At 38.1% G+C, this 576,716-nt stretch overlaps 8 protein-coding genes across 9 annotated transcripts; 6 read left to right on the forward strand and 2 right to left on the reverse strand.

The window, feature by feature from the left end:
- Positions 1-88,239: 88,239 nt before the first annotated feature.
- Positions 88,240-357,490, forward strand: LOC5572157 (uncharacterized protein DDB_G0283357). The gene is made up of 4 exons (XM_021851076.1): positions 88,240-88,694; positions 102,723-102,835; positions 325,724-325,907; positions 355,093-357,490. The coding sequence occupies exons 1-4, from the start codon at positions 88,470-88,472 to the stop codon at positions 356,641-356,643; spliced, it is 2,073 nt and encodes a 690-aa protein (XP_021706768.1). The 5' UTR covers positions 88,240-88,469; the 3' UTR covers positions 356,644-357,490.
- Positions 357,491-384,657: 27,167 nt separating this feature from the next.
- LOC5572149 (apolipoprotein D) lies at positions 384,658-386,484 on the reverse strand. The gene is made up of 3 exons (XM_001660183.2): positions 385,578-386,484; positions 385,290-385,509; positions 384,658-385,228 (listed from the first exon to the last, which is right to left on the reverse strand). The coding sequence occupies exons 1-3, from the start codon at positions 385,933-385,935 to the stop codon at positions 385,183-385,185; spliced, it is 624 nt and encodes a 207-aa protein (XP_001660233.2). The 5' UTR covers positions 385,936-386,484; the 3' UTR covers positions 384,658-385,182.
- Positions 386,485-401,425: 14,941 nt separating this feature from the next.
- LOC5572150 (apolipoprotein D) lies at positions 401,426-402,384 on the forward strand. Its single transcript, XM_001660182.2, has 4 exons — positions 401,426-401,820; positions 401,886-401,981; positions 402,044-402,167; positions 402,232-402,384. Exons 1-4 carry the CDS (start codon positions 401,463-401,465, stop codon positions 402,323-402,325), a joined length of 672 nt encoding a protein of 223 aa, XP_001660232.2. The 5' UTR covers positions 401,426-401,462; the 3' UTR covers positions 402,326-402,384.
- A 12,554-nt stretch (positions 402,385-414,938) lies between these two features.
- Positions 414,939-415,727, forward strand: LOC5572151 (apolipoprotein D). The gene is made up of 2 exons (XM_001660181.2): positions 414,939-415,343; positions 415,412-415,727. Exons 1-2 carry the CDS (start codon positions 414,980-414,982, stop codon positions 415,651-415,653), a joined length of 606 nt encoding a protein of 201 aa, XP_001660231.2. The 5' UTR covers positions 414,939-414,979; the 3' UTR covers positions 415,654-415,727.
- Positions 415,728-427,274: 11,547 nt separating this feature from the next.
- LOC5572154 (apolipoprotein D) lies at positions 427,275-462,540 on the forward strand. Of its 2 annotated transcripts, XM_001660178.2 has the most exons (7): positions 427,282-427,521; positions 435,393-435,624; positions 435,683-435,911; positions 435,977-436,670; positions 460,788-461,016; positions 461,076-461,295; positions 461,881-462,540. In XM_001660178.2, exons 4-7 carry the CDS (start codon positions 436,533-436,535, stop codon positions 461,912-461,914), a joined length of 621 nt encoding a protein of 206 aa, XP_001660228.2. In that variant the 5' UTR covers positions 427,282-427,521; positions 435,393-435,624; positions 435,683-435,911; positions 435,977-436,532; the 3' UTR covers positions 461,915-462,540. The 2 variants fall into 2 exon arrangements, with proteins under 2 accessions (XP_001660229.2, XP_001660228.2); XM_001660179.2 differs by lacking the exons at positions 460,788-461,016; positions 461,076-461,295; positions 461,881-462,540 and having other exon boundaries at positions 427,275-427,521; positions 435,977-436,337.
- Positions 462,541-462,787: 247 nt separating this feature from the next.
- Positions 462,788-479,716, forward strand: LOC5572156 (lazarillo protein). Its single transcript, XM_001660176.2, has 3 exons — positions 462,788-463,009; positions 479,070-479,394; positions 479,460-479,716. The coding sequence occupies exons 1-3, from the start codon at positions 462,890-462,892 to the stop codon at positions 479,660-479,662; spliced, it is 648 nt and encodes a 215-aa protein (XP_001660226.2). The 5' UTR covers positions 462,788-462,889; the 3' UTR covers positions 479,663-479,716.
- A 4,828-nt stretch (positions 479,717-484,544) lies between these two features.
- Positions 484,545-494,900, forward strand: LOC5572148 (apolipoprotein D). Its single transcript, XM_001660175.2, has 4 exons — positions 484,545-484,880; positions 485,440-485,689; positions 494,372-494,458; positions 494,533-494,900. The coding sequence occupies exons 1-4, from the start codon at positions 484,761-484,763 to the stop codon at positions 494,769-494,771; spliced, it is 696 nt and encodes a 231-aa protein (XP_001660225.2). The 5' UTR covers positions 484,545-484,760; the 3' UTR covers positions 494,772-494,900.
- Positions 494,901-533,366: 38,466 nt separating this feature from the next.
- LOC5572146 (mitochondrial import receptor subunit TOM40 homolog 2) lies at positions 533,367-564,475 on the reverse strand. Its single transcript, XM_001660173.2, has 4 exons — positions 564,129-564,475; positions 563,281-563,609; positions 535,405-535,629; positions 533,367-533,736 (listed from the first exon to the last, which is right to left on the reverse strand). The coding sequence occupies exons 1-4, from the start codon at positions 564,447-564,449 to the stop codon at positions 533,628-533,630; spliced, it is 984 nt and encodes a 327-aa protein (XP_001660223.2). The 5' UTR covers positions 564,450-564,475; the 3' UTR covers positions 533,367-533,627.
- Positions 564,476-576,716: the final 12,241 nt, after the last annotated feature.

Genomic DNA, 576,716 nt, shown 5'->3' on the forward strand with positions numbered 1-576,716 from the left:
TAACTGGAACATGGCGAATACCGGTACACCTTCCCTATGTTTTCAATTTGTTTTTTTTTTGTTCAAGAGGAAGAATCTGCTAAGTAAATCTATTTTATGACAAGGTACTTACGCCATGATGACTATCATGAAGATTATTATAGCAATTACTAGAGGAAAATTTGGTTAAACAATACGATTTTTGAAAACAAGTCTGGATCAATACAATAACTGAAGGCTGTAAAAAATGCTCTAAATTGATGTAAAATGCCTTGCTTAATTCCTTTTAGAATTTCCTGAAAAGATTCCTGAAGTAATTCATAGATTAATTTTTAAGATTTCTCTGGAAGGTTTTCAATCTCCAAAGGTCTCTCCAGAAGAATGTCTATATGTCTTTAAAATAATTCCTCGAGTTACGCTTTAGAAAACTGCTAAGAGATTTTATGAAGGAACTCCTAGAAAAATTGTTGACTAATCCAAGGAACAATTCTTAGATGAAATTCCGCTCAAGTTTGAGTATATCGCATGCATACAAATATCTAGAAAAAAAGCGTCATAAATTTCTGGGGCAATCCGTTTTGTAATCTCTAACATAAGATTAATATTAGACTTTAAGGACAACAAGGAAGTTTTTTCACAGGTTCCTTAAAAGATCCTTAATAAGTAGCTAGTAAATTTCTCACAAGATAATTAATTAGATATTCCTTAGTGGATATTATTGAAATATTTGAACGGTTTTGAAACTGTTTTCAGTACTGTTCAAGATGCTTGGTCCTGACGATACATTAGGCGGATGCTTGTAGAGATCCTTGCAAAATCGTTTGTATCTTTCTTCTTAACTTAATGATTGATTCGTGTCGAGATGTTTGAAGAACCTTGACGGTTCTCTAGCGAAGTTCTATATTGACACATTTCTTATTTCGAATGGAACCAGTGCTGGGAATGGTAATAGTAGTAGGCTTGAATTTTCGCGAAAATCACGTGGCTCTCCCAGTACAGTAGTTCAAAAACGTGAATCTCATCAAGTAGCCTATGTTGGGTGCACGAATTTTCTGAATCATGAGTGTCATTAACGTTCAACGCTCCGTCATTGTAATCATCGTCATCATCGAAACTTCAAAAGTAGTTTTTCTGTTCAAAACTAAAAATTATTCGATAAAAATGTGTTCACTGTGTTTCGGTTGGAGAATAGAGTACAGTGAACAAATTTTCCTGTAAATTGTCCTGATTTTGAACGAAAAAACTGCTTAAGAAAATTCCGAAATCAATGACGGATCCTGCCCCCTTAAAGGCTCTAAATGCGGGAAATGCAGCGGGAAATAGAACATTTTTCTACAGTAGTTTTGGGTTGCTCTTAGCAACGGGTGTTTTGCTATTTTCAAGGAATTTTGCCTACAGCAGCGATGGGCGTGAGTTTCACTGGCTTCGCTGACTGTGATTGGCTTTGCTTGGCTACTGTAGAGTGAGTTTCAGATTTTTTCCCAACCCTGAATGGAACATTTGAAGAGAAACATTTGAAATATCCTGGAGAAATCCTAGATGAGTTTTTACTAAAACTTTCAAAATACTTGACTTATTTCCAGGAAAGTTAAAACATTTTTAACTGATAATTACTATGGTTATTAACTGACTATTTGCTTAAGTCAGTAGAAGGTTCTGTAGCAATAGGGACGCATTGTGAGAATGAAGAAAAAGAAGAATTAATCTAGCAAGACAACCGCGGATTACAAAAATTGAAATTTTTAAATAGTTTTTGAAAAACCTTTGAAGCGTTTAGAGATAAAATTTGTCAAATATATCTCACGTAACTTTTCAAAAGGACCTATCTAACAATATCCGTCATATATGATTGAATATCAACTTTTGAAAAAGCCCTAATCTTCTTTTAAGTTTAAAGTTTGAAGGGTATGTGATGTTTGAAGGATGGAGATGTTGATATTATATATAAACCCAAATTCCACCTTTCAGACCTCTCGTCAAGTGCGTCCCTCCGATGCTCACTCCGATGACTAATTGGTTTGATTCGACTCAAGCGTTGTGCCTGTTGGACCATTTCGGGTATCCTCCATTCAGTAGCCCCGTGTACCTACTTATACAGAAGAGATCCATCCAACTAATGCGTTGCCTTTTTTGTGGACGTCGGAAACCCCCCCCCCCCCCATCATGCCATGTTCTACATCACTCATCGGTTCGGTGGTCCAGGTTGCCGGGATCCTTTCGATCCGAAACACGACGCGCGTAAGTAGGACAGTGCGGATGGTCACGTTTGGGTCTCCACAGAAACCACACGGAAAACCCATTAGACACGACTGACTTCCATTCCGTCGTGAGAGCACAATGGAAATCTACTTTCAAGTGCTGGCTCTAAAATCGATACCCAGCCCAGTTTGTAGCGGGGCAAGCTACCCGATCAGAATCATATGACAAAGTTAAAATAAGTTTTTGTTAATAGAATTCAAGAATAACAGGAGTTGTTTTAATGTTGTAAATAGATTATAACACATTTTTACAACAACAGTTAAAATAACAAAAGTTGATATAATACTGCTATTAAGATGGCTTTGCTCTGAACTTGTTATGTATTTTTTTGTAACAGATTTATATCGAAATTTAAACATTTTTGATATTTGACAATACGTTTGTTCTAAATAAAACCCGAATCTATTAACAGGTACATAATTTGCAATTATTTTGTTAATTTGTAATATACTTGAAACAAATTGTTTAATAATTTTATTATATTTATAATATGTTTAGTTATAGTCTTGTTTTATACGGTGCAAATTTTGCACACAAATTCTTTTGCGATTTGAAGGTATCAGATATCATATAAGAAATTTCTGCAAATTGTTGTACAGTCGCCTCTCCACATCTCGATATCGAAGGGACCATCGAGATAGGGAGAGATCGAGACACAGAACAAATTTTTAATGCATACTAGATTGAAAATCACTCCGTTACTAGGAAAATTGAAAACAAACAGACGTCATTTCGTCTATGCAAATTGTTTTGAATCCGTAAAATCTAGTCTAGTAACCTTTGCCAATAGGCATATCGACATACGGAGAGAAAATCGGGAACGAAAATCACATCGAGATAGGGAGATATCGAGATAAGGAGGATATCGAGATATGGAGAGAGAAAATGTATGCAGACTGAAGGGACCTATGAAATCATCGACATAGGGAGAGATATCGAGATGTAGAACATCGAGATGTGGAGAGTCGACTGTATTGTTATTCATAACGCAACTCAAAACAGTTGCGTAATGAAGAAAAACGTTGCGTAATAGTAATTACGCAACCGATATCAGTTATTTAGATATTGCACAGCTAGGCAATTTCATGACAGATTGGCGTGATAAAAAATGGCATATTACGATGATAAATTGCAAAAAGGTTTTACAACAACGAAAAATCATATCAAAAAATCATGTTCTGTTATAATCGTGTTTGTTCAATCTAGTCGGGTAGGGACGGTCTGGCCGTCCGATTGACTATGGAGGACGAAGGCGAAGGCGAGGACAATTGACAAGCTTAGGAAATTTGTTCTGAATGTGTGAGCTCAGAATGCAGTGCCGGGCTTTTCGAAATTGAGGAAAGTACGTTTAGGCACGAAAATCCTTTTTTTCTCCATTCCGCCGTTGGATTGAAAGGAATTGTGTGTGTATGTATATCCAATTGTCAATGGGAAACCTACACCCGATTCCGACCCGGCAGGGGACCGTTGTCTAGGAATTAGCCTTGTCGGTTGCCTTGAATGCTTTCGCAGGGGAGTGGCGAAGAGGGATGGTAAGAAATCCATTCACTTTAATAGCATAATGAATTGAGTTGCTCGTTCAGGACTTCAGGACAGGATTTGGAATGCTTAAACACGAGTAAATTAAATTAAAATCGTTCAATGGGAAGCAACGTAAAAGCCGAAGCCCGAAGCTTAAGGTGTCGGTCTAAGTCGATCGATTTGCGGTGCGGTTCATTTGGTTCTGGACGAAAAGGGAACAATATAAGCTTCATTTCCTCTTCGGATTATTGGTGGAGTCGTTTTTCCCAAGATTGATTAGATTCTGTCGACGTCTGTCGTCGATAAACGACAACGTTGGAATCCATTCGTCGGCCAAATTGAAGTGCCGAGCGGAGGATAAGAACCGGATTAGTCGTGTTACAGCTGGTTTCCGAGGATGGCTTGAGCTTCGGGGACAGGTCAGGTCATGGTTTTGAGAACAATGTGGGAATGAGCAGGCAGATGTTTGGGTCGGTCAGTGGTGTAGGAACAGAAAATTAATTCGATTGAATGTCACATGGCGTGTATTATATAAGTCTTCTTTATTATAAGTTATTTGTATCATCCATTTACATAGATTTTTGTTCGCCCAGGGGTAAACTAGACGAAGCTACATTCTAAAACAACTTTTCTGAGAATTTTTAAGAAGACTTCTCAGAGAATTTTTTATGAATTACTGGGATCCATCTCAACAATCCTTTGCGGATTTATGCAGCATTTTCTCTAAAAAATCCACGTTTTACGTCAACAAATTCTGCTAGAATTTTTGATACAGTCTATCAATTCCTTCATGAACTCCTCACATCAATTCAAGATCCAGGAATTTCGAATGAAATTCTCGCTTGAAAAAAATTAATCCTAGATTTTTGGGAAACAATATGAACACGAATCTCTCTTAAGTGTCCTAGATGCATTTTTTTTTTCAATATTTATTCTTAAGCTAATCCATCAGACCTTTCAAAATTTCCTGTTAATCATTCAAAGATTCTTCTAGAAATTTTTCCAGGAATTACTTCTAGAAATCGCAAAGGAGAATAAATTATTACATCAGTGATTCCAGGATCTTCTTCATCAATTCTTCGGGAAATTTCTTTTGAAGATTTCCCCAGATTTCCGTAATTAAAAACCAGCAGAATTTGCACACTAAGCTCTTACGGTGAATTTCACCGTAATCTCAACAGCTGAACAGTTCGGTGAAATAAAACACCGTAATTCCGTCGAAATTTTACGGATTCCGGTGATTTTTCACCGAATACTGTAAAAATTTACCGTACTCCGTTAATTTATTTCACCGAACTGTTCAGCTGTTGAGATTTTTACAGGAATCCGTAAAAAAATTTAAGTGTGTGCATTTGGAGCAATTTGTCCAGTGTCAAGAAATCTCTCCAACGTTTTCTGTAACGAGTATTTGCAAAATTGCTGCAATGTGTTTTGTCATAAATTCATTCAACAAATTTGTACAAAGAATCCTCCTCTAATAGGGCTTATCCAAAAAATCTGTAAATTTACCTACATGTGTTTTGAAAAAATTGATTCCTGGATAATCCCTAATAACGGATTAACTTTGGATGCCTCCAGTTATTTCTCAAATTTGAAATAAAAACTTTGAAATGATAACAAAATAATTTGAAAGGATTTTCAATGAAGGCATGTAAAGTTTATGAAACTGTATCCGTCAATGATGGGCAATGTTTATGACATTTTTATATGTATGTTTCATATTGCTTTTTAAATCCACTTGATTATTTTGAAATCATTTAAAAATACCTAAAATCATGTCCCATCTGCCAATTAAATTCATTACAATTGCAATTTATTTCGCAGCTTTGTTTAAAATTTGTTTCAAATCAATTTTTTGCCACTTGATCATCGGTTTCAAGTTAATGGTAGGGTGATGTGCTAACCGTAACCGTCGTATTAATCCTAAATCATTCTCCAGTGAATGTTGCTGATACAAACCGATGCCAAACAATACTTTCCGAAAATGACTTTCGTATTGTGCAATATGATTTTAATAGATCTTGATCGTCTATTGGGAATAACGCAACGAAATTATCACTTTCTGTTGGCTATATCCGTCGTATGGGTTTCTATTTTGGTCACAATCAGTTTTGATTCGTCTCACAACTAACGGTTCACTGTGGTATAGTGAGTGGTCAAAATACACCAGCTTAGCGTTATAATAAATTGTTTGATTCATTTAGCATGATGATATATGCGAATTTAACTTAAAATACATTGCCCACATCAAAATACAGCACAACTACTTTGGACCGAAAAAATGTGAGACAGTGCAGCGAAAACAATCTTTCGCGACTACGAAACAAAAAAGAGATTTACAAAGCACTCGCATTTATGGAAAACCTCGTAAGGAACTGCCATCATGTGCGTGAAAAAAAAGCAAAAAATATATCTCTCGTTGCTTTTCTCACAGAAAACCGAAGAAAACATCAGCAGCTTTGTAGTTCCGAATTCGACAATCAAGGGAATCGATTCTACGCCGAACTTCACGCACCCATTGATGCGTACATGTTTTTTTTTCTCAGTCCGGATCAAGGTTTCTTGAAGGGAGGTTGATCAATCTTATCAGTCAGAGGGTGAAGTCAACTGCGGGGAAGGTGGAAGTGACAGCTTGCAAGCTGGCATGTTTGCATGTATCCTTTCTATGGTATTGTTAAGGATTGTTTACCAAGGAAAACGAATCCTTCTGGTGAAGTGAAAATTTTCTTCTATATTCCTTTGTGAAATTTGTCTAATTTTTTTATTTGATATGAGCAATTCTCGCTGAAACCAGGCCGCCATCGGCACCCATCGTTAGAATTCCAATTTTATGTCACTGATCGCTAGTTTTCGATAGAACTTAAGGGTGATCCTTTCTGTTTTCTCAAATTGGTGGACCCCTCGAACGCCAGCTAGCTGAACAGTTTGCGAAAAAGCCCATTTTTTGATAAATCTTGGGTATTTCTTCACGGGATATGTCTCATATTTCACTTGGAACACATAGCAAACTTAGTGGCATCGTATAGAGAAAGGATATAGCTTTCATTTAAACTTGAAAAAATTTTGGCGGCCATTTTGAATTTGGCTGCCATCTTGAATTTTGTTAGAAAAATCGATTTTTCACCATTAGCGCACCGCTAGTTTTGAATTCTGAGATCATCATCAGAAAGCTGAGGAAAAATTGCGTAAGATAGGCTACAGAAACTAGGTGAGCAATGGTATTTACCCTATCAAATGTACGATTTTCTAAATCATGTTATACGATTTTGGAGTATAAGGCGAGTGCAATCAATACAAACATCATTTTTTGTACAACAAAGAAACAAGTTTTCAACCTTTGGTGTTTTATTCGAGTCGAGTAAAGAATAAGAATATTATTTTTAGTGAAAAAATCTGGCGGCCATCTTGGATTTTGACGCCATCTTGATTTTAGGTAGTAGAATTATTTTTTCACCTTGATAGCACTCAGCATGTCGAATTTAGAGGCTACCGATAAAAAAAAGGTTACGTATACTCTTCTTCTTATTATTCTTCATTTTACTGACGCTACGTCCCTACTGGAACCGAGCCTGATACTCAGCTATAAATAGTTATAAATCCAGGTTATTAAACAGGAATTTTCTTTTTTAATGCGATTTCTGACAACAGAATAATTCTTCGACATATCTTTGAATTCAGTAATAATGAATAAATAAATTCAAAAAATGAAAACCGTCAAAAAACATTGATTGTATTAAACAAACATTTTTTACCCTATGCATTGTTGTTCATTTTATGTAGTTTATAGATTGCGTGTCGGGACATTAGTAAGCCTTGTGGTAATATCTGTTGTTCTAACGTAAAACATTGACAAAAGTGCATTAATTTATAATGAAAATCTTAAATTTTGAAGCAAAAAACATCCTTGATTTTCTAAGTCATAAAGTATCGTTTTTAGTACCGCCCAACATGCATGTGAAAAATAGCGAAATTGAATGATGAGAAGCAGGTTTTGTTCTAATGTGGACGTAATGCCGAAACGCAGGTGTATTATTTCGAGGTTGGAAAAACCGGCGGCCATCTTGGTTTTTGACGCCATCTTAGTTTTTAGCAGTTGCATGATTTTTTACCATCTCAGTGCTCATCATGTTAAATTACAAGGCCTCCGTTAAAAAAAATCAATCAGATTCTATCTTTCTTATCTTATCTCAGCTGTTCAACTGATTATTCATTTGTATCAATGGTTTTAGACCAAATAAATGAAAGAAATAATGCTATTTTACAACTCGAAGATATGCAGAAGAATCATTCAGGTAGCAAATAAGCGTTAGAAAATCCTATTTGATAATTTGTTTTTAAAACTAGTTAAGCTGAAGGGCTGGCTCTGTTCCAGTAGGGACGTAACGTGAGGAAAAAGCAGAACAAGAAGAAGAATAAGTGTAACAGTAGCATTGAAATTCAACATGTTGAGTGCTAACAAGGTGAAAACTCATTCTACTACTTAAAACCAAGATGGCCGCCAGATTTTTTCACTCAAATTAATACTCCTATTCTTCATCTGTCTCAAATAATACACCAACGGTTGAAAACTTGTTTCTTTGTTGTACAAAAAATTATGTTTGTATTGATTGCACTCGCCATATACGTCAAAATAGTAGAACATGATTTAGAAAATTGTTCATACCATAGGGTAAATACCTTTGCTCACCTAGTTTCTGTAGCCTATCTTACGCAGTTTTTCCTCAGCTTTCTGATGGTGATCTCAGAATTCAAAACTAGCGGTGCGCTAATGGTGAAAAATCGATTTTTCTAACAAAATTCAAAATGGCGGCCAAATTCAAAATGGCTGCCAAAATTTTTTCAAGTTTAAATGAAAGCTATATCCTTTCTCTATACGATGCCACTAAGTTTGCTATGTGTTCCAAGTGAAATATGAGACATATCCCGTGAAGAAATACCCAAGTTTTATAAAAAAATGGGCTTTTTCGCAAACTGTTCAGCTAGCTGGCGTTCGAGAGGTCCACCAATTTGAGAAAACAGAAAGGACCACCCTTAAGTTTTATCGAAAACTAGCGATCAGTGACATAAAATTGGAATTCTAACGATGGGTGCCGATGGCGGCCTGGTTTCAGCGAGAATTGCTCTATAATGAAAAATGCAATTGCTTCGATGCTTAAGGTTTGAAGAAGCTTTTTCTAAATCTAAATGGATTGTGACCAAGGAGAAATGTCTTGAAGTACCTCGTACGTGACTTCCAAAAAAAAGGCTGTTTTTTGTCGATTTTGATCTTGAAATCTTGAATAAAAAACCTGTTCGAAGAACTTGATTCAAAATTAAGTGTTTTAAATCAATCAACTCATAACTTGTCACCTGATATTTCAACATTGCGGATGCAGTATTCAGGCATATTGTATTACCTCCCTCTTAGAAATCTTGGTCCGGACTATGATAAACATTATTTACGTTCTCAATCACATGCGTCGTTGAGGGATTTTTTTTTCAAACTCGTGAAAAATTGAAGTTTTACGGTATGTTATTGGAACGAAATACTTAAGTGTAGATTAACGAAGGTTTTCCGTACAAAAGAAAAAAATGTCAATGAAATGATGGCGTCGCCAGAAAACGGTACGGTTTTGTTTATTTCTATCTGTTTTCGTAAAGAGCTGTTTTCACTGTATGTGTGTCATATTTGACGTACCAAGCAAGATTGAGCTGTTCTTGTTGCTTATGAACGGATATTTCTGAAATCTATGCAAAATTTATGATTTATGAAAATGTCATCGTGTCAAACGACATTCATTTCACAGTGTTTGTGTTTCTCGATGTTCATTCTACTGTTCGTGCTGTGTGTGAGTCGATCACAAATTAAGATTTCGCTCAGAACGTTTTCATCCATGGGATTTAACCAAAAAAGTTCCAAGAGGATAACTGAACTGAAGTTATTTATCTAAATAAAGTAGTCTTTTTTTTTTTGCATTTATGGTGTCCAAGTGTACGAATCATAACAACTTCCACAGAATTACACTTGCCAAATTAATCAATATTGTAAGTAAGTTCCAATATCCGCCTAAGTAAGACATTTCAAGTTTGATACGACGAATATTGGCGCATGCGACGAAGTGGATCGAAACGCTGATGAATATCGATACTTTTAGATGTTTACTGTTGGATGACATTTTCAATGTCCCAAGATTCACTCTAAATCTTCAAATAATTTTGACAAACTTGCATGCCAGTTGGCTGAAACAGTCAAATGTTGCATTTGTAACAGTCAATATCTTGAATACTAGACGTGCCATGATATTTCTGAAAACGGCAATGGACTCAGCAACCCTTAATTTAGTATAAAGCGGTATTTTGGTGATTGAGATAAAAAAGTGTTCCGCAGTGTTATAGTTTGATTGAAATTACCCGATTAAATATCAATTTAATCGAATTTTCGAACACGCCTGCAGCCTGCATACAAAATTCGTCTTATCTTCTATATTATATCGTTTTAGTTGAAAATATTACAAACTTCGTTGATTCGCATTCCTCAGTACCTAAATACTGATTTCTGTATTGAATTAAGTACATGCTAGTGGACTAAAATCGATAAATAATTCAACAATAAATATCTCGAAAACCAGACGTGCTATGACATTTTAGAAAATTCAGCGACTCCAAATTAAGTAATTAGCGGTATTTTTGAGCTTGAGACAAAAACTTGTTCCGCAGTGCTACAATAGAAATTGAAGCTCCAATTGTGCCTGAATTTTAGAAAAAAAGGTATTCGTTCAACTTTGATGAATGTTTTCATGAACATTCTTTACAGAAAAACTGAAAAAAATGGATGACATTCTAGAAATTCCAATACATTTTTATGGACCTAATGTGAAAGAAATGATGAAAATGCAGGCATTTCGTCAAATCTGGTAAGGTTGACCTTAGAAGATAATGTACGTTATCTTTGTCAGCATTTTTGAAGGATTTCCCATGTTCAAACTAAAGATTGTAAAAGTACCCGACTTGTCCAAAGTTAATAATATACCAGTGGTCCAGGCAAAGATTGTCTTGTCATCAAGTAGGTTGTTGAAAAACGCCATACAACGTCCCATGCAAAATTACAGTTTCGTTCACACTTATTTTATGACTTTCCCGATCAATACACTGTGTTTTTTATATACAGAAACACGTCTTAAGAATTTTCAATATCCGATAAACTGTTCTCGGGCCATTTCGTGACATACAAACATCATTCCATTTTCATTAATAAAATTTAGAATATAAACGATTAAACATAAAAAAATAGTTTTTAACTGTCTTACTAGATATTGATTAAATGTTATTGCGAAATAATAAAACACGTATTTCATTACTCTTAATAAATAAGAACCACTCTCTTCAAAACACTTGGTTTTGTTTTGCTGAAAATTGTGTTTTGATTTTCTAACATTATCAACAATATTTTGAGCCCTGGGCTAGTTAATCTCGGGACCAATGGCTTTACTTCCCTTCAGATGAAAGTCGTCATTATAACTTTTACCTCATAAGTGATTTACTCAGGGATGAGATTCGATCCCATGTACTCAACGTGAGAGGCGTGTGATCTTAACTCTACACCAATTGTATTTTGAGTAGAAGTAAAAGTTATATAAAGATTATGAAGAGAGATTACTGTTACTTGAGTATTTTTAGTGAAATTTATGATTCGAAACTGAGAATAAATTTTTGTCAGATCGGTTGAAGAAATCTCTACTAGGCTTTCAACGCAATATTTTCGGAAAATCTAAAATAAATGTTTCTTGATTTCCCGTATATAACTCATTCAATAAGTATGTCAGTAAGTAGAGTCAAATCTAGTACACGACACTGAAGACGGCCTTACGGTTAGGGTCGAAATACGCGTATCTGTTAAAAGATAAAACTAGTGGAATTAAATGGTATAGTTCTAAATTCAGTTTTTTCTTTTACTTATAGATATTCCACTAAACAGCTCGATGTTTCAGTATCAAAACTCATTCAATAATTTTGACCACATTTAACGAATGCACTCCAGAAATTCAAACGGAAATAATAAGCAGAATTCCTTGAGCTTTTGAAAAGAATTTTCTGAATTTTTTCGACGTGTGTGATATTGCGCTCAAAATAAAAAAAAAAAACTTGAACTTCAACAGCCGTCCGCATCCTTCCTAATTTAGCTTAAATTGTGCAAATAACCACTATCCGATTCGGAAATCCGAAGGGTTGTTATCGATCATACAAGTCCCAAAAATCCTTTAGTCTATATGCCATTGTATAGGGGTAGACTACTGGCGAGTGCATCTGATTCTTGACTTCACTTCTAAGCTACTGCTTATCCTATGGCAGACCAAAACAGAATCACCAAAAACAAATAAATATTTGATTATTATTGAGAAATAAATCACACTGTTTCCCTCTTGCTTTGCTTCCCGGTTTAGAATCTTTTGTCTTCTAAACCACCAAGAGGCAACCCGAAAATGCTCCGCTGCTACGAATACATGCTTCTATTGTTGTACTAGTCTATCTCGCCAGATTCCAGGCTCAAAATAATGGAATTTACTGTTTGCCTTATTTACGACAGCCCGACTTAGTCTTGGGACCCGGGGCACCTGGGTGAGAAATTCAAGTCGGCGCTCCGTGGTTCACAATTGCGTTCAGTCAATTCGCCCCGGCTCGTCCCGACTCCAATGCGGTTGAGGTGTAAATTAATTGCTTTTTTTTTGTTTTCTAAACCCATCAACTCCCAAACCAAAGTGCGACCGTTCGTCGGTTTCATAACCTTCCTCGGAGCGGTCCTGCAGTGAATGCTAATGGACCGCTGGCGGTATGGATTCTACCCCCTAGCCGTATGATGCGTTTCACAAAGTTCACAAACAATAAAATTAAACTTTTACGACCAACAAATGGTTCCCCAACTTCACGTGGCCCTTCACTTTCATTAGTTCGGGTCAATAGCGTTTGCAGCGCACCGAAATCGATCGTTACATAAAGCACTCACCGAAATGCAAAAGACCCCCGGTCCCCCCTCTTAGAGGCTAGGTCAGCTTGCAGCCTGCGGTTTAATTTGTCCAATTCCAATATAGACTCTGACTGTGAGTGTTCGTCGAGACGTTCCGTCAGTCTGGGCAAACTTGCCGACAATGGACCGTTGAGCTTTGGCTAGTCTGCGTCCGTCCGTACACTGCTGCCGGCAGACGAATGACTTAATTCAATGAGGAAAAGTCCGACGGACCTCTGTAATTTACTCCCGCCAGCGAAGAAGATAAACTTTATCCCGACTTCATCTAGAAGCCTGTTTCCTTTTCGGTTCGCTACTACAACTCTCTTTGGTGATTCGGTTGCAATGAATGGTCACAGTTAGGGTGGGACTCCTGATAGGAATTTTGATAAATATTGCAAAACATCTCAAAAGTGTCTTAGATTTGAGTCACTGAGAGAATCCTCTCCTCATGCACTATCACATAACTTTTCAATTCGTGATGACTTAAGCTGTTGTTGTTGTTGTTAATCTTGCCTTACGCCTGTGCCAGAACATTTAAAAGTGCAAGTTTTTGAACAGAGATCGCATGCTCGCTACATGCGGAGGGGACACGTCCCCCGACAATATAATAGAAAGAATGTGCCGAGTGCTGGAATGCAGTAACTACGCCTGTCACTCACATTGATTAGCCCTACCGAGGCTGGTTCTCTGTAACGACTTAAACAACGGCTAGGAGAAGCAGTTTGCCTAGGCTACTACTGCTACATGTGTTAAGTGCTATATGAACTGGCCCCTCCCCGAAGAAATACTTACCTTCTCAGGCGTCCGTTTACAGATTTTCTCCTTGTAAAAAAGCTGTTGAACTCTCTATCCATATTCATTACGAAAAATGTCTCATGACACTGTTTCCCTATGCTTCCATTCTTCCATCATTACAGCACTCCTTCCCTTACGCCTGATACATAGGCAGTTTGCTAATCAAAAAGCAAGCCTCTATGCCATAAAATGGCTTTACCCCTATGCCTTCCCGCATGAACTGGGGTAGACGCAAAGGTATATCCAGTATACTGAGGGCCAGTTATAAATGCATTATCAATTCCTCCCCCTTCCCTCATTAGTCTTCATTCTGACGTGGCAGGCGCCATTGTTGCCTAAAAATAGAAGATCACCAGCACTTATACACTGAGGGTGTTTGTTAGTCCCAAGCAGGCATCTGATTGGTTCCTTGTGTAAATGCAGCTGATCTGGCGATACTAGAGTACCAACCACGGGCGGTCAATCAGCTCAAGCTCAGCGACCCTACAAGAGCTTAGCGTGCAGTACTTGTAATGATATTAGTTTTACTGCTGTCATAACATGTTTTTTTGCATATCTTATAAATTCATGACAAAATCGCATCAAAGTACTGCGAACATTACCACCCAATGCAAAAAATACTGATTTTCGCCTTTCGAAAACTAGGTGGCGGTAATGCGCAAACGTCAAACTCGAACGAAAGCGATACGAGGGCCTTTATTTTTCTCATCTTGATCTGATAGATGGAGCAAACACGTACGCTCAGAACAATTATGAGTCGGCATTCGATGTTGATCGAATAATCCGTGGCAGAGAGAGAGAGAGCGGAGAGAAACGTTTGTTCTAGCTAAATGCACATCTTCCATTTGACAGGTTTTGCTTACTGCGGATCTCTGCAAATACCTCATCCTTGCTTTTCGGTGAACTGAGGTTGGTTGCTCCGTCAACGCTAGAGCATAATTTTGGTTTCCTCTGCAAAGAGGCAACGAAGAGCTGTCTGGAAATGCTCTTCCCCGAACTGAGAAAAGGGGAAAAAATGCTCTCCCTCTCCCTCGTCAAAAAAAACTCTTGACTGCTGTGGGAATGAAAAAAAGCAAACACAAACGTGTAAACTCTTCATCCCGCCGAGCATGTACGCTCTGTTTGTGTGCGGGGAAAAAGAGGTTAAGTCAAGAACAAGGAAGAAGCCTGGCCATGACTTAACATATGTCACAATACCAAATATAAGAATTGAGCGCTTATTGAGCGTACTGCAATGATTAAATAAATCCCAGTGTTATGTCTGGTTGTGTATGGATTCGTTTTACGATTTTTCCAACTACTTAGCCATCAATCTAGAAAACCATGGACTTCCCCAAGATAAAAATCGTTTCTTTAAATATCCTTGAAGGAGTTCTCTCGTAAAGAAGTTTATCAGGTAATTCTCATGGAGTTTCATCAAACATTAATATGGATTTTGAAGTACAAAAAGAATTCAACAAATTATTCCTAGTTAATGTCTCCCCAACTCTTTTGAGGAGTTTCTGCAGCAATCATTTGGGTTTTTCCTTGAGAAGTCCTCATTTTTAAATCAAGGAATTCTTCAAACAGATTTTTCCAACAATATCTTGATTAACTTTTTTCCTTGATTTCACATGGATTTTTTAAAATAATTCTAAAAAAACATTTTATCAATAATTTCTGCAGTAATTCTTTCGATTATTCCTACAAGTTTTTAGGAATCCCATCTGAAGTATTCATAGAATCTCTTCAGCAAATCTGACAGGATATTTTCCATGGTTCAGCTTGGTACAATGCTCTTCAAGGGCTTCAAAGTCCCTCCAGGATAACAGGCATTTCTTAAGAACTTTCTCCAAAGATAACTTTTGGATTTTCTTCAGATATGTCGTTTGCATTTTTTTTTTTTACTTTTGAGAGTTCTTCCAATTCTTGAAACAAGTTTATTATACCCTGAGGAATTTCTGGATGAACTGAGGGAAATTCTTGCATAAATTGTTTGACATTATTATGAAAATTCAGACTAGAATCATTAAAGAAAGTCCTGCAATAAGCTTTAGAGTATTGCAGTAAATTGTTTCAATAAAAAAAATCGAGTTTTTTATTAGGAAAACTATCAATACATTCTTTTAAAACTTTATGCAAAGTTTCCACCACAGCTTTTTTACGGGAATTCTTACGATTTTTCTGATTCAAAAACCTTATGGGTTTCTTTCTACTGTTGTCAATTGATCTACAAATACAGAAACTTATCCATAGTTTCAGTTGGAGGTTTCCCAAACAAACAACATGATAATTTATCTGGAAAATCTGCGCCCAGAGATCAGAGATTTCAGCAGGTGTTCTTTTTCCCTTCCATATATTTCTTAAGGAGTTTTATTGGAGTTTTATTTATCTATTTTTTTAGTAATTCCTCCTATCAATTATGAAAAAAAAAAAATCCATGAGAAACTGGTGAAAAAATCCTTACATAATTTCTGGATTTACTCATTTTGGAGGATTTCTCGTTGACGGTTGTGCTACTTTGCCTCGAATGGTGCTCACACAAACGCCAGTTCTCCGAATGCTAGTTCTTCGAATGCCAGTTTCCCGGGGTATCCCCAAATAGCGTATTTGAAAGAAAACTGCTAGGCTCTCATAATTATCACAACTTCATCCATTTCAGGGTGATGAACTAACCAATCATCTGATATGCACCCTTCTCAATTTGATTGGCGATTCTTTCGAGTTTCACTGTTCTCGGTATATTTGGTCATATGTGTTAAGTCGAGAATGATCAAATACATCCTACTTTTGATTGCTTATCGTTCTTTCTAGTTTGCCACCATGTCACTAAAAAATAGTCTGGTACATTTATAAAATGCATCACTTTTCGGGGGAACGAGTCATTCTGGGAACTGGCTTTCGGGGAAATGATATTCAGAGAAACGACATTCTAGGAAAAGTAGCACAATCCCTCGTTGACATCTCAAGAACCCTGACAAAATTTTTAAGGAAATTTTGAGGAAGTCTGTGGAAAGTACACTATATGGAGTTATGGAGAAAATCACGAAAATCTTCCTGGAAAAATTCTCCAAAAATAAATCCCTTAAAGAAATCTCTTTAGCGCTTTTGGATACCCTTGGAGAAGTAGCTGCAAAAACTCTTAATGAAGTGCTTAACGAAAAATTTAGGTAGTCCATGGAAAAATAACTCGATTAATTACTAGTGTAATCCATTGAAAAACTTCTGAAAGAACGTGTTGAATAATTCTTGAAAGATCTTTACAAGATAATGAAAATCATATTCCAGAAAGTGAAATATTTTTATATTTTTGTATTTTTCTGTAGGTTATTTCAACCAGCATCTGTGATAAATTTGTTTGATCTAATAATCGTTCACATTGAACATTTTGATTTAACAAAAAAAATCTTATCTGGTCAGCACAGACCCTAAATTTTGTGTTTGATGAAAAATAACTAGTAAAAGAAGTGTTTTTATCAAAATCTTTCGCCGTGGTGAGTTCAAGTACACTGTATCAAGGATGTTTTACAATTTTTTTTTGATTTAAAATTTCATTAGGCTTTGTTAGAAAACACTTGAAAAAATGGTAAAAATAAAAAAATCTCGTATTTTTCTCTCCACATAAGGCAACATCACGAAGTTATAACTCTCTTCAGTGATTTTAAATAGAATTAAAAATAATACAATTCAAATTTACGAAAGAGCAATCCCTATTCTCTTGGATAGGCAGCTTTAATTTTTGATTTATTCATGTTTTTACGTAAATGTATGGATTTGTTTTTTGACCATTTTCAAATCGACCACGGCTGGAATCAGATTTTTAGGCCTAATACAAATTTTACATGCTTAAGTTTAAAATTTCAATTTGAATACGTGGTAGTCCGATCAATTATCATATTGTCGCTGGTAAATATATTTTATTCAGATTTTTATTATACGCATATTCTAACATAGAACAAATTTTGTAAAACAAAGTCGCTCAAAAATAGTGCTTTTTGTGCAAGACTGATAAGAGATACTTCAAGGAATGTTACGTAATCAGCACATTAATAATTTAATTATTCATTAAAAAAAAATCTCAATCTACCCAGCAAGAGGTACAGTAATCAAATCTCGTCTAGTCTTGAAATGACAGTAGGGTGAAGTCGTGCCCATACTTTCTGGGACACCCTATAAAATACTTATTGCACTTCTGAAAGTATCTTTGAAGAAATTCTATGCTAGAAGAGTAACTGGATAAATAACTTGTAATCCTTTGGTGAAATCTTTCAATAACTCTTTGAAAATATTTAGCTTGCTTTGATCTTGAAGCAGACAAACTTGAAGCAATCAAATGAGAGCTAATTCTTCAATTGCCTCAACCGAATCAATATTAGACCAGAGGAATCCGTTAAATCATCAATAGTAAAGATAAACAAAAGGAAGACGCAAAAACATGATTTCCCATTCGCGACTACGAAACAAAAAGAGATTCACAAAGCACTCCCACTTATGGAAAACCTCGTAAGGAACTATCATGGTGTGCGTGAAAAAATTATACCTCTCCTTGTTTCTTTCACAGAAAACCAAAGAAAACATCAGCAGCTTCATAGTCGCAAATTCTACTGAGCACCTTTTCTCTCCATCCATATACCTTTATGCGAGTGGGCGATGCTCTCAGGGCGAGGCAAATTATTTGTTTGAGTATGTTTGTTGAGAGTGCGGAGTTGCTGCAAACTGTGTTTGCATGTGTGCCTTGGCGCGCAAAGCAAGCCACGTGTCTAGCGTTATAATGAAGGCGAACAACGAACGAAGGAGAATGGACCTATACACGGGTTCACTATTTGACGTTTAAGCGGTGCCGTGTTATTTATGGGACCATGGCAACCAGTGAATTTGGCACCGCTCAAACGTCAAATTAGTGAACTCGTGCATTGGTCCATAGGGTAAAAGCAGCGGTTCATTCTTCTTCCGGGTCACTATTTATCTGATCCGTGCTGATCAAATGAACCGACTTTCACCAAGAGCCACGGGTAACTCGTTCTTTCAAGTGATACGGATCTTTTGAACGGCTCCGATTCATTCATTGCTGAATTCTGAAAGTAATTTCAATTGTATAATCTGAAAAGTGTCAATAATCAATATAATGATGTATTAAAAAAAATAGCATATATATTAAATAAGAAAACATTACTGATAAAACTATAGCAAATTCGATGCCAAAAATTTTTGACATCAAAGTTGCTAAATAAATACTGAAAAAAAAGCTTTAATATGGAGATAAAATCACTCAAGAGATCATAAGTAATCACAACTCAATCAATAACTTTGAACGTAGTGCTCTAAAGAATAGCTAATTTATAAAAGAAGGAAAAATTACTAGTGAATGTAAAAGTAACATTTTTTCAAGAAAGCGCTATGGTCACAAAACTTGGAAGAACAGACTTATTAAATGAAGAGAAACCACTAATTCTACTGATGAAATGACCAGGATCTTTTCATAATGGAAAATTCCTTGACTTCCCTGGTCATAGAGTATCATTGTACCTCCCACATGATATACGAATACGAAAATGGCAACTTTGGCAAAGAAAGCTCTCAGTTAATAACTGTGAAAGTGCTCATGGACTATTTCAACTGCGAAATGACGCCCTGTCAAAATAATCCTCCAATTCCAGCGTCACCCTAGTGCCCTTATTGCAGTCCACCTCTTGTTGAACAGATTTTTTTCATCCTCCTCCTGCCAACGATCCTCTCAGCGAACTGCTTTTCGCTGCATATTTCGTACTCCGTAAGTAAGTCTCAAACGCGCGTCCAACCGAAACCAACTGCCCAGGGTGATGGATAATTGTATAAATTACGGAACCGCCTCCTCGCCTCCTACGTTCCCACCACCCCTGTTGTGATCCTTGGGGACCTGTTTCCCACCGAAAGAGAGTTGTCTCGAAGTGGAGCGAAAAACATGACCATTTGGGTGTTGAAGTTTCGAGTTTCATTCTGGACGACTCCGGCTCGTCGAGTTCGTCATCGTCATCGAGGAGAAGCTGTTCAATATTCAGCATTGCTTAATTTGAGCCACACATACTGGAGTTCCTTTCCTGTACTATGGACAAGAAATCAGAATTTTGCGGATAAAGTTCAAAAACCTTTTCTTTTCAATAAATTAAATTAGAGGAATTTCTCATTATTTAAGAGCATGTTTGTTTCTTTACCAACGAATTTCTTCGGATTTTCACAGATTTCCATTGCAATTTATTGAAATAAACTTCGTTTGAAACATCTGACTAACCTGAGTTACCTCAGGGATGTCATAATTCTATGTTTGCAGATGACCTCTCCGCCAAAGGACGAAGCCTAACCAGGTCATCTGTAGTAGATTGCCAAAAATTTTGGATTTTTTCTTCAAACTTGCAAAATTGGAAGATTTTTCCTAATGCATCCAAACCTGAACTTATAATGTTCCCACATAAACCGAACGCTCTATATTTGAAAATTTCATGTAGACATGTTGTCACTATGAGAGGGGTTCCATTAAATTGGTCAGAAGAAGTTAAGTCAGATGGGCTCATGTTTGATAAAAATTTAACTTCCAAAAAACACATTGAGGGCATTCAACCCAAATGTAACATATATTTTAGATGCCTTTATCCACTTATTAACAGAAAATCAGAACTTTTTCCTACAAACAAGCCTTTGATCTTCAAACAAATTTTCGGGCCAAACATGTTGTATGTTGTACCAATATGGATTTGCTGTTGTAATACCAGAAAAAACCTCTGCAGAGGATTCAAAATTAAATTTTGAAATTAATTCTGAAGCTTTCTCTCTGATATAGTGGTATAGTCATGGTCAATCATGATTGATTTATTTTTGATCATTTTGTCGCGAAACTTAGTGTCCTGACCCATAGTGCCCTCTCGGGGTGACGTGAGATCAATCGACGAGAGTTGAATCGATCGGTGATGAGCCCCGAAAAAGGCGACCTGCTTTGCGATTCTGACTGATCCTTCCCTCGACCCCGTGTTCCTACCCCTCCCAGGGGTCGTGTGTCTCCTCAACTCACGCTTGACGGCCGGCGGTGTTGACAACTGCACTTGTCCAAAGTTGGCAGTTTTTCGGTTTTGGGAAGTGCTGCTGCTTGCTGCTGTCGAGGTGGTCATGAATATTTATGCCCGAACCGCATCGTTGGCTCTGGGTGCCCCTTTTTGTGCCTTTTCGACAGGTTCCCTCGACGCGCAGCACAGCAGGTAAATTGGACCACTCCGCTTGGGGTCGTCGTCGTCGTCGCCAAAGCCATCATCGTTTGCCCGCGTTCGGGGTTTTCGGCAATTTAATTAATGTCAACTGGGGGAAAACGAGCGACGAGTCGACGGACCTCTGCTGATTTGTTTGAATCTGGAACGGAAAAAGGTTGGACTCTATCCAACTAAAGGCTCATTTCTGTACTTTACAGGATAGTGGCAATTTTCAAAACATTTTCAACAATTCTTGGGGAAGTGATTTTGAAGCAGTGAGAACTCTTATTTAAAAAATCATGAATATTAAACTTCTGGAGAATTTCTTATCAGTCTTGGTTGATAAATTAAAACAATGTCTTCAGTTGGGATTTTTTCATTACAAATGGAAAAATGCCAAGATTGCACGAATTTTAAAAACTGGATCCTGTAGAAGCTTCCAGCTATCGCCCAATCAGCTTGCTTTCCTCCATCAGTAAACTTTTTGAAAAGGTCATTTTAAACAGCATGATGGTCCACATCAACAAAAATTCATTTTTTGCCAATGAACAGTTTGGATTCCGACATTGACATTTGTCCACAGATCAATTTTTACGTGTAACGAATTTGATGCGTTCCAACAACTCTCATAACTATTCAACTGGTCTTGCTCTAAGCACTCGACAGTGTTTGGCATGGAGGCTTGGTTGTAAAATAAAAAAAAAACTTTAATTTTCCAACAAACATTGCTAGAAAAATCCAAAGTTATCTGTGGGCTTCGTGGCCTTGCGGTTAGCTGCGTTAGTCGTCTAGGCGTATTGTACCACGGGTTGTGGGTTCGATTCCCGCTCCAGTCGGTGATAACTTTTCGGTACTGGGTGTGTCGTGTTGTCCGTTGCCTAATGTTAGTGATCGTTCAGTCTGCGCAGCCTATGTGCTGAAGACGGTGTAAATTGTCTTTTTAAAATTACAATCTTTTTCAAGATTCAATGTGTGTTCTCGATTTTACTGTATTGAAGATTAATAAGGCGACTTGTGAAATTTGCCAGAAAGAAGAAAAACCTCCAGGGATTTCTTTGGAAATAAACACGTATTTCAACAGACCACTGTGGAGATTCCTCAATGAATTCATGGAGAGATTTTTATTTGTCTTTTCCAGAATAATTCAATAAAGAATTCTAAGAATATATTCCTGGAATAATTCTTCAAGCTTTTCTAACATTTTTCCTCTAATTCATAAGTAAACGAAATTGTCAAAGAACTAGCGGAATTGTGGAGAATTATTGGAGGAATTTTCTAATGAATCTCACAATTTTCCATTTGATTTTTTTTTCAAATATCAGACATCAGTAATGTTGTACAAGTTTTCGATGCCCAGCGTAGAGTTAAATTAGGGGGCCCCAGAAAAAAAAGTGTATGCAATAACGCCAACATACAATTATAACATGAGCGATTTTCGCTAAAACCAGGCCGGCAAACATCGTTAGAATTCCAATTTTATGTCACTTATCGCTTGAATATGTTAAAACTGTAGGGAGTTCGTTTCTGTTTTCTCAAATTGCTGGAATAAATAAAATAAATTGCTGCCATTTTGAATTTGGGCGCCATCTTGAATTTCGTAAAAAAATAACAATTTTTCACCATTAGCGTACCGTTCGTTCTGAATTCTGAGATCACCATCACAAAGATGAGAAAAACTGAGCAAGATAGACTACAAAAACTAAGTGACCAATGGTATTCACCCTATGAAATGAACGATAATTTCTGGCGGCCATCTTGGATTTTGACGCCATTTTGGTTTTATGTAATAGAATGATTTTTTCGCTTGGGCATTTTGTATTCCTCCAAGGTTTCTGAAGATTTGAGAACTCCCTTAGTAGTAATATCTCAATGATTTCCTTCCATGAGAACTCCTGTATAAGTTTTTATATGTATGAATATAGCCACTCATTTCTTCATGAATTCATCCAGGGCTTGATGCAGGAATGCTATCAAACAATATTCAGACGTTTTTTCTCCCACTGTTTTGTTTGATAATCAAAGTGTCAAAATGGTCTTTCTAAAAAAAGGGCTCAATCAAAAGTTGTTGATAATAAGCTAAAACATTCGAAATCATTTCAATTTTTTTTATTGGGATACAATAGTTAGTTGATTGTATTTCAATAGTTTAGCCATAGGTCACTTGTTGCGATGCTTGCTGAAACAAATGAGCTTATAAATAAATTTCAATCATTATTGAGCTAATTGTACCAAATAGAAATGGCCAAAGAGCGCATTTTAGTGAACGAAACCGATCCGAATCACTCATTACAGTGAACTGATTTTTTTCAATGAGTCAGTGATTCAGCAGCTCGCAAAGGAAAAGCGAACTGTACCGAGCCATCGGAGAAAAGAGTGGTTCACTCCAAGGCGGGTTCAGTCCCTACTCTCTCTGTAGCCAGAGTGAATGATGAACCAATGAATGCCCGAACCAAAAAGGAGAAACTTTTTCTCACTATCTCTCATCCGCCCGTATGCAAGTGAGCCCGGCAAATTGATTATTTAGCTGTGTATGCTGAGAGTTTGAAGCTGCAGCGAACTGAGTTTGATGTGTGTCTTCGCCGTGGCGCGCAAATAAAGGAACGTGTCAAGCGTAATAATAGAGCCGATGAATGGGATTCGTTCTTTTTCCGGGTCGTTTTTTGTCTGATCCGTGCAGATCAAATGAAGCGATTCTCGCCAAACAAGACCGTTAGCGATCCGGATCTTTTGAACGGCTCCTATTCTTTTTGCCCATCTCTCGCGTTGAGCATCAGACAGGCGTATCTGCAGTGATCGATTTTTCTTCGTCGATGCTCTTTTTGATAGGTACGCGAAGTTCAATAGATTTTGGTAACATTTTACAATGCAACATGATGAAAGACAGTGATTTGTTTGATTTGTGTCCTCAGTACTGTTGGTTTTTGGCTGCCCTAAGTTCACCGAACCATCCGGAAGTGACAGGCAGCACATAAATTTAGAGAATCAATCCGGTGAGTTTGTTCCAGTATGATACTTTTTCTTTTGTGAGCCTTCCGGATCGTTTTTGTCCGCGTCGTGGAACTTCTGATCGTTTCTTAAACGGAAAATGTTAATTTCGGAGTTTGATAATTATGCTCAGATTGCGCATTCTGTCCGGGCGGGTGTTACGCAACTAACAATCGGTTGTGGATGCTTTTTAACCGTTCGATGACCCTGGAGGGATCGATTCTGCTTTTCGTATAATTTTGAGCAGAAAAACCGACTGTGTTATCCTAGGGTGTTTAGTTCGAACGCGCTTCCTTTCGTTTTTCGATTATCTGAAAATACAGTACCACCCAGTACAGTTTTTCAATGGGCACAGTACAGTTTTTCAATAGGCGTGATTTTTTTTTTTTTTGCGTGTATCGTTGTTTTATACAATCCGATGACCCTGGAGGGATCGGTTTTGCTTTTTACTGGTTATTGAGCAAAAATATTACTGCACAATCGACAAGCATTTCGCGAAATACTATTTATACTATAAATAAGCTATTGTTTTCTCTTTTGATTGCCGGCATTCAAAAGATTAATTTGAAAACGCTTAAACAACAAATATTTATGGTCTATCGCCAGCTTTCTAGGCGAATCCTGACAATATACCTTCCCCAACCTCCAACTCCGTAGCACTTATGAGGGTGTCGCTGAGTCGGTGGCCTCTCATTAAGTAAGTGCTACATCAACATTTCCTTCCCCTATCCCAAGTTACGGTAAAGATGGGCGTGGCCGGGAATAACGATATTCATGCTTTTAGTATTCTTGTTTATGATTTGAACAAGGTATACTCCCCTGCCTTGTTCTTGAAAGTAGTCAGGATGAGATTATTAAAAAGAAACATGAATGTTGCTAGTATCCAATCTACGAAGTATACCGTAACTACGCTAACGCTAACGCTAACGCTAACATTTTACAATGCAACATGATGAAAGACAATAAGTTCTTTCTACTGCATAGAATATAGCAATCAAAAACAGTCGCCTGGCTAGGCAATTGGCTAAAGAAAAAATCGATCATTACAATAACGCGAGATATCTAGTACCAAACTGACTTTGCTAGCGTTTATTGAAAATCGGTGCATCACTGCGCTACCATGGGTAAGAGAGGTTTAAAAAGGGTTTAAAAAGGTTGTTCTCTTATCAAGAAATCTATATATTTTTTCGAAGACAATACTTTCAATCACTTAATACAGTGATTTAATACTATTTTAATTGAAATCTCGCGTTGCGCAACTGCAATGATCGATTACACTTCATCAATTTTCTCTTTAGCCTAAATCTTATCCGAGCGACTGTTTTATACGATACGAAATCCGATATCTCTCGGCTCGATACTTTCCGATATCGATAAAACTGTTGTCGGGCCGATAACAAGTCAGATTGATTAAAAAAAATCCGAAATTGAAACCAATTTAATAGAATTTCGGATATCCTCTGGAAGCCACTACAGTATTCAAGTAATGAAAAATATTGAATATCAGTTCGATATCGATAATGTCAAATCTGATGAGTCACCGATATCGATATTGGAACAACATGATATCGCCGATACCGATAAACCTTCAAAGTACGCAACCCTAGTGTAGGAGACAACTAGTTTTTGTGCGAGACAATGCGAAACACAATCTCTACTCTTTCAATCAATTTGTGTCAGCACAAAAAAATCACGCTAGGAAAATTTCAGCAAGAAGTACTTTGCCTTCGGAAAAGCCCAATAAGTGCAAATAAAAAACATATAGCTGGGGATCCTACAATATTTGGTAAAATCGAAAAATATGATATGAACTCAAGTGGAATTTTTGATGCGTGTACGAAACGAAAAATAGCGAGAATGAGGAAATCCGATACCACGCAGCCCATCGCACAGTGTGAGTCAGCTCTGTCAGAGTACAGTAGAGAAAAAAAAAACGCGTGTAGCACCGAAATAGATTTGAGTTGCATCCTATCCCTGCTGAATATACACCTGTATGATACTAAACGCGAAAACTATCTTATCATGTTTGTGATTTTGCCGGTAATTCTTATTTTTATACTTTCACGTCGCAGTGCATCTCTATATCTAGGTCTATATCTAGAAATCTACAGGATCGAAATTCAACTGTCAGAAATCAAATTGAAGGCAATATAGGCAAATGCGACAAATAGAAAATGTCTTCATCTACTTTTTAACAGAAAATTGAAACTTTGTCTTAAGAACAAGTTTCTGATCTTCAAACAAATTTTCTGACCTGCCATGTCGTATTCAGAACCAATATGGACTAGATGTTGTAATGCCAAAAAAAAGCTCTGCAGAGGATTCAAAATAAAATTTTGAAAATGATTCCGAAGCTCCCCCCCCCTGGTGTAGTACTAATAAGTTACATAGAGTATCCAATGTTGAAACATTTGAGCAAAGGTCGAACAAAATTATCAATAATTTCAGACAAAAATCGTTGCAATCTCCTTTAGCCACGATTAATGCGTTATTTGTTTAGGTTTAGTAAGGTTATGTCAATTCAACGCGTTTTTCTCTTATAAGCAGGTAAAATCAACTCACCTGTAAAAATTCTGAATCATACAGCAAATGAAAATGTAATATGTTGCTAACAAAATGTTAATGAAAGCTTAATCTAGTTTAACGGAATTAGAATTATGACTAGCACAGAACACCTAGATGTAAGAAATAAATTTAATGTTTGACCGAAGAGAGTACTTTCCATTTTTCCCAGTCCTAAGAAAAGCAATCCCATCGGAAACGCGAAACCTGTAGCGATTGGACGCGAGGGAAGAGTCAACACACCGAACAGGGACAAGCGTTGCCAGCGAGCAAGTTATTAAAAATTCCGAATGTTTGGGATTGTTTTGCGCTGGGGACTTGATTGCGGTACCGCGGAATAGCATCTGTCGCCCGCCAGGCCAGGTTTCTCCGGGATAGGAAACGCGTGATTCGAATCGACAATCGCCAACCGAACCCCAAACGGATGCGGTTGAGCTCCTCTTATCTGAAATGCCCTGCATTGCTACACATAACAAGCTTTAAAGGTCACAGTGTTCGTTTCTAATTGAAATCCCTTTTCTCATTTGTTTACAGGTACGTCGCAAATCGAGTTTCGAATCGCAAGTTCGTGAGTATAGCAAAAAAATCACAAATTTTCCCACCACCTCCAAGTTTCCTGCATTAAGTTTGCATAATTCCTCCAAAATCAGCCAACCAGAACCGGGAGTCCAATTTTGGGCTAATAATTTTTCACTTCCTCGAACGACGACGCGTTTGACGCCACTTGCAGACGTCCACTGACCCCCCGACTTGGGGTAGCCTCTTGGGTGCGAGGCTACGTGTGTTTGGCTCATTATTCTCCATTAAAACTCCCAACAAGAGCCAGACTACTAGCCGGGCTGGAGGCCAACCGGATTGGGTAGGCAAATTGTTGCAATTTGACCAATCATCAACGCACAGCCAAAAGCGACCACGACGGCAAGCAAGCAGAACCACTGTAAACTGACGTGCAGATTAATATGGATATTAGGAATTAGGTAGCTGAGAAGTGTTGCCCGGAAGATTCCCATTTGGTTGTGGAGGTTTTTGCTGAATAATGAACGAGAAAGTTCATCCAAATCATATTTTTTGAAAGTGTATAGCTCCACCTAGAAGGAAATTTGGTACCACCTAAAGACAAAGCTCAAATTTTAAAAACCATTCACCAGGTACGCCTTAAGTCTCGATAATAAAGAGCATAATAATTCAGCCTTTCCATGAAAAACCGATCTAGTGGGTCACCGAATTCTGTGAAAATCCAAAATGAGGATACACGTGTTTTTGGATTTTTCGATTAGGGTGACCATTTCAAAAGTTATGATTTTTTAAACATGAAAAATCTAATGCGCTGAAACCTACAGTGTGTGTTGATAAAAAACTGATTTTTTATTTTCAAAGCAATATATCTATATAGGGGCCTTTCTTAGCCGTGTGGTTAGAGTCCGCGGCAACAAAGCAAAGCCATGCTGAATGTGTCTGGGTTCGATTCCCGGTCGGTTTTGGATCCATTCGTAATGGAAATTTCCTTGACTTCCCAGGGCATAGTGTATCATCGTACCTGGCAGATGATATACGAATGCGAAAATAGCAACTTTTGGCAAAGAAAGCTCTCAGATAAAAACTGTGGAAGTGCTCATAAGAACACTATGCTGGGAAGCAGGCTCTGTCCCAGTGAGGACGTAATGCCAAAAAGAAGAAGCTATCTTAAAAACTAAAAAACATACATCGCTGAAAATTTGACAGTAAACAGATCGGTTTTTCGTGGAACGGCAGTATACCAAAAATATTTGGTATATTGGTATGACATTTTCCACGCTTTTCAACGGTATTTTCAGGTGATTTTTCCGTTCAATAGGAATAGTGTCATAATTCGTAGAAGATTGGCTTGTTTTTTAAATTTCCATACAATTTGTATGGAATGCAAAATTGGTGAAAAAACTTCAAAGCCGATTTTCTCAAAACTAGGTTACTTACACCTCTTTACTTCTAACCCCCTCATCAAGAGGTGCCTACCTCCTCGATATCCTTCAGAGGTTTTTTTTCATAAACTCTTCCGAATATTCTTCCAATAATAATTCAATGGATGTTTCCAGTTTTCCTTCTAAGATTTCTTTCAAAACTATGCCAGACATTCTTCCACGCATTTATTCATGGTTCCTCTCAAATTTTCTTCAGCTTTTGTTTAGCTATTTCTTCTGAGATCCTCTAGAATTTGCTCTGTGAATCATCTAGAAATTTATCCAAAAAATTCTCCAGGGATTTATGCAAAAATTCATCCTTGCATTCCTCAATGAATTCCTCTAGCAATACCACGGAATTCTTATAGGCTTCCTCCTTAAATTCTTCCTAGTATGGCCGAGTATGGGGAGTTGGATAATGTATTCTTACAGAGAAGTTTCTCCAGAGCTCATCCAACAATACCTCCAGAAGTGATTTCTTCGAAGATTCCTGTAAGAGTTAAGATACTCTTTAAGAGATTCTCCCAGTCATTACTTCTGGTGTTTCTTTAGAAAGATTTCCGGATAACTATCCAGGATTTCCTACATGATTCGACCAAGAATTCCTCAATGGATTTTTCCAGTTTTTCTTCGAGGATTTTATCTTTGAATTTATCCAGAAATTTATCCAAAAATTCCTCTAGGGATTCATGCAAAAATTCATCCTTGCATGAATTCCTCAAACTATACCAGAGAATTCTTATAGGATTGCTCACTAATTTTTTTCCAGAATGGCCTGGATGTTCAGGAATTTGGATCCAATATTCTTACAGGGATTGTGCTCTAGAAACTCCTCTAGAATTCATCCAAAACTACCTCCAAATTAATTTCTTCGAAGATGTCCGTAAGAGCTAAGGTACTCCTAAAAGGATTCTTCCAGTCATTATTTCTGGTACCTCTGTACTATTATTTCTGGTATTTCTTAAGAAAGTTTTCCGGAAATTTCTCCAGGAATTCATAAAGGGTTACAGCCAGTCAATTCTCCTGGAAATTCTCCTCTTCCCTTACTACTGAATTTCCATCAAGAACATTTTTAAAACTTCCATCAGACATGTCACCAGGATTTCTCTGAAAACCCACTTAAATTTGTTCCTGACATATCTCCAGATTTTCCCTATAAGCTTCTTCAAGTATTTCGTCCAGGGATTCTTCTGAGAATTCCTCATGAGATTTTCCTAGAAATTCGTTGAAAAGATTACAACTGTAATTCCAAAAAGGATTCTGGGTAGGTATTCTTCCAGCTATTATACCAGAAATTCATCCATAGCCTCTTATATTTCTCCGTGAAATCTTTCGGAAATTCCTTTAAAAAATCCCAAGTTTATTCTAGTCCAATTGTGACATCTGGAATTTCATCAGCTAATCTAGTCATTCCTTCTGGGATTAATTTGTAAATTCCTGCAGAGATTCGTTGCACATTCTTCCTGGGAATCTTAGAGGAAGTGTTTTAGAAATTTTTCCACAGATTCTCAAAATTCCTTCGAGAATACCGTCAGCAATCACTCAATGAATTTCTGCGAAAATCCACTCAGGATTCTTGTGTGCTTACCTCCAGGGATTCTTCCAAGGGTTTCTCTTTGGATTTCTCTGAGGATTATTCTTGATTTTTTTTTAGATTTTTTTTTAGATTCCTTCCCTAATTCCTGATACGATCCCTCTAAGAATTTATCAAAGTTTCTTCCTGTCCTTCTTTTTGGATCTTCTCCAGGAATTCCTCCATGAATTTTACCAGTAATTCTTCCGTAGATTCCTCTCATACGAATTTGGCAAGAGTTTCCTTAGGTTTTCTTGCAGTTATGCCTCTAAGCAGGCTTGATAGAAACTCCTCTGTGATGCAAAGATGAGGTGATTTTGCCGTTTTTCTGAGGAGTGAAAGCTGGAATCAAAATGTTCAATACAGATCGTTAAGCGATTCGAGTGAGAGTGCAGAAACATCTCTCGCTTGGTTGTATGCTCAACTTTACTCACGCTTCAAAAGAACTCTTGAATGTCCCGCCCGAACAAGACAGTCCTCAGGGAGTTGTGATGACTCTTTTCTGATGGAATTTTACTCTGTTGTGTTTTGTGCTGCATCTTCCTCGCTCATTTTTCGTTGCCTCTCTGCTTAGCATTTTTTTCGCTCGCTCACAAAGAGGCAAAGGCAGCACTCCACTCTAGTGTATGTCACCAGACTCTGGTGCTGTTGAAGAGTATTATCAAGCCTGTCTAGGATTTCTTCTTGAGATATTTTAATGGATTCTACCAGAAACTCTTTCAGTTTTCCTCCCACTAACCTAAACTTTTTTCATTGTGTTTTGTTTTTATATTCTTCAAGGATTTTGTCCTGGGTTCAGGGCAATTCCTCCATGGAAAATTGAAATTTCAACAAGGATGCCTGCAGATTAGGGTGCGCCTTATTTCTAGAAAGTTCTCAAAACCAAAAATTCGTGTACTGTTCTGAATTCAAATCACATAAATAGGCATACCTCAACTTTTAAGCCAAAAATATTCAAATTTAGAGGTGGCGCATGCGATTCGAAGGTAAATTCGCAAGCTATGAAATATGAACACTGAATCACTGGAAGTCTTCATAACTTTTTAATTTTCTAACCAATTTTGAAGTTCTAAGCATCATTTTCCTCAAGGGGTCATCCAAAAATGACGTAAATTATTTGGGGGAGGGGGGAGTCTATCAAAGTGCATGTATTAGGTATTGGAAAAAGCGTGACAGAGGGGGGGGGGTCTAAAAATCCCGAAAAACTATGGACGTCATATATGAATGTTCTCCAAAATTAAATTCATGAAAAGTTTGTATAATACCAAATTTGCCAAAAATCAGAAATAGTCGTAGTTAAAAGTGGATTTCTCCATTTTTTTTAACTAGGGTCGATGTACCAATAGCCGCATAGCTAAGAACAAAAATTCGTATAAAATCGAAAAATATCGCTAGCGTCATTATTTTTACATCATCTGAAAGCTTTTTTTTTTTTGGTTTGGTGAAAAAATATGAAAACTACGAAAACTCAAATGTTTGTATTTATTATCGCGTGTGCCACTATAGGAATACATGTTCCTATAGTAGCACTATTTCTAATTTCTGTTCCTATAGTAGCACTAGCAGCACGGCGTTGGCAAAATAGTAATCAGAACTGTATTTTTACAAAACTTTTATATTTTTCCTACAAAGTGTGGATCAAAAGCTTTCGTTTGATGTAAAAAAAGTTCTTAATTCATTAATTATTTTGTAAGATAAAAAATAGTTTCTCTCAGTAGTGCTACTATAGGAACAATAGGTTTACTATAGGCGCAAAGGAGCTCAAGTTTTAAGCAAAACTAATTATTTCGACCATTTTTTTGAACAAAATCAAACTGTGTATCAATGGTACTTAGATAAATAGCTCCTGGCCTTCATGACAAAAAATGTTTTGAAAAGATTTATAGCATAACGGCCGTAAAAAGCCACTAGTGCGACTATAGGGGACTGTCCACTAAGGAAACACCGACCCTAAATCTAAAAAAAATCGTTTGTGTTTTTCAATAATTTTATGAATACTTATCCGATTTCAGATCTTTTTACATGCTTTTGAAGCCAATATAGTTGTTTTCAAAATTAGCATGCATCGAATTTTATTAAAAAATAGTTTTGGCTCAGTAATTAAGGTGAAGATGAATCGAAGCCAAAACTCAATTTTTCAAGAGCACAAATCTGGAGAGCCAAACATTCGTTTAAGCTGTAAACTTAATCGATTGGTTACTAGCTGGTGGTGACCAATCGATTAAGTTTTCAGCTCAAACGGGTGTACGGTTCTCTAGATTTGTGCTCTTGAAATTTTGAGGTTTGGCTTCGATTCATCTTCACCTTAAACGAAAACTACCAAAAAACATAACTTTTCAATGAAAAATATAAAATTTCTTAGAATTGTTACATATTTAATTTTGACTGAAGTTTAAAATGCATTTGGTTATAACTACGAGTTGAATAGTGCACATGTATTTATGAAATTTTGAAAATAATTTGTCATAAAATATATGAAAAGTTGCTCCTCAGACCTTTTTGATGGTTTAACGAATGAGAAAACCCAGTTTCAGCTTGAGTATTGAAGGTTTAACTGACAAATAATTGAAAAATATGATATTTTCCGTTGAAAAATCATGTTATTGGGCACATTTCATTGAATAACTAAGTCAAAACTGTTTTTTTTATTAATTTGTTGTACCAGCAGTTTAAAAACTACTAAATTTGCTTCACAAGCATGCAAAAAGATTTGATTAAGTTTTCATTAATTTATGGCCATACATAAATGTTGTTTTTAGCGAAATTAGGAAAAATTTGGAGAAAACTACTTTTAACTCAGATTAGTTTTGATTTTAGACAAATTTGGTCTTGAACAAATTTTCCATAAATTTAATTTTTCAACTTTTAAATTGGTTAAAAAATAACAAAATTATGAAGATTTATTTGAATGCCATATTTTATATCTTGAAAATTCACCTTCGAGTCGCTTGCGTCTACTCTAGATCTTTACATTTTTGGCTCAAAATTCGAGGTTTGCCTTTTTATGTGATTTTAAATTAGAAGAGCACACGAATTTTCGGTTTTGAGAACTTTGGAAAAATAAGCTGCACCCTACTGCAGATTTTTTTTCCATATATTAGGTCAGCAATGTTTCCAGGACTTCCTGAATAAATAAATCTTGAAAATCCTCCGAGAATGCCTCCTGAGATTCCTTCAAATAGACCTCATTGGATTCATCCGAAAATTCTTCTAGAAGTTTCTCAAGGAAGAAGTCTAATTGTGACTTCTGCTATTTCATCAGAAATGCTTCTGTGTCTTCCTCCGGGGATTCTTTTAGGAAATCCTGAAAGGGTTCATTAAAACAATTCTCCTGGGATTGGTACACGAATAATTCCTGGAATTAGTTCGAGGATTCCTCCTGAAATTTGTTCGAGGATTTCTCCAGGAATTCCCTCTGTAATCGATCCAGTTTTTTAGGCATCACTCAATGGATACCTTAGGATTCCTGTACATATTCTTCCAGATATGTTTTCATAGAGAGTCGTCCATAAATCACGTGGTGGAAGGTGAGTCTTGCCAATTCCTGCAAAAATTCCACTTGGAACTAGAGATGGACAAAACGGCTCATTTTAGGGAACAGATCCGATCCGAATTACTCACCAAACTCTGAATTACTCATTTCAGTGAACCAGATCTTTTGAACGATTCAATGGCTCAGTGGCTCGCAAAGGAAGAGAGAACTGACCCGCGCGAGTGAACGAAAAAAAGAGCGGTTCACTCCCTGTTGCGTGAGATCCGTCATACCTTTCATATCTTCACTCTCTCATTCTTCGTAAAGTCTCTCCACGACCTCCTCGGCAGATTTCCCCTAACATAGCACCAAAAAGAAGCAAAATGTGCTTTGACATTTGAGTGGGAACTTTTTCTCTCTATACTTCATCTGCCTGTTCGTAAGTGAGCAGGACTATGACTGCTGAGAGTGCGGAGCTGCAGCAAACTGTTTGCATGCGTGCCGTGGCGCGCAAAGCAAGGCAACGAGGGAGAATAGGGGAAAATAATCGGTTCTTCTTTTTCCATGTCACTTTTTGTCTGATCCGTGGTGATCAAATGAACCGACTCTTGCCAAAAACGAGGCACGGATCACTCGTTCCTTGAGTGATCAGGATCTTTAAACGGCTCCGATTCCTTTTGCCCATCTCTACTTGGAACTCCTGAAAGAAATCCTATAGGAATTCCTTTAGGAACTAATCTAGGGATGTCTTCAAAGGCATATTCTGCTATTCATTCAGTGTTTGTTCCTGGGGATAAATAACGGATTTCCCCAGAGATTTCTTTGTAATTATTATTTTGAAATTTCTTCAGGAATTTCAGCAGATTCATCTAAAAATAATGATAAGGAATTTTTCATTTCAATCTGTAAATTTTGTAAGGAGCTGGTGAAACAAAGTATCTTGGTCAAAGCACTGACTGGCCACTGTCGATTCATTTATCACATGGAAAACATCCAGCATGCTTGTTCATTTATGTGTGATAGTGTGATGGATCAATTTCCATCATATTAAGCTTGGATCGGTGAGAACCTGAAATTTACCTAGTTTTTCAGCTAATTATGCTGATACAAACTGATGCCAAACAATTCTTTATCAAGATGGCTTTCGCATTGTGAAACAAGATTTTGATAAATTTTGATTGTTTGCTGGAAATATTGCAATGAAATTATCACTTTCCGTTGCCTATATCCGTCGTATTCAATTTCATTACGGTCGTATCAGTTTTGTTTCGTCTCACAACTAATGGTTCACTGTGATACAGTGTGTGATTAAAGTACAACACTTCAACGATATAATAAAATGTTCAACTAGATTATTTAGATATTTGAACAACTCCCTCCATTCCTACAGCATGATGAAATATGTGTTTTCCCCCTAAAACATCATTTCCTGCATCAAAATACACAATTATTTTTGATCGAAAAAAAGCATGACGGCTTGAAGTGCAGCGAAAACAATCTGTCACACTACAATCATAGAAATCGTTTTCTACAACAAACATCACGCACACTAGCCTGGGACATGGTTATATGATTTTTTTTAAATTCTTGCTCCAGTCCACTTTTTGGATTGCACTTAGGTCCCATAATAACTGTGCAAAATTTCAGCTCGATCGGCAATATTCTTCATCATAGAAATATCTATCGAGGTCTGCGTTCAGAATTTTTTATAGAGGTCAATGGGCGACCTCTGGCGATTTTTCTTTGCAAAAGTAAGTTTTCCCATAGTAAATCCCATACAAACTTTGAACGGCTGGCGCTAAAATATAGTTTCTCCGATCGAGCTGAAATGTTGCACAGTTGGTATGGGACCTAAATGCAATCCAAAAAGTGGACTGGAGCGAGAATCTGAATGTTGTCCCACACTAACGCACACATTGATGCTCCCAAGTTTTTTTTCTCAGTCCGAACGATGGAAAACTTTGTTTACGTTCTCAATATGCGGTCGTTGAGGGAATTTCTTGAAATTTCGTGAATAATAGAAGTTTTACGGCGTATGATTTGGATAAAACCTTTCAGTATGAAGATTTTCCATAATTTAAATAAGTGTCCGGTAAAGTAAGTCACAATAGTGGCGGGAAGAAATTTGAATCGCAATGTGGCGCACGCTATGTCTGAACCAGACGATTATAAAAATCGAATGTACATCGGATTTTTTCTCGCTAGAGTTTAGTGTTTGAGTTATATTTTCATAATCGGAAAGTTTTAAAACATCGGCGAAATTTTGATTTTTTCCACTTTTTAGCCATTTTTCATACTAAATCCCATGAAAATCAAGTTTTCGACGCATTTCCGCCCATACAAAATGTATGGAAAAAAATTCACCGATAGAATATTTTAAAACTTTCCGATTATGAAAATATAGAACAAATACTGATCTCTAGGTAGAAAAAATCCGATGTACATTCGATTTTTATAATCGTCTGGTTCAGACATAGCGTGTGGCGTGGTTCAGTCGATCGCTAATCAGGTTTTCACTCGGTACGTCTTCGTTCATGTGACTTTGGTGAACAATTGAACAGAAGTTATTTATCGAAATACAATAGTTTTCACAAAATAACACTTGGAAGACGAATCTATATCGTAGGTAAGTTCGAATATCCACCGCATTTGAAGATTTCAAGTTCGATATGACGAATATTAGCGCATGCGACGAAAAAGATCGAAATCCTAGTTGTGAATCCGATTGAAGAATTTGTATCATCTTAAATGTAATTTTTTAGACTATGCGCAACTGCAATTCTTGCACTTGGTGAACACTTTTTAAGATAAAATTGCCACTGAAATCCTAATCTTCAAGACGCGACCCAAAAAAAACCCTGATTATATATGATACAGCTTGGGCAGTTACCAAGGCTGCTAGACAACGTTAAGTAGCAACCATCAAGCGCGTTAAGTGTTGGACTTTCACACCGCTAACAAACCAATTTCTCCGAGGGACAGCTTGTTTTATTTCCATTCTAATCAATGGCAATTGCATTCTTTGGGCGCAGAAGCATTGCCAACACTCATCTTAACGAGAATTGAGAGCACTTCGGTGGCCCTAAGGGGGATGATTCCGTTCCTGGTCCGAGGTCCATCCATATCATCCACATAGTTCAGAACATACCAGCGCAACGAGTGCTGTCAGTTCGTATGCAAGATGATATGAAATCTGGATGGGTTTCCACATTCTAAGCTCTGAATGTGGCACCCAAGCGGAATGATGCTGGACACTTTCGACTGTAAACATAAACATTCGCGCTGTGATAGGCGGAGATACTTATTCCGGGACCGTTCGGAACAGTGGAAGAGCTTAGCATAAATATATGAGTATGTAGCATTGCCATAGCTGTTCACCAGAATGGTAAAAAAAACGGGGAAAAGCTTCTCCTCGGTGAATCGAAGCATGCATAAGCATTAAAAATATAGAAATATTATTCGAGCACACGATATCATACCCGAGTTCGGACTCCACCCGGGGGCTGGACAATGGTTGGGAAGAAATAAATTTCGGTCAAAACGAATATTATTGTCCTTATCGAAGAAGTTCTTCTTCTTGTCATTAAATACGTCGAAAAAGTTCTTCTTCTTGTCATTAGCCTGCTTCTCAGCTAAGTGTTCTATGAGTGCTTCCACAGTTATTAACTGAGAGCTTTCTTTGCCAAAGTTGCCATTTTCGCATTCGTATATCGTGTGGCAGGTACGATGATACTCTATGCCCAGGGAAGTCAAGGAAATTTCCATCACGAAAAGATCCTGGACCGACTGCGATTCGAACCCCGGCACTTTCAGCATGGCTTTGCTTTGTAGCCGTGGATTCTCACCACTCGGCTGAGGAAGACAGACTCACCATCTGTTCATTGATTTCAAGGCGACGTACGATTCAGTAAAGAGAAATGAGTAATGGCAGATAATGATAGAACACGGTTTTCCGACGAAACTGATTAGACTGATTCGTGCAACGTTAGTTGGATCGGAATCAAGTTGCGGAAGAGTCGTGTTTTGAATCTCACATGAGCACGTGGGTTGTTCCATAATATAACTCATTATTTATCCAACTTTAACGTGCACAATGAATAAATATTTTTTTCAAAATAATTTTTGGTAACATTTCTGTATGAGCCCTCCCATTGTGGGCCGATGGCGTCGTCGCTCATGAAAAGTTTCTAGTGCCTGCACCAGAACCGACGACGATGACGACGACGTGCTCACTTGTACGGTCCGATGGTCTCCGGCAACCGGTATAAATTTCACCTTTATTGCAGGACCAGCGACCGAAAACACCAAACGAACGGTCGGTCGGTTGGCCGGATCGGACGGTTTGGTGCTCTTTTGTTTCCGCCCCACCAACACAACAACGTGATCTCCATCTATCCATTCCAGCCCGAAAGGACGTTGATCCGGAATGGGCGCATCCCAGTGCAGAGCATTTGCAAAAAATATATGTACAATAATATTTCCAGCCCACTTTCCATAAAGGGAATCTCATGTGGAGGAGGGCGATAGGTGGCGGTAGTACATTTTTATCATAAAATATGTATGGATTATTATGAAAAATTCAGCTAAGCATAAGCGATTACAATGCCCCGAAGAGAACCGAGATGGGATGACATTGGGTCGGTTCAAATCCGCATTTCATAATGGGACCCGTCCGGGACCGCTACTAGGGCCTCCAAAAGTTTGTGGGAAGAGCTCCCGAAGACGTCGTCGTCGACAGCTAGGGCAAACCTTAAATATTTATAAGGCAAATTTAAATCGACAATGTTAAACGAACCGAGCCCGGAGCAGAAATCGCATTTAAATTGTTCGCCGATCGGGGTGCGATAACGATGTAAGGTGGCGTCCTGGAAACGCCGAAAATAGTTGGTAAATTCACAAAACGTTGCAAAAGAGAATCAAACAAAACTTTATTTGGAAGAATGCACAGGTACCCATGCAAGGTTTAGCATAGCTTAGACTGACTACACATATCAATGGTTGCTATTCCGTGATTGACCGAAGTCATTGAAAATGCACAAAGAATCAACTAGAAGTTCGGCTGGGATTGGCCATAATCTTCTTCAATGTGCATAATTCAGTGCCTCTATTTATACAGGGTCAATAACGGCGCCGGCCACGTCCTTGCAGTCAGGTGGGATTGGGGGAAGGAATGTTAGTGTGTAACCTTTGCTATTTGGAGACCGTGTTTGCCTCTGCATCTCCACAAAGGTTACTGGGAGGGATGTTTGTTAATAGGGAGGATCGTTGGGTCACAGGATTCACTTTGATAAGCGATTAGACCATGATAAATAATTATTTGTGAGATATATACATGCTAATATGTAAATATTATATTTTCATTTGATATGAACAATTTCTATGTAGAGGAAAGTTATGCCCACACTTAAGATGACAAACCATTCAAAGTTTGTTGAACAAATACCTAAATGTAACATTCCGACGGAAGCATGTGTTATTATATTTTACTTATTTGAAAAGAAACATAAAACTCGATTGGTTGGAACATCATAGATCACTCTTATTCTTATGCCGACACCAACAGTGGCGAACCATCCAAAGTTTGTTGAATTAATTGCACTTTTCGCAAGTCTACACTTGTAGTGTCAAACCATTCAAAACTTTTTTTTTAATTTAAGAAAAAAACATAAATAATTCATGAATCAGAGTTTATGTCGACACTCACAGTGTTGAAAAATCATATTTACGTCCCACCGATGTAACGATTATATGTGCTGTCATACATATTTTATAGATTAGAAATAGTAGCATGAAACGAGCTCACCAATTGATCCGTCATCCTTGATTGAGCAGCCATAATACACTTTCAGCTTCACTCGTTTGCTCGGCTATATAAAAGCACTCAGAAAAAAATAGGCACGCGACCCGAGAAGGAAAAAAACTGACGACTGCTCGGGCTTTTCTTGACGCATTGCCCAGGAGCAAGCGTCAAGGTTGAAGGATCAAACAGAACTCGCGATCGCGGCACTTTTTTACTTACTCTAATCGAACTAACCGATCACGGCACTTGTTCACTTACTCTACCGACGCGCGACATGTTTGGTCCTGCTCTCGTCGCCCACCCTCGCAGGAGCAAGCGTCAAGATCTAAGGATCAAACAGAACTCTACTCAGGTACCCATGCAAGGTTTACATAATTAACTAAATTTAGTTCCTCACTTTGAGTTTGAGTTAAGCTTTTTTTTAATCTTATCACAAGAAAAACAGCAGTGACAATGTAAGAACGGGAATCATAAGAATACGCCAAAGGCGAAAAAGCACAGAGTATACTGTAAAACGCTTAATGCAAAACCATATAGTCAATAATTAATGTTAACTAACAACTTATCCATAATCTCACTCTCATAAAGCCTTACAAGAATGAGGAATGGCTGCCGACAATCCCACAGAACACAAGGTCACTTACACCACTGCTTCGGATAGTACAAGAAGCGGAACACATTGTGTATAGCGCCTTAGACCCCCTTAACCATTCTTTTCTAGGCCCGGTATGTCTAAAGTGATACGGCTTCAGGCTCGAATTAAGGGTCACCTGTAACCACAACTGGATCAGGCGGTTCTTAGCCAAATTGAAGTGGCCACTACCAACACTACATAGCTACCTAGGCTAATAGGGATAATTATGATTAACTCCTTACGAGCACGAACAGCCGTCGAAACTTTAACTTTCTATGTGTTGTGACTATGCTCATGAAACTTAATGTAAGAACATGACTTTGGTCCACCACCCTTGGTACTCATCGGTACCGCACCCCGTCACCCATCCAACTTTAATGTCATTTTATGACCCAACACTACAACAGCGCTAAGCCAATTCCCGGAAGCTTACTCTAGCATAATTGGAATTTCCCTCAAATCCAAATAGAGCATCCAAACAACATCGGATTATCGCGGCCTGGCCGCTCCTTCTACTCGAGCCAGTACACCCAAAACAAGACCTAATACAAAACTTGTGTGATATCGTTGCTCATCAGAAAATGGAAGATTTCTTACAGAAAATGTAAGATTTCCCTACGAATACTGTAAGGAAATCTTGCATTTTAAGTATATGCAACGATGTTTTACCTACAACATTTGTAAGGTTTTCCCCCAGAATTGCATCAAAATCTCGCATCCCCTGGTCGGGTGCAAATACTTAAAGGAGGCACCACCACCACCACCGGGATCCTAAACCCACGAAAGAGAAAGCGCAAAAACCGAATCCAATTAGGTGCTGGGGAAAAATTGTCCACCTGCGTCCAGTTCCGGGCGCAGCAGTCCCGAAGAACGTCTCGCTCGCGTGGCTTCACCCGTAAAGTTGAGGCGAATGGGACGACAAAACAAAAAAAAAAGTAAACAGCGCAATGTGCTCATTTTTTTTTCTGCGGCTCTGACTGGATTCAAATTCAGCTCCAAGAAACGTGTGTGTAGCGATGTCACAATTTGTGTTGAAAAAACGCATTAAAACTGTGTCCATTTAGGTACATAAACATAATTCAGTATTATCTGGATGGGAATCTGGCAACGGTGAGGGCCGGTTTTGGGGGGGAGCGGCAAATGCGCCATTTATTCGGCTCTTGCAATGGGAGGTTTGTGTTGAGTTGCTTAATCTAATTGGATTAGGAAGGCCAAATTATTTCTGCGGGTTGTGGACAATGGGCATTGGATGGGGTTTCCTCAACATTGAGAGTTGATAATATTGCTGCAAATTTCGTAACCAAAAATCTAGTTTTATGTTTTGAATGATGTTTGATGTCAAAGGTAAGATTCCTTATTATGAACTTCGATAGTTGAAGATTTATCTTCTTCTTGGCCTGACGTCCTCACTGGGACAGAACCTGCATCTCAGTTTAGTGTTCTTATGAGCACTTCCAAAGTTATTAATTTAGAGCTTCCTTTGTCAAAGTTGCCATTTTCGCATACGTATATCGTGTGGCATGTGGCACGATTATACTCTATGTCCAGAGAAGTCAAGGAAATTTCCTTACGAAAAGATCCTCGACCAACCGGGAATCGAATCCAGACACCTTCAGCATGGCTTTGCTTTGTAGCCGCGGATTCTAACCATTCGGCCAAGGAAGGCTCCATTTAAAACTTTAATGTGTCAAGTTTGTACATTTTGTAGTCTTTTAGTAAGATTTCGATCTACTTCGTCACAATCGCCATCTTTCGTCGTATCAAACATAAAATGTTCCATTACGGCGGGTATTTAAATTTTTATTCCACTTGTACACCAAAAATGCAATAAAACTATTGTATTTCGATACACTTTGCACTTTTTCAGCGAAACCGCATGGACGAAGACGTAACGATCAAAATCTGATTGGCGATCGACTGAGCCACGCCTGTCACTTATTTACACTAATGAAAACTTCCTTATATCTCTTATATATTCACGAAACTTTAAGTTATTCCCTTAACGATATAATTGAGAACGTCAATAAAGTTTTTCATTCGTCTGGACTGAGAAAAAAATCTTGTGCGCTTCAATGCGTGCGTGGTGCTTGGCGTAGGAAACAATTCCTTTGATATGGATTTATGCAACTGAAAGTGATAATTTCATTGATTGATTTATCAATTTTAGATATATCAAAATCTTATTCCACAATCCGTCTCGAGAAAGAATTATTTAGCATCGGTTTTATCAGCATCATTCCCTGCAAAACCAGAAAAATTGTCCTTTCGTTTAGGACGTACAATTTTTTATAAGACGATAGAAAATTTCAGGACCCTACGTGTCATAGCTGTTTTCGTTCGGATCGAGAGCGATTGAGGCTTATATTCGAATATTAAATATTGATGAGATGTTAGCATTTTTGAAACGCTCACAAACAATCTATTCTACGATCACTATTTGATGAAATCATAATGAGTTCGTCACTTATACTTAAATGCCTAGCTTTTGTAGAAATGTTTTAAAAATTGGAACAACTTTTGTTATCAAAGTCACAAATTTCCATATAACTTTGAACACCTAGAGGTATGAAACACCTTATTTTTGTATGACACCGACACGTTAATGCTTCCAGTGGACGATTTACCATTTGCAGGAAACACCACATTAGACAACGGACTTTTTTAAATCAGTTTTTTATTTTTCATTACTTAATTTTTTCAAAATTTTACGAAAGTTACTTAGGTCGATTTGAAAAAGTAATCGAGAAATATTCCAGTAATAAGCTGATCAGACATTTAAATCTTGTTAAATGAAATCGTAACATGCGAATCATATTGCAATTGTATGTGTGCGGTTCCACTGAACAGTAAGGTAGCATTCCCCTATCGCTTAGATTTCAACTCACCAATATATGAAGGGCCAAAAGGGGGATGGCGGAACCGTAAGCAGAGAGGACACTTGCGCAAAATCCCTCGAAATAAAAAAACAACGTTTTTACAACAAATTTAGCATTGAATTTTGTAATACTTGTTGATGTTTGTTTGTTTGAAAAAGGTGGGTCAAAGCTTTTGCAAATGTTGGAAAGGAAAGTATCAATCGCAAGCGAACTATACTATGTGGTCCATATAGCACTTATTCGCAAAATAGACTTGTGATGCGCACAAAACTATACAAAAATGTACAGATGGCTGCATGTGGAAAGCGAGCTACAGTATGGTGATCACTGTTGCAGGTAATCGTTGGTCGGTACTGTAATAAAAGTACACTGTAGAAAATGTTCAGATTCTCTCCAGCAGTTTAATTTAAATCAGGCAAACTTTGAAAAAAAATCAGAACTTAGACATAAAAAAAAGTTTGTTGATGTAGGGTGGTCCATAAGAAAGTGATTTTCTGGCTCCTGCGTTTTCGATTCCAATGTCATATGAAATGTGTGATGCACTTCGAGCTTCAAAAATGCTTCATTTGGTGCGTGAAAGAAACTCACTATTTGTTTTCGTTTGGGAGTTATTGATGCTCTTATTGCAAAAAAACATATACAATGAGTTGTTAAACTATTTGGATTCCTCTTTGTTGTTCGGGTTGACCTTATTATAACTTGGTACACAAATATAGAAAAAAAAACGTTTTGAACATATTCTCTGAGAACACATGTTCACGCTATGTCTAAACTAGTAGATTGTAAAAATCGAATGTACCTCGGATTTTTTCCCACTAGATATCAGTATTTGATCTATAATTTCATAATCGGAAGGTTACAAAATATTCTATCGGTGAAATTTTTCCCATACATTTTGTATGGGCTGAAATGTGTAGGAAAACGTGATGTTCATTGATTTTCATAGTCTGTGCATGAAAAAATAGCTAAAAAGTGGAAAAATCAAAATTTCACCGATGGAATATTTCAAAACCTTCCGATTATGAAAATATTAACCAATTACTGAAGTCTAGTGGAATAAAATCCGAGGTACATTCGATTTGCATAATCTGCTGGTTTAGATATAGCGTTATGTGCTCTAAAAATTTACCGAAGTCCTCTATTTTTTTTTTTTATTTTTTTTTTATTTTTGAGCCCGTTTACACTTTGCTTCCTATATTTCTCGTGGTTTCTTTAAATAAAATGTTAAAAATTGGGTCGCTCGACCTTAGTGATGATAGAATTCAAGAAATTTTTGTATATTATTGACATATTTTGAAAAATTGGAGAACTTTTCTCATAATGTTTTAATTTTTATTATTTGGAATTATCCATCGATTTTTCCTGGCTAAGCAATGTTTAGCCTAATTAACAAGATTTATGTTCAAATTAAACAATGAATCAATATGAAGGAAAATATGGTTTTTAAATTGTCAGTTTTGAGAAAAGCTTTTATGGATTAAGGTTCATATTCTGATGTGAAGAAACATATTGCTTTTCAAAAACATGTATCATCCAGTATAATTAACATCCATAATTTATTTAGATAATACACATATTCATGGTTATTAATAAGTACTCCAATTATCATTAAGTATTTTGATTATTACTCAACACTAGTGCTCTCGGCAAACTTTGTCTTTCCATAAAATAGGCATACAAAGAGACAGATAAGTTTTCACCTGTTTATAACCACAATTCCGAAAACTTTCCTAAACTTTTCCGTCGCCCAAATACGTCGGAACTCTGGACGAAAGCAATAGTGAAATAATCACGTGAGTCCATTCACCCATTCTTAACCCGATTCGTGGCATACAAACACCATTGCACAATGGTTAGAATCGACAATTTAGCAGGAAAAAAGTGTTTTCTCTGGTTTTCTTCGAATATGGACGTTCGATGTCGTCAGAGAAGTTAGTCGTAATTGAGTTTTGCATCTTCTAAGACAAAAGTTGAATAGGGTGGTCCTTATTTAAGTTTAATTTTTTGCTCAAACGTTTTTGTTCGACAAAATTTGTAGCTGCACTCTTCTGAAAAAGTTGTAGATCTAGCTAATACAGATCGAACTCGATTATCCGTAGTATCGATTTTTTTTCACTTCGGAAAATCGAATCACTAACAAAAAAATTAAAATCTGCGATAAATGAACTTAAATATTATCTTTCTTAGTTGTTTTATTTATATGATGCAGTAGCGTAGCCAGAGATTATTTCTAGGAACATTAGGGGTCTTGAAAAGAAAAATAAATTTTTGACCAGCATACACAAAAAAAAACCCTTTTTCAAACACCCCTTGTCTCTCCTACGTCCAACACTGCTAAAACATTCATATTGTATATTGCAATACTAAATTTTTCAAAATTATACATAAAAACTAAAAAAACAAGAATATCAAAAAATATATTCCGGATAATCGAGTCCGAAATTCCGGATATTCGAATCCCGGATAAACGAGTCAGCGGATAATCGAGTCCGATCTGTACCTACAATTATGCTCAAGCCAGCACGCCGGTAACTTCAAAATCATATTAGTTACAGGCAAATTTCAAATGACGTTCTCCCAGTTTTTGCAGCAAAAGTTGCCTAAAATGGCCATTTGAATGCCGCTTAAAGAAAAAAAAATATCGATCAAACTCAAAAATTCAAAAATTCAAAAATTATAGAAGTATTAAAATTCAATTACGAATAACTTTTCTAAACATATCATGCTTCTTAAATAGCCGAAAACAGGGAAAACACTTTCTCCTGCTAAAGAGTCCATTCGGACGATTGTGCAATGCCGCTCCGAGTGATCAGAACGCATTCAATTAATTTTCAATCATAAGAAAACGGCCCATTGAAAATCCCAAACAAAAATCTTAGTTTAAGTGGTAAAATTAACACCTTAAGGATTTTATCTAATTTCTAATGGGAAAACGATAAAAAATAACGGTTTTATAACACAGGATCAAAGTTGAAGGGTGGAAGGTCATAAGATTGGAGTACTTTGCGCCGAAGTACGATAGGCCGAATGTGTTATTAAGTCGAAATTCGTTAGGCCCAATGAGTCATTAGGTTAAAACTTTCAAAATTTTACAAGAAGCAGAAATAGTTGCTTCTATTATTAGGCTATTCTTTCTTCGATTTGAGCTCTCTCAGCCTAATGAAACGTACATTCTGCCTAACATATTTCGGCCTAATGACCCAGCACCAAGTTTAAGATGTTTTCTAAAGCAGCGCCATGTTAGCCTGCATAGCAGGATTTTGATATATTTTTCTTCTTCTTCTTTCTGGCGTTACGTCCCTACTGGGACAGAGCCTGCTTCTCAGCTTAGTGTTCTTATGAGCACTTCCACAGTTATTAACTGAGAGCTTACTATGCCAATGACCATTTCTGCATGCGTATATCGTGTGACAGGTACGAAGATAATCTATGCCCTGGGAAGTCGAGAGAATTTCCAACCCGAAAAGATCCTCGACCGGTGGGATTCGAACCCACGACCCTCAGCTTGGTCTTGCTGAATAGCTGCGCGTTTACCGCTACGGCTATCTGGGCCCCTGGTATATTTTTATATTAAAAAAAAAACTGATAAAACAATAATGATAATAAACAAAACTGATAATTACAAAGCAAAAAAGCATCTGTAAATGGTTATAATCCATCAAAAATTTAGTTCAAATTTTAAAAACTGTTTCACACTACCATTTTCAGGGTTACCCAACATATGACCCGCTGCTTCATTTAGTACGGCCCGTGGAGGGTTTAAAAATTCTTCTCTTATTTTGCCCACAAAGTTAAAATTATAATATACCAACACTAACTGCGTTAGCATTTAATTTAGTTCCAAGCTGATATTTTAGGTCAATAATCATTTCAATTGCTTTCCGAATCATCTTAGATACATAATTTTACAAATTATTCAAAGCCATTCCAAATTTCAAAAATTTCTGGTTGTTTAGTTGCTAGATTTTAAGCACTATCTATTGGAATTTTAATAACGGGTGAAATTGTTCCACACATAAATCTGACTTGAGAAGGTTGACTCGTTATAAGATATACAAGCTCATTAGACTAATTCTGTTAGAATTAAAAGATTTTTTCTAACACGACTCCCTTCAAAGTACGATATATTATATCTGAACAGAAATTATCGTTAAAAGGCTACATTTTCAAACATATTTTACTGAATCATAGGCTAATATTCTCATAGAATCGTGGACATTAATTTCACCAGCACCTGGTAGAAAATCGTGCGGAATCCTTGGCTGGATATAAAAAAGGCTTTTTACAAAATCTTGACGATGATTTGGCAGGCTACTCACAGAATTTTCAACAGGATACCATTGATTTCTGACCAGGAATTCCATTGAATTCAATACTTAATTTTCTAAAACCCTTGAATTTCCTCAAATCCTGCAAACAAAATTCTGCAAACCATTACCCAATTTTTTTTGCTGTGTTAAGAATCCGTTTAGAATTCAACTAAGTGCCATATTTATAAAATGCTGGGCATAATGTTCACAAATTATGGGGTAGATTCCAAATATATTCTGGGCTAGATTATTCCATGATTTAGAAAGGTATTCTCAATATATACAAACATTATGCACTTATTTTTGTCAGATTTCTTGAACTTCATTTACAACCTATAATATTTTAAATAAAATCGAATAAACTTTTATTATGTAATTTATTAACTATTTTGTTATAAAAATGGATCATTGGTCAGAAGTAATGTGATTAATGTGTAACCATATTATTTTCATACTCAATTTTAAACGCTGAACAAAAACAATAAAATATATGCTCTAAAATGTAATTAGTGAATAGAAATACAGTCAACTTTCCTTAACTCGAGATTGAAGAACGAGCAAGTTAGGGAGTTATCGAGTTAAAGAACACAAAACCAGTGCAAATGCGATCCAAGGGACCATCGAGGTAGCCATGAACTTTTACTTTGGTTCGATCTCTTTCAGAATTCTCTCGAGATCTTTTTCAGCATCCTCTCAGAATTCTTTTCAAAAGCCTCTCAAGGCATTTTTCAAAACCCTCTCAGGGGTTTCTTCAGAGTTTCTTCTTCTTTCTGAGATAATTCTGGGAAAAAAAACTGAGAGGATGCTGGGAAAAATCCTGAATCCTGATTCTGGCAAGAATCCTGCGAGGAGTCGAAGTTGAATCCTGATGGAATTCTGAGAAGAATTCTTAGAGAATTCTGCGAGAATCCTAAGAGGATTAGGATAAGAATCCTGAGGAGATTTAGAGAAGAATTATGAGAGAAGAATTATCTCTCCTAAAATGTATTGCGTGCAATTTCATGTGGCTACTAAAATTTCACTATTGTTCTTTGCGTAACACGCATTTCACCACATAAAAAATATTTGGCCGACAAGAGCCTCACATAATGAAGAGGAGTACTGCTAAGAATAGTATAAGTTACATTATTTCAAGAACCTTCTCTATGGATTATAAAGATCATGCCTTCAAAAAATTTATTAGGGCCAAACATTTTTGCGCGAACATCAATGGTTTAAATAATGGAAATCTAAAGTATGGCACGATGTGGTTACTGGATTTTTATGTTTTATGATACGGCAATTAAAGCTTTATGTTGATCCAGGTATAAAACAAAGAAATTTGCATCATAATGAAGAAAATCAGCTATTGGTGAGCAGGATGACCTGATTTTTTTGTTGGTTTAGATAAAACCTTTCAATCAAATTAAATTACCGGTAATCGGTGGCTAATTAATGTTATCTCTTTTACCTATGACACGTTTCTGTAACTTTAATTTTTTTGAAGGAACAACAAACCAATAGTCGTTTGTTGTTCCTTCAAAAAATTAAAATTACAGAAACGTGTCATAGGTAAAAGAGATAACATTAATTAGCTACCGATTACCGGTAATTTAATTTGATTGAAAGGTTTTATCTAAACCAACAAAAAAATCAGGTCATTCTGCTCTTCATTGTGATGCAAATTTCTTCGTATCCCATATACCTGGATTAACAAAAAGCTTTAATAGCCGTATTATAACACATAAAAATCCAGTAACCACAACGTGCCATACTTTAGATTTCCATTATTTAAACCAACAACAGCGTATCGATTAACAACTCCCCAGGATTATGGCACTCCCGGCGTCCATTTCGAACATCATTCCCTTTGTTTGACGAGCACTGATTAACATTGACAAACTAGTGGGGACCGATGTATTATCGCAATATGTCTACAAAACAGAGAAAAAAAAATCGAACTCATAAACACACAACCATTCGGTCAGCAAAACCACAAAATGAGCACACCAGCCTGTCGTCGCCCAAAAGCCAACCCTTTCGTCCACCACCCCATATGACCATATGTTGTTACACGACGCAGTCCCCAGGGGAAGAGGACAAAAAGCGATTCACTGTCCGTGCCATTTTAGATCGGGGGTCTGTGTGTCCCATTTTCAGGGTTGGTGGCAGGACGCTTTTTAGATCACTATTTAAACGCAAGTCGCTAAAAAGTCTTGGAATGTCTTAGAGGTCTCTTTTCTAAGGTCTATAAATCCACTGTTTTAAGTCAATTATGGCGCAAAATTCACGAGGCTCCAGAGAAACCTACAAAGACACAAAGAATACTCCGAAACTGCTTCAAGAAAATCTTCTATGCATTTCTCAACCAATTCTTTCAGAAATTCTTCTGATGATTTTTCATGGGATGCTTACAGGTATTTCCCAGAATTTTAATCCAAAAAATCCCTGAGCATACCAACGCTACTTCTTCCAGAAATTTGCTTAGGAGTTACTACCAAGAGACTATTCCAATATTTCCTCAAGAGATTTTTCCACTTATTCTTTCACAATCTATCTACCATCTATCTTGTGAGTGAGATTCGAATTTTTTTCTCCTTTTCCATCAGGATTGCATAATCAATCAAGAGTGACTACCAGATCTTTTTCCTTCCTCACTAATAAACACCTTTCCCGAGGTGATTGTGGAGATGCAGAGGAATTCTCGGTCTCTAGAAGCAACAATCATTACACTCTAAGATTCCTTCCTCATCCCAACCAATTGTGAGGACATGGCAGGCGCCGTCATTGATCAATATTATGAAACCTGCTAAAATGTGCACTTCGAGAGTAAGCGGAAAGTCCTATCCTTTATTTATTTGAATCGAAGTGCAATTCTTACCAGTTCCGATCAAGCACGGAGCAGCAACCAGGTCTCTAAAGTTTCTACTTTTAAGGCACTCAGTCGCTACCAACCCTGACGATACGTGTTTCCCATTCCCTACTGCTGCATCGCAGTGCAACTCCGCTTTTGTACAAATAGTGCAACGAGCCCCAGTGACCATTCACAGAGATAATGTAAATTTTTTTACACATCTACCGCTCACCTGTTACTACCGTCGCATCGTCGCCGTCGTCGTCATCGTCATCGCTGGCCACTGCCGCTCCATTCGCTTGCGGTCAAACTGTGCGGCGATGACAGCCGTGTGCTGCGGTGCAATGGTCACCGCAACGCAACTACCTTTCCGTTTTGCATACGTCGTCGTCGCCGTAATCAAACAGACAAAAACACGAAAAATGCATTTAAATGTTGCACTCATGTTCGGAAAATGGTATTAACAAACAAAAACATTAACAAATAATTTTCCCATTCGGAGTGGTGGAATGGGGAATGGGGGTATGCAACAGTCGTTGCTGCACAGAGGAGTAACTAGTAGTCATAATTTCAAATCCAAAATATTGAAATTTTTGATACCGCAATAGTTTCTCAAATAGTATGCCGTATTATGTAATCAAATTTAGGAACAGTTTTCATTTGTTGCCATTATTAATTCATAATTATTGTTATTCTGTGTTGAATTTTGTACATATGATACAACTTTTTTGCTAAACTTCTCGCTTCAAAACACAAAAATAACTCCTGCACAGTGTTGTCCAAACATTTTTTTCCATTAATTTCAATCCAATTTCAAATAACACATATTTAGGCATTTTTCAACACTTCAAATATTGAAAAAGTTGCCTTATAGCCATGGTCTGGTAGCGTTTCGGTTGCAGTGTGCATGAAGCATTGACATTTCATCTTTGAGCAGGGATTAAATCTTGAGAAAATTGAAATAATCTCTCAATTATCGCTCTCTGTATCAATCATAATTTGCAGCACATCATGAGCAGAGTTGTTATTAGTCGCCGGATTTGACAGACTATCAGTGACGGTGATGAAAATAAAAAGTTTACGTCACTGCTTCAGCTCAGCCCAACCAACGACGCTCAACTACCAGCAACCAAGCTCCTCGTCGCGATATCGACGTCAGACGACAACTTTAGCCTGAATCCCGAGACATCTGCGAAACGAAAATGTCATGCTTATTAACGCCATTTGGTGACAACATTTCAAATCTTCAAACCCAAGTAATGCCCAATTTTGCCGAAGACGGCATCTGTCTAAGTAATCAGGATCCTGAGGTAAAATATGAATCATGCTCGCTAGCGTCACCTGGTGACAACATTTCAAATCTCAATGCTCAGATATTGGTAGCCCTTGATCATCTGAACAACTTTGTCGAAGAAACCAACCTTCCAAATCATCAGGATCTTTCGAAATCATATGTTACAAAGTTTGCTTACATATCTCGCAAGGTTCATAAACGCCCCTGTCAACCAGGTTCTCAACTATAAGAATGATCCCCAAACCCTACGGTAGTTCTGAAGCCAATTACAAGCCGTTTAAAGCAGTTTGAAGTCGTTTGAAACCATTTTAAAACGTTTTAAGTCATTTTTAGCCTTTTTAGCCATTTCATACATTTTTGAGCCGATTAATCAGTTCTACGGCATTTTAAGGTATTGTTAAGCCATTTTAAGCCGGTTTAATCTATTTGAGGCTGTTTTCAGCCGATTTGAAGCTGTTTCCAGCCGTTTAAATATGTTTGAAGTCATTTGAATCTGGTTTAAGGCATTTTAAGTCGTATTAAGTCGTTTAAAGCTATTTCGAGCCGTTCCAGGTCGTTTTAGACAGTTTCAAGCCATTATAAGCCGTTTTAAGACATTTTAAGGTCATTTAACACCATATTAGGCCGTTTTAATATGTTTAAGCCCGCTCCAGGCCTATTCAAAGCTGTTTATAGCCGTTATAAGACGTTTTAAATCATTTAAACCCGATATAAGCCGTTTCAATCCGTTTTAGGCAGTTTCAAGCCATTTAAGTCGTTTTTAGCAGTTTTAAACCATTTCAAGCTGTTTTAAGCCGTTTTAAGCTATTTTAAACCGCTTGAGGCTATTTTAGACCGTTACAAGTCATTTTAGGACATTTTAAGTTGTTTCAAATCATGTAAGCCGTTTTAAGCCATTTAGAGCCGTTTAAGTCGTTTTAAACCGTTCAAGGCCATTTTAAGCCGTTTTAGGACATTTTTAAATCATTTCAATCCATTTTAAGCCGTTTAAATTTGTTTTCGGCCTATTTAAAGCTGTTTCCAGCCGTTTAATATCGTTTTAAGTCATTTGAACCCGATTTAAGGCATTTTGAACTGTTTTCAGCCGTTTCAAGCCATTTTAAGCTGTTTTAAGCCGTTTTAAGCTATTTTATACCGTTTAAGACTATTTTAAACCATTTGAGCCGCTTTTAGTTATTTTAGGCCCTTTTAAGTTGTTTCAAGTCGTTTTAAATGGTTTTAAGCCGTTTAAGCCGTTCTAAGTCGTTTCAAGTCGTTTAAAGCCATTGAAAGCTGTTCCAAGCCGTTTTAGGCCATTTTCATTCCGTTTAAGCTATTAAAAGCCGTTTTAAGCCCATTTAGGCCATTTTTGACCCGTTTAAAGCCATTTAAGCCGTTTCAAATTATTTCAAGTCGTTCGAGCAGTTGTAAGCCGTTTAAGGCAATTTTTAACCCGTTCAAAGCCATTTTAAGCCGTTATTAGTCGTTTTCAGTCGTTTCATATAGTTTTTATCCATTTTAAGCCGTTTCAAGCCATTTAACTCCGTTTTAAGCAATTTAAAGCCATTTTAAGTTCTAACTATGCTGTCTCTTTACACATTCGAGATATTCAGCAGCACTCCGAAATATATAAAATCATGTAATTCCTAGATCTTCTTTAACGCTCAACCACAAACAAACAGACGTCACACTCTCACTGCTATCCATAGACCAACTTTTTAACGATCGATTCGAATATATGGTAGGTGGTCAATCGACCACCCGCAGCGCTCGCGTCGTTTTTGTTCGTGTTTGACGTTTACACACTACTGCCACCTGTTGGTCCATCGGCCACCTACAGTGTTTTTAGCATTGCGCGTACATGTTTTCGCGACTATAATTTTGATCGCGATTTGTTCTAAGTGTTACGTCTGTTTCTCTGTGGCTCAACCATCTCTCTTAGGCAGGGAATGTCTGAAAACTCAGGAGTTGTACGAAAAACATGTGGGCTGCCGAAGTGTGCGTCTCCAATTTTTGGCGAGTAACTCAAAGCAAGGTGCAGGAGACAACCAGGTTTTGTGCAAGACAAAGCGAAGCACATTCAATACGCTTTCAATCTCTCCGAGCCAGCTGCAAAATGCACGCTAGGAAAATTTGAAGCTTAAAAATCGGACAAGCCTAGATAGTACTCTGCAAAAAGTTAAAGTTGTGAACATTATAAAACACATTTAAGTCAGAAACACTAGGTGGTAATAAGTTATGTTCAACTTGTTTAAGAGTTTTGACAGTCACATATTAGTGACATGAGTTCAAGTGGAATTTTTGACGCGTGTGCGAAACGCAAATAGGGAAATTTAGTTTATTTGGGAAGTTTCTGTGTGTCGTCTCGAGACTATAATGTCTGGTTCCTCTGTTTGTGACCAACGATGTGATAAAGTTGTTTTTTTTGGTTATTTCACTCATTTTTTTTCAGATTCTGGGCCCACCAATTTATATCAAATACAACTATTTTTATCTTTTGCCGGACTGGTAGCAAGTCTTTTTTTAGAGACTTTGTCATTCTTTTAATACATATTTTGAAAGTATCTAATTTTTCAAAAGAAGGTTCCTAGAATTTAAAACGGTCTTCTTATTTAGTTTTTCCGTGAAAAAAAAACAACATCCAAAACCATTGAAAGATGCTATCAAAGATTTTTCTGTGAGCATTCAACTGGTGCTTCGGGAATTTCTTCCCTAATTCCTAGAGGAAAAGCTTCAGGAATACTCTTCAACCGATTTCTCCAGTTGTCCCAAATAATTATAAGGGTTATGTCCAAAATATTTGGTGAAATAATGAGGAGATTTTTCCAAGGAAAAATTCTGTGCGTACAGGAATTCCTACGTCGACTTTGACCGTTTTTTATAGAGATTACTTAAAAAATCATCGTAGTGTTTTCAAGTGCTTCAAAATCTTCTTCTTCCGAGATTTTTTTTTTCTGAAATTCATAAATAAATTTGACAAGGCATTCCTCATAAAGTTCCTTTTCTCCCGCTTTCATTCAGGAATTAATACTGAACATAAGCACAAATCACACACATTGATTACTTCTGAAGAAATATTTCCCGAATATTTTTTCAAGTTAAGTTTCCATGGATTCTTCGGAGAAAGTTTATTGAAGGTTTTACATCAGTTAGTACTACAGTAATTATTCCTGAATTCTGATCATTCTATTCCTTTTTTGTCAGTGATTACATTTGATGTTTTCTATGAAATTCTCAAAACAAAATCTTGCAGGATATTATCTTGGGATTTGTTTGGTTACCATTCCAAAGATTGTCTTGGAAATTCATATAGCAAATGCTCCAAAATTTCTTCAAAAGTCCAGAAGTTCTTTTAGAGATCCTTTTTGGTGTTTGGCCGAACGCCGTCTGGCTAAATGCCGTTTGACCGAACGCTATTTGGCTGAATCCCATTTAGTCGAATAGGTCGTATGGCCGAATGCCGTTTGGCTGAATTACGAACAAAACAATATCAAATTACTACAACACTTATGTGTAAGATTCGGAGGTGTTGCTCAATAATTGATCAGCTATATTATTGAATTTAATGATGTGACGTGACTCATGTTTGTCACTATATAAGTGCTACAAGAGAATGATAAAACTGGTCCGTTAATTTAGGACGAAGTTGTGAACTCCACTCATTGCATCAAGAAGCAAAGCTCATGGTTGTTTCATCTGGGGCTACCAACGGTATTATAGGGTTCCAGTTTTTTAATGATTTCATTGGAAGTTTTTCCTTCTTTTGAGCATATGCTATTCTTTCGAACTATACTGGTTTCATTACTGTTGGCAATAATTCAGCTCATATGTTAATTGAGAATTTTACCTTCTTTGAAACATCGGCAGTTCTTCGTAGTTATACTAATATAAACATTGTTTGCATAGCACTTGCTTAAATTTTCATAAGAGATTTTTTCTTCTTTTGATCATAGGCTGTTCTTTCTGTTTCTCCTCCAATATAAAGATTGCAACGTGTGAACTGAGCTCTGCAGCATTGCTTGCTTATAGCAGTAAACCGATTGACTTGATGAACAATTACGTGAAAATAGCTCACAGTTCCTCCTTTGTGAAAAGAAGAAGTCAAAATTTGCGGAAACTAGAATTATGAAATAATTAACTTAATACGATTCGAGGGATCGAAGCAACCCAGTCCTGCAGCAGGACTAATAATGCGTGAACCGTTTTAGTTACTGTCAAAAGCAGACTACAAACACAATGTAAAAGCTTCTGCTGGCAGATATTACCACTAGCAGAGAGGTTCGAAGCTCACTACAATAATATGCTAACTGTAATTCACCTTTATTTCCTATTTCGGACAAACGGCATTCGGCCAAATGACCCTTCCGGCCAAATGGCGTTTGGCCTAACGGCATTCGGCCAAATGACTCAAAACCCGTTTCAAAAGTTCATCAGGAATTCATACGCAAGTTCCTTAAAGATTTTTTGGAAATGTTCCAAAGAATTCTGGAAAATTTCCTCGATACATCTCTAGATGAATAGCTGTTAAAAATCTTCGATGGTGCCTTTTTCGAACGTGTCCAAGAATTTCTGGAGGAATGTTAGTAGTTATTTTTGAAGGTATTCTTAGAAAAATTCCTGATTCAAGACTTAAACAAAACATGAAAGAAAATTTCAAAGACAATACTAAGAAATCCCTGGAGGCATCTCTGGAGTAATTTCTAGTTTAATACCTTTCTGATTCTAATTTCAGACAGTTTCGAATTCCGGACACTCTCGTTTGTATGGGAAACATTTCACACAAATGTTTCAATGTTTTCAGGTCAAAAGTTCCCATCTTGGTGAACAGTTTTTATAAAGATTTTCCATGGAAATCTATGAAAATTGAAAAGTCCCAACTGCCTCCACGTCTCTCTAATAGCTTGGTGAGTTCTAATGATTTAACTTTTTTCCATTCTCATAAGCTGTCCGGAATTCGAATCAAAGTGTCTGGAATATGAGACAAAAGGGAGGATTTGTCCGGAATAAGAATCATGAAAAGACGGGAAGAGTATTCTGCACCCACCAGTAACAAGTGTTTTCTAAACTTGATAACGTTGATGAATAGTAATTTATTTTATATGCTCTTTGGTAATTTACTCACTAGGGCCTTAAGTGTCCGTATTATGAATCAAAATGGTACTTGAAAAAGCCGAAATAGGAATCTCGGAGGAAATCCTTGGTGAAGAGATGGAAGAATCACTGGAAGAATTCATTGAGGACTTAGTATCTTAAGGAGAAGAAGAAATGTTTAAATACATTCTGGTTGGAATCTTTGGAACAAATGCAGGAACTATTCCTTGAATAATTCCACGTTTGATTTATGATTATATCTTAAACGAAAGTCTAGGAGGAATTATTTAGGAAGCGGAAATTCACCAAATGATTTTTGAAGATGAATTTGGGTGAATACCTCATCTTCTGAAGTCTCTGGAACAGATCTTAAAAAATGGTAAACTCAAACGAGCAGAAATACTTTTCGTAATTTATCGAGGAATAAAAAAAATCCTAGAGTTATGTCTGCTAGGATTGTCTGAAGAATTCATGCGAAAGATATTTTCTACTTATTCCTGTTTGTATTTGAGTTCCTGTATCATCTCTCTTTGGATTTTATTTGATCTCTTTTTGGTCTCTTTTTGCATGAATGAGGACTCTTAAGATCGTATTTTTGAAACTCTGAGTTGCTACCAGCCCCCAACGAATAAGCATCGAAAATGAGATCATAAACCGTTTGTTTGATAATGTATATTTTTCGATACAATTATTTACTGATATTGGATAGGAGTTCTGCAATAGTTCGTAAATAATTCTTACTGGGCTATAACAGTTTTTTAGTCATATAACGGCAAAAAAACGAGTAGTGTTTGATCCGTTGAATCTGTTGCACGCTCCTTTGTGGGTTATCGATGGAATCCGGATCGTTTTTGGTTTGCTTAGTAGATACACTATCAGTATAGATCATCCGCTTGTATCTTCTTCTTTCTCTTCTTCTTGGTATTACGTTCTCACTGGAACAGAGCTTGTTTCTCAGGTTAGTGTTCAATGAGCATTTTATTAACTGAGAGCTTTCTTAGCCAAAGTTGCCATTTTCGCATTCATATATCGTGTGGCAGGTACGATGATACTCTATACTCAGGGAAGTCAAGGGAGTTTCCATTGCGAAAAGATCCTGGACCGACCGGGAATCGAACCCAGACACCTTCAGCATGGCTTTGCTTTGTAGCCGCGGACTCTAACCACTCGGCTAAGAAAGGCCCCGTTTGTATATGCTCACGTATTTGTTTCAAATTATGTCTATATGGTTTACCAAAACGAATCCTTTCCCATATCCAAACTCCCACTGTTTCCTTGTGGAAGTGCAGAGGACTCCTCGGCTTCCATATAGCAAGTAACACGTCAACATTTCCCTCCTATCCCCAAATTGACCTGCATTTAGGCGCATACGGCACCGTTATTGTTTGTTATAATAATGCGAGCACCAGTACTTACACATTGAAGGTAGTACTGATCCTTAGTATTGTCTGTTGCTTCCCTGTATAAGTACAGCTGTTCTTGCAATAAAGGGGTAGCAACTACGGGCGGTCAATTATTCTCATGCTCAATATAAAGGCATAAGAAAACCATTAAGGTCTGAAAATAATTTTGGCCATGATTACCCAAAATTACTCCTGTGTGCACCGGTCCGGTTCGCCGCCCTGACCATTCCGCCGGCGGAACCTTGTAAACAATTCGAAAAACCTAGGCGCAAACATTGGAACAGGCGGAGGACAACACACGGGTCGCAATTCCGCAGGGGAAGACACGCATAGCAATCGCAGTCAACGGTCGGTCCCTGTTGCATAAAATCGATCGATTTCCATTTGGAACAAGGCTCGCTCGGGTCCTCGGCTGGGGTCCCCGCAACCGATAGCACCGGAGCACTTTGGTGTCCTGATCCGCGAATAACACACACGACACGGGTCTGATTACATCGTTTTCAAATTACTTCACGCCGACCGCTGACAAACACATGATCTCGGCTGTTGTCGCACTAGGCAGCCAGCGTCGTAACGCTGTGAAAGGTTCTTGACATCCGCGCGGCTGACAAAGTTTGCCGGATACCGTTTTGTTTGAAATTCCGAATATGACTCATTATCCGAACACTCAACTTTTAATAGCCAAACTTAACCTAACTTAACCTAGATATATAACGCATTTATCATGGCAAAAGAAGATTGCAACGATTTTTGTAGTAAATTATTAATAATTGAATTCGACATTTGTTCCAATGTTCCAAGATTGGATATTCTATGTAACTCATTAATACTATACCAGGGAGGTAGCTATAGAATCATTTTCAAAATTTTAATAAGTTTCAATCTATAATAGTAGAGATTATATTCGGAATTCGAGACAAAACGGTACATGGTGAGAATTAGAAATCGATTGGTGTTTCAACGTTCAACTCGGCAATGACATTTAACTACGTTCAAAGTTGCGTTGATGTTTAGCTCAAGTTCATTTGACGAAAACGATAGCTGCTGCAACCGACATCAATGAGGTCGCGGTTTGTTTGATTTTGCTTTGGGAAGGATGCAGTTGGGAAAATGAATGGTCCACTCAGTGGCAGGTTCTATGGCCAGTCCAGTATGAATGGAATCAATGAGCCTATTTGCTCGGAGAAGGAAAAACAATACCAAATAAACTTTTATTGGCGCAGTGGTCTAGTTTTTTCGTTGATTGCGGAAAGCTCTCGAATAGCGTGGTGGATTCAGAGGTTTCCAAACGGTTTGGTCTTTCAGTCAATTGAGAAATTTGGATTGTTTGTCTACGTTCACAGTAATGTTTGACCTTCCACAAATGTGATACCTATTAGATGGGCTCCAACAGAGTAGCATACAATAATAAATTAGTTCATTTTTTATACCTTCAAATAGTGAAAGTGTAGTGAGGTTTCCCAATCCGATTTGCTCAACTTACACAGAATTCTTTTTATATGTGCCAAAACTATTGTCACTTAAAATTTACCTGGACTATGACCAATGTCCAGGATTCAAAACAACTAGTTGATTAACTGATTTTGATAGAAATCCCTCTTTTTATCCGTGTTTTGAGTTTCAGAGAAACCTTCCGTTTGAAAACCACTGCTCTCTTTGAACCACTCCCTTCGCAAAGGTCTCACAAAACTGTGCAAAACGTGTTCACGTCCCACACCCAGCCCGCACCTGTTCACATGGCGATCGATGGGAAAATTTTGCCAACTCTCCTAACCCGAGTCAGCGAGGTGAGGTCTGGCGTGGGTTTGACCAATGCAGTTTATATCGACTGAATGGCGGCGAAGCCCCAGGCCAATTGCTTATTGCCATTGTTTTTTTGGATTGTTGGTGTTATTGTTGTTGTTGTTCGCGCCCTCCCTAAATTGACTCTAGCGGGTTGCGTTTTTGTTGCACCAACTCACGCTGAAACTGAGTTACACGAAATTCAGTACGATACTGATGTGTAACTAGGTGTGTAATCTTAACACATAATGAAAATCTGCTCCTAGTATGATTTCTTCTTCTCTATTGCAAAGTATGTGAAACATTTCGTGAAGTTCGTGAAATCAGCACCAAATCGTGTTTTCTTTGAGCATAACACACATTGTGTGTTGCCCCAGAAGAGCCATTTTTGTGGAACTTTATTTTACAGAGCACTCGGAGACCAAACACGGTCGGTCAGCCATCCAAACCGGCATCAATCGGAACACACCGCCGTGATGATAAAGTTTGTTCTGCTCGGTCAACAATCAATAGTCCGGCAAAAATGTTTCGATGATTTCAAAACAAAAGCCTTTGGTGGGCCACCACCAAACCGCACCGTACTTACCATCACCTCGCTGCACTGTTTCAGCTTCAATGTTGCATCCATGGCTTGCCCGACGTGGATTGAATGAACTTTTGCGAGGATATTGTTTCCGTGGGATTTTTAATGACACAAGCCGAGGGTAGAGTTGTTCATGGGCGCAACCAGGGGGGGGGGGTATGAGGAAAGCGTCCTCCTGACTGGTAGGTATATAAGTATATATCATTGTTTTAAGATTTCAAAGATTGCAGCAAGTATGTATCTGAAGAATTATATCATCGTACATATTACTCTATTAGAGTACACCTAGAGACAAAAAAAAATCAGACTTTTGCTAATTTGGAATGCTTGTTCTTTGAATGGCAAATAGGATGACCTGTTTAATTTTGTAACAGCTAATAACATACATATAGCAGTTAGTACTGAAACTTGTTTGAAACTTGCATCCAAGCTCAAGAGAGAGAGGGAGAGAGAGAGAGAGAGAGAGATCCACTTTTTTGTAGATTGTAATGATCGGTTGGATGGAACATGTGGAAGAGTTGCTATCATCATATATAGGCGTACAAAACTTTTTTCGTCATTTGAAACCAAAGTTTTTGAAACATTGGGTTTTTCTATTGAAACGCGACTTAGTAAATATACTTTCATAGCTGCTCATTCGCCTTTTCAATGCACTGGGCAGCACGTTAATTTGCTTCAACTGACACGCAATAATTCGAAAGTTATTGTCGTTGGTGACTTTAATCCAACATCGTTCATGGAATAATTTGCACAGCAATCCCAACGTCAGAATTTAATGTATTTCTCAATTCAATACCGTAATAGCCCTACTTGATTTTCCTCTTCAAAAAACCCTTCCACGATTGATTTGGTTTTAACTGATTCTAGTCAGCTTTGTAGCCAACTGGTAACTCACGCTGATTTTGTCCCTGTTTAAAATTTAAAAAAGTTCGAAAATCGAATCTCCTCACCTTCTTTGCCAAAAAAAACAGTGTTCTGTGAAAATGTTAGCTTTCTAGGTGGTGGTTCGAAGGTGGCCCAAAGGTAATGTTGGTTTCTGTGAAAACCTTCCTAATGCATTAAGAAAAAGTTGCATATTATGCGTTAAGAGTCAAAAATGACCCATGACTTTAAAACGCTCTATCCATTTCTGAACCGATTTTCATTCTTTTAGCTTATAATCGGAGAATGAATTATGATGTAAGCATTTTCACACCATCATATTGTCCCATTATGCGACAGTTCAAAATGCATCATTTTTTTCATCCAGATCTGAATAGACACCATGCCAAATACCAAACATAAAAATTTTCTTGTTGTTTCTGGCGTTACGTCCCAACCGGGACGGAGTTCCCGCTTCTCAGCTGTTCCAATGAGAACTTTTACAGTTATATACTCAGAGCTATTCTTGCCGATTGAAAATTTTTGCTTGTGTATATCGTGCGGCAGGTACGAAGATAGGGTGCAGAACTACTTGGGCACTTCCATGATTCTCTTTGGCATGAGGGGTTTTTCTCAATCGAATGGTCTGAAACTCGACAATAAAAATCGCTTTAGCTCGGCGCATATTGTGGCAAAATATGAGCTCTGTAGCTTTTAAAAAACCCCACTGCCGAAATGAATAAAAAGTGCCAAGATTAGGATCCGGCTCCCTACCTGATCGCTGACGAATAAGAACTTTTGACGCAAATTTTGAGACAAGTTCGAATATTGCTCCAGGAAATCCCCCAGCACTTCCTTCAGAAAAATCTGCAATGATTCTTTCAAGTATTTGTCCCGATATATCTCCAGAATTTTTTTTTTCCAGAAACGTCGGAGACATAGAGATTTTTCCAAGAATTTCTTTGTAGATTTTGCTAACAATTCCTCCAAGATGATCTACAATAATATCTTCCGTGATTTTTCGTGGGATTCCACTAAGGATATCACCAGTGATTTCTCCAGGGAGATCAGCTCCGATAGGGCTTCAGGAATACCATGAGCACTACCTCTAGAAAATCTGGCAGGAGCTCCTAGCATCCTCCAAGGAATATCGCAGCAATTTCTGCCCGAAAATCTATACTGGGATTTTTTTGGGAATTTCGCACACTTTGGACGTCTGTGTCTCAGAAACAGTTTTACATAAAACTACACTTTCTTCGGTTAAGATTTGCAACGGGGATAAGACATCTCTAGAAATTCCTCCAAAGATTAACTATAGCATCATTCTCCAGCATTTTTATCAGAAAACTCTCTTAAAATTCCCTTAGGGATTAAATAAGGAAAATCTTTCCAGATTCTTCTAGTAAAATCTGCTCATGGATTCTTCTAGATATTTCTCTAGCGATTTTCTAAAAAATTCTCCATGCATTCCTTCAAGGATTATCCAGGAATTTCTCCAGTAATATCTCTGCAGGGGTTTCTCCAGGGATTCCTCCCGCATAATCTGCACAGTGATTCTTTCAGGGATTGCTCCAATGATTACCCCATGAATTTCTCCAGGGATTTCTTCTGAGATGTCTCTAGTGATTCCTTCTGCAATTTACCAAGATCCTTCAAAGACCCCTTCGTCAGTTAACTGAGATAACCATTCTTTGAATAATTCAGCAATTTACGCAGGTAACCGCTTCAGAGATTTCTACAGGAATTTCTCTAGAAATCCTCCAGGGATTCTTCCAGAAATTTGTCCAGCAATTTTTCCATCAATTTCTCCAATAATTACTCCCCGAAAAATTTCTAGATGGATTCCTTTGAAAATTACTCCAGAGAATTTTTCAGGAATTTATCCACAGAGATTTCCTCGGGTATTCATCCAGATACTCCTCCAAGATTTTTTCCAAAGATTTCCCAATAAATCTTTCAGGTATTAGTCAAGGATGCCTCGAGGGATTCTCCCAGAGATTCTTATAAAGATAACACTAAGGATTCCTTTATGTAATACTACTGAGATATTTCCTATATTTTTGTTTTAAGAAGGTCCGCCAGTGATCTCTTCATGAAATATTCCTAGAAGTTCCTCCAAGGATGGCTCAAAGAATTTCTTCACGAATTTACCCAGAGTCTTTTCAAAAAATCCTTCAGTAAACTTGTTTCTTAGAAATGTTCGGAATGATTCATGTAGTGATTTTCTGGGAGATATTCTTGGGAGAATTCTTGAAGGCAAATCTTGAAGTAGCTTCTTGTAGAATCCGTGGAGGAATTCCTGGCGGAATTTCAGAAGAAATTCTTGGTTGAATCCATGAAAATCTCCGGAATAATTCCTGGAAGAATCTCGAGAGGTCTATCTGGGTTAATTACTGCACGTATGCTTGGAGGAATTTCTGCATTAATCACTTTAGAAATAACGGGAGTAATTCTTCAAGATCCCTGAAGGAATTCCTGGATAAAGCCAAGAATTTGTGTGAAGATTTTCTCGGTGTAATCATTGGAGCAGTTTCTGGAAACGTTTGTGGAGGACTGTCTATAGCAATAAGGAATCCCTGGAATAATTGCTTGAAATGTTTCAGGAGAAAAAAAATCCTGAAGAAATATTACACTCCAGGAACCTATGCAGGAGTCACTGGAGGAACTGTTCACAAAATCTCTAGAAGAATCGTTGTACAGATTTTCCTGCATAAATCTCTGAAATAATATTTGGAGGAATCCCTAGAGGAACACCTGAAAAAAATCCTGGAAGAATTGTAGAAGGTATTCCTAGAGCCCTTCCAAAACCGGACTAAAAAATCTGGTAACGATCAAAAGTTCTCTTTATCTGGTTACGGCCAGACTGGTACCAAGAACATAAAAGCTCGTTGTTCAAAAACGGTTGCACCGATTTGTTTATTTTTTTTTTCACAAAATACTCTCATCAAAGTATTGTTTTGAAAAGCGAATAACCGATTATGAGAAAAGTTCTGTAGCCAGAGAAAATGACGAGGTCCCCTACGCGTCGGTCCCCAGGAATTTTGGAATATCTCCGGATCCAGATAACTAATGATCAAAACCGATAAAGATTCTGAAAAAAAGGAACCATGTTCTGGATTTATCCCATGTGAACCATATCATAAGGGACAATGGAAATTCGCGTTAAATTTATTCAAATTTCGCGGATAACTAAAATGATAAAATCTTAATTTTGCGGCTATGTCGCGGTGCCATACTTTACACCAAATTTTACCCAAAAATGTAGCATTTAAACTTTTAAACCTAAACAACTTAGCCATAAGGACGCTCAATTTAAAACTAAACTATAAGAAAATTGTAGTTAAAACCGTATTCATGGGCACTACTGTGGTTTTCATATTAATTCTCCAGAATTAACTAACTACGCAGCATTTCGAACAATTACCGAATAAAACTTTGGAAGTATTGCTCTTGAAGCTTCTTGAGGTCGATTCCAAGCCTCATTCGCTACCAATCAAAGCTTCAGATTTGTTTCAATCTTACCAAACCTTATCATACACCCGTAACCATGTTGAGAAATTTGATTAAGTCAGATTCTGGACTCCACTTTTGCTCACTATAGTAGAAGAATAAGGGTTAACGTCACTCATAAAGTGACAATTCATGGAAAAGTTTGGTATATTCATTGAGGGGACGGACCTGGTGTAGTGGTAAGAACACACGCCTCTCACGCCGAGGACCTGGGATCGAATCCCATCCCCCGAGATTGTCACTAAAAATTTCAGTTCCTTCGGAAGGAAAGTAAAGCCGTTGGTCCCGAGATGAACTAGCCCAGGGCTAAAAAACCACACAGCAAATTGAGAGATGACAAAAAGCGTCATTTTTTGACAAAGTGGTAAATAATGTCTTGGATGTTCTTGCTGCCTCCTCAATTAAAATCCTTGCTACGCCCATGAAGATGTACCTTCTGCAGAGAATAACTGCACGCATATAGATACAATGATGAATGGAAACGGCACAAGTATCGAATCTCAACAGCTCAGAAGAAACGCAAACCTCTTGAGACCGATAGGCTTGTTTACACTATTTTCTCACTCAAATATTTATGCACCGGTGGAGCTCCGATCCGACCGACCGAACGACTTATGTCCCTATCTCTGATGATGCTCGCAACTGCTACTAGTCATACGGCAGAGACAGTCATCCAGTGCATCAACACACTCCAACGGAATCTATAACATAACCCTCTCGAGGGATTCATTCTAACCGAGTTAGGTACCCGACATCATCGTCTCGTTGTCAGCGCACATGTTTATCTGTCGGTACCTTACTACAGAATCGAATATGATCTTTTCTCGAGTTCTTCGGTTTGTCAGTTCATTATCCCTCGACGTCGTCTGGGTGGGTTCTCGCTCGTAGTCTGGTTTGTACCCGTCGTCAACCTCAGACGGACAGTGTTGGACAAAATGTTGGCAACTTTTTAATATTTCTATGGAAAAATGATCAACTTTGGTAGGTCGGTCAAACATAACTAGAATTTCAATATATATTTTTGAGTGTTTTTTTTTTCATCCATGATTTCAAGAGTAATAACGATTTGACTTAAGGTGAAGATGAATCAAAGCCAAACTTCAAATTTTCAAGAGCACGGATCTGGAGAACCGAACATACGTTTAAGCTGAAAACTTAATCGATTGGTGACCAGCTGGTGGTAACCAATCGATTAGGTTTTCAGCTCAAACGGATGTTTGGTTCTCCAGATCTGTGCTCTTGAAAATTCGAACTTTGGCTTCGATTCATCTTCACCTTAAAAGGAAAAAAAAGGATTGGAATTCCCATTCATTACGCTGAGCAATACCAGTGCCAGCTGCGTCCGAATGCAGGTCAATTTAAGGTGGGAAGGAAATGTTGACGTGTTACTCGCTTTAAGGAATGATTCCTCTGCACTTCCACGGGAAAACACTGGGATTTTGGAAAATGGGAAAGGGTTTCATTGTAAGGGCTCTAGGGATTATCTCGAAAAAGCATCACTTTCAACACAATAAAGATGTCTCACGATGCCATACTAATCATGCAAAATCAATCCAAACAGTTATTATTAAGTCTCATAAGAAAAATTGTAGTGTCGAACCTTTCAAAGATCTTGAGTTATTTAAAAAAAATACATGGAACGAGCTCACTAGTTAATGTTTCATCCTATCGGTTCACAAATAGCTCAGATTGAAGCATCCAAAACTAAACATTTTGTATAAAAAATCTCAAAAGTTGCATAAGTATTGTCCAATACTGCACTTCTGCTCCCGTCTCCAAGGAGAACACAAAGTTCTACTACGCACGCCGCCCTGCTGAACCCGAAGCATGTTTACAATTTAGTAATTTTTATCGAATTTCGGTGTATTCCTCCCGGACGGTTGGGAGCTATTTTCGGCATAAATGCTCGCCCCCATCAAAACCCATGAATGCTAAATAACTCTTTCAACGGCGCACACACCAAGTGGATGGCTTTTACATTGGGGGTAAACTGTAGCACGCAGAGCTCCTCATCATCTGCTTTATACGGTGGTGGGCAACAGCAGCATCATCAAATAGTGGTGCCATGCCAGGCACCTAAGACAGCAGCACCGGATTGCTTGGAATGAGATTTTAATGGACCTCCACAATGTTTTGACCGCAGAAGTGTGATTAAAAACTGGCTCTGGTTTCAATGGAAGTCTCTGCGGATGCGTTGCGCGCTAATGCATTCGGTTGGTTGGAGGGTGTTTGTTCCGAGAAAATCTATTTCATGAAACTTCTAACTGGAAACTAAAACCTTATTCATCTGGCATTCAATTGGATGGTTTACAGTTTATTTGAAGTAGTGTTCATTACATGATTTAATTCAATATATGGGTGTAAGAATTGTCATACTTTCTTAATAACAGGTGCGTCATTTTCATCACATGATAATTTTCAATGAGGAGAGGTAACCTGAAAAAGTGTAATAGTTTCTGAACCAATACAAGCGCATTTTTTTACATGATATTACTCAATAAATAAGTAGGTGAAAAAATTGGAATAATTCCTGGATTATATGGGCGCAATTTGAGTGACATGAAATTATTCAATGAAGAGGTGGACGAAAAACTTGTTATAATGTCTGCATCATGAGAGCGCCATTTTATATACGTGATAAAATAAAAGAACATAAATATAGATTCAAAAAGGCGATACAAGTTGATGAAGGAAGGTGGGCTTAAAAATGTTATAATTCCTGAATTATATGGGCATAACATGCTAAAGCCCTTATGAAAAGTGAATGAACTATTTGAAACAATTTCCAAACTATGGTGCCCCATGAATTATATTATTTAATCAAAAGGTGGGCGAAGAATTGGTCGGGGTTCTGCTAAACCGCACCAAGTGCCATTTTTTCCAAAATTGAGTTTTTTACACCAAAGGACTCATATAACCATAACCTTTCTACCATAAAAATATCGAGTCATTTGAATAATCCCTTGTAATCTTAGATCACAATTTTTCTCTGGAAGGACATGTAAAACTGTAATTTTGTTCAGCCAGAGTGAACCATAAACCAACGCACGCCATCAAAGGGAATTCGTTTTTCTAATATAAAGCAAGATTTTTTCAATTTTCCTCTATATCCCTACAATTTATTCATTCCAAGCAACTCATAGAAAAAGAGGCCAGTGATATTGGGCAGAAATTGATTAATTTAAATTAAATATTGCTTCGGCACCGTTTATCTAGTTTCTTTGAAATTTTATCCAGCCACACCGCACCAAGTACTATTTATCTGAAAATCACATTTTGACATGATGTAAAGACATTGACATGAAATAAATACTTACATTTGCTTGTTATATAATGTATTAATTGATTCACACAGGAGCCGTAATGAAATAAGAATTTTATTTCATGTGATACTGTATGAACAACTGAGGTGGACTTGGTGCGCTTTAGCTGTTCAAAAAATAGCGTTATTGCCATCAAACCCCGTCAGACAGAGTGCGCTTGACTTGTTCCAAGTTTATCATGCCTCATTCAAGAAGTGAAGATAACATAGCGTTGGCGAACTAGATTACCACTTAGAAAGCACAAGTTCGAATCCCGTTAAAATTTTTTTTTTGTTGTTCTATTCGATGGTAATGAAAATCAATCAACTTTTAGATTCTGTGATTATTTTAACATCGGCAGGTTAATGTACAGTAGAAATGATGGCCATTTCTGGTGTAGACTTCACGCTTTGAACTGTGAACTTGTTCAGCAAAAGTGCATCAAATGTGAGCAACTTGGTGCGCTTTGGCAGAGCAAATTCATGGTTTTCTACGATCATCACCATTTTGAACACATTACTGTTGTCTTGTTAGAATCTATGTATGAACGAACGCGTGAGGACCTTGAATCAATACATATTAATAAGTTTTATGAAAATGGATAACTCGCTTATTCAAAGATATATTATGGAAAGCGTAAGAGAGCCGTTGCAATAATTGTCCACATAGATACACAACGCAACAACATTTCCAGACCTTTGAATAACGACGAATTCTTCCCAATCATAGTACATAAGCATTTGTGACATGGATTCCAACATGCATAGTGATGATAAACATCATTTGACTTCAATTTTACTCGTGTTGTTGAAAACTACCAAATACATCCAACCATACCGAACCAAGAACCATATTTTTTTATTTTTGTTCAGCCAGAGTGAACTGAGTGCACCATATGTTTAAATAAAATCCAATTACATCGATAATTTATGATGATTTACTTGTATGTTTCATCTCGGGTTACTTATTGGACACTATTAATCGCGTGTAAGCGATAAAAAATTTAAATTAATCGTCCGCGATCAACTAGTAGACGATAAGAATTGAAAGTCAAATATCTCAGAATAAAGTTTTTGGCACTTGGTGCGGTTTAGCAGAACCCCGACCAATTTTGAGTAGTAGATGAAAAGTGAGTCAGAATTCCAGAATCATAAGAGCGCAATTTCCATTATATGATTAAATATAAGAAGCGAAAGCAGACAGAAAAAAGTTTTAATTCTTGAATCAAACAATCGGCATTTTAAAAAGATATATTGTATAGTTTCTTTTTTTTTATTTTAAGTGCATATGGGCGAAAAAATTATCATAATTCATAAACAAAATGGGCGTAATTTTAACATAGTAAACCTTTATAGATGGAAGTATGAGAAATTTCTTTAATAATTTCTGTATAATACGGGCGAAATTTATATGGCATATGAACATTTTTAAGTACTGAATGAAAAAAATACCAAAGTTCCTGGAACATGGGGCGCAATTTTTATTTGATAATATTGGCCATTAAGGAGATGGGTGGAAACATTGTCATAATTCCTGGAAAATAAGGCCATTTTTTTCATTAGATTACAGTGACCTGTTGACTAGTGGATGAGACCATAGCAGCGCAATTACCATAAGATGAAAGATTTTTTCAAACTGGTTATGAAAAAAAGTCATGATTACTAAACAACGGTGCGTAATTTTTATTATATGATATGAATCAAGAGGTGAAAAAAATGGGGGGGTTTGTAGCCTTGAGGTTACGCTTTCGCTACATATGCGGAAAGTCATGGGTTCGATTCCCAGCCCCTCCACAAAAAAAACCGTCCAGCCACCAGAAGACGCCTCACGGAGGACCGTGCTTTGGGGAGCACATCCATCCTCCGTCAGTATCAGATGGTAACTGAGACAAACTGACCCTCTTCGCAGGCAGCTAGCCTCACTAACAGCAGAGCTCTCTCCTATCTGCTCGGTGTGAGAGTAAAAGAATAGGAGAGAGTGAAAAGCAGATGTAAATATAGATAAGTTAAAAATAGATCTGTATCGATAAAGAAGCTACAGGTCAAATGATTCCGGCACAGTAGTGGCCACGAGTACAAAGTGCCTTCAAAAAAAAAAAAAAGAGGTGAAAAAAAATAAATTCTACATTTTTCGGATCACTGGGCGCATTATTCATAAGAAACAGAACACATTAAAGAAGTGAGTTAAAAATGTGTCATTATTTCTGAATCAAATGAGTGCAAATTTTACGATACGATATTACTCCTTAAAGCTAAAAATTGCGCGAAACAGCAAGAAAAGTAAAGAAAATGAACAGAATTGATCGGTGTTCAAACAGACGGGACTAAATGGTATTTTGGCATTCTGAAGATACGTGCAAGACTCCACCAATTCAAATTTTTCCTATGCTTTTTTAGTACAGATCATCTAATAGACAAGTTCCATTATTACAGCAAATTTTTCAAATATTTTCATATTTTAAATGCTGAGAACACGTTATTCTGAAATTCCGAAAACCCACTTGGTTCAGTCTGTCTGAACACCGACCAATTGGTAAAGAAATTCTCTACATTGAGCTTAATTTAAAATGATATTTCTTCTCAACAGCGTAATGTGATCAAATAAAAATGATTTTCTTGACCATATCCTGATTTCCCATACATTGCGATAAGGGATTACTTTTCTTTTAAGGTGCATAGTCCCCATACTTCCTTAATCACAAAGCGTTATTTTCATTGCTTGATAATCTCAAATACTGGAGAGTGGTCTGAAAAATTGTTATAGTCTCTGAAGAAAAGGAGCGCAATTTTCGTTTCTTAATATTTCTCAATAAGGAAGTGGCCGAAAAAATTACCATTGTTGCTTGATTATACAAGCACAATTTAAGTGACATGAAATTATTTAATCAGAGGTTGATGAAAAAACTTGTAATAATACCTGGATCATAGGAAATGCATTTTGTACATGGGATAATACAAAATTTAATTTCATTAATACAGAATTAAAATGGCGCAATTTCAATTATATGATACAAATTTATAGGGGAAGGTGGGCGGAAAAAATGTCATAATTCCTGAATCATAGGGGGCGCACTTTTCATTCCATGGAAGTATTCTGTAGTGTGGTAAACGGAGCGCAACTTCCATTAGAAGAGAGTATTCTTCTGCGATGTGACGGAAATAAACCGTCACAAGTCCTGACCCATAGGGGCGCAATTTTTCATGCACGAGTTTATACAATTAGGTATGGTGAGCGTGAAACTGTTCCTGGATTCCTGGATCTCTAGGGCGATTCTATTTCCATTGAATAATAGAATCATTATGGGGAGCCTATTCCAGAATCATTAAGACGGATTTTTTTTTTGTATCTTAACAGTCAATAAGATGTAGGCGGAAAAATTGATATAATTCCTGAAAAATAGGGGCGCATTTTCATTGCATGATAGAACCATTATAAGAAATTATTGATAATTTTGAAACAATTCCTGAACTATGGGGCGCAGTTTTTACTACATAAGGAGGTAGGGAAATAATTTCGAGTAGTGTATAATACTAGGTCAAGTTTCCATAATCATAAGGGCGCATTTTTCACTATCAACCATTCCATGATCTAGTGGGTCACCGAATTCCGTAATAATTTGCTATTTTGTTCCTTATCCGAAATAAGGATACACGTGTTTTTGGATTTTTTCGATTAGGCTAATATATAAAATTTCACAAAATTTGGTGGCCACCAACAAATATTAAAAATCATGAAAACTATAAAATTTTATATGTTTTCATCATGTAAACATATTTTTTTCAGGGTTTTATATTTTTTTTTTGAAAAGTTGAAATTTGAAAAAAAAATGGAAATTGGTTGTTTGGACAAACCGCCGCCCTCTCCCAAATATATGACCGGCGCAGAGCTCTACTGTCTGCTACAACAATAGCGCATACTACACCACAACGTAGAATAAGTTAGACGTCTGATTTGTGATCGGTTTTTAATTGTAAATAAATATGTGATCTAAATGTATACCTTTCTTTGCCGTACGGATGAATCGAGCCCACAATCCCTACCACTTGCTCGATCATTGGTTGAGCTGTTCAAAAGCTATGATTTTTTTTATATATAAAAATCTAATGCGCTGAAGCCTACAGTATGTGCCGATAAAAAATGACTGTTTTTTATTATCAAAATATCTCAAAAACTTAAAAACATACATCAGTGATATTTTTTTTAAGTCAAAATCTTTAGCTTCCATTTTGTCCAAGAAAATTAAAAATCGGTCAAGCGTCAACAGTTATGATTTTTAACAAATTAAAATTTTGCAATGTCACGATTTTTCTGGTCACCCTATTTCGAAAATGGTCACCCTAATCGAAAAATCCAAAAACACGTGTATCCTTATTTCAGATAAGGAACAAAATAGCAAATTTTCACGGAACTCGATGACCCACTAGATAGGTTTTCCATGGAATGGCTGAATACCTGGATCATAGGAGGTCATAAATACAGAATTTAAAGGACACAATCATAGTTAGGCAGCATCCAATTATTACGTAACGCTAAAATTTTAAATGTTTGACCCCCTCCCCCCTCCGTTACACTTTTTGTATGGAAAATTTTAATTTTTTGTATGAGCCGTAACGCTTGAGCCTACTCCCCCATCCCCTAGAGTGTTACGTTATTTGTGGATGCCGCCTAAGTTAACAGGAGAAGGTGAGCGGAAAAAATGTCATAATTCCTGAATCATTGGGTGCACTTTTCATTCCATGAAAGCAATCTGTTGTGTGGTGAACGGAGCGCAACTGATTAGAAGATAGTATTTTTTTTGCGATGTGAGTGAAATAAATCGTCACAAGTCCTGACCTGTAAGGGCGTAATTATGAAATTAGCGGATTTTTTTTTATAATTCATGGATCTTGAGGACGCTTTTTCCATTGAATAATTTGATCAGGTGCTAATTTCAGAGTCATAAGGACTAATTTTTTTAATCATAACAGTCAATAAGATGTGGGCGGAAAAATGTAATAATTCCTTAATAATAGGGATAGATTTTCATTACATGATAGAACCCTTATGAGAAGTAAATGATAATTTTGAAACAATTATTGAAATTTGGGGCGCAATTTTTATTGAATGAGGAGGTAGGGGAAGAATTTCGAGTAGTGTATAAACATAAGTCAGGATCTATATACAATTCTCTAAGATCCATTCAAAAAGCAAGATTTGTCGCTTACCATTCTAAGCAAGATCCTTGATAACTAATTTCTTGAGAAAACTTCCACATGAGTTTTCAGGGCTCTTGGTAAATTTAGCTAGCAAAACCCTTATCAGATTGCTAACAACATACTTCGCAATTATAGACCTAATCTGTACCGGGTGTTTGTTCAAATTCCCCAGCCTATCTTGTCAAATTCCTCATTATTTTTTTTTACTAGTTCTGGGTCGAAGGCCCCATATAATATTCTAATTCTAGTTCTTCTGATGCAGTTGAACGCAATAGAAAATTGCGTGCAAGAATAACACAAATTCAATAATAATTCGATTTGAGCACCTGTTCTCAAACCATCCTATCCATCCATCCATCAGACGGCAGCTCTCGAACAACAGGCCCTGCAGCCATAATTACATCGATCGTCGCTTTGTTCAGGCTCCAATCCCAATTTGTTCCTGGGAGGACAATGGTTCTGGTCGGTCGTTACGCCCCCGCATCCATCTTTCCGTCCGGTCTCCCCAATCAGGATGCACCGTGGTAAATTTGACAGCTGCCAGCAGCGATTCCGCTACCGATAATCTGCATGTTCAGTGCTCTTGATGAATCCGATTCAAGCAGTTTGCTGCCAGCGGTCCCCTGTTTTTACATCCCGGACAATGTTTTTTTTTCCTGGCCGGCTGGCTCGTTCGTAACTTTCCCATAACGTCCCCATGATTCTGCCGGAGATGGATGAAACCAGTAACATGTTCAATAAATTCCGATTGACGAGTAGCAGGTTGAGTCCTTGGATGTGTGGAGGGGTATGGAATTGCTGGTGCTGGCCGGAAGTGGAATCGAGTAGTAACTCAATCAGGCCGTATCGGAGTTTTTGCGAGCGCTTTTCGGTGCCATCATGTAGGTAACCATGTTGTTGGACCGGTGGTGGTCCGTTGTTACCCGGCGAAATGTCGCATAGTAATGGCAGGGGTGGTAGCAGATATGTTGTTAGAGACTTGGTCACTATTCAAATGCATGTCTCAAAAAAGTTTCAATTTTCAATGGAAGGTCTCTTAAGTTTATTTTACAAACAAAATGCTTTCTAAAATCACATTGTGACATTACGTCCTCACTATGACAGAGCCTGCTCCACAGATTAGTGTTGTCATGAGTACTTCCACAGTTATTACCTGAGAGCTTCCTTTGCCAAAGTTGCCGTACATTAAACAACTAAAGCGGTACAACTTCTCGTCGGTTTTCGTTCTGAATTGAACCCAAAAATCACACCTCCATATAATCTAAGGAATTTTTAAAACATACGTCGCCTTATGCTGCCCATGATGTGGGCATGTTAACGAAAAAACGGAACACAGTTAATTCCTAAAGAAGAGCCTAATCAATGTGTCCGAAACGCCGTTGGAAAACGTAAAATCCATTTTTGGACATCACAGACTAAAAGTCATAACCTAGAACGGAATTTTCAATTTCTTTTCCGTGGCTTACTTCTCCACTGGAACAGAGCATGCTTCTTGGCTAAGTATTCAATGAGCACTTCCACAGCAATTAACTGAGAACTAGCTTTGCCAAAGTTGCCGATTTCGCAATGTACTTCGTGTCCATGTAAGTCAAGGAAATTTCCTTAACGAAAAGGTCCTGGGCCAACCGGGAATCGAATCCAGGCGTCCTCAGCATGGTTTGGTTAATAGTCACGAACGTTACCACTAGGCTAAAAGAGGTCTCAAAGAATATCTTCAGAACTTCTCGAACGGTTCCTTCAGGTTTTGCGGCAAGTTCCTGATGGTTTCAGGAACTTCTGTAAAAATGTCTACGAAACATTCTGCGTAGATTTTTGTTTCCTTGGAAAGATTATTCGACTATTTCATTGATAACAGGAAGACTTTGACAGAAGGTTTATCAATTCTATGAAGCCCATATGTTGCAGTCAGTATATCCCGTATAATACTACATCTTACGGTAAGTTTGCGACAAAATTCCCAGCAAAAAATCTCGATACAAACTGAATCATGGAGGAGGTGTCATAGTTATTCTTACCCTAATAAAAACATCCCTTGTGTAATCAAAATTGAGTTTCTTCAACATTTTTTTCGACGAGTCTTTGTAAAGAGCCTGGTGATACTTCTTGAGTTTCGAAAAAGTGGAACATTTCTCTAGATCAGGGTTTCCCAACCTGTATTCCGCGGATCGCTAGGGAGCGTGATGACCTCTCAGGGTGTCCACAAAGCTTAAAGTTGGATGTACGTAAATACTGATAAGAAATGTTTGATATCGGTATGTCAATTAGAGATTCTAGATACAGCAGAGTTTTTACGTACTTCCTACAAGATCGAGATCCTGAAGATATTTCTGGGTAATTCTTGGTATTTGTAGTTCAATCCTTGACAGAATTTACTGAACATAGTTACGGGTTTCCTGATAACACTCTTGAAAATTTCTGGGAAGTTTCTTGGGTGACTGTTTGTACGGGAATCAGAGTAAATTTCTTCCAGCATTTTTTTCGTTATTCAGCTTCATAGCCGATTCAAGGAACATTTCTAGTGAGACTTTGGCAGCTGCAATAATGATTCTTGATCAAATTTTAGGATAGATTTATGACGGAATGTTCTTCTCGGAATGTTGCTGTCAAGTTTTTTCGCGGATTCTTCTCAAGGGTCAGCTATTAGGAATTCTATCAGCAAGATTCCAGAACATCTACCTAGTAGATTCCTAGCCAGTGCTGGAAAGCGTCAACAAAGATGGTTTAAAGGAAAAAGATGAACGACTCTTTATTTTGCCATATATTTTGCCGGCGACACGCTATTCAAGTAACACTAATGCCATCTGTTGAGTGAAAAGCAAGTTGTTCTATAAAACACACAAGGCTACGGGGGCGCTATCTATGCTTTCCATAGTGGCCGTTTTGGTTATTTCAATGATCCATTGGAAGAAATCAAAACAAACACGCTTAAAAAAAGTTACACATTATTGAGCACAACTAACACCAAATGAGTTGTGTTATATTTACAACAATCGCTCTTGTGGTGGTTTCTTCTTTTTTCTTACTTTTAATGGCATTCAGATATGATTGGCCATATCGAGCAATCCCGTATGAGCTGTGTGACTTTTTTTTAGCGTGTATGTCATAAACGAAAACTTCGACCAAAGAATATGATTATACTAGAGAAACGCGGAGAGGATTTTGACTTTGTTCATAAACAATATTTCCAATGACTATCAATAATTGAGGTCATTCAAACAATATTTTAGTGTGCGTGTCATCCTGTCAGTCGCCATAAGAAACCAGGCTTATCAATGACGTCCCTTTTGTATCGCTTTTCACTAACACACATCCATCGTTTCTTTCGCTTAACATCTCTTTGAGTCTGATTGAATTTGCTCGATTGTAACCACGTTTGACAGTTCAATTGGAACCTTTGGTTTCAGAATCCGCGCTTCTCTATATAAACCAATTCTCTGACTTCGACATCTGATGAACACTAAGAAAACGTTACGTTCTAGTAGACTTTTGACTCTCCAGAGCGGCGCTGTACATGTCGTCTTAAAAAAAACGGGAGTCGGTCATCATTTTTTTTTCGTGCTGCTTTTATACTTTTACCTCACTGTCTTTGAACGGCGAGAACATGACAGAGATTTCTTCGAATACTCTTTATATTTATATTGCTGCATTCATATAAGCATATCCATTTAATTTATTAAACACATTTATTTCCCGAAATTCTCCGAAATGAGTTTGAAATTTTAGGTAGTATCAAAACAAAATTAAAATCTCTCGTGAGAGCTCCGTCATTGTGGCATGACGAAGTGAGCTCATGAAATGAAGCTTCGTCTAGTGATAGTGAAAAGATTAGCTTCGTCAGTGTGGCAAGCCGGTCATGATACCTAACCTGATCTTTGAAAAATCGCCTGATGTTCTGGTGAAATCCTTGCAGAATTTCTGAGGCAATGTGTGACCCTTTAGAAAATGGCCGTGATTCAGGCACTCCCAATCAAAAACTGCCCCTTATAAATTTTTGGATAATAATTGTCAGTCATACTCAATGTTGCGAAGCATCTCTGTGTGCCATGATTTTTTGAAAATAAAAGAAAACGATACTGAAGTTGTTTTCTCACGGCCCTACACAAGTTTCATCGAATAAATTTTACAGTAGTCCAAGGCTGATATCTATTTTTACATGTATTTTCGCGTTCTGTCAGGATTTTCTTCTATGTTTCTTCAGGTAATTCGTCCATTGACTTCTCCATTTGTTTCCTACTGGAATTCTTTCAGAAAAACCTTCAAAACATTTACTAGAATTCCTGAAAGAGTTACTATGTAGAATTCAAGTGATTTGTCAAGCTCTGACAATATCAATGGAGGTACATCGGAGAAACCCTCCGAAAAGCATGCTCCAGAAATTCCTTCAACGATTATTCCGAAAAATCTTCCAGGAACCAGTAATGAATGTTTGCCCTCTACCGGCATATACCAGAGTCTCTGGTATGTCTGAGACATACTTTTGGAAACATTTAATCCGAAGTTGTTTGATAGACAAATTGCGACATAAATTTGCGAAACAAAAAAATACGCGTTCTAGTGAAACTGGAACTCACGATCAGAGGCTTGACAGAAATTGCTCTGCGATGTAACAATTAGGCAATTTCGAGGTTTTAATAAGTGAACGACGAATAAAAATCGAACTTGAAACTCACAACACGAATCCTCTAATGATACGAGTGAAAGTGCATCGATATGCGAGGGTTTTTTGGTACTCTTTCTCTCTTGCTTGCCCTTACTCACACTCATGAGTGACCTGTTCGAACAAAACAGGCCTAACGGAGTCGTGATGGCACTCTTTTTTGATAGAAGTTCCCTCTTTTGTATTTTTTGTCGATCATTTTTCGTTGTCTCTCTGCTTAGTATTTTTTCGCTCCCTCACAAACAGGGAAAGTCAGCATGCTGTTCTAAAGCATGTTTCTGAACTTTGGTGATGTTGAGGAGTATTATCAAGCCTGCTCACGACTCCGTGTACGCTAAACTGGCGTTTTGATCAACAAACTTTATTTGCTATTAGTAGGAAATGTATTAATATATCAAATTATGCCTATACAAATTTGTTAAAAAAGTCTGCTTTAGATTTTGCAGGAACTTCTCCAGTATATCGTTCAGGATATCATTTGGTGATTTTTCCAATAACTATTCCAGCAATTTAACAATAGAAAACTCATCTTCAGAGTCCAGAAATTACTTCAGAGATCCTTATTAGTTTTCTATTCAGCAGTTTACCACATGATTTCCTTCAGAAATATTTACTGGATAATTTCAGACTTTTTCCAATATCTCAGGAAAAATTGTCTTAACAACTGTCAACAGGTTTTCCTAGGTGGATTTCTGAATTTCCTGGGAGAAATTTCTGGAAGAATCCCGTAAGACTATGGGATAATTCCTAGGGGCATCATTAGATAAGTTGTAAACAATTTTTTCGGAGGAAATTCCAAAATATGTGATCTCTAAGAAATCCTAAAGGATATCAGAGAGTAAATTTTAGAAATTGAACAAAACTATTGCAAGAACTCCTTTTGGAATAATTTTATGCATTCCTAAACAAATAATGAAGGAAATGTTGGGCAAACGCCTGAGGATATTTCTGATTAATTTCTGCAAAGTATAGTAAAACAAAAATCTTATTAACATTTGGGGCACTGTCACAAGCAGTGTTGTGAGAAACTCAAATTCTCATAACTCACGATTGAAATTGTTCATGTGTGAGTTATCAATCACGCAACTCAGCAGTCAAAAAATCATGGATGAGTTCGCTCTTCTGTTTGACTCATTCTCTCATATTTCCACAATTTACTCACAACAAACAAGGATTTTTTGATATGCACAACATTGGTCAATAGGAATACCCAAAAAATCTTCTTCCTTTCTCTGAGAAATATTGTTTTAGAATTCTTTGAGGCCATCCTTACCCGACCACTGGATTACAGCAAAATTGTATCACAGTTATATCAAAATTTGTTACAAAAAACAAGTTTTGTTCTATTTTTGCTAGAAACACAAGAACAGGTCGAAGAAACTATAACACAATTTATACAAAATCAGTTATAATTACAAAAACTTTCAAAATTCGTTTCAGTTAGAAACATAATTATAACAGAATTTGTTAAAGCAATTTGAAATCGAATGAAAATAACAAATTTTGTTTTCTCTCAGATATGATAAGTAACACAATGAGTTGTGTTTTTGTTTAGTTTGAAACATAGTTAGTTATAATGTTATTCAAATTATATTATATTTTGTTATAATCTTGTTTAATTTAGAAGAAATTTTGTTATATTTTTCGTTGTTACCAACTAGCCAAAATTATAACATATTTTGTTAGAGAAAACGTGCTTACAGAGTAACAAAATCTGATACAACTGTGATGTAATCTTAGTCTTAGTCTTAGTAACGTCAGGAGTCACAAAGCAAAGCCACGCTGAAAGTGTTTAGGCTCGATTTCCTGTTGGTGGTTGATATCATACAGTATCACCATAACTACCACGAATGAGAAAAAGGCCACTTAGATAAAAGTAGCTCTCAGTTTATAACTGTTGATGTGTTCATTAAATACTAAGCTGACAATCATGCTCTGTCTCATTAACGTAAAGCCTTGAAGAAAAAGAGGAATATTTACGGAAACACTTTTAAAATTATTTATCCGTGATCCGTTTATTTGTTTCCTGATTGGTCTCTTTTTTATCTCTTTCTGGCCTCTTTTCGATTGTTAATTTGATTTTCTTTGAATTCATTTTGGTACCTTTTTGTTATTTTTTGGTTTTCTTTTGCTCCTTTTCAGTCTTTTCTGGGTCTCTTGTTTCAAACATCTGGTCTCAAAAGCTCCTAGTTTTTAGATACTCATTCGCTACCAGCCCTGTAACGGCATTCGGAAGACAGTTCGGTGTCCGGTGGCTAGCCGAAGGTGGGTCGCAGGAGTGCTCGCTTTGTACGCCGCAGCCATTATATGGGAAATTGATTGTAAATTTATATGGGAAATTTTGCGTTCTCGGACCGGGGGTTGTTTTGTTACTTATACCGACGAGCGAAGCGGCTCTGAGCTGCCACCGTTGACGATCCGGGCGAAATTTTTCAACTGTCCATGTCCGGCCGGGCTATCATGTATGCACCGTCACTCCGGCGGTTTTTGCACCGAATCCTTTACACCGGTCGGAAATTGAACACCTCTCATGGTTTTCCACCATGACGCTTTTGTGCAGGAATTGAGAGGAATACACCCAATCGATGGGGCCGGTGGTTTGGCTACACGGTTGGTCGCCACAGCTATTCAGGTGCAGTAGGTAGTAGTTGCAGAAGTGTAGAGACCAGAACGGCTGCGGTAGACGTTGGAGAACAAGTTCAATTACAACAATGAGTACGCGACTGGATGGCCTTCAATAGGATCCCTGTCAGGTGGGCTTTGGTAGGGATTTTCGAGTTTGAAGCAATGGCGCGCATAGTTTGAAATTTGATGAAATTCATGAAAGGAATTTTGTGGGGGGTTGGCTCCCTGACGGTTTTCTGGGAAACGCGAGCTATTCGAATTGCTGACGAGTCTTTCGAATTGAAAAAGGGGTCTTTGGTAGGATTGACACCAGGAATGTTGTTACCGGTTTTCCTTGTAGCCTATCAATTGCTTCTGAACGTATGATGTTTCGGATCAGCTGGGCTTTCCAAATAACTATCTTTCATTTGGACATTACATACAATCTAACGTAGGAAGGTATCGTGCGAAGAGTCAGGTTTTCACAAGATCCAATCAATTTATTTGTTTCGCGGATATGGCTATTGTCAGCAGTACATTTAAAACGGTGATTGATCTGCACACTTGCTTGAAGCATGAAGCAAAATAAGTGATATTGGTAGTGAATGCGAGTGCTATTTTAAGTCTGATTGAACTCATATTAGACCACAATATGCGTCATATATGGTCCAGAAAACCACAACAGAAAATTTGTTAAAAGTTACACAAAGTTGTAGTTGCAGAATCTTTTGATAACATTACTAAAAAAAGGTATATCAAAGATGCTCATGAAACAGTTCATGCATTTGAAAAAAAGAACTGCATTGAAAAACAAACCAATAACCAAACATCAAAATCCTCGTTTAGAGTGTAGCTCATGCTGTCCGCCCTAAACCAGTCCATTTGCACTCGGTTTGGCGAATACTTCCCTACGCGTGACACCGCACCACCAGTATCCAATGAACAATGAATGATATGCGGTACGTGAGCAGAATGCAGAACACCAGATCAAGCCCCCGGACTGCTCTTGCGGAGCCAGACAGCCAATTCCGTATTATGGATCCGAAGCGGAATGAACCGTACGCAGCACTACTGGCTGGTTGTGTCCGAAAGGATATTGCAACTTCGAGCGGCATGCTTCGCTTGAAGTCAGCCCTGTCGGACACGCACGTCGTCGCCTCAGCTCGTTATCGCCTAAGTTGGGGAAAGCTCACCCCTCAGAGGACGAACCCGAGCCGAGATCCATTTAATTGAAAAATTAATACTGCTAAACCGCGACGAAATAAGGTTTGATGCAAGGAAAACGAAGTGTTCGACTTTCGCAAAAAAAAAATCTTACCGGAAGCTTTCACGTTAGAACTCTAGCAACAAAACGCCTCAAATAAAAGGTATGATTTAAAACATCAACATATGTTCTGAACATATTAAAGCTTTCTTTCTGGTGTTTCATCAGCTAGTGCATATTGAAACAGTATACAACATGGCCGGCCTAAAAATTTGTTTGAAAATCATAAGCTTGTTTTTGATACAAAACTTCGATTTTATATTATAAAGTGGATACAGATATTCTATATATTTGTTACATTCGACTTGAATGCCTTCAATGTGATTTTTGAACTTATATTTTCTTACGCGTGTTTTACTTGCTAGCTTTAAATACCCACATCAAGATGGCACTCATCTATATGTGTATTTTTTCAAGAAACATTCATTATCCATGATAAGGTAGCTGTTTTGCTAGATAGGATAAGTAAATGTAAAACCGAATTAAGTTCAATACCATTCAATTCCACTAGAGTTTGTATCGTTTGACAGGTACGCTGGAGGATCTCCAAAAGAGGAGTACCCGCTGGAGCTCCGAAGGAATGCCCGTCATACCTACGGTAGAATTCTCGGAGGCACCCTCAAAGTAGAGATGGGCTAAACGGTTCATTTTAGTGAACGGACCTGATCCAAAACACTCATTTTAGTGAACGGTTCAGCGACTCACAAAGGAGGAGCGAACTGAACCGAGCGAACGAAAAAAAAAGCGATTCGCTCCCTGTTGCGCGACATGCGTCGTACCTACCATATCTTTCGCTCTCTCATTCTTGGTACATTATTTCTCCAACTCACGATTACTCGGGCGATTTCTGCTACCTGACCAAGAGGAGGAAAGTAAAAACCGTTGGTTGACAACGTGGGCTTTCACTCTTCTCTATCTTTCATCTGTATGGAATTGAGCGTGGCTGAGTATGCTGAGAGTGCCGAGCTGCGACAAACTTAGTTTACATGTGTGCCGTGGCGTGCAAAGCAGATCACGTGTCAAGCGTTATAACAAAGCCGAGAAAGGAACGAAGGAGAATAGAGAGAAGAATAGGTTCTTTCTTTTTCCGAGTCACTTTTTCTCTGATCCGTGCTGATCAAATGAACCATATCTCGCCAGAAAAGAGCCAAGAGAGCCACTCGTTTTTTTTTTTTTTTTTGAGTGATCCGGATATTTCAAATGGCTCCGATTCGTTTTGCCCATGTCTATCTCAAAGAATTCAGGAGAAGCTTCGAAGGAATTTCCAGCAAAATTCTGAAAGAATTCCAGATGAATTTATGAAGGAACTCTGGTGGAACTCCGAATCTAATCTAGCAAAAATTCTGAAAAAAAAAATCATGGAGGAATCAAAGATCCGATTTCTAGTCAAAATACCCAGAGGAATTTCTAGAAAAAAAACCTCACAAGAATTGCTATTGGAAATCCCCTGACGAACTCCTGGAGGAAGGTTCTTTTGGGATTTTTCCGGAAGAATCCTTTAAATCCCCTGAAGAAATCACCGAAGGTATTCCGGGGCGAAATCTCTGGAGGAAATCCCCGGATGAATTCTTAGAGGAAAATATCCTGAGGAATTCTTGGAGCAAATCCCCGGAAGAATTCTTGGAGCAAATCCCCGGAAGGACTCCTGGAGGAAATCCCCGGAGGAATTCCTGGACGAAATCCACGAAATAAATTATGATGAAAGTAGCCGTAGGGTTTTCTGGAGGAATTCCTAAAAGAAATCTCTGGAAGAGTTCCTGGAGGAAATCCAAAAATGAATTCCTGATGGAAATCTAGTAAGACATATCGGAAGAACTTCGGTAGAATTCCTGGAAGAGCTACTGGAGAATTCTGTAAGAGGAATTCGTTGGGGAATCTTCAGATGTATTTCCGTAGAAATTCGTGATGGAATCATTGGACGAATCCCTGCAGGAATTCATAAAGTATTCCCTGGAGAAGTAACATGATGATCACCTTCCTTCCTAAATCACTCTTAACATTTGCACCTTCACATCCTAGACTACCAAGCTTTCCATAGGAATAAATAATTTTGAAAAAAAAACAGCAGTGATGGAATATTGTTCCTGTTTCCACTTGTCTCAAATGAGTGTCAAAGCATATTTAGAAAAAAAAAAAACCTGGACCAAAACTTTTATCCAGGCATTACTCCGAAGTTTCTCCAGAAATGTTTCCAGCAATACTTCCAGATTTCTTTCCTGAAATTCCTTCATGAATTCCCCCAAGCATTACTTAATTGAATGCTTCGGTTTATTCTTCCCATGGTTTCTTCAGGAGTCTTACAGGCATCAATCCAGAGTTTCAGTCAAAATTTCCTTCATGGATTCTTGAAGAGATTTATTTAGTGACTCTTACAAGGTTTGCTTCAAATATTTCTTCAATTATTCGTACTGATATTTCTCTCAGAGTTTTTACAAATATTTCTCTAAAAATATGTTTGAAATCCTTTGATCCTTTGAGAATTTACTCGAGCAATTTCTCAGTTTAGAGTTTCATTCAGATATTTAACCAGTGATTTCTCAAGATATTTTCTCTAGTTTCTTCCAGAATTTACCTGCGGGATATCTCTTATTTCTTCAAAATTTCAACTCAGGATTCTTCCAGGTGATTACCTCCAAAAAATCGTAGAGATCCAAAAATTCCAACAGCATTTCTTTGAAATTTCTTAAGAGATGCCTGCATGGATTCTTCTGATGATTCCAATTGAGATTCCTACAAAGATTCCTGCCAAATATCCTTCAAGAAACTCCACCAATATTTCCTTCTGAGTTTTCTTCAAGTTTTTCCACAAGTTAATCTCCAGAAAATCATCAACGGTTTCTTACAGTTATTATTTCTGGAATTATTTGAACGATTTTTCCAGAAATTTCTCTAGCGATTCGTTAATGTCCTCTGAAATTGCTTTGTGGGTTTCTCCAGAACCCTCAAAAATTCCTCATGAGACTTTCTGCAAGCAGTCCATGAAAAATAATTCAGGGATTCTTATGGGAAATCCTTCCGGAATTTCTTAGATTCCTTCAAGAACACAGCGTAACCAAAATGACATTTTTGCGTGTCTCCAGAACCAAATTATGTGTCTCTAGTAGATTTGGGGTTGCTAAATCTGATGCCGTTTTCAAAAAAGTTCCAGCACGTCACAATTTTTAGCTACAGGTCGCCAAAGTTGTATAAAACACTGTTTTCATTGATGTTCACATAATATTTAAAATATGATTTATCAAACTATTTTGTAATCTTATCCACCTAGCATGCATAATAGGACTTGAACTTTCATTTTAAATATAATTTGTTTGAAATCGAAGGATTAAATTTAGATTCAATCGATTTTTTCAACATGCTTGCAGTGTCCATACAAAATTCTTCGTTTTTCTTATTTGGCAAAATGCAATACTTTTCTAAACCATCAAAAATAACTTTTGAGCACCGACAATATTGTGAACTCTTCTGATAAGTGTTGTTTAACACATGAAGTTTGAATTCTGTGGCAAATTAAGCAAATTAATCGCCATACAAGCTGGCAAACTTGTATGCAAGTTGGCCGATATAGTCAAACTTTGCATTTTCAACAGGGAATATCTTAAAAACTAGACGTGCTATGATATTTTTGAAAACGTCAATGGATTCAGCAACCCTTAATTAAGTAAGTAGTGGTATTTTGATGCTTGAGACAAAAATGTGTTCCGCAGTGGAATTGGTCATTTATCCTAGAATTCCCAAAAGCACTCTGTCAGTTAATGTTTCTTGGTTTTCTTTCAGAACTTTTCCTATAATTCCGATAAATATTTCTTTATAAAGTTTTATCGGCTCTATCAGTCTTTAGGCAGCTGAAACGACTTTTGCTTCTACTTCTCCGACGTTTCGGCGTTTAGAGGCTGCCTTCTTCAAGGGTTTAGAGGCTGCGTTTTGTTGTGTGTATTGGTGTCTTTTCCAACTTGTGACCGTCTAAAATAGCTAATTGCGTCCCTTGAAAAAGGAGAAAAATACGCCGAAACGTCGGAAAAGTAGAAGCAAAAGTCGTTTTAGATGCCTTAAGACTGATAGAGCCGATAAAACTTCATAAGGAAATTAGTCATCACAGTCGAAAGCATTTATCAAAAAAAAAAATATAAATATTTCAAATATTCTCCTGGAGTTTCTTTAGGTATTCCTCCTACAATTCTTTCACGGATTTCTCTAGGAATTCCCCCGGATAATAGTCCTGGGATTTATCTTGGGATTTCTTAAAAAACTCCTCCGATGGTTCCTCATGGGATTCCTTAAGGATATTTTTCGTGAATTTCTGTGAAAAATCCTGCAGGAATCCTCCAGGAATTCATTCAAGCATTATCGAAGAGAATTTCACAGCGATTGCTCCAGGAGATCTCCAGAGGTTGCTCAATGAATTTCTTCGGACTGCTTTGTATTTGCAGTTTCCCTCTGAGATTCCTCCACAATTTCTTCTAGAGATTCCTCGTATGATTTTTATTAATTTATTTAAAAGTTCTCTAAGAATGTTCCACACTTACTCAGAGAGAGGATATAGTTCCTGCAGGGATCGTTCAGAAATTCCACTAAGGGGAATTATTCCAGTTTAATTTTCTGGGATTTCTTCAGGGTCAAGTTTTTTTTCCAGGATTTCCTTTCGAGATACCTCCAAAAATTTGAACATTGTGGAAATATGCGCAAATTTCCAAGAAAGATGTTGGTAATTCTTCCAGGGATTTGTTCAGGATCGATTCCTTCAGAATTTTTTTCAGTGATGTATTTAAGCATTCCTCCATGCTCTTCATGAGGAAACGTTTCAGGAATACCTCCAATAATTCTTCCCTAAATTGTTTCTGGGATTTATTCAGTGATTTTTTCAAGATATTTTCATGAATTCTAGCTTTTTAAGAGAAATATGTATGGGTTTTTGAAATTCACTACGGAATCCTTATTGTTTTCCAAGTGGAACAAATTTTTCAGTGATTTCCGCCAACATCTCTTATATTTTCTTAATGGATAGTTTCAAGAATTTCTCCAATAATCATCAGAAAAATTCTTCGGAGATTTTACAATGAAATCTTTCCAGGATATCTCTAAAAAAAATCTTCCTGAAATTCTCCATCAATTCATACTACAGGAGCCCATTCAGTACACTGAATATAAACTTTCCTAAGTCCCCTCTCCCTCTTGAGAGCATGACATAGTCAATGGATGACCCCTAGAAAAATTTGAAGGTAAATCTAAAAAGAATTCTAGGGGCATCCTAAAAGTATGTTTGAAGGAATTTTTTGGAGCATCTACAGGAGTAATTCTGGAGTAAACCTTGAATTTTTTTGGAGGAAGTGAAAGTAGAATTTCTGGATAAATTCTTGAAAAAGCATCGGGAGGAAATTCTTAACCCTCTAATACCCAAATTTTTATTTTCGATTTAAATATTATTTTTCGTTATCTAAAATCGTTCTAAACACGTTCTGGGCAATTATTTATTTTTTGATTTTTATAATTTTTATTTTTGAACATCCCTAACTTTTTTCATTTTTTCTTGAAGCCTTTTCTGGTTGTTGATTTTTGGCAATAATAAAAATTTAAATTTTTGTGGTACTTTTAAAAATATTACATTTTTAATTTTTTTTTCGGAGCGTATTTTATTTTCCGTGTAACTAACGGAAAAACATGTTTGAAATTATTTTGATACCACCTGCCTCTTCTTTTGTGATAGGTCGATCGTATAAAAATATAAAAGGTACGATTTTTTATATTAAACGTTAAATTAACCCCGGGCATTTATAGGTTATATAAGAATACAATTTTTCAAACAATTTTTAAAAATACAAAAAAGTTTCAAAAATCATAAAAAACTTTTCTTATATGCGTGTTATGAGTCAAGGTTTAAGTCAAAAATAAAATAGTTTTGATTTCCGAGCTACGAAAAAATACACAACATTCCAAAGTGTACCCCGTCTAAAGGCGGGGTTGGGTATTAGAGGGTTAAAAGTACTAGACTCGACTAGATAGGATGTTGGAAATGAGACAATATTTGCCTTGATTGCTCCCTCTGCCGTCAGTACGCAATGAATACTCATATCACCTATAGTGTGGTGGCGCCATCTATAGTAGCAATCCCGTTTGTTATTCCGGTAATTGAAAAAAAAACTTAATTTTGTAAACGTCTTTATACTGGACTCTTCTCAGAAAGCGCTTTCCCCTGCATTTTTGCCGAAAGCTTCAAAATATTCATTTCTTGGGATTATCGAATGATTTATTTTCGTCACGCCTCTGCAAGTCCTTTTTTGCGACGCACTGACGCAAAACGCTAGAAATCATCTCAGCCTTCATCATCGGAGATTGGAAAATTTGTGGATTTCCAATCCAATGGAACAAGACCAATAAGAACTTTAAAGTTGAAACCATGGTTCCCAACTCACAGCTCTAGGTGGCGTCGCGATTTCGCTCGCTGGCTCGGTAATTAAGCCGTAAAATTTCCAATTATCACTCAGTGGTAATTAATCGAAAAATAGTCGCCCACAAAGTGGGTTACTGGCTTTTCGATACTCCTCCATGGCGGTTGTGGAGGAGTTGGTGGGCGGGAAGGCTGATTCCCCGCCGTAAGGGAAGGAACGGATAGGAATTTTAATTTCCGCCTCGGAAGCGAAGCAACAGCTGCAACCTCTGCAACGCACTCACAGGGCTGGTGGCGGGTCTCTTTTTGGAAACCTAGTATATTTTTGCAAAAATATACCTGAATCAGCTCCTCCAGTAATGCTTTGGTTTGGTATCTATTTGGTCACTACCAAGTTGCTACCAGACCTGCGCGCAGGATGACGATTCGGAATCTGCGGAGAGAGATGGTTGAACTGAGCGGTCAGCTGTTGATTGAAGTGGGTTTCACCACATCAAGTGGGTTGCTGGTGGGCATTTATTAGGTCAGGGCACAGACAGTGTTTAAATTTGTGTAAAATCGATTGTAATCGATAATTATCCCGCAATTATTAACCTTCAAATCCTTTGGTTTCTTTTCAGAACACTTCAACGGTGCACGAGGATCCAACACATAACTCCCATTCGCGAGTGTTTTTTAAAGGTTGTGCCAAGTAGAATATCTTTAAATATGGTAGTGTCAGTGTAGCTGTTAGCTTCTTCCAACTCAAATAACCAAAACCTTCCGGCAGCATCGTGGCTGATCTGCGGAGGACGTCTTCGTAGTCGTAGTCCTAGTGGCACTTTCGTCGCGGAACCGTGCGACGACTTTCATGTGGGAAATGTTGGATCCGGATCTAGAGTGCGGTAACGAATGTGGCGGTCCGGGACCACCTCCGGAGTTTCGAATCCCGCCTCCACCGCGGCCTCCCTTTCTGGCCGAGCTGAGCAACTGCAACGAGGACGGTGGCGTCGGAGGGTCGGTGGCGGCCATGCTCGGACCGGGCGGTTCGGCCACCTCCCCCTTCGGCGATGGCGACATGTGCGAAGCGATACCGGTAAGTTGAGAGTTGGGGAATGGTCATTGGGTTGCCTTAAATATTGGAACCGTTTGATATTCTAAACGTCCTTGGAACCTTAGATGGTGTTAAATATCTGCAGTACTCAAAATTCAGATAGTTCTCAACATACCACACTTCTTTGCAGCAGATTTCGTCCAGAATCTCCTAAGTGGTTTTAATGAGGTGTTATAGCAGTCCCCCAGGGCAAATTATGCTCCCTAAATCTGTCATAAAACTGAAAATGCTACTCGGAGTATACTCGTGCTCTCGTGTAAATGGGTCATTTAAACCAAATCCATTAAATCGTCTTCCCTTACAAAACCGAACGAAATATAATAAAAAATCGAAAATGTCCACCCTGCTAGTTTGCTAAACACTTCATGCTGCGACTGTCAACCAATAGCGCAGCCCCCTCAAGCAAACCGAACGGAGGACTCTTCCATTATCCGAGCGCTCGAAGCGGCGGCAATGACCAACGGACGAAGTTAGTGTCCATAGCGAGAAAGCGACGCCGCCGCCGTCACACACAAGAGCAATGCAAACCGAACGGCTGAATGGAAAAATCGGCAAGAGTTGGTCGTCGTCGTCGTCGTCGTCGTCGCTGTTGTCGCACTTTCCCGGACCTGAGCTTCGGAATCCATTAACTGCACTATAAATGTCGAATAAAATTAAGTTTTATTCGCATGGAGCGGAATTTTTTGTTCGATTTTATGGGGTCGGGTGCTGGTTTTCCATGTTCGGTTCATCGAGGAAAAAAAAGGGTGGAAAATCGAACACGAGTTTTTCGCGCAGCGAGCCGTGATTTTGGATTCGTTTTTTTTTCGCATTGACTCTGAATTGATCATTGTTTGGATGGTTGTTGTTAGGCGCTAAAAGCGATTCAAGTTGCCCCTTTTCATGCTATTAGCTTGTTGAGTTTAGAGGTAATACCCATCGGTTGTCATCCCCGTAGCGATGTGCATCGGGAAAGTTTTCCGATTCCAGCAGTTGAACATCGGCTTTCGAGAGACTTTTCACGCTTCGGCTGAATCACCTATTCTGTGTGGGGATCCCCTCGAGAGCTGCAGAGCACTTTTCTCACAAACGGAGCAACTTATTTAAATTGGCTAAATTTATGACCGTCGTTGTTGAAACTTTCTCGATAAAAGAATCGTAGTTCGTCGCGAAACTTGCTCGTCTTTTGCAGGCCAACAGCTGCTGCAGCTGATAAAAGTTCGTCCCGAAGCGCACGTGTAGTGATTTTTCACACGCCACTCGACGTCCATCTTCACGCTGGTTGGCCTTCGAGGGATGGCAAGATTCTTAATTAAAAGAAACTCCCCCTTCCCCGTTGCGACCAGCACCATAGTTGACAAATCGTTGAACAAGACACGAAGAATGCACCAACCGTGCCACGTCTCCGTCCATGGGCGTCGGCAAAGGGGATAAAGGGGAAAGCCGTATACGGTGATCAAGAAACTTTCTTCAGTGGAGGCCTTCGAATCTACAGGCGTAATCAGATATCTCTCAATGAGTCATAATAAGGTTCATACGGATCCAAACAAACAAAATTCTACCTACCTTGAACCTTGATGGCTATAGCCAAGCGTCACGCCATTACCGGTCATATTATAGACTCTATCTTCGTCGGTCTTAGGCGATACTTCTTCAGCTGCCTCGAACGTTTAGGGTCGCCAGGTCCTCATCCACTGCGTACAGCCAGCGTATTCGTGGTCTTCAACGAATTCGCCGACCTCTAGCTGGTTCCCTGCTGAATATTATTTTCGCAATACTTTCCTCCAATATTCGCACTTAAAGACCAGCCTACTGAAGTCCGTTGTATTTCACACGCTTAATAATATTTGCATCTCTCTACACTTGATACAACTCGTGATTCATACGCTTGTGACAAACACCATTTTCGAGGTTCCCGCCGAGTATTGTCCGCAGCACTTTACGCTCGAAAACACATAGTTTTGTTTCCGTTTACAAGCTGTGATACCTTATCTGGTTACGTAGTCCGTTAAAGGCCCTATTCGCAGCCGAAACACGTATTTTCACTTCGCGGGGAACGTCGTTGTCACATGTCACAAGTGTTCCAAGGCAAACAAATTCTTCAACAACTTCAAACACATCCCCATCAAGCACTACCTCAACACCTACACCACCAAGCCTATATCTATCTCTACATGCACCCATGTACTTCGTTTTGGTAGATTAAATGGTCAGGCCTATCCTCGCTGTCTCCCTCTTCAGAGATACGTAGGCCTCCTCCACGGACCCGCGAGTGCAATGTTGAACAGTAAATTCGAAAGTGCGTCTCCCTGCTTCAACCTGTTTAACGTCACGAATGATGTAGACACCTCGTCTGCGATCCGAACACTTGATTTCGAACCATCCATCGTAGCACTTGTCAGCCTAATTACTGTCGCCGGAAAACCATGTTCAGACATTATTTGCCAAAGCTCATTTCTTTTCACTGAGTAGTACGCCGCTTTGAAATCTATAAACAGATGCTGAGTCTGCAAGTTATACTCCCGGAATTTATCTAGGATCACGGCCCTCACAAAAACCAGCTTGGTATTCGCCGACGAAGGGCTCCTCGAGCGGTCTCATTCTGTTAAACAGGATGCGCGACAGAATTTTGTACGCCGATTTCAGCAGGTCAATTCCTCTGTCATTGGCACACTTCAGTCTGTGCCCTCTCTTGTAGATAGGGCGGATGAAACCATCCAGCCAGCCGGTGGGCAATTCTTCGCCCTCCCATACCCTCAGAAGTACTAGGTGGATCGACTAGTAAAGCTGCTCACTTCCGTGCTTGAGAAGCTCGACCGGGATCTCGTCATTCCCAGCAGCAGTTCTTCAGCTCGCTGATAGCCTTTTTAACCTCTCCTATGGTCGGTGGGTCCACAGCTTGATCGTCATCATCAATGTTCATCCTGTTCCTCGCTACATTTCTATTTTCACCGTTCAACAATTGCTGAAAGTGTTCCTTCCTCCTGGCAGCCACCGCCGTTTTATCGGTCAGCAAATTCCCTTCTCAATCATTGCACATGGCGGGCACTGGTACGATATTGTGACGCGCACCATTGACCATTGCATAGAATTTTAAATTTCCCGGTTCATGCTTTCTTGAGCTTCAGCAACCACACTTTCTTCGTGCTGCCTTTTCTTTCTGCGGTGGATCCGCTGTTCTGTCGGGTACCGGCCACAAGCATATGGCTACTGGCGACATTCTTCATGTCTGTCACTCTCTGGCACTCTTCATCGAACCAGTCGTTTCGTCTTCGTCGTTAACCAGTGCCAATCACTTCCCGGGCCGTTGTTGTCACAGCTTCGTGGATAGGGTCACACAGGCTGTCGACATCTCCAGCAACGTTGATTCTCCCCAACTGCTCGTCTAGTTTTTGGCGGTAATGTGCAGCTACCCCATCAGTCGGCAAGCGTTGTATATTGAAACGCAGCGTGCTGTTTGTTCTGGAACTCGTGACGCTGGAGACCTGCGCTCGAATTTTAGCTACAACGAGATAAGTCTATCTCGTTATAGCTAAAGTCCATCTAGATAGAGTCGATATTAGGGCCTCGGAAGGTCCTGACATTCATGACATCTGAGAAATATCGCCCATCAACCAGCACGTAGTCTAACTGAGAGCAGGCAACGCCACTCGGGTGTCACCAGATGTGTTTGCGGATATTCTGAAATTTAAAAATTTCATTAGAATTGAAATTCACGGACATTTTAAGGTCCTGGATAACAAATACAGCCCAAAAACATGAAATTTTAATGAAAAACACCATTTTTTTTTTCAATTTTGCCAATTCATTGTTAACACATAAGCTGAATCTGTTTTTTTCTTATTCGTTACACTTTCAAAAAGGTTTGACATCAAAATATTTTTGCAATTTTTTGGGATAAATGCACCTTTTAAATCGATGTTATAATAAGATGATTAAAAACTTCAGCTAAATTGTAAAAATGTAAATTCCGGCTAAAAGTCGATACCAATACAAATAAATATGTTGTAATTAGTAGAAAATCATGTTTTTGGGTAGTATTTTGTTGAGTAACTAAGTCAAAATGGTTTTTGCGCTATGTTTAAAAACAACTTCAAAAACTTTAAATCGCATGATTTAAAATGATTTGGGAATGGGCTAGGGATTCATGAATTATGGTTGAACAAAGATGAACTTTTTATTAAAGCGGAGACTAGTTTTGAATTAAGAAAAATTTTATGTTAATCAAACTTTTCATAAATTTGATTAATAAGAGAATTAATCTAAGATCTTCAAAATTGTTAAGAAAATAACAAAGTTATTACGACCTTCTTGAAGATCATATTTTTAACTTGAAAAATCAAAATATTTTTAGCTTTCAGGTTTTCTCTTTGTATGTGATTTAAATTCAGAAGAGCACACACACATTTTTTTGGTTTTGAGAACTTTTGAAAAATAAGACGCACCCTACTCTTCAGGCATTCCTCCATGTGTTGTTGCGTTTTGATGTTCTTATGAAATTATAACAAAACTTATCTCATACATTTCTCCCAAAGTCAATCTAGCCATTTCTTTTAATATTCAAATATGTATTTTTTCATGTCATGCTTATTTTAAGTTATGCTGTAATGTTTTCAAACATACCTTTCAGAACACTTTAAAAATTTTATACGGAGTCCAGAAGAGTTTATCAAAACATACAATTCGGACTCCAAATATTACTACAAAAAACATATTTAGAAAAAATCCTGTATGAATCTTTTGTAAGGTTCTTGTTTGTAATAATTTTCCTAGAGGAAATCCTTTAATAAATTACTAGGGTGCCGGTACCAATGGTTGTAATGTACCAGTAGATTGGACTATGGAATAAAACGAACATTTTTAGATAAAAACGACATGTGCTATTTTTGGGAGATAGATCGTCTCTAGTTTAGTCGATTTGCCAAATTTCAGCTTTTTATTTTATCAAAAAGTCATATAAATAATTAAGTTTATGCAAAAAATTTGCTCCCTTGCACCAGTAGTAGACGTCGTGTTCCAGTAGTGGATCAACGGATGGAAGCAGTTTTAAATGGATGTATAAAAATGAAGAAAATACCTAGAGATGATCTTTATGCTTCATTCGATAGATATTAATTGCTGTTCCGAGGGAAAAATGTTAAACCTATGTAAAAATTTACCGTTTTGTTTAAAATTCCTTTCATTATTCCAGAGCGTCTACTACTGGAGCACTAGCGCAACTACTGGAACACGTGTACCAATAGTGGCTCAAGCGATTTTATGTTAAAATATTAGTTTTATCATTCTTTTTATATTTTTCCCATATAGTAGAGGTTGAAATCTTTTCGTTGACGCCAAAAGATCTCTGTTAAGGCTTTTTATTATTTTGTTATGATTTTTTATAGCTTAGGTAGTCCACTAATGGCACCGGCACCCTATATAAATTCTCAAAGATTTTACTGGGGTGATTTATGTAGCAATCTGGACGATTTTCTTGAAAAAAATCTTCAAGTTATGGTTAAACTAATTCCAAGAAGGGCTCATGAGGAAATTGTTGCCATTTTTAGGGAGTTACTTAACCAATCTTCGGAATCTTTTTATTTAGAATCTCTGTAGGAATTTCGTTGATCTGATAGAAATTTTTATATTCTCGTGCAGCTTCTGGCGTTGTTTAATCCTGAAAAGGTCTCAAAAGGATTTGTGGAGAAAAGTCTATTTTCAAAGTTTTTTCAAAGATATTTAAAAAACGTTTTTGACGGAAACCTTGGATGTGTTTCATTAAAAATCTCCAAAGAAGTTTCCCAAGAAAGAGACCAATGGAGGAATCTTGAGAAGAATAGGTAGAGCAAAAAAAAAACTTATAGGAGCAATGTTTAAAGAAATATCTTGAGAATTACAAGAGAAAAATGTAGATGAAGTTTGGACAGAAAATCTTGAACTCTAGACTTGATTCCTGAAAAGCCTCGGTAGTATTCCATGAAAAATTCCCAATGTTATTCACGGAAAAATATTAGTAAAACTCGTCGAAAATCTCTTAGTGGAACCCTTTTTGTATTTGAGAACTCCTAAGAGTATTTTTTTTCCTAGAGAATCTTTACAAAACCCACAATTTATAACACGTAAACTCGAACAGTTAGAAAAAAAAATCATGCAAATTCACGTCATATGTGCCCAACATATTAAAGCATATAATATGACGTAAATTAAAGTTACAGATGAAGTTATTTTCTGTCACATTAAATTTAATTTTGTTCGGATCACACATTTTCTGCCACATTGGACATGATTTTACAAGGATGAAGCAAATACAGCGGAAAGCAAAGTTGGAAATTTCAGTTGCCAAAACCGGAACCCATTTTATTTTTCAACAATTGTTTTCAAGAATATCATAAGGATGTTTTTACAACATCCTCATGAAACCATATGGTGGTCAGACTTGGTAACAGTCCACTTCGAAGCATATTTCCGTAGGGAATCTTTTGCCCCGTAATGTCAAATGTAATCAGTCGAATGTCTTCAATGATTCTGTACGAAAGAAAAATGTTGTGAATCTGGATATCGTCAAACTGATTTTAAATTTAACGAGCAATAAAAATCAGTTTATCTTTGAAGCCCTAGCGTCGAATTCGACCATATTTAGTTGAGAACAGCTCTCTTGAATTATCTGTTACAATTGCTGTACACAAAATTATTTTATTTTTCAAAAATAGAGCGATTAAGCGCTTTACAGGGATTTTCATAGACATTTTGATATCAAATCCGTAGAGAAATGATTTCAAAATGGTATAAAACAGTGGTGCTCAACCTGCGACCTGCAGAATGCATGAAGTCCTCATGATCCTCATGATCAAGCCCGAAGAGCTTGATATGGATTTTCAGGTGCTCGAAAAAATCTACAGGAGCACGCAGGGACTCTCAAGCATTTCGCCAGCAATCCACAGGATCCCGCCCACAATTGCTTAGGAAATGGTATATGCCCAAGAGCTTACTAATAATTCTGAAGCTATTGCTTGGATTCTTAAGATTCCGCTGCGATATTGCTGAAAATTCTCAAGTCTCCTATGGTATTGTTTCTGAAGTCCAATATTCCCAAGCCTGCTATCCCCAAATTTCACTAGAAACCTATTCAGAATCCTTAAGATATAATTAGAAATCCACAGTATCCCACTATTAGAACGTCCTATAAATATCAGGAGTTTACTTGGTACTCCTAGGTTTCAAGCAGAATCCCCAGTAACCAATCATATATTTTAAGGATCCCGCAAGAAACCCATAAAGTCTATTAGGAATACCCAGATTCTATAAGGTATCCTCAAGAATCTGCTGAAAAGTTCCAGAACCTGACTAGAAAAACCAAGGATCCTAGGATGCAGACCCAACTAGGGATCGCCAGGATCTCGTAAGAAACATTTTGATTAATTTGTGTGGCTCGTATCCTCGATACAGTATACTCCTGCCAGTATCCTTCGTCAGTACCGTAATTTCGGGTGAAATTGATCATTTTTTACTGTTTTCTTGGTATGCTTTCTAAACTGTTATCAATACCATGCAACTAAATGCAGGAAAACAAGTACGACGGTGAACCTCATTGGCTCATGTACCGAAATTTTTCAACAAATGTGATGTTAGTGCCAAAAATCTGGTCAAAAATTAAAAATCGGGGAATTCCATTTCGGGGTGGAATTGATCACTTGTCAATGTTATTATTGTTAGTTTCGAAATCAACTTTTTATAATTTATTTGGGCCTCCTGAATCCAAATCTGCTTGCCAAATTCTTAACAAGACAATATTTATGGAAATAATCAATAATTAAATTTCAAGAATACCGCAAAAAACGCCTGAATGTAGGCAATTTCCAAAGGATTTCCCTACTTTGCTGCAGAAAATTGAACTTTTCAACGAAACTAACAAATTGGTAAGAGTTTTGATAGTAAAATCTGTTTTGGAGATATATTGTTAGCATCCTTACAAACTTTCAGGTTTACACCATGTCCAAATCCTTGTTTAGAACTAGAAGTTTATAAATGATGATCAATTTCACGCTAAACTTGATTCTAGAATTTTGCATTATTTTCATAGAAATAAACATTCTGTGGCACAAAACACTTCACTATACACAATTAGACATTATTTAAGACCAACAACGTTAATTTACTTTAAGTTCAAATGAGCTTGGTGCACTATTAGTATGAAAAAAAAATCACGTGACACGGTGATCAATTTCACCCTACTGATCAATTACACCCGAATTTACGGTACCAGTAGTATAGAATGTTGGATAGTCTCTTAGAAAATCCAACGTCGTACACAATCTCTAACAAAAAGGGTCCTAAATAATCAAACCAGGTAGGTCAATATACGCTCTCAGAACGCAGACAAACAATGAAAGTCTGTAATGTAACGGATACGTTTTGTTTTACCGGCTTCTTGTATTATTTCGCTTATTTCACACTATTCCTTGATTTTGCTCGTGCTTTTCAAGAATTTTAATAGACAATGAGTAACAATTAATGAGTGACATAACGTGTAGGCCCAATAAAAGAATCCGGTGAATTCTAGTTTCTGTCAAATTCATGGATTGTATGTTAACACTTCTGGGGTTCCCTTGAATAACCTAAAAAAAACAATGCGCTCTTGGGCTAGGCATTGGATATATATATAGAAAGCGTTGTGTTTGGATGGGCATCTAATTCTTCCGAAAGAGGTGCACTTTGCGAAAGAGGACCACGTGATTATTGAGCTGAAATCGAATTCAGGTTAACTTCTGCGTTCATGAGTCCTCTCATGGCGTAGTGGTAACGCGCCCCAACTAGAGATCGGGGAGTCGTGAGTTCGATTCTCACTGAGAAGACGTGTAACTTTTTCGCAAATCTTCACATCAATTTGTCCATCTAATCCAATTGCAAATTTTATGTAATGTTTAGCTTTTCGGTAGTTGTTAAACTTCCACTCGGCTGGTTGGCCGTAAAACCACGATTCATAATTAAAAACAAGTGAATAAAACAATTTATGTAACTAAATTCTATAAAATTAAAGAAACACGAATTTTTGTTTCATTTGTTTCTACAACTGCAGTATACTTTTACAAATGCAATGCATATAATTCCACAATGATAAGAACTGTGAGCTGAAAAGTCGACACGATACAATGCTTATGCTTTGTTCGAACGTGTTTGAATCTGAAGAAAGTGTACCTACTAGCAGACTTAAGTGGGCTGGTCACACTGTATGGATGCCTGAGAAAAGCTGTTGGATCTCTATTCGAGTATTTTAACGATTTTAGTGACCAATCGATTAGGTTTTCAGCTTACACGGATGTTTGGTTCTCTAGATTTGTGCTCTTGAAAATTTAATGTATGGCTTCGATTCATCTCCACCTTAAATTTACGACATTTCATATTTCACATCAAGTATTTTGCTTAACCTGAACCAACATTCATTCCACAGTTTTTGTGTTTCTAGATGTTCATTCTACCGTCCTTGCTGTGAGTGAGAGGTGATGAGTGTAAGTAGAGAAATTATTTGACTGCTGGCCAGTGCTGTAAACATTCGACACTTTGTGCGATGTTCGTTTCGTTGCCATGGTCAGAAGTCACAGCACGAGCTTTAAAAAGAACGTAGACAAACACAATTCCTACGGGAATTTCTGGGAAATTTGTTGGGGAAATCCCTTTCGAAATGCTTTGGAAAATTCTTCAAGGGATAGCTGGAGATATTCAGGAGCTATTCCCGAATAAATGCTGATGGAATCTTTCTTATTAAGAAATCTGTATAATCTTAGGGTCGTGTACAACTAGGAACTCAGAAAAATCCACGTAGTACTACTGGCCAGGGCAAAATTTTCAGTCAATGAAACCGCAACCAATCCAATCTACATTTTATTCCAATCTGTAACTTTCCAAGCGGTTATTTGGACCCGTTACTCAGACTTCACATTGATTCTTGACGATTCCTCCCAAGATGGAAACCCTGCCCACGCGCATGTCTCCAACCGAATCACGAAAGGAATTTTTATTTACTTTTGCACAGGACGTTTGGCAAATTTTCCAAATTGTTCCTTCGGACCGATAGCGAAACTGCACCGGAGCGGAACCAACCAAACTTTCCCAATCCAGGGCGCGACGGCGTGAGGACGACGATTGCTCCGTTCGTTGTCCTCAACTCGAGCGAATTGGGTCTCAACTTTCAAGTAAGGTACCGCGGGGCAAGTGGGAACGAAAAAAACGATAGTTCAAACAAATTGTTCAATAAAATTTTCAAATTTCAATATTTTTCAAATCCAACAATACAATCACGTTTTGGCAACATATTTGCTGGTGTGTGCATGAAACTAATGGAATAATTTCGAAATTGTGAAAACCTTGGAAGAAAGTTTTAGAATGAGCCAATGGACGCAGTTACCTCGCTAAGCGGGGCAAGTGGGACACATCCAGTTTCATGCGTCAATCCACATCAGTAAGTCAACCATTACAATAATAGGGTTGACAAGTCATAGATTTTTAATTTTAAGTACATATTTGATGTACATAAGGGATCAACCATAAAATACGTTACGTTTTAGAAAGAAACCATTTATTCAATAGTATGTCACCTCACATTTAATAAACTGAAAATTCCTCAATAAAAGCGTAAAGAGGAATTAAACATGTTCAAAATATATCATTTTTAAGTTGTTTATTAAAATGTAGCACATAAACAATCAATAATTGACGAAATTATAAATATGTTTTGTTATTATTTATATGCATGGCAGAAAACCACTTTATGGGATGGAAATGTTTTCCATCACTACTTAATTTGGAAGAAATAACAAATAAAGTTCAAATAACATAGAAAAGTAATTGTTCTCATGATGCATTTCAAATTTCAGCTATGTGTTTGTTCAATTTTGAAGTCGTATTTCAAAAATAAAAAATTAATTAAAAAATTAAGAATAATAACACTTTTCTTCTCCCTTTTATGCAATTACGTAATTTGAGGTTAATCATTTTTGATGAAAATCATTTGTTTGAATGGTTTAGTGCTACTCTTTAGCAAAATGTATGAATCGTGAACGAAAAGTTTTGATTCTGGTTTTTGTTTTGATAGGTCCCACTTACCCCAGGTACAAATATATTTTGGGGTAAGATAGACCATCGAAAATTTCATATGAAATGAAAACAAAATACTGGTTTATCGTTAGCAGCTTGTAATTATACTAAAAATCATAGCCTACTGATGGAAATTCGATTTAAAACACATTTATTTTTTGCGAGTCAATGCAAGACGTGAAACGTGTCGCAATTTGTCATGCAAGTTGAGAATGGCGCTGAACTGACAACAGTTACATTAACCACATGGTAATAGAACTACAGTATGTTTAGTACTAAATACATTCCTTGTCATTGTATCTTCAACTTTCTAGAAGAATACCCCCATGAAAAACTTTTCCTAGTTGAGCTATGACGAAACGCCCCACTTACCCCGGATTCTCACTTGCCCCGGAGTACCTTATTTAATTTTGACCAACAACCGTCACGTGGATAGCCTTCTTTCGCTGAGAGCCCCTGCAGAAACTTATCCCCGGAAGGCGGTAATGATGCCAAATGGAAAACCCTTTCCAGCGGTAGCTTGTTGATGTCGCTATGCAGCCGTGGCTGAAGCCGAAACTTTTCCAATTCTACGCCTACCCCTGGGGAAAAATTCTCCACGTGCCATTGCTGCGCGTTGGTGGGCAGGGGGCGCGGGGGTGGAGCTCGTTCTAAAGTGAAAGTGAAATCCTTTGAAATTTGTTGCAAAGTTTTATTTTCACTGCGACGGATCTTGATTACGAGTGCGGCCCGGCAGTGGTCGGTCAATATTTGCCGACTTTCGTCGTCGGTTTGCGTGGATGGATTCTTTTGGGGAGTTATTCAGAACTTGGGGAACTAACGGCGTGGAGGTGGATTCGTTGGGGACAGTTTTTCTTTTCAATTTTTGAGTCGTGGGTTGAATTTTGAGTGGATTCCGAAGAAACCAAGGTAGAGAGATTTCAAGAAAAAAAGGCGTATGAACATCTGTAATAATAATGAGTTCAAAGAGAAATACTTAATTTTAAACCCGATCCGACTTTCGATGCCTCGCGTTTTAGATGAGTGTACAGTTCTGTAACCTTTTCAAATCTGGACAAACATTTCAAAAGGGCACATTGACATTGGTAAACATTGGCTTTGCATGTCGCTGTTGAGCTCAATTCAACTCGATCACGTTCACCAATACCACTATCAGGAAGAGCTAACACCAATCTTTCTGATAGTGGTGTTAGTTTGCGTGGGCGAGCTAAAACGGGGTAAGAGGCTCAAGACCTCTTGGGTCCTTTTCAAATGTTTGTCCAGAAATATTCGATCAACAATGCGCGAAGCAATCACATTGACTGGATCTGTTGACAATTGTTCCTCAAATGTTACATTCAACTCTCCGATGACTTCTAGTGCAGTATTAAATAATAAGCACGGAATTCCAACATTTTTGTATAGTCTCTAGTGGAAATCTCCTTGCCTTTCTACTTGTTTTCTCTAAATGACAATTTAGTGTCAATTGGCTTCCATCAGACGACGTACTTTTCATTACAACACTCAACAAAATCCAATCAATAACGAAACATGATGAACAACAACTCACTGTTCATGGCAAAAGAGTGCTTCACACGTACACCCGATAGTGACCCGTTCGGTTTTCAATTGACTCGATTCAATGCCACTTGCAGCCTTTTCTATGACAAAGTCTTCTCCGATATTCCTCTTGGCTCCATAAGGAGAGTTATGGTTTGCTGCCCTAGACTCTATTGTTTGTTCCTCGAAAACAAACGACATATCTCCTCCTCGCCTCTTCCTGTTCAAATACCTCCGGCTCCCATCCAATTCATTATGATAAGAGCGAACAAAATAAGCAAAAAGAGTAGTTTACTTTTTCTTTATGAAACGAAAGGATTCAATCCCATCGTCGTCGTCGCTTGGTCAGCGCTTGTATGACTAAGAGTGGGGGCCAAATCTAAAGTGATCATCCTATATTTCTCCGGCTGACTTTCGAGTGAACTACAAACAAAAGACTCCTCCGGTAGACCGGACTTGGCCGATGATGCAAGCTGGAAGCGGTTGCCCCGGACGGTTGGGATATGAGCGAATGACGACGACGATGCCGTCGTCGTCGTCCTCGTTCCAAGTGTGTAGTGTGATAAGAGCAAAATCAATTTAACATTGTGTTCACGCGAAGCACGGGAGCCATTTTCAATTACCGGCGCCCGTGTCCTGACGGAACTGACCGTCGTCGTCGTCATAAAGCAGACGACGAAAGGCTTCCGATCCGACGCGGTCTTTTCAATTACGTTTAATCCGAAATGGCGTTTCGATTTTGTCCCGGATGTTCTTCGCCGAAAGGTCATTCGCAGCTAGATGGATAGATGAGTGATCAGATGACGATTGCAGGACTCGAGAACCGTAATTTAATGATACAGCGTGGTGGTGAGATTGGTTTTCTATCGTGTTTGAAGCGATTTAAATTGATTTTCCTTGATTTGGTCAGACCCATTCTGACGATGGCGACGACTGAAGCTCCCCTAGTTTCCGCATTGGAACAAATTCCAGCTCGCGATATCTGCATACTAAATCAGCTCGGAGCATTTGTCATTTCGACAATCGTTTCTCGCCACCTCGCGCATAGCACTTGGCTGGATTCGCCTTGGTCCGAAAATGGGTGTCTTAATTAAGTTATTAACGAAATGTTTGCTTTTAATTACGTCTGCAGAAGCGATCTGCTTTTTAACGATCTTCTGCCTTCGTTCGTTGGTTCGCATACGAGGAAGGTGAAAAAAGCGACTGGGACCATCCCATGGAATCGTGTCTGGTTCTTATGATCTGCCGGCGCACCTTCATACCTATTTAACTAACGATCAGTTTTCGTGCCTTCCCCGAACGTGTGTGTGTGAGTGTGTGTGGAAAGGGCTAATCGTTTCCTCCAATCCGAACCCAAGTGCGATGATGACGAACGAATGAACGAGTGGGTATTAATTGGTTCTCTCTTTTTTCTCGTTTCAGATCCTCGACGCGAGCTATCATAGCAGTCCATCATTCCAAACATCCGCCATGATTGTGCTGTGTTCAGTGCTACTATTGTTAGTCATTTTTATATCGTCGTTACTAGTGTGGAAGTAAGTAGCCCTCTTTTTTATATCTACTTTTGTTTGAGGTTTTTGTTCTCAATGGGATTTTTTTAATGATTCTCATTATTTTAAGATAGTGTTTGACAATAAGCGGATTGAATACGCTACCTGAATTAGATTTTTTTATGGAATTCTAAATAGATCGGAGATTATGGACATTCGCATATGAGCGGTTCCACGCCGTTTCGCAAACCCGATTATTTTTGTATATTTTGAATCGCCTGAAAATTTGCATACAGATTCTTTATGACCACAAATGCCATTATGCACTTTCAGACCGCCATTTTGAACCTCGCCTTATTTTTGAGAAGGGCGTATCGGAAAATGCATAGCAAATCTTTAAAAAACTGTAACTCGAAAACGGTTTGTCCGATCGATTTGAGATCTTCTACAAAGTTGTAGGTATTGCTTAGGACTATATGGAGAAAAATATGCACGGTAAAAAAAGTTACAGATTATTTTTTATTTTAAAAACAAAATTTTAAAATCGATTTTCTCCAGAAACGCAGTTTCGATTTTTTTATTTTTGTATATGTTTTAGGGGACAACTTATGTGATTTATTGCACAATGTTTCAAAATGGAAGAATTATGGAGAAAAAAGTTATGATATTTTTTAAAAATTACAGTTTTTGAAAAAAAATCGAAATGGAGGAAAACAGTAAATTTTTATGTGATTATTTGAAAGTACAGAAAAAATGCAATCGAAAAGTACTTAAGTAAATTTTTTCTAGGTTGCATCAATTTCGAGATATACTCATATTTATATAAAATTTTCAAATAAAAAAAGAAAAATAGGCCCTTTTCAAGCATATTTCGTGTTTCTCCATTCCATAAAAAATTTTTTGATTGAGCGAATCGTAGCTAAATCGTTTATCGTTTGATCAAAACATTTATGCTTAAGTATTGAAAAAAGAGTGCACGGTAAAAAATATGAATGATATTTTCAAATGAAAACTGTTCCTATAAATAATTTCTGGCTACACCACCGCATCATATAAATAAAACAACAATAAAAGATAATATTTAAGTTCTTTTATCGAAGATTTCATTTTTTTTCTTAGTGATTCGATTATCCGGAGGATTCGATTATCCGGAGTGAAAAAAAAATCGATGCTCCGGATAATCGAGTCCAACCTGTAGTTCTTGAAAACCGCAACATTGATGTTTTTAATTTTTGGATATATTTTGCGGTTGTTGTAGGTATTGTTTAGAACTATTTGGAAAAAAATATGCACGGTAAAAAATAATGACAGATTTTTTTTAAGAAAAAAAATTAAAATCGATTTTCTATGAAAATGCATCTGTGATTTTTATTATTTTTGGACATGTTTTATGGGACAACTTATGTGATTTATTGCACAATGTTGCACAACGCGTATCTATCGAAGGATACAATAGTAGAATTAAATGGAACAGTACTACTCATCTTTTTGTATATTTACAGGCATTCTACTAAACAGGATCCACAAGGGCTTTCATCACTTTTGCCTGTGTTAGTAGGTATGATGATTTACCGTGTATATCTCGGAAGTGATGCATCTCAGCTAAATTTTACTTGAGTATTTTTCGATAGAAATTTTGTCATATTTAAAAATATATAGTTATTTTTCTGTACTCAATAAAACGCACCAAAAATATCGTTTTACATAAATTCGTTCTATTTATTTTTTTTTAAATAATTTATTTTTTATCCAAAAATTTTCCGTTTTGAGGCATTGTGCAAGAAATTACAAACAATATGCTGCTAAACGTATCCAAAAATAAAAAAACATCAATATTGCGGTTTTTAAGAACAATGAACTTCAAATTTTCATTTGAAAATTTCGTTTATAATTTTTTTACCGTGCATACTTTTTTAAATACTTTAGTATATAGGTTTTGATCAAACAATAAACAATTCAGCTACGATTCACTCAATCAAAATGAAATATTTCTGGAATGGAGAAACACGAAATATGTTTGAAAAGGGCCTATTTTACTTTTTTATTTGAAAATTTTATATAAATATGAGTATATCTCGAAATTGATGCAACCTAGAAAAATTTAACTAAGTACTCTTCCAATGCATTTTCTGTACTATCAAATAAACACGTAAAAAAATATTGTTTTCCTCCATTTCGAAAATCTGTAATATTTTAAAATATCATAACTTTTTTGTCCATAATTCTTCCATTTTGAAACATTGTGCAATAAATCACATAAGTTGTCCACTTAAACATATCCAAAAATAAAAAAAATCGAAACTGCGTTTCTGGAGAAAATCGATTTTAAAATTTTGTTTTTGAAATAAAAAATAATCTGTAACTTTTTTTTACCGTGCATATTTTTCTCCATTTAGTCCTAAGCAATACCTACAACTTTGTAGAAGATCTCAAATCGATCGGACAAACCGTTTTCGAGTTACAGTTTTTTAAAGATTTGCCATGCTTTTTCCGATACGCCCTTCTCAAAAATAAGGCGAGGTTCAAAATGGCGGTCTGAAGGTGCAAAATGGCATTTTTGGTCATAAAGAATCTGTATGCAAATTTTCAGTCGATTCAAAAAATACAAAAATTAAATTTAAAAAAAAGTTCGGTGGAATTGCTCATATCTGTGTTTGGCCGAATAAAGTATTTTTGCGATACAATTCAAATGATCAGCCTATACATCATCCAAAGGGATAGGGGTAAATGTTATTTTGCAGTTAATTTCCAATATATTTTTTTAAACTATGACAAAAGGTCGAAAAATAAAAGGTTGAATGCCAAAAGGTCGAAAGGACAAAAGGTCGAAGAACAAAAAATAAGTGAGAAAAGGCCTAAAATCTTTTTAGAAAGAAAGAAAGAAAAATTTCCCACCATGCAAATCGTTTTCGACCTTTTGTTCTATCAGCCTTTTGTCTTTTGACCTTTTGTCCATAAACCATTTTTTAAACAGTGCAACTCAAAATAATAGTCTCTTAAATTAGGATGGAACAATTTGTTCAAACGTTCATTAGGTCTAATGTCCGTATGGCAAATACCCATACGTCAAAGGTCCGAATTCCAAACGTCCATATGCGAAACGTACCGCCGTTAGTAACGGCTTGAAAAAAGTAGAGTTTTTCGCCAAAAAATGTAGGGTTTATCTCTGTCTGCAAGAAAAAACCTACACGGAAGATGCGAACTATTTTATCTTTTCGACGTTCACAACTTTGCTAAAGATTGTTTTGCACATACCTCTGTAACTTTTTAACCAGTGAAAGATAGAAATTAGAAAAGTTAACGTGGCGTAGTTGGCCACACGTTTGCTTTACAAGCATATGACCATGTGTTTGAATTCCAGCTCTCAAATTAAACTTTTCGTCAATCCTCCTAATAATCTACACGAGCTTATTCGTCCAATACTATTTTGCATAAAAATCTACACTGATGCTCTTCTAAGTAAACGTGCTCTAATGAATCTAGAAGAAACGGTAATCAACCTCCAGCAATACGCTATGGACACCTTATAAATGGTCTCAAATTGACACCTGTTCGATTCTTTGCAATAAGCTTAACATCCTGGAAAAATATGTGGATAACACTAGAGCAGATTGATATCCGATTATTGACGAGATCCTTAATGAATCCCTGACAAATTTATTATTGTATTTCTATGATCGGATTCGCTTGATTTCTTGATGAGATTATGCGGTATTTTTTTTTGTTAGTCTCTAAAAGTGATTGTGATACAATTTCTTGCAATCTGCACCAAAACTGAATAGTTTTCAGCAAGATCGATTAACATTTCTGATTAGTATTTTATATGGCAAATTCTTAATGAGCATCCTTTAATTATTTCTTTATAAGATCCTATGTGAGTGCCTGGTAGGATCATATGCTAATATTTATTTATGTATTGTCATCTACCAGTTCACTCATCAATTCACTCAACATTGCATTCAAGAGGTTTGACAATATTCTCGAAGGATACTGGTTACATTTTGGAATAATACCTCCTGATGAGAAGAGAATTCCTTTATGTTTCTCAATGCAATCTTTAACGAACTACTGTAAAGAACCTTTGCGAATCTCAGTCGAATACCTAAACACATTCATCCAATATCGTTTGGCAAGCATAAAGATAAATCAATTTCAAATCCGAAAAATACTTGCCCGGTGTGATTCGAAACATTTTAGTTTGGATTCTGCAACTCATAGTTTGGACATATTGAATAGTTGAGCATTATTATAAGCAGTTATTGGCACAAATCTATAAGGAAACCAGGAGCATTACTTTAAATTGATGAATAATTCATTGAATAGACTATAGGAAGTCTATCTGCCAGAAGTTTTCTCGAGGGTTCACTACAGAAATAAATCTGTGGAGAAAATCCTTGAGATTTCTTGGAATATTCCTAGATAAATGCCTGTAGTTGTTTTTGAAAAATCTATGGAGGTATCTGGAGGAATTTCAGGATAAGTTCCCGCAACGTCTTCGGTAGTGATCCTCCGGAAAATGATTAGCTGGCTTCCAAGGTCTTTTTCGAAATAGTATGTTCGTGGATGGGTGTCCGGCCATTGGGCCGAGTGCCGTTTTGCTGAACGCCATTTGGCCGAATGCCATTTGGTCGAACAGGTAATTTAGCCGAATGTCGTTTGTCCGAATTACGAACAAAACTAAATCATTTTTTCTCAACGCTGATGTGTTGTTTCATATGTGTGGTCCAATAACTGATCACCTAATTATTTGTTGATCTTTATGCTGTGACGGGACGTCATGTTTGTCAAGTCATGTGCTCCAAGAGGATAATTAATACGATCCATGCTGTGCTAGGGTTTGAAGTGTTTTTTTTATAATTTCATCAGAAATTTTTCCTTTTTTAAAACATAGGCTATTATTTCGATTTGTACTGGTTTTATTACTATTGGAAATAATTTAGCTTATATTTTAATAGAGAATTTTACCTTCTTCATCGGAAATTCTTGGAAATGCAGCTGATTAGTAAAAAAAATCTTTTCTTTAAAGCTTTGTGACGTGAAAGCACATGTTTATGTTCCGAATTAATCCTTTTACGGAAAATAATCAGTTTATATCTTACTTAAGCTTGAGAAATTCAATTCGGTTTCAGATAGCCATCATTTCATCGATAGATCGCCAAGCATTGTAAAACCTTCCAAGGAATTTTCGCTTAATCAAACATAGTTTCCATAAATAAACATGCACTTCATAGCGACATGTTCGCTAAGCCTCCCATTTTAGAGCCGTCTGAATGTCCGCTTCCAACAGCTATGCGGACCAGCGCGCGGCGCATTTGGTTGTTAACCGAAAAGGGGCGTGGTCGAAAACGATGTCAACCGTCACCCGTTGCCTGTCGTAAGCCTGTCACCATGAAAATAGTAAATACCAACAACCGACGACTTAAATCGAGCACCAGCAAACGAAACGGAGCGACAATTTTAGCAAAACATGTCTCGTCTTAAATCACTGCCAGACGAAGTGTAGTTTCTTTTCCGAGGTTGCGAGTCTACTAGCAGTTGGAAGAAGACGCACGTGAGGCACGCCCCAATCGAGTTATCCGCGGCGGGGACTATTTTTAGGGCGGCATTTCACCGCAAAAAGGGTTTAGCGCGCGTTCGAAATCGAAAGGCCCCGCGGCGGCAGATGTTGACTGTGTGAATCGAAATGATAGATTGATGATGTTTATCTTCGCCACCACCGCGAAGATTGTTTCTCGGCTTACATACGGCTCTTGAGGTTGAGGTCGTGGTTTCCTTGTCTTCTGGCGGTGGTGGCAAGGAAACGTGAACACCTCATCGATGGACAAAGTTTCAAGCACCGATCGGTTTCCATGCCGGCGGAACTCATGTGCCATTCGGATTGAATATCGAGACGCATTTGTTGGTTTTCGCGGTTTTTCCGTTCTTTCCGGTGAGCTTGATATGGTTCGCCGCCGCCGCCATCGTCAAAGACCACCCACGGGTGGTCACGAAATGGGTATCGCCGCACTTTCTTCCCGAAGGCCATGAAATAGGGTGGCCCAGAATAAAATCATTGTCCACCATGTGTCGAAAAGTCATGGTGCTCCACTTTACATTGGAGGATTTGCTTATTTGTATCATTTTTGTAAAACATAATCGTTAGAATTCCAATTTCTTGTCACTGATCGTTTGTATATGCCTAAACTGAAGAAAGCTCAATCACGAAATCCGAGATTGCTTGATTCCGAGCGCGCAATGGTTGCAACTTCATATCGTCTTTGTCTCGCGAAATTATATCACTCGAACAGAAAATTTCCCTCATTACGAAGTAATCTATAAACAATGTCATTAGCACTGTAACAACACTTTGCGATAATTAAGTGAGAATGGTTTTGTTGCGACACAGACAAAAGCCATTACCGGCCACCACCGAGACCGCCCCGTCGTCACAGTCACCGCCCATAACTATTCCGGAGTAGCTCTGCGGCGATGGAAAGAACTTTGCGCTGCGGATTGCGAAGGAAAATCATCCCCCGGACCCTTATTTGCTGCCGGGGACGAGTTTTCCTCCCCACCACAAACTACGCAGGGAAAATTTAGTTTCGCTTGCCATTGCCATACCACGGATGGCGCTGCAAATTCTTCTTGTCCCGCTCAAAAGAAGAAAACTTTGTAAATATGCTTCAATTAATTTAATTAGTTGTATACAAAGAGAGTGTCTAGCAAGTCGGTGGCGCGCTGCATTGTCATCGTTCTGTCTGGCTTCCGGAATCTCGATGAAGTGGTCAGGTAAGGGTTCTTGACAGTTAGTATTTCTTCATTTCTGTGCTGCAATTTGCGATGAATGGCTGGTGGTTGTTGAGAGGTCCTTACAGTACTGTACGGAGTAATAAGTTGGCAAGTCGATTTTCATACCAAATGTTATTTTTCTGAACCATTTCAATCTGATAACTCATTTTATTGGAGTTGCTCGAATAAACATACACTACTAGACAAAATAAAGTACGCATTAGGCGTTTTCCATACAAAATTGTTAAACTTGGGAGCTTTGACCTCGACTTCTAGGGCTACAAAGAAGCAAAAGAGTCACCGCAGCTTAGGAACAGCTTGAAACTTTCTAAGATGAACAACTAAATATAGCTTTTCTAAAAGGTAGAAATACGTAAAAACAGGATATAAAATGTCTCAGCAACTATTTGTAATATTTTGAAAAAAAAAAAAATATAATCCATTTTTTTGTTCTTTCCGAATGTTAATCAAACACTACCTCGGCACCAACACAACAAAGCCTACCTCTATCTTTAACAACTACCATGTATTTCGTTGTGGTAGAACTAATGGTCAGGCCTATCCTCGCTGTCTAGTAAGTAGGCCTTCATTATCTATTATCTGCCACAGCTTATTTATTTACACTAAATCGTACGCTGGCTTGAATTCGCCGATGAAAGACTCCTCGAGCGATCTCAGTCTGTTAAGCGGGATACGTGACAGTATTTTGTATGTCGAATTCAGCAGGGTAATCCTTCTTTAATTGGCGCACTTCAGTATATGACCTTTCTTGTAGATTGGGCGTATGAGGCCATACCTTACACACATACAGAAGTACTTGATGAATCGAATGGTTCACATCCTTGCTTGAGAAGCTCGACGGGGATCTAGTCCTTCTCAGCAACTTTGCTTTTCTTCAGCTCGCTGACAACCTTGTTATGATCCGTGGGTCCAAAGCTTGGCCGCCTAGATCAATATTCACAATATTCACATTGTTTCTCGCTACATTTCCATTTTCGCCGTTCAAGAACTGCTGAAAGTGCTCCTTCCACCTGGCAGCCACCGCTGTTTTATCGGTCAGAAAATTCTCGATCATTGCACCTGACGTTGCATGAAACCTCCACATATCATTCCGCTTCTTGCTGTCATAAGCTTCAGCAACCACATTTTCTTCGTACTGCCTTTTCTTTATGGGGTGGATTCGCTTTTAGTCAGCTTTTGCTGCCCTGTTGCTATTCTGTCCAATACCGGCCACGAGCAAACGAATTCGGGTGACATTCTTCACGTCTGTCACTGGCACTCTTCATCGGACCAATTTCGTCTTCCCAATTTCTTCTCAATGAAAATTTCAGAAGCAGATTTGCTGTTCAAAACTTAACATTATTCGATGAAAATGTGTTTCGGTTGGAGAGTAGAATACAGTGGACACATTTTCGCGTAAATGTTCTTAGTTTTGAACGAAAACACTACTTCTGAAAATTCTTAAATCAATGACAGGTTCTGCCCTTTTAACAAGTTTTGGTGGCGGCGACAGCAGCGTGCATCGGCGTGGAGAAAATTGGGCATTGAAATGTTTGAAAATTGTCTTCTTTTTTCCGACGTCACGCTCCTACTGCGACACAGCCTATTTCTAAGCTAAGTTTTCTACTAGCACTTCTTGGCTGGTACGATCATACTTTATGTCCAACGAAGTCATGGACATTTCCTGCTATACGAAGAGATCCTGAGCTGGTCGGGAATCGAAAACAGACACCTTCAGCATTGCTTTTCTTTGTAGCCGCGGACATCACCATTAGGCTAATTAAGCAGAAGTCGCATAGCAGTATATGAACAAAGTCGCTTATTTGTACAAACTGCATCACTCCCGCACTACATGGTGGATGAAATCGTTTGATCGATGAGTTTCCTCGCACAAAACGCTATTTTTTGAGTTCATACGTACATTCCATTTCGTCCCGTATACTTGTACAAAGTAAGTCGGATCAATACATAGCAGCTGTCAAAAAAAATTTTGTTATCATAAATTAAGTTGCATAAGGGTACAGACTAATTCGCAAGAAAATCTACACACTCACATTGCATGTTATGTTTCATCATAAAAATATGCACGTATATCGTCTCCACTTTTGTACGTATGACATCTTTCGCGACATCTTATACGTAAAACTTTGCACATATAAGCATCGCAAAACGCAAAATTTGGTTACACTTACATTCTGGTTGTCTGGGAGGTCTCTAAGATACTCCTTGTCGTAAAATGTCAAGAAAATTACAAAAAAAAACCCTCGAGCAACATCCAAGATGATGCTAAATATTTTTGCGATTACTTCTAGGAAAATTTGGGTGCATAAAGCTCAAATAGAATAAAAACGATGGAACAGTTAATGCACCATCACAATAATTCAAAAAATACAGCGAGTAAAATTGTTGGCCCATATTCGCTTATCTGAAATAATCTTTGAATGATCGTGAAAACCTTGAAAAAACTCTAGAGAAATATTTGCGGTGAACCCTGAAAAACTTATTAAAATCTTCTTGGTAGCAAATTCCCGAAGCATCCCCTGATGGGATACTAAGAGCAATATCTACAATAGGCGAAACACTTTTTAGCTGACCATTTTTTCCAGCAAACTCAATGCATTTTCGCTCATTTAAACTTAAGATAATAACACTATGAGGAACATCAATATCAATACTAACAATTACCCATATAAAAATTAATTACAGTACAAATACTATTGAAAATAACCGAAACGCGGGGATGAATTAAATAACCAGTTGTTGACTTGGTTATCATGTTATTTCATAAGCAATTTTTTGTTGTTATTTTCTATTAATACAATTCCCAAAATCTATGTGCATTAAGTAATTTTTGGGTATAAATGAGATAAATTTAACTTGTGAATCCGCTAACACAAGCGGTGGGTTTGGTAAATGACTTTTTTAGCAATACACTCCAAACCCCTTTTTAGGAAAAGGCTGGCAACACTAGCCGAGTGTAGTTATTACATAATGTGCTCCGTAATATTTTTTCGATTTTAAGTAAGAAATAGCGCGTTTAAATGATTTTTGCTTTGTCGATCGATTGATTATAGTGATTCGCTTTGTACACATTTGAAGTATTTATCGCGAAGTGTTGTAAACCGAAGAAAGTGCCATAAATGTTGCTGCAAATTTTGTTTTAATCATGGCTGCTCAACGCATCGGATTTGCCCCAAGGGAGTATTTTTCCATTTACTAGTGTGCATATAGTGGGTACTGAGGGTGTGTGTAAGAGGAGTTCGCAAAATAGTATCGTAAGAGAAGTGGCCGCGGGATGCGTGTGTGCTGGTGATAACTCTGTTTGAGTGTGTTTTGTGGGATTCTGGCCAATGGAAGATTGACTTATCCACCGGTGAATCGAATTCGCTCGGTCCGGTAGATTTGACGCTTGAGTGGGGTTTGAACACGTGGGGAACATTCATAAGCGTGCCCCGCTCAGGTGTCGGAGTTCTCGGGCCGAGTGATTTCGATTCACCGGTGTATGAGTTGTTGATACGAATCACACGGAATACCGTATGTGTTTGTTTGCGTTTGCATAGTTTGTCTTTCAAGTTTGCCTTTGACACTACGATGACCATTTCGTGCGCTTGACTGTTTCACCTGGACATCTGATATTTTGTATTCTGTTGCATTACTGCTTTCCGATTACTGAATCAGTCGCTTACTCGTCTGCCGTATTGACTTATCCACCGATGGATTGAGTTCGTTCGGTCTGGAAATTGTGACGAATTACACGCTTCGAAATGCTTCCCATCATGTTTCGGTCCCATTCAGGTGTACGAGTTCCTGGATTGAGTGAGCTCACACCGCCGATGTATGGGTCAATTTGATGAAAGTGATCTCGTGCTAGTAGTAGTGGATTCATTCATGATTGTCAGCGTAAGTGAACTTGTAAATTCAGTAATTAGGCATTTCACGGCGAAATTCTCTCTTTCGCTTTTCAACAAAACTTGAAAACAATGGTCAACTGTCAACTTTGACAGGTACTGGCACCGTTGTTTTCAGATTTCCCGAAGGACAGAAAGAAAGCGATTTCATGATGACGGGCAATTCGGCGAGATTAGCCAGTCGAAAAGACAATCCAAAGAAAAAAAATCAGAAATTGAACGCACCCCGTGTTTATTGGGAATGAAATCCTTTTTTTGATGTTGCATCTAATGGGTGAGACGAAATAGTTTACGTATTGTCAATCGCGTGCTCCTATTTCGAAAAAAAACGGAGTAATTTTTCCAAAACAGTAATGTTCCGTTTATATTCCTAATGCGTGCTTTCGTAGAACCTTAGGGTAATAGACACATTAATTATATTAGTAAATTTTTATCTTTAAATTTGCATCTTGAATAGGGAGTGGCTTATAGTTTGATAGATACAGCATTGTGTAAGGCGAACATGTTTTATCATTGCGTTTTTGGTAATTGGTAAAATGTTGGCTTAGTGTGTTTTAGATGAGTGAATTTAATTGTTGTGAGCAGTGTGTAATCCCTTTTTACAATGTATTGTGTGAGAGAAGGTTGCATGGGACCGATAATTGTGAAGCCCTATATAATTGTGTGATAGGTATTGAAACGTTTTAAAATCGGGTGTAAGTAATTCGGAACGTAAGAAAATCAACCAAAACTACACTGGAAAATCAAAATTTGCTCGCTTGTTGTTGAACGTCATCAATTTATGCAATTAACGTTAAGATCCCAGATGCGATTAACCTTAACCGTTGCATGCTCCTGTGGGGTGAGCGACGGAATCGGAATCAATCTTATCCGAGTCGCGTCAAGCGAGTGCGGAAAAGTATTCGTGTATTTCGTGCAGAGCTCGTTCCATGTTTATGATCATTAATTTATATAAAGGCAACGTTACGTTTAAATATTTTTCAAACAGACTTCGTATTTACAAGTGTCGATATAAACCCCTATTTCTGTTTCATATACTATTGAGACACACATACCTTTTTTTAGCCATTTGTTAGAATAAGTTTTGAATAGAAAAGTGTAGGCCTTGACAAAGCAAGAAGCTGTTTTTTCTGCGTCTTACAGTTTTTTCTCGTTTCAGAGAGAAAATTTTGAAGGAATTCAAGAATCGAGCAAATGCGCTAATAGTTTTCAAGTTTCAAGATACCTGATATTTGCAAGTTGCTTGGATTTCACAAGATTTCTTGGTCATCGATTTTGTGTTTCGGTTCCTGTTTTTGCGTGTTGATGTCGAATTTGTGATTTCCGTTGAGGACGGTTTACCAACTGGTGAATTTGTTCCATGCTTGTGAAAACACAAGTTGGTATCGTGGCAATGTTTCATTTATTTGCTAAATAAAATATGGATGGTTCGTCACTGTAGGTGTCGGCATAAGCTCTTATTCCAGTTTCATAAATAAATTGAGCTACGCGTACATATTCTTTTATTTGTTTATCGTAATTACTGAAAAATATCCTTTGAATGGTTCGACATTAAACTTGTCGACGCACTGATAGATATTTTATTTTGATTTGAGGCTACATGAATCGCATTACTTACCAAGGTGAATCCTGATCATGTAGCTTATGATCCCTCCCTCCCACTAACAAAACTCCTTCCTATGAAAACCATGGTGATGCAGAGGTGATCTCGGTCTCTAGTAGCAATGGATGTCACACTAACATTCCTTCCCTTCCCCGATGACCGTAAGGACGTGGCCGGCGCCGTTATTGACATTGCAGAGTTTGGAGTCCTCAAAATTATACATTGAAGATGGCATGCTACTCCCAAGCTACATCTGTTGGTTCCATGTACAATTTTGATTATTCCAGTCAATTACGGAGTAGCAACTACGAATTGTACGGTCATCAATGCTTATGCTTATGCTTATGCTTAATACACTCCAAACCCCTTTTTACGACCACTTTCTTACTAAAAGTGATATAAATATCTGTAAAAGTATTCAAAACAGAGGGTCATGATGTGCAGCAAAATTGTTCCGTTAATTAAGGGCTAACATTTGGTGGTCATTGCAATGCGGAATTCTGCCACCAGACGGCGCTAGAGAGCATCGAAATTTTGTTTTTCTGATATCTCAGGATCCTGACCATTTAGAAAGATGGCTTCTTCGACAAAGATGTTCAGTAGCTCAAAGACTATCATTGTTTTAGGCATGAAATCCGAGATTTTGCCGCCAGGAGGCACTACCCAAGTAACACCGAAAACATAAATCCAAATTTAAAAATACACAGTTTGTCCTACAATGATTGCTAGAAAGTTTTTAAAACATGTCATGTCTCACGTAAGTCGCTATTTTGTTTTGTTAAACCTTTCAATATTGAACTTGAATGGAGATGTTCTACTAAGGCATATAATTTGTTTTGCAATACAAATCTACCATTTTGCTGAAAATGTTCTAATTATGTTTACTATGTTTCAACCATATTATGTTTTATATTTGTCTTCTTATGTTTATCAAAACATGTGTTTGGTTATATGTCTTATTTCGGTTGTTTTAGACATGTACGACAAATAAACAGTTTCAATATGTCATATTCTTGTTACATGTATGTCATAATATATACTCTTTTCAAGCATGTTCTGAATAAACAAATAATGTTTATTTTCAGTCAAGTATAAGTTTTTCCAGCTGTCTATAAAACAAATGCAACAAAAGTGACATTTAATACTTTTGATAGCATGGATGATACACTGCCGGCTAAGAAATTCGCCATATGGTGTTCACTGAATACTTTTAAGCAAACGTTTGAGTAAATTATTATTTTTAAGGTATGCTCTAAATGCCGATTTATCAATTTATATGAATGAATAGAGTGTGGTGGTTGTTTGCCACTGTTTAGTACGAAAAAGGTTCAATGGAATTACCTAACTCGCTTACAGTTGTGTTCATGCATGGCTTACGTGTATTTGTGAAAAATTGTAGGAAAAAAAATACTTAGAAAACACTTCATAGTCATTTGGTATAGGAGTTTTCCGTCAACAAAATTGTAACATAAAGTTTGCCGGAATAGTTTTTGGTAATAACCTGATTAGACTATTTTATTTCGGGTACAAATCAACAACGGTTCGTGAGATTTGAGAAGCAACTTCCATGCTACAACTTCCATTTATGCTGTCATAGTCAAGTGATTTATCAAACTTATATCACACTGTAAATTTATGATCACACTAGTTGTCCCTGAAAACTTTTCACTGCCTTGAATGTAACAAAGGCAAATGATTGGCAATGAAATGTTTGTCTTTTCCCAAAACACTCGTCATGCAGTGTGTCTAAGGGGACCATCTTTACTTTTTGAATTTAATTTTGAATATTTACCATAACGGAAGCTTTGAAAAAAGTAATAATAGTTCAGTAAAAGTTCAGTGTATTAGTACAAAACAAAATAATGAACTAATTTGCAAAATGTGATGATTCCTTTTTGGAAATTTTTACTTGGCTTGATGTCGAAAAATGTATATTGAACGATTTATAAGGGCGAATTGATTTTTTCGAAGCAAAAGTGCATATTTCACTATAATTTTTGATTCGCATATCAATTTAGTGTAAAATAACAGTTATCAATCAATAACAGTTTTGCAATCAAAAATGAAGGCTTGTCAATGTTTGCACTTTTACATTTTTCATTGTCGACCATCCAATACATTTCCACTACCAAATGTTCTCAGTATTTTGTTGCGTTAATGGTTTGTTGGACAAAGTATAATATATAATTATGTATACCTAAACCCATATGATACATAATTTTGACATCAAAAATATGTTGCACAAGCTCCACCTTCTGCGCTTTTCCAGTCATATATAAGTATGAATTCCAGTTTTTTCGCTATGAAACAGAACATTCTCATTAGTCATATTGAAGTCATTGTGATTTATATGAGACATGTTGTGTTACTTGGGTAGTGAGCATTAAACTTTTGTTTTGCGGTTATCTCAGGATCTGGACATCTTAAAAAGACAGCGCCTTCGGTAAAGTTGCTTAGTTGCTCAAGCGTTATCATTATGAAAGCTATGAGATTCAACATTTTGTCACCATGTGGCGCTAGTGAGCATGAAAGTTTTGTTTTGATGTTATCTTATGATCTTGACCATTTATAAAGATGACGTCTTCGGCAAAGTTGTTGAGTAGCTCAAGGACTTTCATTATTCCAACGTGTTATACTGATATACTGATCAGTTAACTAAAATAATGATAGCCCATGAGCGACTGCACAACTTTGCCGAAGACGACATCTTACTTAGTGGTCAGGATCCTAAGATATCCGCAAAACTGTGCCACTGGGCGTTGCATGTTAGTCCGTTGTCTAGTGTGGTGCTTCTTTCAAAGAGCAAATCGTCCACTAGAAGCATTATCGTGTTGCATGCTCACTAGCACCACCTGATGGCAATATCTCGAATTTCATGGCTCAAACAATGATAGTTCTTGAGCTACTTAATAACTTTGCCGAAGACACCATATTTCTAAATGGTCAGGATCATAAGATAACAGCAAAACAATACTTTCATGCTCACTAGCGCCATCTGGTGACTAAATTTTGAATATCATAGAAAGCACCATCTCTCAAAGTGGTCAGGATCCTGACATATCCGCAAAACAAAAAAAAAAAGTGCTTATTAGCGCCGTATGGTGGGAAAATCTCGAATCTCTTGACTAGAATAATGATGCAAGCTATGACAAAATTTTTAACCCTTCATGAAAAACTGAATTACAGAATATTGCTATGTTGCTAAGCATTATATTTTTATTACGCTCAAGTTGTATGATTTTGGTCTTTTTTTCATTCTTCTAAACAGTGTTGCCAACCGCATGAACATTTGTGCTTAGGCCGGCTGTATGGAACGCAACACTTCCTTCAACTTTTGTGAACATTCGGTATCGTTATCTTCAAAATTTATTTGTATCTGCATATCACACCCCCATATAATTGGGTCCTAAAATGTTTAATGAATTCTTGTTTTTATTTCATAATATTTTTCTAGCTGAAATAACGGTCATAACATTTTTAAACTTCAATTTTAAAAATGGTTCCAAAAATGAACCTTGACACTTGTGATCATGTTTGACATTCACTGTTTCGACAAAAATGCCACAGGGCTTATAGTTTTAACACTGGGGTTGTTCCTATCTGACATTTTGGAAGGGACACGGAAAACAAAATATACCCAATATTTGAGTTTAAACCAAGGGGTGAGATAAAATCTCAAAAATCATAAAAAAATGTTTTTTGGACTTAAACAAATGAAAATCATTTAAAAATTGAGTAAACATGTGTTTTTGCCCTAAACTTAAGCGTTTGATACTAAAATTTGGACAGGGCTTTAGGGCCCTATTGGCTCTTTTGATAACAATCGAGCAGTGTTGCCATCCATTGCCAAAATATTAAAATTTGAATGGCCATTTTGGAAATTTCTCAATCCATGCTCTAACTTTGCCGAACATCTCCGATCAGTATTTCCACATCTAGACTTTGCATTTTTCAAAAAACATAGTTATAACCCTGATTTTTTTTTACGACCGATTATTTTTACGACACCCCGATAACGGTCGTTAAAAGAAGCTGAGGTGTAGTTAGATATTTAGTTTATCAATTCAGTAAGAATTAACAATACAAGTGCTTTTCAGAACTACCATTGATAAACAGGTTTTTTTTTCAAAAATCCTCAAGACATTTTTTTAAAGAATTCTTGTCGAAATTACCAAAGGAATTTTTGCAAGTACCGTTTTGATTCACTTAAGGCATCAGGGAAGTGTAACTCAGCATTGGACTTACAAAATAAATTATTCTGTATGATTCCTCAACGTTATCGAGCGTTGGAAATGTTGAACTTTCGAATGGTGAGTGAAGAATACGCTTCCGCAACTTGGGTTATTTTAAATAAATCGGAATGTATTGCCTTTTTTTGATTCTTATTCCGGACGCTTCCTCACTTTTGCATCATATTCCGGACACTTTGATGCGAATTCCGGACAGCTCGTGGAAATCATTGATATAAAAGTCAAATCATCATTCTTCAAACCACTAAAGAGACGTCTAAGGCAGTTGGGCATTATAAATTTGCATAGAAATCTATGGAAAAAGCTTATTAAAATGAGACCCGAAAGTATAAACTTTTGAACGGCAAAAATTGAAACATTTCGTGTGAAATGTTTCCCATACAAAGTAGAGTGTCCGGTATTTGAAGCTGTCCGTAAAATGAATAAAAAACGGTACAGTATGGGAAATCGCGGAGAATTCATAAGACAATCCTGAAACAACCTTCAAAGGCTTTGAAAAACAAAATCTGGATGAACATTTGACGGACGTTGAAAAAGTATGTTTGGTGGTATTCCAAGAGAAGATGATAGAAGATATCCATGTAAAAATTTTCTGGAGAAATTTTTGAAAATTTGACTGAGAATGTTCTGAATAGATTTCAAGAGTAAGCCTTAGCGGATTACCTTCTTATGAATTCCAGAAAAAAAAAACACTCGCAGTACTCTCGAAGGAATCCTCGTAATAATTTGTCGATCAATCCCTATAAAAACGTTCGGAGTAATTACTGTAAGGAATTTGTGAAGCGTTTCTCAGATAAATGATTGGGGGAATTAGTGAAGAAACATATGAAACAATCCTAGGCGGGTTTTTTCCAGGTTTAGAGGAGAATTATCGCAGTTTTTTTTTGTTCGATAAAATCCCTGGATTATCTTATATAACACGATTGTTTTCAAAAGAGATTGTAGGGGGAATCTTTAAAATAATTCATGAGAGGATATTTTGAAAAATGCCTACAGTTTCCCTTAGAAAAATATTTGATAAATCCGAGAAGGAATGGAAACAAACCTCAAATGAGTTCTTAGAAATATATGTGAAATTATTCATAAAGAAATCATTAAAGGATTCTCTAAAACAATCATCGAAAAATCTTCTTTGGCTGTCATTATTCTTATGGACATACATTTGCTAATTCTTTGAGGAATGTGTGATGGAACTCCTATAAAGATTCCTTGGTAGTATCTAGGAGCAACTCCTGGAGAAATTTCAATTATTTTTTATCATTTAAGCTCCGCAGAGTGGTTACTGAAGGAATCTGTGTAACGTTCTTGGTCTCATAGGCATTCTGAAGTAATATCTGTAGGAAAGAAAACTCTAGAAGAGTCCAAGGTGAAATCCGTGAAGGTATTCCGAAAAAAATCCGGAAAAATCTTTAAAAAGTTTCAAGATGGAGTTGGTAAAGAAATTCCTGAAGTAGCTAGAGAAATTCACCGTTGAATTATTTTGCGGAGCATTTCTTTTTTCTACAAAATTGTCACATTTTACGAGCCCAATTTATTATTGGCGTGAAAATACAAAATCGGCGGTGTAGTGTTGATCGGCGTATGGCACCGTCACTGGGATTCGAAATCATGAAAATTGAGCCGTCGCATGCCTACTTTTGGTGCTAAAACTTTGTGGTCCCATATTAGGGTTTCTCGGTGGCCAGTCCGGTGGACCAGAATAACCATCCATTCAAACATAAAAAAATCGTAAGGAATTGGGTACAATTAATTTGGTTTTAGGGCATAAATCTGAGTAATTTCATCGAATTGTCTAGATTGGCCATCTTCCGGGTCTCCAGGAACCGGTTTCGCATGGACTATACTGGAGCGAATTTTTCAGGGGATGTGCGCTGGTAATTGGTTCCTTATTACAGAAAAATTTTATGCGAAAATATCCATCAACCGAATAGTACCTATGTGAATTACATATACAAACTGCGATTGAAACTTACTTTTCGGATGTTCCGGGTTTCCGGAACCGGGTATGAATAACAAAATGGTTTTAGAATCTCTATTCACAGTCCACGTGAATATTAGTACCTAAATAAGATTACTTATTTAGTTACGAAACCACAGGTTGTCAAAGTAAGGGTCTGTAAAAGGACTTTTTTCAGATGTAGCAGGTTCCCGGTGGCCACAGTGAAATAATCCGGATTTCCGGGAGGGTTTCTGAAACTAGACATGTGTGCCTTTCATTTAAGCCCAACAGTACTAAATTAGGTCAACGTACTGATTTTTGCGAGCTGTTTGAATTTTCGGGTCGAAAACGACCCTAAGTCACAATTCGTAGCTTTTTGATAGGGACTAAGCAAGGTTAAACTGTGATAACTGGGGTGATAAACTGTTTTCTCCAAAAAGTATAAAAAGCTGTATCTTTTTCCAAAGAGGTTCTTTGCAAAATGATAAAGAATGATGATTGTATAAAAATTACTACTTCATTATTCGTCAATAGTATAGGGTAGGTATTTAGAACGACAAGCATTAAACAAAGGACACAGGTATACAATAAAAGATCAAAGAGGACTAGAGATGTGCAAAATGGCTCATTTCAGTGAACGTATCCGATCCGAATCAATGATTTTAGTGAACCGGATCTTTTGAACGGTTCAGTGGCTCAGCGGCTCACAAAGGAAGAGCGATTTGAACCGAGCGAAAGGAAAAAAAGCGGCTCACTCCGTGTTGCGCGACCTTTCGCATCTTCCGCTTTCTCATACTTCGTACATTCTCCCCGAGAAACTCACGATATCCTGCTCAGCCGATTTCCTCTACTCGAGCCAAAAGGAAGAAGTAAAATGAGTTTTTACATTAAAGTGTGCACTTTTTCTCTCTATATTTCATCTGCCTGTATGTAAGTGGGCGGGGAAAATAAGTTGTTTTTCTGTGTATGCTTAGAGTGCGAAGCAACTGCAAACTGTGTGCTTCATGTGTGCCGTGGCGCGCAAAACAAGGCACGTGTCATGCGTTATAATAAAGCCCGGAAACGCGAGAAACGAACGAAAGAAAATGGGGGAAAAGAATCGATTCGTCGCCATGACAAAGTGCTGTGCTGTGCTGATCAAATGAACTGACTCTCGCCAAAAAAGAGCCACGGATCACTGGTTCTTTTGAGTGATCCGGATCTTTTTAACGGTTCCGATTCTTTTCACCCATCTCTAAAGAGGACTGATCGCAGTGGTTCATCTCGATCTGAAACAGTAAAAATCTCTCTGATATATAAGATAATATTTTGTTGCCTAATGGACTTTGATCTAGTTCCATTTGAGTTTGAAGTTATCTTTTCGTGTAACAATTGATTGAACCAGTAATTTTGACAGAAGTGCAAATTTTGATTTCTAGGCCAGTTCTGGCAAATATTATCCATGTTCCTAAAAAAGCTTTGAAAAAAATTACCAAAAATTTGTGCAATCATTGCTTTTTCAGATGCTGTGGGTTCTGTGTTTTTTCAGAAAATCTGAGAAAACAAAGCTGGAATCGTGTCAGAAATGCTTGCGAAATCACACAGAATTACTTCAAATTGAATCGAGTAGGATTTTCAATGAATACACTCTTGTCGCATCATAGCATCAATTTAGAGAAACCTCTTTATGGAATTAACTATCACAAACTTCACCAAGAGGATGTTTTATGCTTTCTTTGAAAAAAAAAAATCATGGAATAAGCTGCGATTGTGCTCTCAAACGGAAATTTCCTAAAAAGGATCAATCAAAGGTGCAATCGGGACAGCATTCCGGAACGGCATTTAAAAACTTGGACTATTCGATTGACTGAAGTCGACCGGTATCGTGTCACAGATGTTCATCCGGTGGATCGGCATTGGATCGAAAATTCATTTATTTCAATTAATTCGATTCGAGAGCCCGTTCCGATTTCTGGATGCCCCAGATCAGGGTTTTTCCGGTGTGCGCAAAAGTCGCACCAGATATCAATAGTGTAGCTCCTGCAAATACGCGTGCAAATGTGCATGTGTGTGAGTGCGAGGAATATCATTGCGGTAGATCGTTCAAGCTCGACAACCGGTCCTCGCTGAATTGGGTGCTGTGTATAGCCAATTATGATAAATTTGTGCCATTTAAATGAAATTTTAATTGACACTTTGTCCATCCTGATGCGAGTGCTGAGTGATGACGAACAGGGGTGGAGGGATCGAGAGTTGGTTTTAATTTGGAAGTCTATAAATGGGAATCGCGCGCGCGGGTAACGATGTGGGTTTTTGGGTATTGCTTTGGGACGAGGAAATCGGTAACGGAATAATTGGATTTCTCACTGCTCGAATTAATTGGAGCATTCTGGAGCCATTTGGATTGCGTAATGCATTTGTTTCCATAGGGATAAATTTGTAGGTGAAGCCAGCGTTCGACAGCTTTTAAAATTAGTGGCCTATTAGTGATGAACGCAGGGAGATATCAGCTAAAATTCTCGATTGATTGCAATAACATCAAGAAGTTTTGAAAAAAGTGTTTTTCAGTGTTAAAATACAAAACTTTTTATTTTGTTGGACCGATTTACAAAAAAAAAAAACTTCTGTAGAGAAGGCCGCCCCAGATGGCAAAGATAACCCATAGAAACAGTTATCATTCACAATATTATCCCACACAAAAAATAGAAGCCCATCTACCGAAGCAGAAATTTCTTTGCACAAACAATAATCAGAGAGAAAACTATTTTCTCGTTACTTGTTCCACAAATGGTTGGCGTACTTTTTCCCCCTCTCCCGTGCTTTCCAGCTGTGCACAAAGTGATCAAAGACGCAAAACTTCCCCGAAAGCGAAATGACAAGAAAGCGAGAAAAACTCGCGCCATAATTAAAAGTAAAACTAACTGGTATAAAACTGTAATAAATTTAAAATTAAGCTTCTCAACTCTTTCGCCAGCCTCGGCGGTCGGTGCTTGGGTGTTACCCCTGAGGGGTGGGAGGAATCCGCTGTGAAGCCCCATCCACTGGTGAGCTGCTTGAAAGCGAATTTTCCTCTCACAGATTGCAATGGAAAAACCCCGGACCGAAGTATTTGTTTTGCTGATAGCCTGAATGTTGTTTCTGTTTTTTTCGGTTCGTTCGTCCTTCTGATGCTATTGTTACTGCAAAATATAAAAGTGGAAAGCTTCTCTGCTGCAACTGTCCAGCCGGCGAATCCGAAGGATCTCTTTCGCCGCCATGCCGCAGTGGAAAACGCTAAAATAATTAGTTTAATGACTTTCGTCTGCAAATGAAAACAAATCCCTGTCCAGTGATCTTCTTTGGTGCTGGACCATCCCTCCTGTGCACTCCTCGCAAGTAAGATTGATAAAGAGTGTTCTCGACTCGGACTAAGATGGAAGAGGATTCCTCGTTTTTTTTTTCTCGTCGTGCAGCTCCAGCTCGGAAAATCTATGCTCCGTTTGGCCAGATGCAGCAGTTTGTGCATTCAATTCGTTTAATCTATTCCAAATTATCTCGTTTTTGTCCTCCGGGCTGAGACACGGGATACGCCCGGCTCTGTGCTAGCTCTGGCACAGCTTCAAATCTTGGGAAAAACCCGGACTGACTATCCTACGAAGCCCGGTCTCATCTCCATCCGACGGCGAATAAATTCAATTAACAATAGTAAAAACGATACCGAATCCCTCCTCCGCCAGTGTGCCCCCCTTTTAAATATCCTTGGACCTGAAGCGGAGGATCCAAAACACCAGTAGAAACTTTGACCCGGGCTATCCAATATGGCAGGGCGCAGCAAACACAAACACCATGATAAGGGGAACCGTAAATAATCCAGCTTGCTCGCCGCCGCCGTTCTCTGCCTCCACTCGTTCGATGCCAGCAGAACCTTGTCGAGCCATAGATAGGGCCGGATGTCACAACAGAAGCTGCACCTAAATCTTCAGAGAGCTTTTTTTCGGAGTTCTTTGGGAGCTGCTGGTGCTGCTGGGTAAATAGCTCCGTGTAGGTGTGCATTAGACCGGTCGATGGATATTATTTTTCCTGATTCACTGAAGTCTACGGAGACTTTAAAAATAACCTCATTGGATTTTTGTACAATTTCTACTGAATGAAGTTAGCTGACGGGGTTGGTGGTCTGATGGCTACCGCTTCTGCTTCATATGCAGAAGGTCATGGGTTCAATCCCAGGCCCGTCCCTTTCCTCGTACTTTGTAGTTGTATATCTCGCACTTGCTTCTATCTTCCATTCTAAATCTATCACACTCCAAACTATTCATTCATAGCAAACGCTAGAACCAGAGACGGACAAGAAACCGTTTCCCTAACGCTTCCTACTTCCACGCGCACGCCTTTCTTACGCCTTATACATAGGCAGTCTGCTAACCACAAAAGCAAACCTCTCTGCCACCATTGTCGCTAAAAATAGAAGATCACCAGCACTTATACACTGAGGATGCCTGTTAGTCCCAAGCAGTCATTCGGTTGGTTCCTTGTGTAAGTGCAGCTGATCTGGCGATACTGGAGTAGCATCCACGGGCGGCCAATTAAGCTCAAGCTCAAGCAAGCTCAAGCTCAAGCTCAAGCTCAAGCTCAATTTCTACTGACTGAAGTTAGCTGTTTTCATGAGAAAAGTCTGCAATACTTGGTCGGGTCTTTCCTTGAGACTTTTTGAGGATACTTACCCTCGTGAATATCTCAGACTAGTTTTTTGAAACAATTATTTGATGAGAGTATGTTGTACAAAAAAAGAAACAAATTGGTGAAACCGTTTTCAAGTTCTTTCGCTTATTTTTGGGACCATATCTCCATACGACCAGTCTTTGACAACTTAAAAAAACTCTATTTTGTGATTTCCAGGTTTCCTGAGGACAATTAAGCCGAGCTCTTTCGACATTTTTTTTTCGTCTGTAATATATCGGGTCTGTGCTTAGTTATGGACTTAATAGTCTTTCGTCAGAAAGTTGTGTGCAAAGTAGAGATTTGATTTTTACAATAACCAACTATTTTTGTCTGCTTCGCTTAACCCATAAAAGCCCGTGAAGAACCTTGAATGGGCACATTTCGGAGGCTAGTAGATCAATTAGTTTGAAATAAATTTCAAAGCGGTTAATTGGTCTTACAATCCTTAGGTGAGACATCCCCACTGACCCCTCCCCCTTTTCTAAATAACGGAAGAAGCGTGGACTTGAGGGGTCTACAATTGGCCTCTAACTGACATCTCAACATCTAAAGGAGCTAGGAGGTTTGTGTCTTCAGCAAAGTTGTTCAGCATACGAAGGGATAAAGAGCCTGATTGGGAATTCATCCGCTAGGTGACGCTAGTAAAAATAAATCTCCAATCTACTCTACCGAAAGAGCCTTATCAGCTAGAAGGTTGGTATCTTTGGCAGAGTTAATCAGAAGATTGAGGACTATCTGGCGGTCAGTCTGAATGAGAATTGCTAATAACAATTCTTCAATTGTTTGTATCTGTAGAATAGGGTGCCAATGAAAATCGATTTTTCGAATTTCAAAAAATGGTAGTGCTCAAAAGTTTTGTCTCCTCTAAAAAAGTCCCCATGCAAAATTTGAGCTCAATCGGACTTCATTAAGTGGACCCCCAAAGCGGTCAAAGTTTGGCTTTTTTGACCCATAAAAAATCTCCAAAAATGAAATTTCCGAAATCGAATTTTTTTTTCATGCCAGATGTCTTAGAAATGCATGAAACGTCGAGATCTGGTGTTATTTGGATTTTTTTTTTTAGATCGACCTCTTGGGACTTAGTAAATTTTGAAAAATTCAAGGCAATAGTATTGAAACATATCCTATATCATTGTTGGCCACTGAAAGCATATTATATGTGATATTTCAATAGGGTGGTTCATTTCCTTTCCAATAGGGTGGTCCTTATCGTAAGCCATTTTCTACATTTAATATGTGGTATTTTATTAGGGTGGTTCACTTATTTTCCATTCGGGTGGGCCTTTCTGTCGAAAAATCATAGTTTGAATGGGATATTAAAAACAATAGTATTTTATCACCTCCTTCATCATCGTAGGGCAGTTCCTTCATTAGATTCGTGATATTTTATTAGGGTGGCTCACTTATTTTCCATTGGTGTTTGCCGAAAATTAAAAAAAAAATCAAGAAATTTTGAATTTGATCATTTTAGTACTTTAACACCTCTTTTATAATCGTGGGCCATCGTCTTCATTTTTGTTTAGAGAGGCTTTAAATTCCTCTGAAGTCATGCGCCTCTAGTTCCATTTGATATGCGACATCATCGTTGGACACTGTTAACATATTTCATTAGGGAGTTTCTCTCATTTTCCATTAGGGTGCATCATTTTTCGTACAGTCTCGTCCACTTTCCTTAATTATGGTGTCATTGTAAAAATTTCAACCTTAATATCTACAGACCGAAAGATTATGGTGTGGACTACTACATAATATTTGCGTAATGTTCGACGAAAAATTTAAAGGTAACTTAGTTAACAACAAAAGAGTTTTCTAGAAAGCCTCTCATTGTTAGAAAGGTCCTTTTGAAAAGTTTTGCGTGATTTTCATTCGGAATGCAACACTTCAAAAAAAAATCCGCTTGCTACTTCGTGATTTCAGATGCACTCATCTCAGAGATCAAGCATTGAGCCTCAGTGACCTTTCCAATTTAGTTTTGCAAATTCCGAAGGAAATTCCAGAAAAAATTCTGAAGGAAATACCGAAGGAAATACCGAAGGAAATTCCAAAGGAAATTCCAACGGAGATTCCAGAGGGAATTACGAAGGAAATTCCAGTGGAAATTCTGCAGGAAATTTCAGAGAAAATTCCGAAAGAAAAACCGAAGGAAATTCCAGAGGAAACGAAAATTATAGAGGTACTTCCGAAGAAAATTCTGAAATAATTTCGAAGCTTCAAAAGAAATTCCAAATGAAATTCCGAATCAAATTTAGCATGAAGCTCCAAAAGGAATTCTGAAGGAAACTCCAGAAGAAATTCCGAAGCAAACTGCAAAGTAAATTTCGACGAAAATAACGTAGAAAATTCCAAATCAAATCCCGAAGGTAGCTCCAAAAGAAATTCCAAACGAAATTTCAAAGCAAATTCCGAAAGAAATTCCAAAGCAAATTCAAAAAGAAATTCCATAAAAATAAATTCGAATGGATTTTTGAAGGATTCCGAAGCAAATTCCAAAGAAAACTCGGACGAAAATTGCACAGAAAATTCCAAAGGAAATTCCGAAGCCAGCTCTAAAAGAAATTGCAAAGGAAATTCAATAAGAAATTTCAAAGGAACTTTCGAAGCGAATTCCAAAAGAAATTCCGAAGGCAATTCCAGAAGAAATTCCGAAAGAAATTCCAAAGGAAACGCCGAAGAAAATTTTGAAGAACCGAAGAAGGAAATTCCGAAAGTAATTTCAAAGAAATACAAAATAACTTCCTGAAGCAACTTACTGAAAGAAATTCATGAAGAAATTCCAAAGGAAATTCTGAATTAAATGAAATATGAAGCCCCGAAGAATACAAAGGAATTTTAATGGATACTCCTAAGAAAATTCCGAAAAAAACAATTCGAAGGAAATTCCGAAGTGAATTCCGAGAAAATTCAACGGAAATTCTGATGAAAATTACGTAGAACAGTCCAAAGGAAAATTCCGTAAAAAATTCCAATCAAAACTTCTGAATAAAATTCCGAAATCTCCATAGGAAATTCCAAAGGTTATTCCCGACCAGACGGAAGAAACAAGATTATAACAGAATGTGTTCCTCTGATATGATTTTTTTATATCACCAGTTGTTATAAAATATGTACCATTAGTAGTTAAAATAACAAAAATTCGAACAAAATTTGCACCAAATTAAACTAAAATATAACAAACCCTGTTACAATTATATCAAAATTATTACGGAATGTGTTGCCAGGATGTTACAAAATAACTAAATTATTGCAAACTATGTTACTGTTTATGACATCGGATGTTATTTGCAACAAACTTATAGATGCGATGTCCAAAATATAACAAATGTTGTTATAAATGTGTTACTAAAAATATAACAAGTTGAGGACAAAGCCATTTTGATGACAAAATTTTATCAACTTTTGTTATTTTTAACTGCTGCTGATAGGAATGTGTTATAATCTTGTTATGTGGTTCTGGTCGGGTTCCAAAGGAAATTCCGAGGAAACTCTATAACAAATTTGGAAGTAGACTTCAAACGAAATTCCGAAAGAAATTTCAAAGAGAATTTTGAAGGAAGTAATAAAGGAATTCCAAAGGAAATTCTGAAGAGAATTTGATAAGTAGCCTCAAAGAAAACAGCAAAGTAATTTTAAAGGATACTCCTAAGGAAATTTCGACGGAAATTCCAAAGTTCTAAAAAAAAAAATCCAACGGAATTTCCGAAGCAAATTTCAGAGGAAATTCTGACGAAAATTGCGTAGAAAATTCCAAAGGAAATTCAAAAAAAAAATCCAAAGGAAATTCCGAAGAAAATTCCAAAGGCAATTCCAAAAACTCCATAGAAAATTCCATAAAAGAATTCAAAGCAAATTCCGAATGAAATTCAAAACGGAATTTCTAAGGAAATTTCGAAGAAAAAATCACAGCTCCAAAAGAAATTCCAAAGGAAACTTCGATGGAAACTTTCAAAATATAAGGGAAATCCCGAAAAATTAATATAAAAAAAAAATTCTAAAATAAATTCTGAAGCACATTCCAAAGAACATTCTGACGACAATTCTGAAAAATATCCAAAGCATATTCAAAAGGGAATTTCTAAGGAAATTCCAAAGAAAATTCCAAAGCAAATCCCGAAGCAAATTGCAATGAAAACAGGAAGTTAAATGGAAATTTCGTAGAAAATTTCTAAGGAATTTTCTATGGAATATCCAAAGCAAATTTGTAAGCAAATTCTTAAGAAAACTGTAGAAATTCCGAAGAAAATTGTAAAGAAAATTTCTAAGAACATTCCGCACTAAATTTCAAAGGTCCAAAAGAAATCCCAAATGAAATTCCGAAGAAAGCTCCAAGGAAAATTTCGAAGAAAATTCCAAAGTAAATTCCAATGCTTTGAAAGAAATTCCAAATAATATTTCGAATACAATTCTGAAGGAAGCTCCAAAGATAATTACACAGGAAATTCCGAAAAAAAACTCTAGAAGAAATTCGGAAGGAAACTCCAAAGAAAATTGCAAACCAAATTTCGAAGGAAACTCAAAAAGAAACTCCGAAGTAAATTTCGAAGAAAATTCCAATTATTATTATTATTATCTTTATTAACGAGATTTGCAGCCCGAGGCTGGCTCATCTCGGAGAAAATTCCAATGAAAAGTTCAGAATGAAATTTCGAAGGACACTTCATAGGAAATTTCGAAGGAAATACCACAGAAAATTCAAAAGGGCACTTCTAAAGATACCGAAGAAAATTCCACAGGATATTCCGAAGCAAATTCAGGATAAATTTCCAATTTTTATGAAAATTCCGTAGAAAATTTCAAAGGAAAATTCGTAGAAAAGGCCAAAAAAAATTTAAAAGGAATTTCGAAGGAAATTCCGATTAAAATCCCAAAGGAAACTCCAAAGAAAATTCCGTTGAAAACTCCAACGAAAAAATCCATATGAAATTCCAACGAAATTTCTATAAGGAACTTTGTCACAACCGAATCGCGTGTATTATAGCAAGCAGAAGGCAACGTACTTTTGTTTCGGGAATGAAGGAGCCCAAGGCTGAGAATCTCTTTTGAAAATATAAACTAAACACTTTTGTTGCCCTTCATCGGCGCCCATCAAGCTATTGTCATAATTTGAATACGTCAAAAATTATTTCATCCAAAATACAGATATTTGTTAATGGCTGTTAGAGTTGTGCTTCGCTGAATTCATTGATTATTGTCATTGGAACGTTTTATTTTAACTATTCAAAAGAAAACCTTAATGAAAATATCTTAACGAAGAGTTGCATGCCAATGAAGAAGCATGATTCAAAACTATACAAACAAAGTTGATTTGTTAGATCTGTTGAGAATATTTATTTTTTTATTTACAAATTAAATGATCACCCTTATGCAAAACTGAAGACAATAGCCCCAATGAAATATCACTTTTTATATGTTAACAGTGGCCTACGATGACATAAGAGATGTTTAAATACTCTTGTATTTATTATTTCATTCAAATTATCATTTTTTTTTTATAAAGGACCACTGTAATGGAATATAAGTGAGCTTTCCCTATGAAATATCACGAATCTAATGAAGGAACTGCTCTACGATGATGAAGGAGGTGATAAAATACTATTGTTTTTAATATCCCATTCAAATTATGATTTTTCGACAGAAAGGCCCACCGAAATAGAAAATTAGTAAACCACCCTAATAAAATACCACATATTAAATGTAGAAAATGGCTTACGATAATGTGAGAGATGTTCCAATACTGTTGTCTTCAATATTCAATTAAAATTCTATTTGTTATTTTTTTTATTTTTTAGCAGATTGAGGGGTATCTGAAAGTGAAAAATATTAGCGCTAATGTATGGACCACCAGAAATTATTACCAATGCGTTACTCAAAAAGTTATGATGTGTGCCATAGCCTAGAGCTGGCTGCCTTAAAACGCTTATCAGATTTGGAATGGCTGTTCGAAACCGTACGGGCCGTTTCAAACCAGAAACAATACAAATTCTAATGGAATAAAATGGTATAATATTAGATTTGGTTTTCATTTATTCATAGATATTCCATGAAACAGCTCTAAGATTCATTATCACCCGTGGATATTTAACATAACACACGCGATCAATTGTCTCATCATCTATTTGTATTTAGAGGTCTACAACGGTTCAATTCCGCGAAATCAATATAAATTTAGTTTTATTTATATTCGATTTAAACTGTTTGTATTCAACCATCTACTAGTAAAGGAATTAGTAACATATTTTCTTCAATTGTCAGTATTTCAAGAATTTCAAACCAAACTCTTCATCGTCAGATAACCCTTCATGTGTTGAACAGCTTTACCGAAGACACCAACCCTCTAACTGATAAGGATGTTAAGATACAGACAATTGAAGAAAATTTGTTACTAGTGCCACCTAGCGGATAAATTGTCATGCAGACTTTTCATCGTCAGATAGCCCTCAATCTGCTGAATAACTCTGACGGAGACATCAACCTTCTCGCTGATAAAAATCTTAGGATAGAGAAGATTGAAGATTTCTTCCTACTAACGCCACCTAGCGAATAAATTTCCAATCAAACTTTCAACCGCCAGAAAGCCCTTTATCTGCTGAATAACTTTGCCGAAGACACCAATCTTCTAAATAACTCATTTGGATGTGGAGATATCAGTTTGAGGCCAATTTTGGACTCCTCGTGTTCACGCTTTTTTCGTAACCAAGAAAAGGTAGAGGGGACAGGGAGGATGTCTCACCCAAGGATTGTAAGACCAACTAACCGCATTAACTTCAAAATTTATTTCAAATTTATTGATCTACTAGTCCCTGAGTTGTGGCCATTCAAAAGGTTCGTCTCGGGCTTTTAAAGGTTGACAATCTCGACATAATTTCTTGAATAATCTCCCATTCTGACAGAGTTAGAATTGTAAAAAATATATGTGAAAAAAGAATCACATTCTAGTGGACCAGTCTGGTGTGCAACATGCACTAAAATTTAGGAGTTTAATTAAATGATAAAATGGGGCCCTGCACACACACTTGGTTGTTTGTTCGGGAGAAATCCTAGCCAAAGATCAAAATCCACTATCATCCAGTCAGTACCCGTCCGGCAGCCTTCCCAACTAATCCCCTTCCATCCCATCCATTGCTGAGGTGCAGTCAGTCAGTCGTAACGAGCCTTCTGGTGCTGGGAACACCGGGGGTGCAAGCCAGTGAAAGGTTAGAATTTGATCTTCATTCAAAGCATGTCCTGACTGTGGTGTTTCCTTTTTGTAGAATATGTATGGGAGAAAGTTGTTTGGAGTTTGCCACATTTTTTTATGTCGTTTTTGTTTTGGAAATAAATGAATGCATGTTGTACAGAGAGGTAAGTGATGCGAGTAACGAAATGGAAGTCCTTTGCTTTATTTTGATGCTGTGATAGGGTTTATGAGCTGGGTAAGGTTGATGATGTTGATTGCATTGGATAAAGTAATAAATTTGCGCTTGATAGAGCTGCACTTGCCCCAATCCCAATTTATGATAGGATGATATAACTTAAAAGGATTTCCATTTCCGAAAATTTGAAGAATTCAATAAGCTTCATATATATTGGACTCCTGGTATTTGTATTTTTCTTCTTGGATCTGATAATATAAGGAAGTCTGACTATCTTTATCACGGTTGACTTGTAGATCCTTGTGTTACCAGAAATTTATGTTTATGACTAGACTGGAATCATGGTTAACATTCGCAATATCAATTTCCAGCTACTAACAGATGAACAAATAATCTTTTTTTTATACCTCAACTCATGCTTTTCGATCAATCGGTATAATCAGAATTGTTGAACTTTTCAAATTTACTCCCTTCGCACTCATGGCACATTTCTATGTTTGATCGTAGTTTTTATAATCCACTCTATTTTTCAAGACAGCAAAAATATGGTTACCTCATTCTGACAGCTTGAAGTTTTGGAAGCTAATCATTCTTGTTGACATTACCCCACCTGGTACGATTCTACCAGAAAAAAAACTCCATCTAACCTGTACTCAACAGTATGGGCAAACTGATGTTTTGCCCTTTACAAATGGTTCCACATCTTGCTGCAAAGATCAATTCATCTAGAAAGAATTATAGAAACTTTCCCAGATAAATAAATTATTAATTGGTGGGATTCGATTGCCGATTCACACAAACACTTCAAAGAAGTTCAGAGGTGTCACACACTCCATCACCGCAGACTCATCCGGCATGATCCCTCCTAAGTTGGAGCAGCGCCCAAGTCAAGTCAACAATCGAATCCGAGAGCGTGTGTCTGTTTCGTTTTGATACCTCATTCCCACTAATCGGATTACGGGCCTATAATGCGACACTTGCCTAACAAATTACACGTGATTTTGATTTTATTGACTCCCATCACCAACGTCTTACAGCGCCTCCATCGTCTTCGGCATCATTCGTCGCCGCCACCATGTAAGAAGTCGGCCGGCTGCTTAAGCCCGGTAGCTGCATTCAGCACACGATTTTCGAACTTCATTAGCTCTGGGTAGTGCTCACGGAACGGCAGAATCTCGTCCCCCACGTTCGACAGCAGTAAATCATCTTTTTCTTTTCTAAGCGCTTCCGACGACGACGACGACGGAGGCGCAAACATTTCAGGCCAGCCACCCATTAAGATTCTCCGAATGAGTTTTGTGTGCAACTCCAAGCTCGCTAGAGGGAAGGAAGCAGAAGCGCACTCATTAGAGAAGCCACTCGTGTCCTGAAGCGAAAATTGCATCATTTAGGTACCTATAGGGTAGGGGTACCAAAATTCTACACCCTAAGGAAATCTTTTTAACATATGTGCATCAATCATAAGATTTCATACATTTTTTTTTGCACTCGGAAATTTTTAAAACTACCTATAGCAATAAAACAGTACTTCTCAGTGCTACAAAAATAGCACTTTTTAGTACTACAAAAACAGCACTTTTTAGTACTACAAAAACAGTACTATAAATTACTATTTCTTCTTCTATTGATCCCTTTTCGATCCTTGTTTGGACCCGTGCCTTCGATCTCTCATTAAACCCGTTAGCGAAAGCTAGTGATGGTAATCCTTCTTGGACACCGTCTTGGAAAACAAACCTCTTAGAAGATCATTTGTTCACTGAACATAGTAGCAAGCAACCACGAACAAGAGGAAATGCGAATCTCTGAATTCACAACTTCCTTCCGAAGAAGTGGGATTTAAACTGTCACTAAACGTGCCAAACTAATAAAAGTACGTTTCTCCGGAATGCGCGTTTTCCCAAATGTGAAATGGTTATTGAATTGAATTGAAATGAGCAATCAGTTCGATGCCTTAAACAAATTTTCCGAACACCAAATCGAAGCAGCTCCTAGCCCAGGCTCGTTGATTCAAGTTACATTTGTGTTCAATAACATATTTTGCTATAATTTTTGTTATTTTGACTTCTTATTAGCCAACATTATAACAACTTTTTTATAGGAAAAACGTGTCAACTGAATGACAAACTCTGTTTGAATTGTTTTGTAATCAACCATTTGGGTAATATGGCGAATACCGGTGCATCTACCCTACGGTGCAAGGTGCTGCCGTCGTTCAGCTGGTATTGCTGCACCGAAGTTCTTTTTTCCTCCTTAACTAGAGCGCGGTGCAATGGAATGTGCGCACGGGAAGGATCGTGGCGAAAATTTATTGCTCCACTTTGATAATAAATTTTTGGCGCTGGTGCGGCTTAACGTTCGTGAGATGCCTCTGCTGAATTACTACGGTGGTCGGGGCGTAGTCGTCGATGTGATACCGTGGTTTTCGATTTTCGCGTTTTGTTCGGTAAGGGGGTTTGTGGAGCTCTGACCTTGGGAGGAAATCGATTTGTTAGATTTAGTGGTTGGTATTGAAGATGGGTTATGTTGCTTTTTTCCCTAAATGAAATTTGAGAGGATGCCTTAAGTTAAATTTTCGATTATGTTTTTGGATGATTTTTTGCCCTAATGTTCAAATTTTGTTAGAAACTTTAAATTTTTTTGAAATGGACATTTTAACATCTTTTTGATATGAATTCCGATGATTCTTCTTCAGAAAACACTAGAGGAAAATTCTGTCGTAATAATCAATAAAGTATTCTTCTTTCGGTTTGACGGAAAAAGCAAAAACAGATCACATTAAAATAATATATACAGTTGAAGGAACTTTGAAGATATCGCTAAAGGAACTGCTGTAAAAAATTCCAAAGAAGTATATAGTTCTTGTATCTCCTCAATTCCTACGACCAAGCCTAAGCAAGAAAATCACCAAATATTCCAAACTCTAGTTCACTTTTGGTTGTTCGTTGAATTCCCGATTCCACCTTTCGATCAATTTCCAATCAAATACTCCCATTCTTATCGCTGCACATTTCAAACTGCAGTGAGAGGGCACACAGCTTTAACCCTTTACTTTTTCGGAAGCAGTATCGTCTGCTAGATTTTTCTTAAAATTTCTAAAAAAAAACTGCTCTCGACATTGTTGACGAATAACTTTGCGAGATCAAAAAATTTCCTTGATATTTCCCTGGATACAACCCTTGATAAATTATTGTGATGGAAAAAAATCCGAATTTAATTCATGAAGGTATCTAAAACTAAATTTTGTACGAATTACTAAAAAGGTTCGTGAAAAATCACACATAAAACTCCTGAAGAGATCTTCGGAGTAATATGTGAAAAAAATCTACACCAAACCAAGCTGCTCATGGTTATGTGACTTGGAATTTAAAAAAAAGCCTTGGAAATATATATATATATATATATATATATATATATATATATATATATATATATATATATATATATATATATATATATATATATATTTTTTTTTTTTTTTTTTTTGAAAAAATGATAAAATAAACCCTTATATCTCTCATGGTTTTTGTTGCTTTTTTTCTTTAGGGAAAGAAGTTTTTAAAGTTGTAAGTTTAAAGTCCCTATTTTCCTCGATTTTCCCAAGATAGAATCTATGAAAAAATACAAGAAATAGGTTTTGTTCACAGCTCCAATCCTAGAAGAATTCTTACTAAAATCCTCTCAGATTTCTTATCGAATCCTCTCATAACTCCTCTTAGAATTATATCCTCAACTATGGATTCTCCTCAGAAGCTTCCGAGGATTCTTATCATCCTAGAGATTCTCATCAAATTTGTTTCAGGATTCACATCAGAATCTTTACAGAATTCTCATCAGAATTTTTCAAGGATTCTTATCAGATTTTTTCCAGGATTCTCATCAGAATCTATCCGGGAATCTCATCAGAATCTTTCCAGGATTCTTATCAAATTTGTGCCAGGATTCTCATCATAATCTTTCCAGGATTCTCATGAGAATGTTTCCAGGATTCTCATCAGATCTGTTTCAGATTTCTCATCTGAATCTCTTCAGTATTCTCATCAGAAGCTTTCCAATATTCTCATCAGAATCTTTCCAGGATTCTCATCAAATTTTTTCCAAGATTCTCATCCGAATCTTTCCAAGATTCTCATCCGAATCTTTCCAAGATTCTCATCCGAATCTTTCCGGGAATCTTCCCAGGATTCTCATAAGAATTTGGTCCAGGATTCTCATGAAAATCTTTCCTGGATTCGTATGAATATCTTCCCAGGATTCTCATGAAAATCTTTCCAGGATTTTCATGAGAATCTTTCCAGGATTCTCATCCGAATCTTTCCAGGAATCGCATCCGCATCTCTCCGGGAATCTCATCAGAATCTGTCCAGGATTTTTATAAGAATTTGGTCCAGGATTCTCATCCGCATCTTTCCGGATATCTTTAAATTTGTTCCAAGATTCTCGTGAGAATCTTTCCAGAATTTTCATGAGAATCTTTCCAGGATTCTCATTCGAATCTTTCCGGGAATCTTATCGGAATCCCAAGTAACAATGAAAGCTGAACAGCAAGAGTATTTGCTGAAAATTGGCTGATCAATGGTGTACAAGGCTGAACACCGTGACAGCTGAACAATAATCTGAAGAAAAGCTTATTAAACACTCTTATTCAGCAGTATACTCAAAGCTGAATATTGAGTTGACCAAACTACTTTTCATCTACAGTTTTAACTTTTGTTCAGCCAACCTGAATGATATTGATTAAAGGTTATTTAAAGCTTTAATCAAATCAACAGCCATTGTCGAAAAATTGTTCACCTATATGTTGATAAAAATATACATACCGAAATATATACCTACATTGGGTCGAACACTAAATTAATTATCATAAAACTGTTTCATCGAACAACAAATTTTTCACATCCCGAAGCAGACATGCTGTAAACGCACACGGGCCCATCATTTGTCGAAAAAAAATCCTGAGTCCGGTATCGATGACCTTGTGTATCAACAAGACAGAACACTACACTCGATGATGCAGATTTCTTCGTAACATTTTTAATTAACTGTACGAAATCGAAATCATTACCAACTTGCGTTGACAACAATTGAATAGCAGAAATTAAAAATTACCGAGGAATCTATTTTGAAACATAAATCACAACACACTTTGACAGCTAACTCAAGTGTTTTTGCATAGCGCTGTTATCACTTCTTCAGCCTCAATGCAGCCTTTAAAATAGCCCTTATTCAGACAAGTCAATATGTTAGTCCCTTGCTGTTGATGATGTTCACACAGTCTCATTTGGAGCAGATGTCAAGGTAAGTGGTTATAAATCAGCGAATCCCAGTTCAAATCTCAATGGCTCATATTTACTAATCTTCATCTTTAAATTCCAGCACTTTACTACACTATGTGTTTGAAATTGTTATTTGCGTTGATAAAACCCAAAAGTATAAATCTGTAAATACTTTTAAATTTTTTTTTGGTTAATTGTTGAATAATGGATGAATAAGCGATCGTTAAGCTTTCGAAGGTTGCCATCTGTTCTAAAAATAGAATTATGGTCATTGAAAGATGCCTGAATAAGCGCATGCTAGACCTTTATTCAGCCTTCTATATAGCTTCAATTAAGCTTAAGGCTGAATAAAATCGCCAGAATTAGATGTTTAACAGCTGAACAACAGTGAATGCAGGCTATGAACAGCTTTTGTTCAAACAAAGGCTGAATTGAATTAGCTATAAAAGCGTTTAAGCAGCTTCAAATTGTTACCTGGGAATCTTTCCAGGATTTTCTTAAAATTTGTTCCAAAATATTCATGGAAATCTTTCCAGGATTCTCATCCGAATCTTTCCGGGAATCTCATCTGAATCTTTCCAGAATTATCATAAGAATTTGGTTCAGGATTCTCATGAGAATATTTCCTGGATTCTCATGAAAATCTTCCCAGGAGTCTCATAAGAATCTTTCCAGGATTTTCATGATAATCTTTCCAGGATTCTCATCCGAATCTTTCCGAGAATCTCATCAAATTTGTTACAAGATTATCATGAGAATCTTTCCAGGATTCTCATCCGCATCTCTCCGTGAAACTCATTAGAATCTTTCCAGGATTCTCATAAGAATTTGGCACAGGATTCTCATGAGAATCTTTCCCGGATTCTCATGAAAATCTTTCCAAGATTCTCATGGGAATCTTTCCAGGATTCTTATCCGAATCTTTCCGGGAATCTTTTAAAAAAATTTCCCAGGTTCTCATCAATTTTGTTCCAGCATTTTCATGAGAATCTTTCCAGGAATCGCATCAGAATACTTCCAGAATTTTCATCAGAAGTTTTCCATGATACTCATAACAATTTAGTCCAGGATTCTTATCCGAATCGTTCCAGGATTCTTATCAAACTCTTCCCAGGAATCTCACCAGAATCGTTCCAGGATACTCATCAATTTTTTCCAGGATTCTCATGAGAATCTTTCCAGAATTCGCATCAGAATCTTTTAAGGATTCTCATCAGAACCTTTCAGGACTCTCATCAGAATCTTTCTATGATTCTCATCAGAATCTTTCCAGGATTCTCATTAGATTTGTTTCAGGATTTTCACCAGAATCTTCTAAGAATTATCTTCAGTATCAACCCCAGATTCTCATCAGAATCCTTTCGGAATTCTCATCCAATTCCTCTCTGGATTCTCATCAAAATCATTTCAGGGTTGAAATTTTCCCAGAATTATCAGCTTCCTTTCAGAAATCTCATAAAGATCCTTCCAAGATTATAATCAGAACCATTCGAGGATTCTCAGAACCGTCCCTGGATTCTCATAAGCATTCTTACTGAATTTCTATCAAAATTCTTCCAGAACTCCCACTATAATCCTCAAAAGAGTCTTGTCTTAATCCTTTCATGGTTCTCATCGAAATCTTTCCAAGATTATCATTGAAATGCGTCCAGAATTCTTATCAGAAATCACGATTTTTATCATAATGTTGCCTGAAATCTCTTCATAATCGGTTCAGAATCTTCCCGGATTCTCATTGTGGTTCAACCAAGATTATAATCAGGAAACCTTCAAGATTCTCTTAAAAATCGTTCTAGGATATTCATCAGAAAGCTTCTTTAACCCTTCCATTACCAACCCCCCTAAACGAGTGTTGGAAAAAACACGTTTTGCGCTGTAACTTTTTTGTTTTTTGGTATTTTTAAACCAAATTTTGACACAAGAAGCGCATATCCTTCTAGTTTGAGGGCTTGGACAAAATTTTAGGATTGGTCACCTGGTTCCGGAGTTATTCCGGAATCAAAATGGGTGTTTCGAATTGGCCACTTTCGAAAAAGTGAATTTGCAATATGAAATCAGCTGTTTTTTTACAATGATTAGCTCTATAACGATGAGGACGGATGTCTACAAGGCCATCATGGTCACTGCATGCCGCGGATCACAATTTCCGGATGTTCCGGGGAACCGGTTCCGGGGCCATTTTTGGAAGCGAGTCAATACTATCATGCGACACATCAAACTTCATGATTTTTCAAATAATTGCATTCTATGACTGAGCTGCATAGTTCAGAATCCATTTGGACACTTTGGAACCGGTATCCGGGTTTCCGAGGAACCGGTTCCGGGGTCAATTATTAAAAATCAGTGAACACTGTCATGCGACACATCAAACTTCATGATTTTTCAAATAATTACATTCTATGACTGAGCTGCACAACTCAGAACCCATTTGGCCACTTTGGGACCGGGACCGGGTTTCCAAGGAACCGGTTCCGGGGCCAATTATTAAAAATCAGCAAACATTGTCATGCGACACATCAAACTTCATGATTTTTCAAATGATTTCATTCTATGATTGAGCTGCATAGTTCAGAACCCATTTGACCACTTTGGAATCGGTATCCGGGTTTCCGAGGAACCGGTTCCGGGGTCAATTATTAAAAATCAGTAAACATTGTCATGCGACACATCAAACTTCATGATTTTTCAAATGATTGCATTCTATGACTGAGCTGCATAGTTCAGAACCCATTTGGCCACTTTGGAACCGGTATCCGGGTTTCCGAGGAACCGGTACCGGGGTCAATTACTAAAAATCAGTGAACACTGTCATGCGACACATCAAACTTCATGATTTTTTAAGTGATTACATTCTATGACTGATTTGCACAGTTCAGAACCCATTTGGTCACTTTGGAACCGGTAACCGGGTTTCCGAGGAACCGGTTCCGGGGTCAATTATTAAAACTCAGTAAACATTGTTCATACCGTGGCTGGATTGAATAGTGTAGAACTCTTATGGTCACTTTGGAACCGTTATCTGGGTTTCTGGGGAATCGTTTGCGGGATCAAAAGATGAGTTTATACTGTCATACGATACACCAAACATTACATTTTTTTAGGATAGTATATTTCATGAATATGTTGCAATGTTCGGGACCTATGTGGCCACTTTGGAACCGATATCCGGGTTTCCGAGGAACCGTCTCGAAGGTGAGTAAATATTGTCTGGCGACTTTATGGATGTCTTATATATTTTTTTAATCTTCTATAACTCACACTTGAGAATTTAAAACGCAGGTTCCATAGGAAAGTTTCTGGTTCAAGTATCATATAGCTGTTTTTTTAACACTAACACGGTAATGCTTCCAGTGCACGATTTGCCCTTTGAAGGAAGCACCACACTAGACAACAGACTTGTATGCAACGCCCAGTAGCACAGTTGAAATACATTTCTGACGAAAAGTTTTCCGGACTTAAGCAGGAATCAAAGGGGTCATCGAAGGGGTTTGGACCCCTTGACTCGATGCGGCTAAATGCTTGGTAACACTAACCGCTCGGCCACGAAGCCTACAAATCGTTTCGCTTTAGTATTACGAAAGATACTGCATACTGTAGCAATACCGTAAAATTTAAAACTCGTAAAATATACTATTCAACAATTTTTAGTCGAAAACATGTAACACCTTCAATTGAATTAATTTTAGGTAATTAATTAAGAGAGTTCAGCTGATCATGACATTGTTCGGATTTACTATAGCCGACTCCCCACATCTCGATATCTCTCCCTATGTAGATGATTTCTTCGGTCCCTTCATTTTGCAAACATTTTCACTCTGCATATCTCGATATCTACCTATCTTGATATGAATTTCATTCCAGATTTTCTGTCCATATGCCGATATGCCCATTAGCATGGGACACGGTTATATGAAAAATTTAGATTCTCGCTCCAGTCCACTTTTTGGATTGCGTTTAGGTCCCATAACAACTGTGCAAAATTTCAGCTCGATCGCAGAAACTATATTTAGCGCCAACCGTTCAAAGTTTGTATGGGATTTACTATGGGAAAACTTACTTTTACAAAAAAAAAAAATCGCCAGAGGTCGCCCATTGACCTCTATAAATATTCTGAATACAGACCTCGATAGGTATTTCTACGATGAACAACATTGCCGAGGACAGCAAAGCAATCCGATGCTTGATAAAAAAGTTCAATATTCTTCATCTCAAAAATACCTATCGAGGTCTGTGTTCAGAATGTTTATAGAAGTCAATGGGCGACCTCTGGCGATTTTTCTTTGCAAAAGTAAGTTTTCCCATAGTAAATCCCATACAAAATTTTAACGGCTGGCGCTAAAATATAGTTCCTCCGATCGAGCTGAAATTTTGCACAGTTGTTATGAGACCTAAATGCAATTCAAAAAGTAGACTGGAGCGAGAATCCAAATTTTGTCCCACACTAATGCCCATTATCAAAGGTTACTAGACTAGGTTTCAGTGGTCCGAAACAAATTTCAAATACGAAATGACGTCTGTTTGTTTATTATTTTCCTGGTAACGGAGTGATTTTCAATCTAGTGTTCATTTACACAAATGTTCTTTGTTTCGATCTCTCTCTATATCGATGGTCCCTTCGAAATCGAGATGTGGAGAGTAGACTGCATCACAGTTTTACAAAAATGTCTTTCAAAAATTCCTCTAGAAATACTTATAGAAAAATCTTCTCTTGTGAAGCAATTTCTTGAGAAATTCTTGCTCTATAAGTGATAATTCAGAATTCTATAGAAATGTTTTTAGAAATTTCCATGATTTATTTAAGGTATTCCCTTAAAATTTCTGCAAAAAATCTGTAGACAAATTTCATTAGATTGCAAGATGTCATACTGTAATGTCCCGATTTTGTCAACCCTAAATGCATCATGGGGCTGATAAAATCGGGACATTACAGTATGACATCTTGCAATCTAATGAAATTTGTCTACAAATACCTTAAATAAATCATGGAAATTTCTAAAAACATTTCTATAGAATTCTGAACTATCACTTATAGAGCTCTAAAGAATTTCTCAAGAAATTGCTTCACAAGAGAAGATTTCTCCATAAGTATTTCTAGAGGAATTTTTGACATCTTTGTAAAACTGTGATACAGTCTACTATCTACATCTCGATATCGAAGGGACCATCAATATACAGAGAGATCGAAAAAAAAAAAAAATTGTGTAAATGAACACTAGATTTAAAATCACTCCGTTACCAGGAAAATGATAAACAAACAGACGTCATTTCGTATTTGAAATTTGTTTCGGACCACTGAAACCTAGTCTAGTAACCTTTGATAATGGGCATTAGTGTGGGACACTTACTTTTGAAAAGAAAAATCGCCAGAGGTCGCCCATTGACATCTATAAACATTCTGAACACAGACTTCGATAGGTATTTTTACGATGAAGAATATTGCCGAAGACGGCGAAACAATCCGACACTTGTGAAAAAAGTTTTTCAATGGAAACCTATTGGCAAGGCGACGTTGATTAACACGTAAAGGAATAACAAAATCGGGCAAAATTTCCGAAAAGACTATGCTTAATAACTTTTTTAATAAGCATCGGATTGCTTTGCTGTCTTCGGCACTGTTGCTCATCGTAGAAATACCTATCCTATAAATATACTATCCTAAAAAATTGTAATGTTTGGTGTATCGTATGACAGTATAAACTCATCTTTTGATCCCGCAAACGATTCCCCAGAAACCCAGATAACGGTTCCAAAGTGACCATAAGAGTTCTACACTATTCAATCCAGCCACGGTATGAACAATGTTTACTGATTTTCAATAATTGACCCCGGAATCGGTTCCTCGGACACCCGGATACCGGTTCCAAAGTGACCAAATGGGTTCTGAACTGTGCAGCTCAGTCATAGAATGCAATCATTTGAAAAATCATGAAGTTTGATGTGTCGCATGACAATGTTTACTGAGTTTTAATAATTGACCCCGGAACCGGTTCCTCGGAAACCCGGATACCGGTTCCAAAGTGGTCAAATGGGTTCTGAACTGTTCAGCTCAGTCATAGAATGCAATCATTTGAAAAATCATGAAGTTTGATGTGTCGCATGACAATGTTTACTGATTTTTAATAATTGACCCCGGAACCGGTTCCTCGGAAACCCGGATACCGGTTCCAAAGTGGCCAAATGAGTTCTGAACTATGGAGCTCAGTCATAGAATGTAATCATTTGAAAAATCATGAAGTTTGATGTGTCGCATGACAATGTTTGCTGATTTTTAATAATTGACCCCGGAACCGGTTCCTTGGAAACCCGGATACCGGTTCCAAAGTGGCCAAATGGATTCTGAACTATGCAACTCAGTCATAGAATGCAATTATTTGAAAAATCATGAAGTTTGATGTGTCGCATGATAGTATTGACTCGCTTCCAAAAATGGCCCCGGAACCGGTTCCCCGGAACATCCGGAAATTGTGATCCGCGGCATGCAGTGACCATGATGGCCTTATAGACATCCGTCCTCATCGTTATAGAGCTAATCATTGTAAAAAAACAGCTGATTTCATATTGCAAATTCACTTTTTCGAAAGTGGCCAATTCGAAACACCCATTTTGATTCCGGAATAACTCCGGAACCAGGTGACCAATCCTAAAATTTTGTCCAAGCCCTCAAACTAGAAGGATATGCGCTTCTTGTGTCAAAATTTGGTTTAAAAATACCAAAAAACAAAAAAGTTACAGCCCAAAACGTGTTTTTTCCAACACTCGTTTAGGGGGGTTGGTAATGGAAGGGTTAAGAATCCTCCTGTATTTATTCCTGGGAGGCATTCTTAAAACCTTTGGTAAGTTTCTTTGAAAACATCTTTAGAAGACCTAAATAATTTGCTTAAAGTAGATTACTGAAAGACTTTGATGGGAAACACCTATACAATTCCCTAAAATAATGTCTTAAGTTATTCTTGTAGAGTCTGGATTAGGTGACAAAATGTGGAAAGACAAAACGTCGGAGTCCAACACTTGAAGTGTCAAAACATCGAGAGGACAAAACGTCAAAAGTAGAGGGTTTGAAGGAAACGTAAATTTTTTGGAACTTTCTCTTCTGAAAGAATGAATAACTCACTATGTACCAAACGTTATTCATAACATATTAAATTGAACACTATGTGAAAAAAGAAATCTGGGAATCAATTCTAAATTGTGGTTAAAAAATGGATTTAGGAATGAAGTTTTTATGATAGTACCTTTGTTAGTACAGTTTTTTGTCAATATGCCCGAAAAATTCAAGAAAAACAAAATATCCCCAGGAGGATGTTTGTTCAATTTTCTTGTGATATACGTTGGAATATTTCTTGATGAAGCTTTGAAGGACCTTCTGAGAGCATTTATGATAGCATATTCGAGACGATCCATAGAGAAATCTGATTATTTTGTTTATATGCATAATAATTGCGCTCAATTTTTAGTAAGATTTAATAGAAGTCATTGAAGGTATTCTTGATAATATGCCAACATAAATTTTAGAAGGACATCTTTAGGTATGAATTTTTAAATAATTCCTTCAGTTGATACACCTCTTGGTATAAATCTCTATTGAAATTCCTCGAGTTTTATCGAAAAGTTTTGTAAAGGTATCATCAAAGGTTGAATTTACGGAACAATCTTTAAAGTTCACAGTTATTTCCAAGATAACATTTGAAGACAAAAGTCCTTTGAGGAATTTGTGACAGAATTGTTTGGAAAATTTCTGCTGCCTTGTTTCTGAGCGGAAAAAAATCGTTGTGAATCTGAGCATGAGCATGATCACAAGCATAGATGACCGTACAACTCGTCAATACCAACGCCGGCCACATCCTTACGGTCATTGGGGTAAGGAAAGGAATGTTAGTGCGATTTTCATTGTTACTAAAGACCGAGTATACCTCTGCATCTTCGTGGTTGTCACGAGGAGGAGTTTTTGTTATTGGGCAAGTTTCAGAAGCTACGAAGTCTGGATTCACCTTGAAAAGTGATGCGATTTATGTGATCTCAATTGAAAAAATAATTTATTGTTACAGATTACGACTAAATAAAATATATTTCGACACCTACGGTTACGAACCATTCAAATATTGTCTTGTGTTTCCGTCTTATGGTCGTTCGGTAAAGTTTGTTCGATATGTGATAGTTTGAATATCACATTAATATTAGATTATACCTCTGCATCTCCATGGCTATCTTAGGAAGAGGCTACTTTAGAAGGGAGGATTCAATAAGATTATAAAGTTTTAATAAATAGTTCATTATCAGTATCTGAAAAAATGATTGACAATCCCTTTATCGAACTTTTTAATTGTTCTATTAAAATTACAAAAACTTAGATGAAGAGGGATTCTTAGAATGCTACTAGTAACATATTTTTATGACTTGCTGAGGACTGATTTGAACATTTGCTCTTCTGGGTGAATTTCTGCAGTAAATCGCAGAGGATTCCAAAGATGAAGAACTAAGTAGAGTAAAGTCTGCTCAAAATGAAGTTTCCTCAGTTCAGCACGATAACTCAATTGATCACCTCGACACCGCTTCTACGGTCATCAACTTTCCGACTTCAACCCGAACCAATCGATCAATCCCGAGAATCTGAACTATCGCAATGCGGATCTCATCTTATCCCACCTTCCAGTTGCAGTTTCTCCCGCACACTTTCCGGGCCATCATCCTTCGGCTCCCTGAAATGTACATATTTTACGATCCAAGTGCTTCTCCGGCTTCTTTGGAAGACGCAAAAAAAAACTCGAAAATCGAATTGAGATTGATGCTATCGTTTTATTTATTACGGCAAAAATATATCACGTTCGATGAGGTCTGACTGCTGCAAGCTTGCGGTAAACGTGGACAAACGTTATAGTCTCTCGCTTGCATCTGAAGCGCGACTTCTTCTGGATAGAGATGTTACGAGGTGAATCCCAGCATATCACAGCAAAAAATTGTTGCCGACCTAATTTTTGTTTTTTTTTTTTTTTTTTTTTTTTAACAATATTCCGTTCAAAACGAAACTGATTTAAATCGACAAAACTTAAATAAAGTTGAACTCATTCCTCTCAACGTGGTTAGATGTTAGTGAGATATCGGAGACGGCTCTCACGCGCTGGACCAGTGTTCAAATCCGACTCGATTTTATACATGTTTTTTTGTAAATGTCTCAATTCGACTTCATCGACAGCTAAACCCGGGTTTTTACACTTACTAAATGTAATTGTAGAGCACATTTGCGTCATGACTGCAGTGCGACAAAATTGACGTAATATTAAAATTAAAATTTATTTTTTGCTGTGCAGATACCGGGGAGGATTTGCTTGGAGCACCTAATTATTGCCAGCAGAGACGTCGTCGTCTTCGTCGATGTCGTCGTTTTGGTGTACGGTCATTAAGAGATCTACGTTTTGGTGGCGTTGGCGGTGGCGGCAGGTCGCCTCGGGCAATGATGATGTACTACATTAGTCACGTCGTCGTGGTCGTCTTCTTCGTCGTCATCGTCATTCGCGCTACTACCTTATGTTCTTTGCGCGGCGAACATGTGTTTCGATGTCGCGACGTCATTTTGCGTACTGTTTAATGAGTTTTGCTCTTTTTTTTGTGGATTTTTTTCCTGTATTCAAATGAATATGTGCACCCGTGCAGGGAGTAATTTATGTTTGTCGCAACATAAGAGCGGAGACTCCACGTATGACGGGCAACTAATGACGTTCGTTAAGGAGCGTCAGGCGGAATATCTTGTTTGTTTGAGACGGTTCTCACATTTTCGTGATAAATTTCCCCAGACTTAATGATGTTTTGCGATGCGGACCGGTACTCGAAATGGGCTGAAATTTCTCAGGGAGTTTAATGTCAAATGCCCTCGGAAATTGGGCTTGTAGTTGGTGCTGACTTATGTAGATAAACTACGGATGAAACGATGTTAAGAATTTTGGGAACATCAGAAGAGACGGGCGGTATTCAGACGAGTCCTCCGACGCGATTTAGTTGAAACTCGAAACGAGATAGATTTTTAAATCTCCAGAAGAATTTCACACGAATTCATAAGCGCGATTCAAGCAAATCTCCCAAAATTCAGCAAAAATCCCCAGAAGGGATTGAGATTAATCCCCAGAAGTGATTCAGGTGAATCTCCAGACGGGATTCAGAAGAATCCCCAGACGGGATTCAGAAGAATCCCCAGACGGGGTTCAAACGAATCCTAAGATGGGATTCAGGTGAATCTCCAGACGGGATTCAAAAGAATTCTTCGACGAAATTCAGAAGAATTTCCAGACCAGATTCGGAAGAATCTCCAGACGGGATTCAGGTGAATTCCCAGAGGGGATTCAGACGAATCCGCAGACAGGATTCAGACGAATCCTCAGAATAGATTCATATGAATCTTCAGAAGAATTTTAAACGAATCGTCTGAAGGGATTCAGAAACATCCCCAGACGGGATTTTGAAGAATCTTCAGAAGAGTTTTAAACGAATCGCCAGAAGGGATTCAGAAGAATCCCCAGACGGGATTCAGACAAATTCCCAGAGGGGATTCATATGATTCATGTCATTCATATCTTCAGAAGGGTTTTGAACGAATCCCCAGACGAGATTCAGTTGAATCTGTAAATCGAGATTTAATCGAGTGTCCAGAGTCATATATTATTATATAGTATTCAACTCAAACTTAGACTCAAACCAATCGTCGCTTGACACTGGAATTCACAGAAAGTCAACTAATTAGTCCTGCTAAGATCGTCATCAAGCACATTAAAAAACCTACGACTGTCATTTTGAACCGACTTAATTAAATGCTTGTGCAACCAAACGCCATTCATCCATCCAAACCAACAGCACAAGTAGATAGATACTCGAACCTATCGGAAGGGAAGACGGTGTCATTTTCCAGCTGAACAGTCCCCCGAATGGCACCCAATTGACGGTTTGGTTTACTACCCCCGGTCGGTGATGATCGCTACCAACGTCGTTCGCAGTCTTCGTCATCAGCCGCCCACTTGGAGGAGGTGGGCGGTCCCGAAACAAATCGCCTGTCATCGACTGTGGCGGCGACCGGCGAAGACGAAGCAGTCCCTGAAATCTGGTTCCCTCCCTCCAGCCGCCCACCATCGATCAGCATTGGAGTAACACAGTTCGATAACTTTCAGCCACACTGAAAAGCATCGACTAGCGCGCTGATTCGATTAGTGCCTTCTTGCTTGGGATTGGGGAAAATGATGAGTGGAGCGGGCCGCGGAGGCAATCTGTGTCTCATCGCTGCTCCACGATTACACGATGGAAGTAAAGAACTTAATCGCCGGCTCACGATTCGGGCAGACTCCGGCGCTGGCTGGCTTGCAAACAGGGAGCTACGATGACAACTGGTGGTAGTGGAGGGCGGTCGGAGGAAAAGAACCATCAAATGATGGTAGATTTTGCGATAGACCATATCAATAAGTGATACTGAACGATTGTGAGTGCGATTTAATGGATTAGAGAGGAGCGCAACCGGGTCGAAGTTGAGCGGATTACGCGCCAATAAAACTAAATGGGTTGGAAGAAATTGGCAAGGCGTTGCTCTTGTTGAAGGAAGGGGTGCTCGCTTGCTGCGGATAATGGTTCCCGTTAGCTAATGCTGAGCTGATGAACAAAATTAATAAATACGAAGCTATCAGAAACGATCGAAGGTTGATCACTTGAAAGAGAGAAAGAAAATCGTTATCTATTAATTAGATTCTTGCACGATTGACACTCAAAAACGATTGAAGATTCGAAACGCTAGTGGGCGAAATAAGGTGGAAAATGGAACACTTTAACTATCGAGAAACAAAGTGCTTCTATTCAATTGGTTTTCTATTCTTTGGTCTTAAGTTAAGATTTTGTATGGTTTGGTGTGTGATTTTGACAGTGGAAACAATACCTTTGTAGTGACCCAGTTTCGTGAAATCATTTTATCATATTATCATGACGTGAATCTTCAGTATCGGTTATTATTTTCGCTAACTGATTTCTTTTAGGGGTTGACAATCATAGAATTTGATTTTTAATAAAATAAAAACCTACACAAATTTGTACATTTCGAAAGCAAACTGATTTAATTTTTTTTTTTGAGTGCATATCGCATTACTAATTAATTTCTCTTTTTACTCTCATTACAGGTACGTATCTCCAGTTGATAGATCCAAATTGATTCACAAATGGTTTGCTATTAACGGGTGGTAACTATACGTTTCTTGAGGATTTTCGCCATGCTTTACCAAATGCAACATTATTATCAACAGTGAAATGAAACAAAAAATTCTCCTTCAATGTATTTTTTGCACTTTTAAGTTCATCGATAGTATTTGACGGGAATAGTGGTTCAATGACTACCGCTTCTGCTTCATAAGTAGAAGGTTTTGGGTTCAATCCCAGGCCCGTCCCTTTTCTCATACTTTGTAGTTGTATCTATCATTGCTTCTATTCGCTCTAACGTAGGTGAGGGATTCCACGGAGGCATGCAAGTCGATTCTGATCGACCATTTCAAAAATATCTGAAACTTTGCACAGTTTTTCAGTTCCATCTAAATCGTCATTTTCCGATATCAAATCTTCAAGTTGAGTCACGACTAACTTTTCAAAAGGGTGTATGTGAAAATGGTTCAAAAATATTCAAAAAGCTGCACAGCAAAAACGGTTCGTTCGATTGTTAGACAAGTAAAGAAACAAAGTTAGACAACTAAATAAAGATTCCAAAAAAAATACACACAGTAAAAAAAAATTTTTTTTTGCATTAAAAAACATCATTTTTGTCACAAAAACTCAAATATCTCAAAACCCTATCAGAATACCAACGTAATTTTTTGAGGGAAAGCGGTCCATTATATTAGCTATCTACCATAAAAATTTGGTGATGGTAAGCCAATAAACAAAATAGTTATGACATTTCAAATATTTCACAAATTAGACACTTAGTGAATTTTTTTTTTTCATTTTTAATTTTTTTTAGGACCGCAGTTTGTTGCTGAATTTTTTGTTAAGGGTACCACATGAGGTTAACAAGTTGTTTTCATGATATTTTATTTAATTAATCATAACTATTATAGCATCTATTAGAAAGTAAGACGCGATCCAGTGTTGTGATCTAAAGTCTTGATAGTGTCATATTTTTTATTGTACGTAACTGAAGAAAATTTCTCTCAATAGTGTTGAAACCTTTTGATAAAAGAAACCTATAAGAAATCTAATATTGAAGACAAAAGCTACAAAAAAAGTTTTCTATACAGGTATACGACTAGTTTACCTGCAAAAAGTTTACCTCGTAGAGAACAAGGCGGGTCTATACCCAGGTGATCTAGTATACGTAAAGCAGGTCGGTTTTCTCGGTGCTGGTTTTCTCCACAAAGTTAAAATCTGATTTCACCTGGGTATAGACCCGCCTTGGTAGAGAATAGACTTTGTTAATCATATTTGGGAGAAAGCGATTAACTTCAACAACATCAAAAACATGATAGGTACATACCATGAACATACTCACGAAAAAGCTAAAAATATACTACCACTATGGTTATAAAAGATTTAATTGTAAAAATTTTCTTCAGTGAAGCAAACGACACCAAACTAGTCAGTAAAAACTTAAAAGTGATTTTGTTTATTAAAATCTAACGAGCAACATGAGTAGTCGCTTTCTCAACTGTTGCAGGCCGTTTGCAGAAAAAAAGTGTTCGAAAGAGCTACGAAATCTCACCGAAAGCACCATAGATAAACTGAAAGCGGCTGGTTATGCTCCAATGTCTACATTGAATACAAATTTACGCATTTGTAACGTTGACGTTGACAAACGGGCAATCTGTACATCATCGGTGGATCAGGTTGCAGGAAGTTCGAAAACAACAACAACTGAGGAATTACTAGATGCACCGACAACAACTGAGGAGTTACCAGAAGTACCAAGTGCAGATAGTCTTGCCACGGTACCATCAGCGACATCTGTTTCAACAAATCAATCAGAAGATGAGTGCATCCAGAAGGTCAGCATCGAACGCTTCAACGAAGGGATAGCTGGAATAAAAGTGACTCCGATTAAATGGACGAAGATGGGTTACGTCAATTATCCCGAGAAAAAATACCGTGAAATCAACGAAGCTGTACGAAGAAACCTCTTCAAATTAGGACCTGAGGATGTGGAAAATACAGACTACGATGAGGTAAATATGAATATGAAGGAAAGGTTCTCGAATCTAGCCACGACAAGGAAAGAAAAATTATTGATTTTGTCGATGCTGCCAAGCTCGTGGTCTATTCAAGACGCCATTGATGAGTTCAAAACCAATAGAAATACAGAAAAAGAGGCAAAACAATTCAAAAATAACTGTCTTGCAACCAAAAATGCTAGGTCGAGTACTTCATTAACATATGAGACAAAAGAAAAAATAATTCAATATTTTGAAGACGATGAAGTAAGTAGAGCTATGCCTGGCCAAAAAGATTGTGTATCTGTAAAAAAAGATGGAAAGCGTCAAGCAATCCAAAAACGATTAATGATGACTACTTCGAAAGAAGCGTATACACGCTTCAAGGAAATTAACGAAAATATTAAGGTAGGTTTTTCCTCATTTGCAAGCCTTCGTCCAAGGCAATGCAAGCTTTTATCCAATTCAGGAACACATAATGTTTGTGTGTGCACAACACACGAAAATATTAACCTAATCTTACATAGTTTGAAAAGAATCAATTTATCAAAGGATGTTAAAATGTTAACTGGTAGTCTTTTGTGTGAAAATACAACATCAAATTGCTATCTACGATCTTGTTCGAATTGTCCAGATTCTTCATCATTGGAAAATACTTTATTCGCTGAGTTTGAAGAAAATTATATTGATCAGTTATCATTTGAGCAATGGGTGACCACGGATAGGTGTGACCTAGAAACTATTGTAAAACCTGTAGATGAGTTTGTGTCATTTTTTTGCTTGAAATTAGAAAGTTTAATTCCTCACGACTTTATTAAAACAGAGCAATCCCGCTTTTTAAAAAATACGAAAAATACATTACAAGATGGTGAATTTTTAGTCATTTGTGATTTTTATGAAAACTATAGCTTTGTATTGCAAGATGAAGTGCAGTCCCATCACTGGAACGTACAACAAGCTACAATTCATCCATTCGTTATTTATTTCAATGGAAGTACGCAAATTGAACATTTTAGTTTTATTGTATTTTCCGAAGATTTAAGACACGACTCAGTATCTGTAAATTTGTTCATTGCCAAAATGATTAACTTTTTACGCGTTCATAAGGATAAAGAAATCAGAAAGATATATTTCATGTCTGATGGAGCAGCATCGCAGTACAACAACCGTAAGAATTTTTCGAGCCTATGTCAATTTAAATCAAAGTACGGAATTGATGCAGAATGGCATTTCTTTGCTACGTCACATGGCAAAGGTCCTTGTGTTGCTATTGGAGGAACCATAAAGCGCATGGCCACAAGAGCAAGTTTAGCCAAAGAACGTGAGCATCCAATTAAAACTGCAAAAGAACTATTTGATTGGGCGAATCGCAGAAAAGAAGAAGATTTAACAAAATTATCATTTTGTTTTACTATTACTGAAGAGTACGAATTAACGGCATCAGAGCTCAGCGAGCAATATAATAACGCGAAAACGATCCAAGGAACCCAAAAATTTCACTTTTTCATTCCATTGTCAGAAAATAAAATTAAAGCAAAACTATACTCGAACTGTACTGATAATGATGCAAAAGTGTTCGATATTGTAAAAAAATTTAATAACAATAAATAAATAAATAAGTATTAATAAAATGTTTTCATGATCTCATAACGCATACCCAAATCCAAAACTTTTAAAGTTTATATATAACATTTAGAAACTCATCGATCATACTCTAAAAAAAATATCCTGGTAAAAAAGAAATTTATTTTCGTGTAATCTGTTAATTCATTTTAATTTATACATATATACTGCCCATAAAGACATAACTGTCCCATATTGAATTAGTAGGCATTGAGAAAATAGCACTCAAAGTTTGAGTTTTTTTCTTCTTATACAAATGTTCATAATTTTCTAGTACGTTTCTACATGCAATATTTATTTAACATAATCGAACAGATAACTCATTTTGCTTATATCAATCAGTAAAAAATATAAACTTGAACACAACTCACGTTTTGCAGTTGCAATTTGAGACAAAAGTTCATATAGAGACTGTTATGCCTTTATTTTTCAATATGGGACTGCACCAACTTCATATTTTTCCACAACATTTTCAAACAAAGTGTGTTAATTTTTATATGAATAGTAAAGTATATATTAAAACATGGATGTTGCGACGAAAAAAGGTGTTGGTTCAAAAAGCTATATGGGACAGTTATGCTTTTATGGGCAGTATACATATACATATAATATTTATACATATACATAATATTTATACATATAATATACATAATACTAATGAATACATGAAAACGACTTGTTAAATTCACGCAAGGCCCTCAACAATAAAATCAGCAACAAACTGCGGTTCCCGTAATAATTTACACCGAAAAAAAAATTTTTTTTCTACTAAATGTGAAAATTGTGACATGTTTGAAATGTCATAACTTTTTAGTTTATTGGTTTACCATCACCAATTTTTTATGGTAGATAGCTAATATAATGGACCGTTTTCCCTCAAAAAATTACGTTGGTATTCCGATAGGGTTTTGAGATATTTGAGTTTTTGTGTCAAAAATTATGTTTTTTAATGCAAAAAAATTTTTTTTTTACTGTGTGTATTTTTTTTGGAATCTTTATTTAGTTGTCTAACTTTGTTTCTTTAGTTGTCTAACAATCGAACGAACCGTTTTTGCTGTGCAGCTTTTTGAATATTTTTGAACCATTTTCACATACACCCTTTTGAAAAGTTAGTCGTGACTCAACTTGAAGATTTGATATCGGAAAATGACGATTTAAATGGAACTGGAAAACTGTGCAAAGTTTCAGCTCAATAGAAAAAAATGAATTAAAAAATTTACCAAATTTTGGTGCTGTTGCTTGGAATCACTCAGGTATGGTGCCGCCATCTGGAAAAAGTTCACTCTGTGCGTGAAGCGTCAAAAATGTTACCCGTAAAGGTATGGAAAGTTATAATTTTAATGCCTATAGAAAATTAAATACAATAGCTATTTAAAATCTTTTCAGTACCTGTTGATAAACTTTTGATGGGCTGCATTATGGACACATTATTTTGAATTTTATATTTTTTCCTCAATATTCTGCGGATTCTAAGCTTGTCCTAAATCTAACCCCGTATACTTAACGGAATTTGATTAAATTATGTTTTGAATTTTATAGAAGCACTTGAAATTTGATCTCCCATGCTTTGCCATTTAAAGAAATTGGAGCTTCACGCATAGGGTCAACTGTGGTAATTACCTTCGTCATCGCGAATCTTCCACTCTTAATAAATGACAGTTGATTTTTAACAGTTCATAGCATTAGCTGGAGCCCGAGACGGACAAAAAAAAACGTTTCCCTACGCTTCTATGAGCCTCTGTGCATGCCATAAACTCTTTTGTTCTCATGACTTTTACTGTGCGCCTTGTGTTGGTGCTGTCTCGCTTTCTCTCAAAGGCTACTTGAAAACAGGGCGCACAGTAACAGTCAAACGTTTTATAGCATGCATAGGCTCATTCTTCCATTATTATAGCACGCCTTTTGCTACGCCTGGTTTATAGGCAGTCTGCTAACCAAACAGCAAGCCTCTCTGCCATAAAAATTACCGTCCCTCTACACTCTTCCCGCATGATCTGGCGTAGACGCACTGGTATATACGGTCTACTGTGGGAGCTAGGACTACTACAGAGAAGCAGTAACAAACACTTTAATATAAATTGACGATTACCGAACAGCTCAATATGAGCGTCAATTTATATTAGAGTACTACTGCTTATCTGTAGTAGTCATATCGTCACTTGAGTGAGAACGACACGTTAAAAGCCTTCCCGAAACTTTACTTTTCCACAATACAGTTGTTGTGGAAGCGATGTAGGTATGATAGCCAAACAGTTCCAACACTAAATCAATCGCAATCGCTTTGCGCGCGTGTGTAGTAAATATTCATGGATGGATGTGGGTTATGAAAAAGGTCTGCGGGGATTTGAATTCGAAATTTGTTACCTTCTAAGTTATTGGGTCATCAAGTGGCTCGGTAGCTTTGTTGGTGAAGCGCTCGTCTAGCATACAAGAGTCCTGGGTTCGAATCCCAGCTGAGCATGTGGATTTTTTTCATAATTTCATAATTTCGTATATCGTGTGGCAGGTACGATAATACTCTATGCCCAGGGAAGTCAAGGAAATTTCCTTTACGAAAAGATCCTGGACCGACCGGGATTCGAACCCAGACACCTTCAGCATGGCTTTGCTTTGTAGCCGCGGACTCTAACCACTCGGCTAAGGAAGGAATCAATGGATGGTCTCTTTAAAATTTCTATGGCCAACCCTGTATATGTTCTGGGACTAGTTGCCTTGAGCATTCCTGTCTTCAAAAGTTTCTGGAACATCGATAGCGAATTTTCAGAAAACAAATTATATTTTAGCTGGGGACGGACCTGGTGTAGTGGTTAGAACACACGCCTCTCACGCCGAGGACTTGGGATCGAATCCCATCCCCGAGATAGTCACTTATGATGTAAAAGTTATAGTGACGACTTCCTTCGGAAGGGAAGTAAAGCCGCTGGTCCCGAGATGAACTAGCCCAGGGCTAAAAATCTCGTTAATTAAGATAAAAAAAAAAAAAAAAATATATATTTTAGCGCCAGCCGTTCAAAGTTTGTATGGAATTTACTATGGGAAAACTTACTTTTGCAAAGAAAAATCGCCAGAGGTCGCCCATTGACCTCAACAAAAAAAAAAACTGAACACAGATCTCGATAGGTATTTCTACGATGAACAACATTGCCGAAGACCGCAAAGCAATCCGATGCTTGTAAAAAAAGTTATTAAGCATGAACTATTCTAAAATTTTGCACGATTTTATTATTATTGTTATTCCTTTACGTGCTAATCAACGTCGCCCTGCCAATAGGTTTTTATTGAATAACTTTTTTCATAAATGTCGAATTGTTTCGCGGTCTTCGGCAATATTCTTCATCGAGAATTCAAGATCTGTATTCAGAATTTTTATAGAGGTTGATGGGCGACCTCTGGCGATTTTTGTTTGCAAAAACTTACTTCCATAGTAAATCCCAAACAAACTTTGAACGGCTGGCGCAAAAATATAGTTTCTCCGATCGAGCTGAAATTTTGCACAGTTAGTATGGGACCTAAATTCAATCAAAAAGTGGACTGAAGCGAGAATCTAAATTTTGTCTCATTATTGATATGATCTATTATGATTTATCAAAGCATTGCTGAATTTTTTGACGATTTTCAGAGCATATCCAATAGAAATTCGACAGCATACTCTCTAAAAGTTCTTGGCTGATTCAGAATTGCCGTAGAAAATTTCTGGAAGTAAATCTTAGTTAATTCCTGGAAAATAATTTTATCAAATTCCTGCCATTTGGATTTTTTGAGCGATAAAACATTTTTCAAGCACCTTCAGTTTTGCGATTAACCGAGTCATACCGGTGCCAAGAAAAAAGAACTACACAAATTCACATATATTTTACTATTCATCCATTTGTTATCTAGAAATAGATGAGGAAATTAGTTAACGGTTAATCCAATGAAAGATCCACAAGACAAGACTAGTAGAAGGTTTCTTTTTTGAGGCTTGGTGTCTATTTTAATGCAAGTCACTGAAAAGTCTTCATTTTTAATGATAGTTCTCTGAAATACCTATTATACCCAAAATGGAGTCTAAAGCATCTTTTTTTTCTTATTCTGGCTTGCATTAGATCCTGATACAAAATTGTACAAACTTCAAAGAAACCTTCAGAGAAGCTTTCGAAACCTTCAGAGGCTATACGAGTTTAACAGGCTCTTCAAGAATTTCGTCTCAGATTCCCAGGGGAAAATCTTCAGGAATTATTATATTGATTTTATTCAGAATACCATCAAGGTTTCCTACAGAGATCTCTCTGGACATTCTTCTAGGGATTTCTCTACCAATTCCTCCAGCAATATTTTAAGCATCCTTGAGAACTCCAAAGCTACTACCTCTAGTAATTTTTTCAGGTATTACTTTGATTATTTTTTTCAAAACTATCCTGGTATCTTCTCCATATACAGTATTGGACAAAACATTTGTTTTTTGTTTTTCGATTTTCCATATAAATTAATCAAATTTAGAGGATTATATCTTAGTTATTTATGTACCGATTTGAATGAAATTTTCACAATTCTTCAGAAATGACTTGAATTTTAACATATATTTATGAGAGATTTTTCTAATCATGAGTTCAAAGGCAGTAACGGTTTGACTAAAGTGAATTTTTTGACGGTTTTTCGTAATTGACATAACTAAATATATTGAATGAATAACTTCATGGTATCTTCAGCAAAATTGAAGATTTTGATGAGACGAACAAATTTGCCGAAAACAGTTTTTGTGTAGAGTTACCAGATTTTGAGATAAATAGTTTTGAGTTTTTCGTCGAAAATTTCACTTTAGTTAAATTTTTGTTTAGTGGATGGAAAAGATATTCGAATATATATGGAAAAATTCAAGTGACATTTGATATTCTGGGAAAATTTCACGCTCACTAGTGCCGCTTAGTGGCAAAATTGCTCGGCTAAAATAATGAAAGTCCTAGAGCTACCAAAAACTTTGCTGAAGACATCTTTTAAGTGGTCAGGCTCCTGAGATATCTGCAACAAAAAAGTTTCATGCTCACTAGTGTCACCTGGTGGCAACATTTTGAATCAACTAGCTTGAACAATTTAGCCCTTAATATCCTAAACAACTTTGTCAATATTCAGTTCGATGCTCTAGAGCTAGACACATTTTCCGAACACCAAATTGAAGCAGTCTCTAGCCCAGACTCTTTGATTGAAGTGAGGAAGCAAAGAGTGCTGCCTATCGTGGTCAGTTGTTCCGAATTTGGGGGATTTAGGCAGGAGATCTTGAACTCCATTAGGGGAATCAATGTTTCCTTCCCAATCGCAAAGAAAGGAGACTGTCGCGTTCTGCTGGAAATTCTTAAAGATCGCGAACTTCTTGTCAAACATCTTGAAGAAAAGGAGCACATTTTTTTTTACTTATGACGACAACACTGATCGTCAAAGTCGTCTTGAAAGGTCTCTCAAGTGACTATAAGTCATCTGAAGAGATCGAAAATGGAGTAAACGATTTACTTGGATTTTCCCCAGTCCAAGTGATCGATATGATAAAGATAACCTAGTCTGGCACTCGTCGGAAAGGGCTTTCTCAAGAATATCAATTAGTTCACTTTAACAAAAAAGATCTGAATAATATTGAGGCTTTAGAAAAAGCACGACTTATGTTCGATGTCCGTGTGCCAAGGAAACATTTCCAGAAACCTGGAGGAAATTTCCAGAACCTCAGTTAGTGCCGTCGGTGCCAAAAGTGGGGTCATGGTACCAAACATTCTCGAATGGGTGCTTAATGCATAAATTGCGGAGGTTCTTCTCACGCTAAGGACGTCTGTCCTGTGAAGAAAGATACCAAAAAGTTTGTATGCGCAAATTGCGGGGGCAACCATTAGTATAACTTTTGGGATTGCCTTTCACGCAAACGAATCGTTGAGGCTCATACCAGGCAGATTAACGGCAACGTTTTTCGTAACCGGAGTTCCCCAGGCAGAATCTCCAACAATTCTCATTTTAACAGTCAACAATCGCTAGCTTAAGAATCATATCCTGTCGGTTAAATTATAATCATGCTCAATCACATACTATTTGTTTCCTGTCGGGTAACCATTCAAATCATTTTAATTTGAAGGGAAATACCCAAGGAAACTCCTATACCAATGGTGTCAAGGGTAAATTTTGTTCTTGCATTTTTCTTTCTACGGCTAACCTTTCAATTGTTTTTTCAACGGCTAATCTTTCAAATTGTATCAAATCAAATAGAAATACCCCTGCTCATGACGTGACAGGTAATTTTTATTCCGTCTTTTCATTAACGGAAAATCATCAGAAGATGTACGTACTTTTATTAACCTGTATCCCTCTGATTTTGATTTACTTACTGCATAATTGAACCAAATGACCACCACAATGGCTGAAGCAGTCCAAGTTGGTGTACGTTCCTCAAATGGATTTAATATTTTTTTGATTCTCTGTTCGTTGTTTGAATGGTAAGAGAACGAGCTGTTCCTGTTAACAACATACTATAGTAGTTTTTAAATCAGTTTGAAACCAGGATCCAAACGCAAAAGAGATCGAAACTTGATTGTTTATCGTAGTGATCATCTTGATACGGCATGTGGGGGAGTTGCAATCATCATTCATAGTCGTATAAACCATCAAACTTTTTTCGTCATTTAAAACCAAAGTTTTTGAAACTTTGGGAGTTTCTGTTCAAACACAGCTTGGAAAATACTTCCATACTTTTATACCTTTTCAATGCAATGGACAGCAAATTATTTTGCTTCAAAATGACTTGCGAAAATTGACTCGCAATAAATCAAAATTTTTGTCATTGCTTTCGCAAAGGGATTGCGACGGCAGAACTTTATTCGATGAGTGCTTTCAAGGAAATTTCTCAATTCAATATCCTGATTTTCCAAGGAATGTTCCCTGCAACACCAAACTGTGAAAAAGATTCGAATCTGTGGAATAATGGTTTTTTAGTTTTCCGTACCGGAATGCTTAACTAAGGATGTTAAATTATTTCATATTTTTGTCACGCTTTCAATTTAATTTTCAGTTAATTCTAATATATTTATTCATGGTTCAGAAATTATCACATAACGTGAAAATACGCACTAACCATTTCAATTTTCCGTCTCACTAGAAACAAAAAAGTCTCACCTAGTTTTGACACCCGTGCTACTTTCAAGCCTCATCGAAAATCTTCTAATTCTTATCCGAAGCATGGCCGAGAACAACCACTCAGCCGTAAGCGTACCATTTCTTGAAGTCTAATGCTTCTCGTCTGGACAAACAACAAGAACCCTCAGCCCGAGAAAAGGTGTGAGCCTCTTGGCTCTCGTACCACTAAGTGAAACATGTAGTGTGGAATCGAACTTTGCGCCATCGCCATACACCGACCATGGAAAAGGAAGGCGAGCCGCGGCGGTGGCAAGCGGCGATGCGGAAGGAAAGATAAAACAAGAATTACATAAACGATTCTTGTGCTTTTTCTGCTTTCCTTTGTCGAGAGCCTTCGGCTTAGCCAACCTCCCGTCCCCACCAATCCAACGCAACGCTAGCCCGAACCTCTTCAACTTCGGCCGGCCGGCGATGAACGCAACTGGCCGCGACCGGCAAGCGAACGAACGATGCCCGACTGTGAAACAAAAGGAACAAGACAAAGCATGAATCTAATCCATAATTATATTCGATTTATTTATCTTTCGTTACGTTTCCTTGACCTTTGCCTGGCCGTCTCTCCTCGCGGTCCGACAGCGATGAGTTTGTGAGTCGGCTCATCCTCACACCTCCACCGACCAATTTGAGAGCCCATCGCAGTGCTTCAGAAGGATTTCCTTTCGTCAAGTCGATAAGGCTTCTCCCGTAACTCCGCGCGTCTATCGACCGACCGTCGTCATCCTTTTCGTTGCCATGACGAATCTAGGGCAAAGTGGTCCAAAATGCACTTATGGGGTATAATGGCCCAGTACAGTACTTACCGAGTAGGAAATGCTTAAAATTATTCCATTGGTAGTACAGTGGTGCTGTGCTTGAGCTTGAGCTAAGCTTGATTGGCCACCCGTGGTTGCTACTCCAGTATCGCCAGATCGGCTGCACTTACACAAAGAATCAACCAGATGACTGCTTGGGACTAACAGACACACTCAGTGTATAACTGCTGGAGATCTTCTACTTTTAGGCAACAATGGCGCCTGACACGTCAGAATGCAGGCCAATGGGGGAAAGAGGAAGGAATTGATGATGCATTTAAAACTGGCCCACAGTGGACCGGATATGCCCCTGCATCTACGCCAGTTCATGCGGTAAGATGCAGGGGTGATAATTTTATTGCAGAAAGGCTTGCTGTTTGGTAAGCACACTGCCTATGTACCGGGCGTAAGAAAAGGCGTGCGAAAAATGGAAGCGTAGAAAAACGGTTTTGTCCGTCGGTTACAGAAATTACTATGAACGAGTAGGTCAACTGTGATAGATTAAGAGTGGAAGATAGAAGCAAGTGACGATACAACTATAAAGTTCGAATATAGAGATGGGCCTGGGATTGAACCCATGACCATCTGCTTATGAAACAGAAGCGGTAGTCTTTAGACCACTAACCCCATCTGTCTCATTTAAATCCATATTTTACGTCGAATAAACAGTTTTCCCGGAAAAATGTTTGATTCGGTGAAGGGATATATTGTAAAACACAATAGTTAAATTAAGAGTTTCTCGTAAAACTTTGTTATTTCTTTTCAAAATGTGATTGAGCTTAAGTTGGCATTTTAAGCCATCTTCCCCTACGTGAGTGTATTTTCCGAGGAATATCGGTCACCAGTGTTAAGTATTCTGTGCGAGAGGGTCACTGTTTGGAAGATCCAGTAAAGGGATAAGACACTTGATTTATCAGATTTAATGTCGTTTTTTTACTGTTCGATGCGTAGCGTAGTGTTTGGTGAGCGAAACGAAGGTTCTTATCTTGTTAGTCATCACTTCGCCGGACCCTTTCACGACGCTTCGAGAACAGAAATCCAGCAGATTTATTGACTGGCTTGGAGTTTGAGCGTTTTATTGAACCTCCCAGCGATTTATATCCGTCGCTTTGAAGTTGCCAACAGAATGTCAAAAGTGCACCGGTAGATAAATTACTCTATCCTCGGGGCACGAAACAAATGGGTAGTTCACGGATCGAAGTCGTGATCGCTGATTCGATTTTATAACTGAATTAGCCGTCAGTCGATTCTCTCGGCTTCGGGCGCTCGCCATTTCGGAAAATTGATGACATAGTCTTAGAACAATGTTGCAATCGAATCGCGCCTTCATGTGAACCGGACTAATTATCCATCTCCAAGCCGAATCTGGAGCGTGCTAAAAGTAGACCTCGAATGCACGCCCCCTTTATTTGGCGGCAATCGTCTACCGACGTCATCACCTTCTAGTCGTCGTCGTCGCCATTGGACCGGTCATGTGAAAGAAGTCAATTAAAAGCGACTCACGCGTTGTTAATAAGGCTATCAAATTGCCAACCCTGGACTCGAGATGAAAGAGTTGAAAGCACTGTCTCCGGTCTCCTATTTGGTCTCGCCTCCTCTGCGGTGTTGTTTTTCTGAATTTCTGAAACTCATTGCCCCGATCATTAACTAGATGACTCTATATCTTGACACAGCTCCGGGAAAAAAATAACATCCACCTAAAATCTCCAGCAGCGAAACGAACTTTTCGGGACTTTGGGATGCCCTCCTGGGTTAATCGAAAAATTTTGCCTAATCAGAACGAACCAAATGAGCATCATTAAAACCGGAGCCCCGTTAGACCGCAATCATAATCGAAAACGAAGAAGACGGGAAAACGTGAGCTCGGGATCCACTTTCTGGTCCAGCAGGGGCACGACGGCAACACATAACTTGTGTCATTTATGGTTACTTATTGCTTTTTAATAAGCTTTTGATGGCGGATCGCTCTCTCACTCTCTCTGATGCGGGGAATAACTCGGGGAAGAGGATCATTCCATTTCAGGCATCATCTAGCAAGCACGAGTGGTGCGTTCTTTCACGGTCAATTAGGTAATTAAGATTGACAGTGGGCGCTTGATGGGCCATACGTGACAGTCAGTGTAGACTGGAGTCATGGAAAAATTTCCAAGGTTGATTGTTAGGAAATGGTCGTTGTTTCTATGTTATACCGATGATAATTCGTATTAGTGCTTTTTGGTGGCCCAAGTTCGGTTTTTTACGTCGCAGGAGTGATTTTTGTATGTGTGTATTGAGCATGACGACAAAGGTGTAAGTGGCTTGTTGCTGCTCAGTTAAGGATGAAGGATTAATTTGGTGAGCTCGTTTCATGCTCTAATTTCCAATGTATAATACATTCATGAGAGAGGAAGTAATATCGTAGCAACGATAGGATTATTACCTTTTTTATTCTTTCTACTGATACTATTGGCTGTGCTACTACTTATTATGGTTTTGAAGTTGATGTCTGGTTGTTGCTCTATAGCCCGGATTCTTTTTGATCAGGCAAGTAAAACATGTATACAGATATTTTCTCAATTACAATGCCCCAAAAGGATTGAAGCATAGCATCTATTTCGCTGCATTTCCATGTGTAGAATAATAAAAAATGCACATTATTGTGTCGAGTAATAAAAAAACGTAATGACTCAAATGTCGCATCAACACTTGGATGTGACAATTTTTATTCAATCTTTCGTTACGATTTGCTCTTCTATATAAAGTGTAATTCCTTTTAATATCTTGCCATGGAATTTTCCGACAAATTCCAATGTTATTTTATCCAACCTGTTTATACATTCGAAATGTTTGTGCATACTCAAACACAGTTTGATATTTTCCATTTATCCCCAAAATTTCCCCATCATGGTCCCTACGAAAACAACCTATTTCATTAGAATTCCCCTGAACCCACTTCCAACAGGCTGTTTACGCCAAAAACGCAAAACCTACGCACCCGAGAGACAGAGCCAGGCAGAGGCGGGCCCTGGCCAAATTTCCCGGAAGTCTTTTCGACAGCAGCTGCGTCAACATTTTCTCCTCTGATGGGATATCGAAAATTCCAAATATGAAGCGCTCAATTCCGTCGGATCAGCGCCCTCCGTCCACCAGTTCAAATGCAAATTCGCAATTATCGAACTGCCATTCCCCCGTCCCTTCGGTTCTTGGAGAAGCAGCTGCCCCAACACCGTTCCAATTTAGTCCGTTATTTCAAAACACAGGACAACGGCAGCGACGTGGTAGCGAATTATAATGGATGCTAGGCCGAAAAAAAATCAATTTCTTCCGATTTTCTTGTTGATGGTGGCCAGCTAGAAGCAGCCGTTCCGGGGATAATCTGACGTGACAATTTTCCCAGAGCAGGGCCCCATCTGAATTGCAGAACAATAAAAATAATAATCGTGACCGGGTGGTGGCCAGCACTTTGTAGCACTCCTCATTGCAGGCAAGATGAGCGTTTTAAACTGAGCTGTTCGGGGATGATTTCCTTGAATGGGTGGAATAGGACTGAATGGTCTGTGGAAAGTTTAAAAATAATAAAAAGCTTGAATGGCTTCGACAAGAGCCTTGCAAAGCTTTCGTCAAGAAGCAAATAGAGCTTTGTCTGGAAGCTTCATCAGGAATTTTGCAGAGCTTCATCAAGAAGCTTACAAAGCTTCGTCAAAATAATTGCAAAGCTTCATCAAATAGCTTATAAAGCTTCTTCAAAATGCTTGTAAAGCTTCATCAAGAAGCTTACAAAGCCTTATCAAGAAGCTTGCAAAGCTTCTTCAAGAAGCTGTAAAAGCTTCATCAAGAAGCTTGCAAAGCTTCATCAAGAAACTTGCAGAGCTTTATCGAGAAGCTTGCAGAGCTTCACTAAGAAGCTTGTAAAGCTTCGTCAAGATGCTTGTAAAGCTTCATCAAGAAGCTTGTAAAGTTTCATCAAGAAGGAGCTTGCAAAGCTTCATCAAGAAGCTTTCCATTAGAAGCTTGCCAAGCTTCCTCAAGAAGCTTGTAAAACTTCCTCAAGAAGCATGCAGACCTTTCTGTCAGATGCTTTGAAAACTTTCTGTAGATCCCCTTCAGAAATTTCCCGTACAACGTATCTTTCTCCCACCTGTTTCCGTATTCAACCGCGGAGTCGCCGTAAGACGGCAAAATTTCGTGATTGGATCACGTACCAAAACTGGTGCTGCCACACTTGTTTCTGCTCCATCTAGCCTGGCCGCCTCAGAATGTTGCGCGATGGGGCGACGATAAGAAAATTCAGCGCGCTTTTTCCTCGCTTTATTTTGCTACTCAAATTGGATCTCCTCTGGATTGGCTCCTTCCTCCGAGGAGAGCAACGTTTGGCCGGTGGCCAGCTGCCAACCAAGACGGAACTTTCACACTTTGCCTACAACATTGCCACGACTACTGGCTGTGCGACTACAAAGACAGTGTGCTCATCCTTTTTATTCCGGGCCTGCCCTCTCGTGTCCCTTCGCAATAGCTGCCGAGACTGTCTGCCAGCCAGCGCAGTGGAAACATCATTAGCATATTTATGATAATGAGATTATTATGCTTATTATGCTGTGAGAGCGTTTTTCTCGGCGAGTTTTCTTCACACGGACTCGCAGAGGCACACATTTACTCGCGTGGACCCGGAAGAGGCGCGGGAAGAAAGTTTCTCATTGAGTCAAGCCCAGATGCTGCCGGCTAGGGAGCCTGTCCCGTAATGCTTGGTTTTAATTTTGGGACCAACTTTCGCCGTTGGTGAGGCATTTTATTCAAATTTTTATTACTACCTTATCACTGTTGCTGCCGGTCTTTAGAGGGTGTGTGTGTGCGAGTTCAGGGAAGCCAACGCCGACGACAGGAGGTCAAAATCTGCAGGTTGAACGACTCTCCGGCTGGTGGTCTACCGTCCGAGAATTGCTGCCAGAAAAGTTTAGGCATAACTCAAAATAAGGCCGTCGACTGTCGCTCGTAATTTGCTCTTCGTTTATCATCCACGCCCCGAATATCTCGAGCATCAGTGCAGATTAAAGGAGATGTTGTTTATCATCCTAGCACCATCGTGTCATAGAAGAAGAACGAAAAAGTGCCGGTTAGAGCGTAGAAGGCATCGCAAGGCGAACGTGCTTCTAGGATACTGGAAGTTACAGAATAAGGAGAAAAGAACTTTCATCGAAATTCCACCTGAACTATGGCAGCGCATTTTGTTTGTGGAACTATTTGCTGTACTCTTATCTTTTGGGTCACGTACACTCTTGAACATGAAAACTTGAAGAGCTTTGAAAAGCGCAGGGGTGTTTTCGGTAAATGGAATTCTGTTGTAATAATTTTATCGGTTTTGATTATTTTCCAATTTTGTTTGGTTCAAATTCCTTTTTTTTTCCTTTCGCGCTGTTTTTTTTCTGTATTTTTTTTTTGTGATAGACTTTCATTTGATTTTAATTCACTTTTTGTTTGCTTTCGTTTTCTTTTGATTATCTTTTATTCATTTTTCTTTCGCGTATCATTTAAATGAATTTTATTTTTGTTCACTTTTTTGAAAATTTCAATTTTTTTAGCTCAGGTTTCATCTGTTTTGCTGTTTTCGTTTGCATTCCATATGCTCGTTCACCTCGCGTACCAACATTTTTATAATTTTTATTTCATTTCACTTTCGTATGATTTTCCTTCAACTTTTATAAGTTTTTTTTTCACTATTCGTTCACGTTCAATTCGTGTTTATTTAACATTTCGTCCCTTATTTTTCAAACTTTGTTTGCTTTTCGTTCACATTTTTTTCGTTCCATTTCCATTCGCTTTGTATTTTCATTTCATTTAAATTTCAATGGCATTTTATTTGCACTTCATTCGTAATATCTCAATTTCAAATTATTTTCTCTTTTTTTCGTTTTCAATTCGTATCCCATTCGCGTTTCCATTTTCTTTACATTCAATTTGTTTACATGTCCATAAATTACAATGACATTTAATTCACCTTTCATTCGCAATTGATCTGTTTTTAATTCCAGTTTAATTTATAGTTCATTCGCTTTTGAATCATATTTCAATCATTGTCATTTGCATTTTCATTTTTTCTTTCGTTTTGTGCTCTTTTTTTGCTTTAAATTCACCTTTCATTTCAACAGAATTCATTTTTTCTTTTGTTTTGTGCTATATTATGCTTTTAATTCACCTTTCGTTCGCTTTTTATTCGCTTTTTATTTATTTGTTTTTGGTCAGCTTGTCGTTCGCATATCATTGGACAGTTCACTTTTTGAAAGCTCCTTGTAAGCTTTCAGTTCATATTTCGTTCGCTTTTCGATCGTTTTTAGTACGTTTTCATTTCGCTTTCGTTTCATTTTTGATCGCTCCTCGTCTTTTCGTTTTCATTTGATTTTTGTTCATTTTGTTAATTTTTCATTAGATTTTTGCTTTGTTTTCGTTCGATTTTTATTCGCTATTCATTCTTTTCTGTTTAATTTTTCTTTCTCGTTTATTTCTCATTTCGTACGCATATTTTTCACTATTACTCCGCTTTTTATTTTATTTTCATTCAAATTTCTTTCGCTAGCACTTCATTCGTTTCTCATTGGTATTCTTGTCACATTTAACTCGAAGTTCATTTCTGATTTTATCACAAATTTGCCTTTCAATTGCATATCCTTTCGTATTTCGACTCGCATTTCAGAATATTCTTTTTTCAGACTTTTATATTTTTTTCTGAAAAGTCGAATTTTGAAGCTTTCATTCCATAAAAAATATTGAAAATCGGTTAAGCTGTTTGAAAGTTGTGATTTTTTTTTAAATAAAAATTTTGCAGAATCGTGATTTTTCTGGATACTCTATTTTGGAAACGGTCACCCCAATCAAAAAATCCAAAAACACGTGTATCCTCATTTCGGATAAGGAACAACATAGCAAATTTTTATGGAAATCGGTGACCCACTAGATCGGTTTTTCATAGAATGGATGACTTTCAATTTACTTCAATTACATTTTCATTTCATTTTCGATTCACTTTCATTTCACTTTTTTTTCCCTTTTATTCCACTTTCATTTCTTCTCCTTTCCCCTTGCATTCTACATTTATTCAACTTTCATTTTTTGCTAATCCACTTTCATTCCTTTTTTAAGCCACTCTACTTTCATTATACTCTTATTCCGTTTTCGTTCGATTTTTTTACACATTTATTTCATTTTCAATTCCACTTTCATTTTACTTTCATTTAATTTGTATTCAACTTTCAATCTACTTCAATTTCATTTTCATTCTATTTTCGTTTCACTTTCATTTCACTTTCATTACACTTTTATTCTACTTTCATTCCTTCTTCATTACCCTCTTATTCCACTTTCAATCCTTTTTAAATCCACTTTCGTTCCTTTTCAAGGCCACTTTCATTGCTTTTATATTTCTTTCTTTTCTTTCACATTCATTTCATTTTCCATTCCCCTATCATTCTACTTTCATTTCATATTTTATTCAACTTTCAATCCACTTTATTACATTTTCATTCCACTTTTGTTCATTTCAATTCACTTTTATTACACTTCATTCCACTTTCATTCCTTTTCCATTACATTTTTATTCCACTCCCATTCCACTTTTCTTTCACATTCATTTTATTATCGATTTTGTACTTTAATTTCATTTTTATTCTACTTTCAATCCACTTCAATTACATTTTCATTCCACTTTCGTTTCACTTTCATTTCACTTTAATTCCACTTTTATTCCACTTTCATCCCTTCTCCGTTCCCCTTTCATTCTACATTTATTCAACTTTCATTCTTTGTTAAGCTACTTTCATTCCTCTTTCATTACACTCTTTATTCCATTTTCATTCCACTATATCTACTTTCATTCCATTCTATATTTATTCCACTTCCATTCCTTTTTAAATCCACTTTCCTTCCTTTTTAAAGCCACTCTCATTGCTTTTTCATTTCTTTCTTGTCTTCCACATTCATTTCATTTTCCATTCCTCTTTCATTCTATTTTCATTTCATTTTTATTGAACTTTCAATCTACTTCAATTCCATTTTCGTTTCACTTTCATTTCACTTTTATTCTACTTTCATCCCTTCTTCATTCCCCTTTTATTCTATATTTGTTCCACTTTCAATCCTCTTTCATTTTAATTTTATTTCATTTTCATTTCGCTTTTCTTTCATATTTATTTCATTTTCCAATCCACTTTCATCCTAACCTATTTTCATTTTTATTCAACTTTCAATCCAGTTCAATTACATTTTCATTCCACTTTTGTTTCACTTTCATTTCAGATTTATTACACTTTCATTCCACCTTCTTCACTCCCCTCTCATTCTATATATATATTCCACTTTCATTCCTTTTATAATCCACTTTAATTCCTTTTTTAAAAGCCACTTTCATTCCTCTTTCATTATACTTTTCTTCCATTTTCATTCCAGTTTTCTTTCACGTATATTTCATTTTCCATTCCACTTTCATTTTACTTTAATTTCACTTTCATTACACTATTATTTCTTTTATAATCCACTTTCATTCCTTTTTTAAGCCCCTTCCATCCCTCTTTAATTAAACTTTTATTCCATTTTCATGCCACTTTACGTTCACATTAATTTAAATTTCCATCCCGCTTTAATTACACTTTCAATACATTTTCATTCCACTTTCATTAACTTTTATTCCACTTTTATTCCACTTTCATCCCTTCTTTCATTCTATATTTATTCCACTTTCATTCCTTTTATAATGCACTTTCATTAATTTTTTAAACCACTTTAATTCCTTTTTCATTATACTTTTGTGGCACTTTTATTCCACTTTTCTTTCACATTTATTTCATTTTTCATTTCACTCTCATTCTGCTTTCATTTCATTTTATTCAACTTTCAATTACATTTTCATACCACTTTATTTTTATTTTATCCCATTTTTATTTCACTTTTATTCCACTTTAATTGCTCTTTCGTTAAACTTTCATTCTGCTTTCATTTGATATTAATTCCATTTTCATCCACTCCCATTCCATTTTCATTTCTCTTTTCTCCTTCTTTCATTCCAGTTTTATCCAGTTATACTACCATTACACCTCCGTTTCACTTTCATTCCACTTTCAAGTCTATTGAAATCATATAGCATAAAATTGCTTCAAGAAGAGTCCCTTCAAGAAAGAAGCCCCTTTATTTTACTTTTCGTTCACATTTCGTTTACGTTTTATGCGCATTTGATTCGCACTTCAATTCCACGTACATCACACTTTCATTCAATTTCATGTTGCTTTCATTCTACTTTCATTACGCTTTCATCCCTTATTTATTCCGGTTTCATTCTATATTCATTTAACTTTCATTTCCTTTTTAAGCCACTTTCAGTCCTTCTCCACTACACTTTAATTCCACTCTTATTCCATTTTTCTTACACATCAATTTCATTTTCCATTCCACTTTCATTCTACTTTCATTTCATTTTAATTCACCTTTCAATCTACTACGATTCCGTTTTCATCCACTTCCATACCATTTTCATTTCTCTTATCTCCCACATTCATTCCAGTTTTATTCTACTTTCATTATACTCTCATTACCCCTTTATTCCATTTTCATTTCTCTTCAATTCCACTCTCATTCCATTTTTATTCGTGCACTGTGAAGCCTATTGAAGGTATATCGCATAAAAGTTGCTTCCTCCCAGAAAGAAACCCCTGAAAACGCCCCTGCTCGAATCGTAAGAAATAGTCCGTAACTTGCCACGAAGCACGCCGCTTCAAAGATGCTGCATACTTTTTATTTTGTATTTTCTTTGCAACCAGCAACCTGCTCTCTCTCGGGTTGCTCCTGCCGCGCCGCCACGTTCAAGACGTTTCGGTTGGGTGGGATTTTTCCCGTGCTTGAACTTTAAACGAGCTGCGAAGTTCACTTTTTCGCTTGCTTGAACTCGATGCAACGACGACGACTACTACAACGCCAAGATTGTTGGATGCCGACGACGACGACGACGTCCTTCTTTGAAATTGAGACATTACACTATACCTTCATACATATACGAACAGAGAGTGAATGCCGCACGTCTTCGGGGAATGTACCGCCAGTTTGTCGGAGTTCGGTTGCTCAATCACCCCTCGGCGCAGCGCTGTGTAAGGTACAAACCTGCCCTCGAAAGTTCACCTTCAACAGTTTAAGAAACTCGAGTGGAGGGAGCTTTTTGTGGTTTTTCACAAGCACACTTACACAAACACCGTGGGCCCCGGCAGGATCCTCAAGCGCTCGGCGAAGCGCATCGCAAAGACGAATTGGCGGCGAACCCGAGATGGATGGCGGGCAAACAATTCCTTAAGCTCCAAGGATGTTTGTGCATTCCAGCGTCCAACAACCGGGCCAAAGTTCCGCTAGTCTGAGTCGGAGCCCAAGCCGGAGCCTGGCCCCGGTTTGATGGGTATCATAATCGGCAAGAGACACGGCACACCGGCAGATCATTATACAACCCGACAATCATCGGCATCATCTTCGTTTGGTCGGATAATCGTCGTGCGGAGCAGGGTGGCCAGGCCTAGCGATTTCTCGGTAGATATACCGATTCAAAGGCCTGCTGCGTTAATAAATTACCGATCTTCAGAATTTACTACCGAAAACATAAAATGATTCTATCAATATCCAGCACACTGAAACTAACTACACTAGATACATATCTATACATATTTTGCAATTAGGGGAACTCAGGGTAAAACCGACACTGTGGGTAAGATCGACACCCTTTGATTTTTAATGTTTTGAGCAGATTTTCATGCAGTTTCCACCACGTTCTATCTTCATTTGTGAAATGTTGGGTTTCGGATGACATTACAACTGACTCTACCAATAAACTGCCAAAATAAACAACAAAATCATATTGGATAACATAGAAGCAACAGCAGTTGCAATATTTCGCTGTTATTCTTTAACTATTTCGCGTGTGAAATTTTTAAAATGTCATTATTTGTTCTGCGTCCTCATCATCATTTACTATTATTACGTTCATACAAAATGGAGGAGAATTTAATTTTTGGGTTTTCGACAGCTGAAAACGCTATTGAAAAATAAATATCCACTCGGGGTAAGATCGACACTTTCATTTGGGGTAAAATCGACACCTTTCTTTGCTAAATAATCTAACTTCAGGGTATCTTTCTTGTCGGAAGACTTCCTCTGTAGTTTATGTGAGTCTTTATTTTCGAATTCCAGTGAAGTTCATGGATGGCAAACTTGTTAACATGTAAAATATGACACTATATGACTTGCCACAAGCTATCATTAAGAATTAAAAAAAAAATGTTTCTATGTTTCACGTTTAAACTTAATAGTTTGAAGAATGTTTTCTCATTTGAAATTGAAGAATTAATAGAATTTGCAATGTTTTCACATAAATTAATCTTATTGTTTATTTACAAACCATGAGGTTCGACAGTTTTTAATAACTGAAAATAATTACACTTTTCTATCTTGTTGAAATAAAACAGTATTCATTTTTAAAACCAATCACTCGTCACAACTTCATCTTTGTAAACATTCCATGAGAACATAATAATCATATCCATGTGTATTCACCTTAATTTCATATTCTTAGCATAGGACATTTAAAATTTTCACATGTATTTAATGGATCTTCGGCCTCTCTTCAATAATTTACGTAATATGTGTAAAATCCTTTAGAGGAAGGGGTCATAAAAGTCTAAAGTCATGTTTAAACCATTCTTTTTAATATGCCATGTGATGGTGATTTTCACAACGTATAAATTCTAGTCAAAGTGCATGTGTCGGTTTTACCCCAACAGGGTGTCGATCTTACCCGCACTCTCAATTGTCTCACCTAAAAACGATGAAATATCAATTTGATTTAAATCACTTTATAACATTAATACATCATCCAGCGATCGCAAGGATTGATAGATTTATAACCAATATGTGATTCTACAACAATTTTAGGTTCGTTTAACAAGCGAAAGTACACCAAATTTATCAAAAAGCTTAGGGTGTCGGTTTTACCCCGAATTCCCCTATATTAAATCTCGCCCTAAAAGCCATTGGTAACTACGTGGGTAGCATGTTGTTACTGCGTTAACGAATAGATTCACACGTTTTATAATAATGCTACGATGAAGAGAAGATCTTCCTCTAGCTTTCATCAGTAATAATTTTTATCTTTGTCTATTCATTTGATTAAAACAACGAACAACACAATCGGTTACCAATGACTTTTACGGCCATATCATAAGTTATGCGAGAAATGCGCAAATAAAAGTTATATTTGTGAAAAAGTTACACATCTCCTCGGTGAGACTCGAACGCACGACTCCCAATTCGATAGTTAGACGCGTTACCTACTAGGGATAACAAACGTTTTTCAGAGATTACTCTAGGAAAAACTTTTGTTTGTTATCAGATGTTCTAGATCAGTTCCGATAGAGCTCCAGAAATAACTCCAGCAATTCGTTAGGGTTTTTTTTTTATAAGGAATTCATCCAAGGCTTTTCCACGATTTTTTCGTAGGAATGTTTTACAAGGATTCCTCTAGCGATTGCACCAGGAGCTTTTGAATGAGTTTCTGCTAGAATACCTTCAGTGATTCCTCAACAGATTCCTGAGATTTCCCCAAGGATTCTTCAGGTAAATTACCATGAACTATTGCATAGATAACTTCATGGACTCTTCCAGAAATTCCTCCAAGGATTCTTGAAGTGATATCTCCAAAATTTCTTCAAGAGGCTCCTCTAAGGGGTTCCTCAATGAAAATATCTACAGTGATTTTTGCAGAGATTGCTTCAAGGCATTGACCCGGTTACACTACGGCAGTTCCTTCAAGGATTATTTCTGATTTTATTCCAGTGATTTGTTCAGAAATTCCTCAGGTAATCCTCTCGAGATTTTTTTTAGCAATTATTACTGAGATTTCTTTTGGAAATCGCTCCAGGAATTGTTTCGGAGATTCCACCAGAAACTTATCTAGCGATTCTGCAAGAATTAAATTCATGAATTTCTATAGGGATTCCTCAATAGTTTCCGTCAGTCAGAATACTCCCAGGGATACCTCCAAGAAGCGCTACATAAATTATTCTTAAGATTTTTCCAGGTAATCCTCTATGGACTCTCCTTAAAGTTTCTCTAGAGATTCGTTCTGAGCCTCCAAAAAATCCTCCGGGGATTTCTCCAAGAATTCCTAGAAACCCAGGGATTTCATCAAAAAGAATAAGTGTTCCTCCAGGGTTTTCATCGTGATTTATTTAGAGATCCTTATATGAACTTCACGAAGAAAGTTTTTTAGAAACCTCTGGGTAAGTTCCTGGAGGTGTTCCTGAAGCCATCCCCAGAGTAACTATTAAAGAGAATAATGCCTAGAAGAATTTACGGGTAAACTCCTAGAACGGCTTTTTTCCTGAATAAATTCTTCCAGGAGTCTATGGAGGGATTCCCAAGAAATTCTCTGAAAGAATTGCTGAAGAAATCTCTGGAACATCAAATATGATTTTGGGTTATGGATTCTTTATTTTTTGAATGGATTTTTTTATAATAAAGACTGCATTGGCGAGAAGATAAACCATGTAGAGATTGTATGTAGAAATCTCTGCAGGAATCCCAGTAGAGATTTTCCTGGTGAAATCCCTGGATGAGTCTCTGGAGAGACAACTGTAGGAATCTCTGAAGGATTATCTAATTTATTTACTGAGGGACTCCTGTAGAATCCTTGGAGGAATCTCAGGAAGAATCACTGTAGAGATTTTGCTGGTGGAATCCTTAGAGAAATTCCTGGAAAAGCCCTGTAGATTTTTCTGGAGAAATCCCAGGAATCGTCCTCAGAAGAATTTTCAGAGAAATTTATGTAGGAGTCCCTGAAGACAAGACATCTTCCAAAAGAACTTTTTGTAAAGATTTTACTGGAGGAATAAAGTAGAGCTTCTCCTAATGTTACTCTTGGAGAAATTCTTAGGATGATATCTGATAAAATTCCTGCAGAAATTCGTTGGAGAATCTCTGGAGGAATTTCAAGAGGAATCTTAGAGGAAGCCCGGAGGATTTTTTTTCTTGAGCCCAAGAATTTCCTAAGAAATCCCTGGTCCCCATATAAGCCGGAGAAATCCTTGGAGTAAGTCATGTTTTGATTTTCCTGGTGGTAACATATTGAGAACTCCTAGTGGAAATTCTTCAGAAATCCCTTAAGGAATTCGTGAGTTGTACAAAACCTGGGAGAATTCCTGATTAAATCCTTGGAGGAATTGCTGATGGAATCCCTGGAGCGTTCCGTGGATGAATTCTGGAAGGATTCAGGATATTTGGATAACTCCTGGATGAATCCCGGGAGGACTACTTGGGAATATATTTGTATGTATTCGTGGAGGAATTATCGGAGAAAATTCTGTAGAAATCACTAGGGACATATCTTGAGTCAATCTTGCAGAGATAATTTAGTTTTTTATTATTTTACTAAAAACAAAATGGCGGCCAAAGAAGCTTTACATGGGGAATGTCGGTGCCCCAAGTAACATCTAAATATCTTCAGAACCAGATGACCGATGAAAAATGATGATACAAAATGAAGAGGAAAAAAGGTGCAAAAATATTGAGAAACAACAACGTTATAGCGATTTGAATATTTTATTATGGTGAAAAATTAAAGCTGCTGGTAGAAGGGTTAAGCTTCATCCAAAAATTCTTTGAAAAGTCTTCTATGCAGAGATTCTCCAAGAATTTTCTCCTTAATTTGTACAATATTTTCTAAAAATTTTCCTCCAAAAACTCCAGAAGAACTACATATAAGGTTCTGGACGATATTTATACCAAGTTTTTTTTTTAATAAATCTGTTTTCTAGAACATTCCAAAAATTTCAACATGTTCTAGTTTTTGAAAGTTTTTCTACTGAGATTCTACAGATATTACTCTAGAAATTGGTCCATAAATTCTTGAAGATATCTACCACAGAGCATCAATCCATTCGAGAAGTGCGGGAAAAGATGGAAATTCCAAATACCCGGGAAAAATACTGGCAATACCAGGAAAACTGTAGAAGACGCCAGAAAAATATGTATCTCAAACATAAGAATACCGCTCTACTTCTTGGCATTAACGTCCCCACTGGGACAGAGCCGGCTTCTCAGCTTAGTGTTCTTATGAGCAGCACTACCACAGTTATTAACTGAGAGCTTTCTTTGCCAAAGTTGCCATTTTCGCATTTGTATATCATGTGGCAGGTACGATTGTACTCTATGCCCAGGGAAGTCAAGGAAATTTCCTTTACGAAAAGATCCTGGACCGACCGGGATTCGAACCCAGATTTCAGCATGGCGTTGCTTTGTAGCCGCGGACCCTAACCACTCGGCTATGAAAGGTCCGTATACCGGTAGGTTTTAAATTTAAGCATTATCGGCAAAGTTAAAAATTTAACAAAAAAACATGTAATTTTGAGCCCTCATATTTAAATTCGTTTCGCGAGATTTTTTTTCATTTATTTTGGCTAAAAACAACGAGGCCGTCGCAGTTGAACTGTTACGTCCTGTCCAAATTGTTGTAAGTTGTTGGGGTATTCAAACGCAAAAAGTATAAAGTTCCACGTAGGGAATCCAGTTTTGTTAAAATCTGTATTTTTTGGAGCAAGTGTGCCACCTCTTTGGTGAACGAAAATTGTTGGAGTAAAATTTAGGAAAATGTTAACATCATCGACATAATCATTATAACTCAAAAGCGGTTGCTTTTTGCTATCGTCTGTACCACCTCGCTCGAGCTGTGTATGAAAAACGAACCTTTTTCACGAAGCGTGTACTCAGTACACGCATGCAATAGATCTTGGTTTAATAAACCAGATCGAGGTACCGGTAGTAGTTTCTTGAGTGTAGAAGGGGAATAGCTGGGAATTTATTTCCAAAGTTATTATATTTCCAATCATGTTATAATAACATGTTTTTATTTGCGTTTTAAGAACTTTTTTTCTTATCGGCATCAAGATTTTTTTTTTTTTTAATGCTTCTAGTGGGCTAGTTGCCCTTTGAAGGAAGCACCACACTAGACAACGGACTAGCATGCAACGCCCAGTGGCACAATCGGAAAACATTCCTCTCGAAAAGTTGTTCGGCCTGAGGCGGGAATTGAACCCACACTCCTTAGCACGATGCGGTTAAATGCCTCGGTGACCCTAACCGCACGGCTACGAAGCCCACAATTTTACCGTTATTTAATGCTTATCTTGTGTAATATTACACAAATTTATCGTATTCCATGTTTTACCATTTCGTATGTAATGGAGACAAAATTTACAATTTCAGTTATTCAAATTGACAAGTAAAGAGATCCGCATGTGATGAGGTTTGTTATAAAGCATCCTCTCATGACGGCTAGCTTTAAAATATGTTTCAAATTATCAATTGCCCTCTGGTTTTTAAGTAATACAAATAAAAAAGATAGAAATGTTCATTACTCGTAGAACTACATGCGATGTTGATTCGGTGGCCATCTTGCCCCATCAGGCATGGGAAACACTCACTCGAATGTTACGTTCTCTTCGCTAACTTCCACACGCAATCAAGAGCGAGATTACCGATTCTCCTACCTCCGGAAAGATTCAGTGAACGCGAAATCCGTACATTCAATGATTGAATGGTGAACGCGTTCTTACGTGTCTCCCAGTTGAGAGCGGATTGGTTCTCTCCGCTCCGTGAGTCTCTTGATTTTCGGGTTATCCCAATCGTTTGCGATTCGTCGGGATTGCGCATTCGGCTGTCACTGAACTTTCGGTGGCAGCAGATACTTTGCTCTTTTTTACCGGTAGCGTTCGAGTGAGTGAGTTAATTTTCCTATGCTTGTGCCCCATAATGCTGAAAATACGTTATTTTCGATCAGGTGTAATTATTGCTATTGGAGAAATTCAAAACAAGACATTTGTTTCTATGATGATCTTGGCGAAGTTATGTAAGATGTGAGCTCGTGGTGGTATCAGGATTCAGCCCAGGATTCTGTAAAAACATCTCCCTTTCAACTTTTTGATAGGATTCTGTCAGAATCTCATCTTGTATTATTTGAAAATCTTCTCCAGAATTTTCTAAGGACGAACTCCTGGTTTCCGCGAGAATTTTGCGCAGGATTTTTTGCTCAGGATTCCTTCAAAACCCCTTACAAAACTTATTATAAACTCTGCTCTAGAGCCTGAAGAAGTCTGTCTTGCTCAGAAGAAGAATTTAGTTAAGGATTGTGAGAACATGTTCTAGGAAAAAGTTCTAGATTCAGTAATAACCATGAATAGGATTTTGTGAAATCTTGCTGTACATTTGTTATTATGCTCAGTAGTTTTCAAGAATCTTTCTGATGATTCAGTGGGATTGTCTTTGGCCTTGAACTTTTTGTCGACAACATTTGTCCGAGCTTGATATTAGGTTTTGTTAATTTATTAGTGAAAAAAGCTACTGACATGATTTTATGTAGTCATTCCTTATAAAAATTAGCTATCAACTGATTTTATTAATTTAATAAGGAAAGCAAACATCGAAAGACCGAGAAACTTTTTTGAAGACCAGTTGAATTTTCAAAATAAAAAAGCTGAAAAATTAAGTATCTAAAGTTGTAATAATCTGCCTAGGAATGTTCAAACATCAAGTTGATAGTGCAACAAAAGGGCCAAATAAAAAAAGGATCTTGAAGCTCTTCGCGGCTTGTTTAAGATGATATTTGAGAAGCTCCAAAGTTGACGCTTTTCGAATTTATTTCATTTCAAAATGGAACAGTGCTTATAAGAAGATGAGATACTAACATCGATAAATTGGTGGGATTCAAAAACTTTGGATAAAGTTAGATATCAATTTGGTGGCACACTTGTCCCAAATCCCGCTTCAATAGATCAAGTATTTCTCCAGCAAATAGCCTTGGTCTTTGCATAACGCGTTATTGATTGACTGTTAAATTTTTCAATTTTATTTTGTAAAATTTGAGGTAAATTTAGAAGGAATTTGAATACTTATTATTGTAGAAAGTCACTGATAATCCGAGCGAAGTTCAAACAACCGCATAAAATAGCAATAACATGCTTTATAGTCATGAATTTATTTTGCCATTTTTTGTTATCAATTAGAAGACTTTTGTTACCAATGAACTCGAAGCTGTCAGATCTTGGATCCCTTCGACTGATGAATGACGTCAAATGTTTGAGATCATTCTTTGACCCTTATAACTAATCAACCAACATGAAAACAAACTATGTTTTGAATGCTAGTTATCCGATAACTGAACGTGTTATCTTTTTATTATTCAATTTTGCTCAGAAAACTTTATCCCCGTACTGATTACAACGTAAAGACATTGCAACGCGTTGATAAGACTGCTACGAGCATAAGAAGCGGACAATGCTGAAAGAAAACCTGCGCTAGGAGTTTTTGAAGAATGAACTACAATCTTGCGCAACTCTACGGTTAACCCAGTCTCCAGACAGTCTCTTAAACTAGAAGGCTGTAATGGGCGGGACGCGTTGTGAGATTGCCGGGCAACAACCCCGCATAACTGCTTCAAATCTACCGTATTTTATTTAGCAAACCTACCAATATTGGTAAATAGAACCTGGCCACCCTGATGCCGGGCTGCACACAAATCAGCAAAGTGGGAGATTCATCACGATATGAACGGCCCCTTTTCCCAGGTGCACAGTGCCCAGTAGATCCGAATCCGAGTCCGGATTGATGGCGGAAAGAGTCATCCACAGCTACGGCCCCATACATACATCCCGATATAGTAATTTGCAGCGGGTCACGCGAGTTAAGACTAAACGTCTTCATTACTTCGTCACGATTCGTCAGGAATGCCTCGTTTTGTGGAATATTTTTTTCTGCGACTGGTTTGATGGGCGGCGGCAGTGCGCAACATACATGAGCTCCAATGGCGGCGGCGCGACGAGGCAGTGGCAAATCGGCCCTTTTTTTATTCTGCTGCTCGCACATTACGTGTGGATCCATCAAGGCCGAGAACTGCACTGCAGCCAACGCGTCAGACCTTTGCAACAGCCAGCATCCAGCCTCTGCAGATTGATGAAGATCTTCGGCCCCAGAAGGGTGCTGGTAACGATGGAAAATATAGCGCGGCGACTGAGAAGAGATGTCGACCGACTGGCGATGCGATGGGGGAAGTAAGATTATGAACATAAATTTTCTCATCAAGGGCAATTCCAGGCCCGATGACAGGCGGACGGCATTACTGGGCCGATTGCAAAGGTGAGCGTTAGGATTGGCGTGAGATGTTATCGCATTTCGGTTGATTGCTCAATTTTCTTTCGAATTGTGGTACTGCGAGTGGCTGCGTGGTCGTTACTTCCAGTGATCAAGTCACTTCGTTTTATGAGTTTGATCGAAATTAGAAAACACGATTTGATGTTTTCTTAATCTTCTCGACATTGCATCTCTGTTGAGGCAGTGTCTGCCTCTGCGATTAGTTTATAGCTGTCAAAGTACTCATAGAACACATTTTTTAGCAAGTACCTATCTGGTGTAACGATGATCAAAATGTGCTACTGGTTTGATTGACTGGATGCAAAAACTAAAGATTGTGCAAACAACTATTGACTCATTGTTTTTTAATTTCAAAACATTCTTCGTTGACGTACACTTGGCTAGGCTCAGTTTTAGCTCAAGTTTGACCGTTCAAGTATACACTTATTTGTTGACTCACTCTCTAAGTTATCCGAATTATATTCATTTTAAACCTATTAGCTCAATAAAGACTGTTATTCTGAACAAATTTTCAGTTTCTCTGTATTATGGGAAATTTGCTTTCGAACAAAATAAGAATTGACTTTTAAACAATGCCTCTTGTTCAAATTGTCCTCTTTCTCATAACATTTGCTAAAATGTTTTGATCATCCTTCATCTCGCCTTGAAAAATAATTTGCCGTGTGCTTCTGTGAAGCACCACTCGGCTTCTCCTCAGCATAATCGTTCCGGCACACATTCCGCCACTTATTCACACTTGCAAGCATCAAAACATTGTTTCGTGGAAAAATCGTTCCACTCCAGGCTGCGAGTGTGTGAGCAGAGAGAGCGCCCACTCCAGAGCGCCCCGTGAGTGATGATTATAGGCTTTGGCGTGCCTGTAAGTAGGCACTCCACTCCACTCAGCCGAAGGCAATCGCCCTCCCGCGTCTTTCCACCCGACTCGTTCTCGTCTATTTGCAAGTGACCAAACGTTTGCTCGCTCACATGTGTGCCGCCGTGTCTATGGATAAGAACAAAATAAGAACTTGTAATACATAATTTACGTCAAAGGCAACAAGCGCTCGGGCATCAACGATCGATGCGCGGAGGCTTTTATGCGACAGGAAACCTTCCCGGAATTAGACTACAACATATTGTTCGTTCCGTACAAGCTAGGATTACCTATAAGGAAGAGTGGGGTGACTTGAACCAGTTATCTTAATGTATCTGTACATGTTAATCAAAATTTGACGAGATTTCTTCACAAGTTCTCTTTGAAATATATTTTGCATTGTTCTGGGCAGGGCCAATCCTCTACTGCCTATAGCAGCCATTTCCTGACAGAAACTGCGTCTGGTGGAAGTTCACTTCTCCACACACTTAAATTATTTTTCGGATTCCTTTAAATCTCAACAGCTGAACAGTTCGATAAAATAAATAAAGGGAGTACGGTAAATTTTTACAGTATTCGGTGAAAAATCACCGGAATCAGTTAAATTTCGACGAAATTACGGTATTTTATTTCACCGAACTGTTCAGCTGTTGAGATTACGGTGAAATTCACCGTATGAGCTTAGTGTGCATGGTTTCTTTTATACCAATCTGACTCATTTGGTATTAGTCAATGGGTCCAACGGTTTATGGACAAAAGGTCGAAAGACAAAAGGTCGAAAGGACAAAAGGTCGAAGGACAAAAAGTCGAAAAGACAAAAGGTCGAAAGTGATTTGCTTGGTGGTAATTTTTTCCTTCTTTGAAAAAATATTTTCGACCATTTGTCCCTTCTTTTTTGTTCTTCGACCTTTTGTCCTTTCGACCTTTTGTCATAGATTCCTTTCAACGCGCATTTGACCAGTTTGGTCCTCCATTCCTCAGTATGGATAGCGCCATGCCTGCCAGGAGTTTGGGTTTGCTGGCAATTACAGCAGATCTGTTGGAAATCGTTCTTGAAAGTGCCACTATAGCCGTAGATGCCCTTTTACAGGCATATTCAACGTCGCTAGCCAGGTTGAGCTTGTCATCAATCATTACCCCAAGATACCTAAAAGATCGCTATGGTGCAATCACCTACCGAGACCTCATCCATTCCTCAATTATGGAGATAGAGTGCGCTGCTGTCAACTCTTTTTCCTCCATCGATTCGCCATAGACCACTATGGTGATGTCGTCGGCGAAGCCAACAATCTTAACATCCGTTGGAAGAGGCAGCCTCAGTATATCATCGTACATCGCATTTCATAACATCGGGCACAGGATTAAACCTTAAGGTACTCCCGCGGTAATTCGAACGCTAACTCTGTGTCATACAGTAAAATTCTACCATAAAAATAGCTTTCTAGATGCTTACACAGCTGCACCGGTACCTTGAGGCGGTGAAGTGCGTGGGCTATCGTTTCCCAGCTTACGCTGTGGAACGCATTCTTCACATCCAGTTTGACAACCGCGCAGTATCGGATGCCGGTTATGCTCTATTGCCACCTCAGCTGTCTGAACGAGCAACTGTATAGTGTCCAGAGTAGATTTATCATTCCTGAATCCGAACTGGTTGTTGGACAGGCCGTCCGCGCCTTCCATATACGATGTTAGTTTGTTGAGGATCAAGGCAAGTGCTCGTAGTATCTAGTAGACAGATGGGTCTATACATCGACATGTCACCAGGTGATTTCTCCAGTTCTGAATATGTCGGTAACTGCTTTGGCTGCCGCTTTTAGGGCAACAGTCGGGATACCATCGGGACCCGGTGCCTTGTTTGACGCGAATGATCTCATGACTTTTTTCAGCTCTTCGTTCGTCATCCTCGCCACTTCTTCTTCTTCTTCTGCCGGATAAGGTGCTGGAGGCCATGGGCTTGTGGGATGATGCGAGAAGAGTACATCGATTATCGATCGCAGCAACTCGGGCGACTTCTCTTGGGGCGCTATGGCACCTTTGGTATTAGCTATTACCACTCTATCGACTCTTGATTTCCTTCTTGAGAGCTAACTTTGCCTCTCTGAATGCTGAACCGCGTTTTTCTCTTTGTGCTTATGTGCGTGCGCGTTGCATTCTTCGCCTAGCCCGAAGGCAGATCGCTCGAAGATTTGCAATTGATTATTGATATCACAACAACTTGCTCTCCACCTTTTAGATCCCGAGAGTTCCGTTCGCGCCTCAGGACTTTAGTGAACACTTCTCCTTGGCCTTGAATCGAGTTACATCGCACTGCTCTCCGTCCGCCAAACATCAAACTAAAGCGAATCGATGGATGATAGCTATGAGTATAACCGTCATCAACGTGCCAGTTTTTGCTTCTTATAAAGATAGGACTACAGAACGTTACGTCGATTCTGCGGAAGATGCTCGCTGTACCCACATTTTCCAGCTCTACATTTAATGTGTCCAGAGATTCCAACAATGGTTGGCCTCCTTGGTTGGAGCAGCGGCTACCCCACTCCACTGCTCATGCATCGAAGTTGTCAGCTATCACTTCTGACTGCCGATTAGCTAGTTCGGCTATCATCCTGTCAACCATTTGGTAAAATTCCATAAGCGTAACTTGAACTCAAATCTAGAGGGGGCTTGACCCATTCGATAAAAAAATCTCTTAAGCAAGGTACTTGAACTTTTCTAGGGGCAGTTTATACCCCCCCCCCCCGTATTTACGCCAATGGAAAATTCCTCAATCGACTACCTTGGGGGCGCGTAACAGCTGCAATAGAACACGCCATTGATGTTTGCTATCGCAAAACCGTCATATGAGAAGGAGACTACTTCTGGGATTGGGGATCGTCCTCTAGTCCCTATAGCTGCTAGCTGTTGAGACCTATCTGCCACCCAGTTCCCGTTGTTGTCCGATAGTAACACCACGCCGGTCTTCGTTTCCGAGACTGACTGCCAAAGCAGCTACTGGGCTTCATCATAGTGGTTTAAATTCTGCTGTGTTACTTCCGTTTTGACTGCTTTGACACTCCACTTGTGCACGGACATTTGGGTCCACCCGTTAAGTGTCCGTTGTCTGCTCTGTCAACACATATTAGGCACATAACGATTTGCCTACAATCGCTTGCCCTATGGCCTTCGGAGCCGCTTTTTCTGCACAGCTTACTTCTGTCGAGACTATTGCAATTCCACGACTTATGTTCCTTCCCGAAACACTTGAAGCAAAATTCAGGAGGCTGTTGTATGCTCAACCGGCAAACCGAAGTCTACCTTGCGTATGCCCAAGTTCTTCGCTTTGTTGGCTTCTGCGATCGGCAGCCTGGTCGCCGCCAAGTGGGTGCCCTGCGGGCCCTTTCTAAGGTGAATGGCCTTACTGGCTACGTCGATGTCACACTGCTCTTTGAGGGCAGCCAAGACCTCTGCTGACTCGGTGACTTCATCCAGATATTTACACTGGGGAGTCGCTTCTGCAGTTAGGGATCTCACATCAACCTTTCCAGTACTCATTGTACTAGTTGTTCATAAGCTTCACCCTTTTGATTGGCATCTTTCTTTACGACTAGGATAATTTCACCAATCATAGTCCGCATTATGCTCCGCACATCTGCGTCCAATGCCGATTACTTCTCCGTGCTTCGCATCGCCTTCAGAACCTCGGCGTATTTCGCCTCCTCCGTTTTGATAACGAGGGCCTCGCCTAAGTTCACAGTCCCCGTTTTTTTGGTTCTCCTTGGAAGCCGTTTCTGGGTTTCTCCTGGAAACTGATTTCAGTGAAAGCACTGCCTGGAACAGGCTATCCCGTAGTGTTTTTTTCTAGGCTTCCTCGGCCTTAGACATGGTGTTGGCCTCTCCACTGTAGCCATGTCATCTTAATCACAGAGCATGGCTCGTGTCTGCCTTTCCTCAGTTCTGCAGAGCTCTGGAGGACAACCGTGTAGGACAGTTTACCCTTAGAAACCATCCGTCGTTTCGCCACGTATTCACCCTTTGGAAGGTCCCCTCTTTCCGCGTCACGTATCGAATGATATCATCCGATGTCAGTCTGGCACGACTTAGTGTCACTTTTGCCTTCTGCCTTGTCGAGTTGTGTCTTGGCTTTCTCGTAGTCCTGCTTTGCAGCTAGGTCTCATTGTCGTAATTTCAGTAGACTTATTTTCAAGTCTTTGTTGAGATTGCTTTTGCTTTTAACAAACTCGATGATGACGTTGAGTTCCTCAGCAGCCACCTGCATTTGCGGGAGGTACTCCCTATTGCAATCCATGGTCTCGATCAGAGGCGCGTCCACGTTCGGAACCATGGGTAGGACAAACGTTGGCAAATATTTTGTGCCCAGTGAAACTTGGAATAATTTCAACCCTATGGTATCCTAGACTGGGGATTTAAATTGACTATATTTGAGAGGCTCAAACACAAAGGGGTGCTAGCGTTATTTTGGGCGATGTTGAGTTGAGGAACTTTTACTGGTTCCAAGCGTTCAAACGATATTTTCTGGTGGGTTTTCCGCTCAACACAAAAAAATAACTTAATTCTTGAGGTGTGTTTTTTTTTTGACTTCCATACAATTAGCATAGAATGAAAACTTCATAGTAGATTTTCTCAAAACTAGTCGTTTTTGCATTGACATCCCTTTGCTTCCAAACCCCTTCAGTTTTAATGTCAATCGTTACCACAAGACTAAAAAGGCTTTCCATCTTTACTGGGCTAGATTAGACTGAGTGCCTTAAAATAATAGGAAATTAGAGACCTCTTGCCTGAAAACGGAGACATTAAAAGAAGCATACGGTGGTCGAAAAGAGACCAAACAGGAACCAAGAAAAAATTGAAACCTTATGAAAGCCATGAGATAAGAGTTTTATTATTCATAGTGTCAGGGCAGACTGTTCAAGTCCTGACACATTTTTGGAGTTACTTATTTTTCTCTAGGAAACTCCGGAAATTTCTAAAAGAGTTTAACGCATTTTCCTAGAGAATTTCTCCAAGAATTTTGTTTTGGATGTCTCAAGAATTCAACCTGGATATACCCAAGGCAAATCACAGGCATGGAATTTCTCCAAAGGTTGTTTCAGGGCATCATCAGAATTCCTCAAAAAAATCTTTGTGAAAGAAATTCCTTACTTCTCTAAGATTTTATGCAGTGATTAATCCATCTATTTCCTTGGGACATCCTGCAAGGTTTCCGGTCAAAACATCTTCTTCAATTGAATCAAATAATACTCCAGAAATTCCGGCAAGAGTTTTTAGGGGTATCCCCTTTCTTTTGGAATTTATATAAGATTGCAACTAGAGATTTATTTTCTAAAAAAACCTTTAGCAATTGCTCCAGAGTTTTCTTCTTAGGTTTCTGCAGAAATTCCTGCTGTAACACTTTGAGATTTTCCCAAGTAAGCTTTGAAAGATTTGTTTTTTCAAGGTGTGTGTCCAGGTAAAGGCCAAGAAAAATTTCCGAAAAATAAATCAATGAGGCACTTTAAATCAATCCTGAAGTAACCTCATATGAAACAAGTGAAAGCTTTAAAGTCACTCTGTATGAACAATGATCTCTGAAATTATGCCAGGACTCTTGAGAAAGTTTCAGAAGATTTCCTAGATAATTTGCTAAGATAATCTAAATAATCAATAGAGTCACGGGATTGTATTTCGCAGGGTTTTCAAAGGAATTTCTCGAAAGGCATTGGACAGAATCTCTATAGAGATTTAATGTAGGGATGATCAGAGGAATTATTGGGAAAAATTTTGGAGTATTGGCTGGTTTTAAATTTTATGTAACCTTATAAAATTACATGGGAATTTATTGGGAAACTTTTTAAAGAATGATTGGAAAAACTGCAGGAGTAATATTTGGATGAAATGCTAGAGAAATTCCTAGAATACCATTGGGTTTTTTCGAAGAACCTTTTGAAGAACTTTGGATTTATGGGAAGAATCGTGGAATTGGTGGAACTTACATGAACCAGCGGAGAAATTCTTGCAGGGTTTCTTGAAAAACCGCTCAGCTTTTTTTTTTAACTTTAAAATAAACTTTTTGAGAAATTCCGTAGAAATCTTAGGAACATCTTCTGGAGTAACAACAGGATGATTCAGGTAAAGGATTAGTAAAAAATATCTGGTGAAAATTCTAAGATAATTTTGGGAAAGAAAATCAAAGTAATACATGAAGAAATTACTGGAGGTAATACTTTTGGAGTTCTAAAGGATTTCCTGGAGCATCTGGAAAAAAAATTCTGAGCATCCTTTGAAAAATCTATGGAAGACTTTCTGGGAGAATTGGTAGATAAATATCTAGAAGAGTTTCTGGAGAGATCCCTGTGTGAGACCCTGATTTTTTTTTATAAAATCACTATGATAATTCCTGATGCTTTTCCTCGGAGTTTTCTCAGTAGCATGTGCAATTTTGCATTATGCTTCAATGCGACCAGAACTAGGAGTTCATTAAACAAATTTGACAAAAATAAATCAAACTGCGTATCATTACAACCAGTGAGGTTGTTCTTATTTCCTAGATAACAAATTGATGAACAGCCAAAATTCTGTTAATTTGTGTAGTTTTTTTTTACTTTGCACCGAATCAAATTCATAGCAAAAGTTTTCAGAAGAAACTGAAGATTCTTGAAAAATGTTCCATCACGCAGAAACTTTATGAATAATGCCACAAATATTAATGAGAATTTCATCAAATCATTTTTTAGAAACTAACTATGGAAGTTATATAGGAATAGTCTTGAAAATCGTCAAGAAATTCAGCAATACTTTAATAGAATATATCAAGAGTGAACGCAGTTTCAGAAATCCCTTTCGCCATCACACGATGGGACGGGTCTTAGAGTAATCCATTACTTCATCCAGAGATTCTTCAACAAATTACTATGGAACGCTCATGGCAATTTGTCTCAGAACATTGCAGGGTTTTCCGTAGATTTTTAAAAAACGCCATGAGGATTGCTTCATTTTTTTCTAATGGTTAAATAAGTTTCTTGTTACAATTCTTACAGTTAGTTTCCTATTGATATTCTCAATCATTCTTCACACAAATTCAAGCTTTCTGATGATTTAGTTTTTTTTTTGTTGAATCGTGGGTAGGACATTTCTTTAACTGTCCTACCCAGGTCTTTTCGTGCGTAGTACATGCCCCACTTCCCGCGCCACTGGTCTCTATTAATCCCAGGCCATCAAGCACCTCACAAGTCACATGGAACGGTCAGTGCCTGTCGTCGTCACAGTGTTTAGGCTATTGACCACGCTGTTCTCACTTAAGTTGATGTTGATCGCCTGCTTTCTTATCGGGAATCTTGGCCGGTTACTGATGGGTCCAGAAGCCTCTCATTCACATTCCGCTAGTTGTTTGTTTTGATGGATCATCTCTTATGTGTTCCAGTAAGAGCTGCTATCCATCTCCGCTGGAATAGTCGCCTTTGTGACCCCATGGGTATCTATGCATGCAGGGAGGTCATGCCAAAGCCGGATCGGCGCAAGTTAGGTAGTGGCATCTGAGCCTATTCCCGCCGTAAACTAGGGCCTGCCACGGTTATACAGGACCCAACCTTACTAAGGGAGTAGAATGTCGCCGCTGCCAGCCTCAACGCGTACTATCCAGTACATATACCGTTACTTTTCCTTAGTCGTGCGCAGCCAGTATTCATAATTGGAGCCGTACTGGCGTTGGTCCCAATGTGCTCGAAGCACTCCTTTTTGAAATTCCATGGCTTGTCCGTTTGTGCCGCGACCACTATGCCATATTGAGGATCTTACTGGCATCGATTTTGATGTGACGGTTGGCACTCCTGTTATATTGGGCTGGGGTGCTCTGGTACTTGAGGCAGCACCGGTCGATTTGGCAGAGTTACATTCGAATGTTTGTGGTTTTTATGAAGGTTCATCAGAGCCCACTGTGAACTCCACCACATCCTGGGAAACTCCCCAACTCGCATAGGTCTTAGGGATGGGTCCGTTATGCCCCTGGACTTACTTCCCTGATGCCCCGGTAGATCTTACCAGGCTTGATAATACTTCTCAACATCATTAGAGTTCGGTGAAATACTCTAAAGCAATGTGCTGCCTTTGCCTCTTTGCGAGGGAGCGAAAAAATGCTAAGCAGAGAGGTAACGAAAAATGAGCGAGCAAGATGCAGCACAAAACACAACAGAGTAAAATTCCATCAAGAAAGGGTGCTCTCACAACTCTCCGAGGACTGTTTTGTTCGGGCGGCAGACTCAAGAGTTCTTTTGAAGTGTGAGTAAAGATGAGCATCGCAACAAGAGACTCTCTCTACATAGCTGAAAAAATCCTCGCATTTTTTTTGCATTCTCACTCGAATCGCTTGAGGATCTGTGTTGTAAAAATGTTGAGTTCAGTTTTTCCTCCTCAGAAAAAACCATCGCAGAGGAGTTTCTGTCAAGCCTGGATCTAACTCAAGTATGAAAGAACATATTTTTTGCAGAACATGATTATATTATTTGTTAAACCATCTAATAAATTTCGAGCTGACGTTGTCTTTCGTACAAATGAAGTATTCCACAAACTGCTTGGAATAAAACTGTTTTAGATTTCGACGAAACAGGATAGGATCAAATCTCCTCGGGGCTCAAGTCTACCCAGTCTCCCCTACCATTGCAGACCGTCTTCGGTGAAGTGTGTAGCACCGATAAAGGCGTACGTTTCGATTCACCTGAAAGTCAGCCATCAATGCTGAGCTATATGGGTAAAGCCCAAAAACTGCATGCCGGCTTTCCGGCCCGGCCCGAAAGTCCCACTCAATTGCTCCAAGCAATTGAAGACGTGACTTACGTACGAAACTGGCAAATCCTTTCGACCAGGATGTTCCCCCCTTTGGGCTTTCGGGTGAGGGCCCCAAACAGCAGCGCACACAACATTGCCTCTCGAACGAGCAAATAAACGGGATATTGGAATTGAATTGATTTTGTTCTCGGTTTCCTGGACCACTAGGTGCATACTAATACCTACGGGCTCGTCTATTTGTGCCATCCAATTTGGCCAAAACGGGTATGGTATGAACTTCACCTGATTTGGCGATCATTTGAGGATTATGGTTCTGGCTGGGAAGCAGAGGGGGAGGAGCCCAAATTATCGTTTCATTAACTGGACCATCCCCAAGTTGAACGACCGGAAGGACTGGCATGAGAGTGGGACCATGTTTCTAATTATCCGGAACCAGGTCGAAGAAGTGCCGTTCTGTGAAAAGTGTGGTCCAGATTCATGATTAATTAAAAGTTTGCGGAAAAGTTTTTCGCTTAGGTCCGGTCAGCTGGGTGAAAATGACAAGGGTGTTTTTTTCTTGCGTTAAGGATAGGGGAACTTTAACGAAGGTCTGACCGGTACCGAAGTTTGATGGAAGTGAGAAGATGTTTAACTTACTGGCTGTGCCAGAAAAAAACGTCTGTGCATTGTTCTCAAATTGAAATATAGATTTCTTCTTGAAATTTGAATGATTTTTCAATATGTTTACTGTTTAATAAATAAAATGAAATTAAATTGTACTAAAAATGTAGGAAAAATTCAAACTACGATTACAATCCAAATCCAATCTAAATCCAATCCAAATCCAATCCAAATCCAATCCAAATCCAATCCAAATCCAATCCAAATCCAATCCAAATCCAATCCAAATCCAATCCAAATCCAATCCAATCCAAATCCAATCCAAATCCAATCCAAATCCAATCCAATCCAACCAATCCAATCCAATCCAAATCCAATCCAAATCCAATCCAAATCCAATCCAAATCCAATCCAAATCCAATCCAAATCCAATCCAAATCCAATCCAAATCCAATCCAAATCCAATCCAAATCCAATCCAAATCCAATCCAAATCCAATCCAAATCCAATCCAAATCCAATCCAAATCCAATCCAAATCCAATCCAAATCCAATCCAAATCCAATCCAAATCCAATCCAAATCCAATCCAAATCCAATCCAAATCCAATCCAAATCCAATCCAAATCCAATCCAAATCCAATCCAAATCCAATCCAAATCCAATCCAAATCCAATCCAAATCCAATCCAAATCCAATCCAAATCCAATCCAAATCCAATCCAAATCCAATCCAAATCCAATCCAAATCCAATCCAAATCCAATCCAAATCCAATCCAAATCCAATCCAAATCCAATCCAATCCAAATCCAATCCAAATCCAATCCAAATCCAATCCAAATCCAATCCAAATCCAATCCAATCCAAATCCAATCCAAATCCAATCCAAATCCAATCCAAATCCAATCCAAATCCAATCCAAATCCAATCCAAATCCAATCCAAATCCAATCCAAATCCAATCCAAATCCAATCCAAATCCAATCCAAATCCAATCCAAATCCAATCCAAATCCAATCCAAATCCAATCCAAATCCAATCCAAATCCAATCCAAATCCAATCCAAATCCAATCCAAATCCAATCCAAATCCAATCCAAATCCAATCCAAATCCAATCCAAATCCAATCCAAATCCAATCCAAATCCAATCCAAATCCAATCCAAATCCAATCCAAATCCAATCCAAATCCAATCCAAATCCAATCCAAATCCAATCCAAATCCAATCCAAATCCAATCCAAATCCAATCCAAATCCAATCCAAATCCAATCCAAATCCAATCCAAATCCAATCCAAATCCAATCCAAATCCAATCCAAATCCAATCCAATCCAATCCAATCCAAATCCAATCCAAATCCAATCCAAATCCAATCCAAATCCAATCCAAATCCAATCCAAATCCAATCCAAATCCAATCCAAATCCAATCCAAATCCAATCCAAATCCAATCCAAATCCAATCCAAATCCAATCCAAATCCAATCCAAATCCAATCCAAATCCAATCCAAATCCAATCCAAATCCAATCCAAATCCAATCCAAATCCAATCCAAATCCAATCCAAATCCAATCCAAATCCAATCCAAATCCAATCCAAATCCAATCCAAATCCAATCCAAATCCAATCCAAATCCAATCCAAATCCAATCCAAATCCAATCCAAATCCAATCCAAATCCAATCCAAATCCAATCCAAATCCAATCCAAATCCAATCCAAATCCAATCCAAATCCAATCCAAATCCAATCCAAATCCAATCCAAATCCAATCCAAATCCAATCCAAATCCAATCCAAATCCAATCCAAATCCAATCCAAATCCAATCCAAATCCAAATCCAATCCAAATCCAATCCAAATCCAATCCAAATCCAATCCAAATCCAATCCAAATCCAATCCAAATCCAATCCAAATCCAATCCAAATCCAATCCAAATCCAATCCAAATCCAATCCAAATCCAATCCAAATCCAAATCCAAATTCAATCCAAATCCAATCCAAATCCAATCCGAATCCAATCCAAATCCAATCCAAATCCAATCCAAATACAATTCATATATTTTGTTAGATTGATGGAAAGGACTATCGATTTAAAGTCATGATTGAAAAGGAAATGTATCCTTGCACCCCTTTCGCGTCGATTCACATTGCTATGACTCGAGACGAAATCCATCAAAACTTGTCGTCAAAATGTCTTGACAAGCCGACAAAACACGTAATCCCGCCCTCACTTCCGCAAACCGTACACGTGTTTCGAAAAGTTGCGTCAACCCGAAAATATTCCCTCCCGGATCGAAAATGTTACCTTCTCAGGCTCAATTTCATTCGTCCTTCCGTCACGGATGCCTAACATTGGTGCTGTTGCTGGCAGCTTCCTGGCAATGATGGCACCAATCCGAACCGGAAAAGCAAACAAACCCCCCGAAAAATGCTCCTTCTGAACGGTAAAGCAACTCGACCCGTGCCGGGACCTTTTTCGCAATGCCCGAGGGGGTTTTCGAGAGTTGAATCACTACACTCATTTGCCCTGGTATAATCTTTGACGCTGTGCCGGATGAATTCCGTCGTTGGTCTCTCCGTCAGGAAACTATAATCATCAGCATAAAAATTTCGCTGCTCCATTGGTTGGGACTGCCGCCACTCAGCGGAAATCAAAGCTTCCCCCTCAGAAGCGAGAAGATACTTCTGTTGCGTTCTAATTCAAGTTTAATGGGAATGGTCTGGTTTCATGGGCATAGCCAGTTTAACCATGAAATCTCTATTGTTATTATTTCACAGGAAAATTTGCAAAATTCTCATTAAGGTTTTCAAGGGAGTTCTTGGTTGAACTTCTGGAAGAATTCTGAAAGAGATTTTAAAGAAAATACTTGAGAATACATTGAGTAAATTCAGAGTACTTCAAATTGTTTTAAGAATCCCTGGAGCAATCCATGAGGATAATCCTGGACAAATCTCAAGAAAAATACCTTAAGAAATATCAAAAGGTACGCCTTCAAATTCTTTTTGGAGACATTTTTGAAAGTACAAGCTATTACTTGAGGAATCCTTCATTACACATCTTGATGTATTTATTTAATGATCCCCCTTCTTGCCTCCCTGGCTTCACTAATGCCTGATTCTTCCGTTGAAGAAAGTTGATCCCACCGGGAATTGGTCGAATAAAATTACACTAAATATGAGCTCCCATTAATTTAAGGTAATAGTAGATTCAAGTAAATCGCTCCCGTTATTCAGATTGGGCCCTACTCGGCTATGCAACACAGTAAATCTGTGCCAATGACAATCTTTGGGGCGATATCGGTTCCACCGACCAGGAGGAGGAAGTCACGATGGTGTCCTCATATGCCTGCCAGTAATGCTTGCTGCCGCCAGTGTCCCATGTTTCAGCTCGGTGATTAAGCATGTTGGAGAGTCAAATCACCTCTTGGGGCCAAGTATCGTTTCGAGCCGATCATGACGCACAGTGGTTCGGATTTGAAAAATTATGGCAGAAACTTTGCATTCTCAATATGTGACTATGTTTAACCATACAAAGTGTTTTGGGACATGATTTAGGGTTGAAGACTCTGTTTTGAGCACATTTTTTTATTCTCATACAATAAAGTTCTTCCTTAGCCGAGTGGTTAGAGTCCGCGGCTACAAAGCAAAACCATACTGAAGGTGTCTGGGTTCGATTCCCGGTCGGTCCAGGATCTTGTGAAATTTCCTTGACTTCCCTGGGCATAGAGTATCATCTTACCTGCCACACGATATACGAATGCGAAAATGACAACTTTGGCAAAGAAAGCTCTCAGTTAATTACTGTGGAAGTGCTCATAAGAACACTAAGCTGAGAAGCAGACACCGACCTGTTTGAGAATTGAGTTTTTACCAGCTCTTTCAAAAAACCGAACCCCTGTGCGACCACGCGGGGTGGACAGGCGCACCACGAGGGGAACCAGATTGTCACGTTAAACTAATAAAATTATACAATCTTAATTACGATCGCATATTGTAAGCTTAATTTAAGTTTTCCATCTTATGGCACAGCAGCAGCACTTGACTTCGCGCCGTGCACACGGGCTACACTTCGGCGCTCGAACAAGAAGGTGACTCGACCTCTGCCCGGTTTGCACATTCCACTTGATAGATACATGTTTGCCCAAGATGCAAACATGAATTCCTTCCCAGCGGTCTCGAATTGCCACCCCTGTTTAGCTTATTTAGCTTCTCGTATAGAGACTTGCGGGGATCGGATATCAAACACATGACTCTCTCTTGCTCTAGGATAATCTCCTCGCGTCTCCCCGCGTGGTCCTTTGGAAATTCTGATGGCGGTGGTTGTGGTGTATGGATAGGGTGACTGTCTTCAAGTTATTGTAAATCGATAACGATGATGATACCAATGATTGGTCGTTCAAGAACTCCTCCACGTTTGTTCATGAATTTTTGAAACATTCATTAGATTACTTCTGCAGGAACTCTTTCATGGATTTTTAATGATCTCCTCTTAATTCCTTGGATTCTTACTGAATTTTCCACAGAAAATCGTATCTAAAATTAGAGAGGTCATCTAACGGATTTTAATTGAAATCTCTGAAGAAATTTTGATTTTGGTAATCTAAACATTGCAGAGCTCATTCTTAATTGATTTCGAAGCACAATCAAAGCAAGCCAATAAAAAAATCGCATCTGTATCGGTCCATGTGCTGTAGCAGTAGACGACGATCAGCAGATTCCTCTGATGTGTCGCGGATTATGATTGTTACAGAGAGAGATATGTGAAAGATACTCTGTCACTGAACACCATTCTTGCGCCTTTTTGAATTGCATCACTTTTCGGGGATACGGATCATTCGAGTGAATGGCATTCAAGGAAAAGGGTCATTCGAAGAAATGGCGTTCGGGGATATAACATTCGAGGAAACGATTGTTCAACATTTCTCGGAAAATCATTTCAACGAATGTTATTTTTCCGAATGACGTTTCCCCGAAAAAATCGTAATGTACTCTACATACTGAAAGCTACTCATAGTTTTGCTGCCAACAAGTATTCAAAGTGCTGACTGGTGTAAGTTTTGTTGAAAATTTGTAAAATTTGTTATAAAACACATATGTTTATAACCATATGGGACAAAAATACCGTTTTGTCTTAAATTCCGAACACTCAGTATTAGTATGACTATTTGGTTGAAATGTTTCGCTGAAATATGTCAACAAATTTCCAGGAAATGGCAGTCAATTCCATTTCAATTTTAACGTCTTCCAAACTATTTGACTCCTTGGAAGTAGCGATTCGAGTTCAAGGTCAGTGAAACTAGCTCAAATAAGTTACGTTTAGCATATCGATGTTTGGCCGAATTGACGTTTGGTCAAATTTTGCATCGTGAGAATAATATGCTATTCTTTTGAGTTAAACTGTTCCAATAATTATTGGCATTGTGCGGATGATATACCATTTCGACTATTCTCTTCTTTTGATAACAGGATGTTCTTTAAAAATGTTTCGCATTATTTCGTCGGCCAATCACTATTTGGCCAAACGTCCTTTTGCCATATGTCCATTATAGACCAAACGTATTTTTCTATTATATTTAGTGTGGCATGAAGGACTATTACCGCAATTAGTCCATTAACCTTCCAGTCGTCGCGCGGATTGCCACCGTGAAAACCACCACGCTGCTGTTGTGAACGAGAAGCGAGTTTTTTTAGGAGTGTTGTACCAGAAAAACAGCGCGACGACTGAAGTGTTAAGGCCTATTTCGTTAGGCTGGGGATAAATTCTATTACAACCTGCCCTACATGACTGAACCACCAGAGTGTTCCTTCTAGACACTCTACAAAGACGCAACACCATTCATCAATTTTCTAGTAATCAATATCAGTTTTTTAGATTCATACCTTTTTATGTTTTGGTTAGAAATAATTTTGCCGAACATCAGGTAAAATGATCATCTAGCCAGAAAAGTCAAATAAAATGAACATGTCGGTAATGAGCACACAAATTGCTAATCACTATTAGGATAGAAAAGAATTTCTTGTTTTTAAAAAATGTCTTTATTCAACTTCAGAAATGTCGAATCAAAACAAAAATTTCTGTTGGATTTGTTTGCAACTGATATGTCTCATGTCATGAGACTTGCTTAATTCGGTTAGTTAGACCGATAATTAAACAAAATCTAGAAAACTTCTTTGCAGACAGCTTTCGGGTTAATAGTATATTCTGGGAAACAGTTCAGCAGTCAGTTAACGTAATTTTTTGATAATTTTGAAAAAATCTGGGAGCTATATTTGACAAAAAATTTGATTTTCTGTTGAATTCAGCAAACGCATCATTCGAGGTATGGTATATAAAGCTATTGAAAAAAAGTTTGATACTATTAGACATGTGAAACAGCATCAATATTATGAAATTTTCATTTTTTTTGGTGAAATTACTCGTTAAAATATTTGTCTAAAAGGTTTATAGTGTTCTTGGCTGAAATACTACAATAATTTAATCAAAAACTAAGAATAAGTTAGTGATATTCCGTCTGTAAAAATGTATGGTTTCAATCCAAAGACAACATAGCAGTAATTTTGAAAAAAATATCTTGAGACATATTTCAGAAGCAACTTCTGATGGGCAAGCATGCACTCACTCACAGCAAATTCCCTCACTCGTCCTAATAAAAAAATAGCAAAATATTTGCTGTCACCGAATTCTAAGTGAGAACCGAACCGTACTGGGATGAGTACTCTCTCCAACATTCGTAACCGAATGTGACAAAGCGAAAATCTAGACAAACACGAATAGAAGTGATAACCGATCTTCTTGTATCTGCAAGACATGAACGAACGCGTTCGGCATTCAGGCAACGAATGCGCTCAGCCGAATGAGCGAATTCTCACTCACTGATTCATTCACTATGAACACTCACCAGCAGTGAATCGATCAGTGAATGCTCAGCAGCAGTCAAACCCGAATGCCACTCGGGCGCTTATCGAAATGTAAACAATCTTTCGGTATTACGATCGGTTACCTTCGGCAGTTCGAATCGGTAGTCACTCATCCTGATGCCGTTGTTTTGCCTCGCGTGATGCTCGACGAAAAACTAGACTACGCATCAGAAATTGAAACAATCTGCTTGGTTGAAAAAGCGCCAATCTCGCTCCTAACCGTTCGTGGAAGTGAGTGAGAGACATTGGTGTAGCTCGGATTTTTTTCTAGAGGGCGCGCAAAAAAATCTTGTTTTATGATTCCTTTCATTCCTTTTCCTATGTCAATCGCAATATCACGATTTTTACATATTTCGTAGTTTGCATAGATTTGTTATGAGTTCATTTGTTTCTTTTCTCATATTGCTGCACATCAGCAATTTTTGTAAATTTCATTTTTCACTACGGAATACATTGAATGCATGTAAAATGAAAGTCCAGTAAAAAAATCTTTAAAAATTCTTACAAAGAACTCTTAAGGAACATCCTTGTAATTTATCCACGAACTTCTCTGGGTATTCAACCATGTGCTTTTAAGAGTTTCCTCTGAGAACCCCCACGAGAAGTTCTTCCAAAGATATTTCAACATTTTTTCAGTGCTTTCTGTAAGAATTCGTTTATCAGTTTTCACTGAGTTCCTCTTGGGATTCCCACAGAAAATCATTCAAACTAATCCCATAGTTAATATTCAAAACATTGTTCGGTAGTTTCGTTAGACTTTCTGATCTCACCAGAATTTAAACACTTTCCGTTGGACTGTTAGAAATATCTTCTTAAGGTTTCTGCCAGAAAATGCCTAAGAATTTCATCAAAAAAAAAATCTCTGGCAGTCGTGCCTATTACATAAACTGTCCGTTGAAAATATCATACATTTGGTTTTCTAATATTTTGTTTAGGATTTGCTAGAATTTCTAAAGATTTTTCCAAGTAATACTTCCAGAAATTCTATCAGTCTCATAAGAATTGTCTCCATAATTGATTTTTTGTCGCAATTTCTTCTGAAGAGTTCACCAAAATAATCCAACGTTGCTTTGACGTTCTTTAAGGAATGCTTTAAGAACTTTCAGCTGAAATAATCCAACATTTCCATAATTTTTTCGAGCACTTCTCTGCTAATCTATCTGCATTTGTTCAAAGAAGGTTTCTCAAAGTGGTTCTCAAATGTTTAAATTCTTCTAGAAATCATTTTGGTGTTGTTCCCTTGCATTTCTCCAAAATTAACCCGAAAAAAAATCTTATACAATTTCTACTGAAATAAGTTCAGCTATTCTATCAATAATTTTTGCGCATCATACTCAACAATTTTCCGAGAAATTTGTTCAAAAATTTCTTTTAGGGAATTGTATTGTTGTTTCCCTTTGGATTTTTTCCTAATATTCTTCCGTACAATTTAAAACAATTTTCCGAGAAATTTGTTCAAAAATTTCTTTTAGAGAATTGTATTGTTGTTTCCCTTTGGATTTTTCCTAATATTCTTCCGTACAATTTATAAGAGAATCTTCCAAGTATTTTCATTTATTTTATTCCTTAAATATCGACTTGTCCGAGGATTTAAATAACATATTTTCCAACAGATTTCCTACGGAATTTTAAAATTCATATATGAACTTTTCCAAAAATGTTTTCGAACTATATCTCTTAAGAAAATTTTCCTGGAAATCTAACAAAATTTCTTCCTTTGAACTCTGGATTCTCCCAAAATCTACCTGAAATCCTACAAGAATTCCATCCTGGAAATGCACAGAAAATTGAGCTTTTCAGTTATTTTGCTAAATATTTCTTCACAAATTCCTTGACTGCTATGCTACTTTCGGAAGCACCATGGAAGATGAACTAAAAATAACAAGCTATCTACTTACATTACGCTTGATTTCCAATCACTACATTTTCGATCCAGTTTCCTAATTGCTAGTAATTTACGTCTTTCATTATTTTCCATACGTTTAGATAGCTCTCGACTACCATTCTTCCATGCGCTTGTGTTGGAAATTTGATAAATGTGAGAATCCAGCGTAGCGCGATCAGTGAGTGGCATACAAACATCAGTGTCGCTGCGTGGCGGCCAGTGAGAGAAACTGAATGTTCGAATGGTTGTTGTCTGCACTTTTTGCTGCTGGCGACAACTGTTAGCGGTTATGAACGAAACAGTCGTTACCCTATTGGTGAACATTGTATTGTGTGATTGGACATTGTATAAGTTATTGATATCCTAAGCGGTCCAGCTTTGCAGGTTGGTATGAGCATATGCTGTCTGTCAGATTTTGAAACGCTCTCCTGGTTATTTGGAATTGGTTTCCCCAATATGATATTCCGGTTAAACCGATTAAAACATCTATTGAATGCTTCACAAAAAGACAAAACTCCGATTGAAGTCGACCTTTACGTCATTTTGGCTCTCTGAATAATATGGCTGATCAGGTAGAGTGTTTTGGAGTCAATGGTGATTCCTAACTTTCACAAGCTCTTCACGTTGAATTCAGAGCCAAGTAAGGCTTCCATGGCCTTCGATAAATGCCGACGAATCTTTGGTAAAACTTGCGGCCAACGTTATCAAATGTTTGAGGTTCAACGCAGGGACGAAAAAAATCATGCTCACTACACTCAATTCACTGACATCTATGCCATCATCAAAGTAACCGCACCACCACCAATATGATTGTACCAATGAAGATGGCACAAAAATAGATGAAGAAAACAACAACGATGCCCGTATGTCGTTGGTGTTTTTGATTATCAGAACCAGAAGAGTGTCAATTTTAGAAAATAAATTATCAATGAGGTTCATATTAATTAAAAAAATATGCTGCTATACGGGTAATTAACGATCCGGTGCACGGAATCGATGATATTGACCCGTCTTTAGTGTGCTTCGTGCAAAAAATACAACTTTCCGTAACAGAATGCAAGAAAGTCAAGCTGGTTCGAATGAAAATCATTTTTTGTTTCCGATAATCACAAAGCGGTTGAGTATCGGCAGATTAAAAGGAAACTGGCAATCTTGCAGCAAGCGCTTTGCCAATCTTTGTTGTGTTGTCAAGGTGAGGATAAAACAAATAAAATTCAACGAAGATTCTACTCACCAAGCGTCAATATAGGCGAGTGTAGATTGAGTATTTTCGTCCCTGGTTCAACGAATATTGGCGTGTTGATGTTTTTGTGTGGTGTCAGAAGGGCGAAGTAGGAGTAGTCCAAACAAACTTAGCCCCATCTTCGAAGTGTCCCAATCAGTGGCGATTCCCTAACCTTAAATCTACCTGTTCCACAATTACAAATTCTGGACTTTCAACAACAAATTAGCATCTAACAAATAGAGCTTAGAAAGGAAGACTTCAACCATTTACTTTGTGTTTTATAAACTGAATTTGCCGAGTTAGCCATTTTTAGATTCGTAGAACAGGTAAAAAGTGAGATTACGAGTAGCCTCTGGGTCCAATACAAAAACATTTCAAACGATAAGCACTTTCTTGCTTTTATCAATTATGGGTACTAGATTTTTAAGAGGAAAATCCCCTGTATCATAGACGTAGATCGTAGTTATTTCCCCTTCTGGTGAATTGGAATAGTCCCACAATTGCTTGTAACTTTACTTACAGTAAATTTTCAATACACGGCAAGAGAAGACCATATTGTCTGTTGGATTGATGGCTCCTTTATTGAAGATAAAGCTAGCACTGGTGTACACTCTCTTGAGCTAAGTTTGAATCAGTTTTGTTCACTCAGTAGGCACAGCACCGTTTTTCATGTGGAAATATTTGGTCTTTTTGTGGAATGCACTCCATTATCTCTTATTGGGTAATGTACTATACTTCTGTTCAGATAGTTAGACTGTTATCGAAGCTCCTGCTTCGGTCAACTCAATGTCAAGGATGCAATCAATTTGAAGGACTGAATACAGTCAACTCAAGAATGGAGCATCACATGGCTCCATTGGCACTGAGTCATCTATTCCAATTTAAGGCTCATGAATGAATGAATGAAAAACCAGATTTTTCGTTCAAATTTAAAGAAATCCATTTGAAAGTCCATCACTACCTTACAGATAGCAAGTGCAATGCAATGATAGACTTTTATGAACATTTGTTCATTTTTGAACGCAAAAAAACAGTTTTGAAAATTTGTAAAATATAGATTTTCCTTTTAAAGAGCTGGGTCGGATATAGATCAAATCTTGAGTGGCAACTCAGCATACTGGTATAGTTTGGAGTCATAATGTCAAATAAACTATGTATTACTGAACGATCTCCAGGAGTAGCAAACAAAGCAACTGGCTCTAAAGTTTACTTTTGATCAAAACTAGTTTCAGTGAAACTTTTTTGCTGATTAAGAGAACGCTATGGATATTAGAAGAACTTGATTATCGAAAGAGTAACTCATGAACTTATCAGCAACTAGAAAGTTCAGAAGAAGCATGAATTGAACTTCTTTCTTACTAGAAATTAAAAATAATTTTCTATGAGCAACTTAAATGAGCTTTATATAAACAGAATTGACGATCAATTGCTTATTACGTAAGCTGATTAAGCCAAAACTTGTCCTTTTATCGCAATTTCGGTTGCTTCGGAAAGTATGTATAGTCAACTTTCCAAAACTTGATATTGAAGGGACGATCCAAGGGACAATCGAGGTAGCCATAAAACCAACTTTAATTATGGTTATCTTACTCGATATCGAGATACGAAATATTGAGTAAGGGTTGAATGTTTTTAACAAATCAGTTTAAGAATTGCAATCTTCTGGCCAGAGCGTTAACTGGCCGCTGTCGACTCAACAATTACATGAAGAACATGCACCGTAACTTTGGCTACATCTTCACAAGAAACCCTCAGTGGATGTATCAAACTGTTTTGGAGCATTCTCCGGTCACCCTATCCCAAGCGAGCTTCCAAATAAATCCAATCACAGAGCGAAGCGTAGTCTTATTATATGCGCTTAGTGCCATTATCACAGTCATTATCTCGCCGGTTACCAGGCAACAACACCAACCAGCCAGCCAGTAGTGCTAAACCTGCGGATTGCAACCGGAGAATCCTCTTACTTTCTTCCTCGGTTGCAGTGTAGATGCATCGACCACACGACGACGACGCCGCTGATTGGGACCAACCCTGTCGGAGGGTGAGGGGAGATGCGGATGCAAACTGCAGAACATGGAAACCAGAACATCAAAGCCACTGCATCTCGTGTTGCTCGCGAGCGGGGTAACTAGGAGGACTCAACTTAGTATCCGACCGAAGCATCGACGACAACGACAACAAGGATGGAGACGATGAGTGGAACGGTCTCATGTACAAGCACTGACTAGGCCACCGCACTATGGGTGGGAAATTTAAAATTCCAAGCACTTTCATAATGAGCGTGAGTAGAATAAGTACTGATGCTCTCGCTGCGCCGAATGCAGGTCAATTTGGGAATGACGTGTTAACTGCTTTATTGATGCCGAAGAGTCCTCTACTTTTCTACAAGGAAACACTGGTAGTTTGATATGGGAAAGCATTGTTTCAGGGATTCGTTTTGGAAACCGATAAAGATATAATTAAAAATGAATGCTTGAGCATAAACATAGATAACCGATACTCAATTCGTAACCGCACTAGAGCCGGGCAAAATGTATTTGGGACTTTTATCGAGAAATTTCGATATCTGGCCCATAGTGCACCGCATGGGAAGAGAATAGGATCAGAGATAGCGACCGGAGCCCCGGCAAAACACCGAGGAAGCTCCGATGGCACACAAAAGCCAAGAGCCTCTCACTCTCTGACTGCCTCATTATATGGCACATTTAATTAATGTAATTAGCTGTAACATTAATTTAAATTCATCGGACGAAATTGAATCGGGCTTCACGCTGAAGCTGTCGGCTGCGCTGACTGTGCGTTTAGCAGAGCCGGCCCAAGGATGGATGGATGGGAAGCTGCTTTGATGTATAGTACTGAGTGCATTTTCACTTCCACTGGGTTCCACGATTCTTCGCACGTCTTCCAGAGACCAAACGATTCCGGTTACGCGGGTGTCACTTCCGGTGCAGTTGATTACAGCGATGGAGTAAATTAGATGAAATAAATTGACTTACGCGAATTAGTGGATCCCATTTTCGGGAAATCTGATACTGAGATTTTATTGCGAATAACCATGCCGATGCTCAGTGAGGAAAAATGAAATCAAAATGTGGCTTATGGATCCAATTTTCTCTACTGCGCAACCATTTGTCCCAAGCCAATGTCGTTTGGAATTACATTTGAGTTCAGTGCAATCGCTTAAACGTTTGACCCCATTTCTTATCGCTGCTTTTACATTTCCTCCGGCACAGGAAACCCATTTTCCAACCACATTTCATCTGCTTTCCGCATCCGTAGCCATTTAACCGAAAACCTTCTTCTTGGAATGAATTATTGATTTGTACGCCACGGTTTGCATCATGGCAAATGCATTCGAAATGAACTTTCCCGAAATGGCTTTGCCAGCTATCTGACTGACTACCCTTGACTGACACCCTGAAGCCACTGTTTCCAACCACCCCCCGCCCATATAGCAAACCACAGCCAACAGTCAACTCTTGAGTCAACAGTTCCTACATTAGATGCACTCTTACTAACCCATATTCCTTTGTTTTTTTTTTCTCGTTCCATTTTCAGGTAAGTGTGCATATCTTCAAACTCCCTTTGCATCCGAGAAACACTCGAGGCAACGAAACGAGGGCCCAACTGACTGTCAGTAAGTCGTCGCCGTACGTCAGATCGACGTAAATACTCATCCATTGCTAGCACGGAACGAACCTGGGCACAAGATTCATCAGATGAATGGGTTTTGTTTTTTACCCTTCTAGCCTGGGTGAAGAGTAAGAGTGCCCCGTTTGTATATGGAAAAAATCAACTTGTATAAATCCTATGTAACTCCCCCCAAATTTGTCCATCCAGACTCCAGAAGGTACTGGAAAAATATTTCCATCCATTGTCGAAAATTTACTTACAATGATTTTTACCATAAATTTGATCAATTTTTTCCACACATACTTCAAGCTTTTAGACCCCGGATGGATTCCGCTCAAATTTCAACTGTAGCTTCGGAAGGTCCAAATGAAAAAATATGAGAGGTACAACTTAAGATTTTTCTAGTTTGATTATCATGGACCGCCCTAGTGAGGAAATTGCGATTACCCCCCAATGCAATGGACTGCGGTAGAAAGAATCAGCATAACGTGGTGGGCTTATCACCACGACGACATTCGTTCTCGTCGGAATCGCTATCTCCCACCCCCTGTATTCCATGTTTGCCCGTAAACCGGGTTGAGTAGGTTTTCATCCATTTTGGGGCTGCTGGATTGGTGCTGCACTATTATTCTTCCATTAGCGATTTGCCCATCCATCTGGCTAGGAAAATGCCAGCCAGTTTTCACTGCTCTGTGGGATAAGCGCAACTGAACTGGTTTTAGGTTTAGACGGGTTCAGGAAAGCTTAGTCCGAAGAGCTCTAAACAGGAATCATAAGCTTGAAATCAGCATCAGATATTGGTATTGGTATAGGCATTGTATAAGCATTACAAATACAGAATTGCCGTATAATAGCATTTCCATCGCTTAGAAACTCCATTATTACAGAAATAATGCTTCTCAGTCGGATGAGTACAGTTATTCAATAAGCATTGTATGTGCTCTCTTTTCAAGTTATGACAAGAAGTCGTAATAACAGCATTATATGCACATGAAGTGTTGTCATAAGATGCATGTTAGGCATATTATTCCTAACAGAAAATTTGATATACAGGGTGTCCATTTCAAATCTGCTTTCCGATTCCCGGATTTTTCCCGGATGCCCAAGAAATTAAAAAAAAACCGCATCACAAAATGATCCCACGACTTGAATATGGAAAAATTTGGAGGACTTAATTTAACTTATTAATGATTTTTTTATATTAAATTTATCAAACAATGTGAGTTTGAAACGGATTGAAAAAAATCTAGAGTTTTGGACAAAAAGATATAAAATATTTGTTAAAATATCCAAAAGACCGTCCATCCTTTAAAATTCATAGGAAGTTCTGTTACTTAACTTCTAAGAATGCATTCGAAGTTATGCTTTAGACATGACCTATGACTGGTTCCTGGAGAAATTCTTGATCTGTTGAAACTCATGTTGGATCCAAGCAAAGATCACCAAGTTGTTCTCTTCTGAAACTGGCTAAAACTTTTGACATAAATCCAAGATTGCATCTTACAAGCATTTTTTAAAAAGTGTTGGCCAAGAATCTCGTCAAAAACTTAACAAAAATCTGGTCAAGAATACCTAAAGTGTTTCGCTATTTATTTATTCATCACATCGTTCATAATCTTCGCTATGCATCTGTAAAAATCCATACAAAACCTCGTCAGAGGCCCCATAAGAACTTTGCCATAGATCAAAGACTAGTCAAACTAGTAATCCAGACAAGGCTTTATCAAGAATTAGTTCCACCAACAACTCCAGAAATCCTCCAAACGGATCATTTAATGAATCTGTCCAGGATTTCAGTTGATCTGACAAGAAATATTTCAAATATTTTCGGCTTAGGTTTTCGCCAATTCAACGGAGTAACTAAGAGTTTCATGACCTACTTGTAAAGCTAAAGCTTCAAGGATTCGAAATAATTGGATTTGCAGATGATATTATTATTATAGTCCGCGGAAAATTCGATAAAACTGTTTCCGAGCGAATGCAAACAGCACTCAACTTAACTTTAGAATGGTGCAATAATGAAGGATTAAGTATAAATCCTGATAAAACTACAATAGTACCGTTTACAAGAAGACGTAAAATCTGCATTTCAGCTCTCAAAATAGGAGATACTAAACTATCCTTATCTCTTAGTGCCAAATTTGTAGGCGTTATATTAGATTGTAAGCTTGTTTGGAATAAGCATATAGAACAACAGATAGAAAAAGCAAGAAATGCTTTCTGGAGCTGCAAAAGAACCTTTGGTAAAAAATGGGGTCTGAAACCGAAGATGATATGCTGGATCTATTCGGCCATTGTTAAACCCATTATTTCATACGCATCAATTTTTTGGTGGGAAAAAAACCAAACAAGTCGCTACTCAAGCTAAGTTAAATAAACTACAAAGGCTTGCTACTATTTCAATTACTGGGGCAATACGAAATACCCCTTCAAATGCGTTGAACGCAATGTTAAATCTTCTTCCACTTCATGACTATATACAAATGGATGCAGTTAAGAGTGCTATCAGAGTCAGAAGGTCCTTAGATAGCGCTGATAGTGAACTAAAAGGACATATGACTATATTGAAGCACTTCAAAATAAGTCCAGTGTACTTAGTGAACGAAGATTATATGTTGAAGAGTAACTTTTTTGATCATCGTTTTTGGGTTGCTGATGTAACTCGCCAGGATTGGGACACAGGAGGACCAACTTTCCGATCTGGATCATTAATTTTTTTCACTGATGGTTCAAAACAAGATAACATGGTAGGGTCAGGAGTGTTTGGCCCAGGAGTAAATGTATCTTATGCACTGGGAAGTTGGCCAACAGTTTTTCAGGCCGAAATTTATGCCATTCTTGAATGCGCTGACATTTGTCTTAAAAGGCGCTACCGGAATGCTAATATATGTATTTGTTCGGATAGCAAAGCAGCCCTGAACGCTTTGAAGTCTAGAACTTACACATCAAGACTTGTTTGGGAGTGTTCCAAGCTACTGCAGCAGTTGTCCTATCGTAATAAGGTTAATCTATATTGGGTTCCTGGCCATTGCGGAATAGAAGGAAATGAAAAAGCTGATCAGTTAGCAAAACAAGGTTCTTCCATGCAATTTATAGGGCCTCAACCGTTCTTCGGAATGGCCTCTTGTGCTCTGAAAATGCAATTAAAGAGCTGGATGAAGGCAAAAATTAAACTAAACTGGAAGAACGCAATGAACTCTCGTCAGTCCAAACGATTCATCGAACCAGACGCCTATCAAACGCTGAGGTTGTTAAACCTCAATAAACACGATCTAAGTACTTATACTGGCTTATTAACAGGCCACTGCCCCAGCAAACGTTACCTTAAAATTATAGGTAAATTGCCAGAAGATATGTGTCGTTTCTGTAAATTAGAAAGCGAAAGCACTGAACATTTGTTGTGCAAGTGTGTTGCACTATACCACAAGCGTTGTAGATATTTAGATAAAGGCTTGCTAGAGCCTAATGAAATTCAGTACTATCATCCAAAACAGGTACTACATTTTATCCGAAACGAAGTACCTGATTGGGATGCACGCCAATAGCTGTGGAGATAGTTACTTCATATAGAAACATATTTCTACAGTACGGCAAAAACAAAGAGGATAACACCACAATAGATCAACTTAATGGTCGCAGTGGTATCATGTCCCCACAGAGGAAAAAAAAAAAAGAGTTTCACGCAATTCCAGAATCCGCTCAAAACCATATTAGCGATCTACTAATTACAATTTCTTTGATCTTTCAGAAGGAGATTTCAAGAAACTGTCAATTATCGATTCAATCCCATTTAGGATTCCAGCTAAGATTTCATAAAAAATTGTCATGAATTTATATGGAAATCCAACGAACATCTCATCAAGAACCTTGCCAGGAATCTTTTAGTACTTCTCTAAAAATGCTGCAAAGATCTTAATCGTTAACTATATCTTTACCAACTCATCAAAAGCTAGTCATGATGTGAAGTACGAGTGACAGGCAGTCTTGCACTTCCTTGGGATATTATTTTTGATATTTGAAATACATATTTTCCCAGGTTGTTCTCCAAATTCCCGGGTATTTTCCATATTTTTCCCTGTCACTTGTAATTCCCGGGTCGTTCCCGGATTTCTCGGATGGATGGACACCTTGATAGCAAGCCTTTAAAATGCCAAAATGTAACCCGGTAATGTTGAATCGTTGTAGGAAAAAGGAGAAAAATTCCATAAAAAATGAATGACACTCCGCGAGGCTTGTTTTGTTCGGTTGGGTCACTCAAGGGAGGAGTAAGGGTGAGCATAGAAGCAAGACAGATTGTGAACTATAAAAAGTTTTTGTAAAGCCTGAGTGGTAGTGTGTACTTGTTTTGCTTTGCTGCTTCTTACCACTACATACCAGTACATGTTTGCGAATAAATTACCAATAAAACGCTTGTTTATTGCATGTAAGCATTAGGCTTACAAGCATTAATGATGTAATAGTAGGATTTAAGGCGGTGGAATTTCTATTATTAGGCGTGTCTGAATTTGTAATGACGAATTCTATGTCTAATCGGTCAGTCACATAACTTGTTGCGCATGATAGCGCATTTTTAATTTGAACCTTTTAGAGTATATAAAGTTATATAGCATCCCTATAAATCGCACAACACAATTGATTGTCGTATTGCCTAAAGCATCAGATTTCTGTAGGGGACCGTGATGTATTTCACATAGTGTTACCGAATTTTTAAGTTATCATTAAATACTTAAGATACTTATATTTATTAAAAACTGTTTATAGCTTTGTAGCTGATCAGAAACGAATAAAACTGTTTCATTTTCTGCTGAAAGCTTCGTTTGGTCACCGGCACTTCCTCCAACGGCAACAGAACTCGACCATCTTCAATTTACTGTTAATTTTAAACGTGTTTTCGTTATGATAGAAATAGTTTTTCATAGACAATTAGATAATTTTGACTCAAATATGACTACTGAAAATGGCCTATGCAGCGGTTTTCAGATCGTGCTCCGCGAAACCCTGGTGTGTGCTGCGCAACCAATTCAATAATTTTTACGAATGCCTCGAAACATCTCAAATTTTTATTTGAAAATACGCTTTAAATTATACCTATCCTAGCCAATGCTAGAATTTTCGTGAGTAAAAATTTCTAGAACAAAATAATTGATCCAATTTATATTTAAGACCACTCTTTTGTTCACTAGATTTGTGCTCAAGAAAATAAGAGGAAGTTTTGATTTATATTTAAGACCACTTTTTTGTTCACTAGATTTGTGCTCAAGAAAATAAGAGGAAGTTTTGATTTATCTTCACCTTATGAAGTTCATGAAGTTATGGTGAAAGATGAAATGCACTTACCGTGTAAACAAAATGTGGACCTTATCGAACTTTCATACACCTTGGGAACTTTTTGTGAAATTTTATGTTAGTAAAGTTAAGAATATTCTGCCGTCAAAAATGTTGTCAAGAAGTTCGAATCAACATTTTTTGTAACACTTTCAATGTATGAATGGTGCTTTTCTTTTCTATATATAGAAGATTATAAAAATAAAAAGCTCTTGCAAAAAAATAGTTTAGTTGACTATCGTAAGGTCCATGATAGTCAATCTTTAATTTTTTTCTATTTCTTTTTTAAACTTCAATGTTTTCATACAAATTGAAGGGTTAATTTGAGCTTGTAAGAAACAGGATTTCGAACGGAGTGGTAATGGCGAGCAGGTTCTTTTATTTTAAAAAGTGCTCCGCGAGCCGATAAGGCTGGAAACCTTTGGCCTATGAGTTTCGACATGCTGTTTATTTGAAAACCTCTAGCTACAAACTTTTGAAGGAAAACAATGTATGGAAAATTTGTATGAGCTACAAAGAAAGAATAGACACTGAAACAACATGATTTTTTTTATCTTAAAAATCAAATTTGACACTTAATTTTAAAAAAAGACAAAAACCCATTTATTTTTATTTTCACCACATAATTTTGGCAGAAAACAGATGCTTGGGACCGTGTTTCATGACAAAGAAATTTTTAATAAAAAAAGTTTATCTAAGAACATCTTTCGATCGATTTCAAATATTTTTGATTTTCCATAAAATTAATAAAAATTGACGCTTATATTGAGCTGTTCGGTAATCCAATCCTCATGGTTATTTAATTAATTAACTCATTACGCGTGGTAAAGATGGACAAATTATGGGTGAAATTATGAAAAAAATCCAAGTGCTCGGCTGGGATTTGAACCCAGGACTCTTGTATGCTAGACGAGCGCTTTACCAACTAAGCTACCGAGCTACTTGGTGACCCAATAACTGAGTTGGTTACAAGTTTTAGATTCAAATCCCTACAGACCACGTGGAACTTTGAACCGTGGAATTTTGAATTTAGTATGGTTCCATGAGTCGATATCGAGCCATGGAACATCGACTCATGGAGGGTTGACTGTAACTCGAAAACGGCTTCTTCTAGAGAAATGATCATGATAATCATTAAGTTATTCGAAAAACATTTTCATTAAAAATTTATTCGTCGTGATACTCTGTTGCAAGCATCTGTTTTCTATCAAGATAATGTGATCAAAATAAAAATGGGTTTTCTTCTTATTTAAAAATTAAGTGTCAATTTTAATTTTATTTTTATGATAAAAAGTTTAATAAAAGAGACAATTTACACCGTCTTCAGCCATAGGCTGCACAGACTGAACATAACTAACACTAGACAACGGACACACGGAACGACCAGTGGACCAGTGAAGAATTTTTCGTTTGACGAAAAGTTTTCTCCGACTGGGGCGGAAATTGAACCCACACTCAGTAGCACAATACGACTAAACGACTGACGCCGCTAACCGCAAGGCTACAAAGCCCAATATATTGTTTCTGCGTAGCTCAAACGGTTAACTGCAACTTTTTATATATTGTGTTCCTCTAAATACAAAAGTTTGTAGTTAGAGTTTTTCAAATAAACTGTTTTTAAAATAAATGGCCCATTGTGTTATTAAATCAACAAAAATCTTGCGTTAAACTTGTAATTTGCAAGTAAAAACGTATTTACCCAAAAAATAGAAAATCGGCAAAAAGTTGTTCTTAGAAAAAAAAAACAAGTCTCCATCATCAAATTTTGTCCAAAATATCGACTTTCTATCAACATTATGTGGTGAAAAAAACTAAAATAAAAAAGGGGTTTTTGGGTGATTGAAAATTAAATATATTTGTTTTTATCATGATATAAAAATATAATATTTATTCAATGTAGGTTTTTTTTTTCAAATAGCCCAAAAGTTTATGTTCAGAAGTTTTAAATTTTAAAATAAATTGCATGCAAAAACTCACAGGCTATTTTCGGATATTATTTTTGGGTCAAAATGATCGGTTAATCTGTGGAAAATACTTATTATACTATAATTAAAACATGGGTAAGGTTTAATCCAAATTTGAGATTATCGGGCACGATTTTTAATTATTTTGGCTCACTCTGGATGGAATTCGTCTTATGGTTTTATATAGCAGATATATTCCCAAATCTAAAAAATAGAAACTACACCTAGAATCCTTACCTACGCAATTTAAGAGCTTTCAAGTTATGTGGATGAATTTTCGACCTGCTAACGATCGATAGATTGCAGTAAAAACATCGCAGATTGTTGTATTCTTAAAAACAATCATTATATACCAAGTAAGTCATCAAATCTTCTATATTTATAGCAATTTTTTTTTTCGTACATGCGATTACTATAATTGGTAGCTGTTGTCTATACGCGTGCCGCTTGAAACGAATTCAAAAAACACCGATGAAAAGAAAAGTTTCATATATGAAATAATTTCAACACATTCTCTGATTTTTATTAGTTATTATTTCAATCTTAATCACCAATCAATCAATTTATTTTGGAAAGTTTTGAGTATGGTTTAGTACTCAGTACACAAAACATCTGCTCTTCGGTAGAAATTATTGTTAAATAGGCTACTGTTAGATAGATTGGTGAGCTCGTTTTATATTAAGTAGTATTTTTTTCTGAGATTTTTTAGAAAAATGGATTTTGAATCTCGTGTAAGAGTTTGAGTCCATTGAGAGTAATGTGTATACAACAAACCCGACTTAGATAACACAGCGTAACAAATATGACATTTTAGCGTGTCTCAAGAATCAAATTGATTTGGGGTTGCTGAATCTAATGCCGTTTCAGCACGTCCAAATTTTTAGCTACAGGTCGCCAAAGTTGTATAAAACACTGATTTTATTGATATTTACATAAAACTTTAAGTACGATTTATCAATTTTTTGTTGTGATTTAATCCCTCAAAATATCTTCGTTTCTGTTATATGTTAAAAACAATACTTTTAAAAACCATCAAAGACTAACTTTTGAGCATCGAAAGTATTACGAACTTTGTTGATATGTATTGTTATACACATAAATTGAATTCCGTGACAAATGAGGAAAAGAAATTATCATTTAAGCTGTCAAACTTGCATACAAGTTGGCTTAAACAGTCATATTTGGGGCCATCTAATAATTACGTAAGAAGTTATTGGGTGAGGGTGAGCTTATACAGAATGAGCTTATACAGAAAATGTTTGAACAATGAGCTTATACAGAGAATGTTTGAACATGGATTTCCGGCGGTATCGGATTAGGTTGATGGTTCGAATTCAGACTTGACCGACGAGCTTCTCTTATGGCTTTAAATGGCAAGAAAGCGAGAAAATTGCATATTGCACGTGAGGATGTGAAGAGTAGGGTCAGGGTTTTCTTCTTAGCAAACACACGATTGTAAATGATAGGACATAAGGGTACAAATATTGAGTTGATATACTTATTTATACTTCCAACCTATTGAGCGCATATTCGTGTATCGTTCATATATTGGTATTCACAATACGATTTTCCGGTTACTGGGTTGTCTTCACGAACGATATCGACCTCATTCGATTGAATCGAATGTCAATAGACGAATCTTTCATTCCTCTGTGTAAGAAAGAGATACCAATGGTGGATTTGGCCATAATTTCTAACCAATAAATGAACATGGTTGCAGATAGAGTCAGAGGCATGCATATTTGTAAGTACATAAAAAATCGAAATTAGTACTATACCATTTAATTCCACTAGAGTTTGTATCCTTTGCCAATACGCGTATTTTGACATCAACTGTAAGGCCGTCTTCAGTGTCGTGTACTAGACTCAACAAAGGATACAAACTCTAGGGGAATTGAACGTTATAGTACTTAATTCACATTTTTATTCACTTAACTCGAAAATTTATTATCATGCATATTTGTGTCAGTAATGAGTCACTGCCAGGGATTGAATTTTGATAAAATTGAGAATATCTCTCACTTATTGCTCTCTGTAACAATCATGATCCACAACACATCGTGAGAGTCAGTTTAGCATCTTCTGCTACAGCTTTGATTTGATCGCGGGGAAAACAGTGCATGATAAAACCCTTTTAAACAAACTCCAAACATGGGGGAACTAGAGAACGGGGAGGACGAGCGAGAGAAACGAGATTTATCATTGCTCGTCCTCTCTGTTTGGGGCTCTCGTCCGCTGCTGTTATTTATCAAGCTTGTTACAACTTGCGAAACATTGCCGATCATGGATCGGTACAGATGTGATGTTTCTCTTCACTTGCTTTGATCTAATTTGAATCGAATCGAAATCGAATGAGAACAAATTCTTCAATGTCTCATATCTCTCTCTTGACCCAATGTAACCCTGTGTGACTGTAGATTGTTATATTTGTGATTTTATTGTCCTAGAAACACATATAACCGATCCGACTTGCTTCCCAATAAAACCCCGAATTTACATTTGCCAACTGGCAATTGCCAAAATCAAACGAACCATCCTACAACCGAAACGGATAACGCCCAAACTGCGGAAGACACACTATCGGTTTGGCAGCATATGTGAGCTAGTTGGTACGCCTCGCAAGATTCGAGATGTAAGCACAAACACCATCTTTGTCAGAGGAGTAAAAAAAGTACAATCGCGAATATCCAGCTACGATAAGATCGTGCCTTTCTTGTGGACCACAATTCGGACAAAGTTGATCCTCCATCGAAGTAGATAAAAAACGATTCCAACGCCCATTCGGAAGGAAGCGTTCGAGGTGTAGGTGCCCAGGCTAAAAGCGTGAATCCTTATGCATATTGGAAAACTTTGCCCACGGTAGACGTCGTCGCTGCATCGCTTCGAATGGGAAATTGAGTGGTCGTAAAAAATCGAACTCTTCCCATTCACTCCGGACGATGAGTAGGGTGGGTCAAATAAAAAGAACATAGTCATAGTTTTGTTCGCGAAGAATGTTAACATCAAGATTACTATTGATACATGTTTCATATGTATTTCAGGCGGCCAGAAAATAATTGAAAGTGGAGCTGATAGGATTGAGAATCTCTTCATGGGATATTTGAAATGTAATAGGGACAAGATTAGAATCAAAATCAGCATGAGTAATCAGTTGGCTACAAAGGTGACTAGAGTCGGTTAAGACCAAATCAATCGTAGAAGGGTTTCTAGAAGAGGAAAACCAAGTAGGACTATTAGGGTATTGAAATGAGAAATATCCTGAAGAGCACTCATCAAATAAAATTCTGCCGTTGGAATTGCTTTGCGAATTATTCCATGAGCTATGTTTTGCATTAAAGTCATCAATGACAAAAAATGACTTATTGCGAGTCAATTTCCGTAAGTTATTTTGAAGCAAACTAACTTGCTGCCAAGTGCATTGAAAAGGCAAATGGGCAGCTTGGAAAGTAAATTTACCAAGCTGTGTTTCAACAGAAACAACTAAAGTTTCAAAAACATGCTCCATCCAGTCGATCATCACGATAAACAAAAAAGCTTGGATCGCTTTTGAGTTTGGATTAAGGTTTCAAATAGGTTTCAGTAATAACTGCTATATGTATGTTATTAGCTGCTAGAAAATTAACAGGTTCGTCCTTTTTACCATTCAAAGAACGAGCATTATAATTTGAAATATTGAAAAAAAAAGTTTGGATCCATCAGAGAAACGTAATCCTATAACAATTTCATTAGTAAATTTACACCAATTTGGACTGGTTCAGCCATAGTGGTGGTTTTGATCATTGCATCAATCATTTGATTCAGTTGTTCGACTAAGAAAATCAAAAACACTGGGAGTTGCGTTATTTGAAGTAGGTACATTTTCTGATATTCGGTTGATGAAGATTTGCATTAAAAGTTACCTTTGGTGGCAGAAACAGGGGTATTTCCATTTGATTTGAAACTATTCGAACGGTTACTCGTAGGAAGAAAAGGGGAAGAACTGAAGCTACCTGCGAATTCGTATAGGAATTATCTCGAGCAGGGATGGGAAATGTACTGTAGCAAACATTTACCACCTCGACATTCACATTTTTCTACACGACCATCAAAATCCAAAGCAAACCATGACCGTTCAAAACAAAAAAATGTCACGGCTCTTCAAAACTGTAATCTTCTTCTTCACAACGTTTTTTCAAACCCGAATGCGAAATGACTCGAGCACAGTGGTGACCCGATTTTTCCGGTTTTCGGGGTTTTGCATTTTTGCTCGATAAAGGCAGCATGAAATTGAACTTGTTTATGTGTATCGCAACGGAATGATTGTGCTCTTGCTATTAGCGTCAATAGATTTCAATTAGTTGAAAACACAAGCGAATTATAAGCGATTGAATTATTTAACATTTTTTTCAATCATTCACCTCGAGATGGCTGCCCGAAAACGGTCATAGTGGAGAGATAAAAACATTCAAGCAGTGTGTGAACTGTTGACAGCGCAACGCCTGATGGTATTGATGCTGCTGCTGCTTTGTGTTTTGGTTGACTGGCAGAATCGATGAACTGTGGTGAATAGTGGTCACAGTTCCCAAGCCTGATCTCGAGTATTCGAACGGTTACTTGATGGAAGAAAATAAGCTTTTGATGATCATCATTATAATTTACCTAATGGGTATGATTATTAAGCAAACGTTCTTTGACTGAAAAATGAGATTCGTTTGGGGATTCTGCCTGGGGAATTTCGGCTACGAAAAACTTTGCTGTTTATCTGCCTAGTTCGAGCTTCAACTATTCATTTACGCGAATGGTAATCCCAAAAGTTAGACTTATGGTTGCTCCCGCAATTTGCGCATACACACTTTTTAGTATCTTCCTTCACTGGACAGACGTCCTTAGCGTGAGAAGATCTTCCGGGGTTTTGGAAATTTTGTTCGAGCCATGGTATTAGAAATCTGCAATGTGTGACTTTTTTTGTAATTTGAACCACCCTAGCGGCACAGTGCACTAGAGAGCGATTGGCGAGTGAGTGAGCTGCTCCGTCGATTGGAAGGGATTGGGGACGAACAGTGTTCGGAAACGCATTGCGAGGGTGGAAAATGGTTCCGAAAATCGGTGTCCTGGGATTGACGCGGAATGTGGTGTATATCACCACATGCAAATGCGCCGACTGTGCCAGCTGTCGATTGTGGGTGCAATACAGTCAGCCAGCCGGTATTCGTGGGAGGACTTATGGGTTATCGTGCCACCCTCGGTACGGAGAGTGAGTTGGTTTTTTTTGCACGCCATCCATTTCACGGTAACCGAAACGGGCGTGAATTAGGGACGGAATCGATTGGAAATGTGAGTCGATGAATGGTGTAGTTAGAAGTTTTTTTTTCTATCTCTGCTAGGGCGGAATTCGATGGTGGTGTAGTCATGGATTCGCCATGTGTTCCGGCCTCTGGTGAAGAGGTATGAAAATTTCACTTGAATGTGGCTTAAAATTGACACATTTGACAGAGTGTAGTTACCGCCGTCGGTTGGAGGCCACAGTGTCAGACGATGCCGTGGGATGGATGATGGTCCGAGTTATTTAAGGGGCAATTTTTTTTTCGGGGAAGTTGATGTTGAAAGAGGTTTTCACGGACATTGATGGAGTGGATGAAGTGTAGTTAGTGTTTCATATGGGAAGTAGATTGGGTTCGTTTGGTGGCATGAATTGGTTGCAGAGAAACATTGATAAGCTTTTAGGACGTGACAACTTCAGTGCCTGAGAGAAGAATGATCTACGCCGAGTTTTATTGATTGTGATATGCTCTCAGAATCCCTGAAATTTGGCTATTCTTTGTCATTAGTCGGTAAAAACTATCATTGGAATAAGAGTTTGAGCTTCTCTTGAAGTTAAGTGTGTTGCTCAAAAAAGTTATTTACGCCAAAAATTCGAGTTTAATTGTTATGCAGTTTTTCAGCAATTTTTTACTTCATCCAAATTAAATGCAAGCCTAGCTAAGACCAAGACTAGCCACAAGTTTAAAACAAATCAAGAAAAGGAAACATCTCCGAAACAGTTTTGTTTCATGAGCGATACCGAAGCGTTCTCTGCCCGGTGGCACACCTTTTCTAAATTATTCCATCCAGGGCCCGCATCGAACCAATTCGAATAAACAAATATGCAGCACACAATCAACATCGTGATTCCCGGTAAAGTTTCGCCTCACGATCCCCAGCGGAATTCCCGTCGTGTAAGTGTTGTCGATTTGCCATTGTCAGTCCCATTTCGGGCAGGTGTCCTCGCACCTCGGTCACGATACCGAAGCGACAAAACATGAATTATTGATGTAATCTCCGTTATGAACCATATGCGGAAAGCTTGGGTGCGATCCTTCGCCCCCGCCACCCACCGGCAGTGACATCCTCCGCTTTATGTGTTCGGGAGATGATTGGAGGCTTTCTGACTGACTAGCATTTTTTGCTGCTGCTGCTCATCCGATTCGGAAAAGCTAATTTCGTTCCCATCCCACACCCCCGCTCAAAGTAAACATACCAGATACCTACTGGATTCACGGCAGCAGCAGCATTCAGTCAAAAGTCAAATGTTTACCTTTTTCGCTGTCAAATTAAAGAGCTTTTCGCCCACTCCGAGAATTGGGGCTGCCCTGGAGGCGGAAGGCGGCAGCCGAAGTCACTCGACGAAAAAAGCATCCTCCTCCGATCCTAAATTAGATTTGTTGCGAAATGTGTACACTTCCTCCCGCGCCATACGGCCTTCACTGCTGCTGCCAGGCGGTCCTCGAGTAAGGGTATGCGATATGTAGCGTTTTCATGTTGATACGAAACATTTTTTGTGAAAACTCAAAACCAAAAGTGTGTAAGCTGTGTTGAATTGAAATCACATAAAAAAATGTAAAGTTTAAGTCAAAAATATTATGATTTAGAGATGACGTGAGCGAATTGAAAGGGAATTTTCAATTGGAGACGGGCCTGGTGTAGTGGTTAGAACCCACTTCTCTCACGCCGAGGACCTGGAATTGAATCCCATCTTCGTGATAGTTACTTAAAACATTCAGGATGAGTCTGTGGGTCCTTTTTCCTTTTACCTTTTATCTTTCCTTTCGCAGATGCATCCCATTCGTGCTGCCACTTGACCAGCGAGCCGATCCTCACCAATTTCCTCACCTGCCTAGTGCCTCTCCGCTGATAGCACTCGATGTCTTCTCCCAGGGTGATGCAAATCGGGATCATCCCGGTGATCACACATACTGCCTCCGACGATATTGTTCTGTATGCGCTTGCTACATTTATGGCCATGAGCCAGAAGCTGGTCCCGATTGCGCTTGATTAGCAGTGCTGCACCCCAGGCGACGATGATACGCTAGCTAAAAGGTGCCTCCAACTGCTTCTCGGACCATGAGCGTTCGGCATGATCCTTGTAAGTGCGTTGGTCGCCTTTTTCGCCTTCTCATATGCAATCACGCCCAGGTGTCTGAGCGACCGCTGTGATGCTATGATATGTCCACCGACGACAATCTCAGTAGTAACACCTCAGTTTTGTGGTGGGCTATCTTGATTGCTGGGCTATGACTCCATTCATCCAATTCTCGACCGTGCCCATTGACTCCGTGGCAAGTAATTCCACTTCCTCCAGCATTTCGCCTATTACTGTTAGGACGACGTCATCAGCAAAACCGACGATCTCGACGCCCATGGGTAACTTCAGTGTCCTCTCCGTCGTCATCCCACAGCGTCGGACCCAGTATGGACCCTTGCGGAACTCCCGCCGGTACTCCTTTCGGCCGGCGTCGGTTGCATACACCAACATCCTATTCTCGAAGTAACTATGCAGAATCCGACACAGATAGTCAGGAACCCGCAATTTATGCAGCGCTGTGTCGCGGGACGTCGATCTTTGCGGGACTCCCGTTTTCGTGGCATCGTTGTATCACATCGCCCCCTTAAGGGGCGATCCATTAATTACGTAAGACAATTTTCGGGGTTTTTTAACCCTCCCTCCCCCCATGGTAAGATTTTTTGTATGAAAATTAAAAATAAATTGTATGGCGCGTAAGAAATCTCAAACCCCCCCTCCCCCCATAAACCCTTACATAATTAATGGACAGCCCCTAATGCTACAACTAGATAACTCGAAAATCAAAATTTTGGGATGTGTAACTTTGAAAATATGACCGTTTTACAAGGTGATGGTTAATCGCAGAGAAAATGATTGAGAATTAAACTTTAACATGTGTATTTTGAATCACACGCTTATGAGCTGCGGATATTTTGCAGTCCAATTAAGAATAATGTTTTGGCATATTGAAGTCAAAAATTTCAAATTTCTAGTTATCTAGTTGTAGCATCAAGGGGACGACATGCTCTTGCCATCGCTGTTGTCTGCCCTACCGCACCCAAGTTCAGGGCATCGCTGTCAGTGCGAAGTGCCTCAACGAAGAGATCTTTGTCGACAGCCTTCGTCTTCCACTGCCGGTCGCCAATTGTGTTCCTCCGCACTGCAGTATTCCGCTGGCCAATCCTGTAGCGTATCACCTGGTGATCGCTATGGGTGCACTCTTCGCCTAACCTCCAGTTCACGTTGTCCGACAGTGATGGTTGATGATCGACTCCCGTCCGTTTTTTCGAAATGTGCTAACGGTGTCTTCGTTGCACAATCGTACTTCTAGCTTTGCTAGAGCTTCCACTAGGTTTGTCACCTCTGGCATTGGTTACTCTGCTATCCCACTCCACGGCCCATGCATTGAACTCACCTCCACTCAGCATTGGTTTTCGACTAACTAGCTCGTCGGTCAACTTCTCCAACAGCCGACTAAATTCTTCGAGCGTCCATCTTGAAGGCGCGTAGCAGCTTCAAAACTAGATTCCGTTGATTTTGGCGATCACGAACCCCGCATTTGAGCTGACAACAACTTCCTGGACAGAAAACCTGCCCGTCACTCGTATCGCCACTGCGCCTGTCATATCCTGTAAGCAATCACGGTAGTTGACACGTTTTTGCTGATATTCGGCAGCGCTTCCCTTAAACATTCACAACACGAGCGATCAAACGAATGTCGAAAAGAAAAATGTCAATTGAATGCCACTGATTACGATAGCTTCGCTAGGAAGCGTTACAGTTTTGTTTGTTTCTGTTCTGCTTTCACTGTATGTGTGTCACATTCGACATAACAGACAAGATCAAAGTATTCATGTTGTTCATGATCCGATATCTTAATTCTATGCAAAACTTATGATTTATACAAATGTCATCGTGTCAGACGAAATTCAATTGACACTTTTTTGTGTTTGTCGACATTCATTCTAATGCTCGTGCTGTGACTGCTGACCATGGCAACGAATCAAACGTCGCGCAAATTGTCGAATGTTTACAGCACTGATCGCAACATCGCACTTAGTTTCTGTTGTCGACTGCCACAAAGGTTGCTGTGCGGTGTCAGGTTGATCTGCGTTTTCTCCATTACTGTTGGGCTGCGATCGCCTTTCGGTACGCTCGGCAAATGCAGCTGCCTGTCGAATTAGTGTTTCCTTCCTCCGGTGAGCAGAGCCAGCACCTTGTTCGATTGTTGCAGTCTTTCCCAAAGTGACATCTTCTTCCAAATTTCCTGCACAGTGCGGTTCTGTCCGGACCCTTACTACTCGCCACCGGGTGTCCGAAGTCAATGCACTTGAAGTATCGTATCGGTAGCCTATCTGCTCCTGTGACGGGTCTCAGTGGGCATATCGACCAGCCAATTCCCATTTTGCCTTCCTCCACCAGTTTGTTCGCCGTGTCAACTGGTAGCCGAATCGTCACTGACAGAGTGCCGTCATACGACTTCCTCAGACGGATTGTCATGGCCTCCGTTCCAAGGCTGCATTGCTTACGCAGCTCCTCACTCACCTCGTCCTCGCTTGTTATCTCGTTCAGATATTTGCCCTCAACAACTGCTTCCTGAGCAAGCGCTCTTACGTCCGCCTCGTTCGCCAAAAATTTCACGGCTAGTTCCTGATAAGCCGAACTCTTGATCGCTGGGTCGCTCTTCAGCTTTCTGGGTGCGCCGCGTTCTATCCTCGTTTTCTGCGAGGTCTTTCAGGTTCGGATCATCCTTAACGCTTTCTTCTTTCCATCAATTTTCTTCTCCATCTTCTCTTTTTGTTGCTTTTCTTTGTCTTTGGCGTTGACGACGGTTTGCCATCCGTAATCTTTCCCATCCTTTTCCAACACACCTTTTCCTTGCTCGTTGCACTGCTTTTTTGGGACTTCTTTTTCTCCTGGTGATTATCTGTCTCGCTTCTTCGAAGATTTGTCACCACTTACCTTCAGAGCCCTAAGCTTATCAGCCGCTGCTTGCTCCGCAACCTTTGTCAGCGTCTTTTCGGAGAGCTTTGCTATCATTGTCAGCGCTTTCTGCTCGTTCATGACAGCGTTGGCAGATGATTTGATGCACGTCAGCTTGCTCTTGATCGCGGTATGCACATTCTGCCGGTCCTTGACGAACTCGATGAGTTCATCGACCTTATTCGTCACTTCCGTCAACCTCGAGTTTTCAGGTTGTTGCCCTCCTTGAGCAGCATTGTTGCTCAATTTCGGAGTGTACACTGGACTCTGAATCCCTAATCCACCTTGTTGTCCTTGTGTCTCACATTGCTTCGAGTTACTGCCATACGTCGTTAGATTTTCTATTTCATTAGGTTCCCCCTTTAAGCTTTCCTTGCCCATCGTAAGTAGTCGCCTTCGTGATCCAATGGTGATGCATGCAAGCATTGACGCCATGCTAGGGTTGACCCGGCCCTTCAAGGGGTGCCAAGTTCAGAGCCAGATCGGCGCAAGTCAGGAAAAGTTCATCTGAGCCTACTTTCACCAGTTAAGGTTGCGGGTTTAGAACGTTCTTGGAGGCCTACCAAGGTTATAACGGGACGGGGGCAGTTTGAGGGAGGTGTCATCCATCTATACTAAGGGTGTAGAATAGCACGGCTGTCAGCTCTGTAGCGTGGTCCGTAGTCGTGCCCATGTTCTTATGCTGCCAGTCTACCATAATCAGGATTTTGCTGGCCTAGATCCTAATGCCCCGGGCAATCTATGAATTTTGGATTTTGATTTTTATAATTTTTGTTTTTGAACATCTCTATCCTTTTCATTTTTCTTGAAGCCTCTTCTAGTTATTGATTTTCTGCAATAATAAAAATTCAAGTTTTTACGGTACCGTAAAACGGGGTAACTTTGATAATGCGGGTAAGTTTGATAGTGCGAGACCCCCAACATAGTAAACGAAATATCGAAGTTTCTGTCAATCAGTTAAGGAAAACGAATGCAAAAGTAAAGAGTATTAGTATGACACTTCATGTCAAAGCTATTTTCGTTGAAATCAAGTGCATTTGAGGATTTTTATGCAAATATTTAAAATTTATAAGATTTTAGCATTTTTGCAACGCTTACAAACAATCTGTTCTACGACCACTATTTGATAAAGTCATAATGAGTTCGTCACTTACCCATGACAGCCTAGTTATAGTAGAACATGAATTCGGTCTCAAATCTCTTAGCGAAAACCATTTTTACAAACTGGGACCATTTTTGTAATCTAAGTCAGAAATTCCCATATAGCGTTAAACGCCTAGAGGTATGCAACGCCCTATAAATGTTCCGTGATTCATTCAATCTTGTTCGATTTATACTCCATTATCAAAGTTACCCCAAAACAGAAAACCGACTTTCGACTATATGAAAAATTATATATCCATTCAGAATAAATCTTTTGGCAATCTATCAAGTGCAATCGATAGATAGGATGTCAGTACTTGTTTTAAAAATATAAAATATAATTCTTTGATACACAATGCATAAATATTGAAGTTTTCTTCGAAAAAACTATCAAAGTTACCCCGTTTTACGGTACTTTAAATATATTAAGTTTTATTTATTTTCGGTTTTTTTTATTTTCCGTGTAATTAACGGAAAAACAGGTTTAAAATTATCTCAATATAACCAAGCTCATCTTCTGTGATAGGGTTATCGTAGTGAAATATAAAAGGTACCGTTTTGATTCATATTACGGACACTTAAGGCCTTAGTGAGATATAACTCAGCATAGAGCATACAAAACAAATAATTCTGTATGATTTCTCAGCGTTATCAAGCGTCGGAAACCCTTAACTTTTGAATGGTAGGTAAAGAATACGCTTCCGCAACTTAAATAATTTTAAATAAATCAAAATGTGTGGCTTTTTCATGATTCTTATTCCGGACGCTTCCTCACTTTTGCCTCATATTCCGGACACTTTGATTCGAATTCCGGACAGCTCATGGAAATCATTAATAGGAAAGTCATACCATCAGTTGAAGTAGTCAAGCCACTAAAGAGACGACTAAGGCAGTTGGACATTATAAGTTTGCATAGATTTTTATGGAAAAAGCTTATTAAAACGAGCCTCGAAAGTGAGAGCTTTTGAACAGCAAAAATTGAAACATTTCGTGTGAAATGTTTCCCATACAAAGTAGAGTGTCCGGAATTTGAAGCTGTCCGTAATATGATTCAAAACGGTACGATTTTTCATATTACACGTTAAATGCACCCCAGGCATTTGTAGGTTATATGAGAATACAATTTTTCAAACAATTTTAAAAATACAAAGAAGTTTCAAAAGTCGGCGCTTCTGGTGATGGGCTAAAGTACTTTGAAAGCGGTATGGGTCGCATGTACGAAGATGTGCTTGCGGAGTTCGACGGAGCCCGGCATTGAACCCCCGCCACGTTATAAGCAAGAGCAATTTCATCTTGGGCTGACTGGAAAATGATAAGGATCCAGGGTCCGGTCAAACCAACTGGTGTTTTTCATTGGTGCTAGGGAACAAGTCTCTAGCTCCCACCGCTGGATTTCAGTGTAGATCCTAGGATTCCAGTGTGGGTTCTGAGATTCGAATGTGGATCCTGGGATTCCAATGTGAGTCCGCGGAATTCAATGTGAATCCTGAGATTCAAGCGTGAAAACTGATGTTCAAGTATTCATTGTTGACCTTTTGATTCCAGTGTGGATCCTGGAAAATGGATTATGTGACCTCAGTATGGATCCTGCTATTAAAGTTTGGCCCTTTGAATCCAGTGGGAATTGTAGTGGGAATCCTGGGACTACAGTGTGGCCCCTTGGATTCCAGTGTAGATCCTTCGATTCCCATGGAGATTTTGCAATTCCAGGGTATGTCCTGGGTTTCCAGTGTTCGTCATTTAATTTTAGTGTCGATTCTGAGATTCCAGTGTGTATCATTAGATCCCAGTGCAGTTCCTGTGATTCCAGTGTGGGATCTGGAATTTAAGTGTGGATTCCGAGACTCCAGGATGTCCAGGGTGTTCGAGAATTCAGAACAGTTCATTTTTTTAATTTTATACTTTTGATTTTAGTGTGAATCGTAGGATTCCAATGTAGATCTTCTAATTTCAGTGTGGATCTTGGGAGTGTAATATAGATCCTGAGATTCAAATATAGATCCTGGAATTGGAGCGTTGATACTGACATGCCAATGAGGACTAGCGATTCCAGTGTGAATCCTGGGATTTTTGTATAGAAACTGTGATTCCAGTATGGATCCAGCTATTCCAGTACAGATCCAGAAATTACAGTGTGGGTTCTAGGACACCAGTGTGGATTGTGATATTTCAGTGTGGATAATTTGATTCCAGTGATGAGGATCCATATTCCAGAAAGGATCCTGAGATGCCAGTGTGCGGTCGGAGATTAATGTCTGGACCCTGAAATTCCAGTGTGGATCCTAGGATGCCGGTGAAGGTTCGTGGATTCCTGTGTGGATCCTGGGATTCCAGCATGGATAATAAAATTCCAGTATAGATCCTGGAATTCCAGTATGGATCCTAAGATTACAGTATGGATCCTGAGATTCCAGTGTGGAACCTGGGTTTTGTGATTTCAGAGTGGATCCTGGGACTACAGTTTGGATCCTGAGTTTCCAGTGTTGATACTATATGGCAGTATGTATTCTGAGATTACAGTGTGAATCCAGGGATTCCCGTGTGAGCTTTTAGTGGGGATCCTGTGATTCCAGTGTGAATATCGAGATTCAAGAAAGGATCGTGTCTTTTCAGTGTAACACCTTTGATTGGGAATTCAGTATTGAATCTTGGGACTCCAGTGTGGGTCGTGGTACTTCATTCTCGGTTTTTAATGTAAATTGTAGTATTTCATAGTGGATCCTTTGAGTTCGTTGTAGATCATGGGATGCCCGAGTTTCCAGTGTGGATCTTGCGATTATGAGAATACTGCGAAAATACTATGTAAATCGTTTGAAAATACCGTGCAAATCATGGCATGCCTCTGAGAATCCTGTTGAAATCCTTTGCAAATTCTGAGGGAATCCATTGTGAGTTTTGTGGGATTTCATATGGAAAATTCTATAAGAATTCTTCTAATTTTTTGTTAGTATTCTGTGGAAAGACTCAGGAATCCTTTAGAAATAATGCAGACATATATTGGAATTCCAGTATGCAGCATCTAGTGGCAATACTGTGGGAGTTATGTTGTTATGTATATGGGAAACGTTCAGAATTCCTGAGGGAATATACTCTGGGAACCTTATTATCATTATGTACGAACCCCTAAGGCATTCTGCGAGGATGATGTGGGAATCTCTTGAGATTCCCGAAAAATCCATGTTATTTCTATGAGCATTCTGTGTAAATTCCATAACTTCAGCTTAATGTTTCGCGAAATTTCTTTGTTTGTTTGTTATCTCAAAATATTGGAATTTTGATTTTTAATTGGAAAACATAAATTTCGTCTCATTGAATTTCGTAGAATTCCGATATTGAACGGAATCCTTTGAAATATCGCATACCCTTACCTCCGAGTGATGAACATGAACCTAAAGGTAAAAGGGAAGGGGGTTTCCCGGAACGTTTGAAATACACGTATCTCTGGGTCCATCCGTCAGGTCAGGCGCAGTTCGGGGTGATGAGAGCCCAGCAATAAAGTGAGCAATAAATCGAAGAGCCTGGAAAAAGGGCAAGATGGACTCCCGGGCCGGGCTCGATGAAACGACACTGTGTTGTTGGAAAGGGGGTGGTGGACGAGCTTTTCCTTCCCGGGTAAAAGTCAAGTGAAAACGAGATCAAAAGCCCTAACCTGTGTACAGTGCGCTTCTAGGTCTAGGAGAAGATGTGATGTTGTTTTCGTTTAGCTACTGCTGTTGCTGCCTCTACAATCAATCACCGGAGCGAGGAAAATCGAAAATCGAGCCCCCCATCTTCTTTTAGCTTCGTTGTCCGTCCATCTGACGGAACACATTCCGACAGGACTTTTAACCTGAAACTGGCGCAGGATGACGAAGCAATATAACGGACGAAAGGATCCCAAGCCGACATTCGATCAATCAAGTGGCCGGTCGGAAGTTTCAGTAAGCTTGTTCGGTAATTTAACGGGAATTGGTTCTGAAGAGACCGGGTGCTGTGGACTCAGATTAAGTGGAGGCTAATAGCAGTGTTGTTATCGAGTTTGAGGAAGGTTAAATTAAATGAGTAGATTAATAGTTGAAGAAGGACTTACGATAAAAAATATAATCAATTAGATATGCGTCTTCAAATTCTCAACCTGATTGAGATGAGATATCTTTCAGAATTCATATTATTCTTATAGATAACTTCAAACATTTGTTTCCTGGAAAATAGAACACTATTCACAAGACTTATTTTTAAAGAACTCAAAAAAATCCAAGCAAAAATATTGTTGAGTTTATCTTATCATACTATCATAGTTGTAACAAAGTTACAAACTTTCCTTCCTATAAAAAAAAGATATTCCTTATGCTGTAAAAAAAATGTTTTCAATCGCTGCCTAAATTAAATTCAAACCTCAACAGCATACGAAATATGACCCCGTATTAATCCACAGCGAAAGCGTTCCCACTCTCTGATTCATATTCAATGTAGATTAAAGACAGTTCAAGTTCGCGGTTTACCGAAACTGAACGAATGTAAGGCATGATCACTAAAACAATAGCCTCGCGAAACGATTGTAGGATGAAAGGTCCGAAATCCAGATTGAACGTTCTCTTTGTATCTGACCACCGAGGCGAAAGGTTGTCCTGAACGTGCCAAATAGTGAAAAAGCGCTACTAAAGTGTCCAAGTTAACCAGTAGTGGGAGGCAAATGTAAGCCCCATTGAATTTAATAGTAACTAGCAAAGTAAAAACACTAGTGAAAACGGTGAAAGTGAGTTGTAAGTTTGTCGAAAGTTGATAAAGGTCCTTTAGCTAATCGAATTATTGTTAATTCAGCTTGGTGCTCTAAACCAATACAGGGTTGAGGGCCCTTCCTTAACTACGTTTGTGAATAATAGGTAAATCCTCAAATTGTGCTCCTATAGCCCGGTGCTATTTGCTCGTATGAACCCGTTTGAAGATTTTCCTTCAAACGAAGGTCTAACCCCCAGGACCAGTCTAAGCCGTAGTGTATCGCCATCCGTGACGCCCCATGTGAAAATCGCTACTTGTGACGTGATGCGATCGTCATTGTGTCATCAAATTCTGTGAACGGCCTTTTGACCGTGACAGTTAAACGGGATAGCCACTAGTCCGACTCCCCACGGCGAACGGAATCCAACAACGATCGTAACAGTGTCACGTCACGACGGTTACATTCGGCACTGAGAAGCACCTCTTACCTATCATGAGGGGCAACCACGTGCCGCTCGCATAGAGATTGCAGCGAATATTGTAGCGTATGCTGGAGCACAAAAGGGCAAGTAGCAAGAAAATCAAACCATTGTAAATCTCAAACTAACACTAGATCCTAAGAACGAATCGATAGAATAAGGCAGAGTAGGCATTGCACAATAGCTGAACGAATAAAAATCTCGAGAAAATGTTATAAAACCGTTTCAATGTTATTAAGCTGATTTGATGATATAGTGGTCGTACAAAAGAGAATTTTTAATCCAATTTTACTCCGGGTTCGACGTAGAATAGCCTTTGGACTTGGAAAATCTTCAAAGGAAACCAGTCCACCTTGTATTTTTATAAACTTTTGGTTGTTGTAGTTAGCTCGTGCGTTTAGAAGTCTCGGATTTGGATTGGAGGTTTAAGACAAGGACTCGCCCTGAGGTCTCAGTCGGGTACGGGATTTTGAGATAGACACGCTCCTTCGCGGCAAGTCTCTGCACTTGCCTGGCGCTTAAGCGAAGGCTGTTTCGCTCCCAACTCCCGTTACATAGTCACACCAAACAAGTGTGAATCAAAATCCGTAATTTTGAATAACAAAAAAAAAAATTATAAAACTTGGCTAAATACTGAGCCAACTGAAAGATTTTAATGCTACGGAGATTAGCTTATAATAAGGTACACGGAATGTTTGACCAACTTTTCACACAAAACGTTAAGGTGGTGTTTTCAGAAAAGCATTTCAGTCCAGTGTTTTCAGAAAAGGCTACGATTTCAATTCTTCACAGGTATGAGAATTTCAAAAAATAAACATAGCATATAAAATAGTAACTGTATAAACCACTGAAACCTACTCGAGATTCGCTGTAATTACTGCTTCAGAATTGAAGTAATCTCTACTCGGGATTTTTAGAAAACCCTACTCGCGATTTGCAGAAATCACTGCTCTATATTCGTAGGAATCCTGCTCGAGATTCGCAGGAATCCCCCTCGGGATTCGTAGGAATCAACTACTGTGAATTCGAAGGAATTAATCCCTACTCGAGATTCGAGATAATCCCTACCCGGGATTCGCAGGAATCCTTACTCGGGATTCGAGGTAATCTCTACTGGAGATTCAAGGGAATCTCAATTCAGTATTGAAGGGAATCTCTACTCGGGATTCGCATGTATCCCTTCTTGGGATTCAAGATTCATCAATCGAAATTTGTAGGAATTCCTGCTCAGGATTCTCAGTAATGCTTACTTGGGATTCGAGAGAATTTTTACTGTGGATTCAGAATCCGGTAGAATCGGGTACAATCCCCACTCTGATTGCGTTAGAAATGGAGTTATTCATAGTTTTGAATAGAATGGAACAGAATAACTCGGTTCCGCGACCTGTGTTTAAAATACGAATCTCAATATCACAAGAAAATGATTCGATTCGAAGACCTTTCCCATGTCCTGAACCTCTCAAATGGCGCTTCGACTGATGTAATTTGATTGATGTAAATTAGAACAGTAAACACAGTCCTTGGCATCCGATGATGTTTCGACATCTTCCCATTCGGTCCACTCCCAGCCTTCGTTCTCAGCGGTTCTATTTTTCATTGCGCGCACTGATTGCCATCATTCGGTCGGTAGCCGCCTCGCCTCTACTTGACTCGGTGGGATTATGCTTCCGGCTTCGAAAAGGACCGACCTTTTCGCGCAATTCCAACCGTCAACGACCAACGACCGGGCCTGTTAACGGGGAAGTCTCTCCAGCTAGCGAAGGCTGTCGTTTGTCATCAGGAATCGTTTCATTAGAAACGCGCTGAAAATGGATCTGTTTAACTGCGTGGGAGGTTGACTGGGTTGGCTCGGGGCGGGTACATCAAGTGAATTGAATTTAATTTGACGAAGCATTTTATCAGCAGTTTTCTTTCCTTTTTGTATCACTAGCAGCGGTGCCTTCGTCGTCGTCGTCGTCGGTAAAGGCCAGGATTGATGAGACCGGTTCCATCTTCCTGGATGTCGCCGAAGCAAAGTCAGCCTTTTATGTCGAACGACGACTATACGATGACTACGATAGGCACCTTTCCCCGGAGGGCAGCCGGCATCTTTGCTCAGATATGCATTTTTCACCGGTTTGACAGGCCACCGGAAGATGGACGCGTGCCCCTTTCCCCCACGTTCGGGTTTCCTGGTCGGAAGGACGAACCGACGACGAAAGCATTTTTAATTTAGTTAGCCTTGGTGTGGCCTGGCGCAGAAAAAAGGGGTCAAACGAAAGATGGAAAAGCGAAAGATCGAACAGGCGGGCGATCAATCCACCTAACAGCATCTGTCGTTGAAGAATGTAAGTTCAAGCTCCACATTCCGGGTATTGTTCCCCAGCAATCTTGCAGCAAGAACTTCGTCGAGTCGGGTGCACAGGATGACAAAGTGTGGCTGCCAGTTCGATGCAGCAGCAGCAGTGGTATGCACTATCCTTGCCCTATTCGTTTTACGTTGCACATCCCTGCAGGGCCAATATGGGATTCGTTATACGTCCGTCCTTTCCGGGTCCTTCCGTTTTTGTTTGTCAACCCGGTAGCTACCCACTCGGAAAAGCACTCGTTTGATGTGGGATGGCACGCTGAATCGGATGACGTAAGTGGTTTTCTCACTTTTTTCGTTCTTTTCCTCACGCCAGCTCTTCGGGATCGATATAGATTTTTGTTGAAAACGTGCAAACTACTGCTGACGGGACGGAAAGTTGGTTAAATACCCGTCTGGGGTTTAGTTTTTTCTTTCCGGTGTTGACGAGCAGGGACCGGCAATCATCGCCCCGTAACCTCGTGACCATTAAGGGTGCCGATGGACAGTGGGAAACACTTGCAGCAGCTTTGGGTCTTTTTTAGTCTAGTGGTAACGTCCACGGCTGTAAGGTATGGGCGTCTGGGTTCGATTCTCGGTACAATCCAGAATCCAGAATCGTTTTGGAAAATTCGCAGCCTTCCATGGGAATGTATCTTGCGAAGTCATAGAATGTCGGTCGCAGTAATCACGATTTTCACAAATTTCGTAGTTTGTTTAAATATGTTCTTCTCTTCTTCTTCTTGGCATTAACGTCCTCACTGGGACAGAGCCTGCTTTTCAGCTTAGTGATCCTATGAGCACTTCCACAGTTATTAACTGAGAGCTTTCTTTGCCAAAGTTGCCGTTTTCGCATTCATATATCGTGTGACAGGTACGATGATACTCTATGCCCAGAGAAAACAAGGAAATTTCCATAACATAAAGATCCTGGACCGACCGGGAATCGAACCCAGACACCTTCAGCATGGCTTTGCTTTGTAGACTTTGCTTTTGCGCGAACTCTAACCACTCGGCTAAGGAAGGCCCTTATATAAATGGTGTCCGGCCATTTGGCCGAACGCCGTTTGGCCGAATGCCGTTAGGCCGAACGCCATTTGGCCGAACGCCATTTGGCCGAATGTCATTTGGCCGAACGGGTCATTTGGCCGAATGCCGTTTGGCCGAATAACGAACAAAAATATCTCTTTTTTTCAACACTGATGTGTAGCATTATCATAAGTGTGGCCCAATAATTGATCAACTAATTAATTTGTTGATCTTTACGATGAAGCGGGATATCATGTTTGTCAATATATAAGTGCTCCAAGAGCATAATCAATACGGTCCGTTCATTCCGGACGAAGTTATGAGCTCGCGCCAAGACTCTAAGCTGTAGATTACCAACGGCGTGCTAGGGTTTGAAGTTTTTTTTATATTTTCATCAGATTTTTTTCCTTCTTTCAAACATAGGCTTTTCTTTCGATTTGTACTGGTTTCATTGTTATTGGAAATAATTTAGCTTTTATTTTCAAAGGGAATTTTGCCTTCTTTAAATCATCGGTAGTTCTTTGTAATTATACTGATATAACAGTTATTTGCGTTACACTTGCTTAAAGTTTATAAGAGATTTTTCCTTATTTTGATCATATGCTGTTCTTTCATATTTCAATATTTTTCATAGTTATTGGAATTCAGTCTAAGTAAAGAGTTTTATTAAAACATATAATCTTTAACACAAAGGATGATGTGATGCCATTCATTTTACTGGCTGCTTGGGCACGTCAGGAGTTAATCATCAATATTAACCTCCTTTTCCCGAGCAGCCTAGATAGCCGCGTAGTGTCGGTAGCGGTTGTTTCAACTGGCTAAGAATTAACACTACGGACTGCCTGTTCCGGTGGTAAAAGTCCACCTCACAGGTGACCCCTAATTTATGGTGTGATGCGTACCGTGCCTAAGAATGAATGGTTAGGGGGGTCTAAATAAAACCTAACCGCAAACGGAGCCTGTGGGGTACCAGGGCGCCCTCCACAGTATTGAGTCCTTCCTGTGCTACCCGGAGCAATGGTGCAGGTGACCTTGTGTTTCTCCGAGATGATCGGCTGCCCTTCTTCAGTCTCTATCTTGAGGCTTAATAAGGGTGGGATTATGAATATGTTGACATTTAATTTAAATTATCACCTATATGGATTCGCATTATGCGTTTTACACAGTGTATTCTGTGCTCTTTCGCCTTTGGCGACTTTAAATAGATACCGATCTGGTTTTTTCGTTGCTGGTCTTTTTCGTGCTGAGATTGCAAAAAGCTTAATCCTGCCTAGTTTGGGTAGTGGCTACGGTTAGGTTAGCTCAGATCAATCTTCAGCATAAAAGAACAGCAACGATCAATCTTTGCAGACTCATGCAAAATGGTGCAGCCCAAGTGGCGCTAGTTCAAGAACCCTACTTTCGTAGAGGGAACTTCTATCTAGGTAACCTTGTGGACCCAGTTTTTGCTACTTTTAGCAAGCTTGAAATGGCAAACTCGCGCTCCATGCCCCGCGCATGCGTGCTCGTTAATAAAGCAATCGTTGCTACACTCATCTCTGAGTTAACTACCAGAGATGTATGTGCTGTCACAATCGATGTTTCTGTTGGTGACCTCAACAGGAAATACGTCTATTGTTCGGTATATTTACCACATGATGAACCATCCCCAACGGATGACTTCAAACGAGTTGTCGTACACTGCGTAACAAAAGGCCTTCCGCTGATTGTGGGCAGTGATGCCAATGCTCATCACATCATCTGGGGCAGCTCGGATATCAATTTGAGAGGCTCCAGTCTGATGGAATACTTAAGTAGTACAGACCTTGGATTACTAACATAGGCAATCGCCCAACCTTCATGGTTTCTAATAGAGAAGAAGTGTTAGACATAACGCTCTGCTCGAATAGAATCAGTCACGAGTTGACGAATTGGCATGTATCAGATGAGGAATCATTATCTGATCATCGCTACATCTTCTTTGAACATTCAAATGTAACTGCGCAGACTTTGCGTTTTAGGAATCCCCGGTCAACAAACTGGGAACTCTACATTGAATTGGTTGCGACCAAATTTCATGGATATTCTCCGTCCATTGAAAATCCAAGTGATCTGGATGATGCCGTTGATACTACAACATCCTACATTATGGAAGCTTTTGAAGAAGCATGTCCTCTGCGGTCTGTAAAGACTACAAGAGGGACCCCATGGTGGAATTCCGATCTGACTAGACTCAGGAAACAATGTAGAAGGAGTTGGAACAGACGCCGTTCAGCTGGATCAGAGTCGTTCAAGTCAGCTCGCAAGGCTTACAAGAAGGCTCTTCGTTCTGCTGAACGATCCGGCTGGAAAAACCTTTGTACAAATGTTTCCAGTTTGAGTGAAGTCAGTCGGTTGAACAAAATTCTTGCAAAATCTAAGGATTTCCAAGTGAACGAAATTCGCTTACCTAATGGTGACTTTACTTCCTCCGATGAAGAAGTTTTAGAATGTTTATTCAATACACACTTCCCCGGATGTGTGGACATAGCATCTACGGATGAACCAAATGTCTTTTCATGTAGTTACGAGTCTCTGGCCTCGGCTCGCAGTATCGTAACTACTGAATCGATTCAATGGGCACTTAATAGTTTTGCTCCTTTCAAATCTCCAGGAGCGGATGGGATTTATCCTGTTCTGCTCCAAAAGGGATTTGAGTTTATCAAACATGTTTTGAAAAAGCTACTTGTAAGCAGTTTTGCTACCGGGTACATTCCCAAATCCTGGCGTGATATTACTGTAAAGTTTATCCCAAAAGGAGGACGTGCGTCGTATGAGGAAGCGAAGAGTTTTAGACCAATCAGTCTGACCTCTTTTCTTCTGAAATGTCTGGAACGGATTATCGATCATCACATCCGTGATGTTTATTTGGCAAACATGCCTCTTCATGTGAATCAACATGCTTACCAATCTGGAAAGTCCACTGTGACTCTTTTACACAAAGTTGTATACGATATCGAGAAAGCATTCGCTCAGAAGCAATCGTGCTTGGGTGTTTTCTTGGATATTGAGGGTGCCTTTGATAACGTGTCTTTCGATGCCATATTGGAAGCCGCACGAAACCATGGGCTACCTACAATGATTACCAATTGGATTCATCAAATGCTCAAAAACCGACATCTCTTCTCGACATTGCGTCAAGCAGCGATTCGAAAATTGAGTGTTTGCGGATGCCCCCAAGGGGGAGTCTTGTCACCACTTTTGTGGAATCTCGTAGCAGATACGCTATTGAGGCAACTCAATAATTGCGGTTTTCCAACTTATGGATTTGCCGACGACTATCTAGCTCTGATAGTTGGTATGTGCATAAGCACCCTATTCGACCTGATGCAAAGTGCTCTTCAGGTAGTCGAGAGTTGGTGTCGCCAATATGGCCTTTCGGTTAACCCGAATAAAACATCTATTGTTCTTTTTACGGAAAGACGAAACCGCGATGGAATTCGACCTGTACGTCTTTTTGGCACTGAGATTAATGTGACTGATCAAGTAAAGTATGTCGGAGTCATTCTAGATTCCAAACTTTCATGGACACCTCACATTGATTTCAGAGTCAAAAAAGCTTGCATGGCCTTCGGTCAATGCCGGCGAACGTTTGGCAAAACTTGGGGCCTCAAACCCAAATATATCAAATGGATTTACACAACAGTTGTTCGACCAATATTGGCATATGGATGTCTTGTGTGGTGGCAAAAGGGCGAAGTGAGAACAATCCAATCAAAATTGGGCCATCTCCAAAGGATGTGCTTGATGGCGATATCTGGTGCGTTCTCTACAACTCCCACAGCAGCGCTCGAGGCCCTTTTCGACGTTGCGCCACTACACATATATCTTAAACAAGAAGCACTTTCTTGCTCTTACCGTTTATGGGTACTGGATCTACTGGAGAAAAATTCAGTGAATCGTAGATCTACACACACTTCGTTGTTTCCACTTTTGGTGAATTGGGACAAAATTGTCCTTGCTCCAAGTGATCTCACAATTGCTTGTAACTTTCCTTACAGGACATTTATCACACAATTCCCTTCACGGGAAGAGTGGACGTCTGGCTATTTGGAAAGAAGTATATCAAACAATATAGTATGTTACACTGATGGCTCCCTTCTTGAAGGTAGAGCTGGTGCAGGAGTATATTCTCGTGAGCTAAGGCTGAATCAGTTTTACTCACTTGGTAGAAACTGCACCGTTTTTCAGGCGGAAATATTTGCTCTTATGTGTGGAGTGCAATCAGCACTTCAACAGCGCGTAATGGGTAAAGTCATATACTTCTGTTCAGATAGTCAGGCTGCTATAAAAGCTCTCGCTTCGGCCAACTCAAGGTCGAAGCTTGTTATCGCATGTCGAACTCAAATTGAGGAACTGAATTCAGTCAACTCTGTAAACCTTGTATGGGTACCTGGCCATTCTTCCATCGCTGGAAATGAATTGGCTAATGAGCTAGCTCGCGATGGAGCATCGCATGACTTCATTGGCCCTGAGCCGGCTATTCCAATTTCGAAGTGCTGGGTGAAGCTTCAGATAAACTCTTGGGCGGCAACTCAGCACAAGCAATATTGGAATAGTTTGGAGTCGTGTCGTCAAACAAAATTGTATATTACTGAGCCATCTCCAAAGGTGGCGAAGTATTTAACAAATCTGTCAAAGCAGAATTGCAGTCTCTTGGTCAGAGCGTTGACAGGCCACTGCCGACTCAACTATCACATGGCAAATATTCAGCGTGCTGACTCATTTGTGTGTGATAGTTGTGACTCCGATTATGGAACTTCGTATCACCTGATATGTAACTGTCCAGTTTTTGCGCAAATGCGATTCCAATTACTTGGTAAACACTTATTAAGTGAAACTGAATACAGAAGCCTGAATCTTCAGGACATCCTGTTATTCTTAACCCGCTGTGGTAATGAGCTATAGGCTCTCTTTACGCTCATGCGTTTTGCAGTGCCCTTTTTAGGGCGCTGTTCGAACCCATTGTGGTATGGAGCTACATGCTCTCATTTCGCTTATGCGATCTTCCCTCTTCAAGGGACCCCACTCCTATTTCCTCCCATCTTTCCCTTCCCTTTCCTCTCCCATCGGGTAGATGATGAAATAGGCTCAAATATGGCGATGGCACAAATCTCCCAACTGGTGGGGAACGTGCCTTTGGAGCCGGCCTTCTGATACCTGATACCTGATACACTTGCTTAAAGTTTATAAGAGATTTTTCCTTATTTTGATCATATGCTGTTCTTTCATATTTCAATATTTTTCATAGTTATTGGAATTCAGTCTAAGTAAAGAGTTTTATTAAAACATATAATCTTTAACACAAAGGATGATGTGATGCCATTCTCCACCAAAATTAATATTACAAAGTGTTAACTGAACTCTGCACCGTTGATTGCGTATATCAGTAAACCGGACGAGTCGGAAAATACTTACATCAAATAAGGTCACTGTTTTGAATTAATTTACTAAGTACGATCAGAATGATTGAAGCAAACTGATGCTACAGAAGGACGAATAAGTAAACCGTTCTAGTAACTGTCAAAAGCTGACTGACTATAAATGCAATGCGAAAACCTATGCTGGCAGCTATTTCCGCTAGCAAAAAAGTGAAAAATTGCTTACATCTAGGATGTTCCTCTAAACTGTTCTTTGAAATTCAGCTTTGAACTTAATTACAAAATGCATGTTAATTGTAGCTCACATTTTTTCAAATTCGTCCAAACGGCGTTCGGCCAAATGGCATTCGGCCAAATGACCCTTTCGGCCAAATGGCGTTCGGCCAAACGGCATTCGGCCAAACGGCATTCGGCCAAACGGCGTTCGGCCAAATGACCCGGAACCTATATAAATATGTATTGATTTGATTTATTCGTGGTTTTGTCTCATATTGCTGGAGATTCATCATTTGATTTGATTTATTCGTGGTTTTGTCTCATATTGCTGGAGATTCATCATCGTGAATTTCAATTCATTCTTTGTCTAATCCAGTGAAACAAAATTTTTGAAGAATACTTCCGAAGATGTCATGACAAATAGCCCTTATGATTCTTCCATGAACTTTCTAAGTATTCAATCATGTACTGTTTAGATATTCTTCTAAGAATTCTTACTCCTGGGATTCCCACGGAAAATCATTTCCAACTTTTGTAGTTATTATTTAACATTTTTTCCTGCAGTTTCTTAGGTTTTCTGATAGTACCAGATTATTTTTTTCAAAAATCAAGAATCTTTATCAAATTGCTTAAAAAATCTCTTGAAAAATTCCACTAGAGAATTTAAAAAAAAATCTTATGAACATTTCTCCTGAAAGGCCCTTTATGTAATTATTACATATACATTCCAATTGTAAGTTTGAAATCATCCAGTTGTTCTTCAATAAATGTTTTAGAATTTTCTTGAGTAAATGAGGATTTATCCAAGAAATAGTACAAGAAAATCTAAAAGTCTCATCAAAATTGTCTTCAAGATCACCAAGCAATGATTCTTTCTACAAATGCTTCAGAGAGTTCATCAACAGTATCTTTCAACTTTGTTGAGGTTTTAACACTATTTTTTTTTTTTTGGTTCCCGAAACAAATTTTTCAAAGATGTCTGTCTAATATTTTCTTTAAATTCTATACTTGCATAAAGTTCCTAGCGGAATATGTTCAACTGTTCTTTAAAAAACTCTTCCAAGAAAATACTCAAAATTTTCTCAAGCCATTTGTTCTGGAATTTCTTTAGAGAATTTAGATTATTGTTTCCCCTGGAATGTCGTTCGAGGATTCTTCCGATTTTTTTCCTAATACAGCACAAGCGATTCTTCTGGATATTATTTTAAATAAATTTATCAAAAGATTTAGCAATTCATTCTAGAACTTCTCAAAACACGTCTCCATAAATCAGGTATTATTCCAGGTTATATAATGTTTTCTCCTGGAATATCTCAATAAGTTTTCTGGGGATTTGTAATCGAATGCTGTTTTTTCATACAAAATGCAATTTCAGCTAATTTGCCTTACCAGAAGCTGAGATACAGGTCCTCAAACTTGTGCATTTTGTAAGGAAAAACAGCATTTGATTACCAACTTTTGTCACCGACTGTATTTCCAACTTATATCATATTTCTAGAGTAGCACATGCAAAAAAAGCTGTGGAAGAACTTTATGAAAAATACGACATACCTTAAAGTTAATAAATCTACATTTGTGAAGGTGTTTGTGTCTTACTCAAGTAAATGTTTTGCATGATCTCCGACGTTGCATGATACTATGGCGAACAGATTGATGCAGAAACCATTTTTTTCGTACTTGCAGAAATTGAAAACAAACTTTTTTTCCATTTGTATGATAAGAACTGTAGAAAACTAACGCGAAAATATTGGCGGTATTTTTTAAGAACATTGCCAAAGATACTTCCCAAGTAACCCTAAGCATTATAAATTGTACGTATTCTACTGTATATTAACAATATTGATGCTACATTGCTTTTATTCGACAAATGTTTAATAGAGTATTAAAACTACATTACAAATGTAGCACTAATATTACTTTATGAATTACTTAATTGCATTATGAACATCTTAAATTAGTTCAACTGTAAATGGGCCTTTTTCCACTTTTAAACTACTTTAACGGTAGGCTTATGGCAATGCAGCTGCTTTATATAAATAATGATGTAATGCTCCATGGGTACTTGGGTTACGGTTGAATTCGTAATATTAAATTTTACTGAATTTGGATCTTGGCAGAAATGTTTGCATTACTCTGAAAATTTAGTAATTTAGCAATTCCTGATGGAGTTTAAGAAATCATGAACCATTTGTATAACAATTCTGCAATTTTTTAAAACTCTTACAATTACCTTCTTTCCTTTGATTGCTTTAAACTGTTTTTTCTGGAGTGTGAAAAGATTATGAAGTTTCCCAAGAAAGTTTCTAAACAACGCAAGACAGGAGTTTATTTAAAAGCTTAACTCTAGAGTTTAATAATTATAGGATAATTAAAACCTCTGATGATTAGAAAATCAAATTTCTACAAGAAGTTTCTTAGGAATCTTTGTTATAAATTTAACAGATTCTCAGATCTCTAACAGACAGTCTCTAGGTATTCCGCCGTGGCATAGCACAAGAATGCAATCCCAGAATATAAATTTTGCCAATAATTGATAAACCAATTCTAAAGCAATGTTTTAAGGAAGATCCTTACAAGTATCTTTATGAATATTTATATAAATCTATTCCATACCAATTATTTCGCTAAATGTTGCTCCAGAATTTCCTACACCGCTTGGCTGGTTTCGGAAGCAAAAGTATTCTTGGGGTTTTTCTACGAATTTACTCCAAAGATTCGAAGGCCAGAGACATTTCAAAAACCTTTTTCAAAGATAATTCTTGTTTAAGTAGGAGATTTAAAGCAGGGTCTCCATAAGAAAAACTAAAGAAGGTTTTCTGACCCAATTTGTGGTGAATTTCTGATATTCATTAGGGACTTTGGATGAACTACATGAAAAACTTAGTAAGAACAATTTTGGAAAAAATAGTTGGAGGATTTTTTTAAACTTTAAAACAATTGTCAGAATCAATAGTTCTTTGGAAGATATGCGGGGAAAAAATTGAATTTTTGAAAGGTTAAATTTTTGAAAGTTGAACCCAGGAACATATTCCGGAATCTATTTGTCGATAAAAAGTAGACATTGAACCCGAGTAACACACATGTTATAATTGAGGCAGAATAACTCTTATATGACAAGATCTGGAAACAACTAAATCTTCGAAAATATGTAAAAATATTTGGAATCGGTTGAGTATTTATGAAGTTAAGGTGATGATGAATCGAAGCCAATCCTCAAATTTTCAAGAGCACAAATCTGGAGAACCAAACATCTGTTTAAGCTGAAAACTTATTCGATTGATCGCTAGCTGGTGGTGACCAATCGATTAAGTTTTCAGCTCAAACGGGTGTTCGGTTCTCCAGATTTATGCTCTTGAAAATTTGAGGTTTGGCTTCGATTCATCTTCACCTTAAGGTCAAACAAAAATGAGTTTTTGAATATAATAAGGAAAAAATTGGAGAATTTTTTTTTTAACTAAGACTTGTTTCGATTTTATTGTTCTGCAAAGTTTTTATGAATTTAATTTTGAAGAAAATGATGCTAAAAGTTTCAAAATGGTTAGAATATAACGAAAAAATGAATTCACTGCAGGCCATTATTTGAAATTTGAAAATTAACCTTCAAGACGCTTGCGCTACCTCTTGATCTTAACATTTTAAGCTCAAACTTTGAGGTTTCTCTTTTAATGTGATTTGAATTCATAAGAGCACACAAAGTTTTGGTTTTGAGAAATTTTAACAAATAAGCCACACCCTAATAGTTACTCATTTTTGTTTGCAGTGGATACCTTATCCTCTGCATTTTTTTTATTCAAGTCTGTCTCCAGAAAATGATCCAGGAATTTGTTGATTATTTTATGATTTGCTTGATTTAAGTTTTTTATTGTAGATTTGAAAGAATTTCTCCTTTCCTAGAATTTCTATCGACGATTACCGGGTGATCTTGGTATGCATAAATATGAGATCTTCAACGCACGATTTCTCCAGAAATTTAACCAGGAATTCTTCTAAGGACACATAAGAAATATATAAAAGAGTCCATAGAAATTTACCAAGTTATTCTTGCAGGAGAATATCTCTTTTTCTTCCAATGATAAACCATATCTCCTCAAATGACAAACTCAGAAAAAACTACAAGAACTACACTAGGTATGCTAACAGAAATTCCGTCACGAATTATGCTATCAAAATTACTCAGCAATATTTCAATGATCTCTCCTTGAAGTCAAGCAATGATTACTTTACGCTATGAATTCCTTATTATTTTTTCATAAGAAAAGTAGAGATAGTATTATTCTAGGCATATCAGCAGATTGTTGAAAGAAATACTTTGAAGGATTTTCTCTTAACCGCGGTTTCTTATTTTCGCCTCAAAAAATATATATTCAAACAGCGTTAACTTTTTTGTTTCTCGATGTTTTTAAACCATTTTTTCACAAGCCCTCAAAAAACTCTTCTATTTTGAGAATCTGTGTCGATATTGATCATTGATCATCTGAATCCGGAGATATTCTGAAATTTCTTGGGGACCGATCTTTTGCCGTAACCCACTCAGGCTACATAATTTTTATCATGCTCGATCACTCGCTTTTCGAAACAATACTTCAGTCTGTTGTGAAAAAATGAAGTAAATTGGTGCAACCGTTTTGGAGTAATGGACATTTTTAATACTAGTACCTATCTGGCCGTATAAACATAATTAGGTAATTTTCAGATTTCTTGAAGACAACTCTACCGATTTCTATGTTTTTTTTTCAGAGAAGCTCCTTATAACCTGGCATTTTACAGCCCATATTTCAGTTTTTTGATAGATTCACTGAAAACAAAATGGCGGTCAAAGAATTTATGTAGGGCTAATGTCGGTCCCTCAAGGATCATCTAAATATTTTCAAAACCATGTAATCAATGATCAATATTGACACAGATTCTTAAAATAAAAGAGTTTTTTTGTGAGCTTGTAAAAAAATGGTGCCAAAATATCGTAAAACAAAAAAGTCAACTCAGTTTGAACATTTTTATTGTGTTAAAAAAGTGAAGCTGCCGGTAGAGGAATTAAAGACTAAAGAGCAATTCCACCGAACATGACGAATTTTTTCTTAAATTTAATTTTTGTATTTTTTGAATCGCCTGAAAATATGCATACAGATTCTTTATGACCAAAAATGCCATTTTGCACCTTCAGACCGCCATTTTGAACCTCGCCTTATTTTTGAGAAGGGCGTATCGGAAAATGCATAGCAAATCTTTAAAAAACTGTAGCTCAAAAACGGTTTGTCCGATCGATTTGAGATCTTCTAAAGTTGTAGGTAAAAAAAAGTTACAGATTATTTTTTATTTTGAAAATAAAATTTTAAAATCGATTTTCTCCAGAAACGCAGTTTCGATTTTTTTTATTTTTGGATATGTTTTAGGGGACAACTTATGTGATTTATTGCACAATGTTTCAAAATGGAAGAATTATGGACAAAAAGTTATGATTTTTTCAAAAATTACAGATTTTGAAAAAAAATCGAAATAGAGGAAAACAATATTTTTTTATGTGATTATTTGAATGTACAGAAAAATTGCAATCGAAAAGTACTTAAGTAAATTTTTTATTCTGTTCAGCAAATTCCAACAAAACCAATTTCTGAATATTATCTTCCGTAAGATTTCGATATTGTTTAGTACAACTTTGTTTGAACACTTCAATACATCTTGAATTGATATAACTCATTGCGAAAAAATGATATTTGTACAGCTTTACGCACAACAAAAATAAATACCTCTGTAAAACGCCTCCTTAATCCACAATATAATGCTGTATCTTGTTTCGTAGCACGTCAATTTCACAGGCAAATAAACGTCACCTACAATCACTGTTGATACACCACTAATGCTCTCACGGTTTCAGACTTACCTTATATACTACATAGGTACTTCACACCACGAAGTTTTTGTACCGCATTTTTTTTATGATGATTGCTACAGTGATAAAACTTGACAACATAGCGCATTATTTTTGTATCCATGAAGTACGTTTGAAAAAAAGCATCGTTTTTCTTTTATTCATTTACCATGTCCATGTATGGGTATGGGAAAAACGTGTTTGTTCATCATACCTACTAGCACAGGCAAAAGTGATGAAAACACTTGTGGAGCCTATTTTGTAGAATGCCTGTAAATATACGAACAGATGGGTAGTGCTGTTCCTTTTAATTCTACTATTGTATCCTTCGACAGATACGCGTATTTTAACCTCAACTGTAAAGCCGTCTTCCGTGTTGTGTACTTGACTTGCCTTGGTTTGTGTTGTTGAAATCAAAATAAAATTTTCCGGAATGGAGAAACACGAAATATGTTTGAAAAGGGCCTATTTTTCTTTTTTTATTTGAAAATTTTATATAAGTTTGAGTATATCTTGAAATTGATGCAACCTAGAAAAATTTTACATACTCTACGTACTCTTCCAATGCATTTTCTGTACTATCAAATAAACACATAAAAAATATTGTTTTCCTTTATTTCGATTTTTTTTTCAAAATTTGTAATATTTTATGATATTATAACTTTTTTTGTCCATAATTCTTCCATTATGAAACATTGTGCAATAAATCACATAAGTTGTCCCCTAAAACATGTCCAAAAATAATAAAAATCACAGATGCATTTTCATAGAAAATCGATTTTAATTTTTTTTATTAAAAAAATCTGTCATTAAAAACATCAATGTTGCGGTTTTTAAGAACTATTAGCTTCAAATTTTCATTTGAAAATATCGTTTATATATTTTACCGTGCACTTTTTTTCAATACTTAAGCATAAATGTTTTGATCAAACGATAAACGATTTAGCTACGATTCGCTCAATCAAAATAATTTTTTTCTGGAATGGAGAAACACGAAATATGCTTGAAAAGGGCCTATTTTTCTTTTTTTATTTGAAAATTTTATATAAGTATGAGTATAGCTCGAAATTAATGCAACCTAGGAAAAAATTACTTGAGTACTTTTCGATTGCAATTTTTCTGTACTTTCAAATAATCACATACAAAATTATTGTTTTCCTCTATTTCGATTTTTTTTTCAAAATTTGTAATATTTTATGATATTATAACTTTTTTGTCCATAATTCTTCCATTTTGAAACATTGTACAATAAATCACATAAGTTGTCCCCTAAAACATATCCAAAAATAAAAAAAAATCAAAACTGCGTTTCTGGAGAAAATCGATTTTAAAATTTTGTTTTTGAAATAAAAAATAATCTGTAACTTATTTTTACCGTGCATATTTTTCTCCATATAGTCCTAAGCAATACCTACAACTTTATAGAAGATCTCAAATCGATCGGACAAACCGTTTTCGAGTTACAGTTTTTTAAAGATTTGCCATGCATTTTTCGATACGCCCTTCTCAAAAATAAGGCGAGGTTCAAAATGGCGGTCTGAAAGTGCATAATGGCATTTTTGGTCATAAAGAATCTGTATGCAAATTTTCAGGCGATTCAAAAAATACAAAAATAATCGGGTTTGCGAAACGGCGTGGAACCGCTCTAAAGACCCATGAACTTCAAGTGCCTCTCCTTGTTATTCCTTCAAGTGTCTCTCAGGGATTCATCTTTAGATTAAGCCAGAAAATCATTCAGGGATTTCTACCCGTTTTTTTTTAGAATTTCCCAAAAAAATCCCAGAGTGGATAAGCCAGAGACATAACAAAAAGTCTGCCAGGACCTTCTCCGAGAATTTTTTTATGATATTTTCTATTTCAATCTCCAGGTATTTTCCCAGATATTCCAGTGGTTTTGTAGACCAGGTTTCCCATATATTTTTTTCTTGAATAGTCATCAAAATTGTTTGAAAACAATATACTTAAAGAATTGCTTCAAATATTCTGCGAGGGTTTCTTGGAAATCAATTCCAAGCAATTGCTCGAAGGAAATTTATAAAATATTCTTTCAAAAAATCTTTATAGACGACTAGAGAATTTACTTCATAATTAATTAGAAGAATGTCTGTAATAATGTTATAGAAATTGTGCTGAAAAGCACTTAGGATACTTTAGGAATTTTGGAGTTGGTTGCTGGAGCAAACACAGAACAAATGATTTGAGATGTCTCAGAGGTTCCTCTCGAGGATTTCCTCAAAAAATCCTTCGACGTATTCCAGTTGTACTCTTCAATAAAATTATTCAGGTAAGGAAAATACACAACTTCCCTGAAAAACTACCAAAATTAATATCTATAGGAATATTGTGAGTATGTCTCAGGATAAAAATTTGATACATTTAAGAAATAATTTGTTGGAAAAAACTCTAGAGAAATTGCGGATGTATGATTTCAACATACAATACCTCAAGTAATGTATCTTCTTCTTTCTGGCGTTACGTCCCCACTGGGACAGAGCCTGCTTCTCAGCTTAGTGTTCTTATGAGCACTTCCACAGTTATTAACTGAGAGCTTACTATGCCAATGACCATTTTTGCATGTGTATATCGTGTGGCAGGGTACGAAGATACTCTATGCCCTGGGAAGTCGAGAAAATTTCCAACCCGAAAAGATCCTCGATCGGTGGGATTCGAACCCACGACCCTCAGCTTGGTCTTGTTGAATAGCTGCGCGTTTGCCGCTACGGCTATCTGGGCCCCTAAAATAATGTATAGTTAAACTTATTATTACTTCAAAAATGTCTAGAGGTGTCATAAGTAGAATCCTCTGTTAGAATGTTTGAAATATTCCTGAAGAAATCGTTGGAGTGGGATATGGAGAAATCATAGTCGAAATTTTTTAAACACGAAATAAAATTTTCATACAGCCTTACTCATTTGAGCAATACTTTTGAAGAATTGCTTTCAGCTGCTGAAAAACAAATACGATTCTCATTATTATATATGTTGGATTATACTGTTGAAAGGAGATTCTCTTTTTTCCCAACGGGTTTCGAGTAAGTGTCTCTGCTTACGGGTTTGCCACCCCCCTTTCGGCCTTTCATGCGCATGCAGAGCAAGACGCAAGTCAGGATGATGGCTATCTACATGCATTCATACAATACTTTTGAAGGATTGCTTTCAGGAATTGCTTCAGAATTCCTGGCAAACTCATATAAAGAATTCTTCTTTAAGGTATTCCTGGAGATATGTTCGAGATACTCTTCATCAATTATGACCACATTTCCAACCTTTCTTACCCACCATTGCCGCTACCAAGCCGAACGAAACTGACATCAACATTGGGCGAACCCTAGTGTCATCGTCTTCTTTCGGCGGAATAGGCACCTCTTACTGCCAGGGTCCATCCACCACCACCAGTCGACTTGGAAAATGGCAAGTGCAGTGCAAGTGCGCCAAGCTGCTGGGGACGAGCATTAAAAACATTTTTTCCTAATGGGCTCTAAAACCATTACCCATTATAAATCATTTAGGTCAGCCGGTTGCTACCTTGCAGTGCTACTCTGGTTGTGTGAGCATCAGCAGTAGGGTGCGTCTTGGTTTTCGAAAGTTGTTGAAATCAAAAGTTTTAATTTAATGAATTCAAACCTTGTAAAACGAGAAATCTCAACGTTTGAGCCGAAAATATAAAGAATTAGAGGTGGCGCAAGGGGCCTTCCTCAGCCGAGTGGTTAGAGTCTACGACTCACTAATGAAGATGTCTGGGTTCGAATCCTGGTCGGTCCAGGATCTTTTCGTAATGGAAATTTCCTTGACTTCCCTGGGCATAGAGTTTAATCGTACCTGCCACACGATATACGAATGCGCCAAAGCAGTTTTACCAAAATTTAACGTCATTTCACAAAACAAAAATGAAATTTGTTCTACCCATATTCTTAAAATATTTAACTGATTGCAAATATTTGAACATGCTTATTGAAGACAATTTTCAGAATTCAGATGAGCACACGAACTTTCAGTTTTGAGAATATTCTAAAAAATAAACCGCACCCTAATCAGCAGGCATCTTTTCGTGTGGCCATGTGCCAGGTTCTTGCACCATCAGGGTTCGCCATCTCACCGGAGCAGAGGACCGACGATGACGACGACGACGACAACCGACTGATGGTGATGGGTCGAAAGTTCAGAGTGGTTTTTTCTCCAACGGGCCAAGGAATGCCATGCGACGGGGTGGGAATTTCTCCCGTCATCGTCCAAGACATCGGGCAGGGCAGTTTCAGGACGAGTCGAGAGCCTTTTGGAGTGTTTTCCTGTGTATTAGGAGGTGCAAATTGGAGAAAGTGCAAGACAGTTTAGTAGTCGGGTGACGGGACCGTCTTCTGGACGAGTGATTCCTTGTACTGAGAGAGCTGGAACGAGCAGCACCTTTTAAGGGAAAGTTCTAATTCAAATAAGATGTCACTCTTGAGGGGTGACAATTGTTGGTGCTAGGAAGTTTACAGGAAATATCGTTTAGCGTTTTGGGGAGATATGTTTGTTGGTAGTGAATGGGAGCTACAAAGAAAGCAGAACCAAGAACATTTCAGTTGTATAAAAGACAGTTGAAAAAATGAAGTTTTGGTGTATTCTGATAGAAATGAGATGTCTACTTATAAGTTTCAAATTAAGAGATTTTGTTTATGTGGGAATATTATTAGTTGAGTTTTGGAAGCATTGGAAGAAATCTTCCATTGCAAGTATGAAGAAAATGTGTCCAAACTTTTTTGCAATCGACTACAGATAACACGCAGACTTCGTCCTTTGACGAAGAGGCCTGTGTCATCCGCAAACAAGGATTTTTGACATCCCTGACGTAACTCAGGTAAATCAGATGTGAAACTATTGTATAATATTGGTCCCAAAATGCTGCCTTGAAGAACACCAGATCTTACTGGAAGTCTTTCAGACTTGGACTTCTGATAATTTACCTGAAGTGTACGATTTGACAGATAACTTTGAATTATTCTAACAATGTATGTTGGAAAATTATTGTTTTTTAATTTTACGGTCAAACCTTCATGCCAAACACTGTCGAATGCTTTCTCCATGTATAGAAGAGCAAGACCAGTAGAATAGCCTTCATATTTGTCGGAACGAATCATATTTGTTACACGTAGAATTTGATTAGTGGTCTAATGTCTATGTCGGAATCCGAACTGTTCATTGGCAAAAATTGAATTTTCGTTGATGTGGGCCATCATTCTGTTCAAAATAACCTTTTCAAAAAGTTTACTGATGGAGGAAAGTAAACTGATTAGACGATAGCTAGAAGCTTCTGCAGGATTTTTGTCTGGTTTTAAAATTGGAACAACCTTAGCATTTTTCCATTTGTCAGGAAAATATGCTAATTGAAAACATTTGTTAAATATATCAACTAAAAATGATAAGCTACTTTCTGGAAGTTTCTTGATGAGGATGTAGAAAATTCCATCATCGCCAGGAGCTTTCATATTTTTGAATTTTTTAATAATAGTTCTCAATTCTTCCAAATCAGACTCCCAGGAATTTTCGAAATGTTATCTTGATTGAGAATGTTTTTGGAGTCCTGAGTAACACGATTTTCTATTGGACTTGTAAGCCCTAAATTAAAATTGTGCGCGCTTTTAAACTGCATAGCAAGTTTTTGAGCTTTTTCGCAATTAGTTAGTAATATTTTTTTCCACTTTCAATGCCGGAATTGACTTTTAATTTTAGATAATTTCCAAAAGGGCTTAGAGCCAAGGTCGTTTTTTAATTTCTTTCTGCCGATCCTGCCATATAATTTCCATAGCAGGATCGCGAGTGCGTTGAAATTGCCTTCTCCTCACGTTTTTTGAAATGGATCAAGAGTTTAAGATCATCGTCTATAATCACGGATTCGAATTTTACTTCACATTTTGGAATTGCAATGATCCTGGCTTCAAGCCCAGAGGAAGGTTGCTAGTGAAAAATCTTAATAATTTATTTTGACAGCTCAGTCAAGGAAGAACATGGGGGAGCAAAAAGATGTTCCATGCGTTCCAAGTTGATTCATAACATTGAATTTTATTCTGCTCGAGATGTGTAGCATTGTCACTGTGAGGTCAGTTGTCACGAGTATTCTTGTTCAGCTCGTCGTCCGACAACATACGCAATAGCACGTGCAGAAGCCAGGATAATCTTTGTATCGTTCTTGAACATCTTTTGCAATAAGAAGCGTAAAAAATGAAGAAAAACACACTGGTACGCGACAAGATGCGATAAAAATCATAAGCGATGAATGAAGAGATAGCAATTGAATGTTGGGAAAACCTACTAGAACTTCTCGATACTATCCTTCATCAACCATCTTTCTTATGCATATTCATAAGATTATGTTATCAGTCTCTTGTTTCCTAGTTATTAGCAGTTTACAGCTTTTTCACTTAAACGCAAATGTGTCACTTCTTTGGTTTGGCATAAGTTTTCTTTACAACAGTTTTTTTTTATAAATCAGAAATTGGAAAAAAAAGTGAAACAAGGTAAACTCACAAATGAACGGAAAGTAGAACAAAGTCAATGCTAGCACCGTGTTGGCTAATTTCTTCCCCAGTTCATTTTTCCGCACGTTCGATTCGGTAAACATAAGGCAGCAATCGAATCGAATGTTACCTCCATTGGGAGTACCCACAGAAGTTAAAGATCGAGAAAAAGTGCCCACTTTTTCCGACTCCGACTGCAGACGTCAACGGCGTGACGACAGCGAATGAAATCGACAACGCTTCTGGAGGCTGCTGGCTGGCATTGCGCCACCAGAGCCCCGAAGGTTCACTCAAATAAAAAATATATGGCAAAGACATTCATAAATCAAAAGATGAAATATTATATTGCAGTGCAACATATTTTTATGCTCTCATCCGTGGCTTTTTTCTCCCGGTGCACAGGCTGCCGCAATCTCCCTTCGTTTAGCAGGGAGATGGCTTCACGGGACCGTATGTGAATGATTTCCATTCGCAAACGGTTTTTTTTTTTCTATCCAGACGTCGTCATGTCGTTTGGATTTTGATTCAGATTTTGCCACTGACTGAATGTGACTGACTGACTGCGGATTGCAGGCAAGGGTACTGCATTATGTACTTCGTCGTCGACTAAAGTTGGAGACGATAAGGTACCTGCCCGCGCTTCAGTACTATGTACTGATTCGAATCGGGAGAGTAATGTAGAGGAAGACTTTAATGTAGCAACGACTTGATGAAGTGGGTGAACTTTCTTTATACAAAAAGAGAGCACAAAGAATAAAAAAATTGTTGATGTTATTCAAGTTCACAGTCATTGCTTACAATAATAATGCATTTAAAGGTTCGAAATAATTTTGGAAACATCAGAGTTCATGGCATTTTCTTACCTCAACAATATTACAAAATTTCGTCTGACTTGAATCCGAGAGCTTCTTTTTTCTGAATTCAACAACCCACACCCCTTTCAACTTCCCATTTTAAATAATCCAAGCTAATGACAACGAATCAAGTGCCCTTTCAACTGCCACTCCCGAGGGCACGGCCCACCAACAAGTGCGCTGCGATGAAGCCAGCCAGCATCTGGGTATGTGTCAAACCAACAACCGTCAAACTGTCTATCATTCATTGCGTTACAGCAGAGAGACCGAGCGGGGTTGAATGCCACTGTTCGCTAAATTAAGAGCCCTTCAAAGAGCGCTGGCTGCAATATTGATTGCGCGCGCTTCAATTCGGCACAGATTCCCGCGGGACTTGTTTCCAACCGTTGCCACCGAGTGAACGCCAGGAGAACTCAAACGTCAACCCTAACTGCCCGAAAATCCTGACGCTATTAATCTTCTCCCTGTTATCCCTAGTCGATGCCACTCTGCCTCTTAGTCACTTACGGCCAGGAGTCTGTTCAAAATAGCAACATGTGTGTTGCGCTCCAAATTATTAATTGGATTTGCGTGTCTTTTTTGAGCACCCTCTCTTCCCTGTTTCTATTGACAACTGACTAGCGGTGCACAGTGGTTTGATCTAGAAAAAATGTCGACCAAACTCTCCACAATCTCTCTCTCAATACAATTAACATCCATTTTGCAAGTTTCAGCATCATTATAATGTCTTTGGTTTCAAAACCTTTTCCTTTTATAAAGATACTGCATTTCACAGAAGTTACTTCTGATCGACCTTAAAAAGCCGTCCAACGTACCCTTCCAGCTTTGGCGACTCTCTGGATACTGGGTTCACCGTAGAGTTGTGCATGCTCGTGATTCATTCTAAGCACATGTTGTTCAACAACTCCTAGCGCTTGCAGGTCCTCTTCGAGCATTGTTCACGTCTTATGCCCGTAGAGGACTATCGGTCTTGTTCATGGTACTCTTAGTACGGAAGTGAAGTTTACCAGACCGCAATAAATAATTTTGAAAAAGACCAAAATTAGTTCCCGTACCTTGCAGCATGCACAAACAATTCACAACGATCAGCTGGTAGACCAGTAGGGTGCGGCTTTTTTTTTTTTTCAAAAGTTCTCAAAACCAAAAATTCGTGTGCTCCACTGAATTCAAATCACATTAAAAGCGAAACCTCAAAATCTGAGCCAAAAATATTAACATTTAGAGGTGGCGCTGGCGTCTTGAAGGTGAATTTTCCAGTTATAAAAAATAACCTTCAGTGAAGTAAATATAACTTTATTATATTCCAACCAATTTCAAAAATTTTAGTATCATTATCTTCAAAATTAAATTTATGAAAACTTTGTAGAACATCGAATTTGCCTAAAATCAAAACTAGTCTTAGTTTAAAATAATTTTATACAATTTTTTTGTCATTTTACTAAAAATTTCAACTAAGTTGGACAATAACTTCTTGAATACTCAATCGATTGCGAATCTTTTTACATGTTTTTGAAGCAAATTTAGTTTTTTTCAAACCTTTCATGCAACACATTTTTCTAAAAAATGGTTTTGACTAAGTTTTTCACCAAAAACTATCCAAAAACATGTTTTTTTAATGCAGAAATCAAATTTCTTCTGACTTTTTAAGTTTTTTCGCCGGAAATTGCATTTATTCTATAAAACTTTAATTTATAAAGCATCTTAGCTTTACTACGAGTTGAATAGTGCATATATTTTTCAACATATGCAAACATATTTTTGTTTCAAAATTATTTAAAAATTGTTGCAAACCCGACCAGACGGAAGAAACAAGATTATAACAGAATGTGTTCTCCTGTTATGATATTTTTATATCACCATTTGTTATAAAACATGTACCGTTAGTAGTTAAAATAACAAAAATTCTAACAAAAGTTGCACCAATAAAAACTAAAATATAACAAAGCTTATTATAATTATAACAAAATTATTACAGAATGTGTTGCAAGGATGTTACAAAACAACAAAATTATTGCAAATCATGTTATTGTTCATGACATCGGTTTTTATTTGCAATACGAGATGTCAAAAATATAACAAAAGTTGCTATAAATGTGTTACTGAAAATATAACAAATTGAGAACAAAGCCATCTTGGTAACAAAATTATATCAACTTATATTATTTTTAACTGCTGCTGATAGGAATGTGTTATAATTTTGTTATGTGGTTCTGGTCGGGAAGTCCTTCCTAAAAGTTTACCAAATGAGAAAAACCAGTTTTAGCTTTAGAGATAATATTTAACTGGCAAAAATTTGAAAAAAAAACTGGCATTTTTCGTTAAAAAACCATGTTTTTGTGCAGTTTTTGCTGAATAACTTGGTCAAGACAGTTTTTTAGTGAAATGTGTTGTATGAAAGGTTTGAAAACAATTGAAATAGCTTCAAAAACATGTAAAAATATTTAGAATCGGTTGAGTAATCATGAAGTTATGGTCAAACAAAGTTGAAATTTTTAGTAAAATGAGGAAAAATTTGAAATAAATTACTCTTAACTTAAACTTGTTTTGATTTTAGACATATTTGATGTTCCACAAAGTTGTTGTTAATTAAATTTTGAAGGTATTGATGCTAAAAGTTTCAAAATCGCTTGAAAAGTAACAAAGTTATGTTTACTTCACTAAAGGTTATTTTTTATAACCTGAAAATTCACCTTCAAGACGCTTGCGCCACCCCTAAATGTTAATATTTTTGGCTCAGATTTTGAGATTTCTCTTTTAGTGTGATTTGAATTCAGTGGAGCACACGAATTTTTGGTTTTGAGAACTTTTGAAAAATAAGCCGCACCCTATAGACCAGTTTTGACATTTGTCCCCGTTTTCATTGATCACATATAATGGAATCGGGCTGCGCATAACACTGGCGCGTAACTAGCTCGACGAAAGTAAATTTTTAGAAAATATTCGCAATACTGTGGGGAGAAAATTATTTTGTTTTATTTTTTTGGGCGGGTTCTGGCCGTCTTCGAACCACTGTACAGTAGATCGAATTGCATCAGCAACGGAAGCGGCAGTTAGTGCGAGTGTAATAAAAAAAGGATTCATCCCCACCAGCTTCAAGTGCGTGTGTAAGGATCCGCTCTGATGAATATTTGAGAGAGGTGGAAACGTTGAATTTTACATCACAACGGACATCGTTGGGGGTATTGAACCGGGCGCTGCTCGCGTAAGAACGGAACAAAAACGCGATACACAATCATTGGAATCCCTCCTGATTGGGGGCCCCCGTCTGGAACACAGTAGACAAATAGCACTCGTGTGAGTACTAAATTAAGTACAACAAACTGCGATCAGTCGCGCAAAAAAAGGGCCCCGCGCTCACACACAGGGCACTCTCAACTTTATGAATAAATGAATACGCTTCGTTTGGAAATTCATATAAACATGCACAACCCGTTCCCTCGCCTTCATTGCCCGTTGTCGTCTTCGTCGATGTTGCTGAATGAATCATGGGTCCGGGTAGGTTTGTACACTAGGGTGGCCTATAATGATCAAACTACAAAAATCTTCAAGGTTACAGTTCTGAAATTTGATCATTCGGATCCCCAGAAGCAACTGTGGAAACCGTCAACTCTGAGGGGGGTTGAATGAGCTTGAAGTTTGTATGCAGAACTTCGTCTTTTCTTCATATAATCATCAATCTCGTTTATCCTTCCCATAGAGTTGACGGATACAGTTCAATTTTTTTCAGTAGCTAAATGAACAAATATGGGACATGTAACTAAAAATTTGTATAGGGAAAGTGTACCAGTTATGGCCATAGTGGTTCCCTATTTGGCTATATGGGAAATTTTGTTAACTTTCATATTTTAAATCTTTTTGAATGTTTCAACATCAAGATACATCTTAAATCTAACTACTACAACACACAAAAGTTTTCAAAATATTAAGACATTAAAGTAATCACGTATGGCGAAATAGGGAACCACTATGTCCATAACTGGTACACCTACCCTAGTTTAATATTTTTCGTATTAAAATGGGCCACTTTATTGTGCACGTCGGCTATTATTGCCGCTGCATACCTATCGCAACGCATCCCGATGCTTTATACGTGCGATTGTACATTTGAGTAGAATTGGCGAGTTTATTAAATATTAAAATAGGCGATATTATTCACTGCGTTCTCCCTGGCGTGAAAATCGAACAAAAAGCGTCGATGAGGCTACTCGAGCGGGAGATATCCCAGGTCCCTCCATGTGAGTACACGCACGTATGCATTAATTCATATTAATGACCAAATAAATCATGGGATATTTATTTGCCAGGTTTGGATGGCTTGAAATATGGGAACTAGTTCTGCTGCTGCTCGGGTCGGGATACCCCATGCGTAGATTCCGTCGCCCCACTACTGGAAAGGGCCACACCGGTTCAGGTGGAGAAGAATGATGATCGCACGAACCCATCGGCCGCCTGGGGAGGTGCGAAAAACACACCGCGATAGGAAAAGCAAACAAAAATCCATCGCTGCAAGTTGGCGTATTTCCATATTTAATGAAGTGTTGTTTTGGTTCTGGTGTTCTTCGAGCATCTAGAGGTACGAGAACCACATAGAGTTTGGAAAAGAATCTGGATCCTCAAACTGAAGTCCAATCAGCTATTCAAACGAATCGTTGAACAGCTTTTTTCAGGTGTAAGCATCAGTTATGATGCTTACATCTGAAAAAAGCTGCAGCTTCGAATCCCGAGTAGGGATTCCTTCGAATCCCGAGTTAGGATTCCTTCGAATCCCGAGTTAGGATTCCTTCGAATCCCGAGTAGGGATTCCTTCGAATCCCGAGTAGGGATTCCTTTGAATCCCGAGTAGGGATTCCTTCGAATCCCGAGTAGGGATTCCTTCGCTTACATCTGAAAAAAGCTGCAGCTTCGAATCCCGAGTAGGGATTCCTTCGAATCCCGAGTAGGGATTCCTTCGAATCCCGAGTTAGGATTCCTTCGAATCCCGAGTTAGGGATTCCTTCGAATCCCGAGTAGGGATTCCTTCGAATCCCGAGTAGGAATTCCTTCGAATCCCGAGTAGGGATTCCTTCGAATCCCGAGTAGGGATTCCTTCGAATCCCGAGTAGGGATTCCTTCGAATCCCGAGTAGGGATTCCTTCGAATCCCGAGTAGGGATTCCTTCGAATCCCGAGTAGGGATTCCTTCGAATCCCGAGTAGGGATTCCTTCGAATCCCGAGTAGGGATTCCTTCGAATCCCGAGTAGGGATTCCTTCGAATCCCGAGTAGGGATTCCTTCGAATCCCGAGTAGGGATTCCTTCGAATCCCGAGTAGGGATTCCTTCGAATCCCGAGTAGGGATTCCTTCGAATCCCGAGTAGGGATTCCTTCGAATCCCGAGTAGGGATTCCTTCGAATCCCGAGTAGGGATTCCTTCGAATCCCGAGTAGGGATTCCTTCGAATCCCGAGTAGGGATTCCTTCGAATTCCGAGTAGGGATTCCTTCGAATCCCGAGTAGGGATTCCTTCGAATCTCGAGTGGGGATTGCCTCGAATCTCGAGTAGGGATTCCCTCGTATCCCGAGTAAGGATTTCCTCGAATCCCGAGTAGGGATTTCCTCGAATATCGAGTAGGGATTCCCTCGAATCCCGAGTAGGGATTCCCTCGAATCCCGAGTAGGGATTCCCTCGAATCCCGAGTACGGATTTCCTCGAATCCCGAGAAGGGATTCCAATAAAAGGTTCCTGTTCCCGTGTAGGGATTCCTGCAAATTGGTTTACATGGTTTACATACGAACCAGAGATGAGTGACGAACAAGAAAATGTGCTTCATTTAACATAATTAACATACGTGTGGAGTGTGAACATGTTATTAACGCGGATTGTGGACCTAGTCTTACTTCTATTCCCATCGTATGTGGTCCACGAGACCACAGATAATAATAGATAATGGGCTCAGAGTATCCACTGAATTTTAATGAAACACTTCACCATACACACACGACAACCCCGAGTACCCTTTTCAGACCACAAGCATGGGACGCATCACTCCAGTCAGTCATCTCAGTCGGCGCGAATCTCAACTAAAATTCTAATGAGTCCAGTCCAGTCACATATGACTAACCAACGACGTATTATCACTCGGCCCGTCCACCGGGTGCAGCATTACGCTTCCATCCAATCTCCTGTCCTGGGCTAGTTACGTCAGGCAGTGATGAAAGCCTTATTAAGCCACATAGAATGTGACTGAATGGGCGACAAAAATGAGGAAATAATATTATTAATCTCCTCCCGTGCTGTGCGGTGTGCGCCTTTCTCCCAGATTACATTCCCGAGCAGAAAGGCGTAACAGAAAAGTTACTCAATTATATCAGAACTTCATTTCAATGTTTGTTATATAGATGTATTGTTGAATACCGATGTTAGTTATAATTGCAAACAATAAAAGTTCACATGTTTTGTTTTAATAGAGATAAATCTCTGTCGCTGGACGAATGTTTGTAACATTTTAGGTTATAATAACATCTAACCTTTATAACATATTCTGTTATGATATCGTTTTGGAATAATATCTCCGACTGTTATAACATTGACATTCCTTTCTGATCGGGTTGGCTTCGGATTCAGATGAGATGTGATCTTTGGATTTCGATGGTATGGGATGTTGAAAGCTACTACTAAGGGCGATACGGAGGATTACTCCTCGGAAGAGTGATATTTACGATGACGTTAATGACTGCAGAACAGTACCCCGGGATGAGCCACCGGCTTCTTAGCTGGCTGTAGGATGACACCGGCTGATAACAAGCGGCGGTGGCGGCGGCGTCGTGTACTTCCAGCACCGTCTTGTTATGACAAAGATGAGCTCATGTGAACTGGGTTGATGCTGATGATGATGACGATGGTGATGAAATTAAAGTAAATATAATGCAAAGTTTTGCCTTCTGCTTCTTGGTTCCTCGTCGCTGCTACAGAAAAAGGGGTAATGGTTGGAGGGATGCTATAATGGAAAGGAAAGAGCATGTTCTGTCATATCGTTATGATGGAAACGACAAGTATTATGTATTCTCTCGGGACATCTCAAGAAAAGGCGTGGTAATAACGTTTCTGATGAAAGTTGTAAGGTAAAAAGTGGAACAGAAAATGAGAAACATGCAAAATTACTTCGAGTGAGTAATAAAACAATTTCCACGGTGCCAAAGTTTTTCACACTAGCATGTAAGAATTTGCTAGTTTTTCCATTGAAAACCTAGAATTTGATGCACCGCGTCCTTAAGCAATATAGCCAAACGGGAAGGATACGTAATTAAATGAGAAAGGATGGATCGCCTGAAAGCACTTTGTTCATCGTACTCAATGGCTCTATGTTATGACACAAAAGTGTCTAGCTATTGGCAACTGGGTGCATTGAGGGGACTACCACCATTACGTCAAATGGCAAAGAGCTCAGGAGCCTTCCTTAGTCTAGTGGTTAGAGTCCGTGGCTCAAAGCAAAGCCATGCTAAAGGTGTCTGGGTTCGACTCCCGGTCGGACCAGGATCATTCGTAATGCAAATTTCCTTGACTTCTTCGCGCATAAAATATCATCGTACCTGCCACACGATATACGAATGCAAAAACGGCAACATTGGCGAAAAAAGCTCTCAGTTATTAACTGTGGAAGTGCTCAATAAGCTGAGAAGAAGGCTTTGTCCCAGTAAGGACGTAATGCCAAGAAAATAGGCAAATCCACCGTTAAGCGCCTATCCAGGGTAATGAGTAATCTGACTTTCCTACGTCAGAAGGCATCATACAGTATCATTAGGTACATATGTGCTAGAAATTTGGCGAAAGGCCCTAAAGGAAAACAAGGAAATCAGTTTTATAAGTCTGTTGGAAATTTCTCTAGAATTCTGCAAGACAATTTCAAGTTTTTCTTTCACAAATTCATTCTGCGACTTCTTGAATATTGTTTTCTTGATATTTCTGAAGGGAGCCCTTCAACCATGTTTCTTGTAAACCTCCAAGGGTTTGCTCTAGGATTTCCTTAAAGCATTTCAGAGATTATTTTTTATGATTTTTGCCTAGGAACTTCTCTGCTAATCTCTACTGGATATTACTCCAAGAGATTTGTCATATTTTTTTATTTGTAATTTTGTATGATTTTTCTAAAAATTTCTACATGGTTTTATCGAGCATTTTTTTTTCAATTTGAATCTTAACAAATATTTTGACCAACTTTGAGCGGAATCTCTTTAATAGTTCTTCATGAACCTTTTCGAAGCGGCGATACCTTTTGAAGTGGTGCTTCCAACATGGTGCAGACCCCTAAAAATCGAAGATTATGGAAAGATCTTTTATTGAATGAACTGATATTTTAAGCAGGTACTCCTGTAATCCACCACAAATAATTTCCTGCTATGATTATCTGGAGTTCACTAAGAACATAGCTAGAAGTCTTTCAAATATCTTTCCAAGAGTCGATTATGGAAGTTCTCTATAGGTAACCAACATCCAATAAAAACAATATTGATATAGAAATTTGGGAGAATCATCACTGAAAGTGATCACAAGATTCGAAAGATTTCTTCAAGTATAATTTCATCATAATCTGCGAAGTTCTCGCCAATAATTTTTCCAAAGATCGGTTCGGTACTCATCAAGTTATTGGAGCTCTTTTGAATATATTAAGAATCTTTCTAATGTGATTTCAGGAGCCAACTTGTGGTCGTTGAAAAAAATGTTGAAGATTTCGTATTACTACTACAGATATTGAGTGAAAATCATATAAAAATTCCTGCTGGTAGATTCGAAAAAAGTTCTGTCAATGACGAAAACAGTGAAGAATTTTAAACTTTTGCAATCAGCAAAAAATTCGTTAATAATTCTCCAAAATTGCCTAAATTTACAAAGAACTAAGCTTAAAATATGCCAGGAATTTTCGGAGACCACCTCTAGGATCGATTTGATTACGATTACACGTAATCTCGGCTAAAATATATCAAGCTGTTGACGTTAAAAACTTTCACTTCGAAATCTAGTAAATATGCTAGTGTCGTTTTCCAATTCCAATTGTAAATCGAATAAAATAAGGCTTAAAATCTTTTTGATAGAATGGCATGGCAATCGTTTCATTATTGTTCGCGTATTTTGAATAAAAACAAAAAAAATACATAAAACTATTAGTTTTTCTTTTCAAAAATATAAATATTATGCTAATTATGTTTTTTTGTTTGTAAAACAAACGAGGCAAGCGATTCCTCACACTTGTTTATCAATCGAGAAGACGAAAGTACTTACAAATGGTTTCGCGGATTCTTTGGGAAGGTGGTCCGCGGATTACCGGTTGAGAAACCCTACCCTAGAGGAATGTAATACGGACATCACTCTTTGAATAACTGCTTACAACAATTTTATCTACAGATTTTCTTGGTATTTTTCTTGAAATTTCTCAAATAGTTGCTTTTGGATTTTTTTATGGATTCCGCAAAAAAAATCTTCAAGGATTTTCTTAAAAATTTATATTTTTTAAATTTTGCTGTGAATTTCACAACTGCATCTTCCGTAGTTCTTGATCTTCGGACTGTCGTACTTTGTATAACATTTACATGCTACCATTTTCAAACAAAGATATCTATCGACACCTAACCAAAATGTATTCCTCAAAAGTTTTCTTAAGAACAATACTCAACACTTTTGTTTACAGTATGGCCCTTTATAATGCGATAAAATCAACAAATCTACATAGAAGTCGCATAATAATGTACGCACTTTATGTGGTATAATAATTTCGAAATATTGGGTCTTAAGTAAAGTTGTTCTGTAGGTGGAGCGCTATCTGTGCCTGTCCATTTAGAAGGATAGCGGTTTTGCCAGTTCTTAAGAGGTTTTCTATTGCTCGAGCATGTTGATTCAAAATTTTTCCACCGGGCAGCGCTAGTGAGCATAAAACTTTTATTTAGTACACATCTCAGGTACCTGACTACTTACGTCTCTGGCAAAGTTGTAAGGTTGCTCAAGGACTATCATTATATTAGGTAATAGATTCGAGATTTTAGAAATATGACGTCTTCGACAGAGTTGTCCAGTAGCTCAAGGGCTATCATTTTTCAGTTCAGGGCCACACTTGCGCTGCCTGGTGGAAAAATCTCGAATCTTTAGGCATGAAAAATGATAGCCCTTGACTTGTTAAACAACTTTGCCAAAGACGCCATCTTTCCAAGTGTTCAGGCTCCTGAGATATCAGAAAAACAAAAGTTTTATGCTCGCTAGCGCCGCCTGGTGGCAAAATTTTTAATCAACTACCTACAACAGTCCTTGACTTTGCTGCAGACGCCATTTTTCTAAGTGGTTAAGGTCACGAGATATCTGCAAAACAGCTTAATGTGCACTAGCGCCGCCTGGTGGCGAAATTTCGATTTTCTGGGTCCAAATAATGGTAGCCCTTGAGCTACCGAACAACTCCTGAAATATTTGCAAAACAAAACTTTCATGTACACTAGCGCCGCCGCCTGGTGGTGGAGTTCCGAAACTGAATAATCACCGCATGTGAGCCCTTGACATCCTCAACAACTTTGTCGAAGATGTTTTTTTCTATATTTAATCTAGATCGCGTGGTATTTCATGTTGAACATGAAAAACCTAGGGTGTTGTACAAAGTACAACGCGCGACTATTCGCGTTACGAAAATTCGCGCGACTACCGAAAGGTTAATAAAATCTTTGAAGGAAATCCTTAAGGATATAACATCTTGAAACTTTCAAAATTCACCTCAATTTAGTAGTTTTTCCAGAGATATAACTAAACACTGCTTTAAAAATTTATCTAGAAACTGTTTTCAGGATTTCCCCCACGACTATTTTCGAGAAAATTTTTAAAAGGTTTAGCAGGATGTTCTTAACAATATTTTTCTAGAATTTCTGTCTAGCATAATACAATATATTTCTTCTTCTAGGCTATGATCTAGTATTTGGTTTTCTCCAATAATCCCTTCAAAATTTGCTGGTCTTGAAATTTTTCTGAGAATTTCATTTTTTTTTTGTTATGTGTAAACAGAAATTGCTCCGAGAATTTTATCACTGTAGTTATTATTTTTACATTTTTCTAGGAAGTTTGTACTAGCTTTTCTAAAAATTGCAATTCCTTTTTAAGAAATATGACATCTAGTATTACAAGTCGAATGCCCCATAGTTGGAGCAAAACTCCGCATTGTACGGTACAATACAGTCGCCTCTCCACATCTCGATATCGAAGGGACCATCGAGATAGGGAGAGATCGAGACATAGAACAAATTTTTAACGAATACTAAATTGAAAATCACTCCGTTACCAGGAAAATTGAAAACAAACAGGTGTCATTTCGTCTTCGCAAATTGTTCTGAATCTCTAAAATCGTGTCTAGTAACCTTGGTAATAGGCATATCGACATGTAGAGAGATAGTTGGGAAAGAAAATCACATCGAGATAGGGAGATATCGAGATAAGGAGGATATCGAGATATAGAGAGTGAAAATGTATGCAGAATGAAGGGACCGAAAAAATCATCGACATAGGGTGAGATATCGAGATGTAGAACATCGAGATGTGGAGAGTCGACTGTAGTTCGAACTGAGTAAACGACAAGTTTATGACGTGCAATTTGTTTGTGATGGCTCTTTCTACACTAATCTACTTTCCTTGGCCACAAAAAGTTAAGAAGAAATTCTTGGCATTACGTCCCTCAAATAACACAGCCTTTTTATCGGCTTTATCAGAGATTCAGTTTAAATTTCACATCATAATGGTTTTTCTCTTAGTTTTGTACATGTGCTCCATTTCCAGTATTCATTTCACATTAATGTATCAAATTAAAGTAGTTGAAGGTATTTTGATTGCTTTGCTTTGAAAATCTACAGAGAACATTAATCCCACAGCTTCTGCGAACTTTTGCCCTAAGAGCCCTAGGGTCCCAAACAAGTAAAACGTCTCCTACCTAAACTACTTATTTTTTACGTCAAATCAAATCAAAATTTCAAATTCAATCAAAATCATCAAAAATTCTCATTGCACGCTAAGAAAACTGCAAAAAAACATTTTTTTATTGTTAATCTATAATACATGAATATAGAATAGAATTATTCATGCACAAATTGACAAAATCTAGCAGATTAAGTGAAATAATGCAAATCTTGAACGTTAACCATCAGGGATGGGAACAGTTGGCAACCGCTCTTCGTGCGCGATATACGTGTTTCTCTTTAGCTCCAGTTGTTCGAATTTATCACGGTTTCTTGTGTGACAGAATTTTTGCATTCAACGCAAAATGACTGCGCACAGGAAGAACACCCTCGTTGTGGACTTCAGTACCCTGCCAAAGCGACCGGTTTTGGACCAGGTGGAGGAATTCCTCAAGAAAAAGCTTAAGCTTGACATGGCCGATGTCAAGAGCATCCAAGTGCACCACCTCGAAAATTGCGTTTTCATTGAGATGAACAATGCAAGCGTAGCACCACGTCTACATAAGCAGCATCATCTACGACACTCGTTTATCTACGAAGGAGTGGATTATTTCGTCCCGGTGTACGTGGACGGTCCCACCACTACAATCAAAATTCACGACCTGCCGCCGCAGATGCCGAATTCGATCATCACCAAAAACCTTCAACAGTACGGCAAGGTACTCTCCATCCAGAACGATGTTTGGAAAAACTATTTCTCGGGCGTTCCGAATGGTGTTCGTGTAGTTCGTATGAGGATGGAGAAATCGCTGCCGGTATACATTACCGTTGACGGTCATCGCAGCTACGTTAGCTAACCGAAAAGCAAGCTGAGCCACACGCACCTAGCAGTGAACAGAAGAGTAACGAAAAACGATGCGCACCACCGCCGGCTCATTTCGAATCAAGTGAGGATGATACTGGCGATGACGACGACGACGACGGTGACGACAACGATGACGATCGTAGCGGCAACGAACACGATAATCGAAACGAAACAACAGTGGAGCCTAGCGGGAAGAGACGGTTGTCAACTGAGACTTCGCATAGTGGAACGACAGTTGAGAACGAGCCAAAGCGATCATGTAGTCAGAATGGTCAAACATCAGAAAACAGAAACAACTCGGATTGGAAGGTTTACCAGACGCGATCGAGAAGAAAAAATGAGAGTGAACCAAAATGAATTTAATTCTGTATGATTATAATTTTTTAGACATGAATGCACCAAATGGTGTAAAGTGTCTTTAATAAAATAAAAAAAAAAAAAAAGGGATGGGAAAACGGCTCTTTTCAGTGATGGATCCGATCTGAATCACTCACTATATCTTTTCACTAACTCCAAGGTGGATTTAGATAAGAGTGATAAGCTAAAAGTTTTGTTCGCAGCTTGCCAAACATGACGTCATCTTCGGCAACTTCGCGAACGTTCGGCTCGCCGAAGTTGATGTTACACAACTACCTCTTCAAATCTCAAGTTATCCCAAATACTAATGTTATGCTTCGACCGCACCTCTCAAAACCCCACATCGGAACGGATCCAACTGTCCGTTCCGTTTCGCGCGCCATGTGGTTTACGATATTTTGCTTTCACATTCTTCGTACATTCTTTCCCAGAAACTCACGATTTGATCGGGGACTAAAGATGCGCTTTGACGGCACTTTTTCTCTCTTTATTCTCCGTTTGCTTGTAGTGCAAGTGGACGGGCAAATTTTGTCTGGCGTGCAAAGCAAGGCACGTGTCAAGCGTTATAATATAGCCAAGATACGAACGAAAGAAAATAGGAGTAAAGGATCAGTTCGTTCTTTTACGGGTCACTATCTCATCCGTTGTGTGACTGCTGATCGAATGAACCGACTCTCGCCAAAAATGAGCCACGGATCACTCGTTCAATTGAGTGATTCGGTTCTTTTGAATGGCTCCGTGTCATTTTGCCCATCTCTTTAAACCATTTTGTTAATAATTTCTCATATATCTCAGAAATAATTCTCTGTACTGAGATATTTGCAATAGTATTTATTCGTGAAGCTTTCTAATTTTGTGATTTGAGTAAGGTTTTAAGGCTAAGTAGCCCGTCATTCGTTTTGGCAACAATGATGACTTTTCTACTTGCATTTCAAAGTGATAAAACTCAGCCTTGATAGTTTATATTGACTTGAAAAAGTATCACTGTACGCGCTAACATGCATAAAGTATGCTGATACTTTTAGAGGAGTGTCAGTGCAAAACCAACTGACTTTCTTTGATTCGAAATCGTAAGATGAATTAGCAACAATCATCAACGACGCGTACAAATTTCAATGACGGCCTACTTCGTCTTAAGGTTATTTAAAGATATTTTCCTTGCAACACTGTTTTGAAAAAAAAAGATAAAACTGATAATTATCTGAATTTGGAATATATGAAAGAGATCGGCATTATTATTTCGTTGAACATCTGCCAGCATCTCTGTTTTAGCAAGTTATTATAAATAGGAGCAATTCCTAAATGAAGTTGATAGTTAGAAACAAACCATTACGAATACATTATTTGTTCATATTCATATACTTATTTATAAATGTATCTTGTGTATAATCAAATCACGTCACAAACGAATGTCTCAATAGAAGAAAGATTTGTGATACTAGGAGTTTTACAATTCTTCAATAACCATTACGAATACATTATTTGTTCATATTCATATACTTATTTATAAATGTATCTTGTGTATAATCAAATCACGTCACAAACGAATGTCTCAATAGAAGAAAGATTTGTGATACTAGGAGTTTTACAATTCTTCAATAACCTGTGTAGTTGAGTTGACGCATTATACATCAAATGGATCATAGAACCAAATCTCCTTGTTAATCTCAGTTTCGTTTAACGACCGCATTCCAACTGTTACGCCTAATCCTGATTTGTCATCGTCCTTTCGCCAGCAAAAAAAGGGTTATCCTTCCTTCCGGTGTGTGTCTGACTAAGGCCGGACTCCCACTCGGACAAGGATAATAATCCGTTTTCATTACCTTTTCGTCTAATAAGTACAGCACCACGTGGCATACGTTCGTTCCGAGTGTAAGCTCCTGACGACGTCGACAACGACAAGATCCTAATCGGATCCACTTGACAAGAACGACGACGACGAAAACGAGACCGACGGCTGCCGTTGACAGGAACAACAAGCAACAATCGACTGACTCGAGCAGCCATCAACAAGCTGCTGGCTCCTATTGTCGGATTTATTCCGGCGATAGATAGCTAATATCTTCCCAGACTTTTCCCTTCCGTTGCCACTGGGGATAATGCCGAATCGGAAAGTACTTATCGCTGGCAAGAGAAGCCCGGCCATGAATCAGCACAGTTCCCTCCGTATCGCGCTGCATCTCTGAAGAGGAAGGTCCTTCGATGAGCAGCGCCCGTACTTCCAGTTCGATCCCTTCAGCGGGATTACAAGCGATTTTAAATCTGTATAATTCTTCCCTTTTGGCATAGCAAAAACACCAAAACTTGTACTGCGTCCTCCACCCACTAGCTCTCCAAGTCCAATCTCAACTCGCGAAATGGAAAATAAATGTTCGTACAACACAAGTGGCACTGGGACCGGGACCGGGACTGGCGATGACGTCGAGGGCGAAGAAATATAGGCAGGATCAAATCTCGTCATTGTACCTTTCCTCGTGCTATAGCAAATAAAAATCCGCTGTCGTCGTCCTGCGGCCTAGAGTGAGTGGCTGCTACTTGAGACTTTTTTCGCCGGAGGAAGACATTAGCGATACTTCCTTTTAACTCTCGGGCCCCCAAAATGAAACGGCACTTAAAAATTCGCTGAAATATATGGGGAAATTTGTAATGTCAGCAATTTCCTTCCTCGCGACAATGATAGCAACAGCAGCATCAGTCTTCGAGTGCGGGAGTCGTTTTTTTTTCTGTTCGCTAAGCAAATAAAGAGAAGAAAGCTTTACGACGACGACGACGACGACGACGGGAGCGCAGAAAAGGTTATTAAGACCCAACTGTAGAGCTTCTGGGCGAATGGGTTGGGTACGGAACGGAGTCGAACAGCGACGTCTTTGCGCGGTTGTTGAAAGGCGAAAAAGGAAACATCGTATAAATTTTATTGCCTAATTTACTTCCTTCACGCAACGGTTTTTAATGGGGATCTTCTCGGACGCCTTCTTCGTGCGGGCGTTTTATGCTACTGTAGTGCGTGTCGGGTTGCAAACTCGTCCGATGGATTTTAGCTTCCTGAAGATGGGGTACCTACACTGTTATCGAGCTGGAAGGAGTGGGATTTTTCTCATGGAACAGATTTTTGTAAAAATTACTGACATTTACACAGAAGATTGTCTCAAAATGTACTCAATAATAAGTTATTATTGATCCTTCCATAATTAAGAGAGAAAGTGAAATCGTGCGAGTTTTGAATGCATGATGTGTTTATCTCCTTCATGGCATTATATGAAAAATGTACTTCCGGATCAAACGGTTCATTTTTCGGTGAACCCGCTCCCTCACGCGGCCGCCAGAATCTCACCTGCTCCTTGGCCGAGCACGTCTCGTGGTACCGATGGATGGTGTTATAAATGAAATTCCGCTTCATCCCGTGTGATTCCAACCGCCGGAATATGTATCTGAGTCGCTCACCTCTCGCAAGCAACTTTACTACGACGTCACGGTACTCTTTCATTGTACCGTTTTGTCTCAAATTCCGAACACTCGAGGTTTATATGGCGATTTGGTTGAAATGTTTCGCTGAAATATGTCACCAAATAATACAGAAATGGCAGTCAATTACAATTCAATTTTTACGTCTCCAATATAATTTATACCGCGGAAGTAGTGATGATTCTCTAGTTTGAGACCAGTAGAACAAGCTTAGATAAATTTATTTGCAAGATTATTCATTTGAATACGGTTTATTCGGGCTGTTCGGAATTTGAATCAAGATGTTCGGAATATGAGACAGAATGAGCACAGTGTTCGGCATTTGAATCAATATGTTGTTCCATACTTTTACGTAAAAACAATACTAAAACTAATTAAATCAGCATTATTATCGGTACACCCAACAGCCAACAGTTAGACTTTGCGAAAGAATTAAAATTTTCACAAATATCAGCCAATTTATGCCAATCAGATGCATTTGAAGTCACTGTTGGCCTTAAGTGTTCGGAATAGGAGTCAAAACGGTGCGCGATAAACAAACAACAGATGACAACAAGCCGATATCATGCGCATCGGTTAGCCGCGTCGGTACGAGGCTAAAACTGACACCAATACCGATACACAGAATGCACATGGTGCGCACCTACACAACGATGAAAAGTTGTGTTTGAACTTATTGAATACCCTGTATATTCGGGATAGAGGAATCTTTACCAAATAATACGAAACTAAGAACAGTTCATTATTAAAAGCAGGTCAAATTTGTAATTTGATTACATAGCTTGGTGGCAATAATTTCTATAACATTTTCAACAGTCAATAATTATTTTCAACTAGTGGTCCCGGCAAACTTTGTCTAGCCATCAAGTAGGCTGTTGATAAATGTCATAGAACATCCCATACAAAATGACATATTAGTACACCCCCGTTTTACCAAAATTTCTGAAAACTTTCCCAAACATTTTCGTCCTACGAACACGTCGGAACCCTACAAGAAAATAACAGTGAAAGAATTGTGTAAATCGGTTGTCCCGTTCTCAAGCCATTTCGTGACATACAAACAACACTCCATTTTTATTTATATAGAAGAAGAAGATAGATAGAAGAAGATGAATTGATGTTTAGTCGCTCTTTGTTGCTTCGATTCAAATACCAAGTATTATAATTCGTTTCCATTTTTCTTCTTTTTCAGGTACGTATCATAATCATGTTAACACAGAAGGGAAAGTCCATATCATAGAAGGTTTGAACTGAAACAATTAATATTAAAAATTATTAAGGAATCAAATAAGGGGATTTCTCTTAGCTTGTGAGAATGACCAAAACCACGAATTTCAGCAGATGTGTCTTTGCTTTGGAATAAATTGAAATTTGGCAGACGTCGCCTACAATACCATAAACAGGGTGTCCATCCATTCGGGAAATTCGGGAAAAGCTGGAAAAACCTGGACATCACAAATGAATGGGAAACATACGGGAAATAGCCGGCAATTAAGAGCACACATCGGGAAAATATGTATTTCATGCATGAGAATACCGGTTTGTGTTAATTTCAAGCACTATGAGCGAAACTAGACTTATTTTTTAGATGCACGACTGTCTGTTAACTCGTTCTTCGCAACATGACTAATTTTTGATGAGTTGTTAGAAAGATAGTTCAACATAAAGATCATTGATACACTTCCAGAAGAGTACTTAGGGATCATTGGCAAGGTTCTTGGAGAGATGCTTGTTAGATTTCCATTTAGATCCATAGCAAATTTTTTATGAAATCTTTAGTGGAATCCTAAGGGGAATGTGCGCTAATTGGCCAGTTTATTGAAGGTTCTTTCTGAAAGATCACTGAAATGGTTATTTATAACCACTTATAAGTACAACTCTACCAAGATTTTTAATACATTCTAGAAAAGATACTTTCTGATTTGCTGGAATTTGTAAGTAAATTCATAGAGGTTGGCAAAAAGCTGAGCCAATTAAACATTTGACAAATTTTTTGGGAGATCCACTGAAATCCTGGGCCGATTAATTCAGAATTACGATTAGTAGATTTCTAAGGTAATACTGATTTTTGGTGAAGCCTTGTCTTGTTTAAAAGATCTTTTCTTCTTGGATCCAATATGAGTGTTACCGATCAAGAATTTGTCCAGGAATCAGCCATGGTCCATGACTAACGTTTAATTTCGACGAAATTCTTATAAAGTTTATTATTTAAACTTTTCGTTTTTGGATAATTTAGTCTATATAAGACAGAGCAAAAAATTTGTTCATATAATTCCAAATCCTCTCTGAACTTCGTATGAATTCAAGGAGGTGGGCGGTTTTTTATATGTTTCTACATAAAGTTTATATAATTTTGTATAAAACTCTGTTGAAATTCAAACGTATTCAGCCCACAGTATTACTCAAAAATAATTATAAATAAGTTAGATCAAACCCTCCGTACTTGACCATTTTGTATAAAAAAAATAAAATATCAAGTGAAAACATCATCTTGTCAACGATTTTTTTATTCGCTTGGGAAAAATTCAGGTATTGGAAAACTGATTTTGAATGGGCACCCTGCATAAATTATGCTAGTAATTCGGATTCGTTTTATCACATATACTGATAGCCGTAATAGAATTGATTTTCTTCAACTTACAATGAGGAAAGAAACAACAATAGAGTAAGGTGGGGCAAAAGTTCGACCTTAGTGGTATAATCAAAGTTTCCAGGATAACAATAGCAGTTAAAACAAAACAAATACCATACAGTGAACCGCCAACATATTGGTTATAATTTTGCTGAACAAACTTGTGTCAAAATATTTACCCATTTTTAGTTATAACAATTTCAAAATTAATTGTCTTATTCGAACTTTTGCCCCACCGGTGGGGCAAGAGTTCGAATCTAGTGTGGGGCAAAAGTTCGCTGGCTAAAACACAAAATATCGATCCTTTTATGATAGGCATACTTTACACCAGCCGTAAACTTAAGTTTGACGAGAAATACACACTAAATTTTCATCAAAAAATTGCCCACAACCGGGTTAAATGTAATATACTCAAAAACAGCAGTTTTTCACAAAACTATGTGGAAATGTAAAATTTTGGTGACAATTTTCACACGATCAGACAAATTTAACTGAATTTGAAGATATTATGTGAATTTAAGGCAATTTGCAAATTTTTCCGTGATTTTATACATGGGTCGAACTTTTGCCCCGCTGATTCGAACTTTTGCCCCACTATGGGCCAAAAATTGTTTTCAAGCATCTATGCAAAAACTAATACACCTCAAAGCAACCTTATGATAGGCCTAGAAACGCCCTTACATAAAATATTGAAAATGATTTTATCTTCAATTGGTTCCATGCAACGAAAGTTTGACCAAAAATTACAATATTCAAGTCGAAAAACAACAAATAGCCATAACTTTTCCAAATCTCAATCGATTTTTATGATATTTGGATTGAAAGTCTCTTACTTGAATAGCATTCGAACCACCATGACATTTATAAGATTTGTTTTGAATTGAGCTGGAAATCTTAAAAAGAAACTCTTACCCCACTCGAACTTTTGCCCCACTTTACTCTATTATTTTAAACTTATCATTTCCACCTTATATTCTTCAGATATTCTGTCTTTCGACCTCTTGTCCATGGATTTACAAAAATTGTATTGTGACTTTTTTTTCTGAGGGAATATATTATACTTAAGTAAGAGTTTCTACAGGATTTCTTATGGAAACTCGAAAACTTTGACGAATTATTTCTTTCAGGAATTCCTTTACGGATTCCATCGTTAATCCAGAGCTTGTACCAAAGATACTTACTAAAATATCTTGAGGGATCCCTTCAATAACCATACTAGAGATTCATCAAGGGATACCCGCAAGGCAACACACATGTACTTACATCTATTTTTCAAAAGATCTCAAAACCTAAAATTCGTGTGCTTTTTTGAATTCAAATCAAATGATAAAAAAATTTCAAAGTTTGAGCTAAAAATATTAAGATTTAGAGGTGGCGTAAGCGTCTTGAAGGTGAATTTTCAAGTTATAAAAATGACCTACAGTGAAGTCACCATAACATTGTTCTTTTCTAATCAATTTTAAAACTTTGAGCATCATTCTCTTCAAAATTCAATCAATAGAAACTTTGTAGAACACCAATTTTGTCTTAAACTAGACTAAGTACTGGTCCTATTTTAAAATAGTTTTCTCCAAAATTTTGCACATTTTACTAAAAACAAACCATCTTTGTCTTATCATACCTTAATGAATTGTTAACCGATTCTAAATCATTTTTTTAAGATTTTAAAGCTAATTTAGTTGTTTTCAAATTATGTATACAACAAAATTAACTGCAAAATTTATTTGACTTATTATTATTATTTAAGTTTATCGTCCGGAAATTACATTTTTACCATAAAACTAAAGTTTGTATAGCAGCATGTTGTAAATACAAGTTGAATAGTTCATATATTTTTTAACACTTGCAAACATATTTTTGTCCAACCTTTTTTTATTGTTACAAGCACCTTTTCATAGGTTTGACAAATGAAAAAAATCAGTTTCAGCTTTAGAAATGGCATATAACTATTAAAAAAATCTAGCAGTTTTTGTTAAATAACTTGGTCAAAACCATTTGTTTTAATGAATTGAATACACAGTTTGAAAACAACTGAAAATATTTGAATTCGGTTGAGTATTCATGAAGTTATGGTCGCAACAAAGATGATTTTTTAGTCAAATAAGGAACAGTGAACTACTTTAAACTAAACCTAGTTTTTATTTTAGAAAAAATTGATGTGCAAAGTTTTTATAAATTTAAATTTGAAGAGAGTGATGCCAAAAAATTTAAAATTGGTTAAAAAATGACAAAGTTATGTAACTCAACAGTAGATATTTTTTCAAAACTTGAAAATTCACCTTCAAGTCGCTTGTGCCACCTCTAAATGTTAATAATTTTGCCTCTTATTTTGAGGTTTTTCTTTTTATGTGATTTGAATTTAAAAGAACACAAGAATTTTTGGCTTTGAGAACATTTGAAAAATAAGCCGCAACCTAATCCATAGGTTACTAAATGAATCTTCCAGAAACATTTCCTCTAGGTATTCAGACAGTTGTTTTTTGAAGATATTTCTCTCCGAGTTACACAGAAAGAATTTCTCCAAGGATTCAAATTTATGCCAGATATTCCACGCTCCTACTGGGATACCTTCGATAATCAATTTACAGATTTCTCAAGTACTCGTCCTGTAATTACTTCAGGAATACCACTAGGGATTCCTCCGTGAACTGCAATAAGCTGATATGCAGGAAAAGCTTGAAAAAATTTCCTTCAAGGCTAATTCCAGAACATTTTAAGAGATTCTGTAAAGTATTCATCAAAGATTTATGTTCTCTAATTGGTTTAGTGCTGAACGTTTTCTTTTACCAATTCAATTCCTTTAAAAAAATATGTGAAAGGAACTCCTCCAGGGATTCCTTAGATTTCAATCAGGTTTTCATCAAGAAACAAATCCTTTTAGGATTTTTACATTTTATAAAACTTGTGGGCAGCTTATATTTGGTTAGCAAGTATTTCTAAAGCACATTGAGATATAAGGTACAGTGGGGGAAGTGTATCAGTGGGGTAAGTCCATATTAAGCATAAAAACTTGAATATGTTGAATGTTTTCGCACCATTGCTTCGTTTTAGGTTACGTCCACACTGATACTGATGCAAAACTGGTACTACATGTACACTAACACAAGCAAACTTGTTAACTGCTAAAATAAATTAATTTCAAAATTGTTTTCCGTCAATCAAAAATCCATTGTATCTCTGCCTTAAATCAAATACTACTATTTTTTTCGCGAAAAAACCTTCTACGTGCATATATTATGTGATGAATAATAGCATACAATGCGAGTGTGTAAATATTCTACTGAACTAACCTTATCTTATGCGACTTAACTCAACATAACAAATGTTGATTTGACAGCTGCTACGGATCGATTCGACTTACTTTGTACGAGTGTACGGAACGAAACAAAATGTACAAATGAACTAAAAAAAAGCGTTTTATGCGAGGAAACTCATCAATCTGACGATTTCATCCACCCTGTTTGGCGGGATTTATGTAATTTGTATGAATAAACGAGCTATTACGTGAACTTTCATCCCAAGTAACAATTTTAGTTTTACGAATTACTTCCAGGGTGCTATAAATAAACGCCCATAAAACCACGGCCAAGGCACTGTTGCCTTCATCGCATCCACCAAAACCTCTTGTAGATTAGAACGTGGCTAGTTAGCCCACTCTGAAAATGGATATAAAGTGTATAATTATGTCACACGAATAAAGTAAAATAGCGTTTATGGTAGCTATTTTGAGGCCACCTATTCTAGATGAATGACGCATCATGTTGAAAATGATTTTATAATAACGTCGATCTTGCCGGATTCATTCCAACGTAAACAAAACAAAATAAGATCGAAAACACGTCTGTGATAAATTATTTCGTAATGCTTTTTATTTGAAGTGATTTATTTGTGCTAGTGCTCAGATCTTTAGTGCCGAGTGAGATTTACTGTGAAATGTGATGAGAAAGAAGATAATTTGCCTGTGCCTCCTTGAAAACAACTAAGAGCTGACTTACAAAATATCATCTTCTAGCAACTTTAAATGTCGCCTCTAGCTATCATAGCATTCACGTTACTATCATAAAATATTAATAAATCCAATCGAATGCCAAATTGCTGTGGAAATGTTACTTGGGATGCGACTTCTGGTTGTCTGGGAAGTCTAATCGGAAAATAAGGTTTTGTGAATCCTTCCATCAAACTGATCTTCTATTCTCAGAAATATTTAACGGAATTCTATAAAAAGTTCGGAGCTCGTTGTAAGGTATCATATGGAATTCGATACATTAAAAATGAGTTTTGCTGCCATTGTCATGTACAACTCATACAATCACCGAAACGGCCGTAAACCTCGCTTATCCACCAAACAGCATAATCCCATTTACAGCTGACGTGTCCATCGACCTTCCGATACGGATTGCGCATTTAGTAGCAAAACATCTTAATCAAGGTGGAGAGATCCTTGCCTCGGCGGTCATTACAACTGGCGGGGACCGTTCAAGTTACGTTCTCTTCTCTCGCAGCAGCAATGGTAATCAACAACGAAGCTGCGGCCGAATGCGGTGCTAAATCGTCAGCCATCGCATATATGCAGGTCGTAACAGTCAGTAGTGCGAGGCGACCGGGGTCATGAATATTCATTCCCAGGAACTGCTGCTGCTGCTCTTGGTCCAAAGTGTGGTTCCCTCCTCGAGCGACTCATGTGTGAAAACTACAGCTAAACGAATGCAGCAATAAATACCGACATCGGACAGCAGCGGGAGAGGAGTCTGCGGTTGGCAGGAAGCGGGAAGAAAATTGTCTAATTGAAGTATCTCAAATATCTTAATTCGTTTAATAAACATGTAAAAAGATTTAATTAAATCCTACACACAACAAGTCTCGTAGTCGTCGTCGTCGTCGTAGTCGCGTTGGTTGGCTGTCGTATTTGTGCTGCTGGTGCAAAACCGGGATCACTTGGGATTGGCGAATTGCGGAATTCGTTTCGGTTTTTTAGTCTGTTGGTCGGTAGAGCAAGCAAACGGATGCGAGGTAAAAAGATTTATGAAATCGTAAAGTATTGGTTCATTTAAATAATTGAATATGTAAATTATTCATGTTGCGCGAGGGGGAGGGATGCTGCTTGAGAGAGCGAGACGACCAACAGGAATGACATTTGAAATAAATCTACCTTTCGAAGGAGGAGGATGGTGAGGAATTCGGGACGAGAGGTGTCCGACACTGTCCAGAAACAGGGGAAACGAATATTGTCCGGGCTAGGCTATCTCCCATCCATCATTGACAGTGTACAGTGCACACCACCGGGATAGACGCAAAAGACACTGCAGTTGCTTCCGATTGGATAGGTTCGCGCGCGCGTGGAGCTATTAATCAAATTTGGACACGACGGGAATGCTGTTTTGCAGCGGAATTCAACACACTTGGGGACCGGAGACGGGAACCGACTTACAATTCCCGCGACGGTCTTGGCCGCGGAGTGAAAGTCTTTGGAGTCGTTTCTGATGGTTTCCGTAGGTACACTGAAAGCTCCATTTGCGGAACAGCAAATTACGTACATTCAAACTCACGCAGGGACACAGGATATACCCGCGTAATCAGTATTCTTTCTGAGGTTTGTGAGTGAAGTTTACATTAAGATTTCCTCAGGAAATTCATCCGGGGATTTACTCTAGAAGCACTTCCGGGGATATCATTAAGAAATTTCTCTGCAGATTTTCAGAGAATTCCTCCAGGAACTACTCTTGCGATTTGCAACACGAATTGCTCCAGAGATTTCCTACAGAAACACTCTGCTGGGGATTTTCTCCCGGAATTTATCCGGTGATTTCTCCCAGGAACTGCTCTTAAGGTTCAAAGATTTCTCCAGAAATTCCTCCGGAGATTTTTTCCGAAATTTCCTCCGGGATTTTCTTAGGAGCTCCACCAGGTATTCCTTCGGGAATTTCCTCAAGAAGCCTCCCAAAACTCCTCTTGGGATTTTCTTCAGCAATTCCTCAAGAAATTGCTCTAGAGATTTGCTCCAGGATTTCCTCAAGAATTTACTTCAAAAACTCTTCTAGCGATTTGCTCCAGGTATTTCTCCGGAGATTTTCTACAGAAATTTCATTGGAGTTTTTTTTTCCAAGAGTTCTCCAGGGGATGCACCTCAAGAACTTCTTCGGAATTTTCTCCAAAAATTTCTCAGGAGATTTCCAATAGCAATTTCTCTGGGTATTTCGTCCATGAATTCCTTTATAGATTTCGTCCAGAAATTCTTCCGGGGATTTACTCTAGAAGGAAATTTCTCTGCAGATTTTCAGAGAATACATCTGGAAGTTTCCTCCAGGAATTTCTCTGGGGATTTGCAGTACGAATTTCTCTAGAGATTTCCTACAGGAACTCCGCTAGAGATTTTCTCCAGGGATTTATCTGGGGAAGAATTCCTCAATAAATTGCGTTGGAGATTTGCTCCAGGATATCCTCAAGAATTTCCTTCAGAAAATCCTCTGGCGATTTGCTCCAGGTATTTCTCCGGAAATTTTCTACATAAATTTCTCCGGATTTTTTTTTTCAATAATTTTCCCAGGGATTCACCCTAAGAACTCATCCGGAATTTTCTCCAAGAATTTCTCAGGAGATTTCCAATAGCAATTCCTCTAGGTATTTCGTCCAGTCCTTCCAGAAATTCTTCCAGATTTCCTCCGGCGATTCCTCTGTACTTCATCCAGCAATTTCTCGGAACTTCCTCCGGATTCCTATCGGAAACTCTTCCAGAAATTCTTCTGGAGTTCCTCTGGATTTCATCCAGTCCTCCGGATCTCCATCGGGGATTGCATCGACAATTTCCACCTTAGTTTCAGGAATTTCTCCGCAGTTCGTCAAACAATTACCCCGGAGATCCTCCGGATGCCTCAGAAATTGCTTCAGAAACACATCCAAAGCGTCTCCAGAGTTCCTCCAGGAATTGCTCTATTATTTCTCCTTTGGAGATTTTCTAGGATTTTGTCCAGATTTCCTCCAGGATTTCCCTAAGAGCTCCTCTGGGATTTTTTTCTTAGCTTCACCTGTAATTCCGCTTAAGTTGCTCCTGACAATCCTCCTGAGTTCTTTCAGCTACTCTTCTGGATTGTATCAGCATATCTTCCGAAGTTCCTTTAGTTTCAGGAATTTTTCACAAGATCGTCAAGCAATTACCCAGGAGGTACTCTAGAAACAACTCCGGAGTTCTTCTAAAAATACATCCAAAGTTTCTTCAGGAACACTTCCGAAGTTCCTCTAGGAATTGCTTCCTAGTTTCTCCAGAATTCCCTTCGGAGATTCTCTTGGATTTTGTCCAGAGCTCGTCCTTCCTTCAGAGTTCCACCGGGAATTCCTTCGGAACTTCACCGGTAATTCCTCCTGAGTCGCCCCAGAAAATCCTCCGGAGTTCTTTCAGCACTTCTTTGGAATTGTACCAATATATCTTCCGAAGTTCCTCCAGGAATTCCCGGTGTCCTTTGGATTCCCTTCATAGCTTTTCCGATAAATAATTCGTAATTCTCTCAGGAATTCCTCCAGGATTTTTTTTCGGATTTTCACCATGAATTCCTCCGCAGTTCCTTCAGCATTTCTTTTGGAGTTCCTTCAGCGATTTCTCCGGGATTCCTCCAACAATGCGTCTGGAGCTCCTTCAGGAATTGTTTCAGAGTTCCTCCGGAAAGGCTTTCGGAGCTTCACCGGTAATTTCCTTAGATTTTGTTCATGGTTCTTCCAGCAATTCGTCGTGAGCTTCTCCTGTAATTCCTGCGCAGATCCTTTAGGAATTCCTTCGGAGTTTCTCCAGAAATTCTTTCGGAGTTTCTACAGGAATCCCTTTGGAGTATGTCTGAAAATTCTTTCAGACTACATCCGGGAAATACTCCAGAGTTCCTCCAGGAAATCCTCCTGAATTTCTTAGGAAATTCCTTCAGGGTTGATCCGCACACCTTCCAGGAATTCCTTTGATATTCCGCTATACATTCCAGCAATGTTTCGTGAGTTCCTCCAGTAATTCCTTCGGAGTTCCTCTGGCACTGCACCTGTGCTATCCACCACCCAATTGGCGTTATTGAGTGGTACTCGAAGCGGTTCAGCTATTTTCGCTTACGGTTCAGCTTAGTTTCGGATGTCGACTGCCACAACAGTTGCTATGCGGTGTCGCAGTGATTCAGGTTGATCTGCGCTACCTCCGTTACTGTTGGGCAGCGATCGCCTTTTGATAAGCACAGCAATTGAAGCTGTCCGTCGCATGGGTATTTCTTTCCTTCGGTGAGTAGAGCTTGCACCTTGGTCGATTCTTGTAGCCTATCCCAAAGTGACCTCTTTCTGCCTATTCCCTGTACATTTCGGTTCTGTCCGGACCTTTACAGCTTGCCGCCGGGTGTCCGGAGTACATTCACTGGATGCATCGCATCGGTGGCCTATCTGCTCGTATGACGAGTCTCAGTGGGCATATCGACCAGCCAATTCTCATCTACCAGTTTTGTTCCCCGTGTCAACTGGTTGCCGAATCGTCGCTGACAGTGTATCGTCGTACGACTTCCTCAGACGAATTGCCATGGCCTCCTCTCCAAGGCTGCATTGCTGACGCAGCTCCTCACTCACCTCGTACCCTCACCTCGTCCACGGTTGTTATCTCGTCCAGATATCTGCACTCAACAACTGCTTCCTGAGTACGTGCTCTTACGTCCGCCTCGTTCGCCAATGATTTCGCGACTAAACGTTCTCTCCAAAGTCCTTCAGGTTCGGATCGTCCTTAACTTTTCGAAGGATATCTGCGTTCGTTGTTTGGTCGTTTGCCTTACCAACTATGCCATCGCCTTGCCCATGCCATCGGCACCTCACCTTGCGGGCGTCTCTTCGCTGTCTTCTTCCCGTCCTTTTTCTTCTCCACCTTATATTTCCGTTTCTTTTTTATCATTGGCGTTGACGACGGTTTGCCATCCGTCATCGTTCCATCCTTTTCCGGCACACCTGTGCCTTACTCGTTGCGCTGCTTTTTGGGATTCCCTCTTCTCCTGGTGACTCTCTGCCTCGCTTCTTCGTAGGTTTGTCACCTCGTACCTTCGGGTCCTAAGCTTGTCAACTGCTGCTTGCTCTTTTACGAGACGGGGGCAACCATGTCATCCATCCTTACTAAGGGTGTAGAATAGCACGGCTGTCAGCTCTGTAGCGTGGTTCCTATGCATGGACCGTAGTCGTGTCCATGTTCTTATGCTGCCAGTCTTCCATAATCAGGTTCTCGCTGGCCTGGATCCTAATGCGTCGGGTGGCGCTCCTGGTGATGGGCTGAAGTACTTTGAAAGCGGTAGGGGTCGCTTGTATGGAGATGTACTCGAGGATCTGAAGGTTTTTGTAGGAGTTCAACAGAGTATTGCATTGAACCCCTGCCACGTCCTAAGCAACCTCTCCTTGGGCTGACTGGAAACCGGTAAACCTGATCTAGGGCCTGGTGAAGCTATGTTCTGAGAGGTCACTTGATACGCTAGTAGATCTGATGATCTCTGTTCCAAGTAGTTCTTGGACAACTATGATCCTTAATTGAGCTTTTTCACACAAGAAATATTTTAAGAAATCTAGTTATCAATCAACAAAATTTCATACAAAACTCCATTAAGGTAATAATTCCATTTATGCAGCATTCTATTTACTTACCCCCGACCCATTCCGTAAACGGAATTTTCAGTGTATACTGTGAATGGATGAGATGCGGGACGATATACGGAATATCTTGTTTCATTACATCAGTTTTATTCGCCTGTAAATCCCGGAACGTTCTGACGAGCTTCGTCCGTCGTGGTCCCAACCGAGCGAGGAATGGGATCCATCGTGTCCGTGCGCAAAAGTCGTAGATATTAAATTTATATCCCGCTTTTATCTTTCATATTTTAATGCGGTTTCCCGAGACGACTCTTCTTGTGTTCTATAGTGCTGGTATCGTTCTTCTTCTTCTTATATAATGGGGTATTTTGATGCACTGCCTGCAAAACTGAACGGACCGCTGGGACCTACGAGGGGGATTGAAACAAAGAGATGAAAATGTTTCACGGCTAGAAACCCGAGAGGATGGATGGATTCGCTCGGAAGATGATGAGCATGGATGGGCCAGGGCCTAGACCAGGGCAGACATCATTTCATGAAATATGAATCACAAGGAAAACGCAACAACGGCCTCCAGAGCGTACATACTTTATTAATGCATATTTAATATTGATATATTATTCGGTAATGACTTTCAAGTTGAAAAGGGTTTCATGGAGATCTATCCATCGGGAGGATGAAACATCTGGAGTCAGCATTGCTCACTTGTAGGTGAGTGATTTTCAATTAAGTTGAATGGATGGTTGCAGCTAGCTGGTGAAATTGTCTATCCATTTGGCAGACACGTCAGTGTGTCAAACAGAAGGGGAAGATGTTACCGTTTTCTGGAAAACTTGGGATGAAATGGAAGGATATGTAATGATGTGGGATGTGTCTTAGTTAGGTTCATGAATCTGAAGTTAGATATTGAATATAGCAATGCTTGTTTCTGAGGGTTTTTCAAATATTTTGATATTTTACACAAAGGGCTTAGAGCTATAGCCAAATTGAGAAATTTTATTTTCAAAGTTTTTGTTTCTTAATTGAGAAACCGTTTTTTAATTTCTTTTTGCAGATCTTGCTATAGAATTTTCATAGCAGGATCGCGAGTGCGTTGAAATTGCCTTCTCCTCACATTTTTAAGACGGATCAAGAGTTTGTGATCATCGTCTATAATTATGCATTCAAATTTTACTTCACATTTTGGAATTGTTATGCTCCTTGCTTCAACAATGGAATTTATTAAAGTTTCGAGAGCATTGTCAATATCATGTTTTGATTGCAAAGAAATGTTAAAATCAAGATTTATTCCGATGTATGTTCCATATGTATTCCAGACGGCACGAAAATAATTGAAAGTGGAGCTGATAGGATTGAGAATCACTTCATGGGATATTTGAAATGTAACAGGGACATGATCAGAATCAAAATCAGCGTGAGTAACAAAATGGTTACAAAGCTGACTAGAGTCGGTTAAGACCAAATCAATCGTAAAAGGGTTTCTAGAAGAAAAAAAATAAGGCTAGTCAATTTCAACTTGTAAAAAATGGAATCAGATTTATCGCAAATTGTCCATCTAAAAAGAAGAGAAGTCTCCCCTTGACTTAATAAATTCCCAAAGAAACCCTCCTCATACTTCTTATTCCAAAGTACTTCATTTACCCAGAAAAAAAAGAACAACAATTCGCTTCAGTATGCAAACACTGAAGCCCACAATCTGTCACTGGATGCCATTCACACTCTCAATAGCGTCGCGGTTGCAGCACGATCCTCCCTCGCGCTCACGTCAGCTCATCACTCAAAGTGCATCCAACCAGCAGTTGTTCATTCCCCGCACACCAAAAAAGGTTCAACAGCTGTCAGTCACTCTCCGATCAGCCAAGTCAAAGGTTTCCAGCTGACGAAAGGGAACCATCGCCACCGCACACACAGAAAGCGACATCAGACGACGGCTGGGACTCCTCCTCACGCGAAAGCCATGCATGCGACGAAGAACGAAAACAATTTCCCTTCGCGTTCATCATTTTGACACTTGCCGTGAATACGTGCGATTCAACTCACTTGTCATGTAATTGTGTATGGGTGTATGTGTGCGCGCACTTACTTGTTTCTGTCCCACGTGTAAAAAACAATAGAAAGTTATTCGCGGAACTCTCGTGTGAATTCCATGTGTCTGTCGTCTTCAGTCAAACTGACGACCGGTTGGAATGTACAACAATACCTTAGAAATGAGCACCGGCAGACAGTTTGCTTTACAAGCGCGAAACAAAGCGTTGATTTCGCGCGAAATTTAGTTCTTACAAAAAAACGGTGCCGCTGCCGTATAATAACAGAACACCGACACCAAAGCAGGGCTGCAGTGTGATAGATCCCATGATTTTTTTTCGCCATGACACCCTATTGGCGAGCGGTTCCCTTCTGCGTCGAGCCGCAGTTTGAATCAGTGATGCCAGATTTGCGGAATTATCCGTAGATGTACGGAATTGAAGAGTTTTTATGGATCTACAGATCCCGTAAAATAATAATTTAATCTTCTAGATGCATCATTACCTCATCAAAACATTTCCTAAGGAATTGATAAAGAACTTTTTCCTGAGGTTTCAACATACTTTTTTCTTCTTTTTCTTGGCATAACGTTCTCATTGGGACAGAGCCTGCTTCTCAGCTTAGTGTTCTTATGAGCACTTCCACAGTTCTGAGAGCTTTCTTTGTCAAAGTTGCCCGTTTCGCATTCGTATATCGTGTGGCAGGTACGATGATACTCTATGCCCAGGGAAGTCAAGGAAATTTCCATAACGAAAAGATTCTGGACCGACCGGGAATCGAACCCAGACACCTTCATCATGGCTTTGCTTGGTAGCCGCGCACTCTAACCACTCGGCTAAGGAAGGCCCCCAGTTTTCATAATTATGTTGGCCAAATCTACGGAATCATTGCTTTTCAAATCTGGCATCACTGCACTGCGAATTCGCATTCCCGCCCGAAGAAAGAGGGTCTGGTCGGGGTGTCGAAAGAATAAAATAAACAAACAGTTCGCACAAAAGTGTTGAGTCGTTTCCTTTCCGGTGCTCCCCGAGATTAAACAAACCCGCTGAAAATGAAATACAGCGCGAGCTTCGAGAGAGTAACAAAACGAATTGTTTGCCAAGTGAGAAAACATGTAACCAGTTTTTTTTTTCTGTAGGTACTTCGTTGTTGATCCTACTGGCTTGGCTGCGCCAGCAGGTTCAAGACCAGTGTGCAGAAAGCTCCGGATTTGAACCGTTCTCCTCGCGATTAAAATTCGCACCCCGTTTGCTCATTAGGTGGGCGGGGAGTCTTCGGACCTGGCGAAAATAAATGTTACAGCTCTTTTTTGTGCTGATGGTAGTTGGATATCCTTCGTTTTGTCAAACAAGGAAATGAGTTCAGAAGTAGAATTACAAATAATTAAATTGTTTACAGAGTCCATAAACGATGCGGTAGGTCATTTAGCATACAGCCTTTTGGTAAAAGCCAAACGTTAGGAAGTAGATAACACACACATAGAAATCTATGCACCATTTTTTAACTGAATTCAGCAAAATTTTACTGAAATATATCGAGCAGCAATCCAGTTAAGTTTTTCTATGTAACTTAGTAATTTTGCAAACTATAACGCTTAATTCTAACTTACTAGTAAGGCAAGATCAAGGACTCCCATAGCTTTCTACGCACAAATTGACTTGACTTTTGTTTCGACCTGGATTCTAGCACACACTTTTGAATTTACTGACATATCAACTTTGAGGGGCTTGTGTAGTCTCAGTTTTTATACAAACAAGCCCAAATTTAGAAAAAAATGCATTAAAGCATAGTAAAAATAGTTCTTTTGATATTTTATTTTGCGTTCAATGGTCTATTGTCTGCGCAGAGAAATCTGAAAAATTTAATGCTAAATTTTTAATCCTGATTTCGTTGTTGATTAAACTAAATATTTCAGTACATACCTACACAGAAAAAACATTATTGAATTTCATTGACTTAGGTAAATTTAAATTTCAATTGAACATGGTTAAATTTCACATGTTCGTGTAAATTTCAATCAAAATCTATTGGACAATACCGGTCTGGCAGCTTAAATTTACGTTTATTTCGATGCTCGAAATATGTACATGAAAATAAAATTAAAATTACATTTGTTTTAGCAGTGTGCACTTCAGCTTCATGTTCATGGAATTTCCTTCGCTTTAACGTTTCCGCTCACCAAATAGGCTCGTGAAAGATCAGCCCGACATTGTTCCCACTCAGACAGGATATAAATCATCATCTTTATCCTGCCCAAAAAGCTCCCATTCCGATCGAAAATTTCAACAAGTTGAAGTCGGATTAGCCGCACACTCCACTTACTGGCCGTTTCCGATGGCAACGATGACGGAAGACACTCTCTAGAACCTTCTTGATTGCTTCCGTAACCGTCACCATCTCCACCGCAGTCCTCTCGCTTTATCGACCTTATTTATTAATTTCGGGCCGCGTTCCGGCACACAGCTTAGCCAGTTTAGTCACGTTCTCACTCTCGGCTCGGCTCGGCGATAAGGGAATTTGACGTCCCACACAGTATGACGAAAAAAAAACTGGGACACACGTCCGCCGGTCCTCAATTCCCGGAATTGACGGCCCATAAAAATGAGTGCGATACTAGATAAGGCACGAAATGCCACTGAATCTGAACAACTGCGAGGAAAATACAGAAGCCCACAGCAGCCGGGGCGCAAGCTGTTTCCGTGTCCTGGCTCTGGTCTGGTTGTTTGACATGGAATTTCGGATTGGTACGGAAAGGATCTGCAGGGGACAGGGGAACAAGAAATGCTCCTGCCAATACTTCCGGAACGTTTGAGGTTTATTAACTTTTTGGTAGCGTTGTCACATTTTCATTCTTGCCACTGTCGGTCGGTTGTGGAGAATTGGGGTGAGGATGAGTTTGAGTGAGTTTTTGGGGGATTTCTTCGATGAATTGGGAGATCACAGCTCTTTGGTGTGCATAATGTGGCTGTTTTCAATGGATTAGAGTAACGCCTTATGAACAACTCGGTGCTCAACTCAGACCACGTTCCCCTTTGTCTCCTGACATCGATTGTCGAGCAAGATGACAACGCCATACCGTTAAGCAACCACCGTATGGATCTGTGCGCCGAAAAATGTTTAATCGGCGGCGTCAAGGAATTTTTTAGCGTACATCGGCGTTGAGAAAAAAGAACATTCATTCATTCATTTGTTAGTTGAAATCCAAACAAATATCACTGAACCAGCAATTTCACGCCACAATACTCGGTTTGTGGCCGCATGTCTCCATCCTCGGTTCTGCCCCACGCTCGCCAAATCGATGCGCACTTGATCCACCCACCTAGCTCGCTACACTCCACGCCTTCTTGTGCCAACCGGATCCGACGCGAACACCATCTTTGCAGGGTTGCTGTCCGGCATTCTTGTAACATGCCCTGCCCATCGTATCCTTCCAGCTTTGGCCACCTTCTGGATACTGGGTTCGCCATGGAGTTGGGCGAGCTCGTGGTTCATCTTTTGCCGCCACACACCGTTTTCCTGCACACCATCGACGGTCGTCCTAAGTACCAGGCGTTCGAAGACTCTAAGTGCTTGCAAGTTCTCCTCGAGCATCGTCCACGTTTCATGCCCGTAGAGGACCTTATGAGCGTTTGTACATGGAACATTTGATGCGGGTGTGAATCTTTTTTGACCGCAGCTTCTTGCGGAGGCTTGACTTCCACTGATGATGCGCCGCCGTATTTCACGGCTAACGCTATTGTCAGCCGTCAAAAAGGATCCAAGGTAGACGAACTCGTCGACCACCTCGAACGTATCCCCGTCTATCGTAACACTGCTACCTAGGCGAGCCCTGTAGCGCTCGGCCCCACCTGCTAGCATGTACTTTGTCTTGGGCGTATTTACCACCAGTCCAACTTTTGCTGCCTCGCGTTTCAGGCGGAAGTACAGGTGTGCCACCTTTTCAAATGTTGGGCCGACAATGTCCGGCTGTTAAGCCCGGCTCTCCACATAATACCTTCTAGCGCAATATTGATCAACAGGCACGAAAGTCCATCACCTAGTCGTAGTCTCCGGCGGGATTCAAATGAACTGGAATGTTCGCCTGAAACTTTCATACAATTTTGCACACCTTCCATCATCGCTCTCGTGAGCTTCCCGGGAAAGCAGTCCTCGTCCACGATATTCCATAGCTATGTCGGTACTATCGCATGCCGCCTTGAAATCGATGAAAAGGTGATGCGTTGGGACCTGGTATTCACGACATTTTTGGAGGATTTGCCGTACAGTAAAGATATGGTCCGTTGTCGATCCGCCGTCAACGAAGCCGGCTTGATAACTTCACACGAACTCGTTTACTACAGGAGACAGACGACTGAAGGTGATCTGGGATAATATTGTTTTCATTTATAATGGTGATCGCTCGAAAGTTATCACAATGTAAATTGTCGCCTCTCTTGTAGATTGGACATACTATCCCTTCCTTTCACTCCTCCGGTAAATGTTCTGTTTCCCAGATTGGGCCTAAGCAGCCGGTACAGACAAATGGCCAGCCTCTCCGGGCCCATCTTTATGAGTTCAGCTCCGATACCATCCTTACCAGCAGCTTTATTGTTCTTGAGTTGGTGAATGCCATCCTCCGCAGTACCGACGAAGGCATTTCCTTCGTTGTCCTGTCCTTCATTGCCTGTGCTCTCAGCGCCATTCAGGTGTTCATCGAAGTGCTGCTTCCACCTTTCGATGACCTCACGCTCATCCGTCAAAATGCTCCCATCCTTATCCCTGCACATCACTTCCTTAATAAATTCAAAATACGATCATAACCCAATTTGAACAATATATTGAAACCCATGGAAAAATCTTATACGAATTCTTAATGAAATTGCTGTACGGGTTATTTGAGAATTTTATTAAAATATTCCTGATAGAATCTGTCACAGATATCCTTTCACATAAAATTTTTGAAAAAAATAATCAAGTACAACTCGGTAAAATTTAGCAGAATATACAGAAAAATCACTGCAGAGATCTTTCAAGGAGTTTTTTTTTATAATTCTTCAATAAGTTCCTTAAGATTCTTCAAGCAGTTCCTAATTCCATAAGAAATTCATGAAAAACTCAACAGAGTTGCTTCAAGTATTGCTAGAAGAATCTCAGGATGAATCATTGAAAGATTTCTTAGAGAAAATTTTTGATAAATCACTGACAGACGATTTTAAGAGGATTTCCATTAGTAGTTTTCAGAGTTTTTCAACATATCCATGGAGAATTTCTCGATGTTTTCTCAAAAATCCTGCAAACTTTTCACAGCCATCTGAATTTGAAGATTAATTTCTGGATTATTTTTATAAAGGCATGTTAGAGAATGTCTAGAGATAGCCGTAGTGGTAAACGCGCAGCTATTCAGCAAGACCAAGCTGAGGGTCGTGGGTTCGAATCCCGCCGGTCAAGGATTTTTTCGGGTTGTAATTTTTCTCGACTTCCCAGGGCATAGAGTATCTTCGTACCTGCCACACGATATACGCATGCAAAAATTGTCATTAGCACAGTAAGCTCTCAGTTAATAATCTGAGAAGCAGGCTCTGTCCCAGTGGGGCGTAATGCCAGAAAGAAGAAGAATATTAGAGAAAATACTAGTTTCTTCAGGGAAACCCTGAAAAGAAAATGATGCAAGAATTCTAGGAGAAGTACGTCGAGAAAAAGTAGATTTTTTTTTTCTAAAAAATCTAGAGAAATTTGAATTTTTGAAAAAATTTCTAGAAGAATTCTCAGATATGTATATCTATAAAGCAATTAAAAAAAAGTAACAATGACGAAATGCCTAAAACTTCCAACAAAATTCTTCAAAAGAATACTTTTGAAAAAAGTGCATGATTATAAATCAAGTGTAATTTCTGTAAAAATCCTAGGTGGATTTCCAGAAGATTGTTTGAAACGGTTAAAAAAAAGTTTCTGCTCCTATTATGAATTAACTACAGGAAATTAAGGAGGAGGGATACATAAAGAAATCATTTGGGGAACTCATGTAGAAATTAAAAAGACAATTTACACCGTCTTCAGCCAAGGGCCGCACAGACATTACTAACATTAGACAACGGACACATGGAACGACCAGTGGACCAGTGAAGAATTTTTCGTTTGACGAAAAGTTTTCTCCGACTGGGGAGGGTATCGAACCCACACTCCGTAGTGCAATACGCCTAAACGACTGACGCCGCTAACCGCACGGCTACGAAGCCCAGACAAATCTCTGGAGAAATTCTTGAAACAAATGAATAAAAAGTATAAGTTTTAGATGAACTCTTATGAGCTTTCATAGATTACTGGAGTGTTTCGGGAGAATTTTTTGGAGGAATATCTAGTGTAATCAATAACAGTTTTTTTTTAAGAATATCTTGTCCAATACTATATCTGAGAGAGAACTGATGAAACAGCCCATAGAGGAATTCTCATGAGTTTTTTTTTTAAATAATTCTTGCCGGAAATCCTGAAGATGTTCAATGAACACTATTTATGAAACAATCATTGGAGAGAATATCTGGAGAAATTCCATGAGGCATTTCGTAAAAATCTGTGAAAGATTTCACTATAAAATTCGTAAAGGAATTCCATAAATGAATTTTGGAGCAACCCCTTGACGGCGCCCAGGTCTACCCTCGTAGTATCCTCCCAATCCAACCAACCAAAAGAAATCTTTCCACGGAACTTCCTTGCTCGTCTTCCGTTTACTTTTGTGGGCCGAAAGCATTGTCTCCAGGAACGAAAATTCCCCATCCCAGTGCCCCGTGTCTTCCTGCACGTGACTCCACGCCGTTACCGAAATTTATGACGGTGTGGCGGTTGAAGCCACGATGGAGACTACAGCCATTCCAGCATCCGGCTTCTGGCACAAGGGTCCACACACGTCTGGCTCGTTCGTTTCGTTTCTTTTTAACACTGACTGGAAAGATGAGAGAGGGAACAGCCGCGATGTTGCTTTCCTCGGGGCGACGCGGAGTGGTGGAAAACTTTTTGATGGTATTTCTTGTGCAGCCCGTTGTTCCGCGCGGGCCCGTTTCATAATGGAGGCGCCGGAGCAGAACCTTAGGCGACGATGACTACGACGACCAAGAACTCGAGCAAGATGGCGAGACATGGGTGCAAAAATGTATCGGTAATTAAAATTATCTCGCATAAAAACAGGTCCTGCTGACTGCTGCTGTTGCAACCAGTGTCACGAGACGTAGCCGGTTCCGTTGGTTGCGCCGCCGGAATTACGGCTGGTTGCTCGGCAAAGTTCTACCGGGACAAAAAACGGAGGCGGCGGCAGGAGTCAGTCAGTGGTGGCGCCTCCAGGCGTCTTGGTTAGCCAAATGTTTCCAAAAATTGCCTTCCTCTTTCACGCCTTTTGTTTCGCTTCGCGACAATGACGTCCCGGGGAAGTACTAATTTGGCCCAACTGTGTGGCAATTCGGGCGATTTTGCGGTGCAAAACCAGGCGGAGCATGACAAATTTATGATACGGCCTTTGGTGCTCACGCGACGGAACATCACACCTTTTGATTCGAGGAGGAGGATGTTTTGGAGGAGTTTATTAGAGAGAGGGAGAAGATATTGTGGTTGCAGGAGTTTCGAGGGAGTCTGGTTCGAGAATAATTAGGAAAACAGGTGGTTGGCATTCGCTGACAGCGTTTAACCTCTGGGCAAATAACATCAACCATTGTTTGAAGCCGTAAAAACTCTACTCTAAAATATGTAAATCAACGTTTCAATTCAACATGAGTGTTCTTGAAGAATTCTGAAAGAAATTTGAAAAATGAACGGCATAGAACAAGGTCAATAGTGAATAACTTAGGGTGGCGAACTTTGAAAGCCTCCCTGAATTATTTCCTATAATCTCGCATACTCTGTTCAGTAAGCATTCGAAACGTCAAAACGTACCCATTCGCCGCGGTAGGCAAACACCTTCATCTGCAAATTATTCACCGCGCACCAGTTTATTATCTCCTTCCCGCAATGGTTCACCGGGCGAGAATCCCCATTTTCACGCGTCCATGTGCGCTAAGCCGGGAATTCGCTAGGAACCGAACCGGCGGCAAAGGGATTACAGCAAACCCACCGCAACAGACAACACCGTCCAGTTCTATCCACTCGACGGTAGCATTCTAACCTCACACTTACCGCACACTGCTTGCCAACACAAACTGTTGGGCTGTCTCCCTCTCTGGAGCCAGTTCATATAGGATTCACCGGTCGCGTCGGTCCTGGCAAGTCACCCCTTTCTGTCCTAAATGGAACGGATTGTTGGGATTTGTACTATTCAAATGTGTGAAACACAAAAGTGCGGTGTGGCTGCGCTTCAAAAACAACAACACCAAGGGGACCGAGGCTGCGTGTGTTTGTGATCCCATACCAACTTCATACCCTTTTAATCCAATTCTGGTTCGGAAGGGCCCCAGTAGCCAGCCAGGATAGCACGATTTCGGCGCCTTTGGTTTCGACCACTCTTTTGGCGAAACAATCCGAAGGCGTATTATTCTCGGTCCTAATTCAATTGACGAGCATCAAACAGTTCCGATCTCACCTCACACCCATTTCGGTGGTGTTGGCAGGACTGTTTGGATTGGCGCTTCAGGACTAAACAACGCCAGTTTTGCACCCTAACAATAGGGCGATATTGAAACCTGAAAAGGCTCTTTTTCAGTGGTAGTAAAAACGAAATCTTGAAGCAAAGAAAGCAGTGGGACTCGTAACCTCACTTTTTACCTGTCTGTAGAGTCGTAATCTAAAAATGACTATTTCGGCATATTTAGGTTATAAATCAAAAATTTAATTATTGATATCGTCCTTTCTAACAAATCTCTACTCATTACATGCCAATTTGTTGCTGAAATTCAAGAATGTATATTCGTGGATCAGGTAGATTTGAGGTTAGGGAATCGCCACTAAGAGAAATCACCATGGAAGATGAACTAAACACAACAAGTTATGTATTACGCTTGATTTCTAATCGCTAGTTTTTCGATTCAATTTCTTGATCAGGGATGGGAAATGTACTGTAGCAAACATTTACCACCTCGACATTCAATGTGCTTTAATAGAGGTGAGGAGATGATTTTATATAATACACAATTGTTTGATTGTATTAGTGAATCGCTTGTGTTTTCACACAGCAACCCATTGCATTGTGACTGTGTGTGACGTCATACAGTTCGTTATCGAATGGTTTCTGGGGCTTCGTTGCTAGCGACCCTTCCGTTACCAAGGCTGTTCGGGTATTGTTACTCAAACAAAAACATGGAAAAAATCAGCACTGGAAGATGGCACTGGAGGTAATTAGAGTCTACATTTCCCGGCCGTTTTGCTCGTCCCGGGATTCGGGACAAAAATCTAAGCTTGTCCCGGGAAATCCCGGGATTTTCAATAAAATTAGTATTTTGGTACAAATTCAACAATACAATGTTTTTTTTTATCGAATAAACAGATAATGTTATTTTAAAGAAAAAGAAGTAAATTATAACAAATCTCATTACATATATGACTTTCTTATTCTGATCAAGTAAGTTAATAAAAATCAAAATTTGAGCTTGACTAAGTAATGGTTTGCTGGGTTTTTTTTTCAAATTCTCTATAACACTTATGAATGGAAGTATGGTAAAAAATAGTCATATAATCAAATCAGTATGCTTAAAACATTTGAAAAATCATTAAAACTTTAGAATAAAAGAAACTAATCAAGGTCATTGAAGTATTGTAGAATATCATGCTAAAAGTTAATTACTGACAATTATTGAATGAAGTTCAGGAGTACTTTCAAATTTGCTTTCTCAGCCTAGGCTTGTAAAACGACTAATGTTCAAGAGAAATGCGTTAATACTTCGCAACTAGACAATTAAAATATATGTTTCTTGCTTGGTAAATTGGTATTTTCATAAAAATAATTGCTCGTTAATTCTCTTTTTCATTATGTTTTTCCGTTTTATCAAATAAGGCTTGAAAGTGAAGAAAAATGTCATTGTTTTTCATTGAAATTAGGTGGTTTTCATAAAATTCTACATACATTTCGGAAATCCCGGGATTCCCGGGATGACAGAACTAATATCCCGAGAAACGGGAAATCCCGAAATTTGTCAAATCCCGGGATTTTTTGTCCAAGGGTGGACGGCACTGAGTGGGGTTCTGGTAATTTCCTCCAGGTTTCTGGAAATGTTCCCACATTACACGGACATCGAACATAAGTTTAGCTTTTTCTAAAGCTTAAATATTATTTAGTTCTTTTTTGTTAAAGTGAACTAAATAAAATTCTTGAGAAAGCCCTTTCCGACCAATGCCAGATTGGGTTCTCTTTTTCATAATGATTACTTGGACTGGGGAAAATCCAAGTAAATCATTTATTCCATTTTTGATGTCTTCAGGTGATTTATAGTCACTTGAGAGACCTTTCAAGACATCTTTGAACAAACGTTCAGTTTTGTCGTCATAAGTAAAAAATTTGTGCTTCTTCTCTTCAAGATGTCTGAGAAGAAGTTCGCGATCTTTAAGAGTTTCCGGCAAAACGCGACAGTCTCCTTTCTTTGCGATTTGGAAGGAAACCTTGATTCCCCTAATGCAGTTCAAGATCTCCTGCCTAAATCCCCCAAATTCGGAACAACTGACCACGATAGGCGGCACTCTTTGCTTCCTCACTTGAATCAAAGAGCCTGGGCTAGAGGCTGCTTCGATTTGGTGTTCGGAAAATTTGTCTAGAGCATCGAACTGATTGCTCATTTCGATACAATTATTCATTTCACCCTTGGAATGGACACTCTAGAGGTTATTCATGTAATTTAGTCCTAACTTTTGTTTTATTTTAGAATTAAATCTACAATCCAGAAGATATAACCATGGAAGGCACCGTAGTATATTAACCCGTTAAATGCTGGTAGTTAATGGATGTGAATGAGTTTAACGAATATTTTGCCTGAGAGAATGTGTACCTGAATGCAGTGCTTAAATTCAATGATTCGTAAAAGAAGTTAAATCCTTGAACTTATTGTCAAGAAACATTATTCTTGGCATCTACTTAAACGAGTTTTACGTCTAGGTGTTAGTAGCAGATGTTTTCTGGTCTAATCTTGACTTTTTCCACGATATGGAGCGCTCCGTACCCACTCATAGCATTTCATTGAAACGGTATGACGTCATCAATCTTCCCCTCAACCTTTTTTTTTATTTTACGCTGTACTAATACAAGCACACAACGACTTTCTCCTCACCTCCTTTATACCACATTGCTCGACATTCACATTTTTCTACACGACCATCAAAATCCAAAGCAAACCATGACCGTTCAAAACAAAAAAATGTCACGGCTTTTCAAAACCGTAATCTTCTTCTTCCCAACGCACAGTGGTGACACGATTTTTCCGGTTTTCGGGGTTTTGCATTTCTGCTCGATAAAGACAGCATGATGTGGAACTTATTTAAATGTATCGCAACGGAATGATTGTGCTCTTGCTATAAGCGCTAATAGATTTCAATTAGTTGAAAACACAAGTGAAATATTAGCGATTGAAATATTTAAAACCCCCTTTTTAAAGATATTCACTAATGCAATCCACTCACATTTTTTGGAGAATAATTCAGTAGACCTTCAAAGCTATGAATGCTGAAAACAAATCTCTGCTAAAAAACTTAGTAGGAGAAAAGCACCAATTTTCGACCCAGCACTCATTTTCGAACAATTCATACGATTTTTACCTGCTTTTTATGAAAATTCGAAAATTCGCACAACATTTTTGTAGCTCGAAAATTTGTGCTTTTCCACTAGTTATTTATAAATCTCTAAAATGTTTCTATATTTCGCAACACATAGCGTGACCATCTTTCTTCATTCAGCAGGACATGTCCTGATTTATGTTTGATTTAGAGCGTCCTTATTCTGCGTACGGTACCTAATGCAAACCATCACGGCTCATTTTTATTCGGAACTTCTATTTACCTCATGAACAACAGAAAGTTAAACTTTCAAATAGGTACCCTTTTGGTTGTTTTGTTTTGATTCTGCGTTCAGTTCCACAAATTTCCTTTCCACTTTACTCCGTTCCATGAGCTTAGTGACGTTTGAACCATTTTTAATTTGTATGATGTCCAGAATAGCGAGGTGCAAATAGGATCCTAAAATTATTGATAAAATCTGGTTTATATTCAGTGTAGCGTAGAGCGTGTTCTTGTTACTACTTTGGCAACTTATTCCTGTTTGACTTTTCGGAACGGACACTGAAACAAATTACACCCGATTCTGTTTTTGCACGGGGGATGCGTACCGTGCAAAAAAAAGTTTACAGTTCAAAATTTCAAAAACCGTGCAAAAAAAGTAACACCATTTCTCGATGTTTCATGCAAAAGTAAGATTTTGGCGGAAAAAAATGTATGGAAACTTTTTTTGCACGGCCGTGTAAAAAAAAATCCGTGCAAAAGCAGAATCGGGTGTATACCCAAAACTTGAGTTTTAACCAAAGGGTATAACAAAATCAGAAAAACCGGAAACAAAATGTTTTTTTTTTTTTGACATAAACCAACGCAAAACATTTAAAAAAAGTAAACATGTTTTTCTGGCCTAAACCTTAGCGTTTTGTACTAAAATAGGGATAGGGCTTTAGGATCCTTTTGAAAAGTATTCTGATTAAATGTTGTCAAACCAATGGGGGTACTTTAACGTCATTCAACGTCAGAGGGGGCTTGGTGGTCTAATAGCTATCGCTTCTGTTTGGTAAGCAGAAAATCATGGGTTCAATCCCAGGCCATTTCCGTAGGTAATTTACTTTGTAAACGTATCGTAGTTGTGCAATCCGTATCTATCGATATCTTCCACTCTTCAATCTATCATTCATTCCACGCTTATTTGTATTCGGAATGTGGACAAAACCGATTGAAATAGTCTTCAACATACTTGATTGGTAAAATCTTGAAGATTGATATTTCAAAAACCTTGCTCCATACCCGGTCCATATATGGCCACTTTCTTGAGGAAACCAGGTGTCCGGAAGACTTCCGAAATGCGGTCAGAGTGACCAAAAACTTGGTAGAGAGAATACACTTCAACCTCTTTATACGACCATTCTTTTTACGACGGCTCTTTTTACGATCACTTTTTTACGACCGAAATTCAGATCAACGACCTTTCTTATAAATGATCAATATCTTGAAAAGTAATCCAAATAGAAGGTCAAGATGTTCACCAAAATTGTTCAGTAAGCTCAGGGCTAACATGCGTTTTTCATTAAAATTCGAAATTGCCTCCAGTGGGCATCGAAATTGTGTTTTTCTGATATCTCAGGATCCTGGCCACTTTTGTTTGGCAAAGTTGTTCAGGAGCTTAAGGACTATCATTGTTTTAAACTTTTGTTTTGCACATATCTCAGGATCCTGACCACTTAGAGAGATGACGTTTTCGGTAAAGCTTTTCAGTAGCTCAAGATCTATAATTATTCTATCAGATTTATTCGATAGTTTGCCAGTAGGTGGTACTAGTGAGCATAAAACTTTTATATTTGAGAAATCTCGCGATCCTGACCACTTAGAATGATAGAACTGTAAAAAATGTTTATTCTAGCTACGAGGTTCGAGATTTTTTTTATAAAAAAAAACACTAGAGCCGTTTGGGGGCTAAATATTGAATTGCATGACTCGAACAATGATAACCCTTGACTTGCTTAACAAGTTTGCCAAAAGCGTCATTTTTCTTAGTAGTATGGAACCTTAATAAAAGTTTTATGCTTACTTGTGCCATCTGTTGGCAAAATCTCGAACCTCTTGGGTTCTCCGAAGACGCCATCATTCTAAGTGCTCAGAATCTTGAGATATTCGCAAAACAACAATTTCATGCCTACTAGCGCCGCCTGGTGGCAATATCTTGAATCTCTTGGCTTGAATAATGATAACCCTTGTCTGCTGAACAACTTCACCGAAATCGTCATCTTTCTAAGTGGTCAGGATCATGAGATATGCGCAAAACAATAGATTCATGCACACTTGCACTGTCTGTTGGCGGAATTCCACTTGAGCAGTGCTGCCAGCTATGACCAAATTTTGAACCCTTCATGAAAAACCTGGATTACAACAGTTGACAAGTTTTCTTATGTTGCAAAGCATTATATTTGTCTATTCCTCTCAAGTTTTTTGGTTATGATCTTTTCTAAATTCTTTTTAAACTGTGTTGCCAGCCACACGAACATTTGTGCCTTAGCCGACTGTATGGTATGCAAAACTCCCATCAACTTTGGTGAACATTCGGTATCGTTATTTTTAAAAAATTGTTGGTATGTACATATAACACCCACATATTATTGGCTCTTTTGATAACAATCGAGCAGTGTTGCAATCTATTACTAGAATATGAAAACTTGAATATCATTTTGGAAAGCTCTCAATCTTTAATTGCTTCAACTTTGCCGAATATCTCGGATCAGTTTTCCGACATCTAGACAGTGCATTTTTCAAAAACCTAATTATGTACTAGCCAGAATACTTCTGATGGAATTTAGGGTATAATTCTGTGAAAATCCTGACTGTTTTATGTCGGAATCTTAGATAAAACTCTTATTTCTGATAGGTTATATATGAAAAGATATATCAAAGATCCTGGCCATCTTGAAATACCCATCAAAAAGGCTGAAAATTTCACAGCACACTATTTTTATCGTAAGGATTGTAATGAGAACATGGGAGGTGGAGTTTTCAATTTTTTTGAATTTCGAACTGCCCTTGCAAATTGCACCTGAGTTTGCTCCACTAGTTTGTCCTTGAGGGATTCAGACCACTTCAGGATATTCTCCAAAAAGAGAATGCTGCTTATTTCCAGAAATTGTTGAATTTCATAACTGATATAAATAAATATTCTTCAACAAGATTTCGATTCAATACAAATATTCTCCTAGAAATTCTCCAGTTCTAAAGAAACTCGGGTTGGATATTCATAATAGATACCGGAGCAAAGCTGAAACCACAAATTAAACTTTGAAAGCTAATAAGTGATTCCACTTTAAATTATTCTAGGCTAGCCATTAGCATGACAATTTTTCCACGTATAAACGGGTCGTATAAAAAACCCAACACAAAGTGTTTTAAAAATTTAAAGTCTATTGAATAAATTTTATTGCAGCTGTGACACAGAGTACAAAACTAATATTTCCTCCTCATGACGCTTCAATCAGCGATTGCAGTTACGTTTATGGTTCATCATCTACTTTTTACAACGTTGACAAATCTAATCCAGCCTTCCAGTGCGGCTCCCTGGTGATGACAATTTTAAAACCGCTTCTCATACAAATCAAAACCATGTGTTGTCTGAAGAGAGTAAGCGAAACAAAAAAAATCCGGCACCAATAGACGGGGCTTCCACCGGAATGTGTCGTAGGAGTAGAGCAAATAAGCTGATGCAGAATACAGAAAAAAATGTTTTGAATAATCCAACTAGTAGTAATTCTCTTAAGCTTGTTCGATTCGAGTAGTCAATACTTGTGTTAATCAAATTTCGCGAAACATTACTAAAGGACCTATGTACATATGAGAGATTCTCTCCTCTCTCGCTCTCTTTCGATTATAACAATGGAATACTAAAGCTTTTGGGAAGTTTTTCACTACAGATCGAAAGGCAATTTCCTTGACTAGCGTTTCATACAAAAAACGCAACAGAAGAGGTTAATGTGTTATTGATCAAAGAGAATGTAAACAAAGAGATGGTTGGTTTGACTTTATTAACGAGATTTTTAGCCCTGGGCTAGTTCATCTCGGGACCAACGGCTTTACTTCCCTTCCGAAGGAAGTCGTCACTATAACTTTTTACGTCATAAGTGACTATGTCGGGGATGGGATTCGATCCCAGGTCCTCGGCGTGAGAGGCGAGTGTTCTAACCACTACACCATGTCCGTCCCCGTAAACAAAGAGAGCCTCTCATTTGGGCATAGGTCCTTTAGTAATGTTTCGCGAGAAATCATGTATTTCGTTGTGGTTTTCTATATTCCTTTAATGCTTTGTGCGAAACATGCATAAAACAGTCCCTCAAAGAGTTCGTTATGCTAAACTAATTGGTGTCATCGATACCCGCTAGGTACTGTCATTGAGAACTTGTTTTTACGACTGATTCCGTACTAGGGCTGTGCACAATGACGATTTATCGGTATCGGCGATATTCCAATGTTTCAATATCGGTATCGGCGATATATCGGATTTGACATTATCGGTAACGAACCGATATCCGATATTTTTAAATGACGGGATTTTTAAACAATATCGACTATTTCGGGCTCATTTGACACCAACTGTTGCATTGTGGAATCAATTATCTGAGTTTTGAAGTTATGGTATGTTATGTTCAGCGGATATCTGAAATTCCGTTTGACTAGTTTAAACATAATCAATGATTGTTGTCCTGATTATCGGACAGACAATAGTTTTATCGATATCGGAAAATATCGTGTCGAGAGATATCGGATATCGTATCGATAAAATCAAGCCGATAATATCGATATTATCGATAATATCGATATTTGCACAGCCCTATTCCGTACAATCAGTACTTCTGGAGAACGAGAAACAACAATGAAAAAAGAAAATCTCGCGGAACAGATGACAGAACAGAGCAGATATTTCGATGAAGCCTCTGGCTCCGTATGGCGAAAAAAAAGTTCCCGATCTTCTTTGGTGACATATGTTTCGAGCAGAGTTTTGCACACACAACAGCAGCCAACAACGGCAGACAGACATACACTAGGGTGGTTCAAATAACAAAAAAAAGTTTGAAAAATCAATCTCACATAGGTTACAATCCTTACAAATAGAAATAGAGTTCTATGAAATTTTTAGCACAGATATTCTCCAATTTGTTTGCTAATACTTTAATCCATGTGATAGCCCTTCTGGTATTATAAGTATTAATCTACTTTCTTCATATAATTTGTCATATAAAAATTCAACATCTTTAAACCATCTCTAAATCCTCACCAAAACGGCTTAAAGGTTGACATAATCCTACTTTTACCATAAGGCTTGTGTGGCAAATATGGGATACGGAATTTTCTGAACTTTTTTCGAATTTATACCACCCTACAGACACACAAACAGACATGGGCTGCCGCATCGAACGGATTTATCTGTACCAGCGACAAAGGACTGTTCGGGACGGCCTGCGCGCCGCCGTTCAGGAATGTAATGTGTGTCACCGCCATCACAAAACGTAGGGTGCAGGGGTTGTACATGAGGAGCAGGCCTCTGTAGCATTGCCGGATGGAGCGTAAAATTCTACGATTCTCTCGCTCAAGTGGGCTTTGTCAGTGGGAAAAGTTTGTGTTTTGTCAACACACGGAACCGATGGGAAGATGCTCCTAGAATGGTACGTGGAATGATAATTTTGTGGAACGAACTTGAATCTAGGCGGGAAGGGCAGGGGAAGGACTTCTACGAGGAAACTTTATTGTTTATGGAGTAGCTTGGAATTTGATGGTATAATTCGCGAAACATGTTGATTCATTGAGGAAAGGGCAACATAAGCCGAAATGTATCGAGTTCGGATTGTCGGGGGCTTAGGATAGATTCAGAAGAAGCTCAATTTAAGGAAGGATTCTTAAGGTGTGTAAAGTACAATCTTCAAGGACAATTGGTAATGATATCAATGAGTAAAACATTTCACAAATTTAACATGATTATGCTCAAGATTATGATTAAGATTATCATAGTTTTTAGGTTTTGGATATGATTCTGATTATGATTATAATTATGGTTATAATTATGATTATGATTGTGATTATAATAATGATTATGAATTTGAAATAAAGCAATTCTCAATAATATAATTTTAGCCAAAAAAATTGGTGTGAAACACAAAAATTATGGTTCTCAAGTAATGCATGATGAGCAAATTCTGTGTTTTATTTCAATATTTCATTTCATTTTAAAATGATTTGAATGTTTTCACAAGGCTTACACCAGTCAGCAGATAATTAAAACTTAATAAAAAGCAGAAACCTTGTACCCTTTATAGAATTATTAGAGGAATGAAGCTATTAAGGTGAAGGTGAATCGAAGCCAAACTGCAAATTTTCAAGAGCACCGATCTGGTGAACCAAACATCAGTTTGGTGCACTTGAAAATTTGAAGTTTGGCTTCGATTCATCTTCACCTTAACAAATTAAAAAACGTCATCCCACGCCTCATTTATTTTGCATCCACACAACCCGAACAAATGGCGGCGCCAGCCTTTGCCCCACTCCACCACTAAGCCAGCAATCAAAAATTGAAAAGTCTTCACAAAGTTCTCCAATCTTTTCACCAGTCATTACGGCTTATCCCAAAATCCACGCTTCAACGTCCGATGCCATGTGTGGTCAGATTTAAAATTCATCAATAAACGACTCCAATCAGCGTCCAAGTCTCTAAACGCTATTTCCCAGTGCGCAGCATCGAATTTTTAAGCTCACGTCAACCCAAAATAGTGGGTCAAAGCTGTCACACCTGTCGATCAAAGCCACGCGTAATTAACCACAACAAACGACTCTTCAAATATCGTTTTTCAAAGTGACCCATTAGGCTGAGGCAGCTAGCGAGGAGAACATGACATGGCCATAGTCATCGTCGTCGTCGTTTCGTGTGTAGAAATAAGTCTCGGTCCGCAGTCCCGTCTCTAAGCCCGCGCACCAAAACATCAATAGCTCAATAAATTAATCACAACAAGATAATCGCTCAGGCCAAGTATAAATTACATCAACAACCCTTGTCTTGAACCCGGAGAATGTCGAAGCAAATCGCCATCGTGGGCGCGTTATATGCGTCGTCGTTCCTCCGAAAAAGATATAGCAAGACCTCGGCTGACCCATGCCCCGTTGTTGTAGGGTCTCAGAGCGCGACATGTTTTCCGGCTATTTGGGAAAAGGGATAAAAGCTGCATGCAGATCAATAACAACCGATTACGACACAGCAGCGGCAGCAGCTTGGAAATTATGTAAATTTCGGTCCCCCCTCTCCAGTACGACACGGCAAACCCTTTCCAACATGCTACTTCCCGTTTATGGTTGAGGCGGTGGTGGTACCCAATGAAGGATGAAGACAAAGCCCAAATGGGGCTCTTGGTGGGATCCGAACCATTAGATCACCTTTCCGTGCGTCGTTTGTCCCCGTCTTGGCGAGGAGCCTATTATCAACAGCTGCGACAGATGCGATGTTAGAGCCAAGTCGATACAGCCAATCACATACGTTATCGCCAATCTCTAATCGTATACATGAAAACCGTTCCTCGACGAGGATGGAGAGCCGTGAGTGAAACTCGTGCTTGAAGGTCTTAGGCAGATTGCTAATCGATGTGGCAAAAGGTGCCATGGATGGAAATGTTTATGCAAACACCTTTCAACAATTTGGTGGAATTTTAATGGTTTTGTCATAATTGTAATTATACTTTTGACTATAGGAGCAATTGTGGTCGTAATGATAATTATAATGATAATCATCATCATCATCACCATCATAATCATAATTATAATCAAAATCAAGATCCGAATCAGAATCAGAATCATCATCATCATCATCATCATCATAATCGTAAGCAGACTCATACTCAGAATCAGAATCAGAATCAGAATCGAACTTTGACTTGGACTTGGACTTGGACTTGGACTGAAAATATTCATCCTGTGTATAGTCCAGTAAAAAAAAACAATAGTTATTATTGAACAGATTTTTTCCTGAAGTTCATCATCAAGCAAGGATTCTTTCCGCGAATTATTTCCTACTTCGCCCTTTTTCTCACTTTGCCCTTGAGATTCTTCAAAAAGTTTCAAGTCTCTTTAAAGATTCCTTAAACAAATCAGAAAGTCTCTCAGAAATTCTTCAAGGATTGCTTGTAAACTTCACAGCAAAAATTATCCAGGAATGCAGGTTCAGGAATGCAAACGTCCAGAAATGAAATTAAATTTCTTCCAAAAAGCCTATCTCAGAAAATCCCAGGAAAGAAAAATCACCAGAGATCATTCCAAATACATTCCACATATTTTTCGCTATAAACAGCATTAGCGAACCTTCTGGGGATTTCTTAGAAGATATTTTTCAACACATTTACTAGAGGATTTTGCAAATTCATTCTCTAACTTCTCGAAAAGAATTTTTTTTTAGAAATGCCATCAAGTATTCGCTTAGTTTTTGCAAATAACTCCATATTTTTTCCATATGTTTATTCAGGATTCTTCTATAATATATGGAATAATCTCTGAATAAACATTAACAAAAAATGGAGTAATTTGCAAATATGGAAGAATTCCTGAATAAACATTTATAAAAATATGGGGTAATTTGCAAAACCTGAAAGAATACTTGATGGAGTTTTTGAAGATTTTTCTTTTCGAGAAGTGCGGGGTGACATTGGTCCATAAGGGTGACTTTTGGCCAATATTTTTACAGTAAACTAAAACCAGATTGATGAAAACAATGTGGCAAGCTTCGAGAATACGTTATAAATAACCACTGGATGGTCATGGATTAGTTTTTTGCCTCCCGTGCTAGTCAAGAAATGCATCGAAAAGGGCGGTCAAAGTCACCCCCTAGGACCAATGTCCCAACGCACGGCGGTACCTCAATATTTTTTGTAGGGATATCTTCACAAATTACTCTACGAATCACTCCATATCAATACTCGATTTATGGAGTTTTGGAAAAATCTTGTTTTGGATTATTTCAGCTTAAATTAAACCTGGAAAAATTCACTAAATTCTTGTCGGAAAATTCAAGAGTTCACCGTAGAATTTCTGAAACTTTTTGTCGAAATTCCTGACGGTGTACTTCACAGAAAAAATTGATGTTTTTGAAGATTTTTACTGCAATGTCAGTAATGTCTTCAGGAATTCATCTAGTAATTGTCTTCACAAAATTCTCCATGAATTCGCACAGGAATTCACCGCGGAAAATTCTTAAAAAGTTCCTCGGAATATTCGTCCATAATTTTCTCATGGCTCCGCGTTAAAAATTTCTCTTTAAGCTCTTTTAAGGATTCTTCAGGACATTTCTCCATGGATGGGAATGGAATTGGACGAATTTCATCAGAACTTCCTTAGGAAATTCATTTGGATCCGCATTGAAATTTTACTCAATTTCCCTCGGATTTTCCTTTACAATATCCATCTTAATTTCTTTCGAAATTTTCTTTGGAATTCCCTTCGGAATTTCTTCTTTGGAATTCCCTTCGGAATTTCGTTTAGAATTTCTATTAAACTTTCCTTTAGAATTTTTTTCCTAATTTTCTTTGGAATTTCTTTTGGATTTTTTTTGGGATTTTCTTTTGAATTTCCTCTGGAGCATCCTTAGAACATTTTTCTGTAACTTCCTTGGAAATTTCCTTTGGAAGTTCCTTTAAAATTTTCGTTTGGAATTCTGTTCGGATTTTTTTTTTTGAATATCCCTTGGATTTTACTTCTGAATTTACTTTCAGGATTTCTTTTAGAATTTTCTTCGAAATTTCTTGGAATTAATTTCAAAAAATCCTTCAAAATTTATTCTGGAAATTCCTTTGAAACTCTTCTGAATTTCCTTTGGAATTAATTGCGAAAATTCCTTCCAAATTTCCTTTGGAATTCCATTTAGAATTTCTCCGGAATTTCTTCTGAATTATTTTAAGAATTTCTTCGAAATTCCTTTAAAAATTTCATCGAAATTCCTTCAAGAATTTCTTCGGAATTTCCTTTACAATTTCCTTTGGAATTTCCATTAAAATTTTCTTTGGAATTCCCATTAGAATTTCCTTTGAAATTTCCTGAGGAATTTTCTTCGTAATTCCCTTCAAATTTTTTTTCGGAATTTCCATCTGAATTGACTTTGGAATTTCCTTAAAATTTTCCTTTGTAACATAGGAATTCCCTTTGGAATTCCCTTCAGAATTTCCTTGGGAATTCCTTTAACAATTTCTTGGGAATTTCCTTTAGAATTATCATTCACATTCCCTTATTGAAATTTCCTTAGGTATTTCGGAAACTCATTTTATTTTTTTTCGAAATTTCCTTCCCAATTTCTATTGAAATGTCCATCTAAAATTTCCTCTTAAATTTCATTCGAAATTTCTTTTCAAATTAACATAAATATTTCGTTTAAAATTTCATTCAGAAATTCCATTGTAATTTCGTTCGGAAATTGGTTTGGTATTTCCTTCGGATTTTTCTTTGAGCATTTATTGGTTTTCTTTGGAACATTTTTCAAAATTTGCTTTGGTAATTCCCTTAGAATTCCCTTCGGGATTCCTTTCGGAATTTCTCCGGATTTGTTTTTAGTATCCCCATTGAAATTTCCGTAGGAATTTTCTTCGGAATTGTCTTTGAACTTATTTTTTTGCAATTTCCTTTGGGATTTCTTTCGAGATTTCCTCTGAACTCTGAATTTTCTTCCGGAATTTCCTTCTGGAATTCCCTCTAGAATTTCCTTCGAAATTTCCTTTGAAATTAACATAGGAATTTCCTTTGAAATTTCGTTCTGATTTTAATTCAAAATATCCTTTGAGGGTTTCTTTTAGGATTTCCTTCTGAATTTCTTGGAATTGCCTTCGACAACTCCTTTAAAAATTCTCCAAACTTCCTAGAGAAACTTCCAGAGCTGTAAGGTATTGGCAAAAAGATAGAAATCAATAGAATTTGGCAAGAATAAGAAGAAGTTAAATAAAAGTATCAGCTGTTAAACAATATCATCATAATATCCAGTGAGCACGGGTTTCGTGATACAGTTGTATCGCGTTGCTTGTATCATGAAACAACTCCGTAGACCTGACCTTTAGCCAATACCGTCGAACCTCTGTCGAAACTTGTGGCTTAACAGTCAAACATATCAAATGGATTTACACAACTATTTTTCGAACAATACTGATCGCAATATGTTTGGTATATGAAGGGCAAAGTGACATAAATCCAATTAAAGCTATTCCCACAGAATATTCCTGATGGCGACGACTGAAGCGTTCTCAACGACACCAACACTCGAAGTTCTTTTCGACGCAACATCTGCAAGCACCTTGTAGCTCTCTCTGATTATGCGTAAATCGGTTACTGGAAGAAAAATCCCTTGAATGGTAGATCTACTCTATCTTTGTTGTATACACTTTTAGTGGAATAAGGTAAGATGTTCTTGTTTCAGTTGATGTCATAATTGCTTGTAACTCTTCCAACAGGAAGTTTTTCCACTCAATTCCCTATTTGGAAAAAATAGGTACATCAAACAGCATCGTGTGTTCTACTGATAACTATCTTCTGTAATGTAAAGCTGGTGCTGGCGTATATTCTCGTGAGCTAAGGCTGCATATGTCTTGCTCACTTGGTAGACACTGAACCGTTTTTCAGGCGGAAATATTTGGTCTTATGTGTGGAGTGCAATCAGTTATTCAACCACACGCCATGGGTGGTCAAACAAATTCTTGGTCTTCTTCAAACAAATTCATCGAGATTAGTTATCGAATATCGTACTGAAATTCAGTAACTGAATTGAGTTAACTCTGTAAACCTTGTACGGCTACTTGTGTATTCTTCCATTGCTAAATTAGTTTACTGTTGAGTTAGTTTATAACGGAGACTCATAAGACTTTATTTAGACTAGCTATTCCAATTTTTGAAATTAAAATATTTGGAAATTTAATCAACAGAAGATGAGCTATCATATCCATCGTGAAGGCACCCATTTAATTTCTATTAAAGCTTCTGTCTAATATATGCTTTTGTACATAGGTACTTTGCAAAAATATTGCCATGTAAGTTAATCTCTTCGTCCTACTCAACTTCTTCGAATGAGTATTTTTCAATTTAGCTACTGCACTGAAAACTTGAACCAAAACTTCATTTTCACCTCCGAGCGATTAAACTTTCTAGGAAAAAGCTATCCATTAGACTTACAACCAAGTTTCAATCCACTGAGGAAAAATATTCCACTCAGTTTACTTTGCATAGGATTAAACTATGTTTATTCCTTACCTACCCAAACACACATCCCTACGCCACCCTCACCTCCCCATAAAACTCAATCGATTATATGAATTATGAACGCAAAAACTGCTGTGCTGGATGTTCAGTTCCGATTCATTTGGTCTTTTCCAGTAGCCAGAGCCGAGTACCATTTAACCTTACAATCGGGCACAATCTGAGACTTCCAGCTTCTCCGTCTTTCTGGCGACGACGACGACGAAGACGACAACAACCCCGACGACGACGATGACGATGATTGATGGCAAAATTCCGCTGAAATTGATTTCAAAATAATATTTACTTTAAATTGTTGCTTTATTCGAACGAGGAGCACAACTGCACCAGCTCGCGAGAGAGAGGTTGCTACCTTATGACGCTGCTGCTTCCAAGACTGCCGAGTGCGGAGTACAATTTTCGCTGATGCGATGTTTATCTTGCGGATAAAGCTGGGAATTTAAGCTGCAAATTGTTATTTCTACGGCACCGCAATGTAAATTGAGATTCCTGAGGGCGCGCACTACTGCACTGTGGGTCAGAAATCGAAGTTTTGCGGTAAAAGTTCGATTTTTTTTAAAGTCAAATCTCAATGAAATTTGAGAGTTTATCGATTCATGGAAATACTGAGTCATGGAAAAGATATTCTTCTAGCTTCCAGCTTCTAGCTTCCAGCTTCTAGCTTCCAGCTTCCAGCTTTCAGCTTCCAGCTTCTAGCTTTCAGCTTCTAGCTTCTAGCTCCCAACTCCTAGCTCCTAGCTTCTAGCTCCCAACTCCTAGCTCCTAGCTTCTAGCTTCCAGCTTCTAGCTTCTAGCTTCCAGCTTCTAGCTTCCTGCTTCTAGTTTCCAGTTTCTAGCTCCCAGCTTCCAGCTTCTTGCTTCTCGCTTCTAGCTTCTCGCTTCTAGCTTCTCGCTTCTAGCTTCTCGCTTCTAGCTTCTCGCTTCTAGCTTCTCGCTTCTAGCTTCTCGCTTCTAGCTTCTAGCTTCCAGCTTCCAGTTTCTAGCTTCCAGCTTCTAGCTTCCAGCTTCTAGCTTCTAGCTTCTAGCTTCTAGCTTCTAGCTTCTAGCTTCTAGCTTCCAGCTTATAGCTTCTAGCTTATAGCTTCTAGCTTCCAGCTTCCAGCTTCTAGCTTCCAGCTTCTAGCTTCCAGCTTCTAGCTTCGAGCTTCTAGCTTCTAGCTTCTAGCTTCTAGCTTCTAGCTTCTAGCTTCTAGCTTCTAGCTTCAATCTTCCAGCTTCCAGCTTCTAGCTTCTAGCCTCTAGCTTCTAGGTGGTCTCCCTCGAAGTCTCCTACTTCTACCTGATTCCATGCTGAATCTTATTCTCTCCTCCGACATTCGTACTAAGTGATCAGCCCTCTGAAGTCTGTCGTATTTTACACGCTTGATAATATTCGCAACTTTATGCACTTGATACAACAAGTGATTCGTGCGTCTGCGCCACACATTATTTTTGAGTTTCCTACCGAGTATTGTCCGTAGCACTTTACGATCGAAACCACCGAAGACTTTCCGGTCTACCTCTTTTAATGTTCACGTTTTGTGCTGTGAAGAATCAATGTTTTATGAAGGACGAATTTTACTTCCGTTCGGTTACGTAGTTCGTAAAAGGCCATATTCGTAGCGTCTTTTCACTTCGCGTGTCACAAGTGCTCCAATCCAAACTCTTCTAAGCCTAACTAGTTTCGCTGGAAAATCATGGTCAGACATTATCTGTTGCAGCTCATTTCTTTTCAGTGAATCGTACGCTGCTTTAAAAAAAATACACATAAGGTGAGTCTACAAGTTATACTCCCAGAATTTATCTAAGATCATTCGCAAGGTCTGACCCGTTATCGAGCAGCCCTCACGTAAACCAGAAGTTTGCCGACGAAGGATTCTTCGACTGGTCTCAGTCTGTTGAACAGAATGCATGGCAGTGTTTTGTACGCCGAATTCAGCAGGGTAATTCCCATGTAATTGACACATTCCATTCTGTGTCCTTTCTAATTGGGCGTATGGGGCCATCCAACCAGCCGGTGGACATTTCTTCGTCCTCCCAAACCTTCAGAAGTACTCGGAGGATCGCCTGATAAAGCTGCTCACTTCCCTATTTGTGAAGCTCTACCTGGAAGCCTTACAGTTCTTCAAATCGCTGACAGCTTTTTTAACTTCTCTTATAATCGGTGGCTCCACAACTAGACCTTCTTTCATCCATGTTCACCGTGCTTCTCATTTTCATTTTTGTTGTTCAATAACTGCTGAAAGTGCTCCTGGCAGCCACCGCCGTTTTATTGGTCAGCAAATTGCCTTCTCTATCATTACACATGGCAAACACTGGAACGGTATTGTGCCGCGCGCCATTGGTCATTGCATAAAATCTTCGCATATCGTTCCGGTTAATGCTATCTTGATCTTCAACCACCTTCGTGCTTCATTTTCTTTCTGCGATGAATTCGCTTTTCTTTGGCTCTCTGTTCTGTCGGGTACCGGCCACAAGCTTCTGGCATTACAGCACCGGCACCGGCATACAGCTTCTGGCGACATTCTTCACGTCTGTCACTCTCTGGCACTCTTCATCGAACCAGTCGTTTCGGCTTCGTCGTTGACCTGTGCTAATCGCTTCCCACGCCGTTGTTGCAACAGCTCCGTGGAAAGGGTCCCACAGGCTGTTGACATCTCCAGAAGCGTTTGTTTTGCCTAACTGCTCGTCTAGCTGCTGACGATACTGTACAGCTACCCCATCAGTCGAGAAGCGTTGGATATTGCCTCGAAAGTTCCTGACATCCATGATAACTGAGAAATGTTGCCCATCAACTAGCACATGGTCTATTAAGGAGCAGGCATCGCACTACGAAGTAGATACTGCCGATTGCTATTGTTCTCAATACAACCCAGTCAATTATAATTTGCTGATCACATTTTTTGTGCATTTTTAAGAATTTTAGGAAATTTTAAAATACTTCAAATGCATGATTGTAAACTGATATATGTTTCGTGTTATGAAAAGCTATCGCATTTTGATGAAAACTAAAAAAAATGTATTACTTTTAGGCTATTTGTTCATTTTTGAAGTGTTTGGAATTTTTACGTGGAATTGCGATTTCCAGCCCATAGTGTAGGTACTGCTTGAACCAGACGGGACGGGAAGTCTTTTATTCCGACTTTGTCAAAGTGCGATTTCTGCAAACGTGACGTGGTTGGTCTTTGGTGTTGTCGGAGTGACTGACTGGCCGTTGTTTGTTTATACTGGATGGCTCCTGGGTATGGGGATGGCCAAGGGAAGAGGTGTGACAATAAACTGACGAGGCGGGGGATAAACAAACTAGCTGTCAAAAAGCCATTAGCCGACAATGACCGGTGGCATACATGCGGATCTCGTTCACTTAAGGCTACCTTACCTTACTACGCTGTCTAAATGCACGGGATCCGTCGTTTATTAGTGAATGAGATCGGGTCAACCCGGGCTTCGCCCGCTTGGGTATAAATATTCATAAAATTTTAATTTGCTTCCTAAACGACACCAAAACCGAAAAGGACGCATTTTTGCGTCCATTTAGGAAACCCTAATTCCAACGAAAAACGACAAGGAGTGTGCATCCCGTTGTAAGGTGGGTCGTAAAAAATTAAACAGCTTCAAGGGACCATTTTCACGCTTTGTCCCTTGTTTACTTTAAAGCGGGCGGTGAAAGGACGGGTTTCACTTTTGAATCCCAATTTTATTTATGGCGACATTAAAAGATGGTTCGGTTGTTATTAAATTTTGTTGGGGGTCTGGGTGGAATTGCTAATATAACAGTTTTAACAATAAGTTGAAACCATAATCAAAATATTAAATACAATTGCAAACTATCCAACACAATACTTATCAACGCATTATAGAGAAGGTGTTGAAACACCTTTCTCATATATTGTTGCCTATCAACAAAACAAACATCAATACTGGAGTAGATAACCGTTCAGATTTTGTCAATTCGAATAAGGCTACCTATTACAAGGTGATTACTGGGGGTACACATAATTTCAATTAAATATCTTCAGCAACAAAAATCCCGAAACACATGTCTTATGTCACTTATATATGGCTCGAAACTCAAAAGAGATCCAAACTGTTTTGTTTATCATAATGATCGACTGGATGGAGCATGTGGTGGAGTTGCTATCATCATTGAACCTATGACAAAAGGTCGAAAGACAAAAGGTCGAAAGACAAAAGGTCGAAAGGACAGAAGGTTGAAGAACAAAATTGAAGGGACAAAATTTCGAAAATCTTTTTTCAAAGAAGGAAAAATTTCCCACCAAGCAAATCATTTTCGACCTTTTGTCCTTTCGACCTTTTTTCTTTCGACCTTTTGTCCTTTAGACGTTTTGTTTTTCGACCTTCTGTCCATAAACCCAAATTATCCACTCCTAAAAATTCCGTTTGCTTGAACCGTTTGTCATCATCCGAACCTTAATGGATTAAAGCCGGAACCCTTCAATCCTGCCCGAAATTGGTAGGAAAACTCAAACCGAAAAGAAAACTTCCGGATAATGTTGTCCAATCGATTTACCCCTGGCACTGTGCCACCGGGCATCAAGTCCAGACCAGGTTGCTGCCCGATGGCCACCGCCGGTCCTTTAATCCATAGTGCAAATATTGTCCCGGAAAGGTAAATCCCAGCAGCACCACCCCCACCCAGCTTAAGGGATGGCAAAAACTATTAATTTTCACCTTATCTCTGTCCAGGGAAAACTGCGACTGGCCATTGCCGGTCGTCGAGGTGATGGTCTCTCATACAAAGCTGTTTATCGCAGGAGCAGAGGGTAAATTGACTGAATTTAACTCGGACGCTTACTGGTCTCCCCCCAGCATGGAGCGAAATTGACAAGACTTATGGCAAATCCAATGGACATTGTAGAAGGTGTGAGTGTTGCCAAAGGGGGGCACGAGGGGTATTGTCCCACTCTTTACCTCCGACAGTTATCTTCTTAAATCAGTCGCATCATAAGAGAATCCTTGAGGAATTTTAGAAAAAATCTTGGATTTCTCAAAAATATCAAACATGCCAAAAAATCTTTATGGAAATCCACAAATTTATACCACGGCTCTGCCATTTGAACTTGAGCTTGATTGACTGTTCGTGGTTGCTTCGCCAGATCAGCTGCAATTATTGAAAGTATTCATGGATTAATCTTTAGGGAGATTTCGGGTGCATTTTCTGAAAAAAAAAACAGGATGTTATATCTGAAGAAATTTCCTGAAGAATTGATTTCTAAAAGATCCTGGAGGTGTCATTCCAAGTTTAATAGTGTTAAAGCGGTGCAACATAAGTAGAAATATAATTTGCAACAAAAAGGTTCATTACTGATATTACTCAGCTGTTATGTATATCCAACTGGAAAACCTACAAAAACCAGGAGCTGTTGATGGTAAGATTGTAAGTTAAATAATTGGTAAACTCTGAACTTTAAAAAAAAGCAAACGTGAAGAAATCATTGGAATAGTGTATGTAGGACTCCTTGCTCCAACTTTTAAAACAACTTCTATGAACTGCTTGACGAATCACAGGAGATTAAAGGAGTCTGAAAATGTCTCTACAGGAATCCCGAGATAAATTTTCTCATCCCCAAATTGACCTGCATTCAGACACAGCAGGTTCCGCTATTGTTTGTTATAACAATGAGAGCACCAGTACTTACACATTGAGGATGTTTCTGATCCAGAGTAGCGTCTGTTAGTTCCCTGTGAAAGTACAGCTGTTTTTGCAATATCGGAGTAGTAACTGCTCATGCTCATGTTCATGCTCATCTTGATACTCACTTGCAAAATTTAGGCAAAAAACTAATTAAGAATTCGATTTTATCTAGTCGCAGTAAGCATTTGAAAAAAAAAAAAATTTTGTTTCCAAATGGAACTAACTGTAGAAAATTTTCGAAAGGAATCGGCAAGAAATTTCTTGAACGATTCTTACCAACCGTTAAGTGGATCTAGGGTAACCAATATAATTTGGACCCCTATATATTTTGGACCCCCTTGGCCATTTTCCTGCAAATTTCCCAGTTTAAATCGAAAGACCAACTCAATTTGCATGCTATTTAGGAAAATAGGGCTATTCCGCACTAGCATCAACCGTTTGTACAAAGAAAATGTTTTTATTTTATGTGAAATTAATTTAATTTAATCGGTGCATCCATGCAACCGTTACACAACGTTACACACAGAAATTGAAGCCGTCAGAAAGTTTCAAATGTAAACAAAAACGTTTTTCAAATTTCTGGACAAAAATCGTAAAATTTCTTCGGTTTTCCATTGTCGATCGATTGATTAGACTATGGGCAAGCATATTATACATCCAGTGTCATGGACTTTGTCGCAGAACGATAAAAAAATGCCGGGGGTCCAAAATATATACTTTGAGGGTCCAAAATGTATTGGTGTGTCCAAAATAATGAAAAACAATGCTTCACAATTCAATTATTTTCGACGTTTTTTGGATCCTACATGACCGTTTGAGTATTTTTATCTCGTAGAGGAAGTTTTTCTCTACATTTTGGCATGTTCTTTGACTTGGTTACGCTGTGCAATTAATTAATTGGGACACAAAACTAAAATCACTTCCTTAGGGGGTCCAAAATACAACCGTTACCCTATGCCACGTTTCTCACCCACTTTGCCCTTTATGAAAAAAAAATATAATGAATTACTGTCGCACTTATCATCAATTTTGGAGGTTGTTCACTCTCCTCTACGAAGGAAAATCTGGGTACGCCTATGAGTAGATGACCGAGCTGTCGGAAGTCCCCTTTCATGACGATGACCTTTTCGAATTGTCCAGAACTGAGTAGCGAAACGGTGGCGGGGCAACTTTGTGTCCAACTTTAATGCTCGACAGCATGGCACAAAGGACCAAAGAAGGAAACTTCTTATCGCACTGTCCCAATAAATTAGCTTTATTAAATTTCTCCTCCAGTTGGGACAGGAGGGAACGTCCAAACCATCTGACTGACTCCAAGATTGCAAGGAGATCCATTTTTCCCGGATCAACCGAACCGACATAATGGCAAGTGCTTCGCGGTAGAACTCTACCCAAGGAAGCTAGGGAAAAATGCAAGAGAGCGAGCGGAAAGGAGTTCAAGTAAACATTCACCGTCAAGTGGGTAAACATCTTGGCTGGAGGTTAGGTTATGTTCATCAAAAGGATTACACGCTTCACAAAACCGCCTCCACCGCGCCTAGATGCTCAACTGCGTTGACACTCGCTTGCCGAGCACAATGCTTTTGGTTCTGCTATGAACCGGGAACTCAACCAAACGATTCGTTTTGGTTTTGGCGCACATACAGACCGAGAGGACACACACAAGTACCGAGGCCACACTCGCAAATCCTCTTGTGGTTTTGTGTGGCAGCTTTAATCTCCTTAATAGAATCCTTCCCGGTGACGTATGTTGCTTTAGGAGGCGTCTGGTCTCATAAAGCATCTATGGGATTGGTTCTGCTGGTGAATGATTAATCTATGGTGCTATTTCTGCGCACTTCCCGTTCAAACAATTGTTTGGACTACTTAAATACCAATTTTGCTTAAAATCTCTGATTTTGAGAAAGTTTTTTAAGAAATATTTCAAATAATTATTTTCTGTATCATTCTTGTAAGATTTCTGTGGAAATGTCCGATAAGATCTAGTAAAATTGACATATGCGTCTTGTTCAGAATTTGAGACTGAACTGTATCCGACTCCTTCATATAAATTATGGTGCAGAGCGGTAATTTCAGCATAACTTTAAACTTTTAAATTTAATGATATTTCAACGTTGAAAATATTGATGGCGTCAGCATCATCAACTGTTTTATGATTTCAGCAATGATCATTCATCTAACCCATTCACCACTATGACGCTGTTACACATTCGGCATTTGATGTGTCACCATCAATCTCCATTCAACTTTTCCAAAACCAGCAAATTCAATTCCCCGGCAATCCGTTTAACAGTGTCGAGTTCATCCCCGTTGTCACTGGTAATTAGATTGAATTCGATTCTTACTCAGAAAACCACTATCCGAATCGATTGAACCAACCTCTTTCTCTCATGTGACCAGAAAAAAAGAAATCCTTTCAATCCACCACAATTGCACGGAAATGAAGCAAAGAATTGTGAATGGTGCAGAGTCGAAATCCTTTTTTTCCACCGACCGAAATCGTATCAATTTCCTCGTGTCCGACCGAAATCTCCGGATTTAGTTGCACGATATCCCTAACTCAAAAGTGATCCTGATTCGTCGCATTTTCCCTCCCCCGATCTCTTTTATCGAACGGATTGGTCAGCTCGTGGTCAGCGCCACTTTTTGCCTCACATGCACACAGGGGACACTGTACTGGGAAAACTAATTTCTCCTCCAAAAGCCATTCAATCAAAGGCTAATCAAAACGACACATAGCCGGGGACGAACCCGGCTGAATGGTCGAAGAAGAGATCAGCCGGACAAAAAAGAAAAAGTTTTCCCCACCGGTCAGCCTTTGGTTCGGACGTTTTGCAAGAAGCTTCAGGATATATTTGTAGATCTCCGATATCCTGGCGGTATCCTTTCGATGCTATTTCCGAACCGAACCGGCCTTCCTCAACCCCACCCCAAACGATGAAGCTTTCCTTTATGGATTGACTTTTATCAAATCACTTTTCTTCGCAGTCGAGACAGCTAGAGTTAGATATACGGGCTCTCTTTAAGGTGGAACGATGATGGAGTAGAGCAGAGGTTCCCAAACTGTTTGGATGTGCGAATCATCCAGTTTTATTTCTCACGATATACCAGGGAAAACTGTAAGGTAAAAGCTTTCTGTAGAGCAATTTAAACAATTTAACCTTGCTACCTTAATGGCTACAGTGTAGCATCACGCCATTACCGAACGTATTGTAGAGCTCCATCTTCGTCGGTCATGGGCGATACCTCTTCAGTTGCCCGAACGTTTAGGGTCGCCAGGTCCTCTTCCACTGTACACAGCCAGCGTATCAAAAAACCACTGGTAATGCTTGTAGACCCAAAGATTCGATGGAGTCCTAAGGGGACCAAAAACATCCGTATATATCAATGTACATTGGTCCCAAAGCCATATCTAGGAAGACAAAAACGATTGCACCTAAACCGTCAATTTTAGATATATGGTGTCTTCGGCAAAGTTTCTCCATATTTTTCAGACATTTTTTTCAGTGAAGTAAAATTAGGATGACCCACATGGCTTACGAGATCAGCATATAAACTTTTTTGCTGACACATTTATGCCTATACAATGTTCTACAATGTTTTGGAACAACCGATTTTGAGCAACTTTGCCGAAAAACCCAAATTTCTATCTCTTATGGTTCGCGAGGTATGATTATTTTAAACAAAAAAGTTAGGGTGATACTGAAAAATACGACAATTTATCGCTAAAACTTAGTTAGTTTGATTGCGCAACTTTTTGCCGAAGAAACTATTATTCTATCTCTTATGGTTACAGAGTTATCAGAGATTTTCTTCTGAAAAATGGTTGTTTTCAAATGCCGATATCTCTGAAAAGCGCAAACGGATTCTCAATCTTTTGTCGCCATTAGAAAGATTCTCTTTTTCTCTATTCATAGTGGAAAAAAATGTGAGGACGGTTTTTGTTTGAAGAGATTTTGAAAATAATATGTTTTTAAACGAAAATCGTCCATAACATGAAAAATAATCGAGATAGCTCTTTGCTGCTTTCAGAAAAAATGTGCAAAATTGATAGTTCTGAAAGTGTTTCATACAAAGTATTCATAAAATATCAACACTTTAAGGTATATTCACCATAAACCGAAATTGATATGGTGAAGAAAGCGTAAACAGAGATATTTGTTGGAATAAATGAAATAACTGTATGTAAAGCCATTTAAAAATGAAAATATATGTATTGATATTGGATCGATCACAGTAAGTGGAATCTAAGAAGTTGGAGGTAGGAAAATAATATGCTGAAGCAGTTTCAGCAGTGATCCATGGAACATTAATCCATAAACGAAGTACTCTTATTTCACGCGAGATAAATTTGTCCAACTAACCGTATGACGTGGTCGGTTATAATTTGCAACCGCTTCGGTTTAATAGGCAGAAGGTCATGGATACAATATATTTTTCAGTAGCACCCTAACTTTTTTGTTTAAAATAATCATAACTCGCGAACCATAAGAGCCATGCCACCCACTCGAGCCACCCGCTGAAGCATCCTCTCGAGCCACCTAACAAGGTGGAGCACATGTGCGTCGGCCAAAAATTGATCATCATGTTCCATGTATACCTCCACCCACAGAATTATGTAGGCAGTATTACATGTACACGTTTCATACAAAGGTATTATTGTCGATATGAATTCATCAACAACTTCATAAAAGCTCAAAATCACAATTAATTTCATTTGGTAGTGAAAACATGTTTTTTGACCAAAATTATAAACATTCTTCACACCATGCGTGTGTTGTTTACTTTTTTTTGGCAGTTTTCTCCTCTCTTCTCTCGCTTCTCATGGATGGAGAAAGTTGCCATCAGTATGCATTTGAATTCTACTGTCAATTGTACCGTTTAATGTCTTATGTTCATTTTTGCTGTTAAATTGCTTCGTACATTGTATTTCTCACGCATAAAAATGTTTTGCAGCACTTGAGACATTGAACACCTTTTGAGTATTATGAAATTGTAAAATACGTGGTTGTAGCAAGTGTATGAATATCCAAACAGTTTTAATCCAAATGAAAAAAAAACTGACACCACTTCCAATCAGTGAGAGCGGCGCATCCGATTCATAAACAATGTTGGCTCAGTGAATTCGCGTTTCGGTGCTATTTTCGAGCACAAATTTACTAATATAAGTGATTTATTGCTCCCAGGAGCATCGTGAGTGAAAAATCAAAGTTTTTTAAGTATCGCATTAGATTTTTGAATTGCTACGGTGAGTAGAAATACGATTAAAAGTGTGTTTTAGAACGAGCACCGAAAAGCCAGCAAACAATATTTCGGTGCGTGAAGAAGAAGTGATTCGGTAGTGCGTGGTATTTTACAACACAAATCACAGCAATAACTACGAGTTTGCATTCGAAAACTGGTAATTTATAAGAAACACATTATGGAATGCTTTCAGTTAAGAAACCACTCCTCTACAATAAGGTTAGTAACTTCAAATAATCATTTTTTGTGATCGCTCTCGAAAACACTGTGAGAAGCGTGGGAGGAGGGAGCGAAAAGTGAAGGGGGGAGTAAGGTGCCATATTAGAGGCCATTTTGGTACTCAAGTCCTTAATATCTCTAAAAATCGAAAGCTCATGTTTTCAGGCAGCATTAAACAATACTAAATAAAGTGAAAGTTAAAATTTCAGAGAAATTTATTTTGGTGTTTTCGAGATTTTTTCCAGTTAGCTATGAATACTTGACATCTTTGAGATAGTTGTTTTTTTTATTAAAATGAACAACTTTGTCGAACATGCCATGCCTCTAAAACGTCACAGTAAAAAGTTAGATTGTGGTGCCACCTATCCAGACGATTTATGAACTATCCGTTTATCTCAGTAGATGGTCCATTTTGTTACAAATAGAATAGAATAGAAAAAAATAAACGGAGATTCATTGGCCTTGAATAATAAATATATAAAATTACCATCAACATTTAGGTCAAAATTAGTTTGCTAAGTCATTTTTAATGGCTGGTTGGAGTTTTGAGTAAAAAAATCAACATAGTTTTGAGTTACGCCGCTTTTGCAGCGTAACTATTCAAAACAAGAATTTTTAATTTTTAATGAGACATTCTAATATCGGTAATCATGTTTCAATGTTGTCAATGACATTGACATTGCCATGTTCTGTATATGTTACTGAACTAGCAGCTATACATTACACCTTAGAATACATAAGTTCTCTCCCACCCGAACACTTCTTCATTTTTCCCGACTGTTTAAGTTTTTTGGAGGCTGTTCGATCAATGAAGCCAGTGAAGCACTCAGCGTACTTCCTGAATTGAATACGCCAAGCATTGAGTGCTTTGTCAAATCTCTCTTACACTAGTACCTGGCTTGGTTCCCTTCCCATTGTTCCATTCCGGGCAATAAGAAAGCGGCGCTAAAGCAGGCGATGTTTACGAGCGTCAAATCACTTTCGATGATTTCTTTGCATTGGGCCGTCGGGAGACCTTGGTCAGTTGGCAACAGGAATGGAGAGACGGAGAAATGGGTAGATGGTTGCATTCTTTATTTCCACAAATGTCGAAATAACAATGGTTCTGAACATGAGTCCTGATTTCATTCATGTTATGAGTCGGCTTATGTCCAACCACTATTCGTTAAACGCGAATATCCACCATATTGGGCTCTCAAAAAGCAATCTCTGTATTTGCGGCATGGCTTACTAGGATATCGAACATGTCGTATGGGGATGGAGTGAGGATCGTGGCATCAGATCTGAACTGACTGAAACTCTCCGAATCCTAGGAAAACAGCAGACACCTGTTAGGGAAGTGTTAGTGGGCCTTGATTTGGAATATATGAATTTGATCTACCTTACCTGTGCGTATCAAAATCCGAGTTTGATTGTCGTTCGTTCCCTGTCTATCTTTTTCCCCTTCAAATTGTTATCTTCTCGTCAGCTATACTTCTTCAATTTTCATCAAATTATATCACTGCTGGCAATGTCGTTAATTTCCTATCATTTCACACACTACTTACGCTGAATTTCAACACTACTTTACCAAATTTGATTTGTTAAACTTAGTAGTACTCGATCACAAATTTAAAGCTGGAAAGGAAAGACTAAACAGTGTATAACGAATAGTTGCTCACATGCGCATTGTTATACAAAATATACCCATGTAAAATTTATTGAAACCTGAGTACTGAGTCACCAAACTGCCCTGAATATTGTGCAGCAAAAACTATTTTATTTATATGATGAAATTGGCTCAGTAATGCCACACAGCGCTTAAACCAATGAGAAATCAGTTGTTTGTGGAAAATTTTAAATTTATTTGATCACGGTTTGTCGTACATAACATTTGATCGTGATAAACGGTATTAGAATGCCTTATTAGTCTATTGAAAATTAATGCTTTTGATGGTTACGTAGCAAAAAAAGCGTAACTCAAAATTGTGTTGACATTTTTACTTCAAACTCTGCCCAGATACTACCAATAACTATGCAAAACAACTTTGATCAAGTTTTTATGGGAAATTCCTTCTGATAAGCACGGCCAATTCAAACCCGTTTAAATATCTCTAATTTTCTTTGAATTGTCATTAGCTTTATTCACGAGACTTTCAGCCCACGGCTGGTTCGTCTCCGAATTTTCTTTGAATATATGGACTGGTACTTCTCAAAAAGCGTTACTTCAAAACGGATCATAGGAAGCGGCTGGTGAGCTCAGCTTTGATGGAGATTATTTTCGGATAATAAAAGTCTGGCGGGCTCTGTGCTCTCGTTTTGCGAACTGATTAAGTTTACGAACCCCCGATGAAGTTCGTAAATTGAGATTACAGTGTATTATGATTTTACACACTTAAATCATATTACAGGAATCCGTAAATTTCACCGTAATCTCAACAGCTGAAAAATTTGGTGAAATAAATTAACGGAGTACGGTAAATTTATACAGTTTTCGGTAAAATTTCACCGGAATAACGGTGTTTTATTCAACCAAACTGTTCAGCTGCTGAGGTTACGGTGAAATTTACAGATTACGGTAAAATAATTCAATTTCATCGGCTTATAGAAAATCATACGAATTCTCAGGATTTTTTGGAATTCGTTGATTTTTTAAATAATATTTGACTTATTTTTGAGTTTTTGAATTTTATTGTATACACTTTCAGGTAATTGAAATTTTTGAACTTGTTGTGAATTCTTAGAGTATTGTTCTAGAGGACTGGTAGCGAGTCAGTTTTTTTCACCTAGTCAAAATTTTAAAAAAACTCACCATATAATTTGCAACGTTGCTAAAAATGCCCTAAACATTTTTTTCGTCGCTATTTTCGTGATATACTCATAAAGAAATGAAATACTGGGCTAGCCTTACTGACTGAACTGAAACATATGTATCTTTGTCATTCTAAAAACAAACAAAGGCTGATTTTGAAATCAAAGAGCAAAGAAAGATTGAGATTCCTGGTCAACTTTCTGAAGGAATTTACATAGATGCAACAAAAAAAATTATAAAAACTATTTTGATAAAAAAAATTGAAGATTTAATTTTTTTGTTTAGAATTTTCTGAAATTTAGCTTCGGTTTTCTTGAGAAATACGCCATAATTTTGACTACTAGACACTGACGTTCTTCATTTATTTGCAGCATAAATATTCATGTGATCAATTTTATGTCTTCTGCACTTTTATTAATTAATATGTGCTCCCCAAACCAACATAGAAATTTCTTGATATAACATCAACATTAACAAGAAAAGCATGAAATCCTTTAAAATAAGTCCGAAAAATATCAAAAGTCAAAAATCACTAAAGAAAAATTTTGTTCGTTTATGCATTTTTTTTCGAGCCGAAAAATTCTTTGAATTATATTCATCAATAAAACAGCGTCCAAAACCATAACATCTATAAAATCAGTTAAAAAAACGAAAAACATATTATCAAATTGTATTAGTTTCTAAAGTGTCCAAAGGAGCATCTTTTTTGTTTTTGTCTTGACACATTAAAAGAGGCGCCACTTATTTCGCCCATTTGTTACGGACATATCCCCTCTACTAGCAGCATCATTTTTCATTACAGAAAAGTATTCAAATCGCAATAACTTCTTTGTTTTACGATATTTTTGCATAAAAAACTTGTGATAAAAAGTTCTCAATCAACTATCCTTCTTTTAGAATTAGTGTCGATTTTAATCATTGGTCATCCAGATACGGAAATATACAAAAAACCGATGCGTTGCCATAACTTACGTAAATATCACAGGCTACAGATTTTTTTTATGTTCTAATATTTGCTTCTCAAAAAAATGCTTCAATGTGAGTCTGTTGTAAAAAATTAAACAAATTGGGTCAACAGTTTTTGAGTATTGAACATTTATGTTTCAGGTACCCTTTCCGCCTAAAAAATATCTTGAAAAATTAAAAAAAACTGGTAATTTTGAGACAACTCAACCGATTTGCACATTTTTTCAGAGAAGCTCTTCATTACTTGACATTACTTGACTTCATTGAGTCCACATTTTATTTTATTTTTATTTTTTTTATGAACTGTCTAAAAATAAAATGGCAAAAGTAATTTTGTATGGAAAATGTCGGCCCCCTAGGAATATTAGAATACCTTCAAGAAAAGATAATTGATAGTCAATACCGACATAGATTCTGAAAATAGAAAAGTTTCTTGAGAACTTGTGAAAAAGGGGGTTAAAAAAGTTATCGTGATTTGAATATTTTATGTAGTGAAAAATTGAAGCTGCCGGTAGAGGGGATATACAACTTAGATATATGCAAGAATAATCGAAATCAATTCAGAATTATTGGTGTTACAAAGCATCAAAATTGAAGAATGTTGGAGTAGTGTCAAAAGAAGCCCCGGTTGACGGTATTCTACGGGCTACTGAAATCAGATATTTAAAATTATAGTATTTGCCAAGTTTACACTGGTCTCGTGAAAAATGAAATAATCCAATGCGTCGTATTATTGGCCATTTATGGCGATCAAGTCTTATACCGGTTTTAACGATCATGTCTAACCGATGTCAGTGGGGCCCAGATAGCCGTAGCGGTAAACGCGCTGCTATTCAGCATGACCAAGCTGAGGGTCGTGGGTTCGAATCCCGCTGGTCGAGGATCTTTTCGTAAAGGAAGTTTTCTCGATTCCCAGGGCATAGAGTATCTTCGTACCTGCCACACGATATACACATGCAAAAATGGTCAATCGGCAAAGAAAGCTCTCAGTTAATAACTGTGGAAGTGCTCATAAGCAGGGTTGGGAAAAAATCTGAAACTCACTCTACAGTAGCCAAACAAAGCCAATCACAGTCAGCGAAGCCAGTGAAACTCACGCCCATCGCTGCTGTAGGCAAATGCCTTGAAAATTGCAAAACACCCGTTGCTAAGGGCAACCCGAAATTACTGTAGAAAAATGTTCTATTTCCCGCTGCATTTCCCGCATTTAGAGCCTTCAATGACACTCATGATTTAGAAAATTCGTGCACCCAACAGAGGCTACTTGATGAGATTCACGTTTTTGAACTACTGTACTGGGAGAGCCACGTGATTTTCGCGAAATTAACTACTATTACCATTCCCAGCACTGCTCATAAGAACACTAATCTGAGAAGCAGGCTTGGTCCCAGTTGGGACGTCATGCCAGAAAGAAGAAGAAGAAGAAGTCTAACCGATAACTATTGAGAAATACCCAACATTACTGCAGTTCTCTACATTTAAAATTTAATGCAATATTCAGTATTGGCCCGATTTTGTCAACTACTTGTTTTTGAAGATTTTTTGTTTTTTTTTTCAAATATTTTTTAATCCGATTTGCTTCTAAATCTTATAAATACCATGGAAATGTCCAACATAGGAAATAAAAAACTTAGATAAATTACATATTTATATTTTGGAGGCGATTTGAAATACTTTTTGAAAATTGGTTGGCGAAATCTATGTGTCGATTGGTTGATATCCATGGTTAAACGGTATGCACTTGCATTCTTATTCATTTTTTTTTACTAATACTTGCAGTTTTGGAGTCACTATTTTGATCATTTTAGTTACTAAAGTCACTATTTTTGCTACAGATTTTAATATGTAATTAAGATTGTGTGCCTCAAAATTTTCATTGTTGGTTATGACAATCATTGTTATATATCTTTTGTCTCTTGTGAATTTACTTACATAACTAACAGATTTATCCCGTACAATTATTGTAAAACAATAGGCAAGCTTCTAAGAAGTATGCGAAAACGTAAACAAAATATACGAATCTAGAATAAAAAGAAATAACTCTTTGATGGTGTCTTACGCAGGGGATCGCAACCCACAGTTTGGAAACCCCTGCAGTCGAAGCAACGGTCGGTCACACAAACATACTGGGGACCTATCTCGTTTCCGATATCGCTTTGATATGATTTTGATTTTATGCGCTTCTTTGCGCAATTTTCCGCTCCACAGTTGGGTTTCCCTCTCTCGATGAGGGACTTGGCAGCCGGCGGCGGCGGCGAGTTAGATGACAAAAATAAGACCATCATCATCGAGGGGCTTCGATAACCCGGTGCCGGTACCTCCCACCCTTCCTGGCCCGTCCCGTCCGTACACAGAAAAAAATATTTAATTTTCAATGTGATGTAAACTGAAGCCTACTGTAAAAATAAATCAAATTCGTGTGTTGTTACAGCATCATGTAAATTTAAATGAATATACATTACATTTTCAACTAATAATGGTTGAATATTACATGATCGTGTAAATCTAAAGTGAATTCGATTTAAAAATAATGGATTGGTCGTTGAAATTTAGGTTTATTTTGATGCTCCAAATATGTGCATGAAAATAAACTTAAATTTACAACATTTTTTTAGCTGTGTAGATATCGAAGGATTCCGTCATGCGGCAAATAAGATGAAAGTTAGCTCGTTATCGTTAGCCGACCGGAGCATTCCAGGAGTGATACCGAACCGTGGCGAGGTCCAGGGGAACTTCAAGCGGGGGGAAAAGTTTGCTTAGCCCACTGAAGGCTGCTGGAACGAGGATGTCACTCTCGGGTTTTGGATCGAGTGGTGCTACACATACACAAATGGCTGTTTTGTGGCCGACTGTGTAAACAATACGGGGTTCAAGAGTTCAACAAGCACATACCCGAGAAGAGCCGGCAAAAGTTACTCGATGGGATTTGCTGTCAGTATCCCCCGTTCGTGTGGGGGTGACCCTTGTTAGGGCATGAGAGCTGGAAGGGATTGGGCGGGCACTCAGGTGGCAATGTTGATTCTCACGATTTAGAAGTTGGCGTTGGAATTTTGTCGGTGCGAGAAGACAATAATGAACAAATTGGGAATGTTTTGCAAACTCAGATTTGTAGTTGAACGCAAGAAGTCACAGTTTAACGACTTATCAAATGCGTTGAAATGACTGCATTCGTTATTTTTTGGATTGGTTTTATGCGTCGGGAAAAGATGTTGGTTCTCTACTATTGTCTTTAAAAATTCTAATTGGAAAATTTATCGAAGAAAGGTCTAAGAGTTTTTTTTATACAATTTTCTCATTCTTAGGAACGCAATAACAGATGTGATTGAGTTTCGGATGTTCACACTTCTCTCCATAAACGATGTTCGAACCCGATATCTTCATTCCCCCACTAGTTTAATTATCTGAAATTTAAATTCCATTCATATCCCGCTATGCAACATCTACAAGGCTCCCTCTCACCAGCCTGCAAACAAACAGTCTCGCAGTTAATTGATTTCTGTCAACCGAAAGTGATTAGTAATCCTCGTGGGACCTTCGTGCTAACCTATTCCCAAACGGCACTAAATTTACAGTAAGCCTCCATTCTCTCTCTGTGTCGCGCCGCATCTCGAAATGAAGTTCATTTTCCGCACTCCAATTTCAGCCCGTCACAACCAATGAGACAGCCATACATCTTGCGGTGTACGCCCCAAACAAAGTCCCGCGGACAAGTCCCGGCTTGATAAATTAGAACCCGACTTTAAAGAACCTTCGTGTCTTCGTGTGTTCTTCGCGCGCAGTGTCGTCCCGAAGGCATTAATTAGTTTCACTCGACGCGGCAACTATACTGTTACCTACTGGTTATATCTGCATTTCTCACACTTCACGTGTGTCGCTTTCATGTGCGCAATCTGGTGTACCGTAAAACGGGGTAACATTGATATCTGATAATTTACAGCATTCTGATATTTATTATTTTCACTTATACTTAACTTCATCTGACCTGCATTTTTGAACCCCTCGCATCATGACAATATATCTACTTGAAGGTGTCAAATAAAGAGCTTTTAGTTTATGCGGGAATACACTAAGTTGAGTTTTGAATGCATTAGGAGAAATTTTCTATTTTTGGAAGTATGAAGAAAGAATACCCAAACTTTTTTGCAATCTACTACAGATGACACGCAGGCCGTACTTTGACGGAGAGGCCTGTGTCATCCACAAACAAAGGTTTTTGACATCCCTGAGATAACTCGGGTAAATGAGATGTGAAAATATTGTATGTTCCAGAATGTTGTTTTGAAATCCTACTCTTTCCGAAAGACTTTTAGACTTGGATTTTTTACTTTGGTAAAAAGATTCAACTTAAGTTGGTGAAACCAAAAAAGGTTTGTTTCGAACAAAATCGAATTTATTGCTTTCCGCTTATGGATTTGAGGCCGAATTCAAGTTTTACTACAATTTTGTTTGTGAGCATTTCAATAATGCTGGATCTTATCCATTTTCAATATTCGAATATAAAGCCTGAAATGTTCTCGATTTCAATGAAAAAGTCCTAAAAAGATGTACCAGACTAATAAACTTTGGTTTAGCACAAATTTTACTTATCAACAGAAATTATGCTATATTGTTTAGTAAATTGTAGGCCCCTCCCTTACTATCAAAACTACCCCAGTTAACGGTACGGTGTTAGAGCCTGTGTATAATATTTCAATGAGGTAATTAATAATTGTTTCTTTTCTCCCTTCTCCTTCCAGACACAAGCGAAAAGTTCAAAATTTCCTGCCCTGCAAAACGCCAACCCGGGGGCCGCCGCATCATCTGGACGCAACAGGTGTCTCGGCGGCCCACTCGGTGACGTACGAGGACCCCGACGTGCACCTAGGGCACCATCCGCTGGTGATGCGGCATCACCACCATCATCACCATCACAACATGGAGGTAGGTTCCCTTTTTTTTTGGAGGGATGAGGGATCTTCTTTCTACGAAACAAGCTGATGGATTATTCTATTACCAGGTTACAGCGAAATAATGAATTGTAAAATCTCATCGATTATGATTGCCTTCACACCTAGAAAACATGTTTCGCCGGAATGTGCGCTTTTTGGTTGATGTTGATAATTGCATCGAAATGAACTATCAGTTCGAAGCTTTAGACAAATGTTCCAAATGTTTTGCTTCCGAATCGCAAAGAAAGGAGACTGTCGCGTATTGCCGGAAACTCTTAAAGATAGCTAACTTCTTCTCAAACATCTTGATGAGAAGAAGCACATTTTTTTTACTTATGACGTCAAAACAGAACGTTGGTTCAAAGTTGGCTTGAACGGTCTCTCAAGTGAATATTAGTCACATGAAGAGATCTAAAATGGAATAAATGATCTACTTGGATTTTCCCCAATCCCCATTATGAAAAAGAGAACCCAATGTGGCATTCTTCGAAAAGGGCTTTCTCAAGACTTATGTTCGATGTCCGTGTGACATGAGAACATCACTCAGTGCTGTCGGTGCCAAAAGTGGGGTCATGGTACAAAAAATTGACACATCGATACTAAATGAATGATTTGTGGAGGTTCTTCTCACGCTAAAGATGTCTGTCCTGTGAAGGATGACACCACAAAGTTTGTATGCGCGAATCGCGAGGACTATCATAAGTCAAACTTTTGGAATTGCCCTTCGCGTAGGCGAGTCATCGAGGCTCGTTCCAGGCAGATGAACGGTCATGTTTTTCGTTTCCAAAATTCCCCTGGTAGAGTATAAAACAATGCTCATTTTTAAGTTAACGATCACGTGATTAAGAATCATACCCATCAGGAAGATTGTATTCCGTCGGGTAGCCGTTCGGATTTTTCAATTTCGAATGGATCTACCCAAGGAAAATCCTATGCCGACATCGTAGCAGGTTATTTAAACTCCTCCCCTTTTCATAGTACGAGTAACCGTTTCAATTGTTTTAAATCAAATAAAAAAAAAACCCTGCCGCCACAGGAACCTTCTGTTCCGCCTCTTCGTCTACCGAAAATCCTAATGGAAAATCATCAGATAATGTAACTGATGTATTCTTCGAATTGAACAATTGAATCAAATGATTGATGCAATGTTCAAAATCACCACTATGACTGAAGCAGTCCAAGTTGGTGTAAAATTTACTAATCAAATTGTTATTGGATTACGTTTTTCTAATGGATCCAAATAATAATTTAAATATTTTAAATTGGAATGCTCGTTCTTTGAATAGTAAAGAGAACGAGCTGTTTAATTTTCTAACAGCTAATAACATACATATAGCAGTTATTACTGGAACTTAATTAAAACCTGGATCCACACTCAGAAGAGATCCAATTTACTTTTGTTTGTCGTAATGATCGACTTGATGGGAATGTGGTGGAGTTGCAATCATCATTCATAGGCGTATAAAAGATCAACTTTCTTCGTCATTTGAAACCAAATTTGTTGAAACTTTGGGTGTTTCTGTTGAAACACAGCTTGGTAAATATACTTTCATAGCTGCTTATTTGCCTTTTCAATATTCTGGACAGCAAGTTAACTTGCGAAAATTGACTCACAATAAGTCAAAATTGTTTGTCATTGATGACTTTGATGCAAAACGTCGCTCATGGAACAATTCGCAAACGTATTCCAATAGCAGAATTTTATTTGATGAGTTCTCTTCAGGATATTTCTCAATTCAACACCCTGATAGCCCTACATATTTTTCCTCTTCTAGAAACACTTCTACGATTGGTTTGGTCCTAAAAGACTTCAGCTGTAAAAAAAACGCTAGATAGCTTTGTAACCAACTGGTTGCTCATATTGAGCAGAAGGGGCCAAGGGGACCAGCCCCCCTCCAGAATCATCCAGAACCCACCCCCCTAATTTTGAATGACAATAAATTTAAATAAATCATGATTCCAAGGTTAAACAAAATTCAGAACCGATATGACTCTTTTTGTCGACCAAAAACTCTCTAGTTAGTAACGTTCTTTTATTTTGTACAACAAACCTCAATTCAATTTCAATAAATCTAATTTTCTGAAAAATGCAAACAATGTTAGTTAAGATGTTTTGGTATAAAGCAGCACATTCACTGCATTATGATTTCCCAGGATTCGGAGGATGCCTTGCATTCATTCATACATTCACTACAACTCGTATGCTGCGCGACTGAATTAAATTGAAAAATATATAAAATTACTGCAGAAATTTCGCAGATAATAGAGAGCAGGATTTTTTGGCAAAAATGCTTAATTTTTTAATACATCTTTTTAATAAATTTCAAGCTCGCTAAGATGGATGACAGAAATTTAACCTGGTGTGAAAAATTCCAGCAAAATGGAAAACGGAATGGTCGTCAAATCCTATACTGAGTTTTTTCCTCTCAGTACTAAAGAACAGTGATGGAAAGTGGCGAACACTTCTTCTGAACTGGAACAAAAGCAAAACTAAACGCTCCCGAGCGTCAGAGCGCTGGTTTACTCGCATCTGTCGGTTCCCGAGTAACTGAAGCTAAAAGTGATTCGCGAACGTGTTCGGAGCTGTTCAGAGTCATATTGTGCTTTTGGGGAAAAAAGCTGCTTCCCCTCCGAGATTTATGGTTTTCAAGGGCTTTTGACTACAAACTAGTAGTTTACTGTCGATATGATGATTATACAATTAATATGTCTGTCAAAACCATAATAAATCACACCTTGCTCGGTTACTCGCGAGTAAACGCTCCCGAGCTTGTTGCTACTTCTTTTGACATGTTCTCCCGGGCACTCACACCTAGCCAGTTCCCGAGTCTGTGATGTTTGTTATGCGTTGGTATACACTCGTGAGCTGCTTCGTGATGCGAACTTTTCCAGCACTGCTAAAGAAGTTCCTCTGCCAATTTGTACCAGCTGTCTTCCCAAAAATTGTATTACACGTTCTTTCGCGAAATTCATCAAAAGTCCTTCAGAAATATTTATCACATGCATCACAAATAGCGTCAAAAAATTGTCTATGTTTTTTTTCAACAGAAATTCTGTTTCAATGGATTATACAAGAATTATCTACGAAAAATGTTTTCAAACTGTCTTTTGTCTTCAAATATATATTTTCTTCAGAATTTTTCAGGAGTACTTTCGTTTTTGAAATTAACATAGCAGTAAAGGAATCTGTGGAAAAACATTTTACAAAATAACTTGCAAAGGAGCAGGGATTCATAAAGACATCCATAAAGCAATTTGTAAAGATATTGCTCAAAAATTTTTTTCAGGGAGAGTTTTATCAATTATTGGCAGTATTTCATAATGATTAAATTCTTTGTGCAATTACAGGGTGGAATTCCTAAAGATTTTCTGGCTAAATATTGGGGAATCCAGAAGCCAAGGAAATATTTCTGCTTGATTTCAAGAATAATTTCTAAGGAAGATTCTGAAGAAACTTATTGGAACATTTGTTTTATTTAATTCATTAGAGATGTTCAAAACTTTAAAAACTGCAAAATTCATATACGTTTCTGAAAGCCCATAAGGAATTTCACAACAAATTTTCAACTAAATCAAAAATTTCCTCCAGGATTTAAATTCACTTAAATCTTACATTACATATATCACTATAAGACAACTTTGACAATGTTCTCAAAAACTACCGCAAACATTTTCGCATTGAACATCTACAGTTCTACCACAATATTAAAAAAAATCTCCATATGAATATGGATGAATTCCTGCGAAGATGAAAAGTTGGTTTCTAAACCTATCTGTGAGTCTGTTATCTATAATTTCGGAGTCCTTGCAAAACATTTTCTCAGATGTTAGATACAAATACCTTCAGTAAAAATTCCATCCGTTTTTCCGCCAAAAATTGTCTTTTGCAATCGACCATGAAAAAAATCAATATGTTTTGTGGTAAATCTTATAAAAATCACTCAAGTTTTTTTTGTCATATATATATTGTCAGGGATTTCTTTGAGAAGTTTAAGCATAAATTGCAAAATCATATAATAAATCTGTTGAGTTTTTAAATCTCCAGAAGAATTGCTAGCGCTGTTTAAAGAAAAAAAATCTCAGGAAAGTACTTGGATGGGTCTCTGGTTAATGTTAATTGTTCGAAAGAATCTTTTATAGGCATGTTTGATTTTTTTTTAAATATTCTTAGGTATGCATTTATGAATACATTGTACAATATAATTTCCAAGAGTATTGAAGAAATGCGAAGAGCAACATCAAAACTACTTTAATAGATGTCTAAAGAAGGAACTCTCCTGTCAAAAATACAGATAGATCTGCAGACAACTTCTCTAAAAAATCGCTCAGAACATTTTCCCAATTCAATTTTGTTAATTTGCTCTAGATTATAGTTTTCCAAACTGAAGGCCGCGATCCTTTGGCCGGTTTCTGATGAGACGCAAACAAATACAAATTTGAAATTCTCTTCAACGTTCTTGAATGTCTCCTTAAAGTGATATGACTTTGCTCTTTATATTCCAATTATTTATTTCAACAATTTTTTCCAGCAATCGACCATTAGATTAGTTGGTACTAAACATCAACACTATTTCACTTACGAGGGTTATATTAAGCGGAGATTTTCAAACAACTTGATGTTTAACAATAGAACCAGTTAGTTCTTAATGAACCCCACTACAAATTTACAGAACTTTATAAAAATATAATGAGTTATTCTACAACTCTGCTGTTTATGGAATTTCGATGGATGACGTTCGATAGAAACGTGCAAGTACATTTTTTGTGTCAGATATCAGAAAAAATATCCTTCCCTTATGAAAACTTCGAAGAATAATTCAGTTCATTTCAGTACGAAAGTCTGGAATTCAGGAAATTTAACTGATTATCAACGCTTCATTGGTTGTAATAAATATTGCTCATTTTGTCAAATCTCAGTTTTGTTACAGCTCCATAATACGAGCTGGTTAAATGCAGTCAAACCTTTATGAGTCGAAACTTAAGAGACCATCGACTTATAGAAGTATTGAGTCATTGAGCAGAAATCCTTTGGAAAGTTGCTTCAAGGCACTATCATGATAACTTTCGAAATTAATTATCACATTTTCAATTTTTGTGAGATATTTTTATTTGTCCCATGATTGCAATCGTAATAATCTCTGGTTCATTTATTCATATCTGAAAAACTCTCATCTGATGATGGGACATGATTTATCTACGCTTAAAATATTCAGGTATGAGAGGTATCTAGCAGTTGCGAAATTTGAAACGTCTTATCCCCAACAGAGTAAGTTTTTTTCTTAAATTTGTCGCTTGTGGGTCGCGAGAAATACGCCTGACTGCCAGGTGGGTCGCACATCCGGAAAAGTTTGGGAACCTATGCTCTAGAAAATCTTGTGGCACATTAGGAGGAATCCTTTGAGTAACACCTGGAAGAATCATTCAATGTTTTTTGCAGGAAATCTTGGATAATTTTCGCTGCGATTTTTTCTATACCTGAACATTTTTCCCGAGAGATATTCTGAAAGATTTGTTTAAGGAATCTGAAGAGAAACATTAAGAAGAACCTCGTACGAAAAGTTGTTAAAACTGCTGGTGAACTCCCCGAAAAAAAATATGGTAAGAATCCTAGCTTGGTGATATTGAAGACAGTTCTCACGGAACATTACTAAAGGACCTATGTACAAATGAGAGATTGTCTTCTCTCTCGTTCTCTTTCGATTATAACAGTGGAATACTAAAGATTTTGGGAAGTTTTTCACAATAGATCGAAAGTCAATTTCCTTGACTAGCGTTTCATACAAAAAACGCAATAGGTTAATGTGACACAGTTATTAATGAAAGAGAAAGTAAACAAAGAGAGCCTCTCAATGTTAGATAGGTCCTTTAGTAATGTTCCGCGAGAGTTGTGGTTATAATCCTAGAGTTTTTTGTACTTTTTTTTTCAAGAATGTCTAAGTAATTCCAGAAAATTCTAAACAAATCTTAAATAAGCAACTGGATAATATTTTTAACTAACGATAAGAATTTATATTTGATGAGTACGTAGAGGACGTCATTGGAGAAATACTTAAAATAATTTCTTAAACATTCTTTGGTTCTTTGAGAGATTTTTTAAGCAATTCGATAGAGATTCTTTCTTGTTAAGTCAGAAAACCTGAAGACATTTCAATAAAAATCTGTTGAATAGTGACGACTAAACCCGGGAATGATATTCCGTGGGAATCTCAGGAAAAACTCGGAGGAGTCTTTTAAAAGCGCATGGTTAAATACCATAAATATTCGTGGAAGAATCACAAGAGATATTCCGCGTAAGTTCGTTTGAAGAATTCTTGAAGGGTTTTTTTTTTATTAAATTAGACAAAAAACGAATATTTTTCCTAGTGAAAATTGATATTTATTTCACTTATGTGTAGCGATAAGTGATGATTGCGACCGACATTACTTAATAAAACCAGAATTTTCCAGGCACCACCTAGCCCTCTCCAGAAAAAAAATCCTAGCTACGCCAAAGGCATACATTTCAACGGGGATGAACCAGCCTCGGGCTGAGTTTCTCAATAATAAAGAGTCAACTTAATATTTATTTATATTTCAAATACCCCATGAATTAATGAGAACTATTATGAAATAATCAAAAAAATGAAAGCCCCTGGCGATTATGGAATTTTTTACATCCTCATCAAGAAACTTCCAGAAAGTAGCTTATTATTCTTAGTTGATATATTTAACAAATGTTTTCAGTTGGTACATTTTCCTGACAAATGGAAAAATGCTTTGGTTGTACCAGTTTTAAAACCAGATAAAAATCCTGCAGAAGTTCCAGCTATCGTCCAATCAGCTGACTTTCCTCCATCAATAAACTTTTTGAAACGGTCATTTTGAACAGAATGATGGTCCACATCAATGATAATTCAATTTTTTCCAATGAATAGTTCGGATTCCGCCATGGACATTGGACCACTCAACAACTTTCACGTGTAACAAATATGATTCTAGAGGCTGTTCTAGCGGGATTTGGGGCAAGTGTGCCACCTTAAGCAAATTGTTCTCTAACTTTGTCTAAAGCTTAAAAAACCCACCAATTTAGCCTCACGATGTTAGTTTCGCATCTTTTCATAAACACTATGCCATTTAAAATGAAAATAATTTCAAAAAGTATTAGTTTTGGAGCTCCACAAAAATCATCCAAAATTACCTAATTTTCAACACTATGGGGCAAGTGTGCCACCCATATGGGGCAAGACGGCCACCGAATGAGCATCACATATAATTCTACTTGTAATAAAAATTTCTTTATTTCATATTGATATTACTTACAAAGCAGAGACTTATTGATAATTTTAAAAAATATTTTTAAGTTTACCGTCATAAGGGGATGCTTTATAACAAGGGTCATTACATGCGGAACTCTCTACTAGTCAATTCGAATGACTCAAATGGTTATTTTTGTTATCATTCAATACGCTATATGAATTAACCTTTTATTACGCAGGATCTGTATAATATTACACTAGATCAGCAATAGAAAACGGTAAATATTGATAAATACAGTCGAAGCTCGTTATAACGACAATTTTTATTGCGACAAATCTCTCTATAACGACATTTTCAATGGTCCCTAAAATTCCCATACTAATTTCAACTTTTATAGCGACATTTCTCTGTTTCGACCGTTCTCTAATGCGACATTAGTGTAATATTCAATAGTCACTTAATATAACGACATTCGTTTAGCTATTTTAGTACATATTATGATCGTTTTATTCCTCCATGCTCCATAACGACATCCAACTTCTTTATAACGACGATTTTATAGCGACATCTCCGTATACTGACGGTCCCTTGCGATGTCGCTATAACGAGCTTCGACTGTATAAGTAAAACAGTTCTTAAAACGCCTAAAACCATGTTATTATTGAATATTTGGAGAAAAAATCACTTTGGGCGCTAAAATGCTCGCTATTCCCGTTCTACACTTCAGAAACCACTACTGGTGCCTCATTTTGGTTCATTATTATGATTATGTGGATGATGTTTACATTTTTATGAATTTCACTCCAACCATTTTTGTTTACCAAATAGGTGGCACACTTGCCCCAAACAGTATAGATTTCAACCAAAATGGATTTCGTATGTGAAACTAAATATTGTTTTCGTCCAAATGCTACAATAACTTACACTTTTGTATAGCTTTACGATGTACAATACGTTTGAAAAATCTGTTATTAATTTACCTCTCACCATGCTATTTAGAAACAACGAAATCTTATAAAAAATCACTGAAATCTGATTGTTCTTACAAAAGTCGATGTAAATACATGAAAAATAGAGCAATTTTCGTCAAATTTTGATCATTGTTTTATGAACTATTAGGGACCATATAGTTAAGCTCAAAGATAAAATATATTTTGTAGTTTTTATAAAAATGAGGGGTGGCACACTTGCCCCTATGGCACACTTGCCCCAAATTCCGCTACTGGTCTTAATCTGAGCATTGAAAAAGTATTCCATAGTTTTTGTCATTAAGACTTGATTGCAAAATTAAAAAACTATAATTTTCAAACATACTTTGTCGGAATAATCCAAAGTTATCTGTCAAATCGTACACTTCAGATTAACTGTCAGAACTCCAAGTCTGAAAGACTTCCTGTTAGAGATGGTGTTCTTCAAGGAAGCATTTTGGGGCCAATATTATACAATATTTTCACATCTGAATACCTGAGATACCTCAAGGATGTCAAAAATCTTTGATTGCGAATTACACAGGCCTCTCCGCCAGAACACGAGGCCTGCGTGTCATCTGTAGTCGATGGCAAAAAAGTTTGGATATTTTTTCTCCATACTTGCAAAAACGGAACATTTCTCCTAATGCTTGCAAAATTCAACTTATAACATTGTAAATGTTGCATCTTATCGAACGCGACGATCTGTAATCGAAACCTTCCCAGTAGATTCCTCATGTCTAAAGATATGAGAAACTAAGCATTTGTATATGAATGAAAACGGCCCCAATTCAATCCATTATTTTGTTCTAACTTTTGAATTCCATTCAACAAGGGCTTAAGATCACGACAACGCTTCCCTTCAAATCCAGTCGACTGAACATTAAATTTCCCCTGCAATTGTTCACGCCTGTCTTCTAATTGAAGAACCACAGCGCATACACGACGATGCCCGTGTTATCGTTAGTCAGCATCCGCTCGGATACTTGAGACGACACGCAAAAGAATGTGTTCTCAATTGGAACCGACGAAAAAAAAAAAGAAATTAAACATCCTGCAGAACAGAGATCCCCACAGAGATTGTCCCCGTGATGTGTTTTGACACGCTTGTCCAAACATTTTGACAACGGTTGACGACACGTATATCTAGCTTTCGGCTGAGGAGGAACCGGCAGGTTGAACAACCATCAGAATGAATGGAATCGATCCTATTTGTGATGCAGTACCATCAAGGCAGAAGAAGAGCGGAGGCTTTTTGTTATCGTTGACACCATCCATCCTCCTCTTCAAGAGAGTCTTGTTCTCCGCCGGGTTTTCACCTGAAATTGGAACAGCATCGCACGCACGCACGCAAAGACTTCATCAAGCACAGTAGCAAGAGAAAAGGACGACCCCGGCGACGACAGGATATTAATCGCATTCAATTGCGCTCCATTCCGCTCGGAATGAACTCACAGAAAACCGCACCTCAGAGGTTCAAGTTTTCTAAAGAGCTGACAAAAGTCCAATTTCAGAGCAGTTCAAATATGAAATGATTTCATGAAATCAAACATTTATTACCCGTATTCGCCCAGCAAATGAAGAAAAACTGCAATTCTTGACAGATTGCCTTCGTTGTAGTTCGAATGGATGTCTAGATTTTCAATCATCATTTCTTTTCAATAATCTTTCTCCCAACTTATTAGTATAAATTTGACCCAAAATCAACAAAAAATGTAAACTATTAGGCATGCGTAATTTTCACCATGACTTTCCTAAAAACCTGAACCACTGCGCGCACAGATCGATTCAGGGGCTCGCGGGGCCGCTGTTGCGGTTTGTGACCGGCCGACGGGAAGGGCGAGGAAGGACATTTTTCTTCGGATCCGGACCATTGTGGGATGATGATGCTGCTGCTGCGATGAATATGGCTTGACGTGTGAATGCGATCGATCGGGCGGAAATTGTTTGCAAGCGTGTGACAGAGGAAGCAGTCAGTCGTCAGGACGAGCCGTCAGTGGATATGTTTTGCTTTTCACGGAATGTGCTAGAAAAATGCGTTTGGCTCGAGCGGTTTCTTCTCAGATAATGAAAGTGCGTCGTCTTTTCGCATTGTGATGATATGGAATGCTGCGTTGAGATAATTTTGGAGTGTATTGTAAATAAGTTCCAGTAAATTTCACATATTCCTTCAAAAATTTCCCCATGATTTCGGAATTCCTCAATAAATTTCTCCAGGCATCATGTCAGTTCATCTAGAGTTTCTCAAGGATCCAGAAGTTCCCTGCAGGAATTCATCAGAGGTTATTTAAGGGTGTACTCAACTCAGAAACGCAGATACTTTTTGAGAAGTATAGTTTCTACTGATTATTGCCGTCATTACAAATTATTTTTCATCGTTTACCAAAACGAATCCTTTAAACAACCCATTCCCATATCCAAACTCCAAGTATTTTCTTGTAGAAGTGCAAAGGACACAACGGCTTTCTTAAGGCAAGTAACACCTCAACATTTCCTTCCCATCCCAAAATTGACCTGCATTTGGACGCTACCTGCGTTGTTATTGTTTGTTAAAATGATTAGAGCATCAGTACTTACCCATGGATGGATGCTACTGATCCTGAGTAGCGTCTGTTGATTTCCTGTGTTAGTAAAGCTGTTCTTGCAACAACGGAATAGCAACTGCGGGCGGTTAATCATGTTCATGCTAAATCCATTTTCCATGGATCATTTTCGACTTACAATGTTCCTGTTCCTGTTCAAATCAGCTTCAGAAGACTGATTAGGACGTTCGTCCAATCATATGTTCAGTCGAAAAACTTTCCATTGGGTCATTTGTATTTTGACTTAACGTTATTCGATCGTTTTGAGAGCATTTGTCTTAAGAGCTCGTTTTGGCATGGCGTGGCGGCTGACTAAATTGGTTCTTGAAAACAGTAACTCCTGATTTTTCAATCGTGAACAATCGGCTTTTGAATATCATAAATATTTCAAAGATCAATACAATTCAATACTATGCATTCAACATCTAAAATCAACTTCTCTGCCGAACTCACACAGCGGAAACACTTAATCGTTTTCGAAAGCATGTGTTTGATACTGAATTAACAAAAATACAGTAGAAAAGAGCTGCTCCGTACCTATAGAAACCATAACACTCAAATTATTCCAGTCCACTCCAGATTTAACAAGTTTTTCTTTATTGTCAATAGTACCTAGATACAATATTTGGCTTCGCACCGACCAACAACTCTCCAGTCCCGACCCGACTCTCCCGATCAAGTACATGCTTTGAGGTATTGTAGGTAAACACTCACTCGTTCGGACTCCGAACTGGCAACAACCAACTTGCAATCCAGCACAAAAATCAGAAACCCCTGTTTGAAGTGGTGTTTGGGTGCGCAGCAAATGTGGTCTGCTATGGTCCACCACTCAAACCAAACCACGGCCCACAACACACCTCTCCTCCTCATAGACAACCTGAATGACCAATGGACCGGGCAAGAATTCAAAATGAAGAAGGTGTGGGAAACCATACAGCGATCGTGGCAAACTATTTGGGTGGTATTTCCCTTCCCTTCCCAGCAGGCGCACTCTCTCATTCCCTCTCTCCTGCACACTCGCACCTGTCAGCTGCTTCGCTTCGCGTTTCCCCCGAGCTTATAGCCGATGTTTATGCTACGGTGTATCTTTACATCATGTATTTATTTTGTTATTTTGATACGTTTGTTATTCAAATAGGTACGCAGGGCACAGTGGCGCTTGGCAGAACAAAACCTCGAAAATTTAAGATCTTGAAATTGTCTGTTTACGTTTTCCTTTCTATGATATTGTATAATGTTTTCCCTCATATTTTAAATTGATAGAGTAAGTTTTCGATTTTTGACGTCTTAAGAAAGGAAAAGTCAGTAAAATTTATCAACTACATATATTGTTTGCTATATAAAAAGCCGTATCTCAATAAAATTTCAACCAAATTAATCTCAATAGTTGTTATTTGAAAAGTGGGTTTTGTTTAATTTAATAATATCCATACAGTTACCAACAATTTTTGTCTTTAATGGTATAATAAAATATTGTATTGAAATGTTCGAAAATTCTCAGAGCTCTTCTTAGTCAATCGCTTACTGAAGAGCTTATACTCCATACTGCCAGTTGAAGCTTCCTTTTCTGGTTAGAACATTGTTTGACAGGAGAAAGATTGAGCAAATGGATTGTTTAAACTCGATTAGATGGTTTGACCAATCCTGGATTTAGTAGAATAATCAATCTTCGGAAGGAACGTATTGTGGAAGTACTGATAAATTCTCATCATTGCATCGCCAAGGAGAGCAATAATAAAAATACTAAAGAGAAGAAATATTGAAGAAAAGATTGTTCAATTTTAAAATAGTGGGCACATTGATGATTTGATATAAAATATTTGAAGCCAATCATACTATCAATTTTTTCATCCAAATTTCCAAGTATTGACAAACTTTAGCTGTGTCTAAAGCGTTAGAGTGCGCGCTGCAAAGCCCAAACAAGTGAGTTTGTTTCATAGTCGGACTACATTTTTTTCTCTCGTTTTTCGCGTTTGCTGTGCAGTGTGGTCTTTTGATTATGTTGCATACTCCAGTGGAACTAGCGACGGAATCATTGTCAAGCGTGTCCGGTTCGCAATGTGTGAGTACTCTTGTTCAATCGAGGATGGATTGCCAACTGGTGAGCGCATTTCATGCTGATTATTTTTTGTTTATTACAATATTACATTTTTATCATGGTAACATTAAGGTGAAGATAAATCGAAGCCAAACATCCAAATTTCAAGAGCACAAATCTGGAAAACCGAACACCCGTTTGAGCTGCAAACTTAATCAATTGGTTACCACCAGCTAGTGACCAATCGATTAAGTTTTCAACTTAAACAGATGTTTGGTTTTCAAGATTTGTGCTTTTGAAAATTTGAGGTATGGCTTCAATTCATCTTCACCTTAAGTTTATGCAATTTTCAAACAATGTATGGATGGTTCGTCGTTAAAAGTGTTGACATAAACTCTTATTCCCGTTTCGTATAATTTCAATACACAAATACCTCTTTTTGGTTATTACGAAAAAAAAAAACCTTTGAATGGTTCGACATAATCAATGTCGATGTGATTCTTGTTTAATCTTCTACCAATATGACTTCACTGCGAGCATGAGTATGATAGGCATAACATCGATAGGCATAATAGACGTTTGGCATAACGGATGTTTGGCATAATGGACATTTGGTATGATTTTTCTAAATGAAAAATGGAAACTTTTTAGCTCTTGACAGATTTATTTGATTGTTGTAGAGGACTTCATAGAGCATCATAGTTGTGAATGCACTAAGAATCACATAACGGAAGAAAAAAAAACGATTAAAGTAATGCGGATAATGTACAGAGCCTTCCATCTTTGGCTGTCAATTTTAGAAACGAAGTTGAGAAGTAGGATCTGTCCCAAATGAGATGTAAAGCCAAGAAGATAAAGTATAAGGAAAACGGACTGTACATAACCAGCTGCTCGCTTTTTAGTTGTGGTTATACACATTTAACTAGGTACTGTTACTTCCATTAGAGATATTCCCTTCTGTTCTTCATAGTTATCCATTTGAGTAATTAATGTCATTGTTGCTAAAATAATCAGTAGATATTATTCCTTATTATATCATAGGCTGTTCTTCGTAGTTTAACGATCATTTTTCACTGGAAGTATAAGTTGCTTAAATAATCTCAAGTTTTTCCTTCTTTCATATTATGCTGTTTTTTCAAGTCATAATGTTATAGATAGTCATTGGCTTAGTAGCTGTGAATAATTCCATGAGAAATTTTCCTTCTAACTAGTTTTTGAATGATTATGTGAATTTAAATTACATGGAATTTAAGGTATTTTTTATCAAACTTTTTTGTGATATAATCTACCAAACATGCTAAATATGACTTGAACTTTAAATTTAGATAAAATTTGGTTGAAATTTCAAGATAAAATTTAATTCAAATCGATTTTTTCCAACATGCTTCCAGTCTTCATATAAAATTCTTCGTTTCTCTTATATGACAAAATGCAATACTTTTCTGAACCACCAAAAAATAACATTTTACTATCGAAAATATTATAAACTTTGTTGACATCTATTGTTCTATACATGAAGTTTGAATTCTGTAACAAATTAAGCAAATAAATTGCCGCACAAGCTGGCAAACTTGCATGCAAGTTGGTTGAAAGAGTCAAATGTTGCATTTTCAACAGTCAATATCTCGAAAACTAGACGTGCCATGGTATTTCTGAAAACGGCAATGTAATCAGCAACCCTTAATTGAGTAAATAGTGATATTTTGGTATTTGAGACAAAAAAATGTTCCGCAGTGTTATGCACTCACAAAGTATATATTTTGGACCTATTGCGTTTACATTCGATTGAAAAAAGCCTAATATATTGTTTGTTTGATATGCTTGCGCATAGTCCAATGAATCGATTCACAACGGAAAACTGAAGGAATTATATGCTTTTTGCCCAGAAATTTGAAAAAAGTTGTTGTTTACTTTCGAAATTTTTTTGATGGCTTCAATGTCAGTGTGTAACTTGTTGTAACGGTTGCATGGATGAATCAATTGTATTTAAATAATTCCAGTCATAATAAAGACGTTTTCATTGGACAAACAAAGTGAAGCAAAGGTACAACAGTCCTAGCTATCATAATAACATGCAAACTGAGTTGACCTTTTGATTTAAACTAGGAAGTTTGTTGGAAAATGACAAAGTTTTTCGGTCCAAAATATATAAAGGTTCAGAATATATTGGTTACCTTAAACGCTAAAACCAAGATTTACTCTTAACGTCTTGGCTCTAATATCTTAAGAAAACGTGTTATAATTTTCAATGGCAAGTTTCAACTGTTTAAATTTGACAAGGATGTTCAACCCTTTAAATTTTTAACCTGACGGAAATCTAAGCCCCTTCTTCCCTATTGTAACTAAAAGTAAAGGATGCTCAACCCCCTTCTTCTTCCTTTGTGCGTTACGTAATTTGTATACAATGCTATGCTTTTAGAAAGCTCACTAAGGGTTCTATCACAATCTTGCTCAACATTTTTTGAGAACCCAAGTCTTCCAAAAAAATTATGAGAAAATTTATCAAAAAATGTTATAAGCTATTAATCTGCCACTAGATTCGCCTAACATTCATAACAATCTTTCTCATGTATAAAATTCATGCCAAAAAGTGTATGAGCAATGTTCCGTACCCAGCCAACAAATTCGTTCACATAACTGAGACTCAAATCAGTAAAGTGAACGCTTATTCGGAAATAAATGCGTACATTCCACAAAAAGCAGTGTGGGAAATACAACTTCAGACGAGTTCGTTTGGTGTTTTCTATAATTTCGTATATAATAGTATTTTGCACTTCATATGACTTGGTTTTAACAAACAAACAAAAAATAAAAAAGGCAAAACGAGTAGATGCAAGTCTCCACGCAATGATCTTCAGATCGGTAATCATATTGGCTACCACTATTCCGTTCAGCCACTGTTGAATGACACGGAAATCTGGCAAATATAAATCCAATAATATAGCTCATCTGCAGGTATGTACGTCTACCCCATTCATACTGCCACCCATGGTCAAAAGAAGTTTTCATCGATACATATCGTAAATACATCAGTTATCTACAATAATGATACATTAGTAATTATAATTATTACCCACCCAAAAACTGTGTTCACGTAACAGAGTTCGCAATTCGGTAACACCAAATTGTTGAAAATGCGAGAATTCCCTCTATTCGCACAAATTTAAAGGCCATATAGGGTAATTCGGCGTAATATTCCCCACAGGATTGAGGCTTTTCACACGTAAATGTGATCCGCCCGATAAGCAAGCCTCATTATGAATGAAGTCCATGCTTTATTATTGTAATTTTTACACAAACTTTCACCGGAAGACGACTGCTAATGGATTCATTTAAGCTTAGCAGATGGTGGAATTCTATTTGAAAACATTTCTACAACGCTGTGCAACTTGTTTCTACGGGAGGGGCATACTGCACTATTTGTTTTGAAACGTCATGATTTGGATCATTTACAAAAAAACATCTTGGGCCCTTTTCAGTAGCTACATGGCACGAGAAAGTTGCGTGCAGAGCAATAACAGATTTTAGATGTAATGTATTTGCTACTGTGATAGAGCATTTTCTCCTTAGGGGGACGTATTACACTTATTAACCTTACATATATTTTAGGCAATTAGTCATGGCCAATACAACTCCAAACGAATTGATTTGGCGTTTACTATGACTAACGCGTATGACAGTATATTGCACCTTGTATGATTTGGTTTTTACAAACATAGCAAAGAAACATAAATAAAAAATCGCGAGACATGCTGCAAAATTGTGACCATCGGCTTTCAAGTTTCTTACTAAAAGTTGTAATAATTATTAATTAAAATGCTGAAGCATCTTTTCAAGTGTGATTTTCATCAAGTAAAGGTAGGTATGTAACTGTAACATCATCGTGAGTCCGGAGAGCAAATACGGTCCAATTTATGACCCTAGACGCTGACCCAGTACATCAACCACATAGTGAAGTGATTATGGATTTAAATAAGCAGAAATCTTATGTGAAGTGATGTCATTGCGTTTCTGAAAAACATTGATGTTTTAAAATCCAATATCAATTTATTCATGTGTACCGCTTGATCGGTTTATGCTTGGTTATTGAAATGCATCCAGCGATGTGCACTCTTCCCCTGCATGATTTTATATTTACATCAGATGAACACATATCTAATCTTTCATTCAAGATTATAATGAAATCAAATCAAGTGAAGTAGAAATCGCAAGGGAATAACAATTTGAAGTTATATATTTTGTTATATGAAGTTGGAATTTGTTTAGATGCAAATTTAAATCAGATCAAATTACTGAGTTTATAAACAATTTCAATTAATTCAACTTTGCATCATATACAACTCGAACGTAAACTGCACAATTATACAATTTGAAATTTACATCCTTATATGATCTCTGGTTTGCTGGGTAGCTTGCCGTTGCCCAGGTTATCGACACTGAAATAATTTTGTGAAAATTAATGGAAAGAGATAATAATTAGGATGTCATAAGTAATGGTTTCCAAAGCAGACACGGAAAATTCGAAGCACTTCAACAATTTCTTTGAGTTATTATTATTAGCTTTATTTACGAGACTTTCAGTCCACGGCAATTGCTTTGAGTCTAAAAAGGGTTCTCTTTTAAATTAATGTTGGATTTATTCTAATATTTAGACGTAATGGTAAAGTTATTCGAAAATTTTCTAGTTTGCTAAAGAACTGATTTATTAGGGGACGGACCTGGTACAGTGGTTAGAACACACGCCTCTCACGCCGAGGACCTGGGATCGAATTTCAGTGACGACGTCCTTTGGAAGGGAAGTGAAGCCGTTGGTCCCGAGATGAACTAGCCCAGGGCTATAAATCTCGTTAATAAAGATAGCAAAAAAAAACTGATTTATTATTTGGGATGGTACACAAATTATTTCACGCTTAATTTAAACTTTGTTGACCCCCCCCCCCTTGTCACGTTTGGCTTGACCACCTCCCCCCCCCTCGGAACGTGACGTAATTTGTGCATGACACCTTTAGGATTTTCTCTTCATATAAAAAACGTGGTTGATAAGTAAGATCTTATAGCTTCTTTTATACCTTTGACCAAACATACAATCAATTTCAAATTTAGGGAAAATCTGAGGTCCCAGACAACCAAAATGTACGTATAACGAAATCACCTGGAGGCTTTGTATGTGCAACTTTTCACTTATAAGATGTTGCGAAAAGGCCTTCTACGTACAAAAGTGGAGGCGATATGCGTGCATATATTATGTGATGAATAATAACATACAATGCGAGTGTATAAATTGTCTACCGAACTAACCTGTGAACTTATGCGACTTAACTGATGATAACAAATGTTGATTTGACAGCTGCTGCGGATTGATTCGACTTACTTTGTTGGAGTGTACGAGACGAAACAAAATGTACAAATGAACTCAGAAAACAAGTGTTTTATGCGAGGAAGCTCATCAATCTGACGAGTTTATCCACGGTGTTTTGCGGGTTTGATGTAATTAGTATGAATAAACGAGTTGTAACGTGAACTTTCATGCGATTTCTGGTTGTAGGCTAATATCACGAAAAACTATTTTGCTACTATTCCTCAAACTTCATTCCTCTAGATGGCATATCCTCGAACGCCAGTTTCCCGAATGCACTTTTTCTCCGAACGACTTTGATTTGGAGGACCATGGGATAAGATGTACTATTACATCTATTACTTACTATCATGGATCACTTTGGTACGATCAGTAATCACTCTTCACCATATTTAACTCAAATGAAAGTGACCCACTATAGTGGGTGACCTATAATAGTAAAACCACTGTAGTTCGAAAAAAGATAAAACAGTCTTTTGTCACAGGGCAGTACTTCTCCATATATAGAATAGTCTCTATATACCTATATGGACAAATGTGCGTTTCGTGACTATTTGCTCTACAGATGCACGAGCCTGGAGCATTTTCTCCAGCTATCAGTCCTTCCAATTAATGGGTCAGATTCTTTAGTAGTTGAAAGGCAGCTATATTCTAACCAGCGAATCCCCGCTGTATCGTACTGTTCAGGAAAATGGGCTATTCGGTTAATAGCGGTGTTTGACCTTAAACTTTTTGTCGACAGCAATTGTTCAAACTTGATATAAATTCAGTTTTGTCCATTTAATAGTAAAGAAAGTTATTAGAAAGATTTCTTTTATTTTATCATAAAATTCAGCTAATCTTATTAAAAAAAAATAATTTATTTAATACATTTTCATGAAAACAAGCGAATTGAGAAATAAAAAAATATTGTCAGGCCTCTTTAGCATAAAATAGCCTAAAATTAAGGAATCTGAAGTTCGCAAGTTGTAGAGCAGCAAAAAGTTTTAAAAGGGTCTTCAAGCTTTTAGCGGGTAGACAAAATAAAGTGGAGAACCGTTCGTTGGTCCGGCCTATTTTTTTCGATTTGGCTTTTCTTGTAAAACAATCCTTTTTATCCAAATTTCAACAAAATGTCATTTTGAAGAAAATATTTCGAAAAATCATATTATTTTTTTCTTTTCATATCTATTGAAGATTATTTTGCGCATCTAGTCAAGTTGATAAATTAAAATTTCCAATCAGTTTTGGACACTTTCGAGTTGTTCCGACCTTTACATGAAACCGCACCACTGCGCGGCGCGTTGTGCCCATTGGACGGACCATCCGTCGTGGCGCGGCGATTTCTGAACGCTCGAGTGTTATGTCCGATCATAATGGGATGCTTTTGACGTGCAGCTTTCGGGACTTCGTTGTCTATTTGCGCTTCGGACGGGTACGGGTGAATCAGAAAGGCCCCTGCCTGCACTTGACCGGACCCATTGCCTGCTCCCCCGCCACCAAATCCCGATGCGTCTCGAGTCTGTTATGCGTTAGTGAAGTGCTTGTTAGGTTCATTGTTAAAAACTCTCGGCTCAACTCGGATGAAGAAGGCCATTGTCTAGAGGTATTTTTTTTTTCGCTTGGCGAGCCCGAGCCACTCCTTCCACACGAGCATTGTGCCAGTGTGAGGATGAACACTTGGATGATGAGCGTATGACAGTTGCCATGGACCAACCTATGGTCATATCATGCGAGAATTTCTATCGTTTTCTCCATTCAATTTATGTGTTGCAGTGATGCGATGTTGAATATATGCTGTCAAATGGGGATGATGCACCTGGCACTGACTCGACTAATACATATTATAAATTGATTCGCAATTTCTTTTATAATTCATCAACTAATTATAGACTGATACAAGGTTCATTTCCACAAAAGTAAAGCTTGGTACACAAAATCCATTTCCTATTTTTTCTCATTTAGAATTTCAGTTGAACCTAGACAAACATATTCGTAGCAAGCTTTTTTTTGAAAAAAAAACCTATTGAAGAATTAAAAAAATCTAACTTTTTAATCCTTAATCACCACAAAAAGTAACTCAAACGCTACAAATCGTTCTTTTTGTAATAAGAAACATACGAAAGCATCAATTTCATCAAAACTGTATCCATTAATCCGGTGAGCTATACACGCCCTCGTGACTAATGTCCAAGCAGCGCCCCCCAACTGCAAAAAAAAATTGTCTTCCCATCGGTCGACAAATCCAACCGCAGACTGACACCAGACACGAAAAAGGGATTCGGTTACAATATCGCGCGGCCGTAACTTACAGCCCCAGAAGAATCAATCGTACAAGGTATTCGCTATGCTTACAAGAAGGTGCATCACACACCCTTCGTAATCTTCGGTCCAACCCGAGTCGAACCCAAGTGTGAGACACGCTTTGCGAGCCTATATCTACCACTAAAGCAGCTGATCCGTCTCGAAAGCCGTGTGAAGCGAATTATGATTGGCGTGTGATGATCAAATTTCGTGTCTGTGTAATAATGCTGTCAAACATGTTCATTTCCAGGTAGGCATGGCCGGTCTTCCCATCACTACTAGGCTGATTCCCTACGCCACCCGATACAGTGGAAAAAATAAAATCCACATTGCATGCGAACGGAACCACAAGGAGACCGGTCGGCAGCGAGGTGGACGAACATCACGTGCTAAACTTCCAGCACCACCTAGCGTTAAGTTGGAGCAGTGGTTCTCAAACCGGGGCACAATTTATTAGAACCCCTTTCATCGTGACTTTTGATTTATAATTTCCCCTAATGCTTCTAACTTAACTTATAATATTCCCATATAAGTTAAGTTAGAAGCATTAGGGGAAATCTTCCTTTTTTGCAAGAATGAAAAAAAATACACAAACTTTTTTGCAAACTATCACAGATGACACGCAGGTTTCGTCCTTTAACAGAGAGGGCTGTATCATCCGCAAACAAATATTTTTGACAACCCTGAGGTAACTCAGGTACGTCAGATGTGAAAATATTGTATAATATTGGTCCCAAAGTGCTGCCTTGAGGATCACCAGCCTTTATAGGAAGTCTTTCAGACTCTGAGATCTGATAATTAACCTGAAGTGTACGATTTGACAGATAACTTTAGATTATTTTAACATTATAAAGTTTTTTTTTTCAATTTTACAATCAAGCCTTTATGCTAAACATTGTTGAATGCTGTTCCTATGTCTAGAAGAGCAAGATTAGTAGAATTTGTTGGAACGAATCAAATTTTTTCAACGATAAAGTTGAAGAGTGATCGCCATTTACCATTTGAAGTGTTTTTTTATTATTATAGATAGCATCGTCGGGGATTAATTCGAACGTCAAGTAAACTATTTGAAATGGTTTAATGGCTCCTCTGAAAAGTTGTCACGGTTCCCTAAGGGTCCGCGGACCACTACTTGGGAAACCCTGAGCTAGAGGGGTGGTGTTTCAAGGTGTATCCTGCTGTTTCAGACTGAGCACTTGGAATGCGCCAAAACTAATTAATGGGACACGGGATCCCATCACCTTGTTGCAGCCTTCTTCCAGTAGTAGTGGTCACATCGCCCTGGTTGTGCTCATGATCAGAATATCGCTCCAATTTATCAAATTAGGGAACACACGAAGGGGGCTATAGGGTTACCACACGATTTGAAATTTGCGATTGAAGCTATGCCCGAACGGCTTTCGATATGCTTCTCCTTCAAGCTTTTAATTGACCGACAACTTCTTCAATCGGCCCGCGATTCTGCCCAGTCAAACTTGTTGTGTCAAAATTGATTTGCCCTGCCAGAGTTTATAATACCGAATTAAATAGAATGATTCAAAGTGACAGATTCGGTTCCAGAGCACCCCGTAGCCATCCATCAGTTGGGAGCGCAGGCAACAATCTGCCATGGCAGTTTCTCCATTCCTTTTCTCACATCTCTTGAATGAGTGAAAATCATTAAAAAAAACAACAAAACTGAGGAATGAACCTTCACGCTTTACGATTTAGAATGGCAGTTTCTGACAGCCCGACTTCACGCGAAGAATGTTGCAAAACAGCCGTTTCCAAAGCCATTCGCTCGATTTGCATGGGCCATTCTTCAAACATCAAAAACTGGAACGAGAACCACGCTTCCTTACGACGTCGTCGACATAATCTAAACCATTCCGAATTATGAATATAAACCACTGCTCGCTTGGACGCGTACAAACTATGAACGGCAGAAAAAAAACTCAGTCTAAATCAAGATTCAAGATATAATCGTAATAACAATAAACATAATCATAACGTCACCAGCCAACAGCAGCGCCATCTCACTATAAAGGCAGAGCAACAGGACCACGCTGTCAACCAGAATTGCGAGAACAGAGCGTTGGCTCGGACGATGAAAGCGAACAAAAAAAAAGGAACAAAAAGCTCGCTCGGTTAGCGCTCGAGCTCTGGATCCAATTTCAAAAGCTTTTCAACTGTTCTTCAACGTGGACGGATTCCATTTACGTCCGCGTTTGCAGTGGGTTTTATGGCTGTTGCTGTTGTGCTTTAATTTCACTGTTGAAATATCTATTGCTTTTGATGGGCAGTCATAATCGTGAATCGGTTGAAGCAAACAAAAGGGACAGTGGAAATTTCACCTATCACAGTAATGGAAAAGTTATTAGAGTAGGGTGATGTGCTAATATTCATTGTATAAGGCTTTGATTATCGAGAACCTGCAATTGTCCCAGTATTGCAGTGAATGATATTGATACAAGCCGATGCCAAACAATTCTTTCCCGAGACGGCTTTCGCATTGTACGATACGAATTTGATATGTATTGATCGTTTATAGGAAATAATGCAATGCAATTATTACTTACCATCGCCTCTATTAGTCGAATCCATTTTCATTTCGGTCGCAATAAGTTTTGATTCGTCTCACAACTAATGGCTCACTTTGAATGGTCAAAATATAACTCTTCATCGTTATAATTAAATGAATTACTGGAATATCTAGATCTTTGGGCATCTTCCTCAATTCTGTCAAAATTATGAATATATGGATTTCTTTGCGTACAAGTTTTTTTCTCAGTCCGGACGGATGGCATATTTCGTGCGTTATAGAAGTTTTACGGCGTGTCATTGGAATAAAATCTTTCAGTGAAGATGTACGTAGGTTTTTCATAGCATAAAAAAGCGTCCGTTCACACATTGGGACGGGGAGAAATTTGAATCGCATTGTAGTATGGCTCAGTCGATCACCAATCAGATTTGGTTCGGTACGTCTTCGTCCTGCGATTTCGATGGAAACGTACATAGTGGATAGTTGAACTGAAGTTATTTGTCGAAATACAGTATTTTAATTGCTTTTTTGGTGTACAAGTGGACGAACCGTAACAGCTTTCACAAAATTACACTTGGTAAATGAATCTTTACAGAAGGTAAGTTCGAATATCCGCCGCAGCTGAACATTTCAAGCTTGATGCAACGAATAATAGCGCTTGCGACGAAGTGGATCGAAACCCTACTGAAATGCTTTTTGCAATGTTGTAACGTTCCATAAAACCTTTGTCTGCGTTTAGTTTTTCCAAGTGCAGTTTTTATCGTAAAAATTTTGATAGTTTTCCAGAATAAAATATTAATACTTCTGTATTTCTTCTGAAAGTTTATAGTTTTGTATTTTCATAAGTTTTAAACATTGATCATAGGCTAATGTTGGCCTACCTTAGCCGAGTGGCTAGAGTCCACGACTACAAAGCAAAGCTAAGCTGAAGGTGTCTGGGCTCGATTCCCGGATGGTCCAGGATCTTTTCGTAAAACTAAATTTCCTTGACTTCCCTGGGCATAGATTATCATCATATTTGCCACACGATGTAAACAAGCAAAACAGGTCAATTGGCAAAGAAAGCCCTCGGTTAATGACTGGGGAAGTGCATAAGAACACTAAGCTGAGAAGCAGGCTCTGTATCAGTGAGGATGTAATGCCAAGAATAAGAAGAAGGCTAATGTAATATGTTGAATTAACTTGAAATTTGATTTAAAATCATTTGAAATAAGTTAGATTTTTGGTATATCACGAACTTTTCCTAATTTTATTCAGAAAGACTTTTTGCAGGCTTGAAACCCAGTTACAAAAAAAAATCCTTTTATACCTGCTCACCATCGTCGTGCATTCATCCATACCCTCGGAGGACGTTATCTTTTTCCCTCTCTCAAATGGGGCGCAAGCAAGTGGCAAATCTGCTGAAAGAAGCTGCACCACCATAAAAAAAACAGCTCGCCTCTTGTGCCATTCTCCTTCAATCCACTTTCATATCAGATATTGCTTTTCACACTTTTGAAGAGCATACATTCCTTTTGTGTCGTGTGTGAGTTTGTGTATGGCTAGAAGCCCTGGCACTTGCTCCAGGAGCAGCACACACGAGAGCCCACCGTGAATGGAATGGGCGCGAAGAGGAGGATTGAAAGCATTCTCGCATGCATGATGCATTCACGGACACGACGTAGACCCATCCATCTATCCTTTCAGGGGTGTGAAAATCGCTTACGTTGAGTGCTGTTATTGTTTTGTCAGAAATCAGACCAACAACAATCCCGTTCCCCTTCGTTACCCGGCACCGAAGAAAAAACTGCATTATTCTAATGCAGTGGCGTAGCTAGGGGGTGCATCGTTTTGTATGCGTTTTGTTTGAGAAAAGATTTTCAACCTCGTCCCTTTTTTTGTCCCTCGTTTTTTGTTATTCGACCTTTTGTCCTTTCGACCTTTTGTCTTTCGGCCTTTTGTCCTTTCGACCTTTTGTCATAGATTCCTTATCTCTGAAATCCTACAATTTTTCTTCCAATAATGATCACAATAGGTATTTATGGATTTCTTATTAGTTTCTATAGGATTTCCTCCAAGGATTTCATTATAGGTATTTTGTGAGTCTTTTGATGATTTGTTGCTGAGCTCTATTTTTTTTTTATCTATTATAGAGGCTTCGAATAATTAAGACTTTACTAAAGGACCTAAGTAACTGTGAGTGATACCAGAGCAGTGAATAACAACAGAGTTGTAATAGATTTTTTTACTCAGTTAACGCCTTTTTCATAACAAAATATGTAGTTACTATGGCAGGTTAGTAGTTAAAATAACAAAAATTATAACACAATTTCCTCTACATTTTAAATAGAAACACAATGTTTCATAATTTTAACAAAAATATAACTCATTATGTTTCAAGTCAAACAAAATATAACCAATTTTCAAGTCAAACAAAATATAACCAATGATGTTTTAAACTGAAACAAAATTGCAACAAGATATGTTATTATAACTGATATTGTTTTAATAATGTTATAATTTCCTCCAACAACTTCTAACAAAAATTAAAAAAAAGAATTTGTAACAAATCTTGATATAACTGTGATACAATTTTGTTGTAATCCACTGGTCGGGTACTCTCCTCTCTCGCCCTCTTTTGATTATAACAGAGTAAATACTGATTTTTTAAGTTTTTCTCATAGATTGAAAGACAATATCCATGACTAGTTAAAACGAAAAAAGAGATTTGTTTTTAATGTAAACACAAGAATGCTTATCAAATGATCTGAAAGTGCGCTCAATCATCAAAGTCAGGTATGAAAAAATAGTCTATTCTATCTTAAGGAGAAATAGCTTTGCCCTTAAAATAAGATTCAAATTATTAGACATCATCGACGTACCCAAAAAATTTCTGTGGAGGGTGTTTTGTATGTTTTTCCTAGATAATATTTTGGAGAAATTAGGGCTGTTTGCGACTGATCGTCTTGAAGATAATAGCTTTAAAGATCTTATGCCTGAAACAGAAACATTAACCGAAAACAAACCATATATGAATTATGTTTACAAAAAAAATACCTAACAGGAACCATGAAATTAGAATTTGAATCTTTATTTTGAATTTTCGTTTTGTAGTTTTAACGAATTTTCTAAGATGCTTTCAGATACCTCAGATAGCTTCAAGAATTCAATCTGGATTTTTTCTAAGGCTGCTCGCAGAAATTTCATCGGAGATTCCGTCAAGACCCTCCAAAAATCGTTTGACATTTTTCAAGGGAATCCCTAAGTCTACAAAAAAATATATCTTGATTTCTACATCCTTAGAATTCAAAATACTTTCAAGAATTTTTGCACTTTGTTAAATTTCTCAAGGGAGCTTTCGAAGATTTTTTACAACAACTCCTCTAATAATTCCTTCAGGGAAACGTCAAGCAAAATTTTTCAGATTTTTTCTATAAAGAATATTTTGAAAACATCCGCGATGAATTTTTAATGAAAATATTAGAGTAATCTCTGCTGAAACTTGTGTTGGTTCTAATTATAATTTGATGAATTCCTGCTAAGACTCTGGACCTTCCATGAAACTCTTCCTAGGATTTTCATGAAAAATATCTAAGAAAACTGAAAAACAGTTGAGTTTCTGAATAATGTACTACAAGACCATTTCTTGTAGAAATTTATTGTAGAAATTCGGACAGAACCCCTGAAGAAATGTATGATCCGAGCGATGACTGTTATAATTGCTGTAATACTTTGATGAAATGCTGTAGTAAAGCTGAGATAAATTTCTGGATGAACTCGATGAGGAATACCTATCAGGTCCAATTAATTGAGAAATACAATAGATTTCATTGAATCTTGCCTGGAAGAACTTTCAAAGCAAATCATGAGAGTAATAGTGGATGAATTTGCGAAAGAATCCTTACGAAAATGTCTGAAATAAATGGAAAATCGCCGTATGTATTATGTTAGAATTTCTTGGAAAAATGCCAATAAATTCAAGAACTCTTGTAGAATCTGTGAGAAATATCCTTAAAGAACAACTTGAAAAATCTGTGAAGAATCAGTGGAAAAACTTCTGGAGGAAATCCTGAGACAACCGCTAGGATTTTTCAGAGTAATCTCTGTGAAAACTACTGTAGGTAGTAGCGTTGGAGTGCCCTAAGATTTTCTGCATAATTCTGAGGAATTTCCTCTCCTCTAAGCATCACTTGAAAATCGCTGGTGAAAATGGTTCTAAAATTATTCCACAAGGAATCTCCGGAGAATTCTCTACAATTTCTGAAGCATTTATCGGGATCTTAGAAAAATGTGATTCAGAAATTGTGAAAAAGTCACGTGAAAAACTCTTAAGGTTTCTCTGACCCTCTAAAATTAAGCACCAGCAATTACTGCAAGCAGATTAAGGCAAATCAGTGTCTAAAGTCACCATTATGATAAAAAAGATACTTTGGAAACATTAAAGAAAAATAAAGACTGAAAGAATGACCAAGCCTCTAAAACCTGCTAATATGGGAAATGTACTATTTTCGTACCAGTTGTAGTTTTTGCTTTTACCCTACACAGTTTATTATGTTCGTTGAAAAGGTACAAAACATGTTTGTAAGAAAAATAGAATGTACTCAACTATGTTTCATATGCTTATGAACGACACCCAGCTGGAACTGAGAACTGTTCTTGCCTTCAGCACCCTGACTATCTTAAGTTCTGCTTCCTTCTCTTTACATGTTTTATGCTGAATTAATCATAATATTTAAAAAACTAGAGGGCCAACCATCTCAAGTAGCTTTTGGATGGCGGCACAGCAAAACAAAAATGATTTGATTGAGAAGAATTTTAGTCACGAAAAGGACATATTCTACCGTGTTTTACTGATTCCAAACAATTCCCTGAGGTTTTTCACAGGTTGAATATAATTTCAGGTTTCCTTGGTAGTACACACCCTTATTAACCCGTATCCGCCCAGCAAATGAAAAAAAAAGTTCGAATTGCTACTATCTTGGCAATTCTTGACGGATTGCCTTCGTTTTAGTTCGGAAAGAGTCGTCTGGATGTCTGGTTTTTCAATCATCACTGGGGTTTTTGGAGATGTCCACTGGTTTGGAGTTATTCCGTTGTGCTTCTGGATAAAGTCGGATAAAAATGACCCCAACTTCCTTTTCAAACAACTTTTACCCAACTAATTAGTATAAATCTGACTCCAACTCCACTTGTTTTTATAGTTTTCGACTTGGAATGTCATGGGAGAGCTAAATTACATACTGAGACCAGCATTGGCCTTGGGTATTTTTTCGGTTATTTATGGGATTTCCTTAAAACCGCCCAAAGATAGATCAATTTTATGGTCCTTCAAAACTGTCGAAATTTACGTGTTAAACTTTATCATTTGCAAAAACTATCTCAGACATGATCGTGGGGAATCATAACAAGGATATTGGCCACCTAGATGACAGGTCCAGTGACTTAGTTGTGAACTAGGTTTTTTACAAATCGGGAAAAAATCGAGCTTAGGGAATACTGTCAACTATTCTTCTATTTCTAGGTTGCCAATACCCCTAAAATGATCTTATTTGATCAAGTCTGAGCTGCTTTTTCAAAATAAAAATGTTTAATATCCAAATTTGCTAGTAAAGAAGAAAAATAACATTGACCTTTTTAGGGCTGGTTCCACCGAAGTCCTTTAAGTAACCGAAAAAAATACTCGAACCGAAGAATACTCCTATGGACTAATTTAATTATTACATGACGTTCGTAGTCGAAACTATAAAAACAAATTGAAATAGAGTTAGATTTATATAATTTTGTAGGGTGGAAATTGATTTAAAAGGAAATTTGCGTCTTTTTCACCCGACTTGACCCAGTGCTCCACCGGAATAACTCTGAACCGGTGAACATTTCCAAATATTCGAATGATGATCGACAAATTAGATATCCAGATGATTCAATTCGTACTAAAACAAAGGCAATTTGTCAACTATTTTGAACTTTTGTTTCCATGTGCTGGGCGGATACGGGTTAAATTCTTGCAAAACAAGGACGGATGGTCGAGGTAAAGTAATCACTTATAAAAAAATATGGATGAATGGTCCTGATACCGATATCACGTTCACGTTTTACATTTACGCAGTACGCACCTCAATTCTGTTCCAAACTAAACTTTAAATCGAGCCTCTAAAAACCCCTAGCCACACCACTGTTCTAATGTTTGTGTACTTTGCTCTTCTCTTCCTTGCAGCTCCACCATCCGAAGCAGCTTCACTACCCGAGTGGGTATCCGATGCCGCGGTCACCGCCGCTATTTATTTGCTCGTCACCGGGGCCGGACCCGTACCGATCGCATGACAACGTGTACGAAGAGCTGGAGCATCCCCGCGATACGGACTCGGAGCCACCGGTCCAATCGGACGACGACTTTGCCGAGGACGAACTGAGCCTACCCGGTGACCGGTCGTTTCATAAATCATCTTCGGACGGTGGCACGACGGTGGCCACAATCTATCACGACCGAAGCGCTAGCAGTAATGGGGGAACCAGCACGGACCAGTACATGGAGCGGAACCGAACCGAACGTAATTCGTTGCTCTCGTCATCGTCATCCGGAAATGACAATAACCTGAGGCAGAGTGCGGGGGCTGGTGCTGGGGCGGGGGTGGCTGGTCCAAGCAATGGAAGTGTCGTTAGCGGGGCTGGGGTTGCAGGTGGCAGCAGCAGCACCAGTAGCCACAACAATAGAAATTCAAACTCTAGCAGTGAATGTGCCAGCAGCGCAAGTGGGAACAACAACAACCCTAATGGCTGCGTCAACGGCAGCAACATCAGCAGTACCAGCACCAGCAACAACAATAATAGCAATAGTAGTGGAACCAATAATAATAGCATCGGTGGGCTATTTCGTTCTAGAAAGCAGCAACCATCGACACTAGGAAGTGGAAGGGGCAATAAGCATTTGAACAATCTAAACTCGTTGGTCGAGCCTTCTAGCGAGGTGTCTCATACATTGCCGGCGGGGTGTGACGAGCGAGCTATGATGACTTTGCCACCCTCCTATCAAGCAGCAGCGGCGGCTAGCCGAACCAGTCCTAATAATTTGAATAGTATCAACAATAACAGCTTTGTGAATAGCAATAGTTTGAACAACAATAGCAGCCGAGGCAATTACTACAGTACAATAGATGATGAGTGTGATCCAGTCGAACGGCGGAACCGGATCAATGCGCAACTGTCGGCTTCGGCTGCAGCCATCAACAATGGCGGCCCTGGCGTGTCCACCATCTTCCGCAACATGCGGCCACCCCAATATCCAGGCAACAATCACAATCATCATAATCATCAAACAACGAACGCAAGCAGTCGATCACGGACGAATCCACGTTCCCTGGATCGACGGCGCTATCTTATCAATAACAATAATAACAACAATCATAGTCCCGGTAGCAATCTAGCGGTGATATCTTCCCAAGATCCCTCCCAGTACATCTACCACGAGCCAGTGTTTCACGAAGGACTCATCTACGATGCCTGCTTGTCGTACAGTGATCGAAGTAGTGGAGGCAGTGCCGGTCCTCCGTATCCCTACGTCCTGCCACAGTTCACCACCTTCCGGAATCACCACGGGCAGCAGCAGGCCATCTACTCGAGGGACAGCAGTTTCGGGTCCGATTCCGGCTACAGTCAGCACACGCAAGCATCGAACCGTAGTGTCGGCTGGAGCAGGAATCGACCTCCGCAGCCAACGCCACATCAGCTGAACCCTCCCGAGCAGCAACCGACGGTGACGGACTCTTGAGGAAAAGTTTCACCCCTGGCAGCGACTCTGATTTCGCAGCTCGTGTGTGGCAAAGTCTTCATCTGAAGCTGTGCAGGTTGTACTCTCTCTCCTCTCCGCGCGTCGTTGTTGAGCCCCGGGACTCAAGTAAAATTTCCCTTCTAGAAGCGTAGGCGACAAACGTAGATTTTAAGACAACATGAAATGTGATTTTAATTTTAATGTGAAGCCCCTTAAGGAACCGATTACTAATTTGAACTCTCGAGCCGGATTTAACATTGCATACCGTTCATCCATTCAGGCATACATAGTAGGGTGGCCAATAATGATCAAACTACAATTTTTTTTTTCATATAGAAATGGGTCACCCTGATACATACGCTGCTCCCACAAGCGAAAAAAGACTGTTTAACTAAGGATAGGTTTTACTCCGAACTTTTTGTCTTAGTAGAATTATTAACGGAACATAATGAACCGATCGATCGAGCTATCAAATCGCAGATTTAACCAACACCGTAACTTTTAAGATCTACCTTCCTAGGATAAGCAATCAGGTCGTGATTTTCTTTCCGCTCTTTCTCCCTCTTGATTCCTCTCTCTCTTCACAGATACAGTAATCTAAACAGATATAGGACCCCGATGGATGAGGAATTTTAATAACGCATGAAACAATCGAAACTTAGTAGAGTACTTAAATAGATAAATCAGAATCAGAGCGAGCAGGACGCGTATTGTATCCAAACAGAGCACAACTATGAATCCTATACTCTTGAGAAGTGAGTTGATTATTTTTTTAAAACAGCAGCGATCATGGGAATCATGTTCTCAAAGCAGGTAAATGAACAGAAGAAAAAACTGGAATACCGTACTCTAGTGGTTGTAACTAAATCTCTTTAATGCTGACGCAGTGAAAGTGAAATCCCCATAATTGTACAGTGTAGTAAAACTCGTGTAGGGAGCGGGTTACTAAGCGGTGCAGATTGGCGGTTGAGTTGGGAGAGAAGTTTGACGCTTCTTTGAGGGAAAGGGCTTTGACTGTTCGAGTGACGTGCTAATATCCATCGTATCAAGCTTTGATCAGTAAGAACCTACAATTTCCCTAGTTTTGCGGTGAATGATGCTGATACGAACCGATGCAAAACAATTCTATCCCAAGAAGGCTTTCACATTGTGCAATTATTGATCGTTTATTGGAAATAATGCAATGAAATAATTTCCATCTGTTGCCAATACCTAGTCCATTTTCATTTCCGTCGCAATCAGTTCTGATTCGACTCATAACTAACGGCTCTCTATAATAAAGTGAATAGTCAAAATGCAAGCCGATTCCGCACATCTTTTGTTATTTTCTGTTACTTATTCAGAATGTAATCTTATTGATTTTTCGACAGATACCTCTAAGGACATCATCATGGAGTTTTCTGGAAAATCTCTCAGTTTGAAGCACTGATTCCGTCTTGATTATATATTGGTGTTACACCAGAAAATACTAAATGAGTTTAATTCAGAAATATGATGCTGTAATATCTTTCAAGAATTCATTAATCAATTCCTTCAGGGATTATTCCCGGAATTCATTCAATATTTTTTCAGGATTCCTCTAAGCAATAAACATTGAGTGATCCTATGCTTAAAGCTTACGGGAATCTTGAATCAAAAAAATTATTTAGCTTTCACTTCGCGTTGGATATATTTCGTACGACTAGACGTGTTTCGCGGTACGATGGCATTCAAGCGGAAATCTGACCGGTTAATGTCGGCGGAACGGCATGACAATGGCTCCCGGTTTTCGTGTGGATATGCAGCTTATTCTAGAAGGTCGAAAAGCTTCTTACGAAGCATGAAAAGTTTCCCCAGAAGCTTGGGATAGCTTCCCATAGAGTATTGGTAAACTTTTCCCAGCAGATGGGAAAGCATCTTCCAAGAAGTTGGGATAGCTCTCCCCAGAAGCTGTGAAAGCTTGTAAAACTTCCCCACAGGAGCTTGAAAAATTTCCTCAGAGAAGCTTGGAAAGCTTCCCACTGAAGGTTAGTGAGCTTCTCCCAAACATTGGAAAGCTTTTCCGCAGAAGCTTAAAAAGTTTTCCCACAGAAGTTTGGAAAGTTTCCTCACATAAGCTTAGAAAGTTTTCTCACACAAGCTTCGAAAGCTTCTCCGCAGAAGCTTGAAAAGTTTCCTGAGAGAAGCTTGGAAATATTTCCAGGAATAACTCCTGATTATTCTACAAATGTAACACCAGGTAGTTTTTTTTACCAGAAAGATAGATTTTTCAAGGATCATGATTTTTTCATGTTTCTAGCGTAATTTTTTCTAGTGTTCTCTTAAGGAACTTCCCTGAAGAACCGACGGCAACTGCAGCATTAATTCCTGCATTTCTCCCAGAATTCCTTCAGATATTTTTACATGAATATTTTCAAGAACTATATTCCATATCGCCACCATGATTTTGAGCAAGGAATTCTTTTTAAATTATTCCAAGGGTTTTTCGGAAAATATTGTCATGGTTTGGAGGCCCAGATAGCCGTAGCGGTAAACGCGCAGCTATTCAGCAAGACCAAGCTGAGGGTCGTGGGTTCGAATCCCACCGGTCGAGGATCTTTTCGGGTAGGAAATTTTCTCGACTTCCTAGGGCATAGAGTATCTTCGTACCTGCCATACGATATACGCATGCAAAAATGCTCATTGGTACAGTAAGCTCTCAGTTAATAACTGTGGAAGTGCTCATAAGAACACTAAGCTGAGAAGCAGGCTCTGTCCCAATGGGGACGTAATGCCAGAAAGAAGAAGAAGATTGTCATGGTTTCTCATGAGACTCTCTACCCTCAGCCTTCTCTTTTCCACGACTTTGATCGACTATTTCTTTACAAAAATCGCGTTTTTATAAAAAGTGCTTGAATAAAAAAATGCTGCAAGGGGCTAAATCGTTCAAAACCAGTTAAATTTTTATTTGTTTTTTTTTTCTATATTAAATACCATTGAAACAGTTAGTGGACTATTGAATTAATCTAATGCACCATTTCAAAAACGGCTTTCATGACCCTCTAGTTGGTCAGCACCCCGCTATGTCTGTTCTACACAGAGCGAGCTGACGGAACATTGCGGGGTCGCGAAAACCAAGTTCGGGAAGCGATGATCTAGAGTAATGCTCGTTGAGACCGGCCTACTATTTACACTTGGTCTTTCAAAATGTTCAAATTTATGCTCATTCGAAAGCTCCTGTCGAGTGGATAATGAGATTGCATTTGGTTGGTCATATTGATGGACCCCTCGGTACCCCAGCAACACATATGTTATAATTGTGTATTATCAACTGATATATGCCCAAAATTAGTCATATATTTGTTGATAATACACAATTATAACATGTGTGTTGCTTCAACTATTTCTCTTACAATCTCATAGGGGATTTTGCCAGAAATTCGTTCTACGAGTTCTTCAGGGAGTCCTCCAGATTCCTTGAGTGATGGATACTGGAATCTCTGAAATGAGATTTCTGTGACCATTACCCAAGGAAAATCTCAGAGATGCTTCCACGAATTACTTTAGGAATTTCTTATTCAGGAATAACGCCTGAATGTGTTATGGGAATTCCATATGTTCGTAAATTCGTCCTTAAATCCCTTAGAGTATTCTTTTAGGTTTTAGGATTCATCCAAAATGCATTTCACTTGGAACCATTCTTCAAGTAATTTTGTCTCCTTGATGGTAGAATAATTGCCACTGCGATTTAGTAATAAAACCTTTAGAGGATTTTCCAAAACATTTTAAACAATTGCTTCAGGAATTGTTTAAGAGTACATCTTAATGATTCCTGGAATTATTCGTCAAGAAATTTACTCAGAGATTTTTGATAAATTGTTACAGAAGTTCCGCTTAACAAATCAACAAAATCGGACTCGGAATTTATTCCTGAATTAATATTAATAAAATATTTATATTTCTGCAGAAGTTTGTTGGTGGATCCTTCGAAAGTTGTTGCTTCAAGAATCGAAGTAATCACTAAAGGCATTAAACTTATCCAGTCTTATCTTCGGTTATTCTTCTAGAATTTCTAAAACAATCTCACTTCCCATCACGTCAACTGCAAGTTCCGTAGTTCTTCTAGTATCATACATTTTTCCACGGATTGAAGGATTTTTATAATAATTTCTCCATAAATTTATCTGAAAATTTCTACAGCAAGTCTAAAATCCCTTCCTTTTTCATTCTTTCCTGCAATTCGGTAGAAGATTTTTCCAGAAATATATTCAAGGATTTCTTAAAAGATTCCTCCAGAACGCATACCAAGGATTTCTGGAACTATTCCTCATGAATTTCTTTCAGGGCTTCTTCCATGAATTTGTTTAACGCATACTGCAGCCCTTTTTTCAACATTTCTACATGAACAATCTTGGCTTACAAATTAAATTGAAGATTTCTCCAGAAGCTCTTCATAATGATTGCAGGGATTCCAGAAACCTATTTCCAAGGAATTTTCTTAAGGTTTCCACCATGAATTCCACACGAAATTTGGTGAGCTATTAATAGTAATAGTAGCATCTTGAAATCTCCACAAATTCTTCTACTCTCCTTTTATTTTTTTTCCCACGGATTGTGCCAAGAGAATCAAAGATTCTTTCAAGAATTCCTCCATGAATTTTCACGAAATTTCTACAACAAAACCAGCATTGATTTCTTCTAACTACCCCATCTGAAATCTCTTAGGGGGTTGCCAATAAACCCATTTCACAATTTCTTCTAAGTTTCTACAGAGTGCATTCCAGAAGATTTGTTACTGAATGAGTTCATTCGTCTATGAATAAAAATCATAAAATCATGTCGTCTATGCGACATTCTTTATGATTTTGAATACCTGTGACTCTTCTAATTCAATTACAGTAAGGACCTGATTTTGTCAGCCCCTCGATGATTTTTTGGCTGACAAAATGGAAAACCTGACAAAATCGGGTCAATTTTTTTTGTTTCCGTTATTCAAATTTTGACGTGTTTATATTTGCTTATGAACCGCGTTTAGAACTTACTTGGGCTCTTAAGGGGGCGGTGGACATGAGTGTAGCCAGGTTTTTTATTAGGAAAAAAAGGGGGGGGGGGGGTCTTAAAATTTCATTCACGATTTTCACTCATAATCGACCATTATACAATACCTCTGCACCCTATTTGCATGAAACATAAAACGTGATAAAACTATGTAAGATATCCATCCAATTTTTTCACCTTAGTAAAGTGAAGTTCAAAATGCGTCTTGTTTAAGTGTTGAGTAACGGGACCATTTTGATTCGTGGAGAAATAATTATTTGAAAAAAATCTAAAGATCCGATTCTTTGTGGTCCGTTTGATCAGCAATTTTGTTATGGCCAGTAAGACAAAAGGGACCAACCTGAATTCCTAGTTATACATGACCGTTAAATTATTTAAGAATTTATCCCAAAACACCGAAATTTTTAGATACTTCTTCAAAATAGCAGCAATAATTGCCTCGAAGTATAATTCAAAGAATGTTCCATCCGGAGTTTTCCACATAAATTTTCCTAAAATGTAGTTTAATTCATGCAGAAGTGTTTTGAAGATTTTTATAGAATTACTTCAGAAATTTTACAGACAGGTAAATACGAGTGCTGGAGAATTTAAACACAAGATTAATTCCCGAAGTACATATTTTCCACCGTCCAGAGGGGAGGGGGTATTGTCATTGCCCCCTATGGCTACAACCATGGGTGCATGACATCAAACATCATCATCGGTTTCAATGTAACACCACGTTTACGTTTACATGACGAAAACAATGTTTTGACAAATTTAAAATAGGTTGACAAAATCGGGGGCAGACAAAATCGGGGGCTGAAAAAATCAGGTCAGTATTGTATAGCTGAATAAGCACTGGCTCTTCGGGACCACCGAAATAATTCAAGAATAGCTAATGGAGATACCCGTATTGTGGGACATTTCTGTTTTTGTACAAAAACTAGGTATGCGACGGCTCAATCTTCATGATTTTGAATATCTGTAACTTTTCTAGTTCAATTATAGATAAATTACGACTTTGGTTCTTCTTTACTACCACAATAACCCAAGAATTACATCTTAGATACCCATACTGTGAGATATTTAAGTTGTTGTACCGAAAAAAGGCATGCGATGGCTTATTCTTCATGATTTATAATACCTGTGACTCTTCAGGTTCGATTATGAGTTGACGGCCACTCTGGATAATTGTTACCACCGAAAAGCCCCAGGAATGACCACCGGTGTTATCTCTATCTCTATGGGGCCTTCCTTAGCCGAGTGGTTAGAGTGGGGGTCGTGGGATCGAAGCTCACCAGAACGATTCCATTATTTTTCACAAATTTTACATATCAATATGTCCAAGTTGACTTTTGTGTCTACGAACTTCAGGTTTTATTCTCGGTCACAATCAACTAGAGTGATCATTCATCTATAATTGAACCAGAAAAGTCACAGGTACCGTAATCCGGGGTAACATTGATCATTTTTTTGAATATTTTTTAAACATTTCGTTCGAAACTGCAAATGTTGTAAATTCTATATTTTTAAAACAAGTACTGCCACTTGTGGCTCGTGACTATGTACTGTATTTTGTTTTTTGAAAGATTTAAGCATGTTTAATAAAATGTTTTAAGCGATTTTTTGATTTAGCTGATATGGGGTAACATTGATCACCTATGTAAACAATGTTCGGTAAAATTGAAAATGTCGTTACTTACTTAAATCATGGTACCCGAAGCCGAATGTGAAGGCCAAACGCTTACAAGTCATTAACTTTTTGAGTTATTTTAAAATTAAAAACACCTCAAACCACGGAATACGCCTAAAGGTAGGCAATTTCCTAAGGTAATTCTATATTCTTACCAGTAATTCGTTAATGTTGCCTAATTGAGCATACTTATGAAAGTTTTGACAACATAATCGTTTTCAGCGATGCCGTTTTAAGTAAGAACCGCATTTTCCTTTCTCATATCGTTTGCAGCACTTATGTGAGACATGAATGTTTGGTAGGGTCATCATTACCCATTGAAATAATTGTCTCGAAAAGTTGACAAATTTACGCATAAGGTTAACGCAATTCACGCAAAAATTTTCATTTTCATTAGCTTATGAATATACGAAAGAGATGCACCATTCATGATTTGAAAATGTTCCATCAATAAATGACGATACGAACTTGAGGCATTCCGATCAATGTTACCCCGCTGATCAATGATACCCCGGATTACGGTATTAAAAATCTTGAAGATTGAGCCGTTGCATGCCTGGTTCTGGTACACAAACTGAAATGCCCCACAATGCGGGTATCTCCGGTGGTCATTCCTTGGTTATTTCGTGGTAGCAATGAGCCAGAGTGCTCATTCATCTAAAATCATCACATGTATCCAAAATAATGACGAATGAGCCATCGCATGCCTAGTTTGGTACAAAAACTGATTTGACACATAAAACGGGTATCTCCGGTGGCCATTCCTGGGTTGTTTCGGTGGACCAGAAGAACCAAAGTGGTCATTCATCAATAATTGAACTAGAAGAGTCACAGGTATTCAAAATCATGAAGAATGAGCCGTCGCATGCCTAGTTTTGGTAAGGTACCGTGGGGTAAGTGGATACAGAAAAATCAAAAGTCAACTTCGCTGTTATGTACAGCTTAAGTGAATAACGCAATTCAAACTTTTTTCTGTGGATAACAAATGAAGGACTAATATTCTTCATATCGTCATTTATTTAAATTTTTCTGATTGTTATGTATTCAGTACGAGGGACTTGAAAATTTGCGCCAAATGATCCACTTGCCCCACCATGGTGGGGTAAGTGGATCACCAATAACAAACTTTTGTTCTCAAAACAAATGTGGTGTAATTATGTATAGTACGAATGGTATTACTATTGATCTTGTTATTAGTGCTAGTAGTGTTACATTTTAATACTTTGAAATTAAAAAATATCTTTATTTAATCAAGTTATATGTATATACATATATTATACATTGATTCCCACTAATTCGAACAAAAAATATATTGTAGCTAGAATAATTTGAAGAAAATTCATCTATTTATACGCATAAGTTATATAGAAGTATTGTAGGATTATTCCTAACGATGTTTTATAAAAACACTTTGCTCTTCTATAACTCAGCATAGATAAACCACGGAAAGTTTCGTGTAAATTTTAAAATTATTATTTTTATATACCAGAAAGGTTAAAACAACTTTTAGGTGGACCAATTCAAAATTTTCTTTAGATAATTTGACAAGTTTAAGCTGAAAATGAATAAAGTTAAGGGAAAACAACATTTGCGGATACTAAAACTTTTTAAAATTATCGTAAGCAGTCTGCCAATAAATAATAACAATACTTGATCCACTTACCCCACCCCATTGAAAAGTAGGGGTAAGTGTACCATGTAGAATATATCTGTATTTATTTATAAAGATCTCATATTTTTCATTGTGATTAATTCAATTAGAACTAAAATGCTCACCATGTGTCGAAAAAACTAATAGTATTCGACTTTAGACAGAGATACAGTGGATTTTTGATTGATTGAAAACAATTTTCAAAATAATTAATTTTTGAAGCTAACAAGTTTGCTTGTGTTAGTTTACGGGCAGTACTAGTAAATGGTAGTAATGACCCACAATACGGGCATCTCCGGCGGCCATTCCTGGGTTATTTCGGTGGGCCAGAAGAACCAAAGTGGGCATTTATCAATTATTGAACTAGAAGAGTCACAGGAATTCAAAATCATGACGGATGAGTCGTCGCATGCCTAGTTTTGGTACTACAGTTAACTCTCCCTTACTCGATATTCCGTATCTCGATATCGAGTTAGAGAATCATAGTAAAAGTTGGTTTTCATGGCTAACTCGATGGTCCCTTGGAACGCAGTTGCACTGCTTTTGTGTTCTGTAACTCGATACCTCCCTAACTCGATGGTCCCTTCAATATCGAGTAAGGGAAAGATGACTGTACAACTGAATTGACACACAAAAGGGGTATCTCCGGTGGCCATTCCTTGGTTATTTCGGTGGGCCAGAAGAACTAAAGTGGGCATTCATCAATTATTGAACTAGAAGAGTCACAGGTATCAAAAATCATGGAGAATGAGCCGTCGCATGCCTAATTTTGGTACAAAAACTAAATTGACACACAAAACGGATATCTCCGGTGGCCATTCCTGGGTTATTTCAGTGGGCCAGAAGAACCAATGCGGTCATTCATCAATAATTGAATTAGAAGAGTCACAGGTATTCAAAATCATAAAGATTGAGTCGTCGCATGCCTAGTTTTGTTACAAAAACTGAAATGTTCCACAATACGGGTATCTCCGGTGGCCATTCCTGGGTTATTTCGGTGGGCTAGAAGAACCAAAGTGGTCATTCATCAATAATCGAACTAGCAGAGTCACAGGGATTCAAAATCATGAAGATTAAGCCGTCGCATGCCTACTTTTGGTGCTAAAACTTAGTGGTCCCATAATACGGGTTTCCCGGTGGCCATTCCGGTGCTCCAAAAGGACCAGAATAACCATCCATTCATTCTTTTGGCAAAATACATCCAAACATAAAAAAAGGGAAAAATTGTGGACACAATTCATTTGGTTTTGGGGTTCAAATCTTAGTAATTTAATCGAATTGCCCAGATTGGCCACCTCCCGGGATTCCAGGAACCGGTTCCGAAAGGACCATACTGGACCAAATATTTCAGGGAATGTGCGCCGGTAATTGGTTCCTTATTATAGAAAAAAATATGTCAAAATATCCATAAACCGAATAGTACCGATGTGAATTACATATACAGAACTGCGTTGGGAACTTACTTTTCGGATATTCCGGGTTTCCGGAACCGGGTATGGATAATTAAGTGATTTAAGAATCTCTATTCCCAGTCCACGTGAATACCTATTCAACAATATGAGAACGGTTCAGATTGCTTGTTTAGGTACGAAACTACAGGTCGTCAAAGTAAGGGTCTCTAAAGGGACTTTTTTCAGATGTAGCAGGTTCCCGGTGGCCACATTGGCCAAATCCGGATCTCCGGGAGGGTTTCTGAAACTAGACATGTGTGCCCTTCATTTACGCCCAACAGAACTAAATTCGGTCAACACACTGATTTTTGCGAGCTGTTTGAATTTTCGGGTCGAAAACGACCCTAAGTCACAATTTGTAACTTTTTGTTAGGGACTAAGGAAGGTTAATTGATAACTGAGGCACATTAACGTCCTCTGTTGCGTTTTTTTTTTGTGTGAAACGTTAGCCAAGGACATTGTCTTTTGTTCTATAGTAGGCCTGCCTAACCTTTATGGATCGTGGGCCAAATCTCAGATGCAATATTTTGTGGCGGGCCAAATTTATATAGCATAGCAATTTAATAATTTTCGGTGAAATCAAATGAGTGGAGGGATTGGAAACAGATATTTACTTCTCTGATAATCTTGCCGAAGAAATTATGAGAATTTGCACAGAATTTCGTAAGAATTCAGATTTTGGATTCTTTGATAAATTTGCCCAAAAACTATGTGGGTATGTCCATGATTTCATGAAAAACATTCTTAGAATTCTGTCAGAAATTTTCATAGGATTTTGTCACAATGTCTTCTAGTATTATTTGGAAATCCAGGGTTTTCTTAGAATAAAGTCTCGGTTTATGCGGGAATTCTGCGCAGGATTATTTAAAAATTGTCTCAAGGATTCCGTGCGAACCCCACCGAGGCTTATTTTAAAATCTTGTTCTCTGAAGGCGTTTCTCCTGTATGTAATTCTGACAATCTTGCCCTACATTTTGTGAGAATTATCCCCAAGTTTTCTGTGAAATTTATATGCGCATTCTGTCTAAAATTATATAAGCTATTGATGTACCTCTAAATATTCCTTATAACTTTTCTCATGTATAAATGTGATGATCAATAGATTATGAGAATCCACCATATTGTTCACTGAGATTTTATTTTGTCTTCAACTTTATATCGACAACGTTTGTTGAGGCTCCATATAAATTTAAATTTTGGGGATCAAACAATAATGTAAGAAATCTTCAAAAAAAAAAAAACAAAATTGAAGAGTCTAAAGTAGTAATAATTAGCCTTGGAGAGTTCAAAAATCAAGTTGGTAGATCAGCTTAGGAATCAAATATGAGTAGGGTCTCCAAGCTCTTCGCCGGCCACACAAAATGAAGCCACATTGGGCAAGCCTGTTCTATAGTGAAGAACTTCCCAAAAGCTTCAGTATTGCACTGTTGGGGGGTACTATTGCTATAGGACGTTTGGAGATTGTCGTCAGTGAAGTAAAACACCTAACGCCAATAGTAAATAAGCAAGAAAAATGGGTTTTATCATCGCTCTCTCTCTTTGGGGCTCGCTTTCACAGCTGCTATTTATCAAGCTTGTTACAACTTGCGAATTTTTGCCGATCATGAACCGATACAGAAGCGATGTTTTTCTTTGCTTGCTTTGATCGTGCTTCGAAATCAATTGAGAACGAATTCTGTCATGCCTGATTATAATCTAAAGAGAGCGAAAGAGGAGAGAATCTATCATTTTTACATAGACCCTTTTGAAAAGTGACGCGAGAAATATTTCGCAGAATTTGGATGCAATTTCAGAAAGAATCCATTGATAAATTTCATGTAGGAATCTGGAATTGAAGAACTGTTAACTCCTGAAATTTCAGCATTCTTTAATAAATAATTTGTCAATTCGAAGTTACCACCATTACCATGCTGAAAGCCTCTACCACTTAGTGCAACAAGAAATTCCTTGTCCCGTCTTATTTATGAGCCAACAAAAAAAAAACTTCATAGCTGCCCAAATGTGGACTGCCATCGCCTCTCTTTCCATCTTCACCCACCGATCACGTTGCCTCACAAATTCCATTCCAACCCCTCGAGCCCTCTTCTCCACTCAAGAAACGTGTTTATGTTTCTGTTTCGCTATTAGCCGTCCATTACACCTTTTTCGGTGAATTAATGAGGAACAGAGAGGAAGCGCAAAAGCGAAACCTAAACAGAGCAATTACAGCACTGCTAGGGCCACGCCTTTTCCTTTTGATTTCTTTTTCGCATATTTCCAACGCATATTTCCAACGCCTTTGTTCGTTCACCCCCAGTAGAAAAGGCGACGTGTCAAGTGGAACTGTCAAAAACCGACCGCCATGTTGCCATTTTCTCAGCCAACCCAGCCGCCAACCAGCAACCTTGCCAATCAACTGTCCGTAGTTCTCTCTTCATAGTGGCTTTGAGCGATAGATACGTATAGAATAGTGAATTTCAAATTTCCTGTAAATTATTAACCTGTACATTGATCTTGTGTAAATATGGTAGAACTGTAGAAATGAAAACGCTAGCATCGTGGGAAATTTTAACAAAGTTTCAACCTATTTGGAACACATCGGAAAACGGCAGAGTAGAGCTTCTCCTGAAGAGCAATCCAAAAACTCAACTACTGTACCTGTCACCCGTCTCTTCGAAGTAAATGTGTGCCACGTAAACTATCGCGTGGTTTGTTGTAGTGATGCAACCGCAACTCCACAGCTAAACGGAACAGATTTGAATGTTTAAAAGCCAAACAAAAGATAAACATCATATCATAAAGATAACACACGGAGAAGTAGAAAAAGTCCCAAGAAACCAACTAGGTCATTCCTCCCTTGAAAATTCAACAGAAAAATTTAGGGGAACTCAGGGTAAAACCGACACTGTGGGTAAGATCGACACCCTTTGATTTTTAATGTTTTGAGCAGATTTTCATGCAGTTTCCACCACGTTCTATCTTCATTTGTGAAATGTTGGGTTTCGGATGACATTACAACTGACTCTACCAATAAACTGCCAAAATAAACAACAAAATCATATTGGATAACATAGAAGCAACAGCAGTTGCAATATTTCGCTGTTATTCTTTAACTATTTCGCGTGTGAAATTTTTAAAATGTCATTATTTGTTCTGCGTCCTCATCATCATTTACTATTATTACGTTCATACAAAATGGAGGAGAATTTAATTTTTGGGTTTTCGACAGCTGAAAACGCTATTGAAAAATAAATATCCACTCGGGGTAAGATCGACACTTTCATTTGGGGTAAAATCGACACCTTTCTTTGCTAAATAATCTAACTTCAGGGTATCTTTCTTGTCGGAAGACTTCCTCTGTAGTTTATGTGAGTCTTTATTTTCGAATTCCAGTGAAGTTCATGGATGGCAAACTTGTTAACATGTAAAATATGACACTATATGACTTGCCACAAGCTATCATTAAGAATTAAAAAAAAAATGTTTCTATGTTTCACGTTTAAACTTAATAGTTTGAAGAATGTTTTCTCATTTGAAATTGAAGAATTAATAGAATTTGCAATGTTTTCACATAAATTAATCTTATTGTTTATTTACAAACCATGAGGTTCGACAGTTTTTAATAACTGAAAATAATTACACTTTTCTATCTTGTTGAAATAAAACAGTATTCATTTTTAAAACCAATCACTCGTCACAACTTCATCTTTGTAAACATTCCATGAGAACATAATAATCATATCCATGTGTATTCACCTTAATTTCATATTCTTAGCATAGGACATTTAAAATTTTCACATGTATTTAATGGATCTTCGGCCTCTCTTCAATAATTTACGTAATATGTGTAAAATCCTTTAGAGGAAGGGGTCATAAAAGTCTAAAGTCATGTTTAAACCATTCTTTTTAATATGCCATGTGATGGTGATTTTCACAACGTATAAATTCTAGTCAAAGTGCATGTGTCGGTTTTACCCCAACAGGGTGTCGATCTTACCCGCACTCTCAATTGTCTCACCTAAAAACGATGAAATATCAATTTGATTTAAATCACTTTATAACATTAATACATCATCCAGCGATCGCAAGGATTGATAGATTTATAACCAATATGTGATTCTACAACAATTTTAGGTTCGTTTAACAAGCGAAAGTACACCAAATTTATCAAAAAGCTTAGGGTGTCGGTTTTACCCCGAATTCCCCTAAATGTAAATAACGATAACTAGAAAACTCTGTACATAGGCAGCATTCAGTTTGATAATCTGTACATCTAATCGATTCGGTAGGCTCCAGCTGAACTTGACATACGGCCAAACTATGACAAGCGGAAGCAACAAATATCAGCCCCCCAGTAGGATAACAAATGGAAACAGAATCAGATGGAATATCAGTTTTAGCTCTTAGACTCACAAGACGCATACTAGTCGATTTTAAAGTTTTACTCCCCTGTTTCGAGTAAGGTTTGTTTTGTACAGTTTGATTCGTATTTAAGTTTAATTTCAACCATTTAATTTACATTCTTGATTAAATCAATTGCACATATCCTCCCCCCCCATACTCATACAACGTCGTCATTTATTCGTGCCCGCAGTCTATTTAATTTACCCTTCAACGGTGCACCGTTTGTTAAATCGAAATTGTTTCAATTAAAAACCACGGAAACAACAAAAAGCAGCCCCGCGTGAATGCTGGTGCAGCCTCTCCCCACACAAAGGATGATTTAATTGTATTTTTGTGTAAATGGACATTATTGACGAAAAAGTTTGAAAATAATAAAAACCAGAAAGGAATAAAAAAATATCAGAACAGAAGAGCATTATCAATTCAAAATAATTGCATTTCAATTAAATGCCGAAACGATTCCCGTCTCCCGTCGAATGTTTACAGTTTTTTTTTGTGGGCACACTGGGACAGATCACGCGAATTATTCATAAATCGATTGGAAATCGAATCAAACTCGAATCGAAACAGGATCGAAATCGAATCGAAATTGAATTGAAATCGAATCGAAATTGAAACAAAATCGAATGCAAATCGAATTGGAATCGATTGAAAATCGAATCAAATTCGAAATCGAATCGAAATGAAATAAAGTTAATAAAGTTAATAAAGTTTTCGATTCAATTTTGAATCGAAATTGAATCGAAATTGATTTGAAATCGAATCGAAATCGAATTGAAATCGAATCGAAATCCAATCGTAATCGAACCGAAATCGTACCGAAATCAAATCGTAATTGAATCAAAATCGAAGCGTAATTGAATCAAAATTGATTATTCCTACATTTTTGTTGTTGCTGCCCCACTGTGCCAGATACGATCCATTGGAATGGTACTTGTCGAAGGATTGCATTTTTGTTTGCTGAAACATTTTATTCTCTTGGACAACGGTGGCTGATCCCTTTCCAAATTCGTTTTCGCTTGTCCATCCCTACTAAAGGTAGAAACTGGACTGTTACTCGTTCGCTTGTTCGTTCATTTGGTAGTTGTGTTTGATTCGGTGCATCTCGACACATGACCGTCACGGGTTTAAAATGAGGAATGCTTTTTGTTGCATAACAACGGCAGCAATTAAAAATCATGCTTTTGATTTTGCAGGTAGGTACTCTGCGATAACGACTATCGGTAATGGATAAATTACACACTATTTATTCATTTTCATTTGCATTGTTCAGCTGATGGTCGGATGGCAAATATGTTGGGGAGGGTAGAGGAAACTGTGTTGATGAAAATTTTAATGTTACAATTGGATTGTCTGTCCGCCTTGAACAGTTATGCGAACATTCTCTTCCTTGCTGTTCACACATTCCTATTGGAAACGCTGTGGGATTCATGTGTGGCATGTAACACGAGTTGCATACGTTGCAGGCGCATACGATTTCTTGGTAACGAATACCCGGTCATGAAACACAATGATCTATACACGGCAATCCAGTTCTATTCAATTATTCTTACACACCAAATTTTTATTGCTGTAAACCAGCAAATTTTTTCCGATATTTTTTGTGCTATGGGCCCATTCACTAATTTCATAACGCTAGACGGGGTGGGTGGGTGTCCTAGCGATGTTACGGCCCATACAAAAATTTAATAACTTTCATACAAAAAGCGTTACAAGGGGGTGGGTGGGTGCCCAAAATGGCCAATTTCAGCGTTATGAAATAAATGAATGAACCCTATAAATTCAGCAATCGATCCAGCAAAATAAAATTTGCTGAAATTTTCAGCAAAGCGAATTCTTATCGAGGGACTGCTATTTTGCTGATCATCGAGCAAAGCACATTTGAAATTGCTGATCAACCATTAACTTGATTATTGGTGTTTCTTGTATAGGATATTTTGCTGGTTTCCAGCAATTTCAGGATGCCAGCAACCGCTTGGTGATGAATCTATAGCTAGTGTTCATTACTGTTCTTATGAAAACTAAATAAAATGCTGTTGGGTTACATTTTATAAACATTTATTTTCACAAAAATCAATACTGCATTTTGGGGAAATTAATACAGGTAGATGCTAAGCACCGTCTGCCGTTCCGGTATTGTTACCATCCTAAAAAAACACTCGATTATTTATTTATTTAGTTGGCGTTACATCAATTAATTTGATAAAACCTCGTTAACGATGTTACGCCAATTTACTCGGTCCATGGCTGTGTCGATTTTGGCCCACACGCAGCGAACTGGACTATCGAATTTCATACATTTTGCCTTATGAAAGGTGGAACGATTATTGCAATACGAACGCTTTATGTATCGTTTTAGCATCACTCCACATCAAGGCGTCGATAGGTGCGTAGTGTACGCTTGTGCCTATCGATCGCAAGGTTCTTGGTTCGATTCCAGGTTGCCGCGGATTTGTATTTTATTTTCAAATTCTGGTCTCATAAGGCAAATTTATGAATTTTAATCCGATTTCTTGTGGCGAATTTTCATAAGCGGTTCCTATGTTTATCGATAGTTAATTTGCCTGAGTGCACATTCTCCAGATCCAGATCTCCCTCGTTGTGCTCCCCGCCTTCTTGTGCCAACAGGTTTCGACGCGAACACCATCTTTGCAGGATTGTTGTCCGGTAGTCTTGCAACATGCCCTGCCCAGCGCACTCTTCCGACTTTCGCCACCTTCTGGATACTGGATTCTCCGGCGAGCTCGTGGTTCATTCTCCGCCGCCACACACCGTTCTCCTGCACACCGCCAAAGATGGTCCTAAGCACCCTTCGTTCGAACACTCCAAGTGCTTGCAGGTCCTCTTCCAGCATGGTCCATGCTTCATGTCCATAGAGGAAAACCGGTCTTATAAGCGTTTTGTATATGATACATTTGGTGCGGGGTGAATCTATCTCGACCGCAGTTTCTTCTGGAGCCCATATTAGGCGCGACTTCCACTGATGTTGCGTCTCCGTATTTCACGACTAACGTTAACAAGGATCCGAGGTAGACGAACTCATCAACCAACTCAAAAGTATCCCCGTCTATCGTAACACTGCTTCCGAGGCGGGCTCTATCGCGCACGGTTCTGCCTATCAGCATGTACTTTGCTTTTGATGCATTCACCGTCCTTTGGCGCTTCACGTTTCAGGCGGCTGTACAGGTCTGTCACCGTTCCAAATGTTCTGCCTAAAATATCCATATCATCCGCGAGGCAAACAAATTGACTAGATCTTGTGAAAATCGTACCTCGGTTATTGAACCCGGCTCTGCGCATGACACCTTCTAGCGCGATGTTGAACAGCAGGCACGAAAGTCAATCACCCTGTCGAAGTCCCCGGTGGGATTCGAACGAACTGGAATGTTCGACCGAAATCTTCACGCTATTCTGCACACCGTCCATCGTTGCTCTTATTAGTCTTGTGAGCTTCCCGGGAAAGCTGTACTCGTCCATGATTTTCCATAGCTCTTCGCGGTCGATCTATCATAAGCCGCTTTAAAATCAATGAACAGGTGATGCGTTGGGACTTGGTATTCACGGCATTTCTGTTGGATTTGCCGTACAGTGTAGATTTGGTCCGTCGTCGAGCGGACGTTGATGAAACCAGCTTGATAACTTCCCACAAGCTTATTTGCTATTGGTGATAGACGACGGAAGATAATCTGGGATAGCACTTTGTAGGCGGCATTCAGGATAGTGATCGCACGATAGTTTTCACATTTTAGTTTGTCGCTCTTCTTGTAGATGGGGCATATGACCCCTTGCTCCCACTCCTCCGAAAATCAGCCGGTGCAGACAGACGGCCAACCTCTCCGGGCCTATTTAGATGAGTTCAGCTCCAATACTATCCGTACCAGCGGCCTTGTAGTTCTTGAGCTGATTGGTGGCATCCTTAACTTCCCTCAATGTGGGGACAGGTTGGATTCCTTCATCCGCCGTACTGACGTAGTCACTTCCTCTGCTGTCGTGACCCTCTGCGCCTATGTTTTCCGTGCCATTCAGGTTTTCATCGCAGTGCTGCTTCCACCTTTCAATCACCTCACGTCCGTCCGTCAAGATGCTTCCGTCCTTATCTCTACACATTTCGGCTCGTGGCATGAAGCCTTTCCGAGATGCGTTAAGCTTCTTGTAGAACTTTCGCGTTTCTTGTGAACGATGTAGCTGCTCTATTTCTTCACATTTCGCTTCTTCCAGGCGGCGCTTTTTGTCCCGGAATAGGCGGGTTTGCTGCTATCGTTTTCTTTTATATCGCTCCACGTTTTGTCGCGTTCCTGCATGCTGCATATCCGCGCTGCATCCTTCTCCTCCAAAACCTGCCTGCATTCCTCGTAGAACCAATCGTTACATGTCATCCTTTCCACATACCCGACGATGCCCTCGGCTGCGTTGTTGATGGTTGTTTTTCAATCAGAATCAACATTTTCAAATCATTTGTCTTAAAAATACCGTGCACCGTGCACCCCCGCTAATTTACCTCATGCAAACCATCGGGGTTCATTTTTAATTTGAACATCTAGTCACCCTAGAATCGTCTTTCTGGTTTCCTCTTTCACTATTTTGTTTTGATTCTGCGTTCCGTTCCACAGCGTATCATTTCACTTTACTCCGTTCCATGCGCTAAATGACCATTGAACCATTTTAATCTGAACGATGTGCAAATTAACGGGGTACCAATTAAAAATTGTTCAGATTATATGTGGTCAAACCAACGGGGGTACCCGGTAGAAAATAAAAATTACTTTTAATTTCCGTCTACTTATTATAAATACTTTAAAGATATGATGTGCTACGCAGCTCAGTAGATGTTTGATGGTTTTAGCCATTAAAACCATAAATTACACGAGTGACAATTTACATCATATGAGAAAATGAAGAGACTTGCTTTATTTTTGTTTACTCTTCCACCTTTTGACAGTTCTAGATCGCACTAGAGTTGTCGAAATAGTTCCTTAGTCTGAGGATTAAGGTGAAACAGTTCGGAATCAACTTCTAAGATTGCACTAAAACTTCAAACACATAAATCTCGCGAAGAAAGCATCGAACAGCAGTGCACTTTTTATTTTGGCTTTGTGCACTAGCAGAAAGCTTAAAATAAGAAAATCAGAAACGTTTGCCAACTATTTCTCCAGTTTAGTGCCTTTGAAAACGTGAGTAGGGACACAATTCGGCCATTGTGCCGGCCATCTTTGGATTCTGAGATGTTTCACCTTAAGAATCGTGCTATGTTTTGCATATATTTTATAGCGTAACTACCGTGAAATACAAACCTGTTCATTTTACCCACAGTTCCCCTACTAATGACGAATGTGCACATCAACAAAGTAGCTGGTGAGAATGTGGGAAAATGAACCAAAGCACACAAAATCAACGCATAACTTGCGTATAATTCTGAAGAAATTAATTCACAGCTCTTATTTTGATCGGTTATCTATGGTTGAATTATCCGAACAAGCATTTTTTTCTGTAGTTCATTACCATCTAACAACTTCAGAAGATTTGGTTGCGCTCCATGCGTTTTGTACTGTTTTATTTTTTTTATTTTTTTGAAAAGGTAAACATCCGAAAAATATACATGTGTGAGTGGAATTTCATTCTGGAGTATAAATAATGCTCCCGATAAGCTGTGCCTCCTATCCCATAGTGAAAAAATATGACGTCATACCTCTGGTTGGAACTGAAGGAATCCGTTCTGAATCTCATATTCAACCCCAACCTTATTCAAGTTCCTCCGAACTATAATTTGTGATTGAATTGTTTGCTTCTTGACCACCGACCAAGTTCCTCAAAACGAAAACGACAATGATAAAAAGTTGGAGAATATTCTGCGAATGTTGAAGAACAATGTTTCAGTAAACTTCAAAATATTCTGCCAAATTGCTGTTGTAGCGCTCAATAAATGTTTTTCGATGAAACATTCCAAAGCGTTATTGACAGACAAATAACTCTGGGATTTTATGCTCATAGCACTAAACCGAATAGCGCCTACCGCTTTTTATCTAGCGCTGTCTTTACTGTACGCTAAACAGAGTCTCTACTCATTTACAGAAATGAAATTCCCTGATATTTCCAGGTTTTTCAGGTTTGAAAAAATATTCCAGGTTCAAATAATTTTCAAAAGGAGGATTTTTTTTGAGGATTTTTGAGGATTATTTTATTATTATTGAGCATTTTTTGAGGAGTTTTTTATTGAGGATTTTTTTTATTTTATATGACCTTAAATTTATTTATTTAAGGTTAGGTTTCGAAATCTTGAACAAAAATCTAATGATAAATTTCAAAGTATTTTTCACGTCAATTAAAAAATATCTCTAGTTCTAAATGTGTAAACAACATGAGAAAAAAATGGCTATTTTGTTTTAATTTCCCCAATAACCAAGCGTGTCATCAAAAGATCTGAAAGTGCCTTTAATCATCGAACTCAAGAATATAAATAGCCGTTCCCTTAAAATTGAATTCAGATTTATGATCATCAGCGACGCACGCAGAAAATTTCTGTGAGGATATAGATGAAATCAGGGCTGGAAGTGATTGACCGTCTTCGAAATATCAACTTTAGAGACCTCTTAGCTGAATAAAAACAAACAAAAAGAAACTAACGGTAACCACGACATGAGAGATCGTTTCCTCATTTGAACAGACATTTCTACCACGACATGAGAGATCGTTTCCTCATTTGAACAGACATTTCTTTAAGAACATTTCTCTGCCTTTTTTTCATTTTTCAATTCCTCGTGACATTACGACAAATATAACTGTTTGTTTTGCTGTTTATTTCTTTCACATATTACTCCCAAACATCTCTTCCTCTTTCCTAATTCTTCCATGAATTTCTTTTTAGATACCTTTATGAATTCATTCTGATTTTTTTTAGGAATCAAGAATTCCTTCAAAGCTGGATTCATTGTTGAAGAAATTTCACGCGGAACATTACTAAAGGACCTATCTAACATTGAGAGGCTCTCTTTGTTTACTTTCTCTTTCATTAATAACTGAGTCACATTAACCTCTTCTGTTGCGTTTTTTGTATGAAACGCTAGTCAAGGAAATTGACTCTCGATCTATATTGAAAAACTTCTCAAAATCTCTAGTATTCCACAGTTATAATCGAAAGAGAATGAGAGAGGAGAGAATCTCTCATTTGTACATAGGTCCTTTAGTAATGTTCCGCGAGAATTCTATGTTTTCAGAAATATATCCATTGTTCCTTCCATTGATTTACTTAGAACTATCTCCAACATTCTCGTTTAGAGCATCTCCAAGAGCTCAAAGTTCATTCAGGAATTCCTCCATTTTTATTTTTATTTCACAAGGAAGCTTTCAAAGAATTTTTCCAATCATCTATAAAGGGATGTGTCCAGGGATGGGTCAAGGAAAATTTTCAGATTTTTTGAAGAAAATTTTGAAAAAAAAATCCGCCAGGAATTTATAACGAAAATTTTAGAGTAATCTCTGATGTGAATTGTGTAAGTTCTAAGTAGGCCATGATGAATTACTATGATGATCTCTGAAACTCCTGGATTCTTGATGAAATTCTTTCTAAGTTTTTCCTAATAAATTTCTAAAGATTACTGAAAAAAAACATTCGTATTTCTGAATAATGTTTCACTACATTTCTGATAGAATCCCTGAAGAAATTTATACATGAATGATCGCAGCAATAACTGTAATAATTGACGTAGTGTTAACTAGTGTGAGACCTTAAATGAAATTGTAAAAAAAACATGGATATTTGGATTTTTTTTTTTAATTATTCGAGAAATGATGAACTGCAGCAATAATAATTTAATGAAATGCTGATTTTTGGAGAACTTCCTTAGAGCAGGCTTGGATTTAGGGGGGTGCCAAGGGGGCAAATGCCCCGGGACCCCGAGGAACCAAAGTTCGGGTTTAAAAAAAAACCTTTTGAAATACTTTTCAATATTTTCTCTTTAGACTAATAATTTTAACGTTAAAGTCAACATCAGATTCTTTGAGTAGATTGTTTCTTTTCCCAATATCTGAATCCCAAAGTATGGTTTGGCCAATCTTTATCCTTCAATAGGGTAGGTGTACCAGTTATGGCCATAATGGTTCCCTATTTCGCTATACGTGATAACTTGAATGTCTCCACATTTTGAAAAGTTTTGTGTGTTTTAGCAGTTAGATATAGGATATATCTTGATGTTAAAATATTCAAAAAGATTAAAAATGTGAAAGTCATCGAAATTTTACATATGGCCAAATAGGGAACCACTATGGCTATAACTGGTACACTTTCCCTATATTGTAGTAAATCATGAATGTTGAGCCATAATTTTCGAAATTCTTCTCAAGTTAGTTTTCAAAAAATGTTGGAATTTAAAACGCGCTTCATGTTTTTGCATATTTACAATGCAATCAGAAAATTGGAAAGTATGGGAAGTTCTTATGTGATGCAGTAGTTCGTATTTGTACGTACTTTTTCTATATTGTACGAAGTTTTTTCTAAATTCAGTAAAGCCTTAAAGTTAACTTTGGATATAATCCATAGAATACATATACTTTTTTTCAAAAGAATATGACCCAGAGAAAAACTGAAAACTTGCACTCAATAGAATCAATCGATAAATTAGAAAATTTCATATATTTTTTAATTATTAATGGAAGCATTAAAATCATTAAAAATTATCATTAGAAAGAAGAGATAAATTTTATCAAATCAATGCTAATAATGCCGAGCACAGAATTACTTGGAAGGACTCTCTATTAAGTTGAAAAGGATTAATAATAATAATAAATCGGTTTGTTCAGTATCTCGAAACGATTGATTTTGTGATAATGCTGTAGATATGCCATCATATTTCGTGGATATGGATGTCCGGAGAGGAGAAGGACGTTTTTTGGAATTGACACTCAGAGAAAAGTAGTATTATTCTGCTTGTTATCGTAATTTAAAAAATAATGAAAATAGGATCATTCCTTATACCATTTAAGAAAACGTGTTTGTCATCAAATCAAAAATTGTCTTTGTTGATAACAATCAGAATAGTGAAAAGATGCAATTTTCTATATGAGGCGATTGAAATTTTTCAGCAATTTCTTCATTCTGTACAAATTATATGGAATCCAAAAAACAAGCCAATCTTCTATGAATTATTAAATTTTTCCCATTAAACGAAAAGGTCACCTAAAATTACTATTGGAAAACTTGAAAACAGACAAATTTTTCAATGTTTTTAGTCGACAACCGACCAAAATGTCATTTACAATTCATACCCCTTATATCTTTGAACCGATTATCTCATTCAAAACTCAAATTTGACACATTTTTGTGGAATCCCAAAACGTGTTCAATGTTTTATTGAGGAGCCCCCTGTATGATATCTGACCCGGGTCCCCCGACGCCCAAATCCGGCACTGCCTTATAAGCGGTTTCTTCACCACTGCTTAGGCGTTAAACTTGGTTTAATCGAATGGGTAAACGTGGTTCACGGCTTAAGCGAAGGTGAAGAAATCGGCCCTTAGAGTAATAGTAGATGAATCCTAATAATCTGAATAATCCTAATAAAAATACCTGGCATAAAAAAAATGCCGAAACGATTTTTTTTTTTCAAGAAATTTGGAATAAACCTTTGTTGACAAACTCCTAAAGAATTTGTGGGAAATCTCCTAGAAGCAACAACAACAACAAAAAATATGTGGAAGATATCGTGGCAAATTGCTTGGATTTTTTCAGAGCAATCCCTTTGAAAATTACTGGATTCTAAAGAAATTACTGAAAGCATTCTTTGAGATATCACTGATAGCATCCCTGGAGAGGTTCCTGAAAGTATTCGAAAAAAAAAATCTATGAAGAAGGGATCTGAGAAAAATATCATGAGGAACTTGTGCTATACTGCCGTGAATCGCAAGTCAGTCCCATCTGCATTTTCGTCAAAATTGAGTTGAGTTCAATTTTCAACATCTCTTCCAATGCTCTTAAGGCTGCACTAATGAAATAATACGATTTGTTCGAAAAAAAAGCAAGTCAAATTGTCCCATAATGAAAAGTAACCGCATATCAGTCCCACTACAGACTTTCGCACCTTGAAACACAAAAATGTAACTTGTTTTGATCATTCTTTTTCTCGAACGTAGTGAAAAGCAAGTTGTGAAAATTTCATTAAGATTGGAACATGTTACAATCCTCTGGATTTTTTTGAATATTCCTTTGGAAAACGAGTTTGGAAACTTCACAGCCCATTTTCTCAATGCCTACTTTTTACAGACGGGACTGACTTGCGATTCCCGGCAGTATAGTCGCGTAATAGTCTCTGAAGGTTTTTCTGAGCCTCTAGAATTCCGCACCAGGAATCACTTCAAGCAGAATAAAGCAAACAATTAACTTTAAAAACCATTTTGACTCTCTAAATTAAAAATAAACTTGCATTAAAATAGCGACCAAGACTCTAAAATGAGACCTGCTTACCTAAGAAAGTACTATTTTTCGAAACCTGTTGTGATTTTTGCTATTTTCCTACAAAGTTTATTATTTTTGTAGAATAGGCGAAAATTGATTTATAAAAAAAATATATATATATATATTTTCAACCATGTTTCATATGCTCCTGAACGAGATCTAACTGGAACTGAGAACTGTACTTGCATTTACCAACTTGGCAATCTTAAGTCCTATGGTTCTTCTATATTGATTAAATATGTTTTATGTTGAACAAATAAAAATGACCATTAAATTAGTATAAGGATTTGACAGCGGCGCAGCCGAATTTTTTTCTTCGATTGATCAGATTTTATTGTCACAAAAAAGGACATATTCTACCATGTATTTCTAATTCAAACCAATTTCCCTGATTGTGGCCGAAATTCCCTGAGAATTCCAGTTTTTTTCCAGGTTGAATAAAATTCCCTGATAATTCCAGGTTTTCCAGGTTTGTCCAGGTAGTAGACACCCTGGCTAAACATAATGTCCTGTATACAGCTTATAAGCTACCCAATTCAAAAGTAAGCTCGACAGGCTGGCCCGTTATAATTGTCATGACAATTTTGCTTCTGATTGTATCCCAATCCGCAAAAGTTTGGATAAACGGGTTGTGAGCGACTTGTTTTGTTGTTTGTTTTTCGTCTCCTTTTATGACAATTTGATTCACTGTCCCATAGTGAAAACTCATTCTTCAAGCCTTAATCTTTCGGTAGTCGCGCGAATTTTTGTAACGCGAGTAGTCGCGCGTTGTAAGGACTGTTCATTTGATAAAGTATGGACACTTTGTTTATGCTGTATCTTTTTTATTTATTGTTAAAACCTAATCGATTTTCTGTGCTTCGTTCAACTATTATTCTACAATGCTACGAAAATATAAGATCTTGGAAAATGCTTTTGGTTGAAGAGCTAAATAGTTTTCCAAGAACTCATAAGGAAAGCTGTTCGTCAAAGTTTGACATTATTTTTAGCAAAACAAATATCCTAATTTTTATAAACAAATTGTATTTTTGTATTCTTTACTATTCTACTAATTGTATAACTTTAAAAAAATCAATTATATTTCACCATTCTCTGACATTAGGTAACTTTAGTGATTTATCCATTTATGACCTAGTTTGCCTATACCACATCCTTTCACACCCAGCAAAAGAGAAAAGTAAAAAGCGTGTTTAAAACTAGTTTAGATTACTAAAGAAACAATATTTGTATAAACAAGAGCTAAATCGTGAGTTTAAACTGCAGTCTTTGGTATAAATTTTTCTCTTTTTAGTTGTTTTATTAAAAAGTATCATACTTTTAAAATCATGTACGCATATTTATCGCATATTAGCGTCTTCGCATATAAATTGGTAAACTCAGAATAACATATTATGAAAATAATATGAGGAAAATGAAATCGATTTTATTACAGCAGTGTTGCCAATTTTGATAATTTTCATTGTGCTTTTAAAGGACTTAAAAAATAAAGCAATAGTTTTTCTATTGTGCTTCAAATGTGACGTGAGAGCTAAATAAGTAACTGTATGAAGGCGCAAGTTATTTTTCATACTTATACTATATTAGCACTTCCGTCAGGATGTACTTTTAACCTAAAAATTCTTCTCATATCAGTTCCCTCCAAATTTAAAATATTTTTCTCTAAAAATATCGGGGAAAAATTATTTTATCATAGCTGTAAAATTGTGGCTCCATAAATAACTTGATTTTTTACATCACGCTTTTGATTGATGAAGCCTTTGAAAAACAAGCGTTTTTTGAAAATAAAAATATTGATTGTCGAGTTTCCCAGCCAATTTTCAACAATCGTTGATTTTGATAACCTCCAAAAACCGACCGTTTTCAACGTTGTTCCTTATTCGTGTAAAATTTAATTATTTCAGAGGATTTTTTATTATCATAACATTGTACAATACTAGTCAAACGATGCAAAATTAAAAATATACAGCATGTATAAGGTGTCCACTTTATAAAATGAACAGTCCTTACTTTGTACAACACGCTTGGTTTTGCGAATATCCCAGGAGCCTGACTACTTATAAAAATGGCGTCTTCGGCAAAGTTGTTCAGTGGCTCATGGGCTATCAACGATTGAGTTAGTTGATTCTAAATTTTGCCAACAGGTGACGATAGTGAGCATGAAACATTTGTTTGGAAAAGTTGTTCAGTAGCTCAAATCCTTTCTTTGTTTAATCCTTGAAGTTCGAGACTAACTAAAATAACGAGGGTCCTTGAGCTACGCATCAACTTTGTCGAAAATACCATCTTTCTAAAAGGTCAGGATCCTGAAGTAAGTCTCATGCTCACTAGTGCCGCCTGGTGGCAAAATTCTGAATCAAATAGCTTAAGCAATGGTAGTTCTAAACTTACTGAACAACTTTACCGAAGATGCCATCCTTCTAAATGGTCAGAATCCTGAAATACCTGCAGAACGAAAGTAAAAGTTCCATGCCCACTAGTGGCACCTAGCGGTCAAATTCCGAAATTAATAAGGTATCATCAGATAGCGCTCCACCTCCAACAGAACAACGTTACAGAAGACTCCATGTTTCGAAATAATCTGAATTTTGAGATATACCTATTTAAAATTGCGGTCTACTCATTATTATGCGACTTTTATGTACATTTGTTGATTTTACCGCATTATAAAGAGCCATACTGTAAAAAAAAACTGTTGAGTATTGTTCTTTAGATGATTCTTGAGGAATAAATTTTGGTTTGGTGTCGATAGATATCTTTGTCAAAAAATCATAGCATATAAATCACAACTGTTGTACAAAGTGCAAGAGCGCGTCAGCTCAAAGGATAATGAAGGATGTTGTTGAAGAATTAAATCGCTTTTGAGTTGATTTTGTTTGGGATTTTTGTAGATATTGGCTATAATCCCTAACTATGCCAAATAATAACAAACAAACTCATGAACATATTTTCTGCTATCCGTCGTATTGAATTTCTCTCTTCAGCAAAATTCTTTATTATGGCTAGAACAACGAGTGTTCACTATGGGATGATATATTTGTACTTACATTCCAGTACTAACGAGTTTGGAACATTTTTCATAGTTATTTAGATAATTGCCTTTGGGCAACCTTTAAATCACCACCTAGAAAGCTGAAAATTACACATAACACTATTTTTATGGTAAGGATGGTAAACAAGATATGAAAGAATGAATTTTCAAACTTTTTTGAATGTTGATCCGCCCTAATAATCATATTAAGGTACGTGTAAAAGAATCCGCAATGCCGAGAAAATGAAGTGGGCTGCATTGCCTCGTTGAGGCATATTATAACGAGTTACCCTACATAGTGTCATTAAGAGTTTATTGAGAGTTGTGTGGCGATCACATATTCCGATCAGTTGCTTACTTCAACATCTATTCGGTTTGTTCGATATTTACAGGTCATGGCACTCATTTATATTTTTTTACTTAAAGCTACTTTAATCATAATGTGTTAAGTAACCTTTATTCACACGACTACGAATGTACAGATAAACACATTGTACGTTACGTAATTTTAAACAATACAGTACGTTCCCAGAAATTTGGACAAAATGTTTACCCCTTAGAACATTTTTTTTTTTTCAATAATTCCTTATTGCGAACTTTTTCCCAATTGGACTGATGTAAAGTGCAAACAAAGTGTGATAAAATTACACACTGGTCTTAAAACAGTTCGAAGTATTCGGAGAAATTATTCCATGAACCAGTGGGAATAAGTGAATCGAAGATACCGAGATTAGAAACATCTCGCATCAAGATAGGGATGTAAGTGCTGTGAAGATGGCTTGGGTATTCAAATCTGCAACCCACTGTTGCCCCGCAATATGATGATTATCATAACGTTTCATCATCCTCATATATGGCAATTATTTGCCGGTTTTGCTGTGTAATTCCTTTTTTTCAGCATTCTGGATAAGATTGAATGTCCGGTTGGCTTGAACAGCATCTAGAAGCAAAAGCGTTTACAGAATTTGATGCATGAAAATGCCTTCCATTCTAATACTTACAATTCGTAGTTATGATTCGTCTTCCGAAGGTGGCTTTCCTCTAGATATCTGTCAATGGCCTCCTGAACTCGGTGCTTAATTGAATCGCTCAGCTCTGGCTCTCGCGACAGAATCCACGCACCTTGAGTATGTATGATTCCTCCGATCTGGAAACAACTCCATACGACGGAAAAATTATCATAGTCCGTATCCAACACCCAGTAGTTCGATGCCACCGGAACTGGAAGTGTAATGATTACATACGATAGACATTTCCATGCTTCAGAGATTCACTTCAAAAATACTTACCACCATTGAACGTAACAATTAGCTTTGCCGGTACGGGATCCTTGTTCGGATAACTCACCACGGCCCGCCCTACTATGGAAGAACGAACATCATTCGGTGGAATCAGCATACTGTTGAACACTCGCACTGTTCCGTCTTTGTTCAACGAATACTGGGCCGTGACGCATTCTCCACCCAGTTGGAATGGTTGTTCGTAGCGACTGATTTCGTACCACAATCCCGTGTACCGGGACACATTGAAGTTTCGGACGACTGGTCGCTTTGGACAAGTTCCAGAGGATATAATTAGGGCTTCTATCACGAAAGCTAAGCACAGCACTGCCGCGATCAACAACTCAAGTCGGTAAATGAATCGCATTTTTCGTGACGTAACACTTGTCTGTAGACGTTTCAAGCGCAGTAAACTTAATGATCGATCGCGAATAACTCGAGATCATATATACACGGTCTTATGGCGTTTCACAGCGATTATCCGGTCTTCAAGATGGCACGTGCTACTCAAAGCACAAACGCAATGAAAATGGAGATATTTTTCGGAACTTGTTCGTTTATTCTTGCCACTGCGATGACTAGTCAGATGGTTTCGGCCGGTTCCAATCGAGCTGGAATTTGATTTTTTTTTGCGTTGCTAATTTGGCGGTAATGACACCTTCAAAATATATGAGCAAAGTGAGAGTAGAGTGCCGCTCTACCCGGTACGAACGATATATTGCGCACAACTAGAATTAATTACTCATAGCCTCTCTGGATAGTTCTACGGTTGAAATGTGAAAGCTTTCAGAGATTTGCGTCATTTTTGCGGTGAGAAAATTGCGACCCGTGGAGCGATTGGTACTGACATCGTGGTGTGTTCTTGGAGTTAGACAAGCATTAAGGTGGGAGGAATCGTAGACAAACCTAGATTTTCCAGAGCACAAACCCAGGGAACCGAATAGCACTATATGCAGAATTTTATATAATTGGTCACCACCAGAGCTGGGAATGGTAATACAGTCGACTCTCCACATCTCGATGTTCTACATCTCGATATCTCTCCCCATGTCTGCATAGGGGAAGTGGTGGTAAAATGAACACCCTGACTTTTATCGAGAAAAAACTAATTTCGGTGAATTTTTATCACGCACGGACGATTTATAACATGAATCAGAGTGTTCGAGTTGATACGTAGGTGAATTGAAGTGGAAATATCAACAAAAACAAATATTTTGGAAAATCACGTATGAAAATTAGAACTGACGTAACTTTTAGTTCGGAAGACTTGAGGTTTTTCAGTGAGGTGAATATCGTTATGATATGAGGTGGAATCTGAAACCTTTAGAATTCTTTTTGAATGGGTTACAATCAATAACGAATATATTTTCGGAAAGGCAATAAACACTTTCAGAAATATTTGTTTTGCTCACGTTTTTTGCATGATGTTCATTTTATCACCAACAGCTGTTCATTTTACCCACATAGTGCAGCTAAAATGAACATTTACATCGTTTTTTGCTAGCGACAAATATATGTGAAAATTCAGCTATTTTAGTCTGAAATTGTGTCGCTGCTATAGATAACATCCCTGTTTTTGATGTTGTGGGATAGAGCTATACAAATTCCTCGTTTTTACATCAGAAACAGGATGATTTCCTTAAGGTGTTCATTTTACCACTCCTTCCCCTACATTTTCACTCTCCATATCTCGAAATATATATCCTCCTTATCTCGATATCTCCATATCTCAATGTTTTTATGTTGATTTTTCGTTCTCAATTTTCTCTCCATATGTCGATATGACCAATATCGAAGGTTACTAGACCAAAGTTTTGACATTCAAAACAAATTAGGAGCGCAAAATGACTTCTGTTTGTGTATCAATTTCTTGGCAACGGAGTGGTTTTCAATCTAGTATTCATCAAAAATTTGTTCTTTGTCTCGATCTCTCCCTATCTCGATGGTCCCTTCGATATTGAGATGTGGAGAGGCGACTGTAGTAGTAGGCTTAAGTTTTTGCGAAAATCACGTGGCTCTTCTAATACAGTAGTTCAAAATTGTGAATCTCATCAAGTAGCCTATGTTGGGTGCATGAATTTTCTAAATCAGTAGTGTGACACTACTATGCACGAGTTCACTATTTGACGTTTGAGCGGTGCCGTGTTATTTACTTGACCATGGCAACGAGCGAATTCGGCACCGCTCGAACGTCAAATTAGTGAACTCGTGCATTGATCCATTGAACCATTGAAGGCTGTAAATGGACCAGTGCACGAGATCACAAATTTACTCAATAAATGGATGCTGCCTTGACAACATCCTCTCACCCTTGACTATGTAATATACTTTGCATACTTAGTTATCATCATCATACTTCAAATCATCTCAAAAAGGTCAAACTTTTTTACCCGTATTTTTCAAAATAATGTAATCAGAAAATGGCAACTCCTACATGAAAGTATTGTATATGAATGATTTGTATATAATTGTCTAAATTTTTGAATAAATTACCAAAAAAAAATCTCTTGCATGACCTACACTGGAAAAAAAATGATTCAATAGTTATTTTAAGTAATTACGAAAAAAAAAACTACGTAAAAATTAAAATCATATGAAACAGGAATAAGGGTTTATGTCGAAACTTTTAGCATCAATCAATATACGAGTGGCGATTTATCGTGGTTGTGGTTACGCAGTATGCGAATGACACTAATCCCCCAGTTCCAAGGTATCTATAAGGGAGGTAGTTCAATGTGTCATTTATAGCAATCCGCCATATCGGGAAAATATTTGACAGCTGGCATGTTTGTATTGCTTTACCAGGTCAATATGCTTTGAGATCCTAGCAACTTTTTCCCCACTTTTTTCCATTTCGTTCCGTAAACGTCATTCAACAACCATGAGGAAAATTTTATGTTTTCAATTTGTTTTAAACATCTGCTTAGAACATGAGGCAATTTTATTAAAACAAAGAAGCACCAGTTGACCCGTTTAAAAAAAGAAAAAAATAGATTAGGGATGGTACACAAATCATGTCACGCTGAATTTCAACTTTGTTTACCCCCTTCCCCCCCTTTGTCACGTTTTTTGTATGGGTCCTCCGAAATTTTTGTAAGGCTTATCACGCTTGGCTTGACCACCTCCCCCCCCCCTTGTAGCGGGACGTAATTTGTGAATGACCCCTTACGGTGACAACATGAGGATTACAATGGGAAAAATCGAAAGCAAATTGAATGAAAATTACATTCGACATTGTTTTATGGGTAGTATGCTGTTCAGAAGTACTGTGCAAAAGGATAGGACGAGAAACGGACAAGGAAATATTCCGCTACCGAAATTACTTGAGCTGTACGCTGCTGGTACTTAGATCAGATTTAGTAACGTCGGTAATGCCTGCCTAGCAAATCAGTGGTAGGTCATTTGGCATAAAGTCATTTGGCATAAAGCAGTTTGGCATAATGGTCATTTGGCATAAAGTCGTTTGGCATAATGGTCGTTTGGCATAATAGTCGTTTGGCATAATGAGACTGAAACCAAGAATTTCTCAATTTTTAGTTTTTAGCTTTCTATTGAATCTTTCTGATGAAATCAGGCTTGTTTTGGAGTCAATTGATACAAAATGACACTTTATTCAACAATCATTCGCTCTTGAATAAATTTAAGCATATTAAATGACACTGACACGTTAATGTTTCCAGTGGGCATTTATGCCCTTTGAAGGAAGCACCACACTAGACAACGGACTAGCATGCAACGCCCAGTGGCACAGTCGGAAAACATTCCTCACGAAAAGTATACCGGCCTGAGGCGGGAATCGAACCCACACTCCCTAGCACGATGCGGCTAAATGCCTGGTGACACTAACCGCACGGCTACGAAGCCCACCTTTTTATTAGGAAAATTATTGCCAATAGTATTTTATTATTTATCCAGAAATTACCCTTCTTTCAAATATTAATTCCTCTTTTGAGTTTCGCTTTTGGAACAAATTTTTGCACTGAAGATTTTTATATATTTAGCACAAATTTCTTCTTGGCATTAAAGTCTCCACTGGGACAGAGCCTGCTTCTCAGCTTAGTGTTCTTATGAGCACTTCCACAGTTGTTAACTGAGAGCTTTGTATGCCAAAGTTGCCATTTTCGCATTCGTATATCGTGTGGCAGGTACGATGATACTCTATGCCCAGGGAAGTCAAGGAAATTTCCATTACGAAAAGATCCTGGACCGACCGGGAATGTAGCCGCGGACTCTAACCACTCGGATAAGGAAGGCACAAATCTACCTTTCTTTCAATTGTTCTATTTTTTTAAATATGATGTAACCATAATTATAGGTATGAAAAATGTTGATTTAAAATTTCAATAAATTTCTCCTTCTTTTATCCATAGGCTGTTCTTTGGAGCTATATTTTTAAAGTATTTTTTTGTTTCCAACTGACAAAGGGCGGCAATCCATAACATTGATCTGCTCAATCAGCGAAAAGAGAAATCGATTATTGTAGTAACTTCGATGGGTTGTGCTGCTTTTCCCCGAATGTAGGTTCCCCGAACGCCAGTTCCCCGAATATGCCGTTTCCGCGACTAGCCCATTTCCCCGAAAAGTTTTTAACACTCATAATTGTCGTAACTTTATACATTTAAGAGTGGTGAACGAACGGACGATCTAATATGCACCATTCTTTATTTAATTGGCAGTTCTTTCGAGTTTTACCGTACTCAGCATTTTTGCCAACATGTGTATAGCCGAGAATGACAGAATACTTCCTTCTTTGGCTATTTATCGTTCTTTTTCGTCACCACTTTTCGGGGAAACCAGTCATTTGGGAAAATGGCATTTGGGGAAAAGTAGCACAATCATGATTCTGAACGCACTTTTTTATATCTTTTCGTTTTATTATTCCGCAATATTTTTTGGCGTCCATACTTCTATTGGTTTAATTATAAATTTTGCCTTCTTCTAAAAATAGGCTGTTCTATATATTTATACTGTTTTAAAGTTTATTATTTAGTAAAGCTAATTGTTCACCATTTTTATATATTGCTGTTTTATCAATTCTTGCCAGATGTGTTGTTAGAATGATAATTACTTTAGAACCTGCCAATATTCAACATATACTTTTTATGTGGCAAACGTGATCTCCTTCCGAGATATGCTGGAAGAAATATTACTTCAATCACAAATTTTCCCTTCTCGATAATAGACGATGTTTTTCCAAAATTAGAATTTATATTGAACCGATGAAAAGTTTTGCCACTTATGTTTTCTTTTAAAGATGTGTTGTTCATTTGAGCTATACTGTGAAAAGATATTTTTGCGTTAGAGCCTTAAACATTTTAAACGAAAAATAATCTGCTCTCGTATATAGGCTATTTTTGCATTAAGTCGCATTGATAGATCTTTCGATTAAAGATTTTGATATTTAGTAAAAAAAATCATTATTTTATCAAATAATTTTCATCAAGTGTTACGTCCAAACTGGGCTGAGCTTGATCTGCAGCGAAATATTCTGTGAGCGTTCCTTTGATGAATAATTGCGAACTTTCTTTACGAATTTACGACGTTTATTTAGTAATGCTCTCTAATGTCACAACAATTTTTGAAATTCTTAGTTTGAAAAATCTCTGAACGAACAGCTCGCTTGTTTAGAACCTACCATTTATTTTGCTATGGGTTCAGTGGTGTTCATCTCGGTAAAAGCTTAAAAAATTCCGATATTTATTTTAAGTCAATCATTATACCAAACGACCATTATGCCAAACGGCTTTATGCCAAAAGACCTTATGCCAAACGACTTTATGCTTTATGGGTACAATCTAGCAAATCAGCTAAAGCTGTCACTTTTCCAATCGGAAAAATATTCTGCTCGATTATTCCTCAAGTAAAAATGACAGTTCGCTCCCACACAGAGAAATTGAAAAACTCATATTTGAGCATTTTTAACTTATGTTTGAGTTATTTTTCTCTCTCTATTTCATTTGCTTTCTATTGTTGTCAAAGAGCGAAGAGCAAAACCACCCAAAAACCGAACCTTTGTGCGTTACCTTAATTTTGAGTAACTGGCATAGTACTGGAAGTTGATTTATTTGATCTGCCGGTTGAGTGAAAAGAACTTAGCCAGTAGGTATTTTTTGGCATGACTGTAAATGCAAACAACTTCTACCTCATCAACTCAAAATCAGGTAAACGCTCGAACCTCCCGAATTGAGTGGAATGAACTCACTTTTGAGTACTTCATTTTCTCCGTGTACTGGATTAGCCGTCAAAATTTGTTTGTTAATCAGGAGAAAGTTTACTTGAGCGCTTTACTTTTCTGCACTTCGCTTAAGTTAAGTGTCATTTCTACTGTGAATAAGGATATATAGAGAATAAGGATCTGTTATCAACCGAAGAAAATCTAATGAAGAAGTTCTGTTCACACAATGCTGATAAATCCTAGTTCTTTGCGAACATATTATTTTAATAGTCGTTATCAACACATTTATAAATCTCACTGAAATTCCACGGGCATATCACAATTCTCCATATCAAATGCTTCGTTTGACCAAATTCCCATCGTCAAAACGCACGTTGTGAAAAAGTATCTGAAATTGATCAATTTAGTGTGTTTTCCGTAGTGCATAATATCCTCCAAAATTTTAACTATCTTTTGATTTCCTATATATTCTGTCATTGTGTTATTCCACAAAATCGGGTAAAAATTTGAAGTTCGTACGTGGACGCTAAGTGGTCCCACTACGACCCTAAAGGTATTGGGTGTAGATGACCCCCGTGCGCCAAATCGAGCTCGCTGCTCTAGTGTACGCAACATGAGTACGAAAAGCCACTAGTAACAAATTGATAATCAGCATAGAATTTTAGGTAAAATAATATTTTATACGGTGAATATCTTCATAACGCATCAGGAGGAGGGAGGGAGTCTTTCGTAGTATTACGGTCCACACAAAAATTGTAATTTTTTCATACAAAAATTGTTATGTGGGAGAGGGAGGGAGTCTAAAATAGCCAAATTTTGCGTTACGTAATATCTTAATCATCCCAAAGGAAACAAACTTCTATTCTGATTATCAACGCGCGCAGAACAATTTGTTACTGGTGGCATTTCGTACTCATGCTGTGTGCATTAAAGCAGCGAGCTCGATTTTGCACACGGGGTCATCTACTCCTAATACCTTCAGGGCCGTTGGGGAACCACTTAGCGTCCACGTACGGACTTCAAATTTTTACCTGATTTTTTTCTTACTAAAACGAGCACTTTACAATGACGAACTTATAACATATCGCATTTTCGAAAAATAAGGGACGGCCTACTGAGGAGGTTTTTTAACTGTGTGGAAGAAATCAATAGGGGTGATGTGGGAATTTTCATTCAGTATACCATACCCACACAGTTACGGATCACCCACAGTGACGGATCACTTTGGCGTTCAACATTGGATAACTCGCTCAAAACATAAACGTTGACGTAAAACATATTTTTCCCATGTTATACTATTTGTCTTCTACCATTTGTAATGTTAAGCACAACATTCGACCGCTAAATAACGGTGTTTTTGACAAATGTTTAGTTGGTACCACACAGCTATCATATGGTCGTTTTCTGTAAGAAGTGCCGTCAGCATTCATAAGCTCCCACAGGTGGTAAAATTCAAATGTTATAACATATTTTATGCTCGTTCGCTTCGATTTAGTATGAATTCATCTTTTGAAAACATTTTTCTTGATTGTAGATTCTAAATATCGAATATTAGCACTTCTAACTAGTGATCCATAATATGGACCAGGAAATGATCGTTTACCACGGTTATGGATCACTTCCAAAGAATGTAGATTTCTGCTATTTTGTGCATTGGATTCGACATTTTCAGACAATAGCACTAAGGATAAAACTAATAAAACATCAAGGTTTGTAAATTTCATTTTTTAGCAGACAAAAATGGGTGGTAAACTTGGTGTATAGCGAAAACAGTTCATGTCGCAGTTACTACAATGCAGTATCACAAAAAAAAGGCCATTTTACCCTTGTTTCCAGCTCTAACACTGCTATTTTTTTTGCAGTAATATATGACTCATTGTTAACTTTCGCTATACCATGCAATACAGATGCATTGAGTTGAAAATCTCTTGATTTTGCGCACTGATCCGTAATATGTCACATTTTGATCCATAATATGAAAATTGATCCATAATATGGTTTTCAGGAACCGATACAATTTTTAATTTTTATGCCATCCTATGTGAATATTACACTCAAAACAGTTTACTAACCGAAGTTCCAATTTGAAACGATTCGATTCGTGCTTTTATATTACAATTTTAAGTTTTCCATGTCGTTTTATTGAATTTTATAGGTTGGACTCCAAACTATTTGATCCATAACTGTGGGGTCATGGTACAGTGGCCCAATTTCATATTCGTACAGGACACTGGCGTCACATCAAGTAAGTAAAAAAATATTATAGGATATACTGAGTTTGAAATGTTTTATCTATATTGATGACCATAGGTGTCATGTATTATTTAACAGTCATAAAATGTGTCCATTTACATTCATCTTTGGATTAATGGCAAAGTATTGAATTTGTGTATAAAATTCACCCAATTCCATATTCGAACTCCTATCAAAATTTAAACATACAACATTCAAAACTGAAATTCAATGCTCTATTTGATTGCTCAAGTGCTATATTACGTTGTTCAGACGTAGTAGAGTACAGTTGGACAATTTATAAGCGGGTGTTCCGTACGGAACGTGCCGTAAACATGTGCGATTTAAAATACATCCGAGTGCAGCCCCTTACACGACCCACCCTGCCGACGCCTCTGTGGTCGAGAGTTCCCACAGTGAGCGAATGAACTCCGTGAGTTACCGAATGATCTCGTGAGTTCCCTTCCACGAGTGAGTGACCGAGCTACGTGCATCGCGACTATTCCACGTGATTCTAGTAGCTTCCTCGTGCTTCTAGATCACTTGGCGCGGTGCTATAAATACGCGATCCCTTCGCGTTGTCGAACCAGTCTTGTTTCTACCGCCGCGAAGTTTAGACCGATCCAAGTGAAGTAAAGTGAAAGTATAGTGAACAGTAGTGTAACTAGTGAACAGTGTAGTGTAGTGTAGTGCAATAAAGTGTACTGTGGACTAGCAGAATCAGTGGTGTTGTTCCTTTCATTCCGAAAAATACAGTCCACTACGACCCGACCGGAGTTGGCCACGGTTAACGCGCCAACATAGTGGTCCTTCGAACCGGATCCAGTGACCTATGGATAGAGATACGACTTCGCCGTATCCGACCCAGATCACTATGTTGGCGCGTTAACCGTGGCCAACTCCGGTCGGGTCGTAGTGGACTGTATTTTTCGGAATGAAAGGAACAACACCACTGATTCTGCTAGTCCACAGTACACTTTATTGCACTACACTACACTACACTGTTCACTAGTTACACTACTGTTCACTATACTTTCACTTTACTTCACTTGGATCGGTCTAAACTTCGCGGCGATAGAAACAAGACTGGTTCGACAACGCGAAGGGATCGCGTATTTATAGCACCGCGCCAAGTGATCTAGAAGCACGAGGAAGCTTCTAGAATCACGTGGAATAGTCGCGATGCACGTAGCTCGGTCACTCACTCGTGGAAGGGAACTCACGAGATCATTCGGTAACTCACGGAGTTCATTCGCTCACTGTGGGAACTCTCGACCACAGAGGCGTCGGCAGGGTGGGTCGTGTAAGGGGCTGCACTCGGATGTATTTTAAATCGCACATGTTTACGGCACGTTCCGTACGGAACAGCGGGCATATATGAAACTTAGGTTAAATTATTAGAAATACCAGTTTTTCAATGATTTTTGCTATAAAATCCAATAATTCTTACAATAGCGTTCATTTTTGTTATAGAATTCAACCTAAAATATATATTCATGAGCACTGAAAAAGTTTTGGTTAAAATATAATCAGTTTAAAGAAATCATAAAAAAAATTTATCCTCCTTGAGTTTAGAAAATTGTTATGTCATAACTTCAAAACTCTTATTAAATGTTATTTTCAAATAATGTAAATCAAATTTTCGTTCTAAGCAACAGTAAAAGGTTAATTTCAAACTTGTCTGTAGAAATAATTTTAACTTAGAACTTCGTTTTACAGCAAAGTACCCTACATTATGCTGTACATACATTCACATAATTGATGTTATCTCAATACTCAATTATTTTTGAATTCATATTCAAATTATACTCAAAATAGGGCCCTACTCTGCGGTTTATTTATTTTGCAATAAAAATACAAATTATTCCGAGTGACGGAGAGCATCGATATACTTTTTACTAGAATATAAACTGTTGTTTTCATCATTTCAAATAACGCATGTGTTGCCGTTACGGTAATAATATTTATTCTAACAATCTCTATAATAATGTTTGGTAGCAAAATATGAAATAGAAATAATAATTGCACAATTTTTAGATAGGAACATTAACTTTGGATTATGTATATTCATTTAAGAGCCAAACTGGAAGAAAAATACTAAAATCACAGACAAACAGACGTAACATTGACGAAATTTCCATCGACCACTCATTCAACGATCATTTAAAATACGCTATGTTACAAATCTCACAACCAGAGGCACGCGCACCATTTTTCTTCGTGTTTGACGTTTCACACTACCGCCATCTGCCGGTCTTGTTGCACGAAATAGCATTTCGTGCAACATACTCACTAGATGACGATGGTGTGAATTGGGCGATGGATTTTAAAGAAATTTGTTCTAAGTGTTACGTCTGTTTGTCTGTGCTAAAATTTTTGATTTTAGATTTTTTTTAAATGTTATATTGACCAAGATTGTGAAGTATGAGATACCGATATCCACTCGTAAGTACTCTAAAACTGGTTATAAGTTTTTGAAACTTGTTCAGTATTCGTAGTAATCATTTTTAATGAAGTGAACTTGAAAAAAAAATACGTTATTTTTCGACTTACTAGATTGTTTTAAGCAAAAAATATAGAAGAAGTGGTATTTTTCTTAATATACTAAAGTATCAAATATGTTCGCTTATATTTTTTCCAAATGTACTCTACTACATCTGAACAACGTAATACGCAATCATCTAGCATATAAAAAAATAGTTTTGAATGTTGTATGTTTGATTTTTGTTAGGTGTACGAATATTCCGTTTCCTTTATTCCAAAGATTTTAGCGAATAAATAGAGAGAGAGAGGGCGACCTCTCGCAATTTTTCTTTGCAAAAGTAAGTTTTTTCATAGTAAATCCCATACAAACTTTGAACGGCTGGCGCGTATATATAGTTTCACCGATCGAGCTGAAATTTTGCACAGTTGTTATGGGACCTAAATGCAATCCAAAAAGTAAACTGGAGCAAGAATCTAAATATTTCATATAACCGTGTCCCAGGCTACTGAACATGCATAATTTTTCGCACTCGCACGATGCGAAATGGGGGGTTCGCTGTCAGGCCCTGCAAGCCAACCATTAAAATACACCAGCACAGGAACGTCAACGAGATAGTACGGACCGGAACAACGACGAGATCACAGCGACAAAAATGGACTAGCGATGTTCAGCGCCCACCGGCTGCCGAACGAGAACGGCCTACGACTGATAGATTTTGCCGCCTCCAAGAACATGACCATTCGCAGCACCTACTTCCAGCACAGCCTCCCGTATCGATACACCTGGAGATCACCACTGCAGACGGAATCACAAATCGACCTCGTTTTGATCGATGGACGGAACTTCTCCGATATTACCGACGTCAGAACCTATCGTGGCGCTAACATTGACTCTGATCACTATCTAGTGATGGTGAAACTGCGCCGAAAACTATCCGTCATCAACAATGTACGGTATCGACGCCCGCCTCGGTATAACCTAGCCAACCGAACGTCGCTGCCGCATACGCGCAGCATCTCGAGGTAGCATTGCCGGAAAAGTGCGAGCTTGACGAAGCCCCTCTTGGGGACTGCTGGAGCAACATAAAAGCAGCCATCAACAACACAGCCAAGAGCATCGTCGGGTACGTGGAAAGGAGGACATGTAACGATTGGTTCGACGAAGAATGCAAGCAGGTTTTGGAGGAGAAGGATGCAGCGTGGGTTGCAATGCTGCAGCAAGGAACGCGACAAAACATGGAGCGATATAAAAGAAAACGAAAGCAGCAAACTCGTCAATTCCGGGACAAAAAGCGCCGCCTGGAAGAAGCGAAATGTGAAGAAATGGAGCAGCTGCATCGTTCACAAGAAACGCGAAAATTCTACGAGAAGCTTAACGCATCCCGAAAAGGCTTCGTGCCGCGAGCCGAAATGTGTAGGGATAAGGACAGAAGCATCTTGACGGACGGACGTGAGGTGATTGAAAGGTGGAAGCAGCACTACGATGAACACCTGAATGGCACGGAGAGCATAGGCGCCGAGGGTCACGATAGTGGAGGAAGTGACTACGTCAGCACGGCGGATGAAGGGAACCAACCGGCCCCCACATTGAGGGAAGTTAAGGATGCCATCAACCAGCTCAAGAATAACAAGGCCGCTGGTAAGGATGGTATTGGAGCTGAACTCATCAAAATGGGCCCGGAGAGGTTGGCCGCCTGTCTGGGAAAAGGAACAGCTGCCGGAGGAGTGGAAGCAAGGGGTCATATGCCCCATCTACAAGAAGAGCGACAAACTGGAATGTGAAAACTATCGTGCGATCACTATCCTGAATGCCGCCTACAAAGTGCTATCCCAGGTTATCTTCCGTCGTCTATCACCAATAACAAATGAGTTTTTTGGGAAGTTATTAAGCTGGTTTCATCAACGGCCGCTCGACAAAGGACCAAATCTACACTGTACGGCAAATCATCCAGAAATGCCGTGAATACCAAGTCCCAACGCATCACCTGTTCATCGATTTCAAAGCGGCTTATGATAGCATTGACCGCGAAGAGCTATGGAAAATCATGGACGAGTACAGCTTTCCCGGGAAGCTCACAAGACTAATAAGAGCAACGATGGACGGTGTGCAGAATAGCGTTAAGATTTCGGTCGAACATTCCAGTTCGTTCGAATCCCGCCGGGGACTTCGACAGGGTGATGGACTTCCGTGCCTGCTGTTCAACATCGCGCTATAAGGTGTCATGCGGAGAGCCGGGTTCAATAACCGAGGTACGATTTTCACAAGATCCAGGCAAATTGTTTGCTTCGCGGATGATATGGATATTGTCGGCAGAACATTTGGAACGGTGGCAGACCTGTACATCCGCCTGAAACATGAAGCCTGGTGGTGAATGCGTCAAAAACAAAGTACATGCTGATATGCGGAACCGAGCGCGACAGAGCCCGCCTGGGAAGCAGTGTTACGATAGACGGGGATACTTTTGAGGTGGTTGATGATTTCGTCTACCACGGATCCTTGTTAACGGCTGATAACAACGTTAGTCGTGAAATACGGAGACGCATCATCAGTGGAAGTCGCGCCTACTATGAAGCTCCAGATCGAGAAAGATTCACCCCGCACCAAATGTATCATGTACAAAACGCTAATAAAACCGGTTGTCCTCTATGGACATGAAGCATGGACCATGCTGGAAGAGGACCTGCAAGCACTTGGAGTGTTCGAACGAAGGGTGCTTAGGACGATCCTTGTCGGAGTGCAGGAGAATGGTGTGTGGCGGCGGAGAATGAACCACGAGCTCGCTAGGCTCTACGGCGAATCCAGTATCCAGAAGGTTGTGAAAGCTGGTAGGGTACGCTGGGCAGGGCATGTTGCAAGACTACCGGACAACAATCCTGCAAAGATGGTGCTCGCGTCGAATCCGGTTGGCACAAGAAGGCGGGGAGCACAGCGAGCAAGGTGGCTTGATCAAGTGCAACAAGATCTGCAGAACGTGGGCCAAAATGGAAGTTGGAGAGAAACAGCCATGGACCGAGTAAAGTGGCGTAACAACGTTAACGAGGTTTTATCAATTTAATTTTATGTACCTAATACCAACTAACTAAATAAATAACGATGCGAACTGGATACGATTAATTCCGTTGACTGCGGCAGTGATTACTGCTGCTGTCAGAAACTGTTGATATTCGTCTGCATTTAAAAAATCATTACTAGCTACGATCATATTTTCTTGAATGCAAGTTGATTGCATACAATCCCACGAGTGACCTGACAAATATACGTAATTTAGAAAAAAAAACCCTTGCGATGATTGAAAATTGAATTACATGAGCTAAAATTTAGCAGGAAAGCTTTCAAAATCCGGGAAAAATGGGACACTATGGCAAATATTTGGCTTTGATTGATGCAGACAGAGCCAAACAAATGTTTGACATCGGAAAAAAATGTCAGTATTGAAAAAATGTTTGTCTGTTGGTTCATGCCTTGCCAAATATATGCACATTCCTCAAAGCGTGCACTGATAGCTATACTGTCGAAAAAGTAGTTTACGGAACAAGTTGCAGAATGATGATTTTCATAGCACGAGTCGTGAATTTATCCTACGAGGCTTGCCGAGTAGGATAATTACGACGAGTGCTGTAAAAATCGAGTTCTGCAACGAGTTACGTACAACATTTTTTGCAATTTCGTAAAAGACCACTTAAGGGTATCAGAAATAATATCGCAATGCATTAACCATTATTTTACAATTTCTGAATATTTGTTTTGTAATGATTAATGTAATCATTACGCAACTCAAAACAGATGCATAATGAGAAAGCGTTGCGTAATGAACCATTACATAACTGGTTTCAGTTGCGTAACGACTATTCCCGCACTGCATACTTCAGTGCAATAAAGTAGGCCGTTTCATGACAGATTGGCGTGATGAAATTCAGCTTATTACGATGAGAAATTGCAAAAAAGATATTTGCTTCGGCTTAGGATGATAGAAGAAGGAGAAAAGCGCAGTGAGATAGGTGGGCGGTTTAAGAGCACAAAGATTTGATGAGCGTTAGACGGAACCGAGAATGGTGAAATGCGGTCAAGGACCGATCACTGTTGCGTGAAATTTTTGATTCAGTGTTATTTTTTATAATTTCCACGAGTCTCACAATTTTTTTTTAAATTTTTATACAGAACACGTTCTATGGGAGAGACAGGTTTGAAAAATACCTAAGCATGTCTTGTCAGGGAGTGAATTTGGAGAAAATTGAGAGTATCTCTCACTTATCGCTATCTGTAACAATCATGATTTGCAGCACATCATGAAAGCTGTTAATCATCTACTGCTACAGCTATGATTGAATTGGGAGCCAATGATAAAACCTATATAAACTGGGGCACACTATTGCTGTCATATGTTCGGAGGTAAATGTACAAGAAAAATGAGCTTTATCATCGGTCTTTCCTTGGGACTACTCGTTCGCAGCTGTTATTTATCAAGCTTGTTACAACTTGCGAAACTTTTCCAATACAGATGGGATGTTTTTCTTCGCTTGCTTTGATCGTTTTTCGAAATTCGCTCTCTAATTCCGCAATGCCTGTGTCTTAAGTATTCATTAAATTCCTATTTTTTTAAAACAAATTTATAATTTATGCACATTTATAAAGTGTTCGCATAGCTCACAAGCTTATAATAGACTGTTTTGAACGATATTTCTGTATTAAGCATAAATTATTAATGAGTTAATTATTATAGCAAGCTTGAGATAGAATTTTCCATTTTGTGTATAATTGTTGAGAGCATGCAACATACCCTAATTTTATACGAAACACCGGCTCATTACTCCAACCGCAACCAATCAAACGCTTAAATCTTATCGTCCAAGATGCGGCGATGGTCAGTAATCTATATTTCCGAAAAATCGTTTTATTACTTCCATCAGCACCAATCCAGCCGTGCGCCGATCATCGTATAAAACGGCCATACCGTACGCACCAGACTAGTTTGGTTTATTAGATATTTGTACAGCTCGGTGCCATGAAGTCAGTGATAGTGGTTTCTGTCGCGGTTGTATTCTATCTGAGCATTGGATCATCCCTTGCCCAGATAATTTCCATCGGTCAATGTAGTTCGCCAGCGGTTGTTCAGGACTTCGACGTTGAAGCCTACCTGGGGCTGTGGTACGAAGTTTCACGTTATGAACAAACTTTCCAACGCAATGGCGAGTGCGTCACCGCAGAATACTCGCTGAACGACGATGGTTCGGTTCGAGTTCAGAATAGGATGTTGGTGCCGCCCAGTGGCCAATTTGACGAGGACATCGGACGTGCTGTGCTTTCTTTTCCACAGGAAGATCCACTGCAAGCCAAGTTGAACGTTAGCTTTGGAGGAATGCGTAAGTTGATAAAGATTGTTCATTTCAAAGAAGGTTGTTTCCAACAAAGAATCGTTTCTCTACAGCTCCAATCAAGTCGAACTACTGGGTGCTGGACACCGACTACACCAGTTTTGCCTTCGTCTGGAGTTGCTTCCCCGTCAGCGATAACATCAAAGGAGGTATGCATTCGATTTGGGTTTAGTTTTGAATCACTTCATATATCTTTTCTTGTATTACATAGAAAGTTATTGGCTTCTGTCGAGGACTGTCGAGCTTCCGACGAGCGTCCAGGCGCGCGTTGATGAACTGACCGATGCCTATTTGATCAGGCGACACATCAGACAAACTCGACATGATCTGTTTTAGTAAGTATTTAACCAGATTGACGTTTCGTTTGATTGATGGTGTTAATGAATGTTTGATTTCCAGCTGTAACGCCCCGGAGGAGACACCGGAAGTAGCAGAAAGCCCCAAATCGCAAGCCAAAGCCGAAGATTTGCGAAGCAAACGGATTATTCTTTAAGCATTGTTTCAGTTTCTATGTGAATCAATAAAAGTTTCAGGATCAATGAAAGTGGAAAACTTGGTCACTTACTTCAAAGAACCCTCATTATCTTGCACATCGCGTACCGATAATCAGCACCACTGCCATTCTCGGTGTAATTCTCTCCTTCAACTATGACCAAGTCTACTCGCTTGGAAGGGGTATTGCAATTATCGAGTTCGTGACTGCGGCACCAATTTTAATTCAGTCTTTCTTAGTTACATACATATCCACACCCATCCTTGCGTACTATACTAGTCGGATGCTGTAAAAAATCCTCTTTGTAGTCATTGAAAGCTAGCGAACAGTGGGAAAAGTGTAACATTACCATGTATTTTTATAGGAAGCAGAACGACCCATTCAGTTTTTTATAACCAGCATGAAAGCCTTTTGATTCCACAGTGGAACGTTGACTGCACTGTTGGATTTAAGTTAGACCGTTCCAAATTTCAAGGCATAAACATGAGAGTTCGTCTCATCATTTTTAAAACTTTATTGCTGCTCATAACGGGAATTAGTTGTGAACTTCAAAGCTACTTAACTGCAAACTTGTTACGAAGTTTCCCCGAAGTTCTGAAGAAGTTCACAGTACTCCCCTTATTAAGCATGCAAGCTGCTTAAGAACCCGATTGCAACTTTGAAGTTCCTAAGAGTTTCCTTTCAGTGCAGCTATCCCCAGATGTAGAACGTATTCCAGCTACGCGATTTTCAATAAGGATGATTTGAAAGAAGTCCATATAATATGGACATTAGGGCGATTCAAATTTTTAAAATGTTTGAAAATCCAATCTCCCATGCTCCTTACCATCCTTACCATAAAATAGAGTTCTGTGAGATTTTCAGCTTTCTAGGTGGTGATTTATGGTTTAAAGAATGAGTTTTTACTATGGGATAATAAGTTTGTACTTACATTACAGCACTAGCGTGTTTGGAACATTTCTCAAAATTTCGCCATAGTAATTTCCATATAAACCTACATTGTTTTTGGGCCACCTTTAAATCACCATCTAGAAGACTGACAATTTCACAGAACTCTATGTTTATGGTAAGGATGGTAAGCAGCATATGGGAGATTGGATTTTTAAACAATTTTTAATTTTGAACCGAGCTAATGGACATAGCTTGATAACCCTACGACATAGATGGGCGGATGGGCCAAGTATTTAACAAACTTGACCTACGCTTCAAGGTGGTTTTGAAATATGATATATGGAATCCAAAACGCCGAAATGGTTGCAAGATAACGACATCTGGTTCATGGAAAGTTTTGGAAGCCTATGAAATGTTGTCATGTTAGTCACATATGAGCAATTCTCGCTGAAACCAGGCCGCCATCGGCACCCATCGTTAGAATTCCAATTTTATGTCACTGATCACTAGTTTTCGATAAAACTAAAGGGTGGTCCTTTCTATTTTCTCAAATTGGTGGACCCCTCGTACGCCAGCTAGCTGAACAGTTTGCGAAAACGCCCATTTTTTGATAAATCTTGGGTATTTATTCATGGAATATGTCTCATATTTCACTTGGAACACATAGCAAAATTAGTGGCATCATATAGAGAAAGGATATAGCTTTCATTTAAACTTGAAAAAATTTTGGCGGCCATTTTGAATTTGGCCGCCATCTTGAATTTTGTTAGAAAAATCGATTTTTCACCATTAGCGCACCGCTAGTTTTGACATTAGGATCCTGGCAGCACTGGCTGAGTGAAGGTTGTGCATTTTTAACATGATACTCAAATAGTGATAAAATGTGGAATTATCAAAGTTAAATCGACGAAAAATACATATCCGAACGTAGGAAAGAGCAAAGTCGCGAGTGCAAGTTAAATTACAGTTGGAAAATGGATTCAAAGTTAATAGTTAGAATTTAAAAAAGTGGAATTGATGTGAAAAAAATGATTGACATGCTGTCGTCGCGGGAGAAGCGGTCTCAGTAGTAGTGGTAGTGAAAGGTAGGACGGGTGGATGTGGTGTGATGTGAGAGGTGAACGTGTGGAGAATTTTTGCTTGCGAGGCTTACCCACACCAACTGACTAAAGTGATCTTTCGGAAGCCGGAAGAGAAGCGGGTATGAGCAAGATGACGGTACGATTAGAAAACTGGGCATGTACAGTGGTGTTCAATTGGAGTGTTGCAAATTTAATACAGTGCCCGTTTGATTTTGGCAATTTTACCGTACGATCTTCATTTGGAGATGCCTAGCAAGCGGGTATAGTTTTTGCATAGCAGAAGTGTTTTTTTTTTGGCTTTCGGTTCGTCGGAATGGAAGTTTTTTTTTCGGTTTTCGGGCAGTGCAGTTCGAGAAGCCCAACAAGTGGATTTGATTTTCGTATCGCTTTATCGGAGGAGTGGAAGTTTGTTTTTTTTCTCGGTTTTCGAACAGTTTTGCATAAATAATACTTTATAGCTAACGATGAAATAGTTCGACGACATCGTTGTGACGACCAGCTTCAAAATACTACAAGGATAAAAAAAAAACCGGTGAGATCTTTTCATGATGAATTGTGTTATTTGATTATATTTCCAATGTTATACGCATTTTGGGTTGCGTGGGACCATCAGGGCACCCGATTGAAGCGAGATGGATAGGAAGAGTGAAACTGTCAACTTCCTATCGCTAACATTTCGTGGAAAAAGGGCGGGCTCTTCTTCCCATCTATTGGGTCTTTCTGACAAGCAAGGGCTTGATTGTACGACTTTTCGTGTGAACTTACTTTTGGAAGGAGATTCTTTTTCCTTGCGGGTTTCGCGTAAGTGTCTCTGCTTACGGGTCCGCCATTCGTTATTGGTCCTTCAGACAGGAGTATGATTGAATACGAATAGTCATACAATCTTGAACAAATTGTTTTGTTAGATTAGGCCATTGCTACCGGTGGATACCTTGCTACAATAGATGGCAGCCTATATCATCATCATCATCATTAGCACACCGCTAGTTTTGAATTCTGAGATCACCATCAGAAAGCTGAGGAAAAATTGCGTAAGATAGGCTACAGAAACTAGGTGAGCAAAGGTATTTACCCTATGATATGAACGATTTTCTAAATCATGTTATACGATATTGACGTATATAGCGAGTGCAATCAATGCAAACATAATTTTTTGTACAACAAAGAAACAAGTTTTCAATCGTTGGTGTATTATTTGAGACAGATGAAGAATAGGAGTATTAATTTGAGTGAAAAAATCTGGCGGCCATCTTGGATTTTGACGCCATCTTGGTTTTAAGTAGTAGAATGTGTTTTCACCTTGTTAGCACTCAACATGTTGAATTTCAATGCTACCGTTACACTTATTCTTGTTCTTGTTCTTCTTTTTCCTCACGTTACGTCCCTACTGGAACAGAGCCAGCCCTTCAGCTTAACTAGTTTTAAAAACAAATTATCAAATAGGATTTTTTAACGCTCATTTGCTACCTGAATGATTCTTCTGCATATCTTCGAGTTGTAAAATAGCATTATTTCTTTCATTTATTTGGTCTAAAACCATTGATACAAATAAACAATCAGTTGAACAGCTGAGATAAGATAAGAAAGATAGAATCTGATTGATTTTTTTAACGGAGGCCTTATAATTCAACATGATGAGCACTGAGATGGTAAAAAATCATGCAACTGCTAAATACCAAGATGGCGTCAAAAACCAAGATTGCCGCCAGTTTTTCTAACCTCGAAATTATACACCTGCCTTTCGGCATTACATCCACATTAGAACAAAACCTGCTTCTCATCATTCAATTTCGCTATTTTTCACATGCGTGTTGGGCGGTACTAAAAACGATACCTTACCTACCTTACGATACCTTATGACTTAGAAAATCAAGGATGTTTTTTGCTTCAAAATTTAAGACTTTCATTATAACTTAATGCACTTTTGCAATATTTTACGTTAGAACTACAGATATTACCACAAGGCTTACTAATGTCCTGACACGCAATCTATAAACTGCATACAATGAACAACAATGCATATTGTAAAAAAATGTTTGTTTAATACCTACAATCAATGTTTTTTTACGGTTTTCATTTATTGAATTTATTTATTCATTATTACTGAATTCAAAGATATGTCGAAGAATTATCCTGTTGTCAGAAATCGCATTAAAAAAGAAAATTCCTGTTTAATAACCTGGATTTATAACTATTTATAGCTGAGTATCAGGTTCGGTTCCAGTAGGGACGTAACGTCAGTAAAATGAAGAATAATAAGAAGAAGAGTATACGTAACCTTTTTTTATTGGTAGCCTCTAAATTCGACATGCTGAGTGCTATCAAGGTAAAAAAATAATTCTACTACCTAAAATCAAGATGGCGTCAAAATCCAAGATGGCCGCCAGATTTTTTCACTAAAAATAATATTCTTATTCTTTACTCGACTCGAATAAAACGCCAAAGGTTGAAAACTTGTTTCTTTGTTGTACAAAAAATGATGTTTGTATTGATTGCACTCGCCATATACGTCAAAATCGTATAACATGATTTAGAAAATCGTACATTTGATAGGGTAAATACCATTGCTCACCTAGTTTCTGTAGCCTATCTTACGCAATTTTTCCTCAGCTTTCTGATGGTGATCTCAGAATTCAAAACTAGCGGTGCGCTAATGGTGAAAAATCGATTTTTCTAACAAAATTCAAGATGGCGGCCAAATTCAAAATGATCGCCAAAATTTTTTCAAGTTTAAATGAAAGCTATATCCTTTCTCTATACGATGCCTTTAAGTTTGCTATGTGTTCCAAGTGAAATATGAGACATATACCGTAAAGAAATACCCAAGATTTATCAAAAAATGGACTTTTTCGCAAACTGTTCAGCTAGCTGGCGTACGAGGGGTCCACCAATTTGAGAAAACAGAAAGGACCACCCTTAAGTTTTATCGAAAACTAGCGATCAGTGACATAAAATTGGAATTCTAACGATGGGTGCCGATGGCGGCCTGATTTCAGCGAGAATTGCTCATATGATATTTGGAACAAAATATTATTTTTGATCCGCATGGTCATCGAGGACGAGTCACAAATGGTATTTTGTTACCACTGCCAGCAGTGATGATACCATTTCGGCTGTGTTAGCGAAATTAGCGAAAGACGATTTTGCACCGGAAGCGACTAGAGATGCAGCAGGAGTTGAACGAAATTCGCGAACAGCTTGAAAAGGAGAAATGGAAGATGAAACTGGAGTTCAAAAGGGCGCAAATGGAGAAAAGTTCGCCGAAAAGCAGGCCCATCAGAAGAAGCTTGTTGAAATGCGGACGAAGATGGGAGGAAGGCTGAAGAAACTGTAGTTGAAGCGAAGTGAATTTCCAACAGGGGCTGAATCTGAGTTGGAAGGTGCAGTTGAAGGCAACGAAACGGAGGGTTCGAAGAAGCGGTCACTGAAATCGAAGGAGTGTAGCCAGGGAAATCGCTCGAGAAGGAAAAGTCGGGAAAATACAGACTGGGAAAGTAGATCCAAGTGACACTAGAGGAGCCTATCGTAAATATTCGACACCGAAAGTCACTCAAACTCGAAATTCGCTAACAAATCGCTTGTTCCGAAGAAGAAAAAGAGTCATCTGAAGAAGATGAAAGCTACGAAGAAGAAAGTCTTGACGAGGAAGAGAGCTCCGAGGAGGAGGAACATCTTGTCGAAGGCGTACAGGAGGAGGAAGAGGAGAATTCCGCTGAAGAAGATAGAAGGTCGCGCCGGAACCTCGAAGAGTGGTCAATGTTCATCAGCAGCTACGTACGACATGTCGACGAAGGTGTATGGCTTTTCCAACGTGAATAATTTTGCGCGACTACAAGAGTGCTTAAGGAGAGAGGCTATGTACGGAGTAGGCTGCTCCTGCCGAAACCAGTCCCGAAAATCATCGAGACGCTGAGTATGACGTATGGCTGGCAAGAGCGTCTGCTAAACATACTGCTATCGAAAGTCCGCAACGAAGCATTACCGAAAGCAGATCGACTGGCGAGTTTCATCAGTTCCGGTGTACTTGTTCAGCAGCTTGCCGATCACCTGGTGAACCCGATGCTGATCCAGGAGTTGACCGAGAAGCTGCCCGCTGGAACGCAGCTTGAATGGATTCGGTACAGTAGAAAGAGCGATCTGGTGACCCTAAGGACACTGTCAAACATTCTCTCGAGTATCGTGAAGGATGCAAGCGAAGTAGCGGCGTACGGCGAAGTATCCTGGTTTACAGAGCTACCATCGAATAGAGGGAAATCCAGGAATAGAGAGAACAAACTTCGAGTCCACCGGTAAAGCAAAGGACGCAGTGCAGAATTTGCGGCAAAGTGGATCGCCAAATCCAGAACTGCGAGAAATTCAAACGGTTCCAGCTCGCCGTACGTTAGGAAGCGGTACGCAAGAGGAGGCTGTGCCAATTGTGCCTGAATGAGCATGGTGGGGCAGTCTGCAAGCTGAATTTCCGTTGCAACATCGACGGCTGTAAGGAGCGCCACAACCCACTCCTTGATTCAAGGGATCAGCTCCGAGCTGAAACATCCATGCGATCCTGCCATAACCCTCCGTCATCTTCCGCCCATCACACTCATCTGCAATGCCCATCACACTCATCTGCGGAAAGTTTGCTGTAAAAACGATCGCGTTTATAGATGAGGGTTCGTCGTATACGCTGGTGGAGAAGTCGTTGATCATCAACTTAGGTATTTGTGGAGTAACACAACCGCTACGGGTCAAATAGACCGCAGGTGTCTCCAGGCTCGAGAAGGACTCGCAGTGTGTGAGCCTACATATCTCCGCTCGAGGATCGGAACAGCGCTTCCTGATGAAGGGTACGTATACCGTCGAAAGCTTGAAGCTGCCGCATCACACATTCGATGTTTCGAAAATGGTTCAGCAGTTCGCACAACTCCGAGGACTTCCGATCGTTGGATTCCAGCAAGCTGCGGATTGCGCGATGTGCACCTCTCGGCACCACATGAGTCGCGTATAGAGCCACTATACGGGAGTCCGTGATTTCCGTAGTTTAGCCGAGCCGGAAGAGAACAGATGAGTGAAAGAGATTTTGAAGAACACGACGAATCGGATCGGCGATTCGAAACGGAACTGTTTTGGAACGACGATGATCCGGAGCTCCCCGAAAGCTACACCATGGCGGTCAAGCTTCTAAAGTTCCTGGAAAACCGTCTGAGGTAGAATCCAGATCTCTACGCAGGAGTCCACTCGATGATCGCCGAGTGTTTAATCAAAGGGTATGCACACAAAGCTACACCGTCGGAGCTAGCGACGTTCGACTGCAGCAAGGTGTGCTATTTACCGCTGAACATCATCTATAACCCGAGGAAGCCAAGGGCGGCTTCGTGCTCCTCAACTGAGTTTTCAACTCCATAGATATGGGAGAACGGAAAGTTGATCAGAGCGTCCAGTTCTGCGAAGATAAGGAGTCCAACACCGAGCACGTATTGGGGATCGTGTGGAGCGAGAAAGGCGACGAATTTTCATTCTCCACTAAATTTAGAGACGATCTGAAGCCTTTCCTCTCCGGCAAGCAGCTGCTGACGAAAAGGATCGTGTTGAACTATGTAATGAAATTTTCTCAATCTTCACATTTGACAGAAAATTGCAGATCTGTGGTGAAGCGGATGCGAGTGGGACGAGTCGATCGACGAAGATTGCGTAGAGAAGTAGAACAACTGGATCAAAAGATTTCCAGAGGTCGGGGGCGTTCACATTCCCCGTTATTTCTTCCAGTGATGCTGTACCCTAGACAACAGCAGCCTTCAGCTTCACGTTTTCGTCGATGCAAGCCAGGACCCGTATAGTGTTGCAGCATACGTCCGCATCGAGACGACAAACGGGCCGCTGTGTTCCCTCATGATATCGAGGTCAAATGTGGCCCTGCGAGATCATCTATCAATTCGCCGCTCAGAGCTGTAACCAACAGTCCTTGGAGCAAGGCTGGCCAATTCTGTCGTTGACGTTTTTTCCTCGTGATGAAGCAACGTTTTATGTGGCCCGCCTTGAAGACTGTTCAGTCGGGGATCCACTCCAACCACCGTCGATACAAGCAGTACGTGGCATTCATGATCGGCATAATCATTAGGATGACGAAACTTGCAGAGTGGCTCTGGGTGGATACCAAGTGTAACGTGGCTGATGTGTTGACCAAATCGGAGAAAGGGAACACCTTCCGTTCCGATAGGCCGTGGTTGCGTGCCCCAAAGTTCTTCTTTCCAGCGTAGGGTAATCACAGCAAACGATCCCGAAGAAGTAAGAGCGAGTCTAAAGTTCCACGATATTTCCGTAACCAAACTCCGACAGTGGATCCACTGCGGTTCTCGAAGTGGGAGGTTCTAGTACGGACGGTAGCATACGCCTACCGGTTCGCATCGAACTGCGTCAGTAGCGAGCTGGTGTGGAGATCGAGGCCGTTCCAAGCACAGTGAGAGTGAAAAAGGTGGCGCAGAAGAAAGTTTGCTCAACTATGGTACCACTGGAACGTGAGGAATATCGGAAAGTGAAGGCATTGCTCTGGAGGTCGGCTCAAGCCAACTAATTTGAAGATGAAATAAGGCTTGAGGATCGTCGTTACTTTTCGAGCTGTTTCCCGATAATTCTGCCGAAGTACCATCCAGTGACGAACAAGCTGCTAGAGTACTACCACCACGAAGATCTGGCAGCGGTTCAGCTTCGCAAACTTGCAGAGATGAAGCGCATTGAGAAATTCTGCGTCTGGTGCAAAGTGAAAAGTGTCGCCCGACGAACCCCAAGAGTCAGGAGTCCATGGTTCTGGATGGAGTCGCCTGTCACGCCGAACCAAGCACCGTTCAACCATACCGACGTGGACTACTGCGGACCGGTGACAGTGGCCGCAGAACGTAGAAACGATATATCTGCTTTTTACATGTATATGACAATCGTGTTAAAGGACGAGTCCACGGATTCCAGACCCGGAGGAATTTTTAGCCCAACTAGCGTGCCCCACATAGGAGGAGTTTGGAAGCGGCTGGTTCCCTTAGTGAGAGCAGCACTCACCGTGCTGAGCGATGGTCGGATGAAAACCTACGAAGTGTTGCTGACAACGATCGTGGAGGCCAAATACCTGATTAATTCGCGGCCGCTGACGTAAGTCAGCTTAGATCCAAGAGGGGAAGAAGCATTGACGCCGAAACACTTTGTTCGTCGAAGCAATCGAGGTAGAACATGGCGTTCCACAAACCAGTGAAGGCGAGGCACTTCGGGGTCGCTACAAAGCGTTTTTGTAAAGAAACTTTAGGAAGAACTTCAAAAGCAAAGTTGAAAAAACTGTTGGCAAACTCTCTGAAGAACTCGTGAAATGAATCCTTGTTTGGTGATCTTGAAAACAATTTTGGTAAGACTCCTAGAATTTTTTGTAGTACTTTTTGGAGAAATCCTCAGTAATTCCTGAAAATCTTAAACATACAAATAATAAAATTAAAACAAATCTGTTAAAACTACGAAATTTGTAAAAATCATGAGTATCGCATCTGACATCACTTCTGTAAAACAAGTATTTGTTAGACCCCACCCCCCTTACGCTCCCTCCAGAAAAGAAAACCTAAATTAATTATGGGTGAAATTACAAAAAAAATCCACGTGCTCGGCTGGGATCCCATGTAGATTGATGAGTGTTCCAAGGAAACAAGGGCTGTCATTCCTGAAAGATAAAGAAAAGACGGATTTTTTTGAAGACCATTAAAAGTATGTAAAATTGCCAAAAATGCCTGTGATAGAAAATAACTAACGATATTTTTTATATATTCCATTCTGTAATTATTTTTTAATTGATAAACAAAGTTCAAAGCTGTTGCAAAAGTACGAGCACTGCTTTATAAATTGGTCTTATTAGGGTGATTCGAAAACGAACAGGAAGTATGAAGAAAAATATATCCAAACTTTTTTATAATCTACTACAGATGATACGCAGGGTTCGTCCTTTGGCGGAGAAGACTGTGTCATCTACCAAAAAAGATTTTGATATCCCTGAGGTAACACAGGAAAGTCAGATGAGAAACTATTGTATAATGTTAGCCCGAAAATGCTGACTTGAGGAACACCAGCTCTTACAGGAAGTCTTTTAGACTAAGAGTTCTGTTAATTAAGTATATGATTTGTTTGGATTATTCCAGTGTGTTGAAAAGCCAAAGTTTTTAAATTTTACATTCAAGCCTTAATGCCAAACACTGTCAAATGTTTGTTCTATGTCTAGAAGAGCAATACCAGCTGAAAAGTCTTCTGATTTGTGTGAACCTGTGTGAACTAATCAAATTTGTTACACGTAAAAGTTGATGAGCGATCGAATGTCCATATCGTAATTCAAACTGTTTATTGGCAAATACTCGTCGCGTTCATTCCAAAAATGCCCATATTGATAAGCATTCCATTGTCACTGTCATAAACAAAAAGTCGCCATCTTGCTCTCTGCTTCACCATTTTTACTTGTAGGATAACGTCAAACATTTTACGAGTCCTTTTTTAAAAATACCCATATTGCATGAGTTCAAAATTAGTTTTGGCTCAATTGAGTCAGAGTCTAAACCAATTTCCATTCTACATCGGAGTATGGCTGTGTTTTATATAGCCTGATATTCTGCATGAGCATACTAAAGCCTTTTATTCAGCTATAAAGTTTCGCTCTTGGTTCCACTCGGAACTTTAACTGACCTTTTGGGAACTTGAAAGTGAGAATACATCTTTCAGTTACTTGGGAGCAATCAATGCATAATTTTCATAAGATCCAATCTGTTTGTTTGCCTCGTGGATGATATTGGAAAACCGTGTAGACTTCAGAGCTGTCCAAATATTTAACGTTCTGATTTTTTGTCTTGAAGCAATAAAATGCAGTAATTATGTGTTAGAATTGTGAAACTAACATGATTGCTGTGCCAAAAGCCTATTCTTACAAAATAGTGAATCAGTCTAAAGTGCCGCTCCGAAAGCTATGAAGGAAGCAAGAAAACTACCCGGAGCGAACCTACGTGGAAGCCGGAGTTTGGCAATTTGCAGTACCACACACTGCCGAAATCGGGTCCCTTTGCGCTACTTGGGCGGGAAATTAAATTTTCATTAAACTCTGCGCTTTGTGCGCTGGCAAGTTCGAAAGGCGGTGGCGTGGCGACAGATGCAACGAGGAATGCCAGAAGACGAAGGAAAGTCGGCTTTCGTTGTTGAGGTGATCTCGTGTGGGATTTTACGAGATTGGCGTGAAGTTCTGGTATGGTTTCTGGTAGGGTAGGGTTCTTCCAGCTGAAAATTACGGTGCGCCGCGAAAATGTGTGCAGCATAATCGAGTGCTATACCAGTGCCGCCAAGCCAATAAGATTGGTTTTTAATGGTATCTGAAAGCGGCGCGATGATTATGACTGTCTGTTGAGAGGATTTAATGTGTCGAAGATGGGAGTTCGAGCAGACGTAAAAAGTTGAATTGCAACGACATTTGCGTTTAATAGCTTTTTGGAGTGTAAGTTTGGTTAAATTAAGTTTGCTTTCGAAAAAGTTCTCAGACGACAGCAATTTATCTGAACTTTTCTTTGAAGTTAATTACAAACATTCGCCTTTTCCACTGATGTTTATTAGCCAACATATGCTTTGGGCCTTCCTTAGCCGTGTGGTTAGAGTCCGCGGCTACAAAGCAAAGCCATGCTGAAGTTGTCTGGGTTCAATTCCCGGTCGGTCCAGGATCTTTTCGTAAAGTAAATTTCCTTGACTTCCCTGGCAATAGAGTATCATCGTACCTGCCATACGATATACGAATGCGAAAATGGCAACTTTGGCAAAAAAGCTCTCAGATTATAACTGTGGAAGTGCTCATAAGAACACTAAGCTGAGTAGCCGGCTCTGTCCCAGTGGGGACGTAATGCCAAGAAGAAGAAGAAGAAGTGCTTTGGTCTGTGCCGTCTTCAAGGAAATCACCTCATATTTGTTAATTAATCATTACATTGACTAGAAATCGCTAAATTATATTAGACGATGTAAAAAACAATAAAAGTCTCCATCCATCCACTGCCAGTAGAAAATTATTAACGAAAACATTAAAACCGATAAGGTCATTAGTATACTACCTCGAAATAATACTTCGTCAATTTAATATCACACCTTGTCATATGAATTATCATTTATTACCCGCAATCATATCTTATCAAAGCGAGCTTTCACCGACTAAGCATATTTGGAATCGCCTAGAATGAATGAGTATAGCAATCACACGTAAAAGAAACTTATCAGGTCGTCACGGTCGCATATAACGGTTTTTATCTACGCCAATCGAAAGATGAGGAATATTGGGCAATATTAACCATATAAATCGGAATCGAAATCGAAACGAATTAAGTCACGTGAAGTTTTTCTAATCAGCTAATTGTAATACGTCTTAGTTAAACAAGCTATGTTTGAGTCAGTCTATGAATATCTTCAAAATATGATTAAGATCGGATGGTTGCGTGTATACAAACTCTACGTTAAAAGCAATTCCTCAAAAAGAGAAGAATATTTGCATATCATCGAATTAAATTTGTCACGCAATCATCAAATTTCTATGCCTTGGGGGCTTCTGTTATCATCAGCACCACTTCGTATTTATCTGTTACGTTGCCTGAACCTATCTATAAAAAGAACTTCTTCTCTAGGACAGTGATTCAATTCATCTTGAAACTAGTCTATCTTCGCAATGGAGAGTTTAACATTGGTACAAATCGTGAGTTTAGTGACACTGCTTGCAGTTTCGTCAGTCTCAGCCGAAGTTTACTACGATAGGCCCTGCCGGACGGATGTGGAAACAGTGCAGGGATTTTGCCTGGATCGGTATCTTGGAAAGTGGTTCGAAATTGAGCGATATGAGCAGGAATTCGAAACCAACCTGGACTGTACTCAAGCCCAGTATGGGTTGATCGACCCGTCAACGGTTTCCGTCATGAATTCGGCATACAGCCTGATGAATGACACAGCGATTGTAGCGATTGGCACAGCTAAGCTGTCGTTTCCGGAGGATGAACTCGTACCGGCCAAGCTGAATGTTTCATTTTTCGGTGCACGTGAGTTGTTTTAATAGTTTTCGGTAAGGTCGAAAGAATATTGATGTGTGTTTTTCTGGTGATTACAGCAAACGACCGCTCCAACTACTGGGTACTGGACACAGATTACGAAAACTTTTCGGTGGTGTGGTCATGTGAAACGCTGCCGGAGAATCGGTCACGTGAGAGCTACTGGCTTCTGTCCAGGACGCGTCAGTTGACGCAAGATGAACAGGTCATGGAAAGAGTGAATTCTCTCGTTGAAAAATACATCGATCCTGAGGAAATCAGAGTGACGAATCAGTCCGACGATAGATGCCTGGTGTTTTGAAGTACTAAATAAGATAAGGGTTGCTTAATAAATAACAAATAAAAATCGTTTACCTTTATGTAATGAACGAAAAATCGATCAGTGAAGTTTCTGGAAGAAATGAGAAAACGATGTGAAGAACACTGTGTGGATTTTCATAAATTCTTGTAAACGTCGCTGGAAACGGACGAAAAATTGAGGCCCTGGTACACTTTCAGAAACCAGTCGAAGATGTGTTCAAGATCTACAACATTCAGAAGTGGGTGTTGCGACCGGAGGGTGGATCTTCTGTGTTGTAGAAATGTACTACAGAATGCTTTATGAAAATCTAGTAAATTTTAAGTAGATGAAAACCCGGATATAGTACTTTACCATTTAATTCCACTAGAGTTTGTATTCTTTGACAGTTACGCGTATTTCAACCTCAGCTGTAAGGCCGTCTTCAGTGTCGTGTACTAGACTCGACTTTATCAAATAAAGGCACACTGCCAACAAAACATGCGAATAATATACATTGTTCGAACAACCGAAACACACAAACAAACAATGCCATAATTTGTATTGCACGATTTCTGAATGATTTTAATATGCAACTTGTCAAAAAGCGATTACCTTATAAAAATGTATTTAAAAAACTTCGATCTATCGTCTTTACTTCTACCAAGGTCTTTAATTTCTTCAATTCAAAAACTCTTTCGAAGTGTTCCAAAGTGCTTAAACAAATATTTTCTAAATCTTTCAATTTATTAAACCTTATATCATCAAGACAAGATAGAATATGTTCAATATCCTGATCAACCTGATTTGCAATAATTTAGTCACATGTGGTATGGCATGAACGTTAGAAAAGTATTTGTCTATGGTAACACAGTGTTCAATACATCATTTTTTCGAGCTCTGAAAATGAAAATTAACTATGTCGGTTTCTCTCTTATTTGTATAATCTATTATTATGATAAGTAATTCATTGTATATTTTTAGTTCTAGGCATGAATATGTCCATCAGCACATCCGGAATCAGTGTTGTGTTGGGTTCTGTATGATATATCCTTCTAAATTGCAACTGAAACTCAGAAGTCATCTGCAAAATAACAAACTGTCCAATTGATTAGGTTCGAATGGATCATTGAATGTAGTTTTTGCAAGTGTTCACCGCATCAAAACAAAGGCGCCACTGTATATGGGATTTGACATTGTGACAGCATTGCTGTTCTGTCAAACACACAAGGCTATGGTGGCGCTATCTATGCTTTCCATAGCGGCCGTTTTTGGTCATTTTAATGATCCATTAATGTTGTAACGAAGACACCATCCTTCGATTAAGGACCGGATTAGCTTCGACGCTTGCATTTGATTTACGACCTGCAAAACCCACCATAACTTCATATATAATTCTCCCAAAAGGTCACTCTGAGCCAGTAACTCAAGTCAATTATTCTACCATAACCAGAAATCATATTAAAGCTGTGTCGATCTTTTAATTCATATGAGTTTGCTTACCAAATCACAGTTAGACCACCATAAAAAACATATGATCTTTAGGAATCACTAGCCACGTTTATGGAATAATTTTCTTTAAGCAAAAATGTCTTTAACCTTCGGCTTTATTCATCAATAATATATATTTAACATGTCGTTATTTGAATAAGGCTTATTTTGACATCATCATAATTGCGTTAACGTTCAACGCTCCGTCATCGTAATCATCGTCAGCATCGAAACTTCAAAAGCAGTTTTTCTGTTCAAAACTTAAAAAAAAAATCGATGAAAATATGTTCATTGTATTTCGGTTGAAGAATAGAATAAAGTGAACACATTTTCCTGTAAATTGTCTTGATTTTGAACAAAAAACTTGCTTTCGAAAATTCCGAAATCAATGACGGATCCTGCCTCCTTAAATAAAGTATTGAATATCATTACCATCATCATAAAATATTGTTATTGCATCAATCTTCAATAAACACTTTTTTGAAATTATTTTACAGAACGCAAGAACAATTACCATCCATTTCATTCGCTCTTTCAGATTAAGGTCATATCTATGTTTGTATCAGACGGATTTCACGCCAACTCGACAAAGGGACTGGCAGCACCCCTTCAGAATTCAATGAAACATTCTGGGTGTGAAGACTATGTGAAACTAAGATACTTTGCATACTTTGTTTTTTCAAAATCGATCTAGACTAACATTTGGAAAGGGTCAAAGTTTTTTTTAACTTTTTTTTATAAACCCGTATAACTCGAAAACGTTAAGACCTACAAAAAAGTGTTGTATGAGGGACTGTCGTAAAATTTCCTGACGTTTAAAAAAAATAAAAAAAATAAAAAACACATTTTCTACACTGAGAAAAAAATTATTCAAAACTTCAAAGTCGATTTAAAAAAACGGCCACTTCAGATTTTGATCATCCTTAAGCAAAAAGTTTCGTAATTAAATTTACTAAAAGTCATCCATACATTGCAAATTGGGCATATTTTAGAGAAAAAAGTTTTCCTAACATCGAAATTTTCAAGTCCCAAAGATTTTTTTTTTTACTTTTTTTATAAATCCGTATAACTCAAAAACGGCAAGACCTACAAAAAAGTGTTGTATGGGGGACTGTCGTGAAATCTCCTGACGTTTTAGAAAAAAATATTTAAAAAAATAAAAACACATTTTCTACACTGAAAAAAAAAAATTCAAAACTTTAAAGTCGATTTAAAAAAACGGCCACTTCTGATTGTGATCATCCTTAAGCAAAAAGTTTCGTAATTAAATTTACTAAAAGTCGTCCATACATTGTAAATTGGGCGTATTTTAGAGAAAAAAGTTTTTCTAACATCGAATTTTTAAGTCCAAAATGAACTTTTTATTTATTTTTTATCTCGCTTCAAATCGTCTAGTATGATCATATTTTCAAGTGATAAATGAGTTTTGATCACAAAATAGATAATATTTGTTTTATTGGGAGTAGTTAAAAGAAATAAAACGGAATTATACAGTTTTTTTTTAATTAAATTCAATTGATCTCGCACCATACCGCTTATGAGAAAATCAACTCCTTCTAACAATCCGATGGGTTTTTTTTATGGTTGGAAAGATATAACAATAATATATAATTTCTTATTTGGTCAAAGCCAATCTTAACAGGTGTCTGGAAAGGGTCAATATTATGCTTATGAAAAAAGTCGTGGTTTGTTTTATTTTTATTATTGCTATATATCCTAAAACGTAGTATCTGCACATGAATATTTACATTATTTTTGGGCTTTACTGAATAAATTGAATATTTTTGGTTCATCCTCTGAATTGGTATACCGTTTGGCTGCAATTTGTGTATCACTAGTAGGCATAAAACAATGATATTTTTGGGTACCAAGGACAGTTTTAACCTTATCAAACAATTCCACCAATTCCTCTGACATTTTAACATATTGTTCATTAGATATATAACAGAAATTTAATTTGGTGATACATGTATCAGTTTGTTTCACTGCCCAGTCGAATAGTTCTCGCGGAGTTGCGATTGTGTTTCCATAGTATTTTGCAAGACTTGCTTTTTTTTGCCATTTGCTTGAGAGTGCCACCAATAGCGTCACAGGGGCCTTTGCCGTGGGATGTGGCAAAAAAGTGCCACTCTGCTTCCAATCCATGTATTTTCTTGAAATTACATAAGCTGGCAATTTTTTTTTCTATTTTTATAATGAGCTGCAGCTCCATCTGACTTAAAAATAACTTTTGATTTGTTTAACAAAATCTATCAATTTTAAAATAAATAGCTGAACTGCTACTGTGTCATGGATCTGATATTATAATAAAACTAACATTTTCCAATTTATTATCTTTTTAACGATAAATTTAGAATTGGGAATTATTCCAGTGATATCCTTGAGCAGCGTTATAATTTTCAGAAAAGTCGCTAATTACCAGTATTTAACCTTGTTTTAAGGAGTCTGTTTTGTTTCGTGAAAAAGAAGACTGTTATTTGCAAATAAAATCATGAGTTATGAGCTTATCAACTTTTTTAGGTAGATAACAATACAAACATATTCATTATTTCTTATTCATCTGGCGTTTAACGCAGGTACGTTTAGTAAGTTATTTTTCACAAAACTTTTTCTAGAAGAGAATTTAATGGAATATGGATAAGGTTGTAACTTTTCAATGTTTGCAATACTGTTGTGATACCTTTAGAACCATAAAAATCCGTCGGATTGTTAGACGGAGTTGATTTCCTCATAGGCAGAGGCGAAGTCCATTGATTGCCTTCATTTAAAAAACATAATCACTGTATAATTCCGTTTTTTAACTATTCTCAATAAAAAATACAATCTATTTTCTGATTCAAACTCATTTATCACTTGAAAACATGATCATATTTGACGGTTTAAAACAAAATCTTTGAAAAAAAAAAATCAGTTTTGGACTTAAAAAATTCGAAGTTAGAAAAACTTTTTTCCATAAAATTTGCCCAATTTGCAATGTATGGACGACTTTTAGTAAATTTATTTACGAAACTTTTTGCTTAAGTAAAATCAAAATCTGAAATGGCAGTTTTTTTTAAATCGACTTTAAAGTTTTGAATATTTTTTTTTCAGTGTAGAAAATGTGTTTTTTATTTTTTCAATATTTTTCTCTCAAACTTCAGGAAATTTCACGACAGTCCCCCATACAACACTTTTTTGTAGGTCTTGCCATTTTCGAGTTACACCCGATTCTGTTTTTGCACGGATTTTTTTTACACGGCCGTGCAAAAAAAGTTTCCATACAATTTTTTTCACCAAAACCTTATTTTTGCATGAAACGTCGAGAAATGGTGTTACTTTTTTGCACGGTTTTTGAAATTTTGAACTGAAAACTTTTTTGCACGGTACGCATCCCCCGTGCAAAAACAGAATCGGGTGTATACGAGTTTATAAAAAAAAGTAAAAAAAAAAACTTTGAGACTTAAAAAATTCGATGTTAGAAAAACTTTTTTCTCTAAAATATGCCCAATTTGCAATGTATGGACGACTTTTAGTAAATTTAATTACGAAACTTTTTGCTTAAGGATGATCAAAATCTGAAGTGGCCGTTTTTTTTTAAATCGACTTTAAAGTTTTGAATAATTTTTTTTCAGTGCAGAAAATGTGTTTTTTATTTTTTTCAATATTTTTCTCTAAAACGTCAGGAAATTTCACGACAGTCCCCCATACAACAATTTTTGTAGGTCTTACCGTTTTTGAGTTATACGGGTTTATAAAAAAATTTAAAAAAAAACTTTGACCCTTTCCAAATGTTAGTCTAGATCGATTTTGAAAAAAACAAAGTATGCAAAGTATCTTAGTTTCACATACTTTTGACATCCAGGAAGTTTAATTGAATTCTGAAGGGGTGCTGCCAATCGCGTGTCGAGTTGGCGTGAAATCCGTCATCATTCAAGCTAAAACCATAGCAATAAAGCGTTATTGAAAATCAAGGTTGGCTATGAACAAATAGTTTTTTTTACTGTCAAAATTTTAATATTCATTCAGCTCAAGCAATACATTTGCTTGAAAATTGTTAATTTGTTGATTGTTGATTTTATTTTTTCTACGTTTATCCAATTGATTTCATTCCTGTGGTTGGCTGGTTCTTTATACCTTTGTTTTCAATTTTGCCAATGTTCGAATATTCTTTGAACTCAATGTTTTTGACTTCCTAATGAAAATCAAGTGATAATAATTTTTATTTTCGATAATTACAGATGATTGCCTTTAGGAACTATAAAATGTTAGCTGAATCCGTGACAGCCGATCATTCAAGCCTCTATTCGATGTTAATCATAGGTCGTCAGCAAATTCCAAATCTGGATTTTTTTTTTTCCTAGTACCGTCGATGGGGGTGACAATGGGTCTAGGGGGTGAGATTGGGTCAAAACGGAAGAATATGTTTTGTGAAATATTTCAGCTAATAACGCTGATATTACTAAAATTAATCATTCAAATGTTAGGGAACATATTTTTGCACATAATTCATAATAATATACATTTTTAGAAATAGTAGTTTTTGTTTACTACATCAATAAACTTGCATGTTGAAACTAGATTTCTTTTTTCTCCTATACAAGGTATCACGCATGTACTCTAGCCTCTATCGTTGTATTAGTAGAATGTTGAAAGTCTTTTCATTACACATCACAGGTATTTTCCGGAATCTGTTTGATTTTCCCACAAAAAAATCATTTTTTTCGGTATGATGTCTAAAACATTGAAAATGGGGGTGAGATTGGGTCAAGCAAGAACGATAGTAAATGAAATTCCAAGTCCACTTTTTGACATTTTACGGTGCCGGGTGTTCCCTTTTTTCATTAAGATGTGTTTATTCTTTCCAAATACAGCATCTCTGAAACATCAAACAAGTCTACTTGAGTATTCCGTGCATTGAATAACAATATAACGCATTTTGACAACTTCTCAAACCAGCAACTGTGTTTCGTGCGCAGCAACATCGTAAATTTTTATCAATAGGGTGTTTTTTTCTAAATTTGAGTATTTATCAGTGTTTTACAAAATTTGAAGTTTATTGGAGTTAAATTGCGATAGTTATTCAAAAAATAAATCGCTCATATCCCTTTTTGACCCATTGTCACCCCCAACGACGGTACCGCAATTTCTGCTCTCGAGATCATCGAGAGTCGATGATCTGTATAGTCACAGTTCTACACTGGATTCAATGAACCAGCAGCTCATGCTAAAAATAATAAAACTAAACTTTGTTTAATCTCATACCAAAAGAATTCCTTTATTAAATATAGGGTTCCTTTCTAAGCAAAGTCTCACTAGAGAGGCAAAAAAGTAGATTTAAGTACCTTGTACCTTTCTCAAAATAATTACTTCATCTTCCAATTCACTAAACTCGTGTGACATACATTAAGTACAGCAAAACATGAACTACATTGCATCAGCAACTAAAGCGGTTTTAATGTTATTTTCGCAGAAAACTTTCCATTGCAACGAATTTCAGCAGTCAATATTTAATGCTACAGAACTTATCTGTCATGAATCATGTATCATTACTCTGCAATATAATCAAAAAATATTATTAACATATTCAATTTCAATAATTTCGAACCACACCTGTCTTAAATAGGATAATCTATTACAGTGCCGAACCATGTTTAAATTTGTGTAGATCATAGCACTATGACAATCAAAATGTCTTCATGGCTTAGATTTTTTCCTCAGTAATAACTGTACGGTTGCATTTTCAAAAGCCACACAAGAGTTCACTTTCACAATAAAAAAATATCAGTTGCATTCAATATATGAGCATTTTTTCTTTTCTATAACAGTCACTCGAGTATGTGCAAATCAATTGTATTAGGTATTGGTTACTCTGCCTTCACTATCAGAAATCATTCATACTCTTTCTGAATTGCCTTCTCTATCAGAGCCTTACATGATCTATTTTTGGAGCTTCGCCTTCTCTATCAAAGTCCAATTCGAAAGGAACTCTGCCTTCTCTATCAGAGCCTTATATAATTCTTTTGGTACTTCGTCTTCTCTATCGAAGTCCAATCTAAAAAAACTCTGCTTTCTCTATCAGAGCTTTATAAAACATTTTTGGAACTATGCCTTCGCTATCAAATCCCAACCATGAAATACTCCACCTTTGTTGGAAAACCTTGAATAACCTTGCAATTTCGTTTCGTTCAATTCCAATTTCATAATTCAATTAGCTGTAACTTTGTTGAATTCTTAGAAGAAAACTTGATAAAAATTGGTTGCTTGCATATAATTTCATAACTTGAATGCATTTCCCTAACTTCAAACATCTCCATCCAATTAATTTCCGCTTGTGGGAGACAAGACTACGCCATTGTTGTGACCGGAGGGTGGATCTTCAAGTCTCTGTTCATTTTCACGTCTGTGCTTCATATCTTTCGTTGAAAGACTGAACCAAGGTATCTAGAAGGGAGGTAGTCCAAAATGTCAGATTTCCCATTCCGCCATTTTGAAATGCCAAGTGACAGCTGGCGAGTTTGTTTTGGTTGTTTGGATATCAGATGCATGGCGTGACAGAGTAGGTATAGAATGTTTCTTTTACACCCACATCTGCGTGGTATACGCGGCAAAGTATCTGAATTTACTTCACTGTGTAATGCATTTATGGTAGGATGGCTTAACTTACGAGATAAAGTTACAAGAATACAACCGTCATCGTCAGACGGCGACACCGTGGCGCATCCTCGTTTTCATCGGTAGACCATCGGTGGTGGGTGGCTCTCACACGGTGGTGGGTGGCAGTACACAAACCCGCCAGCTAGCCAACTCGCCAGCAGTCACTTCCGCCTTCCCCGCAGCTAACCACACCGCGCACCCACTGACTGCTAAGATCGGTAAACCTGTCATTATAATAATCTTGGACTGAACCATTTTATACGTCGTACTGACATTTCTCTCCAGCTTTTAAGGTGAAACTCCTTTGAATCCACTAATAACTATATAAAAGTAGTGGTACACAAAAAATATTCTCCTATTTGTTGGTAATAGTGAAATTATAATTGATAAGACGTTGTTGCCAGTAATCGCTACTTCAATTTGAGTCTTTTCCCCTTCGACTAAATCAGATTGCTTGATGTCGTACGTAACCATCAACGTATCTGACAGCCCTGCAAGCGAGCAGCAGGCGTAAAATTAGAAAAATAAAAAAAGCGAAATGCTGTGATCAAGTGATTGTTTTTAGCACGGTTTGGTGAAATTTTAAGTTTTTTTCATCAGAAATCAACCAGTAATCGTTCTTTTATTAACAAGTAGTGAAAGTAAACTGTGTTGGAGGTTCTACGTTTTGCGAAAGTGGTAAAGTTTGGCGAAAAGTGTTATTCGTTCGCAGGCGGATAAGTGTAAACAATGTAGCAAAGTTAAACGTCCGTGTTGAAAATTAGCACGGTTTTTGAAATTTACACCAGCTAGTAGTGTTAAAACTTCGGAAATCGTAAGGTAATAGTCTTCTGATGTCTCGTTAGCAATTTGGGTGTGAACTCAGTGTAGGTAAGTGAAATATTTTGAGAAATAATGTGGACTTCCAGAAATGTGTTTGTATATGTGAGGAAGCCATTTTCACTGCCATGACAGGGATTCCTTCCTATATGTCCTTAACGCTGGCTATAAAATTGTGAGGGGTGATTTATTTTCGAAATTTATTGTCTACTCATTTTATAGCATGATCTTAGTAAGTAATGCTTTTAAATTGTTGATCGAGTTGTCAATAATTTTCATTGTATGTGTTTTCATTGTATGTAATTTATTGTGTTCTAAATAATCTGATTTTAAGCTGATATTTTTCTGCTAATGTATTCCTGTTATATGATTTTAGGCACAATGCATCGGAGGACTTATAAATTTTCAAGTGGGAAGAGTTGCTACTGCAATAAATAAGACAAAGTTACTGTTTGTTATTGCGCAAATGTAGGCTCATTTTTCGGAACAGTTCCCGTAGAACTATGTTTCAAAAGGACCGTTAATAAATCACGTGAAACTTGTGAAGCAAAAATATATTTAATAAATACAATGTCTTACAATGTGTTCGTCTTTTACAGCAAACGTAATGATTAGTTTTTCATCATATATTAACGCTGATTTTCTCCTCATGGTAAGGGCAATTTGGGCCAGAGTTACTTCATTCTGACCATATGTCTAAAGAATGCAAGAGAAATGGTGTGAGAAATTCGAAAATCGTTCTTCGTTGGGTTATGTAGAGTATGGTATAACTTTAACTTAGTTTTTCTGATTGAACGTTAAGTCTTAAGTTAAGGAGGAGTATTTTTTTCTGATTCATTGAACGTCTCCGTGAACGCATCAACTTGATATTTTAAACGCGAAAGATCGTAAAATGCCGTCAGGAATAGTCACAGCCGTTACTTGTACCGTCTTATTTAATAAGAACATTTTATGATTTCTGTACACAATTTCGTTCAATGGTATGAAACAGTAAAACACACTTTTGGTAAACAATTCATTCACAAACATTTCGGTACTATTGTCTTTGGTCAATCGGTAATGCATCCGCAACATTCATATTAACAGCGCTCATTGTAAAGGCACAATCGATACCAATTTCTCTGTGGATAAGTTTTCATCAAATCTAAAAGAATAGAACCATTAGTTATTTGATAAGCAAAATGAATTTTCTCTAAAACCAGCTAACAGCATAACGAAAATGTTTGATGTTACCTTGTCAACGTAAAAATAATTACACAGCGCAACAAAAATGACATTTTTGCGTGTCTCAAGGATCAAATTATGTGTCTCTAGTAGATTTGGGGTTGCTGAATCTGATGCCGTTCTCAAAAATTTCCCAGCACGTCACAATTTTTAGCTACAGGTCGCCAAAGTTGTATAAAACATTGGTTTTATTGATGTTTACCTGAAATTTGAAGTATATTTCATCAAACTTTTTTGTGATCTTATCCACCATGCATGCAAAAGAGGACTTAAATTTTCGTTTTAGATATATTTTGGTAGAAATTTCACGATAAAATTTAGATTAAACCGATCTTTTTCAACATGCTTGTAGTCTCCATACAAAATTCTTCGTTTCTCTTATATGGCAAAATACAATACTTTTCTAAACCATCAAAAAATAACTTTTCCACTTCAAAAATATTATAAACTTTGATGATAAGTATTGTTATACACATAAAGTTTGAATTCTGTGGCAAATTAAGCAAATAAATTGCCATACAATCTGGCAAACTTGCATGCAAGTTGGCTGAAATAGTCAATTTTTGCATTTTCAACAATCAATATCTCAAAAACTAGACGTGCTGTGATATTTCTGTAAACGGCAATAGATTCAGCAACCCTTAATTAAGTAAATAGAGGTATTTTGATGCTGGAGACAAAAACGTGTTCCGCAGTGTTATCAATCGCAAAGCTTACTCCGACCCAGCTATAAAAATTAAAACGTCGGCAATAAATGTCAGGAAGGGGTGAATCAAAGTTTATAGCAAGCTAGCGTAAAAAGCTGGCTATCCCAAAGCTTCCTATGTTTTTTCTTTTTCTGGATCATCGAGATACTATATGCCTGACTCTATCCTTCTCAACAGTGGGAACACTACCTAGGACCCGTTCACGTTTCATCGTAAAGCGTAAAAAGAAGTAGATGTTTTTAAACTCTCACAATTTTGGACGAACTACCATACTCATGTACTATTTCAAACTTCCCACCATTCTGCAGAGACACTACCATCTCATAAAGCTTGTGAGATGGCTAAATAATAGGCCAGAGGAAGTGGTTCACCCAGAGTGAATTTATAGCAGAGAAAAAGTAGATTTTGTATGAAAATTGACAGGAAAATGAATGATAAGTTCACTAATTTGACGTTTGAGCGGTGCCATATTCACTGATTTCCATGGTTACATAAATAACACGACACCGCTAAAACGTCAACGACTGAACTCGTGCATTGGTCCATAGCAAGCTCATCACATCCGTATACTGATCAATTTAGCCGAGAAGGTATGCAACACGATAAACACGAGCACTCGCTTAACAGCTTCACAGTTCACAGACACATGCATTGCGCTTATAGCCGATCCGCGCATCCACACGCGCATCGCAACGCACGTGTTTGGCAATAACGCTTAATTATCCCCATTGAACGATACCTGTTACGGGATGTCTTTATCTTTGGAAGATTCACCCCTTTGGCGGTTAGTAGCGGGCAGTTTGCCGAACGACGCGGTTCCAAATTCGACTGTTCACTAAAGGTGCTTGTTGACAGTGATTGTAACGAAAACTTTTGAAAAATGCTGCGTTATAGTCTGCTTATGGTGGCGATGGTGATACTATCCGCATCAAACACCTGTGGATACATCGTGAAGGATGGAAATTGTTCTGTGGTGTCTAGCAGCATGCCGGTGGTGACCAATTTCGAGATTGAAAAGGTTCGTAGCCTGATTGAATGGTGATTCATGGAACCGGATTGGAACTTCGAACAATCTGGAAGTTTACAGGGACATCTGAGGATATAAAGATAAGAATAACGATAGCAGCCTCGTTGACTGCAACGATTAGGTGTGTAGCTTAGAAACAGCACCATGCTAAATTGGATGCACCATCCCAGTCCATCAGTGGATCCTGTTGGCTTGGAATTTTCCTACCGATATACGAATGATAATTTTGATATTTTGGTGTTAAAAACTCTTCTGTTATTCTGCGGATTGTGTAACGGCTTACTAAGCGTGCTGAAGCTGTTCTCCTACTGTTGAGAGCTGTATCAGTGAAGGTTGATCAGAATCGCATTAAACATTAGAACAGCAATACCAAAATGATGGACATATCATATAGCGCATTGCGCATGTTGTAGGTGCAGAGTTCCGAATAAAAGTGCGAGAATTCCACATCATCTTCGCCTATACGGTTCCTACTGATTTAAGTTGTAACCGTGCCTCTTAACATTGCAGCTACAGCAGTTCAATTTTCATAAATTCGTCATTGTTTTGGATTTGTCCAGAGAATACGTTATGTTATGTGGCTTGACGATCTATTTAAATAGAAAGACTCGGCAGACTTGATCCCTTTTTCTTGCTGTGGCTGTACCTAACTCTGCAGGAAAATTATTATAAAACGAGATTTCTACACAGATTCTCAAGTGAACATGTTTTGCAAGATGAAACACGACAAAATTGCTATCAATTGCGATAATATTATCCGGGGATTTTCTTAGCGGCTTTCAGTCTCAGCGGCAATCAGAACTAAAATATTTCTTCTACGCCCAACGTTTCGATTGTATTTTCAATCTTTTTCAAGGGTTCTAAAGGAACAAATTATCGTTGTGATTCAAATAACGGAAGGCTTCATATTCCAGATACATAAGAAAATGTATTGGCTCGTTTTAAGAAGCCATGGATATCTATGAAAATAAAGAATGCGCAACTGCCTTAGACGTTTTTATAATAGATGAGTGAGTTCAATTAATGATATGACTTCTAATTATGATTTGTAAGACCTGGAAACTACTTGATAGATTGCGATAAAACTTTGCACACATAATACATAAACATAACACTCTACCTAGTATTACTAAAAATCTCATTAATTTTTACCCTCGCGATAATATGTTACACCCAGAACAAAGTGTCGTATTTTTTCCAAGTCCAATCTTTACTTTGTATGGAGAACATTTCATACGAAATGTTTCAACTTTTGTTGTTTAAAAGATATCAATTTCGAGATTTGTTTTTATAAGCATTTCTCATAGATACCTATAAAAATTTATAATGCCCGACTGCCTTAGACGTCTCTTTAGTGGTTTGACGATTTCATTTTATAATTTGACTTTTCTATTTATGATTCAAGGTACCCCGGGGCAAGTGAGAAACCGGGGTAAGTGGGGCCTTTCGTCACAGCTCACTTAGGGAAAGTTTTTCATGGGGGTATTCTTCTAGAAAGTTGTAGATACAATAACAAGGAATGTATTGCGTACAATTTAAACATGTGCCAAAGTAAATCCGAATAATGTAAAAAAAATGTTTTGATACCAATAAGGCTCCATATAAAAGGGGCAAGATTTGCTATTATTTGCTATTACTTTTTTTCATTTGAGGAGACTTGATCCCCATTTTTTACTTTATACACTGTAACCAATGGAAGTAATTTTTCTATAACACATTTTATCGTCAGAGATACCACAATAAAAAAACATAAAAGTTCCAAAATAGAATATTAATGTACCAGAAACATAATATCTGCATATTAGTGAAGGGATCACGTGTCCCCAGCCTATCTCTTTCAAATCAAAGCATAATGAACTAATACGTTAAAAATAATTCATATAATTTTTATTTTTCGAGAATCAAGAAAGATTTTCTTACGAGTATGTTGTCAATATCGTACCAAGAATTGTTCAAAAATCTTGCACTGCATTATATTTGCAATGAGAATTATGTCTGAAACTCTCTAAGGATTGACAAATATGGCATCATGCATCCATACACTCAAAATAAAAATCTACTACAAACATTGCAAGGTCTCACCTAATACAATATCTGCATAAGAACAATACTCGCTAAACATTACTAAAGGACCTATGTACAAATGAGAGATTCTCTCCTCTCTCGCTCTCTTTCGATTACAACAGTAGATTACTAAAGCTTTTGAGAAATTTTTCACCATAGATCGAAACGCAATTTCGTTGACTAGCGTTCTATACAAAAAACGCAACAGAAGAGGTTAATGTGACTCAGTTATTGATTAAGGTGAAACATCTCGGAATCTAAAGATGACCGGCACAATGGCCGAACTGTGCCCCTACTCATGTTTTCAAAGGCACTAAACTGGAGAAATAGTTGGCAAATGTTTCTGATTTTCTTAGTTTGAGTTTTCTGCTAATGCAAAAAGCCAAAGGAATCTGTTGCATGCTCCTTTGAGGGCGAGCGGTGGAATCCGGATCATATGTGTTCGGTACGCATTTTTCGGAAGAAAAAAAACGAAAACAAAGTGTCCGAGTGAAAAAAAAATCGACGCGTCAGTAGTGTTTGATCCGTTGAATCTGTTGCATGCTCCTTTGAGAGCGAGATGCGGAATCCGGATCAATTGTGTCCAATTCGCGTTTTTCGGAAGAAAAAAAACGAAAACAAAGTGTGCGAGTGAAAAAAAAAATTGACGTGTCAGTAGTGTTTGATTCGTTGAATCTGTTGCATGCTCCTTTGTGGGTGAGCGACGGAATCCGGATCGTATCCGGTTCGCATAGTAACCGCACTATCGGTATCGATCATTCGTGTATATGTTCACGTATTCATTTAAAAATATATATTTATCGTTTACCAAAACGAATCCTTTCCCATATCCAAACTCCCAGTGTTTTCTTGTGGAAGTGCAGAGGACTCCTCGGCTTCCAGAAAGCAAGTAACACGTCAACATTTCCCTCCCATCCTCAAATTGACCTGCATTCGGACGCAGCCGGCGCCGGTATTGTTTGTTATAATAATGAGAGCACCAGTACTTACCCATTAAAGATGCTAGTGATCCTGAGTAGCATCTTTTGGTTCCCTGTGTAAGTACAGCTGTTCTTGCAATAACGGAGTAGCAACTGCGGGCGGTCAATCATGCTCATGCTCATGCTCATGCTCTGCTAATGCAAAAAGCCAAAATAAATAGTGCACTGCTGATGGATGCTTCCGTCGCAAGATTTGTGCCTTTATTTTAGTGCAATCTTATAAATTGATTCCAAACTGTTTCACCTTAAAGAGAAAGTAAACGAAGAGAGCCACTCAATGTTAGATAGGTCCTTCTGAAACGTTGCGCGAGAATACAAAAATTCTATTGTGCCTGCTGACAGCTCATTGTATTAGAACGTTTTATTTCATTTTATCCAATACATGCAAATATCCCTTTTGGAACTGAAACTTGCGATTCCCTTTTGGACGAAGCGAGATTAACTGATACATCATCTTCACACACACTAAGCTCATTTTACCGGAAATCGGTGAATTTCACCGTAATCTCAACAACTGGACAGTTCGATGGAATGAAACACTGTAACTTCGTCGGAATTTTACGGATTCCGGTGAATTTTTACCGAGTACTGTAAAAATTTACCGTACTCCGTTGATTTATTTTACCGAGCCGTTCAGCTGTTGAGATTTCACAGGAATCCGTAAATTAATTTAAGTGTGCGGTATGCTATCCTTCATTTGTTTCTGGTTGACATTCAAATACAGTCGGGTCTGCAATTAAGTGCACTCCTATTATGCGACATTCAGAACCAGGGCTTATAAGATTTCATTTTTTTAGGAATTATTGAATATCTCGTATGTGCTAGGAGGTAGCTCAGTACTGTTTCGACGGGTTTTCAGTACTCTTTACGCACTACCTTTGAAGTTGATGATCAGTTGAGTTGAGAACTTGGCCACCTAATACAGGGTGTCCGCCAATTATCCGTACACACTTTGAAGACCTGGCTTTATACAATCAAGCATGATAAACTCAATATCCTTGCATGGTTTCAAACATTGGCTTATTATATTCTTAAGAAGTAAGTTTGACACATTTTCGATTTAAAATAATTGCAAAACAAACCCAAATGTATTAAGGTGTCTTAAAGGGAGCTGTTTTCCGAGCTTTATGGTGGAAGAGAAATGTCCATAGAACTCACTGGATTTGAACCGTACAATTTTCTATTTCCAGTCTAACTTGAAGCCACTAACCTGTAGATTACTGCAAATAATAATAGGACATTTGGATTCATCTCTTTAAGGTTTTAGGGATAACACATCTCCAGTATGACTAGCGGCCCTCAAGAAAAACGTCTCCGAAAAAAAATAATTTGCCTATCTCAGTAACAAGCAATCAATTCGAAATTTTTTAAAGTTATGTTTTGTGTTAACATATAGATGTATTATAAAAGGTACATGGACATTGATTTTTCATTGTTTTCAATGCGAGATCATCTTTCCAATATTTTGCTGTTCGGATAATTTGCGGACACCCTGTATAATTTCTGCATAAGAGTAATTCAAGAATTGTGTCCGCCGGCAGCTAATTGTATTTTATTCCAATACAAAATATTCCTTTACGAGTGTATCGAAAAGTAGTCGTAAACATTTAAAACAATCTCAAATACATTGGGTTGTACCCACAAACAATTTTATGATCAGGAATACCTAACAATGTATTTAAAAATGTTATTATTTCAACAAAATGGCATACGGTATGTTATTTTTTTTCAATTACTAACAAACTGCGAAGAAAATCATGCCAGACCTCTAAAAAATTTAAATGTTAAACAAGAAACAAATCTTTGTTTGTGGCAGATCTCTCATGGCATACTGCAAAAAATATATCGAAAAAATCATTACCCAGCATTTGAGAATAAATTCAAAAAAAAAAAAAACAGAAAAAAGTGGTTTTTTGAAGACAGTTTTTTTTTCTTTCTACACGCTTTCTCAACCATTTCGCAACTGTTGAATAATTATTATACAGCTTCGCTGTATTATTGATTAAATATTATTTTCAAGCTGTTTCACAGCTTCCGGAATTCATATCATAAGTATCTGAATTTAATGTTCTCAACGTTACCTGCCACCGCTTGGAATCGAACTCACGATCTCTGCATCCACAAGTCTCGACGCTGTCCTTGTTGCCACCGCAGTCTATATCGATAGGCAAAGAAAACACACCGTTTTGTTCTACATCGAAAACGGTTCACACAATATTTTATAATGGTCGTATAAGATGTCATAGTCGCGTTTACACCACTTCATCAGGCTGTAAAAGGGTGCGACACGTCAAATGCAATGTTTACATCCAACAAGCTGAGTAGATGCGCCACTAGTTGTTGTTTTACAGCTTACTGCTGTATGCTCGCTGTATAACTGACGACAAAGCGTTTCTTAAATATATATTGAGCAGCATAACAAATCATATTGTATAGAAGCAGCCGGATTGATGATGGCGTGTTTTATTCCACATCATTAGGTTGCTATCTTTTACGGTGTTGAGTTGCTGCTTAGTGAAAGCAGCGAAATTTATTCAACAAAGATTTGTAGCTGCAAAATGTTTGCGTTACAGCTGTATTAACGCTAATCGTTCCATTTTTGACAGCTTCCATTTTTTGCTGCGTTCGCTGCTTCAATTCAACTGTTATACAGCACAAAGCAAATAATCTTGGCTTATAGCGCTAAAATTGTTAGTTGGGAGGAACAGTGAGGTAGACAACATGAACTTCTAAAATGCCCTTAACCGATAATTGTAAGTAATTTGTGTGTACACAACATCTTGAAATTGATTAAAATATACTATTTCAGCTAAAAGCTGATTCGCACCGACAATTTGGAGTTTGCGAGCTGCTGTAACGATTTCGGTGTTTACCTCTGTGTTCCCGTAACAATTGGGAAAGTTTTTATACATAATTATGGAGTAATATATGCAAAACATGGTGACCTATATATATGCAGCTGTATTCAACAGAGCTTCAAAAATTATTAATAAGAAAATTGACTTTTAAAAACCGACCTTATTTCAATCATTTCTGGCAAATTAAACAAAAAAACTTGTGGAAATATCCATTAGCAACATGAGAATTTTTAGTAATACCGAAGCACAATTTCAATCTAGTGAGTTCTTGGGCAGATGTCAAATTCTATACTGCTCATAAAGGCATAACTGTCCCATATGGAAAAAGTAGGCATTGAGAAAATGACGCTCAAAGTTTAAAGTTTTCTTTTTCATACAAAAGTTCATAATTTTCTACTGCATTTCCGTATGCCATATTCATTAAGCACAACCATAAAGATTACTCATTTGGCTACTATTGATCAACAAAAAATATAAACTTGAACATAATTTTAATTTTGCGGCTGCTATTTGGGTTCAAAGTTCATATAGAGACTGTTATGCCTTCATTTTTAATATGGGACTGCACTAACTTCATATTTTTCCACATCATTTTCAAACAAAGTGTGTAAATTTGTGTATACATGGTAAATTATATACTTAAACATGAACGTTGCAATGAAAAAAGGTGTTGGTTTAAAAATCAATTTGGGACAGTTATGCTTTTATGGGCAGTATATGAATCCTAAAAAAGTTCCTGAGAATTCTTCTCTTGTGAGTTCCTAGCGAGCTACACCAGAGCCTATGTGGGTTTCTGTGGCATCTTAGCGAACACCTGAATCTTTGAAAACATTTTAAAAGATTTGGAATTGGTTGAGAATTTATGAAGTTGATTTTTTGTGAAATAATGATAAAATAGGACAAATGTACTGAGACTAATTTTGATTTTAGAGATTTTTGATGTTCCATAAACTTTCCAAACCAACCAAAATTTTAAAAATTGTTTTTCAAATATGAAAAAGTTGATAAGTTCTGGAGCTCAAAATTCTATAACTTGAAAATTCGCCTTCAAGTCTTCTGTGCCACCTCTAAATCTTACTTATTTTGGCGCAAACTTTGAGGTTTCTCTTTTCATGTGATTTGAAATCAGAAGAGCACACGAATATTTAGTTTTGTGTGCTTTTGAAAAATAAGCCGCACCCTACTGTGCAGCCATCGTTTTTGATTAAGTCGCGCTATGAGCTGCTTTATTTAATTGGAAGGTTCAGCAACTGGAAGCAACTGGAATCAAATGATGAGTAACTGGTCATCAGCTGCTCAGCTTTACATTTGTTAGAACTCAGATGATGAAATCTAGTAAATTATTGTCGTAATGTGTACCAGCTTAAAAGCAGCAGCAATAGTATTTAACTGTGCTTTTAATGTCTGAGGTGAGCGCTCGAACTCGAATGTTTGCTACGCTGACGCTAAAGCCACAAACTATTTCAATGCATATCATTCGAGTTTACGGTGGAAATGTTTCGCAAAATAAGGAAGCTGACAATTCATTTGCTCTGAATTGACCTTCAGTGGTTGTCCGGCACTGTCAACTGTAAATTTGTTACCCTAGTAAAGCACTTAATCAATGGCCGCAGGGTGCATTACCCAACAGATCACGCGTTCGGAGACATTTGACTTATGAGTTTTATGGTACATCTTCAACGGGTCATAAGTAGCGAGAGCAGAAGGCGAAGTCATGGACGCAAATAAAACCCAAAAATTTACATAATTAGCCATTGGCGTCAGAAATGAGAAGAGCTCTGCGATATCGCTGGATATATGAAAGGGAACGGGCGTTTTTGTTTTGTCTTTTAAATGATTGTCTGAGAAATCTCAGTTGCATAATGTTTAGTTGGCAATGATTTGGTTTAGTTTGCATTAAGAGAAGTATGTGCCAAATAGAGCGTTATTTATTGATACAACAATTGAAATATATTTACAGTACCTTGGAAAGTGGTATGAAATCGAGCGGTACGAACAAGACTTCCAACGAAATCTGGAATGTGTGACGGCGGAGTACACCCAAAGCAAATTGGACGAATCTTTGGACGTCAAAAGCAAAGGATTTCTAGCGTCAAAGGATGCTTATGCCTCATTTGCAGGAATCGCGGTTATGTCCGACCCATTATCCAATCCTGCCGTGGGGAAACTGAACGTCACCTATGGAATCAAAGGTAAGGATTTCTTAGATATAGAGTATATTTGTTTTAACCGTTTGTTTGTACTTTACAGCCAACGGGATCTCCAACTATTGGATTGTGGACACCGATTACGAAAAGTATGCCGTAGTCTACTCGTGCACTCCAATAGAAGATTCTGAATCAGTTATAGAGGGATACTGGCTGCTCTCTAGAACGCCTGCACTCACTGACGAGCCCCAGATTATGGACAAACTTCAATATCTACAGTCGAATTACTTTGTTCCATCGCACGTTAGGCCCACCAATCAAAGCGAGTCATTGTAAGTTTATTTTGTATTTAAGCTTATAATCGGAATTCAATATGCTCTTCTCCTTTTCCCTACAGATGCCGGAAAGAACCCGAAATACCACCCGTTCCAGTAGTGGACGTTCTACCACCTTTACCATGAAACTTGGGTTTGTCACAATCCTATTTTAACTGGGACGCCTGAAATCCTCCGCCTAATGCGATATCTTCTGGTCCAAAGTTACCTGATCTAACCGTTAAATACTCTCACTTTCAACCGCAAGAGTGTGAATCTCCATTAATACTCTTTCCTCTTCGACATCCGTCCACACAAAAATAGCTCTCTGCAAGAGACGATAAGTTAATGTTATGTAAATAAATACAACTGATTAAAAACTGTAGAAACAAACAGAGACCGGCAAGCTTGCAAGTAGCGAGCGAGTTCAACCGGTCGTATGTGCGCGATTGGCATTTTAGTATCATTCCGAACATGACCGACTCTGGTGCTGCTGGTCGTCGTCATCATCGTCATAGACTCTGGAGAGCTGATTGGCTATCTCGTTTTGTCGTCAGCAGCACGCCTACCTTCGCGAAGGAATTTTTGTGATCTGGTTGGTGGTCAACGCGATCGGTCAGTCAGTCAGTGGGAGTAAAGATGAGCGTGTTGATGACACTACTGTCGGCTACGCTACTGTTGATGACCTCAACGGGGATCGTATGCCAGCGAATTGTTCAACAGCCCTGCCCTGACCCGGAGACGCGACCGATTGTGAAAAACTTCGATCTGGAGAGGGTGAGTTGAGTGGACATATTGGGAACGGGGAGGCCTTGTATGAAATTGTGTCGTGACTTTTTTCTTTGTACGGTTTATGTTTGGGAAAGTGGATGAAAAGTATTGACATTCAATCGGTAGTAGATTCTTTCAAAATGTCATCCAAGATCAGGATAGTTTAACAGTTATTCGATCCTTACAGATAGGGTAATTTACGGCTTCGGCACCATTCGACTATTATCAGCAACCAAATTTCAAACGCCAAATATGCTGCCAAGTATTCTGCTTTCAACCGGATGCCTCAATTGAATACACCTCATCATGCGGCTGATTTGGAGCAGCCGAAGAGATTCGCCTGCAGTTCTTATGGAAAACCTGCCGAAGGAAACGAGAACACGGAATAGTTGAAAAGATCGTTCAAATTGTTTTAAAACTGATAAACTAACACTAAAATTGATAAAACTTTCCTTACTTGTACCAATAGTTGCGGTAAAGTGTTCCTATAGTGGAGGATCTCATAAGAAACCCACGGATACCGCAACTATAGGAACACAAATTAAAAATATACCACAACTAAAGGAACAGTGTACCAATGGACCAATGCACTAGTTCACTAATTTGACGTTTGAGCGGTGTCAAGTTCACTCGTTACCATGGTCACATAAATAACATGACACGCTCAAACGTCAGATAGTGAACTCGTGCACTGGTCCATGGACCAATGCACGAGTTCACTAATTTGACGTTTGAGCGGTGCCGAATTCACTTGTTGCCATGGACACGTAAATAACACGGCACTGCTCAAACGTCAGATAATGAACTCGTGCATTGGTCCATAGTGGAGGTATTATTTTTCACTGACATGCCGCGGATTACTGCGATGAAATCATTTTTCTCATTAATTCGATGGTCGTTACCTGAGACGAGACTCGTGAAGACGGTTTTCTTTTTCTGTGATTGCTGAGTTTTTTTCTTATTCCACTTTGTGTTTATACACGCAAACAAATTTTGTTGTATAATCTACCGCATCCAAGGTAGAATTAAGAACTGCACCAACGATTTTCAACCGACTACAAAAATTTGTTAGGTTTACTATAATCTGGTGAAAATCACTGAGCAGTGCAGTAAATTTGACTATGTCCGTAGTAGCATCCACTACAAAGCATTGTATTTCAATCCGTGACACCCACCGTACAACACAGTGTGGTCAAAAGTATGAGCTAAACTTCTCAAATCAAGAATGTTTCTAGTCAAAAATACTACAACTCTAGTTAAAACAACAGAAGAAATTTTCTTGTGTAGTGATGTTGACTATGTTTTGCTAGAATTAACAGATTAATGTAGTCGGTAGAAAATCGTTGGTGCAGTTCTTAATTTTACCATGGATTCAGTAGTTTCTACAATAAAATTCATTTCAGTGTACCAATCATGCGCAAGCCGTTCAAGCTTTTACATGAACATCTCAGCAAAAAATGATTGCGTTTGCATCACACTGAATCATAAATAGCCTTTTGAGTGAAATTTCATGCCAGCAAACGATGCAGACATTAGAAATAACTAATCTTGTGTTTAGATTTATAAGCAACTTTGGAAAAAAAACTGCTCCCCCGACTGAAGTTTTTAATAACAATTTATTGTGAATACAATACTTTTCACTTTTGCAGCCATAAAAACGGCGGGCTGCATTTGACGTTTCGTGACAGTGGAATCTGGGCTGCATATGACGTTGATATTTTTCCTCTTCGCGAGTCTCTCTCAGGTCGTTGCTTCCCGTTACAACATTAAGGCGAAGTAGGCCGTCATTGAACTTTGAACTGGGTATCGATGATTGGGGCTAATTCGTCTCACGATTGCAAATTGAAGAAAATCGCTTGATTCAGCACTGACATTGCTGAAAAAGTATCAGCATACTTTCTGTATGTAAGCGCCAGCAGCGATACTTTTCTGAATAAATATTACTTATAATTACTGAGTTTTAGCACTTTGAACTTGCAAGCTGCAAAATCAACATTGCTGTCAAAAAAAATGACGGGCTACTTAGCCTTAATTGCGCTTCTTGAATTTAGGCTCTTAAATGAAGTTCAATCGTGCTTAGTACCTCCACCATTGGTACATCTAACCTAGATAACTTGAAGGAATACTACATTAAAATATTATAATAATTTTATTTTTCAACGCTTTTTCTTAAAAGATTTGGATATTAAACGAGGTATTATGTGAACACCGTGGCGCCCAAAGGCACTTTTTAATTTAATGATTGTTTTCATTTTCTTATATTTTTTATTGACTTTTCCTTCATCTACTTTTTCTTCTCTTTCACTTCTCATGCAATCCCTCCTCTAACATTCCCCATATTCTGTCATGAAACTCTATCTCAAGAAAAAAATTTACTTCACCCTGTGGTCTTCTTATCCACAGCAATAGATTAGGAATAAGACTAGGTGTCCATCTGTCTGTCGCAGCTTGATCCCACCAGTGTTGCCATTTTCTGATGGTGTCAGCACGTACTTTTTTTCGGACTCCTATTGTGCGACGGTCCCTGTAGCACTCGCTATCTTCCTCAAGAAAAAGGCTGATAGGTAACATTCCTGCTATCGCAGACTGTCTCCGATGATTACATCCTCTCTGGATTTACCGACTACCAATAGCATCACATCGTCCGCGAAGCCAACTATCTTTACGTCTCTGGGAAGATTCAATTTCAGGACATTATCGTTCATAATATTCCAAAAAGTCGGGCCGAGAATAGAGCCTAAGTAACGCCCGCCGTAAATGGAGTACTTTTTACTCCTTCGAAGATGTACTCAGGTACCGTAATCCGGGGGCAAATTGATCACTATTTTACAACTTTTTGTTTTTGAATTCAAATATTGCCAAATAAAGTTCGACAAAATCAGTACTCCATGGATTTTCATCAGTTTATGTACTCGATATTTCATGAAATAATATTGAACAAATCATAAAAATAGTTTTAATAATAAGAAACTAAAATGACACACTGGGGCGAAATTGATCACCGTACAACAAAGCAGGTTTAGGAATAAATAAAATCTCTATCTGTAGGAAGACTTAATATGGGTCTCCTAAATCTGAAAATGATGTCAAAACTCGAGTACCGTAAATTCGGGTGAAATTGATCACTGTGTCACTCGATTTTATGTCTTCCTAATGGAGCACAAATATCAATGTAACCTGCAGTGAATGAACGTTGTTTGTCGTAAGTATGTCCAAATTGTGTGTTGTGAAGTTTTTTGCGTTCAAAAATGATGACAAACATCAATAAACTTCTAGGTCTAAACAAGAATTTGGACATGGTATAATCCTGAAAGTTTGTGAGGACACTAAAGATATATCCCCAAACTAGATTTCATAACCAAAATTCGTACCAGTTCGTTGATTTGGTTGAAATAATTGAATTTCTGTAATATATCAAGAAATTCCTTAGAAAATTGCATACATTTAGGCGTTTTCTGCGTTATTCTTGAAATTTTAACATTCATTATTTCTATAAATATTGTATTGTTAAGAATTTGGCAAGCATATTCGGATTCAGGAAGCTCAAATTCATTATGTAAAGTTGTTTTGAAAACTAACAATAATGGCATTGATAAGTGATCAATTTCACCCCGAAATGAGATCTCCCGATTTTTTATTTTAGACATATTTTTTAGCACTAAAATTACATTTGTTAGAAAATTTCGGTACTTGAGTCAATGAGGCTCACCTTCATACTTGTTTTCCTGCATTCAGTTGTTTGGCATTGTCAACATTATAGAAATCAGACAAGAAAAACCTTGAAAAGTGATCAATTTCGCCCGAAATTACGGTATTTGATCAATTTAGCCTTGAAAATCTGCCTAATACGCCTAAATGTAGGCAATTTCCCTTGAAATAAACACATTATCTGAGAATATACGGTTTTATGAGCAAAAATCTATACTTGCTATGCTGTATGATATCAAAAGTGAGTTCAGTAGTCCATACTAAAGCTTACACAATATTTTAAACACTCAAAGTTGACATGTAGGCATAGCACCTATGGATTGTTTAGCACCGACAATTCCAACTGTACTTCTTACACCTTCAAAAAGTCTGAATGTTTCTATGCAAAACTGACCCTAATAAAAATGAAATAGTTCAAAATCATCATCAGACATCTATAAACTAGAAAACATGGAATGTATGTGGTGCCAACGAAACCTTCAGCATCCTTGGAAGGACATGATTTCTGGTTCCGACTTGATCAAATTCGTTTTTGATATTATATATTGGCTTTTCTCGGTGAAAACAGACAAAAACAGCATATTTTGCGTTACGCGTTTCGGCTTACTTCACTTCAGCCCTCATCAGACGCCTAAAATTACATTTATTAAACAGTTACAATTTACAAAGAACATTTCAATTTTCACATAAACACTTACAACATGCTGAACGCAACCTTACAGCTTGGTCTGTCACAACTATACTAATGGTTTTCCCAAAACCCCAATTAACGAGCGCACCTTGCTCATCACCCAGTTTCATTTTCGTCAATGTTTCCTCTTTCAGTCGTCCGTGTATGTGGCTCTCCACGCAGTCTCGCCAATAGACCATTGTACGTAGAGTTGAAATTACCGCACTCACGTTGCAGGTTTACGGTCTCTCTTTCTCCCTGCTTTTTGATATGGAAGACCTCTGCGATCATCCTGGTCTCTGGGTTCTCGATGCGTTCCAAAACAGTCGTTTTTTCGAAATCAAAGACATGGCCTTCTTCGATCGTGTGCACTGCTAATCCCGATTTTGGATTCCTCTTTTTGCTGTCATTCTTGTGTTCTGCAATCCTCACTTCCAGCATGCGTTTCGTCTGTCCAATGTAGACTTTCCCATCGGCCGCACCACATGGTATGGAGTACACCACATTCTTCTGCTTCCCTGGTGCTATGGGATCCTTAGTTTTACTGAAAACAGTGTTTTTGATCTTGTTTTGCGGACGGGAAGCAAGGATCACATTATTTCTCCGCAAGATTTTCCCAAGCTTTTCACTCAGGCACGGTATGTACGGCGTAGACACATATTTGTGGGGTTGATCTAACGTACTATCTACTTCCATTGTGTTATAGTGTTTGTGTACGCGTTTTTTCCTAACTCTGTTTATAAACCACGGTGGGTAGTTGTTTTTCCGTAGGATTTTCGTTGCTTGGTTAAGCGCTTCTTCACGTTTTTCCCCACACGTTAGCTTAATCGCACGATCAATTAGTGCGATCGCAGTATTTTGTTTGTGTTGGAATGGGCTTTTAGACGTGAAATCCAGATATCTTCCATCTAACTGTTTGGGAAGCCAGGATGTTGTTATCTGGTTATTTCCACGTTCCAACATCATATCCAGAAATTTCATCTTCCCACCCACTTCAATTTCTACCGTAAACTGTATTCGATCGTGGAAGCTGTTAAACGTATCCACGATCGTTTGGATGTGTTCACGCTTCGCAATACACATGCAGTCATCTACATACCGTTTATAGACTTTCATCTGAATTTCTTTCTCCTCCAGGTGTTTCATGCACTCCTGTTCTAGCTTCTCCATTACAACGTTGGCGATTACTGGTGACAATGGTGAACCCATCGGGACCCCAAACGTTTGGCCGTATACCGTCCCTTGGTACACAAAGAAGGTTGATTCGAGTGTTACCTTGACAGCTTCAATGAAGCTTTCCTTGTCTATGTTCGTGTGTTGTTCCACTTCACTCCATCTTTCTTCCAGGCATCTTATCGCGTAGTCCACTGGTACATTTGTATACAGAGATACAGTAGACAGTAGACGTTCAATCTGGCGCTTTCTGAAGGTATCAATAAGCCTGGCGAAAGCAAACAATAGGATGAAGTTTCTTCTAAACTGTAGAAGGTGCAAGATTGTTCCACCATGCCTCAAGATCAAGAACCATCTAAAACTAGATAACGAAACATCGAAACGAGAATTGGAGAAAGTCATGTTCAAGCACCGAATCCGCCTTTTGAGTGTGATGATAGCTGATACGAAACGCACTCTAGCAAGCAAGAAGAAAGTGAAACGTATGTTGGATCGTAAGATGGAGGAAAAGTTCGACCAAGAGGATGCACGAAGGGTACAGAAGATGGTGAAAGAGAAGACAGCTACCGTCTACAAAAGAATAAGAGCGAGAGAGATACGGAAAATGGCCAGACTGAAAACCAAGTGGATTACCAACCTGAATTTGGAATCTAATTGGATTGAGAACACGACATCAGTAGAAATTCCCGACTATGTTGAACGAACGTTGATGCTGGGACCAAATTTCAACACGGAGAGTCAGAAGAATCTGCCTTACATAGAAGTTGTGGCGAGCATCGAGAAAAACATTCAAAGCAAGGAAAACGCAGAGGAAATACGAGCCGAAGTTTCCAACGCAATGATCAACCATATCAATTATCATCGACAACCCCATCACCCCCCAGAGGAATGGATCCAAAAGGACATCAACAAATGCAGAAAGTATCTGAAGGAGAACCCAAACTTGGTTATCACGAAAGCGGACAAAGGAAGTAAGACGGTGATTCTGGATGCGGAAGAATACAACACCAAGATGAAGAATCTACTGGATGACGAAAATACGTACAAGAAGCTATCCACAAATCCAACCAACAGAATTCTCAGGAAAATCAACAGCTTCCTCGACGTTTGGAAGAGGAGAGGATACATCGATGTCCGTACCCAACGGAAGCTAAAAGAATCAAGCTGTAACCCACCAAGGATCTATGGACTACCGAAGATACACAAGGAAAATCGACCGCTTAGACCAGTAGTTTCCACGATAGGATCAGCAACATATAACATAGCTAAATACCTGTCGAACATAATCGGGAATGTGGTCGGAAAAACGGATTTTCATGTACGTAACAGTTTCGATTTTGCCAACGAAATAACAGGAGTTCATACGGAAGAAGGAGAAATTCTGTTCTCGCTGGACGTTGTATCTCTGTATACAAATGTACCAGTGGACTACGCGATAAGATGCCTGGAAGAAAGATGGAGTGAAGTGGAACAACACACGAACATAGACAAGGAAAGCTTCATTGAAGCTGTCAAGGTAACACTCGAATCAACCTTCTTTGTGTACCAAGGGACGGTATACGGCCAAACGTTTGGGGTCCCGATGGGTTCACCATTGTCACCAGTAATCGCCAACGTTGTAATGGAGAAGCTAGAACAGGAGTGCATGAAACACCTGGAGGAGAAAGAAATTCAGATGAAAGTCTATAAACGGTATGTAGATGACTGCATGTGTATTGCGAAGCGTGAACACATCCAAACGATCGTGGATACGTTTAACAGCTTCCACGATCGAATACAGTTTACGGTAGAAATTGAAGTGGGTGGGAAGATGAAATTTCTGGATATGATGTTGGAACGTGGAAATAACCAGATAACAACATCCTGGCTTCCCAAACAGTTAGATGGAAGATATCTGGATTTCACGTCTAAAAGCCCATTCCAACACAAACAAAATACTGCGATCGCACTAATTGATCGTGCGATTAAGCTAACGTGTGGGGAAAAACGTGAAGAAGCGCTTAACCAAGCAACGAAAATCCTACGGAAAAACAACTACCCACCGTGGTTTATAAACAGAGTTAGGAAAAAACGCGTACACAAACACTATAACACAATGGAAGTAGATAGTACGTTAGATCAACCCCACAAATATGTGTCTACGCCGTACATACCGTGCCTGAGTGAAAAGCTTGGGAAAATCTTGCGGAGAAATAATGTGATCCTTGCTTCCCGTCCGCAAAACAAGATCAAAAACACTGTTTTCAGTAAAACTAAGGATCCCATAGCACCAGGGAAGCAGAAGAATGTGGTGTACTCCATACCATGTGGTGCGGCCGATGGGAAAGTCTACATTGGACAGACGAAACGCATGCTGGAAGTGAGGATTGCAGAACACAAGAATGACAGCAAAAAGAGGAATCCAAAATCGGGATTAGCAGTGCACACGATCGAAGAAGGCCATGTCTTTGATTTCGAAAAAACGACTGTTTTGGAACGCATCGAGAACCCAGAGACCAGGATGATCGCAGAGGTCTTCCATATCAAAAAGCAGGGAGAAAGAGAGACCGTAAACCTGCAACGTGAGTGCGGTAATTTCAACTCTACGTACAATGGTCTATTGGCGAGACTGCGTGGAGAGCCACATACACGGACGACTGAAAGAGGAAACATTGACGAAAATGAAACTGGGTGATGAGCAAGGTGCGCTCGTTAATTGGGGTTTTGGGAAAACCATTAGTATAGTTGTGACAGACCAAGCTGTAAGGTTGCGTTCAGCATGTTGTAAGTGTTTATGTGAAAATTGAAATGTTCTTTGTAAATTGTAACTGTTTAATAAATGTAATTTTAGGCGTCTGATGAGGGCTGAAGTGAAGTAAGCCGAAACGCGTAACGCAAAATATGCTGTTTTTGTCTGTTTTCACCGAGAAAAGCCAATATATAATATCAAATAGAAGTTCACGGTGATCAATTCAACCAATTGATCAAATTCGCCCAGTGATCAATTTTTCCCCGGATTACGGTACTCTCATGCTGTACAACAAATCGGCTATTGCTTTCAAGCTAGCACAGTTGAAAGCATTCATCACGTCTAGTGTAATCACTGCACAATGATAGTGTCCTCTCCTTTTCTGCTTTTGAGCTGCCTCCATGGTTTTCACAACAGTTTGGATGACGTCCACATTAGACCTTTCTTACCGGAAGCCGATCTGCATATTAGACAGCTTGTTTTCGCTCTCCGCATGCTTCGTAAGTCTGTTCAGGATTACTCTCTCCAGCAGTTTGCTGGACGTATCCAGCAAGCATATCGGCCAATACGCTGGAGATTCACCAGGCGGTATCCCCAGCTTTGGCAGCAGCACCAACTTTTGTCATTTCCAGGAGTCCGGGAAGCTGCCATCGTCAATCCTGTCGATCTGTGTCAATCCTGTGGTTCTGAACACATCGGGGTGCTCGAAGATCGCTGCTTTCAGAGCCAAATTTGGGAGACTGTCTGGTCCTGGGGCTTTCTTTGTGTCCAAGGCTTCCGCAACACCGATCAACTCCTCATCTGTTACTCGAGATTCATCGTAGTCTTCATTCTGCACTCCGTAAGGAGTGGGCGGGTTGATGCTTCGTGTTGCGGGAACAATCCGTCAATAACGACCTTTATTCTCTCCGGGAACTTTTCCGGTGGCATGGTTGGTCCTTTTAACTTCGCCATGGCTACTCTTTCCCACGGATTCACGTTTGCCTTGTTGCGAAGTACTTGAAGGCTACCTTTTCTGCGGATCTTGACGTTCTGTAGACGAGCCTACGTTTCTCTCTTTCAGCGTTATTGCAAGCCCGCTGCACTCTCTTCTGGCTCGGAGGCAGCATCCACGTAGATTGGCAATGGTCGAGTTCTACCAGTAGTCTGGACGGCGAATATTAGTTGGTTTCTCAACTCTCGGCATGGTTACATCGCATGCAGGAGTTAGTGCTGGCGTTAACCCGTCTGCACTGAGGTTCAAAGTGATGTGTTCAAGTTTTAGCGTTTCAACGAATACGTCTTTCTCGAAGTCCGACGTTTTCCAACTTCGTACGTCTGTCTGACTTTTGCAATACACTGTCTGGAACCTGCCTGCAATACAGTACCAGATAATTTGATGGTCACTTTGATGCCGGTATACTCTTTGCACAGTTCATGTGTCTTGTTAGCCCCGGGCTGCAGAAAATGAGGTCGATGATGGACACTCTGGCTTTCCGACGATATGTGCTGATGGTACCTTCGATGGCTAAATGAACATCTAGCTTTGCTAACGCATCTAACAGATTGCATCCTCTTGCGTTGGTTAGGCGGCTTCCCCACTCGATCCCCTAAGTATTGAAGTGACGAATGGTTTATGATCGGTAAGCTCTTCCGTTAATCTGTCTAGCATACGGTTGAATTCTAACGGCCATCGCGAAGATGCATAGCCACTACAGATGTACACACCATCAACTTTGGCGATTACAAAGCCTTCAACTGCTCATTCCACCACTTTCTGAAAGGGGTATATTCGCACCGTCTAAATTGCCGCTGTTTAAGTTGCATCTGCTACCTAATGCCCATCTATAGGTGGGATTCGGTATGGCTCAGAGATGATAGCTACGTCACACTCTATTTCCGCTACGGACTGCCACAGCAAATGCTGTGCATCTCCAATGTGTCATGTTTGCAGACGCTTGTTTAAAGGCCGGACATCTTGGGCCTTCTGAGACATTTTTGTTGTCCTCGTTGATGACACAGATCAGACATTTCGGTGGATTCTGGCAGACTTACGCCTTCTCCACACCACCTACAAAGTTTGCTTCTGTCTGGCCCATTGCAGAACCGTGCCAGGTGGTTTAGAAAGAGAAAAATGCAGCGCGGGCTGCAATTCTGTAGCATGGTACACGACAAAACGTGGAACGATACAGACTGAAGCGGAAACGCTCTCAAAAAATTCGGAAGTTCTATCAGAAGATCAACACATCTCGCAAAGGCTTCGTGCCACGAGCTAAAATGTGCCGGGATAAGGATGGCAGCATCTTGACGGACGGACGCGAAGTGATTGAAAAGTGAAAGCAGCACTACGATGAACACCTGAATGGTGCAGATAACACAGCCACACAAGGTCAGGACAGCGAAGGCTTTGGCTACGTCCGGACAGTGGAAACCAACCATCTCCCACGATGGGGGAAGTGAAAGATGCCATTCAATAGCTCAAAAAAAACAAGGCCGCTGGCAAGGATGGTATCGGCCCGAACTCATCAAGATGGGCCCGGACAGGTTGGCCGCTTGGCTGCATCGGTTGATAGTCAGAATCTGGGAAACGGACCAGGGAGGAGTGGAAGCAGGGGCCCAGATAGCCGTAGCGGTAAACGAGCAGCTATTCAGCAAGACCAAGCTGAGGGTCGTGGGTTCGAATCCCACCGGTCGAGGATCTTTTCGGGTTGGAAATTTTCTCGACTTCCCAGGGCATAGAGTATATTCGTACCTGCCACACGATATACGCATGCAAAAATGGTCATTGGCATAGTAAGCTCTCAGTTAATAACTGTGGAAGTGCTCATAAGAACACTAAGCTGAGAAGCAGGCTCTGTCCCAGTAGGGACGTAACGCCAGAAAGAAGAAGAAGAGGAGTGGAAGCAGGGCGTTATATGACCTATCTACAAGAAGGGCGACAAACTGGAGTGTGGGAGTTATCGTGCAATCGAGTTTTGTGGGAAGTTTTCAAGTTTCAAGTTTTAATCGACGGCCACTCCTAGGCTGCTCAATGGGGGATTTGTGGGTTGGGAAATGCTGAGCACAGGGTCGCTTATTCTTAATAGCACCGTTACGTTGATTAAGCCGGTCACATACCTTTGGCAGGAGCTGGATTCTAACCGCCAGCTGTCAGTTCCGTACAAGGGGAAGGAAATCAACTCTTTTCTGGATCAAGGTTAACCAAGGTAATAGAATTTAAGGTGAACATCGTATTTCTGCAGCGAACTACCCATATCGAGCCGTGAATGATCCTTTTTGGGCACGGGAAAGCGAGCAAAATATCAAAAGGGTGTATGTAAACCAATTGCGGGGTTTTCAAGTAGAAAATTACCACCAAAGCTTCTATTTTCATGCCTACATTTATTTTGCCCCTCTGGAGAGAGATACATCATTCAATAGGTGTACTTGCGCTTTTGATGGTGGTGGAGTTTACTGTACAGTCAGTGGCTAGCTTGGTGGTAGGCGGTGGCATGCATGCATCGGAGGGGTGGCTATCACGGCGGTAACTGGTGTCTTGACTGGGATGGGTTTTTGGCGATGGTTGAAAGCTGTCGCAGACAATGCGATGGCCGACTCTATCCACGATCGAGCTTAAAGGATTGTCGATTCCCAAAATGGAGATGGTGGGGAATGGTCTTCAATGGAAATCTTCTGTCCGCAATTCCAGAATCCTCCAGATGACGGTGACTTGGGTCCGGGTACTGGAGTAATGTCCGGTTTAGACCGGTTCAAAAGGACTTGGAGAAAATTCTGTGGATGCACAAAAAAAAGTCCTCCGGTTTGGGGCCCCGAAGGTCAAAAATAAAAGACCCAAAAGTGGACCTATTCCGGGAAATAAAAGATGTCCCTCTCTTCCTTCAGCAATAATATTTGATAACAATAGTAACAAAAGAATTGCCTTTTCTTTTAAAATCCAATTGAACAATAGGGATTGAACCTTTTGTTTAAAAGTTCAATTGTTTTAGCTATATGAACAAAGGCACATTATAATTTGATTCACCTTTGACATTTTTATAACTAACCGTACTTTGAAATATTCATCATACTTTAACCCGTACTATAAGCTTTAAGTTTTACCTAGCTTCTAAGATTTTATTTTGCTAGCAAGATCTAAAAGAAAAACCACTAATTAGTTATATACACCTTAATTTTAGACATTATATTTTTTACGTTTTAAGAATACACGGCGCGCACTACTATATAGGTAATATTACCTGTGATAGTCACGGACAGAATGAAAAAAAAAAAGTTCTTGAATTCTATATTTGGGACATTAGTCAGCAGAAACGACCCGAAGTTTGGTAACTCACCCGAAGTGAGGCCACTCAGATTTAGGTTGGCAACATTTCCACGCAGAGATCCAGTTAGGCCGACTATATTTAGGTAACTCAAATCGCTACAAATAAATGAGAAAACGTAACGTGTGTTACTATAATAACGCTTTTGGTTCTGCATTGACAGCCAAAGGTCACGCCAGTGAAGCTGTCATTTCAAATTTTTGAATTTATGATTTGGGATGGGAATAGACCAATCCAGTTGCCTGCGTAGTAGTGCAATGTTGACAAAATTTTCTTTGTTTGCTGTGAGAACTGTCACAACATTGCTTTTGTTTGCTGTGAGAATCCAAATATAAACAGAATTGCTGCAAAACAACCACTTCTTTGTTGGCCTGCTGTTGACCGAAATCTCAATAACGTCAAACAAACATCGATACGTTTTCATTCTGAGGAAATCGACTTGTGTAAGATTGATTGTGCGTTGGTGTTCGTGGCAGTTTACTTGGGGACCTCTATTGAGAACCCACTGGCAGGCTGGTTCAATGTAGTGGGATGTTTGAGGAGGAGACTACAAACTATAAAATATGGAACCGACGGTAACAAAAAACCAAATGTCCCATAATATAGATATCAACAGTGGTCATTCCTGGGTTATTTTGATTGCTCAGATAAACCAAAAAGGTCATTTATCTATAATTGAACTAGCAGAGTCACAGGGGAGTAGTGTTGGATCCGTTGAATCTGTTGCATGCTCCTCGTGGGCGAGCGACGGAATCCAGATCCATTGTGTACGGTTTGCGTTTCACGGAAGAAAAAATTGGGGTGGGTAATGTCTGTTACATTACCGCGGGGTTGACGTAGAACTACTATGGACACAAAATCGATCAATTCTGGGTCAGACTCTTGCAACAGTTTTAAGGGAGTCTGTCATTTGGTTTGGAAGCTTTTTCAGAGTTTCGGATTTCAAAGTAGAATACTTTAAAAAGGATTTGATTTGTTTATGACGATTGAATGATAGTGAAGGTTGAGTATGAGTGTAGACCTTCTCCTTTTCTTTGTTCAGCTGGTAGGATGCCGAGGTCGGTCCAACGATTCCGGTTGAGCATAACTTCCGGTTCGTAGGCGCCTCGACTACCATTACCAGTGTCCCGACGTACTCTACTCGACTAGTCCCCGACGGTGGACCTAGTCTACACCGACGAAGAATTCCCCGGCGGTGAAAATTCTCCCGAGACCGATTTTTCTTTTTCTACGTTTCGAGCCGACCGGAAGGGTGCCGAAGTCAGTCCAGCGATTCCGGTGGAGCCTAGCTTCCGGTTCACTGGTGCCCCGACGACCCTAAAACCGGCGATGATACATTTGGAATTAGACGGTAAGTCCACCTTCCGTTCTCCGCGTTGTTCCACTCTTGCTGCCACTTAGCCAACGAGTCCGTTCTGACAGTCCTTCACACATTTCTGGTGCCTCTTCGCTCATAACACTCCACGTCCTCGGCCAGGGTGATGCAGATGGGCATCATGCCAGCGATAACGCATACTGCCTCCGATGAAATCGTCCTATAGGCGCTCGCTACTCGTATGACCATGAGTCGGAATGTGCTGTTCAACATCCTCCGATTACGCTTGGTTTTTACCGCTGCGGCCCAGACTGGGACTCCATACCTGAGAATAGAGACCGCTACACTCGCTAGGAGACGCCTTTTACTACTTCTCGGTCCTCAGACGTTCGGCATGATCCTCGCTATCGTGTTGTCATGTTTGTCATGTGTATGAATTTGTAAGTGTACTAGTTTTGTGCTGTTATTGATCGGATGAAGTTTTCAGAAATTAACTCTTTTTGGATTCATTTTGGTTGTCCAGAAAATGACCAATTGTCGTTATGTGGTTCCGGAAACCAGTGTTTGGTGTTCCAGTGCGCATCGTACCTTCGTGCTGTGCGTACACGAATTCTCTCTGCTCTTGGAAGTTTTCTTAAAAACTACCTAAAGCAATAAAACAGTACTTTTCAGTGCTACAAAAACAGTACTTTTCAGTGCTAAAATTAAAAACGGTACTTTTCAGTGCTACTAAAACAGTACTTTTCAGTACTATTTTTTCTACTATTGATCCCTTTACGATCCTTGTTTGGACCCGTGCCTTCGATTTTTCGTTGGACCCGTTGGCGAAAGCTAGCGGTGGTAATCCTTCTTGGACACCGTCTTGGGAAAAAACCTTTCGAAGGTCACGTCTTCTTTCGTTTATTAATTAAACATGGTATCAACAACTAACAAAAGGAAGGGTGAATCTCTGAATTCACTACTTCCTTCCAAAAAGTGGGTTTTAAAACTGTCACTACACGTGGCAAGAATGGAAGAAAGGACGTTTTCCCGGAATGCGAACTTTCTTCCAAGGGTGAAATGAATAATTGTATCGAAATGAGCAATCAGTTCGATGCTCTAGACAAATTTTCCGAACACCAAATCGAAGCAGCCTCTAGCCCAGGCTCTTTGATTCAAGTGAGGAAGCAAAGAGTGCCGCCTATCGTGGTCAGTTGTTCCGAATTTGGGGGATTTAGGCAGGAGATCTTGAACTCCATTAGGGGAATCAAGGTTTCCTTCCAAATCGCAAAGAAAGGAGACTGTCGCGTTTTGCCGGAAACTCTTAAAGATCGTGAGCTTCTTCTCAAACATCTTGAAGAGAAGAAGCACAATTTTTTTACTTATGACGACAAAACTGAACGTTTGTTCAAAGTTGTCTTGAAAGGTCTCTCAAGTGACTATAAATCACCTGAAGAGATCAAAAATGGAATAAATGATTTACTTGGATTTTCCCCAGTCCAAGTAATCATTATGAAAAAGAGAACCCAATCTGGCATTGTTCGGAAAGGGCTTTCTCAAGAATTTTATTTAGTTCACTTTAACAAAAAAGAACTAAATAATATTAAAGCTTTAGAAAAAGCAAAACTTTTGTTTGATGTCCGTGTGACATGGGAACATTTCCAGAAACCTGGAGGAAATTACCAGAACCCCACTCAGTGCCGTCGGTGCCAAAAGTGGGGTCATGGTACAAAAAATTGTCGCATGGATGCTAAATGCATGATTTGCGGAGGTTCTTCTCACGCCAAAGACGTCTGTCCAGTGAAGGAAGATACCACCAAATTCATATGTTGTAATTGCGGGGCTAACCATAAGTCCAATTTTTGGAATTGTCCTTCACGCAAAAAGGTCATTGAGGCTCGTGCCAGGCAGATGAAAGATAATATCCGTTACGATAACGGTCGTTTCCGGAATTTGCCTGGTAGAGTATCGAACAATGCTCATTTTTCAGTTAACGATCGCTTGATCATGAATCATACCCATCAGGAAGATCATAATCATGCTCATTCACAAACTAATTTTATTCCGTCGGGTAGCTGTTCGAATCTTTCTATTTCGAATGTATCTACCCACGGTAAATCCTTTGCCGATATCGTAGCAGGAAATTCGAACTCCTCCCCTGTTCGATCCATGGGTACCCATTCTACTTGTTTCAAATCAAATGGAAAAAACCCTACCGCCACAGGTAACTCCGCTTCTTCGTCTACCGGAAATTCCAATGGGAAATCACATGACATGTCTGCCTCTGATTTTAATTTTCTAACTGAACAATTGAATCTAATGATTGATGCAATGTTCAAAGCCACCACTATGACTGAAGCAGTCCAAGTAGGTGTAAAATTTACAAATCAAATTGTTATTGGATTACGTTTTTCTAATGGATCCAAATAATAATTTAAATATTTTAAATTGGAATGCTCGTTCTCTGAATGGTAAAGAGGACGAGCTGTTTAATTTTCTTACGGTTAATAACGTGCATATAGCAGTTGTTATCGAAACGTATTTAAAACCTGGATCTAAACTCAAAAGAGATCCTAACTTTTTTGTTTATCGTAATGATCGACTTGATGGGGCATGTGGGGGAGTTGCAATCATCATTCATAGGCGTATAAAACATCAACTGTTTTCATCATTTGAAACTAAAGTTTTTGAAACTTTAGGTGTTTCTGTTGAAACACAGTTTGGTAAATATACTTTCATAGCTGCCTATTTGCCTTTTCAATGCTCTGGGCAGCAAGTTAATTTGCTCCAAACTGACTTGCGTAAATTGACTCGCAATAAGTCAAAATTTTTTGTCATTGGTGACTTCAATGCCAAACATCGGTCATGGAATAATTCTCAAAGTAATTCCAACGGCGGAATTTTATTTGATAAGTGCTCTTCAGGATATTTCTCAATTCAATACCCTGATAGCCCCACATGTTTTTCCTCTTCTAGAAATCCACCTACGATTGATTTGGTCTTAACCGACTCTAGTCATCTTTGTAGCCAAATGATTACTCATGCTGATTTTGATTCTGATCATGTCCCTGTTACATTTCAAATATCCCAAGAAGCGATTCTCAATCCTATCAGCTCCACTTTCAATTATTTACGAGCCGACTGGAATATATATAAAACGTATGTTGACTCAAATCTTGATGTTAACATTTCTTTAGAAACTAAACTTGATATTGACAATGCTCTTGAAACTTTAACAAATTCCATTGTTGAAGCCCGGAGCATTGCAATTCCAAAATGTGAAGTAAAATTTGAATCCGTGATTATAGACGATGATCTTAAACTCTTGATCCGTCTTAAAAACGTGAGGAGAAGGCAATTTCAACGCACTCGCGATCCTGTTATGAAAATTATATGGCAGGATTTGCAGAAAGAAATTAAGAAACGTTTTGCTCAATTAAGAAACAAAAATTTTGAAAATAAAATTTCTCAATTGGACCCTGGCTCTAAGCCCTTTTGGAAATTATCGAAAATCTTGAAAAAACCTCAGAAGCCAATACCGGCATTGAAAGAGGAAAACAAATTATTACTAACTAATTGCGAAAAAGCTCAAAAACTTGCTATGCAGTTTGAAAGTGCGCACAATTTTAATTTAGGACTTACTAGTCCAATTGAAAATGAAGTTACTCAGGAGTTCGAAAATATTCTCAATCAAGAGAACGTTTTCGAAAATGCCTGGGAGACTGATTTGGAAGAAGTGAGAACTATTATTAAAAAATTCAAAAACATGAAAGCTCCTGGCGATGATGGAATTTTCTACATCCTCATCAAGAAACTTCCAGAAAGTAGCTTATCATTTTTAGTTGATATATTTAACAAATGTTTTCAATTAGCATATTTTCCTGACAAATGGAAAAATGCTAAGGTTGTTCCAATTTTAAAACCAGACAAAAATCCTGCAGAAGCTTCTAGCTATCGTCCAATCAGTTTGCTTTCCTCCATCAGTAAACTTTTTGAAAAGGTTATTTTGAACAGAATGATGGCCCACATCAACGAAAATTCAATTTTTGCCAATGAACAGTTCGGATTCCGCCATGGACATTCGACCACTCATCAACTTTTACGTGTAACAAATTTGATCCGTTCCAACAAATCTGAAGGCTATTCTACTGGTCTTGCTCTTCTAGACATAGAAAAAGCATTCGACAGTGTTTGGCATGAAGGTTTGATTGTAAAATTAAAAAACTTTAATTTTCCAACATACATTGTTAGAATAATTCAAAGTTATCTGTCTAATCGTACACTTCAGGTTAATTATCAGAACTCCAGATCTGAAAGACTTCCTGTAAGAGCTGGTGTTCCTCAAGGCAGCATTTTGGGACCAATATTATACAATATTTTCACATCTGACTTACCTGAGTTACCTCAGGGATGTCAAAAATCTTTATTTGCGGATGACACAGGCCGCTCCGCCAAAGGACGAAGCCTGCGTGTCATCTGTAGTCGATTGCAAAAAAGTTTGGATATTTTTTCTTCATACTTGCAAAAATGGAAGATTTCTCCTAATGCTTCCAAAACTCAACTAATAATATTCCCACATAAACCAAAAGCTCTTTATTTGAAACCTTCAAGTAGACATGTTGTCACGATGAGAGGGGTTCCAATAAATTGGTCAGATGAAGTTAAGTATCTAGGGCTCATGCTAGATAAGAATTTAACTTTCAAAAATCACATTGAGGGCATTCAAGCCAAATGTAATAATTATGTAAAATGTTTCTATCCCCTTATTAATAGAAAATCAAAACTTTGTCTTAAGAACAAGCTTTTGATATTCAAACAAATTTTCAGACCAGCCATGTTGTATGCTGTACCAATATGGACTAGCTGTTGTAATACCAGGAAGAAAGCTCTGTAGAGAATTCAAAATAAAATTTTGAAAATGATTCTGAGGCTTCCTCCCTGGTATAGTACCAATGAGTTACATAGAATATCCAATGTTGAAACATTGGATCAAATGTCAAATACAATCATTAATAATTTCAGGCAAAAATCGTTACAATCTTCTATTGCCACGATTAATGCGTTATATGTTTAGGTTAAGTTAGGTTAAGTATATTAAAAACGTTTTTTTTTCTCTTATAAGCAGGTGAAATCAACTCACCTGTAAAAAAACTGAACTGCTACGGCAAATGAAATGTAATATGTTGTTAACAAAATGTTAATTAAATCTTAAATTTGTTTTACCAAATTAGGATGATAGTGTTGTCAAATAACACAGAACACCTAGATATAAGAAATGAATGTAATGTTTGGAATGATACTAATAAAGAAATTAAAAAAAAAAAAAAAGTGTTTGGTGTTCCAGGTATAATTCAGTGATGTGCGAGATGATTGAGGGTGTTAGTTTGGTCATCGCTTTCTTGTGTTGTTTGGCTGGGTGATCGGTTTCACTTCTGGCTCCAGTTGTAGTTTGCCAAACTCCTTCAGTAGATTAAATGTTCGATAGCTAGGGTGCTTCGATCGAGAGAATCGATAGAATCGGTCTATGGTAAGAAAAATATGAACAATATCGACTGCACTCTACACTTATATTTTTAATAAACGTTAATTCAATACAAGATATAATATTAAAATTTGAATCAAAATTGGTTTATACAGTTGTTTGTAACTTCTTGAATGAGTTTTGAATGAGAAGAAAAAAAATGGTTACGCCCTTTTGAAAGTGTAGCCATTGAAACACTAATTTTAACTAGATTAGTTAGGCATTCTTATACCTTTGAGCATATTCAAATGTTTTCAATGGCACATTGTACTTATATGCCACCAAAGTATTTCACAATCAACTGATTTTCCATGGGCTCAAGTGTTTTAGGGTATTACGGAGCTAATTTCATCATGTAACCAAATTAGTTCTTGTAGCACAATATTCTGGCTAGTTTTGTGAACCCATGTTCTGACGATTCAGATTATATAACATGCGATTGATTGTATAGCAGTGTGTGTAATGAAATAAAATTAGCAACGTAGAAAGCAGCGATACAAATGGAAGATATGCATGAACTTGGATTCGCTTTGTAGCCGCGGACTTTAACCACTCGGCTAAGGAAGGCCATAGAAATATTTTATGAATAATAATAAAGACACGAAAATTGCTCCGCAATGCCTTAGAGCGCTTGAGCCTATGAATAAATGATCAATTGTGAAATACTTTGGCGACATGTAAGTGTAATGTGTCATTGAAAACATTTACACATGCTTAACGGAATGCCTGCTCAAAAGAATGCCTAATTAATCTATTGGAAATTAGTGTTTTCAATGGTTACACTTGCAAAAGGACGTAACTCCAAATTTCGTCTATCTTCTAATTCAAAATTCCTCCTAGAAGTTACAAATTAGTATATAAACCAACTTTCATTCAAATTTTAATATTATATCTTTTCTGATAATCACGCACGGCCAATGAAAACTCGTTAAAATATCTCAGATTTCCTTTGAATTAGTGGACTTACACATTCAAAAGGGCGTAACTTCAAAACGGGCCCTACGATTTTTTTAAAATTTTGCCCAGACATGCAGCTTAGCTATAGAAATCGACTGGTGAGCACAGATTTGATGGAGATTTTTTTCTGATAATAACGGTCAGGGGAGCACCGTGATCTAAATAAATAACACCTTGACATAAAAAACTATAGAAGTACATATTGCATTTGCTACTGCGATAGAGCTGTTTTTCTTTAGGAGGGGGGGGGTATTATACCTGTTAACCCTACTGATTCTATCTCCTTAATTTTTCTTCGTTCATATCTCGGCTTTATTATAACGCTGCCTTTGCTTTGCGCGCCACACTACACATGGAAGCACAGTTTGCTGCTGCTCCGCATTCTCAGCATAGACAGACAAAATTTGCCCCGTCCACTAGCGTTACAGGCGAACGAAACGTAAAGAGAGAAAGTGGCCACCTGAACAGGAAAGCGCACAGTTTTGCATCTCTCGTTTGGGCTGCTGAGATGCGAGCCAATCGGAAAGTGACAAGCAAATGACGTCAAATTTTCACTAGCACCCCTATTTATAAATATGCTTGAAATCAACGTTCTCTTTTAAAACAGTTATTGAACTATTTGGACAGGTATGTGTGATTCAGTAAGTGAACGACATGAACCTTTGATGCCTTGTCTTTCGATTGAGGTGCTAATCAAGGAATTTTGTTAAACCAGCAAAAAGTTATAAACGTTTAAAATATTTCATGCCAACGTAACGCTCTTGGTTTTGAAATTCCAATTTCACTCCTGTATAGAGAAGAAAGACGTAGTTCTACGTCAAAACGAAGTGTGCCGGTGAAAAAAAAACAAACGCATCAGTAGGGTAACGGTCGTATTTTGGACCCCCTAAGGAAGTGATTTTAGTTTTTTGTTCCAATTAATTAATTGCACAGTCAAAGAACATGCCAAAATGTAGAGAAAAACTTCCTTTACAAGATAAAAATGCACAAACGGTCATGTAGGATCCAGAAAACGTCGAAAATAATTGAATTGTGATGTACTGCTTTTCGTTATTTTGGACACACCAATACATTTTGGACCCTCAAAGTATATATTTTGGACCCCCGGTGTTTTTTTATCGTTTGGCGACAAAGTCCACGACACTGGTTGTATCATATGCTTGCCCATAGTCTAATCAATCGATTGACAATGGAAAACCGAAGAAATTCTACGCTGTTAGACCAGAAATTTGAAAAAAGTTTTTGTTTACATTTGACAAATTTCTGACGGCTTTAATTTCTGTGTGTAACGTGTTGTAACGGTTGTATGGATGAACCGATGAAATTTAATTAATTTCAGATAATACAAACACATTTTCTATGTACAAACGGTTGATGCAAGTACGGAATAGTCCTATCTTTCCATATGGCATGCGAATTGAGTTGGTCTTTCGAATTAAACTTGGAAATTTGCAAGAAAATGGACCAGGGGGTCCAAATTATATAGGGGTCCAAAATATATTGGTTACCCTAGTGTTGGATCCGTTGAATCTGTTGCATGCTCCTTGTGGGCGAGCGATGGAATCTGGATCCATTGTGTCCGGTTTGCGTTTCGCGGAAGAAAAAACGAAGTGTGCCGGTGAAAGAAAAACAAACGCATCAGTAATGTTGGAACAGTTGAATATGATGCATGCTCCTTGTGGGCGAGCGACGTTATTCGGATCCATTGTTGCGTTGCGCGGAAGAAAAAACGAAATGCGTCGGAGTAAAACAAAAAAACGCGTCAGTAGAGTTTGATACGTTGAACCTGTTGTATGCTCCTGTCGAGCGAGCAACGAAATCAGTATCGTGTCTGGTTTGGATAGTGCGGTCATTCGTGTATATGCTCACGTATTCATTTCGAATTATATATTTATCGTTTACCAAAACGAAACCTTTCCCATATCCAAACTCCCAGTGTTTTCTTGTGGAAGTGCAGAGGACTCCTCGGCTTTTGTAAAGCAAGTAACACGTCAACATTTCCCTCCCATTCCCAAATTGACCTGCATTCGGACGCAGCCGGCGTCGGTATTGTTTATTAAAATAATGAGAGCACCTTACACATTGAGGATGCTACTGATCCCGAGTAGTGTCTGTTGGTTCCCTGTGTAAGTACAGCTGTTCTTGCAATAACGGAGTAGCAACTGTGGGCGGTCAATCATGCTCATGCTCATGCTTGCTCAATTGAACTAGCAGAGTCAAGGGATTTAATAGCATGAAGATTGAGCCATCGCATGCCTACCTTTGGTGCTCAAACTTAGTGGTCCCATATTACGGGTTTCCCGGTGGGCATTCCAGTGCACCAAAAGGAGCAGAATAACCATTCATTCATTCTTTTGGCAAAATAAATCCAAACATAAAAAAATTGTAAAGAATTGGAAACACTTCATTTGGGTTTGGTTCATCCGAGTAATTTCATAGAATTGTTCAGATTGGCCACCTTCCGGGACTCCAGGAACCGGTTCTGTATGGACCATACTGGACCGAATTTTTCAGGGGATGTGCGCCGGTAATTGGTTCCTTATTACAGAAAAAAATTATACCAAAATATCCATCAACCGAATAATACCGATGTGAATTACATATACAAAACTGCGATGAAGACTCACTTTTCGGATGTTCCGGATTTCCGTAACCGGGTATGAATAACTATCTGATTTGAAAATCTCTATTCACAGTCCACGTGAATACCTATTGAACAATGTGAGGACGGTTCAGATTACTTGTTTAGTTATGAAACTACAAGTTGTCCCAGTCCCTTTAGAGGGACTTTTTTCAGATATAGCAGGTTCCCAGTGGCCAAAGTGACCAAATCCGGATCTCCGAAAGGGTTTCTAAAACTAGACATGTGTGCATTTCATTTAAGCTCAAAAAACTAAATTCGATCACTACACTGATTTTTGCGAGCTGTTTGAATTTTCGGGTCGAAAACGACCCTAACTCACAATTTGTAACTTTTTGTTGGGGACCAAGGAAGGTTAACATTGTCGAAATCTCCAGCCTTGATTAGATAAGATACTGATTAGTTTCTATCTGATAGTTACGAAGATTTTGATGGATTTACTGTACGCTGTTGCACGGCCGTCAACGAAACAGGCTTGTTAATTTCCTACGAACTCGTTTACTAAAAGTGATAGACGACGAAAGATGATCTTGGGTAACACTTTATAGGCCGCATTTCAAATCAAGATCGTTCGGATGTTTTCACAATACATTTTGATGCCTTTCTTGGATAAGGAGCATTAGGACAGTTCAAATTACAACTACAACTACAATGCGGCATTTAAGTCAAACGTTGATTGAAAATAACACAAAACAGGTTGTTATTCCTGTAATATAAGAATTTTCCTAGAAATATAACAATTCTCCCAACCATCTTTCCGTTCACAATTTTGTCTATTCCTGATTTATATTCTATCTCTTGTTCGTTAGACATGGTTTTAACTTCAGTCTTTTCACTGTGGTTTTTCAAAGCTTCGAATCTACAGTACAGTAAATCGGCTTAATATTTATTAAATTAAGAAATGGAAACCTTTGCCAACTAACTAATGGTTTGAGAGTGTATTATTTTATGGAATTTTTACTATATTTGACACATTGAAGTGATTTCTCAAATGGTATACAGTTTGTAAGTAAAAAGTAATGAAGATGGGTAAAAATGTCATGCTTTTATCTCTAGTCGGCGAATTTTTCTCACAAGACATGACAATTTTCTTTATACGCATCTGCTTCCATTAACGCACTTCAATTTTCCAGTATATATCCGGTAGGTGGTACGAAATTCTACGATACGATCAGTATTTCGAAAAAGATTGTGACTGTGGTTACGCCACATATACTATCAAACGGCTAAACACTCTCAAGGTGGAAAATTGCTGCGAACGATTGCCCAACACCAGCATCCATTGCTCCATAGGAAAAGCAGTTGTTAGCTTTCCGAACGCTGTCCCTCTGGAAGCCAAACTAAATGTAACGTTTGGAGGCCGTAAGTAACATTCAAATGTTTTTACTATAATACACTAAATAAATATCTTATTGTTACAGCACCAAACAATTCCAACTATTGGATCATGGATACGGACTACGACAACTATGCCATCATCTACTCGTGCAAGAATCTATCGGACAACAAATCAGCTGAAGCCGCATGGGTGCTGTCCAAGCAGCGAACCATCAAAGCAGATGTTCGCTCCAAAGTCGATCAGCTTGTAGATCAATATCTGGTTCGGGCTGATATGCGAGTGACGGAGCAAAGCCAATCAATGTAAGTGCTGATTCAATACCAACTTTGTCCTTCTATGCTTTCATCTATTTTTGCATTCGATAAGAAAACTTGTTTTAGGGAAGACTGGGGAGACTTGATCTACTTCTTTAAAAGTAATTGTAACTCCTCTGAAATCCTCTGAATTACATATACTTAATGCAGGCTTTCGTGGACATTGCTTCATTTTCGAGCGAAAAAATTGGTTTTGAAAATTTGCAAAATGATCATAGCTATTTTCCTCTTGATATTCGATATTGATAAGTTATAAAGAATTCCCAAAATAATTCCAACATTTTTTTGTAAAATTTGGTTCTAGTCAATGCAATACAATACAATCAAGATCTCCTCTCAAAATATATGGGTTGTTACATTTTTTGAATTTTCTGCTCTAAAATTGTCTATCCTACAGGCAATAGTTGTCTTTCGTGGAAGTATTGCACAAATAACTCGGAATAAGACTGTTTCGGATTTTGAGAAAAGGTTGTATCAAATCAATCCAGTGTTCCCTATTAGAATTTCTTCTATTTGCCCACTTTTGGATTTTATCTTTCTCATTCGTTCATATGTCTTGCTTCTATCCGTCAGATGCAAATACGAAGAGATGCCGGCCAAAAACTAGTCTTAATTGATCCGCAAAACTTTGCATCGTAGTAGAAAGTTCCTACCGCAACTCATCATCATCAGAAGCCCTGTCAGCATCACCGCCACTACCCTAAAGCACAGTGAACAGAACAGAATTTCCCGAGAAAAACATCCAATCCTGCAGGCGATTTTCTTCAACCAAAGTTGGAGGTGATTATTTCCAGGGACCAAAGACTGCACAAGATGCACCCGACATGGCCAAACCGGAAGCCGGTGTGGAACAGAAAACAGGAACTCATCCGCTTCAATTTGCCATGTCGGACAAAAACGGAACCGCAAAACTTTCGATCAAATTTCATTTAATCTGCACGAGAGGAAGAAACCCCGGTTTTACAACACAGCTAATGAATGGAAGGCACTAGAAATGGAGAGTTGTTGAAATTTGCAATTTCGGGGCGCAAAGTTTTGTTCGATGACAGAGCTTTTAGATGTAGTTTTTCTTATATTATTTCAGTTTATTTAGGTTAATTATACTGAACGATAACAAATCGATGTTGTTTGAAAATTTTGCTTTGATAATAAGAATTCGATAGGTTTTTGTTAAAAGATTAACAAACTGATTAACATGATCTGGTGAAATAAACATTTGTTTGCATAATAAAATGTTAAAATTTCTTTTACTTGCAAAGATAAGAAGTCGTAAACGAATGCAAACACGTGCTAAATACAGTTCTCACGAAATATTTTGGCACAATGCGATATCGGGTTAATCGTAGAACTGACATATATTCCCCATCTCTGACAACCATAGCAGTGCTCCACAAAGAAAGCAAACATCAGAATTTTTGTTTGTCTCTGAAGTATATGATAAGCGGCTCCTGACTCATCTAGATACTTAGCTGCAACTTGTGTCCCAGTTGAAGAACGATGTCAGTTTTTGATTGTAGTTGATAAGGAACGGACCGTTTGGTATATTCTAGCTCTTGCGGTACCGAAAAAAGTGTAAACCAACATGCGTTCGTTATTAGTTTTCCTTGCAACTTTTACTGTTTTTCTGAGTAAAACTTTAAGCATAAATGTGCAAGGGCCGTGTCGTGATCTACCGGTGGAGAATCAGTTCAACATTACTCAGGTTAGTTTATTGGTTTAAAAAGATTGTTAACAAACCATGTTCAAGTATCGTTTTGTTTCAAATTCCGAACAGACTAATATTCCGAACACTCGGTTTTGTATGGCAATTTTGTTGGAATGTTTCGCTGAAATATGTCATTGAACTACGAGGAAATGGCAGTGAATTCAAATTAAATTTACAATTTTCGAATCTATTTTATATTTTGGGAGTAGTGATGATTATCTAGATCATGGTTAGTAATAATATCTCAGATCAATTTATTTGCGAAATTATTTATTTGAATACGTTTCATTCAATCCAAAATGTCATTCCATTATTTAACGTAAAAGTAATACTAAACGAGTTCAAATAAACACTTTCATCGGCACACTCAACACCTAATAGGTAGACTTTGCAAATTAATTAAAAATTTCTACAAATATCAGATAATTTAAGCCTATTAAAAGCATTTGAAGTCATTGTTGGCCATGAATATGAGTCGGTATTTTTTATGTATCATATATAAAAAATATCAAAGAAGGACTGTGTTAATCTATAAAGAAGGCTCCAAAATTTGAACAGAGGCTTCCAGAAATAAATTATTTCATAATCTAAACATCTAAACAGATAACACTGAATCAACAATTACACGCCACCAAGCTCTATTCATGACCGCATTTCACCATCCTCGGTTCTGCTCCACGCTCGCCAACTCGATCCGCCAAACTAGCTCGTTGTGCTCCTCGCCTTCTTGTACCAACCGTATCCGATGCGAACACCATCTTTGCTGGGTTGCTGTCCGGCATTCTTGCAACATGCCCTGCCCATCGCACCCTTGCAACTTTGGTCACCTTCTGGATATTGGGTTCGACGTAGAGTTGGGTGAACTCGTAATCATCCTTCGCCGCCACAATACCGTTTCCCTGCAAACCGCCAAAAATCGTTCTAAGCACCCGACGTTCGAACCCTCCAATTGCTTGAAGGTAATACTCGAGCACCGTCCACGTTTCATGCCCGTTGAGGACTACCAGTCTTATAATCGTTTTGTACATGGTACATTTGGTGCGGGGTGAATCTTTTTTGATAGTCGCTTCTTATGGAGGTCATAGTAGGCCCAACTTCCACTGATGATGTGCCTGCGTATTTCACGTTTTAAGGTGACACGGGAGACCGTGTTATTTTCCCTATCTTTCGTCTCACTCTAGCAATAATCATGAAAACTGTGTGGAAGCAAATCTCGAGTTTTAGTGAACCGATGAAGCTGAAAATGTATTGGGTTGTGCACTACATATATAGAATCATAGTGATACATTTTCGCATCGATATACGGAGTGGTTCTTGGGATTTGCTTCTTGAAATGGATACGGTGATTATGATGACGTCCCGTGCGGCCTTAACACACCACAAGCGTGAAGATGCTGGTGATGACGGAGGGCGTGTCTGGGTTAATTTTCTGATAATAATCTGATATCTATCGCAAGTACTACCGCGCTAATGCTATATGTTAAACAGCGCGAGTACCTGCTGAGTGCCGGCGACACCGTAAAGTGAAAAATCGCTGGTAGTGAAAAATCTGCCACTGGACCAGCTAGCCAGCAAGATTTCCGCTCTGCGAGTCTCCGCGGAGTACAAGCTCACCAGGATCGGCATCAAGGTGATGGTGTACATGAAGCCGGAATACGACAGGGTGTGTTCCATCCTGAAGGAATTGAAGGTGGAATTCTTCACCCACGACATCCCTGGTGATAAACCCTTCAAAGCCGTCATCAGGGGCATGGCCGTCTCTGACCCGAAGAAGACTCAAGCGGATTTTCAAAATCACTATAACATTCATTCCACCTTCGGCAGGAAAACCCTCCACCCTGGACTTTTTCCTGGCCAAGGTCCAACTATCCAAGCCTGTTGCGCTCAACGACTTCAGCTCTGACCATCAACCGGTGGTGGTTGAAATCAACATGAACGTGGCCTCTATCCTACTTGCGTAAGGACTACCACCACGTCAACCACGTCGGCCGATCTGAATAGGTAGATTGCGTCCAAAATGGGTTCAATCCGCAACGATAGTTTCGGACGTGTTATTTAGAACCTTGATGACCGATCCAAGCCATTCTGAAAGGTAGCCAAAGTCCTTAAATCCCACCCAAAACCTGTTCCATCTCTCAAGGTCTGTGATTCGCTTCTGATCACTCCGCTCCAGAGTTGCTCGCTGTCAACGCTTAAAATTTGCTGATTTGTACAGGCCGACAGCGATACAATTCGGACCAATCTTCTTCTTCTTCTTTTTGGCGTTACGTCCCGACTGGGACAAAGCCTGCTTATCAGATTAGTGTTCTTATGAGCACTTCCACAGTTATTAACTGATAGCTTTCTTTGCCGAATGACCATTTTTGCATGTGTATATCGTATGGCAGGTACGAAGATACTCTATGCCCTGGGAATCGAGAAAAGATTTTTACGACCAATCTACATCATATCAATATCATGCCCAGACAACCAGAAATCGCATGAAAGTTCACGTTACAACTCGTTTATTCATACTAATTACATCAAACTCGCTAAACACCGTGGATAAACTCGTCAGATTGATGAGTTTCCTCGCACAGAACACTTCTTTTCTGAGTTCATTTGTACATTTTGTTTCGTCCCGTACACACGTACAAAGTAAGTCGGATCAATCCGTAGCAGCTGTCAAATCATCATTTGTTATCATAAATTAAGTCGCATAATATTGCAGGTTAGTTCGGTAGAATATTTGTACACTCGCATTGTATGTTATTATTCATCACATAATATATGCACGCATATCGCCTCCACTTTGGTACGTAGAAGGCCGTTTCGCAACATCTTATAAGTGAAATTTTGCACATATAGAGCCTCCAGGTGATTTCGTTATACGTACATTTTGGTTGTCTGGGTGCTGTCTACTCCATCACAAGTGCATTGATGGCGATAGACTATGGATATCACTGATGGATTAAGTTTAGCCTCAAATTAAGCAGTTTAAATGGCAATTTATCAGTACGATATTTTTGACAGTGTTGCAGATACGGTGAAACTATTTGTTGGTCACTGAAAAACAGTAATAGCATGGATAATTACCACGTGATCACTCATTCCGCAGTGATTATGATCTAGAGTGCGATGTCGCATCACTGCTGTTGGTTGTCAAATCAAAATGATATTGATAGCTGGCAAGTGATAGTGATAGTTTTAGACCATCAGCCATCAGCTGATATGATTGATATTAAACAACTCTGCTCCGCTCAAAAAAGCCAATGCGATCGGTGATCACATTGCCTTACCCCATCTGCTTGGATCGCAAATCTACAGTTCGATGGAAGACCAGGTTGCGCAATGCGTCCACGCTATAGATACCTCTCCTTGTAGATCACCTCTGAACAACTCTGCTCAGCGCTGAAGCAAGCCAAAAAAAATGAAGGCCACCGGGTTTGATGAGATCTTGTAACACGCTAGCCTGCGCGTTTCGGGTTTTAAAGTAAGGTGGCTTACGCGCCACTCCTTTCGGAGACCACCTACCAGTTTTGGGCTTGCCCGGCCTTAGAGACCCCCAGGGAATGGGTCTAATTACTCCCGATCGAAGATAGCTACGAGTCGGCTGACGTCCAACTTTGGGAAGAACAATTAAAGGGAAGGAAAGGATTTGGGGTTTTGTGAAACATACGAACGAAACGACAACGCAAAACTAACTCGCTAGGTTCTCATCACTGGCCGACCTGACCAATCATCGAACTAGCACGAGGAAAAATAGGGAGCATCAATGGTTGTTTCGGGGAACCGCCCCAGTAAAATAAAAATAAATAAAATAAAAAAAACTACGACCGAATTAACATGCAAAATCTTTACGTAGACATTTATTGGGGACTATTCACTATTCGACTCTCAACAACATAAACTTTCTATAAATTTCGCCTGCATTTATTCTCCCCTCTTTACTCATTAACATATACACAACATAACATTAATGTTCATCTTCTCAATTTATTCTCTCTCTTCGCTCTTCATACTACTCTAGCCTAGGCCTACTCTTTGCTTTCCCTTCTATCTATTTCTACCTTCGTCGTCATGTGGGTTGAGTGCTTACGTGCAGATGTTCATTTGTGGGGTGTGCGTGTGTGCGTGCTCATGGTGACTACCGGCGCAAGCGCGGGATCTAAGGGTAGCCACGTGAATTTCTGGTATAGCCACGCTACCGACTCATAGGCTACGGTAGCGGGTCAAAACTGAGCCATGCGCATGGACTTATCTTCTAATCATGCATGATTTTCGTACTCACGGTTTGCAAACTCTTGGAGGGTCTTACGGGTACCGCAGACGGCCGTTCATTCGTCAGTGAACGCGCCGCTGGGCGAACTAGCGTCGATGGGTGCTGGTGATGACGCTCTCCGACTCTCTCGCTCTCCGGTTGTGGGCTTATGCGACGGGGACGGCCGACGCGACGCCGGCGGTGAACTCCTCTTCACGTTTGACGCAATTCGTTGGTGAATGCTGGGTGCCTGCTACCTTTCGCCTGGGGCGCGAATAACGTGCGCAAGCCCCCTTCCGGTTTCCGTATCCCCGGGAAAAACCTCGTAGCTGACGGTGGGGTCAGAAGCGATCTTGACGGGTAGTGTGATGTGTTCGGTTCCGCAGGAAGCCACAAACCTAATTAAGAGCACGTGGTGTCGTTCAACGACACGATTAACAAACAACATAATTCGCACATAAATTAAGCACACGGTTACCTGATCTCGAAGACACTCGCACGTAATTTCTGCTAACTAAATGCACTCAATCTCAACGGATCAATTCTAGCTACTCGACTGATCTACACGGGAAAGACTTATTAAATGTAACATAAAGACACCACATGTTTATTAACTACCTTCAAAGACACATCACGGCGCGAAACTTAACTGTGGTCACTCCTGCCTCTTCCACTAGCCAGAACGAAGTGATCGATCAAGGTCGGGTTATCCTCAGATATGTCGCGAGATGCATATCCTCTTCGCTATCAAATCTGAAATATTTCCCGAAAGAAATACCCGAGATTTATTCGTTCCCATGTTCGCGAAACATTCAAGGTCAGGGGGAGGGGGTTGTTCTTCACCGCAAGGCTTTCGTCAAAACGGCTCGTCTCTATCTCCGAACTAAAGAGAGGCGAACCATTCGGGAAAGTTCAATATCCCTTGAATGCATTTCTTGGGGGTCAATGCTCAGAAGCACACGCGCAAATTTGGCTAGAGCGCTATCGCTGTTGCTTTTTGGGCGGCACATAACATGTGCGAATTGGCTTCAGACGGAACTCATTTACCATGTGGTTTGGAGGATGCTACTCGTGAACTTAGAAGAATGTTCATGCAGGGAGTGAATTGGTTAACCTTAGACTGGTTCAATATATTTAATGTTTAAAGGGACAAATGTTTGAAGCATACGAAAAACATTGAACTAAGCATAAATTAACTCTATGGTCGTTACAATCTTCAACCTCAGGCTAGACAATCGTCACCGTCAAATGGAAAAATCAGAGGGGGTTATGTACAAGACACGACCGCATGACGTTAACTAGGCCAAGTGAGAAACTTTAAAGTAGATGGAGTACCGTGTACCTTTCAATAGGGTCCTAAAGCCCTGTCCCAATTTTAGTGCCAAACGCTTAAGTTTAGGCTAAAAACACATGTTTACTCAATTTTCTAATGTTTTCCGTTGGTTTAAGCCCAAAAAACATTTTTTTAGATTTTGTCACATCCTTTGGCTTAAACTCAAATTTTGGGTGTATTTTGTTTTCCGTGTCCCTTACGAAATGTCAGATAGGAACAACCCCAGTGGTCGAACTAAAACCCCTGTGGTGTTTTTGTCGACTAAGCGAACGTCAAACATGATCAAAAGTGTCAAGGTTCATTTATGGACCAAATTTTTAAATTAAAGTTTAAACATGATATAGCCATTATTTGAGCGGGAAAAATTGCTAAAGTAGTTACAGTAACATGCTTTTTCGTGTTATTAAATAAAAACAAGATTTCATTAAAAATTTTAGGACCCAATTCCGCTCCTAAATGCTTATCTTTGACAGATACGCGTATTTCGACTACCACTTGCAGTCTTCTTCAGTGTCAGTTACTCTGTGGATACGAGTAACTGACATTGAAGAAGACTGCAAGTGGTAGTCGAAATACGCGTATCTGTCAAAGATAAGCATTTAGGAGCGGAATTAAAAGGTACACGGTACTCCATCTACTTTAAAGTTTCTCTATTTGAGATTCTGCTCAGAGGATTCGAACATTCATTAAAGAGTACGCCAAGTGATTTTTTGCATTTGAATTTTAGTCGATTTTCATAGTTGCAGCCTTCTTTTAGTTCAAACTCTAACATAATATCGTGACGGTCCCAACATTTTAGATTTTTAATTGACACGCAGTATATTGCCGTAAGATGTAGTTGACATCAAAAGAAGAATGAGCGAATAAGCTGAAAATGGTCTGCTTTTATAGTGCGCTTCCCAACTCAAAAGAATCGTGGCAGACAATATGAACGAGTTTGGTTGCGTAAGAAAGGGGTCGACATTTTCCCAATTTTCGACAGTCTATCGTCAAAAATCAAAAGTTTTCTCCATTTGAATAAAATGTTGTATAAATTTCCGACCGATTGGTGGGAAAATATTGAAAATCTACCGATAAATGGCTGAGTCATTACCATTCAAAATGTTACTAAAAGAAACATCGTCATCGCCGCTCAATCAGTGCGGATGACGATTTGCCGTAGGCTCGGCGTCATGACGAATAAATACGATTCCTTCGTTACGGGCGAATCTTCGTTCGGGAGCACTGAGTCGACTAAAAATGTGAATCTTGTCTTCGACAGATTAAGAGCATTATTGGAAAAAATAAAACAAAATAACAAAACAGGACTGAATTTGAACAAACGATCACTCAATCGTCAACTCCACGCGCTTACCAACAGAGCTATTATAGAATCATGAGGAGAGTGAGTTCATTTGCCAATATAAGCAATTATGTGATGGCATTCGTTGGTTGGTGCGAAGCAAGCGAATATACAGTAAACGCCTCCTTCTTGTGTGTTAGGGTAGCAAGCGGAATGAAGAAAAATTTGCTCGTTGACGATTTTGGATTGAAGTTAGTCGTGCATTCATTCGGCGATGACGAGACGACGACCTGCCAGAGTTATTGTACTGGATGACGATGTCTTTTATTTATTTCGTCATCGAACTGTAACGAATCTGACGATTGCCGGTTCTGTTCAACCTTATCCACAAACATTTTCACATCAAAGTTTACGAGCTTCTGAGCGCCATCTTCCACAGATGCTTGGAATTGCACTACTTTCTAAGCTCCTGGAATATTGCCAAGATCATAACGATCCGCAAACCCGAAAAGGAACCAACTCTACCATCGAGCAATAGGCTTATCAGCCTGCTCTCAGCACTGAGCAAACTGTTTGAAAAGCTCATCTCCAACCGACTCGTTAAGTTTGTCGGTGAACTTCTGGCGGAACAGTTTGGGTTTAGGAAGGGGCATTCTACAACTCACCAACTTGTGAGGGTGATGAACACCATCAGAAGTAACAAAGCTGTATCCAAGTCCACAGCCATGGCTTTGTTAGGCGTCGAAAAGGCTTTTGACAATGTATGGCATGACGGACATGTATATAAGCTTTGTTAATTTAACTTTCCAGCTCACCTAATCAAAATTATTCGATGCTACCTTCAGCAAAGATCCTTCAGGGTAGCGTTGAATGGCTGCTTGTCTAACGCGTTCCCAATACCACACAGCAAAAAAATCTTAAATTTACATGGCACGTAAACTTTCATGATTGTCATGTGAATCGAATTATCATTTGATATTAAACGATAAATAATGTAAACCGCCTCATTGCATTCAGGAATGCTTGCAAACTTGAGTGAAACTGAAACATTTCATGATCTTGCATCCAACATTCGCCAATGTTGCATGCTTTCTTGCACCTTGAAAGTGAAATTGAAAACAAGATCGCTCAGTTTACATGATTCAACGTTGAATATTCTGCCAAAAAAAAGCACATGGATGGATCGGCGGCGTGTCATTCCATGTGCATTATTTATGATTGAATTTTCAGCGGGAATTTCATGTAAATCGAGCCGTTTTGCAAGCAACATTCTTTGAGAGAAGGCGTTTTGCGTTCAATATTAAGGAATTTGGTAACAATATTGTATATAATAGATGTGTTTATAGGTTTTATCATTGAATAATACATGAGAGATGGCTTTACATGATTGAAACTAAAATAACGTTACGTGTAAATCTAAGATTTTTTTGGTGTGTACAAACAAATAATATCTCCTGCAATATTTTACGCAGCTCCGGTCTGGGAATCATGTGCACAAACCCACAAAAATAGACTACAGGTTGCACAGAATCGTGCGCTTAGAATGATCCTTGAAAGCTCTTATAGCACAAGGATCACAGACTTGCATGAGAAGGCATGGCCAAAAATTAGTCACAAAATCAGACAAATTAAAGAAAAGTTCGTTCAAAAATGTATCCACTCTGAATATGCTGTGGTAAACAATCTGTATATAGTGTAGGTTTGGTTTAAGTTGTATATACAGTCATCTCTCCCTAACTCGATTCTGAAGGGACCATTGAGTTAGGGAGGTATCGAGTTAAAGAACACAAAACCAGTGCAACTGTGCCAAGGGACCATCAAGTTAGCCATGAAAACCAACTTTTACTATGGTTCTCTAACTCGCTATCGAGATAGGGAATATCGAGTAAGCGAGAGTTAACTGTATTAGTATTAAGTAGTTCCTTTAAAATTGCATCAAACCCACAAATGTGGTGAACATATGCATTGAACCATTTCACAAAAATTGAAATGTCTAGGATTCAACAAGTCACCCCCTAGTCCTAATTGCAGTGGACCACTGCACGAGTTCACTAATTTGACGTTTGAGCTGTGCCGAATTCACTCATTTTCATGGCCACATAAATAACACTGCACCGCTCAAACGTCAAATAATGAACCCGTGCATCGGTCCATACTAAATCAAACTACCAGACAAATTTTCATCCAATTTGCCTCAAGTCGAATTTGTGTTTTTTTTTTTTGGCTAATTTTTACATTCGAAAATATCTAGCGAGAATTTGGAAAAACAAAAATCAAAATAAATACCTCTAGATGAAGGTATTACCAATGATTTACAACTTTTGAGAACACTGTATGCCGTTTGGAGATGGTTTTTACCTGAGACGAGACTCGCGAAGACGGTCTTCTTTTTCTGTGATTGCTGAGTTTTTTTCTTATTCCACTTTGTGTTTATACCAATTATGCGCAAGTCGTTCAATTCCTCACATGAACCTATCAGCAAAAAATGATTGAGTTTGCATCACATCGAATCATAAATAGCCGTTTGAGTGAAATTTCATGCCAGCAAACGTAGCAGACATTAGAAATAATTAATCTTCTGCTTAGATTTATCAGCAACTTTGGAAAAAACTGCTCTACTGACTGAGGTTTTCAACAACAATTTACTTTGAACACAATACTTTTCACTTTTTTAGCCATAAAAACGGTGGGCTGCATTTGACGTTTCGTGAGAGGGGAATCTGGGCTGCATATGAAGTTGATATTTTTCCTCTTCGCGAGTCTCTCTCAGGTTTTGAGTCAAAACTTTTGACCTAATAAAATTGATTACTGTCCATTAAAGTACATGTACATCATACATTTCTCTACAGTTTTTGTTTTACGGTCATCATTGAATAAGCAAAGCTTTTATGTTCTATTTTGTAGCATGTCAGCCATTTGGCAGTACAGGTATGTTTCGTTTTTATCAACACGATCGGCGGAACCGTGACAAAAATGGAATAATTTTCTAAGACAAAATATTTTACAAATATGAAATGGTAATTGCAGTTTCGTCAGGATAATACACATATTCATCATATAAATGCACAGTATTGATGTTTAGGAGCTGTGAGGAGCATTTAGATTATTCATTCTTATAGGTTCATAATGAAAGTTGATTGCAGAGTCCTATTAATCAATATGATTTTGTAATAAATCATTAATAGTTTTGGTTTACTTGGTTAGAATCAATAAATGTAATATAGAATATTAAAACGATAATCACATAAATGTTCTTTACATCACAAGGTTCGTCATGTTTGTAAAAATAATTACAAGGAAGTGGGGAAAGCTGATCCTTTTTTTAAGAAAGATTAAACAAGAAAATTTTTTTTTCTACTGTTCATCTTCATCCTTTTGCTTCTTCTTCTTTATGGCATTACATCCCAACTGAGAAAGAGCCTTCTTCTCAGCTAGATGTTCTTATAAACGCTTCCGCTGTTATCTACTGAGAGCTTTTTGCCAAGGTACATTTTTTGAATTTTTGGGCAACATCCGACTGATGATTAAATGTAAAGTTATGATGCGAAAGTTTTGAAAATTGAAATGAATATTTATGGTTTCCTGCGCTTTGAATTGACAAATTTAACAGTAAAATAAATGCGTTGATCTTCTTCTAGAGTAATTACTACCAATTTCGACAAGGATGCACTAATCGCCCATCTAGAACAGCCCCACCATCGACTTTAAGCTTTACGTTAGATCACAAATAGACTGGCAATAAACAAACCTTAAGTTCGTTGAGTAAAACAGTATTAAATACTAGTGGTCCCGTCAAGCTTTGTTTTGCCATCAAGTAGGCTCCTGCGAAATGGCATGCAATCTCCCATACAAAACGACAGATTAGTCTCCAGGTGTTTGTCCAGTTATTCTAGATGATTTTCTAAATCGTTTTTTTTTCACTCAAACACTTGACCAATGCAACAGTAAAATAATCACGTAAGTCTATCAGGCCGTTCTTAAGGCATTTCATGACTTACAAACACCATTCAATTTATATTTATATAGAAGTTCATCAAAAACACACAAGTGTACAAACTCTAGAACCAGCATCACCAAATAAAAACTTTTTGTTAAGAAACTCTTTTGTAAAGTTTTCTGAATAAGCGTATGGCTGTTGGTATAAGAATCCTTATTTAACTTTTAGTCTCCATGTGGGGAAGGGGTTCATGTCTGCTCAAAGCTCAACATTCCAGCAGATTTAGAATGACAACAAAATCTTCTACAGATTGCTTAGTGTTGCTGGACCTCTTCCCCTACCCCTTGGAAAAGGATCTAATCAATGGCTGTTTGCTATATTTGTGCAATGCTATCGAGTTTGAGAGATAAAAGATAACGTCCAAAATATGACAAGGTCGACAATCTTTTCGAAAATAAAATAAACTCGATCATGTCTCTTGTTGTTGCCCAAATATTCTTGAGTTTATTCCCAAGTGCATCCCTTATCAAAAATAACTGAACATATATGGGATCGTCCATTAATCATGTAAGCGGTTATGGGGGGAGCCAGGGGGATTTGAGATATCTTATGTGCCATACAAATTATTTTTTATTTTCATACAAAATATCATACCATAGGGGAAGGGGGTATATATGTGTATCAAATATACATAGAAAACTCTTTTATGCCATGTTATATAAGAAAAAAGAAAGGTCTCTCTTAAATACGTATTCAACTAATCACAAATTCCAGTTGTTGTTAGGACGTGGCCAGAGCAACTTTTTATTATTGATGGATGGGTTAATCTGCCAACAAACCAAGCTAAGTTTGAAAACTACAATTGATTAGTACATAAGAAGGAGTCAAACCTTATTGAATCGTATATGACTTGACACCTACCATGTATCGTAGATGCTCAATATTGACATAATGTCGAAAATTCAACTCTGAGGCTATCAAAAAGCATTTCAATTGCTTCAAAATAAGTATTTAGTTTATATTCTAAACATTTTGAAAATAAAAAAAAAACTATTTTTTTTGTGTTGATAAAAACGGAATAATTTGTTGACGAAATCGGAACGTGACAAAATCGGAGCGTGACAAAATCAGAACGTGATAAAAACGGAACATACCTGTAGCTCTAAATGCCGTGAATTGAGGAATGTCATATTTCCGACGATTTTTTACAATTTATTTGTAATTCGGATACGAAAATGATGTACTACAATAATGTTCAGAAAAGGCAAATAAATGATACTACGGTGTTATGATTAGGCATGAGATAAAGAATTTCGTAGAACAAAAACTGTAGAGAGATGTATGTTTTACAGGTACTTTAACGAACAAATATCAATTTTATTAGGTCAAAACCATCTTCAATCGGCATATAGTGTTCTCAAATGTTGTAAAGCACTAATGAAACGATCACCTAGTGGTATTTATTTTAATTTTCCTTTTTGCCAAATTCTCGTTAGAATTTTTTGAATATAGCCAAAATAGCCATAAAAATAGAATATAGCCAAAAAACACAAATTTGACTTGAGGCACCTCCTAATCTTCTCCAAATTGAATGAAAATTTGTCTGTTAGTTTGTTTTAGTATTGCAATTAGGAATAGGGGTTTGGTTGAATCCCAGATACTTCGACTTTTGTGAAATGGTCTAAATATGCATACAAGTTTATTTGTCTAAAATCATATACAATATTACCAAAGAACTTCCTCTGAAGATGAAAAGTATATTTTCCTGTATCACTTGAAATTCTAACATGTAAATCACTAACGAAACTTCGAAATAAAGATTATTTAAAGAAAAACAAAAGTCACTACCGATCGCTCAATGTAGCGAAAGCATCGTTACAAAGCAGCGGTAGCAGTAGTGGGTTGACTCATTCCCCTCAAGAGTTATCTAGAATCAATATTAAATGAAGTTATTCAGAAAATTTTCAGTTATATTAGACATTATTTTGCTGAGTTATTTTGAAAAAAATTACCATCATGGCTGATCCACAGCACTCTCCGTGGCCGCTGAAGGCGGTGGCCAAAAATGAGTTCAGCTTCAATACCATCCTTATCAGCAGCTTTATAGTTCTTGAGCTGATGAATGACATCCCGAACCTACCTCAAAGTGAGAGCTGGTTGGATTCCATCGTCCGCAGTACTGTCGTTGTCCCGACCTTCACTGCCTACGCTCTCAGCGCCACCCAAGTGTTCGGCGAAGTACTGCTTCCACCTTTCGATCATTTCACGTTCGTCCATCAATATGCTCCCAACCTTATCCCTGCACATCTTGACTCGCGGTACGAAGCCATTGCGGGATGCGTTGAGCTTCTGATAGAAAATCCACGTTCCTTGAGACCGACACAGCTATTCCATCTCCTCGCACTCTGTCTCCTTCAGGTCAAGTTTTTCTCCCGAAAGAGGAAGGTTTGCTGTTGCCGTTTCCGTCTTTAACGTTCCACGTTCTGCCGGGCCCCTTGCTGCAGCATAACCGCCCGCGCTGTATTCTTCTCCTCCAAAATCTGCCTATATTCCTCTTCTAACCAATCGATCCGTTGACTCAGTCCCACGTACCCGACGTTGCCCTCAGCTGCATCATTGATGGCTGCTTTCACTGTCGTGGCTTGGGCAGCTATCATACTCGCGTTCGAGCTGCGCGTAAAAAGCGTCTTTGTAATCATCAGTTCTTCCGGAGTGAGGGCTGTGCACGTTTATTATGGTGTTGAAGTTGAAGAACCGGCCAATGAGCCTCAACTTGCACATTCTCTCATTGATCGTCCACCACCCGATCACGCGCCTCTGCATATCACCCATCACTATAAAAGCTGTTCGCAGCTCGTGTGTGTTGCCGCAGTTCTGGAAGATGGTATGGTTACCTCTAAACGTTCGCACCATCGATCCCTTCCAACACACTTCCTGCAACGCTACGATGCCGCAGTCCTTTAGCACGTGGGCAAGTATGCATGTGCTCCCGATGAAGTTGAGAGATTTACAGTTCCACATACCGAGCTTCCAATCGCTAGTCCCTTTACGTCGCTTTGGTCTTCGCCGATTGTCCCGGTTCGTATTCTCTCGTTGATTACTCTTTGCTTGATGTTTTCACGGCTGGCTTGCGGTGCCTGACACCAACCTCCTAGATTTCCGGAGAACAATTCCCCCTAAATGTTCGGAAGACCATAGTGCGCAGTTTAGCTTAGAGTCCTTCTCTGGCACTCGTACGATGATCAGCCGCTCCTGTCAGACGATGTTGTGAGCCGCTCCTAACATGGAGTACATTTTCTCCAGGTTTGCAGAAGCAAACCCCCCTTTTCCCTGACAGCAGGTTGGTTATCCGATCTTCTCTAACCTTGCTCGTACACCGGCCAGTACAAAGGACCGCACAGAAGGGTCTATTTTATTCCTCCAGGTACGCGAGGTACCAATGATACGCCTGTGTATTTACCAAACACAATTCTTAAAAGAATTAAGTCATTTTTTTTCTTTTAGCGATCGTTACTTGCATAATCGTGAATCAATGATTTAGCTTTTAAAAGGAGTAGAGTAAAGTGGGGCAAAAGTTCGAGTGGGGTAAGAGTTTCTTTTTAAGATTTCTAGCTCAATTCAAAACAAATCATATAAATGTCATGGTGGTTCGAATGCTATTCAAGTAAGAGACTTTCAATCCAAATATCATAAAAATCGATTGAGATTTGGAAAAGTTATGGCTATTTGTAATTTTTCGACGTGAATATTGTAATTTTTGGTCAAACTTTCGTTGCATGGAACCAATTGAAGATATAATCTTTTACAATATTTTATGTAAAAGCGTTTCTAGGCCTATCATAAGGTGGCATTGAGGTGTATTAGTTTTTGCATAAATGCTTGAAAACAATTTTTGGCCCATAGTGGGGCAAAAGTTCGAATCAGCGGGGCAAAAGTTCGACCCATGTATAAAATCAAGGAAAAATTTGCAAATTGCTTAAAATCCACAGATTATCTTCAAATTTAGTTGAATTTGCCAGATCGTGTGAAAACTGCCCCCAAAATTTTACATTTCCGCTTAGTTTTGCGAAAAACTGCTATTGTTGGGTATTTTTTTTTTTTTTTTTTTTTTTTTTTAACCACTGCTTCCATTATTTAGGAATATTGTGGTATAACCCATATTTTATTTGGTGCTCATCAAATATCCTTTCACAATTGAGATGTGATAGACATTGGTTGATGTGTCACACTGTCCCAACTGGGCACAACTCGTTTTATAAAGTCTATTACCCTATTAGGACTACCTTGCCAAATTTCCAAGGGCTCTAATAACCCTTTTCCAAATGCTAACATTCTTTGATCAAGCAATGCTCCGCAGTTGCAGAGTAAATGCTCAGCAGTTTCGTTTTCAGCTTGACAAAAACGACACTCAGAGGATTGTATTTTACCTATCTTTTTAAGATGATACCTACTTGGGCAGTGACCGGTCATCAGGCCAGTTATTACCCTAAGATTTCTTTTATTAAGATTCAGTATAGCCCGGGCTTTAGCTAGACTGGGTTTTATGAATCTTTTCGCTTGCTTGGATGTATCCGTGGCGTTCCAATTGGATTCTACCATGGACATTTCCCAATTTTTCAGTTTCATCCTGAGAGTGCACTCAGGAATACCACAGAACGGTTCAGGGCCGACAAAGCTCGAAGCTGCACCCTGTCTTGCTAGATTGTCGGCGATTTCATTCCCCTCAATTCCACAATGGCCGGGCACCCAGTACAATGTAACTTCGTTCCTACTGGCCAATTGCTTCAAAGAAAGAATGCATTCCCACACTAACTTTGTTGGGTATATTACAATTAACCCAGTTTTGGGCAATTTTTTGATGACAATTTAGTGTCTATTTTTCGTCAAACTTAAGTTTACGGTTGGTGTAAAGCATGTCTGTCATAAAAGGATCGATATTTTGTTCGAATAAGACAATCAATTTTGAAACTGTTATAACTAAAAATGGGTAAATATTTTGACACAAGTTTGTTCAGCAAAATTAAAGCCAATGTTTTGAAGGTTCACCACTGTATGGTATTTATTTTGTTTTAACTGCTATTGTTTTCCTGGAAACTTTGATTATACCACTAAGGTCGAACTTTTGCCCCACCTTACTCTATGTTGAAATAGCACTTTCTTTTTTTTATTATTGAATAAAAATTGTTCTTGATAAAATTAATTTTGTCATGTGATTGGAAACAATTTTTGTGCTTATGAAACTATAAACTTCGACATACTTTTCAGTACATGGGAACCTGGTACGAGATCAAGCGATACGAAAATGAATTCCAACCGAACGGGGATTGTGTGACCGCACAGTATACACTCAATACAACTAATATGGAAGTGACCGTTGAAAACACTATGAAGAAACTTCCGGACCAGAAGCCATCGGTGGCACGAGGTCGAGCGGTTCTCGCCAATCCCACCAGTGCTGAAGCCAAACTGTTGGTTCGATTCGAAAGCACTCCGGAAACCGTGCCGAGCTCCATCTACTGGGTGCTGAAAACTGACTATCAGAAGTACGCTGTCGTTTGGTCCTGCCATGCGGCTGGAGAAAATTCAACCGGTATGTGACCCTCGTATACGTTAGTCAATAAATATCATTGTACTAAAATGATTTGATTTTTTCAGAATCAGCATGGATTCTTTCGCGGAGTCCCGTGATGGAACAGGCGTCGGAACTTGTCGTGGAAAATCTTATCAAACAACACCTGAAGCCGGAATCTTTCCGGAACACTAAACAGGGTGACGAATTTTGCAGCGGGGCTACGGCGGCTAAAATATCTAGCGTATTGTTGTTCTTGTTTGTGCTCCTTATTTGCAAAAAATATTAAGATTCGTTTGGGCAATAATAGGTGTGTAAATAAAACTATTTCTTCTTGTACGTATACTTCTTGTACTTCTATATCTCGGCATTCTGTCTCAACAGGAACTAAACCTTCTGAGCTTAGTGTTTTATGAACAGATATTAATCTTCATCCAACCAACATACTTTTTACATACTAAAAACACATATATATATGGATTTTGTTAAAATTTTCAGAACATCCCAAAATAAATGAGTTTCATCCGAAGAATTTGGGAGTAAGACCCCGAAGAATGGGGAATATGGTTTTTATAGTCGGATTATCTTGGATGATTGAACCAAAGTAGGATTCATGGTTATGATTAATGGATACACTTTAATTTTGCGGTTGATAGATTGAAATTTTCAATTTCAAAATACTGTTTGTCATTTGTTTCTCAAACAAATTCCATTTTAAATCATTTTTATGAAACTTATCATTTATCATGAGTGATATATATCATTATCTGGTGTAGCCCGTTTGTTTCAAGCCTAATTAGTACCTTTTAATCATTAGCCAATGAATAATTTACCTTTAAACAATGATTAATCATAACAACAATGAACAAATAGCTATAGAGGTTTTCTAAACACCTTGAATGTGTTATACACTTGAGAACAATTGGCATTACTCAGTTTCAATGAAAAAAAATCTAAATTGAATAACTTTCAGCATGATTTATTTATTAATCATCATAATTTTAATCATGATTGACTTAAGGTTCAGGAAATATTAGATTGCAAACATCAGACATTATCGAAAATGGTTTGGGAACAGTTGATCAGAACTTACCATATACACTACCCGCCATAAGTATGGAATCGCATAATCTAGTATTGCAACACCTCAGTTGAATATTGCAGCACCTCCCAAAAAGTTTAGCATCACCCGTAAACGACTACACTAATGACGCAATATCTTGGAAACCCTACTTTCTAGAAAGCTGCGGTCTTCAGTAAAGTTGTTCAGAAGCCAAACGGCGTTCATCAGCTGAAATTTTCAATGCGCCATTTTGCCGCTACGTGGTGCTAGTGCGCATGTAATTTGGTCATATTGTAGCAGGTTCTAGCTCATGATCCCGACCACCTAGAAAGTTCATGTTTTCAGCAAAGTTGTTAAGAAGCTTGAAAGCAATATTAGACAGCACTGTTTGGTTAACAATTCTGCCACTACGTGGCGCTAGTGTGCTAGTGTGTCAACTCTCCCTTACTCGATATTGAAGGGACCATTGAGTTAGGGAGGTGTCGAGTTACAGAACACAAAACCAGTGCAACTGCGATCCAAGGGACCATCGAGTTGGCCATGAAAATCAATTTCTACTATGGTTCTCTAACTCGATATCGAGATAGGGAATGTGGAGTAAGGGAGAGCTAACTGTAGTCATGTTTAGAAGGCTCTAACTCATGATCCTGGTCAGCTAGAAAGTTCGTGTCTTCAGCAAAGTTGTTCAAAAGTTTTAAAGCAATTTGAGGTAACAATGTTTAGTTATCAATTTTGCTGCTACGTGGCACTATTGTGCATGTAAATTTGGTCATATTCCATTAGAGTGTATTTCATAATCCTGTCTATACAGAAAGTTCGTGTCTTCAGCAAAGTTAATCAGAAACTGGAAAGTAATTTTAGACAGCACTGTCAGCTAGCTATTTTGCACCTACGTGGCGCTAGTCATATTCTAGAAGGCTCTAGCTCATGATCCTGGTCAGCTAGAAAGTTTGTGTCTTCAGCAAAGTTGTTCAGAAACTTGAAAGCAATTTGAGATTTAGTTTTTTAGTAGCCAGTTTTACTACTACGTTGCGCTAGTGTACATGTCAATTGGCCATATTCTAGAAAGCTCTAGCTTATGATCCTGATCACCTAAATTAATTTGTTTCGTCAGCAAAATTGATCAGAACAATTTTACTGAGGACATGAACTAAAGAGCTGCCGCAAATTGTTTCCAAGCTTTCAAACATCTTTGCTGAAGTCACGAGCTTTCTAGGTGGTCAGGATCATGAGCTGGAACCTTCTTGAACATCATCATATTGACAAGTACAAGCTAAACAATGCTGCCTCAAATTGGTTCCAAGTTTTTGAACAACTTTGCGGAAGGCACGAACTTTCTAGGTGGCCAGGCTTATGAGCTAGATCCTGCTATAATATGACCAAATTACATGCACACTAGCGCCACGTAGCGGCAAAATTGCTAACCAAACAGCGCGCCTCATATTCCACTCTAGCTTCTGAACAACTTTGCCGAAGACACGAATTCTCTAGGTGGCCAGGATCATGCGCTAGAGCCTCCTAAAACATGACCATATTTGCATGCACACTAGCGCCACGTAGCGGCGAAATTACACATAAGAAATTTCACCTAATGAACACCATAAGGTTTCTAAACAACTTTTCTACAGACCGTAACTTTGTAGAAAGTAATGATACCGAGATATTATCATCATAGATATAATTCCTGCAGAAATGCCTCCAGTGATTTCTTCATAGATTCCTACAGTAAAATGTTTACTAGGATTTTTTAAGAAATTTCTCAAAGAATTCCTCCAAATGCTTTTCCAGGAATTCTTGCAATGATTTCTCCAAAAATTTCAGATATGATTCCAATGATTCTTCAAGCGATTTCTCCTGATATTTCTCCAGAGATGTCTTCCAAAATTCTTCCCGGGGGTTACACTAGGACAATCTCTTCAAAGATCACTCCGGATATTTCTCCAGTGTTTATTCCAGAAATTCCTCCAAGGATACTTTCAGGGATTCCTCCAGGAGCTATTCTGGAGATGTCTTCAGTTATTCTATAAGAATATCCTCCAAGGATTCCTCCAAGCATTACAGAAACTTTACAAGGATTTTCTACAGGGATTCAACCAGAAATTACTTCACGAATTTCTCAAGGGATTCCTCAAGGATTTCCTCTGAGAATTCTATCAGGGAGACCTCCAGGAAAATCAACGAATGAGTTTCTCTAAAGATATTCCCCCAGAATCTCTCAAAAGATTTGTTATGGGCCTCCTCCTGAGTTTCCTCCAATATTTCCCTTAGAAACTTCTCCAGAGATTCCCCCATGAATTCCTCTGGGAAGTGAATCAGAAATTATTCTAAAATTCTTCCAGGGATTCCTCCGTGATATTTAATGGAACTCCTCCAGAAACTCTTTCCCTGAAGTTTTTTTTTAAGAAAATCTCTCAATAATTTCCTGAAGAATCCGACAGGGATTCTTTCGAAAAATGCATCGAGAAATCCCTGATGGATTTCATGGCTGGCTGAATACCTGTAAAAGTTTTTGCAGGATTCTCCGGAGAGATAGCCGAGGAAATTTTTAGAGGGTGTCCTGCAGAAACCCCTGAAATAATTTTGAGAGGAATCCATGTAGATTTTTTGTTAATAATCGTTGGAGAAATTCCTGAAGATATTGCAGTACAAATCTCTGGAGGAATCCTTTAAAAAAAATTTGTAGAAAAATCCCTAGAAGAGTCTCTGGAAAAATTCCTGCACATAAATACAGAATTAACTGGAAAAATTTCTGCAGAAATCTTTGAAGCATTGCTATATATTGAAGTATACTGCTGAAGGGATCTCTGGAGGAAACTTTGGAGGAATAAAAAATAAACAATAATCTCTGGAGCAATCCATTAAGAGATTTTCCTAAAGGAAGAGATTTTCCTGGATGAATCCATGTAAAGATTTTTAAAAAAGGATCAATGTATAGAGACTATCTGCAAAAAAAAAAATCGTAGGGTAATTTGAGTAATGGGGAAATCTCTGGAGAAATTTCGAAAAAAAATCTGGGATGAATCCGCGGAGGAATTTTTGGATGCCCGAAACGAATCTTTGGAGAAATTTCAGAGGCAATCCATGGAGGAATACTTGCTAAAATCCTTGGAGTAATTTATGTAGCAATTTTCTTTTGGATATCCTGAAGTAATTTCTTATATAATCCCTAGAGGAATTTCTGGTAGAATACTTGGAGCGATTTCTAGAGGAATCTCCGGAAAAATTCCTGAAGAACTACCTGGAGATATCTTTGCATGTATACTTGGAGAAATTCCTGGATTAATCACTGAAATCTTTAAAAAGATTGTACTAGTTTAACTCCTGGAGCAATTCCTGGAAGAACTCCTGGAAAAGTTCTCGCAGCAATCCTCGGTGAAATTGCTTGAGGAATCCCAGTAAAAATTTTACTGAAGGAATCCATGAAGGAATCACTGGAGGCATTGCTACAGAAACTGTTAGTGTAATCTGTGGAGGAATTCCTGCGGATATTTTTCTGTAGGAATCCCTGGATTAATCTTTGGGAATAATCTTCTTTGGGAGAAAAATTCTGGCAGGGATTTCTTGGAACTCTATTTGAACTGGTACCAAAATTGCGATTGCGGCAAAAGTTCTTATTCGCCAGCGATAATACTTCTTTTTAAATAAAAAAAACATGAATTATGACTGCTTACCTTTAGTTTTGACTGACCGTGGGCTTTGCTATAAGTTCACGAAGGAAATCAGCGTTTGCCTGGAACGTTATAAAAATGTTTGTCCTAAAAACTTAGTTTGAAATGATTTCAGTGCAGTCCTTGGATTTCGGATAATGAAAACGAAAGAGCAAGTAGACTTCAAAAATGATCCACTCCATAGTGCAGGTAGAATCTTGAAATAGCGATGGTTTCTAACGAGAACATGCAACACTTGGATTTAAAGAAATGCCAACCATCATATTGCTTAATAATAAAAAGAAAAGAAAACTATGAATGGTATTTTTTTAAATTCACATGTTGGAAGCAGATGCAACGAACTTGCAAATTATGTTTTGATATTTTGTTCGCTACGAACGAACACTATCCCTTTTCTCTCCCAAACGCAAAGCATTCTATCTCTACATGTGGTCTAAACTGGCCATAAATGAAATCAAAGCGTAAGCCGATAAACCTGCCGTCTGTTTCTCACATGACTAGAACCGATTGTCAATGCTGTTCTTGGGTTCAGTCGTTGCTAGTCGATCGACAGAACAGCAAGTTTCAGTGCCAGATCGGTTATTTATTTTTGCTGTGTCGCAATAATCGTTATCGCTCCAAGTGCAGAACAAAACCAGCAACGGTGGGCGTCCAAAATGAAGTCCCTCGCTATCGTGGCTTTTCTCCTGTTCGGGACAATCCACTCGATAAATGCCGTTATCTACGAAAAACATTGTCTGATTTTTGAAGAATCGTACAACTTCGACGAGAGCCGGGTGAGTTTACAAAGGGGGAATTCACTTCTAGCCGGGGATTCCTCTGGGCAAATGTTTACAGTATGGACCATAAAAAATGCCAATATATGTTTCTACTAACCTTATTCATGTATTGAAGCAAAAACGATCAAAGGTTTAGTTTCGTGAGAGACAGCATAAGCATTTTGTTGCATGCTTTAATAATAAACTTTCCGCATTCAAAAATCGTGTGTAATTGTTGAAAATATAAGTTTGTTCGGCTTGATTGCATTGAGGAAGACTTAGTAGAGTACCAGAATTATGATTTGAAGAGCAATTGCCTCTTATGGCTTTGATGTGCGAATAATAATTATGTCAAAGTTTAAATACTTAGGTCTATTATTCTCTTCTATTATCAAGCATGGGCGAATGTAGCAGACAAGGTCTGTGAATAATCATACCATATCGATTACGTATTAAAGTTTTTTTTACCAAGACCGGAAAAGCATAGAACGCGATATGATAATTCTCGCATTTTTATTGGGCCATACTGTAGTATTCCATTCACGATCGACGTGTTCACCCCCGTTTTGTTTTGCAGTATGCCGGCAAATGGTACGAGATTCGTCGTCTGTACGATCCCAATGATGTCGAGCTGGAGGATTGCGTCCAGGAACAGTACACCCAGGCGGAGGACGATAAGCTAAATTTCGACATTTTGCGCGCGGTGCAGGAAGGCCCCACAGGGGAGGTGATTTACTCAACGGGAACTGCGACGCCCAAGGTGTTCCGCAATTCCAAGGTGCCACAATTTATTGTGCGTTACAATACGACGGACCCGGCCGATCCAGGTGAGTGCCTTAGTAGGTAGATCGGTGTTTGTAAGATTAATTCTCGTGGGATTGCGATTGTGTGTTTATCCGCTGCCGGTAGCAGCAAACATTGCACTGGATGTCATTAGAATATGGCATTTCGCGCAAATTTACAATGTAGTTATCTGCCGGTGCTGTAATTATACACAGCAACGGGACAAGCGGAATTGCTTATGTTGATTGTTGGCAAATCGATAGCTTATGAATGCACTTGTGAAGCAATAGATTTGAACAATAATTGTTATTGTTATTATCTGAAATTCTGAAAAGTAATAATCTGTTATCGCTATCAATCTTGAAGCCGAACATTCTTTTTGCAATCTCTCATCGTAATAGGCTGTTTTTCATCACGCTATTAGCGTATTAGTAATCTGTCATGAAACGGACTACTTTTTTGCACTGAAGTATGCAGTGCGGGAATAGTCATTACCTAACTGAAACCAGTGCTGTAATGATTCATTACGCAACGCTTTCTCATTACGCAACGCTTCCTCATTACGCAACTGTTTTAAGTTGTCCTATGGATCATTACACAATAATTTTTCAGAAATTGTAAAATAATGGGGAATGCATTCCAATATAATTTCTGATACCCTCAAGTGGTCTTCTACGAAATTGCAAAAAATGTTGTACGTAAATCGTTGCAGAACTCGATTTTTACAGCACTCGTCGTAATTATCCTAAATTTAAATTTACGACTCGTGCTGTAAAAATCATCATTCTGCAACTTCCGGAGTTTTTCCAGAGATTAGAATAGGGATTCGTCTAAGGATTCCTGCAAGAAAATATCTATATGGATTCCTTTAGAGATTTCTTTTGGAATTCCTGTAGGAATGGTTTCAGCGATTCCTTCATAGATTTCTCCAGTACATTTTTTTCCAGGATTTTCTTCAAGAATTCCTTCAGGACCTATTTCAGGAATTCTTTCAGGAAAGCTCCAGAATTTCTCCGGAGATTTTTCTGGGCATTTTCAAGCGATTACTTCTGGTATTCCTTCAGTGATTCCTCTAGAAAATCATCCAAGGTTTCTATCTCCAAGGTTTTCACCAGGAATTTCTCTTACAGTTATAGTACGGCAAGTTCTTCAAGAATTACTCAAGATATTTCCGTAGTGATTTCTCAACAATTTTCTCCGAGGAATCCTCCACGGATACATACACAGATTGGGGCTGTCAATTAATTACTTAAGGGTTTATAGGGGGAGGGGGAATTTGAAATTTCTTACGCGCCATATAATTTATTTTTTATTAACATACAAAAAATCTTATCAGTGGGGGAGGGGGAGTTGGAAAATGCCCAAAATTGCCTTACGTAATAAATGGACCACCCCATATTCCCTAATAGTCCTCTCGAGATTCGTCCAGGAATTATTCCGGAGATTTCTTCCGCTCCAGGAATTCCTCTAGTTGTTCTACAACTCACAAATTCCTCAAGATTTTATTCTAAAAAAAATTCAGAGTTACCACGAGGAAAATCGCTACATGACTTATTTTATTGATTTCTCCAGATAATCTTCGAAAGACTCGTCAGGGATTTTTCCAGGGACTCGTTCTGGGCCTCCAAAAATCCTCCGGGGATTTCTCCAAGAATTTCTCTTGAGATTTCTTCAGAAATTCTCGCATGAATTCCTTCAGGAATTTCATCAGAAATTATTCCAAGAGCTACTTTAGGGATTATATTAGGAAAATCTCTACAAAAATGCATCCAGTAGAAGCTCTGCATAAATTCCTTTTGGACAATCCCATAGAGCCCTCCAGATCAATGAGAGATATGCCTCCTATAGTCCTTCAGAGATTCCTACAGCAATTCTTGCAGAGTTTTCTTCAGCTTTTCCTTCAAGAATTTATCAAAGGATTCCTTCAAGTTTCCTCTAGAAATTGTTCCAGTGATCAGCTGGTAGAGAATCGACTGCATATTATAATGAAATATGATTTCCTTCTACGCAGTCTTGACCCCTCTAACGGCAGCCTAATTTTAAATATTCAAATCGCTATAACTTTTTTGTTTCTCGATATTTTTGCACCACATTTTTACATACTACAAAAAAACTCTTCTAGTTTTAGAATACGTGTAGATATTGATAATTGGTCATCTGGATCCGGAGATGTATTCAAAAATTTCTTGAAGGACCGACGCGTAGCCATAACCCACGTAAACATCTCAGCCTACAGAATTTTTATCGTATTCGAATATTTACTCCTTGGAATGATACATTAATGCGAGTATGTTGTAGGAAAAGGTAGCAATCTGGTGCAGCCTCCTTTGAGTAATGTGCATTTATGTTTCTGGTACCACTCTTGACAAATAATGATCTTGAAAATTCTTAAAAACTTCATATCGTAGTTTTTAGATTTCTCCAAGAATACTGAACCGATTTATATGTTTTTTTCAGAGTATTACTTATTATATATCCTGGCAATGTATAGTCCACATTTTATTTTTATTTTTTGATAAATTGATCAAAAACAACATTTTATATGGAGAATATTGGTCCCCCAAGGAACATCGGAATATTTTCAAAACTAGATCACCAATGATTGATATCGGCATGAGTTCTTAAACTAGAAGAGCTTTTTGAGATCTTGTGAAGAAATGTTAGAAAAATATCGAGAAACAAAAAAGTTATCGCGATTTAAATATTTTTTTAGCGGTAAAATATTAAGCTGCCGGTAGAGAGGTTATATTATTATAAAAAAGCCATTGAAAAAATTAAGAATGCGTAGCCGAAAAGCATATTGATTGTTCCCTCCATAGGCTCCTGTAAGAAATTCCTCCAGGGATTCTTCCAGGACTTTAGCCGGGGGTTTTCTTCAAAAATAACCCTAGATTTTTTCTAGACGTTCCTCTTGGGATTGATCCAAGAATTCCTTCAGAAACTTATCCAGGGTTTTCTCAAAAACTTTTTCAGAAAAGGAGGTTCTAGAGGAATCTCTAAAAAAAATGCCATGGAAATCCTGAAAAAAATTATATTAATTTCGATGAAATCTCTGGTGGAAATCATGGACGTATCTCTGTAGGAATTTCTAGAGAACTTCTCGGAGGAAGAGGCCCAGAACGAATCTCTGGATAAATTTCAAGGAATCCCTGGAGGATTTTCTGAGAAAAAAATCCTTGGAATAATTCATGTAGCGATTTTCCTAAAGATATCCCTGGTCGAATTCCCAAAGGAAACTCTTGAGGAATCCCTATAGGAATTCATGAAGCTATTTCTTGTAGAATCACTAGATGAATTTCTGGTGGAATCTCCGGAAGAATTTATGGAGTGATCACGACTATAAGAGGAAATACTGGATAAAGCACTTGGGAAATATCTGGAGTAATACTTGAAGAACTTGTTATTTGGAGAAAGCTTTAAAGACATCCCTGTAGAGATTTCCCTGTGGGTATTCTTAGAAGTGTACCTGACCAGATGACCAGATACGGAAGAAACAAGATTACAGTGAAACCACCATCAGTCGATGTTCCATGACTCGATATCGACTCATGGAACCATACTAGAAACAAAATTTCATGGTTACTATGATGGTTCCATAGGATTCTTGTTCCATGACTCGATATTTCCAGGAGTCGATGATCCCTTCAATACCGACTCATGTAGATTTCACTGTATAACCAAATGTGTTGCTTCGATATAATTAATTATTTTATCACCTGTTGTTATAAAACATGTACCGTTAGAAGTTCAAATAACAAAAAATGTAACAAAATTTACACCAAATAAATAAATAATATAACAAATCCTATTAAAATTACAGCAGAATGATTACATAATATGTTTCAGCGTTGCAACAACATAACAAAATTATTTTAAATTGTGTTGCTGTATGAATATTTTTCACAACCAACTCACAAATTATATGGTAAAAATATAACATATGTTGTAATAAATCTGTTACAAATATGTAACAAGTCAAGAACAATGTCGTTTTGTTAACAAAATTATATCAACTTGTGTTATTATAAAACGTCGCACAATGGGGTAGATCGCTGTTTTCGACGGCCAAAACCTCTAGTACTCTAGTATGTACCCTAGAGGTTTGGTGTCTTCGACAAAGTGTTTTGGAATAACTTGTACTATATTTTGACACATTTAGATTTGATCTAGATAAGTGAAAACTGATTTTGATCAGTTTTATCTTTTGATAGGAGCGTCCTAGCAAAAAACTTTCTTCTGCAAAGTTGTTCATTGAGGCATTTTTGACATTCCTTCGGAAGACACTTACACTCTATCACTGACGTGTATTACGATATATGGGAATTTAGAAAAAAAGGTCAAAAAGTCAATTTTGACCATTTTTTTCATACAAAAAAATATGTTAAAAAATATTTTGTCATCAAGTATCAGAAGCTTAACTATAACAAAGTAAATTTACACCATTTATTAGCAAAATTTTTAGATTTAATTATGTTTTTGATAAAAAAAAAAGTCTAAAAATAGTGTTTTACAAAATCCAGGATAACTCATGAAGCGGCAGATGGCGGCAGCTAATTTTTTGTATACCACTAGTCAAGAACATAAGTTTCATTGTCCCGAAGAAAGAAAAGTGGGGTCACGTGGGGCTTTTTTGTTGTGGTGGTTTACAAACTTGATGGAAATATGTTAAAAAATGCTTATATATGAGAAACTTTCAATGAAATTATATTTTTCCTATGTATTTCTGTTGACGAAGTGATTTGAAAAAGTCATCACCAAACTGGTATCGTATAATATGGCTTTTATTAAACACACTTCTATTACTCTAATAAAATTCAAAGGATAGATAGATAGGTAGATACACATATGGGACGATTTATCTTGAATTCCGTTTAAAAGTTTAGAGATGACTTCTTCAAAACATTTCGTCAATATGCAATATGTTTCAGAAATACATTTGAAAGATATAAATTCATGAAAAGCTTCACAGATATAAGCATTTTTAAACATATTTTCATCAAATTTTCAAACCACAACAACAAAAAAGTCCCACGTGGCCCCACTTTTCTTTCTTCGCTACAATGGAACTTATGCTCTTGGCTAGTCGTATACAAAAAATTAGCTGCCGCCATCTGCCGCTTCTTGAGTTATCCTGGATTTTGTAAAACACTAGGGGTATTCACTTAAAGTAGCGTAAAGTGAGATATTAGTGATAAAACATTTCAAATGAAATATTGCTTTACTGGCCCCAGGCGATAAAAAATAAGACGTATATAATATAGTTACCCAACCAAATATCAGGATTGTCAAATGTTTGTTTATTTAAATTACGAACTTTTATTCGCAGCCGTTCAACTTTTGCTTTACGGTACCCAGAGTTTTTCCCGGACCGCCACCGAAGTTCAACGAATTGTACCTACTGATGCCACAAAACTCCATATTCTACTTATTATCGTCAAAATTACTACGACTGCTTTTGAATAACTCCCTTTCCAAGTGAATCCAAATAAAAATTCTTATTTGTTTCAGAACCGAAAACAACGCGGTCTTAAACCCTCAAATATTCAAACTCCAAACGTCTTTACCGACTAGAACCAAATTCGATGGCAAACAGTTGGAGTCAATGCGTGTTGCGTGCAGTTTGGTTAAGATTCAGATATAATAATACTTAGACTTCTCGCATAACCTTTGATCTAGCCCTGAATGCCATTGGTCGCCGAGTGTGCGGCTCCTTGTTTCTAAGCAAATTAATGGATCAGGCTGAAAACTATCACCACTTAGAGATAGCGGAGAATGAAGAGAAGATCTTCATCGTAACATTGCTAAATAACGTGGAAATCCACCCGTATGCTCAATAACAACAAGGATCACAAATTGTGCGAGACATAGCTTTCTGTCACCAAATGGTAACATTCGTTTCTCATCTCACTGTGACCATTCAACAAAACGAACAATATCCGGCAATACTGCACCTTTTTCATTTGAAAGTATTTGTTCTTTGTCCATGTTCACATTCTAACGTATTTTTTCCCCAGCCATTTTCTAAAAAAATCTCTCGAATCTATGGGCTACTCGCATCAACGTTTTCCAGTTGTTTTTCATGCTTTGTCATACTGGGTTCCGAAATTTGTTGTTTATTTGTAAATAACGTACCTATTTCATGGTAGTTGCTATGATGACCAATGCATTCTTGGATCGGTTGACTGTTAAATCTCAACAACTTGAAATATTTCCTTAGCTGCTTACGCAATTTTTTGAAATATTTGAAATAACCAGTTTATCACCATACACGCAGGGATTTACGCCGTTAAGTGAATACCCCTACTATTTTTAGACTGTTTTTACCAAAAATATAATTAAATCTGAAAATTTTGCTAGTGAACGATGTAAATTTACTTTGTTATAGTTAAGATCCTAATACTTGATGACAAAAAAAGTTTTAATATTTTTTTATGAAAAAATTGTCAAAATCGATTTTTTGTCTGTTTTTACTAAATTGTCATATATCGTAATCCACGTCAGTGATAGAGTGTAAGTGTCTTCCGAAGAAATGTCAAAAATGCCTCAATGAACAACTTTGCAGAAGAAAGTTTTTTGCTAGGACGCTCCTATCAAAAGATAAGACTGATCTAGATCAGTTTTCACTTATCTAGATCAAATCTGAATGTGTCAAAATATAGTACAAGTTATTCCAAAACACTTTGTCGAAGACACCAAACCTCTAGGGTACATATCTAGAGTACTAGAGGTTTTGGCCGTCGAAAACAGCGATCTGCCCCAGTGTGCGTCGTGCTATCGCGCTGTTGTACTTTTACAACAATTCTGATTTATAGAATAGCAATAGAATAGCCCTATTGCAACTGGACTTAATATTTCGATTTTTTTCAAAATTTATAATTCTGATTCCTTTACAGTCAACTCTTACTTTTTTGTTTCTCAATATGTATTGAGTTAGAGAACCATAGTAAAAGTTGGTTATCATAGCTTCCTTGATGGTTACTTGGATCGCAGTTGCACTGGTTTTGTGTTCTGTAACTATGGTTACATATTTCTCTGGAGCACATAAATGTACTGACCACGGTGTACTATATTGAGAAGGTGATATATTCCGAAAATTGACAGCTACTTGATGACGTCATTCCTATCCATCTGGAACAAATTTCCGGATGGTATACGGTACGATCGGAGCACCGTCACATGTTTGCAATCAAATTTGATGTTTACACTAGTAAAGAGCCTGCCTTGTTAATTTTTATGTCATGTTACTGACGAGTCTCCAACAAAACCGTCTCTCAGCTTATCGGAATATCAGTGTGCTGCGCTTGTAGCAGGCTCACGAAAATTCTGAAAGCGCCCGAAGAGACTCGCCTCATGCGCTACGGCATGCCAACGGTATCAAAGTTTAAACTCACTAAACCGGTAGCAGTCTCCTGTTGTTACTAATCTTGATATCATATATTGTTGGTTGTCCAAGCTTGGAATACAGTGATGTTATAGATAACAAATTGATTAGGGTAAGTGTTCCCTTAGTTGTGGGTGTTCCTATAGTTGCGGTAGTGCCGTTTTCACTGATTTTATTACATTAGCCACAGAACAGACACTACCAATCGACGTCTTGGCTTGTTGATACACGGAATAATTGAAAAAAGCGTTCAAATTGCTTTAAAACTGATGAAATATCACAAAAATTGCTAAAACTGTTCTTGCTTGTACCAATAGTTGCGGTAAAGTGTTCCTATAGTGGAGGATCCCATTAGAAAACAACGGATACCGCAACTATAGGAACACAAATTAAAAATATACCGCAACTAAAGGAACAGTGTACCAATAGTGGAGGTATTATTTTTCACTGACATGCCGTGGATTACTGCGATGAAATCATTTTTCTCATTAAGTCAATGGTCGTTACTTCCCGTTACAACATTAACATGTACATTAATTGCGCTTTTTGAATTTAGGCGGTTAAATGAACTTTAATAGTGCTTAGTACCTCCACTATTGGTACATCTACCCTACTTATTCTGAAATTTACAACAAAAATGAACATAGGTATTTATTACTTGTAATAAATAATATTAAATTATGAAAAATGGTTCCTAATTGTGATGTTAATATTTGAATGAATTCTAGCCTTAAGGTACAGATGAATCGAAGCCAAACCTCAAATTTTCAAGAGAACAAATCTAGAGAACCGAACACCCGTTTGAGCTGAAAACTTAATCGATTGGTCCCCACCAGCTGGTGACCAATCGATTAAGTTTTCAGCTTAACGGATGTTTGGTTCTCTAGATTTGTGATCTTGAAAATTTGAGGTTTGGCTTCGATCACCTTAAGCTGATTCACACCCACACAACGGAGTTTGCGAGCTGCTCTGGAGAATTTGGCTGTGAGCCCCCGGAAACCCCTCCATTTTACCGTAATAACATGTATTCAAAGTGCCGAATATGCCAAGAGTTTCTGAAACTAGACAAGCGTGTCTTTCATTTAGGCCCGATAGCATTGAAATCCTATGTTGTTACTTTTAACAGGAGCTTCCCTAGGGGTCTTTCAATATATTTTTTTCCACAAAAAAAAAATTGGCGGATTAGAAATTGCTGAGTTATTTAATTCAAAAGAGAGATTGGCTTACGTTTAAGGTAAAAATCGATCCAATATCCATACTAAAATTCAACCGCGTCAATCGTTTCATCAACTGTTCTAAATTGTAACAATAATCGATTTGTATGTCTACTCGTTTTCCATTCCAGACACATCGATGGATGTCGTTCAAACGGATTACCTCAACTATGCAATCGTGTATTCCTGCAATCCAGTCAATACGACCACGGTATCAGGTATGGAAATAGTATTACAGTAATAGTCACAACGCTTTCAAGTTTAGGTAAACCACTGTTGTCCCATTTCACAGAATTTGCATGGATCATCTCCCGTGAGCCGGTTCTCAAAAAGCATACCGCAGATTTGATCAACAAGTTCGTCGATGTCCATTTCAACCATCCGGAGCACAAGTGGCGCACCACCGAACAGTCGGACAAAACCTGCAAACCAAATACTCTTCCTCCGAGCAGTGCTGCGATTCGAACCACTTTGTATAGCAGTTTGGTGCAGATTACCGTCGCTTTATTGGTGGCGAAAATGCTGTTGTAAAGTGGAGCTAGTGCATGAATGATAATAGTTATGTGTAACATGGAATCTCATTGTACAAATATGATGTTACAAAAATTGAAATGGAGGGAAAACTTCATAAGAAACAAATAAACAATTATGGTGATATAATCGCTGGAACATTTTTTTTCTTTTGTCACTTCCCATTTAAATGTTTTTACCACAAACACTCGTCAAATCAAAATATTTTGATCAATTATCATGTCATTTTTTTATAAGATAGATCAATAAATTTGTTTTTTGTTCAATTAAGTTGAGTTAATTGAAAGCGTTTCCTTCTCTTATAAGCAGGTGAAATCATTTCAGTTTAACCTTATCAAGATGATAGTGTTTTCTAACACATAACACCTAGATTTAAGATATGAATGTGAATTTGAACGATACTTATATATAATTTAAGAAAAAAAAATAAATGAAGACATTTGTTTATTTTCATTTTTTTATTTTTTGACAATTTTAGGAAAATGGTGGAGCAAAAGTAGATTTTTTTTTCCGGACTAAATTATTCTTAGAATACCATGTCAGTTTTCCAAATTGCAACGTCTTCGAAACAGGCTTTTTGTTTAGAACGCGAATTTTCAACCTCGCATCGCATCACACAGCAAAAAAGTGTAAACCAACATGCGTTCGTTATTAGTTTTCCTTGCAACTTTTACTGTTTTTCTGAGTAAAACTTTAAGCATAAATGTGCAAGGGCCGTGTCGTGATCTACCGGTGGAGAATCAGTTCAACATTACTCAGGTAAGTTTATTGGATTAGAAAGATTGTTCACAAATCATGTTCAAGTACCGTTTTGTTTCAAATTCCGAACAGACTAATATTCCGAACACTCGGTTTTTGTATGGCAATTTGGTTGAAATGTTTCGCTGAAATATGTCATTGAACTGCGAGGAAATGGCAGTCAATTGAAATTAAATTTACAATTTTCGAATCTATTTTATATTTTGGGAGTAGTGATGATTATCTAGATCATGGTTAGTAATAATATCTCAGATAAATTTATTTGCGAAATTATTTATTTGAATACGTTTCATTCATTCCAAAATGTCATTCCATTATTAACCGTAAAAGTAACACTAAACGAGTTCAAATAAACACTTTCATCGGCACACTCAACACCTAATAGGTAGACTTTGCAAATAAATTAAAAATTTCTACAGATAATTTAAGCCTATTAGAAGCATTTGTAGTCACTGTTGGCCATAAGTGTTCGGAATATGAGTCGGTATTTTTATTTATCATATATAAAAAATATCAAATAAGGACTGTGTTAATCTATGAAAAAGGCTTCAAAATTTGAACAGAGGCTTCCAGAAATAAATTATTTCATAATCAAAACATCTAAACAGATAACACTGAACCAACAATTACACGCCACCAAGCTCCATTCATGACCGCATTTCTCTATCCTGGGTTCTGCTCCACGCTCGCCAAATCGATCCGCCCACCTAGCTCGTTGTGCTCCTCGCCTTCTTGTACCAACCGTATCCGATGCGAACACCATCTTTGCTGGGTTGCTGTCCGGCATTCTTGCAACATGCCCTGCCCATCGCATCCTTCCAACTTTGGCCACCTTCTGGATACTGGGTTCGACGTAGAGTTGGGTGAACTCGTGATCATCCTTTGCTGCCATAATCCCGTTTCCCTGCACACCGCCAAAGATCGTTCGAAGCACTCGACGTTCGAACCCTCCAATTGCATGGAGGTAATCCTCGAGCACCGTCCACGTTTCATGCCCGTTGAGGACTACCGTACATTTGGTACATTTGGTGCGGGGTGAATCTTTTTTGATAGTAGCTTCTTATGGAGGTCATAGTAGGCCCAACTTCCACTCACGTTTTAACACACCAGAAGATGCTGGTGATGACGGAGTACTTGCTGGTAGTGAAAAATCTGCCACTGGACCAGCTAGCCAGCAAGATTTCCGCTCTGCGTGTCTCCGCTGAGTACAAGCTCACCAGGATCGGCATCAAGGTGATGGTGTACATGAAGCGACAGGGTGTGTTCCATCCTGAAGGAATTGAAGGTGGAATTTTCACCCACGACATCCCTGGTGATAAACCCTTCAAAGCCGTCATCAGGGGCAAGACCGTCGCTGACCCGAAGAAGATTCAAGCGGAACTTCAAAATCGCTATAAGTTGGTCGTAACCACTTCCCATTTAAATGTTTTTACCACAAACACTCGTCAAATCAAAATATTTTGATCAATTATCATGTCATTTTTTTATAAGATAGATCAATAAATTTGTTTTTTGTTCAATTAAGTTGAGTTAATTGAAAGCGTTTCCTTCTCTTATAAGCAGGTGAAATCATTTCAGTTTAACCTTATCAAGATGATAGTGTTTTCTAACACATAACACCTAGATTTAAGATATGAATGTGAATTTGAACGATACTTATATATAATTAAGAAAAAAAAAAAATGAAGACATTTGTTTATTTTCATTTTTTTATTTTTTGACAATTTTAGGAAAATGGTGGAGCAAAAGTAGATTTTTTTTTCCGGACTAAATTATTCTTAGAATACCATGTCAGTTTTCCAAATTGCAACGTCTTCGAAACAGGCTTTTTGTTTAGAACGCGAATTTTCAACCTCGCATCGCATCACACAGCACTCCGGCAAGCAGCTACTAATTATAAGCTCCACATGACAGCGCACTCCATCAAAAAAGGCGGCACTTGAAAGGACCGAAGGCACTCATTTTTCCCATAATAAGCCCGGGCTCTGCACTGGAAGACCCTCTGTGCGGGTGATGAAGCCGGCTCTTAGGAAGGCCGTTTTTGACGTGAATTAGCTTAGCAGTGGAGGCAATTTTCCGGCCAGTTCCGGTGCCAAGGATGCTATTGATTGAGGAAAAATTGCAATAAAGGAAAATATCAAGCTTTAATTAAAATGCTGAAGATTTATTTGCATTAGCGCGCCACGCAATAAACCATTAAGCGAGCAGTTAATTTAGCACTAAAGTTCAGGTTTTTATTATCACGTCTTTTGGAAAGAGGAGATCTGGCTGCGAGAAAGATGGCAATTAAAATTTAATTTCCCGAATAAAAACTGACGGTCGGCGGGACGACTGGTTTTAATTTCCATGATGATAATTTGACGGATCTGAAATCTGTCGAGAAAGCACAATATAGTACAGTTATACTCTTATGAAATGCAGCCACCCACCTAATACCAATATTGGCGCGAGGGTTCCTTTTGTTTTTATTGTGAATATTTACAAAACTTATCGTGAAAATTATAATCAAATTATTGAAAAAGTGCACATAAAGCATTAACTGAATTCTCATTCTTTGAATCAAAACGCTATACTAACTTCTCAATTCGCGAACATGCAAAGTACAAATTTTAATATTTCTTTCAGCTCAAGCGAATTGCATTCTTTATTCCATCCGCAGCATGGTTTGGCACAGACACCGCTGAAGTTTATATTAAAAAATCAAGAAACAAAATGCAAAATCCCTCTCGGCCAAGCCCCCGTTTTCCCATGAACGACAGACGGATGGGCCTGTGGGTCAAAACGGCGAATCAAATGTTGCTAAAACATCGAACATTTGCTCCTAGCAATCAAAAATTTGTAATATTTTATGTATGTAATTTTTGATTCAAACAAACGTTATTTCTTTGAATGTTCAATCGATGTAATAAGTCAAACGATATGATGACTATCTTACCTGCAGTTCCCCAAGTAACACCTCGACGTCTGCCAGATGGTGTTGAAAGCCAAACGCGGCACGTCTAAACCCCGAAAGCTGTCAAGTGTGTATTTACCAGCCATGCAAAGAGTGAAAAGCAATTTTAACACAGTGCACGCCAGTCTTAGTGTCGAAAAAACTCACAATACGGGGCGTAATTTATGTTAAGTAGATTATAGGATCTCCCTCCTTTCATATCCTTTCTTCTCGTCACACGGCAAGAAATGTTTCGAAGCTTTTCGAAGATAGACACACACCAGCTCAAACCACTACTGAGAGTCAGTACACAGAGAAGTGCAAACTTTCCACCCTCATTGTTATGCTATTCGATGTAGAGATTTTCCAGTTTTGCCATTCACAATTTGAAGTATCGAAGTACTTACCATAAATTATGCAGTAGCTGCTACAGTGAGGCAGATGCGATGACGAAAAAACTGATGAACATAACAGTGACAAATGTGCGATTATTTATGGAAAAATCGAAATTTAGCAATTGTGTTAAAATTGAATGCTAAAATGATTTGCGAAAACGAATGCTAGTAATGATTTAATACTATGTCCAATATCTTTCAGAGAAAGCAGAAAAAGCAGCTCTTAGATTTTTCGCCCATAATTTGAATGCTTGTAAAAAAGTCTTTAATTCTTATTTAAATTCAGCCCGAAATAGAAGAACATGTTTTTTTAATATTTCTTTGTTAGTATCATTTGCAATATAACATTATTTTCTTTCATCTAGGCGTTCTGTGTAAGGCAACACTATCGTCCTAATTGGTAAAACTAAGTTAAGCATTTATTAACATTTTGTGAACAACATATTACATTTCATTTGCCGTACAAGTTCAGATTTTTCACAGGTTAGTTGAATTCATCGGCTTATAAGAGAAAACAATCATTTTCAATTTACTTAACCTAACTTAACCTTAATATATAACGCATTAATCGTGGCAATTGAAGATTTCAACGATTTTTCTCTAAAATTACTAATTATTTTATTTGACATTTGTTCCAATCTTCCAAAATTGGATATTCTATGTAACTCATTACTACTAAACCAGGGAGGGAGCTTCAGAATCATTTTCAAAATTTTATTTTGGATCCTCTTCACAGCTTTCTTCATTGTATTACAACAGCTAGTCCATATTGGTTCAGCATACAACATGGCTGGCCTGAAAATTAATTTGAAGAAGATCAAAAGCTTAGTCTTAAGACATAATTTTGATTATTTATTAATAAGAGGATAAAGACATTTTGCATATTTGTTTCATTTGGCTTGAATGCCCTCAATGTGGTTTTTGAAAGGCAAATTTTTCATGCTAGAGCTCTAGATACTTAACTTCATCTGACCAATTTATTGGAACCCCTCTTATCGTGACAACATGTCTACCGTAAGGACGCCATTCACCGCTCATTTAACAGCATTTTAACATGTTAAATTCGTGCAAAAATCAGTCGCTCGATATTTTTCGAAACTTTTTGCGCTAGACGCAAGATAAAACATTTGTTTTTGTAGGAAAAAAGTTAAAATGTGAAAAATGTGTAATGGTACCGAATGGCATGTATGCCAATGACACATGTTCAGGGCGCCATTCACCGCTCATCCTAAGTATGAGGCCTTATATGCAGCACTAGTTGGAAATAATTTACTTTCATTAGCTGGTTGTTATCTTTGTTCTATAGTACGACAACATATTAAACCATGACAGCTAAGAAGCATTTTCCGATCTGCTATAATAAAATCATTGTTAATCTCATGTTTATCGCTTAAAACAGCCTAAGATTATTTTTTATAAATTAAATATAATATCTAATCATACGTATTTCATTCTGATACAATAAATTTTGGTATGCTAATACATGCTAATAACTTTTATAACGAAAATTTGTTCTGATTTTTCAAAATAATTCAATGAGCGGTGAATGGAGCATGAGCGGTGAATGGCGTCCTTACGGTACTTGAAGGTTTCAAATACAGAACTTTTGGTTTATGTGGGAATATTATTAGTTGAGTTTTGGAAGCATTAGGAGAAATCTTCCATTTTTGCAAGTATGAAGAATAAATATCCAAACTTTTTTGAAATCGACTACAGATGACACGTAGGCTTCGTCCTTTAGCGGAGAGGCCTGTGTCATCCGCAAACAAAGATTTTTGACATCTCTGAGGTAACACAGGTAAATCAGATGTGAAAATATTGTATAATATTAGTCCCAAAATGCTGCCTTGGGGAACACTAGCTTTTACAGGAAGTCTTTCAGATCTGGAGTTCTGATAATTAACCTGATAATTAACGATTTGACAGATAAATTTGAATTATTCTAACAATGTATGTTGGAAAACTTAAGTTTTTTTAATTTTACAATCAAACCTTCATGCCAAACACTGCTGAATGCTTTTTCTATGTCTAGAAGAGCAAGACCAGTAGAATAGCCTTCAAATTTGTTGGAACGAATCAAATTTATTACACGTAAAAGTTGATGATTGGTCGAATGTCCATGGCGGAATCCGAACTGTTCATTGGCAAAAATTGAATTTTCATTGATGTGGGCCATTATTCTGTTCAAAATGACCTTTTGAAAAAGTTTATTGATGTAGGAAAGTAAACTAAGTGGACGATTGCTAAAAGCTTCTGCAGGATTTTTGTCTGATTTTAAAATTGGAACAACCTTAGGATTTTTCCATCTGTCAGGAAAATATGCCAATTGAAAACATTTGTTATATATATCAAATAAGAATGATATGCTACTTTCTGGAAGTTTCTTGATGAGGATGGGAAAAATTCCATCATCGCCAGGTGTTTCGAATTTTTTAAATTTATTAAATAATAGTTTTCACTTCTTCCAAATCAGTCTCCCAGTAATTTTCAAAAACGTTTTCTTGATTGAGAATATTTTCGAAGTCCTGAGTAACTTGATTTTCTATTGGACTAGTAAGTCCTAAATTAAAATTGTGCGCGCTTTCAAACTGCATAGCAAGTTTTTGAGCTTTTTCGCAATTAGTTAGTAATAATTTGTTTTCCTCTTTCAATGCCGGTATTGGTTTCTGAGGTTTCTTCAAAGTTTGAGATAATTTCTTAAAGGGCTTAGAGCCAGGGTCCAATCGAGAAGTTTAATTTTCAAAATTTTTGTTTCTTAATTGTGAAAATCGTTTTATAATTTCTTTCTGCAAATCCTTCCATATAATTTTCATAGCAGGATCGTGAATCCGAAATTACCTTCTCCTCACGTTTGGAATTTGTTAAAGTTTGAAGAGCATTGTCAATATTTAGTTTGTTTGTAAAGAAATATTAACATCAATACTTGCTTTCTTGATACTTGATGGGCTACAATTCACTACGATGAATCTGCGCCGAATGGATGAGTCTTCTCCACCAATCGCTTCCAGTGGCGCTGAACGTTAAGTGCCCTTAAGGCAGCATCCATTTATTACGTAACACAAAATTTGGAAATTTTCGACCCCCTCCCCCCCGTCCGTAACGCTTTTTGTATGAAAAAATTCAAATTTTTGTATGAGGCGTTACGCTTGAGCCTACTCCTCCCCTCCCCCTAGAGCGTTACGTAATTTGTGGACGCCCCCTCAACTGCAAAAAGCCATCATGTGCGCGGTCTTCCGCGGCCTCGTCCGGGTTTTCTGTTGAATATTGTCTTTGCTTGTCGTTCTTCCGGCATACGGGCAACGCTTGGTACAACTCGTGATTCATACGACGCCGCCAGGTGCCGTTTTCTAGTTTCCGCCGAGTATTGTTCACAGCACTTTACGTTCAAACACCCCGAACGCTCTCCGGTCGACTTCCTTCAATGTCCATGATTCATGGCCATATAGGACAACCGGAAGGATCAGTGTCTTGTATAACGCGAGTTTTGTTTTCGTTTGCAGGCTACGGGACTTCAGCTGGTTACGGAGCCCGTAGAAAGCCCGACTCGAAGCTGCAATACGTCTTTTCACCTCGCGGGTAACATCATTATAGCATGTCACTAGTGTTCCAAGATACACAAAATCTTCCACCACATAAAACTTTTCACCACCTAGTACCATTTCGCTACCACTAACACGTCCAGACCCACGTTGACCACCAGCTATTATATACTTCGTTTTTGTGGAGTTGATCGTGACCCCAATCCTCGCTGTCTCCCTCTTGAAAGGCACGAACGCCTCTTCCACTGCCTGACGGTCAATCCCGATGATGGCGATATCGTTCGCAAAGCCAAGGAGCATATGAGAACGTGTGATAATTGTACCGCTTCTCTGCACACCGGCTATCCTGATAGCACCTTCAAGCGCTATGTTAAACAGCATGTTAGAAAGAGCGTCACCCTGTTTCAATCCATCTAAAGCCTTGATTACACAGTGCGCGCTATGCACGAACATTTGTGCAAGTTGCACGAATGTTTGCGCGAACTGTGTAATATGTGCACGAACTACATGCAAACATTTTATAGGAACATATTCGTGCATTTAAATATGTTGGTTCGTCGAACTTGCGTTGCATAGCAACCATAGAATGTTGTGTAGAACAACAGGAAAACAAATTACTCATTTGGTCAGATTGAAAATGAAAACATTGGTGACGGAAAAAAAATCTCCAGAATCTTCAGGATGGTTCTGAAGTTCTTCCCAGGGATGTTACAGAAATTTCTACAGTGATCCTAACAGCGATTTTCCAGGGATTCCTCAAAGAATTTTGCCAGAGATTCCTCTAGGAAGAACTTTTAATCACACCCAGATTTTTTCCAGACCGGCTCAGATAGGGCTCTAGGAGTACCTTGCAATTCGTATCAGAAGTTTCTTCACGGATTTCACCAAGGATTATTCCAAAGATTCCTCCAGATATATTTTTAGAGTATTACACAAGGAGTAATTTAAGAAGTTCCTGCAGGAATGCCTCCAGTGATTCCTTCATTCTTCCAGGGATTTTTCAAGCAATTTCTTATGATGTCTCCTCAGTAATTTCTCCAGGAATTCTTCCATAGACTACTCCAAAGATTCTTCTAGAGATTCCTCTAGGAAGAATATGTAATAACCTTCATTTTTTTCAGACCGGCTCAGATAGAACTCCAGGAGTACCTTTAGCAATTCCTCTAGGAATTATACCAAAAGCTTCTTCACGGATTTCACCAAGGATTATTCCAAAGATCCCTCCAGAAATATATTAAGAGGGATTCCGCTAGAGATTACACAAGGAGTTTCTTAAGGAGTTCCTGCAGAAATGCCTCCAAAGATTTATTATTTATTTATTTCTGCTTTTTTTTTCTCTTGGAGAAGGGAAAAGCCCGTGAGAGTGTAGCTACTTTAAGCCACTTCTCCCATAGGCATAAAGCCTTCTCATCTTTTCAAAAAAATAAGTATAATTCAACGATTGAGCGATAACTGCACTTCCAATGAGCGTAGCTCTTTGAAGGAAGCGCTATAGTTTAGAATTTTCACAAACTTTCAATTCACATTATAAATATTTATGAGCATTGATCTTTACTGAAGTTGGTGGCAAGCGATGGGTGAAGTGATGAATGGTGGCGATGGCGGCGGGTGGCTGGCGGCGGGTGGCTAGCAGTGGGTGGTGGTGATTGGTGGCTGGCGATGGGTGGTGGCGAAGGGTGGTGGTGGCGTGGAATGACAAAGAACAGATACGGAAGTGGCATTAGAAAAAAATGCATATTACAATACAAATTGCTCGACTTTCTGCTTTAGTGCATTGCGTACAAAACGTTTGAAGTGAAACATATTCTGGAAGCTCTTACAGTTTTCTGGTAGGGCATTGTAGAGTTTACTACCAAAATAGGTGATTTTTTTCTTCCCAAATTCTGAATTGGGTCGAAATAAAAAAATATGGTTGGCCTGCCGTGATGAGCGACTTTGTTGATTCATATGGAGGACCATATTGTGGTGCGTCGAAGTTCCCTTGACGATTTTTTGCATCTGTACCAGTACTTGATATTCGTATAAGGCTTTTATTGGTAACAGTGAGTCATTTCTATTCGAATATAGATTGACGGTGGGATACAGCAAAGGTTTGCGTAGCACTATTTTAAGACAGCGGTTTTGTAAAACTTGAAGTTCGCGTAGATGAGATTTGCTGGCAGAACCCCATACAGCTGTTACGTATTGCAGTCGTGAGTGAACCAAAGCAAAATAAATCTGCTTGAGACAAGTTTGAGGCATAAAGCTGGATATCTTCCGTAGTATTCCACAGAGAGAGCTAACTTTTGATTTCAATTTGTTGATGTGTGCTGCCCAGCTCATTACAGAATCAATAGTGAGGCCCAAAAACTCGTGCTCACACACCTTATCCAGATTATGACCACCGATAGAAATCGGGCCGTGTGCAGGAATTTTTCTTCGTGGAGTTAGAATCAGCATGTATTTGGTTTTATTGAGATTAAGAGACAGCACGTTCTCCCCAAAATACTCTAAAAGCACTTCAAGATCCATTTTGATTTGGTTAAGGATAGTATCGCAATTCGTACCGCGGTAAAAGACTGCGGTATCGTCAGCGAAAAGACGGAGTTTTCCATGAAGGTTCAATCTGGCGACGTCGTTGACAAACAAAAGAAATAATATGGGCCCCAAATTACTTCCTTGTGGGACTCCAGTAGTCACGAGGCGAAGCTGGCTTTTATGTTCTCCTATTGATACATACTGATGGCGATCAGTAAGGTAGCTTTTTAGCAGATCTTTGGCAATCCCTCTTATTCCATATGACTCCAACTTTCGTAGCAGCAGGTCATGGTCAACCGTGTCAAAGGCCTTTTTTAAGTCGATGAACAAAGCTCCAACTATCTGCTTGTTGTCTAAAGCGTCATATATTTCGTCTACCAGTTCATGACACGCAGTGAGTGTGCTGGATCCTTGTCGAAAACCATATTGCTGGCCATATATGAGATGATGTTTTGTTGAAAACTCTAGTATTCTGGAGACAAGTAATTTTTCTAGTAACTTATCAATGATCGACAATGTAGAAATTGGACGATAGTTGTTCATGTCTTTTGGATCTCCGGACTTGAATACAGGTATGACCCGCGCAATCTTGAGACAGTCGGGAAATTCACCGCTGACGATAATTTCATTGAAAGTTTCCATCAGTAGCGATGCGAAGAAACTATGGTGATGTTTGATGAATGATACTGGTATGCCATCCGGTCCTGCTGACTTCTTGGAATCCAGTCGATTGATCAATAATATGATCTCGTTTCTTGTAGAAGGTTTCAAAAAGATTGTTGACTGTAACGAGCCCAACGTTCCAAAGCGATTGATGTTCCGATTTGTATTTATCGTGGAAGAAAGCTTGGGTCCTATTGCACAGAAATGATCGTTGAAGCTGGAACATACTTGTTGCGGATCCGTTATTAGCTGCGCCCCGTTTCGAATTGCCGTGGGTTTACTATTGCTCTTCTGGTTGCCCATCACGTTTTTGATGATTTTCCAGGCTGCCTTCTGGTTGTTTCCAAGAACACATTTCTCGTTGTTTTTTGAAAGAGATATCATGCCTTCTATCTCGTGGAGAAATCGCCTAACATCAAAGCTGGGTGGTCGGTAAACTGCATGTAAGTTAATGGCATTTGCTTCAAATTTGAACCGACAGTGAATGTGATGGAATCCTTCTATAACGATGTTTCTACACACATCCATTTGTAGTTCATTACGTACAAACACAGCCAAACCTCCATGTGAATCATTTCTGCACGAAAATACGCTTCTATAACCAGCAATCGCATACAAGCATACACGGTCCGCTTTTACCCACGTTTCTCCTAACACAAGCACATCTACCTTCTCTCCATACCGTTGGAGTGTCTCTTTTATGACGTCAAATTTGCTCAGTTCATTCATACCTCGTACATTAAGTTGAAGGATTCTGAAGGATGATTTAGGATTTAAAATATATTTATTGCTTATCCAATATCCAAGAATATCAATGTATAGATGATTGATATTCTTTATTTGTACAATACAGGGTAAAATTTAGGATTATGTTGAGTCGCAGTAATTCAGCAAATAAATCAACGTTTCATTGAAGGTCCCGGTGGTGACGGACTGCCTGAGCCGTCTGACGACGCAGATCGTAGTCTTTTCATTCCAGATTTACTCAGCTTTTCCAAATCAAAGTGATTACGAACCACTTCAATTTTCGAATTTTCGCAGCGCTTGGCAAGAACAGTACCATTACGACCAGGCCATATGAACTTCCACTCCAACAATTCCTTTTGTTCACGAGTCTCCGACAGCAATCGCATTCCATATGAAGTAAGCTCGTCACGCAGCACAATTCTCCTAACTGGTCCCTCCAGCGATGGATCAATAGCGGATGAAAGCAATTGTCCATGACTTTTCTTTTTGGCAAATAGATCCTCCTTGGATCGAGCGTCCTTGAAGCAGACCTTGATTGGAGCCGATTTGCTTTGGCTTGGTGTAATATTCTTACCAATCATGCGACGAGCCTCGAGCACTGCATCCGAGGGTAGTTGACATCCTAGCGAAGCAGCAATAGAGTAGACGACTTGAATTGTGTTCTCTCCGTTCGATAAAGGAACTCCAAGGATCACTGCATTGTTAGAAACAGCAGCACGGTTTACACGATCCAGTTCTTCCTCCAGATAGTCCACACGGCTCTTCAGTATTTTCTGCTCTTCTGCGATGGATCGTACATTGGTTTTGAGAGTGCCATGTTCTTCCTTCACAGACTTGACCTCGGACAGTAGGGTGTCCAATTTATCCGACAGAAAATTCTGGAACTTTTCTACCTCACCGATAGTACGTTTAACGGTATCCATCTCGCTCCTGGTTTCACGTACTTCTGCCAAGATCGTGTGCAGCTCGTTCATAACTCGTGATTCAACATTAGAGTTTGCGATGGTTCTCTGGTAAAAATCATGGCATTCCAGTGAGCAAAAATAATCTTGTGCACGCAGTTTGCGAATCGCGTTTCCAACTATGTTTTTGCACTTGAAGTGCTCGGATTTATGGCAATGCGCACACTCGATGACCTTACGAGCATCACTTTCTTCTTTCTGGCATTTGACACAGATAATCGCATCATCCGACATTTCGCACTAATGAACAATCACTCAGGTACAAGCAATAGCAACAAAATCAAAACACCATCCGCAACAATAGCAATTAGAACAAATGGCTTGCAAGGTCCACTTCATATAGAAGCATGGAAGAATGGCTGAGTTGAACCGATGAGAGACTGCACGTATTTGACCGATTTTCTCGACATATGTAGCTCAAATCCCAGGAATTATACGTCTACCTGTAGCTTTTGCCTATACCTCGGTTTTTCACCAGAAACGTTGACTTTAGGGGTTTAATATCCTTCGATAAATTGGACAAATGTATGTGCACAGATGAGATGTTTCTATCACGACGCAGGCTTGTTGATATGATTTAATATTTTTAATGAGATTCCTCTATAAGTTTTTTCAAGAATTTCTCCAGTAGCTTGTACAAGGATTCCTTCGGGGATTTTTCAAGCGCTTTTCCATGATGTTCCCTCAGAGATTTCTCCAGGCATCTTGCGGAGATTGCTCCAAAGATTCCTCCAGAAAAATCTTTCTGGGTTTCTTCAGGAAATCCTACAAGCATTACATCAATCTCTCCAAGGTTATTTGCAGGGTTTTCTCCAGATAGTACTCTTGAAATTCCTCGAGGAATCATTCCGGAGATATTTTTGGGTATTAAGAATACAATTCTAGTAGGATCATAAATCAGCATACTGTACTTTTAAATAAATGGTTTAATTTTTTTTAATTGTAGGAGGAATTAATGTATGATTTGGCAAAAGAATCCATGAGGGAATTACTAGTAAAATCTCTGAAAAAATTCTTGTAAAATTACTGAAGGTCTCCTTGAAGATTTTCTTGTATAAATCTATAGAGGAGTCGTCCATAAACCACGTTGACATTTGAGGGGGAGAAGGTATGACCAATGATTACGGCCCATACAAATTTTAAAATTATTGAGAATTTTCACCAGCAATCCTCCTTAAGATAGCTTCAGCAAAATCGCTTTAGGAATTACTCAAAGGATTTTTCCACGTTCCCTAGAAGTTTATCTAAATAATTGTTCTGAGCCGAGCCTCAAACAAACAGATATTCCTCCAGAGATTCAACCATGAATTCCACCCGAATTTAATCAGAGGATTATCAAAGGACGTTTTTGAAGAAATTCTTAGATATATTCCAGGAGCAATCCCTAGAGCATCCTCGACCCGTCAGCGCTTCGCTTTGTATGTACAATAAAAAGCAAGGTGACGAGGCGTTCCCTTGCGAGAATTTATGGAAGAATCTCTGGTTAAATCTTTGGAAAAAAAATCCTGGAGAAATTCTGGAATACCTGGGAAAATCTCTGGAGGAATTGCAGACGAAATTCCTAGAACAACTTTCGAAGGAATAATAAAAAGAGTTTTCTGATGTAATCTCTGGGGAAATTCCTTAAGAAATTGCTGGAGAAATCTAAGGAGGATTACCCGAGTAAATTGTAAATTAGGTAATTAGGGAGTATGCTCAGACGATTCTACCCTATTACCCCGAATGTCATTGACCCGAACGCCATTACCCCGAACTCGAAAACTCGAAAGTGGGCTTCGTGACCGTGCGGTTAGTGTTACCAAGCATTTAGCCGCATCGAGTCAAGGAGTGTGGGTTCGATTTCCACTGCAGTCCGAAAAACTTTTCATCAGGAAAGTATTTCGACTATGGCACTGGGCGTTACATGCTAGTCCGTTGTCTAGTGTGGTGCTTCTTTCAAAGGCCATAACCGTCCACTGGAAGCATTAACGTGTCCGTGTCTTTATCAAAAAACCCCGCGAATGACATTACTCCGAATTCCAATATATGGGAAAATGCCATCAATATAATCATGTCAAGCTAAATGTTAATTCGGGGAAATCACATTCGATGGAATTCGGGGTGATGGAATTCGGAGTGATGGCATTCGGGGTAATGGGGTAGAATTTCCTTGGACGAGTTATGGATTTTATGGAGAAATACCAGGAAACATCTCTGGAAATATTACTGGAGGAATCAAGGGACGAATGACCCTCGGGTTAAAGTTCCCCTTATCAAACAACAACTGGAGGAATCACCGGAGGAGTCTCTGGAGGAATTATTTAGAGAAATTCTTGGGAGAATTGGCATGGAGCTCTATTGGAACTGGTTTAGAATATACGGTTGTGATTGAAAGTTCTTTCTAAAGGAATTCCTAGATTACTGTTTGCAGAAATTCATTGAAAAAATATTTAGAGGAATGCCAGGAGAAATAGATATTGTAGAAATTTGAAGAAAATTTTGAATAATGAAACGACCTACTGGGTGGCAGTATAACGTTAGCCGGGTAACTACTCGAAAATGAAATCTCGGGAGTTTTTTTGCGAAGGTCCCTAATAAATTTTTCGAATAACATTAAAAAGGAATCTTAGAGAGTTTTTGAAAAAACGATGTTAAATTTGATGAGCATCTGAAAAATCCATAAAACAGTAAAGTTTTTGGAAGCATCTTTGTAAATATATCGTAAAAGTGCATTGATTTTGAAAAAGTTTTCAAAGGAATATATTAAGTTAGGTGAAGAACGTTTCCAAGTAAAATCCATGAATAGATAATAAAATCCAAATAAAAGCTATAGAATGTGAGCAATCTTTATCAAACATTTTGAATTGAAAATCTTTCCTACAATTTTCCAATTTAAAATTACCCAGTAGATTAGTAGATTATAAAAAGCTGCATAATATGATGACTGTATTATTATTTCCACGTGAAAATAAAAACATGAATTTTTCCAAGTACTTATCGCAGGATGTTTTTAAAAATACTTTCCTTCTTAAATCAGTCCAAAGATTTTAGGTTTTTTTCCCAATTTCCTTTCAAGAATTCCTCTAGGATTATTTCAGGCATTCCTTCAGGAAACCATTTAGAAATTCTCTCTTAGATTCTACCAGTAATTAACTCAAAAAAAAAAAACGAAATATGGCAAATAACTCGAAGGTGCTCAATGCTTCAGGAATTCAATTCAATTATTTTAGTTATTCATCCAAGAGTGGTTTCAGGAGTTCTACCAGAATGTTTCCCTGTGTTTTTTCAACAAATGGCTACTAGTATAACTGTAGAAATTCATTATGGGTCCTTTCTACAATTCTTCCAGAGAATAACCCCTCCAACCTCGATTTAGTTTGGAAGCTACATACGAGGTGAGCTTAAATTAGTAAAATTTATCAGTAAACCTTTATTCTAGAGCTGATCCTGGTGTAAGAACACCTGGCCTGTAAAATTCTCTGATATACATGTGTTAACATTTAAAAAAAAAAAACACGGTGGAAATTTTCTAGAGCAATTAATTACAAATTCACTGAAACTATAAATTAAAATAATTCATGAAGAAATTCTTGATGGAATCTCAAGAAAATTCATCGCTTATGTGTCCAAGGAAATCTTTGAGGAATCTCGAGAAGATTTTAAAAATCTTTAGCGAATGAAAAGAAACAATGATTAAGGAATTGCAGTAAATATTTATGAAGTGAAGAATTTATATTGGCTTTCAGGAAACACAAGGAAAGTTTTCTTAATTAATTTCGTAATATTTTAACGTTGAAAAATCCGTCATCGTGATGATCGAAACTTCAGATTGTTCAGAAGAAGTTTTTCTGCTCCCTATTGAAAAGAATAATATATAGTGAACACTTTTTAATGAAAATGTTGTCGTTTGAAAGAAAAAATCTGCTTTTATAAATCCTAAAATTAATTCCGGATCCTGTCCGAATAATGATTTATTTTTTTAAGGATTCCTCAAATAATCTGGCATAGTGGCATAGTGGTTATGAAAAGATGTGAAACTAACATCATGAGGCTAAATTGGTGGATTTTATAAGCTTTAGACAAAGTTAGAGATCAATTTGCTTAAGGTGGCACACTTGCCCCAAATTCCGCTATATAAGCGAACAGTTCGTACTTACAAAACCACGAACAGTTCACGCAAATATTAAACGAACATTTTTGAGCGAACGTTCGTGCATTACGCGCGTAGGGTAATCAAGGCTTAAGCTTACGAACGAAGACGAATTCTCGTCCACCACCCGCACACTAGATTCCGATCCATCAAGCGTTGCACGAATCAGTCTAATCAGCTTCCCCGGAAAGCCTTGTTTGGACATAATTTGCCACAACTCGTTTCTCTTCACTGAATCGTACGCTGCTTTGAAATCTACTAACAGATGATGAGTCTGCAAGTTGTACTCCCGGAATTTATCTAGGATCGGCCCACTCGAAAACCAGCTTGATATTCACCGACAAAGGACTCCTCATACGGTCTCAATCTGTTGAACAGAATTCCAGACATGATTTTGTATGCCGAATTAACCCTTCAGTCGTCGCGTGGTTCGCTACCTTCAGAACCACCACGCTGATGCTGTGGACAATAAGCGAGGTTTTTTCACCACTGTTGTAAAAAATACAACAGTGCGGTGACTGAAGTGTTAAGGAGTGTTATCCCTCGGTAATTGGCGCACTTCAGTCGATGTCCTTTCTTGTACAAAGGGGAAATGAGACCTTCCAACCAACTAGTAACATTTGTTCTTCCTCCCATATCGGAGTTCTTCCAGCTGCTCACTTCCGTGTTTGAGAAGTTCGGCCGAAAGCTCGTCCTTCCCAGCAGCCTTTTTGTTCTTCAGCCCATTGATAGCTTTCTTTACCTCATCCAGCGTAGGAGATTCCACAGACTGTCCATCGTCATCGATTTGTATTCTGCTACCAGATCCACTTCCGTAATCTCCGTTTGACAATGACTCGAACTACTCTTTCCACCTGGCGGCCACCATTGCTTTATCCGTCAGCAAGTTTCCTTCACGGTCGTTGCACATGGCGGGAAACGGCGCTGTTTTTCTCCGCACACCATTGACAGATTTGTAGAACCGCCGCATGTCGTTCTATTCCGTAGCTTTTTGTGCCTGAGAAATTACTGCTTCTTCATGCTCCTTTTTCTTTCTGCGATGGATCCGTTTTTCGGCTGCTCTTGCTTGCTTGTACCGCTATCTGCTTTAAGTTCGTTGATAACAGAGTGAAGGCTCTCTTTACCAATGATAGGGCGGAAGCAGTCCTCTTTTCCGACCTGCGCATTAGCGTCGCCGATGACAATTTTCACGTCGTGTTTTGGGCATTCTCAATAGGTCTTGTCGAGATATTCGTAAAACGCGTCCTTCACGTCATCGGGTTTGTCGTTAGTCGGTGCATAGACATTGATCAGGCTGTAGTTGAAGAACTTGCCCCGAATCCTCAATACGCAGATCCACTCGTTGATCGGCCTCCACCTAATAACGCGCTTTATCTGCTTCCCGATCACTATGAAACCGACTCCGTGTTCAGCTACAGTGAATCCACAATTAAGAATCACCCACAATTTATTAATCAGCTGCCTTTAAAGGACAAAATAACAGTAAAAAATAGCACAAAACATCACGGAAACATTTTCGCTTATAATTTATTTTAAGTTAAATTGTTTACGTGATGCTTTGTGTTGATTTTTGTTGTTATTTTGTCATTTAAAGTCAGCTGATTCATAAATTGTTGACGATTCTTAATTGTGGATCCACTGTATATCGCCACCGCTGTGGTAGATGTAGTATTTGAATACGGTGTTAGCGACGGGGTCTACCGCTCTGAATTCACGTTCTCCAGATCTTAGCCAACGCACTTCCTGAATAGCAGCCACGCACACGCCAGCTTTTTGCAATTCACGAGTCAAAAAGCTCACTTGTCCAGGTACATTTAAGGTCCTGACATTCCGGGTACCGAGTTTTCAATCATAGTCCTTATTTCGTTGCCAGGTCGATTGCCGAAAATAACGTTCGTTTCTTCTACTTTCTTCATTTTTCGTGGTGGATAATGAATTCGGTATGCAACCTTATCAGGGTCGCGCTACCTACATCACGTTGATGGGGCTGCCATCTTAGGTGTACTGCCCATACTCGCATAACAGTCCCATATTATATGGGATTTCCTATATGAATGGGACTGTTATGCGAGTATGGGCAGTGTAGCTGACGTGATACAGCATGCTCAGCCACTGGATGCCAGAACATACCCTGTTTGAGCCGCACATCCTGGTGTACAGACGCTCAAAACGTACCTCCTCACTCTAGTTGACGTCAGAAAGATAACAGTGCCCATGCTGCACTACCAGCTACCCTTAGCTGGCGGTCTTTGTCATAATTTGAACCGTGGAAGCGTGAGGTAGGAACTTGTGAGGACCAGAGCTGTGTTTGTCGCTCCTTCCTGATTGTCGACTCACCATTTCGCAGCCCTTAATATAAGAGTCAATATACGTTTCATATATATTACAGTCAGCTCGAAAATAATTGAAGTAGAGCTGATAGGATTGAGAATCTGTTCATGGGATATTTGAAATGTAACAGGTACACGATCAGAATCAAAATCAGCATGAGTAACCAGTCGGCTACAAAGGTGACTAGAGTTGGTTAAATTGGAACCTAACTGCAAAAAAAAACTGAGTAAAATTTTACAAGTCGGTTTGGAGCCAATTAACTTCCTGCCCAGAGCATTGAAAAGGCAAATAGGCAGCTATGAAAGTATATTATCCAAGCTGCGTTTCAACAGAAATACTTTAAGTTTCAAAAACTTTAGTTTCAACTGACGGATGTTTTATATACCAATGAATGATGATTGCAACTCCCTCACATGCGCCATCAAAACGATCATTACGATAGACAAAAAAGGTTGGATTTCTTTTGAATTTGGATCCAGCTTTCAAATTAGTTCCAATAATAACTGCTATATGTATGTTGTTTGCTGTAAGAAAAATAAAATAGTTTAAAATATTCAAATTTTCATAAGAATTCATTAGAGAAATGTAATCTAATAACAATTTTATTAGTAAATTTTACACCAGCTTGGACTGCTTCAGCCATCGTGGTGGTTTTGGACATTGCATCAATCATTCGATTCGATTTTTAGTAAGAAAATTAAAATCAGAAGAAGACATATTTCAAGGAGTAGGCACGTTATCTGATGATTTTCCGTTGGGATTTTTGGTAGACGAAGAGGCGGTATAGAAGTTTCCTGTAGCGGCAAAAGTTTTCCATTTGATTTGAAAAAATAAGATCGGTTACTTGTAGTATGAAGAGGGGAAGAGTTCAAATTACCTGCTACAATATCGGCAAAGGATTTCCCTTGGGTAGATCCATAAGAAATTAAAAAATTTGAACGGCTACCCGACGGATTAAAATTGGTTTGTTAATGAGCATGATTATAATCTTCCTGATCCATGCGGCAATATTTTGTACCATGACCCCACTTTTGGCACTGAAGGCACTCATTCATTCCCATTTGATCTCATCAGGTGACTTATAGTCACTTGAGAGACCTTTCAAGACAACTTTAAACAAACGTTCAGTTTTGTCATCATAAGTAAAAAAAAAATGTACTTCTTCTCTTTAAGATGTTTGAGAAGAAGTTCGCGATCTTTAGGAGTTTCCGGTGACAGTCTTCTTTCTTTTCAATTTGAAAGGAAACCTTGATTCCCTTATTGAAGTTCAAAAAACTCCTGCACAGAAAAAAATATTTAAATTTCAATGTAGTGTAAACAGAAGAATATAGTAAAAGTAAACCAAATTCATCTATTGTTACAGCATCTCGTTAAATTTTCAACCAAAGATGCTTGAATGTTACATGATCGTGTTAATTTAAAGTGCATTCGATTGAAAAATAAGCGATTTGTCGTTGACATTTCAGTTTATTTCGATGCTTCAAATATGTGCATGAAAATAAATTGAAATTTACAACATATTTTACCTGTGTGTCGGAATCTTCCAAATTGGGAACAACTGATCACGATTGGAGCCATCCGTTGTTTCCTCAATTGAATTATAGGGCCTAGGTGAGATACTGCTTCGATTTGGTGTTCGGAAAATTTATCAAAAACATTGGACTCATTGTTTATTTCGATGCAATTATCAACATTAACCATTTGACCATTGGAAAAAAAGTGCGCATTCCAGAGAAACGTCCTATCTTAAATTTTTGCCACATTTAGTGACAGTTTTAAAGCCCACTTTTTTGGAAAGAAGTTGTGAATTCAAAGATTCACCCTTCCTTTTGATTGTAGTTGTAATCATGTTTAGTGAATAAACGAAAGAAGAAGAGACCTTCTAAGAGGTTTTTCCCACGACGGTGTTTAAGAAGGATTACCACCGCTAGCTTTCATCAATGGGTCCAACTAAAAATCGGAGGCACAGGTCCAAACAAGTATCTAAAAGGGATCAACAGTAGAAAAAATATAACTGAAAAGTAGCACTGAAAAGCAGCACTGCAATGTTTCGTTTTTTTAGCACTGAAAAGTACTATGTTATTTATTTAGGTGGTTTTAGAAACTTCCAAAGGCAAAAAAAAATCGTGTACGTTGCTGTGCGTACGCACTGAAATTACATGTTTTCATAAACGTTAATAATAGCCTTGTTTTGGAATGATAGCGTTGTCTAGTACTTCTTCTTCTTCTTTCTGGCATTACGTCCCCACTAGGACAGAGCCTGCTTCTCAGCTAGTGTTCTTATGAGCACTTCCACAGTTATTACCTGAGAGCTTTCGTTGCCAAAGATGCCATTTTCGCATTCATATATCGTGTGGCAGGTACGACCAATGCCCAGGGAAGTCAATGAAATGTCCATTACGAAAAGATCCTGGACCGACCGGGAATCGAACCCAGACACCTTCAGCATGGCTTTGCTTTATAGTCGAGGACTCTAACCACTCGCTAAGGAAGGCCTACTGTCTAGCACTTGAAAAAAAATCATGAATGTGATGTTTAAAATGATACCCTTTAAAGAAATATAATTCAAATAAACAAACATTGTGTTTTCCGAGTTTCTGATAGTAAGCAGATTTAATAATGCTATAAATATTCAGTTACGAACAGCATACTCTTTCCTCTTAAGTATACATAAGTTTGTTCACATAAACACAGGATCAAATATTTTCAACCATCAAGTGTAACCACCTTCCCTCCAGCCTCGACTGCCATTTCCCCCAGACGCAACTCTAAATCGCAAAACTTCTGATCCAATTCCAACAAAAAGCCGTATCTCAGGATTAAATTATGGAAATCTGACAAACTGACCGACAGAAATATCTGGCTGCAAAGTGGTTTACTTTCATTTCAACTTTTGCTTCCACACCAATACCGAACACATGGTACAACAACATAACATGAAGGTACCTTGGTACCTTTCCGGATATAGTTTCCCTCATTTTTCGTTGACCAGGAAAAGTTTTTAACCGCATCAATTGTATGGGTGCCGCCGGTCGGAGAAACTGGTGCTGATCTCGTTGGTAACCGGAACTGACACTCCAGACCCTGTGGCCCCACAGCCACGTCAATAAATGTGTGTTAACAATTTAAAGCTGTTTAAATTTTGTCCAAACAAGCTGAAATGCTACACCAGAAAGAATTATTACCGCTTGCTTCATTCTAAACATTAGACATTGAAGCATAATGCGAGAGCAAATACATAACCTATCCATCATCTGGTGTTTGTTGATACGAAACCTGTGCAGTCAGAGTTGTTCAAAAGAATGCTAACAATGATGAATTACTTTTAAGCAAAGCTGGGAATGGTAATAGTAGTAAGCTTGAGTTTTCGCGAAAATCACGTGGCTCTTCTGATACAGTAGTTCAAAATTGTGAATCTCATCAAGTAGCCTATGTTGGGTACCGTTTTGTCCCAAATTCGGTACATGAATTTTCTAAAACTGTTACAGTAATGTCATTGAAGGCTGTAAATGCGGGAAATGCAGCGGGAAATAGAACATTTTTCTACAGTAGTTTTGGGTTGCCCTTAGCAACGGGTGTTTTGCTATTTTCAAGGCATTTTGCCTACAGCAGCGATACGCGTGAGTTTCACTGGCTCCGCTGACTGTGATTTGCTACGCTTGCCTACTGTAGTGTGAATCTAAGGACTTTTCCCAACTCTGCTTTTAAGAGTAAATCACATTACATATCCTCGTCACCTTCGGTAACTGCCATTGCGAAAATTACGTATTTTATCATTAACCGTAATATGGTGTAACATCTTTTTATACTTATAAAAAATTGTATTTGAAAATCCAATTGTCGCAAGTTGTTGTATTTTATTTACTAAAAGTATCGTCCAATCAGTTTGCTTTCCTCCATCAGTAAACTTTTTGAAAAGGTTATTTTGAACAGAATGATGGCCCACATCAACGAAAATTCAATTTTTGCCAATGAACAGTTCGGATTCCGCCATGGACATTCGACCACTCATCAACTTTTACGTGTAACAAATTTGATCCGTTCCAACAAATCTGAAGGCTATTCTACTGGTCTTGCTCTTCTAGACATAGAAAAAGCATTCAGCAGTGTTTGGCATGAAGGTTTGATTGTAAAATTAAAAAACTTTAATTTTCCAACATACATTGTTAGAATAATTCAAAGTTATCTGTCAAATCGTACACTTCAGGTTAATTATCAGAACTCCAGATCTGAAAGACTTCCTGTAAGAGCTGGTGTTCCTCAAGGCAGCATTTTGGGACCAATATTATACAATATTTTCACATCTGACTTACCTGAGCTACCTCAGGGATGTCAAAAATCTTTATTTGCGGATGACACAAGCCTCTCCGCCAAAGCACGAAGCCTGCGTGTCATCTGTAGTCGATTGCAAAAAAGTTTGGATATTTTTTCTTCATACTTGCAAAAATGGAAGATTTCTCCTAATGCTTCCAAAACTCAACTAATAATATTCCCACATAAACCAAAAGCTCTTTATTTGAAACCTTCAAGTAGACATGTTGTCACGATGAGAGGGGTTCCAATAAATTGGTCAGATGAAGTTAAGTATCTAGGGCTCATGCTAGATAAGAATTTAACTTTCAAAAATCACATTGAGGGCATTCAAGCCAAATGTAATAAATATGTAAAATGTCTCTATCCCCTTATTAATAGAAAATCAAAACTTTGTCTTAAGAACAAGCTGTTGATATTCAAACAAATTTTCAGGCCAGCCATGTTGTATGCTGTACCAATATGGACTAGCTGTTGTAATACCAGGAAGAAAGCTCTGCAGAGAATTCAAAATAAAATTTTGAAAATGATTCTGAGGCTTCCTCCCTGGTATAGTACCAATGAGTTACATAGAATATCCAATGTTGAAACATTGGAACAAATGTCAAATAAAATAATTAATAATTTCAGGCAAAAATCGTTACAATCTTCTATTGCCACGATTAATGCGTTATATGTTTAGGTTAAGTTAGGTTAAGTATATTAAAAACAATTTTTTTTCTCTTATAAGCAGGTGAAATCAACTCACCTGAAAAAAAAAGTGAACTGCTACGGCAAATGAAATGTAATATGTTGTTAACAAAATGTTAATTAAATCTTAAATTTGTTTTACCAAATTAGGATGATAGTGTTGTCAAATAACACAGAACACCTAGATATAAGAAATGAATGTAATGTTTGGAATGATACTAATAAAGAAATTAAAAAAAAAAAAAAAAAAAAAAAAAAAAAAAAAAAAAAAAAAAAAAAAAAAAATTACTAAAAGTCATAATAACTGTTTGAAAACATGTTTCATGTGATTTTTTGATTCAACTGATATGGGGTAACATCTATAACTCATGTAAACAATGACGACTACCGGCCCACAGATCAAAAATAAGATGATTTCGAAAGAAACTTTAATACGTATGCTTTCGCTAACACAAGATTCGTTCACCTCTAAAATAAATTGCTGTTTTAGTGCTTTGATCCATAATATGAGTCAGTTTGATCCATAATAAGCATCCTCCTCTTCCACTGTTCCAAATCTGTGAGATGGACTTCGTGTGAAATTTCTATCGAAGTCGATACTTTTTGGTAAATAACCGAGATTTTTGAGGTGTATTCTCAAAACCAACTATGGCAGGGAGGTAATTTTGTGTTGTACAGCGTCCTCTTTGCTGGTTATCGAATTGAAACGAAAAACACGTTACGAAACGTTTCCCAGCAAATTCAAAGGGATCCGTTAGGCACACTAAACAATGGCTGCAAGTGCCCTAATCGGTTAACAATGTCAGATTCATCAGTTAATCTAAAACTACCGGAAAAACAGACAATATATTCCGACACACTTGCACAAAATCTGCATATCTCGCGTTTAGTATCATACAGGCGTATCTGTATTGATCGATTTCTCTTCGTCGATTTTCTCTTTAGCTTATTACATGAAAATTAAACGATTTTCGTCACATTTTGCGATGCAGCATGATGAAGGGCGATAAATGCTTTCTACTGAATCGAAAAAAAGCGGTCGAAAACAGTTACCCGGCCGAATGGCTAGCTAAAGAGAAAATCGATGAAGAGAAATCGATCACTGCAGTTACGCCCTTATGATACTGAACGCGAGATATAATTTGCTTCTGGCACTCGATTAACAGCTAATCAAAACGAACGCTAATTTTCCAGTCGAACTTTAATTTCGCCTTCTCCAAATGTGCACCCAGGACTATGCGGTTTTCGGTTCATATATGAATGTATGTGTGAATGGTTGGAACTGCATATAATTATCTGCCTTGACATCCCTTCCCCACAGGGCAGAACCCTAGTTCAAACCAAATCCGGATTCCGGAGTAGAATCCACCCAGCGACCACCATATTGGTAAACGGCCGTTTGTTCGGGTGTGTGTGTGTGCATGCGACATGAATCCGGACCGGAATTGGCAGTAAAATTAACGCACCGTTGATTACACATCAACGTATGCAAATTTATTGGCATACCACGCAGCCTTCCGTGAGAATATGCGAGCCAGCGTGTGAATGTGTGTGGGTAAAGGTTTGCATTGTTTATGCAAATTTTTAAACAGGAGCAATGTGAACTATTAGATGGATTCCAGAGGATGGTGCATTATGCATCATGTGCGGTTTTGGGATTTGAGCTCCAACGAATTTTGTTGAAAAGAATGCAACAATGCGTTTATGCGTCACGCGTGATCTTTAGTTCCCGGAGTGCAACCGTCTGATGATTTATAGTGATTCGTTGAAACTGTTTTATTGTTTCTATACAGGGTGTTCGTGAATTATCCGTACAAACTTCGAAGGCAAGCCTCTATGTCACCAAGCTTTACAAATTGAGTATTCATACATGGTTTGATATCTTGACCTATTATAGGCTTAAGGAGTAAGTTTGACACATTTCTGTTTTTTTTTGTAACGCCAAGCCGAATGTACTGAGCGGTTTAAGCAAACACCGTTTTTCGAGCTTTATTAATGAATCTGATGAGCACTTCCACGGTTATTAACTGAGAGCATTCTTTGCCAATTGACCATTTCTGCATTTGTATTTTGTGGCAAGTACTAAAAATTTCAGTGACGACTTCCTTCGGAAGGGAAGTAAAGCCGTTGGTCCCGAGATGAACTAGCCCAGGGCTAAAAATCTCGGTAATAAAGATAGAAAAAAAAGTACTACAATACTGGGAAGCCCATAAAAAATGCATAACGATAAGATCCTCGGCTGTTAGATTCGAAACCACTACTTGTAGCTGGGTCTTGCTGAATAGCTGTGCGTGCAACGCTACGGCAGTGCTGCCTAAAGTACGGCGAAGAGTTTGTAGAATTCCATCAATTAGGCCCGCTGACTAATCGATCAACTTTTAAGACGCGAACGACTTAATTAGTTAAAGCGTCTCAAATAAAGACAACTAACTAACTAATCGATCAACTTCACAATAGAACTGATCAAGGACATTCAAATATTCTATATTGACACCCTCCATGAGTCAATATTTAGGGGCCATCAACTAAAGAAACAAACGTTAATACCGTAATCCGGGGGCAAATTGATCACTTTTTCACAACTTTTTGCCATAATTTCCTTCAGAATTCAAAAATTGTCAATTTTGTTTCGGTAAAATCAGTACTTCATTGATCTCTATCAGTTCATGTAATCGATTTTTAATGAAATAAAATTTTACATATAATAAAATTAGTTTCAATATCAAAAATTGAAAATGACTCATTGGGGCGAAATTGATCACTTTATAATAAGGCATATTTTAGAATGTAAAATTTCCCTATCTACTAAATTTGGGTCTCCTGAATCTGAAAACGATGTCAAAATTCTTACAACTTGCGTATATCATAATTTTACTGCAAAATTCAATTTTGTAAATCTGCCAAATACGCCTGAAGGTATGCAATTTCCCCTATAAATAAGCATGTTATTCAACAATAAATGGTTTTACGAGCAAAAAACTATTCTTGTAATGCTCTACGATTTCAGAAATGAGTTCAGCAGTTCACACTAAAGTTAACACAACATTTTTAACACTCAAAGTTTACATGCAGGCTTAGCGCCAGCGGATTGTTTAGTACCGACATTTCAAACAATATTGCTAACACCCTCAAAAACTGTGAATATTTCTATGCAAAACCGACTCTTATAAAAATGAAATAGTTTAAAACCATCATAAGACATCCATAAACAAGAATACATGGAATGTCTTTGATGGCAAAGAAGTATTAAGCATCCTCGAAAGGAAATGCAATTTGGTACTGACCTGATCAAATTCACCCCAGTGATCAATTTGCCCCCGGATTACGGTACTCGAGGTATTCAATAAGATAATTTGTAGTATGAATTACAACTGTTATATTGTTTGTAACGGTTCAAGTTCTGAATAGGGCGATATTCAAAACTGAAAAGGCAATAGATGGCTCTTTTTCAATGGTAGTAAAAACGAAATCCTGAAGCAAAGAAAGCACCACGGAAGATGAACTAAACACTACAAGTTATGTATTCACTTTACACTTGATTTCTAATCACTACTTTTTTGATTCAGTTTCATAATTGCGAGCAATTTACGATTTTCATTATTTTCCATACGTTTTGACAGCACTCCGACTACCATTCTTCCATGCGCTTGTGTTGAAAGTTTGAGAAATTTGAGAATCCAGCGTAGCGCGATCAGTGAGAGGAATACAAACATCAGTGTCGCCGCTCGGCGGTCGGTAAGAGAAACTGAATGTTCGAAAGGTTGTTGTCTGCAATTTTTGCCGCTGGCGCCAACTGTTAGCGGTTATGAACGGAATGAACAGTCGTTACCCTATTGAATCAAATCTGGTTACTATCTTATCAACTGACTTCACTTTGGCGCCAAGCAGACGATGCATGTTAAGCAACAATATCCATGCCCAGCGAGACTCAGGGCGAGTCCATCAAAACCCGAAAAAGATAAAAATTCGAAACCGATCAATCTCACCACAACTCTGACCCCACAAACAAAATTTTTAAACAAACCCTAAAACCATCAAAATCGAATCAATTCCCATCAACAACAACAACTAGTAAACGTTCAGACGAGAATTGTGTATATCTGTTTTGCCTTTTCTCCTATCTGGATTCCAATAGGAATTTACTTGCGCAAGGCCGTGCTAAATCTAAGTCCCTTTTAGTCCGAAGGTACAACACTACGAACGGTCCTGCTTATGTCTAGCTTATTCTATCTGACCTTATTCTTTCTGGCTCGGTACAAGCTCATGCGATGTCTAACGATGGATGTAACGGTGGTCCAGCATATGCTACGGTTGGTTGCTGTAGCCTGCTGTCGACGACAACGACGACGACGACGAGTGCGAATGGATAGGTGCTTCTACGATACTGTGAGTGGTGCGTGTCCTGGCTAATGCGCTTCTTGCATGCGAATTCGGTTTGATTCCGAACTGCCAACCAGGGATGCCAAGTCAATTTAAAAAAAAATGGAAGATTTTGAAAATTTGTCTGGAAAAGTCTGGATCTCTAATGTCGTATATGGAGAACCTTACAAAATATTTGTAAAACCTTACAAACTCATCACAAATTTTATCTGGATCTTCCAGATTTTTATAAAATGGAGCCTCAAAAATCTGGAATATTCCAGACAAATCTGTAAGGTTGGCAACGCTGCTGCCAACTGTCTCGTGGCTATCGATTAGGGAATGCCACGGATGATTGGCTTCCAGCGCGCAATTCTCGGGAGTCGTGAAATTCTCCCAGGCCCGTAGGTGCGACGATGGTTCACTGGCCGCACGACGAGGCCTACAAGCCGCCAAGCTTCCGGATCCACCCAGAGGACTCTTCTTCTTCTTTCTGGCATTACGTCCCCACTGGGACAGAGCCTGCTTCTCAGCTTAGTGTTCTTATGAGCACTTCCACAGTTTTTAACTGAGAGCTTACTATGCCAATGACCATTTTTGCATGTGTATATCGTGTGGCAGGTACGAAGATACTCTATGCCCTGGGAAGTCGAGAAAATTTCCAACCCGAAAAGATCCTCGACCGGTGGGATTCGAACCCACGACCCTCAGCTTGGTCATGCTGAACAGCTGCGCGTTTACCGCTACGGCTATCTGGGCCCCCCAGAGGACTCGTAATGATCGAATCCCCCTACAACCTACTTCAGGTTCTAGAACCCGGCAGGAACACCTTCACGTGAAGGACTCGATTCCTTCACGATAAAAGAAAAGAGCACACACGTGTGGATTTGCATCTAATTAGCACATGGACAACACAACTTCTCCACAGGACACAAAACGAATTACAACAAACTTACCTGAGCTTCGAGCAAAAAATTCTTGGTTTTGCTGATTTGACGACTGCAACTATCTTAAGCTAAGGTCTACAAAAAGGACACACAATGAATTACAATCTATGCCATCATCATGGCCGAATTACATTACTGTTCCCTTGCACTTGGGCCTATAAAAACTTCTACACTTTTCAATATTTTTTCCTATTTCTAAAATAATTATTTAGTTAGAATTAATTTTTGAAGGCGTTTATGTGGGTCTCCAACTCACTTGGCGTTTTCGAACAGCTTATAATCACTAAGCAAACCTTCTAACTTCCACTGACTAATCTGGGACTAACTCGGAATGGCTGATGACCAGAATGTTTGACTCTTTGTAAGAATTATATAATAGATTGTTACTCACAATACGTAATCCGTTACAGGATACTCATCAGTTAGAAGAACTGAGTTAAGAAGTAAGTGAGTTCAGTGTTTTCTTTGAGATAGAAGAATGGTGGTTGCTATACTGACCACCGGGAGGCGCTACCGTCACATAAGTGATTAATTGGATATGGCTACACGGAGAAATATTTTTACCTAATTTTTGAGTTTACTTCACCCAAAATTAAGTATATCGATTATAGTTTCAACCCAAAATCTCTCGGTTTTCTCTTTCTCCCACACGAATGTTGTCAAAAATAGAGAGAGCTGCATCTACCCAATGGGGATACTTTGGCCCAAAACAAAATTTGGGTAAATGCAACTTTTCTTATGTTTGGGTCGAAAGATCTCAATTTTGCGTTAAATCAACCCAAAATTGAGTATATTTTTCTAATGGAATTAAAGCCAAACTACCTAGTGGGGACCTTGGAAATTTAACCAAAATTGAGTTACAGTGTCTTACCGATTTTGGCAACAAGGCTCGATTTTTATGTTGCCAAAATCGGGATGTTGCCAAATTCGGGAATTTTGAAATGCTTGTGTTTTTATCATTCTAATCTCTAAACGTATCAGAAATTGCATGGCAATTACTACGAATGATGTGAAAAATGTCTGAGAGCCTTCTTAAGTTCAGCTTTTGATTTAAAAGCAAAAACATGTACTGATTATATGCGCCATCTGATAAGCACACTTGTTCTACACAGCACAAGCGTGGTATTACTTTCAGTGGCCATTTGCGACTGTTCTAGAGCGCAAATGTGCTTTAAAACCAGACCATATCAAAATGAGCAGATTATGAATACAGGTTCGGTTGAGGATCCTTTCGGGTGGGTTTATTTTAGAGATTTCTTGAACATAGAGCGCAATTTTGGTGACCACACGTTTTAATAGTGAAGAAGGTTCTAAGTGGAAAAAAGTGGAAGTTTTTCTAAATAACTTCTTACTATCAATGTTATCACGGTTGAAATGTAATGTCAACTTTTTTGTCAAGACTGGCATCGCCAAGCACCCAGAAATAGAGTTAAGGTGAAAAAGTTTTGAATCAACTTCTAAGATTGCACTAAAACTTCAAAGGCACAAATATCGTGAAGAAAGCATCCAACAACTAATATTTCTCCAGTTTAGTGCCTTTGAAAACGTGAGTAGGGGCACAAGTCGGCCATTGTGCCGGCCATCTTTGGATTCTGAGATGTTTCACTTAATGACGAGTTCTTATCAAGCATTATGCTCATTTGCTGAGATTTGGGAAAAATCAAGCTGAGAGTTGCAAAATTAATTATTAGAGGGGCTTTCCTGAGCCGAGTGGTTAGAGTCCGCAGCTACAAAACAAAGCCATGCTGAGGGCGTGGGTTCGATTCCCGATCGGTCCAGATTTTTTTCGTAATGGAAATTTTCTTGACTTCCCTGGGCGTACTTGCCATACGATAAACGCATGCAAAAATGGCAACTTTTGGCATAGAAACTTCTTAGTTAATAACTGTGGAAGTGCTCATTGGAACTAAGCTTAGAAGCAGGCCCTACCTCAGTGAGGACGTAATGTCAAGAAGAAGAAGAAGGATTGGAAGATATTTCTTGAAACAAAAAATCATGTTATAGAAGAAATAATGTGTGAAGAGCAACGCGAGGAGTTATATTCAAACTGAAAGTTATTGAAAATTTTGCTGCCGAAATTTCAAATTTCATTCATTTCATTGCGTTTCATTTTTCAAGATTTATTTATTAGACTTTTTTTACGAACTCGTCAAGAAACTGCTTGCAAAATCTATATTGTGCATATGTATTTACTCAAGGATTTCACCATTTGATGTTTCTGGTAGAAATACAATCGCTACATGTATCCCTAATGTTTAGATTTGATTTCTGTAAGATTCTGTAACATTTGTAAAAATGAAAACGGATAGCAAAAAAATGTAGCTTAGATGCGGAGTCAGTGGAAAAAAATTGTAGTACAGGTCGGACTCGATTATCCGGAGTATCGTTTTTTCTTCACTCCGGATAATCGAATTCTTCGGATAATCGAATCACTGAGAAAAAAATTGAAATCTTCGATAAAAGAACATAAATATTATCTATTTTTGTTGTTTTATTTAAATGATGCGGTGGTGTAATCTGAAACTATTTCTAGGAACAGTAAAAAGTAAAGACCCCTTGCAAAAAAAAAATTGTTTTTGACCGGCATACACAAAAACCACTTTTTAAGGCGAAGTAGGCCGTCATCAAAATTTGTACGCGTCGTTGATGATTGTTGTTAATTCATCTCCCAATTTCGAATCAAAGAAAATCATTTGGTTTTGCAGTAGCACAGCTGAAAAAGTATCAGCATACTTTATGCATATTAGCGCGTTCAGTGATACTTTTTCAAGTCAATCTGTACCATCAAGACTGAGTTTTATCACTTTGAAATTCAAGCTGAAAAGTCATCATTGTTGCCAAAATGAATCACGGGCTACTTAGCCTTAAACCCCCCTGTATATTGCAATACCAAATTATCTCAGATTTATGCATAACAATTGAAAAACAAGAACATCAAAATTCAAATCCCGGATAATCGAGTCTAAAATTCCGGAGATTCGAGTCCCGGATAATCGAGTCCCCGGATAATCGAGTCTCCGGATAATCGAGTCCAACTTGTAATCATTTATTTTTTATTCTTTTTAATTGTAGAGGTGTCTAAAGTATGTATCCAAATATTCTTCTATACCACTCTTCAATTATCGCAAGGATGTGCTTAGTAAAACTTAGTAAAACTGTTGAAGAAGTGTAAATCTGGTCTAGATCGCTAGAGATGATTTCCAAATGTCTGTATTTGATAAATGCGACAGGATGAAGAATCATATAAATGTTAACAATGTCCAAAGAATTTTGAGCATAAGCTTTTTACTCACTCTTAGAATTCTTCTAAAGAAGTTTTTCAATGACTACTTCAAAACCCTTTCTCAACAATTTGCCCAAATTGTCAACTAGTGTTATGAACCAACTTTCTCGATGTTTACCTCAATAATTGTTACTGAAATTCCTACAGAAATACCCAAAAGAAATCATTCATAAATTATTCAATAAAATCTTCTACGGATTAACTAATCAATGATCACGAGATAATTTGAAAACATTTTGAGGATCTTTAAACCGCCACACATAATCCGATTTGTACGTTAATTACAAGCACAATAATAACAAAACATTAACGATCAACACAGTAAAGCTAATCATCTTAACATTTGATGCTTTTATTACACTTGTTTTTACTGTTGATTACTATCCTATTCCACCAAATTATTATGCCTTTTAAACAATGTAGCATTTATTTTTACAGCTTGCCTGCTTTATGTCAATTCCCCTTTGAAACATGCGCGTTTTACTTATAATTACATTCAACATTAGCTTTCTAAGCTCGCAATGGTCACCAACATTTTCATTTTGACTTATTTTTACTTTGTTCTAACTCACAATATTAGGTTTCAGTGCTTAATTATCAACTGAAAATATTTTCCAATGTATTGCCAAAATCGGGAAGAAAATGTTGCCAAAATCGGGAAGAAAATGTTGCCAAAAACGGGTGTTGCCAAAATCGGGAAGGCACTGTATTGGGCTCAACTACGGAATTGCGTTGAAACAACCCAAAATTGAGTTGAATTCCGTCTCCGTGTACTTCTTCAATAGGGTACGATTTGATCCGATTTTTATGTCGAAAATATGATCAATCGATTTATAAAAAAAAAAAACTGAAACTGGTAACAACATTCTCACCATGTTACATGTTGAGCAAATCAATCTTATTTGTGATGATCGTTGTTAGGTTTATAATAAGATGATTCATAAATCTTTTCAATATTAATAAATATGAAGATTACAAGAAAAGTTCTAAATGTTACTAGACAACATTGTTTTTGTATCAAACTCAACCAAGTTTGGATTATTATTGCAATAGCAGTTCACGCAACAAGTTGCAGAGTGATGATTTTTACACGAGGTATAAATTAAGACTGCATAATGACGAATTTTAATATTTGTTGTGTTATGATTCATAGCGTATCTAAAAACAGTCGCATATTGAAAAAGCATCGCGTAATAGTAGTTTACACAACAAGTTGCAGAATGACGATTTTTACAGCACGAGTCGTACATTTATCCAACGAGGCTTGCCGAATAGTGCGACGAGTGCTGTAAAAATCGAGTTCTGCAACGAGTTACGTACAACATTTTTTGCAATTTCGTAGAAGACCACTTGAGAATATCAGAAATCATATCGGCAGTGCGCATCGTACCTTCCGTGCTGTGCGTACACGAATTCTCTCTGCTCTTGGAAGTTTTTTAAAACTACTTAAAGCAATAAATTAGTACTTTTAAGTGCTTAAATTAAAAAAAAGGTGCTTTTCAGTGATAGTAAAACAGTACTTTTCAGTACTATTTTTCTTCTATTGATCCCTTTACGATCCTTGTTTGGACCAGTGCCTTCGATTATTCGTTGGACCCATTAGCGAAAGCTAGCGATGGTAATCCTTCTTGGACACCTTCTTGGGAAAAAAAACCTCTTAGGAGGTCTCGTCTTCTTTCGTTTATTCACTGAACATGGTTGCAACTACAAACAAAAGGAAGGGTGAATCTCTGAATTCCCAACTTCCTTCCAAAAAAGTGGAATTTAAAACTGTCACTAAACGTGGCACGAATGGAAGGAAGGACGTCTCTCCGGAATGCGAACTTTCTTCCAAGGATGAAATGGATAATGTTGATAATTGCATCGTATGCAGCAATCAGTTCGATGCTTTGAACAAATTTTTCAAATACCAAATCGAAGCAGTCTCTAGCCCAGGCTCTTTGATTCAAGTGAGGAAGCAAAGAGTGCCACCTATCGTGGTCAGTTGTTCCGAATTTGGGGGATTTAGGCAGGAGATATTGAACTCTATAAGGGAAATAAAGGTTTCCTTCCAAATCGCAAAGAAAGGAGACTGTCGCGTTTTGCCGGAAACTCTTAAAGATCGCGAACTTATTTTCAAACATCTTGAAGAGAAGAAGCACATTTGTTTTACTTATGACGACAAAATTGAACGTTTGTTCAAAGTCGTCTTGAAAAGTCTCTCAAGTGACAGTCACCTGAAGAGATCAAATATGGAATAAATGATTTACTTGGATTTTCCCCAGTCCAAGTAATCATTATGAAAAAGAGAACCCAATCTGGCATTTTTCGGAAAGGACTTTCTCAAGAATATTATTTAGTTCACTTCAACAAAAAAGAACTAAATTATATTAAAGCTTTCGAAAAACCTAGACTTATGTTCGATGTCCGTGTGGCATAGGAACATTTCCAGAAACCTAGAGGAAATTACCAGAACCCCACTCAGTGCCGTCGGTGCCAAAAATGGGGTCATGGTACATAAAATTGCCGCATGGATGCTAAATGCATGATTTGCGGAGGTTCTTCTCACGCTAAGGACGTCTGTCCAGTGAAAGAAGATACCGATAAGTTCATGTGCGCCAATTGTGGGCCAATCATAAGTCAAATTTTTGGGCATGCCCTTCGCGTAGGCGAGTCGTCGAGGCTCTTGCCAGGCAGATGAACGGTAGTGTCCATTACGATAACGGTCGTTTCCGGAATTTGCCCGATAGAATATCGAACAATGCTCATTTTTCAGTAAACGATCGCTTGATTAAGAATCATACCCATCAGGAAGATCATAATCATGCTCATTCACAAACTATTTTTTTCCGTAACCGTTCCAATCTTTCAATTTCGAACAGATCTACTTAAGGTAAATCCTATGCTGATATCGTAGCTGGCAATTTGAACTCCTCCCCTTTCCATACTATGAGTACCTGTTCTTATTGTTTGAAATCGAATGGAAAAACCCTTCCGCCACAGGTAACTTCTACTTCACCTTTTTGTCTAGGAAAATTCTAACGGGAAATCATCAAATATTGTACCCACATCAAGTGATATGTCTCCCGCATATATTTTTTTTCTAACTGAACAATTGAATCAACTGATTGATGCAATGTTCAAAGCCACCACTATGACTGAAGCAGTCTAAGTTGGTGTGAAATTTACTATTAAAATTGTTATTGGACTACGATTTTCTAATAGATCCAATAAAAAATAATTTAAATATTTTAAATTAGAATGCTCGTTCTTTGAATGATAAATAGGACGAGCTGTTTAATTTTCTTACAGCTAATAACGTGCATATAGCAATTATTACTGAAACGTATATGAATTCAAAAGAGATCCTAACTTTTTTGTTTATCGTAATGATCGACTTGACGGGGCATGTGAGGAGTTGCAATCATCATTCATAGGCGTATAAAACATCAACTATTTTCGTCATTTGAAACTTTAGGTGTTTCAGTTGAAACACAGTTTGGTAAATTTACTTTCATATCTGCCTATTCGCCTTTTCAATGCTCTGGACAGCAAGTTAATTTGCTCCTAACTGACTTGCAAAAATTGACTCGCAATAAGTCAAAATTTTTTGTCATTGGTGAATTTAATGCCAAACATCGGTCATGGAATAATTCTCAAAGTAATTCCAACGGCAGAATTGTATTTGATGAGTGCTATTCAGGATATTTCTCAATTCAATACCCTGATAGCTCTAGATGTTTTTCCTCTTCTAGAAATCCATCTACGATTGATTTGGTCTTAACCGACTCTAGTCATCTAGCAAATTAGTTTCTCATGCTGATTTTGATTCTGATCATGTCCCTGTTACGTTTCAAATATCCCATGAAGCGATTCACAATCCTATCAGCTCCACTTTCAATCATTTTCGAGCCGACTGGAATATATGAAACATTTCGTCCCATTGATGCTACAACTAGATAACTCGAAATTTGAAATTTTTGACTTCAATATGCCAAAACATTTTTCTTAATTAGATCTGTAAAATACCTACAGCTCATAAACGTGTGATTCAAAATACACAAGTTAAAGTTTTTGAATCATATCCTCTGCGATTAATCGTCACCTTGTAAAACGGTCTTATTTTCAAAGTTGCACATCCCAAAATTTTGATTTTCGATTTATCTAGTTGTAGCATTAAGGGGACGATTTATTGACTCTAATTTTTTATAAAAAAAAGACTCTAATCTTGAAGTTAACATTCCTTTTTAAACAAAACTTGATATTGACAATGCTCTTAAAACTTTAACTAATTCCATTGTTGAAGTCAGGAGCCAGGAAATTTGAATCCGTGATTATAGACGATGATATTAAACTCTGGATCCGTCTTAAAAACGTGAGGAGAAGGCAATTTCAACGCACTCGCGATCCTGCTATGAAAATTATTTGGCAGGATTTGCAGAAAGAAAACAAAAAAAATTTTTAACAATTGAGAAACAAAAATTTTGAAAATAAGATTTCTCAATTGGACACTGGCTCTAAGCCCTTCTGGAAATTATCTAAAATTTTGAAAAAACCTTCTTCATACTTGCAAAAATGGAAGATTTCTCCTAATGCTTCCAAAACTCAACTAATAATGTTCCCACATAAATCAAAAGCTCTTTATTTGAAACCTTCAAGTAGACATGTTGTCACGATGAGAGGGGTTCCAATAAATTGGTCAGATGAAGTCAGCTGCCATAAGAAAAACTTTGTCTTAAGAACAAGCTTTTGTTCTTCAAACACGTTTTCAGGCCAGCCATATTGAATGCTGTAGCAATATGAACTAGTGGAAATACCAGAAAGAATGCTCTGCCGAGGATTGAAAATGATCTGAAGCTTCCTCCTTGGTATAGTACTAATGAGTAACATAGAATATCCAATGTTGAAACATTGGAACAAATGTCGAATTAAATTATTAATAATTTTAGACAAAAATTGTTGCAATTTTAAAAAGCGAGTGTTACCGAAATCGGGAAGGCACTGTATTAACAATGTTGTAGTTCAGTAAAATGGACTATTGAATTTCCTTCAGCAGCATTCATATGAGTTGTGCATCTCATATGCTTTATGAAAACTCTGCGTTACAGAACCAACATTCATAAGAACACGTTTGCAATTTTTGGACAAATTGTTTTTAGAAGCTTAAAACAGCGAAATATGTGCTTACTGCATGAATGTATATTTTTTCCATATTTTTACATATTAACATACTTTGGGGATAATGAAATCATGGAAAAGTTTGCAGAAGCCTTGATTTTTTTTAATTGTTCGATGCACATGGTCAGCAAATCATGCTGCAAATCATGCAATCATGCTCTTGGCAGAAGTTTGCACGATGTTTATTCGAAAATGACATACAATCAACTCTCCCTGATTCGATATTGAAGGGATCATGGAGTTTTGGAGGTATCGATATGCAGAACATAAAACCAGTGCAACTGCGATGCAAGTTAGCTATGAGATCCAATTTTTATTATGGTTCTCTTACTCGATAGCGAGATACGGAATGTCGAGGAAGAGCTGACTGTAGTATAATTAAATCTGAATAATTAATAGAATTCACATTTTCAAGCGTATTCTTCAACTATGAAAATATTTGAAGGATGGAAATAAAGTAATTCGCAAAGATACAGTGTCAAAAAAGTCAAACAAGCGCCACCCTGTCGGCTAATTTTCACAACTCAAAAATAAAAAAATACACATAGGAAATGAAAACAATCTGAATGCTGCATTTCCTACATTCCGTCATCATTTACACATGTATACGATAATGCGCTATTTGAAATCAGTTTCAATAGAAGAGATCAACCCTTTTATTGAAATCACGCTTTTCAACCTGTCGCATTTCCGGAAATGCAGCTTTTTTCAATGAATCGCTTCGTCAGCGTCGATTTAATTTCCAAGATTCAATGTGTGATGTCAAAACCAATAAATAGAGCGACGTAACCGAATTGAAATACCACGAGCGCCATCACGTGGTTACGATATAACGTGGGTGTTTGTGTAACAGCTAATGAATAAAGATTTCGAATCGATTGTATTGAATACATTTTTTTTCTCAACTGTATCCTCCGTTTCCGATTTCAGATTTCCTCCAAATGATGAATCGAATTCCGTTCAGACAGCTGTTAAAAGTTTGATGATAAATTTCATTCTGGAAACAAAACATTGCTAATGACGATACATTTCAGCTTCTATTGCATTCTGGTTGTTGAGCCTTTTATGAGCAGGATGAGCCGAAATATTCACCAAAACAGAAGCTGGCAGCACTGTCCGGCAGTCGTAAATCCGATTAAAGCAAATTAGAGTCCAAATCAATTTTGAATCCACATTGGAATGTGTTTTTCGGAATGCAAAATAATAGACTGATACCGATTCCAACCGGCAGCTCCGAAAGCTTCCTGCATTCGTTTTGAGTGGTGGGTTTTAATTGAGCGGTCCGAAAAAAGTGTTCGTAAATTGCGTCCGGAATCCGATTTTGATGCATTGGGCGTGGAAAAGCGCGTCCGAAACGGGAACAAAACAGGAAAGAAATTTATTCAGTGTATAATCCGATTTGGGCGATTTGACGATTGAGTATTAGAGTGGGACAGGATTGTATGAATAATATAAATACTCGCACCTTTAAAGGTGTCATTTGGGTCCGAAAACATCTGGGCACAATTTCAGCTGGATCGGTAAAACTATGAATTAGCACCAGCCGATCGAAGTTTGTTCGAAATATACTATGGGAAAACTCACTTTAGCAAAGGAAAATTGCCTGAGGCCACTCTTTGATCTCTACAGAAATCTAAACACAAACCTTGATGGATATTTCAACGATGAAGAACTTCGCTGAAGACTAAAAATCAATCCGATGCTTAGCGTTAGCGTTAGCGTAGTTACAGTATACTTCGTAGATTGGATACTAGCAACATTTATTTTTATTTTTGATAATCTCATTTAGACTGCCTTCAAGAACAAGGAAGGGGAGTATTCCTTGATCCAATCTTAAACAAGAAGACCAAAACTATAAATATCGCTATTGCTGGCCACACCCATCTTTACCGTAACTTGGGATAGAGGAAGGAAATGTTGATGTAGCACTTACTTAATGAGAGGCCACCGACTCAGCGACACCCTCATAAGTGCTACGGAGGTGGCGGTTGGGAGAGGTAAAAAGTCAGGATTCGCTCTGAAAGCTAGCGATAGACACAGGGAATTTTTTGTATTTAATTTAACCGGACGGCAATCAAAGAGAAGATATTTGTCTTATTTAAGGTGTATGGTTAATTAGAATCCGCATAGTACTTTCAGTTCTAAATGATTATGTATACCACGAATCAAATGTGGGTACCTGCTAATTAATGATTTTAAAGCAGAACCGATCCCTCAAGGGTCATCGGTAGAAAAAAAAGAACAGACCGCAGCGTGTAAGACCTGCAGTATTTTTTGAACTAGGTATTCGAAAACTGAACATTAGGAACAAAAAAACCTATTCAACTCATAAAAAACGAACAAACGCGCATCTTTGTGTTTTAACTATGAGAAATTGTGGAAATAGTGGCAAATTGAAAACATATTTCCTTCCACTCGCGAACCACATGGTTATCCGTAATCCTGAACCGACGATGTCACAAAAAAACGGAATCGTTCCCGCGGCATCAGGATTGAGCAATATTTAGATAATAATTTGGAACAAACTCACCGGATCTCCCAATTGGGTAGAGTTACTAAAGATGACACTAAAAATCAATCCAATGCTTGTGCAAAAAGTTATCAAACATTGACTAATTGGAAATTGTTGCGGAAATTTTGTTATTATCGGAATTCCTGTACATCCAAAGGCGACTTTTCATTGCATAAGTGAGTTTCTTCATATTAAATTCCATATGAACTAAGAAAAGCTGGCGCTGAATAATAGTTTCACCGATCGAGTTTAAATTTCGCACAATGATTATGGGACCCAAAAGGAATCCAAAAAATGGACTGAAGCGAGAATCTGAATTTTGTCCCACACTATTGAGTATGCGTGGAAGTATAGTGTTCCCGCTGAAGTTTTTATTTCACTAGATTCTATATATACTCACCTCTGGTAAGTGAATCCAACAGACCAATCCGAATCGAACAGTCCGCGGATGGTACAATCTGGTCGCTCAATTCGATAATATATGGTGCCAATGGCTTTGCCTTCCCGGTGACTGCACGCCAACGAGGATCCGATTTGCAGGTCACGATTAACCTTTCGCCAGTAGCTTAGATCGAAAGCTTCCCTGGATCCGGTAATAGCAAACGAATATTTCTCCCGGCTGTATCTGTTACGATGTGACGAAAATATGAGAAAATTATGATGTTTATAAAAACAAATATTTTTTCTACTTTAGATTCATTTACTGCACATAACTGCATGTTTTTAATAAACGACAAAAGTTACTGTAGGCATTGAGAAAATGAAGACCCAAGCATGTATATTTTTGCTACTACCGTCGTTGGGGGGTGACAATGGGTCAAAAAGGGATATGTGTTATTTATTTTTTGAATAACTATCGCAATTTAACTCCAATAAACTTAAAATTTGGTGTGTATGTACTTTGATGGTACATTAACAACCGTTCAAAAAATTAAAGACAAATATTTATTCACAGCGGCCCCACAAGTGAATGAAAAATGATCCAATCTCACCCCATAGAGGGGGTGACATTGGGTCACTGAAATTGAAATAACTTGTTTTTTTGAGAATATGATTTCAAAACCATTCACAACTGAAAAATATTGATAAAAAAAGATGCAAACAAGACAAAAAGATATCTAAGATGTTTCACAAGTATGATAAACCCACTTAAAAGAAAGATTATACTGAAAATTGAAGAGCTATGGGAAAAAATATGTAAACCCAACATTTATCGGCAAGTTTACATAAATTTTCTTGGTGTTTCCCTCAAATTGTCTTCAAAGTCTCATCCCCATTGCTATAAAGCCCATTCAGTTTCCTCAAAGGTGTACTGAAACAGGGATTATTTTAAACCTTCGCAAATAGTTAAATTTCGGTGCGACATTCCACGATCAATAAATTTCAGGCAGAAGTTGACGTCATAATCCCAGTATTTCAGCGATCCAACTCATTTGTACTTCCGTGAGATGTTTCCATAATATGAAAACACTGATAAATAATCAAATTTAGAAAAAAAAACACCCTTTTGATAAATTTTACGATGTTGCTGCGCTCGAAACACAGTTGCTGGTTTGAGAAGTTGTCAAAATGCGTTGTATTGTTATTCAATGCACGGAATACTCAAGTAGACTTGTTTGATGTTTCAGAGATGCTGTATTTAGAAAGAATAAACACATCTTAATGAAAAAAGAGAACACCCGGCACCGTAAAATGTAAAAAAGTGGACTTGGAATTTAATTTACTATCGTTCTTGCTTGACCCAATCTCACCCCCATTTTCAATGTTTTAGACATCGTACCGAAAAAAAATGATTTTTTTGTGGGAAAATCAAACAGATTCCGAAAAATACCTGTGATGTGTAATGAAAAGACTTTCAACATTCTACTAATACAACGATAGAGGCTAGAGTACATGCGTGATACTTTGGACAGGAGAAATTTAATGTTGTAAATTTTATCTAGTTTCGACACGCAAGTTTATTGATGTAGCAAACAAAAACTACTATTTCTAAAAACTCATATTGTTATGAATTATGTGGAATAATATGTTCCCTTACATATGAATTATTAATTTTAGTAATATCAGCGTTATTAGCTGAAATATTTCACAAAACATATTTTTCCGTTTTGACCCAATCTCACCCCCTAGACCCATTGTCACCCCCATCGACGGTATGAGAAAAAAAATTCCAAAAATAACTGAGAGCTCAACAATATAATATGCATTTATGGGCAGTTTCCTGGATTAGTAGTAATTTTTATCAAATAGGCCTGGACCGACCGGGAATCGAACCCAGACACATTCAGCATGGCTTTGCTTTGTAGCCGCGGACTCTAACCTCTAGGCTATGGAAGGTCCAATTTATAATGATTACTGATGATTGAATGATTAATCCTTGAGCCGGCGTTATTTTATAAATTTTCTAACGCATTTGTTCTCGCTCGAATTAGTGCTAGATCATTAGACCGAAGTACGTTAGGCCAAAGATTATTAGGCCTATTTAAAATATCATCAAAAATCCACAATATACCGCCATAAATTCAAAAGACGCATAAACACTTACAATTCTCAGGATCCCGTAGAAAATACCTCATATCCGCTAAGAATCTCCTATGCTGACCAGTATCATCAAAAATCCGCTAGAAATTCTCAGAGCCCACTAGTCAAACCTAGGACTCCTTTATTTGTTTCCATAATCCAGTTTGGAAAATCTTAAACCCTCCTAAGGAACCCTAGGATTTCTGAAGGAAAATTTTGAATATTTTATGAGGCTAGTATGCTTAATCTTAATATGGCAGGCAGCACTGAGCACCACTGCACAGTGATCCAGGAATCAGACGAAAACGGACTTCTACAAAGGTGTTTGTGTATGTCAAGCCCTTTGTTTGGTGTTATTGAACATTAGGGTGGACCACATTTTCATAGAAATTTCTTATTTGTAGAAATTACATGCATAAACAAAGTTCAACCATTCAACTTCAAACAACTTTGCTAAAAAGTTTCTTTTGTATCCTCTTAAATTGACCGATTAACAGCTTTTCTCCTACGATGACATAGGGTGGTCCGAACAAAACTGGTTTTCTGGCTCTAGCGTGTTCAATTCAAATATCTCATCAAAGTAGTCTATGAAACACTTTTACTGCCGTGAATCGCAAGTCAGACCCATCTCTAAAAAGTAGGCATTGAGAAAATGGGCTGTAAAGTTTTCAAACTCGTTTTCCTACCGAATATTTAAAAAATTTCAGAGGATTGGAACATGTTAAAATCTTAATTGAACCTTCACAATTGGCTTTTCACTACAATATCTTTATACAGCCATTCCATGAAAAACCGATCTAGTGGGTTTCCGAATTCCGTGCAAATTTGATATTTTGTTCCTTATCCGAAATAAGGATACACGTATTTTTGGATTTTTTGATTAGGGTGACCATTTCCAAAATAGGGCTACATCGCGATTTTTCTGTTCACCCTATTTCGGAAATGGTCACCCTAATCAAAAAAATCCAAAAATACGTGTATCCTTATTTCGGATAAGGAACAAAATAGCAAATTTTCACGGAATTCGGAGACCCACTAGATCGGTTTTTCATGGAATGGCTGTATAAGAATAATATAAAGCTAATAAAAAAACGTTTCATTTTTATGTAACAAGGTGCAGAAATCTGTGGTGGGAATGATATGCGGTTACTTTTCATTGTGAGACAATTTGACTTGCTTTTTTCATCCTATTTTTTCTGAGCAAATCATATTACAGTCAACTCTTCCTAACTCGATATTGAAGGGGCCATCGAGTTAGGGAGGTATCGAGTTACAGAACACAAAGCCAGTGCAAATGCGATCCATGGGACCATCGAGTTGGCCATGAAAACCAACTTTTACTATGGTTCTCTAACTCGATATCTAGATACGGAATATCGAGTAAGGGAGAGTTTACTGTAGGGGAAGGGGTGGTAAAATGAACATCTTAAGGAAATCATCTTGTTTCTGAGAGAAAAACGAGGAATTTGTATAGTTCCATCGCACAACATCAAAAATAGGGATGTAATCTATAGCAGCAACATGGATTCAGACTAAAATAGCTAAATTTTCACATATTTTCATCGCTATCAAAAAGCGATGCATATGTTCATTTTACCTGCACTATGTGGGTAAAATGAACAGCGGTTGGTGGTAAAATGAACACCACGAAAAAAACGTAGGAAAAACAAATATTTCTGAAAATTTTCATTGCCCCACCGAAAATATATCCATTATTGATTGTAACTCATTCAAAAAGAATTCTAAAGGTATCAGATTTGACATCATATCATAACGATATTCACCTCACTGAAAAACCTCAAGTCTTCCGAGCTAAAAGTTACGTCAGTTCTAATTTTCAAAGGTGGTTTTCTATAATCTTAGTTTTCGCTTATATTTTCGTTTCAATTGATCTACGTATCAACTCGAACACTCAGATTTATGCTCTAAATCGTCCGTGCGTGATAAAAATTCATCGAAATTTGTTTTATCTGGGTAAAAGGTACGGTGTTCATTTTACCACCCCTGTTTATTTTACCACCACTTCCCCTATCTCATTAGTGCTGCTGAGAGAGTTTTGCAAGATATGTTGAAAACTGACATCAACTCAATTTTGACGAAAATGTAGATGGGACTGACTTGCGCTTCACGCCAGTTTAGAGCATTGTAAAATACATAATTTGGTGAGTGAAGAAACTTGCTAATATCTATTTTAATTCAAAAGTAATAAAAGTTTTTGTAATAAAAATCATTTGTTTTCAAGGCATTTTATATGAGTTACAAAAGTAACAGATCTGTTATTTTTTGATAAAATAGACAATTTTATTATGTCTTTTGAATCCGTCAAAAGATATTTTTTTATGTTAGCCCCAATCAGAGATATTCACAATCAAAGTAGGCATGTTTTTGTGAGAAAAACAACAATAACTCCCAGACGGAATAAGATAGCTTTGTTAAAGACTGTTTTCATCTAATGATTCATTTTGAAGCTTAAAATGCATCTTTCCAAGTAAAACTGCTTTCTGGACCATAGTACACTGCTATAGAAAGTTGGATCATCTCCAAAATATCGAACGTCATGACTTTTTTGCATGTCTCAAGGATCAAATCGGAGGGGCCTTCCTAAGCCGAGTGGTTAGAGTCCGAGGCTACAAAGCAAAGCCATGCTGAAGGTGTATGTGTGCGAATGCCGGTCGGTCCAGGATCTTTTCGTAAAGGAAACTTCCTTGACTTCCCTGGGCACAGAGTATAATCGTACCTGCCACACGATATACGAATGCAAAAATGGCAATTTGGCAAAGAAAGCTCTCAGTTAATAACTGAGGAAGTGCTCATAAGAGCACTACGCTGAGAAGCAGGCTCTGTCCCAGTGAGGACGTAAATGCCAAGAATAAGAAGGATCAAATTATGTGTCTCTAGTAGTTAAGGGTGTCCTACATTAGGCAGAAACACGAAAGGCGGAAACTCAAAAGGCGGAATTTCAAAAGGCAGAACTAACAGGAGGCGACTACGCACAAAAGGCGGAATCACGAAAGGCAGTATCACGAAAGGCGGAATTTCGAAAGGCAGAACCATGAAAGGCGGAATCACATCCGGCCGTTTGCTCTGCTAGTTCAAAAAGTCCGCCGAATTTAAATTAGCCTTATGTTACTTCCTCTCTATTGATTCTATAACATTAGCCCGAATGAAACAATCCTGAATAGCAATAGCACAAATATGAGTAGCTTGAATTCCCCTATCGGCAATTGAACGCGAAAAAAACAGTATATGTTTCTAAGAAAGAACAATTTCACCTGACTCATTAGTGGTCTATGGCGCCACTAATGACGCCGTCCATGGCACCGGTGGTAAGTCCAGAAAGAATAGCCGATGATTAAAAGAAGGAAAAATCACTTACAATATATGACATATGTTTTCGTAGAATATACTACATATGTCTATCATTCGGCCAAATGTTACTTTCGGCCAAGTGACGTAGAATACCACGATATACGGATGCAAAAATGGAAACTTTGGCAAGTAAGTGTGGAAATTGTTGAACACTAAGCTGGGAAGCAGACTCTGTCCCAATGGGGACGTAATGCCAAGAAGCAATACAACTCGCTAGATTCATCGAACATTTCGATCATACCTAGGGCTGATAGAAATAAAATCAGGCTCAACTATTTCACCCAACATCAACCTCGTGAGGGAAGATATTTCATGGTCATAGTAGCGTAATGGAGGCATTGGATGGTACCCATCATCTGTGTATCAATAAGCAGCCCTGTCGTCCTGCTTAGTCGCGCTTCGTCGACGACTAAGAAGCTTTTCTCAGATATTTTTTCAAACTTTCCTCCAAATTCATAAAAAAATCAGTTACAATCTGATGCCTTATAAGACATCAATCAAAATTGTCAAGCTGTATCAACGCCGTGGAGTAATTTTACCTTTTCCAGCTTAGATTTTTTTTTTTTTTTTTTTTTTAATTTCTTTATTAGTATCATTCCCCCCCCCCCCCATCATACGGCCCAGATAGCCGTAGCGGTAAACGCGCAGCTATTCAGCTAGACCATGCTGAGGGTCGTGGGTTCGAATCCCACCGGTCGAGGATCTTTTCGGGTTGGAAATTTTCTCGACTTCCCAGGGCATAAAGTATCATCGTACCTGCCACACGATATACGCATGCAAAAATGGTCATTGGCATAGTAAGCTCTCAGTTAATAACTGTGGAAGTGCTCACAAGAACACTAAGCTGAGAAGCAGGCTCTGTCCCAGTGGGGACGTAACGCCAGAAAGAAGAAGATTAGTATCATTCCAAACATTACATTCATTTCTTATATCTAGGTGTTCTGTGTTATTTGACAACACTATCATCCTAATTTGGTAAAACAAATTTAAGATTTAATTAACATTTTGTTAACAACATATTACATTTCATTTGCCGTAGCAGTTCAGTTATTTTTTACAGGTGAGTTGATGTCACCTGCTTATAAGAGAAAAAAAAATTGTTTTTAATATACTTAACCTAACTTAACCTAAACATATAACGCATTAATCGTGGCAATAGAAGATTGTAACGATTTTTGCCTGAAATTATTAATGATTGTATTTGACATTTGTTCCAATGTTTCAACATTGGATATTCTATGCAACTCATTGGTACTATACCAGGGAGGAAGCCTCAGAATCATTTTCAAAATTTTATTTTGAAGACGGGGTTGGTGGTCCGATGGCTACCGCTTCTGCTTCATATGCAGAAGGTCATGGGTTCAATCCCAGGCCCGTCCCTTTCCTCGTACTTTGTAGTTGTATATCTCTCACTTGCTTCTATCTTCCATTCTATATATATCACACTCAAACTATTCGTTCATAGCAAACGTTAGAACCAGAGACGGACAAGAAACCGTTTCCCTAACGCTTCCATTCTTCCACGCGCACGCCTTTCTTACGCCTGATACATAGGCAGTCTGCTAACCACAAAAAGCAAACCTCTCTGCCATGCCTTTCCCTCAATCCATACACTCCCGCATGAACTGACGTGGATGCAGTGGAATATACGGTCTACGTGGGAGTCAGTTCAATGCATCATCAATTCCTCCCCCTTCCCCTCATTGGTCTGCATTCTGACGTGGCAGGTGCCATTGTTGCCTAAAAATAGAAGATCACCAGCACTTATACACTGAGGATGCCTGTTAGTCCCAAGCAGTCATTCGGTTGGTTCCTTGTGTAAGTGCAGCTGATCTGGCGATACTGGAGTGCATCCACGGGCGGCCAATCAAGCTCAAGCTCAAGCTCAAGCTGGATATTCTATGCAACTCATTGGTACTATACCAGGGAGGAAGCCTCAGAATCATTTTCAAAATTTTATTTTGAATTCTCTGCAGAGCTTTCTTCCTGGTATTACAACAGCTAGTCCATATTGGTACAGCATACAACATGGCTGGCCTGAAAATTTGTTTGAATATCAACAGCTTGTTCTTAAGACAAAGTTTTGATTTTCTATTAATAAGGGGATAGAGACATTTTACATATTTATTACATTTGGCTTGAATGCCCTCAATGTGATTTTTGAAAGTTAAATTCTTATCTAGCATGAGCCCTAGATACTTAACTTCATCTGACCAATTTATTGGAACCCCTCTCATCGTGACAACATGTCTACTTGAAGGTTTCAAATAAAGAGCTTTTGGTTTATGTGGGAATATTATTAGTTGAGTTTTGGAAGCATTAGGAGAAATCTTCCATTTTTGCAAGTATGAAGAAAAAATATCCAAACTTTTTTGCAATCGACTACAGATGACACGCAGGCTTCGTCCTTTGGCGGAGAGGCCTGTGTCATCCGCAAACAAAGATTTTTGACATCCCTGAGGTAGCTCAGGTAAGTCAGATGTGAAAATATTGTATAATATTGGTCCCAAAATGCTGCCTTGAGGAACACCAGCTCTTACAGGAAGTCTTTCAGATCTGGAGTTCTGATAATTAACCTGAAGTGTACGATTTGACAGATAACTTTGAATTATTCTAACAATGTATGTTGGAAAATGAAAATTTTTTAATTTTACAATCAAACCTTCATGCCAAACACTGTCGAATGCTTTTTCTATGTCTAGAAGAGCAAGACCAGTAGAATAGCCTTCAGATTTGTTGGAACGGATCAAATTTGTTACACGTAAAAGTTGATGAGTGGTCGAATGTCCATGGCGGAATCCGAACTGTTCATTGGCAAAAATTGAATTTTCGTTGATGTGGGCCATCATTCTGTTCAAAATAACCTTTTCAAAAAGTTTACTGATGGAGGAAAGCAAACTGATTGGACGATAGCTAGAAGCTTCTGCAGGATTTTTGTCTGGTTTTAAAATTGGAACAACCTTAGCATTTTTCCATTTGTCAGGAAAATATGCTAATTGAAAACATTTGTTAAATATATCAACTAAAAATGATAAGCTACTTTCTGGAAGTTTCTTGATGAGGATGTAGAAAATTCCATCATCGCCAGGAGCTTTCATGTTTTTGAATTTTTTAATAATAGTTCTCACTTCTTCCAAATCAGTCTCCCAGGCATTTTCGAAAACGTTCTCTTGATTGAGAATATTTTCGAACTCCTGAGTAACTTGATTTTCAATTGGACTAGTAAGTCCTAAATTAAAATTGTGCGCACTTTCAAACTGCATAGCAAGTTTTTGAGCTTTTTCGCAATTAGTTAGTAATAATTTGTTTTCCTCTTTCAATGCCGGTATTGGCTTCTGAGGTTTTTTCAAGATTTTCGATAATTTCCAAAAGGGCTTAGAGCCAGGGTCCAATTGAGAAATTTTATTTTCAAAATTTGTGTTTCTTAATTGAGCAAAACGTTTCTTGATTTCTTTCTGCAAATCCTGCCATATAATTTTCATAGCAGGATCGCGAGTGCGTTGAAATTGCCTTCTCCTCACGTTTTTAAGACGGATCAAGAGTTTAAGATCATCGTCTATAATCACGGATTCAAATTTTACTTCACATTTTGGAATTGCAATGCTCCGGGCTTCAACAATGGAATTTGTTAAAGTTTCAAGAGCATTGTCAATATCAAGTTTAGTTTCTAAAGAAATGTTAACATCAAGATTGGAGTCAACATACGTTTTATATATATTCCAGTCGGCTCATAAATAATTGAAAGTGGAGCTGATAGGATTGAGAATCGCTTCTTGAGATATTTGAAATGTAACAGGGACATGATCAGAATCAAAATCAGCATGAGTAATCAGTTGGCTACAAAGATGACTAGAGTCGGTTAAGACCAAATCAATCGTAGATGGATTTCTAGAAGAGGAAAAACATGTGGGGCTATCAGGGTATTGAATTGAGAAATATCCTGAAGAGCACTCATCAAATAAAATTCTGCCGTTGGAATTACTTTGAGAATTATTCCATGATCGATGTTTGGCATTAAAGTCACCAATGACAAAAAATTTTGACTTATTGCGAGTCAATTTACGCAAGTCAGTTTGGAGCAAATTAACTTGCTGCCCAGAGCATTGAAAAGGCAAATAGGCAGCTATGAAAGTATATTTACCAAACTGTGTTTCAACAGAAACACCTAAAGTTTCAAAAACTTTAGTTTCAAATGATGAAAACAGTTGATGTTTTATACGCCTATGAATGATGATTGCAACTCCCCCACATGCCCCATCAAGTCGATCATTACGATAAACAAAAAAGTTAGGATCTCTTTTGAGTTTAGATCCAGGTTTTAAATACGTTTCGGTAATAACTGCTATATGCACGTTATTAACCGTAAGAAAATTAAATAGCTCGTCCTCTTTACAATTCAGAGAACGAGCATTCCAATTTAAAATATTTAAATTATTATTTGGATCCATTAGAAAAACGTAATCCAATAACAATTTGATTTGTAAATTTTACACCTACTTGGACTGCTTCAGTCATAGTGGTGGCTTTGAACATTGCATCAATCATTAGATTCAATTGTTCAGTTAGAAAATTAAAATCAGAGGCAGACATGTCATGTGATTTCCCATTGGAATTTCCGGTAGACGAAGAAGCGGAGTTACCTGTGGCGGTAGGGTTTTTTCCATTTGATTTGAAACAAGTAGAATGGGTACCCATGGATCGAACAGGGGAGGAGTTCGAATTTCCTGCTACGATATCGGCAAAGGATTTACCGTGGGTAGATACATTCAAAATAGAAAGATTCGAACGGCTACCCGACGGAATAAAATTAGTTTGTGAATGAGCATGATTATGATCTTCCTGATGGGTATGATTCATGATCAAGCGATCGTTAGCTGAAAAATGAGCATTGTTCGATACTCAAATTCCGGAAACGACCGTTATCGTAACGGATATTATCTTTCATCTGCCTGGCACGAGCCTCAATGACCTTTTTGCGTGAAGGATAATTCCAAAAATTGGACTTATGGTTAGCCCCGCAATTACAACATATGAATTTGGTGGTATCTTCCTTCACTGGACAGACGTCTTTAGCGTGAGAAGAACCTCCGCAAATCATGCATTTAGCATCCATGCGACAATTTTTTGTACCATGACCCCACTTTTGGCACCGACGGCACTGAGTGGGGTTCTGGTAATTTCCTCCAGGTTTCTGGAAATGTTCCCATGTCACACGGACATCAAACAAAAGTTTTGCTTTTTCTAAAGCTTTAATATTATTTAGTTCTTTTTTGTTAAAGTGAACTAAATAAAATTCTTGAGAAAGCCCTTTCCGAACAATGCCAGATTGGGTTCTCTTTTTCATAATGATTACTTGGACTGGGGAAAATCCAAGTAAATCATTTATTCCATTTTTGATCTCTTCAGGTGATTTATAGTCACTTGAGAGACCTTTCAAGACAACTTTGAACAAACGTTCAGTTTTGTCGTCATAAGTAAAAAATTTGTGCTTCTTCTCTTCAAGATGTTTGAGAAGAAGCTCACGATCTTTAAGAGTTTCCGGCAAAACGCGACAGTCTCCTTTCTTTACGATTTGGAAGGAAACCTTGATTCCCCTAATGGAGTTCAAGATCTCCTGCCTAAATCCCCCAAATTCGGAACAACTGACCACGATAGGCGGCACTCTTTGCTTCCTCACTTGAATCAAAGAGCCTGGGCTAGAGGCTGCTTCGATTTGGTGTTCGGAAAATTTGTCTAGAGCATCGAACTGATTGCTCATTTCGATACAATTATTCATTTCACCCTTGGAAGAAAGTTCGCATTCCGGGGAAGCGTCCTTTCTTCCATTCTTGCCACGTGTAGTGACAGTTTTAAAACCCACTTTTTTGGAAGGAAGTAGTGAATTCAGAGATTCACCCTTCCTTTTGTTTGTTGTTGATACCATGTTTAATTAATAAACGAAAGAAGACGTGACCTTCGAAAGGTATTTTCCCTAGACGGTGTCCAAGAAGGATTACCACCGCTAGCTTTCGCCAACGGGTCCAACGAAAAATCGAAGGCACGGGTCCAAACAAGGATCGTAAAGGGATCAATAGTAGAAAAAATAGTACTGAAAAGTACTGTTTTAGTAGCACTGAAAAGTACCGTTTTTAATTTTAGCACTGAAAAGTACTGTTTTTGTAGCACTGAAAAGTACTGTTTTATTGCTTTAGGTAGTTTTTAAGAAAACTTCCAAGAGCAGAGAGAATTCGTGTACGCACAGCACGAAGGTACGATGCGCACTGTCCAGCTTAGATTTGGTGCATCTTAACGCCCTGTATCACACCAAAAGAAATGGACAAGATGAATCAACGCCCTGGAATATTTATGTGACGTAGAACTGCTAGTTCTTAACGCCTTCTAGGACAACAATTGTATCTTAAAAACTGTATCAACGCCCTGGAGTAATTCGACCTTATCCTATTCAGATTAGGTGCATCATAACACCCTGTAGGACATCAATAGAAATTATCAAGATAAATCAACGCTCTAGAATAATTTGACCTTGTGGTCTTTTTAACGCCCTTTATAACATCAGTTGAAAATTCCAAGCTGTATAAAATCCCTGAAGAAATTTTAGTAAAATTATTTTACTTTATTTTATTAAGATGAAATTGTCAAGATGTATCAGCGCCCGGAAGCAATTCAACTTTGTTTCATGTAGTTCAGCTGAATGCACTCCATGACATTGATTGAAAATTCCAAACTGTGTTAACGCCCTGGAGTAATTTGAGCTTTTTTCACGTAGATCAGGCCATCTTAACGCCCTTTGAAATGTAAGCTATATCAACGCCCTGAATAAATTACACAGTACCTCTCTTAGATCTGATGCATTCTAACGCCCTGTATGACAACAATAGAAATTGATAAGATGTATCAACGCCCAGAAGTAATTCAACCTTGTTTCATGTAGGTCATCTGCATCTGAGCGCCGTTAAAACAGCGCTATAAATTACAATATGTATCAACGCCCTGGAGTAATTTGACTTTGTCTTACGTAGATCAGCTGCTTCTTCACGGAGTTCTGTTTGATCTTTCGACCTTGACGCTTGCTTTTGCCGGAGCGAGCGACGAGGGCAGGATCAAACATGTCGCGCGTCGATCTCGTAAGTGAAAAAGTGGCGTGATCGGGGAGTTCGGTTGGAGTAAGTTAAACAGTGCCGCGATCGGTTCGTTCTTTTTGATCTTTCGACGACCTTGACGCTTGCTCCTGGGCAGTGCGTCAAGAAAGCCCGAGCTGTCGTCCGTGTTTTTTTTTTCGGGTCGCGCGCCTATTTTTTTTTTCTGAGTGCTAGCCGAGCAAACGAGTGAAGCTGAAAGTGGATTGTGGCTGCTCAGTCAAGGATAACGGATCAATTGGTGAGCTCGTTTCATGCTACTATTTCTAATCTATAAAATATGTATGACTGCACATTTAATCGTTACAATGGTGGGATGTAAATATGATGTTTCAACAAACTATGGATGGTTCGTCACTGTGAGTGTCGACACAAACTCTGATTCATGATTTATTTATGTTTCACATTTTTTTTTCAGAACACCCCTTATATACCTTTATTTTTATAATTAAAAAAACTTTGAATGGTTCGACACTACAAGTGTAGACTTGCGAAAGGTTCACTTTATTCAACAAACTTTGGATGGTTCGCCACTGTAAGTGTCGGCATAAGAATAAGAGTGTTCTATAATGTCCCAACCAATTGAGTCTTTTGTTTCTTTTCAAATGAGTAAAATATAATAACACATGCTTTCGTACTGACAGCTGTAGGAATGTTACATTTAGGTATTTGTTCAACAAACTTTGAATGGTTCGTCACCTCAAGTGTGGGCATAATTTTCCTCTTCATAGAAATTATATGAACAATTATATTTACGTTTAAGCATGTACATATCTCACAAATCATTGTTTATCATGGTCTAATCGCTTATCAAAGTGAATCCTTTGACCCAACGATCCTCCCCATTAACAAACATCCCTCCCAGTAACCTTTTTGGAGATGCAGAGGCGAACACGGCTATGCTTAAACAGCAGTTTTCTCCCAAACCGTTCCTTCATTTTGTCAATGCTGATAAACGGACGTTTGTGTTTTTCTAGATTTCTTGATCGATTCTTACTAGTGCTTTGAGCTGAATCAACGCTAAGGAGTAATTGGACCTGGTGCTGAAATTTTTCTTTATCTTATTGGGATCAGAAATTGTAAAGATGTATCAACGCCATGGACTAATTTGAACTTGTCTCCCGTAGATCAACTGCATCTTAATGCCCTTTAGGATATGTTTTGAAAATTCCAAGCTTTATAAACGCCCTAAGAAACCTTGTGTCAAGTAGATTCGGTCATCATAAAGCCCTTTAGGATTTCAATTGAATATTCCAAACTTCATTAGGGTACCTAACAAAATTTTACCTTATCCTACTTGAATCAGAGGTAACACTTCAGTCGTCGCGCTGTTTTTTTTGTACAACACTGTTGAAAAAACCTCGCTTTTCGTTCACAACGGCAGCGTGGTGGTTCTGACGGTGGCAAACCGCGCGACGACTGAAGGTTAACGCCCTGTATGACATCAATAGAATTTGTCATGCTGTATCAACGCCCTGGAGTTTTTTACCATTTTTTTATCTTTTATTTAGATCAGGTGCATCTTAAAGGTGAAACTCAAACGACGCCAAACCTCAAATCTTGAAGTGCACAAACATGAAGAACCGATCATCTGTAACTAATATTTTTAGTTTTCAGCTAGAACCGATATTTGGTTCTCCAGATTTGTGATCTTGAACATTTGAGGTTCTGCTTCGATGATCTTCACATTAACGCCCTGCTGACATCTGTCTCATGTAGATCAACCTTAACGGTTTATTGGCTATCGATTGAGAATTACAACCTGCCCTGAAATAATTTGATCTTATCTTACGTAGGTCTTTGGAAAGTCAGATACATCTCAACATCATGTAGAATATCAATCGAATTTTTCAAGCTCTACCAACATCTTGAGTTAATTTGCCCTTAACTCACGGAGTCTTTTAAGAGCTTTTAAGCTTGTTTACGCCTCATAAGCTTATAAATGTTTATTGTTATGGTGTTAATTTTCGATTGTTTTCCTACAGGGCGTCAACAGTATGCACCGTTGATATAAACACGTGGCCATAAAAAGGGTCGAACATAAATATATAGATCAAAAAAAAAAAAATCTATGGACAAAAAATCACGAATTGGAGGTATGGAGTTGTAAAACTCAAAAATTAAATGATATGGCTTATGGACAGTCCCTTATAACTTTGTAGAATTCGGGAGTCCTTGGAGATCCACTTGGAAGTCAATGAACGATATGCTAAAGAAAAAATCTTGAAGGCAATTGCAATCAAATGGCAATTGTTGGAGAATTCTTCGTAAGTATACGAAAGAAGTCGACACAGATTCCAGTGAATTAAATCTAGAATTGCCCCATGGTATATAACTCACCTTTAATGTATAGGAAACAAAATTGTGTTGTAATTATGACATACACTTGTTCATGAGTGAAGGACGCTCCATATTATTCGTATTATCTGAGACAACTCACCTTGGAATTTCTTCAAACGCTAAAAGTTCCAATAGTAGAGGTATTAAGCACGACTCAACTACATTCAACCGCTCGAAATTCAAGAAGCGCAATGAATGTACATATTATTATTATTTTTAATTTGTGCTCCTACAGTTGCGGTATCCGTTGGAATATTTTATCGTAACTACCGCAACAAGTGAGAAACATTTAAGCATTACATCCGCACTACACGGTCGATGGAATCGTCTGGTGAATGATGAGTTTCCTCGCATAAAATGCTATTTTTAGAGTTCGTTTGTACATTTCGGTTTCATCCTGTTTACTCGTACAAAGTAAGTTGAATCAATCCGCAGCAGCTGTCAAAATGTACCAGTTATGGCTATAGTGGTTCCCTATTTGGACCTAAGCGAATTTTTGAAAACTTTCACATTTTGAGTATTTTTTAATGTTTCAACTTCAAGATATATTTGATATCTTACTGTTTAAACACACAAAGTGTCTAAAAATTTGAAAATAGTTCAACTATCACGTATGACGAAATAGCGAACCATTATGTCCGTAACTGGTACACCTACCTTATATGTTTGACTGTGAAATTTGTCGTCGCTCCCTAGTCAGGCAACACAAAATTGCCTACGATTCGCACAAAGTGGATGTCTTTGGGACCAACACATCAATTTCCTAATCTCATCTCATGCTAGAAAATTTGCACTTTTTTTGCACCGATTTTGGCCGCCCGAGAAAAAATATTTCTTAAACATATATGGGAAGCCCTATAAATATGACAAAAACGTAAAATAAAAGCTTTTAACCCATATTATGTATGAAAAATATAGAAACATTTGATCGCTTTGATAATCTTATTGGTCAATATAAGCCCACAGAACCAGCCAGGTTCCTTTTGCAATTGTTAGGCATTCAGATTTCTGCAATATGTGACAAGAAACATACAATACCACATGAGCGATAATTTAAAAACCTGAAACACGCAACATGAAAAGGTATGAGGTATCAGAAAACTTCATTTTTTCAAGGATACACCGAATACAGTTTGTGCTCATAACATGAATATTTCTATTAATCCACATTTTTGGATTATGCGAAGGGAAATCATCGAAAAACTGTTGATAGTTTGGGAGATTTGTTTATTGTTGTTGCAAATTGAATTTTACCAATAACGTGATGCCACAAAAAATGTTATGAATCTCATGGCATAGGTTTGTTAGTTTAGTCAAAGATGGAATAGTAATGGAAAATTATTTTCACTCATAGTATAATGATTCTAAAACATATTCTCAGACTTCAATAATGTTTTAAAGATATGCATAAAGCTATTTAAAAAGATTCAAGATCATGAATTTTTCAAATACAATTTGACACAGTTCTCATTCTCATTCTTTTGAAAGCGAATTACCGAACATGCGAAAAATTGTGTAATCGGCCCGTCAAGATATTTCAGAATATTCCAGGAACAAGAAGACCAATATTTAAATAAGAGACATATTCTAAAAAAAAGAAAAGATCTTTGATAACTTCTTGCAAATATCAAAAAAAAAAACAAAAAAAAATGTTATCGCAATTCAAACATTTTTTATGTTCAGAAATGAAGCTGCAGGTAGAGGAGTTTATAATTAATGATATTTGATCACCTCTAAGAAAATCCTACGGTAACTTATAGAGTTATCTCTGCGCAAACCCTACTCAGAAGATGTTTTAAGTCACTTATAATATTTAGATCATGCTTGCAAAAGATAAAATAATGAAAACATAAATGGTGAGGTATCGTAATGGTGCTTCAATAAAAACTAACAAATTTTGAGATGTGACCAATCCCAGTTCTTCACTTATAATAGTTTTCGTCATTTATTTGAACGTCAGATGTTGAGAGAATTTTTCGTACAAATCGGTTATTTATTTTCAAAGAAAGTTTAAAAGTTAAGTATGATGTTTCAACCAGTTCAAGTTATGATCAACAAATTTAGGTGGCCACAGTAATATCAGTAAACACTGGTAACATAGCAGTCATCTAAAATTAATCGGTTTATCCATACAACCACAAGATTCCATTGAATTTTAAGTTCGATTAACAGCGTTCCATAATTGATCCTTTATAATCAAAAATAAAAACGTGGCACTGTTCCTTTGGAGATGTTTTGCACACGGTAGAGATGATCTCGTACACGGTAGATGTGGTAGATTTTAGGACAAAATTCTTGAACTGAACAATGTTCAAATTTATGTACTTGATCTCTTTGTTTCACATTTCAATTTAAGTGGAACACAAACTGAACTCTTGCAATTGCATATTGACTCTAGTGTGTTTGTAAATACCATTCAAGTACATATTTGTGTAAATTTCTCAATAAGATGACCTCATCAACGCCTGGGTGTAGATGCGCCCTATGGATTATAGTAACGCCCCTCTCAAGCAGGGACGACTTAGAAGCTCAAATTTTACGACGACAGGGCTGTCAATAAGTCGAATAACAAAAACTTTATGAAACTGTATGATTCTACGCTTTTTAAAAGGGAGTCTAAGTCGGCTTGGAAATTTTGAAAATGTTGCCACGAATAGGAAACGCAAACAGCTCAGTCTAATTATCGTTCGGAAGCCTAAGTAAATAATTTTAATATATTTTTCACTAATTTCGCCTTTTCTGATTATGCTTTATATTATTTTCCGCCTTTTGTTACACGTCTAAGGCAGTCTGCCTTTTGAGTTTCTGCCTTTTGTGATCCGCTTTTCGTGTTTCCGCTTTTTGTTAGGGTACCGTTAAAGCGTAAATTCATTGAAACTTGTTGTCAATGTACCTCGCAGAAAAGCTTAAGGCCGCACGGGACGTCATCATAATCACCCTATCCATTTGAAGAAGCAAATCTCAAGAACCACTCCATATATCGACGTGAAAATGTATCACTATGATTCTATATATGTAGTGTACAACCCAATAAATTGTCAGCTCCATCGGTTCACTAAAACTCGAGATTTGCTTCCACAAAGTTTTGATGATTATTGTTAGAGTGAGACAAAAGATAGGGAAAATAACACGGTCTCCCGTGTCGCCTTAAGTGTTCCTTGTAGGATTTACAACAAAAAATATTGTTCTATTTTCTTTGTTTTTGATAATAGAAAATGATTGGTGTCAAAACGGATGGAATTTTTACCAAAAGTATATGTAACTGAAATCTAAGATAATATTTTGTATGAACTCCGAAGTTCCATGATACTATAGTAACATATTGATGCAGAAAGAACCCATTTTTTCCTACCTTTAGAAATCACAAATATTTTTTTTCGTAGATTTTTTTTATCGATAACTTTGTAGTACTGTATTGCAGAAATTTTTTAGGGAAATTATTGTTGTAAAATTTGTAGTGTAAGATTCTAATCAATTTCAGATTTTTTCAGGTTTTTATTAAATCCTGATGAACTTTCAGAAAACAGAAACCATACGTATACGTCAATTCCGTTATCTTATTTTGGATTCTTTAAAATGTTTGTTTTTGAAGTATGGAACGATCTTTGAACAAAGTTCTTCAAACCGTTCTCTAGAGGTAAATTACAAGTTCGCTAAAACCTCTTAAATGAATTTACAAATAAAACAAATTGCTCAAGAGGTTCCATCAGAATCATCTTCAAAAGCCTTTAGAAATTCAGCCCTCGTATTGCGCAAAAATTCAAACCAAACATAAGAATTCTGACAATAATTGGTAAAATTATTTCTAGAGAAGTGTTTCAAGGAAGATCGATACAAATTTATTTATGAATATTTTAATTGATCCTTTCCCCTTCCCCCCTATTTTGCAACATGTTTCTTTACCACTATGCTAGTTTCGAAAGCAAAAGTTGGAAAACTGGGGTTTTTCAACAAACCTTCTTTGAAGATTCGAAGGAAAGGGACATTTAAAGAAGAGTTTTCTTTTCAATTCTTGAATAATCCGAAGATTTGCATCAAAGTTTGTAGAATAAAAAAACGGAAGAATTTTTGACGCAATTTGTGATGCATTTTTGAAACATTTCTTACGATTTAAGGAATAATCGAAGTTTCAGCGAAATATCTCAGTATTAAATTTGGTAGCATCAATGATTTTTTGGAATGGTATGTCCATCAAAAGGAATTAGTTTTGAAAATATGAACAAGACTCACAATATTATTTGGCTAATATCCAAGAGATTTGCAAAAGTTCTTAACTGCCCATAACTGCAAAACAGTCACATTCGACATTTTTGACGAAATGGAGTTAATACCATGGAGAGTCATGAAATGATAAATACTTTCGATCAACTAACTGAAATCTGTGAGATTGTTCTAGCAAATTCGAAAAAAATACCAAGTTGTTTTGTCACATTAGTAATTATAACCGCATAACAGTCACATTGAGATTTTAAATGGGTCTCGTAATGTGATATCAATGAAATTTCTATCAGAATTATTTTTTGACAATTCACCTAGTATGCGATATGAGTTGTACAAAATATCAGCTTAAAATAAGCAGTTTTAAGTTCCTGGTAATTTTTAGAAATTTTAGTGTCCTCCCATACTGCCATAAAATGCACACTTGGTATTCCATTTACTCAATGCCTACTTTTGTCGAATGTTACAAATATGCAGTTATGGGCAGTTAAGCCACCCTTCAATATTCATTGAGAAAATTGATTATACTTAAATTGTATGAAAAATACAGAATTGGAAAATAAACAAATATTTAATGAAATAATAAGTTTTCTTAAACATATATAAGATAACCAATAAATTTATTCAAGCAAAAATACTCAAAACATTCAATCAAAATCAATGAGAGAATTTATTGTTGGAATAAACAATATGGTCGATTTTGTTATATATTTTTCACACTGGATTTCGGAAATTAAATTTTCAGGTTATTGAAGCTTTTTTGTTCCACGGTATTTTTTGCAAAGGAGTTGTCGATACCACAAGAAGCTACTTCTAATAGTAACCAATCGATCGACAGCCGGACGGTTAAACTTTCGGTTGTTGCGCAATTCACCGAAGTCAGAACCACCACGCTGATGCTATGTAAGACAAGCGAGGTTTTTTTTTCTGAAATAACGTGACTACTGAAGAGATTTTTGAATCTTTTTATTTTTTGTTTTTTTTGGCATAAAAAATTCTAGGAGAGGGGTTTGGATGATTCCCCCTTCTCCTACCACACTGTTTTCATTGATGTTACATGATATTTAAAAAGAAATTTAAAGTAGGATTTATCAAACAATTTTTTGATGCAATCCGTTAAGAATATCCGATATAATTTGGTTGAAATTGCACGATTAAATTAAGATTAAATCGTTTTTTTTTTCAACATGCTTGCAGTCCTTATACAAAATTCTCAATTCCTCTTATATGGCAAAATACAATGCTTTTCGAAACCATCAATAAATAATTTGTTCAAGTTTTGTTATACATATGAAGTTTGAGTTATGTGGCAAATAAGGCAAGCTGACAAACTTGCATGCATGTTGACTGAAATAATCAAATTTTGTATTTTCCGCAGTTAATATCTCAAAAACTAAACGTGCTATGATATTTTTAAAAACGGCGATGGATTCAGCAATCCTTTATTTAGTAAATAGCGGTATTTTGGTGCTTGAGACAAAACATGCCGCAGTGTAATCTCTACTGCAGAAGTAACGTAGCTCATATAAGATATAGATCAACGGCAGTGTACGTTCTTCTGAAAGTAAAAAATTGTTGCAATACTGAGTATTGCAGTAATCAAGTGAAAAGCGATATTGGTTGATGGACGCATTTTGTTTCACTGGCTAATGTTTTGGCCTTGTAAGCATGAGGTCCCTTGTACTATTTTCCTAACTTCATGACATAAGATTTGCAAAATTATTTGATTTTTTTTATACTTTTGACAAATTTCACGTGTCGAAATAAATGAAATAAGAAGCAGGGCCTTCAAATGTCAGTGAATTTCGATTCAAATGAAATTTGAAATTTGGGAATTTCATTGCCCTCTGAAAAAAATATAATTGTTGAGCCTGACTATCATTCTGATGTAGTTGGCAATGCTTTTCAAAACTAAATCTCCAATAAAAAATAAGAGAACCAACTTCTGTTTTGACATTTTGAGCAGATAGATCATTTATAGCTTAATTTTTGATCTCGCCCTAAAGGCCATTTGTTATCAAGTGTGTAGATTGTTGTAACAGAGCTAACGAAATAACTTACACGTTTTTAACGATGCTACAATGAAGAGAGATCCTCCTCTATAACCCAGTGTTGGTAGTTTTCATCTTGTTCTATTCATTTGCAACGAAAACAACGATATAAATTGACGCTTATATTGAGCTGTTCGGTAATCCAATCCGCATGGTTATTAAATTAATTAACTCATTAGGGGTCGTCCATTAATGACGTAGCTTTTTAGGGGGGAGGGGGGTCTTCACGAATTTGTGACGATGTGTGACGAGGGGGAGGGAGGGGTCGTAGCTAGTGGACGTAGCATTTTAAATCATGTCGGTAAAAAAAAGGCGCAGAAAAAAAGCATACAATTATTTTTTATCAAACTTTATTTTTGTTTGACTTATAAACTTGGGTTTTAAAATAATGATTCAGCTTCAAAACATTCATATGACAAGATTGAAAAAAATCTAGAAAATTTTAGATTTTCTTGATAAACGCAATCAAACAGATTTTTTAAAGCTTTTAATAATTATGTAAATATTACATTATAGTCGTGTCTAAATTAATAAATTTATAAATAAACAAAATCAAAGTTTAATAAATTAATTAATAAATTAATTGAAATGCTTTAACTACTTGAACAATATTTTTTTCTCATTTGTTAACAAGTAATAAAGTTAGCCGTTTTCAAGAGAATAAAATATGCTCTTTTTGGCAAATATTACATGAAACAAGATATTTATTTCGTGTGTTATGCACTCAATGTTGCAGGAGATCTCCACTCAATCAACTCATCGATTTGTTTAGATGTATCAATGCTCTTGATGAAAAGCCTGAATATTAATGAGGACAACAGATTTGAGTGTTATCGAAATTGCCCTATCGTTCAATTTAATTGATAATTCGGTAATTTAAATATTTTTTTATTATTTAACTGTTTTATTATAGCTTGTGTAAGTTTATTTTAGTATGAGGGCCGATAATAAAGTTCAGCTGAAAAATTGTTATAGATCAATAATTTGTATAATAATCGCTCAAATTTTCTGGACATTCTAGATATATCAAGTGCAATCATTTCTATATCTGGCCACTGATTGCTAAATGGATTTTTTTTTTTTTTTTTTTTTTTTTTTTTTTTTTTTTTTTTTTTTTTTTTTTTTTTTTTTTTTGTATGGTATTCAGTTGGAGCTGCCTGACAGCTTAACTTGTCAAGGCTGAACCCTCGGTCTGGCTTTTGCCAAGTTTCCCCTCTACCAGGACCAATACTCAGACGGACTAGGCAATGGCGCCCACATGAACACTGTTTTTTTATTAGTATTGTGACGTGGTAGTTTTTGAAAAGTACCCATATTCCCTTGCTTCTGAGAAAAGGAAGCATTATGAAAATCAGCAGCTCAATTAGAATTTGTTTGAAATAGTAGTGTAGAATTTGTTTGAAATAGTAGTGCATTACTAATACTGTCTAGTCGAAATGGTTTTGAATAATTTGTCATACAAGTGCTATTCTGATTACTATTGTCTTTTACGTAAGATTAGAGTCTTAAATGTCAAGTGTCGTCAAGTCTTAACAAAATTAGGCTGTTTAGTAGTAGTTCTAGTTAATTTCATTTTTTGTTGTTAAAAGTATTTATTGGTCATTACGTTCATATATCCTTAAAGAAAAAAGTCGCTTTCCTTGTCTGTTCAACAATTTTTCGAAACTAGCAAGTGTACCCTAATGATCGATCTCAGCGTCTTACTTTCCATAGTCATTTTTATAGTGAATATTGAAGAGTAAAGTTACCTTAGGCTTCTATTACAGTCTCCTACAAGATTCACTTTTCGGTGGCAAATGCAATGCTTCACAACGCCTACTTTCTACTTGTAAATTTTGCGAAAATGAAGCTGGAATTAGATTATTTATACCGCTGTTACAAAAGAGGTATTTCTTATTATGGCAATGTAAAAACCATATTAAAATAAGATTGTCGCCACTTATTTCTACTCAGTGAATCTACTAGTCATTTTCCTAAGAGTTCCTAAGCATTCCCTACGTCGTATATGATAACGATGTATCTAGCTAGCTAATAGTAAGAGTGGCTACGGATCATTCTGGTTAGCAAAAGGCAAACTGAACGTCACCAATAGTATTAATGTCCACTTCGAATAGATTAATTATTTGAAATGGGCATCAATTCTATCAATGACGCAGAATGTCCGTTGGATCACATCCGAGATATTATTGCGTCTATGCCATATGAATTATGACGCGGCTTTAAGCAAAAAATGCCAAAATGTGATACCACCACTACAGGTTACGCCTTTGGTTTCCATCATATGGGCTAATGGATTATGCCCTCCCATCGCGGCAAGGTCGCATAACCAAGGGGAGGGAATAATGACAAAGATTCATTTAGAATTAATATATTTTGTTGTTCATTTTCATTGAAATCTATTTCCTAACAAAGAATAATAATAAAAAAAACAATCCTCCAAAAACAAAATTTCTGTTCGATATACTAAAAAATATATTGTACCCTAACTCAACAGTAACGAGCTTCATCAATCCAATCAATTTTTTTCACATTTTCTGTAGTAAACTTGTTTGTCATTGTGACAACAGCAAAAGTAATACAATTCAGCCTATATGAAACTGGACACCTAAATTATGTAACAGGAAATATGTTTATTTGAAACTGGTTTTTCAAATTACTTCTGAGCGCTACTGTATATCAAACTGTTAGATTAGATTATCCTTACATTTTAGTCAGTAATTATTATCAAATTTTGTATTGAAATTCTGAATTCCAATTTTTCGTTTCAAGCCAATCGCTGAGGAAAACAAATAAAAAAAAATATTGAAGGGGGGGGGGGGGGTGCTTGATATGCTACGTATTTTTCAAGGGGGAGTGTCAGCATTTGTGACGAAATGCTACGAGGGGGGAGGGGGGGGGGGCGTCAAAAATCAGTAAAAAAAATGCTACGTCATTTATGGATGGCCCCTTACGCGTGGTAAAGATGGACAAATCATGGGTGAAATTATGAAAAAAATCCACGATCCCAGCCGTGGATTTTTTTCATAATTTCACCCATAATTTGTCCATCTTTACCACGCGTAATGAGGTTATTAATTTAGAAAACAACGAGCTACACACTCGGTTACCAATCGTGCATTTTCTGTAAACACGGCATGCAGTAAAGGTTTTCTTCCCGGTGGAAGTTGCAGCGTGACGTCATCGTAGATTAGTTCATGTTGACTTTGCCAAACAACTGGAAGCAGAAAAACAAGTATGACATTTTTACAAACTGACACGATGTTGGCTTTCAAAAATGAACCACAATAAAAGCTGTTAAACTTGTATGCAAGTTGATTTAAATCGTTAAAAAATAATTTACAACAATTAATGTCTCAGAAACTAGACGTGCTGGGAAAATTTAAAAAAAAAGTAACCTTAAATTCAGTTTAATGTGGTTGTTCGGACAAACCATCTACATATACAGCGTTATAGCGCCTCCGCCATGGCAGGACATCAAATAAATCGCTCTTGTTTTATAACCAATCAAATCAAAACGTAACCAATGGGTCCGGCCGTGCGCAATCATATTTTGTGTTCTTTTTTTTTTTGCAGAAAACATTTATCCCTTTATTGCTAATAGCACACTTTTCCAATAAAGAACACAATTTATTCTGGAGACACAATTTACTGCATAGAAGGTAGCTTCTAGACCTGCTCTTCGTGCTAGTCAAAACAACTCTGACCTCGAACTTGAACTTTTACTTTCTACGCACCGATACAGCTGATCTCTCAGTGGTCGGCTAGTGAGAAAAAATATACATGGAGCCGGTTCGATCGGCGGTGTTCTGGTACAGTGCTGTCGGTTAATATAAATTTTAACAACTACTGAAAAGCTAAACATTACATATAATTTGCAATTGGATTAGATGGACAAATTGATGTGAAGATTTGCGAAAAAGTTACACGTCTTCTCAGTGAGAATCGAACTCACGACTCCCTGATCTCTAGTTAGGGCACGTTACCACTACGCCATGAGAGGACTCATGAACGCAGAAGTTAACCTGAATTCGATTTCAGCTCAATAATCACGTGGTTCTTTTTCGCAAAGTGCACCTCTTTCGGTAGAATTAGATGCCCATCCAAACACAACGCATTCTATTTATATCCAATGCCTAGCACAATTTTCAATTAAACAAACTGCGATGATCCCCGCGTGACCCCGCAATTATTCATACACATATTAAAAGCGTATTGATTGAGGAATAGCATGATGCTAACATTAGCAGCTACTACTTGCAACTTTACAAGATATGCACACTCTAATTTGATGTGAAAAAATCAGAAAATCGTTCGTAAATCTTCAAAATGGAGAGCTGGCGCTTCAGTGTCTTCGGCAAAAATGTGTATTTTTACAGCACCTTAAACATTGTAGAACATTGTAAAAATGTGAAAATTCAAATTTAGAAGTTATGGAGAAAATATGAGTTTTAAGGGGATACCCATCATATTTACCCCCTAACTTCGTCAGTGTAGGAGATAGAGCTTTCTTGTCTTCGACAAACTTTCATGAAATGATGTCGCCTACAATACTTCCTTAGACAGTTTTCAATTTTGACAATAATTAAAAAAGTTGATATTTTTTCTCAGTGTATATTACTTCAAGTGAATTTTTTTTCAGTGTCTAAATTAAGTACTCAACAAATGATGAAACTTTGTAGAACATGTCGAAACGCTAAACCCAATTATTTCAGCACAAACACACATGTCCCACTTTTTTTGATTTCGTCCCACTGTGGATCGTGCTGAATATTCTCCCACTTTTGCTCCTGCATCAAAATCTTGGATTTGACGACGACTGGTGCGATGAGGCCAAGTGGGTCAAATCGTCGCGAAATAGCAGAAAGAATGGAACGCTTTGTGGGAGGTTCGGTGTCCAAATGGATGTTGGAGTCGAAACGCAAAGTGTCAGGTTCCCAGCATATCCCTAAAGTTTTCACGGTTTCATTGGGGCTGAACTCTAGTGACGACTGAGTGCCGATTTGGTCATCCTTCAAACCCTTGAGTACTTCGTGCTCATTCGAAGTCCATTTTCGTAATTCGAAGCCACCCTTGGTCAGCAGTTCACTCATCTCCATTCGCAAACAAATGGCTTCTTCCACTGATTGTGCTCCTCCGATAAAGTCGTCGACATAAAAGCTTCTACGTAACGCTGGGCCACCGAAAGGGTACGCATGGCCTACATCATCTGCCAGCTGTTGTAGGGTGCGTTTTGCGAGATAGGACGACGGTGCCAAACCATAAGTTACAGTGAGCAGTTCGTAAATTTGTACTGGGGAGCTTTCAGAAAAACGAAAGAATATGCGAACCAGCGATCTGTCGTCGGGATGCGGTACGAAAATATGATCACGCACGGACGGACCCATTGGTTACGTTGTGATTTAATTGGTAATAAAACAAGAGCGATCGATTTGCCGTCCTGTCTCGGCAGAGGCGATATAACTACTATTTTATGTATCTAAAATGCAATACAGTAGATGAGCATACAGGTAATAGTGTACTGGTGTATATGTAGATGGTTTGACCGAACAGTGGTATATGGGTGCTTCAGATAGAAGACACTGTGTGTCGTTCATACTTCCAACATAAACTCGACTCATCCTCCCAAAAATTACAAAGGCGAATGAACGAGACACTTAATTTGACAGTGTTTGACATGCTGTAGTGTTAAAAAAATTTCCCTTATAGGCATAAGTTCACACTTGCATTTGTCAATCATACAAACACCTTGCAGAGCAATATAACATATAAACAGCGTGCAATCATAGCAAGGGAGCTCCAGATAACCATGCTAAATTCAATCATTTTAGCACTGAAAATATATGTTTTTTTTTTTTTTAAATAACAAAATCGTTCTTTTGACATACGAAGTTATTCGTTGTTTTTGCGATCAAACATTTTCGTAGCATTTATATTACCATGCTTTGCAATAAAATTCGATCTCAAAATCGAAACTAAAAATTACTATATTGTACCAAGTATTTTGTAATCAAAACTCGTTCAATTCGTATATAAAACGAACGTTGAAACACATCACGAATAATTCGTCAAATATGTACGAATTATTAGAGCTTATGTGCATTTGACGAAATGGGTTTGTGCTTTTCACAAAAGATACGATTCGCTGAGAAGAAACGATGTGCAGAGCAGTAGCTTATCAAAAAATAATTCACTGTTTTGTGATCCATGGTAAAATTGTATTAAGTGCATGGTAATACCATACTAACACGGGCCATAATTTTGACAGTGATACCTACATGAGTCGATGTTCCATGACTCGATATCGACTCATGGAACCATACTTAAAAACAAAATTTCATAATTACTATGATGGTCCCTAGAAGCAGCTTTCCAAAGCATTGCTGTTCCATGACTCGATATTTCCATGAGTCGATGGTCCCTTCAATATCGACTCATGGAACTTTCACTGTAGTATCTTATGCTTCCAATTAGAACAGTGGAAACCGTTCTGGGCAGAAAACACAGTCTTCTCGTTAAACGACCCGGAAGCTGTACCGCTCTCAACAATCCCCTGAAGGAAAATCAATCGATGGAACAAGTTCAGTAGGTAACGGTCTTGCATGTAATAATGACCAATATCAAATAAAATCTTCCCACACGTACCTTGCAGCGATTGCCATCTGAGCATTGGTGGTGTCCCGGTACCACTCGTATAGCAGTTCCGCCCCGAATGCCAACCTGTCGTTGTAGCTCATGAGGTGATCCAGCGTGACCCGGCAGGACTGGTGGGTCGGATTGTAGCAACGCAGCGTGGTGGTGGTTCGCGTCCCTGTATGCTGCAGCGAAAGCTTATCAATCAACGGGTTCGAATGGGTTTGCGGTTTCAGCTGAATACTCATTTCCGTGCAGATCGATGCCACCGGCCGATACAGAAGGAAAATGTTCGAAGTAAGTGTGCCTGGGTTTACGTCGAAGGCGAGTATCGGGGTTTTCTGAGGATAACGTATGCTAATTAGAGGATTTCTAATAAAGCAGTGGTTTTCAATTGTGGGTAAAAAAGGTAAATTATATACTCCAGAAAACAGTGTGCCTCGTACCCTCGTACTGAGCGCACACAATTGTTGTCTGTTCTCGGAAGTTTTTAAATCTACCTAAAGCCTCTCTCAGTGCTCCTTTTGTTATACATAATGATTCCTTTTAGATCTTTGTTTGAATCCATTCCTACGGTTTTTCGTTGGATCCGTTAACAAAACCTAACGGTGGTAATTCTTCTTGGACATCGTCTTGAAAAAAAAAATCTCTTAGAAGGTCTCGTCACTTATTCACTTAAAATGGTTGCTATACCACAAAAATGGAAGGGTGAATATAAATTTAAATTTCCTTTCAAAAAGGGGGTTTAAAAACTGGTACTAAACGTGGCAAAAATGGAAGAAATTTTTCCGGAGTGCAAGCTTTCTTCCAAGGGTAAAAGGTTGAAAACCACTGTGATAAACCAATCAAGCCCAACTTACCAGAACGGTATCGCTGCATTTCCGGTGTAATTGCGCCCCAATGCGGAAGCCGGTGGGTGTTATATGGCTCAGATGCCAGCTAGCTCGTATGAGACGATGCACCGCCAATGTTTTGGAGGCGTTCAGTTGGAAGCCCTCGAACCATTCCGGCCTCAAGTCGTACGTGCGTTGGTGAAGGCTCGAAAAGTCTCCCGGGTTGAGGGCATGGGAAATGCCTTGCACCGTGATTAGCGGCTTCGGAAAACTGGGTCGCGGTTTGTTTTGGTAGCCTCCCGTCGGGTAGCAAGGTTCTTCAAAACAAGCGTTCGCGTGGGGTGACATATCGGTGGCGCGCGATGGATCGATGCTACCGGCTTGCTTCGATTTCATAATACAGTCGACTCTCCACATCTCGATGTCGAAGGGACCATAGGGGGAGATAGTGAGAGATCGAGACATAGAACACATTTTTAATGAATATTAGGTTGAAAATCACTCCATTGCTCCGTGTTGCTAGTTAATATTTTAGAGTTTTTGACAAAAGTTTGGACATTTTTTATTAAATCCTTTTGTTTTAAATCTATTTATATTCGAAGGGGCCTACCTTAGCCGAGTGGTTAGAGTCCGCGGCTACAAAGCAAAGCCATACTGAAGGTGTATGTGTTCGAATCCCGGTCGGTCCAGGATCTTTTCGTAAAGGAAATTTCCTTGACTTCCCTGGGCATAGAGTATCATCGCTACCTGTCACCAGGGTTGGGAAAAATCTTGAAATTCACTCTACAGTAGCCAAGCAAAGCCAATCACAGTCAGCGAAGCCAGTGAAACTCACGCCCATCGCTGCTGTAGGCAAAAAGCCTTGAAAATAGCAAAACACCCGTTGCTAAGGGCAACCCAGAAATACTGTAGAAAAATGTTCTATTTCCCGCTGCATTTCCCGCATTTAGAGCCTTCAATGACACTCATGATTTAGAAAATTCGTCCACCCAACATAGGCTACTTGATGAGATTCACGTTTTTGAACTACTGTACTGGAGAGCCACGTGATTTTCGCGAAAATTCAAGCCTACTACTATTACCATTCCCAGCACTGCCTGTCACACGATATACGAATGCGAAAATGGCAACTTTGGCAAAGAAAGCTCTCAGCTAATAACTGTGGAAGTGCTCAAAAGAACACTAAGCTGAGAAGTCGGCTCTGTCCCAGTGGGGACGTTAATGCCAAGAAGAAGAAGAAGATATTCGCAGCTAAATGTACCACATGTGATACAACAATACTTAAAAAAATAAAAAAATACTGACTTGAGCGCAAATTAATGGAAATTGCGTCAATTTTCTCTTAAAATATCTGTTTTAAATATAAACCTGAATTTTATAAAAACATAGCATCCTCTATTGCTTTAAATGAATAAAGCATGTAAGAAACAACCAAATTATGAGCCTTGATATCTGAATTTGTTAACAAGATTTGCTTAAAAAGAATACTTGCAGAACTGGCTTTTATATCGTCAAGGTTATCGACTGAAAAACGCCGGGGCGTTATCAGTTGAGCTGTCACGTCCTGTCCTAGGTCCAACGCTGGTAGAGTGACGATCTTGGTGACGATGATGATTCTCTTTTCAGTTTCGTCGTCGAAGTTTTCCATTTAAGGCTAAGTAGCCCGTCATTCGTTTTGGCAACAATGATGACTTCTCAGCTTGCATTTCAAAGTGATAAAAGTCAATCTTGATAGTTTGAATTGACTTGAAAAAGTATCACTGTACGCGCTAACATGCATGAAGTATGCTGATACTTTTTCAGCTGAGTCAGTGCAAAACCAACTGATTTTCTTTAAATCGAAATCGTGAGATGGATTAGCAACAATCATCAACGACGCGTACAAATTTCAATGACGGCCTACTTCGCCTTAACAACGATGATTGTCTACCCTGTCCATGAATTCATTTTGGAGTCCTCCTACCTAACTAGTACGACGTAGGGGAAAAGCACCCCAGTGAACACACGATCGTATATAATAGGATATAATAGTACAAATGTGGAGGCGATACACGTATATATTGCATGCAGCTTAATGGCGCATGTACGTATATCGCCTCCACTTTTGTACTCATATGCGCTGTCGTATACGAGTTTGTGTTTACTGGGACTAGTTTTCGACCTACAAGAATTCTGTGTCAATTTTCAGATTTTCATTCAAAGTAGGCCAAAATCGTATGGATAGGTCGAAAATTAATGCTGGATCAAAAAATTGGTGCTTTTCCCCTAGTCTAGTCGAAGGATGCCACGTTTGCCACAAGTTTTGTCCACAAAACTTTATGCTTGTAAACACCGAAAACCATTTAATCTGTCTTTCTTAACGCCCTTGCTACGCGTCCGTCTATAACAGTATTTTCAATAGTGTGAATTTCGTTTACACGTTTGCAAGTTCCGTAACGTTAAGTAAGCTGATTAAATAATGTGTAAAAGTTCATCAAGTGCTCTAAAATTAACGAATTCCAAAACGAACTTAAAAATTCATTCACGAATTTCATGAACCTCTGCACCCTTTTGCATGAAACGTTAAACTACGGATGCCGTCGATCCTTTTTGAATAAATTGAGAATATTTTCGAAGTCCTGAGTAACTTGATTTTCGATTGGACTAGTAAGTCCTAAATTAAAATTGTGCGCGCTTTCAAACTGGATAGCAAGTTTTTGAGCTTTTTCGCAATAAGTTAGTAATAATTTGTTTTCCTCTTTCTATGCCGGTATTGGCTTCCGAGTTTTTTTTTTCAAAATTGTAGATAATTTCCAAAAGGGCTTAGAGCCTGGGTCCAATTGAGAAATCTTATTTTCAAAATTTTTGTTTCCAAATCAGCATGAGTATTTAATTGGCTACAAAGATCACTAGAGTCGGTTAAGACCAAGTCAGTCGTAAATGGATTTCTAGAAGAGAAAAAACATGCAGGGCTATCAGGGTATTGAATTGAGAAATATCCTGAAGAGCACTTATCAAATAAAATTCTGCCGTTGGAATTCCTGTGAGAATTATTCCATGACCGATGTTTGGCATTAAAATCACCAATGACAAAATTTTTTGACTTATTCCGAGTCAATTTTCGCAAGTCAGTTTGGAGCAAATTAACTTGCTGTCCAGAGCATTGAAAAAGCAAATAGGCAGCTATGAAAGTATATTTACCAAACTGTGTTTCAACAGAAACACCTAAAGTTTCAAAAACTTTAGTTTCAAATGACGCCTATGTTTTATTCGCCTATGAATGATGATTGCAACTCCCCCACATGTCCCATCAAGTCGATCATTACGATAAACAAAAAAGTTAGGATCTCCTTTGAGTTTAGATCCAGGTTTTAAATACGTTTCGGTAATAACTGCTATATGGACGTTATTAACTGTAAGAAAATTAAACAGCTCGTCCTCTTTACCTTTCAGAAACGAGCATTCCAATTAAAAATATTTAAATTATTATTTGGATCCATTAGAAAAACGCAATCCAATAACAATTTGATTAGTAAATTTTACACTAACTTGAACTGTTTCAGTCATAGTGGTGGCTTTGAACATTGCATCAATCATTAGATTCAATTGTTCAGTTAGAAAATTAAAATCAGAGGCAGACATGTACGTTGTCTGATGATTTCCTATTAGAATTTTTGGTAGACGAAGAGGCGTAAATAGTAGGAGTTACCTGTGGCGATAGGGTTTTTTTTTTCATTTGATTTGAAACAAGTAGAATGGGTACTATGAGTATGACAAATATGGGAGGTATTGGAAATTATCTGGTAGGGAATACCTCAGTTTGTTATTCAGTAGTTATTTTCTTCTGATCGGGAATCGGCAAAGGATTTACCGTGGGTAGATACATTCGAAATTGAAAGATTCGACCGGCTACCCGACGGATTAATATTAGTTTGTGAATAAGCATGATCATGATCTTCCTGATGAGTATGATTCCTAGCGATCGTTAACTGAAAATTGAGTATTGTTCGATACTCTACCAGGGAAATTCCGGAAACGACCGTTATCGTAACGGATATTATCTTTCATCTGCCTGGCACGAGCCTCAATGACCCTTTTGCGTGAAGGGCAATTCCAAAAATTGGACTTATGGTTAGCCCCGCAATTACAGCATATGAATTTGGTGGTATCTTCCTTCACTGGACAGACGTCTTTAGCGTGAGAAGAACCTCCGCAAATCATGCATTTAGCATCCATGCGACATTTTTTTGTACCATGACCCCACTTTTGGCACCGACGGCACTGAGTGGGGTTCTGGTAATTTCCTCCAGGTTTCTGGAAATGTTCCCACGTCACACGGACATCGAAGTTTTGCTTTTTCTAAAGCTTTAATATTATTTAGTTCTTTTTTGTTAAAGTGAACTAAATAATATTCTTGAAAAAGCCCTTTTCGAACAATGCCAGATTGGGTTCTCTTTTTCATAATGATGACTTTTACTGGGGAAAATCCAAGTAAATTATTGATTCCATTTTTGATCTCTTCAGGTGACTTATAGTCACTTGAGAGACCTTTCAAGACAACTTTGAACAAACGTTCAGTTTTGTCGTCATAAGTAAAAAAATTGTTGTTCTTCTCTTCAAGATGTTTGAGAAGATGTCCGCGATCTTTAAGAGATTCCGGCAAAACGCGACAGTCTCCTTTCTTTGCGAATTGGAAGGAGACCTTGATTCCCCTAATGGAGTTCAAGATCTCTAGCCAAAATCCCCCAAATTCGGAACAACTGACTACGATAGGCGGCACTCTTTGCTTCCACACTTGAATCAAATAGCCTGGGCTAGAAGCTGCTTCGATTTGGTGTTCTGAAAATTTGTCTAGAGCATCGAACTGATTGCTCATTTCGATACAATTATTCATTTCACCCTTGGAAGAAAGTTCGCATTCCGGGGAAACGTCCTTTCTTCCATTCTTGCCACGTTTAATGACAGTTCTAAATCCCACTTTTTTGAAAGGAAGTTGTGAATTCAAAGATTCACCCTTCCTTCTGTTTGTTGTTGCAACCATGTCTAGTGAATAAACGAGAGAAGACGTGACCTTCAAGAGGTTTTTTCCCAATACGGTGTACAAGAAGGATTACCACCGCTAGCTTTCGCCAACGGGTCCAACGAAAAATCGAAGGCACAGGTCCAAACAAGGATTGTAAAGGGATCAATAGAACTGAAAAGTACAGTTATAGTAGCACTGAAAAGTACCGTTTTTAATTTTAGCTCTTTAAAGTACTGTTTTATTGCTTTAAGTAGTTTTTAAGAAAACTTCCAAGAGCAGAGAGAATTCGTGTACGCACAGCACGCAGGTACGATGCGCACTGGAATCGGATCTTTAATGTGTTGCATCTTAAGGGTCTATTTGCTAGTCAACTAGTTTATTTTTTTCCTATCTCAACATAACGAACTCAGAAGAGTTCCTAATAATTCTCCTGCCTTCGGCTGGAATGAAGCGCCAAGAAAATCCTATTATTTTAAACCATTTCATGGAGCAGCTCCAAACAGTATCTGCAGTATAATAATCACATGCGACAAAAGACCCCAACCTGACGACCTAGCACAGGTGAAGAATACTCAATCAAACGATGCGGGAGCATGTTTTTTTCGTTTGGTTTATTTCGTATTCAATAAGCAGCTTTTCTCCAGGCATAAATTGCACTCAGTCTCGGTTCAACATCTCCAGTTTGAGAGGAAAATTCTTGAAATCAGGACAAGGAAATAAAGAAGGGAGGGGAGTGAAGTCGAGACAAACCGTAAATAAATTCATTTTCTTGCTTTATATTGAAAGTGGATGCAGATAAAAATGTGGATTCAAGTAATAGAAGATTTTTTTCCTCTCAGATCATTGGCGTAGCTACTGCGAATAGAAATATTGGGTTTTAACGAAAAGTACTGTTAAGTCTCAAAGTCGAAAACATGGGTTTTGCATGGCGATTTAGTTGGAATGATTTGCTGATATATGTCATCAAACTTCCAGGAAATGGCTGTCAATTGCAATTCAATTTGGAACTCTGTTGATCTACATTATACTTTAGGGGTTGTAATGATTCTCCAGTTTGAGAATTGAAGAATTTTTCTTTTGAATACGAATGTTTCGTGCTGTTCGGAATTTGAATCAAGGTGTTCGAAAAAAAAAACCTGAATCAAAATTGTGCTTCCATACAAAACAATATTCTACACTATGATTCGTATGGTTATAAAACGACGAAAAACATGAGGTCTTTGTAAAAAATAACCCTGATGTATCTCTTAATCAAGGGCAGTCGAAAAAAATGAGTTTAAGGCGAAGTAGGCCGTCATTGAAATTTGTACGCATCGTTGATGATTGTTGCTAATTCATCTCACGATTTCGAATCAAAGAAAATCAGTGTGTTATGCACTGACACAGCTGAAAAAGTATCAGCATAATGTATGCATGTAAGCGCGTACAGTGATAGTTTTCAGTAGTTTTTGCACTAACACACCTGAAAAATTATCAGCATACTCTTTGCATGTTAGCGCGTACAGTGATACTTTTGCAAGTCAATATAAACTTTCAAGCCTGAGCTATATCACTTTGAAATGCAAGCTGAAATGTCATCATTGTTGCCTTATGGCTGAGTAGCCCGTCATTCGTTTTGGCAACAATGATGACTTTTCAGCTTGCATTTCAAAGTGATAAAACTCAGGCTTGAAAGTTCATATTGACTTGAAAAAGTATCACTGTACGCGCTAACATGCAAAGAGTATGCTGATAATTTTTCAGGTGTGTTAGTGCAAAAACTACTGATTTTCTTCGATTCGAAATCGTGAGATGAATTAGCATCAATCATCAACGACGCGTACAAACTTCAATGACGGCCTACTTCGCCTTAAGACCATAGTTGATTTTACTGTAACAGTTCTCCTATCTTGCTACGCCCACGGTTTAAATCCAGCATCCCTAGATGTTATGGTACTTCAACAAACCGATTCGGGAAAGTCCTCTTTGGACGTACTCCTTTTGTTTCAGCTCGTCGCAGCATAGAGCTTTTCAATTTTTCATGCCATCCAAATTTATGACACGGTTGACTGGCTGGCTGGGTGCGATACATAGGTCTGGGGAAACGGGACACACAAAAAAAAGCTACTGCACCGTTTTGACACGAGGACCTTCCCAGCTGTACACGCTAGAATTGTTTCACTGAGTTATTAGGCATAGGAAATCGATGGAATGGTCTGGTCTGCTACTAGCTGAATTTCTTGTTATTATTGTAATATGTTGTTTCATACCTTGAATGGAACTTAACATGCTTTTTGACTTAGTTCTTTTTAGTGCTTCAACGACTCTCGCCATTTATTGTATGTAACATGTTTAGCGTGACTATGCTCTTTGCGGAAAACTGTTTCCGATTATTAATAATAACTTTTTTCGATGGTTCCCCTCTTTTTCCATACTTCTTCGAAGCTGGTTGACTGCGTCATTGCTCTGCCTGTTTTATGCTCCGTCCGTATTCCACTTCTCGATATTGTTCTGCAGCAATCCCATACTTCATAGCTACTTGATAGAATCGAAAAGCTGCCGACTCTGGGGACCCCGGTTGGTTTGACAATAATGTGACACCGGAAAATGTATTGAACTGCACTTCTACGGGAAAGGCACTTGTAAGTTCTGCAGCGCAAATTCATTGTCAAATGCAGTATATTCAGCCGTTTTCATAACTATGTAGATTATTATTGGGTTACTCAATTCGCTTCAAAGACAGTCCGACCGAGTCCTAAATTTTTAAGAGCAATTCTATAATTTAACTGACAATGGTTAAAACCACTCTTTACCAATACAGGCTGTCGAATGTCGGTCAGCGAGAACAATGCAACGCAATGCGGGTCAGCTCCGTATCGGATCGAGTTGAGCTCAATCAGAGATGCCACACCACCGTGGCATCGGGTTCATAAAACTGTCCGAGAAAACGCCACATAAGCATGGCAATAAAGCAAATTTGATTGGATACTTTTATTTTCCGCTTCCGTTGTTTAATCGGGTACGTTTAAAATGCGGCCACAAAATTGGGTTAAAATTGCAGCTTTGAATCCAGGCTATTTGATTCAAGTGAGGAAATGAAGAGTGTTGCCAATCCCGGTCAGTTGTTCCCAATTTGGAGGGTTTAGTCAGGAGATCTTGAACTGCATTAAAGGATTTAAGTTGTCCTTCCAATTCTGCCGCGTTTTGCCGGAAACCTTTAAAGATCGCGAACTTCTTCTCAAATATCTTGAAGAGAAGAAACACATTTTTTTTAACTTATAGCGACAAAACTAAAAGTTTGTTCAAAGGCGTGAAGTCACCTGAAGAGATCAAATGATAAATGATTTACTTGGATTTTCCCCAGTCCAAGTAATCATTATGAAAAAGAGAACCCAAATCTGGCATTCTTCGGAAAGGGCAAATGATTGACGCAAAGTTGAAAACCACCACAATGGCTGAAGCAATCCAAGTTGGTGTATAATTTACTAATAAAATTGTTATTAAATTACATTTCTTCAATGGATCCAAATATATTTTCAAAAATTTTCAATTGTAATGCTTGTTCTGTGATTGGTGAAGAGGACGAGCTGTTTAATTTTTAAACAGCTTATAACATATATATGGCAGTTATTACTGAAATCTTTTTGAAAGCTGGATCCAAACTGAAAAGAGATCCAAACGGTTTTTTTTTTTAATTGTAATGGATGTCTCGTTTTTCGATCATCCAAACAAGTTGAGTTCTAAATGGATTGTCTTCGTTTTATTTTTTTTTTTTAATTTTTGTCAATCAATAGTAGACTACATGTTTGCTTAATTCTATGTTGTATCATATCTTAAGGAATTAAAATATTGTCTTAGCTTTGTTCGCGACATGGTCAGATCAATTTCTGTGCAATGCTGATTATAAAGAGACATCATTCGATTCATTGGGCCAAATTTCGATGATTATTTGATGCAAACAAATTCCGATTTCTTAACTGTCTAGCGGGCGTTTAGAAATTCAAACATGATAAAAGATTGGTGGAATCAATACGCTGCGATACAATATCAATGACAAATGAAATCATGGCTATTTCGCGACGCTCATTTAATGTTTGAATATCGATAAGCATACATAGAGCCTCGTATGATGGCAGTGGAAACGTTGTGCAGCCTAATTTGCGTAAGGCATATAAAAGAAATTGCTTCTGTACTGATTCGATTCTATCACCAATACTATCTATCACACAATACTACAATATTCTAGAACTGATCTTACATAAGCAATGTACAAGGTTTTAATCGTTTATGGATCCCGAAAATTGTAGCTAAAACGCTTAATAAAGCTCAACATATTGGTAGCTTTATTGATAATCGTATTATAATGATCAGTAAAGGTAAGTTTGGAATCTAATATGACACCTAAATCTCTAATCTTATCGCACTTTTGAACAATTTGATTTCCTAAAGAGACAGTAATCTGTGGTGTATTCCGTTTTCTGCTATATGTGATTAAATTACATTTTTTGACGTTTAATTGAAATATGCTATTGCTACACCATTTATCAAATATACTTATTTCATTCAGATAAATGTCGCTATCTTTGTTGCTATCGATTTCCATATAAAGTATCATATCGTCGGCATAAATAAGAATTTTAAGATGTTTAAGCACATATGAAATATCGTTAACAAATAATATAAATAACAATGGACCTAAATGCGAACCTTGGGGAACTCCTGATGTACCGTGAACTGGTTTAGACAATTTTCCCTCAAATCTAACTATTTGTTGGCGATCTGTTAAATAAGATTCAATCCAGTTGAGGAGTCTTATCGCAATTCCCATTTTATTGAGCTTGAAAATCAACAAAGGAATGTCTAGTCTGTCAAATGCCTTACTAAAATCGGTGTAAAGTGCTTCGACGTGGTTACCTCTATCCATTGCATTCAAAGTGTAATTTACAAATTCCAAAAGGTTTGTTGTAGTAGAACGACCTTTATAGAAACCATGTTGTGTATTCGTTATTCTATGTTTTATTTAGCTAAATACATTTTTATTTATAAGTGATTCAAATAGTTTTGGAATGAATGAAATAATAGCAATTCCACGATAATTTCGAACATCAGATTTTCTACCAGACTTGTAAATGGGTATGAGATACGATCTTTTCCATGCTTTTGGAAATCTGCCCATTTCAAGTGACTTGTTGAATAGCCAAAATAATGGTGCTGTAAATTCATTAGCTTAGTTTTTCAGTAAAATAGATGGGATTCCATCTGGCCCTGATCCTTTGGTGGAATCTAAATTCTTCAGTCCTGTTAAAATTTCCTGTACCAGTATTTGACACCGATATCGTTTGTAAAATCAGGAAATCCTGAAAAATATTCAAAATCACGATCTTTATCCGAAAAGTTAGTAAAAGACTCTTGGAAAAAAGTAGCAAAAAGATTGCACATGCCATCTGGATTATCTGCTGCTCTATCATCCAATGTCATTTTTGATGGAAAATTGTTAGACTTCATCTTAGATTTAGCATAATTAAAGAAGTTCCTGGGACAAGATTTTAAATCATTTTCTATTTTTGTGTTGTACTCTTCAAGTGCAGCGGATATGGCTTGATTAAGTTGGTTGACAATATACAAATAATTTTCTAAGCTTTCTCGAGATTTTTGTTGTCTGTAAATTTTATGAGCCTTTTGCTTACGATTTTTTAAATTAGTTATTTGCTTATTAATAAAAACAGGGTTTTTCGACCCATTTCTACGACGTCTTCGCAATACTGGAACTTCCATCTGCATAATTTCCGACAAAATTGAATAAAAATCCGTCACTGCACTTTCTAAATCTCCTTGGTTTTTCAAAACGGATTGCCAATCTATTCTATTTAATTTTTGTTTAATTCCGTCATAATTAGCGTTTTTATAATCAAAGAGTCAGACCGGAAAGCTCTCGGTGTTTTCGAGCGTAAAGTGCTGCGGACAATACTCGGTGGGAAACTCGAAAATGGTGTGTGGCGCAGATGCATGAATCACGAGTTGTATCAAGTGTACAAAGATGCGAATATTATCAATCGTGTAAAATACGGCAGACTTCAGTGGGCTGGTCACTTAGTGCGAGGTAGAGGTCGGCGGCTTCAGGGAAGACCACGAATACGCTGGATGTACGCAGTGGAAGAGGACCTGGCGACCCTAAACGTTCGGGGCAACTGGAGAAGTTTCGCCCAAGACCGACGAAGATGGAGCTCTACAATACGCCCGGCAATGGCGTGATGCTACGCTGTAGCCATCATGGTATCAAGGTAGGTATAATCAAAGAAATTCTCAAAGTCACAGATGTCAGAATTGTGATTACTGTGAACAAAAATTGAGTACTCAATAGCTGTGTGAAATGCTTCATTTTTCCATAGTGGAGAAAGAGATACATTCACACAGAAATTTTTTTGAAATTGTTTATCGGCATATCGGTCTATTTTGCTCGAAGTAAGAGGGAGCATGGAGAAGAAAGCAATGAATACTAGATGGATAGGTACCGTAAGGGAACAGCGAGAGAAATTGGATTAGATGTTGAAGAGGGCATACCATATGAAACAGTATTACTTGAAACGTCACTTCCTTGTGGCTAACGTCCCCTATGGGAACGGCTTGGGTGTGTTTTGAGTTATGCTGGTTATGCTCCAATGTCTACATTGAATACAAATTTACGCATTTGTACGTCCTGCCGTTTAAACGTTGACAAACGGGCAATCTGTACATCATCGGTGAATCAGGTTGCAGGAAGTTCGAAAATAACAACAACTGAGGAATTACTAGATGCACCGACAAAAACTGAGGAGTTACCAGAAGTACCAAGTGCAGATAGTCTTGCCACGGTACCATCAGCGACATCTGTTTCAACAAATCAATCAGAAGATGAGTGCATCCAGAAGGTCAACATCGAACGCTTCAACGAAGGGATAGCTTGAATAAAAGTGACTCCGATTAAATGGACGAAGATGGGTTACGTCAATTATCCCGAGAAAAAATACCGTGAAATCAACGAAGCTGTACGAAGAAACCTCTTCAAATTAGGACCTGAGGATGTGGAAAATACAGACTACGATGAGGTAATTATGAATATGAAGGAAAGGTTCTCGAATCTAGCCACGACAAGGAAAGAAAAAATATTGATTTTGTCGATGCTGTCAAGCTCGTGGTCTATTCAAGACGCCATTGATGAGTTCAAAATCAATAGAAATACAGCAAAAGAGGCAAAACAATTCAAAAATACCTGTCTTGCAACCAAAAATGCTAGGTCGAGTACTTCATTAACAGATGAGACAAAAGAAAAAATAATTCAATATTTTGAAGACGATGAAGTAAGTAGAGCTATGCCTGGCCAAAAAGATTATGTATCTGTAAAAAAAGATGGAAAGCGTCAAGCAATCCAAAAACGATTAATGATGACTACTTTGAAAGAAGCGTATACACGCTTCAAGGAAATTAACGAAAATATTAAGGTAGGTTTTTCCTCATTTGCAAGCCTTCGTCCAAGGCAATGCAAGCTTCTATCCAATTCAGGAACACATAATGTTTGTGTGTGCACAACACACGAAAATATTAACCTAATCTTACATAGTTTGAAAAGAATCAATTTATCAAAGGATATTAAAATG

The sequence above is a fragment of the Aedes aegypti genome, chromosome 3 (genome assembly GCF_002204515.2).
Source record: "Aedes aegypti strain LVP_AGWG chromosome 3, AaegL5.0 Primary Assembly, whole genome shotgun sequence".
NCBI classification, from domain to species: domain Eukaryota; kingdom Metazoa; phylum Arthropoda; class Insecta; order Diptera; family Culicidae; genus Aedes; species Aedes aegypti.

Coding starts and splice junctions, on each gene's coding strand:
- LOC5572151 (XM_001660181.2), top strand. CDS start 414,980: ATGGAGAGTTTAACATTGGTACAAATCGTGAGTTTAGTGACACTGCTT. Junction 415,344..415,411: donor TGTTTCATTTTTCGGTGCAC/GTGAGTTGTTTT, acceptor TGGTGATTACAG/CAAACGACCGCTCCAACTAC.
- LOC5572149 (XM_001660183.2), bottom strand. CDS start 385,935: ATGCGATTCATTTACCGACTTGAGTTGTTGATCGCGGCAGTGCTGTGC. Junction 385,510..385,577: donor AATTGTTACGTTCAATGGTG/GTAAGTATTTTT, acceptor TTACACTTCCAG/TTCCGGTGGCATCGAACTAC. Junction 385,229..385,289: donor ACGAATCATAACTACGAATT/GTAAGTATTAGA, acceptor TTTTGCTTCTAG/ATGCTGTTCAAGCCAACCGG.
- LOC5572156 (XM_001660176.2), top strand. CDS start 462,890: ATGCGTTCGTTATTAGTTTTCCTTGCAACTTTTACTGTTTTTCTGAGT. Junction 463,010..479,069: donor ATCAGTTCAACATTACTCAG/GTTAGTTTATTG, acceptor CATACTTTTCAG/TACATGGGAACCTGGTACGA. Junction 479,395..479,459: donor GGCTGGAGAAAATTCAACCG/GTATGTGACCCT, acceptor TGATTTTTTCAG/AATCAGCATGGATTCTTTCG.
- LOC5572154 (XM_001660179.2), top strand. CDS start 427,384: ATGCTGCGTTATAGTCTGCTTATGGTGGCGATGGTGATACTATCCGCA. Junction 427,522..435,392: donor CCAATTTCGAGATTGAAAAG/GTTCGTAGCCTG, acceptor ATATATTTACAG/TACCTTGGAAAGTGGTATGA. Junction 435,912..435,976: donor ACCAATCAAAGCGAGTCATT/GTAAGTTTATTT, acceptor TTTTCCCTACAG/ATGCCGGAAAGAACCCGAAA.
- LOC5572157 (XM_021851076.1), top strand. CDS start 88,470: ATGTGGGAAATGTTGGATCCGGATCTAGAGTGCGGTAACGAATGTGGC. Junction 88,695..102,722: donor ACATGTGCGAAGCGATACCG/GTAAGTTGAGAG, acceptor TTCTCGTTTCAG/ATCCTCGACGCGAGCTATCA. Junction 102,836..325,723: donor TCGTCGTTACTAGTGTGGAA/GTAAGTAGCCCT, acceptor TTCTCCTTCCAG/ACACAAGCGAAAAGTTCAAA.
- LOC5572148 (XM_001660175.2), top strand. CDS start 484,761: ATGAAGTCCCTCGCTATCGTGGCTTTTCTCCTGTTCGGGACAATCCAC. Junction 485,690..494,371: donor GACGGACCCGGCCGATCCAG/GTGAGTGCCTTA, acceptor TTTCCATTCCAG/ACACATCGATGGATGTCGTT. Junction 494,459..494,532: donor CAATACGACCACGGTATCAG/GTATGGAAATAG, acceptor CCCATTTCACAG/AATTTGCATGGATCATCTCC.
- LOC5572150 (XM_001660182.2), top strand. CDS start 401,463: ATGAAGTCAGTGATAGTGGTTTCTGTCGCGGTTGTATTCTATCTGAGC. Junction 401,821..401,885: donor CGTTAGCTTTGGAGGAATGC/GTAAGTTGATAA, acceptor GTTTCTCTACAG/CTCCAATCAAGTCGAACTAC. Junction 402,168..402,231: donor ACTCGACATGATCTGTTTTA/GTAAGTATTTAA, acceptor TTTGATTTCCAG/CTGTAACGCCCCGGAGGAGA.
- LOC5572146 (XM_001660173.2), bottom strand. CDS start 564,449: ATGTCACCCCACGCGAACGCTTGTTTTGAAGAACCTTGCTACCCGACG. Junction 535,630..563,280: donor CAGATGGCAATCGCTGCAAG/GTACGTGTGGGA, acceptor ACATCGTAACAG/ATACAGCCGGGAGAAATATT. Junction 533,737..535,404: donor GTTGGATTCACTTACCAGAG/GTGAGTATATAT, acceptor AAACGAATGCAG/GAAGCTTTCGGAGCTGCCGG.